Source organism: Anabrus simplex, chromosome 12 (genome assembly GCF_040414725.1).
Source record: "Anabrus simplex isolate iqAnaSimp1 chromosome 12, ASM4041472v1, whole genome shotgun sequence".
Taxonomy (NCBI): domain Eukaryota; kingdom Metazoa; phylum Arthropoda; class Insecta; order Orthoptera; family Tettigoniidae; genus Anabrus; species Anabrus simplex.
Genome location: NC_090276.1, coordinates 9,571,050 through 10,112,668, shown reverse-complemented (window position 1 = coordinate 10,112,668; position 541,619 = coordinate 9,571,050). Strand labels below are relative to the sequence as shown.

The following is a 541,619-nucleotide window of genomic DNA, read 5'->3' as shown; positions in this document are numbered from 1 at the left end:
AATCTATGTTGTGAGTATAATAGTTTCTATGGAATTTATTTTTGAACGCCAGAGTCTTCATTTTGAGATGAAATATGTGTGCTTTTAAATTGAAATCCAATTGCATTGGCAGGCTGCAGCATGAGCCGTCACCTTTTACCTCTGTCTTGTAGTCAGGCTTATTCATTCTGTAGATCTCTGCAACAGTATTCTGTCTCCTAATTTTTTTAGTTCTGTGTTGTTATTAAGAATAACTTGAAAGATTGTTGTAACCATGATTTCCAGTATTCTTGAAAATGAGGGTTCAGAAATGTTCATCTTATTTTTTTATGCTATATGAGTTAGCTGCTTGCTTTCTCCAGTTTTGCAATCTCTTGCTACTGCTTCAAAAGGAAAATGTGATGGACTAGATCAACAACAATGAAATAGTTATAATGTTGCCCATAAAAATAAGAAAATTAATTGCTCACTGATTAATATGAAAGTTTGAACTAATTTTGATCATCAGATATTTTCAGTATGTGTGTAACCGTCTGGTAGAGGAGGAGCAAGCACTTAACTCACATGCGTCGCATGCATTGATGAGCAGTTGAATGAGTGATACTTGGCTAGTAGTGTGTAACAGCGTGGTGTGGACTCCACAAGACATTGGAAGTGTTGGGGTGTCATACCAATTCACAGTCGCTGCACAGCTTCCCATAATTGGTTGGAGAAGGGTCCCTCTTGACAGCATTCCAAGTGTTGGCTAGCCTCCAAGGTCACCTGACCTCAATCCTATTGACAAGTGTTCATTAATCCAATTGCTCTTCAGTGTACTTGGTAATGTGTCTTAAAACATTTTCATAATGTTACTCACAGGTACTGATGGTCGTCATTGTTTTGAGAGGAAGTACAAATAGGCAACCATTCCATCTTAAATCTGATAAGGAGAGAAAAATGAGGATGTCCAACAATTCAAAGAATGAAGGTATCAGTAGAACAAAGTGTAGGGCCACAAAGGGTGTGACAGTGGAGGACAGCTTTGGTATCGCACACCTAATACTGTAAGTGGTAGTGTCGGCCTATGGATCCCAATATCGCAGATTCAACCCTGAGAAGAGGAGAAAAATAGAAAAATTCCATTAGGATTCCATGTTATACGATGTTGGCTTGTAATAGTACGTTATGAGACAAGCCTATAATGACAATAATTAACACACGAGTATGTTTATAAAACTCGCTTTGCTCGTTTTATAATTTTCATACGAGTCTCTTATTTACCATTATAGGCTAGTTGCACACAACTGTTTATGCTCGACGATAATTATAACTCTGTTTTTTAAATATTCATCCATTTCCGTTGGGATGTCGCTCGGCAGTTGAGCGCACGCACTGGATTATTGATTTTCCATGAGTGGATCAGAGATCTTCACAATGTCGTATGTTTTCAAAGCTTTGATAGAAGGCTATCATAACCTAGCATTATTTCAAATACAAATTGTACAGTGGGTGAAGTGAGCTTGCAGGAATGTGCCGTGTGGTTGTGGAATATTGGAAGTAGAAGGTGCATTGATGTTAATGTATGTGTCCGACATGTTTGATTTTGGAAACAAGTGCGAAGCTAGTGCATTGAGCGCAGGTGCGATGCTATCCTTACCTGATTGGTCAAACAGTTGTGTCATAATGAAAATCTGAACTCTGATTGGTGGAGAACCTGCATCATAATGAAAATCTGAACTCAAGATTCAATTTTCTGGCATATAATATTTATATTTCGGCATCGTCTTGCATAAAACATCTTTTGCGACACATTTAGTGTTTGTCCTACAGAATTAATTAATTAAAATTTGAGAGAGATCTTTCCTCTGCCATCTTTACAGTAAAAATCGAAATTGAAATGCAGGCAGCCTTCATGGAGTTAATCAAAATACCTGCGCTCAGTACCTGCGCCCATATTATTATTATTATTATTATTATTATTATTATTATTATTATTATTATTATTCTTTTGTTTTGGCCAACTACAGACCACGTTAATTCGAATTCAGTTTCGTCTGTTTCCGGCCTTTAATCCTCGACTAGTTCTCCTTCATCCTTTCACTCTCAATCTCCTCCTTTCTTCTGTCCACGGCGCTTGGGTACAGGAACTAACTTTTTCTTGAAACCTCTTTGTCACCTTGATCCTCGACTTGTAAGCATCCCTGTTGCTGATTTCCATTCCTTGTATTCCCAATTCTTCCAGGTCCTTCTTCACTTCCTGGTATCAGCGCACTGTAGTTTTCCTGATCTCAAAAAATCTTATTATATCATTAGTCAGTCCTCCTGGGTTCATTCTGTAGATATGTCCAAAGAACACGGCTCTCCTCTTCCGGATGTTACCTGAAATCTTTAATTCTTGGTTTCCTTTCTTTCTGTATTATTATTATTATTATTATTATTATTATTATTACGAAAGTCAATCAAATATAAACGGGATTTTTTCCTGAACATCAACAGTTGGTAGGACTTGCCCCACGCTTCTACTGTGCTTAGGCGATACCGTTAGGAGTGGGGAGAACTTGCAGTTAGAAATTTCCCGCCGTTTCGTTAGTAACGCTCGCGATGTTGGAGCAACAGGTGCACTCCTCCAGTGCACAACTCAAAATTATAAAATTTCTTGCTCGTGAAGGAGTTACGGCAGCGGAAATTTGCCAGAGATTGACTACACAGTTTGGTGATCAAACATTGTCAAGGACGCTTGTGTTTACCTGGCATGAAAGGTTCAAGGAAGCACGAGAACGTGTGGAAAATCAGCAACACGATTGCCAGCCTCGGACCAGCTTCACAGACGAAAACATTAGTGCGGTTAAAGACATAACTGACGACGATCTACGTGTATGAGCGACGCACAATCAGTGCTGCTTACTACTGCGTGCTGTTGAACAATGCGAGGGTTGCACATCGCCGCAAAAGACGAGACCAACCGATTCGACAGGTCATCCTCCTCCACGACAATGTGCAGCACTAGACTGAAGCTCTAACTGTCTCCAAGCTACAGGAAATGCACTGGAGTACACTTGATCATCTTCCTTAAGGCCGGTCTCCACTGATTAATATTTAACACCAACATGTCAAATTTAACATGTTACAATTGACATGTATATTGTGATTGTGTCTTCCAATTGACTTTGCATGTTAACTCAGAATATTGAGGTTAACACTTTTAACATGTTGGCGTGTTTTCCGCTCCAAGTGGAAAACACGTCGACTCAATTCGTTGTTCTTGAGATTTCGGCACAGCTTCGGCAACTTCCGTGCTGTTTTCATGCCTCATGCCAACAGATAACCTAAACCATTGACCTAAACGATACAAATGACGTGCTTCTCATGAAGTAGGATTATAGTTGCATCACTCCGCAACACTCATTCTCTTTGTTATAAGCTACAAATACAGTACGCGCACACGAGTCGTTCTCTCTGCACTATACTAAAATTTATGGTCAGAAATGTAGCGGAGCAAGGAGATTACTCAGGACTTAATTAATGATATAATACAAAGGCCTTCTTTGTGGGATGTCTCATCAAAGGAATACAGAGATAAAGCGAAGAAAGCCGACAGTTTTCAGGAACTCGAAATTGTCTCGCGAGTGCATCCAAAGAAAATAGCGTCCCTCCGCTAGAAATTGCGAAAAGTCGGAAGTCTGGGGCGGCAGTGGACAAAGTTTATACTTCAAAGTGGTTTGCTTTTGAAGCAGTGAGCAGGATGAGGGGAGGAAATGTGCCTAATAAAACTGCATTTCTAAATCATAACAAGAAGCAACCGTGGCAATAACAAAGGCCAAATCCTCTTCATTTGAGTCCATTGTCCTTGTTTGAAAATACTAGACAGCACCTAAATGTATTACCACAAACTGATATGATGAACTACCTGTACATAAATGAAGAAAATCAAGTTTAACATGTTTTATTAAGAGTGGACACAATGTTAAATGAAACAACATGTTGATGGTGTCACCAGTTAACATACTCTGGGACAAATGTATTTCCAAAGCAGGAAACTATGTGGAAAAATTATTATTATTATTATTATTATTATTATTATTATTATTATCATCATCAAAGGGCTAGGAGTGGGAAGGAAGTGTTCGTGGCCTTAATTGAGGTACAGCCTAGTGTTAAAATGGGAAACCATGGAAAACTATCTTCAGGGTTGGCGACAGTGGGGTTCAAACCCACTATCTCCTGAATGCTAGCTAGGGTTCTAGAGGTTGCCAACTGCTGCTTCCAAGTTGAGTTACCTGTTACAATAGGCAGGAGAATCACAAGTATGGGCTTCACTAGTTTCTTTTATCTTTTTTATTTATTTTAAGCCCCTATCAGATACTCTGAAATTATGAAGTATAACGTACTACTTTATCGTGATAAACAGGAGGAATTAAATTGAAATAACAAATAACTTGGTTGAACCTATTCAATACAAGTAAATAAGAAATGTAGTGTTACATTCTTAATAAATTATAAGCGGAAGCGGTACCGGTTTCGACCACCAATCTGGGTCATAAATCAGCCGAATAAAAATACAAAGACAATGCAATTGGTTTTTTTTCGTCAACTGTTCTAAAGAATCTACAAGATCCTTGTTACATACTTCAATTATATTATATATATTTTCGCAACCGAAACAATTACAGGCTTGATCATTAAGCTATTCACAGAGTTTCATCGGCATTGGAAAGCGCAGTGCTGGACATTGAGTACACTGCGCTGATCTTCAGGAGCTACCATCTTGCTTCAATCAAGCGACTCGTCTTCGACTTCTACACAATTTTGGGACTTCATATTTATTAAACTGTGTTGTGACTTTGGCCTGGTAGTATATGCAGGCTGGCTCACTTAACTTTTCACCTCTTCTCGTAAACATTTTGAGGCACAGTGCCGAACATCGCTTGTGTTGTGCTACTCTTCAGAAGATTGCGCCTTACTTCATATAAGTGACTAACCTCCTACTTCTTCTAGATTTTATGATTTAAAATCGCGCAGTGCTGATCCCCATTATCTTGTATTGCTTCTTCAATGGTTTTTGTGAAAGACTCATCCTTTAATTCCTTGTTTTCCTATTTTTATTCGGCTGATGATGACCCAGATTGGTGGTCGAAACCGGTACCGCTTCTGCTTATAATGAATGAAGAATGTAACACTACATTTCTTATTTTCTTGTATTGAATAGGTTGAACCAAGTTATTTTTTATTTCAATTTAATTGTGATACAGTTCAATACGGAACATCATGAAATTTTTTATCTTTAAAGAGGAGGAAAACAAAGTTCCTTGGGCACGTACTGAGACATGACTCTTTTCTCCAAACCATCACTGAAGGTAAAATACTGGGGACGACCGAGGATGTCGTACATCAGGAACTTCATCGGTAAACTCGCATAGCAACATGAAGAGGATAGCAGAAGATCGTCAGATGTGACTACAATGACCTTTAGTATATGATGATGATGAGGATGAACATGCTACTGCAAAAATCCAGCTGTGTGTGGCATTGCTTCCTCGTACACCATTCTCTCCCCAACAGTATTACGTGTATTACCCTAGGTGTACATTCCACTGCCTTATGGTCTTTGTTTAGCTAATACCTTCATTCTCTGAGTTATCTAATTTCTCTTTATTTTCGAGCTGATGTTTACGGAGGTTGATAAAATGTTGAGTCTTGTAAAACCTGAGTCATCCCCACCAGAAATTTAACCCATTCGCCGCACATTTAAGAGGCCACTGAATTTTCTCAGAAACCTAATTTAAATCTTGTTTAAATCTCTTGCCTTGCACTGCGGTACACATTAAAACAAAACTTATCCCAGATCATTGCACAGAAGGAATATTTACGTACTATTCTTTTAATTTACCATTCAGAGGATTTATACACGCCAGAAATGACTATTCAGAATGAGTACAGTACACGCGAATAATCCCCACTATCGAGTAACCCTAATTTTAGGAGAGGAAATTTTGAAAAAAATGGGTTTTTTTTGGGTTTTTTTTACAAGGCTTTATGTCGCACGCACACAGATAAAGTAGGTCTTATGGCGATGATGGGATAGGAAGGGGCTGGTACTGGAAAGAAAGCAGCCATAGCCTTAATTAAGGAAAGTAAACTCGTGTCCCCATCCTGAGGTGATACAGCTCTTTTCAGGCACACCCCCAATGGAGGTGAGCTGCGTGTGCCATTTCAACCACATATAACAGTCCTCCTGCCATTATTAAATTTCTGGCAGTACCGGGAATCGAACCCACGCCACCGAGGACGGCAACTGATAGTGATAACCCAGCCTTTGTCTGATGTGAAAATGAGAAACCACGGAAAACCACTTCAGGGCCGCCGACAGTGGCGTTAGAACACACTATCTCCCGTATGCAAGCTGACAGCTGTGCACTCCCAACCGCATGGCCACTCGCTCCGCGGGGTTTGTGTAGATGTTGAAAACCGTAAATACCACAGTACCGTAAATTATAAAATTACGAAGGAATTCATTGTGTTGTCTCCTTGGCTGAATAGTCAGTGCAGAGGCAGCCATTTCAGGTGGCTCCAGGTTCGATTCCTGGCTGGGTCGGACATTTTATTTGCATATGCTTAATTTTATTACAAGAATTGTATTGACTAAGGTGGACATTTTTATTCTTTTCCTGTTTTTCAAGGGAATTTTGTGTGTTATACTGTATAAAGTTTACACCTTTACCTACCAGCGGGAGCAATATATATATATATATATTATTTTTTTTTAATCATTTTTGGTGCTTGTTTAAGTGGTGCATAATACCACCCAAATGCAGCAGCCTGCCTTGTCATCTGAGGTGAATGGGTTAATAATTCTCCCTTTCGACATTGAAGTCGAACCTCTGTAGGTCTCTTTTTAACCTATCCTTTTCTCCATCCTGAGACTATTTTAATCTAGAAGGATTGTTGTTCATGTAGGAGCTAAAATAGCAACAAGAACAACCTGTGAAGATCACATTCCACATCACAAGAGATTGCTTTTGGCTTGCCTAGAATTAGCTAGAGAACATTAGTATTGCTGAGATAAGGCTCACCTGTTCCAGTAAGTTTCTTGTAAAGAGATATTGTTATTAACTTTTTTAAAGTTTAACATTTGAGACATTGAAAAGTGATATCTAGTTTTAACTGTATTCTGATCTCCAGCTTGAAGTACTTAATTGTCTGGTGGTGTAAGATGTTCAAGATATGGATACAGATGAAGGTGTATCAGTTTTCTAACTCTGTGTTTGAGGCAGAAGTGAATGTTCGTCTCTTTCAGAGTTGTTACATATGTCATCCATGCTGGGTGTTTCAGGAAGAATCATTAATACTCTGGGAGGTCACTACATTCATAGGTGCCTTCCTGGAATTTGCAAGGAGCAGAATTAGGGCCGAGCATTTGTGTTACCTATTCTAGACCCGTCTTAGGCCTCATCCTCAACAAAGCACCCAACCTTGCTCCACCCATAGCACAGTTCTTAGCATTAACCAAAGTTCCTTTACATCAGTTAGGCCACAATGAAAAATTGATTTAACCCCACATGCATCATCCCAGTTGAGTTTTGGCAGCCAAGATGCACACTGCATCATTGTCTGACAAAGATGTTATAAAGTCATATAAAGATGAAACCTTGAATAAGAATACATAATAGGATAAACATAATGACAGTTCACCATTCAAAGTGAGAGCAGTGGAAAGAGGAGAGACGAAGTGATTGTTGTGGTGATTTTTGTTTTAAGAGGAAGTACAACTAGGTAACGATCCTCTCTGAACAAATTACGTACAAAATAAATTAATAATAAAACTAAACTATTTGTTCAGTAGAGGAATTTGAAAATGAAGTAAAAATAAAAATTATATAATTAAGCTGAAAAAGTCACAAACTCATCAGAAGGGAATGTAAGTTCCCTGAGTAACAGAACACTTGAAATTTACGTACCCTTGATTAATCCACTCTGACACATAAAAGCGAATGACGAGATCAGCAGTAGTCGTGTCATCGGCTAGCATGAGTTTGAGTGTTTCCTTCAGGCCGAGGTTCCGTCTTAGGCCACAGAGATCGGCGCACTCTGTGAGGATGTGAGCCACGGTGAAGTCGGCACCACAAGAACACACTGGAGGGTATTCCGTTTTTAGGAGATACAAGTGCTTATATCGGCCATAATCTATCCTTAGCCTACACAATACTATTGCCTATCTCCGTGAAGGCCAGAAAGAGGACCACCACATGGTAGTTGTCTTCTTAATTGCTCTCAGCTTGCTGGGAGTTTGGATAGCTAGCCACTCCGATTCCCAGGACGCCAAGATGGTTCAACTTAGCAAATATCCTTAGCAGGTACATTCACAGTTCTGGGAGGTAAAAGTACATCTTCTGCTGCTTCGTCCGCAGGTTCATTTCCTGCTAATCCCAATGTGACTTGGAAGCCACGCAGAAGTGATTTTGGTGCCAGCATCACACAACTTGGCTAAAAGGTAATGAATCTGCTGTACCAGTGGGTGTTGTGGGAAAACAGATGTCAATGGACTGCAGGTGGTGTTGGTGATTATTGTTTTAAGAGGAAGTACAACTGGGCAATCATCCTCTATATAACACTAATCAGAGAGAAAAATGGAAGGGGTCCGACACTTCGAAAAATGAAAGTATCGGCCAAAGAAAGACAAGGGCCACGAAGGGCGTGAAAATGAAAGACTTCCTAGCCCTCGCAAACCTAATAGCGTCGGGGTCAGAAAAGAACAAGAGTTGACCAAGTGAGGTCAGATAGGATAGATGAAATTGAGGAGCCTGGCACAAGTAAGTGGAAGCAATGCCAGGACTCAGCTAAGGACCCCGTGGTCACCAACCCACGCTCCAAAGTTCAGAGCCCCTGGGGCCCCTTTTGGTCGCCTCTTACGACAGGCAGGGGCACCATGGGTGTTATTCTACCGCCCTCACCCACAGAGGGATCAATGGAGTGCAGAGAACTTAACGAATCGGTGCACACAATAAAGTGGTTTCTCTCTTCACCCCTGCAAACAGCAGAGCTTCTAATATGGTGAAAAGCTCCACAGTTTACATGCTGCAGACACTAACAAGCAAGATCTTTGTGCTGATATTATCAGAGATGAAAGAACATCCCACATTTCTTGAATCTGGGGGTGGTGGTGATTATTGTTTTAAGAGGAAGTACAACTAGGCAACCATCCTCTATATAAGACTAATCAAAGAGAGAAGAAAAAAGGGATCTGACACTTTGAAAATTGAAGGTATCGGCCAAAGAAAGACAAGGGCCACAAAGTGTGTGAAAATGAAAGACTCCCTAGGCCTCGAAAACTCTAATACCGTTGCGGTCAGAAAAGAATAAAAGTTGACCAAGGGAGGTTGGATAGGATAGATGAAAGTGAGGAGCCTGGCACAAGTAGGTGGAAGCAGTGCCAGGACTCAGCTAAGGGCCCCATGGTTGCCAACCCATGCTCTCGCGCGCGCTCCCTCTCTCTCTCTCTCTCTCTCTCTCTCTCTCTCTCTCTCTCTCTCTCTCTCTCTCTCTCTCTCTCTCTCTCTCTCTCTCCCTCTCCCCCTCCCCCCCCCAAGTTCAGATTCCCTGGAGCCCCTTTTAGTCGCCTATTAGATCAGGCAGGGAACAATGTGGGTGTCATTCTACCGCCCTCACCCACAGGGTGTTTTCTCCAATCCTAGAACCATCCGTGAAGATATGTCGTACGGTCGGCTACTGGTGAACGAAGTCCCGGAAATACCTCTGATTAACAGCAGCATTCATATTCACCTTGGGCCCCTGGAGTAGATCTTGTGCATATCCAGCTGTAGAACTAGCCACGGAGGTACTTCGCTATGGATCTGCTCAAGACAGCCGCCGGTAGCCACATCTAATTCACAACACAAACTATCAGTTCAAATTCCAACCAGGCATGTGGCATTTGGCTGGTTTTGTACCTCTGGTGGTATTGGGTACTAAAGATGCATTGATAACTTGGATGTAGTGGCATTTCACAAATTTTCGCAGCATACATCTGGAATATCTGGTGCCTGTAAAGGTGGAACTCCCAATTCTACAAGTAGCTTGTGAATGGGGCTTGTACGGGAAGCTCTCTTTTCACCTGTTTCTTCTTGTCCCCTGACAAGCTCATTTCTTCATCCCAACTTCATTGGGAGGGGAGGCTTCAACACTCACTGAGGAGCCATATTGAGAGATCTTCAATTTTGATGCAGGAAGTGTAGGATAAGAAGAGAGCTGAATAAACACAAGAAAAGAAACAAGCTCGTCGGAGGCTGAGAAGAAATGAATGTTGAGCAATTTGGATTGATAAGGAGAGAGCCTATTGTCTATTTCTTCCTCCTCCCATACTCACCTGTCATTTTGTTTATTTTATTACATGCTGCTATTCCTGTTCTTATCTTTCTGTACATCCACCTCCTTACCTGCCATCCTCATAAGCTCATGTTCGATTCCCAGTGCTTCCAGAGATTTAATAGTGGCAAGAGGGCTGGTATGTGGCTAAAATAGTACACATAGCACTGGGGATGCGACTGTGTTATTTCGTATGTCACGCGTTTGTTATTCCCTGCTGCGGTGGCAACGGTACATCCTTAAACATTCTGAACACACTAGTCTCAATTATCCAAGCGGACCAGGACTACCTCGGATGATGCAGATGGTTACTGAAAAACTAAATAGCTGAACAAATCAGGTTAAAATTAACTATTCAATACAATAAAATATATTAAACACAGCAATATTGTAAAACTATGTTAAATGTTTTAAACCTTCTTCCTTATAAAATTGAGCTTTTATTGTATACTGGAAAATTCTTTCTTTCTCGTTAGTTTTATTCATATGTGCATACTGTTTCTTATCTCCTGTACGATAAGCTGAAGATGACTGTAACATAGGTCGAAACATGTCTTTCAGACATCATGTTTGTGCAACCCATTGAATTTAAATGGAGTATATTTTATTGTATTGAGTAGGTGAACAAATATTTATGTGAATTCTTCTAAAAAAATTTAACTAATACGGAACCAAAGATGAAATTTATCACATGGAATTATACGAACTCTTGCGTTTTCTTTCTTTTTTTTTTCACTCATTTGACCAATAGCCAACATGGTGACTGCAGTAATGACAAATCAAACTGCAAAACAACAGCTGGATGACTGTTATTGGCAAATGACTCGAGCCTCAAAACAATTCAGTTGTTTTGTGCTGACAGAAACATGATCAAATTTTGATTTATTTTTGATCAGGATTGGATAATGAAGACTCGGATAATTGAGACTTACTCCACTGTTAATATACATTCTGCATATATTTCATATGAAACTAAGTTGCCTCACTGTGTTGTGAAAAACACGTAATGTTGTCACCTGACGGTTAACCACTAACCACCTTGTTGTGGCCGGCAGCAATTAGCTAACAACTCCCACTATTGATAGGTTAGAAAACTGATGCCTTGTATAAAATTCCATATCTTGAATCTGTTAGGTTATGGGAATATTGAGCTTGTTGAGGCAGTATACTGTCAGTTGTACTTAATGTTCTGTATCACAACTCTCCGCACCAGTAATTTTATTAACTGCTAGGCTCGTAAATGCTTTGCGTAGTGTAAGTTGACTATCACACTTCAGGTTTGCAATGAACAGCATATCTCAGCATATCTCTTATTAGGAGCTGAAGATCGTGCTCTATTCATATTCTGAAAGACGCGACTGATTGACAAATCGTCGTTGCTGGGACAAAACCTCCTATGTGATGATATTTTTGGATATATACTGATCCGCAGCACATTATTAAGAGCAAGAATGCCTTGAAATATGCACACAGTATTGCACCTTAGATGACTGAACCTTACCGGCCAAAGTTCTAAGCTAAAATATTTCACATAGGTTTTGTCCCGGCAGCGACAAATGTTCTTTACAAAGATTAACCAAGTAATTGGTTCGTATCTTTGTAAAGAACAAGTGAGGGGAGTTTGTTTCTTGCACGGCCATGCTGAATCAAGTGGTTTGTTTTATTTATTTATTTATTTATTTATTTATTTATTTATTTATTTATTTATTTATTTATTTATTTATTTATTTATTTATTTATTTATTTATTTATTTATTTATTTATTTATTTATTTATTTATTTATTTATTTATTTATTTATTTATTTATTTATTTTTTTATTTATTTATTTTTTTATTTATTTATTTTTTTATTTATTTATTTATTTATTTATTTATTTATTTATTTATTTATTTATTTATTTATTTATTTATTTATTTATTTATTTACCATAATTATAAACATCATAATAAGAGGCTTTTGGCGTGTCAAGCAACAAGGTGAAATCCTATACGTTTAGCAGTGAACTTTGCTGCTCCACATCTTCCAAAGAAAATCTCTTGTGTTTACAAGGAAGACGTCTCTGATAATGAAAGTTTGAATTTAAGAATGATTTACCCTTGGTTTATTGTAAGTGGTACTCTCATTCGTCACCAGATGGCTCATTGTGTGGTGGGAGGTGATGACATCTGTCTGCAAGCCTTTGGGCTGAGCAGCACTCGATTATTCTATCCAAGCTGTAGTGCCACGGAGTTTTGAAATGGAAGCAAAAAAGTGCTAAGACTTCAAGTTAGGAACGAGGTGGAAGTCCGGTGTGCTGGTTAATATAATTTACAAAGACTTCGCAAAATTCTATCAGAAATTCCTGGTAGGATTTAAATTCTTTTGACTGAACATATCGTGCAGTCTTAAGCAGAGGTATGCTGGTTTGACTGTGCTAAAGATACAGGTGTTTCATGGACAGCATCATTGTCATTTTTTTTGTCCTGTTGTGTGTATTGTTGCGGAAGGAAGCTGGACTATGTTGCACTCCATCTCGCACGGAAGAGAGCTCCTAGCACCTCGGCATCTCCGGAAACCATAAAAGTAGTTGGTGTGATGTAAAACGAACCTTGGCTTAATGGTCAGTGTAGGCTTAGAGCGCCCCAGCTTTGATCCCCACCCGGGCCGAGATTTCAGCCGCATCTGGTTAAATCCTGTGGCTCGGGAGCTGGTGTTGGTTTTGTTTTTATACACATCTCCTTTTTCATGCAGCACACCATACGAATAACCATCACAGAAATTTGCAATTTGACTTGAGTCAGAAGCAATAATGTACAGTTATAAAGGAATGTTACAATTATAAATTGAAAAATAAATAAATGAAATCTCTCAGATTAGATGATCTTTGCCCAGAAATGGGCCACTTTCAGAGCAGGTGGTGGTGGTGATTATTGTTTTAAGAGGAAGTACAACTAGGCAACCATCATCTGTATAGCACTAATCAGAGAAAGAAAATGGAAAGGATCCGACCTAAAAAAAATGAAGGTATTGGCCAAGAAAGACAGGGCCACAAAGGGCGTGAAAATGAAAGTCTCCCTAGGCCTCGAGTGTTCTAATACCATCAGGGTCGCAAAAGAACAAGAGTTGATCAAGGGAGGTTGGATAGGATAGACGAAAGTGAGGAGCCTGGCACAAGTAAGTGGAAAGAATGCCAGGACTCAGTTGAGGGCCCCGTGGTCGCCAACCCACGCTTCCAAGTTAAGATCCCCTGGGGCCCCTTTTAATCGCCTCTTACAGTCGAAAGGGGATACTGTGGGTGTTATTCTACGCCCCCACCCACAGGAGAACACTTTCATAGCATTATCACAGCCTACCATTAACTCTTGCATTGTGCAAGAGTATGGACACAGTTTGCAGGTACACAGATGTAACATTGTCTGCCTCTTCCCACACTTGCAGAGATCTGAATCCATGTAGGTATCCCAATTTACTTAAATTCACTCTAAATCTCCCCACACCACTCGGAAGTCTGTTGAGTGATCACCAGATTTCCCATTGGTTTCGTGGCCTGCCAGAAGGCTTTCTTTGGCCTTCATCCACTCTGATGGCATGTTGGATTGTCATAGCTGTGTCCTGGCTACGTGAGCATTGTTGTTGTGCGCACAAAGCTTTTCCTTGATTTGAACAGTCTTCTTGGCGGTTGGTGACCAACGAGGGGGCGAGCTTGGTCCCCTACTGACTGTTCATTCGTTATTTTCAATAATGATTGCATCCCTTCACTTTGGATAGTGGTCAAGAAGGGCATCTGGCTGTAAAACTAGGCTTATCCCCATGTAGAGCCAATCCCAAGGAATTTGGTAAAGTCCAGGAAGAAGAAAGTTGTCAAAAACTTTGGAACAAGAGGAGTGGGTTTTTGCCTGCTGCTGCTGCTGCTGCTGCTACTACTACTACTACTACTACTACTACTACTACTACTAACAACACTAGTAAAGTATACTGTCTCAATAGGCTACATAGGTTGGCCGTCCCTCTGTATTATAGCTTCCTTACGACTTATATTCTGCATAACATTGTCTTGTTTTCTTTGTTTGTGCCATTATCTTTGTTAAGAGAATGCATATTATGTATGATTTCTGTTATTACCATGAACATGTTATATATCAGTGCCATTGTCTATACATCAGCTTTTTGACCAGAGCAAAAAAAAAAAAAGTCAATTAAAAATGCCACTGCAAGAAGAATGACCAGTCATTTCTAATTAAAAAAACCTGTTATTTATATTCTTTGTTATAATGGAAGCCCTTTTTCTTTCAGTTTCGACTTGTTCATTTATTACCAAAAGGTGGTTTAGTGTGTCGAAACTTATTCAATACACCTTAAATTTAGAAAATACGTGAAGAGGAACCGTAACATCAAAAATTAATTTTTAAAAAAGCTGTTGAGATAGCCATATGCTATGCTTATTTTTTCAACGAACCACTATTTTAAACTGCCAAGGATATTTTTTATCATGTTGATCAGAGGAAATTTTTGTCTGTGAGAAGGAAATTCTTTGGATATCTTCACATTAAAAATATGGATTGTCGCCAGAAGACAGAAATGGTTAGTACTCAAACTTTAGCTGCAAGGAGTGAACGCTAACTGTGACTAATATTGTATGGTTGTGGTCCTGGTCGATAAAACAGGGGATATCAAAAAGCATTTTTCACCTTCACAAGTTGGACTCAGAGATTCTTTCTTAAAATGTACAGTAAGTTTCTTTGTTTTGTTTTTAAATCTGTCCACTGTATTTGCAGGTTGCCAAAGACTAGGAAAACGTGCAGTTAGTTACTACATTATGTAAAACTAGATTACATGTTGGTTAGAAACTGTACCTTAAAAATTCTGCCCTAAGCATGGTTCGTAAATATGCAAATTGAACCTTCAAATGCTGTTCTGCCAAATGTGTTTATGAAGGCTTACTTCTTAGGAAGCACCAGACGAGTTGGCTGTGTGGTTAGAGGCACGCATGATTTCCCATTTTCACACCAGGCAAATGCTGGGGCTGTACCTTACTGAAGGCCACAGCCGCTTTCTTCCCATTCCTAGGCCTTTCCTATCCATTGTCGCCATAAGACCTATCTGTGTCGGTACGATGTGAAGCAAATAGCAAAAAAAAACTTCTTAAGAAGCAGTCTTCCTAAGAAGGTTTAATTTAGTTGATTATGATAACTAATGAAACAGTCGCTCGAAAGATTTCAACAGAAGTTTGTCGTACCAGGAGCACAAATCTTTAAGCCAGGAATGTATTTGTCTTCCCACAGATCGCTGTCCTTCAGTTTTCCTCTCGATGAGTTAGAGAAGTTTATATCGTTCACCTCTCGTGATGTACCTAAGCTTTCATTCCTTGATTGTGGTTAGCTCTTTTTCTTTCTTATTTATTTATGAAGGCTTTAGCAAGTCAAAACAATTTACACAAGTTGGCAAAAAATGATCCCTGTGGCTCACATCATTAAGCCAGGTATTTTTCTCAAAAGAAATAGATAGTTGGCTCCTTGGTGCACTCCCTGGAGGCATAGACTTTCTCATGCTGGCTTCATTGCAGTGACGGCTACCTGTTGCTTGCTGTCAGCATTAGATAGCCATATACCTCTTCTTAGATGCTGATTCCTCTTGTCCTTCAGGGCATTGTCAGTGGCTGATCTGGCAGTTTGTTGACGTGAACTGTGTAAGAACAGTCGCCAGTAACGGAAATTGTACCAGAGAGGCCAGGCACAGAGTTGCAATAGCAAAGAAAGCAATATCCCAACTTAGTCTCATCTAGAAAAACTGCTCCGTATCCATCTCATTGAAGATGCAGCTAATCCATTTGTTCCTACAACTTCCTATATAGAGCATTACTAACCTTCAAATTATGTTTAAAAACATTGTAAGGATCAATGCAGCATTTGATCTGCTCTTGAATATTGTAAAACCAAGCTGATTATATTTCCAAAAACACCTGAACAGGCCTCCTTGCACATCAAGAACACAATTTATTGGTCAGCAAGTACACAAGAACCTTGTTTATCCGGCCCTCATTAATCTGGATCGAAAATAATAAAAATTTATTTTTACTTGTACAATATTTCTTTGACGGGGTCGATTCTTCTTGAATGTCTTTTCCGCCAAGGATAGTTTAGGATTGACCGAGCTCGATAGCTGCAGTCGCTTAAGTGCGGCCGGTATCCAGTAATCGGGAGATAGTGGGTTCAAGCCCCACTGTCGGCAGCTCTGAAGATAGTTTTCCGTGGTTTCCCTTTTTCACACCAGGCAAATGCCGGGGCTGTACCTTAAGGCCACGGCCGCTTCCTTCCCATTCGTAGGCCTTTCTATTCCATCGTTGCTGTAAGACATATCTGTGTCGGAGCGACGTAAAGCAAATAGGAAAAAAAAAGTTAAGGATTGGAAGTAAGTCGGCCGTGGTCTATCAAAGGTACTGTCCTGGCATTCGCCTGGAATTGAGAATGGGAAACCCTGGACTCTTCCAAGTTCCTTGACACATTTGCACGCATTTCCGGATGTGAACGACATCAATGGCTGGTTCAAAATGACTGTAATGACAAATGAATAAATTATTGCCTCTTGTTCCTTGGCATGTAATGACAAGAATGATGGTTAATTCGAAAATGAAAGCAGCGCTCCATTATAAGAAACAATGACTCATGGAGAGGCAAAAATGCAGCTGGACAAACTGATGGCTTATTTAGAATCCCAGACTGAAAACACGCCGGCACAACTGTTGTTAGTAAAATGTCTTCGTGATCGTGCTGCGTGCAAACGCTATACAAATGTAAAACAGAAAAGGCTCGCACATTATTTTAGTGCATAAAACAGTCATAAATGTAAGAAAAATGTTCTTATATTTTTTTGTACAATTGAAAAAAGGTGTCACTGTACATGTACTGTATTTGCTTTTTTTTCCCTGGATTATCCAGATTTTTTATAATCTGGATCAGTTCCGGTCCCACTTAATCTGGATAAACAAGGTTCTTGTGTATCATTCTTGAAATATCTTGAGACTATAGTGTATGAACATTGCAATCCCAAGAACAAAATCTTATCCAGGATTGGGCAAGCCAGAAATTTATTCAACAGTACAGGGCCCTATTCACGAGTAGAGATTTCAGTCTTCAGCTTCCAGTTTGGATGTTGAAATAATATGTTTTTCCTGTCCTTCCATATGGTTTCGAAGGCTGGATGATCAGCCCTTTGCTGGGGAGGTGGATTCAAGCTTTCAAAATCTAACGAAGAATGCTTCGAATATCCTGGATAGAAAGGAAGACGAATGAGAAAGTCCTAAACATGTTAAATAAGAAAAATGTAATTAAGAACCATCAAGAAGCAAAAGCTCACATCATGAGAGGTGAACGATAACAAATTATGTTGAAATCTTCCGAGCCACTATTTTGCAAGTAATCATAATCAATTGAATCGACAGCCTTCATATGGAGACAGCAGCCTAAGAGAAGAAGAAAGCTAAAGCATGGACTGTCAGCACATATGACAAAAAAACAAAATAGTCTCATTCAAAATGTGGTGTTGCGAGACAAATACTATGAATTTCATGGCCAGAAGTGCTGGTGGTGGTGATGATTGTTTTAAATACCAGGCAACCATCTTTATAACACTAATCAGAGTGAGAAAATGGAAGAAATCTGACACTTTGAAAAATGAAGGTATTGGCCGAAGAAAGAAAAGGGCCACGAAGGTCATGACAATGAGAGACTCCCTAAGCCTCGAATGCTCTAATACCGCTGGGGTCGGAAAAGAACAAGAGTTGACCTAGGGGCCCGTTTTAGTCGTCCCTTGCGACAGGCAGGGAATACCGTGGGTGTTATTCTACTGCCCGCACCAACAGAGAATATTTCATGGCCAGAACATAGAACAGATATGTCAAGAAGAGTCTTCAGTGAAAACTGCAGTTAACATTTCCTGTAGAGGAAGAGAAAATACGGAGAACCTTATAATATCTGGTCAGATTTCTGGAAGAAGACCTCGGGGAAGAGCTCCATCATGATGCGAGTCAGTTCTGCTTACAGGAAAGGACGAGAAAGATGAGCATTGAGGTGTTTCACAAAGTGTCGTGGAGTATTGTATTCCTCAGGAATAAGGAATAGTCTAGCAGAGAGAAAAAAAATGGAAGGAATCCGACACTTTGAAAAATGAAGGCAGCCAATTCTGCCCTTATCAGTTAAATCCACGAGTGCAATAAAAATCAGCTTTATCTAAGGGCCACTACTACAATATCAACTTTATCTAAGAATCAGTTTGGGGTGTTTTCCATATTCCTTACTCTCGCAGGAAGATGAATGTGTATAAGAATTGCGTAGCATGTTATTAACACTAAAAGGAAGGAGCACAAGCATCACAGCCTTATGGGCCAACCTGAGAAATCTATTGTTTATATCGAGAATGAATGAAATGGAGAAGCATTTCAGTCGCTTCAATCACAATGAAAGCCTGCGCTTATCTGGTTGCCAGTATTTGGAAATGGGCATTTGTGTGGCCCAGTATCATTTCTCCAGAATTCTCGACTGAGCAGAGAACATTTGTACCTCTATAAAAAATATAAAAAGAGCACAGTTCCATTTGTGACAATCTCATAACACTAAAAAAAAATGAGATAATATGGTCTGCCTTGTCAATACTATACAAAAAATAAACTATAGGCCATTAATATAGTCAAGTTTATAGTTCCGTTCCATTTCAACAGCTGCCTCTGTGGATCCGTGGTAATGCGCTCTACTCATGACACCAAGTTAGCAAATTTTATCCGTACTTTGGAGCACTCTGTCATTAACTCAGTCATAGGACAATCACAATGTCAAAATTGATAGGCAGGCTGTTTAGATGGCACCACTTCAGAAGGTGGTGGTGACTGTTTTAACAGGAAGTGCAAGTAGGCAAACTTCCTCTGTTAACACTAACCAGTGGGTAAATGCAAGGGGTCCGACACTTCGAAGAATGGAGGCATTGGCCAAAGAAAGACAAGGGCGTGAAAACTGAAGACTCTCTAGGCCTCACTAAAGTCGAAAGAGATGACCGAGGGAGGACGGATAGGAAGGATGAAGTTAAGGAGTCTGACAAAGTAAGCGGAAGCAATGCCAGGTTTGGCTACGGTTAGGGTTGCCAGATTTCCGGATGGCAAATAAGGAACCCTTCCATTTCCTTACCATATTGCGCTAAATTACGGCACCATAGCCACGATTAAGAGTGAAATTATGTAGGTACTTAATTTATTACAAATAATGCATTAGTCTTTACATTTAAATGAACACTTCACACGTACTTGTCATTTGAAGATGCAACCGTTTCTTATTCAACAAAACCGTACAATTCTCATCATAGTTGAAGTACACAAGAAGTTTATTGTTACTAAATCTACTGAGCATCTTTTTCTGTCATCTCTCCATTTTATTGCCATTACCAGTCCGGCTCATTGGCTGAATGGTCAGCGTACTGGTCTTTGGTTCCCGGCCGGGTCGGCGATTTTAACCTTAATTGGTTAATTCCAATGGCTCGGGGGCTGGGTGTGTGTGGCGTATTCAACATTAGAAATCATCCTAGGTAGGGCCCTCATCTTCACAGACATGCAGGTCACCTAATAGGCCGTCCACTAGAAAAAGACTTGCACCAGGCCTCTCCGGAGGCCATACGCCATTATTATTATTATTATTATTATTATTATTATTATTATTATTATTATTATTATTATTATTATTATTATTGCCATTACTGAAAATACTATTTCAGTGTATGCATTCAATGGAAATAACACTTAAGACAAACTTAAGTACCATCAAAATGTTCTTGAGTTTTTCTGGGTCAATTAAATCGGTGATATATAGCCACCTATCTGGTATTGTTTCACTTAGGAGAGCTAGTTTTAGCTTTTCACCAGCACCACTCTCACCAGAAAACAAACTGACTATTCGTACAAGTTCTGAACACACATCCCTTTTCCTGTAAACCTAGTGTCTCCACTAACTTTTAAATCTTGCTGAACCGAAGTGAGTTTTCTAGAATTATACAATTCATCGGTGAAAACAAAACATTAGGATCATCACTAAAATCAAACCATTACATAGACAATTAACACAAACGTCATAGACATGTATAAAATCATTTTCACAGACCTCAACTTCCCCAGTAAACAATTCAATTTATTTAATGTGCAAGTCACTTTGTAACCCAAAATGGATTCCTCCATTCTCTGTTCCAGTTGAATTTTCAAAACAGTATATACCTCACAGTCTGTCAGATCACTCTTTTCAAGACTAAGAACTGCCTTATGGAAAACAGCTGCTAAATGTAATGAAATATATGGATACAATTCTACTAGAAGTATTTGCTTACCAGAATCTGATTCTGAGGCACCTAACAAATATTTCTTGATGAATACTGGACACTTCAAAAATAAGATACTATAGCTGGGAGGTTTCTCAGCACTCTTTCAAGAGCAGGCTTTATAGAAAGCCATCTTGTTGGTACATGTCTTAACAAATTAGTGTATTCAATATCAAGAAACTGAAAGAATTCTTTTAAGTGTGAAACTCTTTTTTTGCTGAATTTGAAAAGTAATTGAATACTTTTATCAACATTTCAATATCAATTGACATAGAATTCATCCCAGCTTTACATGAATTGTGAACAACATGTGCACAACAATTAGACTTAACCAAGGTTGGATTTTCTGCCTTTAGGTGTACATCTACAGAATTTTTTTCCCAAAATTAGAATTTGTGTTGTCAGCAGTATAGCTTAAAATCTAGGACAACATTAAACCATGTTCTGAAATTCTGTTATAAATTTGTTGAGACATTTGTAGCACTTTTGTCCACATCTCCATAGAAGTCTATAATTCTATTACAAATGCCTTGTTTTTTGTCGAAATACCTCACAGCTATTGGGAAACATGTTTGGTTGCCTTTATTTGAAGCATCAAACACCACACCAAAGAAGACATGTTCTCTTCATTGTTTTGTTTCACGTTCCACACTATATGGATCTAATACAGCTTTCACTAGAGCCTCACACTTTGTCTTCCCATAAGATATTTTATTTGCTAAGGAAGAATCCAGAAATAATTCTGACAGAAGTTTGACATTGCAGTCTGTGCTGGCATAACTTAGGTGGTGTTTTACAGCAAGGTATACAAGTAAGTTCCGATGCACTCTTTTGAAAAGAAATAGGCCTACATTAGAGTCTACTCATTTAAAAAAATGTATGCTGGCCCATCTCTTACAAGGAAAATGTTGACTTACCTTTTCTAACTCAAAAGAATTTTTCTGAAAGTAGCTTTTCAATACAGTTGCATGCCGTGCTGAATTCTGCCTCTCCTTATGCGAAGAATTGTTGAAATGTTACTGTACATCCGTTATTCCACCATGACTAACAAAAAAGCCTTCTCCAGGTATTCCAGTACACACTCTGCATTTTGCTTTGTACTTATTACCCACGACGTGCTGTAATTCTGGGAAATCTTTTTCCCAGACGGAACGATACTGCTGCAACCTCCTTTTCTTCTTTGTGTGTTTCTCTTCAACTTCATTGATCTCTTCCCTTACTCGTTTATTTATAAATTTATCCATTATGGTTATCACTCAAAATATTCCATGTGGTTAACGTAGCTGTCATTTACATAACACACTATACAAAAGCAATTTCTTGTTTACCGCACACGTCCTGCGCCTGCTCACAATGCAACTCAAGAATAAAATGGAAGAGACTCATGTTCTACATGCCCACTAGCATCGCTAGCACACTGCTAGAGGCGCTGTTCTCATCTGTGATGACTGATAATTGGTCAGAATACAGAATATTTTGATCATAACCGCTCACTTTTTCGATACTATACTATTGTCTAAACGACGATATTTTAAGAAATGGAACGGTTTAAAGGGTGCACCGTACATGGAACAAAATGAGGAAAAAACGCATTGCTCCGGGCAAAACCGTACATCTGGCAACACTAGCTACAGTCATCAGCAAGTTGAGATCCCCCGGCCCCCCGTATGGTAGGCATGGTATGCCATGGATGTATTCGACTGCCCCCAACCACGCAAGGTCTGAAACATGGTTGCTGAGCTGGTGATGGTGGTGATTATTATTTCAAGAGGAAGTATAATTTGCCAACCATCATCAATTAATCAGAGGGAAAAACTGGAATGGAAGGTATCGGTCAAAGAAATACAAAAGGCTATGACAGGCCTCGAATGCTCTAATACCATTGAGGTCGGAAAAGAAGAAGAGGTGGCCAACAAAGGTTGGAAAAGATAGATGAAAGTGAGGAGCCTGTCATAAGCAAGTGGATGACGAATGCCAGGTCTCAGCTTAGGGCCCCGTGGTCGCCAACCTATGCTCTCAGGTTAATAGCCCCTGCGGCCCCGTTAGTCTCCTCTTACGAAAGACAGGGGATACCGTGGACGTTATTCTACTGCCCTTCCCCACTCTCAGGAGGTTGGTAGCTCCAAGTATTAACATCGTAACTTTACAGTTACAATTTTATTTGTGCTATCATTCTCTTAGGAGACAGTGTTGAAATCTATTATTGCTTCTAAGTTTTGGGGCACAGGAGATATGATTTTTATACAGGTGAAAAATACTGAAGTAGACTTTGATGATGATTGTAAACTTATTTTGGCTATCCTTGGACCTATGATGTTATTACTTGGAGCCATGGATATGACCATTATTATTCCATGTGAATGTTGATGCTTGTTAAAAGGCGACTACAGTGTTGTAGCCCAGAAGTTATTATTTTTCTCCAATGTTGTTATTATTATTATTATTATTATTATTATTATTATTATTATTATTATTATTATTATTATTATTATTATTATAGAAATCTCTTTTTGTAATTTGCTGACAATTAACTTCGAAGATTTCTTTCCTCAGTAAATTGCAGCTTGTTGTGAGGACCCTACCAGAGCAGGCACCGTTTTCACTTGCCCAAACTTTGCTCAGACTTTAATAGCACAATTTTCTACCAGCAAATGTCGTAAATTCCTTCATTAATTGAAGGAAAGAAGAGTTACTTTGTGTGGCTGTAAGAGAATTGGTATTCATCACTGAATTATTACTTTCCTTATACCCATGTTTGTAAATAGATATAATCATCATCATCATTTTTGTAAGGTTCAAATCTTACATGATTTTCACTACCGGAAAAAAATAAAGTCCATTCAGTTAACTCGATATTGACAAGCTATTTTAAAATATTGAAAACACAGCATTCAGTACCATGTTAACCAAAACTTGACTTATTCCAAAGCACAGTGGTCTTACGCCTTACTAAATATTTTCTTTGGTACTCGTTGAGAGAAACACTGGTCAAAAAGCTGATACTTCGCTACCAAGACAGCACTCTCGTTGTAATACGACACAAGTCTGAATGAGATTATTACTTTATACAAAAAGCTTATTCTAGTCCTTCTTAAAGAAACTCAGTATTGCCGGTGAAATTAAATGAACTGTATTATTTGTCAGTGCTATGATTAAGGATGCAAGAAAAGTGTGGACATTGAATTGGGTTCTTCTTTCTTTTAAAACATCTTATTTTGATGTTGTAAGAACAGTATTTTTGGTACTACACTTTATTGATGCAATGTTATTTATGAATGATGATGGGTATGTATGTAAAATAAAGTACTGTATATTCTATTTCTTGGGATAAAGGTTTGTAAGCACCTCGTATAAACATATGTACATTTCTGGGGCTGATATCAAATATAAATAAAATTTGAGTTGTTCTTGTTTTCTTTTCCTTCCCTTCCCTTCCCTTCCCTTCCCTTCCCTTCCCGTTCTGACTGTCGATAGCAAGCCACATTCTCAGGTAAAGGAGGGAAAAATAGAAATAAAGAATTGAAAAATTGTTGGAAAAGAATAAGAGTTGACCAACAGGGATTTGATAGGATAGATAAAAGTTAGGAGCCTGGCACAAGTAAGCGGAACTCTACTAAGGACCCCGCGCTCGCCAAATCACACTCCCAAGATTAGAGCCCCCAGGGCCTCTTTTGTTGCCTCTTACGATAATGATTAGCAATTGAATTAGTGATAGTCAACTCTGGATATAACGCTGGCATACCTGGGGGAGAGGTGATACTCCCAGGTGGCAGATAGGGTGGTCCTAATCGGCTTGCCGGCGGACTTGAGGGAAATAAAATACCTCTCGCAGATCAAACACACACCCACCTGGGGTGGGGGACACAGACGAAGAATGCACCCACAGTATCCCCTGTCTATCGTAAGGGGTGACCAAGAGATGATTGTGTTAGAACCATGAAACTACTTGTGATTTAGTACCACTTTAAGAGCGACACTATAGTTCTGGCTTGCCTATGATTAGTATCCACTTTATGAGGAACGCCACAGGATAGTGCGGGTCCCTGTGGTTACTACATGTACGTGATGAACACCATAGGTTTGCGTTGCCTGTAAATGGTGCCGCAATGTGCAAAACACCATAGGTCTCTATTCCATGTGCGAACTTCATTACCTGCGAGTAATATCATACTGTGTGGAATGCCGCGAGTCTACGCTACTTTTGATTAGTTACCGTAACATGACAAATACCACTGTTCTACTTTCCTAGTGATAAGTACCATTATGAGGGGCCAATGACTTGGATATTGGACCCCTTTAGACTAAGAGCATAATTGATTCAGTATGATGCTATAGATGCAGTCCCTTGGTCAGTAATACTATTCTTTCATGTCAGTTTTTGTTAATGTGAGGTATTGTGGGTCGGATCCACTGATTGTTTTAAATTTATATCCATCCATTCATTCTTTGTTCTCATGTTTTGAATTCTGATCAATGGAGGATTTTGGACTTTTAATTTGTCATTACATTTCATACCATTAGGTGCCGATGACCTAGATGTTAGGCCCCTTTAAAAAACAAGCACCATCATCACTCTGAATATAGGGAAATAATAAATATTTGGCTATAGTGAAACAAATTTGTCCTGATTCCATCACATTATAATACATACTGTTCCATGTTGGCTAGTTGCGAACAGTCCGAGATTGGGTTTCGAGATTTCTCGAGACTAGTGGAAGCACCGGTTTCTCGCAAGAAATGTTACAAAATCTCGAGAGCGTTGTCCAGCGAGCAGCATGTCATAGGCCTACAGGTAGACAGAGCTGAATGTTTGTGCCTAGTAAGCGACTAGCCAACCTCCGGCTTCCTCCACCCTGTACATACATGTCAACAAACAACAAGGACGTTCACTTCTACCGAGGTCCTTATTGACACAGTATAACATAATTATAAAGGATACGCATTCTGGCATTGTATGCAGCGGTAAGTACACGAATTAGTAGGCCAAGTACAGAAACTGACGGCTACTGTAGGTGTATGTCGTTAACACTCATAATTTATCAGACCCCACATTCAGTATCCATTTCACCAGTGCTTGTGTTAATTTGGTGACAAAGGAAATAAATGTTATCTGCTAAAAGGTATAAAGTGGCAAGGAGGAATTCACTTAGGTGGAAATGTAGTAAGCATCATGCCGAAAGCCTGCAGTCTAATATCTTTGAACTTGAAAAGTATGTGCAATGAGTATGGTATGAAAATTAGCATTTCCAAGACTAAATTGATGTCGGTAGGTAAGAAATCTAAGAGAAATGAATGTCAGGTTGGGAATACAATGCTGGAACAGATAGATAATTTCAAGTATTTAGGATGTGTTCTCCCAGGATGGTAATATAGTGAGTGAGATTGAATCAAGGTCCAGTAAAGCTAATGCAGTAAGCTCATGGTTGCGATCAGTAGTATTCTGCTAGAAGAAAGTCGGCTCCCAGACTAAACTATCTTTACATCGGTCTGTTTTCAGACCAACTTTGCTTTACGGGAGTGAAAGCTGGGTGGACTCAGGATAACTTATTCATAAGTTAGAAGTAAGAGACATGAAAGTAATGAGAATGATTGCTGGTACAAGCAGGTGTGAACAATGGTAGGAGAGTACACAGAATGAGGACTTAAAGGGTAAGTTAGGAATGAACTTGATGGATGAAGCTGTACGCATAAACCAGCTTCAGTGGTGGGGTCCTGTGAGGCGAATGCAGGAGGATAGGTTACATAAGAGAATGATGGGACTATGTTATGGAGGGTAAGAGAAGTAGAGGGAGACCAAGACTATGATGGACTCGGTTTGTAACGATTTAAAAAAAATATGTGTAGAACTATGCGAGGCTACAGAACTAGTTGCAGAGGATTGTGGCAGTGTGTGGTAAATTCACACAGGCTTGTAGACTGAACGCTGAAAGGCATAACAGTCTATAATGAAGATGTATGTATGTTATAAAGTATTCAGAGCAAAATTAGTTATACTTTGGTATATGATGGTGCAATGTGTAATTGTGCACAACTTTAAGGCAATGTCCAAAATGTAACTTAAGTCGTGGACATGATTTTGAAGAGGTGCCACATAGTACAATCCGCTGTGTTATTTGTTCAATAGAAGTAGAAGCAGAAATTCTTCTGGGATGATCCAGCACTTACAAACGCATGTCACTGATGTGGAATCATCACAGAGAACACCTCTGGCCTGGTCTTCATCACAAGAATCTACCCTGTTGACAACAATTGCAAGGTTCATCCCATCTACAGTTATTAACAAATAGGCCTATACAGGGTTATTCAGCTAAGATGTCCGTGAACCATTTAAAATACTGGCGTTATGTTTTCACGTTTGTTAATGGTATTGAGGAGTTCATAGTTGAACATGCAGCACTTTTCCGGGCTTTTAACAAGATTTGTCGGCACACACGTTTCCATGTGAGAACGTTATACTATCAAGTTTATGCTCCTTACTGGGATGCAGCATCAGAGTATCGATCTCGAGCGAGATCATTGCCCATCACTAGTGTTGTCGCACAACAACCAGTAACTCTTAACTTAATCTTAAAACTAACACAGGCATACCAGGACCACAACATATACAGTTTGCGCTCTCTCATTGTTTGGTCACACTAAGTCACACTCGGTCTTCTTCAGCTGACCCAGACCCACAGTTTCTCTCGGTGCCGCTCTCACAGTTGACAGCATGCGCACGACAGTCTCACAGTTCAGTAGGAGGCCTGCTGTCCACTCACCCCTTACAATTGACTTCGTTCACTGTCCCGTGCCAATACCCAGTCAATCTCTCCCACGCCATTCCAGAACCCGACGTTTACGACCAAACGCCTGGCCCGAGAGACTCGACTTCTCTATGACGGACTGGCACAATGAGTACTCCACAGGCTGCCTCCTGAACTTTGAACTGTCACACTCGGACTGACTGCATTTGCTCACTGAAAGAGTACAACTGCACACTCACACACTGGACCAAACTGAACTACTTCATTCTCGTACGGTCTGTCTTATGTATCTGGGCCCGCCTCATCCGAATGTTTCAGGAAATGAGATGCCTCCAGAGTCCTCTCTAAACCCAACACTCTTGGCACACCGTCCGGATGCTTTTCATAACGCCGGAAGACTCCAATAAGGAAGCAGGGCGATGGAAATAGCAAATGGCAGAAGCGCACCTGGTTCTCTCCCAGCTGGTTCACTGTGCGGCAAGTCCCCCTCTAGGGGCACTAAGACCTTGACGTCGGTGTGGGGGCTTGTATGCTTGTTGATCCCAAGGGCTGGGCCAGCTCAGGGTTACCCATGCTCGATTGGCCTCAGTGTAGGGCCAGAATAACGAAGTGTACTCCAAGTTGCCTGACACATGTCTGTGCCATTTATTCTTCATTACTATTTCTACCCTTGTGTTCTTATCCTCTTAAATTTCATTTCTCCAACTGTCTAGCCAACCTCTCTTCCTCAGATAGGAGTAGTTCTTAGCGACCGTCCCCCTGTGGGTGGGGGTGGTGGAATAGCACCCATAGTATCCCTTGCCTGCTGTATGAGGTGACTAATAGGAGCTCGGGGATTCTCAATTTAGGAGTGTGGGCTGGCAACCACGGGGCCCTTAGCTGAGTCCTGGCATTGCTTCCACTTACTTCTGCCAGGCTCCTCACTTTCATCTATCCTATCTGACCTCCCTTGATCAAATCTTGTTCTTTTCCAACCCGACGGTATTAGAGCACTCGAGACCTAGGGAGTCTTTCATTTTCGTGCTATTCGTGGCCCTTGTCTTTCTTTGGCTGATATCTTCATTTTTCAAAGTGTTGGGTCCCTTCCATTTTTTCTCTCTGATTAGTGCTGTATAGAGGATGGTTGCCTACTTGTAAAACAATAATTACCACCACCATCTGTGCGGCAAGTAGTGAGGCCCAAACACAGAGACGTCACTCACCGTCCAGTCCAGGCTCTGCTGCTAGTCCCCATGACTTACAACAAAATGGTACAAGGATTTCATCTCAACACAGCAAGTGGCTGCGCAGTTTGGGTCACACAACTATCAACTTGCATTCAGGAGATAGTGTGTTCGAACCCCACCGTCGGCAGCCCTGAAGATAGTTTTCCATGGCTTCCCGTTTTCAAACCAGGCTGTACTTTAATTCAGGCCACAGTCGCTTCCTTCGCAGTCCTAGGTCTTTCCTATCCCATCGTCACCATAAGACCTGTGTGTGCCGATGTGATGTAAAGCAAATTGTAAAAAAAAGAATTATTTCATGGCTGTCAATTTCCTCGCTTTGTATCCTAGTGAAGCTACTCACCATTATGAATACATCTGACAGCACATTTCGCTCCCCACTTCCATCTGTAAATTTCCATTTGTCTGATAGATCCCGCATTTGTGTGGAAAAAAATAAATAGTTGCCGGACTCCTGTATTATATACACGGAAATGAAACAATATGCCTGACTTTTCAGATTCTTTTAGTACGAGGGAAACAATTTGTTCCTTTGTTTGTTGATGATGCTTAAGCATCTTAAAATCCCCCACATTTTCATTATTCCAAATATTTATTTTGGTTTCTGATCAGTAAATGTGTCTGACAAGACAGTAAATTTAAATATCTACACCCACTTAATATTCCTGTATACTTGGACACAAAAAAATGGTATGTTTTACTGCAAGTTTTACGAAAATGAATGAAATTGGTTAATGGTAGTGTAGGTTGTCCATTAGTAATTAGTTCCCTTTCTTCTTGGTAGTGTAACAAACTAAAAGATTTACATTTCATTCATTCTTCAGTTTCACAGCCACAAGGTTTATTTACTGCACTTTTGCCACCTTTTGATATTCTTGCATTACAAGCCATTTTTATCATTCTAACTCACACGAAATACATGAATTTTCCTTCACACGCACTCCTTTACAAGTTGGAAAAAAAAACAGGCTGTCGAATGCACAGTCACATCCTCTTCTGACATATTGCAGCTATGTGCCTCTATGTTTCTCTCCTCCTTCTCTGGTGGTCTTGGTGGTGGTGATTATTGTTTCAAGAGGAAGTACAACTAGCCAACTATCTTCTATCAACACTAATCAGAGAGAAAAAATAGAAGGGATCCAAAACTTCGAAAAATGAAGATATCGGCCAAAGAAAGGCAATGGCCATGAAGGGCATGAAAATTAAAGACTCCCTAGCCGTCGAATGGTATAATAGCATCGGGGTTGGAAAAGAACAAGAGTTAACCAAGGGGGGTCGGATAGGATAGGTGAAAATGAGGAGCCTGGCACAAGTAAGTGGAAGCAATGCTAGGACTCAGCTAAAGGTCTCAGGATCGCCAACACAGGCTCAAAAATTCAGAGCTCCTGGGGTTCCTTTTAGTCTCCTCTTACAATGGGCAGGGGATACCGTTGGTGTTAATCTACCACCTCCACCCACCTCCTCCCCTATTTGTACAGCCCGCCTTAAGCATGACAATGCTGAAGACAAAGCAAGGTCATCATTTCCGCTACCAACCGGCTTATTATGTCAAATTCCCATCAGCGAACCTCGTGTATTTCCCATTCTGCATGAAATGGTTTGATGACATGCTTAAGGACGAGGTTCAGATGACTTTACCCTGGTCAGGTTTTCGAGATAGCTTGATGTGGTAGTGATGCGTCATACAGTCATGCAGGATTGCCACCATATTACGACGCGATTGCTGATCGGCTATGCTGGGGTTCTTGTTGGGATGGGGAAGATGGAGCTCCCATATCTTCAAGGTTTCCGCCAATTTCCATCGAAGTCCTGGAATTCCTGCTTGAAGATAATTAGGGACATATCCCTGGAACTAGGCACTCGTCTCATTCGTCCATCGCCATTCATCTATGTTCAAACTAGGGTAGTACCAGTGCCACGAGTTTCATGTCATAATTCTCTTCTTCAAGTGCTTTTCAATAATGCAGAATTGTCATTTCCTTCTCTAATTATAACAGTACAGTTATGTCAATAAAATATGAAGTGTAGGATGACTCTTACATCCTATAACAAATAATTGCCACTGTCTTAAATTGAAGTTTGAAATAATCATCTCCTAACTCTGATCACAAAAGAAAAGAAAGAGATCTGACTCTGAAGATTATCAACTAGAGAAAGGGATTTTATGGTAATGTAAGAAAGGGCCAAGGCTTATGATAGATAGTCATACAGTATAGTTTATTGGCATTCGTGCCTGCTGCCATTTTGTGTAGCTGAATTTCTCGACGAGTTGTTGACTGGCGTTTGCGATTGGTGATATCTTTGTTCATTTCTCTGATAATTGGGCGGATGTCATCATAATAATGAACGGTTGGTGATAGTGCAATATAGAAAGAATTTATGGTATCTCGCAGCAAATTTGTTTTTAATTTTGACTTAAAGGTACGTACATTATTATTACAATTTAAACAGTCACTTACTATTTCTTAAGTATGCACGTATTGTTTCTATGTCGCTATCAACTCTGTGTCTGTTATCATGGGGCCCTGTAGAAGAGAAATCAGAAGATCGCAAATGACTACCAAAATGAAAATGAAAAAATGAAAAAAATCCTCGGCCTGTTTCCAGTCATTTGACCATGTCAGGAAGAATGGAATTAATGAATCCGCTATCTAGCGGCAAGGTTAGGATTTGTGCCAGCTGTCGCACTCCTCTGGGGCAATGATTAATGACTGACAGATGAAATGAAATGATATTGGAGAGTGTCCCTGGAATGAAAGATGACAGAGAAAGCCGAAGCACCTGGAGGAAAACCTGTCCTTCCTCCGCTTTGTCCAATATAGATCTCACATGGAGTGACCCAGACTTGAACCATGGAACCCAGCGGTGAGAGACTGGCATGCTGGCACTTGAGCCACGGAGGCTTTAAATGGCTAGCAGAAATACCAGATAAAATTATTGGTGATCAAGAAAAAGACCGATTATTGTACGAATCAGATGAAGATGAAGAAGATGAGGCAAGGAATGAAGAAGCGGCTTCGTGGAAGATGATAGTGTTCAATAGCTGCCAATAGTAATGCATGTTTGAATTACGAAGATGAGAAAGAGCATCCAAGTCATGAAGGAGTAAGCAAAATTAGTGTTTGTGATATGTCACTTCACCCGTTGTTATCTGAGTCCTCTAAAGATGATAACCAGAAAATTCTGATATTGATAGCAATATAATATTTATCAAGAAACGAATATTGTTAGAGGACGCTTTTGTGAGGGATGTAAAAAAAAAAAAAAAAAAAAATAGAACTATAGGGAAATTCTTGCAGTTGACCTCGTAAAATATGTCTTTATACCTGTTTTATATTTACACTTATTTTATTTATTTTCATGATAGGGTTTTTTTTTTTTGTGCTCTAAAAATCCCATATTCATAGTTTTATGGGTTTATTTCAATATGTTGTACAATAAAATTAAGTTCTTATAAAATGTGTTCATGCAATATTTTCTGTGTGTCAGGTTTGCTATATTTAATAAACAAAAGAATTAAATGATTTAATATCTATGTACAGTATTTTGATTCATGTTAGATTTAATGACTCTAAAATCTTGCCATATATTAGCTGTTACATGGAAAATGTAACAATTGTAAACTGGAGTTGTCAAATTTACGAAGGGTCAGTAATAATACCAATATAATGGGTCCATTATTGGACATTATAAATTTTCAGGCCAACTCATTGCTGTTGCCAGCGTTTCGTCCCAGTGAAAATTTGGGTTTGTCACTTGGTAAAAAGCACATCACCAAAGATGCATGGCTAGTACATAATGTGGAAGCTATCCATCTGTCAATTCAAGTTGCCATTCCTCCCCTGAAGGTGGGGGGGCAGGCCACCTAGTAGGAAGCACCTACTCTACGGATATAGGTAGGGAGTTAGTAATAATGCGTGGTAAAAGACAGTTAGTGTTCTAGGGTTAAGGTTCCCCCTGTGGGTGGGGGCGGTAGAATAACACCCACGGTATCCCCTGCCTGTCGTAAGAGGCGACTAAAAGGGGCCCCAGGGGCTCTGAACTTTGGAGCGTGGGTTGGCGACCACGGGGCCCTCGGCTGAGTCCTGGCATTGCTTCCACTTACTTGTGCCAGGCTCCTCACTTTCATCTCTCCTATCGGACCTCTCTTAGTCAACTCTTGTTCTTATCTGACCCCGACGCTATTAGGTTTGCGAGGGCTAGGGAGTCTTTCATTTTCATGCCCTTCGTGGCCCTTGTCTTCCTTTGGCCGATATCTTCATTTTTCGAAGTGTTGGACCCCTTCCATATTTTCCCTCTGATTAGTGTTAAATAGAGGATGGTTGCCTAGTTGTACTTCCTCTTAAAACAATAATCACCACCACCACCACCTCTAGGGTTAAGGTACAGCTCAAACATTTTCATGGTGGTGAAAATAGGAAACCATGGAAAAATCATCTTCAGAGCTGCCAATAGTGGGATTAGAACCTACCATCTCCCAAATACAGACGAACAGCTACATGTGCAGCCAACTCACTCTGTGATATTATTTTAACGGGAAGTACATCTAAGTCTATAAAGGCGGTGGTGGTGGTGGTGATTATTGTTTTAAGAGGAAGTACGACTATGCAACCATCCTCTATACAACATTAATCAGAGAGAAAAAATGGAAGGGATCCAACACTTTGAAAAATGAAGATATCGGCCAAAGAAAGATAAGGGTCACAAAGGGTGTGGAAATGAAAGTCTCCCTAGGCTGTGAGTGTTCTAATACCGTCAGGGTTAGAAAACAAGAGTCGACCAATGGAGGTCGGATAGGATAGATGAAAGTTAGGAACCTGCCGGAAGTAATGCCAGGGCTCAGCTGAGGGCCACGTGGTAGCCAACCCACGCTCCCAAGTTCAGAGACCCCGGCGACCCGTTTTAGTCGCCTCTTACAACAAGTAAGGGATACCGTGGATGTCATACCTCCCCCACCCACAAGGGGATAAGCCTACAAAACCATCCCTTCTTAACTCTAAACACAAGTGAGACAGGAAGAGGTGGGACCTTTCAAAGAAAAAAAGAAAGTAGGGGCAGGCTCATGGGTAAAGCTTTAGTAACTTTCCTGCAAAAGATATGGTAGTTTAGAGATTCAAGATGGAGCGAATCGGACAATGTCACAATGCACTAAGCTTACTAACACAGAGCCACATAGATGCAAGTTCCATCAGAAATTCGGAAATAACGAACCTTCACTGCTGCCGGCCAATACCAACAGAAACCAGCCTGGTGGCTATGACTGTTAAAGCGTCAAGTCTTTGTGGTCTGACACCACCAAGGTTAGCTGGTTTGAGTCCCGTAGGTGGAAAAAAAGTTTCACCTTCAGAACGTAGAGGTGGTGGTATAGGCTACAATTTCCTATCACCGAGTGAGTTGGCTGTGCAGCTGTGAGCTTGCATTCAGGAGATAATGGATTCGAACCCCACTGTCGGCAGCCATGAAGATGGTTTTCCGTGGTTTCCAATTTTTACACCAGGCAAATGCTGAGGCTGTACCTTAATTAATGCCACGGCCGTGTCCTTCCCACTCCTAGCCCTTTCCTATCCCATCATCACCATAAGACCTATCTGTGTCTGTGTGATGTAAAGCCAATTTTTTTAAAGAAAAAAACCCTATCAGTGGATTGGGTGCCAAAAAACTGGATTCAATGCTAAACCTCTCCAGTGTTTATATGAAGTAAGGACATTTGACACCGTTGATGGTGATTCATCCACTGGATGGAGTCGTCAAGCCTTGAGGAGACCCCCTAGTGTTATTTTGACAGGTGTAGGCTACGTTCCAACTCCGTGTTTCATGGTTTCACCCTCTCTCTACCTCATTATCATCACCACATACTCAGATGCGGAGGTGACCCATGACCCATGGGCGTCAACTAGAAAGACCTGCACCAAACCTTCCCGGCGACCACAATATCTTCATCATGAATAGAAACAAAAAATGGTCACATTTTGCATATTTTCACTGCCTCACCTTTAATTCTTCTATATAAGTAAGAATACTTCTTGGGGCGAGTTAGAGAGTTCCTGGCAGGCATAAAGGAAGGATCTCTCCTCTTTGTTGCTTCAGGTACCATTTAACCTCGAATAACATAATTTTTTCTATGATTCCAACCATGCGGAAGGGTATCTGAACGCCACTGGTTCATCAAGGGAATGAAAATGAAACCACTCGAAAACCGATATCGTCGAGGTGATAATAACGTGGCGTATGGCTTTTCGTGCGGGGAGTGTCCGTGAGTAAGTTCGGCTCGCCTGATGCAGGTCTAATGATTTGACTCCGTAGGCGACCTGCGCGTCATGATGAGAATGAAATGATGATGAAGACGACGTGCCAGGCCCGGCGCCAGCGGAATTAATCAATTATGGTTAAAATTCCCGACCCTGCCGGGAATCGAACCCGCTAGCACGCTAACCATTTAGCCATGGAGCCGGACGTTGAGGTGATAAAAGAAGATAAGAATTGACCAAGGGAGGTCAGATAAGAATAGTGAGAATAAAGAATCTGCCCGAAAGGTAATCAGTGCCAGATTCAGATGGAGTCTCGTAATCGCACTCGACACTCGAGTTGTGAGCTCCTGAGGTGATTTAAATATTTTAATTTCAGCTCGTATTATTTCTACAAATAACAACAAAAGCACTTACGAAGAGAGAATTAATACCTGAACAAAACGACACTGTGTTAACACTGAAACCATTGGCACATAAATGGCGATTTACTAAAATATTTTTTCTCCCATCTACGTATTATAGGTGGCTCTGGTCAAGACATGCGTCATGGAATGGCATAGTCCGGCCATGGCCGAATTTGGGTATATGCCGTTGACAGGATAAACTGAGTTTTTCGAAGTTCTTATATGATCCTTGTGCATGATATTCTGTGATAAATGGTGTGTCACGGGACTCCAATTCTATAGGAAATACCAAAATAGTGTCTCATTGAACCTGGTCTAAATATTTGAACATTGAACAGCGTGGACAGATAATAGGAAGATCTATCATCGTGAAAAAACATGCCGTACATCACGGGAGGTTACCTTATAGTAAATATTCTCAGAACAACTAACTAGGATTTTTCGAAGATGATGTCCATTGATTGGATCGGATTGGATATTTTCATTGTTGCCAACTATTAATTCATTGCGTGTGTGATTATATAGGTTAACTATCGTTACTATCGTGGTGCGCGAGACGAGATGCCAGAGTTGTTACTTGATCCTGATATAAGACTGTGTGTCCTTTTACCTATTGTCATGATAACTTTTTTGCTCGGCATCTTGAGGTATTACCTTCTGAACCTCTTGCCAGACAATGTAGTTGACTCTCAGCAGTTCTTTGACAGCCAGGCTTTAATACGGGCTCGCTTATTACGGAAAAACGGGCATTTCATTCAAAAGCAATCATTTCAAATGCGACGCCACTATTTTAATAACGAACGCACTGGCTATCTTATTTCACAGGAACGAAATACGGTTCCTCGGAATCCAATGGCTGACCCGAATCTAATGATAGATATGATGAAACACAATCTCATGAATGTCTTGTCAACAATTTTCATAGGGGGATGGATCGACGAAATGTTTTCGGGATTTCTTACTACGAAAGTACCATTTCCTCTCACGTTACGCTTCAAACCTATGCTTCAAAAGGACATTCATCTGGAATCGCTTGATGCCGCTTGGGTGTCCTCTGCATCTTGGTTCTTCTTAAATATTTTTGGACTTCCTCCGATATATGCGATGCTATTTGGTGAAGTAAGCGATACTGTACAAGTTGGACTGTTTCCGCAACAAACTTCAGCAATAGCTATGATACCAAAAGATATGAAATCGGCCTTTAGGGCGGAATGGGAAGCACTCGAGATTTTAGATCATCAGTTTACTGTAATGAATATCATTTTAATGTTGGAAGACATTTAAAAACTCGTTACCTTCAAATAAATATGTTATTATCTTTTGTCTTGCATGATCCTTATTCAAAGCTGTGTTAGTTCTCATGCTTTGGCAACACTGTGATAATAAATACGTTCGTGAACAAATGAAGGTAGCTTTAGTAAACAACATTGTGTGAATACGATCGCTGAAGAATGGTAGTATGTTCAAAGGTGCTTGTGTTTTAGAGTGAAGTTCAGAATGAGTAATGAAGGTAATTTGGCCGTCATACAGGAAGGAGATGAGCCCTTTTCCGAGGCAACTGACGAGGATGTTACATCTACTCCGCAAGCGGCTGAAGAGGATACTACAAAACCAGACGAACCTCCTTCCGCCGCCGCGCCGGTTGACGATCTTGGTGATGGTGGCGAACCACCTGCCGAGGCAGTCGAGGGCGGTGAAGGTGCCGAACCACCTACCGAGGCAGTTGAGGGCGGTGAGGGTGCCGAACCACCTACCGAGGCAGTTGAGGGCGGTGAGGGTGGCGAACCACCTTCCGAGGCAATTGAGGGCGAAGAACCCACTGCTGAGGAAATTGTTCCTCGTCGAAGGAAGGGTAAAAAGCATGCATCCAGACTACTTGCCGGTAGCCCTGGCCTTAGCCCAAGCGCCAGTGCTAGTTTTAGTACTAGTATTAGAAGCCTTACCGCTAGTGCGCAGTTAGATTCTGAGGAATCCAGTTTGGACATTGAAGAGTCCATGTTAGAAATAGAAAAGGAAGAAGTAACTGAGAGACATATTAAAGAAATGGCTTATGAACTGGGACTTATTAAGTTGTCTTGGCCGGAAGATGCAATGCCTGATTTTGAAAAGTAAGTGCGCTCACGCTTGATGCCGTACGTTAGTCTCGTCAGTCGGTTTGCAATTATTATTAATAATCAGAGTTTGTTTCGAATTACTGTACTGAGTAATGGGTTCCTTAATTTTCATATACAATCGAACTTGTCCATAACGGAATTGCACGGGATCGTAAAACATTTTCCGTTGTGGACAGGTTTCTGTTTAGGACAGGTTCTTCTTGATAAACGTGTGATGCATATTGCAGGTGATAAATCCTTGAAAGTTGGTTCATTGTATGTCACAATACATTAGTTATATTCTGGTACATAAATAATTTTATATTGCTTTTTAATACCAAAACATCTTGCGTACCCCACACTATGCCCAGGTACAACTTTTCTTTCACTATAAATGCAAACTTAAAGGTACGGTATGATGTTTCACTTTTTCCAATATTTGTCTAGTATGTTTTTCATATTAATGGGTTTAAAGGCCCAGCTCTCTGCTACCATTCTCACTCCACACATAGTTGAAAAATCTCTGAATCATTCCTAGTTGGGGGGGGGTAATCTTTTAGATCTCTCAGGTATCACAGTAGGTGTTAACGTTCGATTTTGAATGATGCTCTTGTGAAACTTGATCGTTCAACTCTTGCTCCCATATTTCTTCATCCATTTGTTAATCAGTAGAGCCCAGAAGTTCAGGCATTTATTTTTGCTAAAATAGGCAGGCCAAAAAGCACTTAACATTTCCGAAACAGGCAGTAATATAATTAAAATAGGCATTTATAATGACAAAAATGGGCACTAAAATAATTAAGATGCTTTAATTTAAGCTACATAACACACATCTGCATCACATTTTAGTACTTAATCTTACACCCCACTGTGGGTGGGGATGGTAGAATAACATCAATGGTAGCCTACACCCTATCTGTCGTAAGAGGAGGCGACTAAAAGGGGGACCAGGGCCTCCGAACTTGAGAATGTGGGTTGGCGACCATGGTTCCCCTAGCTGAGTCTGGCGTTATTTCCACTTGTGTCAGGTTCCTCGCTCTTACCTTTCCTGTCTGATATCCTTTGGCCAGCCCTTTTTCTTTTCAGACCCCGGCGGTATTAGATTTGCGAGCCCTAGGGAGTCTTTTATTTTCACGCTTTTCGTTTTGCCGATACCTTCATTTTTCAAATTGTCGGACCTCTTCCATTTTCCTTCTGATTAGTGTTAGTGGAGGATGCTTACCAAGTTGTTCATCCTCTTAAAACAATAATCACCACCAGCACTTAATTTTTCGAAGCAAGGACGGGATGTGGCAACGCTCTCGACAATTTGGCTTGTGGTGTTTTCGGTAGAGTTTTGTGTAATAGGAAAATATTGTTTGTGTAGCCTAAATGTTCCTTTTTATCTGTTAAAGAAATAGTATTTATTCTTTATTATTAATACACTACATTGGGTCCGACTCATTGGTTGAATGGTCAGCGTCAAGGCCTTTGGTTCTGAGGGTCCCGAGTTCGATTCTCGGTCGGGTCGGGGATTTCAATCGCCTCTGATTGATTCTTCTGAGACATAAGCTGCATTATTGTTTCCGTATTGAACTGATACGGATAATGTGTTTATGGCTGATGATGACATTCAAAATGTCGAAACCGGTCCCCTATTAAATAAATGTTGTAAATAACATCTACTCTACACATAATTTGTATTGAAAAAGGTTGAACCTTATAAATAAATAGATTTCCACTTCTGGAGGTGCACATGGCCCTGAGGTTCACTCAACCTACACCAAAAATGAATACCAGGTTAATTCCTGGGGGCAGAGGCGGCCGGGCGTAGAGCTAACCACTCTACCCCATCAAGTGACGAGGTTACGGATAATGGAAGCCTTTACATTCCACCCCTCCAAGGGCCTTCATGGCCTGTACGGAGATGACTTTGCTTTTATATAGGGTTGGCATCAGGAAGGGCTGTAAAACAAGGCCAAATCCACAAGTGCGACACAGTTCACATCCGTGACCCCACAGGTGTGGGAAAAGCTGTAGAAAAAGAACAAGAAGAATTAATACACTACTTTGGAATTATATTTTGTCTGTCTATTGATTAATTTTAATGCATAAAATACAATAGAAAATACCCACAACAACTTAAAAAAGGCATTAAACTATTAAATAGGCTATGAAAGCTAAAAAAGGCAAAATAATAACTGGTCCTACCGTTCCCAAACATAGGGAAACATGTTTGTCTCTATGTGACATTTTGATATATCCAATAGATAAAAAAAGGCATTTGGCCTAACTTCTAGGCTCTAATAATCAGTGATTAATTGATCAATGCCTTTAAGGTTAGCTTCAGTTTCAATATCCACATCTGTGGTCGCGTAGGTAGTCCTTGATTCTTACGTTATGGAAGTTGACTAGGTCAAGTGTTTCCTGAAGATTCTCAAAGTCATCAGCAGTGGCTAATTCTTCACCATTCATACAGCAGAAATTTGATTTCATAAAGCAAGATTGTACTGCGCATGGTGGAACATGTTTGATTGCTTCTGCAATCCAGACAGTAGCATCAAGCGCAGAAATAGACTGGGTCTAACTGCTGGCAGAAGTTGCTGATTCCATGTTAGCAATGAGAGATCCAAAGACTTTTTTGATATGATTTATCTTCACGCAGTTTATGACTCCCTGGTCCATTGGTTCCTTAACACTTGTGTTGGGCGGACACCACACTAACTTTACATTGGATAGCTCAAGATGTGAATGATGTACAAGATTGTCGAGAAACAGCAGGACATATCTGTTTCCTTTCTTCATTCTTTCATGAAAGCTTGTCAGCCATTCCTCCATTATCGCAGCCATCATCCATTCAATTTCCACAAAACAGGAAGCTGATTAATGTTTTTAATACACCTTGATTTTTGTGCATTTCCTGTAGAACTAGGGTTTTTTCCATCTTCGCACGCAACAAAACTGTCAGCCATTTTTGCAAAAGTTTCCTGCCAGAACACCTGTCAGTTTTTAAGCACAGCGTTTTATCTGGTAGTGCTTGAAAGAATAATCCTGTCTCATCATAGTTGGCTGGTAGCCCTCTGTCAAGTACGATAATTTGACAGACCATTCAATCACGGTCTCTTCACTAACAAACACTCATAAAAACAACAGAGAGCCTCTTTTGTAAATTTTTCAGTCATCCGTTAATTTTTCAGCAACTTCCTTTGCTTTCTGTTGAAGCATGAGCCTGAAAATGGTAAACTTCTTTGATCTCAAACCAGTCCCACACAATTTTGTTTATCTCTTAATTTCCTGTCTTCGTTAATTTTCTTTTGACACGTTCACTGCTATGTAAATTATACATTCCCACCCCCAAAAGCTGAAAATGAAATAATGATATAAAACTTAACAAATGATCTGATATTTTTAGGACAAATAGCTTCACGAGAACTGTCCATTGATGAAGCTATGGTACGTCGGCGGGGTCGCTTGATTTTCAAGCAGTAGGCCTATATAAAGGGGAAACGGCATAAGTATGGCAAAAAGAATAGGGCAGTGATATATGTTTTTTAATGTACAGCCTTACGTGACGAGTACTTTAATTTGGACCGAAATCGATAGCTGTAGTCGCTTAAGTGCAGCCATATTCGGGAGATAGTGGGCTTGAACCCTTGCAATTTGAGAACACAACGGTCACTGTCACAAAAAAGTAAAACTTTTGCCAATAGTGCAATATTATGCACACATGAAAGGGACTGATTGGTGTGACCAACTCAAGATGTCCTATCCTTTCAAAAGGAAAACCCTTCGCTGGTACAAAAATATTTTTGTCCGCATCATTCAATTAATGATCATCTGCTTTCTACTTATAACCTACAACATGCACAATATCAGGCTTGGAAATCCCAAAATTGTTTTATACAACTTTCGCCTACAAATAGGGGAGTCACTTCTGCCACTCTTGTCAAGCAGAGCTAGTCCGCACTCCTCTAAGAAAGAACAACTTACATCGGTTGGTGAAAAATGATGAGCAAGACTCCAAAGGAGGAACCAAATACCAATATAAATGGTCCGTTATTGGACATTATAATACCAATATAAATGGTCCGATATTGGCAGGTCTAAAGATGATTTTTCATGGTTTCTCCATTTTCACTCCAGGCAAATACTGTGGCTGTACCTCCACTCCATCCTCAAATGAGCTCTCGCTTGACACCACTGAAGTCGCAGACGGGAAACAGGAAGTCAGAGGAGGAGTCATTCATGAAAATAAGGATATTCCAGCTTTGTAGGGAAATAATAAATGTTAATTGCCCTGGCCTTTCTGATTTTAAAAAAAAAAAGCCAAAACAATAACACACACGAATAATATAGGAACATGGTTCACTCCCTCCCTCTCTCTCTCTCAAGAGCAGCAAATCAGTAGATATGTCTCAGAAATGCCTTTGCTGGCAAGACCTAGTGTTTACAGTGCACTTATGTCTTTTGGTATGGGCTAGAACAAATTTGTTACTTTCATTGATCTGTCTCAGTCTCATCCTTGGCTTTGACACTATGAAAGTGACCGAGGTATGAGTGATGCTAGTAATGCCATTCCTTATACAGCCAGTCCCTGCTATGAGTGCTCTGAAAATGTTGCTCATAGGGTCAGTTGGTGCGGGCATTTCAGTGGGCTTGGCAAACTGATGTGTAACAGCAACTTCTGGCTTAGTGAGGAAAGAAACGGGGAAACTACTTCACTCCTCGTTTCCTTAGTACGCCTTGTCGGTGACACCTGGGCCACCTACGGCGGCTGATAGTGGAGATGTTGAGGTACAAACCAGCCTCCGGGCTGAGTACTCTACATACGCACATGCCTCAGAACTGTCAGCTATACTCGTCCAAAGGGAGCATATACTCATTCATACCACCACTTTACTCTCAGAATGTTCAAAATATGAGTTTATGCTACACCACCTCCATATCAAGAGTATTTGGTGAGCTGAAAGGTACAATCTCAAGAACTAACCTGATCTTTATATAGGAGGTAATGTTGCTTTTCTTTTTGGAGCAGTTCTTGCAGATTTTTCTTGCTTCTTACAGATCCTAATTGAAAACTGTACATACGAATTGGACAAAATTAAACGGTGTTATTAAAATAATTCATTTGTCATTTCACACCAACTACGTTATTAAATACATTATTCGAACATGTCACAATTCTAACTTACCTTGTATTGCTCAAACAGATTTATAATTCTACAGAAAACAGAAAATATGCTTTACTTATACCCGCAAATGTAACACTAGTGATTTTCAAAATGCAACAATGGCAATACATAAATCTCGCAAGTCACGAAAAAACCATTAGGCCTACTATGTAGTGCCAACGTGCCAGATTAACAGTAGCTGTAAAATGACGTATTGGCAAGTAGGGTCTCTAAACTGCCTGGTTAGCGACACTGAATCAAACCCAACAGTTAGAAAATAACTATAAATCAAAGAGCCGTGTTGTTATGCATAAACGTAAGTAGACAACATTAGCTAAACTCATGTTTAAATGCTACTGTACCTCTTTCGGTGTCTTCGATTCATACGACACAACCTTTGTTGTACCCTTAGTGTATAGGCATACTTGGCGGGGAGTGTAGACACAGTTTGGACTTCAAGCGGAGGGCTGCCGATCTTCAGTTTTCAATGATACATATAGATAAGAACATTATCTACCTTAAAGAAGGCAAGTTGTCTTAGCAGTAATATATAAATAAATGAATGTAAAGTTATGAACATAAACGTAGTTTATTACATTGAATATTAATATATTTAAATTTCAAGGAAGATCCGTTATTATTAAAATATGCAATGAAGAAATTACTTAAATTTACAACATTAAGCATCATTCCATGGTCTGTGAATTACAAAATGGATGGAGAATAAACATGAGTATTTAGTATGCCGGTATACTCAACTTTCTGAGCAAATACTCCACTTCATAAGAATCTCTGAAGTACTTGTTTGATTATTGTTTGCATGAAGGAATTATACCAAATGAATGGAGAGTTTCTATAGTAGCCCCTGTGTATAAAGGAAAGGGTGATGGACATAAAGCTGAAAATGACAGGCCAGTCAGTTTGACATGCATTGCTTGTAAGCTTTGAGAAAGCATTCTTTCGATTATATTAGACATGTTTGCAAAATTAATAACTGGTTCAATAAAAGACAGTTCAGGTTTAGGAAAGGTAGTTCCACTGAAGTTCAGTTTGTAGGATTCCAGCAAGGTATAGCAGATATCTTGGTTTCAGAAGGTCAAATGGATTGTATCGCGATTGACCCGTGGATCATGAGAGACTACTGACAAAAATGAGTGCATCTGGACTAATGCACTATGAGAGACTTTGTCTTATTTTCAAAAATTGATGCCTGCCTGGCCATCAGATGATATAGATGTTGATTTCCATAAGGAACCTGAAATATTTGTCCCGAATGAGTAAATTTATAATACCAATATAGTTGGTCCATTATTGAACATTATAAATTTTCCAGCTAACTCATTCCTGGTTTTAAGCGTTTGGCCCCAGTGTGCTAAGTTGGGCTCATTGGTTGGTAAATAGCACACCTACCAAGATGCATGGCTAGTGCATACTGTGGAGGCCACTGCGTAGGCTACTTGGCCAGGCAGGCATCAATTTTTGAAAATAAGACACAGTCTCTCATAGTGCATTGGCACTGCCGGTGGCTCCAAGTAGCCTACGCAGTGGCCTCCACGGTGTGCACTAGCCATGCGTCTTGGTAGGTATGCTGTTTACCAAATGATGAGCCCAACTTAGCACACTGGGGCGAAACGCTGGCAACCACGAATGAGTCACCGGAAAATTTATAATGTCAATAAATACTCGTATATTGGTAGGCAGTATGTTTTTTCTTCTTTTTTTATTGGTCTCCCTCTGTTTCTCTTACCCTCCATAACAGAGTCGATCATTCTCTTCTGTAACCTATCCTCCTGCATTCGCCTCACAGGACCCCACCACTTAACAGAAAAGAGGGAAGGAGGTAGAATCAAACCAGAGTACACTGAAAAGAGGCACTCCGTGAAACATTTCATTGAAAGTTTGCAGTGTTGTGCAAGTCACTATTGCCACGGAAAGTCACTGGTCAGACAGTATCTACCCGGAAATTTAAGCATCGCTAAGCTTTACAAAATGTATAAAACAAATCGCCTGAAGAACTCAGGGTGAAGCGGTGGTTTTTCCGTGAAATTTTTACGCGTTGCTACAACATAGGATTCGGAACACCAGTTACTGACGCTTGCTCAAAGTGCATAGAGCTCAAAGAGAAAATTAAACTTCAAAGTTCGAATGTATCACTGAAGAATGATAGAGTACACAAACTAAGGGCTGCAGCTTTTTTCAGAAAGCTCCAAGAAGAAAGGGGCAGCATGGCAATATTTTCATTTGACTGCCAAAAGAATCTTGTGAATCCAAAAGTTCCAGATCAAATTGCCTATTACAGTCGCCAGTTGCACACCTATAATTTTACCATTGTGAGGGGTACCTCACATACCAAGTTGACAAAGGAGAATGTTTTTACATACACATGGATGGAGCATGAATTCAAGAAGGGGTCTAATGAAACGTCATCTGCAGTTTACCATCGGTTATCACAAACTGATTTGTCAAACTTCACAACTATACGACTTTGTGCGGATGGCTGCGGAGGACAGAACCGCAATTCTACAACGATTGCAATGTGCTCATATTTCTTGACACACACAGCTCCGCCTGATATAGAAAGTGTTGAATTGGTCTTTCCTATGACAGGCCACTCATTTCTGCTCTCTGACAGGGTATTTGCTCAAGTCGAGAGAGAGATACGGAAATGCCTTATAATCTGTAATCCAGCAGAATATGAAGACATCTCTAGCAAACATGCTGAAGTCTTCAAGTTTGGCAGAGACTGCTCGGTGAACAATTGGAAAATGGTTGCTGAAAATATGATGAAAAAACCTGCATCTTGGCACTTTAAATTTTCTTCAGTGAAACGATTTGTTATTAGCAAAGACTCGCTGGGAAATGTCGCCCTTAGAGGAGAACCTCATTACAACTCAGACATCAGTTTAGGAAAATCGGTAATGATAAAGGGAAAACGCCTGTGAGATATGCTAATGCCACCTGAATTATTGCCAGGAGTAAACTTGAATCCTGCCAACGTAAAGGACGTAAAACGTTTGCTTGAAAAGCATTTTGGAATGGATTGGGAAAGGAATGAGTTGCTTTCTTTTTATAAGAATCTGTTCACTCAATTTCTGTAGACGAAAACAATCTTGTTGAAGAAACAGAAGTTCTTTGTGATGGATTTCAAGAGGAGGGATCAGATTTGAGAGTTTGATTAACAACAAAGTGATGTTTTATTGTTCAGGTTACTTCTATTGTGAGTGCAGTGTAACCTATAAAGGAAGAATTCTCTCCAAATACTATGAATAGGATGTAAATATGATAAATCACACTACTGTGTTTAATTTATTAGTGAATATCATTATACTGGTAGCAAAAAGGTATATTAGTGTACTGGTGAGTTTTATTACATTATATTCTCAATTCTTTCATTTTTCTTGTTTTAAAATAAGTTGTGTGAGGTAATATATTTTGATTTTTTTGTATGCTCCAAAACTCGTCTTATCCAAAATACAAATGTAATTTATTGACGTTCTACTAATTATATTTATAATTCTTCAGCAAGACAACCCTATGACATTGGACTTGAACGCGTCATAATACATTTAAACAAGTGATATTACAAAAATTACAGGTTTTTTGCTTTTCCTGAAAAATCACTTACGGTGGATAAGACGAGTTTTGGAACGGACCGTCTCAATGTTTGATAGTCTGTCTCCCAGCCTCACAACCACACTCAGGAGTTGACAACTTGTTTCACTTGTGGATCACATCTGCGCATACACTATGGCTGGTATGAATTCTACGGTATTTAGCCTAGCCCATAGCCCTCCATGTCCGACTCGTTGGCTGAATGGTCAGTGTACTGGCCTTTGGTTCAGAGGGTCCCAGTTCGATTCCTGGCCGGGTCGGGGATTTTAACCTTCATTGGTTAATTCCAGTGGCCCAGGGGCTGGGTGTTTGTGCTGTCCCGAACATCCCTGCAACTCACACATAACACTATCCTCCACCACAATAACACGCAGTTACCTACACATGGCAGATGCCACCCACCCTCTTCGGAGGGTCTGCCTTACAAGGGCTGCACTCGGCTAGTATTAGCCACACGAAATTATAGCCCTCCGTAGCGATAGAGTGCATACCACATAATTTTGGAGCAGCAAACGAGTTCTAGTTGAATGACCACTGATTAATTAAATTAAAGTTCTCTGCTGCTAGTCTCTGAGCTATGCGTAGAGGTGTGTTCCTTGATTTGAACCTGCTATACTGTAGGTCAGCGATTTCACTGTGAGTTCTCGTATAATGTCAGTTTTATGTTATCCTTATTGATGATTCCTTCATTATATTTAAAATTCAAAGAGGGGATGTTCCACCTGATCAATACAATATTCTTTTAAAATACAATTATATTTTATATTAAGACACAAAACTAGTTTCGGCCCTATGAATGGGCCATCCTCCGTTGAATACATACATAGTCTGAAATAATAAAATAGGTCTCTTCAATAATTAAGGGATTGTATCCCTGTTATTGTCTTTAAAATCCTCATTTTACCATTAAGTAAGTGTGCAGTCTTTTAATTATTGAAGAGTGCTATTTTAGTATTTAAGGCTATGTATGTATTCAGCTACTGAATCAAATTCGTAAAAGGAGATCGATTGAAGAAGAGATAGAATGATAGGACCCATCTTAAGACACCCAGGACTTGTGCAGTTTGTTTCTGAGGGAAGTGTAGGAAGTAAGAACGGTAGAGGTAGACCTAGGAATGAATATGACAGGCAGATTAGAGCAAATGTAGAATGCAGCAGTTATGTAGAAATGAAAAGTTTAGCACAGGATAGGGTGACATGGAGAGCTGCATCAAACCAGTCTAAGGACTGATCACTCAAACAACAACAATGTATTCAGCTAAGGATGGCCCATTCATAGGACCAAAACTAGTCCTGTGTCTTAATATAAAATATAATATATACCGTATATTTAAAGAGTTTACTAAAAACAACTTTGGCAAATAAATATGTCCGTCCATTCTACTGGACCGATTTGCTTCATTTCTGTTTTGTTCTTTCCGGAATTACCTTCCGGTGAATTATGGGACATTAATAGGTCTCTAACTTCAGCCATATTTGGGTAATCATAAAATCAAATCATGAAATGTTCACTCCAATAATTGCAGGCAAAGGCTTACCCTAACCCGCAACACATTCTGTACTTAGCACATTGCTAAACAACTAACACTTTCAATAATTTTCTGATCCGTAGTAATGTCATTCCATGCCGCCATGTTTGAATACTACATGTCAAGCCAGAGAGTATACACTTCCTCTGATCCTGGAAGAATACTATTCCCTGATAGATACTCTTTGATTCTCTAACCTTTCCCAGCTTCCAAATATATTCAACAGATGGCAGAGTGTTCCTAATAACTTGCTGCTAAGAGAAAAAAGTCTAAGTACAAACAGACCCTATCATGACAAACACCTTAGACATTATTTGTGAACACCTATTGAAGGGTAACCTAGCTACACTAGGAAGAGTGAAGGCCATGTATCTTAAAAAGTTCTCTGCCTGGCAAAAAATGCTCCTTCGAGACTAACCTATGAGCTCACAAGACAACCGTTCTACTATATAGAGGAACTGCGATTTAAAATACCATTGCCTTCTACGACACAATACCAAGCTTTACATCAGGAACTGCAGGATAAAAAAAAGTGAATGTATGGATAGATTTTTACCAAACAGACGGCATGATGGCATCAGAACGGATGAATTCTGACTACGAGCTGCGGGATACCGTAACAAACTTCTTATTAAATGGGCAGTACAAAATGCATATCAAGACGAGTTATATGACCTACTTATAATGAATATTGTATTGATTAGGTGGAATATCCCCTCCTTGAATTTTAAATAGAATTAAGGATTCACTATGAACTGGTAATTGTAGATGTAGGGACTAAGACAATATCCACAGAGAGTGAGTCAATCCTAGTTCTAAATTTATTTCTTCTCAGCCTCCAAGGAACTCATTCCTACTCCCCAGCTTCAGGAGGGCAGACTTCGACACTCGTTGAGGGCCATCTTGTCAGATTGTCAGTCTTGATGTGAGAAGTGTAGGCTATAGAATGAAAGACAGGAGAGAGCCCAGCTATTTGAAAACAGCAGTGTATGAAGATTTGGAGAGAGTCCTTGTCCTCATTTTTTTTTTTTTTTTTTTTACTTTTGTTTATATCTTGTTTTTGATATTTCCATTGCTGACCTGCTTGTCACTGATCCTTTTTCTTTTTTTGCTAATGGTTTAATGTTGCACTAACGCACACATAAAGTGTTAAGCAATAATATCCATATGACCTCAACTACTGTGCGCAAGTACCTGGCTGTTTGCTCATCCCCCTGCGGGGTTGGGGACACAGGTGAAGAATACACCCACAATATTCCCTGCCTGCCGTAAGAGGCGACCAAGGGATCATGGAATTAGAACCATGAAACTGCTTGTCATTAGTACAATCATGCGGGGCACACCATGGGTCGCCTGTACTTGTGAGTAGTACCACTATGTTAGGTACACAATAGGTTTGTGATTAGCAGCAGAGAGCGGTTTACTGTGGGTTTACAGTACCTGTGATTGGTACCACTATGTGCGGAACACCACGGGTTTACGTTGCCTGTGATTAGTACCGTTATGTGAGAAACACCACGGGTCTGGGCGTTGCCTGTGATTAGTACCACTATATGAACGACACCTTGGGTTTGTGTTGCCTGTGATTAGTACCCACTATGTGAGGAACACCACGGGAATACCGGCACCCGTGATTAGTACCACTATATGCCGAACACCACGGGCTTATGTTGCCTGTGATTAGTACCACTATATGAACGACAACTTGGGTCTGCGTTGCCTGTGCTTAGTACCCACTATGTGAGCCTTTGTGGGGAACACCATGGGTTTGCATTGTTTATGAGTGACTCCATTATGTGAGAAACAGCGTAGGTCTGCGTTACCTCTGCGACGTACAATACTTGTGAGTAGTACCATAATGTGTGGAACACCACGAGTCTAGTACCACAACATGAGAAATACCATGGTTCTACTTTACTAGCGATAAGTACCATTATGAGGGGACATTGACCTGGATTTTGGACCCCTTTAGACAACAAGCATCATCAATTCAGGATTGTGCTTTGGAAGCAGTTCCTTGGTTAGTTTAAGCTATTGTTTTAACCCATTAGTGCATAAAGTTAATTTGTTGTGTTTTATTTCAATTTATCTACACATATCCACTCTTAATAATTGCAGAAACACGTTCCAACAATCAGAAAGTTCATACAAGTGATAGTTTTATTTACATAGACTGTCCGATATATCAGACGCTATGCATTCAGTACAACAACATTAGTTACTCAGCATTATATTGTACAATAATGTTGCAAGCTAGGCAGTGTTATAGAGTTGGATTACCTTATCCAATTTGCACTGTAAAGTAGATCTACAATTTCCACTAAAGACTTATCACAATACTGTAAACTCTATGTATGGTTATGTATTTACTGATTATGCTATCCACAGAAGCATTTTGGGTAAAGTTCAAACTGGTCAAGCTGATCCACTCTTCGGGTGCCACTGTAGGAATTGAACAGCTTTCATTGTGGTACAGACACTTTGCACACTTTTTTGTGCTGGACCACCTTGATGCACCGCGTATCTCCATCTGTGTGTAGTTCATACAACACTGTTGTCATTCCAGTGCACCAGCAACGCACCACCAAAACTCCTGCAGTCGTATGATCCCCTTCTTCTTTTTCGTGTCTGGTTTTCTTGAAATGTCCGTGTTGCACTTATTTCCCTTGAAGCCAGATGTCTTGCCTATTTCAGGAATGTAAAGAAGTTCTGATCAAAAATTAGATATTGGCTTTTCAGTTGTTTGCTCTATTAACCAGCGTTTTGTCTTAGGTCTGACACTAGACTCGTCAGAGTGGGATGTGTCAGACCCTACCCACTGACGCTGGGGTGTATGCATCTAATTTTTTATCAGATTTTTCATATGCTCTATCGGTGGAAAAATATCTAATTCCCTCCATGGGAACTTAGAATTTCCATTTGTAAAGAAGTTGTCAAAGAATATTGTATGCCCCATGTTTTTTGCTTCACTTCCACCTGCATCAATGAGAGGTAGCACTACACTTCCTCCAAGTCCAAATTATTTCAGCCTTTCATTTTAGATTGTTGTACACACTTGGAAAGGTATCCCATAGCCACTGGCAGAGAAAGAAGTTTAGCCGAATTTCACAATTGTGTGCATCGTCTGATGGGGGGGGAGACAGTAAAACAGTCAGTCACCAAATGAGATGTAGATTGTGATCTTGTCCACTTTGAGTTGCTTCTTTTGTGTTGCTGTTTGACCTACTAATGTTTTTGAATTTTCTATCAGGGATATCGGAAACAGGGGTACTGGTCCAATCTTAAGTATGACTCTTTATTTTCGTATGACAACTTCCATTTACACGTTTTTCTGGTTTTTCCGTTCCATCTGTAAACTTTCAGTAATATTTTGACTACCGGTACCATTGGACCTAGCCTTCCCTTCTTCATGTTTTGTTGAAGCAATTTGCCCTTCACATGTACTCTGAAGTAGGTTTCTAGGCTACCAACGTAATTTAGATTACTCTTGTATTCATCCGTCCTTATCATCAACCGTTTCACACCCGTCATCAGGAGGTTTGATGTGCTGCTCCTCTTCAAATGTCTGTTCTTCCTCCAAAACTTCCAATATTTCACTCACCATCAAACTAGTAAGAGAATACAAATGTCTGAGACAGTAGGACTCCCTGTGCATAGCGTCCGATTTTCAGGACAGCTATATTTACAAGCCTCTGTCACGTCAGTAATAAGACATAATAGACATCTTTATGTGTCAGTAGATTTATAGGAGTATTAACAATATGGTTCATACCAAAGTTTACAATTATTGGAAATATTTGTTAATTCATAAATAAAAATCTCGACTGTTGCACAAAACTCTGTACTATCTTGCCGCCATGATCGCAATAAGTGTGATTCAACAATGAACGGTAAGGATAAATAATGATATATTATTGGTTCTTGTTAGCTACAGCCTTTCTGAAGCACAAGAAAGTATCACAGGCTTAAAACCATGCATAAATATTTTTTAAAAAATTTATGACGTCCGATTTTTCGGACGCTATGCACTAATAGGTTTTAAGATAGTTTCTGGGAAGGTGGGGCATTGCGGGTCAGATCCACTGATTGTTTTAAGTTCCTAATCATTGTTCGTCGTCGTCTTTTAGAATTCTGGTCAGTGGATCGATTTTGGAATTATTTTTAACTTTCAGTATTGTGAGTTGGATCTGCTGATTATTTTAAATTCATATTCATCCATTTATTCTTCAAGATCAAATTTTGAATTCTGGTCAGTGGATGAATTTTGGACTTTTAAATTGACATTACATACCATTAGGGATCGATGACATAAATGTTAGGCCCCTTTAAACAACAAGCATCACCATCATCGCACTTGCTCATCAATTCTGTCATTCCGTTTTACTCTAGGCCCACTAGATGGCAGAGTAAACCATATCTCTCTTGGGTGTCTATGGCTGAGTTTTAATTAATTTTGTCGGGTGAACAACAAATATGTTACCAGAGATCTTTTACAAGCTGACATTGTACAACATGGAGTGTCAAATGGACTCACCCCCTTTGAAAAATCCAAATACCTTTGCCAGATTTGAACCCACTATCTTGGTGGGAACCGGAGATTCAACGCTCTACCACTGATCCAGATCATGACACTTTGGCAGTGAAAGGATGCGAAGGTAGCAGCCATGGCCATAATTAAGTACAGCCCCAGCATTTGCCTGATGCGAAAATGGACAACCATCTTCAGGGGGTTCGAATCCACCACCCCTTGAATGTAAGCTGACAGCTATGTGACCTGAACTGTGTAGCCAACTCACTCAGTCCCTATCTTTCTGTGTATTAATTACATTGTTTCTCCGTGTAAACCAACAATCATCACCCCTGTAGTTAGAATAAAGTTTGAAATATTTTGATACTCTCAAGCATTGGCCATTTTGGAAATGGCATCGCACCAGGAAGTTAGCATTCAAGACACAGTAACAGTGTATGTTATCAATACTTTCTTGTTCAGAAATAATCACTGCAGTAGGAACTAGAGCCGTCTATCTTGAGCACTTGATTATATATGAGCTATACAGAGTCTTCTGAAATATGTTGGAAGTAATCAGGGGGTGGGTAGTACACCCCAAAACGTCCCTTTGAACATATGCCCTAGAGACGATTGTTTACAACCTGCAGCTATTTTAGTTATTAGCTGGAATGGAGAGGACTATTCGTATTCAGGATTAAGTTTGGATATAGACATTGCAGCAGTTCACCAGCATGTGGAATAAGGTTACCATAGAATACGTGTGACGCCTCTATTGTTTGAACGTGTCCAACAATCAATTAGGTGACACGTTCAGGTGCATAGTGGACATTTTGGACACTTCTTGTATTAGAATGCAGTATACCAACATGGTGACAGCTACTCAACATTGGATGTGCCAAGTAAGACTGTTACCAATACTTCCCGTACAAAGTTGCAAAGTCCGTAACTTGTAAAGGATCAACCATAGGACATATATTCATACTGACTTTTTGTGTTGTTTTGAGGAGTACTAACCTCCCCCTGATTATTTGCACTTGTTTGAGAACATGATGTATACAGTTACAATATATATACACGCACTGAACAAAAGTATCCTAACAACCCTCTATATATGTGAACTAGAGCCATGAACTATGATTGCCACTGCTGCTATGAAAGGTAGCTGGGGGCTCAGTGTTGTTCATTGCTACGAGATACCTGCAGAATCGGTGAAGCAACAGAGCTCAGTGACTTCTAACATGGAATGATGATTAGTTGCCACATGAATAAGCAATTAGTCAGAAACATTTCTGCCCTTCTCGAGTTGCCCAAGTCAACTGTTGGGAACGTGATTGTGAAGTAACAGGAAGATGCAACCACCACATTATTACAGCCGGGTAGGTCAAGTGTGTTGACCGATAGGGACTGCTGAGCACTGAAGAAGTTGGAGCAGGAAAGTCGCATAAAATCATCAACCTTGAATGCCGCAGTGCCATTTTATTCCTACAATTTGCTTTACGTCGCGTGGCAACGATGGGATAGGAAAGGGGTTGGAGTGGGAAGGAAGCAGCTGTGGCCTTAATGGAGGTACAGCCTCAGCATTTGCCTGGTGTGAAAATGAGAAAACATGGAAGACCTATCGTCAGGGCTGCCGCCAGTGGGATTCAAACCCACTATTTCCCGAATGCAAACCTACATCTATGTAACCCAAACCATGCAGCCACTCACTGAGTTGCAGTGCCGCTAATTATGCAGCTAGCACCAAGGCTGTGCGCTAGGAGATATGAGGATTGGAGTTTAAGGCTGATGACACACGGAGCAGCGACTGATACACAGGGCGGTTTTTGCCGACTGTGACAAAACGCACGAGCAAGTGTGATCTTAGATGAGGCGAGACAAACTACAATTTTCAGACCACAATACAGAAGAAAAAAAACATGACTGCTGTACCACGCCAAAACTGACATAGAGAGGAGTAATTTAATAATGTATGAATTGATACTTACCAGTGATGCCGTGTAAATTCAGCTGAATTCAATCTATGGCTGTAGAGCGCGCACAAAGTCTTCAAAACGCTTGCTGCACCGCCAGCAAACGACAGGCCGAGTCGGCAAATCTGCCGCTTGTCGACGAGCACCGCTGTGTCCGTTTCTCCCACATGATACAATAGGAACATGCGCCAACTTGGCAAAAAGCGCCCTGTATGTCATCAGCCTACGGCTCAGGCACATGCCCATATACGTTTTGCTGGCAAACATTAACAACTGCAGTCTGTGGTAGGCCATGGACAACAGAAGATGCGTTATTTTGGAGTGTTGAATCACACTTTACCGTTAGGTAGTCAGATGGGAGGATTTTGAAAGATACAAGCCATTTGTACAGTGTTAACAGAGGTGAGGTGATTGGGGCGGAGGGTTCATGGAAGGAATTTAGTCCTCTCGTCATACTACAGAATGGAAGGACATGTCGTCAGTAGTTGAAGATCAGTTTGGAGATGTGTCTTTCAGCATGATAATGCCCCTGCCATAATGTGGGATCTGTTTGTGAGTGGTTTGTGGACAGTAAGGTTCTGGAAATGGACTTGGCAGCCAAGAGCTCTGACCTCAGTCTTATCAAATACCTCTCGGGTGGCACGAACCAGAGTGGCGACTTTGCTCCAGAACCCAATGACGCACATCACTAACTGCTCTTGCTAGAGCAGTGCGGAAAGAATGGTCTGCCACTAACCTCGGAAACGTTCCGATTCCTTTCACAGAGTCTCTCCCGCAGAGGTTGAGCTGTAAAAAAGGGCCAAGGGAGGGGGGGTTACTTCTTATTAATGTCCTCCACTAGACAGTATATCTGAGGAGAGAACAGGTTCAAAATACTTTTGATCAGATGGTGTATATTTGTATGAGTTTAATTTTATCACTTAAACGGAAAGTGCCTGCACGGAACCTCACATAGTTTGTTTCTTCACCTCTGCACAGCACCTTCCTTTGTTGTCTAGATCACTGTAGGTGTCTTGGAACTCACTGCCTGCTCATACAAAGCTTTTGTTACAATTCTCTTATTGCTATTCAATTTTAGACGGAAAAATTATCCTACCTCATACTACACAAACACCGACAAGGAAAAGCTATTACTCCTGTATGCAGAAAACTTCCGCAGACAATTTAACTTCATATATGCTGACCGGAAACCACTCCTTCTGGCTGCAGAAAATGAATGTGGAATTCAGGTAACGTATGACAGATTAAAATAATCTAGTTTATCCAGTACAGAAGGTGGGAGCTCAGGTAGATCTCCCTACTATCAGTGGAACGTAAAAGGCAAATGCTTGTAATACATGCTCCAGGGCCAAGACTGTTCGCATACATTCTGGGCCCCCTAACAAATAAAGATGTTGCTCCCTTTTTCCCAACTTCATCACAAATGACCAAATAAAATTTGTACAATATTGGGTGAAAATGTAAGAATGTATGTTTTCTTTTTCAGAAATACGAAGGCAGATCAAATATAAACGGGAATTTGAATGTACCGCTGCTGTTAGTAATAGTTCCGAGGTGGGTCTTTGCCAGGATGTTGGTAGGGGTGTCTGGAGAAGGGGACTACAGTGGAGAGCTGGGTTACTTCAGGACACCATGAGTGAGCAAGAGGTGCACATGTCTGTTGTGCAATGCATCATTATCAAATTTCTCGCAAAAGAGGGCACGAAACCTTTCAAAATTTGGAGGCGGCTCCGCGCACAGTTTGAGGAAGGAACACTTTCGCAGATTTAAGTGTGTGAGTGAGCTAAAAAAAATTTGTGGCAGGAAGAGAAGCTGTGGAAAATGAACCTCATGAAAGGAGACTGCAGATAAGCATCACTGCAGACAACATTGTTGCCATTCATGATATTATTGTGAAGATCGACGAATAAAAATTTTGCAGATTGTTTTTGCCGTAGGAATAAGTTATGGAAATGTTCAAACCATCATCCGAGATTAACTCCAATTCAGAAAATTGTCTGCTGGATGGAATCCTCGTCTCCACAACCAGGAACAAAAAGCTTTACGACAGGAAGTTTGTCAAGGACTCCTGCGTCTCTACAAGGAGGAAGGAGAGGATTTCTTGTGTCATAATGTGACTTGTGATGAAACTTGGGTGCATCATTACACGCCACAATCAAAGCAAGCAAGCATGGAGTAGAGACGAAGCAAGTCCGGTCGAGGCCAAAATGCCCATCTGCCGGAAAGGTGCTTGCAACCGTTTTCTGGGACTGCGCGGGCGTTTAGCTGGTGTTTTTGTTTTCCGGGCGCCCCCGAAGGCCGCTCCCCCCGCGTGACCATCGACTCAATCTACATAGCCTCCGACATGCTATTATTTCTAAGAAGAAAGAGATAGCAGGGAAGAGTGGGAAATGATACATGGAGTATCTGCCTGTTTCTATGTCAGACATGTTACCAGGCGCGTTTGTGTTGGTTGGATAGTGTTAAGGTGGGGTATTGAAGGGTCAGGGAAAAACCACATAGGTAGAAAAGAGAAAGAGCCTACATGTAAAACCTGTAAAATCTCTTTGGACCCCTCTGGAACACCCTGCGACTACCATTTGTTTGGACCACTTAAATAAGACCTAGGAGGACAGTGATTTGATGATGATGCAAGTGTAGAAGAGTTGTTGTGCAACTGACTCCACTCATGTCCCTCTTCTTTCAATCAGGAAGGCATCAAAAACTTGCCAATCCAATGGAGAAAAGGTGTATCAAAGGCAGGACACTATGTAGAAAAGTGATCTCTATATATGTGTGGATTTTTTCGGTTGATGCAGTCAATTTTTTAAAAATAATTCTTGTTTATATTTGATCCGTTGTTGTACAATTTAATAAATTGTTCAAAACAAGTGAAATAAGAGAATTATTACTTGATATTAGTGTGAAATAATGTCTAAAAGCAAAAAACCCTGACTGACTCACACTTCCCACAAAGCTAGAGGGCTGAAACTTGGCACAGGTATTTCTTATAAGCTAAATAAGGAAAGTGAGGTGGTTTTATTCTGGTATTTTGAAATTAAGGAGGTGAAATAGGGATAACTCCCTTAAGTGTAATATTTAATCCTCGCACATTCCACGAAGAGCTGCAGGTTTGCACAGATGTTTCTCTCATGCTAATTAGGAAAAGTGAAGATGTTTCATTCTGATGTTTTGTGATTAAAGGGGTAAAATTTGGGTAGCTACCCTGGTAACTAAATAAGTCTGAGTACGGCATCCTGAATATTTTCCCCTGTCCCATTGAAGATTCTGAAGAAGATATTCACTTCTAATGGCATATTGATGCGCCATTATATGTTCAGTATCAGTAGCATCTTGAATTTTCTCACTTTTACAGTCACAAAAATTAAACACTATCTTTCCTCCAAAATAGAATGATAACAGCTGAAAGCAGTACTGGCTGAACCAAAAACAGCTGATCTGGCAGTCATCTGAATTTAAATTGTCAAAGAAGAATGGAAACAATCATAGAGTTAAAAAAGAGAAACTAAGAGGGTTGAAATATCAGGGTAAATATTGTATGCAAACTTCATTTATTGGGATTGAAATAATATATTCAATCCATTAAGCTTCCAGCCCCCCCCTTCCAATCTGACATGTGCCCACTCTTGGGTGGCCCTGCCTAGGGCAACACCCAGCAGTATACCTTGTAACCACTGATAGACATCTGTTCACACAATCTACTGGGAAGTGGAAGAGTTCTGTTCAGGCAGCGTCATGGATGGCTGGTCCGATGAATAATCCGCACTAAAGAAAGTTCTCTCACTCGTACTCTATACAGCCATTGGAGTGAGAAATGTCAACTACAAGTGCGTATATGGAGTGCTTCAGGTATTGGGGCATGGCATCCCATTACTTCTTAAAATACGTTCAAAATACATCCATCTACGTTTTGATAAGGGAAATGTGAACTAAAGCTATTTCACGTAATTTATTACTTTCATATCCTTGTTGATTTACTATGACATTGAAAATTGAAAAAAATTTCTCTTCCTAATCAACACAAAATATACTTAAAAGCATTATATTTTACTAGCTATATTACCCGGCGCTGCCCAGGCACTTATCCCGAAAACCATGGATTTGACAGTAATGTTTGTCATTTTCGATTATTTTTAATGTCATCCTCTCCACTAGAAGTGTCTTACCCCACACAATTTTTTTTCCAGATAAGTCATGTGTTCACCAACTTTAGTTGACAGCTATGCTGAAATATAACTCATATATCCATAATCTCAGCCATTTTGGACATTCTTGTTCACCCCTTCTCAACTTCCATTCCGACTGGGGCTAAACTATAACTTAAACGGCATCCAGAGTGTCACAGAGTTATGGGCATTCTGCCCCCATAGCCATGTTTTCAGGTAGTAAGCCGTATGCGTACTATGTTAGTTGAGAGCTATGCTGAAACATACACACATTCATCTGTAATCTCGGTTATTTTGTATATTTTCTTTCTCAACCCTTCTCACCCCCCCATGCTGATGGGGTTGATCTTGGACTTAAACGACATCTGGACTGTCACTATTCATCTGAGCAACCCGGGAACTTATGGATTCGACACTTTTGATTATTTTTTTACGCCACTCTATCCCCACCTCCATCCCTAGGAGTGGCTTACCCCCACATTGTTTTTTCCGGGCAGACATGTGTAGCAGAATCTCTCCTTGGCCTAGCGTACATTTACGCATGTGCTACTTCGAACACCAGGCCTGTATTCAATTGTAGAATTCTTGAGCTGATGATGCCATGGATAGGGCTGGTCATTTCTTCTTCCGATTCCTAGAACGGGATAGTGTGATGACTACATCTCTGTAATGGTTAGTTTTAGGCCCATAAAACATGGTTTTTGGGGCCCCTAGGGCCTCGCTGAGTTTTGTTCTTTGCGTCGTGAGGCTTAAAATGTGCTTTGTCTCATCTTCGTATGATAAATTCTATATTTAGCCTATGTTAATGAGCCAAAAGGCCTAAATTTAGGGAAAGGAGAGGGATGTGAACATTTCTTGTAGATGGAGTTACCCACAGGGTCCTAAAAGGTAAGTATACAAAATTTGGTTCAGATTGGTGCAATGGTAGGAATTTGTATAAGGAACTTTATATACGGTATATAGATAGATTCAGGACTAGTTTCGGTCCCTTTCATTGGGCCTTAAAGCTTTATAAATAAAGTTACAATACAAATTAAATACGGTAAGTTTTTTAATGTGTGCTTATTTATATTATAAGTTTATTTATAAAGCTGAAGATAGCCCCATGAAAGGGGCCAAAACTAGTCCTGAATAAAAGATCATTCTTTTGATTAAGTATATTTTGTGTTGATTACGAGAAGTAATTTTTTCGGTTTTCGTTGTCATTAAAACTATTTCACTCATGAGTCCTGTATAAACACATGAATTAACTCTAAGGACCCACTAAACACTTCATGAGAATACTTAGAATTTCTTTTACCAGACGACAATTTATTTTTACGAACATAATGTATATATCTACGATGTGAAGTCCAGCTTTTTGGCTGAATAGTCAGCCTAGTCACCTCCGGTTCAGAGGGCCCCGGGTTTGATGTCTGCCTGAGTCGGAGATTTTAACCTTAAATGGTTATTTCTCCTGGCTCAAGGACTGGGTATTTGTACTGTTCCAACATTTCTGCAACTCGCACACAACACTATCCTCCACTACAAAAAAAACCACAGTTCACATATACAGCAGATGCTGCCCATTCTCACTGGAGGGCCTGCCTCACAAGGGCTGCACCAGGCAAGTCAAACATGGGCTGGACACTCCTGGCACTAAAAAACAGCCATACGATAAATATACACTGAGTGGCCAAAAGTCATGGGAAGGGGTGTCCCATTAGAAAATGTCCTGTGTATGACCCCTGACGTTGCGGCTAGTTGCAGCATAGCTGAGCAGTCTGTCACAAACACCAGTGTCATGAAGATGGCAACACATCACAAGTTAACAGACTTTGAACGTGGGATGATCATCGGCACGTGGGTCATAGCATTGAAGAGATTACATGCAAATATGGGTTTCCGAGGTCAACAGTGTCGGGGGTGGATCTTTAATATCCCAGAGAAAACATTACCACCCATGTAAACCGCCGCACGGGAAGACCCCAGGTGTTTAACGAACGGACATCACGTCGCCTCCGCAGAACCATACTGGGTTCTCAACGGGCTACTGTGAGTCAGATCACCACCCAGTTGAATGTTGGGAATCAGGAACCCATTTGTACCAGGACTGTAAGGAGGCAACTGCATCGCATTGGCTTCATCAGCCGATGACCAACTCGTGTCCCTTTGCTGACACCTCGACACAGAGCTCAACGACGTGCATGGGCCCGTGAACATCGGCAATGGAACATGGATAAATGGCGGCGTGTGGTGTGGTTTCAATTACATCAAGCTGATGGGCGCATGAGAGTGTGATGTATGCCCCATGATGCTATGGTTCCTGCTTGTCAACAAGGTTGTGTCCAGGCAGGAGGTGGCTCAGTTCTGGTTTGGTCGCAATTAGGCCCCATTGTCCAGCTGCAGGGAGTGCTGACAGGTGCACATTATGTGGACATTCTTTGAGACCATCTGTATCTCTTTCTGGCCCTGGAGTACCCTGATGGAGATGTCATGTTTCAACAGGACAATGTGCCATGTCACCGGTCTGTGCTAACACGCAGGTGGTTGGAGGAGCACTCCAGTGAAGTTATGACCAAGGACTGGCCCTCCAGACCCCCCTCCCGTTCTTAGTCGATGCTGGTGTACACTCCATGAACACCAACTACACCAGACCAATTGTGGGTAGCAGTGCAAGATGCGCGAGTCCAGATCCCTCCAGAACAATTCCAACACCTTGTTGAGTCGATGCGCTTGCCATATTGCTGCCGTTTTGAGGGCTCGCAGAGGAGCAACTCGTTATTAACATCACATTCAGTGTCTTCCTGTGACTTTTGGCCACTCAGTGTATATGGTATGAACATTATCACCGCAATAAGGGTAATTGTTCCCTTTCATTATAAGGTTATATTTTTCATAGAACATTTGATCGCATAACCAACACTGGAGTTCAGATTCACTCATGCTGAATTGCAAAACAAGTGTCATGAAGAGGAGCATTACACCTAAATCATGCTTTCACAGGTTTTTTTACAATAAATTTTGCAATGGTGCATGGGTTGTTGACATATTAGTAAATGGCCATGGTGATTTTTCCTCTGCTATAGAGATGGGAGTTACATATCGTAACATGATACTGTATCCCAATCCATATTGGTAAGCTCTTCCAGATATATGTTCCCCCGGAGACCCTAATACAAAAGTAACTGTCTCAGCGAAACCAAGGGAAGGGTAGGGAGGTTCTGATTGGCTAACAGGTATTAGGAAGCATAGCAGCTCGCTTTAAGCGTGCACTCCTGCGCAGGCGCGAGCGATACTTTTGTAACAGTTTAGTGGCAGTACTGATATTCCTGTCCTGTTACTGGCAGGTTGGTTACAGATATTCTCTAGTTACTTGAAGTGTTTTGTATTAGGCTTACTGGTGGTAATACATACAGCAGCGTAGTTCCTCGAAACAGTTACGCATGGTCTTCCCACCTAGCATCTCGAGTTTCACTCCGTGTTCTGGACAATGAGTGAGTGGATGTTATTACATCTGATACGATTTATGTGGCAAAAATCCATGGCGGCCAAAATAGAGGATCATAGACTTACCAAGAGAAATGTTGGCTTCATTAGGAACATTTCTTAGGAAGAATTTATTTAGATGCTCCATGAAATTTCTCAATTTTCCCATTTTATTACCTGTGGGAAGGTAACGGTCACAAACATGAAGAGATTTGTGCCCCAGAGGCTCTTAAGTTGGGAACGTGGGTTGGCGATCACAGAGCTAGCTGAGTCCTGGCATTGCTTCCACTTATGTCAGACTCCTCCCTTGGTCAACTCCTGTCCTTTTCCGGCCCCAACAGTATTAGGTATGGAGGCCTTGGCCCTTTGTGGCCCTTGTCTTTTTTTTTTACCCATACCTTCATTTTTCAAAGTGTGGAATCCATTGCCTTTTTTCACTCTGATCAGTGTTAATAAAGGATGTTCGCCCAGTTGTACTTCCTCTTAGAACAATAATTATCATCAATCACCACAACGAAATCTGTATCTCTTCAAACCTATTCCCTCGCATGCTGTTTTTGAACAAGTTCATTTCTGACGTCATCATTATCAGAACTGTATGAACTAGTAGAATTTGTAAAATTACTATGATTATTATTGGGTACCTTATTTCAATGCATTTCTAAGAAGCCATTTGGCTGTAATTGAGTTTTTGCCACATAAATCATATCAGATGTAATAACATCCTTCTGCGTGGAAGTGGGTACATATACTGTATACGTAGAATGATTATGCCAAGAAAACAATACATCTTTCTAAAGTTAACTGAAAGTGTGAATTACTTGTGTAAGAGGCATAGCCGACAAGATATTTCAGTACTTGAAGAACAGTATCTGCGTCTAGTGAGCAAGCCATAAAATTTATTTTATCAGGTTGACAAAAGTTAGATGGTGAAGTGACAGAAAATTTAATATCACTTTTTTTTTAATTGGCTTTACATCGCACCGACACAGATACGTCTTATGGCGATGAAGGGATGGGAAAGGCCTAGGAGTGGGAAAGAAGCAGCCGTGGCCTTAATTAAGGTACCGCCCCTGGTGTGAAAATAAGAAACCACGGAAAACCATCTTCAGGGCTGCCGACAATGGGGTTCAAACCCACTGTCTCCCAGATGCAGGCTCACAGCCGCGTGCCCCTAACTGCACGGCCAGCTCGCCTGGTGATATCACATATTTCCCAACTGAAAGAGTATGATCTTGCTACCTCATTACCACAACTTTAATCCAAATCACGCTGTTACCTTGTCCACATCCAGACACCGAAACAATGTGATCACTGAATTCCAGAGCATCTTCTGGGATGAAGCAATCATTTAGTGGTACACGCGTCACTACCTCTGCTTCAGCTTGAAGTTGAGCACAATTTAATTCTGTCAGGACCTCCACAGACTTCATCACCAGAACATACATCTGTTTCTCCTCCATCTTCTGGCAGTCTGATAAAAATATTGACTCTTAAGTCTGAGATGTCAGATGGTTCAGCTGCTTCAAGTTCGCCTATAATTTCTGCTATTCCAAGACATGTAATGCGGACCAATTAGCAGATTCTAAGCAGGGGTATAACCAGGTAGGGTTACTGGGGGGGGTTTAGACCCCTCCCATGGAATTTTTACAAAAATAAACAGAAACTGACAAACAAAACCAGGTGAATGCATAAGTTTTTGCCGTTTTTGTTTTTTTTTTTTTTTCCTGGGAAAGAAAACGCGTAATTTTCAAGGGAAATTCATTTTTTATTTATTCAAAATATTGGCCATTGGCTTCTACACACTTTGCCCATCTTTCAGGTAAGTAATGAATACCATGCCACAAAAACTGCTTGTTTTTTGCAACAAACCATTCGTCGAGCTGTTTTCTAACTTCCTTGAAATTGCTGAAGTGCTGGCCTGTGAGCGCGTGTCCTATTGATGCGAAGAGTGGTAGTCAGATAATGCCAGGTCAGGGCAGTACGGCAGGTGCAGAAGGATGTCCCATCCAAGTAATTTCGAGGTGTCTTTCACTGGTTTTGCTGTGTGATACGGTGCATTGTTGTGTAACAAAATCACTTTGCCATGTCTTCTGGCCCAGTCCGGTCGTCTTTCGATCAATTTGTGCTTTAAATTAATCCTTTGTTGGTGATAGTGTTGTGCATTAACGGTTTTGCCGGGCTTCAAGAGTCTTTGCAATTTTGTGGTCTACCAGAGCACACACTGTCTTTCACATTGAAATCGCCATGTTTAAATTGTCGAAACCATGTCTCACATGTTCTAATCAATGGAGCGTGTTCACCATATGTTTCTACCAGCAAACGATGACTTTCCACAGCCCTTTCCTTTTGATTAAATGAGAAAAGCCAGGCTTGCTGCAAATGTTCTTTTCACACACAAACGTCTACATGATCACTGAACGATACAACACAGACGCTAGTGTTTGACGGACTCAACTTGTGTGTGTTGGTAGGTTAATGTAAGACGAACAAACTGACGTATGTGTCAAAATCATACGCTGTGTAATATTAGTGAAACTGGAAAAGACTTATGCATACACCTGATAACTAAATAAACATTCAGAGACATAATTGTAGAACTAACAGATCTGTAATTCACTTGTGTCAACGTCTTTATAATGACAAGTCATGCAAGCACCTTCATTGTGTTCTACCATCATTTTGTAACTACAACCCCTCCATCGGCTGATCCTGGCTACCCTACTGATTCTAAGTGTATGTTAAATTGGACATTAGGCACTAAAAACAGCCTTAGAGTAGAAAATAGGTGCTAACATTAAAACTGTTTTATATAGACTTAAACATTTGTGAAACATGTACATTTAAAAGGCGAAACATGTTTATATTAAGGGGGAAAAAAGGCATTTGCCTAAAAGCCGCTGCCTAGTTATCACTCTCATTGTACCACGTGATGTTGGAAGTGCATTTACTCTTCCCGAGAGGCTCGGAAGACGTGTTTCGAGACATTGAGAAATTCGTGAGTGTCCTGAGTATTCACCCCCCCCCCCTTCCCTGTGGGTGGGGACGGTAGAATAACACCCACGGTATCCCCTACCTGACATAAGAGACAACTAAAAGGGGCCGCAGGGGCTCTGAGGGAGCATGGATTGGCGACAACGGAGCCCATAGCTGAGTCCTAGCATTGCTTCCACTTACTTGTGACAGGATCTTCACTTTCATCTATTCTGTCCGACCTCCCTTGGTCAACTCTTGTTCTTTTCTGACCACGATGGTATTGGGTATCAAGGTCTAGAGAGTCTTTCATTTCCACGCCCTTCATGGCCCTCGTCTTCCTTTGGCCGATACCTTCTTTTTCGAAGTGTCGGATCCCTTCCATTTTTTTTTCTCTGATTAGTGTTATATAGAGGATGGTTGCCTAGTTGTATTTCCTTTTAAAGCAATAATCACAACCACCACCTGAGTCATTCACCCTCATTTTCCATCCCTACTCTAAACAAACACTTAAGGATGTTGATTACAAATTTTCAATTTTCCTTAAGATTTGCTTTTCTTTAGCAATCACATTCACCTCTAGTACACCGAATAAGATGATGGTGCTTGTTGTTTAAAGGGGCCTAACATCTAGGTATAAAGTCCCAAATCCTCCACTGACGAGAATGCAAAATGTGAGGACGAAGAATGAATGAATGGATATGAATTTAAAACAATCAGTGGATCCGACCCGCAGTGCCTCATGTTCACAGAAACGGACGTAAAACAATAGTATTACTGACCAAGGGACTGCTTCTAAAGCATAAGACTGAATCGATGATGCTTGCAGTCTAAAGGGGTCCAAAATCCAAGTCATCAGCCCCTCATAATGGTACTTATCACTAGGAAAGTAGAACCATGGTATTTGTCATAGTGCGGTACTAATCAAAAGTAGCGTAGACTTGTGATATTCCACACATTATGGTACTACTCACAGGTAATGAAATTCGCTCATGTAATACAGACCTATGGTGTTTCGCACATTGCGGCGTTTTACAGGCAATGCAAACCTATGGTGTTCATCACGTAAGTGTACTAAACACAGGGACTCGTACTATCCCGTGGTGTTCCTCATGTAGTGGGTACTAATCATAGGCAAGCCAGAATCATGGTGTCGCTTATGTAGTGGTACTAATCACAGGTATTTAAAAGCCGACAGTTCACTCTGAGTGGAGGGATGACCGCACGGTGCTCCTGCATGCTATTAATCACAAACCTATTTAGTACCTAACATAGTGGTAAAAGCGAACCATGGTGTTCCCCGCATGGTGGAACTAATCAGAAGTAGTTTCATGGTTCTAATGCAATCATCCCTTGGTCGCCCCTTGCGACAGGCAGGGGATACTGTGGGTGTATTCTTCGTCTGCATCCTCCACCCACAGGGGGTACACCAAATAAGATCAGCCAAATATGAGTTTAGGAAGTCCTGACATACCGTTGGTAGCCAACTTGTAAAAATCAGTAAGGCTCAGATGTTGACATAAATATCTTCCAAATCAGCAAGCAAATATCACCATTATAATTACGAAATAACTAAATATGATCCAAAAATTGACTATATATGGTCCTTTTTAAATTAAAAACCACTACTGCAAAATTTGTTGCTCTAAATTCTTGTGTAATTATTTATTATTATTATGATTTTCGTATCATGTTTCTGAATAAACACAACCATCAGGTTTGAGCATTATAAAGGCCAACCAGAAGAAATAGATGGTGAGAAAAAAGAACGATTAAATTCCAGCAGTCCCCTACTACAATAAATACCCTCTACATGAGATTGACGTGGGCCAGACTGAGTGACTCAGACTTGAAGCGCTGGCCTTCTGACCCCAACTTGGCTGGTTTGATGCTGGCTCAGTCCAGTGTATTTGAAGGTGCAAAAATACGTCTGCCTCGCGTTGGTAGCCTTACTAGCACGTATGCGGGACTAAATTCCAGCACCTCAGCATCTACCCCCTGTGGGTGGGGGCAGTAGAATAACACGGTATCCTCTGCCTGTTGTAAGAGTCAAATAAAAAGAGACCCCAGGAGCTCTGAACTCGGGAGCATGGGTTGGTGACAATGGTGCCCTTAGCTGAGTCCTGGCATTGCTTCCACTTACTTGTGCCAGGCTCCTTGCTTTCCTCTATCCTGTCCGACCTCGCTTAGTCAACTCTTGTTTTTTTCCGACCCCAATGGTACTGGAGCATTCAAGGCCTAGGGAGTCTCTCATTTTCACACACTTCTTTCTTTGGCTGATACCTTTAATTTTTTGTAGTGTCGGATCCCTTCCATTTTTTCCCTCTCATTAGTGTTATATAGAGTATGGTTGCCCACTGTACGTTCTCTTAAAACAACGCGGTACAGTACCAGCATTCTTCATGAAGTTCTGGAAGAAGCTTGGCTTGCCAAAAAAATGGAATACAAGACATTGTACAAGACCCTCCGTGGCTAAGGCGGCAGCGAGCCGGCCTCACACCGCTGGGTTCCGTGGTTCAAATCCCGGTCACTCCATGCGAGTTTTGTGCTGGACAAAGCAGAGGCGGGACACGCTTTTTGCGGGTACTCCGGTTTTCTCTGTTATGTTTCATTTCAACTGTCATTCATTAATCATTGCCCCAGAGGAGTGCAACAGGCTTCGGTAGCTGGCACAATTCCTATCCTCATCGCTGGGTGGGGGCTTCATTCATTCCATTCTTGACCTGGTCGAATGATTGGAAACAGGCTGTGGATTTTCATTTTCACATTGTACTTAATGTAATCTGTAGTTCATTGGGAATTGTAAAATCCCACCTCTACAGTTGGCAATACTGAGCACTATACAATGTATTTTCACAGACTATAAAGTTATAAAAATGTAGGACTATAATCCATATTGTATTAGTTGTCCACAGTGACAATCTGTAAATTCAGAAAGTTGATGGTTTCACAATGTCATATTTCTCTCCCATGACACTTAAGTGCAAGCCCAACCAAACCATGTGCAGATTCAGCAACACCGCCTTGTAAAGCCTATTTGAATTTGCCCGCAAAGCTGTCTGATTGGCAGCAGTTGATAAAATGACGACAAGATATATCGACATTATTTTTTCAAATTACTTATCTGTCATACTTATCAGTATGACCAACGCTCATATACTCTGTTCACGTTGTTTCTGACCGCTCTGTATAGCCATCCTCTTTGTTAAAATTATTCAGGTTTTGAGCAATTTCTATTGCCTCACAAATGACAGATATTACATAAAAATAAAAGATTTGATGGTCATTATCTATGGCATGCTCCATCACAGCGGACTTCTTCTTACAATTTACTTTACGTCACACCATTAGATAGGTCTTATGGCAACGATGGAACAGGAAAAGGCTAGAGGTGGGAAGGAAATGGCTGTGACCCCACTGCCGGCAGCCCTGAAGATGGTTTTCCGTGGTTTCCGATTTTCACGCCAGGCAAATTCTGGGGCTGTACCTTAATTAAGGCCATGGCTGCTTTTTTTTTTCTAGTTACTTTACGTCGCACAGACATAGATAGGTCTTATGGCGACGATGGGACAGGAAAGGGCTAGGAGTGGGAAGGAAACGGCCATGGAAAACCATGCCGACAGTGGGGTTCGAACCTACTATCTCCCGAATACTGGATACTGGCTGCACTTAAGAGACTGCAGCTATCGAGCTCGGTACGGCTGCTTCCTTCCTGTTCCTAGGCCTTTCCTGTCCCATTGTTGCCATAAGACCTATCTGTGTCGGTGCGACGTAAAGCAACTAGCAAAAAAAAAAAAACCACCACACATAACACTATCCTCCACCACAATAACATGCAATTACCTACACATGGCAGATGCCACCCACCCTCATCGAAGGACTGCACCCGGCTAGAAATAGCCACACAAAATTATTATATGAAGGACAATCTTGTCTTTTGGCTTAGGATGTAGCATTTCTTCAATCTGTTTCACTGTCTAACCATTGCTCAGGAATGTTCTTGTAAGAAATTCAAGTTCACCGTTTAACTTATCCTTCTCTCTAACCTCCCTTGCTCGGCTGATAATGGTGTAAGCACAACGCTTTTGGTGAGAGGACCCATGAAGGGATGGGTTTATGGTAAACCGAATGACCTAAAGTTCCATCAGATTTCCTAGAAACAAAAACCATCCACGAACAGCAAACATCCTCCACGCTCACTCTCCATGGTTTGGATGTAACCAGTTCAAGATTGAAAAAGATGGATAGTTCTTGTTCACCATGGGGCCAGACAACAAATGTGCCAGATGGAAGGCTTGTGTGTGCAAGATTGAAGACAATGTTCTTCAAACTCCTGTTAATAATGTTAAATGAAGCTTATTTATGTGAAAACCAGGCTTAGTGGCTCAGACTGTTGAGGTGCTGGCCTTCTGACCACAACTTGGCAGGTTCGATCCTGCCTCAGTCCGGTGGTATTTGAAGGTGCTCAGATACATCATCCTCGTGTCTGTAGATTTACTGGCATGTAAAAGGACTCCTGTGGGAAAAAATTCTGGCACCTCGGCATCTCTGAAAACTGTAAAAGTAGTTAGTGGGACATAAAGCAAATAACATTATTATTTATGTGAAAGCAAACAACTCAATGAAAAGGATTTTCTCTTTTTCTACTGAATACTGTAAATGCATAGCTACAGCTGCTGCCAAACCACCCAAACGTGACCAAAAATGCTCAAAATAAATGATTGAAATACAATTATGATAAATAGAAATCACTTATTTCCAACTAGGATCCCTGGAATTGCACTGAAACCCAGTTAGGCAGGAAACAAAGTTACAGCATCAATTATAAAAAAAAAGTTATTTTATTCACAAATTTGGAATGAATTACAGCCAAGTTACAAGGTTGTGTGGAACATAAATAGCTTAAAACTAAATCAAATAAACAAAGAACACATTGGTAATATAAAGTAATAACTTAACTAAGTCACCCCTGAGATCGAAGGGAACACCAGTTCCACATCTAGGACTATCTCTCACTCATCAAATTTGAGATCTTGTCAAGATTTGATTCAGGAAAGGGCTTTTGTTATTGCTTCCAAGAATAGAACTTTCCCTTTTAGAAATTAACATTTAAAATATATATAAATGAAAAAATACACATAAACTATCACTTTTGAAGAAGTGTCCATTAGATGCTGTCTCTAGCAGATAGATTGCACTCCAACTGACAAGGGGGAATTACCTACTCGTCACCACCGATTTCGCTCAAATTTATAGAATTTTTATATTGGCTAGAAATGAAGGTACCCGAAGTGGGAACTCCAGATGGCCAAGCGTATAGAAAATAAAAATAAAAAATGTTGACGCGGCTCTCGCACCGTATAAGCCACTTACGTTAGTGAGCACGTCGAGCAGTTGTTGGCGTAGCGGTAAGAGCTCGGACTGGTAATTCGATGGTCGTGGGTTCGACTCTCCATGTGGAGACTGATTTTTTCTGTCAAAATTTATATTATTCATTTTCCAATTACGCAAAGAGGTGAATAATTCATTTTATTTATTCTTCTTCTTCTTAATCTGCTTACCCTCCAGGGTCGGTTTTTCCCTTGGACTCGGCGAGGGATACCACCTCTACTGCATCAAGGGCAGTGTCCTGGAGCTTCAGACTCTGGGTCGGGGGATACAACTGGGGAGGATGACCAGTACCTCGCCCAAGTGGCCTCACCTGCTATGCTGAACAGGGCCTTAAGTTAGGTACCATTCCGTCATTTGCCTGGAGGGGAAGTGGGAAACCATGGAAAATCACTTCCAGGATGACTGAGGTGGGAATCGAACCCACCTTTACTCAGTTGACCTCCCGAGGCTGAGTGGACTCCGTTCCAGCCCTCGTACCACTTTTCAAATTTCGTGGCAGAGCCGGGAATCGAACCCGGGCCTCCGGGGGTGGCAGCTAATCACACTAACCACTACACCACAGAGACGGACCATTTTGTTTATTTATACGCAAAAGGCATAGAAAAGGTAAAAAATTGGGATTTCATTGTCATTGTCTACCTGCGCCAAGAATCTATTGTTTGTGTACAGCCGCCAGGAGCAACCTTCACTTGTCAGGTGAAAACGAATTTACAGCAAAACGACTATTCACATTTATGGCACTTTCCCCAAGGAGGGGAGATAGCCAATAAAGGAGAAAAAAGAAGAATTCCTGTTTGAACTCACCGGAAAGTTCGCAACTCCAAATTTTCTACAATTGTGTGCTCATTAAAAAAAATGACGTGCTATATGCCTTTTGCATAACAAATGAATAATATAAAAATTGAGAAAAATATTTTCCACACGGGGAATCGAATCACTAGTCCAAGCTCTTACCGCTATGCCAACTACTGTTCGGCGTGCGTACTAATGTAAGTGGCTTATACGGTGCGTGAGCCACGTCAACATTTTTATTTTCTATATGCTTGGCCATCTGGAGTTCCCTCTTTGGGTACTTTCATTTCTAGCCAAGCCCTCCATGTTCTATAAATTTGAGTGAAATTGGTGGTGACGAGTAGGGAATGTCCCCTTGTGAGAGGAGACTTAAATGATGCAAGTGGTTTGGGCTCGGCAAATATTTCAAAATGCTGTAAACCCAGTCTCCAATTCCCAAATACTGTGCCTTGATCAGATACTTAGCTGAGGAATGTGTTTCCAGTCAATTTTATTAAATCCCCACTGCTAAAATATATCCTAACAATTAGTCTTTTTAATTATCGTTTGAAGAGATGAGGTATGATCAGGAATAAACGGCTGAAATTTACGATTACTGTGATCGTATGTACCCTGTAGATGCGAAAAGAAATTAGGAGTAATTGCACTGAAATGTATTCAACAATTTAAATTAAATCATAAAATTTGTTAAGGAGTAAGTTTCATTATGGAACCAATATGAGGTCGTACTGCAAAACATGTGCAGAACGAAAATGAAGGCTGGCACAACAAAATTCAAACAGTTTTGAGTAAGGATCACCCAAATCTATACAGTGCTTTAGGTGGACTTCAACAAGAACAGGGTGATTGCTGAATCCATACCAGCACACTTTGCACTGAGGAAAGGCCAAATAAGAAGTGGCTCTCACTGCAGAATCGGCTGTGCTCCATCAGTATGAAATGTAGGTGAAATGCATAAAGTTGAAAGCAGAAAACTTGATTGTATGAACAGGCTACATCAGCTTATAATAAACAAAACAAAAACAAAAAAAAGTGATTAATTCTAAAATGTTGAAAAAAATGTAAATACTCTTATTGACTTAAATCCTTAATCAATTTTATATTTCACTTACTGATTAAATTTCATTGTAATTGCTCCTAATTTCTTCTTCTCTACTTATACTGGAAAATTCTCATTACAAAATTATGGGCTTTCAGAAAAATGAATTAGGACCTTTAAACATAGGGAAAATGCCATGATATTTCCGACAAGAGAGTAATTTTTATGATGATATTCAAAGTTCTTGTATTCATTACTGTGCACTATTTCATCCTGTTCGGGCTCTGTGATGTACGGGGTGGAATCTGGACCCGTAAACTCCACAATCCAAATTTCAAGAAATTTTAATACAGCTAATTTGACGGGGTGAGATTCACTTTGCCTCATGAAGTCGACTAAGAAGTTGTCTTGACACTAGGCAAAGAACCAACCTATCAAAAAACCAAGCAAAACTGTTTATGATTATTACAGCGCTGTTCACAAAGAAACTAGCAACTTGTCAGAATATGAAAATTTCTACCTAACTATGGACAAATGTAATTTGAAACAGCCCAACATCAAGTTCCATTTCTGTCCTTACAACATTTGTCATTGAAGAGCATTATTCTATATACTACATAACAAGCACCCAGTCATAAAATCATAAAGAACGAACAAGGAATAAATGCAGGTAATGGAATTTTGCCACCAAAATTTGAGCTGGTAAAAATGTTTAGATCATAAACAAATAACAAACTAAATATTTCTTTCGAGAAAAATCTTCATCGTAAAACCCATTTATTTGAAATGCTATGCACATCAAATTAAAATTACCTGATATCAGGACAGTTTAATTACTCCTTTACGAAAGATCCTTTGCTTATTAACATTCTTCTAAATTACTGAGAAATAAAAATAGAAATGTTGTTTACATAGAAATAAAAATACTGAGCAATAATGTTTTTAATCTAAAATACTAATAATTTATACTTATTTACAAGGACAGCATAAAATTCTATATGTTTAGTAGTTTTAGAAAGTATGTACGTTAAGTGTTTGTTGATAGGATTAATTAATACACAACATTTTCGGTTGACAATCTTAACAGATCCATTTAGACTGGAGCACATTGCTGTGGTAGTTTTATCTGCCTTTTGTTTATTTTAATTGTTTATAGTGATATCCCAGCAACTTTTAAATGAGGCGCGTGACCAGGGATGTGTGTTAACTTTGAAACATAAATATCATATGAAAGTAATTAAAAATCATACTAAATCACATTTCCACAAAAAGAAAAATGTGTACATAAACTGTTGGAAGTCCTTCAACTTGTAGACCACAACTTTCAACTCCTTCATTTTCACACTGGTTTGATCGAAACATCAACAACAAAAAACCTTATTTATGTTTTTGGTAGTATAATACAATAATTGTTAAAACTGTTGAAGTTATATCTCCTGCAAACTGCATCCATACTCTGATGGTTTCCAAGCTAAAGTGATCCTGAGAGATGACTTCATCTTAGCACACTATCTTTTTTTATTGGTACAGTAGTTAAAATATGATTTTTTTATATTCTAAGACAACTGTTTTGATTTTCACATTATTTTAATTGCAATGTTTCAATCTTTGTTTTAAAATCCTGCAAGGAAATACCATTCAAGACTGAAGAGTATGATTAAAGCATTAACTGGAAAGCTGCCCTTTCCAAATATTGAACTTAAAAGTTGAACAATGCTGTGTACAAATTTAGCTCAATAGCTAACGTAATTGAGAAAATAACTGATCACTGTATATACAGTACAATATATGTACTTGTTTGCTAATTTGTGTAAGATTTTAAATAATATTTAGGCTAGTTAGCTTATTACAATTCTTGTAACACACATTTTTTAAAAAAAAACAGAAAACTTCATAAACATGAAAGTGTGTACATCACAACAACAATAATTCTTTTTTTTTTCCCCATTCAGAATTTTTCTAGAAAATTCACAGAAATATGGCAGTATACAGAGTAAAGTTGTATCCAATTTTTAAAACGGCCTTTAACACCTCAACTGGGGTAAATGTTATATTTGCTTTAATTTAGTATCTCAAAACTGTAATAGAATAAGTTTTGTATAGTCTGGCCCTGAATTGAAGCAGATTGGAGAAAATATACTTTCTTCCTTTTTGAATGTAACAACCATTACAAAGGAATTCTTGCTTTACCTTATCCAGCTTGATTTGACATCAGCATACATTTTTTTTTTTACACTGAAATAATTTGTGAGGATCTCTTTGTAAATAATTACAAACACTTATCACAGGTTAAATGACATGAATGTCCTCCTTTAGCACTTGTAGTGATAGTGGAAAGGTTTTCCTCCACTTTGAATTGTGTGTAATGTTCACAGGAGACCATACCAAAAGTTGGAAATACTTATTTCTTGTTCTTCTGCAGAGTTACATTGAATAGTTTCCTAAGCCGTAAAAACAAATCAGATTTCTAGTCAAAAGAATATTGTAATGAGACTAATATTTAAAGTTTGGACAGCTGAAAATTCTGTTTGGTAGGAAAGGCCTTATTTCTGTGCAGCACTACTTCCAGTATCAAACTCAACTGGCTCAGCAAACTAAACATTAATTTTAACTCTAGATTTGTTTTTTTCTGTGTTCTGTAAAAATCACACCTGGCAACGTATGGTATAGTTTTCTGTGCACAGACATACATGTTGATGTCAGTTATGTAGTAATGACAACTGAAGTTAATTTTACTGACTTTACATCTGTTCCTGAGCGTAAGTAAATTACCCAATTGGAGTTTTGAGAACAACCAACTACCAGGACAGGATTCCTGTTGAAATGTCTCCAACCAGGTTAATTCATTTACCATCTAAAACAGTAATTAAAATGACATAATACATCATAAAAGAATTAAAGATCAAACAGACTTGACATAAAAATTGAGGTCAGCCTTGTCTTGGACCATGCTGTACACGGAATAGTACTAGAAACAAATGAACTGAGAATCAGTCGGAAAAAAAAGACAAATGTGCTGTACATATGGTGAAATTTTGCAAACCCCAAAGAAGTTGGACCACAGCGTATACTGTTCTCTCGGATGGCAAACTGCTAGAAATGACAAAGAAAAGAAACTACCCAGGATCCGTCAGCAATGCTGATGCCATGTCGGATGCTGACATTAACATTGAATTGACATTGGTTAGATGAAAAATATAGTCTCAAGACTAGATGTGCCATCTCCAAGTAAATTTGGGAAAGCCTAACTGAAATGTGCAAATTCAGCAACGAAAGAAAGTGATTTCACTGCACATCAGTAATCATAGAAACTTAATAATGTGAAAGATTAAGCAGAAGATGAACCTTTATAAATCTATTCCCCCATTCCTACGTCCATCGCATCTGTTTATTTGAAGTGTAGCGAAAAAGTCACAAACTTAACCATTGTAACATGACATGGAAACTAACTTATCCTTTGGTTTACTTTTCCTTTAAATGTGTCTTATTCATACAGAAAACTGCCATGAGATGTTCTCCTTTAAGGGGATTAGTATATATGTTGCAACTTTCCAACTAAAAGAATTGATTTTTCGACAATTTTAGGACTGATAGCGGAACTGTAGCCATACATTCCAGTGAATGACGTTGTGAATTTAAAAAGGAGGACACTGCATTGTTGCATCAAGTGAAAGGTTAGTGTGCTAGGGAATGTCCGAGAAAACCTTATTACTCATTTCCCGTGAACTACATTTTTCAAATCTGTTACCGATATCCTCACGACTTCCAAACTGTGTGGTATATCTTAATAATTTCTCTCCTTACAATCTGACCAGAATGATATGCCTTGGGTTGATGGTTGCTTGACAAAAATTATCAGCATGAAAAAAATTGGCCCAATTATGTTATATCAAAGTCACACAAAATTAAAATTACTAATTCAGGGAAATATATGGCTGTAAGTAGTCAGGTTTGTAGCTGTGGCCTTGAACAGCATAATTAAAGCAGCAGAATGCAAATATACTGATAAATGGATTATCTATGAAGGAAACTAATACTAGAGAGTTTAATAATGCCTCCGTCAGTTTGTTATAAAATATATGATTCCATTATAAAAATAGAATAATTTAGAAAGTCACACTGTTGTACAATGTTAGCTCTCCTTCATGGAGATGGATTGGACTTAACAATATATCCACATCAGGAAGGTGTCCTTTAGTAAGTGGGGGGAGGTTGCCCAAAGCAACTGTAAATTCAGAAGATGCATTATGTGTAACAATGTGTAAAAAATTGTACTTATTTGTGTCTTTCCTACCAATAATTTATCTGCAAGTGCACAAACTCTGCATGTAGTTTTGTTCTGCACTCTCGTTAACTTTTTCGCAGCCTGTCAGTTCTATATGGCACTCGAGACAAAACAGCTGACAAGTGAGTGAAAAGAAAAATAGTTACAGATGTGTGTTCTCCCAGGATGGTAATACTGAAAGTGAGATTGAATCAAGATGCAGTAAAGCTAACGCCGTGAGCTCGCTGTTGCGATCAACAGTATTCTGTAAGAAGGAAGTCGGCTCCCGGATGAAACTATCTGTACATTGGTCTGTTTTCAGACTAACTTTGTTTTATGGGAGCGAAAGCTGGGTGGACTGATGATATTTTATTCATAAGTTAGAAGTAACAGACATGAAAGTAGCGAGAAAGATTGCTGTTACAAACAGGTGGGAACAATGGTAGGAGGGTGCTTGGAATGAGGAGATAAAGACTAGGTCAGGAATGAACTTAATGGATGAAGCTGTATGCATAAACTGGCTTTCGTGGTGGGGTCATGTGAGGCGAATGGAGTAGGATAGGTTACCTAGGAGAATAATGGACTCTGTTATGGAGGGTAAGAGAAATAGAGGGAGACCAAGGCGACGATGGTTAGACTCAGTTTCTAACGATTTAAAGATAAAGAGGTATAGAACTAAATGAGGCCACAACACTAGTTGCAAATAGAGGATTATGGCAACATTTAGTAAATTCACAGAGGCTTGCAGACTGAACACTGAAAGGCATAACAGTCTATAATGATGATGTATGTATGTATGTGTCAAATTGATTAACTGAACTTTAGACCCATTAGTCAGGCAGCATTTTACGACTTCAGCAAACCATACGGGAGTGCTAGTAGGTACAGTTAACCCTAGCTGTCTTTTTGTCAGTACAGTATATTCTGTACAGTTCTTGAAACTAATTTTTCCATTTTAAAACACATACAATGTATTGAAGTACTGATTAGGTGGAACGTCTACCCCCCAATTTCTTTAAGATCTATTAGGTCTCGAAATCCCGGTTCTGTCCATTGTCAAGAGATGAAGCAAGCTTTAGGATTCTCGAACAGCTGTCCATGTCGGTATCTGAAAGTGTCCGTAAACAAGAAGTGATTTCATAATTATTGTTTCAATTCAAGTTGGGGCATACAAATCTGTCCGTATTTGGGGAGTGTCCATTAGGGAGAAATTTCACTATATATGCAGTAGGGGCCGAGATTAAAAATGTTATAAAACAGACCAATCGTTGTAGGTTGTAACATATATCAATCCCCTTGAACATTAGCTCTATCCAACTAACAAAGGATTTACAGGTCTACCAGCTAACTTTCAGTAGAATGACAAATCCATTACCTGGCTATATTCCCAATGGTGGTCAGTTTACAAGAAACATCGTCACATAAGAACATAACGATAAACACTCAATGACAATGGTAGAGAGAGAGTCTAGAAATAATTAGTATTATTATATACAATACTTTTCTTTTACCAAGATTTAAAATAACATAATAAATATAGCAACATCATCTCATCAATAACTTTACATTATTATTATTTTATTTTTTGGAATGAAGAAAATGGTGTGCACCACAATTCGGCCAACGAAACTATCTTATCCAGAACTGTCCACTTGGGAAGGCTGTGCCGAGTTCGTCGCCGATCACATAGAATACGAGAGTCTGGAGAAGCCCACAGTCCTGGTAAGATCAAGATCAAACTTCCAGTCTTTTTATCAAAAATAAATCGTAGTCTCTTACTGGTTTATAGATTTAATACGCAAGTCTGTCGAGCCTTGCCATCTGAATCAGTCCGGGTTCTGTTCCTGTCCTCCTTGCAAATTCGTACATCAAGAAGGAAAAATTAAGAGGGCCCTTACATGAATATCACTCTAACACCCTTAATAAAATGTTACATAAAGTATCCAGCAACTGGACATTGAAGTTTTCTTGTAGAATGTTTAAGTTTCTTTGAGAAAAAATATTGATTTTCAATTACAATTTTTTGTTGAAGATTTTCAGGAATATTTTCATGGAATAAAATTACTAATATCAGGAGATTCAAAATGTTCTGCAAAAACCAAAGAAGCCCATCGAGGGGTCGAAGTACTAGTTTAAAGTTGAAACGTATAGTCTAGGACGAAACCCCTCCATCAGGGCAAGCCTGGGAAAGTGGTGGACAGCAGTTCCAGCAACTTTTGTAAACATCGCTCGCTATCGAACATCACTGTGTGCACAAACAAATGCTGCACTTCACTGATTATCAGTTCTCTATTGTAAAGCATTTTGGAAAAACTAATTGTCCTCTGTGTCGTCCCAGGCATTTCCAGGCTTGCCCCGATGCAGCATTTCATCCCAAAGTGTATGTTCCTATTTAGAAATTGTATTTCTACCAAAGTATGGGCTGTTACGGTTTCCGAGTCACCTTTTGAATCACACAGTTTACTGCCAATAGAGGTTCTAAACAATATTCATCAAATTTCATCATCTTCAGATTTGCCTGCAAAATTAAACCTTACCTATAAAGAAACCAAGATTGTTTTTTTAAATAATGCCTGTGCCATACAAGTTTGTGTAGCAAGTATTGCAGCTTATTTGTTAACTAAATGTTTATTCAATAACCTGGTAAATTCCAAATTTTGCAATTTGGGGGCAAAAACAAAATAGAACAAAGAAATAACAGAGATCTGATGTGCAATCAGTTTCATTCAGTCGAAACACCATTTTAAAGGCAGATGGTTGTGAATACAACCAAAATTTTGTGGTTTTTCCCTGATGTTTAAAACCAAGAATATACAATATTAATTTATATGTATTCTTATACAAATCACAAAGACATTATGAAAAATACGAAGCCTTGTTATGAGATAGGTGAGTAATACATGCTTTTTTACTGTACTTCCCCCCAAAACTCCATTTTTTGGGTTTTTTCCTTCACTATTAGGTACAAATCATGTGAACTATTATATCTAGAGATACAAAATGTTGCGGACTTATTTATGACTATACTGTGCTACTACACGCTTTACAATTTTTAATGTAGCCTCTAAATTGTGATATTTCTAAAACATTATACATTGTTAAAAATGTATCTTTGTAATAAATTTTAATTAGTCAGTGAGATAGTCAACATTTGTTATCAAATGTGGAGGCAGTGGTACTGGTAGGTACTTCAATAGGAATGCGCACCTATGTAATGATATGCTTCAAAAAGACCTTGAAAAATTACAGAGCTTGAAGAAATGCTGAGAGCAAACAAGAAGTTTAAATCCAATGAACTAAGTATAGTTCACTAGAATCTGTAAGGCTTTATACACTTGTCTTGAGAAATGTTATGGTAACTTAGTTTCAGCATCATTTCACTGTGTATTCATAACAGTCTGCCCTCAAATTACTTGTGGAGATTTCGTCAAATTATTTGTTAAGTCCATTTGGTATATGTTATTTTACAGTTAGATTTTAATGTCTTACAAAATGTCCTCCTCTATTTAAATGCTTTCACACAGTACCAGCAATTTCTTTTGGAATGAAAATGCTCAACAGTACCGAATATAAAGCTGTAAGACAAATATTATGTAGCGCTACGAGGGAATTCTGTAGTGTGTATTTCAGCTATTTCGCTTTCGTCTAGCGGTATGGGATCAACAGATAGTGACTGTAGAAGCAGGTGGTCTGAAAATCAGCAGGCAGGTGACATAAGCCTACGTGTGGTGTTAACTTTACTAATACTCCTAACGAAAGTAACACACAGAGACATTCTTTTAACTATTCAAGGGATTGTTACTCACACGGTTGCCTGTGCTACGAGCCTGTCTCCTGCCAAGCACTCTGCCGTAATGCGCCCAGCACCGAGTCATGGAGTGTTTTCGCAAAAGTTTTCGTGTACTTTATGAAGGTATTAAGTATAGGCCTATACATATCCTCAGTAGTGAAAATGGCATTGGAACAACACACCGAGCATTAAACACGTGAACACTTGACTAAATTGACCCTTACGCTGATAAAGCTCTCAGCAGACTGCAAAGCACATTACCGCAAAGTGCCTGGCGGGAGACAAGCTTGCAGTGCTGGCGACCAGGCGAATGACAATCCCCTGCATAAATAAAAGAATGTCCATGTATGTACCCACTCAGAGAAGTTGAAGATTTTAAATATCAAGAATTAGTCATCTCCAAAGGTAGAACCAGTGATACCGATGCATAAACTATGAGTAGATCAAACTGAGAGACCTGTCTGGAGTATTAAGCAATAGCGGAATTTCTGTGAAACAGCTATATTACCGGCCATATTGTATAGGCTAGTGCAGAGTGTTTGACTGTATGGATAAGGAAGATGCTGCTGAGATGGACCAGCGGAGTCATGATGTTGGACAAAGCAAGGAAAAATTTGATTCATGGAAGTTTCAAAGTTAGGTCCATTGTTTTTCTTACAAAATAATTTTGGTATAGTTTTGTAAGAAGTTCAACCGTCAATACAGATTTAACATGAGATTCATAGTCTGTAATAGGTCATATGTTGACAAACATTCCAAGGCCAGGCTTAGACAGTAGGACCATGTCGCGACAAGCTCAGAAGACCATATGGTCCAGACGTTAATGGGGGTAGGGAACTCAACCAAGAGGCCCAGGAAGACCTCGTCAAATTTGGATGTCCATAATAAACAAAGACCTACGGGAAGCTCAATGAAGTCCAGTAATAAACCAAGATAGGAAGAATTGGCTAATTCACACTAAAAGAGCTGACGCCAAACAAAATGGAACAAAGGCCAGGCGGTGAAACTTGGGAAGCAGAAGTACAGTGGTCAGGGGCTGAGGGCAACAGAAGAACTGCGATTGGTGAGGCTATAGTCCTGAATAGGAACAAAAATGCCAAACAAACCTGCAGACACATCGAACAACTGACAGACAAACTTGGCAAGAAAAAGTACTTGCAAATCCCACACCAAATCATAATACCTACATTAGTAAAGTCAGTAAGGACTCCAAATCTGTAATCACAGTAATGTGTGAAGGCTTGTTTCTCTATCTATTCGCTTGACAAAATTACCTATCGACGTTTTGCTGAAGATAAAATGATATGTAATATATTTCATCCTTAAGAAATGAACATAATTTTCTAAAAATATGGTACTGGACATATTTTTTCTGAAAAATTTGAGAGAGGGCTGCAGCCCCAGACTTCTTGTAAAGAACCAGCACTGCTCTCTAGGTATTAATATCACACAATTTCTATTATCCTGTGACAAAGCATGACAATTTACAGTATGAAATGCTAGAAATACTGCACATAGCTGCCTTGGCATCGCAAGGCTGAAACAAAAGAACTCTGACATCCATGGAACCGTTAAGAATGCCGTTGTTTTTTATATTCCATACCAATAAGCTGCTCTGGTGGACGGAGGGGGGGAGGGGGGGGGAGAAACTCCAGTGTTAATTATTATTATTACAAGTTGCTTTACATTGCACCGACACAGATAGGTCTTATGGTGACGATGGGACAGGAAAGGGCTAGGATTGGGAAGGAAGCGGCTATGGCCTTAATTAAGGTACAGCCCCAGCATTTGCCTGATGTGAAAATGGGAAACCACGAAAAACCATCTTCAGGGCTGCCAACAGGGGGGTTCGAACCCACTATCTAGTGGATACTGGTCGCAGTTAAGCGACTGCAGCTGTCGAGCTTGGTAAACTCCAATGTAACATGCCAACTAAGAGAATGATCAAGATTGACGAAGGAACAGGTCATTAAAAACAGTACTGAAGCACAACAGAATTATTAAAATTGAGCATACAAAATGTGCATCTTACACTTGATGGCAACTATAGGCCAATAAAAAAAATATTTAAAGAAATTTAAAAAAAGGCACCAAAACTTTAAACTCAATATGCGTTACCAAAGCTACTATTAATCTAAGGATTGCCAGTATTCCCTGTGTAACGTTAATAATATTTGCTAATAGGTAACATTACTGCTTTCATAAATGAAACAAAATGACAAAAACTGAGCTCGATAGCTGCAGTTGCTTAAGTGTGGCCAGTATTCAGATTTCGGGAGATAGTGGGTTCGAACCCCACTGTCGGCAGCCCAAAAGATGGTTTTCTGTGGTTTCCCATTTTCACACCAGGCAAATGCTGGAGCTGTACCTTAATTAAGGCCACAGCTGCTTACTTCCCATTCCTAGCCTTTTGCTCTTCCATCGTCGCCATAAGACCTATCTGTGTTGGAGCGACGTAAAGCAACTTGAAAAAAAAAAAAGACACAAGGTACAGGGGGTTACTATCGATTCTGTTTTGAATGCTTCTTGAGAATATAAAATGTGCTAACATTTCTTTTTACCAGCAATAGTACTATGAATCTGTAATGTAAGGGATAAAGTTATTTCACACTTCAAATGTATTATTAGGTTACTAGCCTATGCATTTACCATCTGCCCATTTGTTCACTTTGTTATAGCCTAAACCATGACCTACACAATGCATTGAAAACTCAATACTGCCTATTTACGTGTCAGTTTTATAAGAGTGATAATTAAAACCTATACTTGAATGCAGTGTCTGTTAGAATACTATCACAAACTTGTACGACAACTCTCTTGGCTAGTACATAGGAATGGCAGTTAACATTGCAATTCACTATGGAAATCTTGATACAGGTTATGAGAAATTAAAAAGTGGTATAATAATTGATATTTAAATATTACAACAGATACCAGCAGAAGTAATGATTCAACTGGTTTTACAAAACAACCGCATTGCTTTCCGGTTTGGAATTATTAAAATAATTACGAGCAAAATATCAGCATGATTTAGACACATAAATCTACTCCTAAAAGAATTAAGATGCATATTTTCTATAATTTTTCGGAAGTCAATTTTCCTCTTTTTTATTTTCGGGAAGAAACTGCCGACATTTAACCTCGTAAAAATAGAGTGATATCATTTAATTAGGCCCACTGTCATTAAACACATTTAGAGATCTGTTTACACACTTCGAATTGACATAACATAGAATAACGTCGGAAACAAAACTTTAAAAATATCTAATAGTATTTTTTTAAGCTCGGGCTTTATGCAAGGGAGATGAAACTGAATTTGTATAGCTTATAGTTTTATGAAATACTACTTACATTATAATTATTATGGTAACAAATGGTACAATGATGAACACCGTAAATGTCTTACTTTCGCCTGGATCGTGTCTTCGTCTTGATCTGTTTCGCCTTTCGGTCGGCACAGGCCCGCACGTTGTTCAGAAGGTATCGAAACTGTAAGATCTGCATAGCGGTCACACTTGGATCCGAACAACATTCTAGCCACCTAAGGAACTTCTCCCCGTGGCTGACTGCTTCCGCGGCAGTTGCTGGGGGTTCATCCTCCTCGTCATCGTCCGAGTCCTCGACTTTCGGGCTCGCCGTGGTCGTCGTCGTGGTGGTAGTCACATTGCTGTTATTGTCCCTCGCGTTCAACAGCACACTGTCCAGAGCAGAACGGGCTTTCAGAGCCAAAGGGTTATTGTTCGGATAACCGTTTGAGTACTTCTGAAGTCCAGTATTATCACCGATCATCTTGGTTTTGTCGGCAAACGGATCTGCAGGATAGTGGGAAAAGCCGTAGCGTTTGTACCAGCGCCAAAACCAGCTGCTACCGTCCCCATTAACTTCCTTACCCACATTACCTGGAGCATTTACCGGCAAACCCACTTGCTGTTGCTGTTGTTTTATCAAGTACCACAGAGCCTCGTCTAATTCTGCAGGTGGTGGTGGCGGAGGAGGAGGGGGTGGTGGAGGAGCTATTGTTGGAGGAGGTGGTGGTTGTTGTTGTTGTTGTTGTGGTGGTGGTGGTAGCGTCAACTTATTGTTATTATTGATGATTATATTTTCTTCTGCAGTTCGCATTCGCTTGTGATCTGATGGACCGCAGTCTATTATTTCACCGGCACTGACCTCCGTTTTGTCCTCGGAATGCTGCGATTCCGGGGTACCACACGATCGGGCGACATTTCGTAACTTATCTTCACTCTTACACCACCCCCTGAGTGTAGATTCCGGCACGCCGATATCTCTAGCGACAGACGCTTTTGACTCCCCATTGTGCACTCGCTGAATGGCTAACAACTTCTCTCTCACTGATAACTGTCTTATTGGTCTCTTAGCTGGCAGCATACACTTTGTCGAGGCCATCACTCACGTAGCGCAAACACAAAAACACTGCGAACAAAAACTGTTATCTTTATAATCCAAATGAACACTTTAAAGCACCTCGCTGTCACTCTGTTTTGTTGATTCAAAAATACTGCGAATAAATCTGATGATAGCTCCACCCACCGAGGATGGTATTGGCGCGAAACAACGACCAATCACAACACTTTTTACTACGCACACTTTCACTCGTGTGTGTCTGTGCGAAGTTATTAAAAACTTGTAGTATAGCAGCGCGCTCGCTAACACACGACCAGAAGTAAAAACACGCCAAAAAGTTGACAACTTCGGCTCGCCGAGTTGCGCGCGGCGGAGGCCGGGCGGATATTTGAAAAGTGGAAAACTGCGTGCTCGTTGAGGTGATTAGTCTTCAGTTTTTCTCTCCCTCTCTCTTCTCCCTATTCTGCTGAAATATTGCGCCAGCACATCACTCACTGTACACTACGTTTGGCGGACTGGTCAGTTAGGTGACTGGTTGGCGGAGTGTGAAGACAGCGGAAGGAAAGGGAAGGTCCTTTGTACGATCAATAACCCCCCTAGCCTAGCACGGTACATACGATGTGCGTGTTCGGCTTTCGGTCGCACGGTTCTGCTGGCCAGGCAGGGAGGCAGGCCTGGGTTGGGTGGACATTCGCTGTCCGCCCGCGGCCGCGAGAGGGGGAAGGGGTCGGGGAGGGGTAGCTGCTGCTCTGCGGTGCGGTGAAGCGGGCCCGTTACCAAGCAACGTGAAGAGAGACAGAGAGAAGATGGCAGCTGCTCTATACGTGTATGTGTGTTGCTTGCTTGCTTGCATGCCCACGCTCTCATCAGCATGAGGGTGAGAGAAACAGCTCCCCACACAACCTGTTTTCAAGTCTTGCCATCTTTTTTTTTTTTTTTTTGTTTACCTCCCCTTCTCGTCGCGACATTCAAATGTCCTTACTCGCACAACTTTTCAACTAACGTTTAATTAATGTTTCAGATATCCCTCATCTAACTCGTAACAGAAAATTTGTCATTTATGGGTCATCTTACGAAGTTTTAACTGTGAAGAAGTGAGAAACATTTTGTTTTTCGGTATCATTTCCATTGTCATGAAAGAAATACGTATTTTTCCTTTGTCTGCGTTTTCACGAATGCTATACAGAGTCAACTGAAAAAGAAAATTACCGTACATTTCTGAATCGATTCCCGCTCGAAAGTATTGCATAAAACAATCAGTGCTGTTTCGCATGAGACTTTATTAACATTGAAACCATCCGTGACGTAGGCGTAAGTCTGAATATATGTGCATTCGCTCAAAAAATGAGCGGATGGTAGCCTATTGTATAAATTTCTCACAGGTACACCTTTCTCAAAAACATTTGAACCTCGGTATCTTACTCTCAGTGGAGTCTTATTCATAATCGACATTACAATGGAACTCTTCTTTATTTCCTCTCGTAATTATTTCGTAATTATCAGTCTTCTGAAACATTTTGACAGCAAATAAATTATTCATTTAAGTTAATTGCTACCGATATATAAATGTATTTCTTCGCGACTTCTTTACATCAAGCCCTCGTAATGTTTTATTAAAATGGGATGTTTTAAATGATTCAGTTTAGCACTGACTGTGATTTAAAAACAATGCCATACAGGAGAAAACTTGTTATGCTGTTACGCAGTCGTTACAATTCCTGCCGCGTTCGAAATGATACTGGTGGCTCACCCACGTGTTTCTTTGTTATGCGGCCTCAGCTGACTGCATGTACAGTCTGGAGCAGCGGCAACGCGCGCCTATTTTTAACTCTCGCTCTGGTGTGTTGCAATGAAATGGGAATAGCCCCGGTGCATTGCACTAGCTGAGTGAGGCAACTTGACCGAACGTCGTTGCACTTCTCTTTATTCACTTGAGAAGGTGCCAGGGTGCGTGATTGATAGGATTCGAAAATTTATGACTTAACAAAATATGCCCTAAAGAAAGGTAAAATAACGTAAGCAGTTTCGGGGATAGGTAGCCAAGTATTAGTGAGTTAATAACAGTATACGTCTGAAGTTCCAAAAAAAATAATTAGCGATGAATACTGCACACATATTTAATCATGTTAACTGACAGAGCTACAGTACGTTAAAACGTTATTCATTCATTCATTATCATAGCCTTAAGGCGCAGTTCTCACTCGGTTTTCTTAAATTTAAAAAACGAAGCATTAGTGTGCTTTCTAGTATCTGTTGGCGTACGTCCGTGCATCTCTTTCTCGGAATTATGCCTTTTAAACCTCGCCGCCTATCTTTCTTCGCGGAAAGAAAGAAAATATATCTATTACAGTGTTTGAAACTCCACGCAGGTAACATTTGGTTATATTTTGAGCAGTTTTGAAGTTGAGGCGTCGTTTTTCACAAGATATATGTGACCTTATATCACTAAAAAGTCGGCCCTGTGGTGTAGGGGTAGCGTGCGTGCCTCTTACCCGGAGGCCCCGAGTTCGATTCCCGGCCAGGTCAGGGATTTTTACCTGAACCTGAGGGCTGGTTCGAGGTCCACTCAGCCTACGTGATTAGAATTGAGGAGCTATCTGACGGTGAGATAGCGGTCCCAAGAATAACGGCCGAGAGGATTCGTCGTGCTGACCACACGACACCTCGTAATCTGCAGGTCTTCGGGGTGAGCAGCGGTCGCTTGGTAGGCCAAGGCCCTTCAAGGGCTGTAGTGCCATGGGGTTTGGTTTTTTATATCACTAAAATAAGTGAAATATGACCAAAACAATATACTTGGCCGTAAGATGCACTTATATGCAATATAAAATTGCTTGAAACGGGTTCAAAGCCCCGTCATTCACCCTTATTTTTCAGATTTCGGGTAAATTAAGCTCAGGAAAGAACTATGTCTTTTCCTGAATACCCAAATCTTAGTGATTAGTAATTTACACATTAAGCTGTTTTATTTTTTAACGTCGCACTATATCTCCTCAAGAGCAGTGCCCTGGAGCGCGAGACTTTGGTGGTCGGGAGATACAACTGGGGAGGAGTACCTCACCCAGGCGGGCTCACCTGCTATGCTGAACAGGGGCCTCTTGGGGGGGAGGAGATGGGAAGATCGGAAGGGATATACAAAGAAGAGGAAAGGAAGCGGCCTTAAGTTAGGTACCATCCCGGCATTTGCCTGCCCTCGGAAACCACGGAAAACCACTTCAAGGTTGGCTGAAGTGTGAATCGAACCCACCTCTACTCAGTTGTCGTCTCGAGGCTGAGTGAACCCCGTTCCAGCCCTCGTGCCACTTTTCAAATTTCGTGGCAGAGGCAGGAATCGAACCCTGGCCTCCGGGGTAGGTAGCTAATCACGCTAGCCACTACAGTACAGAGGCAGATGGTTTACTTTTATGATATTCTTAAAATATGTTATGCTGTTACGTGGAACGTCAAATGGGAATCGCTGTCGTCAGGTGTCTAATCGATTGCATTTTTACTAACTCTTGTAGGTCTCTACAGGGACCCAGTTAGCAATAGACATGTGTCGCAAGCTGTGAGATAGAAGCCACCTGTATTGAATAATGAAATCAAAGAAGGATGTGCTCTCAACGGCAAGTAGAAGTGTACGTCTGCATGCATGAATTATCCACTGAAAGCAAGGAGTATATCATTGTTTTCCTCCCTTAAAACAAGAGGCATCTTCAAACTAAAAGTAGCCAAGTAAAGTTCGGAATTTTCTGAACACGACAAGTCACAACGCGTGTGGATTATAATAACCCAAGTGCTCGGTGAGACTTGCTGAGGGTGACGAAACCACTACATTATTATTATTGTTATTATTATTATTATTATTATTATTATTATTATTTACGTCGCACCGACACAGATAGGTCTTATGGCGACGATGGGACAGGAAAGGGTTAGGAGTGGGAAGGAAGCGGCCGTGTCCTTAATTAAGTTACAGCCCCAGCATTTGCCTGGTGTGAAAATGGAAAACCACGGAAAACCATCTTCAGGGCTGCCGACAGTGGGGTTCGAACCTACTGTCTCCCGAATACTGGATACTGGCCGCACTTAAGCGACTGCAGCTATCGAGCTCGGTCTTTATTATTCTTGTAGGGATGGGATGATAATTATTTTAATGAGATATACACCTTAATGACTCCAATTAAAAGAGAAAAAAAGAAGAGGTCCGATCTTTCGAATAGTGAAGGTATCTAATAATAATAATAATAATAATAATAATAATAATAATAATAATAATAATAATAATAATAATAATAATAATAGGATTTCAGATGTCATTCGAAAGCGAAGAGTTAATTTTTTTGGACATATTTCAAGAATGCCTGATGACAGACTTTCCAAGAAAATCTTTAACCACTTCAATAAGCCCAATAGGAAAGGCAGCTCTTATGAAAAATGGTTTGTTAACACGAAGAAGGATTTGCAAGAAATGAACATCACACATCAAGACATCCGCAATAGAACCACCTTCAGAAAAAAAGCTACACTCATTTAAGGGTTTCCTAGAGCCAGAAACAGCGACCAAGAAGAAACAACAATGGACGGCTGAAAGAAAAGAAGCAGCAAGCAGGAGGATGAAGGAGTACTGGCGCCAAAGAAAGTTTAAATCACGAGGAGTTATTTACGTGGTCCACAGCTGGCCAAAATCGATAAAATAATAATAATAATAATAATAATAATAATAATAATAATAATAATAATAATAATAGTAATAATAATAATGTTGTTTCGGTCATAAATCCACTTTCCATACCACCCTATCATGTGCTAACCTTTTCATTTCTACGTAAATACATCCTACATCTGCTCTAATCTGTTTGCCATATTCACACCTTGGTCTACCCCTCTCTTCTTTTAGACAAATTTTGCCAAATCGTTCTTCTCTCACCAATTCGATTCAGTATCTCTTCATTTGTGATTGGATCTACCCATCTCACCTTTAGCATTCTTCTGTAACACCGCATTTCAAAAGCTTCAATTCCCTTTCCTTCTGTGCTCGTTATCGTCTATGTTTCACTTCCATACAATGCCACGCTTCAGACCAAAGTCTCCGCAAACGTCTTACTAATTCCTATATCAATGTTCGAAGTGAGCAAATTTATTTTCTTAAGAAAAGCCTTCCTCGCTTGTGCTAGTCTGCATTTTATGTAATAATAATAATAATAATAATAATAATAATAATAATAATAATAATAATACGAAGAAGAAGAAGAATTTTTAACAATTTGCTTTACGTTACACCGACACAGATAGGTTAGGTCTTACGGTGACGATGGGATAGGTAAGGCCTAGGAGTTGGAAGGAAGCGGCCGTGGTCTTACCTAAGGTACAGTCCCAGCATTTTCCTGATGTGAAAATGGGAAACTACGGAAAAACATCTTCAGGGCTGCCGACAGTGGGATTCGAACCCACTATCTCCCGGACGCAAGCTCATAGCTGCGCGTCCCTAACCGCACAGTCAACTCGTCCGATAATAATAATAATGATAATAATAATAATAATAATAATAATAATAATAATAATAATAATAATAATAATAATAATAATTTAACTTTCCTACAATTGGTCCTAAGAAACGCCTGAGTATCGAACTCATGGTTGATATAATTATTGTTTTAAGGAGGAAAACGACGGGATTATCAGATTCCAGTTGTACGGTACTAATCATAAGAGAAATCATAAGAGCTGTGACATTTCCGAAAATGCATGCATGTCTACCACTTATTCACGTTTCCTAATACGGGATCGTGGATGCGGAGAAATGAAATTATATAGCATGTTTTTACGGCCGGATGCCCTTCCTGACGCCAACCAGCTGATGAAAAATGAAATGAATGACGGTGAATGGAATTTGGTAAAGAGTTGGAAGGAATGTGCTGTGGCCTACGAGTACGAACTGTCCCGGCATTTGTCTCGAAGTCAAAATAGGAAACCACAGGAAACCATTCTTGTCAGGACAACCGATGGTGGAGTTCGAACCCACTATCTCACGAATGCAGGGCTTGGCTCCATAGCTACAGGGTGTTAACACGCGCGGACACTTCTTTGGTAATCGACTGAGTCGAATATTGCTTCCATTTATTTATTTATTGATTTATTTATTTATTTATTTATTTATTTATTTATTTATTTATTTATTTATTTATTTATTTATTTATTTATTTATTTATTTATTTATTTATTTATTTATTTATTTATTTATTTATTTATTTTCGCACCGACATAGATAGGTCATATGGTGACGATGGCTGGGAGTGGGAAGGTAGCGGCCGTGGTCTTAATAAAGATACAGCGCCCCAACCTTTGCCTAGTGTGAAAATTGGAAACCACGGAAAATTCAGGGCTGCCGACGGTGGGATTCGAATCCACCTTCTCCCAAATGCAAGCTCACAGGCACGCGACCGAATCGCACAGCAAATTCGCTCGGTTTTAAGATATGTCTTTGGGACACACTCAGCTGATCCTTTTTTTCCTTGATCTTTTCGCAAGTATTTGGGGGTCGATGTGAATTTGATCCAGTTTTATGGCATGTAGCCCTTCCTGACGCCAATTGGCTCTAGAGGGTTGTGTTCACTGTTGCGTGTTTCTGTGGTGTTCGCACTGTGATGTGTTGTATATGCAGATGTAGAAAAGAGTATTAAGACGAATAATGTTGGTGGTGGTGATTATTGTTTTATGAGGAAGTACAACTGGGCAACCATCCTCTATATAACACTAATCTGAAAGAAAAAAAATAGAAGGGATCCGACACTTCGAAGAATGAAGGTATCGGCCAAAGAAAGTCAAGGGCCACGAAGGGTGTTAAAAATAAAAGAGTGCCTAGGCCTCGGAAACTTAATACCGGTATCGTTGGGCTCGGAAAATAACAAGAGTTGATCAAGGGACCGGATAGGGTTGATGAAAGTGAGAAGCCTGGCACAAGTAAGTGGAAGCAATGACAGAGCTCAGCTAAGGACCCTGTGGTCGCCAACCCACGCTCGCAAGTTGAGCCCTTGGGGCACCTTTTAATCGCCTCTTACGACATACAGTTGATACCGTGGGTGTTATTCTATCGCCCCCACCCACAGGGCGTTAAGACGAACACGAATTTCAGTTAAAGTCCCTGGCCCGGCCGAGAATCGAACCCGTGGCCCTCTGAATCGAAGGCCAGTACGCCGACCATTCAGCCAAGTAGCTAGATAACATAATCGTCAGATTGATGTTTTTAAAAATCAGGAAGTTTTGAAACTATTCACACGGCATTTACTCAGAAGCCTTGATGATACAGTACTTCATACTGTTGAAAGGCCCACTGTAGTCAATATAAATAGTTCTAATTCGTATACTTTAATGGTTAAGTACAAGCCTGTATTTAATTACAAGATAGAATATATCTTTGTTTCATTCTCCGTTAAAAGAATTATTAAATCCGTTTATTGACTGAAACATTCATTATATTTGTTAGTATTGTGCCGAAGTTTATTTCAAACTGCCTGTACTGTTTCAACGTAGTGTTTTATTTTGAATCGATCACCGCATGCCGTGTTTCATTCACAACCATTTACGCACGCGGGAGAGAGAGAAAGAAGGTAGGTAGACAGGCCATATTTTATGGTTTTAAAGACGAACGTTCATTCGGCTGTTGCTGAATTGAATGAGCTAGCGAGCATCTTCAAGAAAGATGAAGAAGCGGGAGCATTGAAGTTGCGGGCGGCATCTCTCTCTCACAAACAGTTTAGCAAGCAGTGGACGCCTTCTTTGCACGAGATCCAGATAACAATACGTCCGACTCGTTGGCTGAACGGTCAGCGTACTGGCCTTCGGTTCAGAGGGTCCCGGGTTCGATTCCCGGCCGGGTCGGGGATTTTAACCTTAATTGGTTAATTCCAATGGCACGGGGGCTGGGTGTATGTGTTGTCTTCATCATCATTTCATCCTCATCACGACGCGCAGGTCACCTACGGGTGTCAAATAGAAAGACCTGCACCTGGCGAGCCGAACCCTTCCTGGGATATCCCGGCATTAAAAGCCATACGACATTTCATTTCAGATAACAATACGATAACTTTACGACGCTGGACTGTTGTTATATTTTTCTTTTTCTTTGCTTTTCTTTTCTTTTCTTTTCTTTTCTTACAACTGTCATTGGGACCCGCTTGTTTCAATAATGCATGTTGTAGAGATCACGGCCTTCTATAAGGTTTTGATCAAGCCTGTCCCCGGTCAAAAAAGCAAGAAAAGAAAAAAACATCCGTGATGAAATATTAACTTGTGTCTCGTATTCCATGACATACCAGACCATTCTGCCCTGAAGATATATATTTTTTATTCTTCTGTTCTTTGAATGGTGAATAACGACGGATCTTTAACTAGTGCGCGTGGGCTGTCGCTCGGAACAGCACAAATTCCAAGTTTTCTTCGATGTTTTTCATAACACAGAAAGTTTACACCTTCCGATCTTCTCCATCCCCCCACAAGGCCCCTGCTTGTCCGGCCCCCCGCGGAGTAGGAGCCTCGGGTTCGATTTCCGGCCGGGTCAGGGGTTTTTAATTGTAAATGATGAATATCCCTGACATGGGGACTGGGTGTTTGTGTCGTCCTTAACGTTCCTTTCCTCACATTCAACACTTTGCACTTCCGCCCTTTGCAAAATACGCGCAGGTTCCTCACATATGGTGCATATAGCATTAAAAAAAAGTCCCTGCTCAACACAGCAGGTGAGGCCGCCTGGACGAGGTACCGATCCTCCTCCTCAGTTTTAACCACCGACCCAAAGTCTCACGTTCCAGGACTCTGTTCTTGAGGTGGTAGATGTGAGATCCCTCGCAGAGTCCGACGAAAAAGACGGATTAAGGAGGATAAGAAGAAGAAGAAGAGTATGTGTCTAAGGAGTAGGAAGCTACAACAAGTCCGCCTACTTGTAAAATGTCAGGGCAGGCAGCAAAATTATGACGAAGTATGCCAACTTATTGGCCTCGCTTCAGTTAGACTTATTTCAGGTATGTATATTCATGTCCCCTTCGGTCGGGCATATAAATCTCTGGTAAGACCGTAACTAGAATATGGTTCCAGTGTATGGGACCCTCACCAAGAATACTTAATTCAAGAACTGGAAAAAAATCCAAAGAAAAGCAGCTCGATTTGTTTTGGATGATTTCTGAAAAAAGAGTAGAGTTACAAAAATGTTGCAAAGTTTGGGCTGGGAAGAACTGGGAGAAAGGAGACGAGCTGTGGTATGTTCCGACCTGTCAGCGGAGAGGTGGCGTGGAATGACATCAGTAGACGAATAAGTTTCAGTGGTGCCTTTAAAAGTAGTAAAGATCACAATATAAAGATAATTTTGGAATTCAAGAGAACAAATTGCGGCAAATATTCGTTTATAAGAAAAGGAGTTAGGGATTAGAAAAACTCACCAAGGAAGATGTTCAATAAATTTCCAATTTCTTTGAAATCATTTAAGGAAAGGCTAGGAGAGCAACAGATAAGGAATCTGCCACCTGGGCGACTGCCCTAAATGCAGATCAGTAGTGATTGATTGATTGATTGATTGATTGATTGATTGATTGATTGATTGATTGATTGATTGATTGATTGATTGATTGATTGGTTGATTGATCACCCTACGAAAGAAGTTACACTTTGTTCAAGTATGTTTCTGAACATTTAAATATCACCGGTGGTCGTGTTGAGTAGCCGGTGTGCGGGACCTTTCGAGAATTTTACCCTACCGTATTTATGTTTTTGTTTATGACTTTTAGTGTCGGGAGTGTCCGAGGACATGTTCTGCGCGTCTTGACGTGGGATGATGATGAGGTAGGGAGAGGGTGAAACCCCGTGTTGGCACGTAGCCCATTCCTGTCGAATAACATCAAGGGGTCTACTCAAGGCTTAACGTCCCCATCCGACCATCAACAGCATCATATGCTCGCACTCCAGTGATTAGAAATTGTATACCGCCACCTCACCTACCCTGCCGGCCAACATTCTGATGGTGAAAATTGTTTCGACCAACGGGATTTGAACCGGCTAACCACGGTGTCAGACCGTTGAGACTTCAACGCTTTAACGACCTTGGCCACCAGGCGAGCACCCTACCGTTATTCTTAAGTATTTGAAGATCGCTTCATGATATTTCCTTTTTGTGTTTCTGAGCCTTTACACGATTAGTCCATGTATTATAAAGTTTTTCTTACTAACACTTTATTTTCCCTTATCCAGATTAACCATAATTAAGCTTAGGAATTCAAAATTTCCGTCGAATAGGGTTCGCTGTTCGGCTACATTTTCGCCATTTGGCCCTGTCAAAGAAGTCTCGAAGGTTGAGGGCCACAGCACGCTTGTCCATCCACCGTTTCGGCGGTCTCCATCGTAGTTATTACTGCTGAATTATCGTTCCGTCGCATGACATACCACCGGAGTCGAGCCTTCTCCACGAAACTTTAAAACTACTGCTGTGCGTAATTCGAGTATTCAATCAATCAATACTGATCTGCATTTAGGGCAGTTGCCCAGGTGGCAGATTCCTTGTCTGTTGTTTTCCTAGCCTTTTCTTAAATGACTGCAAAGAAATTGGAAATTTATTGAACATCTTCCTTGGTAAGTTATTCCAATCCCTAACTCTCCTTCCTATAAACGAATATTTGCCCCGATTTGTCCTCTTGAATTCCAGCTTGATCTTCATATTGTGATCTTTCCTACTTTTAAAGACACCACTCAAACTTAGTCGTCTACTGATGTCATTCCACGCGATCTCTTCACTGACAGCTCGGAAGAACATACCACTTAGTCGAACAGCTTGTCTCCTTTCTCCCAAGTCTTCCCAGCCCAAACTTTGCAACATTTTTGTAACACTACTCTTTTGTCAGAAATCATTATTTCTTTCTTTCTTTCTTTCTTTCTTTCTTTCTTTCTTTCTTTCTTTCTGTGTCGGTGCGACGGAAGACAAATAGCATAATAATAATAATAATAATAATAATAATAATAATAATAATAATAATAATAATAATAATAATAATAATAATCTTTATCTGCTTAACCTCCACGGTTGGTTTTTCCCTCGGACTCAGCGATGGATCCCACCTCTACCGCCCCAACGGCAGTGTCCTGGGCCTCAGACATCGGGCCTGGGTATACAACTGGGGAGGATGACAAGTACCTCGCCCAGACGGCCTCATTAGCTATGCTGAACAGGGGCCTTGGTGGGGGATGGGAAGGTTGGAAGGGATAGACAAAGAAGAGGGAAGGAAGCGGCGTGGCCTTAAGTTAGGTACCATCCCGGCATTTGCCTGGAGGAGAAGTGGGAAACCACGGAAAACCACTCCCAGGATGGCTGAGGTGGGAATCGAACCCACATCTACTCAGTTGACCTCCCGAGGCTGAGTGGACCCCGTTTTAGCCCTCGTACGACTTTTCAAATTTCGTTGCAGGGCTGGTAATCGAACCCGGGCCTCCAGGCGTGGCAGCTAATTACACTAACCACTACACCATAGAGGCGGACTTGTCATAAATCACCTAGAACAAATCGAGCTGCTTTTCTTTGGATTTTTTCTATTTCTTGAATCAAGTAATCCTGGTGAGGATCCCATACACTAGAACCATACTCTAGGTGGGGTCTTACCAGAGACTTATATGCCCTCTCCTTTACATCCTTACTACAACCCCTAAAACCCGCATAACCATGTGCAGAGATCTGTTACCTTTATTTACAATCATATTTATGTGATTACTCCACTGAAGATCTTTCATTATATTAACGCCTAGGTACTTACAATGATCCCTATAAGGAACTTTCACCCCATCAACGCAGTAATTAAAACTGAAAGGACTTTTCCTATTAGTGAAACTCACAACCTGACTTTTAACCTCGTTTATCATCATGCCATTGCCTAGAATGCCTACTGTCCATCTCACTGACCTATTACTGGCCTTGAAGTGTAACAGGTATAAGATTCCTTCGGAAACTTAAACGAATGAGGCCGAATTCACCAACGCGAGTAAAAGCTTTTATCTTGATTTAAAGCCAAGAAAACCGAGATTACAGTTGAAGCTTGTATTCACCAACAACATTATCTTGGATAACGGGTATTATCTCGGTTTAAAATTTTACCGGAGATCGGTTGGCCGGTAAAGTGGGAAATCTAAGATGGCAGGTCGTAGGCGGCTGGAATATTTAACTGAAAGAAAAAATCACAACAACTAGGAATATGACAAACATTATGCAAGAAAAGTCCTAGATGTATAAAAATAATGCGCTATATACTTTGAAGACTAATTTTGAAACACGTTTTAGGTTATCTAAAGCTTGGACACTGTTCAGTGTTATCCATGATCGAACATAACCTGAAATTCCAAACACATAGATAGGTCTAAAATAAATTCTCGATTGTAGTTTATGTCTTGACGGGCTGAGTGGCTCAGACGGTTGAGGCGCTGGCCTTCTGACACCAACTTGGCAGGTTCGATCCTGGCTCAGTCCGGTGCTCAAATACGTCAACCTCGTGTCGGTAGATTTACTGGCATGTAAAAAGAACTCCTGCGGGACTAAATTCCGGCACCTCGGCTTCTCCGAAAACCGTGAAAAAGTAGTTAGTGGGACGTAAAGCAAATAACATTATTATTAGTTTATATCTTGTGATTTTTAATGACGAATTAAGGAATATTGCCTTATTTTTTGAGTGAAATATACAGTGTGTAGGGCTATAACTTGTTTTCTTATTCTGTATGATGTTAACGCTTTCTGCCCCCTTCAGTTGGAACGTCGTATTAGGCTTTTTGCTTCGTTTCTGTTGATAGTGGACACATTGTATTATCAAATATTTGCAAACAACGAATGTAATTAAAAACTTGTTTACATTCCGATAGTGGCAGCAGCATGTAGTCATTTGTTTTCCGTGCGTCAGTAAGAAAAATTTAAGTTTCAAATTCGGATTGGAACGAAAACTTAGTTTTGGTAAACCGAGATAATAAAATGTTGGTGCGGTTTTCGGTGACACAAGCATGAGAAAAGATTATGATTGTGAGGGTAGCGGGGTTACGTCTCAAAACTCACGACTACAAACTGGTAGCTAAAATAAACATTCTAATGAGTCTCAAAATTCACGAATCCGGACAGAAGGTGCTTGCGAAGACCGCAGGAGGGACGAGGTGCGCGGTGACTCACGCTTCCCTTACGACAGGCAGGGGATTCTGTGGATGTTACTCTGTTACCCCAACCCACAGGGAAAAATAATGGCTGGTGAATGAAAGAGACCGAGGTGCATTATTATTATTATTATTATTATTATTATTATTATTATTATTATTATTATTATTATTATTATTATTATTATTATTATTATTATTATTATTCTGTTGTTTTAAAGCTAATATAATGCACTTTTTACCTTTAACATAAATTTATAATAATGACGTGTGGCCTCCGGTGGGGGGTCTGGTGCAGCTCTTTAGAGTTGACCCCGTATAAGTGACCTGCACATCTGTGAGGATGAGGCTCTACCTAAGATGAAGTATAATGCTGAGGACGGCACGAATCCCAGTCCCCGAACCATAGGAATTAACTAATGAAAGTTAAAATCTCCGACACAACCGGAAATCGAACTCTGGACCCCTTGGACCAAAGGCTAGCATGCCATCACTTTAGGCATGCAGTCGGACGACATAAAAGTAAAGTAGGTATATTGCTCGCTGCTAGTTAAAAGAAACTGTCAGGTGGTAGTACTGGGGCTTAGCTCCATTATGCAGCCAGAAGGCGGCGTTTACTTGGATAAGGAATTTTATTTAGAGACGTTGAAGATCAAGGCAGTTAATTAACTCATTTAGTTTCAACACGTGAAGATTCATTTGGAAAAAAAAAGGCGTGTTTCTATTTTTTGTAAGAGTTCATCTATTCGCTTATTTCACACTTAAACCGAAAAGAAAAAAAATACTCATGACGCATCCGATTATTCTGTGCGATATAACTGAATGATATTTGAAACTCATTCGATAATTTCAATAATCGGATGGAATTTATTCGATTATTAAAAGTATTCCATTAACCCATCACTAATAGAGTGGACATTTTTTATCCATTCACAGAAGAACTGGCCCTGCTCGTGAGTTCTGAGACTGGCCCAGGTAGAGAAACCTATTCTTACTAATCCTCTTCCTGGAATTCGTGAGTTTTGGGACTCGTGAGTTTTGAGACTCGTGAGTTTTGAGACGACACGGGTAGCGGCCGTGGCCTTAATAAAGGTACAACTCCAGCATTTGTCTGGCGTGAAAAATGGGGAACCACGGATAACCATCTTCAGGGCTGCCGACAGTGATGTTAGCACCCACTATCTCCCGAATGCAACCCGATAGAGACATGAAAGTAGCGGGAATGATAGCTGGCACAAACAGGTGGAACAATGGAAGGAGGGTACTCGGAATGAGGGAGATATAGGCTACGTAACGAATGAACTTCATTGATGAAGCGGCTCCGCTGGTGGCATCATGCGAGGCGAATGGACGAGGACAGGGTAAGAGAAAGCGAGACGAAGACGACGATGGTTAGACTGAGTTTCTAATGATTTAAAGATAAGAGGTATAGAACTAAACGATGCCTCAGAACTAGTTGCAAGTAGAGGATTGTAGCGGCGTTAAGTAAATTCACAGAGGCTTGCAGACTGAATGCTGAAAGGGACAACAATAATGAAGATCTATAGTACGAGTGCTATATCCCAATAAATTAACTCGTAAATATATTTCCATCCGCCTCTGTGGTTTAGCGCTTAGTGCGATTACACCCAGCCCCCACCCTCTCGGGAGAGTCGGGTTCGACTCCCGTCCTTGCCACGAAATTTGAAAAGTGGTAGGAGGGCTGGAACGGGGTCCACTCAGCCTCGGGACGTAAACTGAATAGAGGGGGATCGATTCCCTCCTCAGCCACCCTCGAAGTGATTTCCCACTTCTTCAGGCAAATGCCGGGATGGTACCTAACTTAAAGCCACGGCCGCTTCCTTCCCTCTTCCTTGCCTGTCCCTTCCAATCTTCCCATCTCCCCACAAGGCCGCTGTTCAGCCTGGGCGAGGTACTGGTCCTCCTGTCCAGTTTCATCCCCGACCCAAAGTCCCTGTCCTTGTGGCGGTAGAGGTGGGATTCCTCGCTGAGCCCGATAGAAAAAGCCAACCCTGGAGGGTAAACGAATTAAGAAAGAAAGAAAGAAAGAAAGAAAAGGAAAGAAAATACATTTCCAGTATTTTAAAGTTCGTACATTAACATAAGTATTAATAGGGTTTGCATAATCTTAAGGACAGTGGCGTAGCACTATTAAGGGGTCCAAAAACAAGAATTGCAAGTTTCTCCGTTAATATTAGCCGTTTATTGAAAAAGCATCGATTTCGCATTTTATTGTAATTTTCGCGTTTTATCTCGTTTCGAGAACACATTCAGAAGTGGTTTACAGATCGTCAGAAAATGAAATACGGAAGTACAGTTTTTTCTATAGTAATGTCTAGGGTCTGCCTCTGTGGTGTAGTGGTTAGTGTGATAGACTGCCACCCCCAGGGGCTCGGATTCAATTCCTGGCTCTGCCACGAAATTAGAAAAGTGGTACGAGGGCTGGAACGGGATCCACTCAGCCTCGGGAGGTTCTATTCCCTCCTCAGCCATCCTGGAAGTGTTTTTCCACTTCTCCTCCAGGCAAATGCAGGGATGGTACCTAACTTAAAGCCACGGCCACTTTCTTCCCTCTCCCTTGTCTATCGCTCCCAATCTTCCCATCGCCCTACAAGGCCCCTGTTCACCATAGCAGATGAGGCCGCTTGGGCGGGGGTACTGGTCCTTCTCCCCAGTTTTATCACCCCGACCCAAAGTCGCATGCTCCAGAACACTGTCCTTGAGACGGTAGAGGTGGGATTCCACACTGAGTCCGGGGAAAACCAACCCTGGAGGGAAAACGGATTAAGAAAGAAAGAAAGAAAGAAAGAAAGAAAGAAAGAAAGAAAGAAAGAAAGAAATATCTACATATGCCTTTGCTGGCAGGACCTATTGTTTACAGTGCACTATGTCTTCTGGTATAGGCTAGAGCAATTTTGTTACTTTCATTGATCTGTCTCTGTCTTATCCTTGGCTTTGACAATATGAAAGTGACTGAGGTGCCAATCCTTATGCAGCCAGTCCCTGCTATGAATGGTGTAAAAATGTTGCTCATACGATCGGTTGCTGCAAGCATTTCAGTGGGCTTGGCAGACTGATATGTAATAGCAACTTCTGGCTCGGCGAGGAAAGCAACGGGAAACTACTTCATAGGCCATGTATGCCAGCTGATGGTGGAGCTGTTGAGGATCCAACCAGCCTTAGGGCTGAAGACCGAACATACATACAATGTTCAGGCATTTCTGCATATTAGGGCCTGCCTTTGTAAAGTATCTGTATCTCATTTAGAAAGGCCGGACTGAGCGGCTCAGACGGTTGAGGCGCTGACCTTCTGACACCAACTTGGCAGGCTCGATCCTGGCTCAGTCCAGTGGTATTTGAAGGTGCTCAAATACGTCAGCCACTTGTCGATAGATTTACTGGCACATAAAAGAACTCCTGCGGGACTAAATTCCGGTACCTCAGCGTCTCCGAAAACTGTTAAAGTAGTTAGCGGAACGTAAAGCCATTATTATTATTATTATTATTATTATTATTATTACTATTATTATTTAGAAAGTGATGAAAAACGCTTAAGCTTTGATTTAAAGCGAGATGTGGTTTGTAATTCAGGAAACGTATCATTTTTCAAACGTTTGTAGTTCTTGAGATACGTTCTTTAAGCTTGGAATGGCAGTTTGGAACTCGGGTGAACATGCTCCTGTAAAGGAGGCAGTTATTGGTAACTGGATGCCTCTGATGTAAGAGATGTATTTTAAAAAAGACAAGCCAGAATATGAGCGCTTCAGTGATGTGACTCGCTGAGGGTAAGGACAAGGTGTACTGAACGAACAGATGAAAGGAACAAAGACTGTCAGCTCTGGATTTCAATTGAAGACGAACTGGGAAAATCCTGGCTAATGAGTCAGCCTGGGGATATGATGTTATTGAAGCTTCTTATCTTCCTAGCTACAGGCGGGAGCAAGCACTTTCATAACTGACGAGGGAACACTAGGAAAATAGGAAGTCATATTAGGTTCCTCAAACAGTGGGGCGCGAGATGCTGGAATTGGAGGCTCGGCATACTTTTCTATAGATGAAAATTAAAATCGGTTTAGTCCGGCTCCATGGCTAAATGGTTAGCGTGCTGGCCTTTGGTCACAGGGGTCCCGGGTTCGATTCCCGGCAGGATCGGGAATTTTAACCTTAATTGGTTAATTTCGCTGGCATGTGGGCTGGGTGTATGTGTCGTCTTCATCATCATTTCATCCTCATCACGACGCGCAGGTCGCCTACGGGAGTCAAATCGAAAGACCTGCATCTGGCGAGCCGAACTTGTCCTCGGACACTCCCGGCACTAAAAGCCATTTCATTTCAAAATAGGTTTAAATCAATTTTATTTGGAATACGCCAACCTCGTGCCGGTAGGCACGCAAAGGACTCCTGTGTAAGGGCAATCAGGCACCTTGGAGTCTCTGAAAACTACAACAGTATTTGTGGCACTTCTTCTATTTCTTCCTTTTGCTCATTCAAAGAGAGCGTCGGAACTTGTTAAGTTAGTTGTCTTGATGGCCTTCTTGTGAATCCCCGGCCTGTTTCCAGTCATTCGACCGCGTCAGGAATAGAATGAGCGAAGTCCCATCTAGCGGCGAGGATAGGAATTGTGCCGGCTGTCGAAGCCTGTCGCACTATTCTGGGGCAATGATTAAATGGCTGACAGATTAAATAAAATAATACTGGAGAATGTTGTTGGAATGAAAGATGACAGGGAAAACCGGAGTTCCCGGAGATAAGCCTGTCCCGTCTCCGCTTTGTCCAGCACAAATCACTACCGAACCCAGCGTTGAGAAGGGCAGCGCGCTGCCCTCTGAGCCACGGAGACCTTCATAGCTTCCCAAAATCTCTCGTGAATTCGCTTTGTTGTTTCGTGCCTTCACCTCTGACCATTTCTTACCGAATTTCTTTTTTTAAATTTAGGTTTCTCCATACATTTGTGCATATACATACATAATCATTAGAGACTGTTAAGCCTTTCAGCGTTCAGTCTGCAAGCCTCTGTGAATTTACTAAACGTCGCCACAATCCTCGATTTGCAACTACTGTAGTGTTCTGGCCTCATTAAGTTCTATACCTCTTAAATCGTTAGAAACTGAGTCTAACCTTCGTCGTCTTGGTGTACTTCTACTTCTCTTACCCTCCATAACAGAGTCCATTATTCTCCTAGGTAACCTATCCTCCTCCATTCGCCTCACATGGCCCCACCACCGAAGCCGGTTTATGCGTACAGCTTCATCCATCGAGTTCATTCCTAAATTAGCCTTTATCTCCTCATTCCGAGTACCCTCCTGCCATTGTTCCCACCTGTTTGTACCAGCAATCATTCTTGCTACTTTCATGTCTTATGAATAAGATATCCTGAGTCCACCCAGCTTTCGCTCCCGTAAAGCAAAGTTGGTCTGAAAACAGACCAATGTAAAGATAGTTTCGTCTGGGAGCTGACTTCCTTCTTACAGAATACTGTTGATCGCAACTGCGAGCTCACTGCATTAGCTTCACTACACCTTGATTCAATCTCACTTACTATATTACCATCCTGGGAGAACACACAACCTAAATACTTGAAATTATCGACTTGTTCTAGCTTTGTATCACCAATCTGACATTCAATTCTGTTGAATTTCTTACCTAATAACATCAGTTGAGTCTTCGAAAGGCTAATTTTCATACCATACTCATTGCACCTATTTTCAAGTTCCAAGATATTAGACTGCAGGCTTTCGGCACAGTCTGCCATTAAGATCAAGTCGTGAGCATAGGCCAAACTCCTTACTACATTTCCACCTGACTGAATCCCTCCTTGCCATTTTATACCTTTCAGCAGATGATCCATGTAAGCTACGAACAGCAAAGGTGAAAGATTACAGTCTTGTCTAACCCCTGTAAGAACCCTGAAACAATAACTCATTCTACCATCGATTCTCACTGCAGCACAATTGTCAACATGAATGCCTTTGATTGATTTTAATAATCTACCTTAGGTACCAATGTTCCAAAATTCTACGATTTCTTACTATGCCTTCCGCGATGTTTATTTCATCTTGGTTTCTATGAGGTAATTAGCAACAATACCAGGCTCAGCTAGGGCACTGTAGTTAGCAAGCAGGCTCCCAAGATGAGAGCCCCTGGGGCCCTTTTAGTCGCCTCTTCGGATAGTAAGGGGATACCGCGGATGGTATTCTGTGAGATTATAAATGTATCAAATAACATGCACTGACTGACTGACTGACTGACTGATTCATCATCGCCGAGCCAAAACTATTGGACATAAAGGAATTAAACTTTGGGAATACATTTATTTATTTATTTATTTATTTATTTATTTATTTATTTATTTATTTATTTATTTATTTATTTATTTATTTATTTATTTATTTATATTATGCCTTTGTAGGTGGCGAAGTTAGGGGTCTTGGCCCTCTCTTACACTTAACCACTCAGTGTAGGTGCTCATTAAAAGAGGATTACCGAGCTCGATAGCTGCAGTCGCTTAAATGCGGCCAGTATCCAGTATTCGGGAGATAGTAGGTTCGAACCCCACTGTCGGTTGAAGATGGTTTTCCGTGGTTTCCCATTTTCACACCAGGCAAATGCTTGGGCTGTACCTTAATTAAGGCCACGGCCGCTTCCTTCCCACCCCCAGCCCTTCCCTGTCCCATCGTCGCCATAAGACCTATCTGTGTCAGTGCGACGTAAAGCAACTAGCAAAAAAAAAGAGGATTTTCGGATATTCCGTCGCTAAGCAGGTGCTTTTGACAAGCAGGAACATTAACATTAAAATTAATAAAAATTTGCCAAAATGTTTGTGTGGAGTGTTTTGTTGTATGGTTGTGAAACATGGGTCTTAGCAAAACAGGATATAAAACGCCTGGAAGCAATGGAAATGTGAATATGGCAGAGGATGCTGAAAATTAGTTGGACAGAGAAAAAGTCAAATAATAGGGTCCTTAAGGAAATAAACGAAACAAGGGAATTGATCAACACTGTAGAAAAGAGGAAAACCAAATTCCTTGGCCACACACTTCGACATAACACATTCCTCACGACTCTGATGGAAGGAAAATTTCTGGGTAAGAAGGGAAGAGGAAGACCGAGGAAGAAATATCTGGATTCCATGATGGACAGGCTGAATTTGAAAAAGTATGTTGATCTGAAACGCTTAGCAGATGAGAGACAAATGTGGTTGCAACGACAAGGCCTTGCCTTTAAGATTTGAATGAAGCAGGTGAAAAGAGGGGGGTGAGTTTTTAAAATGAGTATATCTATATCGTAAAAACTTAAACAGTTTAAAGAACTGAAAAAATTGATATTTGGATTTTTTATTTGCTACTTGCTTTACGTCGCACCGATACAGATAGGCCTTATGGCGACGATGGTACAGGAAAGGCCTAGGAATGTGAGGGAAGCGGCCGTGGCCTTAATTAAGGGTGTGAAAATGGGAAACCACGGAAAACCATCTTCAGGGGTGCCGACAGTGTGATTCGAACCCACTATCTCCCGGATGCGAGCTCACAGTTGCACGCTCCTAACCGCACGGCTATTTGGAATCTCCTTTAAACTAATACGTTTTTCGGGAAAATCCACGTAAGGGGGGGGGGGCGGTAAAATAACTGACAAAGGGTTTTAATTTTTTTTATGATGATAGTTATATCTCAAAAAATGGAAGATGTTACAGACGTTAAAAAATGGTACATAGAATCTCCGCTAAAAATGAAAAATAACGTATTTTTTTCGGAAAACAACTTGGGGGGGGGGGAAATGAAAAATGGGAGAGTTTTTCAAATGACTTTATCTCAAAAACTTGACACGTTACAGAGGTAAAAATTTGTATTTTGAATCTTTTTTAAAAGCAATGAAACATGCATTTTTTTGTTTTTGCAAAATCCTCTTAGGTGGAGAGAGGTAGGAGGACTTATAAAGGGGCTGAATTCTTGTTATGCGGATACTTATATCCCAAAATCTGAGCATGTTATAGACGTGGAAATATGTATTTGGAATCTTCTTTAAAAATAAAGAAAAGCTTATTTTGTTTTGTTTTCGACTTGAGAGAGGATTGCTTCTCACATTTTCCAGAGTAAGCTCTGCCGGTAGTCTGGTCATCTTAGCCCCAAAAGGCAATACGTCAAACGGGGTTAACAAAGAGTTTCTGGGGTAAATAAAACTCAAGGTTTCGGTGAGTTTTTATACTTTAGGGATTTTCAGATAATGCACCAGTGGAGTACCGAGGAACGATAATTTTTATCAAATTACGAAATCCACCCGAGCGGATAACTGCTAGTTATAATATATAATCTTTCGATGAGTTTGTTGTTGTTGTTCATTCTGTAGGTATGTCCGTAGAATTTCAACCGTCTCTTGCGTACGATATTATTCAGTCTGCAGTTCTTGTCTTGTCGGGCTGAGTGTCTCAGATGGTTAAGGCGTTGGCTCTCTGAGCCCAAATTTGCAGGTACGATCCTAGCTCAGTCCGGTGATATTTGAGGGTGCTAATGTACTGTATGTCGGCCCCGTGTCGGTAGATCTACCGGCACGTAAAAAGAACACCCACGGGACAAAATTCGACACCTCGGCTTCTACGAAAACTGTAAAAGTAGGCCTAGTTTGTGGGACATAAAACCTATAACATTATTACCGGCTCCATGGCTAAATGGTTAGCGTGCTGGCCTTTGGTCACAGGGTTCCCGGGTTCGATTCCCGGCAGGGTTGGGAATTTTATCCATAATTGGTTAATTCCCCTAGCACGGGGACTGGGTGTATGTGTCGTCTTCATCATCATTCCATCCTCATCACGACGCGCAGGTCGGCTACAGGCGTCAGATCAAAAGACCTACACTAGGACTTTCCGGAGGCCAGACGCCATTATTATTATTATTATTATTATTATTATTATTATTATTATTATTATTATTATTATTATTATCATCATCTTAAGTTCCGTTTGGGCCTGCTATGGACCACGTGGTTCTTATCTCTAGCAGCTTTCTTCTTTGACCAGTACTCCTTCATTCTTGCACTGGGAATGTCTTTTCGCTCCTGAGTCCATTTCACACCTCCTCCCGGACGTACTGTTTTTTTTCTGTTAGTGGCTGGAAAGAGTTTGATGTTTTGATCAACGTTCTGCACCTATTCCTGTCATAAATTTCACTGGGAGCAATGTCCAGTTCTTGAAGGTCTTTTCTGACGAACCTTGCCCACTTGGCATTAGTCGCTTTCCCTCTAGAGATGGTGTGGTAAATTCTGGAGGTGAGCCTCTGATTGTCCATTCTCATGACATGACCATAGAAGTTCAATCTCCTCTTCCTCATAGATGTTGTAATGCTCTCCAATTGTTGGTACAGTTCGTTGTTGTGCCTGATTCTGTACTTGCCTTCTTCTTTAATAGGGCCCATGATTTTTCTCAAGATCTTCCTTTCATTCAGCTCCAGTTTTCTAAGTTGCCCTTTTCTTACCATGTTTAGGCGTTCTGAGGCGTATAGTGCTGACGGTCTCACTACAGTAGTGTAATGCCTGATTTTGAGGTTAAGGGAGGGCGTTTGGATTTGTACATATTCTTACATAGGTGGTACGCGCTTCCTAGTTTGATGCATTTGCTGTTTATGGCCTGATCTTCATTCATGTTTGGGGTTATCCATTCTCCTAGGTATTTGAAGGAGTTAGTCCTTTGTACTGTTTTGTCCCCCAGTGGGATTGATTTGGGTGCATCTTTGATGTTGGTGATAAACTGTGTTTTGTTGATGGCGATCTTCAGCCCTACTTTAGCTGCTATGGGGTCGAGAGAGGATAGTTGATGGATAGCTTCCTCCACACTGGATGCCAGGAGTATAAGGTCGTCTGCGAAGGCTAAACAGTTGACTGTTAACTTGTCTTTCTTGTAGCCTATTCTCAATCCAGAGTCATCCTTTAGCATTTTCGTCCACTCACGAATGACTTTTTCGAGAAGGCAGTTAAAGAGGATTGGAGATAGGCCATCCCCTTGTTTAAACACCTGTTTTGATCTGAAAGCTCTGGGACAGTTCCCCTCTGAATTTGATTCTGGCTGTAGTGTTGGTAAGAGTTGCTTTCACTAGATTTAAGGTTTTCTTATCTAGTCCCAGTTCAGCAAGTGCCTGGAATCGTAGGCCTTCTGAAAGTCAACAAGTGTTGCTACGTAGGGTGAGGCGCTTAGGTTTTTGTAAGTGATTACGGTTTTGAGGTTCAGGATTTGTTCGGCGCATGACCTTGACTTGCGAAACCCAGCCTGGTACTCTCCGATGCAGGAGTCTAGTTGAGCCTCTACTCTTGTGAGTAATACTTTGGAGAGTATCTAGTACGTCACAGATACAAGGGAAATCCCTCTGTAGTTGTTGAGATCTGACTTGTCGCCTTTTTTGTGTAACGGGTGGATGATAGCTGAGGTCCAGTCGCTAGGTAACGCTTCTGTCACCCAGATATTAGATATGATTTCATGGATACTTTGGATTGACTCCTCATCAGCGTATTTCCAGAGCTCTGCTATGATTCCATCCTCGCCCGCTGCTTTGTTACATTTCAATTCTGAAATGGCTTTCTGGATCTTCCCCTTTGTTGGTGGGAGAGAGTCCGACTTAGTAACATTCTGAGGTTCGAAATGCAGTTTCTTCTTTGGTTCCTTTGAATTTAGAAGATTGTTGAAATACTCTGCTAGAACTGTGGTGCACTCTTCATTGTTCATTTTCAGCTTTCCGTCAGCTCCCCGAAGGTGAAGTGTTATTATTATTATTATTATTATTATTATTATTATTATTATTATTATTATTATTATTATTATTATTATTATTATTATGGGGATATCCGCGGAACGCAGAGGTGAAAGAAGGTGCCGGGGTGAATGGGTCTAACTACAATGTCAAGAAAGAATTTGAAACTGAAATGGAAGGTTATATTTTTGAAAAACAATAAGTTAACAAATTCTCACTTAGTGAGATAACAATAACAAAATAGAAAAATCCAAGATTACAGTACTTTAACTCTCTTGGGCTACAAGCCCCTAGTTTTACAATTTTTGAGTTTCCAGCTCAAATTTACAGAGACCACAAATTTACACAAGGGCAGAAATCCCTCAATACATGGAGCGCTTGCTCCCAACACACACTATCTAGCCTCCCAGAGTCACTTTTACAACACTTGAAAAGAGCTAACGTGCTCTCAGTTCTCCCAAGCCTACTCAAGGCAACATTACATGAAAAGCTACTAATCACAGGCCTTACAAGGCACTATTACCAATTTGAAACAGGGGTATCTTGTACCCATCCTATTGGGCCGTTGCGGAAAGAAACAGGTTAAGTAAATGGCCCGAAACACAAATTGAATGGAGGCGTGTACTTGCACTCCTAAATATGCATTCTTAAAACCTAAGGGGCACTAGGCCGATGAAACAGGGGCTATTCCTAAACTATGGAGGTGACTCGTTAAGACTTTACGGAAAGGCAGAAAACCAGTTACAAAACGTAGTCACCTCAAACCAATATGAAGGCAAGCTCGAGAGGGTACATCACTCTCTATCCCAGATTTACAGTTAAAGATTTATGAAGTTTTTACATTAGCCGGCAGAAGTTACATTTCCAGAAAAGTACTTTACATAGTTAAAGTTTCGGACCTCTCCCTCGGGTTTAACTGCGGAGCTAGCAAAGAAGTAAGATGTTAGATGGCCATTACCTTGCTGAAGAACTGCTGCCTGATGAAAGAGGCGCCTCCTACCTCATGCTTGACACACGCACTAGGTTAGATGTCGATCAAATGGCCAAGAGACAAGAAAATCCGCAGTTTATAAACCCTCGGGGAAAATTCGAGACCTTTCATGAATAAGCCAGCCACACCCTCTCACTTTATTGGTGAATTTAAAAGTTACACTCGAAATCGAGGAAGAAGCCTGTGATAGGCGGAAAATTAATTACAGAAATTAGGGATTGGCTAGATTCAAAACTGGCGGAAAGCAAATATAAATATTGCCAACCCAAAAATAAATGAACATCAATTAGTAAAAAAACTTATGAATACAAAACTTCTTCAAAAAAAAGTTCATTCACTTCGCACCAGGGTGCATGGCCATAGTTTTTTTAGCAGTGACATCTGTTAAAGAAAGTCCAAACTTCTTGATGAAGGGCAAACAAAACAAATATAAATTCACACAGTACAGGAAACTCCAGAATAACAAAATTTCATCAGATTTCTGTAGTGACATCTTCTGAGTAAAGGTTTAAGTAGTTCTAGTTTCAAGTTCACGGTTCCCCCAGTAGAGGAGTTATTTTAGGCGCAAGATTTAAATGTGCGGCATAGATATGAACCTCACGGTACAATTATTATTATTATTATTATTATTATTATTATTATTATTATTATTATTATTATTATTATTATTATTATTATTATTATTATCATCCTGATCCACGTGCCATTTTATTGCGCTGAGCCGTATATTTTTCTGATAATTTTCCATTCCTACTTCTTGTTTTTAGAATGACTACCAAGGCTGATGTGGTTCGAATCCCGGCCAATGAATGTGGGATTTCTAAAACAGAAAGACAGGTTTCTATGATTATGATATCAATATTCACGTAAAACGACGAGCTTGCTTGATTTCTGACTTTATACGACTATCAGGGCTTTCAGATTTTACTTATGAAGACAACCCTGCGATGGTACTGAGGTGATGAATTTAAAAAGAAACACAACTCCTGTATGGATTTACTATCGTTAGAAAATGACTTTCTTTCTTCTTTCTTAATCTGATTACCCTCCAGGGTTGGCTTTTCCCTCGGACTCAGCGAGGGATCCTACCTCTACCGCCATAGAAAATGACGTATTACATATTGGCAGTCCCGAAGGGTTTCACTTACAGTATTGTCTTTCTGGAAACTATCGTTAGCATATTTCCTGTGTGTTTTACGTATTGGGCCATTAGTGTGGTTAAATGAGAATCCTGTTGTAGTAGAGCTGCAATGCATAAACAGCGTGATTAAAAACGAAGGCAACTATGCGAGCGCGCCATTTTGCACTGGAACGAGATATCACCTATTTTAATCGCTTGCTGTTAGCGCTCTTTTGATAGACAAAAGGGGCGGAATTGAAAGTCCAGACAGAATATTGTTCCTCTGTTGTTCTCTCTCTGTATTTTGGCGTGGACATTCCGTGCTCATTACTCGCAATAAAGATCTGTCACGTACTCATAATTTGGGAGAATGGGTTTGCATCCAGAGGTACCTACAGTGTCTCATCTGAGTCTTGCAATCACCGAGCTCGATAGCTGCAGTCGCTTAAGTGCGGCCAGTATCCAGTATTCGGGAGATAGTAGATTCGAACCCCACTGTCGGTAGCCCTGAAAATGGTTTTCCGTGGTTTCCCATTTTCACACCAGGCAAATGCTGGGGCTGTACCTTAATTAAGGCCACGGCCGCTTCCTTCCCACTCCTAGGCCTTCCCTGTCCCATCGTCGCCATAAGACCTATCTGTGTCGGTGCGACGTAAAGCAACTAGAGTCTTGCAATCCATCAGTCAGTCACCACTGATCTGCAGACTCCTTATCTCTTGTTTACCAAGTCTTTTCTTAAATCATTGCAAAGAATTTGAAAATATATTGAACATCTCCTTTGGTAAATTATTCCAATGCTTAACTCCTCTTTCTATAAACAAATATTTGCCCCAATTTGTCCTCTTGAATTCGCCTTTATCTTCATAATGTGATCTTTCCTACTTTTAAAAATACCACTCAGACTTATTAGTCTTCTAATGTCATTCCACGCCATCTCTTCACTGACAGCTTAACCGCTCCAAACATACCATTTAGCCGCACACATTGTCTCCTTTCTTCCAAGTCTTCCCAGTCCAAACTTTGCAACATTTTCGTAACGCTACTATTTTGTCGGAAATCACCCAGAACAAATCGAGTTGCTTTCCTCTGTATTTTTTTCCCAGTTCCCGAATCAAGCAATCCTCGTGAAGGTCCCATACACTGGAACCATCTGGTTCCAGTGGTGTTACGGTAGACTTATATGCTCTCTCCTTTACATCGTTACTATAACTCCTAAATACCCTCATAACCATGTGCAGAAATCTGTACCCTTTATTTACAATCCCATTTATGTGATTACCCCAATGAAGATTTTTCCTCATATTAACACCTAGCAACTTTTACCCCCATGAACGCAGTCATTGCTTCATCTTATTTGTGCCAGGCTTCTCACTTTCACCTATCCTGTCCGACCCACCTTGGTCAACTCTTGTTCTTTTCCGACGCCGGCGGTATTAGAGCATTCGAGGCCGAGGGAGTGTTTCATTTTCACGCCCTTCCTGACCCTTTTCTTTCTTTGGCCGATATTTTCATTTTCCGAAGTGTCGGACCCTTTCATTTTTCCCCCCATGATTAGTGTTAATAGAGGATGATTACCCAGTTATACTTCGTCTGTTAACAATAATCACCACTACCATTGTCTGACCTCTCTTGGCTAATTTTTGTTCACTTCTGACCTTAAGGTTACAAACCGACCGTTTGGCACTAAAAATGTGCAGAATTGGCGGGCAAATAGGTATTATCCAAACCAGTATAAGTCTTCCTTCTTATTATTATTCTTTCAATTTTATGACCGCATAGGATCACTTTAGTCAGTCCATCACCCAAGTCTCTTGGAAGGGACTGTTCGGGCCTTGCGGTCCTCTCAGTACTTTTTAATGTGTTCCGATCTTCGTGCCCTTTCTGGTGCTGAAAATATTCGATTTTGTGAGTGTGAAGAGGATGTGTGGGTCCTGGATTTTTTGTTTAATTTTGTTTCATCTGAGGTGTCTTCTGGTGTATACTGTAGCCTCCTTTGCTTTCAGCATTCTCGTGACATATTCTATGTCCCATTATACATTGTCCAGAAGGACTTAATTCCTTACTCTTGATTTAATGTGTTTTACGATGGGGCTTCCCTTAATATTATTGTGTTCTGGCAACGAGAATATCATTGTGACTTAAAGCACGCTCAGGAACAGACAAGTCATTCCCACTGATAAACATCATTTTGTAAATAATGTACATAGTTAATTTTCATGATCACCAGCGAGAACAACCTTTAGTTTCAGTGCAATTTAAAGTGAATGAATACTTGTAAATTGGTGAATCAAGAGGTCGGTAGAGGCGGAGTTGGCCATGTCCAACAGCTCTGCACTCCGACCGGCCAACCGAGCAGAGGAGATGTGGCCACGGCTCTACGCCTCTGCATTCGGGAGACGGGACAGGGCTGGACCTCACGGTTGGCCCCAACCGTCGGCTGTCCTGAGAATGGTTTCCTGAGGTTTTCCATTCTCCTACACTAATAAGGCGAATGCCGGGACAGTTCTTAGTATAGGGCACCCCCTCACCTTCTCCGTGCATCTCCTTCACCGCAACAAATCTCCCGGTCTCAGAGACGGTGTTACCGTCTAAGAGGCCCGCCTCTCGCCTTCAGGGGAGGAATGAAAACGTTTTAGTAGTAGTAGTAGTAGTGAATCAATAAAAATAAGTTCATGTTTGTACAAGTGTTTGCTTTTGTTCACAACACTGGTGATTGGTGTTGTAAGGCCAAAAAATCCGTGTTTTGTGTAGTGCGGAAACTTGTCTAATTAGAAAAACAATTTTAGTCCCTTGCGATTCCGCAGTGAGCAAGTTTTACTGTATATTTTAACTGATAAAAGTCCCCATTATCAGTAAGAACGTGCACACATTGTTTTTCTTTTGCCCGTACAGTTTGTCGTTCAGCACCTGGAGCCGCTTGAATTTTCTGCGCATCATCCACGAGATCCAGGGACTCTATCAGGATTTTATTTCCCTTCTCGCTACATATGATTGAACCTGGTAATACAGAATACTTGACAGCTACTGTGTGTATGAAAATCCCATGATCCCTCTCGTCTATTCTCTTCAGTTTGGTGCTCGACAAAGTCATAAGGACCTGGGAACTTACACTGAGCAATCTCGGAATCAAACCGGTTATTATTGGAGCCGGAAAAAGGAAGATGGAGATCAGGAGCCTGCCTAACCAACAACTCCAAGGATGCCGCAGTTACAGTTCAATCCGTACACGAGACAGCGGTGAAGACAGGACTACAAATATCATACGAAAAGACCAAGTACTTGGAGAGTAAGCACCCCGGGAAAGCCCCTTTGACGACAATCTGTGGAAAGATTGGAAAAGTAATCGATTCCGGTATCTCGCCGAATGGGTTCACCCCAATGGTAGAGCCGGAACCTCGTTCTTAGGTGTGCCAAACTCAACGCAGCATACCAACTGTCTAAAAAAGCCGTTACAACAAGAAGTGTATTTCAAAGAACGCCAAAATATGTTGTGCGGTTAGGGGCACGCGGCTGTGAGCTTGCATCCGGTCAATAGTGGGTTCGAACCGCACTGTCGGCAGCCCTGAAGATGGTTTTCCGTGGTTTCCCAGTCTCACACTAAGCAAATGCTGGGGCTGCACCTTAATTAAGGCCACGGCTGCTTCCTTCCCATTCCTAGCTCTTTTTTTTTCCTTTTTTTTTTGTTGCTATTTGTTTTACGTCGCACCGACACAGATATGTCTTATGGCGACGTTGGGATAGGAAAGACCTAGGAAGTGGAAGGAAGCGGGGGTACAGCCCCGGCATTTGCCTGGTGTGAAAATGGCAAACCACGGAAAACCATCTTCAGGGCTGCCGACAGTGGGGTTCGAACCCACTATCTCCCGATTACTGGATACTGGCCGCACTTAAGCGACTGCAGCTATCGAGCGCAGTCAGCCTTTTCTTGTTCCATCATCCCCATAAGACCTAACTTATTTGTGTCGGTGCGACGTAAAGCAATTTGCAGTTCTTATATGCTGCGGAGACCTTACTGATGAACAGGAAGGGCATCATGGAAGACCTGGAAAAAGTCGGAAGATGTATCCTCCGGAAAATCATGGGTCAAGAGTGCTCCCGGGTGGAATCTACTGACCGAAAGCGAACTCTGAACTGTACCAACAGTTGGAAACGGCTAACACTAGCGACGTAGGCGGCTGAAGATTTACGGGCTCCTTCTGAGAATGGACAACGAAAATCTTCTCACTCATCAAAAGCTACAAGACTGAAAGCATGTGGCTCAATTAAAAAATGAAAAAAAAAAGGAAAGAAAGAAAGAAAGAAAGAAAGAAAGAAAGAAAAATTAATTTCCGGTGGTATTTCTGATACTGATGTCTCGGACCACCCTAAATTTTGTAAAATGGTAAGCTCGTGGTCTCCTCTACCAAAGGTTGTTAAATCTCGCAAACCTCCTTCACAGGAAAGAAAGGAAAAGGTAATAGCAGAACTCAAGAGCATCCAAAAATAACTAGTCATAAGCGCACTAATAATCCCATGACCCCGAAATAAGCATACTACTACAATTAACACGTTTTAATTCCTCCCTGAAGGGGTGAGGCGGGCCTCCTAGACGGTAACGCTGTCTCTCAGGCCGGGAGATTTGTTACAGTGAAGGAGATGCTCGGAGAAGGGGAGGGGGTTGGCGGCCGTGCCTTATACTAGGAAATGTCCCGGCATTCGCCTTAGTGCAGCAGAATGGAAACGCACGGGAACCCATTCTAAGGACAGCCGACGGTTGGGGCCAGACGTGAGATCCAGCCCTGTCCCGTCTCCCGAATGCAGAGGCGTAGAGCCGTGGCCACTTGTGGGCCGAGACCCACTCTGCATCCACCGACCAAATAAGCATAATGTTAAATCGATCGGTAGTGAGTATTTCTAGGCCTTCTCCGTTCGTTAATCAACATTTTTGTGTCTACGGTGGTTGTTTTCAAGAGAGGATTAAAACAATAGTCAGAAGCACCACCGTCCCATGTTTTAAGGATTTCGTCCCAGTAACGTATTGCTTCAGTTGGAAAGATAATGTGCCTTCAAAATTAAAACTTATGTCCCGTATTCTTAATTGTGCAGAGCCTCCGTGGCTTAGACCGCAGCGCGCCGGCCTCTCACCGCTGGGTTCCGTGGTTCAGAAGAAATGTTGTAGAAAATGACTTAGCCTACATAGTTTTACTGTACTTCTCCTCGATGTACGTAATAATCATCACCACCACCACATCGGTCACAAATCTCTGTACTTCTCTACTGACCTTCAAAGAAAGCGAACCCTTGAAACTTCTGGGCATAGTGTCCAGTAAAACGTTGTGGGCCACGAACCCAGTTAAACCACAGCCTTAAGGCCAGAAAATATCTTCTATATTCATCCTTTAGTCATGGGCAGATACTGCTAGGAATAGCGGGCGAAGGGAGCTGGAATGTGCGAATATCCCCGTCTTCAGAGAAAATGGACATTTCGTGGAAGTGTACCTCTGTTTGGAATTGTGTGGGTCTGCTTACAATATATGAATTTTCACTGGTCAGTTTGAAGAAGACGTAGTAGGGGTTGTAATTGATTCGTGCTTAATGGACATCTGTCGTGAGTACGCTTGCCCCCAAGTCATGTCTTTATGTGCGAGTGAGGGCACCTGAAGAATTTTGTCACAGTGACTTGACGTGAATTAAGTTCTGCGACCTAATGTACTGTCTTATCTCAAAAATAACTCACTAAATAAATAAATAAATAAATAAATAAATAAATAAATAAATAAATAAATAAATAAATAAATGGGCCACCGATTTTCTGTAGTGGAAGTAGAGGCACGCGCTTGCACGAGATCTTCACACTCGAAAGAGCAACACAATAGCGACAACGCAAGGGACATGTTGAAGCAAAGTAAGGCTTTTAAGCGAGAGCGCACATACAGAACAATCACACTACGATCGATCGATTAATCACCATTGATCCGCATTCAGGACTGCCGCCCGATCAGCTGCTAACCTAGTCTTTTCTTAAATAATTTCAATGGAATTTGGTAATTTATTGAACATCTCCCTTGGCAAATTATTCCAGTCCCTAATTTCTCTTGTATAAACGAATATTTGCCCCAATCTGTCCTCTTGAATTTCAGCTTTATCTTAATTCGTTTACTAACGTCGTTCATACCATCTCTCCACGTACCGCGTGGTCGAGCAACTCTTCTCCTTTCTCCCAAGTCTTCCCAACTCTTAAGTTTCCAGAATGTTCGTAACACAGTTCTTTTGTTAGCCGGCCCCGCGGAGGCCCCGGGTTCGAACCTGGCCGGGTCAGGTATCTTTACCTAGATGTGAGGTCCACTCAGCGTACGTGATTACAATTGAGAAGCCATCTGACTGTGGGATGGCGGTCTCGGTCTAGAAAGCCAAGAATAATGGCCGAGAGGACTCGTCGTACCGACCCCACGACACGTAATCTACAGGCCTCCGGGAAGAGCAGCGGTCGCTTGGTAGGCCATGGTATTTGACGCGGGGTGGGTGATCTTTTGTTGGAAATTGCCCAGAACAAATGCTACTTTCCTTCGGATTTTTTTCTCACTTCTCAAATTAAGTAGTGCTGGTGAGAGTCCCATACACTGAAACCATACGCCAATTATGGCCTTACGAGTGATACGCCATGAGATCCGGCGTGGTTTTGACAAGAGGATCTACTCGTGATTGGATGGCCAGGATCGTATGAGAAGAAGGGGGAAGCTGATGTCTATATAGGCATGTGATCAAACGGCGAGAATGACTGAACTTCAAACTTTGGTGGAGAAGATGTAACTTTGGTGGAATGTGGTTTTATTTTGTTTGTGGAATGTGAAGTGTGGTACTAACCTACAACTGTGGAGTGCTTAGACACCTGGTATTGTATCACTTGTGGCGGCTTGGTGTTATATGTTTGTGAAAGCTATGGGGTACTGTACCTCAGACTGTTCATAATGTATGATAATGTATGTTCTGGAACAGCAAGCGTGTGTTGCTCGAGTGAATGTATCTTTATTGGCTATTGCTAGTTGCTTTACGTCGCACCGACACAGATAGGTCTTATGGCGACGATGGGATAGGAAAGGCCTAGGAGCGGGAAGGAAGTGGCCGTGGCCTTAATTAAGGTACAGCCCCAGCATTTGCCTGGTGTGAAAATGGGAAACTAGGACTGCCGACAGTAGGGTTCGAACCCAGTATCTACCAGATGCAAGCTCACAGCTGCGCGAACCTAACAGCACGGCCAACTCGCCCGGTACTAGGGAAATGAGGAGTGAGGTAGTTTCCCGTTGCTTTAATCGCTGAGCCAGAAGTTGCTATTACATAGCAGTCTGCCAAGCCCACTGAAATGCATGCACCAACCGACCTTATGAGCAACATTTTCACACCATTCATAGCAGGGACTGGCTGCAGAAGGAATGGCATTCATTACTAACATCGTTCATACCTCAGTCATTTTCATATTTTCAAAGCAAAGTATAAGACAGAGACAGATCAATGAAAGTAACAAAATTGCTTTAGCCTATACCAGAACACATAGTGCACTGTAAACACTAGGTCCCGCCAGCAAAGGCACCCCTTTACATTAGATGCCCTAATTTCTCAGAGTCGGAAGAAAACTGAATGTGAAGGCCTACAATATCGAAAGCTCATAAAACTGATCAACAATAACATTATATTGACCATTGTTGTGATGTGATGTGATGTGTCTCTTCTGCTGTCACTCATCTCTGATAGATTACTGCTGCGTCCCGACTAAACAGCTTGCCTCAGTATTGGCGGAGAAGTACTGCGGAGTAAGATAACTTTACACATGTTAGATAATTATCCCGTTAAGTACAGCTAGTTTTACACATTTTGACAACGTTGAGTGCGTAAACATCCAAACTGCAGCCATAACAATAGCAGTCAGAAGAGTGTAAATTGTAGCGTGAGATGTCGGAGAAGAATGAACACCTGATTGAAACAAGGTGCGAGTGCGCCTGCTGCTGATTGCTGTGTTTACAGTTGAATAAATTGGCTATTGTCTTCGACATGCAAGCTGCTAACACAGCACTCTCCTCGCTTGTTCCTTGCGCCGCACGACAGCACACTGTTACAGCCGAACCGCCAATCTGCAACTACTTGCGGAGGCTGAAAATACTTCCCAGTGATTGGAAATTCGAGATCTGCATACTACTTGGACTCCATAAAGAAAAAAAAAAAAGAAAAAAACACCGGTATACTTATTTACTTTCTATTTTTTTTTCTCCTATGCAACATTTGTTCATCTACGTCTACATATTTTTTTCAAAATCATTTTTCGGCAGATGTTTTTTTCTCTCCATAGCGCTGAGGGTAAGTCATGGGAAATTACCGGTACTGGCGAAAATGAGGGCTATTGGACTAGACAAAAAAAAAATGATTGAATGGGTGGCTAAATTTCTAGAAAACAGAACTTCGAGAATTAGAGTACGTGAAGTGTTATTTTTCTTTCTTTCTTTCTTTCTTTCTTTCTTTCTTTCTTTCTTTCTTTCTTTCTTTCTCTGTTTACACTCCAAGGTCGGTTTTTCCCTCGGACTCAGCGAGGGATCCCACCTCTACCGCCTCAAGGGTAGTGTCCTGGAGCGTGAGACATTGGGTCGGGGGATACAACTGGGGAGGATGATCAGTACCTCGCCCAGGCGGCCTCACCTGCTATGCTGAACAGGGGCCTTGCGGGGGGATGGGAAGAATAGAAGTGATAGACAAGGAAGAGCGTAGGAAGTGGCCGTGGCCTTATGTTAGGTACCATCCCGGCATTTGCCTGGAGTAGAAGTAGGAAACCACGGAAAACCACTTCCAGGATGGCTGAGGTGGGAATCGAACCCACCTCTACTCAGTTTACCTCCCGAGGATGAGTGGACCCCGTCCCAGCCCTCGTACCACTTTTCAAATGTCGTGGCAGAGCCGGGAATCGAACCCGGGCCTCCGGGAGTGGCAGCTAACCACGCTAACCACTGCACCACAATTTCTTTTACGTCGCAGCGACACAGATAGGTCTTAAGGTACAGTCTGGTGTGAACATGGGAAACCATGGAGCGTCCCTAACCGCATGCACAACTCGCTCGGTGTCAGTGGTATCCTGAAGACTAGCGTTCTGTAAAATAATTGTAATTTTGCTGATTACTTGTTGGAAAAGTAATTTGAAATTGAGTAAACTATTTTTCATATAACTGTAATTCGCCCCGATTACTTTTTCTTATACTCTTCCTATTACTGTTTGTAAAGTCCAGCTCCATGGCTAAATGGTTAGCGTGCTGGCCTTTGGTCACAGGGGTCCCGGGTTCGATTCACGGCAAGGTCGGTAATTTTAACCTCAGTTGGTTAATTTCGCTGGCACGGGGGCTGGGTGTATGCGTCGTCTTCATTATCATTTCATCCTCATCACGACGCGCAGGTCGCCTAAGGGAGTGAAATCAAAAGACCCGCATCTGGCGAGTCGAACTTGTCCTCGGACTCTCCCGGCACTAAAAGGCATACGCCATTTCATTGTAAACAGCTTGCTGAAAGTTTAAGCTACTGTGGTGGTGGTGGTGATTATTGTTTTAAGAGGAAGTAAGTAAGTTAGAGGAAGTTAGTAATTTATTTAAATCGTTTTCATTTCTATTAATTGTTTGTAGTTTTAACTAGGCTTATATTAAGTATCTTAAGATTTTGAGTAGAATGTGGTTAAGTGTAAGAGAGGGCCTCAAGCCCTAACTTCGCCACTCCAACACCAATCAGAGGGAAAAAATGGAAGAGGTCCGAAGAAAAGGAACGGCCACGAAAAGCGTGGAAATGAAAGACTCCCTAGGCTTCGGAAACGCAACTCAAACCGTCGGAGTCGGAAAAGAACAAGAGTTAACCAAGGAAGGTCGGATAGGATACATGAAAGTGAGTAGCCTGGCACAAGTAAGTGGAATAAATGCCAGGACTCAGTTACTGTAAGAGCTCCGTGGTTGCTAACCCACACTCCCAAGTTGAGAGACCCTGAAGCCCCTTTTAGTCGCCTCTTACGACAGGCAGGGGATACCGTGGGTGTTATTCAACCGCCCCCACCCACAGGGGTGTATAACGGCGAAATCTAACGGTCCCGTCTAAATCCTATATAAACACTGTATTTAAAAATCGCTTATTACGACATATCGTGTAATACGACGCATTTTGATAACATTTTCGGAGTAATGTATCTGCTGTAACGTCCAGTGTTGATTTTTGTTACTTAAGTAAACCCATATTCAACGTATCTGGGCGTCACAATGGATCGGACACTTTCATACAAGCAACACCTCTCTAACACTGCAGCCAAGATAAAAACAAGGAACAACATTTTACACAAGCTCAGTGGGACAGGATGGGGAGCAAACGCGACAGTACTACGAACATCAGCTCTTGCCTTGATCTATTCAGTTGCAGAATACTGCTGCCCTGTGTGGCTTAACAGTGTATATACTTCACACAACTGAATGATACCATGAGGACAATATCAGGCACCATCAAATCGACACCCCTAAAATGGTTACCTGTTTTATCCAACTTCCATCCCCCTCACATACGAAGAGAACTGGCTCTTGTAAGAGAATGGCAGAAATGTCGCAGTAATCCTCAACTGCCCTTACATCAGGACTGCAACCCTCAGAAACCGAAGAGATTAAAGTCCAGAAATCCATCATGGAAGTTAGGCGAGAAGCTCCTGGAAACACATTTTGATGATGATGAAATCTGGCACGAAGAATGGACCTCTTCAAATCCTGATCACCTGGGTTTAATCCACCATCCTTGTAGAGCTACTCCTGGTTTCAACCTACCGAGAAGGGAATGGACATCTCTAAACAGAATCAGGACAAACCATGGAAGGTGTAAATTCTGGCTTCACAAGTGGGGGAAATCTGAAGACCCATTCTGCGACTGTGATAATGTGCCTCAGACCATCCAGCACGTTGTTATGGACTGCCCAAAAGGAAGTCAATGGATCTGTTCAAGAATTACATAGTGCCTCTACAGAAGCAGTGGACTGGCTGAAAAGTCTCGACATTAAGTTTTGAATGCTGGCCTGTAAATTACATACTTATTTATATGTATTTATATGTATTTATAATGTATCCTTGTTTTGCCATACGAAATAATAATACCAACAGGATTAACACATCTACAAAATGGGATCAACTTAGGGATGCCATAACAGTAGCGGCTCAGGAAACAATCCCCAATAGACCTAAAGGGAACAAGCATCCGTGGTGGTCCAGCGAATGTGATAAAGCTATAGAAGCTAGGCGGCTAGCGTGGATCAAATGGAATGTACATAAGAACGAAGCTAATTTACAAGCCTTCATTGCACAGAGGAAAACTACGTCGAGCATCATAAGAGGGGCCAAGAGGAAGCACAACCAGGAACTGATTAAGCAAGCAGAGGAGGATTTTGTAAGGAACAACTCTAGAGATCTATACAAGGGCCTCAAGCAACAAACAACCCAATTCGCTTCCCCTGCTTTACATCTCCAGAGACCAGATGGATCGCTGTGTCTTAATGACAGCGATTGTACCAAGACCCTAGCTAACTACTTCAAAGGACTCTTAAATGCAGAAGAACCTATTGAACGTCTCCAAGTTACAGAACCAACTAACCCCAATACTGAGTTTATCCCTCCTCCAACGTATGAAGAAGTCAGAGATGTAATTAAATTACTCAAGAACAATAAAGCTTCTGGAGAAGACGGGATAGTAGCAGAAATGCTAAAACATGCCGGAGAACACACCTTCAGGAGCATACATAAAGTAATTCTGGACATATGGACTAGTGAGAGGCTCCCAGATGATTGGACGTCAGCCATTATCCATCCAATCCACAAGAAGGGAAGCAAAACAGATCCCAGTAACTACAGAGGAATATCACTCCTTGCTGTTACCTATAAGATATTTTCCAAGATTCTGGAACGCCATGTCACAAGACAGTTGGATAAAGAGTTAGGAGAATATCAAGCAGGGTTCAGAGCATCGAGGTCCTGTACCGAGCAGATACAAAATCTGAAGACCATCCTTCAATACAGCAAATCAAGAGCTCGACAATGGGTAGCTATATTTGTCGACTTCCAGAAAGCATACGACTCAGTAGATAGAATTACTCTTTACAATACATTAAGAGAACTAGGACTTAACGACAAGATCAACAGGCTGGTGCAAGCAACCTTGCACAATACCACAGCCAGAGTAAAGTTTAGAGGACAACTCTCGGAGAGTTTCGCCATTAAAACAGGGGTGAGACAAGGAGATGGCATCTCATGTATATTATTTAACTGCGTTCTGGAAAAGATAATTAGAGAGTGGATGAGATTCCTTCCAGAGAACACTGGATTACGGATGGGGATTAAAGCAGACAACCTGAGGATACCATGCCTAGCCTTTGCAGACGATCTGACTTTATTGGCAAATGACATACAGGAGGCTACTACTCAGCTCCAAACACTGCACTCAATAGCGGCTAAAACGGGTCTTTTGATCAACATAGGAAAGACCGAGTTTGTTACTAACATCAAAGATGCCCCTGGAAAGATGAGAGTCAGTGATAATATCTACATCAAGAGAGTCAAAAGTGTAAAGTACCTTGGGGAATGGTTCTCAGAGGACCTCAGCGAAACAATGGCTCTTGAACACAGGAGACTCAAACTAGATAAGGCTTACCATGCCTGTAGAAAGCTGTATGCTTCAAAAAATCTGTCGATGAATGTCAAACTAAGACACTACAATGCAGTAATCAGACCGTCAGTCCTCTATGCAGCAGAGTGTCTATATTTAACTAAGAAGACCCCACTAAGAGCCCTCGAGGTACAAGAAAGAAAGTTCCTGAGACGGATAGTGGGACCAAGAATTTTACCAGATGGAAGCCGATGGTATCAACCAAATCGTGAGCTATATAAACACCAAGAAAATCTCATAGATGCCATCAGAAGAAGGCGACTGGCTTTTTACGGACACCTATCCAGAATGGACTCAAATAGATTATCTCATAGGATCTTCAAGGCTGCTAACAAGGGCAAAGCTACTGGGTTCGTGTGGATGAAGCAAGTGGAGAAGGACCTTTCGGAACTCCACATAAATCAAAACGACATAGCTGATCGGAGTAACTATCATACAACTCTTAAAACTAAATCCTTTGTAACATCCCTCACAGAAGTTACCCACAGACCAAAAGACGAGACCAGGAAATGGTCTGAGGAACGTAAGATTGAATTTAGCCGGAAAATGAAGGACTACTGGGCCATCAGGAAAGCTCGAGGTACCAACAAGAAAACAGCTGCCAAACCAGCCGCTAAGAACACCAATTGTGGCAAACAACGACGATGACTTCAAGAAACAGCTAAAACACAAGCACCGTGGTCCATAGATGGCCCTAACGAATTAAAAAAAAGGAAGCCTATGGAGATAAAGATATGAAGATACTGCTATTTGCACATGATGTTGTGGTCTGGGGAAAGGACAGCAAAGAAGTACAACAACAACTAGATGTGCTGAATGAAAAAAAAAAAAAGAGAGAAGTATTGCATGAAAATCAGTACAGAGAAAAGCAAGACTATGGTGATGTCGAGAGGGGAAGGCCAGGAAAGGGCACTGTGAAAATTGGAAGTCAGAGTACTTCTGAATTAATACAAAATGCTAGGGAGGACATGGACATTAGCAGGAGTGTACAACAGGGTAATGCATTCTACTAGAGTGTAAGAAAACTTGTTTGGAGCAAAGAAAGTACAAAGGAAAAGTAAAGAGATAATGTACAAAATGTACTGACTTATGTAGCTGAGACTTGGACTTGACTAGCAGGCAAGAGAGTAGAATTCAAGCCAGTGAGATGAAATTCCTCAGAAGTATGATAGGAAAGACAAGGAAAGACAGAGTGAGAAATGAAGATGTTAGGAAGGAAGTTGGGATGGGAAAGCTAAATGAGAGAGTTGAAAAGAATAAGCTGGTTTGGACATGTAAAGAGGATGGAGGAGAATAGAATTCCAAGACAGATGCTGGAGGCAAAGTGCGAGGGCAAGAGAGCAAGAGGAAGACCTAGAACAAGGTGGACTGAATCAGTGAAGAGGAGCATAAGACGAAATTTAGACTGGGACAAGATCGTGGAAGATGATTGGTGGAAGGAAAGAGGAAGATGGAGGGGTGCCATAAATACCCCGACCCGGTAGAAGCTGGATAAGGGGAAATGATGATGATTAAGTATTTGCGGATTGCTGTCAGCAGTGTGACGCTTATTATTGGAGGTTGTAAATCAGTCTGTCTGCTAAATGAAGGCAAGTATCGCCTGAAAGATGTCGCAAAATAAAAGGAAGGTGTTCAATATTGAAGAAAAATCACACACAATAGTGCGATTAGAAAATGGGAAAACAAGTGTCAGCATCGTGAAGGAATTGTGTGTATCACACTGAATTATTTTTACCATTTGGAAGGAGAGAGAGGAAATACAGTCTCTTTTCGAACAAGTTATTTAAAAATCAAGCGTGTCAAAATATCTGAGCACAAAGGTATTGCAGAATCTTTACTTAGATGGTTTTAGAGGCAAAGAACAAATAATAAATCAGTCACTATTGATCTGTATTTAGGGCAGTCGCCCAGGTGGTGTTATTTACTTATTGTTTTCGAAAATAAATAATGTGCCAATCAATGGACCTATTCTTCAAGGGAAAGTCAATGAAATTCCTGGCAGTCCCAATCCAAAAAAAAAAAAAAAAAAACTGTTCTTTAAATACAGTACATATTTCAGTTACGTTTTTCGAAGTTTCAACTTAAATCTGTTAATTAACAATTTAAGTGTGCAGCCTAAGACATACAGATATGACGTTTTGGCAACAAAACAAAAAACCGGTTCAAATGGAAAAAAGTGGAGGTGAAAAGTATACCGTAAGTAACACAAAAATATTTTTGTTGAAAGAAAAATAGCATGATCCCTGGACCAGTAATTATATTAATTAATGAGTTATGGGCACAAGTCAACAAAACGTTCCGCCGAGTAACATGAAGCAAAGGTGTTCAGAGAAGTTAAGTGAACAAAGAGTGAACACATAAAAATGTTAAATGAACAAAAGACATACCTACTGAAGCGTAGTGATGTTGTAGAATTCATAGTCGTACGGTATGTATGTATTTTATATTTCTCTAGTAATATTGGTATTTATTAATTTACCGCTAATTTTAATCTTAATTTGCATAAAAGCAATTATTATCTTCCATTTACGACAAAAATTATAATGAAATTTCATGAATACGATTCGTTCACGTATCTAGTTTACGGTTCAGGTTCGATTTCTTCCTCGGACTCAGTGAGGGATCGCACTTCTACCGCCTCAAGGGCAGTGTCCTCGACCATGAGACATTTGGTTGGGGATAAAACTGGGAAGGAGGACCAGTACCTTCAATTTCCCTGTATTCTGGAATCAGTGAAAATAAGAGATGTGTTTTATAGGCTTCTCAGAATGAATGAAGAGAGGCTTACAGGGAAGATCCTGACCGTCTTAGGCCCGTATTCACCACAGATTTTATTATCTTGGTTTACCAAAACTAAGTTTTCGTTTCAATCTGAATTACCGAGCTCGATAGCTGCAGTCGCTTAAGTGCGGCCAGTATCCAGTATTCGGGAGATAGTGGGCTCGAACCCCACTCTCGGCAGCCCTGAAGATGGTTTTCCGTGGTTTCCCATTTTTACACCAGACAGATTAATTAATTAATTAAGGCCACAGCCGCTTCATTCCCATTCCTAGGCATTTCCTATCCCATCGTCGCCATAAGACCTATCTGTGTCGGTGCGACGTAAAGCAACTTGTAAAAATCTGCAAGTACTTCCCCCGAAAAGAAAAGCAACATTACCTCCTTATAAAAATGACCGACTCGTTGGCTGAATAGTCAGCGTACTGGCCTTAAGTTTAGAGAGTCCCGAGTTCGATTCCCGGCCGGGTCGGGGATTTTAACCTTCATTGGTTAATTGCGATGGCTCGGGGATTGGGTGTTGGTACTGTTCCCAACATTCCTGCAACTCACACACCACATATAACACTATCCTCCACCACAATAACACGCAGTTACCTACACGTGGCAGATGCCACGCCCACCCTCTTCGGAGGGTCTGCCTTACAAGGGCTGCACCCGGCTAGAAATAGCCACACGAAATTATTATTATTATTATTATTATTATTATTATTATTATTATTATTATTATTATTATTATTATCATCCTTCTAAAAAGTCAGTTCAGTTCAAATGGAAGGAAATTTCGTAATCAACCTAACTTAACCTAACCTAGTCTTTTCACGCTTTGGTACGGTTAGCACGCTTAGTCTTTGTTTATTCTTGTTGACTTACGGCATATGTGCATGTAATATACAGTATTTGCTTGTGTGTGTTATTACTGCGTGGTTTCTCTTCAGTCCGACAAATAACAGCAGATGTCAAGAAGGGAGCTGAATTATTTACACAAGGCAAACCCCGAAGAATACGGTTATAGTAATGTATATCAAAATAAAGGCAGAAATATATAGCATTAAATTGAGTGAGGATGAGAGAGGAGGGTGTTTATTTCCTTAATTCGTCATTTAGCCAGAATACCGACTTAATTAAGAATATCTTTATTGATTATTTATTATCATTTACTTGGGTAAGGGAACCTCAATTACTGAGGTTAGTTTGTAGATGGTTATGTATCATGATTTTAATATGTAACTAGTCAAGTTGGCAGCAGTGTGAGCCATTAAAAAAAAGCGACAATATTTGCCTTTTACTGCCTTACGCGACGAGTACTATAAACCAACTTAAATGCTGTTACTCGCGTTACTGAATACGGGCCATAGAGGGAGATGGAGGAGTTAACGATACCAGCCCGGCTGGGATTCGAACCCGGAGCCCTCTGACGTGGAGACCATTCAACCAAGTAGCCGGACCATTTAAAGTATGTCGGCCTGTTCTCTCATGTACCTGCCCGTGATGACGAACCTTCCGATCGTGAAGCGTTCATTTTTGTTTTCATTTTCTTTTTTTATTGTGCTGGCGGTGGGATGTTGTTTTGGTGCCTATGAATCCATATCACCGTTTCCGGCGAGCGCGAGGCCGAGCGAGGACAAAGGGAACCAGAGTGAGTGAGTGAGTGACATATTGGTAGGAAGTGCATGGTCTCTCTCTCTCTCTCTTGCATTAGCGTGCATGACCCGAACCTCGCGAGGGTTGCGCTCTGTGCCTGTTGCGTGGTCAAACTCTCTCTCTCTCTCTATGGTGGCCGCGACAAGGACGGACATAGCCACTCACGTGATCGTCCCCAGGTGTCCGGTTTTGCACTCAGGTCGCCTGCCCGGCGCCGAACACCCCCTCTCCCTCTTCACCGCCCACCCCATCCTGCCTCCCCTCGCGAGTTGCGGAGCACAGCGATAGACAGACTGTTCCGTCCTCTTCTCCTAACAGACTGCTTCAACTCATGTAGGAAAATTCTCTAATTGAAGAGCTTACAGCTTCAGTTTTTCTAATTGTTGGCAAACTGGAAAACGCTGTTTCAGAATTCTTCTGTTTACACAATAATACCGCCGGTTGCTATTTCTTTATTCTATTCAGTATTTTTACATGCTGGGGTAGGACTATATCTTACTTCAACAGTTAAGGAGTAAAGCGAGGACCGTAGAGGTGTACAGTCCAACTGATACTATACTATACTGATACTGGTACTATAAGCGAATATACAATGTGGGTACTATGATAAGTTTTTCTGTAAAAGTTAGCAATGCCTGTTGTGAACCAGTTAAAAGAGGATACGTCGTAAACCTCCTAGCCCTGATTGTGAGAGAACAGTGGTTCATGGACAGACAAAGTTGGAGGGGGTTCGTACACCTCACCCGGGCAACTGGAGATGGCCAATGATGATGATGGAAAGACTCAGCGTTTTATTCGCATCAATATTTTTAAGGAAATCAAATTCAATAAGCAGTGACAGTTAATGAAACTTATTTAAATAGTAAATATCTGGGGTCAGACGGACGCCGTGATATCACTTACGTTACCAAAATGTATGCTACCAGTTGAGGGTTAAAGATACCAAATTTTATGGCCGAGGCTGGCACGTGATATCGCGTCTGGAAATATGAGGTAGACCTCTGTTAATCCTTTGAGTGTGCCGTTTTAATTTGTGGAGTAACACCGCTCTCCCCGCCTGTAGCTGAGGTCTTCCGATCGGCTGACACTCACCCAGTAACATGTACTGTTGAACGCGCCTTCAGTACTCTACGTACAGTCGCTCAAAAAAATAAAAATGGGACCATTGAATTGTGTAAGTTCCTCGTAGGTATGCATATATTTGTTTTCTTTTGCTAGTTGTTTTACGTCACACCGACACAGATAGGTCTTATGGCGTCGATGGGACAGGAAAGGGCTAGGAGTGGGAAGGAAGCGGCCGTGGCCTTAATTAAGGTACAGCCCCAGCATTTGCCTGGTGTGAAAATGGGAAACCACGGAAAACCATCTTCAGAGCTGCCGACAGTGGGGTTCGAACTTACTATCTCCCGAATACTGGATACTGACCGCACTTAAGCGACTGCATATACATATCTTAAAAACAATTTAACTTATAGACAATGATGGGAGGAGTACAAGAAAAAAGTAATTGGGCTCCATTAGAGTTACTTTAGAAATATTTTACTCAGTTACGATTAAAAATGACTTAATCCGCTTACCCTCCAGGGTTGGTTTTAGCCCGGCCTAATGATGTTCACCTTTACTGCCTCAAGGGCAGTGTCCTGGAGGGTGAGACTTTGCACCTGGGGATACAACGGGGAAGGAGGACCAGTACCTCGCCCAGGCGGTCTCACCTGCTATGCTGAACAGAGGCCTTGTGAGGGAATGGGAAGATTGGAAGGCAGACAAGGAAGAGGTACGGAATTGTCCTAGCCTTAAGTTACGTACCATCCCAGCATTTGCCTGGAAGAGAAGTGGGACACCACGGAAAATCACTTCGAGGATGGCTGAGCTGGGAATGAACCCTCCTCTACTCATTTGATCTCCCGAGACTGAGTGGACCCCGTTCCAGCCATCCTACAACTTTTCAAATTTCATGGCAGAGCCGGGAATCGAACCCGGGCCTCCGGGAGTGGCAGCTAATCACACTAACCACTGCACCACAGAGGCGGACACATTTTTTAAAGTAATCACTAAAATGGCAAATAATTTAGAATTTTTTTTAAAGGAGATTACTGATTTTTTCGGTTGAGGCTGGAATAATACTAAAATAATATAATATATAATATGATACTAATATATTGCTTCATTTTATATGGGATTTTTAGCATAGAGTCATTACACTGTTCCACTGCTGCGCCAGAGCTGAGGAGGACGCATGCCATTCGGATTATGTATCGATCTTCTCTGGGGGTCGTCTGGATTATGTGACGAGACCCATCTTCTGTGAACCATTCTGTAGTCTACACACCCGACACATTTCGTCCCACACGAGCAGCATCACGTTCTCTCATGCCAATAATGCATCCTCTTTCAAACTCATTTGACAGTACGGTTCTTGCATACGTCTGCGAGGCATCATGCACGTCTGCTCAAGTCACACTGATCCATTACCTTCTATTTATAGCGACGAGAGCCGCAGTCGGTGGTGGTGCGCCGAGATATCGATGTGGACCTTGAACCTGAGGGCCGACATGGCTCAAATACTAATCATTTCTTCAGAACATACTAATGCACTTCCTATCTCAAGATGTTGTGGTTTTTATGAACATGAGTGTATCACCGGATTGAGCCAGGATGGAACCTGTCAAGTCGAGCTCAGGAGGCTATTCAGCCCGCCGATTTTCCATTTACTTTGCAAAATAAATTAATTGGTTCTTAAAATTCTCATCGCTAATCCTCGACGTCTTTTCATTTACTGAAAAGACACCCTGCAGGAGCACTTGAAGGAATACCTGTGTTTAATTTGAAGACTTCGTTGGAATGTTTTTGAAAGTAACAAGAGTACCTCATCCAGAAATAGTGGAGCTACCGGTTCTGCTGTAGGACAGTAGAATAGAAACAGTTATCTTTGTCATATACAGTAGATATTTAATTTCTGCTCCCGTGCGATGTATGCCAATTACTAGAATGTAACGATTAGCCTACAATTTAAATTCAAGAAGTAAATTACAAGTACAAATTACATTTTTTTTAAACGTAACGATCGCAAGTAAAAGTTACTAGAATGTATTCGTTACAAGTAATTTGATTACTCTTGCTTAGTTGCTTCCCAACTTTGCTTACAGAACTATTATATGAAGCCCAAATGCAACGTCTAGCGCAGTTTAAAAACTCCCCTATTTATACCAAATTTTGCATTTTTTTTTTTTTTTTTTTTTTTTTTTTTACACTGAGAAGATATTTTTACAGACAGGTGAACGGGGTACACATTTTTATCACAGCATTCACTGCAAAAGCAAGATAGCAGGTCCTCAAAATAGTAATGATGATGCTTGTTGTTTAAAGGGCCTAACATCTAGGTCATCGGCCTCTAATGGTACGAAATGAAATGACAAATAAAAAACCCAAAATCCTCCACTGACCACAATTCAAAACGTGAGGATGAAGAATGGATGGGTACGAAGTTAAAAACGATCAGTGGAACCGACCCCAGTCCCTCACAAGCACAGAAGCTGGCGTAATACAATAGTATTACTGACCAAGGGACTACTTCTATAGCACGATACTGAATCGATTATGCTTGCAGTCGAAAGGAGTCCAAAATCCAAGTCATCGGCCCCTCATAATGGTAGTTATCGCTAGAAAAGTAGAACAATGGTATCGTATTTGTCATGTTGCGGTACTAATCAAGAGTAGCGTAGACTCGCGGTAATCCACACATTATGCTACAGCTCACAGGTAATGAAATTCGCACATGTATTAGAGACCTACTGTGTTTCGCACATTGCGGCGCCATTGACAGGCAACGCAAACCTATGGTGTTCATCACATAAGTGTACTAACCACAGGGACTCGTACTATCCCGTGGTGTTCCTCATATAGTGGGTACTAATCATAGGCAAGCCAGAACCATGGGTTCCGTTATCCCATGGTGTCGCTCGTATAGCGCACAGGTACTGTAAAAGCCGTCGCGCTCTCGTTTGCTACTGATCACAAACCTATGTGGTACCTAAAATAGTGGTACACGCGCAAGGAAAAGCGACCCATGGTGTTCCCCGCGTAGTGGTACTAATCACAAGGAGTTTCATGGTTCTAATATAATCATCCCTTAGTCTCCCCTTTTAGTCGCCTTCTTACGACAGGCAAGGAATACCGTGGAGTGTATTCTTCGTCCTCCACCCGCAGGGGGTTCAAAATAGTAAGCATGAGCAATTTACCTTCGCGCGACCTCTGGCGTGTTAAGACTTCACTTACTAGTCTAAAATTTCTTTCATCGCCGGATTTTATTCTACTGCATTGTCTCGGATCTATCTGTGTATTAAAACGGAAGCGTTTTGTGGTCTTGATCAGGTTTTACTGGCAAGGTACGTAGTTGCTGTGCAGTCAGCCTGACCTGTGGGGTGGACGAGCCCTTGTGACTAGTTCTATAACGGGAGTTGCGATAGCGCAAGAAAGTAAATACGACTGTGTTTGTCTGTCCGAGCCCCACGGGCAGAGAATTCCAGCGCCAATCTCTCGAAATTTCTGACACGTTCTTCCGTTGAATGGTTTGCCATCTCGGGTTCTTTTTACGATAGAAACTCGATTCTCTGCAAATAAAATGTACCTAGTCTCAACATTATGAAAAGTTATTTGTTTGACTAGAAAATCTTTCCATGTTATATAAAACCTTGGACAACAACTGTTAAAATTCTTAATACCGGGCGAGTTGGCTGCGTGGCTGTGAGCTTGCATCCGTGAGATAGTAGGTTCGAACCCCACTGTCGACAGTCCTGAAAATAATTGTCTGTGGTTCCCATTTTCACATAAGGCAAATGCTGGGGTTATACCTTAATTAAGGCTACGGCCGCTTCCTTCCCACTTCTAGGCCTTTCCTATCCCATCGTCCCCATAAGACGATGCAACGTAAAGCAAATCGTAAACAAACAAAAAAATCTTAATGTTTGCATGTACTGTATGTATAATTCGCAGAGTTGGGAAGCAACTCAGCAAAAGGAAGGCAGTATTTCTTTCTTTCTTAATCTGTTTGCCCGACAGGGTTGGTTTCTCCCTCGGACTCAGCGAGGGGTCCCTTCCTGCCGCTTCAAGGGCAGTGTCCCGGAGCGTGAGATTTCCGGTCGGGGGAATACAACTCGGGAGGAGGACTAGTACCTCACCCGGGTGGGCTCACCTGCTATGCTAAATAGGGGTCTTGTAGGGGTTGGGAAGATTGGATGAGGGAAGAAAGCGACTGTGGCCTTAAGTTTGGTACCATCCTGGCATTTGCCTGGAGAAGAAGTGGGAAACCACGGAAAAACACTTTGAGGATTGCTGAGGTTTAGGAATCGAACCCCTTCTACTCAGTTAACCATACCAGGCTGAGTGGATCCCGTTCCAACCCTCGTACAACTTTTCAAATTTCGTGGCAGAGCCGGGAATCGAACTCGGACCTCCGGGGTGGTCGCTAATCACACTAACCACTACACCACAGAGACGGACTAAAAAAACAGTTTTATTCACATTATTACAGTATGTGCCTATCCTTCCCCCCCCACCACGCAGTCATTGTAAAACCTCCACAATCTCGGAAGAAAGTTATTGGCTTTACGTCCCAATAACTACTTTTACGGTTTTCGAAGAAGCCGAGGTGCTGGAATTGTGTCCCGCGGGAGTTCTTGTACGTGCCAGTAAATCTACCGACGCGAGGCTGACGTATTTCAGCACCTTCAAATACTACCGGACTGAACCAGGATCGAACGTGCCAAGTTGGGGTCAGAAGGACAGCGCCTCAATCATCTGTGTCGCCACTCTGCATTCAACACGTCTTGAATCAGAGAAAAATTCAACATCTCGTTGCTTGTAGGCACAAACCTTGAGACGTCAAAGGAACAATCAATATACGTTTTCCGATTGTGCGATGTTACCAAATCACGTTTATATAAACATGGAGTTTGCAAACTTGCATGTTAGCCTCTAATGACAATATTTGCATTTTATGGGTGTGCCTAACCCTTGTTCCGTTTCTTGACGGGGTCGGATATGAAATGAGATGAATACTCGTGGAGTGCTCGCCGTTGATGAGCTTTGTAATAACTAGAGCCCGTAAGTTCAGGCAAATAAGCACTTAACGTTTAGGAAATACGCAGTAAAATCATTTAAAGTCCACCTCTGCGGTGTAGTGGTTAGTGTGATTAGCTGCCACCCCCCGCAGGCCCTGGTTCGATTCCCGGCTCTGCCACGAAATTTGTACGAGGGCTGGAACGGGGTCTACTCAGCCTCCGGAGGTCAACTGAGCAGAGGTGGGTTCGATTCCTCAGCCATCCTGGAAGTGGTTTTTCCGTGGTTTCCCACTTCTCCAGGCAAATGCCGGGATGGTACCTAACTTAAGTTCACGGCCGCTTCCTGCCCTTTCCTTGTCTATCCCGTCCGATCTTCCCATCCCCCACCAAGGCACCTGTTCAGCATAACAGGTGAGGCCGCCTGGGCGAGGTACTGGTCATCCTCCCCAATTGTATCCCCCGACCCAATGTCACACGCTCCAGGACACTGCCCTCGAGGCTGTAGAGATGGAATCCCTCCCTGAGTTTGAGGGAAAAAGGGTAAAGAAGAGGAAGTAAGGGTCCATTCGCAATTAATGTATATAGACGTAGAAGAATGCACTGTCTTCATCTGATGCGACCATTCATGCCGATTTACATAAACATTAGCCCGCCTGGTGGCCATGATCATTAAGTCTAAACGGTCTGACACCGTGCTTATCGGGTTCGAGTCCCGTTGGTCGAAAAAAATCACTAGAGACCGATTTCAGAAACGGTATTTAGACGATTTTTAAGGTTAAACAATCTCTAAGTATAGCTGCCGCATTGCAAAGACGTTATTTATCACTTCGACACTCTCTAAAACCGATGTTTAACCAGTCATGTTTAAACACTGCCGAGAACATTGCTTAACCTCAAATTTGATGAGTGAATTGCAATCAGAGGTTATGCACCATGAAACATATAATTTGTATTATCATGTTGAGACGATTCCGGGAGGTTAGGTTAGTCCGACGACCTCCTGAGAAATCGCAGCAGTTCATTTGAAATGTACGGGGAGGTACAGTTTAAAATAACCCACTATTTCTCTTTTGAAGAGGGACTTCTTTCTTGAGCCTGACACAAGGGACAGTCCGATAACGGTCAACTTGACTACAGTTCTTGGCACCGGGCGAGTTGGCCGTGCGGTTAGAGGCGCGCGGCTGTGAGCTTGCATCCGGGGGATAGTGGGTTCGAATCCCACTGTCGGCAGCCCTTAAGATGGTTTTCCGTGGTTTCCCATTTTCACACCAGACAAATGCTGGGGCTGTACCTTAATTAAGGCAACGGCCGCTTCCTTCCAACTCCTAGGCCTTTCCAATCCCATCGTTGCCATAAGATCTATCTGTGACGGTGCGACGTAGAGCCACTAGAAAAAAAGGAAATCTTGGCAACCGATATATTTTGTTATATCTGGGACAGTTTACCTGGAAATATAGGTCACTTACCGGCACCGTGTTGTAGGGGTACGGTGCCTGTCTCTTGCCCGGAGGCCCCGGGTTCGATTCCCGGCCAGGTAAGGGATTTTTACATGGATCTGAGGCCTGGTTCGAGGTCCACTCAGCCTACGTGATTAGAATTGAGGAGCTATCTGACGGCGAGATAGTGGCCCCGGTCTAGAAAGTCAAGAATAACGGCCGAGAGGAATCGTCGTGCTGACCACATGACACCACCTAATCTGCAGGCCTTCGGGCTGAGCAGCGGTCGCTTGGTAAGCCAAGGACCTTCAAGGACTGTAGTGTCATGGGGTTAGGTAAAAAAATGGAATGGCGTATGGCTTTTAGTGCCGGGAGTTTCCGAAGACATGTTCGGCTCGCCAGGTGCAGGTCTTTTGACTTGAGTCCCTTAGGCGATCTGCGCGTCGTGATGAGGATGAAATGATGACGAAGACGACACATACACCCAGCCCCCGTGCGAGAGAAATTAACCAATGATGGTTAAAATTCCCGACCATACCGGGAATCGAACCCGGGACCCCTGTGACCAAAGACCAGCACGCTAACCCTTTAGTCATGGAGCCGGACATGGGGTTAGGTTATAGGTCACTTCGACTACGTCCATATTATTTTGAGGGTTGTCATATACAGTAATAATGACCCTACAAAGTAGGTTGTGTGGGTGGGTTTGTTCCCCCTCCCGCATAACCGTCGCGTTATTCAGATAATCTTTTGCCGATAGGAAAAAGAAAGGACTGGCTATAATAACAGCCCCAGTATTTGCCTGATGTAAAAATAGGGAAACTACGGAAAATAATCTTGAGGGCTGCCGACCTATGATCTTCTGAATGCAAGCCCGTACGACGCATTCAGTTTACACAGTACTGTAGTTTCATCTCACACTCACAGTAACAACAGTATAATCAAAGCTACACTTCCTCGTACGATTGCGTGTCCCTTTAGTCTCGATAATGTGATATTTCATTTCCACCGAAAGCGATATTCTTATCTGTTGGCAAGTCACACTCATGCTTAGCCATATTTGTGTAATAATGTGTAGGAAGGCTAACGTCTGGCATGACTTGCATGGAAGATACTTCTATTTCCATTTTCGAACCAATATTGAAACTTTAAACGACGTCTATCTAAACACCGGCTGAACATTGTTTCTTAGACGCTGTTTAGGTAGATAGATAGTTAAAAGGCTTTTTTTTTTTTTTTTTTTTTTTTTTGGTGAAGTTAGGGCTCTTCCTTATACTTCACCACACACAACATATTATTGCTTATTAATATTATAAAACTTCCAAACAATTACTACAATTAACAAAATAATGAATCTATACACACACAAAAGTGGAAGTGCCTACAGAATACATATTTGAAAAATACTAACTTCGATACAATAACTCAAAGAAATGCAAAAGTAAAAAATAATCATAATGAAAATAGTAAATAAAATCACACTAACCACTTCACCGCAGGGGCGGACCCTTTTTTCGTTCAACCTGCGTTAAAAATTTCTACTCCACATAATTAAACGTAGAATAAGAGGAATGCTGGGGCTGTACATCAATTAAGGCCACGGCCGCTTCCTTCCCATTCCTAGGCATTTCCTGTCCCATCGTAGCCATAAGACCTATCTGTGTCGGTGCGACGTAAAGCAAATAGCAAAAGGGGGGCGGGGTTGTATTTTGCCCGATGGCAGGTCTGAACCTCCGCAGATGTGTGCCCGGGCCGGAGTTTACGTACGGTAGGGTGGCCAATTCCTTTCCGCTCCTCCATTTCCTTACCCCCCACTAACAGCGCGTGGCAACCCATCCAAATCTTGACCACGCCCAATGTTGCTGAACTTCGGAGAACTCACGGGAACGTAGAATAAAAGAAGCTAAATTTGGTGTAGCTTGTGTCTCTGTGGGACAAAGGATAAACGTTTTATTAACGTATAAACTCGGGTGTCTGTACTTTTCTCCACGATAGTAAACCCTGAGATGGTAAGCTGGCGTCGTTTATGGCACCAGTCAGACTGTACACCTCTACCACGTCCTTGTTCTGTGTGTTAACCTCAGCCGAAGTGGCTGTTCACTAATAGTGTCAGTCTTTGTTCTATCCAGGTTTGAAATAATAGTGGTGCCGTTATTGACTCCACCTCGCCGTTTGCTTAACCATAATGTATTTTACCTTCTTAAATATTTTACGAATTTAACGCCATAAACTTCAACTCTTCGTGCAAACATTGAAGTTCGCATGTTTCTATTCAGATTTAGTCTCTCGAGGAAAGGGTTCTATCACTCATCCTGATTTTTCCAGACTTTGTGAATAGTGTACTAACTTAAATGATGGTTACGGATAACGATCCTGAGCTTTCAATTTGGAAGTTCTGAAGCAGAATCGGACTAACCAATACTGCAGGCGTTCAACGTGCCAAAAATGCCGTTCCGCTATTTGGCGCGAGTGTCCAGAGAACAGATTGTGGAGGAGCGTACTTTGATCGCTTGCGAAATCAAAGAAAAGTCGAAAGAATGTTTCTTATTTCTACACTTTTAGACTCTGATATGACTTGATATTGATTTCTCAGTATACATTTTGGAATCACCTATCTCTTAGTATCTGATAGAATCTTGGAATTTCCAGTAGCATTCTGTCATTAATCATACCAAATTTGTTAACACGTTACATGGGCTATGTAATAACTTCCGAGAATATCACTATGGACGTTTCTTTGCTCCTTTCACAAACGCTTCTTTCTTTCTTTCTTTCTTTCTTTCTTTCTTTCTTAATACGTTTACCATCCAGGGTTGGGTTTTCCCTCGGGCGCAGTGAGGGATCCCAGCTCTACTGGTTCAAGGGCAATGTCCTGGAGCGTGAGACTTTGTGTCGGTGGATACAACTGGCGACGAGGACCAGCACCTCGCCCAGGCAGACTTACCTGCTATACGGGGGCGGAGGGGAGGGGAGGTGATGGGAATATCGAAAGGGATAGACAGCAAAGAGGTAAGGAAGTGGCCGTGCCTTTAAGTTAGATACCATCCCGACATTTACCTGGAAGAGAAGTGAGAAAACCCGGTAAATGACTTCGAGCATGTCTGAGGTGGGATTCAACCCCCGCCCCTCCCCTCAACCCCCTACTCAGTTGACCTCCCGAGGCTGAGTGGATCCCGTTCCAGCCCTCGTACCACTTGTCAAATTTCGTGGCAGAGCCGGGGCAGCTAATCAACACTAACCGCTACACCACAGAGGCGGACTTCACATACATTTACTCTTTTAATTTCTCATTCGCCGAGCTCGATAGCTGCAGTCGCTTAAGTGCGGCCAGTATCCAGTAATCGGGAGATCGTGGGTTCGAGTCCCACTGTCGGCAGCCTTGAAGATGGTTTTCCGTGGTTTCCCATTTTCACAACAGGCAAATGCCAGGGCTGTACCATAATTAAGGCCACGGCCGCTTCCTTCCAACTCCTAGGCCTTTCCTATCCCATCGTCGCCATAAGACCTATCTGTGTCGGTGCGACGTAAAGCAAATAGCAAAAAGAAAATTTCTCATTCTTTTTCCACATACATTTAGACAGTATATTTTATGAGTATTTTTATATTTGTGCCTGTTTTGACCCTATCTCATCATCATCATCATCATCTGTTTACCCTCCACGTTCGGTTTTTCCCTCTGACTCAGCGAGGGCAGTGTCCTGGAGCTTCAGACTCTTGGTCGGGGGATACAACTGGGGAGTATGACCAGTACCTCGCCCAGGCGACCTCACCTGCTATGCTGAACAGGGGCCTTGTGGAGGGATGGGAAGATTGGAAGGGATAGACAAGGAAGAGGGAAGGAAGCGGCCGTGGCCTTAAATTAGGTACCATCCCGGCATTCGCCTGGAGGAGAAGTGGGAAACCACGGAAAACCACGTCCAGGATGGCTGAGGTGGGAATCGAACCCACCTCTACTCAGTTGACCTCCCGAGGCTGAGTGGACCACGTTCCAGCCCTCGTACCACTTTTCAAATTTCGTGGCAGAGCCGGGAATCGAACCCGGGCCTCCGGGGGTGGCAGCTAATCACGCTAACCACTACACCACATAGGCGGACCCCTATCTCATCATTTGAGGGTTTAAAAATGTGTTTTTCAAAGGAAAGTGCGCCAACAGACGGTGGAAGCTTCATGCTATATGAAGACACGGACGTAGTGTATCTGTATGGTATCACGTACGGCTCGTTGCTTTAAGCTGTGTATAATTAGCCTCCACGCAGGTACCGTGTTAGCCTCACGGTCGACAGATGTTAACTACTCGAACCTGCAGTCACCTTTGTTCACTGTTACAGCACGCTCTTGGCTTCCTTGCTCCACTTGTGTATGTGTGGCTCTGCATCAAGCCTAACCCAATGCAATAAAAATATGTTACTACATCTTCCGCATAACAATACCAGAGTTAAAATCCGTTGGTAGGACGCAAATATTTATCTTCCAGATTGCAAAACTGCACCCTACATATCTCTATGTTTATCTACAGTCGTAGTACAGGCCCTAAGCGCGATCTGGGACTTAAGGCCACTGTGTACTCCCAGTTAAACGGTAGATGACATCCACGGTAAGATATTACTAAAAGGGGAAAACCTCCTGGAAGCGTGAGTTAGTAGCCCCCGGATCCCTAGCTCAGTATGCCACTGATTCCATTAGTTGTGCCAGATCCTCCAGATCAACTATCCTCATCCCTTCCTTGGTCATTCCCTTTGCACGGGGACGGTAGGAAAGACTAGGTAAATAAATTAAAGCAGTTGCGGCGATTGAAAATTAGAAGTGGTGGTAGCGGGGGAAAAAATGTATATACAACAAAATGCATCTGGGTTTGCTGGAATATAGTGGGCGGAGGTGGGGGGCCGGGATTATACATCAAAACTGGAAATGTCTCTAGATATAGTTAAATCGTGACAATTATTTAAGGAGATTCATTTTTATTTATTTATTTATTTATTTATTTATTTATTTATTTATTTATTTAAGGTGTTGTAAATATGTATATATATATATATACAGGTTTCTCGGTTTAGTTTCTTCTTCTTCTTCTTCTTCTTCTTCTTCTTCTTCTTCTTCTTCTTCTTATTTATCTGTTTACCCTCCAGGCTCGGTTTTTCCCTCGGACTCAGTGAGGGTTCCCACCTCTACCGCCTCAAGGGCAGTGTCCTGGAGCTTCAGACTCTGGGTCGGGGGACACAACTGGGGAGGATGACCAGTACTTCGCCCAGGCTGCCTCACCTGCTATGCTGAACAGGGGTTTTGCGAGAGAGATGGATAGATTGAAAGGGATAGACAAGGAAGAGGGAAAGAAGCGGCCATTTGCCTGGAGGAGAAGTGGGAAACCACGGAAACCCACTTCCAGGATGGCTGAGGTGGGAATCGAACCCTTAATACCACCTCTAACCCACCTCTACTCAGTTGACCTCCCGAGGCTGAGTGGACCCCGTTCCAGCCCTCGTACCATAGGTTTAGTTTAAATTAGGTTATTATTTTAGGAATTTATAGTGTTATTAAGGTGTATTTGGTGTGTGTACTGTTTTATTGAATCATCTATAATTGTGCAAATAACCTGTTGGTGATAAATCTATCTATCTATCTATCTATCTATCTATCTATCTATCTATCTATCTATCTATCTATCTATCTATCTATCTATCTATAAGAAATAAAAGCTACACATTGGTAAGTTTATTTATGCTCTCTGAGCGAATTTCGTCTCCGGGGTGAGTTCTTAGTCGTACGCCCAGCCCGTAACCTGGAGGAGCAGGATATAATCACCTTCAACCTGTCCGCCATGGAAGTCCCTACCGCCGCCATAGTTCTCAGGATAATTTCACCATGCAAGCCTCCCCACGACGATATGGTATGCGCGGGGGAAACCTATTATTACTACAGTCAAATTTGAATAAATTTGAAAGATCCCGCGTCAAGCGACGGAAGAGCAATTGAACCAGTAATAATAATAATAATAATAATAATAATAATAATATTATTATTATTATTATTATTATTATTATTATTATTATTATTATTATTATTATTGTTATATGAAATGGCGTATGGCTTTTAGTGCCGGGAGTGTCCGAGGACATGTTCGGCTCGCCAGGTGCAGTTCTTTCAATTTGACTCCGGTAGGTGACCTGCGCATCGTGATGAGGATGAAATGATGATGAAGACAACACATGCACCCAACCCCTGTACCAGAGAAATTAACCAATGATGGGTACAATTCCCGACCCTGCCAGGAATTGAAGCCGGGAGCCCTGTGACCAAAGGCCAGCACGCTAACCATTTAGCCATGGAGCCGGACAGTAACAATATACTGACTCAACACCGTTGCAACAAACGATCGATATCGTTCCAGGCAAAACTTGGGTTCTACAAAACTGTAATTAAACCAGAGCTATTATATGGATCAGAATGTGTAACGTTGAACAAAAGAGGTGAAAAAGAGGAGCTGTAAAAGAAAGAAAGAAAATACTTAGGGAAATTTTGCGACTCCAAAAGAATAAAGATATCTATGTGAAAAGAAAACCAAAAGACCTCTACCGCAATGTATATAGAAAATTACAGGCACAATTGAAAGACGGAGACTACAATTTTATGGTTACTCTCACAGAATGAATAACGACAGGCTAACTAAGAAGATTATTCATTACATTTCCAAATTAAAACACACCGCAAATTGACGGGAATAGATACATAGACTGAAGATCACAGATGACATAAATAACAAGGTGGCCTTCCGGCGACAGATCACTTCCGTAGATTTTTTTCTTTTGGATATTCGACGTCAACCTCGGAGAGTTTTATCGGAGGAGCAGTGGCAGGCGATCAGCCGAAGTATGAAGAAGTTCTGGGAAGAAAAGAAAAATACTGTACCTTAGTCTTAGGTTGTAACCGGTGTATAATTGGCCAAATTCTTTAAAATAATAATAATAATAATAATAATAATAATAATAATAATAATAATAATAATAATAATAATAATAATAATAATAATAATTTTTACCGTAGTTCCGTGGCTCACAGAAGTATAGGAAGCTCCTGGGGCGAATGGCTGGACTGGGGACCACTTAGAGCAAAATTTACTGCAACAAAAATTGGAAATTTTATTTCCTTCCTTTCTTAAAATTCAGAGTGAGTAATTTAATTACACAACAAGGAACAGTTGAAGTATAACTTGGAGATATTTACATTAACAGCGAGCTCGTCCGTTCAAACAATGCATTGGACTTACAAGTCCTTAATCGGTACAAAATTAATTGGGAGAACTCCCAGTCGTTAACTTACTTATGAAAGAGCATAGTTGCTCCGAACAGCTACAATATTATAGGACTCTCACCTCCAAGGTACAACAGAGGGTAACCTCAGTCAAGCAATCAGATGCTATTTACAATCTCACTTACACGCGGTAACACCCATGGTGGGTTTATCTGTTACAAAGTTTCACAAACAGTTTTAAGTACTGTTCCTCAAGGTAACCTAAAGGTAGACACGGTTACCCGAAGAACCATAAAGAATATACAGGAGCATAATTACCCATACTACAAGGCCTTAAGAATAAAAATAAAAGATTACACAAAACAGGCCATTAACAAGGTTGAGGCGAAATACCAGCACTCCTTAACGAACATTTCGGAAGAGGCGAGAACCTACAAGTGGGGCTTAAGGTCCATTGATACAGAGGCTAATCCCATACTAAAAAGGCTGACTAACGGGGAGAAATGTCGAAGGCCGAGACGAGATGTCCAAAACTTAGAGGCTGAAAAATTTTCTCGCCCAGCTCAAAAATAGAAGGGGAGAGAACCGAGGGTCACCACTTGTGCTTCCTTACATTAAATGTTTTCCCAGTAGGGATTATAAATAGAGTCCGAAGACTGCGCAGAAGGTCCTACATTTCTGCCCAAAAAAGAAAATTACATGTTAGACATTAAGAAAACTGCTGAAACCTTCCCCTTAAAATACACGCTGGCACAATCACATGTTTAGGTAAATTCTGCCACTGCCTTTTAGCGCTGGATCTTCTTCAAGCCGGCCGCACCTTGCCTCCTGCCCTCTGTAACGTCCGTCAAGACGCACTCTCGGTACCGGAGCAAATCAGACACGACACCCCTAAAGTACTCTCCTTAAATAGCTCCGTAGGGGAAGTTACAGATTAAATTAACAAAGCACTGATAGGGTAAATTCCCAAACACACCCCCGGGTTTGACTGGCTAGAGAAATTAGTTACCGGCATGTGATAGGCAGGTAATAATAATAATTGCACCAGGAGTACACCTTCTCCGGCTGTTTAAACTGTGCGCCATCTCTGACAGTTTTAACTTTTAAGGCTTTCTTAAACTTTCTTCTCCGATAGTTATACGGCTCTGGCATCTATTTTCTAGTGATCTCTGGTGGGCGAAATCCCAGTCAGTTGCCAGAGAAAACTAATTTGTTATAGTTGGTAAACCTTTTTTCTGGTTATTGTTTTTTATGTCCCGAATTTGTCAACACTTCACCTGGTTCCTCCTCTAATTTAATCGGCTTATCACATGCCTGTAACCAAGTTCTCTAACTAATCCTAACTCCGGGTAGTGAGTGGAAATGTAGCCTATCAGCGCTCTGGATTTTAATATAGTCTAGAACCTTCCCCTGAGGATCTATTTAAGGAGAGCGCTTTCGGGTCGTCTTGTCTGATTTGCTCAGGTGATTGAGAGTGCGACTTGACGGAGATTAGAGGGTGCAGGACGCAGGAGGCAGAGTGTGGCCGGCTTGAAGAAGATCCGACGCTGACAGGTAATGGCAGAATTTATCTAAATATGTCATTGTGTCGGCATGTATTTTGAGGGGAAGATTTCGGCGGTTTTTCCTTAAAATATAATATGTAATCCTTTCATTTTGGGCTGAAATGTAGGACCTTCTGCGCAGCCTTCGGACGCGATTTATATTCCTTACTGGGATAATATTTAATGTAAGGGAGCACGGGTGGTGACCCTCGGAACTCTCCCCTTCTACTTTTGAGCTGGGTGACTAAAATTTTTAACCTCTAAATTTTGGAAATTTGTCTCTGCCTTTAAACGTTCCCCTTTTAGTCACCCTTTTTAGCATGGATTTAGTCACTGCGACATTGCTGGTGTTTCGCCTCCTTTCCTGTTGTTAATGGCCTACATTTGCTGTAACTTTCTTAAGGCCTAGTTGGGTGGGCAATATGCCCCTTATATTCATTAATGTAACCGTGGCTACATTTAGGCTCCCTTGGGGAATAGAGCTTCCCCGCTTGTGCAATATTGTAATTGATAAGCCCACCATGGGGCAACCTCTGTGTGCACAAGATGAGGTGGGTTCACCCAATTGGTTAATTGTGTAATTGAGACTGTAACAAGCGACATACCGCTTTATTGAGGCTAGTCTCTATGTATCTGGAGCTCAGACTCCTGTAATATTGGACCTGTTCGGAAGCAACTGTGCTCTTCAATATGAAGGTTAACGATTGTCGTTTGGGAGTTTCTCCCAATTAATCTTGTACCTGATTAAGGACTTCTAAGTCCAATGTATTGTTGGAGCTGACAAAGTCGATGTTAAATGTGAACATTCTCAAGTAATTTTCACCTAATTCTTATTAAATCATTAGATTACTCTATTCGGGTTTTAAGAGAGGAAATAAATAAAATTTCCAACCTTTTTGGTATGTGCTTTACGTCGCACCGACACAGATATGTCTTATGGCGACGATGGGGTAGGAAAGGCCTAGGAATTGAAAGGAAGCGGCTGTGGCCTTAATTAAGGTACATCCCCAACATTTGCCCGGTGTGAAAATGGGAAACCACGGAAAACCATCTTCACGGCTGCCGACAGTGGGGTTCGAACCCACTATCTCCCGATTACTGGATACTAGCCGCACTTAAGCGACTGCAGCTATCGAGCTCGGTATTTACAATTTTTGTTAAAGTAAATTTTTACTGTAAGCGATCCCCTGTTCGGTCATTCACCCCCACGCGCTTCCTTGCCTCGCGTTCCACGATAAATCCCTGCAATAATAATAATAATAATAATAATAATAATAATAATAATAATAATAATAATAATGGCGTGTGGCCTTCGAAGAGGCCTGTTGACAGTCTTTTGAGCTGACACGTTTGGGCGACCTGCGCGCGTGTGAAGGTGGGACTTTACCGAGAGTGAAATATTTATGTTAAACAAGACAGAAGAACATAGTCGTCGGTCCAGAGGGAAAAACTAATGAAGGTTAAAATCGCCGACCCGGCCGGGCAGTCGAACCCGGGACTCCGTGGTCAGTGGTCAGTAGTTAGTCAGGGAGTCGATTATGACCAGCGAAAGGCCGTTACCTAACCTCGCCCTGACATCACATGAGAATTTCGTGTGTGTGCTCTTGTGGAAGGCGATACGCTGAAGTCATTTGTTTTTGTGGCCAGAGATGATTAACTCGGCTGATAGCTGTGAATCATGCCCACTCGCGCTGATAAGGAACGGGAATTCTAGACCTCGCGACGGCTTGCTTCATGCAACTTCTCGCTACTTCTGTATAGGATGTTGTTCCCCAGAAATTACAACCTGAAAGTTGGAAGGTTGTTTTTTTTTTTTTTTTTTTTTTTTTTTTTTTTTTTTTTTTTTTTTTTACGTCGCACCGACACAGATATGTCTTATGGCGACGATGGGATAGGAAAGGCGTAGGAAGTGGAAGGAAGCGGCCGTGGCCTTCATTAAGGTACAGCCCCGGCATTTGCCTGGTGTGAAAATGGGAAACCACGGAAAAACATCTTCAGGACTGCCGACAGTGGGGCTCGATCCCACTATATCCCGATTACTGGATACTGGCCGCACTTAAGCGACTGCAGCTATCGAGCGCGGTAGTTGGAAGTTTAAAGGTGCGTCCACAGCAAGATGTTTTCGTTAACATTGTTATAAACACGGTTAACCAACAATGTTCTTGAACATCGTTTTACTATTAATAATCATGTGTTCGTAAACTTTCGGCCATGTTTATAAACAAAATATCTTTTTTTGTGAATTAAACTTTTCGTGTTTTCACTGACAGTTGGGTTTGCACATGCGTAAAGACGCAATTAGAGCATGCAAATGTTTCATACACCCCAGGGACAATAATTGAAATTGTTTGTTTCGATGCTCTGTCTAGAAAAATACACACAGTAAGTGAAATGTACGAGTCACCACTTGCTAGGAAACTTGGTCATTAATGGAGAAGGTCTTTCGAAAAATTTGTTTAATTTCTTGCATTTTCAGGCCTAACTACCGTCAGCAGGAACCGAAAGTCATGTGAGGACATTCTCAGACAATTTTGAAAGCCTGCTGCATCATGAATTACAAGTGTTCTTTCCAAACTTCATTTTAACTATGTTGAGAAATGTTTCCGTTTGACATTGTTTATTAACTCTGGTGTGGACTGGGCTTTAATTTTGAATGACCTCTAATTCGAAAGGGGAAGTAAAACTGGGCGACCATACTCTATTAACTGTAATCACAGGGAAAAGTGGAAGAGTCCCGACACTTTAGAAAATGAAGTTATCGGCTACGAAGGACTCGACCAAGGAAGGTCTGATATGAAACTGAGGAGCCCGGCACAAGAGAGTGGAAACAATGCCAGGACCCCATGGACGAAAAACTACTCTCCCAAGTTAAGAGCCCGCCCCTTTTAGCCGCCTCTTACGACAGACAGGGGATACCGTGGCTGTTATTCTACCCCCACCCCACCCACAAGAAGAAGGTGATCGTGTAGGCCATGACCCATGTTCACATAAACACTTTTTTCCTTTGTCATTTACATTACAATCACATTAAAGATATGGTCAGTGATATTCTCATCTACTTCTCTGTGATAATACGATTGTATGTATTGAAACTATGAGTACTTTATGGTTACACATTTACCGAGCGAGTTGGCCGTGCGGTTAGGGCCACGCAGTTGTGAGCTTCCATACAGGGATAGTGGGTACGAACCGCACTGTCGGCAGCCCTGAAGATGGTGGTTTCCCATTTTCACACCAGGCAAATGCTGGGGCTATACTTTTATTAAGGGCAGGACCGATTCCTTCCCACTGCTTGCACGTTTCTTTCCCATTGCCGCCATAATAGGTACCTTTGTCGGTTCGACGTAAAGCAAGTTGTACTGTACATGTACTATGTAGATATATTAAAAGGGGATCCGAGGGCTTTTGTCTTGGGAGAGTGGATTGGCGAGCACGAATCCCATAGCTGAGTCCTGGCATTGCTTCCACTTACTTGAGCCAGGCTTCTCACTTTCATTTCTCCTATCCGACCTTCCTTGGTCAACTCTTGTTCTTTTCCTACCTCGGCGGTATTACATATTGAGGCCTAAGGGGGGGGGGGGGGGGATTCTCTCATTTTCACGCCCTTGGTGGAATTTGTCTTTCTTTGGCCGATACCTTCATTTTTCGCGGTGTCGGGACTCTTCCTTTTTCCCCTCTCGTTAGTGTTAACAATCATCACCGAGCTCGATAACTGCAGTCGCTTAAGTACGGCCAGTATCCAGCATTCGGGAGATAGTGGCTTCGAACCCCACTGGGTCGGCACCCCTGAAGATGGTTTTCCGTGGTTTCCCATTTTCACACCAGGCAAATGCCGGGGTGTACCTTAATTAAGGCCACGGCCCCTTCCTTCACACTCCTAGCCCTTTCCTGTCCCAACGTCGCCATAAGACCTATCTGTGTTGGTGCGACGTAAAGCAACTTGAAAAACAATCATCACTACTCTTTCTGGAACTTCATAGGTTCAGTAAGGTAAACTGGTGTCCTCATGCCGAGGTGGTACAGCTCTTTTCAGGCACATCCTCAATGGAGGAACCATTTTAAATACATGCCAGCCCTCCTGCCGTTCTTAAGTCATTGGCAGTAACGGGAATCGAACCCGAGCCAAGCTAATAGTACTAACCGTTACGCTATGGTGATGGACGTTGCTGATGATTACGAGTTTTATATGACAGGCTGCTTGCTGACAAACTGTACAGGAAAAAAGAGAAAATGTGGTGCACTAGACGAGTTAGGAATATCGCGGGTGCTTACGGAGATGAGATTCGATCCGTGGATCTCGAGCTTGTGGAGCGGAGAGCTTGTTAGTGGCGCTCGTTGCGAGAATGTGTTGATTGCTGGTGTTGTGGAGCACTCTTGAAATATTCAAATTATACTTTCTGCGATTTGACCTTGAATACTTTAATAATCGCAATCGAAAATGAACACCCACAACCTGTTTCCAGTCATTCGATCGGGTCAAGAATGGAATGAATGAAGACTTTGTGCCGGCTGCCGAAGCCTGTCGCACTCCTCTGGGGCAATGATTAATGAATGATAGATAAAATAAAATTATATTGGAGGGTGTTGCTGGAATGACTGATGACAAGGAAAACCGGAGAAAAACCTGTTCTACCTCCGCTCTGTCCAGCACAAATCTCATATGAAGTGACCGGGATTTGAAGTACAGAGCCCAGCGGTGAGAGGCCGACGCGAAGCCGCGTGAGCCATGAAGGCTCACAATAATCGCAATCGGTGCAATTAAACTAGGATTCCCTTCCTGGAGCTTAATGTTGGCGTCAATTAATTTTAGATAACCTCTCCCAAGGATCACGACTAGTCGAGGCTTGCAATCGCTCCTGAACGAGGGCCAATGTGTGTGTGTGTGTCACCTCTTCCCGCCAACACCCACGCATTAGTTAGAGCCTGAACGTATACTAAGAGACTATCATTAGCGCGTGATCGCGGACAGTACACAAAGACAGCGATTTTCAAACTTTTGCTGTTGTAGTTAAACTCTGCGTCCGCCTCTGTGGTGTAGTGGTTAGCGTGATTAGCTGCCACCCCCGGAGGTCCGGGTTCGATTCCCGGCTCTGCCACGACATTTGAAAAGTGGTACGAGGGCTGGAACGGGATCCACTCAGCCTCGGGAGGTCAACTGAGTAGAGATGGGTTCGATTCCCACCTCAGCCATCCTCGAAGTGGTTTTCCGTGGTTTCCCACTTCACCTCCAGGCGAATGCCGGGATGGTACCTAACTTAAGGCCACGGCCGCTTCCTTCCCTCTTCCTTGCCTATCCCTTCCAATCTTCCCATCCCCCTACAAGGCCCCTGTTCACTATAGCAGGTGAGGCCGCCTGGGCGAGGTACTGGTCATACTCCCCAATTGTATCCCCCAACCAAGAGTCTGAAGCTCCAGGACACTGCCCTTGAGGCGGTAGAGGTGGGATCCCTCGCTGAGTCCGAGAGAAAAGCCGAACCTGGAGGGTAAACAGATGATGATGATGATGATGATGATGAGTTAAACTCTGCACACGCCTCCTAGATATGGGATAATCGAATATTTTTAATATTCGAATAACTTTCATCCGAGTATTTAAATAATGGAATAAATAATCGATTAAAATAATCGAATGAGTTTCAGATATCATTCAGTTATCGCATAGAATATTTCGAATGCGTTATGAATCATTTTTTCGATTTAGGTGTGTCGGATGGATAATCGATTGAAAAAAAAAAACATGGCGCATGGCTTTTAGTGCCGGGAGTGTCCGAGGACAAGTTCGGCTCTCCAGGCGCAGGTCTTTTTGATTTGACTCCCGTAGGTGACCTGCGCGTCGTGATGAGGATGAAATGATGATGAAGATGACACATATACCCAGCTCCCGTGCCAGTGAATTTAACCAATTAAGGTTAAAATTCCCGGCCCTGCCGGGAATCGAACCCGGGACCCTTGTGACCAAAGGTCAGCACGCCAACCATTTAGCCATGGAGCCGAACGATAATCGATTTAAATAAGCGAATAGATGAAATCTTATTAAAAATAGAAATCGCCTTTTTTCCAAACGTAGCCTATCCCCAACTGTTGAAAGTAAATGAGTGAATTAACTGTCTTAATAACACCACTTTTCGTTCGATTATTTCGAAAGCATTAATTATTTAATTGCCTCATTCATTGGAATGCAGTTCCGAAAGAATAATCGAAAAAATAATCGAGTGGGAAATATAATTGATTAATCGAAGAAAATGAAATGATCGAATAAAGGGATGATTTTGTATTCGATTATCCCATCACTAGCGCCTCCCCTGTCGGAAATAATGATTAGTGTTCGCAAGTTTATTACCTAAAGAAGTAAAAAATATGCAAGCAAATATGCCCTAAAAACTAATTAAATGTGACCTAAACAAGGTAAAGTATGACTTCTGGAATTTAGCAAATACGAGAGTATTATATAATTAAACGTCGTAAGTACCAAAATGTGATTAGTGATAATACAGAAGACAGATTAAATCATACAAACTGACCGAGCTACTGCACATTAAAACTTTCAGTATTCATTCACATTACATCGCTTTCATACCGCTACCTTAACTTCAGACACTTTACGAAAGATAATTGTTCCGTCAGCAGGCCTACTGAAGATCTCTTCACCGAATTCTTTCGCATTATTTCTTCATTTTACATTTTGATTGCACTTCACGTTACCTATGATAGGATTCACTGTTGTACTAGAAATTGAAATTCGTTTGTGATGAAAGGGGACGAGGGCTGTAATTGGACCCGTCAAGGATGAACTGCGCGAGAGATAACATGGAATTTCCTTGTTTGCTAATTGCTTCTGAGCTAAATATACTGTATTTACTGAAGTGGCATCCTCCTCAGTGAGACTTTCTTGGAATCAGGTCTTCTGAACCTGCTACCAGTAGCGGCTGTTTGTGTAGAAAAATACATTTTTATTCCTTTTTAGCCACGCAACTATTTTAAGTTTCGATAGATTGAATAACCGAAGAGTTATTTTAAAAAATCTCCTGAAACTAGAAATGATAAAAAAGCAATTTTGTACAGTCCATACGGCTTTTCGGCTAATTTCTTCCTTTAATTTCTTTAATTAGGTAACTTACCTATTAAGACAAACTTAGCGGAAATACTCAGAGAAAATCGTTCGTTGCGGCTAACCAATTCGCCCTCTTGTCGCGCTTATTCGTCATTCTGGCAGTCTCGCTCAGCAAATGTGTCTGTGTAGTCAAATACTAGGCCTGAATGACATTTTAATTGTATAATCACGCCCAACTTCTATTTAATTGTAATGCATGTGTAGGCCTAATTATCATCCCTTTGGTGAAAGTTCTATTGCATAGTACTATTATTACGGCAGTGAAGTTGGTAGACTCAACCTTTTAAGTCTCTATCGAAATTCGCTCAGAGAGCATTAAAAAACTTACCATTTAGTACCTATATTTTTTTTTCCAATGTTTATGTCTTATCGCCCCCTTCCCCGTCCATAGCCCTTAAACCTGGGTACTTTGAGCTGTCTCATTTTTGTTGCCCACTCCCCGTCCCCTAACTCCCAATCGCCGCTACTGCCTGCTACCTGTCTATTCCGGGAAATGAAAGAAAAATATGCTGATTCGCGGATTTTGCATAAGATAGCAAGCCTAACCTAACAGACGCCATCTTGGTGGGGGCCTATCCACACTTTTACGGCCAGTTGCCCTTCCCGACGCGGATTTTGCATAAGAGAGCAAGCCTAACCTCAAAGTCGCCATCTTGGAGGGGCCTAACCTCAGTTTTACGGGCAGATGCCCTTCCCGGCGCAAACAGTCGCCATTTTGGGGACCTAACCTCACTTTACAGCCAGTTGCCCTTCCCGACGCCAACAATCGCAATCTTTGTGGGGCCTAACCTCACTTTTACGGCCAGATGTCCTTCCCGACGCCATCTTGAGTAGTAGGGCAATGGGAATTCTCGCGACGCCATCTTGAGTTGTAGGGCAATGGGGATTCGCGCAAGAGAGCATGCCTAAGTTCATGAATGTGGACTGACTTCACGGGACCTAGTTTTACGGTCAGATCCCCTTCTCGACGCCATTTTGTAGGGGCCTAACTACAAGTCGCCATCTTGGGCCGAGTTTTAAGGTCAGATGCCCCTCCCGTTGCCATTTTGAAGCGGTCTAACTACACAATCGTCATCTGTGATTTTAAAAGAGGTCAGCTCAAGGCTTTATATCCCCGTGCGACAGACTACTTAGTTCTGCTTATGGCTTTACGCCTCCATCCGACGGACAAATAACGTGACGTCACAGTCATATCCTTGCGTACGAGAGTAAGCCTAACCATACAGACGCCATTTTGAAGGGCATATCCCCACAGACACTATTTTGGTGGGATCTGGCCCAGTTTTACTCTGCTTAAGGCTTTAAGCCTCCATCCGACAGTGACGAACAAGTCTAAACGTGCATAACATGACGACGTGATCTTATACTCAAGGCTTTACTCCCCCCCCCCCATTGTGTTTTAACGTGCAGCGATCACGTCGACATGGTTATAGACTTGTTCGTTATCAAGGTCACTGTCTAGTAAACTCAAGCCTTTATAGATAGTATGAGAATGAATATTTTCGATAGGTGTAAGTAGGCAAAGGGAATGCAATATGTATCACATTTTTAATTTAATGAAATATTTAATGTGTAACCATGTACAAAATTAAACAGACTACTAACGCTTATACAACAGCGTTGGTTATGCTGCCGACAAGGATGCAGCTCACTGCGAAGAGGTAGCATGCTTCCAAAATTGTTATGGCCCCCTGCAACATTTAAATTAAACAAGCACAGTCATTGTTTACGAAATTATTTTTAAAATATATTATACTATGTATGTTATGCTTTACGCAAGGAGTTAATGCAGTTCTTACCTTGTTATTAATGTGTTTTGTTCCTTTCTGAATTATTATGAGGTACTGCATTGAAGGGAAAAAGTTCATCCATACACTGTGTACAGTTTACAATCTTCAATCCCAATCATGCGAACTACTTTTTCCTCGATGCTTGTAATGACGTCGACAGAGTCTGCATAGAGCTACATCGATTGACACCTTACTGTGGAGAGGAAGGATATCCCAAAAAGCATCTACGAAAGGAGCAGCGTACGTAGATAAAAATCCTGGTGGTAAACACTGAATCAGATGTTTTGGCATCTGATATAAGGTTCTATGTTTATAGAACATCCTAATAGCTTCACCTACTTGTGTGAGATAAATAAGATGTTGCGTTTTAGTGACGCTAGTAGGCGAACAGCATGCCCATTCACACTTTTGTTTGTTATCAAGAAGATTGTCTGTAACCGTGTGGGATCCCTTCCATTTTTCTTTCTGATTAGTGTTATATAGAGAATGGTTGCCTAGTTGTACTTCGTCTTAAAACAATAACCACCACCACCACCACCACCACCACCATCTCCTCTTCCTGTGGTGTCGTTGCTTTTCGACCGAGTTGCGTTTCATCCGAATTCCAGGAAAAGGCAACTTAAGGGTTCGGCTTGCAATCTGACCGAGTAGCGTTTCGTCCGAGAGGTACCATCGTAATAGTGTTTTAATGAAGCTTTAATATCTATTGCCCATTGCTTAGGTTCGCATTGCGATAAGTTCCATTGTTAGCGTCAACCAGGACTGCGTGCCGCCTGTATGGGTCTACCGTGTAGCCTCGTACTCGCCATACACAACACCGAGTCTTAACCCTCGGACTGCACACTGGGGTCCCACAGACCCAGCGAAAATTTTAATTGCATAAGGTGTTTTTATTTGTGACTGAATGACTTTCTTTCCCACTTCTAAACTCAGTTGGCATCCCTGCGCCTCCCATACCAAGGTACGTCAAGGTCACTGAACATTAGCGAGGGAGTGAAAGCAGTTAGAAGTTGAGTTCGGGTGAGCTAGACCCCAGTGTGCAGTCTGTGTTACGAACTTGTAAATCTTGTGATCTGTGTTTCTTTAGTTATACTCAGCAGACTTATTACTGTGTTCTAATGTTTTCATCTGGTGCTGAGGACATTATATGCTAAGTAGTGGTAAACTAGTATGGCTTCAACATCTAAACTTTTAACGACAGAAGAGGAAATATGCGATGCTCTAAACAGTGTGTTATTAGATGAAAATTCAGACAGAGTGTACTTTGATGAAGATGGAGGAGAGGAGGAAGAAGAGGACAATGTAGAGACTCATGAACAAAGTGACAGTGAACAAAGTGCAGAGGAGGAGGAGGAGGAGGAGGAGGCGGGGGAAGAAGACTATAATCAGGAAGCTCTAAGACGGAACATTCAAACTCTAAAAAGGAAGAATGGATACGTTTGGAGCACCGTCCCTCGAAAACGAACTGGGAGAACCTGTGCTCGAGACTTAGTCAAACGCTTCCCTGGACCTATAGGACCTGCGAAAACAGCTAAGACTGCGTTAGAATCTTGGTCTCTTCTTGTAAATGCCCAGATTATTGACACTATTGTTCAACATACTAATGAGGAGATTGAGCAAAGGCGCTCTGAATGTCGACAGCTACTCAGCTACCACACGAATATCAGTTCTAATGAAATAAAGGCCTGCATTGGACTACTATATCTTGGCGGTGTTCAGAAGTCAGCCCACTTATGTCCAGAAGAGTTATGGTCTGACAAATTTGGACACTCTCTGTTTAGAGCTACTATGCCCATGCGGCGCTTTCAGTTCTTGCTATCGTGCCTTCGGTTCGATGATAGGACAACTCGCAACGAAAGACGAGAATCTGATAAGTTTGCACCCATCAGAGATATCTGGGAGATTTTTATTAGTAATTATAAGGCATTTTATACTCCCTTTGAATACTGTCCCGGTCTCGAAAGCCAAGAATAACGGCCGAGAGGATTCGTCGTGCTGACTACACGACACCTCGTAATCTGCAGGCCTTCGGGCTGAGCGGCGGTCGCTTGGTAGGCCAAGGCCCTTCAAGGGCTGTAGTGCCATGGGGTTTGGTTTGGTTTTTTGAATACTGTACGATAGATGAACAGCTGCTAAACTTCAGAGGAAACTGCCCAGTTCGTGTTTATATTGCATCAAAACCAGGAAAATACGGAATAAAAATAGTCATGATGAATGACTCAAAAACATTTTATATGCTCAATGCAATTCCGTATGTAGGGAAGGTATCAATGGAAAGAAAAGAGAGTGTTCCTTCTTACTATGTGAGGAAACTCTCCGAACCAATACACAGTACGGGAAGAAATATAATGGATAATTGGTTTTCATCCATACCGTTGTTTGACACAATGGCCCGGGACTTCAACTTGACGATGCTGGGTACCTTGAGAAAAAACAAACCTGAGATACCACCTAATTTGCTGCAAGGGAAAACTGTAGAAGAATCCCTGTTTGCATTCGACAACAACAAAACTCTAGTGTCCTTTACACCAAAAAAGAAAAAAGTAGTTCTCATCTCGTCAACCATGCATGATTCAGGCACCCTTGACAACACCACGGAAAAACCCAAAATGGTAATGGACTACAATAATACAAAAGGAGGTACGGATACATTTGATCAGCTATGTGGAAATTACAGTACAGCCCGAGCAACAAGAAGATGGCCTCTGAGAGTACTATTTGGAATGCTTGATCAGGCAAGTGTAAATGGTATGGTATTTTTCCTTGCAAACCCACAGTTGAAAACACCTCGGCGGAACTTCATCCATGAACTAGCATGGGGTCTCATTGAGCCCTACCTCCAAACCAGAGTGGAAATTCCAACACTGAGAAGACCTTTGAGAGTCGCGCTTCAAGAATTACTGGGAATCGAACCGAGACCACAACCACAGGAAGGACTTTTGAGGAAACAGAGATGTTCATTTTGCCCAAGAAGTAAGGACAGGAAAACTAAATTGACCTGCCGTTCCTGCAAGAGGCCAATGTGTGATGAACACCGTGCACAGATCTGCGAGGAGTGTGTGTGAAAAAGTGACAAGTTCAAAGTGCTGTGCAAGATGAAGTACTGTGATATTCATGTCCATATTTGCTCTTGATTTTCATCAAAGTCTATTATACACTATTTTATATCTTATCAATTACAGAACTTATTACTTGTTTCTAACAAAAATCATAACTTTTCCTGTGTGTTTTCAATCAGAAAATTTATACTATGTTAGTTTTTGTGTGTTAATAAATCTGTATTTAATTCAAACTATTCTTTTCGATATCATTCCTAAAGGAGAATCTTTAAGAAGATAACTAGTGAGTAAAGGAATATTACAAAATTAAATATACATGCATATTTTAATATTTTAATAATTGGGTCCAGCAGACCCCAGTGTGCAGTCCGCGTCACATTAAAATCAGTGTGCACTGAGAGGGTTAAGTGCCCCCTGGACACCATGGGCCCACACGCAAAAACCATGGATCTTTTAGTTGATTTTTATAAAATGTTTAATATGCTTAATCCATAACTACTGACGCGAGGTCACTCAGCCCCGAATTTTCTGACCTTCGCTTGCATCAGATGTCTTAAAACTCTCTTTCTCTGTCTAGCTTCGTAAATTCCAGTCTTCACTGTGTTCCCATCATGATCAAAGCTTCCAGTATTTTCTGGAAGTGACTCTTGTAAGAGCTCATTCTCTGGGACTTCACATCCGTAGTTAAGTAACTAAGTGCCACTCTTTGTGTATTCCCCATTTATGAAATGTACGCTTCCATAGTGTGATAGCACTAATACCCACCATCCTCAGAAGCACAGATTCAATTCCCATTACTGCTATAAGATTTTAAAATGGCAGGAGGGCTGACATATGGTCGAAATGATATATAGAGCTCACCTCTATTGAGAGTGTGCAAGGAAGGAGCTCCACCACCTCGGGGCAAGGGCATGAGCTTACTTTTCTTTTTATTTGTGAAGTGCAGACATTGGCATTGAATTTGTATATGAATTATAATCGTGTTCCGTCAAAAATGAGACTGGTGAACCCATGTTTTTTTTTAAACAAAGAGACTCTTATGTTACAAAAATCTCAGAAGAGGTATCTGTTTTATAAGATGAAACAAAGTGTTGCACATTTTTTTCTGATGCGTGTGATAATAATTGTTCTAAGTAGCTTTTAATATGCTCCGTTGTGTGAACGAATACTCAGACATTTTCGAAGACTTTTGTTTTGTCCATAGAAACTACAACCTTACGAGTAATATTACTTCTGGTGCTGTTACCTGCGTATGTGTTACATACTATCCACTTCATATCCGTATCGACTATAAGATCCAATTAATTGAAGGAACAAGAATCCACCTGATCGATACTTTCACTTTTATTTAGCCTTAGGCTATTTCAATAGACATTAGATTAAAAGTTCAGAACATGTTTCGAATGCGTTGCATTCATCATCAGCTGCTTGCATTTGGCAAAAGTAAAAATTAGCTAAAAACAGTCTCACAATTTTCTTAAAACCTTAAAAACAAGTGTTAGTAGTGCGTGTGTGAATGGATGGGGGGGGGAAGAGGGGGGGGGGGATGCATTGAAGGCGTTTGTTAGTTGAACTAAGACTTATTATTAAAAATCTTAATATTAAAAACACTGATGGACTAAAATACAATTCACTATGAGTCTTGTGAATTTTCCATGAGTTCGTTGATTACTGAAGGACTTGTATGCACTGTGAAGTATTTCTGTTGAGCTATTAGTAAAAAGTTTCCTTGAGAAGGCATCCGGTGTTTTCACGTCTCTTATCTCCTGTTGAGTGGAGAGGTGTGGCTTGTTTCGAATATGAAGTTTGCTAATTTGTAGTTTGTATGAAAACAGTTGGATCGTCTGTATCACGATCTGTAACCTTGTCTTGCGTGTTAGTTTAACTTCCCGTGCTGCGGGAGTGGGTTTAATCCGGCTGCCTTCAGCCTTGTATTGTTACAATACGTAACACGCAAGACAAGGTTACAGATCGTGATACAGACGATCCAACTGTTTTCATACAAACTACAAATTAGCAAACTTCATATTCGAAACAAGCCACACCTCTCCACTCAACAGGAGATAAGAGACGTGAAAACACCGGATGCCTTCTCAAGGAAACTTTTTACTAATAGCTCAACAGAAATACTTCACAGTGCATACAAGTCCTTCAGTAATCAACGAACTCATGGAAAATTCACAAGACTCATAGTGAATTGTATTTTAGTCCATCAGTGTTTTTAATATTAAGATTTTTAATAATAAGTCTTAGTTTAACTAACAAACGCCTTCAATGCATCCCCCCCCCCCCCCTCTTCCCCCCCCCCCATCCATTCACACACGCACTACTAACACTTGTTTTTAAGGTTTTAAGAAAATTGTGAGACTGTTTTTAGCTAATTTTTACTTTTGCCAAATGCAAGCAGCTGATGATGAATGCAACGCATTCGAAACATGTTCTGAACTTTTAATCTAATGTCTATTGAAATAGCCTAAGGCTAAATAAAAGTGAAAGTATCGATCAGGTGGATTCTTGTTCCTTCAATTAATTGGACCTGCGTATGTTTTATGTATTTTAATTCAATAATGTGTGTTTTATTAGAATTCGTAGTTAATACATCCAAATTAATACTTTGACATTTTCTAACCCATATTTCTGGTCCGCGAGACCTCACGTCAGTGACTACGTACAAAATTTTAACATCCGTAGTTAAGGTTTAAAAGCTCCATGGAAGTAGCCCACTCGGCTCTACAATTCTTCTACTTCAAATGACATATCCGGTCCTTTCTGTAGCTAACTTGAAGAGTTGTTCAGTGCTGTTGTTGATGATGTACCCGTTCTAGCTCTCCTTAACATTTCATTATTAGTTACAAAATTTTGTCCAGATTATTCTGAGCATTCTCATGTGTAACCACATTTCAGTTTTAAATGTAAATATTATGTACGTTACTGTGATGGAATTTAACTTCCGAAAACCTGTTTGGTTTAAACAAAGTAGGCCTAAATTGATTTGTGCTGTTATAGACTATTTCTATTATTTCATTGTATTTAAAAATACAAAACAGTGGAATCTTTTCATTGAAATGCAGATGATAAAACATTGCTTTAGATTTCTAACTAAATGAGACCCTCGTATTACTAAAGAAACACATGAATACTTTTCAGTAGGCACATAAGTAAAGGTTTGTATGTTGGTGTTTCATTTCAATTAAAATGTCAATACATAAAAGGATTTTTCTTGCTAAATTAGGTGTAACTGTCAAATGTAACAGATTATTTTAAAAATATTTAGAGCGAAGTGTCCTTCCACCATATTAAACTTTTAAAAAATGCCTACATGTGAAATCGATGTGTCGGCCTCCTTGCGAGCTTTCTTGGCCTGCAACATTGTGCACCTCAGGAGCTTTTTTTAATTAATTCACTGTCGTTGGTAATATGTTTTCCATCCTATGGTCGCGCAATTCAACACCACAGACTACAACAGCTGTCCTGTCCACACTGCTTCGTTTGTTCATCCTTGAGTAGGGGACGATGGCCTGATTTCTAGCGTTGGTATCGGTGGCGTGTGCACTCGATTGTATAAATCTGCGGTACTACGAAGGTCGCTCAAATATAAACGGGATTTTTGTTCCTGAACATCAACAAATGGTAGGACTGGCCCCGCGCTTCTGCTATGCTTAGGCGGGACCGTTAGGAGTGGGGGGAGCGTGCTGTTAGATATTTCCCCCCGTTTCGTCAGTAACGCTCACGATGTCGGAGCGACAGGTGCACCTCTCCACTGCGCAACGCATAATTATAACATTTCTTGCTCGTGAAGGAGTTACAGTGGCGGAAATTTGTCAGAGATTGACTGCACAGTTCGGTGATCAAACATTGTCAAGGACGCGTGTGTTTGCCTGGCATAAAACGTTCAAGGAAGGGCGAGAACGTGTGGAAAATCAGCAACACGATCGCCGTGTTCGGACCAGCACTACAGACGAAAACATTCGTGCAGTTAAAGACATTATTAACGACGATCGACGTGCATGAGCGACGCACAATCAATGCTGCGTACTACTGCGAGCTGTTGAACAAGACGAGGGTTGCATATCGCCGCAAAAGGCGAGATCAACCGATCCGACACGACAATGCGCGGCCCCATACTGCAGCTCGAACTGTCTTCAAGCTACAGGAAATGCACTGAACTACACTTGATCATTCTCCTTACAACCCGGACTTATCGCCATGCGATTTCCATTTGTTCGGACCGCTTAAAGAAACTGAAGGAGGGCAACGATTTGAACATGACGAGAGTGCACAACTGGCTGGTGACACGACCCTAAGCTGCCCATTCGGTGGGACAAATGCATTTCCAAAGCAGGAAACTGTGTGGAGAAATAAATTGTAATGGCCTTGTTTTTTTTCAATAAATGAATTTAAATAAAAAATAAAATCCCATTTATATTTGATCCACCTTCGTATATAATGTTCATCGAGTAAACTGACTATGTATAATGGTGAAAAAATATTTTGCTATATAAAAAAGAAAACATGAGGTTGAGTTGAAGAAGTATTTTCTATTCATATGATATCCCGGTATTACTACTCACAATATTATGGCATAAATCTCGACGTTTTCAAGATTCTAGAATATTGTTACGGGTTTCGTGGAACAGAGAGGGTGGGGTCCGCTTTACGCGAGACCCTCTCTTCTGTTTAAATCTAAGTTTTGGAAGTTCCATCGAAAGGAACGAATACCATAAGATAAACAAAAGGATTATATAGTAGTGCTCAGCAAAACAGTTGATATGATTAACGTGTCAAGTATAAATGGTCTGACTCCATTATCGAATAAAAATACAAATTGATATAAAAGATGTGAATCACGTATGTATTTCACAGTCATACAGCATAAAGATTGCAATGCGACCAAGATCGCTATTTTCCAACCATCCTGAGCCAAGAAACCTCAAAAATTGATAAATTAACTTTTTACTCTTGGAAACATAAAATTCTGAAATTTATATACAACGTATAAAATATTCCATTGTTTATTGTGTTAAAATTTGGAGTCACTGTACCACAAACCTTTACCCGCTTCTTTGTGTACCGGTGTTCATTTCATATCAAACTTGGTTGGCCTCTTTTGGTTGTTGTGAACTCCGTCCTACGAATACTGTAGATTGTTCTCCTTGAAAACTCTGGTTCGAATGTCAACAATATCTCGCACTCTCCCTCAAGGTGCGACTCATCAGCAGGCTCGGATGAAACGCAACTCATTATCCTGTTTACTAATCCGTAAAACCGTCGTGTACGAAAATGTCCTTTTCGGACGAATTGAAGCGCTACGTAAGCCTCCCTGTGTCCATTCCTTGTCAACTTCATACGAAAACAGAAAATACCTTATGGGTTATAGCTGGAGGCATGAGTTTCTGCCTTAATTTATGTACGATTTCGTGAAGGGGAAACAATTATTCGCGTTATTTCGTGAAATAGGCCTTAATCCATCGGTTGAATTTCGCTGCAAACATTTTCTAAAATCTTCTCCCTCTATATGAATGGGTGAAAACCATAACGGTATAAGTAACATTTTGATCATTCAGAGAAAAAGGCATTTAAACATCTTAATACTCGTATAAAGTCAGGTATGGAATAAAACAAAAAAATAGATATTGCACATTTAATGGTCAAGTGATTAGCATAACAGACAGTCAAAATAAAATTTTTCCATTCATATAGGTACAGATACCAAGGAAATTTAGTTCACTTGTACCCTTATGACACAAAATATTCATCTCTGGAATGTCACTTGTATCACTCTGTCTCCAAATGTATATTGCATTGGGATCTCACAGACCTTCCTTTACTCCTTTCTCAGTCACTCAAATCACTTCTTCTTCTTCTTCTAATTCAATACATCCTTCTAATTGTTTCTTTCTGTCTGTAATCAATGACCGACATCTGCGAATTCGAGGGCGACCACGAGGACGGGCAGTGGACTCAGATCCACATCTGTCTGTTTGGCTCCCTTTTGTCCTTAGATTGTTATAAAAGTTGTGGTACACTGGTGGAATGTAAGGCAACAGTGACATTAAGTCGTCCAGCTTCGCTTTCTTCAGTTCAACTGATGAATCTCGAAGACGTGGTAGGTCGGCTGGTATCTTTGCTGGTCTGCATGGTCGAGCAAAGTTTACTTTGAGAAATTCGATTTCCTCGTTCAGTGTTTCCTTGAAGTACAATGCCTTTGGGTCACTTTTCCTGTACTGCATCCATCTCATTTTTAACCAGCTGACTTTTTGCCTATCTGTATCAACTTTTCTGTTTACAAAAACTTCTGCTATCGGTTCAGTCGAGAAAAAATTTTCTTGATCCATTTCAACAACATGAAACTGAGGTCTTGCTTCCTCAGCTATCTGCATCCAGTCACGAGGCACAAACACATACTGGGTTTTCTTTTTCTTTTTCTCTACATGAGCAAAATCTGCATCGTTTTCTAGATAGCTGTGGCCTGGCATCAGGAATTTATGGTCGACTACTTAAATGCCAGTATTAACAACAATGAAGAGCCAAAAGCGAGCAATTATCTGGTTTCTGTTTTGTCCACCGCAGCTATCACTATAAGCAATGAGGTGTTTTGTATCAGCTGGCAACGTCTTAACGTACCTTAGTAGGCATGAACGAATTTCTGAAGCACCGCGAGATGCAATATTCTCTGACCACATGTGCATGTACGCTTCGTCTGTTTTGCAATCATGTATGCCCAAGTTGTATGTCCATAGCTGTCTCTTGTAATAAATAAGGTTTGTGGTCAGTAGTGGAGTGGGCAGTGTCTTCTGAAGATCAAACGTTATGACATGAACCTGACTACTTTTTGCTTTTTCTATGTCCTTTCTCTTGGCAGCTCTTGCTTGGTCAGCTCGTCTAAGATGCAGTTTCTTCTCCAGAAGAAGACTTTGTTTCTTAGTAGGGCAAGTCTCTGCTTTAATAGCATTTTCTAGTCTGTCACAAGTGTTACACGTATCACTTTTCAACTTATAGAATGATAGGTTAAACTCTGAGTTAAACACCCGGCGATAAATACATGATTTTACGGGTGAGATGCCATCTTCTGCACACTTTGCTGTATACAGTTCATACATTTTTGATACAGACAGATCAGGGGACAGATACATTTTATTTGGGTTATGCTTGCGTGAATAGTGGCTGCAGTAATGTGGAAAACTCTTTATATGATTACGAACAGGGTTGAGTTGGTCATCTGATAACTTATTTCCTGGAGCATGCTTACCACGCTTGTCAACAGGAGAAAAGCCTTCCACTTGCGGTGATTGTAATGTAACTGTGGTAAAACGACGATTGGTTATATCCAAAGTTTTAAGAAAAAACTCCTTGCATACTCTTTTCCCATCTAAGGTAATAACTGTGCTCTTCTTTTTTGTTTTCTTCGCATTTTGTTTGTGGCGACTTGGTTTCACAACAGATACGCAATTTACAATGAAGCTGGTCTGTAACTGCCAAACCCAGTTTCCCAATACTCTTCATGAATTGCTTTTCGTCTCTCTTCTGTGAATGTGTTGCACTCGTATCGGCAGTTATGTTGAAAAGGTTGGTAGGTCTTTGCAGGAACAATATTTCCAGATACAGATATGTATTCTTGTCCCAAATTTCTTAGACTTTTTCTTTTATTTGCCTTCCATGTTGCTGTGTTCCGCTTCCTTTTCCTTGGTGCATTCCTTTCTGGAGTTGAAGTTGAAGGTGCTTCTTTGAAGTCCTCCTTAGGTAGTGATTGGGATGTTCGATGCACATTTCCGTCCACAGGGGAGATGTCTGTAAAAGATAAATATTGAGAGCATTTAAGACAGGGTAAATGACATGAGTACCATTATTATACTGTATATAGATCTACAAATGTATATGTAATAGCAATAGACATCGGTGTTGAGATTTTGTTATCTTATGTAGAATAATGATGTTATTCCATTTAGATGTTTGCAGCATTGCGGTCATCAGGCCCATATACCTGTGTGTGTCTGTTTGTGCACGCGCTTGTAATTGGGGCTGGTATCGGAAGGAGCCAATCCTGGCTTGGGGTTAGACACCATCCCCACATTTGCCCGGAAGAAGTGGGAAACCACGGAAAGTCACTTCTAGGAAGAGATTGGATTCAAATCCACCTCTACTTAGCTCTCCTCGGAGGCTGAGTGTACAACATTATTTTCAGAACTCAGACCAGAATTTACATTCTTAGCAAAGCTGGAAATTGAATGCATGACCCTTGGAATATGGATCTCAAAAAGTACTCCTAGACGACAATGGTATCTATTGTACATGTTATGTTATTAAAGTACAATAGTTCCGAATACATTATTTCGTATGAAAATAACGGCTAATGCCATCAGTATTCTCTAGCCATCAAAGCGTAGGGGTTTGGTAAACGCAAGGTAACATCCTTAAGTCCGGCTCCATGGCTAACTGGTTAGCGTGCTGGCCTTTGGTCACAAGGGTCCCTGGTTCGATTCCCGATAGGGTCGGAAATTTTAACCATAATTGGTTAATTCCGCTGGCACGGGGGCTGGGTGTATGTGTGGTCGTTTTTATCAACATTTTCATGCTCATCACGACGCGCAGGTCGCCTACGGGAGTCAAATCAAAAGACCTGCACCTGGCGAGCCGAACTTGTCCTCGGACACTCCCGGCACTAAAAGCCATACACCATTTTCATTTCATTACTGCACTACAATGATACACAGCTTCTACACGGCAGATGCCGCCCACGCTTCTCAGAATCTCTGGAGGTCTAACTATAAGGGCTTGTGAAGAACACACAAAATTATTATTATTATTGTTATTATTATTATTATTATTATTATTATTATTATTATTATTATTATTATTATTATTACAACTTATTTGAAAAAGGCAGGGCCAAGGGTGGCAGAAGGAAAGAATAAAGAGTAAGGGAAACATTATCCATTCCCATACTCACGCCTGTGAGACACTGATGGTTCGTTGCCTATTTGATAACACCGGGATTCGAACCTCAGACTTTCGAGTGGGAAGCCACCAACTAAGCCACTTAGCTAATTAATCACATCCACCAAGTATCTTTCTCATTAACAATTTAAATACCGCATTGTTAGCAGTTCAGACCGTGAATAATGAGAATGTAGGTGAATGTCAACATGAGATATGATTCACTGTCAGAACGGTATAAGTAGCATTTAACAGAAAGTAACCTCCCACTGGTGTTTAGGAATTTTCTGACGTGTTATAAGAGTATCATCACACGCAGTGAAGAAATCTCAGTCTAAAAAAAATATTCCCTCTGTAATTGTACGTGTAATTTTGACACAAAAAATATGTAAACACAGACACTGAAACACGTGAACTTTCATGCAAAACAAAGCTGTGAATATTACCTTCATCTGGAACACACAACAGAGAATAACTCAAAACAAGTAAGTATTGTCCCCCTGTGGGTGGGGGCGGTAGAATAACACCCACGGTATCCCCTGCCTGTCGTAAGAGGCGACTAAAAGGGGCCCCAGGGGCTCTGAACTTTGGAGCGTGGGTTGGCAACCACGGGGCCCTCAGCTGAGTCCTGGCATTGCTTCCACTTACTTGTGTCAGGCTCCTCACTTTCATCTATTCTATCCGACCTCTCTTGGTCAACTCTTGTTCTTTTCCGACCCCGACGCTATTAGGTTTGCGAGGGCTAGGGAGTCTTTCATTTTCACGCCCTTCGTGGCCCTTGCCTTCCTTTGGCCGATATCTTCATTTTTCGAAGTGTCGGACCCCTTCCATTCTTCCCTCTGATTAGTGTTATAGAGAGGATGGTTGCCTAGTTGTACTTCCTCTTAAAACAATAATCACCACCACCACCACCATCTGGAACATAATCGCCATCTACTGCTGAATCTTGTGTTGCAACGTCTTCTTCACTTGTTTCAGAATAACACTGAATCATTTCCAAAGCGGATTTCCCGATCTGATACGCATATTCTTCTTTGTAAAGTAAGCCAGATGCATGCTTGTCAGCTCCTTCCGCCATCTTGTTACTTGTACCGCTATGGCGTGAGAAGTCGTGTGGAAACATGCTATTTGTAGTTATACCACCTATCACTAGAGCGCAGAATATTATCGCCATCACTTGTATCTCTTTGCTGGTGAAAGGATACATCCTCCCGGAGTTACATCTGCACTTAACTCATTTTTTTTTTTTAAATGTCACTTATACCGTTATGGTTTTCACCCATTCATATATAATGAATGTATGTATGTCTCGAGTGGACTGTTGGAGTGATCTGGTTGAAAATTTCACAATTTGTTCTTATTACTCGTGGGAGGGTTTAGGAAGTGATTTGAACGAAATCTGATGGGTAGTTCGGCATAGGGGGTGAGAAAGGAAAAGTGAAAAGAAAATAGGGGAAGGAAAGTAAACCGCATGACAAGTCTGATCTGTGGGTTGCCTAACCAACGGTATGTGAGGATTATGATATGTTCCTCAAAACTTATCTTACGGTATTCTTCTTTTTCCTATATAAACGGCATATAAAAATGAAAAGTCCAAGTTCAGTCCCCATTGCATAGGGGGTGAGAAGGAGTGAAGAAAGAAAATGTCGAAAATGACAAAGATTACGGGTGAAGGTGTGTGTATACTTCAGTAGGCTCTCAACAAAACTAGATACACATATAACTTAATATCTGGAAAATTTACTGTAGGGGCAAGAAACCCCTACACCCCTAAAGAAATGGGTGAAATGTAAAAATCCTAAAAATGATCAGTATTAGTGGCGACTTCATAGTCTTAGGGGTAGATGAGATAAACCGTGTCAATCTGGATGCCGTATGAGCCAAAGTTCATTCCCAATCGGGATGGGGATTAGAAGGGGTTAAAGGAATGTCCAAAATGACCGAGATTAATGGATGTACGTTTGCATGTTCCAGCATAGCTCTCAACCAAACATGATACTCATATGACTTACTGTTTAGGAAAGAAAACTGTAGGGTAAGACAACCCTACGGGCGGGGGTGGAAAGGGAGTGAAATATTAAAAGTGAAAACGATGTACGTTAATACATATAGTTATTCTTTTGCATTTTATTAAACGGTTTAGAAACATCTAACACGATCGAGCACATACTACGTAGTTATTAATACAAATTCTCGTTCGTGTGATTTATGAATTATTTATGTGAAAGATGTATAAATGCTGTAGAAACAATATAGATAGTAATTTATTACTCCGTATGTAATCTTTATTAGGGCTATATTATAGTCCTTTAAACCCTAAATGGCCACATCATTAAGGGGTTTTCTAGAATATTAAAATGAAAAGGTACTTGTGTCAAATTGAGAAATTCTCATTCGGTCTTCTGGAATACAATTTCAAGCTCGGTTTTTTCATGAATTTCGCAGCAGTTTCGCACTCAATCGCAAAAAAGTTGTAATCCGCAAAATACAAAATCACCATTTTCTTAACCAGAATCATACGATTAGTCAAGATATCTCAAAATCGCTTCAAAAAATTGGTGTCGCGTTTAGCGTTAATGCGAAAAAATCCTGCCTCTATGTATAGCTAATCGTGAATACTTTGTTGTGTGGATAAGAGATAAACGAGTGTTTCTGGACGAGGCAGGCACCGTTGAATATACGATGAGTCCGCTATAGATCTTTGCGTACATGACACATACAATAATACACTGACTGACAGAGCAAATGCAACACCAAGAAGGAGTGGTTCGAAAGGGATGAAAGTTGGGGAAAAAACAGAGACGGTACGGACGAATAATTGATGTTTATTTCAAACCGATATGCAGGTTACACAATGCGCACGGCATCGACTCAGTAGGATGTAGGACCACCGCGAGCGGCGATGCACGCAGAAACACGTCGAGGTACAGAGTCAGTAAGAGTGCGGATGGTGTCCTGAGGGATGGTTCTCCATTCTCTGTCAACCATTTGCCACAGTTGGTCGTCCGTACGAGGCTGGGGCAGAGTTTGCAAACGGCGTCCAATGAGATCCCACACGTGTTCGATTGGTGAGAGATCCGGAGAGTACGCTGGCCACGGAAGCATCTGTACACCTCGTAGAGCCTGTTGGGAGATGCGAGCAGTGTGTGGGCGGGCATTATCCTGCTTAAACAGAGCATTGGGCAGCCCCTGAAGGTACGGGAGTGCCACCGGCCGCAGCACATGCTGCACGTAGCGGTGGGCATTTAACGTGCCTTGAATACGCACTAGAGGTGACGTGGAATTATACGCAATAGCGCCCCAAACCATGATGATGCGTTGTCTAGCGGTAGGGCGCTCCACAGTTACTGCCGGATTTGACCTTTCTCCACGCCGACGCCACACTCTTCTGCGGTGACTATCACTGACAGAACAGAAGCGTGACTCATCGGAGAACACGACGTTCCGCCATTCCCTCATCCAAGTCGCTCTAGCCAGGCACCATGCCAGGCGTGCACATCTATGCTGTGGAGTCAATGGTAGTCTTCTGAGCGGACGCCGGGAGTGCAGGCCTCCTTCAACCAATCGACGGGAAATTGTTCTGGTCGATATTGGAACAGCCAGGGTGTCTTGCACATGCTGAAGAATGGCGGTTGACGTGGCGTGCGGGGCTGCCACCGCTTGGCGGCGGATGCGCCGATCCTCGCGTGCTGACGTCACTCGGGCTGCGCCTGGACCCCTCGCACGTGCCACATGTCCCTGCGCCAACCATCTTCGCCACAGGCGCTGCACCGTGGACACATCCCTATGGGTATCGGCTGCGATTTGACGAAGCGACCAACCTGCCCTTCTCAGCCCGATCACCATACCCCTCGTAAAGTCGTCTGTCTGCTGGAAATGCCTCCGTTGACGGTGGCCTGGCATTCTTAGCTATACACGTGTCCTGTGGACACGACAAAACGTTCTACAATGACTGTCGGCTGAGAAATCACGGTACGAAGTGGGCCATTCGCCAACGCCGTGTCCCATTTATCGTTCGCTACGTGCGCAGCACAGCGGCGCATTTCACATCATGAGCATACCTCAGTGACGTCAGTCTACCCTGCAATTGGCATAAAGTTCTGACCACTCCTTCTTGGTGTTGCATTTGCTCTGTCAGTCAGTGTATATTTGTTTTTAGTACAATCTCAGCCTCCGTGGCTCAGCCAGCAGCGCGCCGGCCTCTCACCACTGGGTTCCGTGGTTTAAATCCCGGTCACTCCCTGTGAGATTTGTGCTGGACAGAGCTGAGGTGAGACAGGTTTTTCTCCGGGTACTCCGGTTTTCCCTGTCACATTTTATTCCAGCAGCACTCTCCAATATAGTTTCATTTCATCTGTCATTCATTAATCATTGCCCCAGAGGAGTGCGACATGCTTCGGCAGCCGGCACAATTCCTATCCTCGCCGCTAGGGGGGCTTCATTCATTCCATTCCTGACCCGGTAAACTGACTGGAAACAGGCTGTGGATTTTTCATTTTTAGTAAAATCACTGTCCGGTGTTCTCCCAGAATGGTACTAGAGTAAGTGAGATTGAATCAAGGTGTAGTAAAGCTAATGCAGTAAGGTCGCAGTTGCAATCAACAGTATTCTGTAAGAAGGAAGTCAGCTCCCGGATGAAACTATATTTACACTGGTCTGTTTTCCAGACCAGCTTTGTAGTACGGCAATGAAAGCTGGGTGGGCTCAGGATATCGTATTCTTAAGTTAGAAGTAACAGACGTGAAAGTAGCGAGAGTGATCGCTGGTACAAGCAGGTGGGAACAATGGCAGGAGGATACTCAGAATGAGGAAATAAAGGCTAATTTAGGAATTGAGAGATGTTCGTGACTTGCTGACTATCTTTTGAAACATATATAAAACTGCATTTAAATTGAAAAATATGATATATCTGCATTTAAAATGGAAAATATGAAAATTAATATTCATAAAATAAAATACACAATCGTCGGACCTTGTACTCGCACTTACTTGTTACCTGCTTACTTACACATACGTTATTTGAAGGGCGCCAGCTGCCACTCAGTGCAGTAATAATAGAATGAGAATCTTGACTATCTCTAGGGTGTGGGGTAATAAGCTTACTTTTGACAACATACCATATAAGTTCTGGGAAAAGGACATTGGCGTTTGGTTTCCCCATTAATTTTTAGGTTAAGATATTTTACTGTCATTGAAATAATACTACGAATTCATTTGACAGAAGAAAATATATTCTTTAAATAATGTCAATAAAATAGTGAGAATTGCTGCGATCAAAACAGATGAGAATATGACATTATGACATTGCAGCTGAAAGAAACTAGGCATGAATTTGAATTCTTCTTGACCGGACATTTAACAATTTATACGAAATATATCCCTCACTGTTTCACTTGACTGTACCTTCAACACTTTGAGTGTAATTACGACGTATTCCTTAGATCTGGTGTTTACTGTAGATGTGCCACGCCTAATTTGGTGATGTATCCATGTGACTGCTTCTTCTCCATATCATATGACTTCTCTGTAAGTCTGCACTGTATGACCTCATTGCAAGTCTTCCCGTCCGTATCCTCAACTAAGAGACCGACCAACTTTGGCCTCACTCTCTCAATGACCAACGACTATGGGCTCATTGAGTCTTCTCCATTTGGTTCACACTCGTTGACTCTCGTTGACTGACCGACTTAGGCCTCTGCTTCCAATTGAATAATGACTGACGCTACAAGATACACCCAGCTTATATAGACGTTAGGTTGACGCACTTACGTAACCTCCAGAAATAACTATAATATACCCCCACCTCGCGACAAGTGTTATCTACAATGGCGAAATAGGCTGTAGCGGCCTGGGTTTCTCAAAGTAAGTGAGTTCAGTGCTACATACTCACGATGACGTAGCCATGACGTAGCAATGACTCTGCATTTACTCCAGCAATATTGCACAATGTATCAATGTCACATCCACATCTGATATACAGCAATTCTTTACTGTACATGTCTTTAGTGTTAATCTACACATACGTATGTATGCATACATTTAACTACAATCACGCAAGCGACAAGCATTGCAGAATCGAATTGAATAATAATTATGTTACAATAATAGTAATCTCGCAGATAAAATAATAATAATAATACGGACATAATAAGAATAAAAATACAGATATCACTTTGTAACAGGATTTGAACCGTTACAGAATGAATTCTATTGATGAAGCTATGTGCGTAAACTGGCTTCGGTGGTGAGGTCATATGAGGCGAATGGAGGAGGATAGATTATCTAGACAAATAATGGACTGTGAGGTTGCATTCGGGAAATAGTGGGTTCAAAGTCTCCCAGTGTCGGAAGCCCTGAAGATGGTTTTCCGCGGTTTCTCATTTTCACGCCAGGCAAATGCTGGGGCTGTAACTTGATCAGGGCCATGGTCACTTCCTTCCCACTCCTAGCCCTGTCCTGTCCCGTATTGGCCATAAGACCTATCTTCTGTGTCGGTGTGACGTAAAACAACTTGTAAAAAAGGAAAGAAAGACCCTCGCTGCCACTCATGTTCAGTGGCGTGCTAATATCATTCCAGGTGTCTATGAAAAGCCTTGGGATCACTATAAATTAAACCGTGGACTGAAATGAACAAATAACTGAAACTTGCAGGAAAGTACGAGTATCTGATTCGCTTTACATGCTCAGAATTGACCTGTTGCATTTTCCACACTCTATGAAAAAAAAAGATTCGCGTGTTACCCATACTCATCTTCTGTATTAGTTGACGCTACCGAGGAACAAAAAAAGAAACTTCAGAAAGCAATGAACTCTTGCATCTGTTTTATTTTTTACATTAAAGTACTCCACTCACGTCACCCCGCTATTACGAGACACTGCCTTGTAAGCGCATACACTAAGGGAACAATCTTACTCATATCCCCTTTTAATATTGAAGGTAATGATTAGAGCCAGGATTTCCATGCACTATGAAATCTCAAAATATGCGTGCATTAAATATGGCAAAACATGCACAATAAGCTGGAAAATATGCACTATCAAAATTCAGTTCTTTATTGTTTAATGTAGCTGTCTGTTAGTGGTTCAAGCGATAAAAGAGGTGTCGAACGAAGTAACCATGTATTTATATGCTGATGATACGGTTCTAGGATCACACGATGTTAAAGAGCTACAAAAAGCACTGGATGCACTGGAGAAGTGGACAGATACAAATGAATTACAAGTGAACATTGAAAATATTGTCTACATGATTTTCAGGAAGGGAGGACGAATACCATCAAGTGACATAGTGATTTATAAAGCAGAGACATTACACAACGTAAACAGTTTTAAATATCTGGGCTTGACGATGCAGACGACATTAAACTCCTTTAGACTTTATATTAGGCTACCTGATGCGGCAGCTATGAAAGCAGTATTTGACATAAAGAATTTAAATATATTATCTCTTAAGACGGCCATGTTCTTGTTTGACGCAAAAATAATTCCTTTTTTGACATATGGACTGGAAATCATTTGGGATAAGCTAACAAAGAATGACCTACACACACTAGAAAAATCAAAGCCCGATTCTTAAAGACAACCCTCTGTGTGTCCAGATTTACTAGATCAAGATTGGTTTATGAACTTGCAAAGGAGCCTTTTTTAACTGAAGATTTGAGATTCAAGCTCGCTCTGCCGTATACAGACCATTGGAAGAAACTTCTGGATAAAAGATTGGCCAGAAGGAATGATATTTGTACTGAATTCTACTCGACTGAAACAATGACGAATAGAACTTGGACCGATACAAACCAGGATATCCGACATTTTGTCAATTCTATGGCAATTCATGGATATCACTATAAACTCTGCAAAACTAGGATCTTTCATGAACCTGACGATAGTTGTGTGCGTGCACTTGTCCTCGTTACCATGTTGTGGAATGCTTTAAGGGAAATAGGCCTATAATAGATTTGTGCTTAAAATGACATGTAATCGCTTTATATACACAAATTCTGTGGTCTATTAAATTATTAAAATTCAGTTCTTTTTGAAATATTGTACAACAACTAATTTCTCCAAATTGTCTTGATTTAAGCTCATCCCTTTATCTCTCAGCGCATTCTTAAACACAGAAAATGACATTTCTACGTCACACGAAGTGACAGATGCATAGATAAATGAAGACAGTTGGGGCAGCATGAGGTCAAATTGTACGTCTTTTGCATTTTCACCACAATGCGTCTTTTATAAGCTTGACGAATTAAAAATCAGTATTTGAACGGATCACTTTGTTCAACCTATTTCTAGATGCCGCAGCTAGTTTTCGGTGCGTTGATTGCACACATTTGAATGTCCTCAGTAACTGGTAACGATAGCCTGCTGCGATAACAAAGACGTGTGACGAGTGAGAGTTTCGGGTAGGAAATTCCAGGATAACAACGAAAAGGGTTCATTTCAAAAGGTTTGTAAGCTGCTGGTTCGTTTAACATAGACGAAAAAATGAGCCGTCAATGACCAATGCAATGTGTAACTGGAACACCTTATTCCTAAGAATTACAGAGATCAACGTGGGGCCTTAAGCCAATGTTTACTCAAGCAACAGATAAGAAAGTGCTTGGTTAATTGAATTATAGGACCTCTACCGTATGTACTAACTTTGGTTGTCACATGGGATGCCAGGAGTATATTCTCTCTGTCTCTCAGCAATAGACATACTGTATAATGTGGAAAAATGGTCCCAAAAGCTGCAAACCAACATTCATAAAAGGCACTATTATGGAAGTTAACATTATATATGCGCCAAAGTTAGAACAAAAGTCAAATTATACAATATTAAACGTCAAAATATTCGCTTTTAAATCCAAAATCTTCAAAATATGCATTATGCATGAATTTTCACCTAAAAAGGCCAAAACATGCAAACATTCAGAGAAAAAGAACGATTATTTGGAATCATTGGGCCATAAAACTAATATTTGCAAACTTTAAGAAGTGTAACCAGCTTATTTAAAAACATTAATTTGCATGGAAATCTGGGTTCTAGTAATGATTTATAATTATTATCTAACTATTGGGTTGTATTCAGCGCGGCTAACCGTACAGTTTAAAGACCCTACTTGCCGATACGACGTGTATTGTTACTGCTAATGCTGCGTGTTGGAACGGTTTTTCTCGTGATTTACGAAAATTACGTACTGTCACTACCGTTTTGCAAAAATCACTAGTGTTACATTTGCGGATATATGTAAGGCATATTTTCTTTTTCTTTAGGATTGTAAATCTGTTTGGCTAATACAAGGTAAGTAGAATTGTGGCATGTTCGAATAATGCATTTAATAACGTAGTTGGTGTGGAATGACGAACGTAGCATTTTAATAATACGGTCTTATTTCGTCCAATTCGTTTGTACAGCATGCAGTTAGGATGAAAAGGAAGCAAGAAAAATCTGCAAGAACTCCTCCGAAAAGGAAAGCAACATTACCTCCTCTACAAAGATGAGTTCAGTTGAAACGGAAGGAAAAATCATTTTCAAACTAACCTTATCTTGGCTCGACTTTGGTACGGTTTGCAGACTTGGCCTTTGTGTATTCTTATTCAGGCATCGTCAATAGAGAGCGAAATGCCTTCGGAGCCAGTTTGCTCCCCCTCTCGAGGAATGAGAGCAGCTTAGCGAGCAAGTAGGGGAAGTGCATGACGTAGTACGTACTGTAGGCCAGTGGGCACGGTATGCAACCTAGCCTGTCCGCTGCTCTCTTGTCGTCCCGAGCTGAGCAAGTAACACCGGCTCCGTAGAGCAACTACGTGACTTACGGCATATGCACATGTAACATTATAGTGTGGTTTCTCTTCAGTTCGACAAGGAATAGCAAATTTCAACAAGGGAGCTAATTATTTACACCAGGTAAACACCGAAGAACACGAGTGAGGATGAGAGAGTGTTTTCCTTAATTCCTCACTGAGCTAGAAAACCGACCTAATTATGAACATCTTGATTGATCATTTATTTGGATAAGGGAACCTCTATTATTGATACATTGATGTTAGTTTGTTGATGGTCATGTCTTGCGATTTTAATATGTAACTAGTCAAGTTGGCAGCACTGATGAGCTAACAAAAAAAACCTAGAATAGGGTGGCGATATTTCCTCTTTCTTTTAGTGTACAGCCTTACATGACGAATACCAAGCACATCAACTTTTAAATGAAGCAACTCCGCAGTGTTACCGCACTCTTGTGCTGTGTTCTGGACCTACCGAACTGAACAGTGTTCATGTGTGCTTGGCATCTCTTTAAAACTCTGTAACTATATAAAATCTCCATACCATCTCCATTCCAAGCATTCATTCATGAGGAAAATGAAGCACACGGCCAACAATACAGTTTATTCATTTTTGCATAACCAAATAATCGATGCAGATCTCTTACCATGAGTCATGAAAATATCGTACTCTTATTTTCGATTGCTTGATTAAATTCTTAAGAGAAGGAGTGGGTCTAACTTTTTCAATTATGTTTTCCTTTATCTTCAAAGTTTCCTAAGGAAATTGGTGTGTTCATTAACCCTCAAATGGTCTATGTAAACGACTGTTACGGTCACACGATTTTCAGGATTTTTGTATACTTTCACTAAAAATTCTTAAAAATAGGTTTTAAAAGGAAATCATGCAATGTAATACATTTTATTAAATCATAATATCATAGGCTATTGATATAAATATATTTTTGTTTTGTACCTTTCATTATATCTTTACAGCCATCCTCAATTTCCAAAAAAGTGTTCCAAAATGATATTATCAAAATGTTTGCGCCCATACCAGACACTAAAATACTCGACTTACCCGAGGAAGTCAAATCACAATATTGTACACAATTTTATGCACTTCAAAAAAATATAAACACTTTAGATGTTACATACACAAGCACTAGAACGCCCCCGCAAAGTCACTCAGAGGAGCCTCCAGAACTAGACTGCTCTCTCCTTTTTCTTCCTCTCTTTTCAAGCCTCCAAAAGTGCTGTAAATTGTGGTAACACCCCCTGTGAACTGCACGGTTACAACCAGGGCACAAATGCCGGGTCCTTCCTCTTTTTTGTTGGTCCACAGATTACGCATAAACGTTCCAGCTTTCCAGGATGTCTGTCAATGTCACTGTCATTATCATTCATATCACTCGCGTCACTCATTATTTCATACAACATCTTCCGAATGGGACTTGAACCAAATTTCTTGGGACTTAAAACTAAATTACTCGGCATTTCCGCAAAACACTGATAAAAACAGCGCGTACAACAGAACGACACCGTGACGCGGCAAGGCGCCATATTGTACTGCGCAGTTAAGGTAGCGAGCCTAACGACTGAATTTTAAGGCTGTGCAGTACATTTAAACGGCACTCTACAACCTAGCAACTAGAGTAAACAGAGAGACTGTAATCTGCTGCTCAAAATGATACTACATAGAGCACATTTGTGTGTTACTACGCATAGCGAGAGCGTGTCTAATGAACGGCTGCAAAACAGTCGATGTATCGTCGTTTAACCATTTTAGGGTTAAGCTTTCTATTATACATGAGCATTTTGAGCCCAACACACTTATTTTCGAGGTGGAAGTGGCAGCAGTCACTTTAACGTTTAATAAGTTGTACACTACTATATGCTATCTTTACCCAAGACAAATTAAATATATATTGACACTTTAACAAGAAAAGTCATGACGTATTATATAGAAAACAATAATAAACACAAATTATAACAGTGCACTTTTGAGCGCGGCGGAAAGAACGGACAGAACTTCTCACCACCAACGTTTTAAGCATTCGTTACCACTTTGCATTGTGGTAACATGACGAGAGGACGTACGAGGGCTTTGCTTGGCGCAGGTGGAGTAATACTCGCCCAGCTCTTAGAAGAGATTCAACGCGTATCCACTGCCTGGAGTTGGTAACAATCTATTTTTAATCTCGGGTTTTTTTAACTCCAGAATCGTATCCAGTACAATGCAATGATACCTGGCACAAGAGTAGGAAACATTGCAAGACAACTTGCGCGTATTGAGCAATTGCAACCTTGGCTGCTGGTATTAGGAGACGCGCTGTAGAACAATGACTGGCATGCAGACAAGAAGACGCTGCCGGAGGGTTGCGACCGCAGATAACTCGCTCGGCACTCCCCTTCTGTTCCGAGAACACCCCGGGAGGCACAGGACGCGCTACGCGAATATCCGCTGCATACCTGCCCCGTGCCCAGTGGCCCGGGTCGAACTTAACGCAAGAAATAAGAATACATCATTAATAAAGGACCGTTTTTGTCTGTGCACTCGAAATTAATGACTTCGTTTTTATCTCGCGCCGAGTTAGGTATACAGAAGTCATAACTAGGTTCAGTTCTATTTTAATGTTCAGAACATTCCTAGTAAATTAGGATCCCCATATTACGAAAAACGCAAAATGAAGTAATTTCCTCGATTGTACCGAAAGTTGAAGGGCTAAAGGGCCCGGAATGGTTTCAAACTGTGCCTCGGATAGCTCTATCAAACATTTTTTTTTTAAATCGAAAAATCAATTCCGGCCTAAATGCAGTTTCGGAAAAACAGCCTAAAATCCAGTGGCGTGAACTGACCCACTGACGTTGTATTTACGTTTCCTTATTATTCCTTAGAACACTTATTATAAAGTTCAAGAAACTGCGAACATCTAAGCCAAGCCAACAGCTGTCTCGACAATCCGCTCGCACTACCGCAGTTCAGCTTCTCCAGGGAGCTGGGTTTCCTTGCCGGCGCGAAAGAGACCTACCCCAGCGAAATTAATTCGCTTGGTTGACGCATGGACTTGCAACTTCCTTGTCCTGGGAGCGAGGCGGAGTTGGTGGGCCCTCCCGTGAGAGCAATAGGGACAGCTAGCTTGGGTAAGGTATGTTAGTTTTAATACCTGACAATCGAAGTGTCCGGCGCCACACACTAGAGGCTATAGCCACTTGCACGTCGTCTTCCTTATAAAAATAGAGCCAGTTTATGAAATCAATTGTGATATAGAACAATATATTTTATTTTTGGATTTCGGCATGTATAAAGATTTTTCGAGCAATTCATTGATGGCATGTGTAGTGTGTTTTCCGATAGTCGCAGAAAAATATTTAGGTTGCCCAGCATGAACACAGAGCTAAGGGCGAAGTAAAATAATTGTGTATTTGGTTGTCTGAGATTATGGTATATAGTGAATTTTTGAAGTGTTCCTCTTGGATTATAGACGAAGCGATTCTTCATGAGCACGAAAATAATAAATAATTTCGTGTGGCTATTTCTAGCCGAGTGCAGCCCTTGTAAGGCAGACCCTCCGATGAGGGTGGGTGGCATCAGCCATTGGTAGGTAACTGCGTGTTATTGTGGTGGAGGGTAGTGTTGTGTGTGGTGTGTGAGAGTTGCAGGGATTTTGGGGACAGCACAAACACCCAGCCCCCGTGCCAGAGAAATGAACCAATGATGGTTAAAATTCCCCACCTGCCGGGAATCGAACCCGGGACCCATGTGACCAAAGATCAGCACGCTAACCATTTAGCCATGGAGCCGTACAAAGGATTAATTAGTTAAGAAAGAAAGAAAGAAAGAAAGAAAGAAAGAAAGAAAGAAAGAAAGAAAGAAAGAAAGAAAGAAAGAAAGTAGAACAGTGTCATTGTCACCATTTTTGCACAGTTTCAGGAGTGAAAATGAAATAGTACAAGTACATCCTGAACTGGTGAATGATATAATTAAACACTGTGACAGCCTAATATCAGATTTACAAGTTTTTTCAAAAAATCTAATTCAGAATTCTGGTTCAGATTTGTTTCAATTTGTTTTATGTTGCACCGACACAGATACGTCTTATAACGACGATGAGATAGGAAAGGGCTGCGAGTGGTAAGGAAACGGATGTGGCTCTGATGAAGGTACAGTGCCTGGTGGGAAAATGGGAAACCAAAAGGATTGAGCTATTCTGTGGCGGAATTCTTGAGAACATTTAACGTAGTTCTGTTTGGCAGGAGAAAGGAATATCCTCCGATTTGTGAGAAAACTGTAAAATGTCTGCTTGTGTTTAGCAGGAATTTTGTATGTGAGAGTACATTCTCTTCACTTGTGTACATAACAGATAGGAATAAACTAAGCATTGATTCAGACTTACAGCTAAAAGTAACAAACATTGAATCAGGGAGCTGTGGTTGGTTAGACAGACGCACCACTCACAAGTTAGTGTAATAAAAGAATACCACAGAGGCGCACTCAGTATCACTGTCCTCGTCTTCTTGAAGAATTCAAAGATTCTCTTCGTCATTCCGTTATTGTCCATCTTCAACAACTGTTCATAGAGCTACATACTTACCCTTCTCTTCCTCCTCATTTCGACCACTCCTTGCTCAGACGATTGAGGCGCTGGTCTTCTGACCCCAACTTGGTTGTCGGCAGATTTACAGGCACGAAAAAATACTCCTGTGGGACTAAATACCGGCACCTCGGCGTCTCCGAAAACCGTAAAAGTAGTTATGGGATGTAAACCCAATAACATTATTATTATTATTATTATTATTATTATTATTATTATTATTATTATTATTATTATTATTATTATTATTATTAACCACGTTCGCCTCCATGGTGTATTGATTAGTATGATTAGGTACCACCCCGCGGAGGCCCGGGTTCGATTCTCGGCTCTGCCACGAAATTTGAAAAGTGGTAAGACGGCTGTAATGAGATCCACTCAGCTTCGGGAGGTCAATTGAGCAGAGGGGGGTTCCATTCCCTCCTCAAGCATCCTCGAATTGGTTTTCCGTGGTTTCCCCACTTCTCCTCCAGGCAAATGCCGGGATGGTACCTAATTTAAGGCTGCGGTCGCTTCCTTCTCTCTTTTTCTTCTTTTTTTTTTACAAAGTGCTTTACGTCGCACCAACACAGACAGGTATTACGGCGACGATGGGACAGGAAAAGGCTAGGAGTGGAAAGGAAGGGGCCGTGGCCTTAATTAAAGTACAACCCCGGCATTTGCCTGGTGTGAAAATGGGGGGCAGTAGAATACATCCAAGGTGTCCACGGCGTTTCGTAAAAGGGAAAGTAGACCTTAGGGATTTTAATCTTGGGAGTGTCGGTTGGCGACTACGGGGCACTGCCTGAGCCTAATGCTTTCACTTGTGCCAAGCTCCTCGCCTACATTTTTCCTGTCGTGACCTCCCTTGATCAGCTCTTGTTTTCTTGCCGTCCCGGCAGTATTAGTTAAGTTTACGAGGCCTAGGTAGTCGCTTCTCTCTCTCTCGACAGTATTTTCACTCATTCTTCGAATTATCCGATCTCTATCTTTTCCCCTCTAATTAGTGTTGAGGATGGTTTCCCTGGTGCACTTCCTTTTAAAACAATAATCATCCCCACCACCATCACCAAGTTACCGTTGTGGAACTGTAAGTTCTTCAATCATTTTTATTGTGTTTTGAAGAGCAGTCGGCGTTAACGACCAATAAAGCTCGTGTGGAGGGCGAGAGAGGCACTACGTCACGCGAGACAAAGACAGCTCCGGCTACAGTTTTTCGTCGTTAGTGAGCTGGGCTATATTTAACGGGCTGGGCCCGGTCCCGACCTGCCGTCTTGTTGAGGAAGGTCCGGGTTCGCTTCATAACTCGATTTATAGCCTGCGCCTTACAAAATACAGGATTAGCCTAGTAAATCTACCTGAACAGACAATCAACCACAACATCCAGGATACCACTGTAAATTTATTGCCTTTAGCAGGGAAATTTATATAAATAAAATAAGACTTTTGTCTGTATTTTGGTCAGAAATTTTAAAAGTGGTTTTGTTCCAGAGTAAGAAGAAATGTGGTGTAGTGGTTAGCGTGATTAGCTGTCACCCCCTCTCCCCGGAGGCCCGCGTTCGATTCTTGGCTGTGCCACGAAATGGTACGAGGGCTGGAACGGGGTCCTCTCAGCCTCGAGAGGTGGGTTCGATTCCCACCTCAGCCATCCTCGAAGTGGTTTTCCGTGTTTCCCATTTCTCCTCCAGGCAAATGCTGGTATGGAACCTAATTTAAGGCCACGGCCGCTTCCTTCCCGTTCCTTGTCTATCCCTTCCAAACTTCCCAACCCCCGCACCCCACAAGGCTCCTGTGAGACCACCTGGGCGATGTACTCGTCCTACTCCCCAATTGTATCTCCCAACCCAAAAACTCACGCTCCAGGAACTGCCCTTGAGGCGCTACAGGTGGGATCCCTCCCTGAGTCCGACAGAAAAACTAACCCTGGAGGGTAAACGGATTAAGAAAGAAAGAAAGACACTTATAAAGAAGCTACGGAATGTTATGACAGACTGTGAACTCAGCCTCTTCAGTACTGAATGTGTCATCCATAGTCAAAGCCTTTCAATCCCAGAAAGTTCACTGCATGGTACATTTTCTTTAGAATCGAATGTGAGTATTGTTAAGTATTAAAAATATATGGACAAAACATTCCGATCCCGCAGTATAGAGGTAGAGTGCCTACGTCTTCCCGCAGGCCCCGGGTTCGATTCCCGGCCATGTCAGAGATTTTTACCTGGATCTGAGGGCTGGTTCGAGATCCACTCAGCTTGCGTGATTATAGTTGAGGAGCTATCTGACGGTGAGATGGAGGCCCCGGTGTAGAAAGCCAAGAATAACAGCCGAGAGGATTCGTTGTGCTGACCACACGACACCTCGTAATCTGCAGGCCTTGGAGTTGAGCAGCGGTCGCTTTGTAGGCCATTAATTTTCGAGACTGTTGCGCCAAGGAAAAAATAGGGTAAAACACAAAACATAGCAACATATTTATCTTTTCGTCCACTGTTGGCTTTTCCCTCGGACTCTTCGAGGGATCCGACCTCTACCACCTCAAGGGCAGTGACCTGGAGCGTGAGACATTTGGTTGTGGATAGAACTGGAGAGGACTACAAGTAGGCTACCTCGCCCAGGCTATGCTGAACAGGCACCTTGTGGGGTAGGGGGCTGGGAAGTTTGGAAAGAATGGGGAAGGAAGAGGGTAGGAAGCGGCGGGGTGGTCCTCACTTAGGTACCATCCCAGCATTTGCCTGGAGGAAAGGTGGGGGAAACCACGGAAAACCACTTCGAGGATGGGTGAGTTGGGAATCGAACCCCCTCTACTCAGTTGACCTCCCGAGGCTGAGTGAACCCCATTCCAGTCCTCGTACCACGTTTTAAATTTCTTGGCAGAGCCAGGAAGAATCGAACCCGGGCCTCCAGGGGTGGCAGCTAATCACACTAACCACTACACCACAGAGGCAGACTAATAATATTTATTATAATTAATTAAATTAATTAACATATTCATTAATTCATTAAAGCCTCCGTGGGTCAGGTGGCAGCCCGCCGGCCTCTCACCACTGGGTTCCGTGGTTCAAATCCCGGTCAGTCCATGTGAGATTTGTGCTAGACAAAGCGGAAGCACGACAGGATTTTCTCCGGGTAGTCCGGTTTTCCCTATCATATTTCATTCCAGCAACACTCTTCAATATCATTTCATCTGTCAGTCATTGATCATTGCCCCAGAAGAGAGCAGCTTCGGCAGCCGGCACAATTGTTATCCTCGCCGCTAGATAATGTGATAGTACATATATCACACCCCCGAATTATATGTAGAAATTATAGATATTATTGTCAGTATTCGATTTATTATTATTATTATTAATTATTATTATTTTTTTTTGATTCGTTGTGCCCAGCTGTGGAGCGCGTTTGAACTTATTTTGCACAATGTTTCTTCTCCTTTTCTTCCCAATATCTCTTCATTTTTTCACTGTGTTCCTTTCTGCGTGTTTCTGTCCAGCCTGTATTTTTTCTTGTTGGTTTCTCTGCAAATTTATGTTTGTTTACTAAGCTTCTAAATTTCATTCTATCTTGAATGGTTTCATCCTCAATACCCATTTCTTGTAGATCTTCATGAATTTCTGCTAACCAATTGTTGCGGATTTTCAGGGTTAGAGCTAGATTTAGAATTTTCTTTGTCAGCCTGTTGTTATCCATTCTGTGTAGGTGTCCGTAGAATTTTAGTCGTCTCTTTCTGATGGTATCTGTGATTTTTTCTGTGAATTGAAAAATTTCGTGTGGTTTCTTTTTCATCCAAATTCCATTTTCGAACTTTGGTCCTAGGATTTTTCTGAGAATTTTCCTCTCTTGTTTCTCAATGCTTTTCATTTGTGACCTGCCGCCAATGATCAGTGTTTCAGATGCATAAAGTGCCTCTGGTTTGATGACTGTATTGTAGTGTCGTAATTTTGCATTTTTTTATATACATCTTTTGTTGTATCTGTTCCATGTGATTTTGTAAGCCCTTTGCAGTTTAGCAGTTCTTTCTTTGTTAGCTTCCTGATTTAACCCTGCTGGCTGAATAATTTCACCTAGATATTTGAATTTGTCTACTTGGGAAATTATTCCACAGTTGGTGATTAATGGTTGATTGTCGAATCTTGATTTAGTTCCTTCCATAAACTGCGTCTTTTCAAATGAAATTTGAAGTCCGGTTTTTGCGGCTATTTCATTCAATTTTTCTATGGACTGGATTGCTTCTTGTCTGTTGTTCGAAAGGATCGCAAGGTCATCTGCGAAAGCTAAGCAGTCAAGGTGAATTTTGTCTTTAAGAAGTCTGCCAATGTTTATACTTTTAGTTTCTTTTCTCCATTCACGAATCACTTTTTCCAAAACTAAATTGAATAGTAGTGGGGATAGTCCATCTCCTTGTCGGACACCAGTTCTGATTTCGAACGGTTCAGAAATTTCTCCCAAGAACTTAACTTTTGATGTTGTGTTGGTCAGAGTTTGTTTAATCAATTCCCTCGTTTTCCTGTCGACTTGAAATTCCTCTAGTATGTTGAACAGGGTCTGCCGATCTATGGAATCATACGCTTTTTTGAAGTCAACAAAGGTGATTACTGTTTGTTTGGTTTTGCGAATCTGTAGTATGGTTTTTAGGTTTAAGATTTGTTCTGCGCAGGATCTCCCTTTTCGGAATCCAGCCTGATAATCTCCGATCAGGTGGTCTGTTTGTTTCTCTAATCTATTAAGTAGAGCTTTAGAGAAGATTTTATATACGAATGAGAGGAGAGAAATTCCTCTGTAGTTGTTAATATCTGATTTGTCTCCTTTCTTGTGAAGTGGGTGAATCAATGCACATTTCCAATCCTCCGGAATTTCTTCAGAAAACCAAATGTCCTGTAAGATTTTTTGAATACTCTGGGCCAGTTTGTCACCACCAATTTTCAACATTTCAGCGATTATTCCATCTTCTCCTGGTGCTTTGTTGTCTTTTAAATCTCTGATTATTTGTTTGACTTCTTGTAATGTGGGGGGTTCTGAATCTGGATTAGGTGTTGGTTTTTCATAGGTGAATTGTTCCTTTGGAGATTCACAGTTTAAAAGGTCCATGAAATGGTTTGCTAGGAGTTCACAATTTCCCTTATTACTTGTTTCCAAAGTCCCATCTGTACGTTTGAAACAGAGACTAGGTGCCTGGTAATTGGATAATTCTTCTCTGAATGTTCTGTAGAAGTTCCGTGTATTGTTTTTCTTGAAATCTTCTTCTATTTCTACCAGTCTGTTTTGATCATATTTTCGTTTTTCAGATCTGATGATTTTTGAGGTTTGTTTCTGTGTTTTGAAGAATTCATCACGATTTTGATCAGTTTTATGGGAACTCCAGTTTAGCCAGGACCTAATTCTGACTTCTATGGCCTTGTCACAGGTGTCATTCCACCACCTGTGTTTGCGTTTCCTTGGGGGATTGCTGATGTTTTGTGAAGCTTTCAAGAGTGTGTCCTTGAGTTCTAGCCAGTTTGAAGGAGCATCGTTGGAGATATTCGCAAGGAAATTGTCTGAGTTCTGTCTCAGAAATTCAGGGTCGATTCTTGGGTTTCTGATTGTTTTGGTTTTCTTCCTGTTGGGTTGAAACTTTACTTTAACGAGAGATAGGTGGTGGTCGGAGTCAATAATTCCCTTTTTGACTTTAACGTTCATAATTTCTTTTTGGTTTTTCTTGGAAATAGCCACATGGTCTAGTTGAAATTCTCCTAAATGCATGTTCGGGGATCTCCATGTCATTTTCTTTTGTGGAAGTGCCAGGAAATGGGTTGACATCAGTTTTAGATCGAAATTCTCGCAGAAGCCAATTAAACGTTCTCCATTTTTATTGGTTCTTTTGTGAGCAGGGTAAAGTCCTACAGTGGTCCTAAATTTCTTCTCTTTGCCAATTTGTGCATTGAAGTCCCCCAGCAGAATTTTGACATGATGTTTTGGAACTTTGGCTGTAGTTTCTTCTAGTAATTCCCAGAAGTCATCTACCTTCTGTGGGTCTTTTTGATTGTAATTGTTTGTAGGTGCATGTGCATTGATTAGTGTATAAGCTTTGTTTCCTGATTTGATTGTCATTAGCGAAATTCTTTCAGAAGGAGATGTAAAGTATAATACCGAATTTGTGATATTTTTTCTCACTGCAAAACCAGTGCCAAATTGTAATATTTTGTTAGGGAGGAGGGTAGCTGGTTTACCTTTATAAATTCTATAGTTTCCTGATTCAAAATGATTTTCGTCACTGTACCTAGTTTCTTGGAGTGCCAGAATTTGGATGTTGAGTTGGTCTAATGTGTCTGTTAAGTGCTTCAACTTTCCAATTTTGCGAAGCGTGTTGATGTTTAAAGTGCCAATAAAATGTTTTTCCTTTGGGCGAAGAGATTTGGGAAGCTCCGATACATTCCCGCATGATGTTCTCGGTCCCCCAGAATCCGATGACCGAGAAAACCTAGTATGAATACTAGGGCCTGGGGTAGTAGTATCATTAACTGACGTTGCCATCATGCTAGTAAGTTGAAGATAATGGGGAGATTGATCTTTGTCAATCTCATAGTTACAACTAAGGTATTGAGCCTCAGAGGTTGCCTCAAGATGTTTTCTGGCTGTGCCTGTTTTTGGTCCGCGAGAGGTATTTTATTTCCCTCAAGCCCTCCGGACAAGTCCAGCGAGCCCCCCGATCCGCCACCTGGGACGCGCCCGATAGGGGAACAGGCAAAACCCCCACGGGATTAATTATTATTATTATTATTATTATTATTATTATTATTATTATTATTATCAGTATTTCATTTGTATATTTTGCCGTTTATATTGGTAAGCTGGAAGATATCCACATATGTAGGTATGAGTAATTTGTTTTGCACGAGTGGGAAAACATTGCTTTAATAACTCTGGTAATTTGGTTGAGTCATGTGGCTACCCCAGTGTTTGTTGTGATGTACTTGTGTCAGGAAATTCCATTAGTCATGTATATATCCCAGCCTGATGAGATGAGCTTGTTGTTGTACCAGGGAAATTTGATGATTCATGTAAAACTCCCGAGTGTTTGTTTATAACTTGGGAGAAAGAAGAGGTTCACTCATGATTGGCTGGCAAGCACCAATCCAGAAGTATCATCTGAGAGGAGGGGGATGTTGATGTCTATAAAGGTTGATCATACGGCGGCAACCAGGAACAATGTAAGGGTGATTGTAAAGGAACGAGAAGGAAGATAACTACAACTACAACTGACGCACTGTACGGGAAGGAAGTGGTGCTGATACACGGTACTGGAGTGACACGGCTGCAATGGACTGGACTTCAAACGTTCGTGGAGCGTAGTCTTGTTATGTTCGTGGAAAGTGGATGATTGTGGAGAGTGCTTGCGCATTAAGTATTGTAGCACTTGTGGCGGCCTAGCATTATATGTTGGTGAAAGCTATCTCAGACTTTCCATAATTTATGTTGAGGATCGACAGACGTGTGTATATATCTTTACAACAAGTGTTAAAATATGTGAACACAGTAGTACAAGGTACAGTATCTGTGTGATGTGATAACTGCCGATTATGAGAATCGGTAAGTCGAATTGATATAGAGACAGTGAAGGGTATTTATTTTCATACATGTACATTGTTCATCGGACCATCTACAAATGGTAGCTTAGTTCTCGCTTTCGTTTTCTCACGATTTTCATTATTATTGTTGTTGTTGTAATAATGGAGTCTTCCAGCAATATTTTATGTGTGTATTATATGTATAATGTTATATGTTGATGAGGTGCTCATCCACGGAATTTGTTCAGAATATAGTTAGCTATTTTAGAATCAGTGTTATTGATAAACCTAGGTGCAGTTCCTACCTAATTAGTCGTTTTCAGGAGGTTAGGTAAGGCCTGCAGCAGATGTACCAGTACGTAGCATTATGTACACGCCCTGGGATATAAAGTCTATCATGCTCTTATCTAAATTCGAGGGATCCATTCTGGTGAACTCTGGCGCCCATACTACGGACATTTCGGTTAATTATGCTTATTAATTTTATTAAGTTTTTGTGTAATTTTATTTATATATTTTTATTTATTTATTATTATTATTATCATCAAATAAGTTACAATAAGGGCTTCATTCATTCCATCGGTCCGGTCAAATGACTGGAATCAGGCTCTGGATTTTCATTAATTTATTAACGTATTTCAATCCCCACACATTATTTAATATTTAAGCAAGCATGCTGAAATGGTGCTTAGGAACAGAGAAATTTTAAATCCGCTACTGATTTTTAGTCGATATGTAAGTACTCTAATAAAAGAAAGGAAAAGATGGGTCAGTAGTCAAGGTTGACAGCAGTAAGCATGAAGTGTGAAGCGCCTGTCTCCCTCAGTAATGTCAGTTATAGAATGACCGGGCGAGTTGGCCATGCGCAGCTGTGAGCTCACATCCGGGAGACAGTGGGTTCGAACTCCACTGTCGGCAGCCCTGAAGATGGTTTTCCGTGGTTTCCCATTTTCACACCAAGCAAATGCTGGGGGCTGTACCTTAATTAAGGCCACGGCCGCTTCGGTCCCATTCCTAGGCCTTTCCTGTCCATTCGTCGCCATAAGACCTCTCTGTGTCGGTGCGACGTAAAACAACTAGCAAAGTAGTCATAGAACGATCTGGATTACATCATGTCCTGGTTGTCGTGACAGACCGCCGTCTCTTATTTGCCGTATAAAGTTTTAAAAAACGCCGTTTCAGAAAAGTGAATGTATAGTTTGAAGAAACGTGCTAAACTACTTTCTTCATTTAAACTAGCAACCCACCTCACCTTCGCACGAGAGCAATATCTGAATTAATGACGATAAGCCTTAAAGGATTTCCTTGGAAGACAACATTAGTTGCTTTTGACAGAAATATGTCTTATGTCTGGGCGTCATCCGAAAATTGAGGGGTGTAGAAGCAAAACTCACATTGTCCACTTTTCATGATTTACGGTAAAGCTGAAAAAACTGTCAAATGTGCACGCCTGGACGAATCTTACTATATACGTTTCTATTTACATCTTGAATGTGATAATAAATGCCGGAGAGCATCTTTTCTTGTGGAAAGTGAACGTGAAGGCGGCAAATTACATTTTAAGTTTGGAGAATGTGAGTTTTGCTCCACGTTTTGGGATAATGTGAGTTTTGGTACAAACATTCTTATGTTTAGTAGGCTATACGAAGCTAAGAAACAGGATTCAAACAGTGAAGAGAAGCAAATAAATAAAAGAAAAACGGACACTTGGAGGAGAATAATAATAAAAATACAGTTTATTGAAGAGTAATGCATAATTTTAAAACATAGTTGTCTTGGGAAACTTTGTCTTTATGAAAATAGAATCTCTTATGAAACCCGCGAAGGTCTTTGAGCTCCAGTTGTACGACATATGAAGGCCCCCTGACTGTGATTACATTCTGGAAACTTTGGTAGGTAACCTCTTTGAAGAATATATGGAAGAAAACAAATTCAAAACATGTAAATACGAAAACTTGGAATAGTGAAACCTTCTCTTAATACTCCACGACCCCAAACTATTGGTACGTACAAAACAATATCTTGGTGGTAATAACTTCAATCAGTGCGATATATTTTAACGAGCTCGATAGCTGCAGGCCGGCCCCGTGGTGTAGGGGTAGCGTGTCTGTCTCCCGGGTTCGATTCCCGGCCAGGTCAGGGACTTTTACCTGGACCTAAGGGCTGGTTCGAGGTCCACTCAGCCTACGTGATTAGAATTGAGGAGCTATCTGACGGTGAGATAACGGCCCCGGTCTAGAAAGCCAGGAATAACGGCCGAGAGGATTCGTCGTGCTGACCACACGACACCTCGTAATCTGCAGCGGTCGCTTGGTAGGCCAAGGCCCTTCAAGGGCTAAAGTGCCATGGGGTTTGGTTGGTTTTTTCGATAGCTGCAGTGCTACTAGTGTCCAGTATTCGGGAGATAGTGCGTTCGAACCTGACTGTCGGCAGCCCTGAAGATGGTTTTCCGTGGTTTCCCATTTTCACACCACGCAAATTCTGGGGCTGTACCTTAATTAAGGCCACGGCCGCTTCCTTCCCACTCCTAGCCCCTTCCTGTCCCATAGTCGCCATAAGACCTATCTGTGTCGGTGAGACGTAATGCAACTTGTAAAGAAAGAACCCATGAACTTCCAATCGTTAAACATGCATAACTTCTACATTACTTGGTGTAACACGGAGAAATCAGGCGAAAAATACTGTATCTTATTAGATGTAAGAACTCAGAACACAAATTACAGAGTTTTAGCTTGTATATGGCATTTCATGATTTCTTTATGTGATCCTAAACTTTTGACCAGTACTGTATAGATCGCGTATATCGCCGAGAGTAAGGCAAAATTTGTGCTAAATATGTGACGTCACCGCATACTCTGTTATAAGATAGCGCTGTGTTGACTCGCGCGCTAACACCCATATCAGAGCCAGATATACCCCCTCCCACAAACACCAAATCTGCCACCCCCAATCGAACCCGCATCACCCACACCACACCTAACCCTATATCTTCTCTTATAGTCATGTATTATAATTGTCTCCAATTGCATCATACTGCTGCTACCTGCACCAATGAGATCCGCTATAACAGATGCGGCGACCACCATCACCGCACCACCTGCACAGTCCCTCGCGAACAGGCCAAATGCGCAAACTGTAAAGGAAATCACGCCACTTCCTACCCTGGATGCCCAACTCTCAAAAAAGCAATCAAAGCCCACTTCATTGCGAATAAACATCTACGCCAACCTCAACCATCCAACTAACAACCACCGTCGCTACTAAGCCTAAAGCTTAATCTCCCACGTATAACCTCAACCACCAACCACAATCCACCACCTCCTCCATAGAGCTTCTAAAATGTCTCCACACCTTCCTCACCACTACAACATAATGCACGTCCCCAACCCAACGCGCCCCTCCCCGCCCACCTTAAGCTCTGTATGCCTCCACAACAACAACTCCGTCGCACGCCTACCAACTCATCTACACCTCTAACGCCTCCAATGCTAATACCTTCACACCCCTCGTTCGCAAGTCTCATCTCGCCACCACCACATTTCAAATGTTCCCACTCGCACCTGTCCCTACCTTCCGGAAATACTGGAAGCTGGAGCACAAATGCTCCAGTCGTATGGAGAAATTGAAACTTGCCGGGCTGAGTGGCTCAGATGGTTAAGGCGCTGGCCTTCTGGCCCCAACTTGGCAGGTTCGATCCTGGCTCAGTCCGGTGGTATTTGAAGGTGCTCAAATACGTCAGCCTCGTGTCGGTAGATTTACTGGCACGTAAAAGAACTCCTGTGGGACTAAATTCCGGCACCTCGGCGTCTCCGAAAACCGTAAAAGAGTAGTTAGTGGAACGTAAAACAAATAACATTATTATTATTAAATTGAAACTTCACCACGCCTTACTACAAGAGGAATCGTCGCTCCTGAAGAAAGTTGCACCAGGCAATGGACACCACCAGTTGTTTTGGACAAAGGATTTAAATAAGGTCGGCGGTCCCGACAAACTTACTGAACCACGCGCGCGCTGTCGCTACCTCCGAGCTGGACTCGCGTGCTCAGTTGGAGTTTAGCTATCGTTGTGAATACATCGTGGTCAGATTCTAATAAGTTAGTCTACGAAACCCTCTCAACCCTGCGACTGTTACAATAATGACAGCCAATTTGTTTTAGAAAATAAAAATACATTATAAGACGCCTTCTTTGAACCACAGCCTCATACGACCTGTTGGATAAAGCGGCTCTAGTGTCAGGCGGTGTTGATAAAACAAAGTCATCCTCTCACTTCCTGTTGGGGTGTGAACTCCCCTCCTAAATAAGCCTGTGTATGAGGGGGCTCCCCCTCCACAGCGCTACAATTACTGGTACAAAAGCGGTAATGAATACGCTGTTTATTAACTCAATGGACTCCCCCACTTAAACAAATCGGTTACACTCCATAAACACTTCTTTCTACTTCATGCACGTGTTAATGGTTTATTGGTTTTACATTAATTTGCACAAAACTGCATTCTATCTCCAGTTGGTCCACCTACATAGTGCTATATTAGCTGTCCTCCTTGGAGTCCAGGCTCGACTCCCGGTACCGCCAGAACCTTAAGATTGGCAGGAGGGCTGTTATGTGGTTAAAATGGTACAGACTTGCACATAAATCGTGTTCCGAGATAAGCAGTAAACACTACCCCACTCCAGTACTGAAAGGAGGGGAAGCGAGTGAACGGGTAGTGCTGAAGGTCATTCCAGTACTGAAAAGGAGGGGAGGTAGTAAAGGGGTAGTGTTGAAGGTCACTCCAGTACTGAAAAGGAGGGGAGGTAGTAAAGGGGTAGTGTTGAAGGTCACTCCAGTACTGAAAAGGAGGGGAGGTAGTAAAGGGGTAGTGTTGAAGGTCACTCCAGTACTGAAAAGGAGGGGAGGTAGTAAAGGGGTAGTGTTGAAGGTCACTCCAGTACTGAAAAGGAGGGGAGGTAGTAAAGGGGTAGTGTTGAAGGTCACTCCAGTACTGAAAGGAGGGGAAGCGAGTGAACGGGTAGTGCTGAAGGCCACTCCAGTACTGAAAAGGGGGGAAGGTAGTAAAGGGGTAGTGTTGAAGGTCACTCCAGTACTGAAAGGAGGGGAAGCGAGTGAACGGGTAGTGCTGAAGGCCACTCCAGTACTGAAAAGGGGGGAAGGTAGTGAAGGGGTAGTGATGAAGGTCACTCCAGTACTGAAAAGGAGGGGAGGTAGTAAAGGGGTAGTGTTGAAGGTCACTCCAGTACTGAAAAGGAGGGGAGGTAGTAAAGGGGTAGTGATGAAGGCCACTCCAGTACTGAAAAGGAGGGGAGGTAGTAAAGGGGTAGTGTTGAAGGTCACTCCAGTACTGAAAGGAGGGGAAGCGAGTGAACGGGTAGTGCTGAAGGCCACTCCAGTACTGAAAAGGGGGGAAGGTAGTGAAGGGGTAGTGATGAAGGTCACTCCAGTACTGAAAAGGAGGGGAGGTAGTAAAGGGGTAGTGTTGAAGGTCACTCCAGTACTGAAAAGGAGGGGAGGTAGTGAAGGGGTAGTGATGAAGGTCACTCCAGTACTGAAAAGGAGGGGAGGTAGTAAAGGGGTAGTGTTGAAGGTCACTCCAGTACTGAAAGGAGGGGAGGTAGTAAAGGGGTAGTGTTGAAGGTCACTCCAGTACTGAAAAGGAGGGGAGGTAGTAAAGGGGTAGTGATGAAGGCCACTCCAGTACTGAAAAGGAGGGGAGGTAGTAAAGGGGTAGTGTTGAAGGCCACTCCAGTACTGAAAAGGAGGGGAAGCGAGTGAACGGGTAGTGCTGAAGGTCACTCCAGTACTGAAAAGGAGGGGAGGTAGTAAAGGGGTAGTGTTGAAGGTCACTCCAGTACTGAAAGGAGGGGAGGTAGTAAAGGGGTAGTGTTGAAGGTCACTCCAGTACTGAAAAGGAGGGGAGGTAGTAAAGGGGTAGTGTTGAAGGTCACTCCAGTACTGAAAAGGAGGGGAAGCGAGTGAACGGGTAGTGCTGAAGGTCACTCCAGTACTGAAAAGGAGGGGAGGTAGTAAAGGGGTAGTGTTGAAGGCCACTCCAGTACTGAAAAGGAGGGGAGGTAGTAAAGGGGTAGTGATGAAGGTCACTCCAGTACTGAAAAGGAGGGGAGGTAGTAAAGGGGTAGTGTTGAAGGCCACTCCAGTACTGAAAAGGAGGGGAAGCGAGTGAACGGGTAGTGCTGAAGGTCACTCCAGTACTGAAAAGGAGGGGAGGTAGTAAAGGGGTAGTGATGAAGGTCACTCCAGTACTGAAAAGGAGGGGAGGTAGTAAAGGGGTAGTGTTGAAGGTCACTCCAGTACTGAAAAGGAGAGGAAGCGAGTGAACGGGTAGTGCTGAAGGTCACTCCAGTACTGAAAAGGAGGGGAGGTAGTAAAGGGGTAGTGTTGAAGGCCACTCCAGTACTGAAAAGGAGGGGAGGTAGTAAAGGGGTAGTGATGAAGGTCACTCCAGTACTGAAAAGGAGGGGAGGTAGTAAAGGGGTAGTGATGAAGGTCACTCCAGTACTGAAAAGGAGGGGAGGTAGTAAAGGGGTAGTGATGAAGGCCACTCCAGTACTGAAAAGGAGGGGAGGTAGTAAAGGGGTAGTGATGAAGGCCACTCCAGTACTGAAAAGGAGGGGAGGTAGTAAAGGGGTAGTGATGAAGGTCACTCCAGTACTGAAAAGGAGGGGAGGTAGTAAAGGGGTAGTGTTGAAGGTCACTCCAGTACTGAAAAGGAGGGGAGGTAGTAAAGGGGTAGTGATGAAGGCCACTCCAGTACTGAAAAGGAGGGGAGGTAGTAAAGGGGTAGTGATGAAGGTCACTCCAGTACTGAAAAGGAGGGGAGGTAGTAAAGGGGTAGTGTTGAAGGCCACTCCAGTACTGAAAAGGAGGGGAGGTAGTAAAGGGGTAGTGATGAAGGCCACTCCAGTACTGAAAAGGAGGGGAGGTAGTAAAGGGGTAGTGATGAAGGTCACTCCAGTACTGAAAAGGAGGGGAGGTAGTAAAGGGGTAGTGATGAAGGCCACTCCAGTACTGAAAAGGAGGGGAGGTAGTAAAGGGGTAGTGATGAAGGTCACTCCAGTACTGAAAAGGAGGGGAGGTAGTAAAGGGGTAGTGATGAAGGCCACTCCAGTACTGAAAAGGAGGGGAGGTAGTAAAGGGGTAGTGATGAAGGTCACTCCAGTACTGAAAAGGAGGGGAGGTAGTAAAGGGGTAGTGTTGAAGGCCACTCCAGTACTGAAAAGGAGGGGAGGTAGTAAAGGGGTAGTGATGAAGGTCACTCCAGTACTGAAAAGGAGGGGAGGTAGTAAAGGGATAGTGATGAAGGTCACTCCAGTACTGAAAAGGAGGGGAGGTAGTAAAGGGGTAGTGATGAAGGCCACTCCAGTACTGAAAAGGGGGGAAGGTAGTGAAGGGGTAGTGTTGAAGGTCACTCCAGTACTGAAAAGTAGGGGAAGCAAGTGAACGGATAGTGCTGAAGGCACAGTTTGTGTATTGTGTTTGTATGTACCCACCACCGCCTTGTAGCGGGCAGTCTTCCTGCAGCAATGCGTTAACCGAGGAGGCGGGGGGATGCCATGCTCTGTTTATATCGAGACACCATTTCTGTGCATGCGTGCACATGCAGCTCACCTAAATTATGGGTGTGCTTGAAAAGAGCTGCGCCACCTAGGGATGAGGACACGAATTAGTGCGGCTCCGTGGCTAGCTGGCTTTTTCCGCTGTGGGTGGCGGCGGTCGTATAAAACCCACGAAATCCCACGTCTGTCGTAAGAGGTGACTAAAAGGGGCCTCCGTACAAGCCATGGAGGTCCTGGGAGGGATGGAAAGTAAAGGCTTCCACTATCCGTAACTCGGCACTTGGTGGTGTAGAGTGGTTAGCCGCCTTTGCCCCCAGGAATTTTTTGGTGTAGGCTGAGTGAACCTTCAGGATCACATGCCCCTCGGGAGAGGATATCTCGTTTCTTAAATTTTTGAACTTCCTGGCGGGGAATCGAACGCACGTCCTTCCAGGTGAAAAGAGGCCTCAGGGGCTGTTAACTTGGAAGCGTGGGTTAGCGACCACGGGGCCCCTAGCTGAGTCATGTAATTGCTTCCTCTTACTTGTGCCAGGCTACTCTCTTTCATCTATCCTATCCGACCTCCCTTAGTCAACTCTTGTTCTTTTTCGTCCCCGCACCCTACTCCAGAAACGGAATTAAACGTTCCTTGGAACACCACTACGCGCCGAACTGTTAAAAAGTCCTTCAAAGATCTTCGTCATGGAGACAAATGTGAACATAACTTCTCTCAAAATCTATCAATTAAAGTAGTTATTACCTCAAAAGAAAGCGCTTGATCCACTGAGTGTTCTCAAGCCAAAACGAACTGCGTACCTCAACTAGAACGAAAGATATCATTGCTTCAATGAGAAAAAATGTTGAAGAAATGAGACGTCAAATTGAATGTGCACTAATAACTTTCCTCAGAATCCACCAATTTGAATACCTAAGAGCTGAAATGAAAGAGCTTGATCCACTAAGTGTTCTTAGGCCAAAACGAACTCCTTACCTCAGTTAGAACCAAATATATGATTGCTTCAAAGAGACAAAAAATTGAAAAAAAAAAATCAAATAATTTGAGGAAGGCAGAAGTTAAGTGATTTATAGTACCTGATGACAAATCTGTGCATGAATACCTTTAAGTTTAAAAAAAATGAAGTAAATCGACCGGATAGAATGGCCGGACTGACTGACTTTAGTTTTCATAAATTTTCTTAATATACAGATCATCACCACCACCTGACTCTGATCTCCGATAGATGGGATTACAGCTGCGTCTCGAGTAAAACAGCGTGCCTGAATATTGGCGGAAAGTAGCTGAGGAGTTAGATAACTTCGCCCATGTTATTTGATTGTACCGGCTACTACTACTACTACTACTACTACTACTGGGCCTATCACCAGATGACGCGCACAAAGGAGACCTTTCAGAACAAGCATCGCGACTTTTGTAACTTTCCGGGCTGCGAAGTGGACAACTGGTGCACAGTGGTCGGGTGAACGCCCTGCTAGACACAATGAGCTCATGAAAACCTATTGGATGAATAGACAACTCAGTAAACGCCAGAATATACAATGAAACGTATCGCGGTCCCTAGTTGGCCGATTAGCGAGTAAATATATAAATAAATAACTAATAATAATAATAATGAGAAGAAGAAGAACTAAAAGCGAAATGAACGGATATGGTAACCTCTATTTCGGGAAATAATGTGATAAATTGTTTCCTCTTCGCAACATCGTAAGTGAATTAATACGGAAAGATAATGACTCTAACCATCAATATGAAAACATCTATATTTAGTCTTAAAGTGTTTTGAAATCGATTATGAAAGAGAGAGAGAGAGAGAGTACACGCTGTTCTTGTCTGGAGCGAGCCGACCTCCCTGTCTTCTTTCTTCCTTTTTTTTTTCGTTTCTTTGCTAGAAATCTCGCTCATTCATTCATTCTTTGTGGTTGCCTTGGCCCACATATCTGAGGCAGAAGATGCACCATACATACATCAGCTGGGCTTGCTCCCTCCCTCGTGACGTAACAGCCGGCCTGGCTCTTCCCCTTTAATACAAGTTATAACTGTGCATTGTTTATTTGTTAAAACAGCTGGTTTCTTCCCGCCGGCAGGAATTGATTCACGTATTGATGACGTCACCTCGCCGAGGTCAAGGTCAGCAGCTCCCTCTACGTGATAGAGCGTATAAATGACCCTATCGCATGGGATTAGGTTAAACGAGTCGAAATAGGGTCGACATATCACAAGTATAATCTCTTATGATATTTCGAACCTATAGGTCAGTAATCAGTACCACCGCCACCTATGAAATTTTAACCCTACTTTATTTACTGTGTACTTTGCATATAAGCAGGGGAACAGGAAAGATTGCAACGACTATCGAGGTATCTCATTGATCAGTATACCAGGCAAAGTGTTCACTGGCATCATGGAAAGAAGGGTGCGATCAATGGTTGAGAAGAAGTTGAATGAAAACCATTCTGCTTTCAGTCCACAGAGGGGCTGTCAGGATCAGATTTTCAGTATGCGCCAGATAATTGAAAAATGCTACCAGAGGAATAGACAGTTATGTTTATGAATATTGATGAATATTGAATTTTCACGACCGCATTGTAATCGAAACAGACTTTCAACGTATTAGGTCGTGTTACGTACATGTAGTACGTGTTGAAGAGATGTTAAGTACAGAACAAAAATGACCAGCCGGACACCAGTGGGATCCGAACCCACAACCTCAATATTCATTGACATGCCCCACAACGGGCGACTTAAACGCACTCTACAGTGTGCTAGCAGCAGTGCCAGACCTGTAGCTCAGATCCTTTCAAACAGAACAAGGATGGCCTAGGCCACCATAGCTCAATTGGTAGAGCAACCGACGCGAAATCGGGAGGTTGTGGGTTCGGATCCCACTGGTGTCCGGCTGGCCATTTTTGTTCTGTACTTAACATCTCTTCAACACGTACTACATGTACGTAACACGACCTAATACGTTGAAAGTCAGTTATGTTTATGTTTCGTATATCTAAAGAAAGCATATGACAGAGTACCGAAGGAAAAGATTTTCGCCATACTAGGGGACTAGGAGATTAAGGGCAGATTATTAAAATCAATCAAAGGCCTTAATGTTGACATATGGGCTACAATGAGAATTGATGGTAGAGTGAGTTCTTGGTACAACGTTCTTACAGAGTTCATACAGGGCTGTAATCTTTCACCTTTGTTGTTCGTAGTTTACATGGATCATCTGCTGAAAGGTGTAAGTGGCAGGTAGGGATTCAGTTAGGTGGAAATGTAGTAAGCAGATGCTGACGACTTGGTCTTAATGGCAGATTGTGCCTTGGAGCTTGAAAGTACGTGCAATGAGCATGGTATGACAATTGTCCTCTCCAGGACTAAAGTGACATCAATAGGGAAGAAACCTAAGAGAACTGAATGTCAGGTTGGGGATACAAAACTGGAACAGGTAAATCATTTTAAGTATTTAGGATGTGTGTTCTCCCAGGATGGCAGTACAGTAAGTGAGATTCAATCAAGGTGCAGTAATGCTAATGCAGAAAGCTCGCAGTTGCGATCAACAGTATTCTGTAAGAAGGAAGTCAGCTCCCGGACGAAACTGTCTTTAGATAGGTTTGTTTTCAGACCAACTTTACTTTATGAGAGTGAAAACTGGGTTGACTCAGGATATCTTATTCATAGGTTAGAAGCAACAGACGTGAAAGTAGCGAGAATGATTGGTGGTACAAACAGGTGGGAACAATGGCAGGAGGGTATTCGGAATGAGGAGATAAAGACTAAGGAATGAACTCGATGGATGGAGCTGTACGCATAAACCGGCTTCGATGGTGGGGTCATTTGAGGCAAATAGAAGAGAATAATGGACTGTTCTGTGGAAGGTAACAGAAGTAGAGGGAAACCATGACGACGATGGTTAGACTCAGTTTCTAACGATTTAAAGATAAGAGGTATAGAAGTAAACTAGGCCACAGAACTAATTGCAAATAGAGGGTTGTGGCAGCGTTTGTTAAATTGACAGAGGCTTGCAAACTGAACGCTAAAATGCATAACAGTCTGTAATGAAGATGTATGTACTGTGCATTGAGGGTGGTGACAGAATTGCTCTGGTGCCCTAGAACAGAACTCAAACTGCTGTGCGGGTCACGTAACCTAATTAAGAGAGCCCTGGGGGCTCACGCGAGTTTTTTTTATTTTTTATTATTGAAACTGATATAAAGTATTTTTCCATTAGAATCTTATATAACTGAATGTAGTACAAAAATAATTCATTAAGTGAACAAAATGCAAGAACAGACATGCACTATGTGAGCATACAATTTAAACAATTTACATTGACATTCAGGGTAAAATAGCTGGCCAGAGAGAAGGCGTCACCTTCTAGTTGGCCCGCTCCTCCCCATCGGGGAAGGGAATGAAAACCTTTCCTAGGTCCTAGATAAAATAGTCACCTTGTGCTCGAACCTACACACACAAGTATATATAAGTCAGGCTACATTACGGAGAGTGTCTGAAATCAGTTTTCATACTGATCTCCAAGGAAGCAAATGCCAAGAAATATAACCATTTCCGACTTATTATTATTATTATTATTATTATTATTATTATTATTATTATTATTATTATTATTATCGTTTGGTATTTACAAGCATAATGTGCAAAAATATACAATGAACATATAAGTTAAAATAGAGAAATAATTAAACTAGAATGTCCAGCTTCGACAGCCAGTCCACTGCACTTGGTGTCAATTCATGCAGAGCCCGCAAACCGTCCTTAAATGCTGAGTGGACAGCTCTCAACAACATGAAGCAATGTCTGCTTCTCAGCGCCACACTCACACGCTGCACTCTAACTGTATCCCCACTTTTTCATCACATATCGACACCTGCCGTGGCCTGTTCTGAAACGATTGAGTTTTGACCACTCATGCCGAGGAAGATCAAAACCTGGCGCTTTCTTCGTTGGGTGTAGGATGCACATTGTTCCCATTGCTGTCTCCATTCTGCTGTTACACTGAATTTTTCATGGAAGTGTAGATCAGTCCAGAGTGGATTACGGGATTTTAAGCTCATCACAGGTGGATCTCTTAAGGCGTTGAGCGCGAGTGAGTTCCTATGTGCTGAGGTCTTCTTGAGCAGCTGTACTTTTGTTTTTCTCCTCAGATCTGGAGGAGCAATGTTTGCTGAAACAGACAGCCACTGAGTAGGACTGGACCTCACTGTACCAGTATCAGCTCTCATGGTTTCATTGAGCTGTACGTCAGTCTTGCTCGAATGTACGCTGTTTTCCCACACAGGAGCGCAGTACTCACCAGCCGAGTATACTGGAGAAAGTGAAGCAGTGCGAAGAGTGTTTGTATCTGCATCCCAGTTGCTGCCCGCTAGTTTATGCAGCAGATTTACTCTTGTACTCAGCTTCTTTGACAGATTCAGACAAAGGCTGTTTGAACGACAGGATCGATCCAGTGTGACACCCAGATATTTTGGGTAGAAGTTGTGATGATGATGATGCTTGTTGTTTTAAGGGGCCTAACATCGAAGGTCATCGGCCCAGGTAGAAGTTGTGGGAGACTTCTGGTCCGTCAAAAGCCACATGTAGCTTCCGATTAGCTTCCATGTTATGCAAGTGGAATGCTGTTACTTCCGTTTTACTAGGATTTGGCTGGAGTCACCATTTGTGGAGAGTGCTAGATAAGGAATTCGGACGTTCCCTGCGCAACGGTGGTACTCCGGCTGATTCTTCCACGAAGTCGCTGCTACACAGCAACAAGCAGATGATAGCAAGTACATTTTTTTTTCTTTTGCTAGGGGCTTTACGTCGCACCGACGCAGATAGGTCTTACGGCGACGATGGGAAAGGACAGGCCTAGGAGTTGGAGGGAAGCGGCCGTGGCCTTAATTAATTTACATCCCCAGCATTTGCCTGGTGTGAAAATGGGAAACCATGGAAAATCATCTTCAGGGCTGCCGACAATGGGATTCGAACCCACTATCTCCTGGATGCAAGCTCACAGTCGCGCGCCCTAACCCACTAACAGTCCTTTTCAGGACCAACCAGAACACATGTCTCATGAGCCAATTTCTTCAACTGCTTTTGAAGGTAATACATAATAGAATATAGACTACAAGAAGTATGAAATAGATTTAGGGGATGAACAATTTGGTTTTCGTAAGGCTTTCGGCCTTATTCAGTGTACTGACACTTTTACAAAATCGCAGACACCAAACAGAAGATGTCTACATGTGCTCTTATAGATTATGTTGGCGCTTTCGATTGCGTCAAATATTCCGATCTTCGTTGAATAAATGATTTTTTAAATGTTTAATTTCTTTTCCACTTCGTTAGTTCAGAGATGATAATTACCTAGTTGTGCTTTCTCTTAAAACAAAAATCACCACCACACCCTGTGGCTATGATTGCGATAACCAACAGTCACGTAAAACGTGCTAATAGTGTTTGTTTTGGTAATATTTGGTGATTTATATAAGTTGGCAACAATGTTCGGTCTTACTTAGGTCTGGCGGTCTGAGTAGTCCAGACCATGGCTTTCGGAGCTCAAGTAACAATAATAGACGGACTGCATGTCTGTGAAGATGAGAGCCCTGAATACGTCACACACATCCAGCCTCCGAGCCATTGGAATTAACCAATTAAGTTTAAAATCCCCGATCCGGTCGGGAATCGAACCCGGAACCATCTGAACCGAAGGCCAGTACGCTGACAATTCAGCCAACGAGTAGGACGGAGCTCAAGTGGGCGGGTTCGATTCTCGCTCAGTCCGGTGGTATTTGAAGGTGCTCAAAGACGTCAGCCTCATGTCGGTAGATTTACTGGAACTTTAAGGAATAGTTTTTTTTTTCTCTTTTCTTAATCCCTTTAACTTCCAGGGTTGGTTTATCCCTCGGACTCAGCGAAGGATCCCACCTCTACCGCCTCAAGCGCAGTGTCCTGGAGCGTGAGGCTTTGGGTCCCGGCATAGAACTGGGGATGAGGACCAGTACCTCGGCCAGGCGGCCTCACCTGTTTTTCTCAACAGAGGTCTTGTGGAGGTATGGGTTGCAATGGATAGGCAAGGAAGAGGGAATGAAGCGGCCGTGGTCTAAAGTTAGGTACCATCCCTACATTTGCCTGGAAAAAAGTGGGAAACACGGAAAACCACTTCGAGGATGTCTGAGGAGGGAATCGAACCCTCACTCTACTCAGTTGACCTCCCGAGGCTAAGTGGAGCCCGTTCCAGTCCTCGTACCACTTTTGAAATTTTGTGGCAGAGGCGGGAATCGAACCCGCGGTTCCGGGGGTGGCAGCCTATCACACTAACCACTACGCCACAAATGTGGACCTTAAGGAACTCATTCGGGACAAATTTTGAGCTCCTCGGCGTCTGCGGAAACTGTAAAAGTAGTTCGTGGGACGTAAATTACTTAAGTATGTTACGATTGTACAGAATTTCAACTGCAAACATTAAAAGATGGCCACCACTCGCTTTAGAGATAACAAACACCGCGTTGAAGAAAGCACAAGTATGTAGGAACATTCCCCTCTGTCGGTGTTGCACGGTCTTTACGGCGCGCTGTACCCGCAAAGTCCAAAGGCGAACCGCGAGGGACAGTACACACTTGTGACGTCACGGTTTGGTTAAAGAAAATTGCGGTCGGCCGTGGGTCGCAACACTCACTTGGGGTACAAAGGAGCCAGCAGGCGAGCCCACCTGCCTGTGCAACAACCGCCACACCAAAGGGTTTGTAATCACACAGCTCGACCCGGTCCAGGCCTCGAGCCCCTGTGGGAGCTGTTCCCTCACAACCAGCCAACAAACTTCTTGTGTTTCTACATTGATAGTTCCCAAACACCGCTTCCCCTAATGAGAGAACAATTGATGCAACACGTTCGAGTTGTAGGAAAAGTTCTTCCACTGAAGTTCAACTTGTAGGATTCCAGCAAGACATAAGATATATATATTTGCTAGTTGCTTTACGTCGCACCGACACAGATAGGTCTTATGGCGACGATGGGACAGGGAAGGGCTGGGAGTGGGAAGGAAGCGGCCGTGGCCTTAATTAAGGTACAGCCCCAGCATTTGCCTGGTGTGAAAATGGGAAACCACGGAAAACCATTTTCAGAACAGATATTTTAGACTGAGGAGTTCAAATGGACTGTATCGGGTTTGATAGGGTGGATCATGGGAAACCACCGACAAAAAATGAGCGCAATTGGACTAGACAAAAGAGTGACTGAATAGGGGGCTATATTTTTAGAAACTAGAACTCAGAGAGGTGAAGTGTTATCTGATTGCTCGAGGCAGTATTATTATTATTCGACCTTTATGTTTCCTTATGTAAATCCACAGCTTGTTTCCAGTCATTCGACCGGGTCAGGAATGGAATGAATTAAGCCCCCATATAGTGACGAGGATAGCAATTATGCCGACTGCCGCAGCCTGTTGCACTCCTCTGGGGCAATGATTAATGAAATGAAATGATATTGGAGAGTGTTGCTGGAATGAAATATGACAGGGAGTAAAACCTGTCCCGCCTCCGCTTCGTCCAGCACAAATCTTGAGCGGGATTTGAACCACGGAACCCAGCGGTGAGAGGCCGGAGCGCTGCCTCCTGAGCTGCGGAGTCTCTATGTTTCCTTATGTATTTGTAAGTGATATGAGTATAGATCTGGAGTAACAGATAAGGCTATTTGCGGATGATAAGAGTAGTAGATACAGTGGAACTTCGATATCTCGAATCACCTCGGGAGCTAAATTTTATTTCGAGTTTTCGAAATTTCGAGATATAGAGAATACCGATTTTGAGAGCTGCCTCTTTGGATGCGTGGTAGAGTGTCGTACGATGTCGGCATGTAAAAGATCTCTGGCGACACATTTGGTGTTTACCCGACAAAATTAATTAAATCTCAGCCATAGACGCCCAAGAAAGATCCGGTTTACTCTGTCTGCCATCTAGCGGACCTAGAATAAAACGGAACGTCGAAATTGACGAGCAGACAGCCAGATGGCGTCAAATCGAAATGTCTGCAAACGGTAGCTGAGGCCATACGATTATTATTATTATTATTATTATTATTATTATTATTATTATTATTATTATTATTATTATTATTATTATTATTATTATTATTATTATTATTATTATTTTACCGATTTTGAGCATGTATAGCACATAATTGAATCATATATATCTACGGGCTTATGTTGAATACATTATTTTTAACAGTATTTAACCTTTATTATAGTAACTTTTTAGAAGACAGGCAGGATACAGTGCATACAACAGTGAAACAAGAAACAGACCTCCGTAACACCTTTGGAAAAAAAAAAAATCTGTTAGTCTCTTCTGTTTGTTACTGTTAGTTAACCTTTCCTCCCTTCTCGTTGAAACTTCTCGTCAATACCACACAGGCGAGATTCGTAAATGGACCTAATGGACCTTGTCATCCGCGACTTCGGGGGTTGCTTTCGTACGTAACCGGTAATTAATTCACACCCGAGAAACAGCGAGTTTTTCTGTTCCTCTCATGTTAGCCCCCAGCTTCACTGTAACCCTTTCTTTACTTGTTAACTGTTCCTCACAAACCACAAATGCCATATTGCACACAATTCGAGAAATTGAGAAATTCGTGTAATAGAGAAATAAATACACGTGAAGAATAGGACAAACAGCCGGGAAATGTAAGTTAATTCGAGATACTGAAAAATCGAATAATGAAGGTTCGAAATATCGAGGTTCGGTCGTAAGTTAGAAGATTGTGAGCGACTGCAAGGGGACCGAGACAATGTTGTGAGATGGACAGCAGGCAATAAACGGGGTGAAAAGTCAGGTTGTGCGTTTCATTAATAAGAACAGTCCTCTCAGTTTTAATTACTGTCTGATGATATGGTAGTATCTCACGGAGAATAATGTAAGTACCTAGGTGTTAATATATGCAAAGGCCTTCACTAGGGTAATCATATTAACGAGGTTGTGAAGCAAGGTTATATATCTCTGCACATGGTTATGTGAGGGTATTTAGGGGTTGTAACCACCTATACCTTGCAATAGAAGAAGGCACAACAATTACAAACATAAAAAGCAGAATGTATCATGTATGATACAAAATGTCACCACAAGTTACACTAATTGTCTGAGCCAGAAAAATATATCACACTTGAACGTATCATATAGTGATGGGATAATAGAATAATCAAATAAATACTCGATTAAAATAATCGAATGAGTTTCAAATATCATTCAGTTCTATCGCATAGAATATTCGGATGGGTCATAAATCATTTTTTTGGTTTAAGTGAGTCGGGTAGATAATCTACTGAAATATGCGAATGGATGAACTCTTATTAAAAGTAAAAATCGCCTTTTTTCCAAACGTATCTTCAAATGTTGAAACTAAATGAGTGAATTAACTGTCTTAATAACATCACTTTTCGTTCGATTATTTGGAAAGCACTCATTATTCAATTACCTCATTCATTCGAATGCAGTTCCGAATGAATAATCGAATGGAAAATTCACTATTCGATTGCCTCAATGATTCGAATGCATAATCGAAAAATAATCGAATGGAAAAACATATTTAATATTCGATTGCCTCATTCATTCGAATCGAGTTTCGAATGAATAATCGAAAAAATAATCGGCTGAAAAAAAACATTCACCATTTGACTGCCTCATTCATTCGAATGAATAATCAAAATATAATCGAATTGAAAATATAATTGAACAATCGAAAAATGAAATAGTCGAATAAGCGATGATTTTGTATTCGATTATCCCATCACTAATGTCATATATAATACAGAGGGTCGCTAGAGGATACAGCATCAGTCTGCCAAGCCCACTGAAATGGCTGCAACCGACCGTATGAGAAAACATTTTCAACCCATTCATACCAGGGACCGGCTGCATAAGGAATGGCATTACTAGCATCGCTCATACCTCATTCATTTTCGTGTTGTCAAAGGCAAGGATGAGATTGAGACAGGTCAATGTTCTAGCTCAGGGTTTCCAAACATTTTGTCTCTAAGGACCCCTGAACATATCGCATGCATGTCCAAGAACCCCTCAGTCACAGAATACATAGAGTAAACAAAAATCAGAATTTTATAATGATACCGTATTTGAATTCATTTGTGTAATTTAGGACTAATATTTACTTTCTTTGAAAGTTTAATTTAATTTATGTAAAGATACTTTATACATGCACAGGAATCATAAAACAATATGACACTTGGCTAATAATTACGACAGTGTGGATCTGGAAACTTGCTTGAAAAAGATCACTTGTTGCGATTGTTGGATCAGTGGAACGGATGCTTCTCTTTTGCAAAGACCAAGCTTTTTACAAGCGTAGTCGCTCGAACGGAAGATCAGCCTCTACATTAGCTCTGTTCCTATACTCCCCCTGTGGGTGGAGGCGGTAGAATAACATCCATGGTATCCTCTGCATGTCGTAAGAGGCGACTAAAAGGGGTCCAGGGGCTCTGAACTTTGGAGTGTGGGTTGTCGACCACGGGGTCCTCAGCTGAGTCCTGGCATTGCTTCCACTTACTTGTGCCAGGCTCCTCACTTTCATTTATCCTATCCGACCTCCCTTGGTCAACACTTGTTCTTTTCCGACCCCGACGGTATTATATGGAGACCTAGGGAGTCTTTCATTTTCACGCCCTTCGTGGCCCTTGTCTTCCTTTGGCCGATATCTTCATTTTTCGAAGTGTCAGGTCCCTTCCATTTTTTCCTTCTGATTAGTGTTGTATGGAGGATGGTTGCCCAATTGTACTTCCTCTTAAAACAATAATCACCACCACCACCTCTGTTTCTGTACTTCGTTGTCATTTGTATCAGAGCAGAAAAGGTACAATGACACAGGTATGTTGTTAGGAACGGCGTTAAACGCAGAAACGTGGAGATGTGATACATTCATGGAACTTCCCGGAGCTAAACACATTCCACTCCATCTGATTCTCCACCCATATCATACTTCAATTTATTTTTCATTTTCTCTCTGCTAAGATACTTCTGCTAGTCGATCTTCTTCAAGGGAGGGCAGTTCATGTTCAGTTTCAAAGAAGGGATTTTTGATCCACGATATTTTCTCACCCAGAGGCGAAAAACATGGTCTGAGTATGGATACTAGCAATTCCAAATGTCTCATAATTACACCACATACAGTAAGCTACACTGCCTTCCAATTTTTTTTTTTTCGTTGCTAACTTGTACTACCTATCGGTCAAGTTAAGGAGTTGCATAACACTGAGTGGCCAAAAGTCATGGGAAGACACTGAATGTGACGTTAATAACGAGTTGCTCCTCCGCGAGCCCTCAAAATGGCAGCAATACTTCGAGGCTTCGACTCTACAAGGTGTTGGAATCGTTCTGCAGGAATGTGGACGTGTAGTTGGTGCGGGGTTCATGGAGCGTACACCAGCACCGACAGCTCGACTGGATTGAGATCAGGAGATCTGGAGGGCCAATCCATGGAGTGCTCCTTTAAATACCTGCGTGCCACCACAGAGCGGTGACATGGCATCTCTATCAGAGTACTCTAGGGCCAGAAAGGGATGCAGATGGTCTGAAACAATGTCCACATAACGTGCACCTGTCAGCGGGACTATGGGGCCTAATTGCGACAGTGAGAACGCCGCCTAGACACGCAGGATCCACAGCTTCATAGGGCATACGCCAAACTCTCACGCGCCAATCACACGATACGACGGGAACCGGGAATCATCGGAGCATACCACAGGCCGCCACTGCTCCATGGTCCATGGCTGATGTTCGCGAGCCCATGCACGTCGTTGAGCTCTGTGTCGAGGTGTCAGAAAACGGACGAGTTGGTCGTCGGCTGGTGAAGCCTATGCGGTGCAGTTGCCTCCTTACAGTCCTGGTAGAAATGGGTTCCTGACTCCCAGCATTCAACTGGACGGTGATCTGACTCACAGTATGGTTCTGCGATATTGAAGATCCACCCTCCGAAACCCAAATTCGTGTGTAATCTCCGTAATGCTATGACCCATGGCCACTTTCAAAGTCGGTTAACTCTTGACGTGTTGCCATCTTCACGACAGACTGCTCAGCTACGCAGCTAGCCGTAACGCTCAGGGGTCATACACAGGCCCCGATTTCAAGTAGTTAGCGCCCTGGGCAAACAATATTTAGCCGCCCCACCCCCCGCCTCTGCTCGTTTTCCTGTTCCTCTAAAAATAATTGTTTACAAATTAAATATTACAGTTTTCAAGATTATGAGTTCTAAAACAGCACATTATGCAAATACAGTTAATTCTCATAATTAAACTTATCAAGCCAAATAAAGGTAACAGCCAAATAAGAATCAGGCTGTTTTTATTTTTATTTAAAAAGGCGTTGGTTCAGTTTGATAGTTTGTATGTAAGTAAATAATTTTGGAAATAAGGCACATTTTCTTCATAAAATTTAAATATATAGATTAAATTTAGGTTTTAAAGTTAGAATACTTTAAAGGTTTTATATAGGCTAATAAAATAATTGGAATAATTTGTGGAATGTAAAAGTAATTTGCGTGGAATTAATTTAAGACGTAACTCACGCAGGCCATAATTACTCGATCCGCCAGCCGCCGCCCCTCAAAAACTGGCGCCCTGGGCAAATGCCCAATCCGCCCATTTGTAAATCGGGGCCTGGTCATACACGGCACATTTTCTAATGGGACACTCTTTCCCGTGATTTTTGGCCACTCAGTCTATACTATATCTAAGTTATACAGCAGTGAAGACATAGTTTCTAAATTTAGTATAATGTTCTATGAATTATGTGGGTACAGCAACATTTCACTCTTCAAATACTTACAACTTTATTGCGGACCCTTTGGATTGTCGGAGCGGCCAGCGAACCACAGTTTGAGAATGGTTGTTCTAGTCAATAGTACACTGTAAACACTAGGTCTTTCAAGCAAAGGCATATTGTTTAGATTGATGCTTTCACGGACGGTAATTGCAGACATGGTAATAAGCTTTTGCCGTGTCAAGAAAATACGGTGAAATTCTTTACGTTTCACAGAGAACATTGCTGCGCGTCTTCAGAAGAAAATCTCGTCTGTTCACGAGGAAAACTTCTCTAATAACGAAGTTTCGCATTTAAAATTATCGATAGGAAAGTATCGATGTGTACTCATATCGATAATGTCGCAAAATCCCTAGGTGGGAGTTGGCAACTACTGCATGCTGTTCCAAGTTTCGTGTTTCATTTGTTTTCCGATGCTGGATTGCCATTTTTATTGTGTTGGGTTTTAGCCCTAATTTTCATTCGTGTTTCATGATGTACAGGCCGTAGTGTAGCTCGGATACGTCACGCAAAAAGGCGTACAGTTTTCTCCGTCCGACCGTCCTATTGCAAGCACTCCATAGACTGTGTATTGTAGTTAAGAAATATTCTCAATATAACAGGTTAGATCATTAACAGCTGTAATCCTTTGATAGGTCTACCGGTACGAGGAGAAGTAGACTTCAAATGTGATCAAAATGGTCAGTGCAGAACGATTGATGTGGGTCTACTTGTCTATGTACCCAACAACGAACGTACACAAATAATATCAATATGGCTGTGCCACCATACCTCTAGATCAGGGGTTTCCAAAAGGTGGCCCGCGGGCCACATGCGGCCCTCGAGCCATATTTTGCGGCCCGTGAGGGCTTTCTACAAAGAAATATTTTAAGGAATGTGAAGAAAATTTACAAAAACATGTTTCGTAGCTCGTTCAAAAATGTATTCATTTGTATACCCTTTATAGACCCAAATCAGAATTAATTAATTAATTAATTCTTTAATGTTGTTTCCTGTTTTTAAGTATTCGCTTGGTCTGAATGGATTATTTTTGAATTGAAAACATTTGGTTTAAAAAATTAAAATCTTAAGCATTATAAAAATGGCTGTGGAATCCATACCAGATCTTGAACTCCATTCAAACCTCACAGTGGATATTTTATACAACGGAGTATGCAATGAATACCAAGAAATGCTTTAATTGCAAGTGGTGTAAGGAGCGGTTTGAATTCTTCGTTCATCTCTCATTGGTAGTGCTGGCTGGTACACAGCGCTGGTCACTCAAAGAATTTTCAGGGAAGTACTCCTGGAAGGACATAGTTCACTTCACACTACTTCCACTAAATTCTCCATCTTTAAGTTTTGTTTTGACTGCATTATTAATTTCAGTTTTTCTTTAGGTTGTTTGTTTTATTTTTTTATTATTTGTCAAATATTAATTCAAATGAAGTGACATTGTTTGGTGCTCTTCGTCCAAATTAAATTGTCCTGGATATAACAGTGTTTATAATTTCACTCTTTTATGAAATTGTAATATATATTTTTAAGTAATTAAAATTATTAAACATTCATTTCAATTGAACTTGTGACTTCCCCTCTCGGAGAACAATCATCAAACGAGAAATGCAACCATTCAAGCTAAGGGCGCCAATCTTTAAGTTGAGGACTTAAAGATAAAAATTTATAATCAAGCTTGGACGGACTCTTATCACAGGGGTGGGGTGATAGTGCACTAATCATTAAGCAGGAGAATTAAAAATCAAAAGGCTAATTAAGGCAGATTGATTAAAGTGAACTAGAAAAATACTATTTATTATATTTAATATAAATGACGACGGTTTAACGAAGACTGAATTTAAAATAGAAAATGAATTTAATAAAGAATTGAATGACTCTACTTCGCGAAAACTTGCAATATCTTTAACTCGCTTGCTCACCATTTAGTCTTGTTCTGCTGGTCCTTGGGAAGCTTCCATCCTTGTAGCGGGAACATCATCGGTCGTCTTTGAGATCTCTTCATCTGCAGCTAAGAACCATTCCTGCCTTGCAAATTGCACCCACCACTAATTGGAAGATGACTTCAAAACTAACACTCCCTATTATGCTTTATCCCGTATATTGGAGATAAGCCCTAAGTCATAGTTAGAAGAACCACCTTGGGTTATTTGGAGAGGATACTCAATTAAGAATCCTTCCAACTTTACTGAAAATGTTCTCTGAAGTTTCATTTCTATCTAGATTAATACTACCTATTGACTTAGACTGGTTCAAACCGGTCTTGTAGCCGAGCTGTACGTACTTCCTGATGAGAGTGGCTATACACCCCTCATTCGGAATTTCTAAGTACCACGTCGTGGTAATGAAGTAGAATACTACTGCAGAATCACACGAAGAATAATACCGAAGAATGCAGCAGAGTCCAGTAGAAGATCTAGTAGAAGAGATCTAAGTAGAACTGCCAGGAGAGATGAAGCCCTGAGCTCCAACACGCCCTTTTATAACCTTCAATGGCGCTAATTACAGGTCGCTACACGTGGTCCAATCAGATGACATGTCTCTCCCCACTCCAGATATTAGAGTTGACGGGTCTTAACTCTGATATTAACTGTTCTTCTATTGGTCCATTCACTCATTATCCATGGCAACATGACGCTCCTTTCAAAATATAGGCGTTGATCCGTTTGAATAATTCTGGTCGAAATACGGTAGCTTACGTTAGGACGCGTGAACACGTGCTCGCTTTCCCAGAACTTGGTGTCTAAATTTGTCCTTCCTCCTTCCTCGGTGATGTGGCAATATAGAGGAAATCTACTGCAAGTTAATTTTAAACAAATGTCGCAAGAATCTAAGTGAATATTAGAATATTCAGCCCTCGTTTACAAGTCGTAGTTACAAAGTAATGAAATGATAGTGAGCAAATGATTAAACATGAATTATAATACAATTACATACCAAAATAAATATCATGACGTTAAATTCCTGAATTAATTACATAATAAAATTAACATAATTACACTGTAACGTCTGGAACGTTACATACGCCCCCATGAGTTCTTAACAAATATCATATGAGTTGAGAACTCACACACTTACTCCCACATTGACTTGAAATACTTCAATTACCTGCCCATAACGAGCGACATTATTTTCATACAATTAATTCTATCTCACTCTTTCCATCATATCTCTCTTAGACTGCTTACCATTGCGACTGTCTGTTATTTCAGTTCATCTTGAGGTTTAGATGCTAAATTATGCCCAACATGAGCAACTTTTCACTTTTGTAAAAAAAAAACAAGATTATCCTAGAAAATATAACATAATATATATACAATTCAGATTACAGACTCTGCCGAGTGTCTATCTGTCCTTTTACTTTCCATCTCTCCGACATTCTTTGCTAGATAGCAGTAACACGTTCTCTTCCAATCTTTTACATTAGAAACATGTAAAACAAATGATACAAACAATTTACACTTTTATCACTCTTTCGAATGTTTCAACCTTATCTTGAAGCAGGATGCAATACACTTCACTCGAATACACACGTGATTTAAGCTCACGGTAAAATTATTGCAAGTTAGAAATGCACATACGGGAAATTAATTATTTGCCGTCGTCAGCTTTAATTAGCCTTCTGTAACATCTCAGAAAACAAATATATAAAATTTCATGGCCTCACATACGGAAAACAGATGATCTATCGTCAATGAACGATCGTAACTCTACCGTCACACAAACACCTCCCTTGTTTACAAACACAACTAGGAAATACCACCACAATAGAGACGTAAACTCATCCCACTCGTAGTCTGACATAACAAGTAGCAACTTCCCCGAGTTACTGACCTATATCTCACAATCCGGTTCAGTCACCTCACACGACAGGTATCTCCGTAAACTACTAATGTTATATGAACCATTCATTACGCTCTCGCCATCCGCTAACTTGTAAGCACAGGGTCCTAGTTTACGATGTACTTTATAAGGGCCTTGATATAACAGAAAAAATTTCTTAGTTACCTTATCCTCACTGTTTGACAACATGGGAACTCTCACCAAAACCATATCACCTACCTCAAAGTTATCCAGTATCTTACGTTTCTGTTGTCTTTTACGTTTATCTCCAGATTTAATCAGGTTCTCCCGTGCCAGTCGGACGTAAAATTCAGCATTACGAGGTGGTTCCTCAGGCAAACCTAACACTCTCACTAGTTCATTCTGAGGCTTACAACCAAAATGAACTTGTGACGGCGTCAAACTAGTGCTTTCATGTTGAACTGCATTGATCCATGTCTCTATGCGGGATAAATGAGCCACCCAGGCCGTATGCTTATCGAACACTAAGCATCTAAACATGCGAGATAACTCTTTCATAACGCGCTCACACATATTGCCCTGAGGGTATCTAATAGATGAATGAACCTGTGTAATACCTAGCTCTCTAATTATGGACTTCCATTTTTTCGAAATAAATTGCGGTCCACTGTCTGATAATATTCTAAGAGGAGTACCTAATTCAGGGATATACTTCTCTTTGATTATACGACTACAAGATTTTCCAGTGGCTTTTCTCATACCGTATAATCTGACCAATTTCGAGAAGGCATCAATGATGACTAAAATATATTGGAAGCCGAACTGTCCCTTTACCACAGGTCCAAATAAATCAGTACACACCAAGTCACCAGGTCTTTCTGAGATTACTGCTTGACGAGGTCGTTCTAAATAGCGGTTAGGAACTTTGCTACGCTGACACAGATCGCAAGTGGAAAGAATTTTTCTTATATCTCTTCCCATCTTGTCCCATATAAAATTCTGTCGGATCTCATACAGAACTTTATTAGCTCCAAAATGTCCTAATTCCTTGTGGATAAACCAAATCAATTCCACACGTAGCGCTTTGGGTACACAAATCCCCCAGAGATCCTCGCCACATTTCCTGGCTAGAAACCCGTTAACCAGTTTGTACGTGTGCCTACCATGCGACACAGTGAGCTGCTCTCCTCCCTGAAGTACAGACAAAGGTTCCCGACATTCTTCGTCTACCGACTGTTCAACCAATAGGTTACGTAGTCTATTTAGAGCAGTTTCATTTTCCTTAGACAGACATGTACATATAATAATGCCCTCACGTGGCTCTAGAAGGCTACCTTCTTCGCTCAACTTCGGATCACGTGACAATAAATCAGCAAGGACATTATTCTTTCCCTTTATGTGAGTTACCTTAAAATCATACTCTTGTAGGGCGAGTATCCATCTACTAACTCTGTTAGATGATAATTTACACTTGGATACAAAAGAAAGAGCATGATGATCCGTCCTAATTTCAAATTCGGTACCTAAAACATACATCCTAAATTTACTCAGGGAGTATACGATGGCTAAGAATTCAAGTTCCGTTATAGTATAACGCTTTTCAGCAGCACTTAAACCTCTGGAAGCTAAAGACACAATCCCTAAATTACCATCATCATCTACTTGACATAGTGCACCAGCGATACCACAGTGAGATGCGTCCGTCAGCAACACATACTTCCTATCGGGCATGGGGTATCTCAAAACAACCGCCTGCCTGAATCCTTCTTTTAATTTTAGGAAAGCTCTATTATGATCTTGTGTCCATTCCCACTTACTGCCAGCTTTCAATAGTTCTCTAAATGGCTCTAGTAAGTTACCAAATCTCACTACAAATCGTCTGAAAAAATTACATACACCAATATACGATCTGAGCTCCTTAATATTTCTAGGTGTCGTAGTATTCAATATTTTTTCAATTCTTGTGCTCTCAGGCGTCACTCCCATTGCCGATACACGGTGCCCCAAAAAAGTCACCTCTCGTCTACTGAAAACACATTTGTCAAGTTTCAGAGTAAAACCAGCATACTCTAATTTAGAAAAAACCCTCTCCAAGTGGTCCAAGTGCTCTTCAAAGGTACTAGATCCTATAACCAAATCATCGATATAAATAGTAGCATAATCTCCAGTATCATCTCCCAAGGCAATACTAAGTGCGCGAATAAGAGCTGCCGAACTCGTACGGGTCCCAAAAGGAACACGCCTAAATTGGTACAAACTATGCTTATAGCTGAAAGCAGTAAGAGGCCTGTCTTCTGATCTTAAAGGTATCTGCCAAAAACTACTCCTAAGATCTAACGTAGAAAACCAACTCTTACCCTGAAAATTCTGTATCAACTCTTCAATGGTTTGTGATCTCAACTGATCAGCACCAATACGTCGGTTCATCTCCCTGCCATCAATACACAAACGTATTGATCCATCAGACTTAGGCACGACAATTAAGGGATTAACATATTGACTGTTTGATAATTCAATCACATCGTCTGCTAACATAGCTTGAATTTGATCCTCTACAGCTTTTGCATATTTGTGTGGTATCGGATACCGCGGTCCGCTGAATGGAGTCTTATCCAGCACAGAAAAAGAATGTTCATACAGATGGGTAACACCAGGTTTCTCGGAGAAAATCTCCACGTGTTCACACAACACTTCAAATAACTTGTCCTTCTGGATTTCATTTACTTCACTTCTACTTACGGCTTCTTTCAAGCCACATATCTTATCCTCATTAATCCACAACTGACACAACTTCAGGCCCTCACTAGCCTCTTCATTTACTTTAGAAACCTCTCTCATTCTCCACACTGTACTAACTTCCGTTTTCCTCTGAATTTCCTCCTCAAACTTGACCTTGATATCCTCATTATTCCACCTCAAATTTAGCACAAGATCATTGTAATTTAACTGAGCCAATTTTAACGTTAACCAGTCAGATCCCAAGATAAGATCAAATATCAAATGCGGAATTACCAAACATATCTGAACGCTAATAGAATTATTAATGCAGATCGGGACAGCTACTTGTTTACAAATTTGCTTAGACTTCTTTCCAACAGCCGTAATGATAAAAGTAGACTTAACAGGCATTTCCTCCAACTGAATACCCTGTTTCACTAATGACTCATACCATTGAGAACTAATACATGATATTTGGCTACCAGAATCAATCAAAACTTTAACCCACGCCCCCCAGACTTTCAATTTAACAACGGGATTGACTACTTTATTACTTGAATCTCCATTATTCTGCTCGGGTTCATACAACAAATCGTCTCTAACATCGAGGTCATATGGTAACACTTTCATGGCAAGACACTTCGCTACCTTCGTACTAGGCTGGAATTCTGACCTAACATTACAGCCTCTAGTTAGTTTAAAGTTTCCCTTTGTGTATTGACGTTGGACTCATTAGTACATTGCTCTGGCCTCCGTTGGGAATTTCCTGTCCTATATTCCTGTGCTCCGCTCCTGCTGTTCTGCTGAGGTCTGAACTGATTGCGAGCTTCGTGATTCTGTGTTCTACCGTTATGTCTCATTCCGTTGTGATGACTAAAGTTCTGAATATTCTCCGTTCTACTCTTAAGGTTACCTAACGCATCAAAACTGCCTAGTAGGTTCTCCATCTCCTGAATAGTACCAACTTTTTGCATGCAGGCCGCTTCTCTCACCCTGTCCGCAAAATGTCTTAAAAGTAGTCTTACTATATCAGACCCCTCGGTTATACCATCTAAGTTCTGACATATCATGACATGTGCCAGGAAGTACTCGGTCATAGTAACTCCTTCATGCTGTTTGTACCTCCCAAATACCACCCTTTCTCTCTCTCGAGCTTGTATCGCTTCATTCCAGAATTTCTCTCTAAATTTATTTCTGAATTCTTTCAGGTTCGTCATCGTCTGCCTATATACCATGAACCAAGACCGTGTTTCTCCTACAAAAGCATGGTCAATATTTTCCATAACGTCTTCCCAGTCCATAGACCCTTCCTCTAGACGCTTTTCAAATCGTTTTTCTATCATCTTAAGGAAATCTATCGGGTTCGTTTGTTTCCCATTAAATTTAGGTAGTTCTATTTCCCTAATGTAGCTATTTCCTAGACATTGCCTTCCCGTGAAAACCTGTTTATCCTTTGCCACCTGTTTTAACTTATTTTCTGCTTTCTCCATCCGGCATTCTACATCTCTGTCTCTCCTATCAATTTCTCTCTCCAAATTAACCTGCTTCTCTTTCAATGTCCTAATTTCAATCTTATTCTCTTCAGCTATCGTAAACCTTTCTTCACTTGCCCGGGTCTCATCTTCTATTCTAAGCTTTACCGTGTCAATCTCTTGTTGGACGTGGTCTTTAAATATCCGTATTTCCCCTCTTTGAGTCTCAACTCTCTTATCAATACTAGTGACCTGCCTCATTACTTCCTCCCTAGTAGAGTTGTTTTCCTTCCCCATTAATTCCAGGAATTCACTTCTCTGCCCCGCAAACTTTTCTTCTACCTCTTTCCCTCGCCGTTCATATTCACTTTTCTGGTCCTCTAATCGCTTATTAAAATGTTCATTTTTTACCACCAGATCGCGTAACTGCCTACTGTGTTCGTCCATTCTCCGATTCGCTTCCTCCTTATTTTCCCTCATCTCCCTGCTTAATTCAGCTTTAGTTTGCTCTAACTGTTCTTTAAGTTCATATTTAATATTCTCAATTTTAGTGTTAGTTTGTTCTAATTCACCTTTAAGCTCAGATTTAGTTTGTTCTAATTCACCTTTAAGCTCAGCTTTAGTTTGTTCTACATCTGTTTTAATTTGTTCCAATTCACTTTTTATTTCTGTTTTACTGTCCTCTATCTTCCTTAACATTAACTGCATCATTCCCATTAACTGATCATTATTATTACTTTCATTGTTAGTGTTTACTTCCGCTTCGCCCCCCATCCTACTATCATCTGACTCCATACTGACTTCTTTCTGCTTGCCTTCACTCTCCATACTACTTACACTTCTATCTTCAATTTCCTCTACTAGACTACACAACTCTTCCTCTGAACTCAATACATTATTGCCTTTTATCGCCCGTCCACTGCGCAACATCCTCTCCTCTTTCGTCTGATCAGCCATGACCCTTCCCACAATCAAACACTCCTAATGAAACGTGGATATCCAAATTTTGCCCATAATACTAATTCTGATATCGTTACTGTCATTAACTGCTCCGTACTTAATGATTTTCTCGCCACACGTTGGAGCGGCATTTATGTGACTTCCCCTCTCGGAGAACAATCATCAAACGAGAAATGCAACCATTCAAGCTAAGGGCGCCAATCTTTAAGTTGAGGACTTAAAGATAAAAATTTATAATCAAGCTTGGACGGACTCTTATCACAGGGGTGGGGTGATAGTGCACTAATCATTAAGCAGGAGAATTAAAAATCAAAAGGCTAATTAAGGCAGATTGATTAAAGTGAACTAGAAAAATACTATTTATTATATTTAATATAAATGACGACGGTTTAACGAAGACTGAATTTAAAATAGAAAATGAATTTAATAAAGAATTGAATGACTCTACTTCGCGAAAACTTGCAATATCTTTAACTCGCTTGCTCACCATTTAGTCTTGTTCTGCTGGTCCTTGGGAAGCTTCCATCCTTGTAGCGGGAACATCATCGGTCGTCTTTGAGATCTCTTCATCTGCAGCTAAGAACCATTCCTGCCTTGCAAATTGCACCCACCACTAATTGGAAGATGACTTCAAAACTAACACTCCCTATTATGCTTTATCCCGTATATTGGAGATAAGCCCTAAGTCATAGTTAGAAGAACCACCTTGGGTTATTTGGAGAGGATACTCAATTAAGAATCCTTCCAACTTTACTGAAAATGTTCTCTGAAGTTTCATTTCTATCTAGATTAATACTACCTATTGACTTAGACTGGTTCAAACCGGTCTTGTAGCCGAGCTGTACGTACTTCCTGATGAGAGTGGCTATACACCCCTCATTCGGAATTTCTAAGTACCACGTCGTGGTAATGAAGTAGAATACTACTGCAGAATCACACGAAGAATAATACCGAAGAATGCAGCAGAGTCCAGTAGAAGATCTAGTAGAAGAGATCTAAGTAGAACTGCCAGGAGAGATGAAGCCCTGAGCTCCAACACGCCCTTTTATAACCTTCAATGGCGCTAATTACAGGTCGCTACACGTGGTCCAATCAGATGACATGTCTCTCCCCACTCCAGATATTAGAGTTGACGGGTCTTAACTCTGATATTAACTGTTCTTCTATTGGTCCATTCACTCATTATCCATGGCAACATGACGCTCCTTTCAAAATATAGGCGTTGATCCGTTTGAATAATTCTGGTCGAAATACGGTAGCTTACGTTAGGACGCGTGAACACGTGCTCGCTTTCCCAGAACTTGGTGTCTAAATTTGTCCTTCCTCCTTCCTCGGTGATGTGGCAATATAGAGGAAATCTACTGCAAGTTAATTTTAAACAAATGTCGCAAGAATCTAAGTGAATATTAGAATATTCAGCCCTCGTTTACAAGTCGTAGTTACAAAGTAATGAAATGATAGTGAGCAAATGATTAAACATGAATTATAATACAATTACATACCAAAATAAATATCATGACGTTAAATTCCTGAATTAATTACATAATAAAATTAACATAATTACACTGTAACGTCTGGAACGTTACAAACTGTGCATATTATTTCATACTGGTCCCTCTGTTTTACCATTTGCAGAATTTTACTAAAATTGGTCTGTTATTTTTATTTTTATTTTTTTGCTAGTTGTTTTACGTCGCACCGAGTCAGATAGGTCTTATGGCGACGATGGGACAGGAAATGGCTAGGAGTGGGAAGGAATCGGCCGTGGCCTTAATTAAGGTACAGTCCCAGCATTTGCCTGGTGTGAAAATGGGAACCACGGAAAACCATCTTCAGGGCTGCCGATAGTGGGGTTCGAACCTACTATCCCCCGAATACTGGACACTGGCCGCAATTAAGCGACTGCAGCTATCGAGCTCGGTGGTTATATTAAAGAGTGGTGCGCGATCATGCGTAAGGTCTCCAATGTGGCCCTTGAGCCCTTACAAATTGGAAACCCCTGGTCTAGATGATCACAGATACAGTGCAACCTTCGTGGGTTCCTTTTCTTGGAAATGTTGGCACTATCCTAGAAGGAAGTAGGTTGCATTGCTTTTAATACCGAAATATTGTCTACTATCAATAGTTTAATTTAAATTACTTAAAGTGTATGTATAACAATGCCAGAATCATTTAATAGAAGGTTAGGTTTTTAAATTGCATTTAGTTCTATATTTTGGACTTGGTTCCGCCTTTATTGCATGTTCTCATTATTATCTAACCCAAGAAATAACACAAGTATAGGCTCAGTTGGTTACTGATCATCTGTGTTACTTTTAGGAGTGTACTTTATGAACAATAAAACGCACTGCCATAAATCTACATAACAAGAAGAAAGTCAAAAGTAGAACTCACCCTCAGCTCGGGAAAATGAGTGAAACATATTCCTGTATTTTTCGGTTATGATTTTCATCTTCGTTAAGTTTCTCCTACCCTTATTGGAAAGAAATGAGAATATTGGTGTATAGTTACTTGCATAGTTCGATATTCGTCGTGATGTGCACAACATTCTGGTATTGTAGCAATTTATTTAAATTATTAACATAATATTTCCATAAAAATATGATATACGGGAACAATTCAGTGAGTAAATTCCACGAGAAGCATTACGTTCTTTGAATTTACACGACCCACCACATGAAAATAACATACCTAACCTAAATTACGAGGTCCCATTATCTCAGTAAGATCTGTTTATATAAATTCTAATGTGACATATTTAGAGTAAATGCATGAAATATACTTAAAAATAAAGGTCTGTCTTTCTATACTCACAATTATACAAAGAATACTCTCAATTACTATGATTTACATTCGCAATTACCATTCATAACATTCATGTAGTCCGCCCTAATCGATCAGCTGATCGGCTTGGAGCGCTTCCTAGAGTACGACTTGGACATCACGAAGGCAATGCGTTTATTGAATGGTCCGATGACGTAGCATCATCATCATTTATTGCACCACAAATTAAGCAAAGATCAACGTATTTTTGTGCTACAATATTGGTGGAAATACAGTGTTATAGTGTTAGCAGACTTTGAGCACAGATTTCCTGGTGTTCAGCCGTAAACAATGACAAAATTGAACAAACTGTTTGAGGAAACAGATAACGTTTATGGATCTACTGCAAAGCAGACGGCCGCGAAATGTTAGAACAGAAGGAAAGACTCATGACTCAGAGTTGTAGTATTAGTCCACGGAAGTCCAGTCTCTCGAACTGGCGTTTCATTGTTTAACTTAAGAAGCCTCGTCGATCTGCTGCTGAGACTACTGTATATCGATCAAAGCTTTAGCGAACGTTTCACGAAAATGATGTGGACTGTCGTTTGGAATTCTGCGAAAGGTTTCTTATTCCTTCATGAAGCTGATGCTGACTTTCGGAAAATAATTGTATGGAGCCAAGCGTCATTAAGCTGAAGAGCCCAGTAAACCTGCACAGTTGTATTCGCTGAGCCACTGAAAAGTCATGTGAAGTTCTCACGGAGGACTTTAACGCTCCTGGAATGACTGTTTGGGCTGGAATTTGGAGTGAAGTTGTATTAGGCATGGTTTTGAAGAAATGGTTACCACCGACCGATATCTTCGAATGTTACACGAGATATTTGTTCTTGAACTTGTAAACAGTTCTTGTTTTTCCGATGTTATTGTCTGCGTAATCAGTCCATAGACTGATTTGATGCAGCCTCCATGCCACCGTATCATGGGCTAAACATTTCGTTTCTGCATAAATACTGCATCTTACATCTATTGTCATACTCATGCCTTGGTCTATCCCTACCGTTCATACCGCCTTACATGTTCCTAAAATACCAACTGATCAAGTCCTGGGTGTCTTATGAAGTGTACTATCTCTTCTTCTCGTCTAATTGAGCCAAACTGTTCTCCTCTGACCAATTCGATTCAATATCTTTTTATTGGTCATTTGATCTACTCACCTCACCTTCAGTAATTCTTCTATAATACCACATTTCGAAAGCTTTTATTCTCTTTCTTGCTGAGCTAGTTATCGTCCAAACAACGCCACGCTCAGACGAAAGTTTAAAAAACATCTTTCTAATTCATGTTCAAAGTGAGCAGATTTGTTTTCCTTGCTTGTGCTAGTCTGTATTTTATGCCATCGTTAGTTATTCTAAGCAAAAATATTCATCTACTTCCTTTAAGACTTCATTTCCTAATATAATATTTCTTGCATCACCTGACTTCTTCGTTCGACTGCACTCCATTACTTTTGTTTTGGACTTACGTATTTTCACTTACGTATTTTCATCTTGTAATTACTCCTTCTCCAAGACTCTGTCCATTCAACATTTTTCTCCAGATCTTCTCCACACTCAGATAAAATAACAATATCATCGGCAAATCTCTTAAGTTTTGATTTTTCTCTTCTTGGATTGTACTTTCTTTTTCAAATTCCTCTTTACGTTCTTTTATCGCCTGTTCTGTATAACTCTGTAAAGCACTGGGGACAAACTCACTTCTTGCTGGATTGCTGCTCCTTTTCTCAGATCGAGTTGAAATGGCAACAGGAGGGAAGAACCTCCTCGCCATGAACCACGAAATCCATGATTATTATTATTATAACTTCCCCCATGCGGAGGCAAAGTATGCCGACTACACAGTATTTTGTCTTCTAAGTTACTGTTGAGTTTGCTAGTGTGCCAGGTAGAAAAATCACCGCAAGGCTCAGGAATAAATTTGCAATATGGTTCTCCAAATATTATATAGATGACTGCGGAGTATGGTCACTGAACCTCTCGACTGCCGTTTGAGAAAATCGTTTGCGTTCTGCGTAAATGATGTTGAATTGTGTATCACGATACACGATCTTCATCTTGAAGAAACTTTGTGAAGAAGTTACGTCAGTATTATCACAGATAGCTCACTTTATGGCTTACGTCTTTCTCTTCCCCTTGAATTTCTTCATTCCCTCTCTCCCTTCCCCTGTGTGTAGGAACGGTTGAATAACACCCCCTCTCGTAACAGGCGAGTAAAAGGGGAACTGGGGGCTCTAACTGGGGTCCGTGGATTGGTGACCACGGGGCCCTTAGCAGAGTCTTTGAATTGCTTTCACTTACCTGTGCCAGGCTCCTCACTTTCATCTATCCCATCCGACCTCCCTTGGTCAACTCTTGTTCTTTTCCAACCCCGACTGTATCAGAGCACTCGAGGCCTAGGGAGTCTTTCATTTTCACACCCTTCGTGGCCTTAGACTTTATGTGGCCGATACCTTCATTTTTTGAAGTGTCGGACCATTTCAGTTTTTTCTCTCTGATAATAATTTCGTGTGGCTATTTCTAGCCGAGTGCAGCCCTTGTAAGGCAGACCCTCCGATCAGGGTGGGCAGCATCTGCCACGTGTAGGTAACTGCGTGTTATTGTGGTGGAGGATAGTGTTATGTGTGATGTGTGAGTTGCAGGGATGTTGGGGACAGCACAAACACCCAGCCCCCGGGCCATTGGAATTAACCAATGAAGGTTAAAATCCCTGACACGAACCCGGGACCCTCTGAACCGAAGGCCAGTACGCTGGCCATTCAGCCAACGAGTCGGACTTCTCTTTGATTACTGTTATATAGGGGATTGTTGCCTAGTTGTTCAGAATAGAACACTCCCATCCCATTGTGCCGAACCGCCAGGTACTGAGGAGAGAGTAATGATTTGTTGATACGTACGTGCTTTTCTTGTTACAATTAATTTATCTGTATCGAAATTGAAGTTTTTAAAATGTGATCTAAGACGTATATAGTCCATGACAACATGTATCTTACCCCTATTATTTGTATCACGAGTCTGAACAGTGTTATCCTTAGCTTACGATAGAAATTATTAATTTTTTTAACAATTTGTTTTACGTCGCACCGACACAGATAGGATTTATGGCGACGATGGGATAGGAGAGGCACAGGAGTGAGAAAGAAGCGGCCGTGGCATTAAATAATGTACAGCCCCAGCATTTGCGTAGTGTAAAAGTGGAAAACCGTCTTCAGGGCTGCCGACAGTGGAGCTCGAACCGACCATCTCCCGGATGCAAGCTCACAGCCGCGCGCCCCTAACCGCACGGCCAACTTGCCCTCTACATTATGAATTAACTGAATGACTGAATGCATGCATGAATGAATAAACACTCCTCTCTTCCGGTCACGGATTGCCACCAACTGGTTGCCCAGTTGTACTTCCTCTTAAAACAATAAACACCACCACCATGTTTCCTGACGCCAACTCCATGTGGAGGGATAATAATAATCATTTCGAGTGGCTATTCCTAGCCTGGTGCAACACTTATAAGGCAGACCCACCGATGAGGGTGGGTGGCTTCTGTCGTGTATAGAATACTGCGTATTATTGTAGTGGAGGTTATACAGTGTGTGGTGTATGAGTTGCAGGAATGTTGGGGACAGCACAAATTCCCAGTCCCCGAGCTAGGGGAAATAACCATTTAAGATTAAAATCTCCGACCTGGCTGAAAGTTGAACTCTGGACCCTCTGAAGCGAAGACCACTACACTGACTGTTCAGACGAGGAACAGGGCTAATGTTAGATGAAGGCTGTAAAAACAAGACATTTCCAGTCCAGTCGACAAGTTAGACGAGATTTGCTAACTTTGGCTATCTGATCCAAAATCCGACAGTTGGCAACCCTGTGTAATGATTACAGCTTGACTATGACATATCATGCTGTTATTCTAGACTCCATTTACAAACTTAGGTTAAATTCAACATGTTTCTAGCTTTTGTAAACACGATAACACGGTTTATGTTTTAGTACATTTTATCATCAAGTTATATTTGACGAAACAATAACACGCTAATGTTCGGACATATAAGTGTTTGTCCCATTCTCCAAATATCTTTCACATGTTTTCGTTTGTGTTTGGTCTTAGAAATATTACGGTGGAAATATGAAGTTTCGCGAGCACCAGGTTGCTCCTTCATCCTCTTCAACCCTCCAACCTGGTTGTTAGTCTGATTGTTAACATAACTCGTGCTTGTGCTGAGAACGTGTGTTGGGCGTTTTCTCCTTTTTTTTTTGTTTGTTTTATTTTTGTTTGTGTGTGTATGAGGGAGTTAAGGGTAGATTATTAAAAGTAATCAATTGACAATTGGGCTGCGGTGAGAATTGATGGTAAAATGAGTTCTTGGTTCAAGGTACTTACAGGAGTTAGATAAGGCTGTAATCTTTCACCTTTGTTCCTCATAGTTTATATGGATCATCTACTGAAATTTATAAAGTGGCAGCAGGAGAAGATTGAGTTCGGTGGAAATGCAATAAGCAACTTGGCCCATGCCGACGATTTGGTCTTAATGGCAGATTGTGCCGAAAGGCTGCAATCTAATGTCCTGGAGCACCGGGCGAGTTGGCCGCGCGGTTAGGGGCGCGCAGCTATGAGCTCGCTTCAGGGAGATAGTGGGTTCGAATCCCACTGTCGGCAGCCCTGAAGATGGTTTTCCGTGGTTTCCCATTTTTACACCAGGTAAATGCTGGGGCTGTACCTTAATTAAGGCCACGGCCACTTCCTTCCTATTCCTACGCCTTTCCTGTCCCATTGTCGCCATAAGACCTATCTGTGTCGGTGCGACGTAAAGCAAAATAGCTACAAAAAAAATAATAATAATAAATCTTGGAGCTTGAAAATAGGTGCAATGAATATGATATGAAAATTGTCCTTTCCAAGACTAAAGTAACATCAATAGGGAAGAAACCTAAGAGAACTGAATGTCAGGTTGGGGATACAAAACTGGAACAGGTAAATCATTTTAAGTATTTAGGTTGTGTGTTCTCCCAGGATGGTAATATAGTAAGTGAGATTCAATCAAGGTGCAGTAAAGCTAATGCAGTGAGCTCGCAGTTGCGATTAACAATGTTCTGTAAGAAGGGAGTCAGCTTCCGGATGAAACTATCTTTGCATCGGTCTGTTTTTAGACCAGCTTTGCTTTATGGGTACGAAAGCTGGGTGAACTCGGGATATCTTATTCATAAGTTACAAGTAACAGACATGAAAGTAGTGAGAATGATTGCTGGTACAAACAGGTGAGAACAATGGCAAGAGGGTACTCGGAATGAGGAAATAAAGGCTATGTTAGGAATGAACTCTATGGATGAAGCTGTAGGCATATAAACCGGCTTCGGTGATGGGGTCATGTGAGGCGAATGCAGGAGGATGGGTTACCTAGGAGAAGAATGGACACGTTCATGGAGGGTAAGAGAAGTCGACGAAGACCAAAATGATGGTGATTATACTCAGTTTATAATGATTTAAAGTTAACAAGTATAGAACTACAGTAAAGAGGCCACACAACTAGTTACAAATAAAGGATAGTGGCCGCGTTTTGGTAATACACAGAAGCTTGCAGACTGAACGCTGAAAGGCATAAGAATCTATAATGAAGTGTGTATTTTTTACGGGTATGTTGTGTGTGGTATAATGAGTGTTTTTTATATTCTTGTAATCTTTAATGTTAAAAAAATCATTTCGTTGTAGGCACCTGAGCCAAGGCTCTTCTTGGCGCAGTACAATAGCGGCTATGTTTCACAATGTACCTTCAAAATAAAGTAAATATATAATGTAATAGATAAGATAGGACAAAGCTTCATAAAGATCATTACTATACTATTTAGTTACACTGAATATAGATGAAGTTGGTAAAATGTATATATTTTTTGGAAGTGAGTTATTCATATTACAGAAAAATGCCACAGAGAATTTTCACCATAACTAGTAGAATGAATCTGACTGTAGTGAATGTTGGAAATAATCCTTGTTTCATAATTATGAATCAATCAGTCAAACTGATATGCATTTGGGGCAGTCGTCCAGGTGGCAGATTCCCTATCTGTTGTTTTCCTAGCCTTTTCTTAAATGATTGCAAAGTTTATTGAACATCTCTCTTGATAAGTTATTCCAATTCTTAACTTCCATTCCTATAAACGAATATTTGCCCCAATTTGTCTTCTTGATTTCCAACTTTATCTTCAAATTCTGATCTTTCCTACTTTTAAAGAGACCACTCAAACTTATTCGTCTGCTGATGTCATTCCACGCTATCTCTCCACTGACAGCTCGGAACATACCACGTAGTCGAGCAGCTCTTCTCCTTTCTTTCAAGTCTTCTCAGCCCAAACTGCAACATTTTTTTAACGCTACAATTTTGTCGCAAATCACCCAGAACAAATCGAGCTGCTTTCCTTTTGATTTTTTCCAGTTCTTGAATCAAGTAATCCTGGTGAGATTCTTGTGAATTGGTAGTTATTGATGTATTTTAGCGGACTAATTTATTTTGAAGTTTTTTTTCTCGTTTAGGGCTATTAGAGGCCACGTCAGGTAACAATTACAACGCATTTCTACACTAGAAGCCTTTTTTTTTTTTTTCAGCCCATAAACGTTGCATTCTTTCTCTCTTCTCTCCGCTGTTCAGCTTTTGGAAGCCCTTACAGCTGTATTTTCATCGGTTAGAGATGTCCTCCTGATTCAGTCCCATGCTCTTGAGGTCCTTCCTTACTTCCTTGAACCATTTATTCGAGACGTTACCTCTCTTGTCCAAGACATTGGGTAGTATGAATAAAACGTGAGTACTTACTCAAACTGCATACTCATGAGCATGAGCATTTAGTAGGAGTATATTCTCAGTCCAAGTAGTATGTACTCCATTTGGTAAGAATAAAAAGATTCTCCTGTGATGGAATAGATACTCAAGCGCACCGCCATGTGGATCGTTTGAAACTGAGTAGATACTCATGTTGTGTACGATCGTCAACTGTTACGGTATCTTGTTTGGTTCCAATCGCAACATAACCTCAACTGGATCCGGTTTGGTTTGTAACTTTGTAGTTTGCACTGATTGTTCGTTCGTGAAGTTCGTCGATATGGAAAGTATTCATCCGGTAACATTTTCGAATATATTGCGGGAACATGCGGTACTTTTTAGTAAGTCCCAACTGCCGGTGGTTCGGAAAGAAAAATCCGAATCGTTGGAGGCAATTCAAACGAAATTGATAGCCATGTGCGGCAAGAAAGTTGAGATCGGCACCATTACGAAAAGGATAAACAACATGAAAATGAGGGTGAAACAAAAGTGCGACCTAAACCAAACGGGGAATAAAAGGATAGTGCTGAAGGACTGGGAGAATATTATCCACGAGCTGTTGGATGGGGATACTAATCCAACATTGACACGAATTCCAGGTATGTTCCTAAAGTATATTCACGATTGTTTTCTTGAACAGGTTTATAGAGGTTGTAGAAAGTTCGGTATTTTGTGTGCCAACACTACAAACTTTAAGGTTAAGATATTTATATTTATTGCTTTATAAGAACCAAATAGCACCTAGCCATTTGGTTCAGAGTACTGGGTTTGAATCCCGGGCCTGGGATTTTAGCTCCGTTTAATTCATTTGTCCGTAAAAAACTGAATTAGTGAATTAAAACGTTTTTCGTTTGTTTGTTTTTTTCGTAGGAGCAACTGCGGTTGGAGTAGGGCTTACTGAAGTTCAGCCACAACATATTCCTCCACCTGTAGTGGAATTTGTAGTATTGGAAGAGGGAGGAGAAGGAGGGAGTCCTGTAGAAATCGTCAACTCTCCAAATGTAGCCACCCCTAAACGAAAAAGAAGTGTTTTGGATGACTATGAAAATGACGAAACCAGAACTCTAAATAACACAGACCTGCAGCGCTTGGTGCTGTTAAAGCAGATAAGAGTGTTGGAACTCACAGAAAAATAAATTAAAATCAGAGATGAAAGAATGAGAGTCGAGTATATATATATTTAAAAATAAATTGCTTAAGAATCCAGGCCATGATGCATCGACACTGGTAAAAACTTCCTTGGCATTGCACGTTGCCTGTACAGTAATACTTGTATAACCTTTCCTATTTACATATTCATCACCATAATGTGCAGGCTTATTAATTCCAACATGAGTGCAGTCAAGAGCACCTACCGCTGCTGGAAAGTAGTACTTTTCCTGCCACTCTTGTTTCGCAACTTCAAATTCCATATCTGTTTGAGGAAATTTTATCCACACTGCAGCTTTAGCCATGATGCGGTCCATAACCTCAACAAGATTTTTAGATACAGTTGTTTGGTGGATTCCAAGATCTTCTCCTATGCCACACTGGAATCCTGGGTCACCTACCAATCTTAAAAATGCTTTTAATTTTACTATGTTTTTAACAGCACCACCTCTTGTTTCCAGTTTCTCCGGTCCAAATAAGTATAGGTTTAACCAGTCCACATTAACTTTGGAAAAACGATATAGACTTTTAAAATTATTAGAGTCCACATGTTCACTTCTCTCCTTGTAAATTTTTCCACGAGGCACCACATTATTAATAAACTCAGCCATGTTATTTCTCCTCAGAAGCTAAAAATTGGCATATACTCAAGCTTGAGACAACTATCAGCCATACTCAAAACAAAGTGAGTATATACTCATCAATCTGAGAAGGTACTCCCTTTTATTCATAGCACATATGAGAAACTACTCTCAGACTCTTAGGAAGGTGAGTATATACTACACCATCTCCATAACATGAGTATATACTCAGCTAGTGAGTACATTCTCAAGAACTTTATTCTTATGAAGTGGAGTATATACTCAGAAAAGTTGAGTACATACTATATTCTCATTTTTATTCATACCACCCATTAAAAATCTGCTTACCGAGCTCGATAGCTGCAGTCGCTTAAGTGCGGGCAGTATCCAGTAATCGGGAAATCGTGGGTTCGAGCCCCACTGTCGGCAGCCCTGAAGATGGTTTTCCGTGGTTTCCCATTTTCACACCAGGCAAATGCCGGGGCTGTACCTTAATTAAGGCCACGGCCGCTTCCTTCCAATTCCTAGGTCTTTCCTGTCCCATCGTCGCCATAAGACCTATCTGTGTCGGTGCGACGTAAAGCAAAAACAAAAAACAAAAATCTGCTTCGTTAGTCGGGTTTTATCCATCCTGAACAGACGCCCGTAGAACTTCAGTCATTGTTTCCTTATTGACTCCATCAGCCGTTCATTATCCCTGTATAGCTCTTCACTTCCTCGGAGTCTATACTATCCTTCTGCTATCTTAGGACCCATTATTTTGCCAAGGATCTTGCGCTCATACTTCTCTCAGCCCAGGATTTCCTGTCATTATAGAAGCCTTTATGCGGAGATTTGGAAGTGATAATATTATATTACATTGCTTATACAAATCTTTAGTCGGTGTCAGAATGGGCAATTTGAAAATAATAATTCTTTATTACAGCTTGTGGCTTTCAATAGGAGCATAATATATAGACTATGATGACGACGTATCTACGTGTGTATGATGTCTCGTATTTCGGTCTGCAGGTCAGTGAAGTCCGAGCCCTAGAATAATCATTCTGTGCCGTAGATCACAGTATTACGCAGGCTGTGGTCCGTGACGTGACGGCCGTTAGTTCAATATGCTGGTGGGATATCGGGCCGGCAGGGCGACGCCAGGGAGAGGAAATGAACAAGGGTGGTGCCGCGCCACGGGAGAAGCCTCGCGGGTCGGAAGTGTTTTTGTGTCCCCGCGTTACAAAGGCGCCTGAAGCTCGCGAGCCGTGGCTAGCCGGCCGGCTGGCTGATGAATTGCTTACTCAGCGCGGAACGGCAAGGGGAGGGAGGGGAGGGCCTGACTGGACTGGGCAGGGCCTAGCTCTCCTGCATGCTTGGCTAACGAACTACCTCGCTGGACAAAGCTGCTGCAACACGAACCCACACACTCTACATTCCGGGGACCGATACTCTCTTGTACGATATCTTCTTTATAGTGCGGTTCTATGGCTAAATGGTCTTTGTTCCTGGGAGTCCCAGGTTCAAATCCCGGTCGGATCGGGGATTTTAACTTCCATTAGTTAATTCTTCAGCATTAGATTTCATCTTACATAGGGCCCCATCCTCACAGAATCGCAGGGCACCTATACGGCGTCAACTCGGGAATACACACACTAAATACTTGAAAGGCACACGCCATTATTATTATTATTATTATTATTATTATTATTATTATTATTATTCGTTCGTCTCTGTGGTGCAGTGGTTAACGCGATTAGCTGCCACACCCGGAGGCCCGGGTTCGATTCCCGGCTCTGTCACGAAATTTGAAAAGCGGTACGAGGGCTGGAACGGAGTCCACTCAGCCTCGGGAGGTCAACTGAGTAGAGGGGGTTCGATTCCCTCCTCAGCCATCCTGGAAGTGGTTTACCGTGGTTTCCCACTTTTCCTACAGGCAAATGCCGGAATGGTACCTAACTTCAGGCCATGGCCGCTTCCTTCCCTCTTCCTTGTCTATCTCTTCCAATCTTCCCATTCCTCCACAAGGCCTCTGTTCAGCATAGCAGGTGAGGCAGCCTGGGCGAGGCACTGGTCCTCCTCCCCAGTTGTATCTTCGACCCTAAGTCTCGCGCTCCAGGACACTGCCCTTGAGGCGGTAGAGGTGGGATCCCTCGCTGAGCCCGAGGGAAAAACCAAACCTGGAGGGTAAGGAGATTAAGAAGATTATTACAGTATTATCATTATCTTCTTTATAGACTGTTATGCCTTTCAGCATTCAGTTTACAAGCCTCTGTGAATATACTAAATACCTCCACAATCCTCTATTTGTAACTAGTTCTGTAGCCTCGTTTAGTTCTATATCTCTTATCTTTAAATCGTTAAAAACTGAGTCTAACCATTGTCTACTTGGCCTCCCTCTGCTTCTCTTAACCTCTATAACAGAATCCATTATTCTCCCAGGTAACCTATCCTCCTCCATTCGCCTCACATGACCGAGCGAGTGGCCGCACGGATTGGGCCATGGAGCTGTAGCTTGCATTCAGGAGATAGTGGGTTCGAACCCCACTGTCGGCGGCCCTGAAGATGGTTTTCCGTGCTTTCCCATTTTCACACCAGGCAATTGCTGACGCTGTATCTTAATTAAGGCCACGGCCGGCTGTCGTGCGACGTAAAACAAATAATAATAATAATAATAATAATAATAATAATAATAATAATAATTCTTTTCCGGTATCCCTTTAGTCAATGGCAGGTGGGCTACCCGTCCAAGTGTTAGCCGCGTGCAACAGTGCTTAATTTCGGACACCTCACGGATTCGGCGTTTCAATATGACTACGCCGCTGGCTGTCCCTACTATATACAGCGTTTGCCAATAATGTGGGGATAATTTTTTCTGCTAACCCACTTCCTCCTTTATGTGCCAGACCTTGAAATTTGTTACGTATCTTCTAACACAGGAAGTGCGTTGCTCCGGAAAATCTTTGCGAAACTTGCAGCGCGACACTCCCGCCAGAAGGGAGCCTACGTCGCAGGCGGGCTGGGAATGTCCCCGTGCAGTCGGTCACACCGCCGAACTAACTACCAGTTAGATTGTTATGAAAACAGGCAACACCCGGTGATATCCTGCGCGCATTGTTCACTCATCGTCTGCAGTTATGGAGCATAGTCGTACTTCATCTGCTGCATTGACCTGCTTTCAGTGGGCGATATTTTCAGTAGAAATTCTGGTGATGTTTATTGTTTTCAGGAGAAATACAATGCTTTAACAGTCGTGTTATACGTAGGAAGAACAGTGCGTTTACTGCGGAAACATTTACACACGTGATCAGATGAAAGATGTGTAACTAAAGAGCTCAGCAATTCAATGTTACAATGTCTCTTAACCCGTGTGAACTCTCCTCTAAACATAATATGTTAGCTAATCAAGAAAATGTGGACATATCTGACTACAAGATATATTCTTATGATCTGCCAGAAATTACAAAAACAAACTGGATGGAGAGAAAGAGCTACAGACAAGTTTTGGTGGAAATAAAAGTGAACCGGAAACTGCTCTCGGAAAGAAAAATTTGGAAAGCAAAGCTCTTGGGTCACATTCTGAGACACGACATATTTCTGAAGAACATCTTTGAAGGCGAAGTTCTGTGAAGAAAACCAACAGGCTGACCAAAACTCCCTGCATCAGAAACACAGTATATGAACTGAGGTGCACGTCGTATTGGTGTTACCATGAATCGAACTGCTGAGGACCGACGAATGTAGTTTCCCCCTGTGGATGGGGTTGGTAGAATAACACCCACGATATCCCCTGCCTGTCGTAAGAATAGACTAAAAGGGACCCCAAGGGCTATGAACTTGGGAGCGTGGATTGCAACCACGGGGCCCTTAGCCGAGTCCTGGTATTGCTTCCACTTACTTGAACCAGGCTCCTCACTTTCATCTATCCTATCCGACCTCCCTTGGTCAACTCTTATACTTTTATGACCCCGATGGTATCAGGTATCGAGGCCTAGGGAGTCTTTCATTTTCATGCCCTTCGCGGCCCTTGTCTTTCTTTGTTGACCGATATCTTAATTTTTCGAAGTGTCGTATCCCTTCGATTTTTTTCTCTCTGATTGGTGTTATATAGAGTATGGCTGTCTAGTTGTACTTGCTCTTAAAACAGAATTACTACCACTACCGTCAACGAGCCACGCTGTGCTGTCCGTCGCCACTCCTGTACATCGTGTCGGAGAAGCGCCGGAAATATTCCAAAGAATACACGAATCATTGTTGCGTAGTAGATGGAAAAGGGGGCTTCTACTCCAAGGGCTAATACGCAATATGGCGGCTGAGCGCAACTACTTAGTGCTAGGGCTCCCGAGGCAAGATGGCCGCCATACATTGGTTATATGAGACTAACTTTAAGGAGGTGGTTATACATTGTTCTTATAGGCCTAACTTTACAGAGCTACCTTAGGAACTCACAATGTGAATTGTGCCGCCAAGTTGGAGGGATACATTTAGAACATCTGCTCCGAGGTACTGTACGTTTGTGATTTTTAATTCGTGCAGTTCAAATGTAAATCAAAAACAAACAGTGTGTCACGTTCACGCTCGAACACCTGGGAGGTTGGCAGGTGATCTGAAATATTTAAGCACATGTAGCGCCAAAACTAATCATCGTAAACCTGTGGATCCTATGCTCAGAATACTTGTACAGTCGAACTTCGATATCTCGAAGTACCCTCGGTGGCTGAAAATACTGCGAGTTATCGAAAATTTGAGGTATAGATATACGTATATACTACTACGGCTCCACAAAAAATATCAGCTGTACTGTTATTTCATTTCTAATATTTGACACTGTTCTTGATTTCAACATCTAACATATTATTATTAATATTATTGTTATTATTATTCGATGTCGTATTAAAATTTTATGTTGCTATACCTGGGATTAGCCGGCCGCGTGATGTAAGGGTAGCGTGCCGGCCTCTTACCCGGAGGCCCCGGGTTCGATTCCCAACCAGGTCAGCGATTTTCATCCGGATCTGAGTGCTGGTTCGAGGTCCACTCAGCCTTCGTGATTAGAATTGAGGTGATGTCTGACGGTGAGATAGCGGCTCCTGTCTAGAAAGCCAAGAATAACGGCCGAGGGGATTAGTCGTGCTGACCATACGACACCTCATAATCTGAAGGCCTTCAAGCTGAGCAGCGGTCGCTTGGTAGGCCAAGGCCCTTCAAGATTGTAGTGCCATGGGCGGGGGATGGTTATACCTAGGATTAGGGTAGATTATTGAAATATGGCAAAGGGATTTATGTTGTGAATTGACAGTAGAATGAGTTGTTGGTTCAAGGTACTTACAGGGGTTACACAAGGCTGTAATCTTTCACCTTTGTTGTTCGTTGTTTACATGGATCGTCTGCTGAAAGGTATAAAGTGGGAGGGACGGATTCCGTTAGAGGAAGTGTAGTCAGCAGTTTGGTCTGTACCGACGACTTGGTCTTAATGGCAGATTGTGCCGAAAAATGAGTACGTTATGAAAATTAGTCTTTCGAACACTAAAATGATGCCAGGAGGTAATTTTTTTAACTTGCTTTACGTCGCGCCGACATAGGTCTTACGGCGACGGTGAAATAGGAAAGGGATAGGAGTGGGAACGAAGCGGCCGTGGCCTTAATTAAGGTACAGCCTTTTCCTGGCGTGAAAAATGGGAAACCACGGAAAACCATCTTCAGGGCTGCCTACATTAGGGTTCGAACCCACTATCTCCTGGATGCAAGCTCACAGCTGCGCGCTTTTAACCGTACGACCAACTCTTCCGGTTCAATAGGTAAGAATTCCAAGGGAACTGAATGTCAGATTGGGGATATAAAGCCGGAACAGGAAGATATTTTCAAGTATTTAGGTTGTGGTAGTATATTAAGTGAGACTGAATCAAGGTGGAGTAAAGCTAATGCACTTCGCTCTCAGTTGAGTTCAACAGTATTCTGTAAGAAGGAAGTCAGCTCCCGGACAAAACTATCTTTACGTGGTCTGTTTTCAGACCAACTTTGCTTTTCGGTAGTGAAAGCTGGATGGACTCAGGATATCTTATTCATAAGCTAGAAATAACTGACATGAAAATAACGGTCCGACTCATTGGCTGAATGGTCAACGTTGAGGCCTTCGGTTTAGAGGGTTCCGGGTTCGATTTCCGGCCGGGTCGGGGATTTTAATAGCTTTAGATTAATTCTTCTGGTCCGGGGATTGGGCGTTTATGTTTTTCCCAACACTTTCCTCTTCATATTCATAAAACACACTACACTACCAACCACCACAGTAACACGCAATGGTGATTACATCCCTCCATATAGGGTGGGCGTCACAAAGGGCATTCGGCCGTAAAACAGGGTTAAATCCACATGTGCGACACAGTTTGCACCCGCGATCCCAGAGGCATGGGAAAAGCGGTAGAAAAATAAGAAGAAGTACTGACATAAAAGTAACGGTAATGATTGCTGGTACAAACATGTGGGAACAATGGCAAGAGGTTAATTTAGGAATGAACTCGATGAATGATGCTGTACGCATAAACCGCCTTCGGTGGTGGGGTCATGTGAGGCGAATTGAGGAGGCTAGGTTACGTAGGAGAATAATGGACTCTATTATGAAGGGTAAGAGAAGTAGAGGAAGACCAATACGACGATCGTTAGATTCGGTTTCTAATAATTTAAAGATAAGAAGTATAGAACTAAATGAGGTCGCAGAACTAGTTAGTACATTCACAGAGGCTTGCAGACTGAATGCTGAAAGGCGTAACAGTCTATAATTAAGATAATGTAAGCAACACTATGGTGATGTCGAGAGGGGAAAGGCACGGAAAGGGTACTGTGAAAATTGGAAGTCAGAGTCTGGAAATTGTGGACAGCTTTAAATGGCTAGTAAGTGAATTCATGCAAAATGCTAGGGTGGACATGGAGATCAGCAGGAGGGTGCAGGAGGGTAATGCATTCTACCAAAGTGTAAGGAAACTTGTTTGGAGCAAAGAAATACCAAGGAAAAGTAAAGAGACAATGTACCCATTCTGACTTATGCAGCTGAGACTTGGACTTGACTAGCAGGCAAGAGAGTAGAATTCAAGTCAGTGAGATGAAATTCCTAAGAAGTATGATAGAAAAGACAGAGTGAGAAATGGAGATGTTAGGAAGGAAGTTGGTATAGGAACGCTAAATGAGAGAGATGGAAAGAATAAACTAAGGTGGTTTGGAATATAAAGAGGATGGAGGAGAATAGAGTTCAAAAGACAGATGCTGGAGGCAAAATGCGAGGGCAAGAGATCAAGTATTTTTTAGTTTTTTATTTGCTAGTTGCTTTACGTCGCACCGACACAGATAGGTTTTATGGCGACGATGGGAGAGGAAAGGGCTGGGACTGGGAAGGAAGCGGCCGTGGCCTTAATTAAGGTACAGCCCCAGCATTTGCCTGGTGTGAAAATGGAAAACCACGGAAAACCATTTTCAGGGCTGCCGACAGTGAGGTTCGAACCTACTATCTCCCGATACTGGATACTGGCCGCACTTAAGCGACTGCAGCTATCGAGCTCGGTGAAGAGATCAAGAAGAAGACCTAGAACAAGGTGGATTGAATCAGTAAACAGCGTCATAAGAAGACGAAGAGGAATGGTGGAAGGAAAGAGGAAGATGGAGAAGTGCGATAAATACGCCGAGCCGGTAAGAGTGGATAAGGGGAAATGATGATGATAATGATGTGAGCAACATTGACAGTTTAGAATACTTACAATTTTTTTTTTGGTAAGAAATCTGTCATGTGGTCTCTACAACAGACATATGTCCTCGCCAACTGAGGACTGTCACCTCGTACTGTAAGCCGCTTGCTGGGGGTCGCAAAGTTCATACGGCTAGTCAAACAATACCCTCTGTTTAAAATGTAGAAAATGTGTAGTTTTGATAAGGAGACGATTTAAGTTTAGATTTCTCGTACAAGTACTCATTTTGTCTGGGGATACCTACACATGTTCTAATTATACTTCGAGTTAAAGAAAAAAATCGCACCTGGGCTTTATATATCCTTCCAGATATCGCAGAATTTGTGTAATAGAACTTCGAGTTATCGAAAATATACATTTAACAGAATTCCGCAAGACCGACCTTAACGCTACTCTGGATCGTTCCGAGAGCCGGAGCATGTTTGAAATATGGGTTTGATGTTTTGTATGCAGTTGGTGTAATTTCATGAAAGTTGACTATAAATGTTGGTTTATTTGTGGAATATAAGCATGCAACTGTATTCAGTCTGTATATTAAAAGAGTTTACTAAAAACAGCTTTGGCAAGTCCGTCCGTCCCTTCTACTGGACCGGTGGATTTTGAGGTAAGTGTAGCCGGTAAGAACAATAGGAATGGATCAAGCAGATTAGAGCAAATGTAGGATGCAGTAGTTATGCAGAAGTGAAAAGATTATCACAGGATAGGGTGGCATGGAGAGCTGCATGAAACCAGTCCAAGGATTGATGACTCAAACAACAACTTTTTTGTTTTGTTTTGCAATTTGCTTTTCGTCGCACCGACACAGATAGGTTTTACGGAGACGATGGGATAGGAAAGGGCTAGGAATGGGAAGGAAGCGGCCCCTAGCATTTGCCTGGCATGAAAATGGGAAACCACGGAAAGCCATCTTTAAGGCTGCCGACAGTGGGGTTCGAAGCCACCATCTCCAGAATGCATGGCCGTGCGCTCGGTAATTACGTTTGTTAACACGGATGATGAGTACGGAATGTTCGTAATGTTCACTGATTACAGACATCTGCTCGTCTTGGCACTGACCTCCCAATACACTCAAATATGCCTGGTGTGGGATTTATCAGCCAATTACTCCACAACGTAAAGTCCACTAACCCTCATGTCTAGCTCCGCAGTCATCAAATGGTCATCAACAGAAACGTTAACAGATATTAAATGGCCCGCAGCTTTCAAGTATGCAATAACATAAAATGCCAAGAGAAATGTTTGTAAATGAATAATTTAACAATGAATCCACACCATCATTATCATCTTCAATAACATCGCCACCATCATCAATTCTAATTATAGTTATAATACAGGTTTAAAGTTATTAGTAAATTCCTTGTTTAAATTCACCCTGTGGATGAGAGTTGTAGAATAACGCCCAGAGTATCCTCTGCCTGTCGTAAGAGGCGATTAAAAGGGCCCCGGGTGCTCTTAACTTGGCAGCGTGGGTTGGCGACCACGGGGTCCTTAGCCGAGTACTGGCATTGCTTCCACTTACTTGTGGCAGGCTCCTCACTGTCATCAATCCTATGTCACCTTCCTTGGTCACACAGGGCGTGAAAATGAAAGGCTCCAGAGGTTTCGAATGCTCTAATACTGTTGGGGTCGGAAAAGAACAAGAGATGAGCAAGGGAGGTCGACACAAGTAAGTGGAAGTAATGCTATGACTCAGCTAAGGGCCTCGTGGTCAGCAATACACGCTCCCAATTAACAGTCCCTTTTAGTCGCCTCCTTACGACAGGCAACGGATACCGTGGATGTATTCCACTGCCCCCACCCACAACCAGCAATAGCTAAACAATGCTTTGATAGTGATGAACTGTTTCTAAAGGTTAAGGGAAACACATTCTCCATTCACACGTGTGGAGGGTCGTTCAGCGTTTGTAAAGAAGTCTCCCTGTTGTGTCGGAGTGTAACTAATTGTATTGAGCGAGCAGTGTAAGGACAGAGATGAGCGCCAGAGTCGGGGATCGAACCGCGCTATCTCTCTCATTCTAATTATGGAGGCGCACCTGACCGCTATGCTGAGCAGTCCTTTGTGCTGCACGCGCTCTGTCTGTCGCCTGTGGCCAGCCTGCACTAACCGACCGACCAGGCTGCACCATGCATGGCCGGTTCGAATCCAGGCCACCTCCTTTTACATCAAGCTAGAGTCTGCCACTATTGTTCTTGTAGCGTGTACCGCTCATCCCAGACGAAAGGAAGAAAATGGCGATTTCCGAATCTTCAAAAAAGTTGGCGGCGGGATGTCACTATGTTAACACCCGCAAGGTTTTGACGATTTAGTAGATTTACTAATAAGTAAGTCTTCTAACTAATGGCGGCGATAAGGACCTCACAGACCCCGTGGCTTGTGAGGAGCCCATGACTGTTTCTTAATTCAGTAGTTGAAGAGTGATTTTACATACTGATAAAGCTACGGCACACAACACAGTATTATTTGTATTACAGAGGGTTATTCCAAACTTAGGTCGTCGTAGTACAGAGCTTCTTTCGTCAGTAGGAGTACGGTAGTTATTTCTGAAAGAATGCGGGTTTCCCAACCTGTTCCATTAATAACCATCCCTTGCTGCCACTCACAACAATCAACAAGGCTTTTGAAGTAATTAGCTAACAACCCAGTAGCCAGCGAAGATGCAATAACAAAGACATCCTGCTCCTTGTGTTGTTTGAGTCATCAGACCATTGACTGGTTTGATGCAGCTCTCCATGCCACCCTAGCCGGTGCTAACCTTTTCATTTCTACATAACTACTGTATCCTACATCTGCTCTAATTTGCTTGTCATATTCATACCTATCGTTCTTACCACCTACACTTCCTTCAAAAACCAAATGAACAAGTTCTGGGTGTCTTAAGATGTGTCCTATCATTCTATCTCTTCTTCTCGTCAAATTTAGCCAAATCGATCTCCTCTCACCAATTCGATTTAGTATCTCTTCATTCGTGATTCGATCTCCTCAGCTCACCTTCAGCATTCTTCTGTAACACCACATCTCAAAAGCTTCTATTCTCTTTCTTTCTGAGCTAGTTATCGTCCATGTTTCACTTCCATACAATGCCACGCTCCACACCTGACACTAAATAGCCTACTGAAGTTTCCAAACTGTTTGTAACTCTCGGCAGTCAGTGGCTAATAGGCCTACGATGGACGGTGGAGTTGTAAATAGTAGTAAATTATTTGGTCCTAGGAACGAAATTATTTCTTAATATTATGACGGTCAGCGTGTTTTGGTTACTATAATTGGAATACGTACTTTTTGAGAGAGAGAATACGTGTCATAAGTGTATTATTTTAATTCGTTCTGATTTGAAAACTAAATTGCGTAACTTCTTCTTCTTCTTATTATTATTATTAATATTATTGTTTTTTCATTTACTCTAATACTCTCTGCATGCTCCACTACAAGAGTAGTATAGTCCGCACACTTTATGTTGGTGCATTTGTGTACGGGGCTGAGGAGTAAGGAGGGAGGTGTCCCGGTATCGATAGTGCTACCAACCGAAGGAAAATGAAATCTGAATTGAATCGAGAATATGATCGATCGATACGAAGTTTCAAAACCGTTATCATCTTAAGCCAACAACTATGTCACATACACATTATTTAACATTATATAACATTTCTCGATGCGAATCTTGTTCCTAGCATGAATTCTATACTTTGGCTTTGTTGTGTAAACAACAACAGTACTAGTACGTAAAGTGTACGCCAGATGTCGCACAACGATGCTTAAGCGATTCATAGTTTGTGTTTCAAAGGTTGCCAGTACGAATCTCGAAGATCGCCGAGGTCGACCGATTCAGCACTAGGGTGTAAATGCACCAAGATAAAGTGTGCGGATAATACTACATGCACTTACAATACATTTCCTTACAAATGCACAAACATAAATTACATTTGAATAATTAAATTTCTAGATGACTGTTAATCTTACCAATATCAATCAATATCAGTCTTCCTTTTTCCTGAGAGCTTGAGAGTCCAGAGCATTAACAAATTTGGAAAATTCCTTGAAATACTTTTTTAATAGCACAGATTTCTGCATTGGCCAATTATCACCTCTATTAACACTATTTATCAAGAATTGCCTAATATTTTTCACTTCACTGCACTCGAAAATTATATGATATTATTATTATTATTATTATTATTATTATTATTATTATTATTATTATCATCATCATCATCGATACGGCCACCTATGGGCCACGTTTACACAATCTTCCTTCTATCACGCAGACTGATACCCATCTCTTTCCACTCTCGCCAAAGATTCTTGAGTCTTTGACTTCTTCTTGCTCGTTCTTCCACCGAGATGTTCCGTGGCTTCGCATGTTGCTCTTCAGACGCATCCCTCATTCCCGCAACCTTCTTCCTAAATGATGTCCTTTCTTTTATATCCTCCTCCTTGATACCTATTTGCACCTGTGTAAGCCATCCCGGTTGTTTTTCCCACTTTTCCTGCAGAAGAAGTATCCTGTTGGCGAATCTCTCAGGGTTCATTCTTTTGATATGCCCATAAAACATCAGTCTCCTTTTCCTCATCACAGTCGTGATCCTTTCTACTGTCTTGTAGAGCTCCAAATTCGATCTTAACCGGGATGTGTTGGGGTCACTCGTCGACTTTCTTGGGCCTAAGATTTTTTCGTAAGAATCTTCTTTCTCTTTTTTTCACGAACTGGGTCAACCATCTTCGTCAAGGTTTCTGCTCCATAAAGGCACTCTGTTCTAACCACTGTGCAGTAATGTTTTAACGTGGCCTGAATTGAGAAAGACTTGGACTTATAGGTGTCATGACATAGTCTGAATACCAATTCCATTCTTCTCACACTCTCCTTTGGTCCGACTCGTTGGCTGAATGGTCAGCGTACTGGCCTTCGGTTCAGAGGGTCCCGGGTTCGATTCCCGGCCGGGTCGGGGATTTTAACCTTCATTGGTTACTTCCAATGCCCCGGGGGCTGGGTGTTTGTGCTGTCCCCAACATCCCTGCAACTCACACACCACACATAACACTATCCTCCACCACAATAACACGCAGTTACCTACGCACGGCAGATGCCGCCCACCCTCACTGGAGGGTCTGCCTTACAAGGGCTGCACTCGGCTAGAAATAGCCACACGAAAAAAAAACACTCTCCTTTAATCCCTCCTTTTCATCTCCATTGGGGGTGAGTATTTCTCCCAGGTATTTATATATCTGCATACGCTGGATATCCCCATACAGTGTAACAAGCCTGTCCGTGTCACCTTTTTTTACAGAATCCATGAATGCTGCTTTTTCGAAAGAGATTCTTAACCCGGTTTTGACTGCAACATTTTGTATTATTATTATTATTATTATTATTATTATTATTATTATTATTATTATTATTATTATTATTATTATTATTATTATTATTATTGCACTACGAAATAATATTGTAACTTTTCTTATCGGGAGACGAGGTGCCCATTTTCATTCACTGCGGGGGACCCCCGACATTCTCAAGGCCGCTACTGCTTCTAACAAAGTCATAAATTGTTTTCGCTGTTTGAGTTCCCATAGTAACGCCTATTACGCTCTTTAGTTGCATATCTTTTTTTGGCTTCATCATTCACTTTTCTCGTTTCAACTCTTTCATTTATACGTGCTTGCCGAATCGTAATCAAATCCTTCTTTCTTTCTTTCTTTCTTTCTTTCTTTCTTTCTTTCTTTCTTTCTTTCTTCAATCAATCAATCAATCAATCAATCAATCAATCAATCAATCAATCAATCAATCAATCAATCAATCAATCAATCAATCACTACTGATCTGCATTTGGGGCAGTCGCTTTTTCTTAAATGATTGCAAAGAAATTAGAAATTTATTGAACATCTCCCGTGGTAAGTTATTCCAATCCCTAACTCTCCTTCCTATAAACGAATATTTGCCCCAATTTATCCTCTTGAATTCCAACTTTATCTTCATATTGTGATCTTTCCTACTTTTAAAGGCACCACTCAAAATTATTCGTCTACTAATGTCATTCCACGCCATCTCTCCACTGATAGCTCGGAGCATATCACTTAGTCGAACAGCTCATCTCCTTTCTCCCAAGTCTTCCGAGCCCAGACTTTGCAACATTTTTGTAACGCTACTCTTTTGTCAGAAATCACCCAGAACAACTCGAACTGCTTTTCGTTGATTTTTTTCCAGTTCTTGAATCAAGTAATCATGGTGAAGGCCCCACACACAGGAATCATACTCTAGTTGGGGTCTTACCAGAGACTTTTGTATATGCCCTCTCCTTTACATCCTTATTACAACCCCTAAACACCCTCATAACCATGTGCAGAGATCTGTACCCTTCATTTACAATCCCATTTATGCGATTACTCCAATGGACATCCTTCCTTGTATTACCACCTAGGTACTTACAATGATTCCCAAAAAGGAACTTTCACTCCATTAACGCAGTACTTAATACTGAGAGGACTTTTCCTATTTGTGAAACTCACAACCTGACTTTTAACTCCGTTTATCATCATACCATTGCCTGCTGTCCATCTCACAACATTATGGAGGTTATTTTGCAGTTGCTCACAATCTTGTAACTTATTTATCTCTATAAAGAATAACATCATCCGCAAAAAGCCTTACCTCTGATTCCACTCCTTTACTCATATCATTGATATATATAAGAAAACATACAGGTCCAATAATACTGATTTGAGGAATTCCTCTTTTAATTATTACAGGGTCAGAAAAAGCTTAAAAAAACAAACAAACCCCATGGCACTACAGCCCTTGAAGGGCCAGGCCTACCAAGCGACCGTTGCTCAGCCCAAAGGCCTGCATATTACGAGGTGTCGTGTGGTCAGCACGACGAATCCTCTCGGCCGATATTCTTGGCTTTCTAGACCGGGGCCGCTATCTTACCGTCCAATAGCTCCTCAATTCTAATCACGTGGGCTGAGTGGACCTCGAACCAGCCCTCAGGTCCAGGTAAAAATCCCTGACCTGGCCGGGAATCGAACACGGGGCCTCCGGGTAAGAGGCAGGCACGCTACCCCTACACCACTGGGCCGGCTCAGATAAATCTTCGCCTACTCTAATAATTTGAGATCTATTTTCTTAATAGTTTACCCTCCAAGGTCGGTTTTTCCTCGGACTCAGCGAGGGATCAGACCTCTACCGCTTCAAGGGCATCGTCCTGGAGTGGGAGACTTTGGGTCAGGGATACAACTGAGAAGGAGGAACAGTACCTCGCCCAGGCGGCCTCACCTGCTATGCTGAACAGGGGCCTTGTGGAAAGATGGGAAGATTGGAAGGAACAGGCAAGGGAGAGGAAAGGAGAAGTGGGAAACCACGGAAAATCACCTCGAGCATGGCTGAGGTGGAATCGAACCCGCCTCTACTCAGTTGACCTCCCGAGGCTGAGTGGACCCCGTTCCAGCCCTCGTACCACTTTTCAAATTTCGTGGCAGAGTCGGGAATCGAACCCGGGCCTCCGGGGGTGGCAGCTAATCATGCTAACCACTACACCACAGAGGCGGACATATTTATTTTCCGTTATTTAATGTGTTATTCTATATAACGAACCGCGATGTATTCACAACGACAGCTTTATTCCAAGCTTGTACACTAAGGGTGCAACCTTACTCTTTCTCCCCTGTCAATACTGAAGGTAGTGATTTATGGTTATTTTCTAACTGTTGGGTTCGATTCAGTGTCGCTAAACGCACAGTTTAGGGACCCTACTTACCGATGCGACGTCTTACAGTTACTGTAAATCTGTCATGTTTCCGTGGTTTCCCATTTTCACACCAGGCAAATGCTGGGGCTGTACCTTAATTAAGGCCACGGCCGCTTCCTTCCAACTCCTAAGCCTTTCCTATGCCATCGTCGCCATAAGACCTATCTGTGTCGGTGCGACGTAAAGCCCCTACCAAAAAAAAAAAAAAAATCTGTCACGTTGGCACTATGTAGTCATGGTTTATTTCGTGACTTGCGAGAATTATGAATTGCCACTGCTGTATTGTTAAAATCACTAGTGTTACATTTGCGGGTATAATTAAAGCATGTTTTCTTCTTCTGTGGGATTGTAAATCAGTTTGGCTAATACCAGGTAAGTGAATTGTGGCATTTAATGACGTAGTCAGTGTTTCATGTCGAACGCAGCATTTTATTAATTATGGTCTTACCTCGTCCAATACTTACGTATAGAATCCAATTAGGATATCAAGAAGCAAGAAAAATCTTGAAGAACTCCTCCGAAAAGGAAAGCAACATTACCAAAGCGGAGTTCAGTTAAAATGGAAGAACATTTCTTTTTTAACCTAACCTAACCTTGTCTTCTTCTTCCCCCCCCCCCCCCCGTGGATGGGGACAGTAGAATAACTCCACGGTATACCCTGCATGTCGCAAGAGGGGACTAAAATTAGTCCCAGGGGCTCCGAACTTGGGAGCGTGGGTTGGCGACCACGGGACTCTTAGCTGAGTCCCGGCATTGATTCCACTTACTTGTGCCAGGCTTCTCACTTTCATCTATCCTATCCAATCTCCCTTGGTCAACTCTTGTTCTTTTCCGACCCCGACGGTATTAGGTTTGTGAAACCTTAGGGTGTCTTTCATTTTCACACCCTTCGTGGCCCTTGTATTTCTCTGGCCGATACCTTCATTTTCCGAATTGTTGAATCCGTTCCATTTTCTCTCTCTGATTAGTGTTATATAGAGGATGGCTGCCTAGTTGTAGTTCCTCTTAAAAGAATAATCACCATCACCATTACCACCACCACGTTTTCTTGTGACGACTTTGGTACAGTTTGCAGACTTTGCCTTTGTGTATTATTACAGTGTGGTTTCACGTAAGTCCGACAAGGAATAGGAAATTTCAAGAAGGTAGCTGAATTATTTATAGAACGCAAACGGCGAAGAATACGGTTATAGTCATGTGTATATCGAAATAAAGGCAGAAATTACGTGAGGTTGAGAGAGTATGTGTGTATTTCCTCAATTCCTCATTGAGCTTGAAAACCGACTTAATTATGAATATCTTGACTGATCATTTACTTGGGTAAAGGAACCTCAATTATTGATACTTATATTGAGGTATGTCTCGTGATTACAATATATAACTAGTCAAGTTAGCAGCAGTGATGAGATAATAGGGCGGCGATATTTGCCTTTTAGTGTAGCCTACAGCCTTACGTGATGATTACAATAAATTGTTTCCGCTGTTTCAATTTCTCATAGTAACGCCGATTACGCTCTTCAGTTTCATTTCTTTTATTCCTTCCTTTCCTCGTTTCAACTCTTTCTTTTGCACGTTTTTGCCGAATACTAATCATTTTTTTTTCATTATTAAATTTGTTATTTTATACAGCAGACCAGACGATGTATTCACGACAGATAACCTCCGACTATTTATTTAGCTTATGTCTAGTACATAACTCTACATACAAATATTCAAAAATATAACAAACAATATAACACCTTAAACAATCGACCAATCTCTAAAACAGTTCGTAAACTTAAATCCAAGCTGTCCAACCATTGCACAACCCCGTCAGAAGCACACACAAACTCCTTCAGCTGACCGGAGTATGACCTCCTAGGACATTCGGTGACAGTATGACGGATGGTCTGTTTCTTCTCACCACAGTCGCACTCAGGGGCGGAGCGCATACCCCACATATGCAACAATGACCCACAGACTGTCTCTCGAGATCTCCTGACCAATGGTACACAAACAAATGACAGCTCACAGAAGCTCTTTTCAGAGCTAATCAACCAAACCCCTGGGTCCTGTATTAAGAGTCCTTCAAATTAACATAGAAAGCATGAGTAAATCTAAGGCCGACTATTTGTCCAAACTGTCGTTAGAAAATAACATTTATTTAATCTGTGTTCAAGAAACTCATATCTCTGATGAGTCACAAATGCACTCAAGAGGAAAGATCCATGGTTACAGATTATTGGGAGTTACTTATCAATCATACGGTTCTGCGACCTATGTTTGCAACTCCATCATGGATGCTCATCTAGTCTCTACACACCATGAGAACAACATTTCTAACATTGTGACTTGACAGTTGTGAACACTTATAAACCTCCAGGTATCCCATGGCCTGATAATGTTCTTCCAAACTTTACACATCCTGCTGTCTATGTGGGTGACTTTAACAGCCATCACACCCAATGGGGACACAGATCAAATGACCAACTGAGTGTGCGCGTGACGTCACATATTTTTTGAAGCGCTATTTTATGAAAAGTTTTCTTTCTTTTTGCAACAGGTCGCCTCTTCTTTATACGTCAATTGAGATATTAAACATTATCATAAGTTAAATACTCTCCGCGATAGACGCGTTCTTCTTTCCACGTTCCCGTTGTCAAGGAACGTAAGTCTACGTTAAAAAGAAGGGCTGAGTTGTGTGGCTCAGACGGTAGAGAGCTGGCTCACTGTGGTGTTGTTTGAAGGTAAGTTACTTAAATACCTGTCTCATTTTTTAATTTGTTTAAAGTTGCTTTACGTCGCACAGACAAGGTAAGTCTTATGGCGACGATGGGGTAGGAAAGGGATAGCAGTGGGAAGGAAGTGGCCGTGGTATTAATTAAAGTACAGCTCCAGCATTTGCCTGGAGTGAAAATAGAAAATCACGGAAAACCATTTTCAGCGTTGCCGACGCTGGTATTAGAACCCTCCATCTCCCGAATATGTGCGATCCTAACTGCAAGGGTAACTTGTAAAACGGGATGCGTGCCTCGTTTTACATACATCTTCATTATAGACTGTCATGCCTTTCAGCATTCAGTCTGCAAAGTGCAAGCCTTTGTGATTTTACTAAACTCCACCACAGTCCTCTACTTGTAATCTAACCACCGTCGTTTTAGTCTCCCTCTACTCCTCTTACCGTCCATGACGGAGTCCATTATTCTCCTAGGTAACGTATCCTCCTCCATTCGCTTCACAAGACCCCACCACCGAAGCCGGTTTATGCGTACAGCTTCATCCATCGAGTTCATTCATAATTTAACCTCTATATCTTCATTCCGAGTACCCTCCCGCTATTGTTTTCATCTGTTTGTACCAGAAATTATTCTCGCTACCTTCATGTCTGTTACTTCTAAGTTTTAAATGAAATATCCTGTGTCCACCCAGCTTTCACTCCCATAAAGCAAAGTTGGTCTGAAAACAGATTGGTGTGAACATGGTTTCGTTCGGGAGCGGACTTAAATACTGTTGATCGCAACTGCGAGCTCACTGCATTTGCTTTACTGCACCTTGATTCAATCTCACTTGATATACTGTCCGGCTCCATGGCTAAATGGTTATAGTGCCGGCCTTTGATCACAGGAGTCCCGGGTTCGATTACCAGCAGGGTCTGGAATTCTAATCATCATTGGTTAATTTCGCTGGCACGGGGGCTGGGTGTGTGTGTCTTCATCTTCATTTCATCGTCATCACGACGCGCCTACGGCTCGGACACTCCCGGCACTAAAAGCCATACGCCATTTCATTTTTACTTGCTATACGTCCATCCTGAGAGACAGGCGCTGACTTCGGGTAATTATTGTGGGGGGAGATATAATTTAGTATCGTATTGAATCCGCCAGGCAACGAACGCTCCATGGCTAAATGGTTATAGTGCCGGCCTTTGATCACAGGAGTCCCGGGTTCGATTACCAGCAGGGTCTGGAATTCTAATCATCATTGGTTAATTTCGCTGGCACGGGGGCTGGGTGTGTGTGTCTTCATCTTCATTTCATCGTCATCACGACGCGCCTACGGCTCGGACACTCCCGGCACTAAAAGCCATACGCCATTTCATTTTTACTTGCTATACGTCCATCCTGAGAGACAGGCGCTGACTTCGGGTAATTATTGTGGGGGGAGATATAATTTAGTATCGTATTGAATCCGCCAGGCAACGAACGATGCGGAATTGTAGTAAAATCGATATCACCTTTTAGAATTTAAAAACACCAAATGCAGTAGAAGCGCAGGAGATAACTTTCAGTTTTGAAAGTATGTGTGGTATTCCTAATATTGATTGATTGATTGATTGATTATTGATTGATTGATTGATTGATTGATTGATTGATTGCTTGATTGATTGATTGATTGATTGATTGATTGATTGATTGATTGATTGATTGATTGATGTTTGTTGTTTGAAGGGGCCTAATATCGAGGTCATCGGCCCCTAATGGTACGAAATGAGACGAAATGAAATGACAACTTAAAGTCCAAAATCCTCCACTGACCAGAATTCAAAGCATGAGGACGAAGAATGAATGGATGGACGGATATGAATTTAAAACGATCAATGGATCCGACCCACAGTGCCTCATATGCACAGAAGCTGGCACAAAACAATAGTATTACTGACCAAGGGACTGCTTCTATAGCACGATGCTGAATCGATTATGCTTGTAGTCGAAATGGGTCTAAAATCCAGGTCATCAGCCCCTCATAATGGTATTTATTGCTAGGAAAGTACAACCATGCTATGCGTAATGTTGCGGTACTAATCAAAAATAGCTGAGACGCGCGGTATTCCACACATTATGGTACTACTCACAGGTAGTGTAATGATCACATGTAACACAGACCTATGGTGTTTCGCACATTGCGGCGCTATTTGCAGGCAACGCAAACCTATCAATCAATCAATCAATACTGATCTGCATTTAGGGCAGTCGCCCAGGTGGCAGATTCCCTATCTGTTGCTTTCCTAGCCTTTTCCTAAATGGCAACGCCAACCTATGGCGCTCCTCACATAAGTGGACTAACCACAGGGACTCGTACTATCCCGTGGAATTCCTCACATAGTGGAAACTGACCTGAGGTAAGGCAGAACCATGGTGTCGCTCATATAGGGGTACGAATCACAGGTACTGTAGGAGCCACCTCCTGATTCACATACTGTCGCTACTAATCACAAACCTACTGCATAGCTAACATAGTTGTAGAACGTGCAAGTAAATTCAACCCATGGTGTTCCCTGCATGATGGTAGTAATTACAAGTAGTTTCATTATTCTAATTGGAAGCATCCCTTGGTCACCCCTTTTAGTCGCCTCTTACGACGGGCAGGGGATACCGTGGGTGAATTCTTCGTCTGCCTCCCCCAGATGTAAGTGGTGCAATAGATGCAACGCACATTCCAATTTTACGCCCAGCAGAAGGTTATCGTGATTTTGTTAATCGCAAGGGCTGGTCGTCTTATGATTCCAGTTGCTGATCATTTATACAGGTAAATATGTTTACTGGCTTATTATATTTGTTATTTCGATAGAACTCTGATGATGATCGTCAGAACAAACATGGAGTGTGTGCGCAGCCGTTTTTAATACGATCTCAGTGCGATCCGCGTTTACATGGAACTCAATTCGAACCGAGTACGATACGATTCCACATTTCACCGTATCGACCTTGAGACTCAGTCCGAACTGAGTCCCTGTTTTCAATACGGGAAGTGTACTCAGATCGATCTGAATCCTGCATGTAAACGTACTTTTTTTTCCTATTTGTTTTTACGTCGCGCGTCTTTGGCGACGATGGGTGAGGAAAGGCCTAGGAAGTGGACGGAAGCTGCCGTGGCCTTAAGGTACAGCCCCGGCATTTGCCTGGTGTGAAAATGGTAAACCACGGAAAACCATCTTCAGGGCTCGAACCCACTATCTCCCGATTACTGGATTCCTAATAACAATTTTCACAAACAGAAATAAAAACAGAACAATAATAGAGCTTGTTCCTCAAATACGAGTCTTTAGTACGAACTTTTCAATAACATTCACAACTAAACAGAAAAATAGAGGCTGATTCATAAATGTTTTGAAGGAATGTTTTATGTACGAAGCTATCACAAATAATCACAAGTAAACAATACTAGTTGCTTCATAAGTACATTTTCTTAGTAAATTGTCTACCGGGCAAGTTGGCCGTGCGGTTAAGGGCGCGCTGCTATGAGCTCGCATCCGGGAGATAGTGCAGACCTGAAGATGGTTTTCCGTGGTTCCCCATTTTCACACCAGACAAATGCTGGGGCTGTACCTTAATTAAGGCCACGGCCACTTCCTTTCCACTCCTAGGCCTTTACCATCCCATTGTCATCATAAGATCTATCTGTATCGGGGCAACGTAAAACAAATTGTAAAAACAAAAAAGTCCTATCCAGATTTAACGCCTTAGCAGCCTCCGCAGACTATATCAAACTCCACTTAACATGTCGGAGGAGAATTTTTGGCGGGGCAAAATGGCACATTTTTGGGGGGAGAGGGGGGGTGAGACACGCCTCGCTTCCCCCCTCCACCTCAAGTCAGCGCCACTACTGGGAGAACACACACACGTTAAATACGAGAAATTATCTTCCTGTTTCAGCTTTATATCCCCAATCTGGCATTCAATTATGTTAGGTTTCTTACCCTTACCTGCTGAAAGTTCGTCTTAAAACGATAAACACCACCACCACCCAGCCCCATATCGATCAGAGTGGCTAAATGTTGATATTGCAAACTGTTCTCTTTGTGCAGCCAAGCCAAAGAGCGATGTACCTTCCTTTGTTAGGTGCTCATACTACTACGTGCCGTCAGGAAATACCTTGGACTGGATCGCGTGCCGCAGCTGACAACCTGCTTTTTGTGTGTGTGTGTCAGTTTCCTTCCTCCGGGCGCACTGGTCGATTCGAATTTGCGAGACCCGACCTTCAGTTAATGTTCATTCTGGGTATCTTATTTTAATACAGAGCGTGAGGCAACCTGCTTCTTCTTTCCCCCTCGGGAACCACAGCTCTGAGACCCCTCAGTATCCTTCACTTTATTTGTGACAGGCTTACAAGGTCATGGCGGTCTTTCCGCTTTTTTTGGTCCTTTTCCATTGAAAGGATATCACATTTGAAGCACCTAGGCTGGTATTACACTATCGAAGAAACTTGTCGAAGATCTTTTGTAAAATATTTTGTGCAAGTTAAATTGCATGAGAGATGAAATGAAATGGCGTATGGCTTTTAGTGCCGGGAGTGTCCGAGGACATGTTCGGCTCGCCAGGTGCAGGTCATTCGATTTGACTCCAGTAGGCGACCTGATGATGATTTCGCCAGAATAAACATGGAATGTGTGCGCAGTCGTTTTCAATACGATCTCAGTACGATCCGCGTTTACATGGAACTCAATTCGAACCGAGTACGATACAATTCCACATTTTACCGTATCGACCTTGAGACTCAGTCGTGGTGAGGATGAAATGATGATGAAGGCGACACATACACCCAGCCCCCGTGTCAGCGAAATTAACCAATGATGGTTAAAATTCCCGACCCTGCCGGGAAGCGAACCCGGGACCCCTGTGACCAAAGGCCAGCACCTAAGCATTTAGCCATGGAGCCGGACGTATTACTGTATAACATACAGTCATTGTACCATTACACTACATAAAATATTTTATCAGAGTTCAGCAAAACTGGATGAAGGACAGTTGTGTACATGTTTGGCCATTCTTAGCAAACATTGTAATAAAATGTAATTACTGGTATGATTTAAATGAAACCATCACGGGAGAGTACACCGCAAGTTCCACATCTGTCTGCTTTTTCATACTAAAGTTTAAAAACTCACATTATTTCAGGTTATCTCACGTGACTTGTCAGAGAAATAAAAGAAGTTGCTTACAATAATCAAAATTAAATGAATGGAGAAAATACAATTTATCATGTAAAGATTTTATTCAATTTCACTTTTTCAGCCGAATACTGGGTACGTAATCCATTCGAATTTTCTTTTCTTTTTTCACATCGTTCCTATATATTATTCATCGTCTTTGCTATGTTTGAATACATTTGCTGCCTTAAATTTCTAACGCTTGTACGTGGCGGCGATAGAATAACACTCCATGGTATCCCCTTCCTGTCATAAGGGGCAACTAAAAGTGCCCCCGGGGACTCTCAACTTGGGAGTGTGGGTTGGCGACCACGGGTCCCTGAGCTGAGTCCCTCTCATTGCTTCCGCTTACTATCCTATATATCCTATACGGTCTTCCTTGGTCAACTGTTGTTCTTTTCCGATCCCAAAGGTATTAGGTTGCAAGACCTAACGAGTCTTTCGTCGTGGCCCTTGTCTTTCTTTGGCCGGTGTCTTAATTTTTCGAAGTGTCGGATCCCTTCCATATTTTTCTCTTTGATTAGTGAATAGAGGATGGTTGGCCAGTTGTACTTCCTCTTAAAACAATAATCACCACCACACCACTCTTAAATTTCTATTTTTATATTTCTAGTGTCTTGTGTTGTACAACATTTCATTCACTCGGAAATAAGCGGTTTTGTTATTGCGTCATTCCAACTGAACTTACGATCCGCCATTTTGGATTTAACAAGTCAAATCTTCTATAAAAGGTAACACGATGCTCATACCTTTTACCAAATAAATTTTATAGAAAGACATCTTATAAAATATTCCCCCATTACACTGTCATATATTTTACAAAAAATATTTTTCTTAAGATCTTTGACAAATTTCTTTGATAATGTAATACCAGCCGAACGCAAGAATGGGACCCGCACATAGATATCAATACCACAATCGGTATTGCAACAGAGTTTGTGACTCTTGCACGGATTGATCATTGGCGTGGGAAATGCGGTTTGAATGATTAACCCCCAACTTTAAAAAAAAAATACTATTCTAGAAAATCCTTGTACAATAAGCTCATCGGACAAAAAATTAGTCACTCCTATAGAAATCAGTGCAAGCATCATTTGCTAGCATGTAACTCCGCCTCTGGACTTGATACCCGCCTGGATTCGGTTAGGACGTTAGTCTACAAGTTTCTGCAGGTACGTCGCATCCAGGTTAAGCCACCCGCTGAGGATTTGATCGCGCAGTTCCACCAGATGTCGGCATTTTACCCTCTGTTCCAACATGTCTCACAGATTTGCATTGGGGTTCAAGTCAGGTGATTTTGCTGGCCAATGTAGATGCAATAGGGTGGGGGAGTGTTCATAAAACCAGCTCGATGAACTTTGCTGGTGTCATCTTGAAAAATCAATAGCATACTTTATCATGCAGATGTTGATTGAAAGGCAACACCTGATCATCCAGAATGTTTAAACAAACATGCTGGTTCATGTTAATAGTCACATCAGTGAGCTGCCCAATCCACGATACGAAGATGGTTTTCCGCGGTTTCCCATTTTCACACCAGGCAAATGGTGGGGCTGTACCTTAATTAAGGCCACGGCCGCTTCCTTCCCACTCCTAACTCGTTCCTGTCCCGTCGTCGCCATAAGACCTATCTGTGTCAGTGCGACGTAGAAACAACTTCTAAACAAGAAACAGTAATCACAACCACCACCTCATTGGGTAGGCATCAGGAAGGGCATCAGCCCGAAAAACAGAGTCAATTCCGATGTGCGAGACAGTTCGCACCCGCGACCCCACAGTCGTGGGAAAAAGGGGAGGAAGAAATGACGTAGAAATTAAAAACTCTACGCAGGATAGAGTACCACGTAGAGCTGCATCAGATCATTCCGTGGACTGATGGCCAAAGAACTACAATATGGGTAGATCTTCGAAATCTGCACTGCGTACTCTGGATCTCGCTTGCCGATGGTCAAGTCAATCGATATACTGTACATGGTATCGTTCCGTTGTTTTTGTGCGCGACTTGCCAAGCCCCCTCCACGCGTCAGCGGGCAGTACCCGTATGGTGTGTGTGATCTTCGTCGTGGCCCGGCCAGCTGCTGTCTTATGCTGTCCCTTTGTTCCTGGGTGAGAACAAGGTCGATCTAACACATGGGGCAGCATCTGGTGAAACCCATTCTCCAAAGGGACACTTTATGTCTTTGGCCGGTATTCGAAGTCAATGACTTATCTTTCTACGCTGTATAAATAGGCGGCGGATGTTGTTTAATTTTTTTCTCTTTGCATTAGAACATTGCTCAACAGTATAGAAATTAATTCTGCAATATTGCGAAGGATAATTGCGTGTTTTTATTTGGCTTTTTTTACATGTTTTGCCGATCTGAGCTAATCAGTCATTATTTCATATTTTAAGAAGGTTTTAGAACAATATTATAACATTTTGAAGAAAGTTTTGGTCATTTTAAAATACTTTTTAATTATCTCTTTCTTTCTTTCTTTCTTTCTTAATCCGTTTACTCTCCAGGATTGGTTTTCCACTCGGACTCAGCGAGGATCCCACCTCTACCGCCTCAAGGGCAGTGTCCTGGAGCGTGAGACTTTGGGTCGGGGGATACAGCTGGGGAGGAGGACCAGGCGGCCTCACCTACTATGCTGAACAGGGGCCTTGTGGGGAGATGGAAAGATCGGAAGGGATAGGCTGGGAGAGGGAAGGAAGCGGCCGTGGCCTAAAATTAGGTACCATCCCGACATTTCCCTGGAGGAGATATGGGAAACCATGGAAAACCACTTCGAGGATGCCTGTGGTGTAAATCGAAACCCCCTCAACTCAGTTGACCTCCCGAGGTTGAGTGGACCCCGTTCCAACCCTCGTACCACTTTTCAAATTTCGTGGCACAGCCGGGAAACGAACCCGGGCCTTCGGGGGTGGCAGTAATCACGCTAACCACTACACCACAGAGGTGGACATTAAAAAAAATAATGCTTGTATTATTTACTGTAAGACTGATAAAAATTAACAAGTAACAATATAAAAAATAACATTATACTGTACATTTCTCTTACATGTTGAAGTTGCTAAAAAATATATTTCATGGCCAAGGAATCTGACTAGCAGTTGTTGTGATTAAGAAAGTGTAAGGAACGTATTTATATATGAGTTTTGTGTTTCCGAGATATGTGCAAGAACACAATACAGAACACTCATAATTAGGAGAAAATATTTCCTAACATGTGATCAAGTACAAGCAATGTACCAGCGTTCGCATCCGCCCCCACAGCCAGTCATTCACCCTCCGCGAACAACATCCTCCGAAGTGTGTCCTGTGGTTCTGTGCAAGACAAATGCCGAAAGTGTATTTTTAATTCAGCTATTGAATGAATTTGGAAGATACGTGTTTACGACAGGTGGGCATGTTTTATTTTGTAAATTAACAGATACTTATTTCCATTAAAACAAGAACTGCGCAGTGAATAGAACAGGGGCATATTTCTTGTAAAACCATTGCTACACTCACCAGAATTTAAAGTGTTTTATTTTTTTATACCATTTTTCTATAAATACAACGCCATCTTATTGATCATTTGTATGATACTTCGGTCACAATATTTTGAAATTGGTATTTGTGTGTCGGGCTTGTACAGAGTAAGGATGTGTAATGTCTAAGATTGGGTCTTATCTTCTGCGTGTGTGTACCCCCGTAATCAGAAGACGGCTCAATATAATATAATAAAAGTCTGTATTTAAGTCAAAGGAGGTTTATTCCTGCTGGATGAAATAAGAGTCGTGGGACAGATATAAAAATTAATTCTCAAATATCTCCGTAAATACTGGTAGTGATTACTAGGCAACCATCCTCTAATAACACTAATCAATGGAAGGGGTCCGACCCTTCGAAAAAATTAAGGTATCGGCCAAAGAAAGACAAGGGCCTCGAATGCTCTAATATCGTCGGGGTCGGAAGAAGAGTTATTTATTATTTATGCAATTTTCCTTTATACGTCGCACAGACACAGGTACGTCTTTGTCTGGTGTGAAAATGGGAAACCACGGAAAATCATCTTCAGGGCTACTGACAGTAGAGTTCGAACCCACTATCTCCCGAATGCAAGCTCACAGCTGCGCGGCCCTAACCGCACGGCCATCTCGCTTCTTGAACAAGAGTTGCCCAAGGGAGGTCAGTTAGGATAGATGAAAGTGAGGAGCCAGACACAAGTAAGTGGAAGCAATGCCAGGACTCAGCTAAGGGCTCCATGGTTGCCAACCCACGCTCCCAAGTTAAGTAAAAGCGCCTGGGGCTCCTGTCGGTAAATGCTACGTTAAAAAAGTTCTAGATAATGACATTTCCGACCTTGTGCGCTGTAAAGACTGATCCTACGAGAAGTTTTCTTCCTCGTCTCTTCCGCATTTTCGACACTCGTGGGGTGGCCCATGTGTAGAGCCCTGCGCGGATATACAAAATAATATCCGCGTCCGCGAATGGTTATCCGCGGATAATTTAAATATTTAACTACAGTATATTACACGCAAACGCAAGATATTGAAACAGATAGATCTGTTTACATAATACAATAGGCCTGACACCTGGCACCAGAACCCCTACAGTCACAGGTTTATGAGGGGTTTCTCTTGCGACAAGTACCGACGTATTGACCTTCGTTCCTTCCTTCCATTAATTGTGGGCAGGAGCTAGTGGCTTAGGTCAGGTTTTCGACTTTATGGCCTTAAGGCTCTTTATATATCACTATTCTTCCATAACCACAAGCAAAAACAAGAGTATACCTGAGTGAAAATAACTAACGTCATTATTTAGAAATTATCAGCAAAATTATCCGCACTGCCACACAGTTTGTATCCGCCAAGACACTAACTTCGCGGATCAGGGCTCTAGCCGTGTGAATGTGTAGCTCATGTGGATTTGGTCCGCGTGACCGAGACCACATCGCTGCTCCTGCAAACCAATGAAAATCCTATCAGTTATCGGAATTAATAATGCTCGGGCTGTCGCCTTGGGCACAAATATTTAACTGAAGTAAAAGTCCGCCTCTGTGGTGTAGTGGTTAGTGTGATTAACTGCCACTCTCGGAGACGCGAGTTCGATTCCCGGCCCTGCCACGACATTTGAAAAGTGCTACGAGGGGTCAAACGGTGTCCATTCAGCCTCGGAAGGTCAACTGAGTAGAGGGGTGTTAGATTCCCACCTCAGCCGTCCTCGAAGTGGTTTTCCGTGGTTTTTCACTTCTCCTCCAGGCAAATGCCGGGATAGTACCTAACTTAAGGCCACGGCCGCGTCCTTCCCTCTTCTTTGTATATCCCTTCCAGTCTTCCCATCCCTTACAAGGCCCTTGTTCACTATAGCAGGTAAGGCCTCCTGGGCGAGGCACTGGTCCTCCTTCCCAGGTGTATCACCGACCAAATGTCTCACGCTTCAGGACACTGCCCTTGAGGTGAGATCTCTCGCTAAGTCCGAGGGAAAAATCAACCCTGGAGGATAAAGGGATTATGAAAAGTGTTCGGATTAAAAAATATATAGGCCTATACTTTGAAAGTTAACGGAATTGTAATTATTGCTCTACTGCCTCAAAGTCCCGGTGAAAAACCAACCCTGAACGATAAATGGATAATGAAATGAAATGTAAATACATACCACTTATTCCCCACTCATCTCAGCATTTGTGTGTCCAGCAGTGTCGCTATGCTACTGGACATTAAGAAACTTTGAAGAAGATAATTATTCTTTCCTTAGAGAAGCATTGCTTCCCGAACTCTTTAACGCAGTTCATTAATGTAACACTTTCATTAGGTATCCTTACGTCAGCTCAATCGCTGTCAATGTAACTGTGAAGCCGTGAAAATTGTCTCTGTGCAAATGTTTAAAAAAGGTGAGGGGACAAAGGTAATTGAAGCGCTACCTGAAGTGGACGAGGGTCAGGGCCACAGACAAGAAGATAAGCCATTGTGGTACTTCCTTGTCTCTTAACAAGGGTAACATTCCAGTAGACGGGCGCTTAAGACGGGCTGTGTATGGGGCCCTTTAAAGGAAGTTATTCTAAAACCAGTGATGTAAACAGAGTCGAAATATAATGAACTTTGATTCCCGAGCTTCAAGTACCGTTACGATGCCAGAAACACATTTACACAAGCTACATTCTACATCACGTTCAAACTACAGTGCATTGTTTTTTCACAATATAACAATATGATGTAAACAACTAAAATGACGGAAATAACCTAGCGAGTTGGTCGCGCAGGTGTGAGCTTGCATTCGGGACATAGGGGGTTCGAGCCCCACTGCCCGGCAGCTCTGAAAGTGGTTTTCCGTGGTTTCCTATTTTCACACCAGGCAAATGCTGGAGCTGTACCTTAATTAAGGCCACGGTTGCTTCGTTCCCACTCCTGAGACATTTTATTTATTTATTTATTTATTTAATTTATTTATTTATTTACTTTACTTTACTTTAAATTTTCCGGCTCGGGGACTGGGTGTTTGTGTTCGTCTTAAATGTATAAGTTCAGTTCATCAAGTTAATTCATACTTAATAATCGGAAACATTGTAGCTGGCTGAATGGTCGTTAAGACTCAGAGCCAACATTTTTTTAAAGAAATAAAAAAATATTTATTTTTCAATTTATAATTGTAACATTCCTTTATGGCATTGTACGTATGTTCTTGCTTGTGACTCGAGAAAAATAAATAAACACATCACTTTAGAATGCCAGAGAACGATATATCATTGTTTGGTACTTGTGCGTGAAGTGCCAGCAACAATATATCGTCGTTTTAACAGCGTATCTGCATTTAGCACGATTATGAAAGGCAGATGGCAATATCTTACGTTTCGTTTCCATACAGTGAAGAACTTGATTTGTTCATTTATTTACGCACATTGAATTTCTGAATTTCGTGTATTTCTCTTGTCATGTGGCGATTGGCAGTACTTAACGGTAGTTACCTAATGAACTACCGAACAGATAATATAGATGTAGATTCCCATAGGGAACCGGAAATATTTTTCCCGAATGAGTCCAATAACGAACCAACAGTATTGGTACCGAACAGATACTTTCAAATTTTCTGTGTTTATTCACTTGGATGGCTGCATTGCAGAGGAATTACCACATTTTATCTGTAATTTTAATTTTGATTTATTTGTCCGACTCGTTGGCTGAATGGTCAGCGCACTGGCCTTCGGTTCAGAGGTCCCGGGTTCGATTCCCGGCCGGGTCGGGGATTTTAACCTTCATTGGTTAATTCCAGTGGCCCGGGGGCTGGGTGTTTGTGCTGTCCCCAACATCCCTGCAACTCACATACCACACTTAACACTATCCTCCACCACAATAACACGCAGTTACGTACACATGGCACATGCCGCCCAGCCTCATCGGAGGGTCTGCCTTACAAGGGCTGCACTCGGCTAGAAATAGCCACACGACATTATTATATTATTATTTTGATTTATTTTATTGCTATTGTTGAAATTTGATATTGTGTAGTCGCCTCTGTAGTGTAGTAGTTAATGTGGTTAGCTTCCACCCCCGGAAGCCGGGGTTCGATTCCCGGCTCTGCCACGAAATTTGAAAAGTGGTACGAGGGCTGGAACGGGGTCCACTCAGCGTCGGGAGGTCAGTTGAGTAGAGAGGAGGTTTCGATTCCCACCTCAGCTATCCTTAAAGATGATGATGATGATGATGATGATGATGCTTGTTGTTTAAAGGGGCCTAACATCGAAGTCATCGGCCCCCTTAAAGATGGTTTGCCGTGGTTTTCTCATTTCTCTTCCAGGCAAATGCCGGCCACGGACGATTTTATCCCTCTTTCTTTTACATCCCTTCCGATCTTCCCATCCCCCCCACAAGTCCCTGTTGAGCATGGGAGGTGAGCCCCACTGGGCGAGGTACTGGTCCTTCTTCCCTGTTGTATCCCCCCGACCCAAAATCTCACGCTTCAGGACACTGCCCTTGAGGTGAGATCTCTCGCTAAGTCCGAGGGAAAAATCAACCCTGGAGGATAAACGGATTATGAAAAGTGTTCGGATTAAAAAATATATAGGCCTATACTTTGAAAGTTAACGGACTTGTAATCATTGTCGGTAGTAATTACATGCCATCGACAACATTTTCCTGCAAGTTTAAAAGTCAAAATATTGAAAATTGTAAATTATATGGCATTTTAAACAGGGACTTGCAAAATGTTACTAATCAGCCTGGCATACTCATCATGAGAGCGTTGCACTTAGAGGGTTAATTCTTCGAATGTTTGGACCTCTTTTTCCCACGAGTATTAGTCTCTCTGTCACAAACACACGCGATGTCAAGAAAGACAAGACAGCATTGTGAGGAAGGAAGCAAGTAAGTTGTCCACCACGTCGGATCAGCCCTCTGGCTTCGATCCTTGAATATCGCATCGCGAAATGTGTTTTTAAAACAAGGACAATAGGGGGGAGGCATGGTGCTCAGGAAGGAAGAGAAAGGCCAGCCAGAACAGAAGCGTCAGGTCCAACGGTCGACGCTACCTCCCCGCTACCCCCCTCCTTGTACTTACGAGATCTGTTGCGTGCCGTCGGGCGCCAGCTGTATGTCTCCCTGGATCTAGTTTCGCGGGGTCGCTCCGACCGCGGCCATTCTCTATCTCTCTCTCTCTCTACACCGCGCTCACAAAGTACTTCACCTTCCCTACAGCCTTACAACGGACACTAGAAAGTATAACATTAACCCCTCTTAACACATCACATTAAAAAATAAATAAACGTATGCAATTAATGAATTTATTTATTTATTTATTTATTTATTTATTTATTTATTTATTTATTTATTTATTTATTTATTCAGTTTTCATTTCATTTTTTCTCTTTTTAGATTTGATTAAAATATATGTATTTACGAGAAAAAATATGTTTAAGAGGAGATGGATGAACTGATAATAATTCCAATTGAGAATGGGCAGTAAGAAAGAATGCGAAGTTACGAAAAAAAGGTGATAAAATCTAAAAATGCTTAATAGGGAACAATGAGTCAGAAAACGCCGGCAAAGAGAAAAAAGGACAAATAAAACCCACCATTTTCTGGCCTACAATTACCCAGAATGAACATATATTATGTTGGGTCTGGTCCACGGACACTCGAGGAAAAAAAAAAATTCCCCAACTTCCGAGCCCTAGTTATAAGAGTTGCCTTTCCTGTTGGGGTTGTAGAAATGGTTAAAAACATTATTCGTGAGTCTGTCGTCGTTTGCGTCTCTCTCATTCTCCTCAACCTGATGGTTGGTGGGTAGCATGACTGTCCTCGTCCAACGACCTTCTATCCTGAGCCAGCTGCTTGATTAATTGATATGGACGTGGCCCTTTAATGCCATCGTGGAACCCTGCTCTTGATCGTCCTCTTCTTCCAGTTTCCCTTCAAGCAGTGTGGTGCACCATGATGAATGCCGGAGTAAATGTCCTATCCAACTACATCTTCTTTTCGCCATCATTTTCTCTAGACTGGTGGTTTCTTCAGCTCTCTTGAGAATTTCTTCATTTGTTAGCCTGTGAGTACAGAAAATTCGTAACATTCGACGCCAGCACCACAGTTCAAATGCATCTATTCTTTTCTTATCAGCCTTTAATAGAGTCCTTTAATAGAGTTTTCATATGGTATCTGAAATCCTGTTGCATGTTTTATATGCTTCTTTGTTACTCCGTTATCGGTATGTGTCAGCACATTCATTTTTTTTTGTTCGAGAATTTTTCTTAAAATCTTTCTTTCCTTCTTCTCGATTTCTTCAGTGTATTTTATGTTTGTTAATCCTAGGCGTTCTGAAGCATATAAACTCTCTGGCTGGATTACTGTCTGATAGTGTCGTAGTTTAGTCCTAGTAACATTTATTTATTTATTTATTTATTTATTTATTTATTTATTTATTTATTTATTTATTTATTTATTTATTTATTTATTAACATAAGAGGCTTCCGCCCAATTACAGTGTTCACAATAAACAAATAAGAATTACACTACTAAACTTTAACTGAATACTAACAAATACAAATTGAAGAATACAAAGAACTATGAATGTATGTTCAGTCCGTCCGCGATGCCGCTGGTGGGATCCTCAACAGCTCCGCCATCAGCTGTCATAGATGGCCTAGGCATCACTGAAGAGGCGTACTAGGGAAATGAGGAGTGAGGTAGTTTCCCGTTGCTTTCCTCACCGAGCCAGAGTTGCTATTACTTATCAGTCTGCCAAGCCCACTGAAATGCATACACCAACCGACCCTATGAGCAACATTTTCACACCATTCATAGCAGGGACTGGCTGCATAAGGATTGGCATTACTAGCATCGCTCATACCTCAGTCACTTTCACATTGTCAACGCAAAGGATAAGACAGAGACAGATCAATGAAAGTAACAAAATTGCTCTAGCCTATACCAGAAGACATACTGCACTGTAAACACTAGGTCCTGCCAGCAAAGGCATAACAATGAACTATACAACTTAGATTTGAGGATTTCAAACAAAAAAGAGCTTGTAATGCATCAAAAATATACAGTTACTACAATAAATTATAAGTAAATTATCTTAGGGGAATACACACAGAGTGTCTCTCGTGATAAAAATCCTGATGACGCAGAGCAAAGTTCTCTGCGAAACGTAAAGAATTTCACCTTATTTTCTTGACACGGCATAAGCCCAACAAGCCTATATCATGTCTACAAACGACGTCCCTCGGCCTTTCGAAACGATATCACTAACTACGTTTTATTAGCAAAAATCGTGTTATACTGGTAGTTTATAATAATACGGTGTCTGTTTCTTTCTCCCTCAGTCCCATCTGAACTGCGGGACTGATTTGAGCTGAAATGTGGTGTATATGTATCTCAGGTACTCAGTCCAAATACAAGTCTGTTGTCAATGTTTTGGAATTAACATTGTTAAAATGACGGAGCGGTTAGCGTGCCTGACTTCCTCGGAGGCCCTGTGTCCGATTTCCGGCCATGTCAGGGATTTTTACTTGGATCTGAGGTCTGGTTTGAAATCCACTCAGTCTACGTGATTACTAGGGCTCGGATGTTTAAGACCTAAAGATAGCCCAAATAAGCAAGCAAATATGACCTCAAAAGTGACTAAATATGACGTAAAAATGATTGATCTAAATATGGCCATTTTAAAATCTATATATATATAAAATAGCTTGTCCTGACTGACTGACTGATTCATCATCGCCGAGCCAAAACTACTGGACATAATGAAATAAAATTTTGGGAATACATTCATATTAAGATGTAGGTACTCGCTAAGAGAGGATTTTTGGATATTCCGTTGATAAGGGGGTGAAAAGGGGGGTGAAGTTTTAAAATGAGTGCACCTATATCTCAAAACTTTAGAAGTTTACAAATGTAAAAATTGGTATTTAGAATCTTCTTTGAAAATAAGGAAACACGTATTTTTTTTGTTTTCAGAAAATCCCAATAGGAGGGGTGAAAAAGGGTGAAAATGGGGGAAAAATGTTTTGAATGCCTTTAATCAGGATACCGGTACTTATATCTCAGAAACTGAAGATATTACAGACCTGAAAATTGGTAGGTTTGATCTCTTTTAAAAATAAAGAAACACGTATTTTTTTGTTTTTGGAAAATCTAATTAATGGGAGGGTGAAAAGGGGGTGAATTTTTAAAATTAGTGAATCTATATCTCCAAACTTTTAAAGTTTGCAGATGTAAAAATTGGTATTTAGAATCTTCATTAAAAATAAAGAAACACGTATTTTTTGTTTTCGGAAAATCGCAATAGGAGGTGTGAAAAGGGGTGAAAAAGGGGTTGAATGCCTTTAATGAGGCTACTTATATCTCAGAAACTTAAGATATTATAGACCTGAAAATTGGTGTTTGGGATCTCCTTTAAAAATAAAGAAACACGTATTTTTTTGTTTCTGGAAAACCCAATTAAGGGGGGTAAAAAAGGGGTAATATTTTAAAATGAGTGTATCTATATCTCAAAACTTTTAAAGGTTATAGGTGTAAAAATAGGTATTTAGAATCTCCTTTAAAAATAAAGAAACACGTATTCTTTTGTTTTCGGAAAATCCCAATAGGAAGGGTGTAAAAGGGTGAATAATGGGTTGAATGCCTTTCATGAGGATACTTATATTTCAGAACCTGAAGATATTACAGACCTGAAAATTGGTATTTTGGATCTACTTTAAAAGTAAAGAAACAGGTATTTTTTCGTTTTTGGAAAATCCAAATATTGGGGGGTGAAAACGGGGGTGAATTTTTTAAAATGAGTGTGTCTACATCTTAAAACTTTAAAATTTACAGATGTAAAAATTGGTAGTTAGAATCTCCTCTAAAAATAAAGGAACACGTATTATTTGTTTCCAGTAAGTCCTAATAGGAGGGGTGTAAAAGGGTGAAAAATGGGTTGAATGCCTTTAATGAGGATACACATATCTCAGAAACGAAAGATATTACAGAAGTGATAATTCGCATATGGGATCTCCTTTAAAAATAAAGAAACACGTATTTTTTAGTTTTTGGAAAAGCCAATTAATGGCGGTTAAACAGGAGTGACAAATTGGGGTGAATTTTTTGAAAGACTATATCTAAAAAATATCTTGGAATCGTAAAATGTTACAGACGTAAACAGTGGGTGTAAATCTCCTGTAAATGTAATGAAATATAGGTTACTTGTTTTTGGAAACTCTACTTAAGTGGAACCCAAAAGGGGTGAAATTTTAAAATGAGAATTTTTACGGATATCTAAAAAACTTAACATGTTACAGAAGTGAAAAATGGTATTTTTTTATCTCTATTAAACATAAAGAAAAGTGTATTTTTAGTTTTCGGAAATACCACTTGGGTGGAGGGCGGGGGGGGGGGGGGGGTTAAAAGTGACTGAAAATGGTGATGAATTCTTTTAATTAGGCTACTGATATCTCAAAAATGAAGATGTTACAGACGTGAAATTTGATATTTGCAATCTGCTTTAAAAGTAAAGAAACACGTATTCTCGGAAAATCCAATGAAGGGGGAGGGGGGTGAAAGAATTGAAACATTAGTTGACTTAATTGTATGAGAATACATGCATCTAATACTAAAGTTGTTACAGACGTGAAAATTCGTATTTGGATCTCCATTAAAAACAAAGAAAAAGGCGTTTTGGTGGGGAAACTGTTGTAACCAAGGTTGAAATTTACAAACACAACTTTTATTTGCTTCACTTTATGATATTTACACAAATAACTGAAATTTATTTTGAAGCAAAAAAGAATATTGAATCTTGAGAAAAGTCTGTCTTTATACAATATGTACAGGTTTACAGTCTTTATATACACTTCTATCTTGAAAAGATAGTCTTTGTGAATTGACACGTTGATAGTCGAAAACTATCTGGCACACTAACATAAATGTCTTTGAGAGTCCTTGTTGGTTGAAGTGCCTGAATTCCTAAAAAGCAAGTTCAATTGATTGAAGAAATTCCACCTAGCGAAACTAAGGGAGCTTGCATAAATTAGGGAATGAAAATGGCTTGTGAAAGAATTACGGAACATAGGCAGCGGAAACAGGTAAGGGAACGGTGACCAGAGGTGAAACCTCGTACTGCCAGAAATTCAGTCCACCTGGTCGAAGCACATTTTCAAGAGGGGTAGCCTCCGTGCTCGACGTAGGGTGTATTCTGGAGCTGGACACCGGGGCAAGTGGGCAAGTGAGCATTTATTTTTTTTTTTTTTACGGGGGGCCCCCGTAGCCCGCTCCCCCGCCGTGACCATCGACTCAATCTACATGGCCTCCGACATGCTATTAATTTCTAAGTAGAAAAGAGATAGCTGGGTAGAGTGGGAAGTGATACAAGGAGTATCTGCCTGTTTCCATGTCAGACACGTTACCAGGCGAGATTGTGTTAGGTATATGGTGTTGAAGTATGGTAATGAAGGGTCAGGGAAAAACCACATAGGCAGAAAGAAGAAAGAGCCTACATGTAAAACCTGACATCTTTTGATAGCACATGCAAGGATGTGGGCTGGAAAAAGACCAGAGGTTGTGTTAGTTAGGAATATGTGTCATGCAATCATAACCATTTACCTAGCTTTGTCAATTATTATGGGGGATCAGTCCTACTTGTCACTGCCTGGTGCGGCTCGGGTCCGCTGGCGTCTGGGCTTTGGGCCACAGGTTAGTCCCTTGGTCCAGCAGCCAGCAGTCCCTGGTGCCAAGTCTCCTTTTACGGAGAAGGGGATTAGTGCCAAGCCTTACTTGTTGTAAGGGGCATCTTCTTTCCCGCCTGATGACGTCCCTTCTTTGCGGTGTTGGTGTCACACACTTGTCTCTGTAAATATATACACAAATATACACACATCCTGTTATATATACATTATTACCTTTCTTCTGTAGAGTGCGGGCCGCTTTTCCGCTCTCGTGTCCTGTAGAACAAGTACAATTACAATTACAATTAATAGATTAATAGTTAGTGGTATTAGCAGGGGTTGGTTTTTCGTCCACTCCTTTGTCGCTGGTGGGGGCGAGGTTGGATTGGATCGTCTCTTTCATGGCTGTGTTGCCTTCGTCGTGATGTATTACTTTTCTCAATCCTCGCTCGCTTGGCTAAAACATAGTAATAACATAACACAATCTAGGGAAAGGATGTATGTTGTAAACAAGCATGCACATATATACAGGTGTTGCGGTGTGTGTGCATAGTGTTAAGTGGTGCGGTATTGTGAGTTGGTGTCAGTTTAAGAGCGAGGGCGGTTTTGGGCCCCCGGCCTCCTGGCCCTGTGCCTGAACAGAATGTGTTTCGGTGTGGGGTATTTGGTGTATAGATCGACGTCATAGCGTCCTATTCCACTGACTAGTGGGTTGACTTTACTACCCCATGACTTCTTGTACATTCGGAGTGTTTGATTTCGTATGTGTTGCCTTATCGAGCTGACTTTCGCAATTGCGCGTAGGTGGCGTATTGGTGTGTCATACGGGAGTCTAGCCGCTGCTCGAATGCATTTGTTTTGTATTAGTTCCAGCTTATCCAGGTTTGTCATAGCAGTGTAGCCCCAGGCGGGAGCTGCGTACGTTATTATCGGCCTAATTAGGGCCTTGTACATGTTTATTGCTACTCGCTTGTTAATACTGGATCTTTTATTCAGTATCGGATAGAGCTGTGCCAGTCGTGCGTTTGTTTTCCGCTGGATGTCTTTAATGTGATATAGCATGGTTAGTTTTCTATCTAGGACTACTCCTAGATATTTGACCTTGTCGTGCCATGCTATATCTCGATTAAATAGTTTGAGCGGTTTTATGTTAGCTGGCATACGTGTGCGTCTGTTCTTCCTAGTGAACATCACAGCTTGGCATTTGTCAACGTTGACCTTGATGCGCCATTTGGTTAGCCAGGGCTCGAGAGTTCGTAGTGCTACTTGTAGTCTCTTTCGGGCGGATGCTAACTGAAAGTGTTGGACTGTGATAGCAGTGTCATCCGCGTAGAGGTGCGTGGTAGTGAGTTCCGCTGTTGGCATGTCATTCGTAAATAGGATGAACAGGATTGGCCCTATTAGTGACCCCTGGGCTACGCCCGCCCTGATTGGTCGCATGCTTGACAGTGTGTTGTGAACATCTACTTGGAACTCTCGGCCTTCCAGGTATGATTTAATTAATCTTATGTACCCTGGGTGGAATTCGAGGTCTATTAATTTCGCTAATAGGCCTTCGTGCCAGACTTTATCGAATGCCTTCTGGATATCAAGGAATACCGCGCCTGTGTCCCTCCGCTTGTTTAGTCCGATGGTCGCTTGTTCTAGGACCCGGGTAAGCAGTTGCGGGGCGGAGTGGCCGTTTCTAAAACCGAATTGTTCGTTTCGAATGATTCCTCTTTCCTTGATATGTGCTATGAGCCTTTTCAGCAGTATTTTCTCAAATACTTTGCTGAGAGCGTCCAGGAGACTGATGGGCCTATAATTGTTAGGGTTAGATTTGTCCTTGCCTGGTTTGCCGAATACAAGAATTCTCGCCTTTTTCCACTGTTCCGGATAATACTGCAACTGGAACATTGCATTGTATATTTTAGTGAGTAGTGCGAGAGCTTTCGGTGTTAGCTTTTTGATTATTATATTTTGAATCTCGTCTGGGCCGGGTGCCTTCTTCGGGTTAAGGTGGTCTATTATCCACTTAATTTCGTGGATATTAGTCTTCTTAACCTCGGGCTTAGGTGCGTTTGCTAGGAATTCCGCTACCTTGGCCTCTGTTTGCCTAGTGAAGGCGGGGTCCGACGGTTCGTCATTGGGCTTAAAGGCCTCCTCGAGTGAGTCGGCTATCACCTCTGCTTTGTCTTGATTTTCGTATACTGGTCCGTTGGGTCCCTTAATTGTTGGGATCACGTGTGGTTCTCGCGTGAAATATCTCGCTAAGTTCCACACCGGTCTGGTATTTGTGTCGAATGTACTCAGTTTGTTATTCCAGATCCGTGACCTATACTCCATTATTTCGGTTTCGATTTCGACCCTGAGTTCGTTTTTACGTATCCGGTCTTCATCGCGGTGGTGTCGGGCCCAGTTGCGCTTGTGTCTGTTGCGCTGGCGTATTAGATCTTTAATGTGGGCCGGTATTTCAATGTTGGTGTTTTGTCTAGGTTTGTGTACCGGAATGCTCGCAGTTGTGGCTGCCTGGATCGCATTTACGAGTGTTCTTAGTGATTCATCCGTTTGGGCTGGGTTTACTATTTGTATGTCCTCAGTCCCCTGCAGGAGTGAATCTAATTTTCTTTCGAATTTACCCCAGTTGGCTGCTTTATAGTTGAGTCGGCGCTTGGGGTTATTCTCATATTCCTCGGGGTTCGCTTCCAGTGTAAATATTACTGGTTGATGCCTCGACCCTAGGTCGTTAATGACCTTTATGGTGTGTCTTTGAGGAATATTTCGCAGTAGGGCGATGTCCAATATGTCGTCGACCTGTTCGTTTGGTGCTAGGAATGTGGGTTCACTGGGGGCTGTTACCACATAGTCCTGGGATAGCATGTGGTTGTACAGCCTTTCGCCGTCTGCGTTAGGTTTCAGGCACCCCCAGCTGGCGTGTTTCGAATTTAGGTCGCCTCCTAGGATCGTGTTTCGATTTTGCCTTAATACCGATTCTAAATCTTGTGTGTTAAGGTGTTTAGGTCTGGAGTATGCCGATATTACATTGACGAGTGTTCCTCGCACTGGCATGGCAATTCCGCACGCTTCCAGCTCGACCAGTTCTGGTAAGTCTATTTCCATATGTTTGATGTCCTTCCTTACCAGAACTGCCACTCCTCCGACTCTATTAGCCTTATCGCTTCTGTGTATTTTGTAGCCTCTTATAGTGAACTTCTTCCCCGGTGGGAGGAAGGTTTCAGTTAGGAGAGCTACGTGTATAGTGTTCGCGGCTAGCAAGTGAGCAGGCAGGGAGCTCCTATTTATAGTACACTCGATGGTCAGGCACGCGCACTGAGGGCTGCGCGTCGAAGCTAGCAGAATGATACACAGGCGCGCGTACAGCTGGCTGGCGGAGCGAGAAGGGAGCGCCGGACATACAACACCCTCCCCTCCTAAATACGCCGGTACGGCGTGAAACGGCGGCGGCGCTGGCGGCGACTGCGATGCTGGGGCGGAGCTGCTGATGTCTCTGTTGTATTGTCCGGAGCTGGAACTGGGCGGAGTGGCGCTGTCTCGTCCTGAAAGGAACCCATTGTTATTAAATGATCTAAAGCGCGTTCAGCAATAGATTTATCAGGTTTAGCAATAGCATCAATAGCTGGACAGGGGCGGTAGCGCAGACGTATCTGATCTTGATGGCGGCAGATACGTTTCTCCGTAGTCTGTATCTCGTATAGACGATGACCCAAAGATCTGCAGATGACTCCAGGTATCCAGAGTGGGTTGGATTTGAATGTCCTGGTGTAGACCTTGTCGTTGAGGGAGAACTTCGTTGGTGAGGTCTTATGCTGGGTCGGAAGAGGCTGTAACAGAGAAAGTAAAGTTCTGTGAGGTCGTCCATGGAGCTTCTGTGCAGGAGTGATATTATCAGCGCCGGGTAGAGTTCTGTAGTTGTTTAAGAGTTGGAGCAAGGCCTGGTCTTTAGTTAAGCCTGAAGAGACAGCTTTCTTCATACTTCTTTTAAATGTTTGTACGAAGCGTTCAGCTTCACCATTAGATTGAGGGTGAAAAGGTGGTGCTAGGATATGACGAATGCCATTATGTGTACAAAAGTTCTGAAAAGCAGTAGCTGTAAATTGAGGTCCGTTGTCTGAAATGAGTACTTGCGGTAAACCTTCTGTAGTAAAGATTTTCTGGAGAGCACGAATGGTAGCTTCGGTTGTAGTAGTCGAATGCATATCTACGACATATGGAAAGTTTGACAGTGAATCGATGACTATTAACCACATGGAATTGAGGAAAGGACCTGCGAAATCGATGTGAACTCGTTCCCATGGAGTAGTAGCAGGAGGCCATGAAGCAAGATCAGAAGACGGGGCGTTCGGATTCGTTTGACATTGCTCACAATGACGTATTAGCTTTTCGATGGCGGCATCAATACCGGGCCAGTAGCAGTGTTGACGGGCGAGTTGCTTTGTTCTGGAGATACCCCAATGGCTTTGGTGTAATAATTCGAGAACTTGTTTCTGTAGGCTAAGTGGGATAACCACTCGGAAGATGGTGCCTGCTTCTAGTAATACAACTCCGGCACGAGTCGTGAGACGATGCTGCATACGATGATAAGGTGCCAGGTGGGCAGGAAGTGTGCTCTGAAGAGGCCAACCGTTGCGGATGTAAGTACGTACAGTAGCAAGTGTACTGTCCTTATCCGTAGCTTTAGCTATGCAGGTAGCATCAATAGGAAAACTGGATACAGTATCTTCAAGTTCTATGTCCAACTGAAGACATTCAGATTCTTGAGAATCGAAGGCAGTATCAGGACCAACGGGTAAGCGGGAGAGGGCATCAGCATTACAATGCTGGGATGTGGCACGATATACAATCTGATAGGAATAATCAGAAAGGAACATGGACCATCTTTGAAGCTTTCTGAGGGAATTCTCTGGGATCTTATTACCAGGATGGAATAAGTGTACGAGAGGCTTATGATCGGTAATGATCAGGAAATGGTTGCCATAGAGATATTCATTGAAACGGCGAATACCAAAGATGATGGCTAAAGCTTCTTTCTCTATCTGGGAGTATCGACGTTGATGGTCATTAAGTGTTTTCGAAGCGAAGGCGATGGGGCGTTCTTGTCCATGACGATCCTTCTGGGAGAGAACGGCACCGACACCGTAGTCTGAAGCGTCAGTAGCTAGCGTGATGATCTTGTCGGGCTGAAAATGAGTGAGTTGTATAGCTTGAATTAAGGCGTTGTTGATTGTTTTCCATGCCTGTTGGCATTGCGGAGTCCACTGAAACTTAACACCTTTTTTACGTAGAGCGTTTAATGGAGCTGCCACTGTAGCGAAGCGTGGAATGAACTTATTATAATAGTTCGCTTTGCCTATGAAGGACTGAAGCTGCTTGAGGTTCTGAGGTGCTGGCATGTTTACTATCGCTGAGACATTCTGGGTACTAGGACGAATTCCATTCTTATCAAGTATATGTCCTAGGTAGTGAACTTGAGGTTGAAAGAAGGTACATTTAGCGAGATTCGCTCGTAGGCCATTGTCTTTCAATTTCTGGAGAAGGAGGCGTAGATTGGTTAGATGTTCTTGATGATCTTTTCCAGTAACAATAATATCATCCAGGTAGTTAGCACAACCGGGAATGGAGGCGGTGAGTTGAGCCAAATAGCGCTGAAAAATAGCCGCTGAGGATGAAACACCGAATGGGAGCCGCTGGAGCTGTAGCAGTCCGAGAGGAGTGTTGAGTGTGAGAAATTTCTTAGATTCTTCGTCTAACAGTAGCTGGAGATATGCTTCTTTAAGATCAACTCGAGAGAAGAATTGTCCACCAGAGAGACGACGGAATAAGTCTTCTGGACGTGGAATAGGAAAGATATCTGTGTCGAGTTGTGCGTTGACTGTAGATCGAAAATCGCCACAAAGTCGAACATTACCATCAGGTTTCTTGATTACCACGAGTGGAGTAGCCCATTGACTAGAAGTAACGGGTACAACAATTCCAGTTTGTATCCATCTTTCTAATTCTTTCGTGACCTGGTCTTGAAGTGTTAGGGGTACTGGACGAGCTTTGAGGAAGCGAGGCTTAGCTCCGGATTTCAGCTGTATGTGAGCTGTATAGTCTTTGGCCGTTCCGAGCTGAGAGTCGAAGACTTCAGGAAACTGCGCTAGGAGAGCGGTAACGTCAGAAGTAGGATGCAATGTAGATACGACGTTAATGTTGTCATGTATCTGGAAACCAAATAAGTTAAATAGATCCATGCCCATAATGTTTGATGCAGTGTAGTTGTTAACTACGAGAAGAGGAATGGCCTTCTGAATTCCTTTATAACTAGCCTGAAGCTTGATTTGACCTTTGATGTCAATTTTCTTCTTGTTAAATGTCACGAGCTGGATGTCAGCTGGAGAGCATGAAGGTGAACCTAAGTCGTGGTAGGTATTCAGGTTAATAATAGAGACAGGTGATCCAGTGTCTAATTGAAAATCGACAGATCGATCAGAGAATGAGAGAGGAATGATGATTTTGTGAGAATCCTTTGTGGGAAGAATAAGGTTGATCTGATCAACTTCCATGTCTTGGCGGGGCTGTATATGCTTCCGGCGTGCTGCAGTAGTCTTAGCAGGGCGGAGCGAACTTTGACAGACAGTCTTAATGTGTCCAAGTTTATTACATCGTTCACAAGTAGCTTTGAAAAAACGACAGTCACGACGTTCATGATGCTTGAAACAACCTCGGCAGGAAGGCAGGAGTTTCGAGGTGCTTTTAGAATTGGGCTTCCGTGTAGCATTACGAGAGGGAACCTGGCGAGAATGCGTGGTGGAGAGCGCCTTATCCGTACGGTTCACTGTAGCAGAGGACTTGCGGGCCTGAGGCGAGACTTGTGCAACTTCGTGTGGAGAAGCTATGGCTGCGGCAGTCTTGGTAGTAAGCTCATAAACCGTAGCAATACGCTGGACGTCTTCGAAAGAAGGGTTACTCTGCTTGACAGCGTCAAAACGTACTTTGTCTTCAGGAGTATGTAAAATTATCATGTCCCGAATGAGAGAATCAGTGTAGGATGAACCACAACCGTCCTTGGAGCAGATGAACTGGCAGGGTTTAGCTAGACCACGCAATTCAGTTATCCATTCAGTATGTGTCTGATGGGGTTGCTTTCTGCTCTGAAAAAATTTATAGCGAGCAGCCACTATGTGAGGAGCTTTGGCATAGTGTTCCGTGAGACGGGCCAAGAGCTGCGTGAAGGGTACCTCAGATAAGTGTTCTTCCGGACTTAATTTACGTAGTAATTCACACGTAGCATTGCCAACCGAACTAAGAAATAGTGCGCGGCGGCGTTGATCATCTGTGACAGAATGGCAGATGAAATGCTGTTGTAAACGGGCTAAATAAACTGACCATTCTTCCTTAGCTGGATCAAAAGCAGAGAACGGAGGAATAGCTGATGGCTGTGTAGAGACAGAAAGAGCTTGAATAGCCTGAATTAATGCTGCCTGTTGTTGTTGCATAAACTGTTGTTGTTGCTGCTGTAAGGCTTGGAAGACCGTAGCGAGTTGTTCCGCAGTAGCCATTGCGAGATGCGTGCAAGAAAGAGTAAGGTAAGCAGCGTGTGTCAGAACTGGTTGGAGTTTAGCACGTCGCCGTAGAGTTGACAACTGGGCCTGTTGAATTGTAGTGCCGTGTTTACCTCGTTGCTATAGAGTTGGTGATTGGGGCTGATGACGTGTAGTTTGTTGCTTGTTACCTCGTCACTATAGAGTTGGGAACTGGGGTCGAAGAATTGTAGGTTGTTGCGTATTTACCTCGTCGCCATAGAGTTGTGTTGTAACCAAGGTTGAAATTTACAAACACAACTTTTATTTGCTTCACTTTATGATATTTACACAAATAACTGAAATTTATTTTGAAGCAAAAAAGAATATTGAATCTTGAGAAAAGTCTGTCTTTATACAATATGTACAGGTTTACAGTCTTTATATACACTTCTATCTTGAAAAGATAGTCTTTGTGAATTGACACGTTGATAGTCGAAAACTATCTGGCACACTAACATAAATGTCTTTGAGAGTCCTTGTTGGTTGAAGTGCCTGAATTCCTAAAAAGCAAGTTCAATTGATTGAAGAAATTCCACCTAGCGAAACTAAGGGAGCTTGCATAAATTAGGGAATGAAAATGGCTTGTGAAAGAATTACGGAACATAGGCAGCGGAAACAGGTAAGGGAACGGTGACCAGAGGTGAAACCTCGTACTGCCAGAAATTCAGTCCACCTGGTCGAAGCACATTTTCAAGAGGGGTAGCCTCCGTGCTCGACGTAGGGTGTATTCTGGAGCTGGACACCGGGGCAAGTGGGCAAGTGAGCAGGCAGGGAGCTCCTATTTATAGTACACTCGATGGTCAGGCACGCGCACTGAGGGCTGCGCGTCGAAGCTAGCAGAATGATACACAGGCGCGCGTACAGCTGGCTGGCGGAGCGAGAAGGGAGCGCCGGACATACAACAGAAACCATCTTGGAGGGCGGGAGTGTAAAGGAGTTCAATTCCTTTCATGAGGACACATAAATCAAAAACTGAAGAAGTTAGAGTCGTGATAATTGGTATTTAGAAGATCCTTTACTATTAAAGAAACAAGTATTTTTTTGCGGGAAAATTCATTTAGGGGGAGGAGAGATTATTGTGAAATGAAGTAAAAAAAGTAAATTATTTTTATGTGGATACTTATATCTCAAAACTGAAGGTAATAGACGTGAACATTGGTGTTTGGAATCTCCCTTAAACATAAAGAAACAAGCATCCTTTTAATTCTTTTTCGGGGGGGGGGGGGGGGTGGCTGTAAATAAACTTAACGGCGGTGGGGTGTAGAAGGAGGTGAGACCAATTGATTTTCCTGTTATTAATGTACTTATAAGGATCCTTCGTTGCTCAGGCGGCAGCGCGCCGGCCTCTCACAGCTGGGTTCCGTGGTTCAAATCCCGGTCACTCCATGTGGCATTCGTGCTGGACAAAACGGAGGCGGGACAGGTTTTTCTCCGGATACTCCGGTTTTCCCTGTCATCAGCCATTCCAGCAACACATAATAGTAATAATAATAATAATAATAATAATAATAATAATAATAATAATATTCCGGACCGTCGTCAAATTGCGGACCGCGATGGAAACGGCTCCTGGACGGGTAATGACTAAGAATGGAGTCCGGTCGCGGGTTCAGTGCCGCCAAGGCACCCAGTATGACAGCACGCCGGATCTCCTGAAGGATTATATCCGTATTAAAAATATTATAGGAAAAGATGGCAAAGATTTACGGACTCAACTGACCTGGAGGAATACCTGAGCCTAACCCGGGAAGTACGAAATCGATTGCTGGAAAGGAAGATTTAAAAATGGGAGGAAACGTGCCGTAAAATAATAGATCGGGAATTTTGGTGCATTCTCGCAGAGAACGAGTCAGATCGCGAATTTCGGCGGATTATATATCTAAAACAATAAACATTCAATTATAAATTTCAGTGTAATACCGTAGCGAAGCACGGGTATCTTGCTAGTAAGTTATAAATCGAAACGGGAATTCCTTTGATACATATTTGTTAACTAAATTGTTTATTCTTACTTTCATATTAATTTTCTGAATATACATGTTTAGCAGTTATTCACAGTCTATTGTCCTCGATTTACTCATCAAACATTTGTGAATACATACCTATAAAGTACGAAGTTCGCTAAGATTATCAGATCAAAAATGTGTTAAAAGTCAAAACATGTTTGCACACTTCAGTGTTGGTTTAAAATACGATAAAACTAGAAATAAATTTATTTTTTGAAAATATTTTGGAACGTTGAAGCCCAGATTACATTAATATTACTCAAAGGCGTTAAAGTTTAAATTGAGCACCACGTCACTGCTGTCGAGTATGCACTCATCTTGAAATGTACTTGTACCTTCTCCTCTAAGAACATCATTTATCTTGCACACACTTCGATTAAGCACATTTTAAAGTTTCCATTTTACACTGACGCCAACTATTCCATGTGATTGTTGTACTGAAAGTTCAACACTTCTCACATTTTCAATACTTGCATGCAAGCTAGCAGTTTCTAAAAGAGTAATTGCACTCGATGTAATTCCAAAGTTCGACTTAATATATGCCAGACTTTCTGACAAACTGTAGGAAAACAATTCCTGCGCAATCTTGTTAGAAGCGGCAGAGTATTCCATTTGTATTAACTACAGATGTGATACGGAAAAGCAGTTTTGTGAATATTAGTTCTCATTTGGAAAGTTAACGATGATTTTTCACAGCTACAGCTGTCGTCAAACCGCCGAAATATGACCGAAATATGACGTTCCTGCGAAAATAACTCAAACTATGACCTTATGACAAAAATAGCCAAAATATGCATTTATGATGATGATGATGATGATGATGATGATGATGATGATGATGATGATGATGATGATGATGCTTGTTGTTTTAAGGGGCCTAACATCGAAGGTCATCGGCCCCTATATATGCATTTATACGACAGATAAAAATCACTTAATTGTGACGATAATCACCTGATTTGCACCAAAATCCAATCAGGTAATAAAACGGAGACAAAGAAAAAATATGACTTTTCCTAAACATCCGAGCCCTAGTGATTACTGTTGAGGAGCTATCTGACGGTGAGATGGCAGTCCCGGTCTAGAAAGCCAAGAATAATGGCCGAGAGGATTCGTCGTGCTCGGGATGAGCAGCATTCGCTTGGTAGGCCATGGCCCTTCGAAGCTGTCGGTTTCGATTTTGGTTGGCAAGAATTTTATAGTGTCTAAATGGCCTATTGCCTAAAAAGTAGGCTACCATTTTAAAATTCTGGAGAGTTTTAATCTTTCTTTCTTCTTCCATTTTCTGTTTTCCCTCCAGGGTTGGTTATTCCCTCGGACTCAGCGAGGGATCCCACCTCTACCGCCTCAAGGGCAGTGTCCCGGAGCCTGAGACTTTCGGTCAGGGATACAACTGGGGAGGACGACTAGTACCTCGCCCAGGCGGCCTCACCTGCTATGGTAAACAGGAGCCTTGTGGAGGATGGGAAGAATGGAAGGAATATATAAGGAAGGGGGAAGGAAGCGGTCGTGGCCTTAAATTATGTACCATCCCGGCATTTGCCTGGAGGAGAATTGGGAAACCACGGAAAACCACTTCGAGGATGGCTGAGGTGGGAATCGAACCCTCCTTTTCTCACCTGAGTGGACCCCGTTCCAGCCCTCGTACCACTTTTCAAATTTCATGGCAGAGCCGGGAATCAAACCCGGGCCTCTGGCGGTGGCAACTAATCACGCTAACCACTACACCACAGAGGCGGACGGAGAGTTATAATTTATTTTTTAAGTTCTTCTGAAGACTGAAACTTTCCCCATTATTCTGTACATCAGTGTTGATGTAGTCCTAGTCTGTTGATTTCAGCGGGACAGCTAAAAACTATGAATAAAGAGAAGTATATTGTTGCGAAAGAAGAGTAAGAGGCAGTGTCACTCACGGGTTAGATTTCATTTGACATGCCACGCCACTTTGAAATCAAACCTCTGCCGACTTTCCTATAATTTCCCTCTTATTTGCCCGTCTCCCAAAGATATCAGTTTCAGATCTTGCAGAAGACGCTGCCAATACACTACAGAGCACATGTGAGAAACTTTCAAATCCACGTATCCAGGAATAGAAAAAGAAATACGTGATTATAAGCTGTTTATGACAGGGCAAGCGATTCAGACAAGCGTTGTAGGGTGCGGATTACATATAGCGGCATTGTCTGTACTCCATCTGTGATAATTATGCTGCAGTTGAGTTTTACTGTGTGAATGTGCGTGGTACATGGTGTACCAATAAGGTACTGTAATCTAATTATTATATATGAATAAATAACTGAAATAAATTAATTAATAAAAGTAATTAATCTAAATGTCAGTAATATGGCTCACCTAAATGGATCCCTCAAATTTTAATAGAGCATGATAATTCTCTCTTCCAGGACTTGTACATAAAGCTGCGTACTGGTACATCTGCTTCAGGTCTTATCTAATCTTTTGAAAAGGACTCTGTAGGTAGGAATTGCACTTAGGTTCATCAATACAAATGGCACTAGGAAAGTTTTGCAGTGTGAGTGAACGCTTTAGACTTTTTCAAAATAATTTCCACCTCACTCAATACACTTCTCCATACGTCGAAACCAGTCACTGAACCAACTCTGCCACTTTTTTTTCGGTTACATTTTCACACTCTTGATCTCATGCTGCCAGAAGCTCCTCGTCGGATGCAAAACGCCGCCCTTTCAGCTTCATTTTCACTTCTGGGAAGAGTGCGAAGTCACATGGGGACTGTATGGAGGGTGATCAAGTACAGTCAACCCTGATCTGCCAAGAACATTCATTGATACATTAGCACGATGTGCTGGGGCATTGTCGTGATGCAAGAGCCAATCGTTGAGCCGTGACCTTGGACGGAGCTGCTTGAGAGCCTGGATGACCTGAGGCAGACAAGTCTCACTGTACCACTTCGCAGTAACTGTCCTTCGTGTTTCTAGCACAACCCGAGTCAGGATGCCCCGTTTAGTGAAGAATAGTGCAATCATCCTTTTCTTCACTGACCTTGACTTTCGCAAAGTCACAGGAGTACCCTCATCTTCAAACAGTCACACCTTGTTCTGGGATTTTGTTGGGACATCGTACTAATAAAGCCAAGTTTCGTCACCTGTAACGATGCTATTGACGTTACGCGAAGTCCCATTTTCAAACTGTTTTAGCATTTTTCGGCACCATTTCACTCGATGTGCCCTTTGTTCCTCTGAAAGTCAATGGGGCAAAGGGAACAAACCTTTCTAACATGGAGATGTTCGTGTAGAACTGAGTGAATAGCTGGTGCAGGGATGTGAAAGGTCTCTTCTACCTGCCGATATGTCAACCGCCTCTCTTGCTGCAACATTTTCATCACAGCTTCCGGGTCCCAAGACAGTAACAACTAGGCCACGTCATCGGACTCCGGGCTGTTCCACATGATTCACGGAAGCTTTCCGAGTTGTTAAAAGCACTGTTTTCCCATCTGCTTGTACAAAACAAATTACTCATATCGCATATGAAGACCTACCAGCTTAAAATATTAAGAATAAATGTACAAAATAAATAATAATTGAATGGTCCCTTTCGGGACATACGAAGCTTTATTTATGATTTCGTTTCCGGAGGATCCAGGATGCTTTCATCTGTTCACTAATGATCGTCTGTCTTTCTTCAGTCCAGTTGGTACCTGCTCTTTTTGGTACTTCATTCTCTGGAGTAACTTCCCACTTGTCAATTTTCTTTCTATATAGGCTATATTTCGATACAAAATTTCTTCAGGTTGAATTTGTGCGTTCTTCATGTCAGCTTTTGTTTGTTGTGTCCAAGGGAAATTCTTCAGTTTATCAACTCTATCAAGAATTTGGTGGGTTAGTCTGGTTTCCGGAAGCCTCTTAATCATGTCCATACAATTTTAGCCTCCTTTTCCTGAAGTCTGCCGCAATATCAGATAATTTTTCTCTGGATTTCCAAGATTGGAGGCGGTACCCTTCTTCCGTGTGTCTTGGTCCTAAAATTAGGATATTTTCGAGCTCGCCCTTTTTATGAAGCGTTCGAGTTTCTCCTCCATATAAAGCCTCATGTTTGATTACAGTATTGTAATGTTTAATCTTAACGTGAAGAGGCATACATTTTTTGTTGTAGATTTCTCTTGTTCTCTCATATGCTCTTCTGAGTTTTTGGACACGGTTGTTTTGGGCTATTTTCTCTTGTCCAGTTTGTTCGAGGATTTCGCCCGGGTATTTGAAGTGAGGGACTCTGTTGATCTGTCCGTATTTTGTATTGAGACTTTTTTTTTTACAATTTGCTTTACGTCGCACCTACACAGATAGGTCTTATGGCGACGATGGGACAGGAAAGGGCTAGCAGTCGGAAGGAAGCGGCAGTGGCCTTAATTAAGGTACAGCCCCAGCATTGTATTGAGACTATGGATGTCTAGTTTTGAATAGAAAAATTGAGTTTTCCGGAAGGAGATATAATAATAATAATAATAATAATAATAATAATAATAATAATAATAATAATAATAATAATAATAATAATAATAATAATAATGAATAACTCTTACTTGTGAATAGAGTGCCGGGGTGTGATATACAGTATATACTATCACAGTACAGCCAAATTGCCAGGACACCTTCCTCACATGTAGAAGAGAAAATGTGTTATATGGTCATGGGTCCGGAAACGCTTTATATCCAGTGATTGAAATAGTAACTTACATGAAGACGTAATTGGGCTTGATTACAGTTGTTTGAGAAATATCTTACTCAATTATGATTACAAATTATGTTTTAAGTACTAAAAATTACAATTACTTTACAGGATGTTAGTTTTAAGGATATCACTGATTTTTCTTTCGCTTGGGGCTGGAATAATACAAATGTTCGCAAGGAACAGGAATCTTCATTCGGTGTGTGTGTTTTCAGCATGGAGGCATTAAGTGTCTATCATCACTAGGTGAGATTAAACATGATAGCTTGCAATTTTCGAAATTATATTTCCCCATCATTTTTATGTTGGTTAATGACTTTCAAGCGTCCGCCTCCGTAATGCACCGGTTAGTATCTGCCGTTCTCGGTTCGATTCCTGGTACTGCCAGATATTTAAGAAGGGCAGGACGGCTGGTAAATAATAATGTTATTGGCTTTACGTCCCAGTAACTAGGTACTTCTCTTCTGAGCGAGTTGGCCATGCTGTTGGAGACGCACAGCTGTGAGCTTGCATTCGGGAGACGGTAGGTTTGAACCCCACTGTCGGTAGTCCTGAAGATGCTTTTCCGTGGTTTCCCGTTTTCACACCAGGCGAATGCTAGGGCTGTACCTTAATTAAGGCCACGGCCGCTTCCTTCCTACTCCTAGGCCTTTCCTATCCCATCGTCGCTATAAGACCTATCTGTGTTGGTGCGACGTAAAGCAAATCTATATATATAAAATAAGAGTTTTGTCTGTACATTGCTCAGAATTTGAAAATAATGGTATTTCTGTATCGGTCATGTCCATAGTAACAAGAAAATGCACTTTTTACTTTTCCGTAATTTCTGTCTGTCTGTCTGTCTGTCTGTCTGTCTGTCTGTCTGTCTGTCTGTCTGTCTGTCTGTCTGTCTGTCTGTCTGTCTGTCTGTCTGTCTGTATGTATGTATGTATGTATGTACACGCATCACAAGAAAACGGTTGAAGAGAATTTGATGAAAATCGGTATGTGAAGTCGGGGGAAGAACCTCTACAATCTAGGCTATAAATCATTTTACTCACGCTGATTGAAATGGTGGTTTAGGGGAAGGCCTAAAATTGAATTCTCAACTATTTATGTTATTAGTGGTCTAATGAAAATCGGTATGTGAAGTCGGGGGATAAGCCGCTACAATCTAGGCTATAAATCATTTTACTCACGCTGAGTGAAATGGTAGTTTAGGGGAAGGCCTAAAATTGAATTCTCAACTATTTATGTTATTAGTGGTCGTATTTTAAAGAAAATGGGTATGCAAAGTTGGGGAATAAATTGCTACAATCTAGGCTGTCAATAATTGTATTCACGCTGAGAAAAATGGTAGTTTAAGGGAAAGCCTAAAATTTAATTCTCAAATATTGTTATTTGTAGTCCTATCTTGATGAAAATCGGTATGCAAAGTCAGGAAAGAAGTCGCTATAGTCTAGGCTGTAAATTATTTTATTCACACTGAGTGAAATGGTAGTTTAGGGAAAGGCCTAAAATGTAATTCTCAAATATTTCTTATTAGAAGTGTAGTCGATGAATGCTAGATAACTAAGGTTATATAGTATTAAATTTCCTATTATTCATGTCTTATACATTGTTACCGTACTGGCTAAGATCATCAAGATATTAATGAATTTGAATTTTTGTTACTAAGTCCATATCAGCGCCGAGTAACGAGAAAATGGGTAAACAGTATTTAATGAAAATCTGTATGTAAAGTCGGAGAATAAGAAACTACAGTTTACGGTATAAAATATTTTAGAAATCACAGAGTCGAAAGAAAACTAAATGTGTAGGCCTACAATATAGAAAGCTCATAACACTGATCAACAATAACATTACATTGACCATTGTTTGTCGTGATGTGCTTTGTGTCTTCTGTTGCCCCTCATCTCCGGTAGATAGGATTACTGCTGCGTACAGAGTATTTTTTATTTGATTTCCGTCGCACCGACATAGATAGGTTTTATGGCGACGATGGGATAGGAAAGGGCTAGGAGTGACTTAGGCCTTAATTAAGGTACAGGCCCAACATTTGACTGGCGTGGGAAACCACGGAATACCATCTTCAGCGCTGCCGACAATGGGGTTCGAATCAACTATCTCTCGGATGCAAGCTCACAGCTGCGCACCGCTAACCACACGGTCAACTCGCCCAGTCATACAGAGTGTAACAGCCTTCCTGAATATTGATGGGAAGTAGCTGGGGAGTTAGATAACTTTCTTCTTTAGCATGCCATTCCCCTGGTTTATAAATTTTCTGATACTACTGGTACGTAACACACTGGATCATCATAGCATTCGGGCTATTCAATCCCTACTCTAAGGCACTGATTGGAATGAACAGTGTGCATATTTAGCGGAATAATGACAGATAAGTGTTCATGGCAATCTGCGGCCTGGTCATCCCAGCTCTGGAACTTTGCACTATTAGATTGGCACCGCAATCTAACCGCAGCACTGTTCGTTAAAAGTGATAAAACATGCGGCTTTCCATTTGATCGAGTATTTTATATGATAGCATTGCTTTTAATCGCTACATTCATACTTACGTTTTTGTAATGACCTATGTTGATTTCAGTTAGGAAAACCACAAAGTCAGTCTTTCTGAGAATCCCGTAGCGAAGCACGGGTACATCAGCTAGTTGTATACAAACAAAAACCGTGAGAATCGTCTCGTTTATCAGGAATCAGCAGCAAGCGATGCTCCAGGCTATGTTTCAAAATCTGGACGACCGCTCTGAACACTGCCTACAGCGCGATGGCGCTCATTTTGAACATTTATATTTTTGTCCCGTTTCTTTCTTTCTTTCTTTCTTAATCCGTTTACCCTCCAGGGTCGGTTTTTTTTTTCCTTCGGACACAGCGTGATCCCACCTCTACCGCCTCAAGGGCAGTGTCCTGGACCGTGAGACTTTGGGTCGGGGATACAATTGGGAAACAGGACCACTACTTCGCCCAGGCTGCCTCACCACCTGCTATGATGAACAGGGGCCTAGTGGGGGAGGGGGGGTTGATTGGGAGGGATAGACAAGGAAGAGGGAGGAAGGGGCCGTGGCCTTAAGATAGGTACCATCCCGGCATTTGCCTACAGGAGAAATGAGAAACCACGGAAAACCACTTCGAGAATGGCTGAGGTTGGAATCCAAACCCCTCTACTCAGTTGACCTTCCGTGGCTGAGTGGATCTCGTTCCAGCCCCCATACCACTTTTTAAATTTTGTGGCAGAGCCGGAAATGCAACCCTGACCTCCGGAGTGGCAGCTAATCACACTGACCACTACACCACAGGGGCGGCAAGGCTATTTTCCTTCTTTAATATATATCCAAAGAACTGCAGGGTTCTCCAACTAACAAGAGTTGAAAGTCGATACAGGATACCAAGCTCTGAGAATGTAGATGTTTTCTCCCTCCAAGCGCCAGCGCCACATTTCAAATTCGTCGATGCGCATTTTGTCCTTTGCCTTCTCTGCCCATGATTCAGAAAAAGACTAAAAATACGAATACACAAACCAGACGTTTATTTGTGTTTTTAGTGATTCCTCGGTTACGCCAGACCGTTCGGAGCTTATCCATAGCAACTTTCCCAAGAACAATTCTTCTTTTGATCTCTTTTGATCTGCTTCTCCTCCGTAAACCGTCACAGTATTTAGTGGGACGTAAAGCCATTATTATTATTATTATTATTATTATTATTATTATTATTATTATTATTATTATTATTATCATTATTATTATTGTACCGGTTGGTACACCTCTACGCCGCACATTTGAATTTTCCGCTTTAAAATACCTCCCTACTGGAGAAACCCGGAACTTTAACAACTGAACTAACTCTTCTGTTTATCAGAAGATGTCATTGTGCGTTTTTGATTTGCTTTTGTTTTTCACTGATCAAGAAGTGTGGATATTCTCTAACAGAGGTCTCTACCAAAAAACTATGATTATGCACTCTAGTGTGAAGGAATGAACTTTCTTGAAGAAATTTTGTATTCATAAGTTTTGTCTTTACTAAAGTTTGTTCTGTCATTTGTGGGTTGGCAGTATTAATCCTTTCTTTCCGCCTGATTTGAATGTAGCCAATCAGGAATTTCTGTAATTAATTTTCCACCAATAAGGTGTTTCTTCATCGCCTTGTGTATAAGTTTTTGCTTTTATCCAATAAAACTTTGTGGGCGGGTCGTAATCATTCATGAAAGGTCTCGAATTTTCCGCGAGGGTATAAAAACTGCTGATTTTCTTGTCTCCGCGCCACTCTTATAACATCTTGCTCAGTGTGTGAATATGTAGCAGGGGGCGGGAAGCGCCTCGTTCTACAGGCAGCCGTTCTTCAACAAGGTAATGGCCTTTTAACATCTGTATTTCTTGCTAGCTCAGCAGTTTAACTCTCGGGGAAGGTTCAAAACCTTTAATATGTAACCCATCTCTTTAAAATGTAAATCCCTTTTCACTCTATGTAAAAACTACAATTTCTTTAACTGTAATTCGGGGATAGAGAGTGCTTGACCCTCTCGAGCTCCCCTTCATTTTTGGAATTTGAGATGACTACGTTTTCGTAACCGTTTTTCTCTTCCTTCTTAAAGTGTTAAATTTATTTTGCAGACTAGTCACCTCCATAGATTGGGATTAACCCCTGTATTATCGGCCTAGCGCCACATAGGTTTTAACAAGCTTCTGTGTAGGAGTACAAGTACTTGTCTCCATTCATCTTTGTGTTTGGGCCATTTAATTAACCTTTAATTTGCTATTCAAGGCCTCGTAGGTTGGGTACTAGATACCTCTGTGTATTTATAATTGTGCCTTGAGGGGCAGTTTAGAGGAAAGTTTGTTGTTGCCTTTAACAGGCGTGAGAAATTGAGAGCGGGTTAGCTCTTTCTGAGGTGACAGATGTGCTTCTAGGAGGCCCAATATGTGTCTTTGGAGCTAACGCTCCCTATAACGAAGGGGTTTTCTGTCCTTTGAAATGTAATTCTGTAACTTGGTATTGTTGAGCTAAAGCTCAAAGATGGTCAGATTGGGGCTCGGACCCCAGAACTTGTAAAGAACCCGAAACTCGGACTTTCCTTGTAAAACTACTCTGGTACCTGATTTTGTTATTTCCCTTAGTGGAAACTGGTTAAATTTTTATCTAATCTTGGACTTTTTGATTGTGTATCTGATTTAATTTGTTGTTATTTGTTGTATGCTCAGAATTCTATGTCACCATTGTTTAGTTTCGAAAATATAACCTTTATTGAAATTTTAATTCATCTTTCGGACTTGTAGTTAGACCCATTCCAGCCCGCACCTTCTTTCACCTCTGCCTTCCACGGATAATCCCGTAACAATAATAATAATAATAATAATAATAATAATAATAATAATAATAATAATAATAATAATAATAATATATTATTATTATTATTATCTCTTTCTCACTCCTGCCAGTGTTGCTCAGCAAGAAGCTAAGATAAAGAAATTCATTAACAACGTCTGGACCGGGCGAGTTGGCTATGCGGTTAGGGTCGCGCAGATGTGAGCTTGCATTCGGGAGATAGTGGTTCGAACCCCACTGTTGGCAACCCTGAAGATGGTTTCCGTGGTTTCTGTTGTAACCAAGGTTGAAGTTTACAAAACACAACTTTTATTGCTTCACTTTATGATATTTACACAAATAACTGAAATTTATTTTGAAGCAAAAAAGAATATTGAATCTTGAGAAAAGTCTATCTTTATACAATATGTACAAGTTTACAGTCTTTATATACACCTCTATCTTGAAAAGATAGTCTTTGTGAATTGACACGTTGATAGTCGAGAACTATCTGGCACACTAACATAAATGTCTTGAGAGAGTCCTTGTTTGTTGAAGTACCTGAATTCCTAAAAAGCAAGTTCAATTGATTGAAGAAATTCCACCTAGCGAAACTAAGGGAGCTTGCATAAATTAGGGAATGACAATGGCTTGTAAAAGAATTACGGAACATAGGCAGCGGAAACAGGTAAGGGAGCGGTGACCAGAGGTGAAACCTCGTACTGCCAGAAATTCAGTCCACCTGGTCGAAGCACATTTTCAAGAGGAGTAGCCTCCGTGCTCGACGTAGGGTGTATTCTGGAGCTGGACACCAGGGCAAGTGGGCAAGTGAGCAGGCAGGGAGCTCCTATTTATAGTACACTCGATGGTCAGGCACGCGCACTGAGGGCTGCGCGTCGAAGCTAGCAGAATGATACACAGGCGCTCTTGCAGCTGGCTGGTGGAGCGAGAAAGGGAGCGCCGGACATACAACAGTTTCCCATTTTCTCACCATGCAAATGCTAGGACTGTACCTTAATTAAGACCACTCCTAGGCCTTTCCTGTCCTATCGTCGCTATAAGACCTATCTTCTGTGTCGGTACGACGTAAAGCAGGAAAAAAAAAAAAAACGTCTGGGACTGCTAGACGACCACTAAATTGGAGCTTCTTTCCTCTGTCTGGTTTTGGTGTGATTTGCTTCGTGTCCAAGCTGAAGATTTTCATATTCTACCCGCTGCGACAATTCAGCACGTTCATCTGAACTGTTTGCCAATAGAATAGTGACGTCAGCAAAACACAGAGTGTGATGTATTCCCCGTATACAGAGTCTCTCAGACCGAATGCACGGTGTTTGTCAAGGTACGTAGAATAGAAGGTTGGATCACGGGAGAGATGCGCAGAGCTGTGACGTGACGCAGGACCCTCATGTTGAAGCTGCCCTGAATGAGGTACAGGTAGTTCGAATAAGAATAGCTCTGCACGTAGAAGCTAGGAGCTAATTAATACACATCATATCAGTGGTGTATAAGAAACCATGTGTGTTTAATTTTATGTGATAAAACGTAGAAAGCAGTAATAGTGTCACTTTTCAGTATGGTTTGTTGTGCCATTTAAACATGCTGTTATTTGCAGATGATATTGTGATTTGGGAAGAAGACGACAGGAAGGTTCAAGAACAGTTGGATGTGGTGAATGGGAAAATAGAAGAATGTGGGTTGAAAATAAGTGTAGAGAAGAGTAAGACTCTTGTTATGACTAGAGGGGAGAAAGAAGGTAAAGGTCAAATTAGACTTGCAGACAAGCACCTGGAAGTAGTGGAAACATTTAAATACCTGGGGAGTGAATTAATGGAGAATGCCCAATTGGATGCTGAAATTAGTAAGAGAATTCAAGCTGGAAGCTGTTTCTATCATAGTGTAAGAAACATGTTATGGGACAAAGATGTGCCAATGGAAGTAAAGGAAACCTATGTACAAGATGTATTACGTACCCATAACTACTTATGGGGCAGAAACTTGGACAATGACAAAGAAGGATGAGAGTCAAATACAGGCAGCCGAAATGAAGTTCTTAAGGAGTATGATACAGAAGAGTAGAAGAGACAAAATAACGAATGAGAAAATCCGGGAAGAAATTGGAGTGGAAAGAATGAATGATAGAATAGAGAAGAGCCGACTAAGATGGTTTGGGCACGTAAAGCGAATGAGTGATGAAAGAATGCCAAAAAAGGTGATGGAAATGCAAATGCAAGGAAGGAGAGGGCGCGGACGACAACGTTTGAGATGGAAGGATACAATCCAACGCAGTATTATAGAAAGAAACCTGGACTGGGACACAGTGTTGGAGGAGGAGTGGTGGAAAGACTGAAGAAAGTGGAGAGGAACCATATTTGCCCCTACCCGGCTACAGCTGGATAAAGGGAAATGATGATGATTTGTTGTGCCATTGCAGGCTGCACAAATCATAGCAGGCAGGCAAAGGAACGAAACATACAATTTCATGTATTTCCCTGACCTAAATAAATGGTGTCAGTAAGAATTAATCAAGACATTTTTGAAAGCTATTGTTCTCAGTTTCGAGGGTTCAGAAGATTTTATGACCATCCTCATGCGACAGCCGTGACGCTAAGGGTGAAATCATTGCTTTTCAGCCTCAATGCTTCCGAGGCGATAAGAAATTCCAACTGTTCTCCAGAAGAGTATGAAACATTACGTCCAAATATGTTATCACACGCTACTGATGAAGTCAATCAAAACTCAGATATCGTGTGCCAGCGTTTACCCCATAACATCCCATTCTCTACCGGAGGATGAGCAAAGGTTCGTTAAAGCCCTTGAAGAGCTAGTGGAACAGCTCGAGGACAGTCGCGAAACCAACGATCTTGGTGAGCTGCTTGAAGACTTCACTGATTATATAGCTCTTCGGGTAAAGAAGAAGAATTTCGGCATAGAAAGCGATAAAAATGAAATGCAGTGGCGTATGGCTTTTAGTGCCTGGAGTGTCTGAGGACAAGTTCGGCTCGCCAGATGCAAGTCTTTCGATTTGACTCCCGTAGGCGACCTGCGTGTCGTGATGGGGATGAAATGATGATGAAGACGGCACATACACCCAGTCTCCGTGCCAGCGAAATTAAACAATTATGGTTAAAATTCCCGACCCTGCTGGAAATCGAACGATGAAAAACAAAATATTTGCTGTTAGGTCATAAGTAGAGATAGATACAATATAATGAAAATGTTGCCAAAATATGAAAATACGAGAAGGTATAAATTAAAGATCAATGTAGCCTATGTTGTTGTTTGAGTCATCAGCCCATAGACTGGTTTGATGCAGCCCTCCATGCCACCCTATCCTGTGCCAACCTTTTCATTTCTACGTAACTATTGCATCCTACATCTGCTCTGATCTGCTTGTCATATTCATACCTTGGTCTACCCCTACCGTTTTTACCACCTACACTTCCTTCAAAAACCAACTGAACAAGTCCTGGGTGTCTTAAGATGTGTCCTATCATTCTATCTCTTCTTCTCATCAAATTTAGCCAAATCGATCTCCTCTCACCAATTCGATTCAATATCTCTTCATTCGTGATTCGATCTATCCATCTCACCTTCAGCATTCTTCTGTAACACCACATTTCAAAAGCTTCTATTCTCTTTCTTTCTGAGCTAGTTATCGTCCATGTTTCACTTCCATACAATGCCACGCTCCACACGAAAGTCTTCAAAAACATCTTTCTAATTCCGATATCAATGTTTGAAGTGAGCAAATTTATTTTCTTAAGAAAGCTCTTCCTTGCTTGTGCTAGTCTGCATTTTATGTCCTCCTTACTTCTGCCATCGTTAGTTATTTTACTACCCAAGTAACAATATTCATCTACTTCCTTTAAGACTTCATTTCCTAATCTAATATTTCCTACATCACCTGCCTTCGTTCGACTGCACTTACTGATCTCTATACATGGATCGCTGATGGCAGGTCTCCGCTGCAGGAGAAAGTACGCCAAGTTGAGTGCGCGGTTCGCCATGTTGGCGTGCCCATCCTAGAGCTCTCCTTATGGGGAAGCAATGATAATATAGTCAATTTTAAGTCGCAATTAATGGCGCATTGGAATAATTAAAAATATAGAGACATGTTCACTCAAAGCATAAGGACATTGGGATCACTGACACGTCATTCCGAGGTCAGTAAATCTCCGGGATAGCAATAAACATGAGTGTATAATAACGGCCGACAAATATTAACTTAGGTGCTGAATACATGCAATTAGCGATCGGTAACACAATACAAGTAAAAACCAGTTTCTGGAAACATTGCTGTAAATTGTATACATGTATGCCATGAAATTATGCATTCTTAAAATGATGTACCTATAAAAGTAGCTCACTATACAGGCCTAGATTCGACATTCGTAATCGGTGCTTGATAATGAATTTCTGTTTCCTGTTTCCATGAAATACCGCGCATATTATCAAATTAAAATATCAGTGAAGCAAATGTACACATTTATAAAACCAGCAAATATTCAAAACTTGTCAATATATCACATTACCTGCAGCTTAATTTACTATTGCAGACCTCTTTAATTAAATTCAGCTAGCAAAGCGATATTGATAATCATCAGATATATGTAACACCAGTTAAGAGTCCCAAATACCACGAATTGTATAATGGGATAGCCCCAAACACCCACCACACTTCCCCTTCTCCCACCACTCCAGTGTCTGAAACCCCTAATTATTACTGATGTAAATAAAGTCTAGAATTCCCCCAGACTTCATTTTCTAAGATTGTTATAAGGTCACGTCAATTATTTCATCGAAACCGTCAGTTTAATTACGAGAAATAAAAAAATATAAGTAAATTTTTACTTGCAGTTAATGTTCAGTAAAATTGAAAACAGTTGGCTGTACATCACTTCTAAGGTGTACAGTTTGTCCATTTCTATCAAAACAGTCTTCGGCTAAGTGATCCGAGCAGAGAACAGCTGTTTTAGAAGGCTCCCAATTCTCCCGCCTGATACTCCTAATCGATGATCTTAGATGTTCGGGTCTCGAGAAAGGAAACCTACAAAAATTAATTGCCATTTTGCTCCCGGAATATGCGAAATAAGGTACAATAAACCTAAAACTCAAAACACTACCCTAGGAAGATTCTTATGTACAGTATAAAACTCCCCGATGAAATGATTTCTCCTTCTACTGATCGGTTCTGTTTGTACATCCATAAGCTGAACACTGCGGTATGTTAATACCCCGTAGAATGTTTCTTCATTCATATTTCAGATAAACACAGCGAGGGATCCCACCTCTACCGCCTCAAGGGCAGTGTCCTGGAGCTTCAGACTCTTGATCGGGGATACAACTGGGGAGAATGACCAGTACCTCGCCCAGGTGGCCTCACCTGCTATGCTGAACAGGGGCCTTGTGAAGGGATGGGAAGATTGGAAGGGATAGGCAAGGAAGAGGTAAGGAAGTGGCCGTGGCCTTATGTGAGGTACCATCCCGGCATTCGCCTGGAGGAGAAGTGGGAAACCACGGAAAACCACTTCCAGGATGACTGAGGTGAGAATCGAACCCACCTCTACTCAGGTGACCTCCCGAGGCTGAGTGGACCCCGTTCCAGCCCTCATACCACTTTTCAAATTTCGTGGCAGAGCCGGGAGTCGAACCCGGGCCTCCGGGGGTGGCAGCTAATCACGCTAACCACTACACCACAGAGGCGGACTCAGATAAACACATACATATTTAAATTGAATCTTGTAATCCACAAGTATACTACAAGGCAACGAACCTAAATTCGTAAAATACACTACTATTTACTTTGCAATAACAAAGCAGAAAGCACTCGTGGAACTACAATCAAGAGGCCTAGCGTCACTGAACTAAGCATAAACAAAGCAAGCGCGCTCCTCGTGGTCTACTGCACCGTGCGCTCACTGCCATCTTACTGCGCCAGTCATCTTCTATTCGGCTTACTGCTACCCAAGCTACCAGCCATCCAGGTATAGAGATCAGTGACTGCACTCCATTACTTTTGTTTTGAACTTATTTATTTTCATCTTGTACTCCTTACCCAAGACTTCATCCATACCATTCAGCAACTTCTCGAGATCTTCTGCAGTCTCAGATAAAATAACAATATCATCGGCAAATCTCAAGGTTTTGATTTCCTCTCCTTGGACTGTGATTCCCTTTCCAAATTTCTCTTTGATTTCCTTTACTGCCTGTTCTATGTAAACATTGAAAAGGAGGGGGGACAAACTGCAGCCTTGCCTCACTCCTTTCTGGATTGCTGCTTCTTTTTCAAAGCCCTCGATTCTTATCACTGCAGACTGATTTTTATACAGATTGTAGATAATTATTCGTTCTCGGTATCTGATCCCTATCATCTTCAGAATCATAAATAGCTTGGTCCAATCAACATTATCGAATGCCTTTTCTAGATCTACGAATGCCATGTACGTGGGCTTGTCCTTCTTGATTCGATCCTCTAAGATCAGACTTAAAGTCAGGATTGCTTCACGTGTTCCTACATTTCTTCTGAAGCCAAATTGATCTTCTCCCAACTCAGCTTCAACTTGTTTTTCCATTCTTCTGTAAATAATACGTGTTAAAATTTTGCAGGCATGAGATACTAAACTAATAGTGCGGTAGTTTTCACACCTGTCAGCACCGGCTTTCTTGGGAATAGGTATAACAACATTCTGCCGAAAATCGGATGGGACTTCTCCTGTCTCATACATCTTGCACACTAAATGAAATAACCTTGCCATGCTGGTTTTTCCTAAGGCAGTCAGTAATTCAGAGGGAATATCATCAATTCCAGGTGCCTTGTTCCTATTTAGGTCACTCACAGCTCTGTCAAACTCTGACCTCAAAATTGGGTCTCCCATTTCATCAGCATCAACAGCCTCTTCATGTTCCAGAACCAAATTATCTACATCTTTACCTTGATACAACTGTTGGATATGCTCCTGCCATCTTTCTGCTTTGTCTTCTTTCCCTAGAAGTGGCTTTCCATCTGAGCTCTTAATATTCATGCACCTAGATTTCCTTTCTCCAAAGGTTTCCTTGATTTTCCTGTATGCAGCATCTACCTTTCCAAGGACCATACAGCCTTCGACATCCTTGCACTTCTCCTTCAGCCATTCTTCCTTAGCTACCTTGCACATTCTATCCACTTGATTCTTTAATCGCCTGTATTCTTTTCTGCCCTCTTCATTTCTAGCGTTCTTGTATTTTCGTCGTTCATCAATCATGTCTAGTATCTCCTGAGTTATCCACTGAAAAAGCTAACTGGTCGTAGAGAGAGACTTATCTTAACCCTGGAGTGGTCGCATGGGTTTTGTCAATATTAATGGTCGCACTGGGTCTCTCAGACCCAATTTTTCTCAGTGTTTTACTATTACATTTTTATACTTCATTTCCAATTATGGTATTATAGGACATTATTTCATTTATTTTAATGCAGTTTACATGACTACAATATTTAACTATCCCGTTTCTTAACCAAAAAATATATTGTAATAATCACACTGAAAAATGATTGTTTTCTGTTAACTTGTAAAAGGTAAAACACGGCAACAGTAAAATGTATTTCACATCTTTTTTCACTTTTTTCTGCATCTACATGCACAAAGCAACTTTTACATCTATTTTCTATACAGTCTTAATAAAACATATTTTTGATAATTTCACACTTGAACTATTGGTACAAAAATATATATTTTTATGTATGTGTGAATTATGTATCATAATTCATAAAATCAAAATCAAATTAGTTTTAGAAACACATCCAAGTACAGGGAAACATCACTTTAATAAATTTCTATGCACATTCTGCAGACAAGTTGTCCGTGTTCTCTGCAAATGAAATTTTAGCATTTGGGGCAGATGAAGGATGCCTTCCTCTTTGTTTGTCGGACATAAATGACCAAGAGCTTCTTCATCTTCAGATTCTTCCAATATGGAACGAATCCAGGCAGAGTTAGCTTCATCCATTGTTACACAGAAGAAAAAATGTACTAAACTAACAATGCAAAATTTGACAAAAATGACCAACGTTAATAGTCGCACCGGGTCTGCGAGACCCTGAACAGCCTGTACGCGCAAAGTTCCCAAGGCAACTGAGAGCGGGCTACTGTGTTCGGTTGAATGTCGGGAGCCAAGAAGCTACCAGGGATGGGGAAGCGCTCGATGCGTTCCAACAACAGGAACACCAATAAATATGTCCGCCCGGGTCTCGTAGACCCATCACGACCACTCCAGGGTTAAGAAAAATAGGGAACGATCCTAAACTGAATGTGCCACAACTTGCACGGGAATTAGAAGAAGAAGAAGCTAGTAAATCAGTGCACCTTGAAACTGTGCTCAGGACTCTTAGAACGGCCAGATTTAACGGGAGGGTGTCGAGGAGAAGCCATTTTATCAGTGAAGTGAACCGAAGGAAAAAACTTGCAATATGTAGACAAGGACACAGAATGGTGGAAACTTGTGTTATTTTGTGATGAGAGAAAATTTAATATTTATGGATCGGGTGGGAGGGGAATGGTTTGGTGCAAACCAAATGACGAATTAAAACCGAAACATTTGCAACCAACTGCCAAACATGGAGGCGAGAGAATGCAATGGTATGGGCGTGCTTTTCGTCTGCTGGAGTAGGTGAAATGTCGTTTATTGAACATACAATGAACCATAAACAGCATGTAGCCATCCTGAAGCAAAATTTACACCAAAGTGAAGCAAAGCTTGGGATAAGGGGCATTTTTAATTTCTATCAAGATAATGATCCCAAGCATAAAGCGTGGAATGTCCTAATGTGGCTGTTGTTGAACTGCCTAAAGGTGCATGAAACTCCACTCCAGAGCCCAGATCTCAATCCCATTGACAATTTATGGATTGAACTTGACAAGAGAGTGAAGAATTCCAGAATAACGCCAAAGAAGGAACTGCAACGAAAACTGATACAAGAATGGGCTAATATTAGCCCTAAGGACACGGAAAATTTAGTTTGTTCTATGCCAAAAGGACTGAAAGCTGTGGCAATGCCACCAAGTACTAGATTGATTTGAGTTCCATGTTACGCTACAGTTTCGGCCATTACGATCCTTGTGTTCGAATATTAAAGTGGTTTTGTTATGTGATAAAGTGACGACTTATTTTTTATCTACGTGTCATTTTTGTTCTGAGACACTTGTATTATTATGTAATCATAGTGGAAACATTGGGGTTTTGTATTGCCAAACTTTCTTTTCTGTATGTATCAAAAAATATAAATATAATGTTCAGATTGTCACATGTAGCAACAAACTGAGAATATACACAACATGTGATACTGGTAGAGGTATGCAAGAACTCACTGTCTAAATATTTAGCCACTTTCATCCCAAATGGCAGCACAGTGCAGGAAATGACACACAGAACAGAAAGTGGCCAAATATTAAGCCACTTAACGTCTGCAGACACCACCAAATTCAATAAGGCTCAATATCAATGGCTTCTCTCAAGCATATTCAACTTTATTGAAGTGTCTAAATATTTAACCACTGTTCATGTACGCAAACTAAACATAAAATAATGTGAGCGTTAAAGGGTTGAATCTTACTTCCTTCTAATGCATTATATTCTAGCTGGAGTGGTCGAGACAATTTTCTCGTTTCTCAACATCTGTTTACCTCACCAACAATAAGGAGAGTTCTCGGAAGTCTCCAAAAATAGCGCTTGGGGAATTTACTTTCGGACAAACGAGGAACAATTTGACCACGAAGCCTTCCACCCCCTCCCACCTCTTAAGATGATATCAGAGAACCAACCTATCTCGGTACGAACTACTGTATGTTGTACACACCCACATCCCCGTTGCAAATTAACGCTTTGTTTTGAGATCTATAGTTCCGTTTTTATGAGTTTCGACTTGACAGTTAGCCGGAAGTCAGACGGTGGTGCCAAATTGCTACGAATACAAACAGCTGATTGACGATACACAACACGAACAGAAATGTAAATACTGGAATATAAGTTCATAATCAGTTATTCTTTGTAGCAACATATACTGTATGATTCACGCAAGATGAAGAATAATACACAACACATTTAGGATAAGGCTACAAGATAAAAATATGTCAATGCTCGAACAGATAAACCGTGAGAAAATTAAATTAAATTTCTACTCACCATGTAGAAGATCTCGCGTTGCTGTTAGATACAGTTTCCCGTAACGAAGGAAATAATCCTACAAAGTGAATATGCCACTAATTTCTGAGTCACTATTCGGCATTGTCATCGTCTGTTGAGGTTTCACTCTCGCTTGACCCTAAAGAGATAATAAAGTCTTCAACCTAATCGTCTGTGAGGCTTTCTTTCTTCCAAGCTTTAATCTTCTCGGATTTCGTGTGTCTTACAACGTTGCTCCAGTCCTCCGCACTTATACGGCCTACGGTTTCGAAAATAAGTCTTTCAACTTCCGAAACTGTGAAGAGTCGGTTATTCTCAGCTACATAATCCTTCGCTTGGGTCCAAATCAGTTCTAGGGCGTTAAAATGGCAATGGTATAGTGGAAGGTGAACTACTTTATGCCCGTTCCTTCTGGCTATTTCATCCACCACACAAACTGGGCACTGGGGTTTGTTTTGTTTCAAGAGATGCATAAGATCCCCCTTCCCCCATGTCATCGTGAACCGAAATATTGTGTTCCTTCAACCACTTAATGAACTCATTCTTTCTTGTTGCCATTGTTGGTGCTTTGTCAAGAATGACTCCCTAACATTACAAACAATTTCCCGGGCCTGGCTCCTTAGCTTTCTTCTCTTGGGAGCTTCATCCTTAGACGTAGGCGTCGATATGACAGAATATCAAATTCACACACGGGCCTAAAATTAGCCTACTATATAAAATAGATCAGCTCTTACACACTATTCACTACAATATAACGCGCTATACTATTAAAAATACTAAACAATTCATTTATAAACTCTAGACTACGAAATATAAACGAACAACAACCTAGCACAAAGACACACAAAGACCGCGAAAAGAACTGAGCACAATACAACACACAGCTGATAGCACATGGTTACAGTAAACAACAGATCGGCAACACCGCTAACCGGAACTGGAGTCTAAAGCGCTCTATCGGAGCGATCGGCTGCCTATGATTGGCTGTTGATTAATTCACTTACCCTCCGCCAAAAGGCAGCGCTCAAACGTCAAGTCGAAACTCATAATAACTGAAATATACTTTCCCGACCCTGGAAGGTAAACAGATTAAGAAGAAGAATTATAGTAACTTTTTAGAAGACAGAATACAGTACATGCAGTAGTGAAAAAGAAACATACCTCGATGAAATCCGTTAGTCTCTTATGTTTGCTACTGTTATCTTTTCCTCCCTCACGTTCAAACTTCTCGTCAATACTACGCAGCCGAGCCGCGACTTCAGAGGGTTGCTTTCGTACGTGACCGGTAATTAATTCACACCCAAGAAAGAGCGAGGCTTCGCCGATTTTCTGATCATTAGAAGTTTTAGTTTCTTCGGTTCCCGACATCACTGTAAACCTTTCTTTACTTGTTAAATGTTCCTCACAAACCACGAATGTCGCATTGCACAGTTACATGTTGCGCAAAATTCCAGTTTCAGAGTATTTTATGCTTCAAGGGAAGAAATGTTCGCTTCGAGAAATCGAGAAATTCGTGTAATCGAATTTCGAATAATACACATGAATAATAGGACAAACGGCTGGGAAATTTAAGTTACTGTGAGATACTAAAAATTTGAGTAATGGAGGTTCGACTTTACTTATAAGCAATTTTTCCATGCCTATTTGGATGCCTTTTTTTTTTTTTTTTTTTTGTTACAAGTTGCTTTACGTCGCACCGACACAGGTCTTATGGCGACGTACAGCCCCAGCATTTGCCTGGTGTGAAAATGGGAAACCACGGAAAACCATCTTCAGGGGCGCCGACCCAGTGGGGTTCGAACCCACTGTCTCCCGAATACTGGATACTGGCCGCACTTAAGCGACTGCAGCTATCGAGCTCGGTGATGCCTATTTTAGGCATGCAGGCTCTTTTGGGTATTTACGTGTCTGTTTTGGCTTTTTTAGTGCCTACTGTATATACCTACCTTTTTTAGTGCTTATATATCCTGACTATAGTAATTAGCATCTTAAAATGCAGTCCATCGTTACCTGTAGATCCCAGTCAGTAATAGTTGAAATGCATGAATACATCAGTTTTGTTATTGGAAGTGGACATTTTTAACACACTGAATGCCACGTCATTCCTATATGAATAACACTTAACTTCCCGCTGCTGCAGCGTCATCCGTATATGAATGACATGCAGATGAGCTGTATCAGGCTTCGTCATTCACATACGAACGACATTACGGTAAAATCGAATGGTAGCCTTAAAGTGTGGTCCACAGGTTACTTTTTGGGTGTCTTGCTCAAATATAAAAATATGTCTATTTACCTAAAACAACCTGAATAAAAAATTTGCAGTACAGAAATCACTGGTGCACAGAATTGAAAAAGTCTAGACACAGTTGAGGCATGCCAGGACATGTCTTGGAATAGGTGAAAACCATCTTTGTGTGTTTTCTCGCTTCAATCCTACCTCAGATAGCCTTTCTTTGCGACGTCTCTTACTCACTTTTAACAAATTTTAATCAATTCTGAAAAGATAAAAAGAAAACAACATTAAAAAGTATGAATGACATGGCCACCATATGTAAAAGAATGCCCCCAAATTAACACAGGGCCACGTCATTTACATGAGCATGACAGTGAAAATCATGAAAATAAGACTGTATAACTGTTGCACATATGTGCAAAATAATACAAATCACTTAAAAAATACATTTGGCCCTGGGGAAAGTTTTACGCCCAGATCTTGGTATTCAATGTGTTAAGTTAATAGTGGTGAGAAGGAGAAACATATATGTCGTAACGGGTAAAGGTAGTTCACACCATAAATCAAGGTGGCCAGGCGTGACCTAGGCTAACAAATAAAATATGATCGCACTTTTGTCACAGTCTGTAAAGCTGGAGCAGGAGGGAAGTAGCAGCTAGACTTGGTTATCGCACTGTGTATCCCCCTCCCCTTTCCCTCGCGAGGGTTCGACCGCGGTCTATGCTTCCATCTCTGTCTAGTCGTGGTGTATCCACACGGTAATCAGCGGTCGAGTGGGACCGGGTGACGCAGCAGACCAAGCAAAGCCTGCTGCTACTCTGTGCACAAAGCGTCAATACGCTAGCTCTCTTGTACGGTTGCTCTCAATGTATTATAATAAATCATAATGCAAGCAAGCGAGCGAGCCTTTACTTCGCTCCCTGAAAGAAAACACTACCTTCCTCTTCTTTTTTATTTCCTTTTTGTGCGCCGTTGAACTGGACCGGTCCGATGGAAGGAGAGAGCTGTCATTAGCGAACCCCGCGAGCTCTGAAAAAACTCGCGTCACCCAACTGTACAGTACACGTCTGCGAAAGAGTCTGTGTACGTACCGTATGCTACCGGAGATGAAATCCTCACTAACGCATTTTTATTTCACTTAATTCTCCTTCGTTAATGGATGGTCATTTGATGCCAAATTCATAGCGAATATTCCAGGGAAATGCTGGGCCTATACCTTATTTAAGGGCACGGCTGCTTCTTTTCCACTCCTAGTGCTTTCATATCCCATCGTCGCCAGTAAGACTTATCTGTGTCGGTGCGACCCAAAACAAATAGTAATAAAGAGAGAGAGATTCTGTGTGTGTGTGTGTGTGTGTGTGTGTGTGTGTGTGTGTGTGTGTGTGAGAGAGATCACGCAAAGACAAGAGTTTTCATTTCGATTATCTTTAGTCAGCAGTATTTAAAGATTGTTGGTTACAAGGGTAATGTCGAGATAGAGGAATTGACTTATACTAAAGAAGTATTAAAATTTACCTATGATAACAACGACATTTACAATAAGATAAAAAAGTTGAAAACTAGAAAAGCGGCTGGAATTGATAAGATTTCGGGGGATATAGTAAAGACAATGGGTTGGGATATAGACCATATCTGAAGTACTTATTTGATTATTGTTTGCATGAAGGAGCTATACCAAATGAATGGAGAGCTGTGTATAAAGTAAAAGGTGATAGCCGTAAATTTGAACATTAAAGGCCTGTCAGTTTGACATGTATTGCATGTAAGCTTTGGGAAAGCATTCTTTGTTATTATATCAGACATGTTTGCAAAATTAATAACTGGTTCGATAGAAGGCAGTTCCGCTTTAGGAAATTTTATTCCACTGAAGCTCAACTTATAGGATTCCAGCAAGATACAGCAGACATCCTGGATTCAAGAGGTCAAATGGACTGTATCGCGATTGACCTATCTAAGGTATTTGATGGGGTAGATCAAGGGAGACTACTGGCAAAAATGAGTGCAATTGGACTTGACAAAAGGTGACTATATTTTTAGAAAATAGAGAATTAGAGTAGGCGAAGCTTTATCTGACCATGTAATAATTAAGAGGAGACTTCCTCAAGGTACTATTGTTGGATCTTTAGCTTTTCTTATATAATTATATGAGTAAAGAAGTAGAATCAGAGATGAGGCTCTTTGCGGATTATGTTATTCTGTATAGCGTAATAAATAAGTTACAAGATTATGTTAAACTGCAAAATGACCTCCATAATGTTGTGAGATGGGCAGTAGGCAATGGTATGATGATAAACGGGGTTAAAAGTCAGGTTGTGAGTTTCACAACTAGGAAAAGTCCTCTCAGTTTTAATTACTGCGTTGATGGGTTGAAAGTTCCTTTTGTGGATCATTGTAAGTACCTAGGTGTTAATATAAAGAACAATCTTCATTGGGGTAATCACAGAAATGGGATTGTAAATAAACGGTAAAGATCTCTACACATGGTTATGAGGGTATTTAGGGGTTGTAGTAAGGATGTAAAGGAGAGGGCTTGTAAGTGTCTGTTAATACCCCAGCTAGAATATGGTTCCAGTGTATGGGACCCTCACCAGGATTACTTGGTTCAAGAACTGAAAAAAATCTAAAGAAAAGCAGTTTGATTTTTCTGGGTGATTTCCGACAGAAGAGTAGGCGTTACAAAAATGTTGCAAAGTTTGGGCTGGGAAGACTTGGGAAAAAGGAGACGAGCTGCTCGGCTAAGGGGGTATGTTCCGAGTTGTCACTGGAGACATAGCGTGGAATGACACTAGTAGACGAATAAGTTTGAGTGGTGTCTTTAAAAGTAGGAAAGATCACAATATGAAGATACAGTTGGAATTCAAGAGGACAAATTGGGGCAAATATTCGTTTATAGGCAGGGGACTTAGAGAATGGAATAACTTACCATGAAAAATGTTCAATACAGTTCCAATTTCTTTGAAATCATTTAAGAAAAGGTTAGGAAAACAACAGATTGGGAATCTGCACTTGGGCGACTGCCTTAAATGCAGATCAGTAGTGATGGATTGATTGACTGAATTATTGAATCAACCTGATATCGAACCGCGTCCACTTTGGTTGGAGACTAATGCCTCACGGTAAGAGCTCTCAGTTCGTTGGGAGCACTTGGCGTTCACCAGGTGCAGATCTAAGGTCTTTCGTATTGTCTATCAGATCTTTTAGTTCTTTGGGCGGGGCAGTATAATACTCTCACAGTTCCCCCTTCCTGTGGTACGAGTGACTGAAATGGGAAACGCCTGAGGCTCTCAACTTGGGAGTGTACGTTAACGACCACGGAGCTCTTTGCTGAGTCCTACCATTGCTTCCACTTAATTGTGTCAGGCTCCTAACTTTCATCCGTCCTGTCCGACCTCCCTTGGTCGAGGGAGTCTTACATTTTCACGTCCTTTGTTGCCTTTTTTTTTGCCGATAACCTCATCTTTGAAGTGTCGGACCTCTTTCATTTTGTCTCTCATTAATGTTATATAGAGGATGGTTGCCCCGTTGTACTTCCGCTGAAAACAATAATCATCATCACCGTCTAACAAATGGAAAAGTAATCAATACATCAGTGTTCTGCAACCTTTCTGCTGACGACACACCACTGTTATTCCCGCCAAAAGTGTATATGTCACTGTTAATATAAATCGACCTATTATTATTATTATTATTATTGTTATTATTATTATTATTATTATTATTATTATTATTATTATTATTATTATTATTATTATTATTATTATTATTATTATTGAAATCCGTTTACCCCCCAGGGTTGGTTTTTCTCCCGGACTCAGCGAGGAATCCCACCTCTACCGCCTCAAGGGTAGTATCCTGGACCGTGAGACATTTAGTCGGGGGATACAACTTGGGAAGAGGACTAGTACCTCTCCCAATCGGCCTCACCTGCTATGCTGAACAGGGGCTTTGTGAAGGATTGGAAGATTGGAAAGGATAGGCAAGGAAGATTGAAGGAAGCAGCCTTGGCCTTTTCCTGGAGAAGGAGTGGCAAACCACGGAAAACCACTTCGAGGATGGGTGAGGTAGGAATTGAACCCCCTCTACACATTTGACCTCCCGAGCCTGAGTGAACACCGTTCCAGTTCTCGTACCAATTTTCAAATTTCGTGGCAGAAGCGGGAATCGAACCCGGGCCTCCGGGGGTGGCAACTAATCACACTAACCACTACACCACAGAGGCGGACATTATTATTATTATTATTATTATTATTATTATTATTATTATTATTATTATTATTATTATTATTTCGTTTCACGCTCTTCGGGGTACCTTGAATCAAACATTTCTCTGTGTGGTGTTGTTCTCTCAGTACCCAGCATTTCTTCATTCTTTTTGATCTTCGTTTCCTCTCGTCTTCCGAGATAATGGATTTGGTCGTCGGGCTCCATGGCTAAATGGTTAGCGTGCTGGCCATTGGCCACAGGGGTCCCGGGTTCGATTCCCGGCAGGGTCGGGAATTTTAACCTTAATTGGTTAATTTCGCTGGCACGGGGGCTTGGTGTATGTGTCTTCATCATCATTTCATCCTCATCACGACGCGCAGGTCGCCTACGGGAGTCGAATCAAAAGACCTGCATCTGGCGAGCCGAACTTGTCCTCGGACACTTCCGGCACTAAAAGCCATACGCCATTTCATTGCATGGGTTTGGTTTTTAATGTCTTGGAACCTTGTGTTTTCGTCTTTGGCTATTACTTTAGCTGTTCGATCGAATAGTGAATTTTCTGAAAATTTTTATTCTACTGGGATTTTTTCAGTTTCTTTAAACAAGTCCTGTTTTGTTTTGCGGTTTCGGAAGAAGTCAAAGATGTGTTTGGTTAATCGATTAGAGTTCATTCTGAGAAGATGACCGTAAAAATGTATCCTTCTTTTTCGCATAGTACTGTATCTGAGATCAAGAAAAGACAGTGCCAGTTGAATGACCTGATGACAGCAGATCAAGAACAGATGACACCACAGCAAAACGAACTCTCAAGTGGAATCCTCAGGGCCAGAGGAGGAGAGAAAGACCTAGGATGACATGGAGGAGATCAGTGGAGGTAGAGAGTGACCAGCCTGGGTATAGACGGGGAAAACTGAAACACATGGCACATCGCAGAACCAAATGGTGAAACCTTGTCTCGGTCCTATGCTTAGGGATGCCATATGTCCTCTTTGTAACAGTACGAAAAGCGTCCGGCCGGATTTTCGAATAACTTGAAATATGTACTTTGGGGGGGGGGGGTGTTAAAAAAATGATATAAACTTCGTGCGGTGTTAAGTTATCAACTTCACCGCCACATTTAAATAGGCAGCTTTTTTGTTCATTGTTCGCTTCCGGTTTTTTCTAGTTCAACGTTGTTTAGAGGTTGTGTCTGTACATACATTGTGTATAAATTGAGTTCTGAAAGTTTTATTACGTATTATTTTGTGTAAATACGATTTTTTTATTTCGTATTCCAAGTCATACTGCAAACACAAAGCGAATATTTTCAATGCTTAATTCACGGTGGTCCACGGTCAGAAACAGGTTCACAATTGAGACTGTGAAAGGTGTAATGTGTTTGGAGTATAACTTCAAAAATTTCAGTTGCATCCAGTTTCACCACTATTTATTGGAGAACAAAATACTTTTACAGTAGATTTCATCTTCAGAAAAGTACGAATGGCACCAAAAAAAAAAAACCATTAATGACAAAGGTGACAGGGCAATGATCTGCGATGAAAGTGAAGCCAATAAAAGTGATTCCACCAGTAGACTGTGTCTTCTTTTTCTTACATTGGTGGTATGGCATCCCTACCTATGCTCCTCAATAAGAGTTTAAGGAATTAAGTCAAAAAGTAAGTCTAGTCTAGCAGCTTCTGAACGCAGGACTATTTTCACCATTTCTTTTAAAATCAGACATTAATACTAAGGGTGTGTTGGGTATTCAGCCCTAAGGCTGGTTTGATCCTCAACAGCTGTCGTAAATAACCTAGGCATCACTGAAGAGGCGTACTAGGAAAATGAAGAGTGAGATAGTTTCCCGTTGCTTAATACTAACGGCGTATTATATTGTTTTCCACTTTATTTTTTTCTACCCAAATGAAGCACATTACACATCACTTGTTACGTCACCTTCTCAACATAATCTCCTTGTAACTGTATGCACTTTTCCCATCGATGTGTCAGTCTCTCCAGACCTTCCTGAAACCATTCTTTCGGAGTGCTGCGTACCCATGCCTTGACAGCTGAGTCCAGTTCTGCAAAATCCGCAAAACGGTGACCACGTAGAGGTTTCTTCATGTTCCCGAACTGTTCGACATTTCTGTGGCGATGGACTGGCCCTATGTTTCCATTGCATCGATTGTTGTTTTGTTTGTGGCTCATGGTAATGGAGCCATGTCTCATCACCAGTCACAAGCCTAGCCATAAAGTCGGCTGGATCTTGATCATGGCGTTGCAAAAGTTCTCTGCACATTCCCACACGCCTCTGCTTTTCGTCTGCAGACAAGAGTCTGGGCACCCACGTGGATGAGAACTTCCCCAACTGTAAGTGGCCGTGCACGATCCGCTGCAGGGTGTTTCGGCTAATTCCCGTGGCTACCTCCATTTCCGTAAATGTGATGCATTTGTTTCTTTGGATGGCTGTTCGACCCGAGCAATGTTAGTTGGTGTTGACACTGTCACATTCCTTCCAGAACTGGTTCCCTTGTCCACCAATGTGCGCCCTGTTTTCCAACCGTCCACCCAGCTGTAAACTGTTTTCCGTGACGGCGCATGTTCTCCACAGATTGCCACCAAGCGCCGATGAATTTCTGCAGTGGTCACGCCTTCTTTCCATAGGAACCAAGTCGTATAGCGCTGTCCCTGACGATTGCTTTCCATGTTGTCTGCTGGCAATGTTGTTATGAAATGGCTATGGCGAGTGCATTCGTTGGTCCCTGTGGGTGTGCTGCCACCAAACGGTGGTACAAGACACTAGTTACACCGTCACCACCTTCAAAAGTGAAATGTGAACCATACCCGGACGTGCAAAAAATAAAATGTAAAACAATATACTACGCCCCTCGTAAGTTCTCAGTTGTTGTATGTGTTTTTTGGCCGCCGAGTTTTGTTTTGTTACAGCCAGAGACGATAGAGAAGAATGTCTTGTTGAGAAGTGTCGTTTCAGTTTACTGGGGTCCGACTCGTTGGCTGAATGGTCAGCGTAGTGGCCTTCGGTTCAGAGGGTCCCGGGTTCGATTCCCGGCCGGGAGGAGGATTTTAACCTTCATTGGTTAATTCCAGTGGCTGGGGGGCTGGGTGTTTGTGCTGTCGCTGACATCCCTGCAACTCACACACCACACATAACACTAGCCTCCAGCACAATAACACGCAGTTACTTGCATATGGCAGATGCCGCCCACCCTCATCGGAGAGGTGTGTCTTACAAGGGTTGCATCTGCTAGAAATAGCCACACGAAATTATTAATTTACTGGGAACCATAGTAGCATTGCCGAGTTTCTCACCACAAAGTATACATTCTGGGATTGGGAATCTTTTATCGAAGTAGTGTTATTGGCTTCACGTCCCACGAACTACTTTTATGGTTTTTGGAGAGCTCTTTTACGTGCCAGTAAATTTACCGACACGAGGCTGATGTATTTGAGCACCTTCAAATACGATCGGACTGAGTCAGGATCGAACCTGTCAGCCACTCAGCCCGGCGAATGTTTTATCACCACACCAAAAAAAGCTTTTATACTTGTACTCGTCTACGGAATACTCCATACAAGGAAACTGCCCATCTTGAAAAAATAAATATATAATAAATAGCAAAGCAAAGTCACCTTCGTACAGGCCATGGAGACCCTTGGAGGAGTGGAAGGTAAAGGCTTCCGCCATTGTTAACCTCGGCACATGATGGAATAGAGTGGTTAGCTCTACGCCCGGCCGCCTTTGCCCCCAGGAATTAATCTGGTACTAAGTTTTGGTGTAGGCTGAGTGAACCTCAGGGCTAAATGCACCTCCGGAAGTGGAAATCACGTTTCTTAAATTTTACGACTTCCTGACGGGGATTCGAACCCACGTCCTTCCGGGCGAACCGGGCACGCCTTTACCGCCTCGGCCAGGCAGCCCCTATATAATAAGTATATAAATGAAATAGTCCAAAAATAAAAGAACATAATAAGGCTGAACATCAAGGACAATTTTTGGACTACATGTACTTCACGTGAAAGCCTGTTTCCATTCATTCGACCGGGTCATGAATGGGATGAATGAACCCCCATTTAGCGGCGAGGATAAGAATTGTGCCGGCTGCCGAAGCCTGTCACACTCCTCTGGGGCAATGATTAATGAATGACAGATGAAATTGGAGTGTGTTGCTGGAATGAAAGATGACAGGGAAAACCGGAGTATCTGGAGAAAAGCCTATCCGGCCTCCGCTTTGTCCAGCACAAATATCACGTGGAGTGAACGGGATTTGAACCACGGAACCCAGTGGTGAGAGGGCGGTGAGCCACGAAGGCCCTAAACTTCATGTGAAACAACTAAAATAACTGCAGTTGAAACCTCAAAGAGAAGGCTCACATTGGGTTGGTAAATCGGTCTGGGAAGAAAGTAATAAAGTTGAAGAAGCATTAACTTCAAGGGACAAGTACCAAAGCCCGCGTAATCAAGTAATAAAGGGCAGGTAAAATTTTGCTAATCCCAGCAGTTTTGGGAAAAGCAGGCACACAGAACATGTGGCAAGGATAACAAAAAAAGACGCATAGCGCTGAGGTAGGGGCGAAAATAAGCAAAACTACGATATAACAACTGTGAGAAAACTGCATAGTGCCCCTTGAAAAACCACTATGTGAAATAATTCAACTTAGAACTATGGAAGGTAATTTTCTGTCGGTTTAATATTGTGCATGTTCAAAGAAGTCTCGCTCTTAAGATACATTCCCCTGTGGGTGGGAGCGGTATAATAACACTCACGGTATTCCCTGTCTGTCGTAAGAGGCGACAAAAAGGGGTCCCAGATGCTCTTAATTGGGAGCGTGGATTGGCAACCATGGGGCCTCGAGCTGAGTACTGGCATTTCTTCCACTTACTTGTGCCATGCTCCTCACCTTCATCTATCCCATTCGACCTCTCTTGGCCAACTCTTGTTCTTTCCCGACCACGACGGTATTAGGTGTGGAGGCCTAAGGAGTCTTTAATTTTAACGCTCTCCGTGGCTCTTGTCTTCCTTTGGCCGATATCTTCATTTTTCGAAGTGTCAGACCTTTTCAACTGTTTCTCTCTGATTAGTGTTAATAGAGTATGGTTGCTTAGTTGTACCACCTCTTAAAACAATAATCACCACCACCACATCTTATGATACATGTGCCGTAGGCCAGTATTTCTTCCACAACCTTATCACTTAGTAGATTTTCCAAGCTCAATGACGATATATGAAATATTATAACACATTATTATTATTATTATTATTATTATTATTATTATTATTATTTCCGCCTCCGTAGCGTAATGGTTAGTATTATTAGCTGCCGTCCTGGGGGGCCAGGGTTCGATTCCCGGTTCTGCCAGAAATGTAAGAATGGCAGGAGGACTGGTATGTAGTTGAAATGGTACATGCAGCTCACCTCCATTGGGGGTGTGCCTGAAAAGAGGTGCACCACCTCGGGATGAGTTTACTACTATTATTATTATTATTATTATTATTATTATTATTATTATTATTATTGGTCCGCCTCTGTGGTGCAGTTCTTAGTGTGATTAGTTGCCAACCCGGGAGGCCCGGGTTCGATTCCCGGCTCTGCCACGAAATTTGAAAAGTCGTACGAGGGCTCTAACAGGGTCCACTCAGCCTCCGAAGGTCAGCTGACTAGAGGGGGTTCGATTCTCCCCTCAGCCATTCTTGAAGTGGTTTTCCGTGGTTTTCCACTTCTCCTCCAGGCAAATGCCGGGATGGTACCTAACTTCAGGCCACGGCCGCTTCCTTCCCTCTTCCTTGTCTATCCCTTCCATTCTTCCCATCCCCCACCAAGGCCCCTGTTCAGCATAGCAGGTGAGGCCGCCTGGGCGAGGTACTGGTCCTCCTTCCCAGTTTTATCACCGATCCAAAGTCTAACGCTTCAGGACACTGCCCTTGAGGCGGTAGAGGTGCGATCCCTCACTGAGTCCGAGGGAAAACCAACCTTGGAGGGTAAACGGATTAAGAAAGAAAAAATGTTATCATTATTATTAAATAATTTTGACAATTGTAGACCCCTTAGAACCTAAGACTACGGTAAAGAATTTTCTGTTTACTTTCTTCTCTGAACTTCTTCATACGCCGGCTGATCGCCTGCCTCTGTTCCTTCGATAACACTCTCTGAGGCTGACGTCGAATTTGCAAAAGCGAAAAATCCGCCGAAGTGAATTGTCGTCGGAAGGCCACCCTGTTATTTATTATGTCATCTGTGATCTTCAGTTTTTGTTGATCCCATGGTATCTGATCGAGCCAGCCGGTGGTGTGTTTTAATTTGGAAATGTAATCAAAAATTTTCTCAATTAGCCTGTCGTTATTCATTCTGCGAAGGCCACCATAAAATTTGTAGTCTCCATCTTTTAATTCCGCCTGTAATTGTCTCTATATTGCAGTAGTGGTCTTCATTTTGTCTCTTCGGCCAAATATCTTTATTCTTTCGAAGTCCCAAAATTTTCCAAAATATTTTCGTTTCTTTCGTTCTTTCTTTTCCAGTTCCTTTGTTCACCTCTTTCGTTCAACGTTCAACATGCTGATCCTTACAATACCTCTGGTTTAATTACACTTGTGTAATGCTTGATTGAAGAAGATGGCCTATAAACTCACTCAACACCGTCACTATTCATCTCAGAGTTCCCGAAAACTATGCATTCGACGCTATTTTCGATTATTTTTTTATCTCAGCCCCCCTCGCCCCCACCCAAAGGGTGCTGAACTTGGACTTATAAAAAATTCGGGGTGTCACTATTCATCTCGCTGTTTGCAGGGCCGAGTGAGTTGGCCGTGCGGTTAGAGGCTCGCAGCTGTGAGCTTGCATCCGGGAGATAGTAGGTTCGAACCCCACTGTCGGCAAATGCTGGGGCTGTGTCTTAATTAAGGCCGCTTCCTTCCCATTTCTAGCTCTTTCCTAACCCATTGTCGCCATAAGACCTCTCTGTGCCGGTGCGACGAAAAGCAACTTGAAATATCTAGAGGTGCCGTGCTGTTCCGCAGGTCACATAACGTGTTTTCTAATGAAATTGCTCCATGTGCTGCTCGGGTACTTTTTGAATGTCTACTTCAGGATTTGCATTACCTCAGACGGAAAGACATTTCCAGACACCCGAGCACGAGTTCATGGTACATGGCTGAAGTGGCGTCAGATCATTGGTGTGTTATGCAACAAGAAAATTCCCACTCGCTTGAAAGGAAAAGTCTACAAGTCCATGTTCCGACCAGTTGCACTCTACGGGTCGGAATATTGGCCTACAACTAACAATAAGAAGCATCAGCACGTTCTACGTGGTATGGAGATGACAATGTTACGATGGTCACTGGGCCTCACAAGACTGGACCATATCAGAAATGAAGATGTCCGAAGGCGATTGGGAGTGGCACCTATCCCAGAGAAGATCCGAGAAGCACGCCTTAGATAGTATGGTCCGAAGTCCTGGAGAGTCAGTGATACATCTTCTTCCTAAGACGTCGTCTCCGAACGGAGGTTGACGATCCACACGACCAGCTCTTATCTTGACATTGCAGCACGAAAGACCTCCTCCGATGTACAACAGTGCCATCTTCGGATATCCTTCAACCACGGGTTTCTTCGTCTTCCAATAGACCTTTTCCCATGAATTTTCCCTTCAAGAATTAAATGTAGTAGCTGGTATTTACCGCCTTCCATAATATGGCCCAAAGTATCTTGCTTTTCGTTGTTTTATAACAAGCAATGGTTCTCTTTGCTTTTCCATCCGGCGAAGGACCTCAATATTGGAAACTTTCAGTATCCATAGTATACGTAGAATACGTCTGTACAAATACATTTCAAATGCCTCAATTCGTTTCTCAGTATTTGGGTCCAAGGTCCTACTTTCACACCCGTAAAGGATGACAGAGAATATGGATCATTCTGATTCTCAGTGGTAAGCTGAGGTCTGATCGTATGAAGAATTTTATCACATCAACGAATCGTTTCCGGGCTTGTTCTATTCTAGATTTAACCTCTTTCTTAGAGTCACATTGACTGTCCAAAATAGTGCCTAAATATTTGAAGGAGGATACTTGCTCAACTGTTTTTCCATTTATTGTGAGGGTTAGTGGGTTTTTCCTTTTAGAGAATACCATACCCTTGGTTTTGGAAGTGTTAATAAATAGGCCGTATTCCTCACTGCATTGAACTATGTGGTTTATTATGCGTTGAAGGGCAGATAGCCCATCTGATATGACGACAGTGTCATCCGCCAATGTTTCCTGGAATATTGCCTGAGAATAAATATTGAACAGAAGTGGAGATAATACACAACCTTGACGTACACCTTTTCTGATTGAAATTGTTCCTGAAGTTCCTTGATCAGTTTTGACATCTGCTGTCTGATTCCAGTACAGATTACTGATTATACGTAGATCATTGTGATCAATACCGAGTTGTTGAAGAATCGTGATTAACTTTTCATGTTTAACACAGCCAAATAAAACAAGCATAAACATCCACGTTCATATCCATGCACCGCTGTGTAATACATTTAAGGAGAAAAGTGCTTCACGCGTGCCCTCCAATTTGATCCTGGAGGTTCCCGTTCCCGAGGTCGTCCGAAGAAGCGGTGGCTCGACTGCATCAAGAAGACATGCGTCTTCTGAGCATCACTACAGCTAACGCCCTTGACCGCAGGAAGTGGAGGATGGCGTAGTTAAAAGCGGGCCCTGCACCAATGAGGGACTAAACGCTAGGAAAGAAGAAGAAGAAGCTAATTATGTGTGAAGTGAATTTTTGTAGACTTCTTTATTGTGATGTTGACTGATATTTGACGAACTATTTTGTAGTTTAAGAGTTTTTGTTGTGTGTTTAATTAAACGTTTTCGATTATTTTGTTTCGCGTGGAGCTTTCTCATTGTTGCAGCCCAGATTGTCTGGAAAGTAGTTGATCCCTTCAAATAAATAACAAAAGTAAATGATGTATTTACGCATCGCGTTATTGATATGATGGACATGCTTCCTGCTTACAACTGTTGAATCTATCACCAATCAGCTTGGCGAACTGGAAAACAGTGGAATCAACATTTTCTTTTTCACTCCTTTTTACCCTCCAGCCAACGGCCGTAGCCGTGTTGAAACACCGGATCCCGTGATATCTCCGAAGTTAAGCAACATTGGGCGTGGTTAGGAGTTGGATGGGTTGCCACGCGCTGTTGGTGGGGGGGGGGGTAAGGGAATGGAGGAGCGGAAAGGAACTGGCCACCCTACCGCACATAAACTCCGGCTCAGGAACACCACTGCGGAGGTTCGGACCTGCCTTCGGGCAGAATAACCCTTACCTTTACCCTCCATGCCGGTGAAGGATTAACTTGAATGTAAACGGCATCCAGAGTGTCACAGTTCATCCTAGCGACCCGGAAAAATATGGATTGACATTAATATTTGTCGTTTCCGATAGTGTTTACATGTCGCTCCCTCCCAACCCCCAACCGCAGGGGTGTTAAGGGGTATCATACCCGCACGGTATTTTTCTCCAGATAGTAAGTTATATGTATACCCAAGTTTGATTAAGAGCTACGCTAGAAAATACACATATACCAGGTGTTTGCTTAAATCTTTTCCGGTTTCAGACTCCAGCGAACAGTACGCAGTGTATGAATTTGACACATACGTCAGTTTGTTCACCTGATATTAACCTACCAACACACATAAGTTCAGTCCGCGTCTGTGGTGTATCGTTCAGTGATCATGTCGACGTTTGTGCCTTAAAAAGAACTTTGCTTTTCTTATTTAATCAGAAGGAAAAGGCAGTGGAAAGTCATCGTTTGCTGGTAGAAACGTATGGCGAACACGCTGCATCGATTAGAACATGTGAGACATGGTTTGGACAATTTAAACGTGGTGATTTCAATGTGAAAGACAGTGCGCGCTCTGGTAGACCACAAAAGTGCGAGGACGCGCAATTGCAAGCGAAGCTTTCCGAAACAGTTAATGCACAACGCTATCGCCAAGAAATGATTGACCGAAAGACGACCGGAATGGGCCAGAAGACACGACAGTGCGCCGTCTCACACAGCAAAACCAGTAAAAGAGAAATCGCTTGGATGGAACATCCTTCTGCACCCGCCATACTGCCCCGACGTGGCGCCATCTATCACCTCTTCGCATCAACGGGGCACGCGATCGCAGAGCAGCACTTCAGCAATTTCGAGGAAGTTGGAAAATGGCTCGACGAATGGTTTGCCGCAAAAGACAAGCAGTTTTTCTGGCATGGTATTCATAACTTACCTGAAAGATGGGCGAAGTGTGTTGAAGCTGATGGCGAATATTTTGTATTTAAAAAAATGAATTTGCCTTGAAAATTACGTGTTTTCTTTAGCACAAAAACCGGCAAAAACGTGTGCATGCACTGACACTGTACATCCACAATCTCGGTCATTTTGGATAAAGTTTCTTCTTCACCCATTCTCACTCCCCATGGCGATGGTGGCTGAACGTGGACTTCAATGTCATCCTGAGTGTAACTATTTATCTCACCGACCCCGCGAATTATTGATTCAACACTAATATAGGTTGTTTTCGGTTGTCTTTATATGTCACTCCCTCTCCACTCCACTTCTAGGGTTGGTTAGTGTGTCATATACATAGACTTAAGTCACATGCATACCAAGAATGGTAGAAACTGCAGGTTTGCCGACAGTCGTCATTTTTAATTTAGTACCGAGCTCGATCGCTCCAATCGCTTATGTGCGGCTAGTATGCAGTATTCGGGAGATAGTGGGTTCGAGGTCTACTGTCGGCAGACCTGAAGATTCCCCCCCCCCCCCGTGATTTCACATTTTTACACCAGGCAAATGCTGGGGCTGTACCTTAATTATTTGCCGGACGAGTTGGCCGTGCGATTAGGAGCGCGCAGCTGTGAGCTTGTATCCGGGAGATAGTGGGTTCGAGCCCTACTGTCGGCATCTCTGAAGATGGTTTTCCGTGGTTTTCCATTTTCACACCGGGCAAATGCTGGGGCTGTACCTTAATTATTTGCCGGGCGAGTTGGCCGTGCGATTAGGAGCGCGCAGCTGTGAGCTTGTATCCGGGAGATAGTGGGTTCGAGCCCTACTGTCGGCATCTCTGAAGATGGTTTTCCGTGGTTTTCCATTTTCACACCGGGCAAATGCTGGGGCTGTACCTTAATTATTTGCCGGGCGAGTTGGCCGTGCGATTAGGAGCGCGCAGCTGTGAGCTTGTATCCGGGAGATAGTGGGTTCGAACCCTACTGTCGGCATCTCTGAAGATGGTTTTCCGTGGTTTTCCATTTTCACACCGGGCAAATGCTGGGGCTGTACCTTAATTATTTGCCGGGCGAGTTGGCCGTGCGATTAGGAGCGCGCAGCTGTGAGCTTGTATCTGGGAGATAGTGGGTTCGAACCCTACTGTCGGCATCCCTGAAGATGGTTTTCCGTGGTTTTCCATTTTCACACCAGGCAAATGCTGGGGCTGTACCTTAATTAAGGCCACGGGCACTTCCTTCACATTCCTAGGCCATTCCTATTCCATAGTTGTCATAAGACCTATCTGTTACTTCGCCGATATCTTGACGTGACTGTGAGCAACCCGCCAAGTTCATAATGTATTGCGGGCTCAGGGTGAGCCTTCGCCTCCTACGTATTATTGTAGTGGTCATTTAGTGATTTGATTTTAACATTACATAATGCTAACTGAACTTAGAGACCTGTCAATGCCTGATGATTCGCCGGCAGGAAATTCCGGAGGGAATAAAACAAAAATATAGCAAATGTGTCCAGTAGAACGGACGGATGGACTGGACAAAACTGTCTTTAGTAAACTTCCTTAATATTTAGGTAATAATAATCTTATGGCCTCAGGTACCGTGTGTAGACATTTCAATTTAGTCTAGGCCTACTAGATTCCAAAAGTAAACCGAATCTTTCTTGGGCGCCTATGGCTGAGATTTAATTAATTTTGTCGGGTAAACATCAAATGTATCTGTTACGGGGATACCCGTGGAATGCAGAGGTGAAAGAAGGTGCCGGGGTGAATGGGTCTAACTACAAGGCCGAGATATAAATTAAAATTGCATTAAAGGTTATATTTTCGAAAATAGCAAAACTTAACAATATTCACATAGAATTTCAAAGTTTAACAAATAACAATAATTCAACAAATAACCGACAATCAGGTACAAGACCAGGAAAAGCCAAGATTTAGAGGCAATTTAACAATCTGGGCTTCAAGCCCCAAGTTTTACAATTCCTGAGCTCTCAGCAGCTCACAAACACATATTTAACACAGGGCAGAAATCCCCAAATACTGGCTCCCACCAAGCAATGTCAAGCCTCCTAGAGGCACATTTCCAATACCTAAAAGATCTGACCCGCTTTCAGTTTTCCAAGCCTATGAAAGGCAATATCAGGCTCAACCCTAAATTGCCATCAACGCACAACTTACACAACATGAAACGGGGGTATCTTGTACCCAGCCTACTGGGCCTTAGTAGAAAAATAATAGGTTAAGTTAATGGCCCAAACTGCAGAATGAATGGAGGCGTGAATTTGCACTCCTACATGAAACTTCTTAAAACTTAAGAGGCACTAGGCCGATGAAACAGGGGCTATTCCCAAACTATGGAGGTGACTCGTATACTGAATAAATTTAACACATTAAGGAAGAGTAGAAAATCGGTTACAAAAACGTAGTCACCTCCAATCAAAATGAAGGGGAGGTCGAGAGGGTAAATCACTCTCTATCCCCGATTTACAGTTAAAGATATATAAGGTTTTTACATAAACAAGAAGAAATTTACATTTTTAAGAGATAGGTTACATGGTAAAATTTTCGGACCTTCCCCGCGGGTTAAACTGCTGAGCTAGCAAGAAATAAAGATGTTAAGTGGCCATTACCTTACAGAAAAACTGCTGCCTGAAGAAAGAGGCGCTTCCCGCCTCCTGCTACACGTCCATACACTAAGCTAAATGTTGATGATGTGGCCGAGAGACAAGAAAATCAGCAGTTTTTATACCATCGGGGAAGATTCGAGACCTTTCATGAATAATTAAGACACACCCACAGGCGTTTATTGGTCACAGTTACACACACAATCGAAGAAGAAAGACACGATTGGTCAAAAATTAATTACAGAAATAATTAATTGGCTAACTTCAAAACTGGCGGAAAGAAAAGATTAATATTGCCAACCCACAAATGAAAGAACGAAATTTAGTAATAAGAAAACTTATGAATCCAAAATTTCTTCAAAAAGGTTCCTTCACTTCGCACCAGGGTGCATGATCATAGTTTTTTAGTAGAGACATCTATGAGACAATATCCAAACTTCTTGATAAATAGTAAACAAAAACACGACGAAATTAACACAGTGACATCTTCAGAGCAAAAGTTTAAGTAGATCCAGTTTTAAGTTCACAGTTTCTCCTGTAGAGGAGTACTTTAAGGCGGAAAATTCAAATGTGCGGCGTAGAGGTGTACCAGCCGGTACAGTATCAACAGATATCTTTTAGATGTCGACATCGTACGACATGGGGTGTCGAATGGATTTTTCTCCGCCCTTCAAAAATCCGACTACCTCTGCCGGATTTGAAACCGCTGTCTTGGGATCCGGAGGCCGACACTCTACCACTGATCCACAGAGGGAATTTCTCGTCAAATTCAACGTCGTCACTAAGAATTGTTTTGTTTATGTATATAGCAAATATAAAGTCGAACATACGTAGTTGAAAGTGTTCTGTTATGGTGACAGATTCTTAACAAACCAATGCGGCCTGCACATCTTTTACTAAAAAAAAAACATGGCCTTTTGTTTCTCTTTAAAATGGTTGGGAACGTCTTGTCTATTGTTTACAGTAGTGACCGAGAATGGAGTGATAGGGTCCCGTGAGAACAGTATTGTGAACCTGTCTGACTCTTTGGCGGTATGGAGGGGAGTGGACACAACACCTGCCCAGTAGCCTTCAGCGACCCGGGTCACCTTCCTCCGGGTCCTCAGGAAAATGGGTCATCCGCCCTTTGAAATGTTTCTTCTTCGTCTTCACTTTAGATAGGACGCTGTTGGAATGGTAGCCGAACTCGCTAAGCTCCCTCTTTACTGGTCGAGCGGTTTGATTCCAGACGGATTACTTTCCCGTGACTGGTGTAGTGGTTCGTGTGATTAGCTGCCACCCCCGGAGGCCAGGGCTCGATTCCCGGCTCTACCACGAAATTTGAAAAGTGGTACGAGGGCTGGAACGGGATCAACTCAGTCTCGAGAGGTGAACTGAATAGAGGGAGGTTCTATTCCCACCTCAGCCATCCACGAAGTGGTTTTGCGTGGTTTCCCCACTTTTCCAAGAAAGTGCCGGGATGGTACCCACAAAGGCCATGGCCGCTTCCTTCCCTCTTCCTTGTCTATACTTTCCGATCACCATCCCTTCCCCCCCCCCCCCCCCCGCACAAGGCCCCTGTTCGGCATAGCAGATGAGGCCTCCTGGACAAGGAACTGGCCCTCCTGCTCAGTTGTATCTCCCCGATACAAAGTCTCACGCTCCAGAACACTGCCCTTGAGGCGGTAGAGGTGGGATCCTTCGCTGAGTCCGAGGGAAAACCGACCCTGGAGGGTAAACAGATAAAGAAGAGGAAGAAGAAGAAGAAGTAGTAGTAGTTCTGTGACTTAATGAAAATGAAAATCCACAACCTGTTTTCCAGTCTTGACCGGTCAGGGATGTAATGAATGAATCATATATAGACCATTATTTCAATGGGGTCGCCACTGCCAAGGTGATTTATGAATGAGTGATTAATGCTAGTCAGAGTGGAGAGTATTGCTGGAATGAGAGCTGACAGGGAAAACCAGAGTACCGGGAGAAAAACCTGTCCCGCCTCCGCTTTGTCCAGCACAAATCTCACATGGAGTGACCAGGTTTTGAACCACGGTATCAGCGGTGAGAGGCCGGCGCGCTGCCGCTTGAGCCACGGGAAGACACTGAATGTCCACTTTTTTAAAAGTAAATATTCAAACTGGACACAACACATTGCATTAAAAAATGATTTTTGTTCGTGGCGTCGACCTGTATATATCATCTACCACTACTTTCACCATATGATAGGAACGTGCGTGAAGTGGAATTGCGGAAGTGTAGAGCAGGACCTCTCAGGGTGCATGCACTGTGCACGGTGCAAAAGACGACTTCGCTTGGTTGACCAGAGTGCAGACCCCCCACTCCTCGATTTGGAGCAATAGCGCTGTCTCTCTCCTTCCCCACGCCTGTCTCGCTCGCTCCGCCTGTATCCCTCTTCCTCACTTGCTCCGCAGCGCTCCAATTCCGAGCCGAGTTGAGCCGAGCTTAGCCGAGTGGAACCGATGCACTGTGCACAGAAACTCTGTGCCTCAGTTTGCACGCGTGAGATTTTGGGCGTTTGAGAGGCCCTGGTGTAGAGTGCTGAATGTGAGAAAAGAAACGTTAAGGACAACACAAACACCCAGCCCCCAAGCCAGGGATACTAATCATTTACAATTAAAAACCCCGGGGCCGGACACACATTACATTACTTTTCACCATTTTTATAGAACAAGTAGTTCATATTTCATTCCATATTATGTTTAGCCAATGTGTATGTACATATTTAGCCATTTTTAGTACGGTACATATAAATCCTAGCCCTGATTAAAAGTGAAACGTAGTAAGATTAAGGGCAGTTGATTGCTTCTTCTTCGTGGGGTCGCCACTCTATATCAGTTTAGTCTAGTTTTACGGCCGGATGCCTTTTCTGGCACCAACCCTGTGCGGGGTAGGGGGGAATGTATTCTCTATTGCGTGTTTCTGTGGTGGTTTGTAGTGTGGTGTATGTTAACCCAAACACCTCCCGTGGTAGAGGAATTAAACATTCAAAGTTAAAATCCCCAACCTGGCCGGTAATCGAACCCGGGGTCCACTGAACCGATTGCCACTACGTTCATCATTCAGCCAAGAAGCCGCACAGAATGTTTGTATAAATCATCATCATCATCATCATCATCATCATCATCATCATCATCATCATCAATGTTCTGCCATATGTCAGGTATTCACATGGCAGCTCTCCACGCAGTCCTGTCTCTTGCCACCTTCTTTGTTTCCTAATACTTGTATTCTATCCTGATACTGTCCGGCATCTGATATCTTCTCCGTCCTCTTTGTCTTTTTCCATTTACCGTTCCTTCTGTAGTATCTATAGCCAACGGCCGTAGCCGTGTTGGAACACCGGATCCCGTGAGATCTCCGAAGTTAAGCAACATTGGGCGTGGTCAGGAGTTGGACGGGTTGCCACGCGCTGTTGGTGGGGGGTAAGGGAATGGAGGTGTGGAAAGGAACTGGCCACCCTACCTCACGTAAACTCCGGCTCAGGAATACCTCTGCGGAGGTTCGGACCTGCCTTCGGGCAGGATAACCCTTACCTTATAGTATCTATAAGCAAGCAATCTCTCCTCATCTAATGACCAGTCCGATTGTGCTTTCTCTTCTTGATTAACATATTTTTCTCTTCCCCAACTCTTCTCAAGACTTTTACATACCGATTTTCATTACATTCTGTTCACCCATTATCTCGACTTAGCAATAAAAATACACTGTCATGAATACAGGTATCGCTGTTATCATAGCCGGTATGGTGAAAATGTATAAGATTTAAATAATTGGAAATTTAATTCTATATAACTTTAGTTATGTATTATTTATCGATAGGACTACTAATAATTAATTAAATTTTAGGCCTTCCCCCAAATTACCATTTTACTCAGCGTTAATAAAATTATTTATGGTCTAAATCATAGCGACTTATTCTCCGACTTCGCATACCGATTTTCATTAAGATAGGTCCACTAATAACATAAATATTAGGGAATTCCATTTTAGGCCTTCCCCTAAACTATTTTTTTCTTAGCGTGAATTCAATTATTTATGGCCTAGCTTGTAGTGACTTATTTCCCGACTTTGCATACCGATTTTCATTAAATTCTCTTCAGCCGTTTTCTCGTGATGCGTGTACAGACAGACAGACAGACAGACAGACAGACAGACAGACAGACAGACAGACAGACAGACAGACAGACAGACAGACAGACAGACAGACAGACAGACAGACAGACAGACAGACAGACAGACAGACAGACATTACGGAAAAGTAAAAATTGCATTTCCTTGTTACTGTGGACACGACTGATACAGAAATACCATCCTTTTTAAATTCTGATCAATGTGTCCGGCTCCATGGCTAAATGGTTAGCGTGCTAGCCTTTGGCCACACGGGTCCCGGGTTCGATTCCCGACAGGGTCGGGAATTTTAACCTCAGTTGGTTAATTTCGCCGACACGGGGGCTGGGTGTATGTGTCTTCATCATCATTTCATCCTCGTCATGATGTGCAGGTCGCCTACGGAAGTCAAATCAAAAAGACCTGCTTCTGGCGAGCCGAACTTGTCCTCGGACACTCCCGGCACTAAAAGCCATACGCCATTTCATTTTTTTTCTGATCAATGTACAGACAAAACTCTTATTTTATAGGCCTATAGATAGATTATGTTTTGGTGAAGTTTGCGCCCGCAAAATTTGGCGCCCTGCCTCAGGCTCTACAGGTCTGTTTATAAATACGTTTTCTTCAGAAAGAACTCAGCTGACTACGACCACTGAGTAACCGAAGCTACTATAACACATATCTAAGATCAGAGAAACATAATTTAGGAACATTATTATCGCTAAAGAAGTGTTTAGGTTGAAAAGTTGAGGACATAGAGCAGTGATATGACCTTAGAAAATCTTAAGACGCTATTTCCACAGCTACGTCACGGTCGTATGCTGGTGCAGAGACACACATCAGCCCACATGATTTATACTGCAAAGCCGACTCACATGTTCAGGCGATTCTTTCCAGAAGAAATGTATGTTTACACGGTGATAATTCATAAAATAGGATAATAGGATAAATATCTTTCCCTGGGGGGGATGAATTTTCTGTTTTATAAGAGCGGGAAATCTTCTCCATCCGACGTTAATTCGAATTCTGATTAGAACACACGATTAAGTGATTTTAATCCATCAGCAGATGAGGTAGTTTCTGAAAATATACGAAATTACATGAGAAGAAAAAGTAATATTTTGGGGCTGTGACGTAGTGGTAGGAATTCCCACGTGGCTCTGCCATGGATTAACGACTCAGGTAGTCTAATATAATTAAGTAAAAGTGGGTTGACTCCGCACTCCTGGTCATCCGAGAAGTACCGGTAGTTTCCCAACGTCAGTTCTGAATAAATGTCCGGGTGGTACCTAATTTATAGCTCACAGCCTATTCCTTTTCAAACAATAACCCCCTCTGGGTGGGAGCGGTAGAATAACACCCACGGTATCCCCTGCCTGTGGCAAGAGGCGACTAAAAGGAACCTCAGGGGCTCTCAACTTGGGAGCGTGGGTTGGCGACCATGGGGCTTTAGCTGAGTCCTGGCATTGTTTCCAATTTGTGGCAGGCTCTTCACTTTCATCTATCCGATCCGACCTCCCTTGGTCAGTTCTTGTTCTTTTCCGACCCCGACGCTGTTAGAGCACTCGAGGCCTAGGAAGTCTTTCATTTTTACGCTTCACGTGGCCCTTGTCTTTCTCTGGCTGATATCTTCATTTTTCGAAGTGTCTGATCCCTTCCATTTTTCTTTCTGAATAGTGTTATATTGAGATGGTTGTCTGGTTGTACTTCTTGAAACAATAAACACCACCAGCACCTCTCAAACAGTAGTAGATGTAAAAGAAAGACTAGTTACAGTTTGCTTTACGTCGCAGCGACACAGATAGGCCCTGGGGACAGGAGTTGGAAGGAAGCGACCGTGGCCCTCATTAAGGTACAGCCCCAGAATTTGCCTGTGTAAAAACGGGAAACCACAGAAAACCATCTTTAGGGCTGCCGACAGTGGGGTTCGAACCCACTATCTCCCGAATACAAGCTGACCCACACCGCCCAGCCATTTCCTATAGGTAAAAGACTAGTTACAAAATAACGTTAATTGCGCTTTAAAAATATTATGAAATGTTACAAATAATCACAAGATGTGTGCATATTACGAGTCTCGCGGGGTCAGACAAAGCAAAATGCCGTGTCCTACAAAGCTGCTCACCCCGAAGGCCTGGACATGATGCGTGGTCAGCGCGTCGAAACCTCTTAACCGTTATTCTTGGCTTTCTACACCGAGATCGTTGTCTCACCGTCAGATAGCTCCTCAGTTGTAATCAAGTAAGCTGAGAGGACCTAGAACCAGCCCTCAGATCCAGGTAAGAATCCCTTACTTGGCCGGGAATCGAACCCAGAGCCTCCGCCCTCCGGGAAAGAGGCAAGCTCGCTACACCTAGATCGCAGGTATGTGACCTCCCTTCGGCAACTCTTGTTCTTTTCCAACCCCGACGATATTAGAGCATTCGAGGCCTTAAGAGCCTTTTCATTTTCCCGCCTTTCACGGCTCTTCCGTTTTCTTTGCCGATACCTTCGTTTGTCGAAGGTTCGTACCTTCTTTCTTCCTCCTTCGAGTTGTTTAATTGTTCGAGTGTCGAGTGAACATAACGTATACATTTATTTACCCGTAAATATTGTATACTAGGTCGTGTTGTAAGACACACACATATACTTGCGGGCCGCCTTAATTTAACTACTACCGGGCGAGTTGGCCGTGTGGTTAAAGTCGCGCAGCTTTGGGCTTGCATCCGGGAGATAGTGGGTTGGAATCCCACTGTCGACAGCCCTGAAGATGGTTTTCCGTGGTTTCCCATTTTCACACCAGACTGTACCTTAATTAAGGCCACGGCCGCTTCTTTCCCACTCCTAGGCCTTCCCTATCCCATTGTCGCCGCCATAAGACCTATCTGTGTCGGTGCGACGTAAAGCAACTAGCAAAAAAAAATTCAACTACTTTAATCCTTGCTCATAAATCCGTAGGAAGAATGAGTGATAAGTAGAAAGAAACAGAAATCTGGGATCACTTCTCTAAAATAAATACTTAAGACTATCCACAGAAATCTGTGGGCATCCAGAAATCAAAATCCGGGATCATTCAGGCAATACAATATGGGGTCATTCAAAAAATGAACATCTGATTTATTCTCAAAATAGTAGGCTACATCTAGAATCTTTCATGAAATTAAAACTCTTGGATTATTAATGAAAAGCAAGAAAACCTCGTGACATTTCTCAAACAGAAAGATCTCTGTTCAATATTCCAACTAAAAAATTAACCGGGATCTTTCGACAAATACAGAAACATCTTGTGTGTCTGTGTAGTCATCAGCCCAGATACTAGTTAGATCCTCGAACAATACCACCAAAAGTTATGCAGGTACGAGTAAACCGCGTCAACCGATGGGAGCACCAAAATGGTGCATACAGTACTATTAACAGGCAAGATGAAGAGTTTGTCATTGCTGTCTTCATTGGGCCAGAAAATACTATTGCAGCACGGCTGACTATGAGCAACATCTTTCATAACACTCAGACGCAGTGGCTGTGCTCCGCAGTAGCGGCGATTGGAAATTAGAAGCGAGGGGGCAAAAAATATACAGACAATAAAAAAAGTAGCCGGTTTTGTGGGACATAGTGGGCGGGGGGTAAGTGTTTTGATGCTCTCTGAGCGAATTTCGACAGAGAGGTAAAGGTTGACAGTTTGCCAACTTAAATGCAGTACCGGTAATAGCTTTGAGATTTTTGATACTATACAATCAAATTTTCACCAATGGAACAATATTACACATGTATTACAATTAAAAAAACATTTAGTATTTGACTACACACTAACAAACTATCAGACGCTGAAGAGACTTGCTGAATGATGGATGCATGTGGCAAGTGGGTGAATCATATCTCAGTGCCCCCCTGTTACCCTTCCTCACAGCACATGCAAAGTCTCCACTACTTGCTGTGGCGTTATACAAAGTGGTTAGCCGCGACGAACAATATTTTGTGCATATTTCCACTAATCATTTTGTTAATAATTAAAGAAAATGAAGAAAGCTGGTAAGACAACAGGGCTTGTGCAAATTGCTTTTTTTAAAAAATATTTCCTAGTTTCGGCCGACTAAAATGGAATAAAACTGTAATGTTTTCTCCACAAAATGGGGGGGGGGGGGCAGTATCACCGTTGCTGGGAGGCCCCCCCCCCAATCACCGCTACTGGTGCTCCGAATGTCATTACTCAGCACTACCCATAACACCCCAGCTGCTTCCATATTGTCATAGCCATGGATGAGACTGGGACTTAGGTGGAAGTTATATTTTGTTATGGCCTGTGCCAGAAGTACTGCCATCCATCAAGAAATGGCAGGAGGCGGAAGAAACATCTTGCATTAAAGAAAAACCGGTGTTCGTTCATAAAACATTTAGGCCTACCGGTACCTACTTTTCTTCTCTTAAGATCACATTAGGCCCACTCATTTAGATCTTAATACGGACTGCAAAGAGACTGGATGGTCTGTGGTTTTATATTTACGAAAAGCAAAATACGCATGCATTGTAGGATTTAAAATAAATTTGTTTCCGCATGTATCTTAATAAGCTACTGCTAGCGCCATCTAGTGACTAAAGTAGAAACTACTACGGCAACATCCTATACGAAAGGTGCTGTGATTGGCTGAAACATTTTTCATTTTTTGTGTTGGTAATAAAACGAATGAATATCTATTAACAGCTGATTTAAGAGAAGCTGTCATTTTTTAAAAAAGTTTCGTTTATTGTCCAGCGCAAATTTTAATAGGTGCCGTGTGTGGTATTCAGCTTCAGTGACTTCAACTGCTCTGTGCCAGGTAAGAAATGTGGTTTATAAACACAGTAAGACGAAGATACCGGTACTAGAAATTCGAAACATAATATATTTTTATTTTGTTTTGGTATTTTAGGCGATGAAGAAAGCAGCGGAAAATTACTTCATTAAAAATTTCTCAACTACGCCTGGGGATTCAACTAGCCTTCAGGCTGAAGATTCAACATACATGCGTACAGCGTAGGTTTGATGCACCAATGTGCTTTATGTAAAATATATAATTTACGTTACAATTCATTAGGATAGAATCGACAGATATTTTCATAGTATTTTATGTGAACTAATAATATTTAGATTGCGTTTCAAGCGGTGAAAAATTATAAAGTTTGCATAAAGTTTATTTGCCTCTGTGAAGTTAGAATCTCCACAATCCTCTAGCTGCGTGGTCACTTATCATTAAATCATTAAATAAAAAGTCTAACTGTAGTCACCTCGGTCTCCTTTTACCTTCCATGACCGAATCCATAATTCGGTGGTAATTCCGTAGACCCTTAGCGGCTACAGAGGTGAAAAACCAATATTAAAATGACTTAAAGCGATATATGAAGTAGCGTAGACGAGAGATCCTTTCCTTGTGGTTGCCAGGGAACCCTCCTTTCCTTGTGGTTGCCAGGGAACCTCCCCCTCGCCCACTTTCGCAGTATTCTTACTTATATAGAAGAATTAAAAAGGAGGCTCTGCAGATCAGAGTTTTGCTACCATTTTCTGTTGCTCTTGGCCGGCTTCGGTCATCGGTCAGCTGTCATTAATAGTAATCTCTTATTGCTGACTGGCTGTCGCAGACGAACGGTGTCCTCCAAGGCGATCCACTCAGCCCTATCCTGTTTAATGTTCTCACGATGTCACCAAAGGAATGGCAGGAGCAAGCACATACGTATACGCTGATGACATGGCCATCGCAGCGACAGATATAGATAAACTGCAAGTATCGCTAAACACACTATGTGAATGGGCAGAGAGAAACGACATCCAGATAAACGAAGAGAAGACGGAATTGGTAGTATTTAGGAAAGGAGGAAGACTCACTGAAGCAGAGAACATCAAATGCAATGGCAAACTACTCAAGAGGGCTAACAATTTTAAATATCTAGGTATCACAATTCAAACAACGGGAAAGAGTTTCAGTTTACATATAAGATCTAGAGCAGTGGCGGCCACTAGGGTTATGAATGAAATCAGGAACATCACACAACTATCGATCAGCACAGCTATGGACTTGTTTAGGTTAAAGATACTACCTGTTCTGACTTATGGCCTAGAATTAGTGGCAGAATACCCCACGTACAAACAGCTGGAAGAATTGGAGCGAGTAAAGGCTAGATACCTGAAGAGAATTTTAGGAGTCCCGCAGAATGCAAGATCGAGGCTAGTGTATGAGCTTAGGCCTACCAGGGATCTTCTTAATAGAGGATCTGAGATGCGAGCTCATACTTCAAGCTAGTACCAGCTTCAAACAGTTTATACAAGATCTGCATGAGAAGAAAAACAACATACCAGAGGACTTCTATGCAACATCTGCTATGCAAGACAGGACCTGGATGGAAGCTAATCATGATATGCGACACGTGACGACGAGATTGGCGATCCATGGTTTCCACCACAAGGTGTGCTGCGACAAATTATTTCACGAACCAAATGAATATGTGTGTGAGTTGTGCTTGGAATTCTGTGATAGATACCATATTGTAAAATGCAGTAATAGACAGAAATCCATCGTAGCTTATAGCAAAGAAAAGTAATGTGTATGTAATGTAAATGTAATGTAATGGTATTCTGCACGGCATGTGCGCATTTTTCAATAATAATTATTGCTCCGATAGAGCTCGCATCATGCGTCCCCACAAGGCTGCCAGCATTATTGAAAAGAAGGAAACCGCGCATTTTGAACTTGTCATGTCGGGCTTCTTGTACGTCTCCTTGTTCTGTACTTATCATGGCGTGTGCTGGTTGGGGTTGTTTTGTTTTAGACGTATACAGGATTATAATTGACAAAGTGCAATTTACGAACGTTTTAACAGCTCACGGTGTGATTAATCGCGTTTATTCTTGTGGAGTGTGCTGGAGCTCAGTTCATTTTCTTCTGCAGGAAACTTACGTACCTGCGACTTCCATGAATTAGCTAAGAGGGGTACCTTTTTTGGAGGCACATCTTCCCCCTTCTCCCGTGAAAGTGATACGGTTCGTAACATTATAGTTACTACGTAACAGGCCCCACTACCCGCTTATTAAATACGTACTGAAAGTCGGCTAAGACAAGGGTATTCGTAACTCAGCACCTCTTGGAGGAATAAGAATAGTCGTTGAAATCGATGAGGCAAAATATGGCAAGAGAAAAGTATGATCGCGAGCATCGTGTATTAGGGTAATTGGTTTTTGCGACGTTGAGCGGGACAATAATAAGACATTCTTTCTCGTGCCAGTGAAGTTCGGAGATAGCATTATTTGCTGACAATTATTGAGTATAAAATAATAAACAATGTTATTTACTTTACGTCCCAGAGACGCCGAGGTGCCGGAATTTAGTCCGCAAGAGTTCTTTTTCGTGCCAGTAAATCTACAGACACGAGGCTGACGTATCTGAGCACCTTCAAATACCACCGGACTGAGCCAGGATCGAACCTGCGAAGTTGGGGTCAGAAGGCCAGGGCCTCAACCGTCTGAGCCACTCAGCCCGGCTGTTAACGAGTATATATATCCTCCCCAGTACGACAATAATATCGGACTGCTTGGAGGCATAAAACAGCCTCCAGGTTGAGGGTTTTTGGCATTCAAAGGTGAAACACATAGAAGTGCACGCGGGTACGAACGGAACCACGAACGTCTTGCGGGAGAGATTTTGCTGTTCACACCAACATGATCGAGAGAAAGTGGAGAAATGTAAGACAATCTCTCCCCGTATCAGGGTGTAAGAAGGAGCACTTCGTAGGATACTTGGCTGAAAACCTATTTAAATACTACCACCTCCGCGAAGAACTAGTTCAGAGTTTCTACGGGCAGCTAGCACACTGTATCCCCCGCGACAGTGAAGGTAATCAGTGTTGAGTATTTCCATTTTTCACCACTGTTGAGCATAGAATAGGCTAGAGTCACTGTAACCCCTGCCCAATGATCTTGTCACAAGGCAGAACCTAACCAATACAGATCAGTGGTTCTGTCACTAGTCAGACCTAACCTGCACAGACCAGTGTTGTGGCGTGGGATACTAGAGACCTGGAGGCCGCTTTGCGGCTCTGACCTTTGCTTTGCTTTGCTTTGCTTGCCCCCATCCAGTCACCTTGTCACAAGCTGGACCTAACCAGTCCAGACCGGGCGAGTTAGCCATGCTGTTAGGGGTGCGCAGCGGTGAGCTTGTATCCGGGAGATAGTGGGTTTGAACCTCACTGTCGGCAGCCCTGAAGATGGTTTTCCGTGGTTTCCCATTTTCATACCAGGCAATTGCTGGGGCTGTACCTTAATTAAGGCAATGGCCGCTTCCTTCCCACTCCTAGCCCTTTTCTATCCCGTCGTCCTATCTGTCGGTGCAACATAAACAAGTAGAAAAAAAGAAAAAAAACAATCCAGACCAATGATTTTCTCACTAGCTGGATCTAACCTATCCAGACCAATGGCTTTATCCATCCCAGTGGTCTTGTGAAGTTTTGTAATTTCTAAGTTGGCAGCCTTGTGTTGCTGTGATATAGTGCAAAATTAAAGAAACGGGTCAGTTTCTGGTGAAAATTTCTCACATGTTAATAATAATAATAATAATAATAATAATAATAATAATAATAATAATAATAATAATAATAATAATAATAATAATAATCAAATTTCGGACTAACAATCCGATCTTATCCTGGAATCTAATTCCTCACTTTGTATTTTATACAATTTCAATTGCAGTATGGAAAGTCCGCTGAATGAAGGCACTACCCCAGGTGGTAACTCGAAAGAGAAATCCACCATTACGTCACGCAATGCATTGGGACTAAAGGTTCTGGGGAGTCCCAACAACTGCAATCAGAAGGTTGAGTCGGAGCAACCTTGGAATCCTTCTAAAATGAAATTCAAAAAGGAATTCTTTTTTGGCACTTTAAATGTAAATTCTCTACTCAAGACTGGTAAACAAAAAGAACTAGAAATACTTCTAGAGAAAAACAATATTCAAATTTTGGCAGTTCAAGAAACTAGATTCCTAGATGAAAATGTAATAGACACTTGTAACTACAGGATCTTTAAAGGCAAACCAGCAATCAAAATTATGAAGGGGATGCCACTACTTGGTACAGCTTTCTACATTCATAAAAGTATAATAGGAAATGTAACAGAATTTAAATCCAACTCAGAAAGAATATCTCTCCTATCAATTAAATGCAAAAACAAAACGTACACACTTGTTAATTGCCATGCACCAATAAATGAAGACAATAGGAAAAACCCTCAAAAAACAGAAGAATTCTGGGTTCGTTTGGAAAACGAAATATCCAAAATTCCGAAAATGAACACCATAATACTATTAGGTGACTTCAATGCACAAATAGGTAGAGAAAAATTTAGAAATGTAGTAGGACATTACCCAGCCCACAGAAGAACAAATACAAATGGTATTAGGCTAATCAGTTTGTGTCAAAGCTATCACCTGAAACTAATGTCAACCTTCTTTAGAAAACTCCCCAGAAAAGCTAAAACGTGGATATCTCCAAACCCAATGTTAGGAGAGTTTCAGTTAGATCATGTGGCTGTTTCAAAAAAAAGTACAAAAGAAATTATGAATGTGAAAGTGGTAAGGAATGGTGAATTTGATTCCGACCATTTTCTCTCTAAAATTAAAGCCAAACTCCTACCTAATAAAGAACAAAGAAAGCCACAGAGGTTAATAAAATATAATGTAGACAGACTTACTATAACAAAAGAATCAATTAAAAACTACCAAGATGAAATTAAAGTGGCTAAACAAGGCAACTGGCAAGAAATATCCAAAGCAATTAATTATGCAGCACAGAAAACATTTGGGCCAATAAAAAATAAAAGGAAAATATGGTGGAATGAAATATGTGAAGAAGCTTTAGCAGAGAGGGCTAAAACATGGAAAAAATGGAAATGCTCAAAGAAAATTGAAGATTTTGATCAGTTTAAACAACAAAGGAAGGAAACAGCAAGGATAATCAGAAGTACTAAACGAGCCTTTCAAAAGGAGAAACTTATAGAAATGGACAAAAACTTTATAAAAAGTAACACCCGTGACTTTTATCAGACTTTTAAGAATGAATTAAAGGGGTACCAAACTACAAATGTTAGTTTCAAGGATGAAAACGGCAGAATTGGACTAAGCAATACTGAAAATTGTGAGATATTAGCAAGATATTTTGATCAACTTTTGAACTGTCCTGAACCAAGTCATAAATTAGAATTTCAAGATATTGATGAAAATTTGGAAGAAATTGAAGAAGTAATTAAAACCCTCAAAAACAACAAAGCTAGCGGAGAAGATTCTATTACAGCGGAACTTTTGAAGTGGTCCTTGCCAAATATAGCAAATGAGCTACAATTACTCTTTGAAGAAATCTGGAAAACTGAAAAAATTCCTGAGGAATGGAAAGTAGCCTTGATACATCCACTCCACAAAAAAGGTAATAAACAGGACGTTAATAACTACAGAGGAATATCTTTATTAGCAGTGGCATATAAAATATTTTCCAATATTTTATTAAACAGAGTAGAAACAACACTAGACAATCATTTAGGTGAATATCAAGGTGGTTTCAGGAAAGGAAGATCATGCTCAGAACAAATATTTAATCTTAAGTCAATAATTCGCCACAGGTTACTTAATTCAAAGGACATTGTAGTCATGTTTGTAGATTTCAAAAAGGCTTTTGATTCTGTTGACAGAGAAACTATATATAAAATAATTCGAGAATTTGGCATAAAGTCTAAACTGGCAAATCTAATCCGTGAAACACTTACAGACACAGTCTCTAAAGTGAAATTTCTGGGAGAGATATCACAGCCTTTCAAAATAAAAACTGGTGTACGACAAGGCGACGGACTATCCCCAATTCTTTTTAATTGTGTCCTAGAGAAAATAGTGAGAATTTGGAACGAAAAACTTATTGAACTCAACATTTCACCGATAAGGTTAGGAAGAGGAAACAAAAGGATTGAAATAAATTGTCTTGCATTTGCAGATGACTTTGCAATACTTTCTGAAAATGTGACATCTGCTGTAACCCAAGTAAATGTCTTGGAAAGAATCGCCAGCAGAACTGGCTTAAGAATTTCTGCAGAAAAAACAAAATTTTTAACAAATATTTGGGATGCACCAAAATTTCTGAAAACAGATATTGGCCAAATAGAGAGGGTAAAAAAATTCAAATATCTAGGGGAAATAATCCAAGAAAATGGTTTAGAAAAATCTGCAGTAGAGGAGAGGGTACATAAAATGGAGAGAGCTTATGGTGTCACCAAAGATATCTACAATAAAAGATGCCTATCCAAAAATGCAAAAATAAGGCATTACAGCACAGTAGTGAAGCCAGAATGCCTATATGCAAGCGAGTGTCTGGCATTAAACTATAATTTAGATAAGCTAGAAATACTAGAAAGGCGAATCATGAGGAAAATATTAGGCCCACAAAACACAGCAGAAGGTTGGAAATTACGAAGTAATGCTGAAATATATCAAAAAATAGAAAATATATCAGATGTAATGAGGAAAAGGAGACTTATGTTTTTTGGACATTTATATCGAATGCAAGATAGTAGATTAACCAGTAAGATTTTCAGATATTTGTGGAGTAAGAAATCAACGACAAGCTGGGTCAACGAAGTAAGAAAGGATTTAGAAAAAAACAATATAACAACAGAAGAAATAAATAATAGAGAAGGCTTTCGGTTAAAAGTATTGAAAATAGAAGGATTCCAAGGTAGGAAAGTAAAAACGACTGGTTCAAAGTGGTCTGAAAACAGAAAGAAGAAACATAGTGAACAGATGAAAGCGTACTGGAAGAAAAGGAAAGAACAAAGAAGAAGGAATTGAAATTGGCACGTGGTCCTCTGGTGGCCCATTCGAAAGAATAATAATAATAATAATAATAATAATAATAATAATAATAATAATAATAATAATGGTGTGTGGCCTCCGTAGAGGCTGGTGCAGGTCTTTGAAGCTAATTTTCACAGGCAGCCAAATTACAATTGATGCACTTAGGAACTGTTAAAAAATTCTTTTCTCACAGATGAAATTAGAAGGAAAGCAATTGAAATGGGGAAACAGAACTGGACGATTTCCTTTAATTGGGTTAAGGTACATGTTGGAAATGAGGCGAATTGAATTAGCAGACCAGCTGGCTAAAGAAGCAACACTAAAGTGGTTTAGGTGAGTTTAGTTTGAGAAAGTGATAAAATGAATGGGACAATACATCAAAGGGTGAAATTACAAAATCACTTTTCCCCAGTGTACAGGACAGACTAAAATTGAAATTGAGTGTAACAACCAAATTATGGTTTTGATGACAGGGCATTGAAACATTAGATCATACTTGTACAGATTTCAAATTAGAGACAGTCCAAAACACACCTGTGATAATGGTCACCAGACTTTGGATCATTTGCTACACGAGAGTAAGTTATAAGGAGAAGAAAGAGATGTGTAAATAGCACATGTTTAAAGACTAGGAAATTGCTGTATCAGGAGAGATGGACTTAGGTTATTTATTCATTTTGCAAACTCCATCTGTTTTGAAACTTTAAAATAGATTGTTATATTTTATTAATTGCAAATTAATTAAGGTATTCACATCACACTCACTATTTCGATATTTCCCTGCCTAACCTCGCCTTAAATCTGGGAAAAGCCTCCTTCGGACAACAGTTGGTTTTGACATGAATGCTGATATTGCTAGAAGAAGAATGTGGAAGGAGAGAAGTGGTCATCTGTCCAACTGGATGACCCCAAAAGAAAACTTCCCTCCTGGCCACAAGGATGACTGGGCTACATGGACGGCGTTCAATGGACTACGAACTGGAGTCGGCAGAACCAAGCTGAACCTGCAGAAATGGGGGCTTTTGAGTGACTCTCCGCTCTGTGATTGTGGGGAACTACAGACAGCTCAACACCTTGAGCAGTTCCCCTTGAGTCTAACAACATGCACGATAGAAGATCTGTCACATGGTTTTTAGTGCCGGAAGTGTCCGAGGATATGTTCGGCTCACCTGGTGCAGGTGACCTGCATGTATGGATGTGAGATGATGATAATAGGGTAGGGAGTGTCGGCACGTAGCCCACTCCTGTCGATTAGCGCCAAAGCTTTACACCTCCATCTGCCAAATTACCATCAACAGCGTTATATGCCCTCGCTCTGTATGGACACTGTGGAGAGGTTTGGAAGCAATTCCAGGCTTTTGGCACGCAATCTAGTGATTAGAAATTGTATACCACCACCTTTCGTACCGCACCGGCCAACAATCTGATGGTGAACATTTTTTCGACCAACGGGACTCGAAGCAGCTAACTACAGTGTCAGACCATATAGACTTGACACCTTAACGATCATGGCCACAAAGGTCTGGCTCCATGGCTAAATGGTTAGCATACTGGCCTTTGGTCACAGGGGTCCTGGGTTCGATTCCCAGCAGGGTCGGGAATTTTAACCATCTGTGCCTCTTAAATAGGCTTTTGATAAGTTCACCTGCATACACCCCAGCGTCAGTGGGTAGGATCTGACACATCCCACTCTGACGAGTCTAGTGTCAGACCTAAGACAAAACGCTGGTTAATAGAGCAAACACCTGAAAAGCCAACATCTAATTTTTGATCAGATTTTAACCATCATTGGTTAATTTCCTCGGCACAGGGGCTGAGTGTGTGTGTTGTCTTCATCTTCATTTCATACCCATAACGACGCGCAGGTCGCCTACAGTTGTCAAATCAAAAGACTTGCACCTGGTGAGCCGAACCCGTCCTGGGATCTCCTGGTGCTAAGAGCCATACGCCATTTCATTTCATAGCTAGAAGATTTATAGATTTATAGAAGATTTAAAAATTGAGAACCCTAACACAATTGATGTCGCCCGCTACTGGGCACGGAACATTTAGTAGGATAAGGCCAACCTGGTGATCAGACTTTTTTTGAATGGTTCAGTTGACTTGTGTCTAAGTGTTATGAATTTATAATGTTAGGTTTCAAATAGTTTGAATTCTGTATTATAAATATTTTACTGTATTGTATCTTAATAAACTGATGTACTTTACTTCTTACTGTTCCTAATCTATATTGTATTTAACTGTTACCTCTGATACAAATGAAGAAAGAAAGAATTGCAAATGTTGAAAGATATTATTCTAGTGACATAAAATTAATTTGACAGGCCATTGGTATTAAAAAAAAAAATATATATATATATAGTCTGTATAATTTTAGTCTAAAACGATTGATAAGTGATATCTGAGAATGTAGTATTATCATATTGTAACAGGGCATGCTGTAAGAAAAGTAAAGAAAGAAAAAAATGGTATTGTCAAAAGAAATGAAGCTCCTAAGTACCTAAAATTATTAATTATATTACATTATGAGTGTAATAAATGAACTGGTATTTGTTCCAGCCGGAGCACGTCCTGTCCCCGACAGCGATCCTGGAACGGCGCCGAGCTAATGCCTTTGAGATGAGCACGTTATTATGTTCCTTTCTTGTTGGAAATTACTACAGGGCGTATGTGGTGTGTGGCTATGCTACCAGGGAAGTGTGCTTCAATGATCTCACCAGGGAAGAGAATCCAATATTGCTACTCCTGGCAAAGGAGGTATGTCTGTTGAGGTTTCTACTGCTGGATACATTAAGGCTTGTACTATATTTACATTCAGTCAGTGACTGGCATCTTAAACAAATGACAAAAAATGCAGATTGATTGCATACTTTTTATTTAAGCTCATTATTTAATTAGACAGGGTTGTATACCGTCTCTTCAACTCTGGAGAGTATATCATGAGGAAAGCTCTGGCTGGATGGGGGAAGATGTGTTTCAGTTGAAGGCCAAAAAAAAAACAAAAAAAAAAAAACAAACCATATTGTGCTTTGCTGACAATTCAGAAATACGCACTCAGTATCCAAACAGTTGAGAATTATTATTTTAACTCATTCAGTTATAATTTCTTGTGGCTATTTCTAGCCGGGTAAGGTAGGGTGGGCGGCATTTGCCATGTTATTGTGGTGGAGGATAGTGTTATGTGTGCTGTGTGAGTTGCAGGCATGTTGGGGACAGTACAAACACCCAGCTCCTAAGCCACTGGAATTAACATGCGACAATATACCTTTAATCCAGATCCAAGATCTTTCTTAAAGTGCCAAGTGTTTCATGTCATTGTGTACATAATTTGTTTTAGGACAACCTATTGATAAGTATTTTAGGCAATTGCCATTGTGCCTATAATTTTGTCATGATTTCTTGTCAACCTATGGAGATGTATGTAGGCAATCCCCATGATGATTGTTATCAGATTCCCATAGATTTAATTATCTACAAGAACTGATGATGACTCCAAGGGAGTCGAAACCGGTCTTCACTTAATAAATTTCAAATCTTTTACATTGTATTGAATGGTGGAACATCCCTTAAACTCTTATATTAACCAATTAAGGTTAAAATCCCCGATCCAGACAGAAATTGAACCAGGGACCCTCTGAACCAAACGCCACTACGCTGACCATTCAGCCAATGAGTCCGACACTCGTTCAGTTAATTGAAAAGGAGAGGCAAGAACTTGGTTTGCAAGTGAACACCTTGAAAATGAAAATAATGATAGTGGACAGGCAGAATAACAATCATCCAGGAATAAAGCGGAATGGTTAATTTGAAGTTGTCAGTGCATATTTCCAGTGGTGTAGCGTTATGGCCTGCAAGGCCTGGAGCTTAAGGGGTGCACAGACTTCCCCAGAAAAAGTGAGTAAGTAAATAAATAAATAAATAAATAAATAAATAAATAAATAAATAAATAAATAAATGAACAAAGAAAGAAAGAAAGAAAAAAGAAACAAACAAACAATCAAACAAATCAATCTTCATCCGAATGCATTTTATTATTATTATTATTTGCCTTTGCTGTTAAGATATTGTGTTTACAGTAGAATAAATTTGTTACTTTCATTGAAATGTCTCAGTCTTAGCTTTGGCTTTGACAATGTGAAAGTGACCAAGATATGATTGATACTAGTAATGCCATTCCTTATGCAGCCAGTCTCTGCTATGAATGGTGTGAAAATATCGTTCATAGGGTCGGTTGGCGCAGGCATTTCAGTAGGCTTGGCAGACTGATATGCAATAGCAATTTCTGGCTCGGTGAGGAAAGTAACGGGAAACTGCCTCACTCCTCATTTCCCTAGCACGCCTCTTTAGTGACATCTCGGCCATCTATGACAGCTAATGATGGACTTGTTGAGGATCCAACCAACCTGCGGGCTGAATACCCAACATACATTATTATTATTATTATTATTATTATTATTATTATTATTATTATTATTATTATTATTATTATTATTATTGCCTAATAATATTTATTGCAAACTTGAATTACAATGATTTCTATCATATGCCTTTTTCCCACATGGTGTATTTATGGAGATATTAATGATTTAATATTTTGACCTATCTGAAAATCCCACTTGGTTTAAATATAGGTTTTTATTAAATTGAAGTCTACAGTTTCAATGCGATGTGCCAACATACTGGCATACATACATACATGCATACATACATACATACATACATACATACATACATACATACATACATACATACATACATACATACATACATACATACATACTGTACATAAAGATATTCAGTAGAAATCAGATTATTGGGATTTTTTTAGATTTACTGGATGAAAGGCTAATTTAGGAATGAACTCGATGGATGAAGCTGTACGCATAAACCGGCTTCGGTGGTGGGGTCATGTGAGGCGAATGGAGGAGGATAGGTTACCTAGGAGAATAATGGACTCTGCTATGGAGGGTAAGAGAAGTAGAGGGAGATCAAGACGACGATGGTTAGACTCGGTTTCTAACGATTTGAAGATATGAGGTATAGAACTAAATGAGTCCACAGCACTAGTTGCGAATCGAAGATTGAGGCGACGTTTAGTAAATTCTCAGAGGCTTGCAGACTGAACGCTGAAAGGCACAATAGTCTATAATGATAATGTATGTATGTATGTATGTATGTATGTATGTATGTATGTATGTATGTATGTATTAATATTTCTTGTTTTAAATAAAATGCAGATCAAAACATTTATTTAATTTATTTCACTGTTAATGAAACATTGTTGCTGCTTTTGAGTCACGATGACTGTTTACTGACATGCCATTTGGTGTTCAGGAAGAGCCGGAGGAACCCCCAGAGGTGGAGTCCAAGTACAAGGTGAAACCTCCACGAGATCTGCGCTCCAAGTACTTGCTAGAGATGGAGGCTCTCAAACAAGCTAAACTGGACGAAGAAGAGCGGATACGCAAGGAGAAGGAGCAACAGGAGATTGAGGTAACTGCACAAGATATGCCTTCCTTTTTCCCTTTCTGCCAAGTGGCAGGCACTGATCTTCTAACCTTTATTGAGTGCATTCAAATAAAAAGAAAAGAATTTGAAAAATGAAATACGAAATTTAGAATTGTTAAAACCATATCGTAAAATCAAAATAAACCAGGTAAAATACACGACAACTGAGGTCAGGATGTGGACAACAGAGATAGCCGTACGAGGCAGTGAAACGTAGGTTTTTCTTCGCCAAACCATTTGGAACAAAGTAATTTTTCTAAGAGCTCAATAGTTATTTAAAATAACATTATTCAGAACTCTAAAAGGACAAAGAAAAACTTACGTAACAAGATTAGGGAAAAGAAATGAAATTTAGTATAACATACCTTTTAAAAACAAAACACATGTGCAATGCTCTAAACCAGGTTTTACATATAGTCACGTGTGCCTTGGCACAAAAGAAATACATTTTAAAATCCTAATTCGATGATTCCCGTCATTGTTGCAGTGGGCTATTCTGATACTAATAGATGAAGGTTTACATAGCCAAAGAAGTCAAGAATACAAAGTTACGTTATCAACCTAAACCACTACACGAGAGGGAATGTAAAATTAACTACGTTAGGTAATGCAGAACTAATGGATGCCATTTAAGTTAATATAAATGAAAAGGTTAAAGAAAAGTTTGCATCCAACAACCGTGTAGTTTCTGCTATGAATGGTGTGAAAATATCGTTCATAGGGTCGGTTGGCGCAGGCATTTCAGTAGGTTTGGCAGACCGATATGCAATAGCAATTTCTGGCTCGGTGAGGAAAGTAACGGGAAACTGCCTCACTCCTCATTTCCCTAGCACGCCTCTTCAGTGACATCTCGGCCATCTATGACAGCTAATGATGGACTTGTTGAGGATCCAACCAGCCTGCGGGCTGAATACCCAACAACATGCCTGTAGTTGAAAATCTACATCATTGCAAAATCAGTGTTTTAGTGGTTAATGTAAAATTCAAGGGCAAACTCTTGCATAATTAAAGGAAAATTTTACAGTAAAATTTAAGTGAAGTTATAACTGAAAATAAAAGAATCAAGTGTGGTTACCCTCTTAGGAGAGCCGAACTCCCCATGTGAGTGGAGCTCAGAGCGACCTCTTCTAGCCGCTAGGACGGTCAATCAGGAAAGACAACAGATGCTCGCTCGCTCCCACCGAGGACCGGTGACGTTCGAGAAACAGGAAATGGGGCAAGCACAAGGAAACCAATAGGAATGCAGGGTTAACCCTCAGGACTGTACGTTCATCAATTGAAATCGCTCTTCTTTCTTGTTGACGCTGTTAATTGCAAAAGTTCTCAAAAAATGCAATCTTGTGAAACAGGAAGTAATTGTGCATGTACCACAAGTACTCAAACAGTTTAGACATAAAAGATGTAAATTTCACAATAAACATTAAATGATCATTTTTTTATACAACCAAATAAATGAGAGTTCCAATCTTCTTCTTCTTATTCTTCGTCTTCTTTATCTGTTTATCCTCCAGGGTCGGTTTTTCCCTCAGACTCAGTGAGGGATTCCACCTCTACCACCTCAAGGGCAGCGTCCTGGAGCTTCCGACTCTGGGTCGGGGATACAACTGTGGAGCATGACCAGTACCTCGTCCAGGCGTCCTCACTGGCTATGATGAACAGGGGCCTTGCAGGGGGATGGGAAGATTGGAAGGGATAGACAAGGAAGAGAGAAGGAAGCGGCCGTGGCCTTAAGTTAGGTACCATCCCAGCACTTGCCTGGAGGAGAAGTGGGAAACCACGGAAAACCACTTCCAGGATGGGTGAGGTGGGGATCGAACCCACCTCTACTCATTTGACCTCCCGAGGCTGAGTGGACCTCGTTCCAGCCTTCATATCACTTTTCAAATTTCGTGGCAGAGCCGGAAATCGAACCCGGGCCTCCGGGGGTGGCAGCTAATCACAGTAACCACTACACCTCAGAGGCGGACCAGTGAGTTTCAATCAGTTAATCCAAAATGCTGGCACCTTCCCACCGGCACTTTCCATAATGAGGCACCAGTTTTTATTTGCCTTTGTTACAGAACACCGCCATGTGATGATAGCCACGTCTTCTCCTTTGAGATGATCATAATCATCATCAGAATGCTTGCCACAAAGAAACTACCTGTACCTCAGATGAAAGAAAAGATGGAAATCACTTGGCGCCAAATCAGGACTGTAGGAGAGGGCATACTGCCATTGTTTCCGACCAAATGATGTGATGAACTTCTAAGTTTGATTGGCTGTGTGCAGTGGGCCATTGTCATGAAGCAAGATTGTTCCATGGAAAAACATTCCTCACCTTTTGTTGTGAATTGCACAACGCATTTTTCGTAGAGTCGAACAGTAGCCGTTTTTGTTGAGAGTTCCATTCCGAGGCAAGAATTCAATGAGCAAAATGCCTTGTTTCTCCCAGAATACCAGCCACATGATATTCTGGATATTGTCTGTTTGAATTTCTTCTCACTGGTTATGTTGAATGCTTTGTACTCCAAGGATTCTTCTTTGATTCAGGAGTGATGTGGGATACACATGTTTTGTCTCCTGTAACAATGTGGTTTAACAACCCACCTTCTTCAGCATATCGTGTGAGATAGGCCAATGCTCTGCCTATTTGCTTGGTCTTGTGTTCTTCAATGAGGTGTTTTGGCACCGATCGTGCACACAATTACCAAAATCCTATGTGTCACAAGAACAAGTTAACAGAGAACAGGCCTTGAACATTGTGGGGAAAGTAGAGAGAGTGATAAAATTGTGTACAGACTGTCCTTGCAAACGTTTGCTCAACTGTATACACCAAATATCTGGGACGACAGACAGTAAGTACCTAATGTTAATATAAGGATAGATCTTCATTGGAATAATCACATTAAATGAGGTTGTAAGTAAAGGGTACAGATCTCTTCATATGGTTATGAGGGTATTTAGGGGTTGTAGTAAGGATGTAAAGGAGAGAGCGTATAAGTCTCTGGGAACACCCCAATTAGAGTATGGTTCCAGTGTATGGGAACCTCACCACGATTACTTGATTCGAAAAGTGGAAAAGATCCATAGGAAAGCAGTAGGTTTGTTCTGGGTGATTTCCGATAAAAGAGTGGTGCTATGAAAATGTTGCAGACTTTGGGCTGGGAAGACTTGGGAGTAAGGAGACGAGCTGCTCGACTAAGAGGTATGTAAAATTCTTTCAAGAATAAAATATACTGTGTCCACCTATTCAATACAATTATATTCTGTAGTGATTAAATCCTACATGAATTACATATACTAATTAGGTACATGTTTTGTCCTAGTTTTGGGCATCTTCAGCCTAATAATAATCCTAAAGTCAAGTTCTTAAACCAATTAACATTAGAACGTAAAACTAAATACAATGGTCTTATGCTTAAAATATTTTTTTACAAAAAATTGTGCTTTAGGTGATATTTACATAGATTTAAAATGTGTACATTAATTAAAACCCCGAATTTGTGACAAGGAAGCAATTAAAATTATCATAAAATGACTAGAAATTGTCCAAAGCATAAATTGGAACTTCTCCAACTGTATGGATGAACCGTTAGGTTGATAGTTGATACAAATGTGTTCATTCAAAGGTGGTTATGATCACCTATGCCATAAGTACACAGCTACAAAACCGGAACCGTGGTATATGTCGATCTTGTTGGGCTTGGATATCCCATTAGAAAGAAGCGTGGTTGGCTGGTATTATTTTAGAGGTTAAAATGTGTTGGTGGATGGCACAAAATTCCAAGAAACATTTTATCAGATGAGCACCTGACTAGTGAAGATATTGACAACTTGTTCCAACAACACGTTTTAACCTCTAAAATAATACCATCCAACCACGCTTCTTTCTAATGGGATATCCAAGCCCAATAAGATCGACATATACCACGGTTCCGGTTTTGTAGCTGTGTACTTACGACATAGGTGATCATAACCACCTTTGAATGAACACATTTGTATCAACTATCAACCTAACGGTTCATCCATACAGTTGGAGAAGTTCCAATTTATGCTTTGGACAATTTCTAGTCATTTTATGATAATTTTAATTGCTTCCTTGTCACAAATTCGGGGTTTTAATTAATGTACACATTTTAAGTCTATGTAAATATCACCTAAAGCACAATTTTTGTAAAAACATTTTTAAGCATAAGACCATTGTATTTAGTTTTATGTTCTAATGTTAATTGGTTTAAGAACTTGACCTTATGATTATTATTAGGCTGAAGATGCCCAAAACTAGGACAAAACATGTACCTAATTAGTATATGTAATTCATGTAGGATTTAATCACTACAGAATATAATTGTATTGAATAGGTGGACACAGTATATTTTGTTCTTGAAAGAATTTTACTTATTGTTATCTTCAGTATGGAACAAATATGAGATTAGTTACTTGTAAGCGGTATGTTCCGAGCTGTCAGTGGAGAGATCGCATGGAATGACATTAGCAGACGAATAAACTTAAGTGGAGCTTTTCAATGGGAGATTGAGGATATGAAGATATCATCCACCAGATCAGCTTATTGCTTTCTGAGGACCATTTATGAATTTACTCACACATAAAATGCATTTTTTAATCATTATTTAATGCCAGCAATTTTTCCTTTCAAATAATGTGCAGTAAAAGTTATTCAGTAGTAGACATGCTAAGCTAAATAAAGGGACTATAAGCCTGATGTATTTTGTTTATAAGAGCCCAACATGTGAGTGAATGATTTTTTTCTCTCTTCATACAATAATGAGAGTGGGGGAGGGGTCTTATTTGTTAGTATACTGCAACCACCTGGTGGCCATGATTGTTAAGGCGTGTTGTCTGTATGGTCCAACACCATGGTTAGCTGGTTCGAGTCCTGTTGGTCGAAAAAGAGTCACCATCAGAATGTTGGCCAGCAGGGTAGGGGAAGTGGTGTTATACAATTTCTAATCACTAGATTCCATGCCAAAAGCCTGGATTCAATTCTAAACTTCTCTGCAGTGCTCATACTCCATATGGAGTATGTTATTGGTGATTCGTCCATCGGATGGGGACTTAAAGCCTTGAGCAAACCCCTTGATGATGTTTGACAGGAGTAGGCTATATGCTGGCACCGGGTTTGATCCTCTCTCATTCTCTCTCTCCCCCACCGGGCTGAGTGGCTCAGGCGGTTAAGGCGCTGGCCTTCTGACCCCAACTTGGCAGGTTCGATCCTGGCTCAGTCTGGTGGTATTTGAAGGTGCTCAAATATGTCAGCCTCATGTCGGTAGATTTACTGGCACGTAAAAGATCTCCTGCGGGACTAAATTCCGGCACCACGGCGTCTCCGAAAACCGTAAAAGAGTGGTTAGTGGGATGTAAAGCCAATAACATTATTATGATCCTCTCCCTTCCTGCTATCATATATCGTTCCCCCTCTTGCAAACTAACGATCTGCAAATTGTCAGAAAAAAAAGGAGAGCTGAAAGAAGTTGTGATTACTCATGTCAAATCTTTATATTTAATGATTGGTTTTATGTGATAGCCATACAGAACGAGCTGCAGATGTAAGACTTTGTCAGAGAGTAGACGTTATATACTGTAAAAAAAAAACAAAAAAACAAAAAAAAAAACACATACTACTACAGTTCTTGAAGGGCCTTGGCCTACCAAGGGACCGCTGCTCAGCCTGAAAGCCTGCAGATTACGAGGTGTCTTGGGGTTTGCACGACGAATCCTCTCGGCTGTTATTCTTGGCTTTCTAGACCGGGGCCGCTATCTTACCATCAGATAGCTCCTCAATTCTAATCATGTAGGCTGAGTGGACCTCGAACCAGCCCTTAGGTCCAGGTAAAAATCCCTGACCTGGCCTTGAATCAAACCCGGGACCTCCGGGTAAGAGGCGGCACGTTACCTCTACACCACGAGGCCGGCATAGGGTAGACGTTATATAAATAATAAAAAATCTAGATCAAAACTTCAGAACTAAAAGATTCCCTAGTTTTTCACTTTCGCTAGTTTGCTATAGTGGGGACGATATCACCTCATTCATTTCACATCGTTAACTCCTCTGATGAGGTTGATGTCAAGAAAGGGCATCCGATCATAAAAACTTGCTACAAAGATTCATCTCGCTTCATAACTGACTCCATACGGCTATGGGACAATGGTTCCACACACACACACAGTATACTTCGAAAAAGCAAAAATATCCCTTAATGCGGATTTATTGTCATATCAATCTTCATTACACAAAGGTTTGACTGTAATAATAATAATAATAATAATAATAATAATAATAATAATAATAATAATAATAATAATAATAATAATAATACAATGAAAATAGGAGATTGATGTTCTGTGGACATATTAAAAGGATGGGATCAGAGAGATTCACCAACAGGATCCTCACCTTCCAGGAGAACAGGAAGATAGAAGTTCCATGAGTAAAAGAAGTCCACCGAGATTTAGAAAAATGTGGGATCACGGCAAAGATATAACAAACAGAAAAATCTTCAGGCAGAGAGTTGCGGAGGTTAAGGACCTAGCTGATGAGAAAACATGGAAGAGTAAAGTATTCTCAACGGATGAAGGAGTACTGGCGAAAGAAGAAGGAGAAAGAATAGATGGCTGAAACGAAAACAACAACAACAACAACAACAATTTTCATCGATTGCAAATGTTAAAAACATTTAAGCAGGCATGTGTACAAATGGAGGCACAAGCTTCCCCTAGTGCACCATCATTGGATTGTCCTACATAAGAGGCTTGCAGTGGTGTCTCAACGGCACACTAGCCAGTGTCTTGGATGGGTGTAGCAATCCAACTGATGAGCCCACTGCTACACTGGGGCGAAACGCTGGTAATTTCACGATTGAAAAAGTCTAAGTGTTTTAATGTTTTAAAAAATAATAATAATGATATGTTTTGTTGTATGCAGGAATTCGAACGTCCTCCTCCAGATGAGCTGTATGCCTTGAGAATCCACAGCTGGATAGTGGTACTACCAGGCACACGGGACGTCACCGAGCCGTTCTTCATAGAATCTTCGACAGGCAACCGCTGTGAATTGAGTGATAAACAATACTTGGGACTGGAGAGTCTGTGGGACCATACCAACTACTGGGTCAACCTCCAGGAGTGTAGTCAGGGTTGTAAGGTGAGAAAACACACAGTTCTTTAACACTGAACTAGAAAGGTATGAAAATGATACTAATAACGTAATTAGTGTGACATTCTTCCATTATTATAGTATTCAGCACTTAAGGTTATACACTAAAAAGCAAAAATCGCTGCCCTAGTCTCATTTTTTTAATGGCTCATCACTGCTACCAACTTGACTAGTTATATATTGAAATCACCAGACATAATCATAATGAACTATAACCTCAGTGACCCTGCTATCAATTAAACAATACCTGGTTGCCAGCCATTAAGGATTTACATAGGTAGTTCCCTTCCCTGTCCCTTCACTATTGTTATTTCGTCTCGGTGTTTACCAAATTTGTACGTTCCTCATCGCCAGATGTTTCATTCTGGGCTTGTTAAGGTCATACACCTGTCAGTCATATGTTACGAACACATGTTATGTTATGTGACCGTCTTAGACTGATTCTGATGGTTCCGTCAGCTTCTGCTTCGAAACTGGTGCTGTACCGCGTCCGGGGAGCCATCTGGTGACGAATGAACGTACCATTTCCACTTTTATTAATAATGTCTAAATTCAAAGCTCATTGTTTAAGAAGCCTTTCTCATGGACAGTCAAGATTTTCTTCTGTGATGCAGAGCAAAGATGTCTGCGAAACGTAAGCATCAATGGCAATAATAATAATAATAATAATAATAATAATAATAATAATAATAATAATAATAATAATAATAATAATAATGGCGTGTGGTCTCCGGAGAGGCCTGGTGCAGGTCTTTCGATATGACTCCCGTAGGCGACTTGCGCGTCGTGATGAGGATGAAATGATGATGAAGATGGCCCTTACACCTGGTTCCCGTGCCAAGAGAATTAACCATTTATGGTTAAAATTCTCGACCCTGCCGGGAAACGAACCTGGGTCCCCTGTGACCAAAGGCCAACACGCTAATCATTTAGCCATGGAGCCAGACTACAAAATGATGATGGCAATGAAGGTGCTTGTACGCGAGCGGTGCGCACATGCGCGAGTGTCATTATAAGGACACTGATACAAGTAAATTATGTTGATATTCATATTGCAGTTACATTACAAAATCTTACATTAAAATGCTGAACAAGAACAATATGATAAAGGTGAATAGTTTTATGGCGAATTATTTGTTTACATTACAATCTAAACTCCAACTTTCAAGGCTTCTTAGAACATAGCTTCAAGAGATCTGTTAGTTTTACATTATGTATCTGTGAATGTTCAAGAACAGTATGGCTTTAGACAATGAAGGTCAGCTATTGACCTCATATTCACAGTGAGGCAGCTACAAGAACGGCACTTTGAGTGTGGGGAAGATTTGGTGACGGCCTTTGTGGTCACAGAGAAGGCATATAATAGTGTCTGTAGAAACAAGATTTGGGAAGCTATGAGAGTGAAAGCAGTAAATGAGCAGATAGTGACTTGGTGAAAAATATATATGATGGAAGTAAAAGCTGTGTTAAAGTGGGAACAGAAAGAACTGGATGGTAACAGTTAACAAATGGTGTAAAGCAAGGAAGTGCCCTCTCACCTCTACTATTGGGGAGGGAAGAATGAAATCCGTGTTCTTTACAGATGATATACTAACATGGGGAAACAGTGAGAGTGAAGTACAGGAACACCTAAATGTATGGGAGGAAGTTGTGTCATCTTATGGAATGAAGTTCTCAGCACAAAAGAGTGAAGTGCTGGTAACGACACAAAACAAGAACCGAGCGTATAATGGCATCACATTAGGAGGGGAGCAGTTGAAGAGAGCTGAAAGCTTTAAATACCTGGCAAGTGTAATTGGAGAAAATGGAGGAAACAGGATGGAAATCAGTGAAAGAGGAAGGTGTGCAAATGTGTTCTTAAAGAATGTGGGAGAACTGATACACAACAGAGATGTAAAGGAATTATCTAGAAGAATTATATTGTACCAATTTTGAGATATGGATCAGAAACGTGGGTGATGAAGGAGAGCGCAAAAAGTAGAATACAAGCAGTGGAAATGAAGTTTCAGAGGTGTCAAGTAGGTTTAACAATAAACGAGAGGTTTAGGGAGATGGTAAATGAGAGGTTTAGGGAGATGGTAAATGAGGTACACCTACAGGAAAAGATCGAAATATCAAGCCTGCAATGGTATGGACATGTCAAGAGAATGGGAGAAGAGAGGATACCAAGAAAGATGTTAGAAATGGAGTTGAAGGGAAGGAGACCTAGAGGAAGACTGAGGGACAGATGGGTGAAAGTTCTAAAGAAGAGCATCGAGGCAAGAAAAGGGAACTGGACGACAGTGAGAGAAGAGAAGTGGTGGATGGGCAGAAAATGATGCAGAGGCTTATGTTCCAAGCAGACCCAGCCTGTGGTTCGAAACTGCTCCTTATGATGATGATGATGATGATGATGGTGAATGTTCAAGAGAGCCAACCCATTGAATTGATTTTCACTTGTTTATTTCAGTTTCTGTTTCTTTTCTTTTCTTTTGTAAAAATTCCATGGGGGGATGGTTCTACCCCCCCCCCCCCCCCTGGCAACGGTCATGAAATCAAGGAATGTTACCGTATTTCCAATGTTTTTCCCATTAACTGCCTTGTGCTCAAGATGGAGTGTAGTGTTGATGAGCCATATTGCTCTTCTTGTAATTGTCTTTCCACCTTTCTTCTTCTTCTCTTTTTTAGTACATGGATGTATAGCATCAGAATTAAATCTTTTCAGGATCTCAAGTTTGATCTGACGGACTTGACTTGTTGGGAACACCTGCTGTTGGGTGAACCGTGGGAGACTCGTCGACTCGGAGAGATGGAGGACGAGAGCCCTGAAATACTGCAGGAGAAACATCTCGATATGCCCGATTCTTGGGTGCAGCCCATCGACATTCCCCACTCAGGTGTGTTGTAGCTCTCCTTTACTATTATTAAAGAGAAGGAAAGTTATGATAATACACTGAAATATATATCTGCCCAGCATTCCAGATGACCGCAGGCACAAATCACTGTGTAAAGACAATGCCTTGTCTATGCAACCAATGTTCTCTGTCCTCAGCTCCTCATTCATTTGATAGCAGGAACCATAATGAAGACTCTGTGCCAAGTCTTGAAGGAATTTTTTCCTCGGTCGTCTTTAGCTTTTCTTCCCCATGTTTTTTCCTTTCTGCCCATCCACCACTTCTCTTCTCTCACTGTCTTCCAGTTCCCTCCTCTTGCCTCGATGCTCTTCTTTACACCTTTCAGCCATCTGTCCCGTGGTCTTTTTCTAGGTCTCCTTCCCTTTAACTCCATTTCTAACATCTTTCTTGGTATCCTCTCTTCTCCCATTCTCTTAACATGTCCATACCACTGCAGCCTTTCTTCTTTGTCGTTTAGGCCTACTGAGGATCACGGGGCTCGTATCTACTGTTTGGTAAAGTTGTTGCTTTCTTCTTCCAATACTCCTTCATTTGCTGACTATGAGCCAGCTTTCTCTCCTCTGTCCACTTAGTTCCTGTAGTCTGCTTACTTGTAAGGGACGTTGGGAAAACTCTGTGTCGGATGGCTTGACGGAACAGTAGTCGGTCATGAGTTTGTCCCAGTGGGATATTTAGTTGTTCCATATCCGACTTAACTGACGTGATCCATTTGTTCTTAGAAGCCTTGCCTCTTCCTGTTACTGTGTATATCCTGTTGGAGAGTCTTTTGGAATCCAGATGGGCCAAGTGTCCATAAAAGGTCAGGCGCCTTTTCCTTATAGACGTGACGATGTACTCCTGGTGTTCATACAGTTCATCATTATGGCGGATTCTGTAAGTGCCTCCTTCCTCTCTGATTGGTCCTAATATCCTCCTCAGGATCTTCCTCTCTTTTAACTCCAGCTTTCTGAGTGGGCCCTTCCTAGCCATTACAAGGCACTCAGAAGCATACAGAACAGATGGTTTGACTACCGAGTTGTAGTGTCTGAGTTTGAGGTTCTTGGAGAGGCACTTAGATGAATAGATACTATGACACAAGTGATAAGCCCTTTTAAACTTGGTACATCTGGCATCTATGGCTAGATTCTCACTTTCATTCGCAGAGATCCATTCTCCCAAGTACTTAACTGCAGGTACTTTTCGTATGGTAGCGTCTGTGAGAGGAATTGTAGAAGGGGCCTCCTTGATATTGGTCATAAATTCAGTCTTCTGGATGCTGATCTTCAGACCAGTCTTAACCGCTACACTATAAAGACTCTGTAAGTTGTAGGTAGCCTCCTCTATATTGCAGCCTTTATTATTCTATCTTTTCCTGTAGGTGTACCTCATTTACCATCTCCCTAAACCTCTCGTTTATTGTTAAACCTACTTGACACCTCTGAAACTTCATTTCCACTGCTTGTATTCTACTTTCATCCCTCTCCTTCATCACCCACGTTTCTGATCCATATCTCAAAATTGGTACAATATAAGTCTTCTAGATAATTCCTTTACATCTCTGTGGTACATCCCTGTTGTGTATCAGTCCTCCCACACTCTTAAAGAATCCATTTGTACACCTTCCTCTTTCATTGATTTCCATCCTGTTTCTTCCATTTTCTCCAATTACACTTGCCAGGTATTTAAAGCTTTCAGCTCTTCTCAACTGCTCCCCTCCTAATGTGATGCCATTATACGCTCGGTTCTTGTTTTGTGTCGTTACCAGCACTTCACTCTTTTGTGCTGAGAACTTCATTCCATAAGATGACACAACTTCCTCCCATACATTTAGGTGTTCCTGTACTTCACTCTCACTGTTTCCCCATGTTAGTAGATCATCTGCACACAACATAGCTGTGGTTGGAAATGGCTCCAGATGATGATGATGATGATGATGATGATGATTTTCCCTTCCAGCAGATTGGTTGAAAGGTATTATATTGCAATATGTGGCCAATGAATTCAGCTCTTCTTCTCTGTATCATTAGCATCAGTTTTCTCTTCCCATGAATTTCTTGCAGAATGGTTTTTATTGGTCTTTTTCAATCCATTCAATCCATAGCATTCATCTCCAGACCCACATTTCAAACGTTTCCAGTCATTTTCAAGCCTGATCTCCGATTGTCCAGCACACTCCATACAAAAGATCCCTCTCAGAGAGACCGAAGGACGTGGGAACTCCTACAGACAGTAAAATAACGAGTCAGCTTGAGCGAATCATTTTTCTGTATTAGACACTGTACTATTTAAGCTCCGTTGTGTATTAAGTAAGAGTCCTCCACAGATGAAACAAGTGGATTTTCCATAATTAATTCACATATCGGTCCACTTCAAAATCTGAACAATAACAGTTCCTTTTAACATGATAATAAGAATGTAACAAGATGACTTCATTTTTATATATGTAGCAACATATATCTAAAATCGTCATGCTATATTTTAATTAACTTTTATTTTTCACAACACACCATCTCTTTTATGTATCATATTTTTCTAGTAATGGTTTAGAATGTCTCTTGTTAATTTATTTGTTCGCCAGCTGATGATAGTCCAACAGAAATCAATACATGTTCTGGTGTTATAAAAGAATGTCTTTTCATTATTTATTAATAGTGTAAAGTCTTTCTTAATGGTGTATTGAAAGGTGAAAGTACAATTTCCTCTTAGGAGTCAATTTTTAATGATTTGTAAGTCAGTGCAGAATCATTATGAGGTTTATTGTGAGTAGCCTTTGGTAGTGCTATTTGGAGAACCAACCAGTCTTTGGGCTGGTAACCCAACAAACAGACAGTGGATACTATAGTTTTCCATGTATTTCTCTTGGATTGTAATCAACTGATTGTTTAATTGAGGAGAGGATATTCAAAATTATTATATATGTGTGTGTGAATCTTGCAAAAATGTTTGGTTTTTGCTTCTGAAAATACTGTGTCTGTCCCTTATGACTTCAATATTGATGAATCAGGATGTTTCAGTTTTTAAGAAAAGATACGCAGGAGGTGGTAAACAAGCTCTGTACAAGAAGTCCAAGCTGGAGAAATACGCTCCCTACGAGACAAGAGACGGCTTGGTCTCGCGAGCGACCATGTATTCCGAGTACGAGTGGGAATCTCCAGAGTGGCTGGTGGAGATTTACAGCATGCGAGCTGACTTGTTGGAGCAGGCCAGGCAGGACTTTAAGGCGGAGACCATCTGGCAGAAGTTTGGTCGTGGACGAGAGGATGGTCTCAAAGGTGAGTCAGTCAGACCAAGTTTGGTTCCGGGGAAGAGGATGTTCTAAAACTGGACGTCCAAACCTTTTTACATGCAGGGCACATGTGCAGTTTTACAAAATTTCGAGATGTCAGTGCTGAGGATGTACCTTAATTAAGGCCACAGTCAATTCCTTCCCACACCTAACCCCTCTGTCCCATCGTCATTAGACCTATCTGTGTCAGTGCAACGTAAAAAATAAAAAATCTGTGGGTGTTGTCCTGGCACCCTGTGTTCTGGTGTTGGATGGAGTGGAATACACTAACAAGGGGACATTCCCTACTCGTCACCACCGATTTCGCTCAAAGTCATAGAACATGCAGGGCTTGGCTAGAAATGAAAGTACCCAAAGTGGAAACTCCAAATGGCCAAGCGTATAGAAAATAAAAATAAAAATACACATGTTGACGCGGCTCTTGCACCGCATAAGCCACTTACGTTAACGCCCACGACAAGCAGTAGTTGGCGTAGCGGTAAGCGCTCGGACTGATCAGTCATTGGTCGTGGGTTCGACCCCCCCGTGTCGAGAATATTTTTTTCAAATTTTATATTATTATTTTATTTTAATTAATTTTATTTATTTATATGCAAAAGGCATATGGGACGTCATTTTTTAATGACCTGGCGAGTTGGCCGTGTGGTTAGGAGCACGCGGCTGTGAGCTTGCATCCAGGAGATAGTGGGTTCGAATCTCACTGTCGGCAGCCCTGAAGATGGTTTTCCACGGTTTTCCTTTTTCACACCATGCAAATGCTGGGGCTGTACCTTAATTAAGGCCACGGCTGTGGCCAATTCCTTCCAACTTCTAGGCCTTTCCTATCCCACCGCCGCGAAAAGACCTATTCGTGTTGGTGCAACGTAAAGCCACTAACAAAAAGGAAAAAATTTAATGAGCACTCAATTGTAAAAAATTTGGAGTTGCAAACTTTCCCGACGTGTTCAAACAGAAATTCTTCATTTTACTCCTTTATTGGCTATCTCCCCTCCTTGGGGAATGTGCCATAAACGTGAATAGTCATTTCACTGTAAGATTCGTTTTCACCTGACAAGTGAAGGTTGCTCCTGGCGGCTGTACACAAACAATAGATTCTTGGTGCAGGTAGAAAAAGACTGACAATGAAATCCTAATTTTTACCTTTTCTATGCCTTTTGCATGTATATAAATAAATAAATAAATAAATAAATAAATAAATAAATAAATAAATTAATTAATTAATTAATTAATTAATTAATTAATTGACGACAGATCTGTTTTAACTGACCAGACAATTTTGGCAAATCATCCTGATATTGTCTTTCTGAGTAAGGCTACCAAACTGACCTATTTGCTCTCCTATAATTAAAAACCACCCAGGTGCACAAAATCAATAAGTACACATCACTGGTAGAGTACAGGAAGATGATGTGGAGGCACATTACACGTGGTGCTGTCAGCAACAGGTATGGTCCCAAAAGCGCCGGTAACAGGTCTTGAACAACTAGGTCAGAAGCGTCTAATACAAGGGTGCAGAGAACAGTTTTGTTGGATACATGCCATACAGTTAGATTGTTCTTGTCACAACAAAGATTTATAGTCTACGAGATACTTGATTGTATAATCTGTATTTAGTATATTGAGTTACACCATATTCATAATGTTTTATATTTGAAGAGGAACCACCACCACCACATGAAGGCATTTTCATTTGATGCTCTACTAAATAGCAGAGAAAACCAGATCTCTGTTGACAGACTATGGCTGAGTTTTACAACTAATTTTGTCTCACCAAGGATCTCTTACATGCCAACATCATATGACATGGATTGTCGAATTGACCTTATTTTGCCTTTCAAAAATCTTTTTATTTCATTTTAGAGTTTATTATTTTAGCCGTAATGGTTTGATTTATTTCGGTCCATTGTGACTTCAAACTAATCTATCAGCATTAACTTAAAACTTATAGTCAATACTTACTACAATCTTTTATTGGCTAAATGCTGTAATAGTTTTGAGAACCCGTATGTTCTCATCTTCAGCAGCTGTGTAATTTATCAAGCATTCCCAGAACTTGTTAACATATGTCGTGTCAAGAAAAGAAGGCGAAACTCTTTACGTTACACAGAGAACTTTGCTCTGTGTCTTCAGAAGAAAATCTCAACTGTTCCCGAGGAAGTCTTCTACAATAATGAGGGCTTGAATTTAAGATTATTCTTAAATTTAAGAACGGTGAGTCAGTCAGAACAATTCAAAAATTTAAGAATATTCTTAAATTCAAACCCTAATTATTGTAGGAGACTTCCTCGGGAACAGTGGAGATTCTCTTTTGAAGACGCGGAGCAAAGTTCTCTGTGAAACGCAAAGAGTTTCACCTTGTTTTCTTGACATGGCATGAGCCCAAAAGCCTATATCATGTCTACAAGTACGGATCATGAAAACATCAGTGTTAAGGTCACTATCTTATCGAGCTCTAGAAATAAATTACAAATTATTTGTCATTCTGAATAAAATATTATAGACTGAGTGTAAGAAATAAAATTATCGTATGTCAGCTTAAAAATAAAACTTATAGGAAATTATTATATGGCCTAATGTTCCAATATTCAGTCTCAGTAAAATAACAAATTTATCAATTATCTACTTATTAAAAATGTTTTGTCTAAAAACAAATTGTCTTGTAAAACTGAGGCACCCTAATAGATGTGTCTGTAAATGTTTTTATCTGTAACTCCTCCTGTTGAACATTCCTCTATTCCATTGCTTTGAGGACTTTCACAAACTTTCTCGACTTAAGTATGCCGTTGTCTCCTGTGTACTATATAACTATATTTGACCTTGACTTCTGATAATAACTCTCGGAGCCATGAGAGCCAGTTGAACGTGAACCTTGTATTTCGATCTTTAGGGCTCTGTCTGTGTCTTTATCTGCTTGCCTGTCAATTCAAATTATTCAGTTTATTTGTCAATTCAATTTCTTTGTGAGGCAAGTTGAATAATGATGTTAACAAGTCCTGGGAATGCTTGGTAGATTATAAGCCACATACTGGTTCTCTAAACATGTGTGATGTTTAGCCAATAAAAGATCGTAATAAAGTAATAAGTTATCGCTGATAGATTTTAAAAATCTGACTACCTCTGCCAGGATTAGTGCTGTGATCTTGGGATCCAGAGGCTGACTGGTCCACAGAGGGTGCAACCTCAAGATATGTTGACAAAGGAATTAAGCTGTAAACTGCATCCCCTTGCACCACTTCAGAACATTTGGTATGCGTGGTGGTCTTCAGTCACATATCAAGAACGTACCTGCATTGTGGTAACTTTGATGTCTATTGTACCCTTCGATATGTTTCAGAACACACTTTCTTCGTGGCTGCTAGCTCAGTGGAGGATTCACGGTTAATGGAATTCTACAGTGAGGCACGAATAGACGGTCTCGAGAGGCTTGAAATGCATCCACTCTACCTGACAGAAACGTTCAAAGGCCGCCGAGATCGTCTATTTTACCGTCACGTCACTTTTGCCCCGAGACAGCGTGGAACTTTAGCAGCGATGGAGGGCCCTCGTAGAGTTGTCCTGGTAAGGTTTCTGCCTTTGTAGCGTACGTCAGCAGCTACTGATAGTTAATGCTGTATGTTAACATTGCTGCGCATGGTGGACAGAGTTGGCAAGTAATCGAATTACTTGTAACAAATATATTTTGAGTAATTTTTATTTGTAATCGTTACTTTTTACAAAATGTATTTCTCATTGAGTAATCAATACACATCATTTGGAAGCAGAAACTGCAGAACCAGTAGTGTTGGATGAAATTATTTCTTACCCCTCCATTATTTCCAAATACATCAACTTATCCTACAATATCCATCACTGCTGGGGTTATTCTTAAAAGAAAACACACCGGGCAAGTTGGCCATGTGGTTAGGGGCACGCAGCTGTGAGCTTGCATCTGGGAGATCCCCCGCTGTCGGCAGCCCTGAAGATGGTTTTCCTTGGTTTCTCATTTTCACACCAGGCAAATGCTGGGGCTGTTCCTCAATTAAGGTCACGGCCAATTCCTTCCCACTCCTAGGCCTTTCCTATCTCATCATCGCCGTAAGACCTATCGGTGTCGGTGCAACGAAAAGTAAGTTGTAAAAAAGAGAACACAGGTATTCTTTCAAGTGCTCCTGTGGAGCGTCTTTGGCTGATATTACACTAACAAACAAAGAAATTTGTCAAAGATATTTTGTAAAATATTTTGTGCAAGTTAACTTTTATAAAAGATCATAATGTACAGTCATTGTACCATTACACTACATAAAATATTTTATCACAGTTCAGCAAAAATGGATGAAGGACAGTTGTGTGCATGTTTGGCTACAGTTAGTTTTTACTTATAATCATCATCATCATTTTCATTTCTCCTTGTCCAGCTCCTGCCAGGTCGGGGTGTTGGTGGTCTGCCATCACTCATGTTTAGGCTATTGTTACGATGGGGTCGCCACTCCCAAAGGCATTTTAGAGCTACTGCCAGTTATTTTTCAGACCACCCCTTACATGTGGAACAGACTCCCTTGCAGCCGCCCCTAACATGGGAAACAAACACTGCTTATGAATAGTGTACTCGTACTATTCGTTGAGTACTGGGCTGCCTCTTCCACAATCTCCACCGTCAAGAGGGTTATTGTTCATATTTTGTAATCTATTTTAAATGTGTCATATTTTAATGATTTTTAGCTTGTGTCTCACCATTTTAAATTGTGATTTTTATTTCTGATGTATATTTACTTAGCCCTCTAGTTGATGCTGTTCTCTAGGGGATGAAACATGCACTAGATTAATGTATTTAACATGTGTTGAATACTTGACTTACTCCTCCTGGAGCATAGGGCTTCCGTGAAAATATGTTACTATTGTTGGCTAGCCTCTTCACTTCATTCTAAGTCTTTCCCACAGCTAGACATTCCTCTTCGATCGTCTTCTTCCAGGTCTTCTTCGGACATCCACACTTTCTAGCACCTTGGGGGTTCCAGTCGAGCGCTGTCTTTTCAATGGGTCCATCAGGCTTCCTTAAAGTATGTCCTATCCAATGCCATTTTCTCTCCCTTATGTGTATTTCAATTGGCTGATGATTAGTTTCTTCTTATAGGTCTTCATTTGAAATAACGTCCAGTCACCTTCTGTTGGTGATATGTCTTAGACGAAGATTTGCAGTTGTTTAGTCATCTTCTGAGTAACTTTCCACATTTCACACCTGTAAAGCAGAACAGACTTAACATTTGTATTAAAAAGTTGTAGCTTAGTCTTTCTAGAAATGTTCTTGTTTCTTCATACAGGATACAGTTGAACAAAAGCACCATTTGCTTTCCTGATACGACTCTTTTTTTTTTGCTAGGGGCTTTACGTCGCACCGACACAGATACGTCTTATGGCGACGATGGCATAGGAAAGGGCTAGGAGTTGGAAGGAAGCGGCCGTGGCCTTAATTAAGGTACATCCCCAGCATTTGCCTGGTGTGAAAATGGGAAACCACGGAAAACCATTTTCAGGGCTGCCGATAGTGGGATTCGAACCTACTATCTCCCGGATGCAAGCTCACAGCCGCGCGCCTCTACGCGCACGGCCAACTCGCCCGGTAATACGACTCTTAATGCCCTCTTCTGCTCCTCCAGTTGTAGTAACCATACTCCCAAGATGAGTCTACTTCTTCTATCTCTTTATCATCTGTAGACAATTTATCATCAATCTTGGAACTGACCCTCATCTCCTTGGTCTTATTTAATATTTAGTCCAGCATCCTCTGCCTCCTCCTTCAACCGCTTAATCTTCTCTTCCATATCTCTGAACCATTGATCCAGTAGGCAGATGTCATCTGCAAAAACAAGGACTTCTAACTTATCTTGTAAGCCCCACTGGATCCTCCTTTTATGACCTCGATACACTCTCCTCAGCACACTATCCAACACAAGTAGAAAAAGAATCGGAGTAAGAATACAGCTGTGTCGAACTGCCGAGGCCACATCTATTGGCTCAGTATGATCTCCCATATGCAGAACCTGACATTTATAACCTTCATACATATCCTTTATAAGATTCAGGATCTTTTGTGGTATACCATGTTCTTCAAGTGTTTGCCACATAACACATAAAAAAGTTGAAGGCCTTCTCAAAATCAATGAAAGTCAAGTAGAGGATGTTCTGCCATTCTCTACTTTGTTCCAAGATAAATTCTCAGAGTGTTTATCAGATCAACACAGCGACTGTGTTTACAAAAACCAGCCTGTTCCCTTCTGACATGCAATTCCACAACATCTTTCACCCATTCTAAAATGATCCTCGAAAGCACCTTACTTGATACTGACAACAATGTAATTCCCCTCCAATTATCACACTTAGAAATATCCCGTTTCTTTGGTATCTTAACAATCAGGCCTGCCTTCCATTCAGCTGGTAGCTTTTCTTCATTCCTGATCCTTTCCAACAGGGGTTGCAATAATTTTGCCAAGGTCTCAATATCTGCTTTAAGTATTTCTGGCATGATATTATCCATACCTGGTGCTTTTCCAGTTCTTATCTGTTTAAAGGCCTTTTCTACTTCTGAACAGGTTGGAGGAGGTAAATTTATTCTTGGGTCACTATCTACTGGTTCCGTTTGTTAGTTACCATTCTGTTCTGTATCTCTATTGAGCAACTCTGAGAAGTGTTCCTTCCATCTCTGTAACTGTTCTTCCTGGGTGGTCATTAGTTCACCTCTCTTGTTTTTAACAGGTTTAGTCCTGATAAATTCTCTCACTGACAGTTTCTTTGTGATACTATACAATTCCTTAGCATCTTCCCTTTCTGATGCTCCTTGTGCCATTCATGCTTGTTCATCTACCCACTGTATATGATCCTTTCTCATGCTTTTCTTCACACTCTTATCAGCTTTCACATATTCCTTTCATGCTGTGGCTTTCTGTTGTCTTATTTTACACATTAATCTTTGCCTTAACTAGTTTCCTAGCCTCTATTTTATTCCAAGTACCATCAGACATCCATTCCTTCTTGAGATAATTGTGAAATCTAAGAACCTTCTCACTAACTTCTAAATATGTGTCCTTTACTTTCAATATCTATAATAAATTCTGGTTCAACAGCAAGAGCTTCAAAGTGGTTTCTTAATTCTATCTGGAATTCTTTTCTTTTGCTTTCATCTTGCAATTTGCCTAAATCAAATATTTTGTTTCGCCTTTCGAATTTCCTTCCACTTGCCACAGTTTTCATTTTAAACTCTGCAACTCCCACTGTCGGCAGCCCTGAAGATGGTTTTCTGTGGTTTCCCAGTTTCACACCAGGCAAATGCTGGGGCTGTACCTTAATTAAGGCCGTGGCTGCTTCCTTCCCACTCTTACGCCTTTCCTATCCCATCGTCGCTATAAGACCTGTCTGTGTCGGTGTGACATTAAAAAAAAAAAGTTAAAAAAACTGTGCAACTACCAAGTGATGATCACTTCCAATATCTGCCCCTCACGTCAGTGATTGATCTTCTAAATTTTCTACTTATGACGATGTGGTCAATCTGGTTTTCTGTAACATGATCTGGCAACACCCATGTAATCTTATGGCATTGTTTATGAGGGAATAAAGTGCCACCCACTACCAAATCATGGCTAGCACAGAAATCAATGAAAAGCTCCCCATTTTTGTTAGTCATCAACTCCATGCACTCCCGTAATTTGTTCCAGTCTCTCATTGTTAGAATGAACCTTTACATTTAAATCCCCCATCAGAATAATAATATCCCTCTTTCCCACTCTCTTAATAGTCTCATTTAGCTGGCAGTAGAATTCTTCCTTTTTTTCAGTCTCTGACATTTCTATGGGAGCATAACACTGCATCATTGTCACATTGCAAACCCCAGTCTTGAATTGAGCTGTCATCAGTCTTTCTGAGATGGGTTTCCAATCAAGAAGGCTCCGGTTTCATTCAATAACAATCCTACACCTTCTCTATATTTTGCATCCTTCCCCATATGCCCAGAATAAAGGAATGTGCTCGTCGCCATAAGACCTATCTGTGTCGGTGCGACGTAAAGCAAATAGCAAAAAAAAAAAAAAAAAAGGAATGTGCACCTATTAAGAGTCTGTATTTCTCTGAAGTCTGGCCACCGTACTTCACTTAATCCAAGGATATCCAGCCTGTGTTCCTCCATCACTTTAGCCACTTGCTTCAATCTACTGCTCTCTCTCAGGGTTCTGACATTCCAAAAACCTATTCTCATTTTCCATTTTCATGCCAAAAGTCGTCAACTTATAGTCCATCCAGTTCTGTTTCACTTTGCTTTCTTTAATAGTTTACATTTAAGGCTGTGCAAGGAGCCTCCATGGCTCAGACGGCAGCGCGTCGGCCTCTCGCCGCTGGATACCGTGGTTCGAATCCCCGTCACTCCGTGTGAGATTTGTGCTGGACAAAGCGGAGGCAGGACAGGTTTTTCTAAGGGTACTACTGTTTTCCCTGTCATCTTTCATTCCAGCAACGCTCTCCATTCTCATTTCATAACATCTGTCAGTCATTAATAAATCACCTTGGGAATGGCGACCCCATTGTACTAATAGCCTATATATGGTTCATTCATTACATCCCTTACCCAGTCAAAGACCGGAAAACAGGTTGTAGGTTTTAATTTTTCATTCTTTTAAGGCTGTGCAAGTTAGTAGCCCACAGCAGTTAGAGTTTGGTGGTTGGACTGCCACCTGAGCCTACAAGCTTGCTGTTTTCTGTAAGGGTTATCTCCCTTAGCCTTTGAAGATCCCATGGTTCATGTTTGTGGGTTACTGTAGTCACGTCCTAGTTCATGAACCAAGGGCAACGGCTGAGTGGCCTAGTAAGTGGTCCTGAGAGTCGGGATACCAGTTGCTATGGAATGGGAGTGGGCATCTCGGACATATTCTGAGTCGTGGCCCTCCTTGTGCTCAGGCGGCTAGGACTATACAATCCACCGGTGGTCCATAACCCGTTAGAGGAGAGATCCTCACTTGGACTATGTACAAGTAGGGTAGCATCCTGTTTCATGAATTACCGAGCTCAGAACACTTTAAGCAAGCCTCGGACCTATGGGAGTAATGGAGTCCCACTCCCATTTGACAGGCGAGGGACTCCTTGGAAACAACTTGGCGAACGAAATGGAACTCGATGGGGAGCTATCAATATTAATGGGGCTTATGGAAGAAAGAAGGTGGAACTGGCTGAGTCAGCAAAGAGGATGCATCTGGATGTGCTAGGAGTAAGTGATATTCGGGTAAGGGGAGATAATGAGGAAGAGATAGGAGATTATAAAGTGTACTTGACGGGTGTTAGAAAGGGAAGGGCAGAGTCTGGGGTAGGGCTCTTTATCAGGAATACCATTGCACGCAACATAGTTTCTGTTAGGCACGTAAATGAGCGAATGATGTGGGTAGATTTGTCAGTTGGAGGAATTAGGACAAGAATTGTGTCCATGTATTCACCATGTGAGGGTGCAGATGAGGATGAAGTTGACAAGTTTTATGAAGCATTGAGTGACATCGTGGTTAGGGTCAACAGCAAGGATAGAATAGTGCTAATGGGCGATTTCAATGCGAGAGTTGGGAATAGAACTGAAGGATACGAAAGGGTGATTGGTAAATGTGGGGAAGATTGGAAGCTAATGGGAATGGGAAGTGTTTGCTGGACTTCTGTGCTTGTATGGGTTTAGCTGTTACGAATACATTCTTCAAACATAAGGCTATTCGCCGCTACACATGGGAGGCTAGGGGTACCAGATCCATAATAGACTATATCTTAACAGACTTTGAATTCAGGAAATCTGTTAGGAATGTACGAGTTTTTCGCGGATTTTTCGATGATACAGACCACTATCTGATCTGTAGTGAACTAAGTATCTCTAGGCCTAGGGTAGAGAAAGTGAAATCTGTCTGCGAATGAATAAGGGTAGAAAATCTCCAGGACGAGGAAATTAGACAGAAGTACATGGATATGATTAGTGAGAAGTTTCGAACAGTAGACTGTAAGCAGGTTCAGGATATAGAAAGTGAATGGATGGCATACAGGGATCCTGTAGTAAAAACAGCAAGGGAATGCCTAGGAACAACTGTGTGTAAAGATGGGAAAAGGCGAACATCTTGGTGGAATGACGACGTGAGAGCAGCTTGTAAACGTAAAAAGAAGGCTTATCAGAAATGGCTCCAAACAAGGGCCGAGGCAGACAGGGATTGTTACGTAGATGAAAGAAACAGAGCAAAACAAATAGTTGTTGAATCCAAAAAGAAGTCATGGGAAGATTTTGGTAATAACCTGGAAAGGCTAGGTCAAGCAGCAGGGAAACCTTTCTGGACAGTAATAAAGAATCTGAGGAAGGGAGGGAAAAAGGAAAGAACAGTGTTTTGAGTAATTCAGGTGAACTCATAATAGATCCCAGGGAATCACTGGAGAGGTGGAGGGAATATTTTGAACATCTTCTCAATGTAAAAGGATATCATCATCATGGTGGTGTTGCAAACAGCCAAGCTCATAGGGAGGAGGAAAATGATGTTGGTGAAATTATGCTTGAGGAAGTGGAAAGGATGGTACATAAACTCCATTGCCATAAAGCAGCAAGAATAGATGAAATTAGACCTGAAATGGTGAAGTATAGTGGGAAGGCAGGGTGAAATGGCTTCATAGAGTAGTAAAATTAAAATGGAGTGTTGGTAAGGTACCTTCAGATTGGACAAAAGCAGTAATTGCACCTATCTATAAGCAAGGGAACAGGAAGGATTGCAACAACTACCGAGGTATCTCATTGATTAGTATACGAGGCAAAGTATTCACAGGCATCTTGGAAGGGAGGGTGCAATCAGTCGTTGAGAGGAAGTTGGATGAAAACCAGTGTGGTTTCAGACCACAGAGAGGCTGTCAGGATAAGATTTTCAGTATGCGCCAGGTAATTGAAAAATGCTACGAGAGGAATAGGCAGTTGTGTTTATGTTTCGTAGATCTAGAGAAAGCATATGACAGGGTACCGAGGGAAAAGATGTTCGCCATACTGGGGGACTATGGAATTAAAGGTAGATTGTTATAATCAATCAAAGGCATTTATGTTGACAATTGGGCTTCAGTGAGAATTGATGGTAGAATGAGTTCTTGGTTCAGGGTACTTACGGGAGTTAGACAAGGCTGTAATCTTTCACCTGTGCTGTTTGTAGTTTACATGGATCATCTGCTGAAAGGTATAAAATGGCAGGGAGGGATTCAGTTAGGTGGAAATGTAGTAAGCAGTTTGGCCTATGCTGACGACTTGGTCTTAATGGCAGACTGTGCCGAAAGCCTGCAGTCTAATATCTTGGAACTTGAAAATAGGTGCAATGAGTATGGCATGAAAATTAGCCTCTCAAAGACTAAATTGATGTCAGTAGGTAAGAAATTCAACAGAATTGAATGTCAGATTGGTGATACAAAGCTAGAACAGCTCGATAATTTCAAGTATTTAGGTTGTGTGTTCTCCCAGGATGGGAATATAGTAAGTGAGATTGAATCAAGGTGTAGTAAAGCTAATGCAGAGAGCTCGCAGTTGCGATAAGCAGTATTCTGTAAGAAGGAAGTCAGCTCCCAGACGAAACTATCTTTACATCGGTCTGTTTTCAGACCAACTTTGCTTTACGGGAGCGAAAGCTGGGTGGACTCAGGATATCTTATTCATAAGTTAGAAGTAACAGACATGAAAGTAGCAAGAATGATTGCTGGTACAAACAGGTGGGAACAATGGCAGGAGGGTACACGGAATGAGGAGATAAAGGCTAATTTAGGAATGAACTCGATGGATGAAGCTGTACGCATAAACCGGCTTCGGTGGTGGGGTCATGTGAGGCGAATGGAGGAGGATAGGTTACCTAAGAGAATAATGGACTCTATTATGGAGGGTAAGAGAAGTAGAAGGGAGACCAAGACGACGATGGTTAGACTCGGTTTCTAACGATTTAAAGATAAGAGGTATAGAACTAAATGAGGCCACAACACTAGTTGCAAATCGAGGATTGTGGCGACGTTTAGTAAATTCTCAGAGGCTTGCAGAGTGAACGCTGAAAAGCATAACAGTCTATAATGATTATGTATGTATGTATTTTTGAAGATCCCTCTTCACCAACAGGCAGTGTCCGACTCGTTGGCTAAATGGTCAGCGTACTGGCCTTCGGTTCGGAGGGTCCCGGGTTCGATTCCCGGCCGGGTTGGGGATTTTAACCTTCATTGGTTAATTCCACTGGGCCGGGGGCTGGGTGTTTGTGCTGTCCCCAACATCCCTGCAACTCATACACCACACATAACACTATCCTCCACCACAATAACACGCAGTTACCTACACATGGCAGATCCCGCCCACCCTCATCGGAGGGTCTGCCTTACAAGGGCTGCACTCTGCTAGAAATAGCCACATGAAATTATTATTACCAAAAGGCAGTGGTTCCCCTTGTTTCTTTAAATCCGATGGGAAGAGGGTTGCCTCGTCTGCCAGATTTGCTATTCCAAAAGTATCTTTTTCTGCCGCATCTGCCATTGAGGACTTTACCAGAGCCCCGTTAGCCATCACTTTTCAGGGTTCCTGTAGGGCCTTCACACCTACCGTAGTGGTCGTGGGGCACACATAGTCCCCGCTGTACATCGCCCCTGCATGCAGTCCCTTACTTCATGCCCTTGCAAAAACATGGACGAGGTTTTGGACTTATGGGAGGCATGTATTGAATAGGCAGACCCTAAATAGAATATTTGAGTACATTTTCTTAAAAATCATATGTTATCATAATGCACTTTTCAACGTAAATGCATATAATTAACACTATACAAGTATTGATTAGGTGGAGAACCCCAAAACTACAATTGTGAACTATTCTGAAATATTTTGCTACTTGATTTTCTAGTCGATGCGGGTTCTATAATGAAGCTTTTAAAGCTCGTTAGTCGTAATATGATGTGAGATGAATCTTCGTAGCAAGTAGCCCTTCCTGATGTCACCCTCTTCAGAGGAATTAATGAGATGAATAGACTGATAATAGAAAGGGAGAGGGTGAAACCCAGTGCCACTAGATAGCATACTCTTGTTGAATAGCACTAAGGCTTAACGTTTCCACCTGACGGATGAATTATCATCAACAGCGTCATATGCCCTCACTCCATATGAACACTGAATTTTTAGTAAATTATTCATAATATTTATTTCCCCTTGCCCAGCTCCTGCCAGGTCGGGGTGTTGATGACGCTCTCCACTGTTGCCTCTTCTTCCACCACTCCTCCAGGCCAGTCTTCTTTTTCTTATGCTGTTCTAGACAGAGTCCATCCATTTTGCTCTGGACCTCCCTCTTGTTCTCTTTCCCTCTATCTTAGCCTCCAACACTTGTTTTCGTATCCTTCCTTCCTCCATCCCCATGACATGTCCAAACCATCTCAATTTATTCTTCTCCATCCTGTCACTCAGTTTTTCTACCCCTATCTCTTTTCTGACCTCAACATTTCTTACTCTGTCTCTCCTTGTCTTCCCTCAGGAACTTCATCTCAATGGGCTGAATTTCACTCTCACTTCTTGCTGCCAAAGTCCAAGTTTCTGATACGTACATTAATATAGCGGTATAGTACATCTTGTACAGTGTCTCTTTACATTTCATAGGAACTTCTCTTCCCCACACCAGGTTCCTTACATTCTGGTAGAACATATTTCCCGCTTGTACCCTTCTGCCGATCACCTTATCCAATCTTGCATTATTTCACTTCTCAAATATTTGAAGTATTCAACAACCTCAAGGTTTTGTCCCCTAATACTAATGATTCCTATTCCTTCTCTTTCTCTTTCTCTTTCTCTTTCTCTTTCTCTTTCTCTTTCTCCTCTTTTTCTTTTTCTCTTTTAGTAAATTATCTTAAAAAATTGATCTTGATTATATTTGAACCACTTTTCATATATTCTTCCTGAGACATTTGCCCTTTATTATTGCAAGGTACTTCGATCATGAACAAATTCATAGGGCAGATGATCAAGATATTAACACCCCTTAAAGTAAAACATCTCTTGGTGAGAATAAACTTGCATTTAACATGCCTTTCGTTGTGTGTTCCACAGAAACTCGTCGAGAAGTTCGAACGTGATCCTTCCAAGAAAGCGAACGACGACATAGCCACCAAGACCTTTGCGATAGCTGACAATGAGATCCATCTGAAGTACCACTATGACGATGAACGGATAACTGCCCAGACACGGGTCTTTATCAAACCATCGCTGGCTGAAATGGGGGATCAACTCAAATTCAATCCGCAGCTCACTTATGGGTACATGGTAAGTGACTGTGATGTCTTGTGTAAATTATAATAGCCTAGTTATATATTTATCATGTGACAATCCAAAGCACTGGTGTATATGACACAAAATACACTCATGTTCATAAAAAACAGAACACCTTGAAAGACTAGAGATAGGAAGTTCATATTCACAGAACATGTTCATTAGTACTGTATGTTCTGCAGAAACGATTAGCATTTCAGTCGCGTAGGTTCAGCATGTGTCCTGTTGCCTAGTAGGCACTGGGTCCTCCATGGGCGTTATGGCATCGACGCGTATAAGGCGCGAATGGCGTCCTGGGGTATAGCCATTCATGCTGTATTCACCTGGTTCCACAGTTCATCTTTGGGGGTTGGCATTAGGTCACAGCGCCGCACCCGTCGTTTCACCATATCCCACACATTTTCGATTGGCGACAATTCTGGTGATCGGGCGGGCCAGGCCAACATTCCGACATCCTGTGACAACAAGAAGGCACACGTTCTTGCAGCAACTTGTGGTCGTGCATTGTCTTACTGAAATATGGCGTCTGGGGTGTCGTGCAGAAAGGGTATGGCTACGGGTCGCAGGATGTCATTCATGGAGGTCAAACTGGTCACAGTGCCCTGGACACGCACCAACTGTGATTTGTGGTTGTACCCAATAGCACCCCACACCATAAGGTCTTGAATTGGCGCTGTATGTGTTGTGCAATTCCAGTCAATGTGATGCCTCTCGCCCTGTCTGTGGCGAACCAAAATGCGGCCATCAGAACCTGGATTCACCCGAAAACACTATCTGCTGCCATTCCTGTCCCCAGTGACGTTTCGTACACCATTGCAGTCTAGCATGTTTACGCACATTATTCAAAGGTAGGCGGAAAAGTTGACAATGTGCCGGTAACCCAGACCATAATAAACGGCGACGGACTGTCACTCTTGATAGTTTATGATGTGTTTCACTGTTTCACTGTTGCATCAGAACCGAGGAGGACGCAGGTCTGTCCTTCAATGCCATTCGGGCGAGGTGTCGATCTTCTCGAGGGTGGTCTGGATGGTGCGACCAGATTCATCTCGTCATGTTCTACGGCCTTCTGTGAACCATTCTGTACACACCCGTTGCACTGCTGAGACACTTCGTCCCACACAAGCAGCAATTTCCCAGAGGGATGCATCACGTTCTCTCATGCCAATAATGCGCCCTCTTTGAAACTCGCTCATTTGACGGTACACTTCTCGCATACATCTGCGAGGCATCCTGCACATCTGCTCAAGTCACACTGATCCATTACCTTCGATTTATAGCGACAACGAGAGCCGCAGTCGGTGATGGTGTGCCGAGATGTCGATGTGAGGGCTGACATGGTTCAAATACTAATCATTTCTTCAGAACATACTAATTCACATGTTCTGTGAATATGAACTTCCTATCTCTAGTCTTTCAAGGTGTTCTGGTTTCTATGAACGTGAGTGTACTTTTACAACTGACAAGAGCCATGTCTAGTTTCATTTCTAAACCATTCCGTCTTTCCAATCCGAGTCCATACACTGCTGATGCAGATTTCTACAGTGTGTGTACCCAGTCTCTTTTTGACCGTGGTTTCCCAAACTTGCTGTTACCTCTGTTGTTTCTGATAAAGCATTGGCAATAGCAAGATTAATTTATTACTATTTGCAGTTGATGTTGTGATCTGGAGAACGAACAGCAAAGAAATACAAGAACAACTTTATTCAGTGAATATTGAAAAGTATGGTATGGAAATCAGTGTAGAGAAAAGACCATGGTGATATCAAGGCAAGGAAAAGGCAGTGTCAAGATTGGTGGTCAGAGCCTTGAAATTCCTCATTGGATGTCGGCTGTCATCAGGGCGATCTGATTCTCGTTCTCGGCAACTCGGAAAAGAGTGGAGATACTGAGCCCATACCATTTTTCTAGATTCTGTAGCCAAGATATTCTCCTTCTTCCCCAACTTCTCCTTCCTTCAATTCTACCTTGTAAGATAAGCTGAAGGAGTCTATATTTATCGTTTTGAATGATGTGGTCAAAGTACTCAACTTTCTTCTTTTTGACGTTGTGCGTGACCTCTAGCTCTTTGTTCAGACATCGGAGTACTTTAGTGTTACGTATTCTGTCAGCCCATGATATTCTGAGCAGGCTTTGGTAGACAGAGATTGATCTTAAAGTCCCTGTTACAGAGAAGTTTGCTCATTCTCTTGCCTGTTCAGTCCGGGACCTAATTTCAACAACATTGTTCCATCTGCGATCAAGTGCGCTGCCGAGATACTTAAGAGCGTTGGACAGTTTCAAATACTTAGAGAGTGAATAGTGCAGAATACAAGGCTGGACAAGGAGATTAGCAAAAGGATGGTACAGTGCAATGCATTCATCAGAGTGTAAGAAACCTTGTCTGGAACAAGAAAGTGTAAAGAGATAATGTACAAAATGTATTATGCACCCATATTGACTTACTTGGCTGAGACCTGGACAGTGACAAATAGGGAGGGGAGTAGAATTCAAGCCAGTGAAATTAATTGCCTAAAAACTATGATTGAAAAGGCAGAGTGAGAAACGGAAATGTTAGGAAGGATGTAGGAATATAAATCACTAGTTACATTTGCTAGGGGATTGTACAGCAGAGAACCTGAAGCAAAAAATGGAGCGGCTATGACACTTAGAAAAGAAATCCTAGCATATGTGGAATATACAAAATGTGTCAGCGATAGGATGATAGTGATGAGACTCCAGTTTGAAAATGGCATGAATGATCTATTTCAGTTGTATGCCCCACAAGCTGGTTGCATAGATGACCATCTAGAGGACTTCTTAGAGGAAATGGAGAGACAGATAGAAGATAAGGAAGTACTATTGATGGGAGATCTAAATGCACAAGTTGGAATGGAAAGACAAGGAAAGGAAGATATTGTAGGGCCTTTTGGATATGAAAATGTAAATCCAGAAGGCGAGTTGTTGGTGGATTTTTGCATGAGGATCCAAATGATTGTTGGAAACACCTGGTTTGGGAAGAAGAACAGTCAGAAGATTACAAGGTATGGCTGGGGAGACAGACGGACAAAGACCATGATTGATTATATAATCATAGAGAAAGAACACCAGAAGAACCTTTAAGATGTTACAGCCATGCCTGAAGAGGCCTTTGGTGGAGATCATAGAGTTGTGATGTCCGCCTCCGTAGCGTAACGGTTAGTGTTATTAGCTGCCGTCCTCGGAGGCCCGGGTTCGATTCCCGGTACTGCCAGAAATTTAAGAATGGCAGGAGGGCTGGTATGTGGTTCAAATGGTACACGCAGCTCACCTCCAATGGGGGTGTGCCTGAAAAGAGCTGCACCACCTCGGGATGAGGACACGAGTTTACTTTACTTTTATAGAGTTGTGATAGGAAAATTTTAAGTAGGAAAGTTGAAAAACGCCCATTAAGCAGAGAGAAAAGAATTAAAGTATGGAAGTTGAAAGAGAAAAGCATACAAGAAGAATTTCAAAGGAAAATAATACCCTTTGTACCCAGGACGGAGGCGGGGAATGTTGAAGATGATTGGAAAAGATTTAAGGAAGCACTGGTTGGATGTGCAGAAAAGGTATGTGGTAGAACATCAGGAAATGTGAAAGACTAAGAGACATCCTGGTGGAATGATGGGGTAAAGATTAAAGTAAAGGAAAAGAAAATGACATGAAAAGCATGGAAAACATCTAAGACTGAAGAAAGTAGAAGAAAATATGTAGAGGCAAAGAATTTGGCCAAGAAAGTAGTGGAAGAAGTAGTGGGCCTTATTCACACAGAAATTGAGAGATGATATGCAGGGTGGCAAGAAATTACTGTATGGTATCTTAAGAAACAAAAAGAGAGATCAAGTAAACACCAGATTTGTGAAGGATGAAGGCAGCATAATATTAACTAAACCAGGTAAGGTAAGGGTGTATTCTGCCCGAAGGCAGGTCCAAACCTCCGCAGAGGTGTGCCTGAGCCGGAGTTTACGTACGGTAGGGTGGCCAGTTTCTTTCCGCTCCTCCATTCCCTTACCCCCCAACAGCGCGTGGCAACCCATCCAAATCTTGACCACACCCAATGTTGAACAAAGCCAGAAGAAATAAGAAATAGATGGAGAGAGTATTTTCAGAAGTTGATGAACATGAGAACTATCATCATCATCATCATCATCATCATCATCATCATCATCATCATCATCATCATCATCATCATCATCATCCTTCCAAGTATTGGGCTATGTGTCCTGTTACGGTCTTGCATTTTTCTTTTTGCAAGACTTGAAAGCAATCAAATGTCCTTCCGACAGGTTGCTAGCCTGAAGGAAGTAAGACCATTGGTGGGGCCGCCACCTCTCAGCTAATGGACTAGCTGAAATTACAGCATTTCCTCCGTAATTGATGTAACGGTTATGCCGCCGTGACTCAGTCAACAGGGCCTCGTCTGTGGGAACAGGTTTGTTCATCCTGATTTGGGCAGGAGAGGTTATGTCATCATCATCATCATCATCATCATCATCCTTCCAAATATTGGGCCATGTGGCTCGTTATGGTCTTGCATTTTCTTTCCATCGCTTCATTGGACGTCCTACAGATCTCTGTCATCTTGGTTGATAGCATAGGCTCCTTTGGTAGTCTTCCAGATTCCATCCTTTGAACGTGACATTTCAAGTTTTCTTGGTAATTATAGAAGTAATTGATTACTGGTTTCACATTCAGTCCGTTAAGCACATCTTCATTTCTTATACGATCCCTTTTCATATAGTCTGCTGTTCTGTGCATGAACGTCATTTACAGTGCTAAAAAGAGAGATGTTCCACCTGTTCAATACAATAATTAACTGTTGCACAAATTAATGTCACAACATTTTTATATAGTTTGGGACCGGTTTCAACACATTTCTATGTCATCATCAGCCGATAGAAAAAACATGGCAAGATGTCAACACACAAAAAACATTAAAGGGTAACTGTAACACTTATGACACATTCTTGAAGAATTAATAATCGAAGTTCAGAGTGCTCAAGAACCTATGATCTCTACAAAAAGTAACTTCATTGAAAAGTGCTACATGAACTTTGATTATTAATTCTTCAAGAATGTGTCATAAGTGTTACGTACATACATACACACACACACACACACACACACACGCACACGCACGCACGCACGCACGCACGCACGCACACACACTGTTATGCCTTTCAGTGTTCAGTCAGCAAGCCTCTGTGAATTTACTAAACGTTGCCACAATCCTCTATTTGCAACTAGTGCTGTGGCCTCACTTAGTTCTATACCTCTTATCATTAAATCGTTAGAAACCGAGTCTAACCATCATCATCTTGGTCTACCTCTACTCCTCTTACCCTCCATAGCAGAGTCCATAATCTGCCAATTTACCATTACAAATTATATAATCTATAATCGATTTCTGATTTTGTGCAGACCATGTGTACTTGTGTGGGAACATTGTATTCATGATCTTTAACTGATTGAAGACAGTGAAATCTATTATTTTTGTTCCACTGTTATTATGGGTTGTTTCTTTATGGATTCAGAATTTTCTCATTACCAATAAATTCTGGCATTGAAGTCTCCCAGTAATAGTAGCATATCATGTTTGTTCATTTTATTGAATATCTTTTGCAGATCATTATACAACCCATCACTTTCTTTTGAAATGCCTTCCACTGGAGCGTATATCCCTATAACTGTAAGATATCCTCTGGATAGTTTTAGTCTTAATTGGATAATCCTTTCATTCCAAAAAGTGTAGCTATCAATTGTTGATCTTAATCTTTTGTGTACTATGACCAGTACACCTGCCTGTGCTCTAGTATCTGTCAATCCCACTGTAAAACTGTAAATAGATAGATAGATAAAGAATGGGTGAGCCCTGCCTTCGCAGGGCTCCACACGTAGGTCTGTGAAGACCCTTTGTGTCCCTTAAACGGGTTTGCCTAGTCCATCCCTAGTGCTCCTATAAAGAATACCAGTGTCCGGATATTGGCATTCCTGATGTCTTCCAGGCTCACGAAATGTGAGCCAAGGTATCAATGTCTAGTGCTTGCAAGAGCCTCGCACTGACATAACACATGCGCGGAGGTCTCCTCCTCCCTACCGCATCTTCTACACATCGGATCCTGGGTGATTTTCATGATGTGTAAGTGTCTCTGTAAGGTATTGTGGCCTGTCAACAGTCCAACTACCATTCACATTCTGGTCCTATTCAAATTCATTAGGACCTTTTTATAACTTTGGCTAGGCCCTTTGATAAGTTCACGTGCCTGCCTTGCTATGGTTAACCTCTTCCAAATGTCTAAGTGAGACTGGTTTGTCCACTGGGATATTACCAGTTTCATGCTTCGGAGTGACACTCCCAGGAAGGGCTCTGGTCCTATGAAAGGACATTTTGAGCCTTGTTTCGCTAGTTTGTCAGCTTCTTCATTTCCACTGATTCCTGTGCGTCCAGGGACCCATAATAGGGTAACAGAGCTAAGTTCACACAGTTGATCTAACATTCTTTGGCATTCCATACCAGTTTTGATGTTGTTTTAACTGCGCATAGCGCTTTTAATGCTGCCTGGCTATCACTGCAAATGGTGATGCATCTTCTATGTCCAGGCATGTTCCATATATATACAGCACAGGCCAGTATTGCGTATACTTCGGCCTGGAAAACAGTAGCATATTTACCCATGGGAAGGGAGAGCCTTGTCTTAGGCCCCCAGACCCCGGCGCCTGTGCCTGTCTCTGTCCGCGAGCCATCTGTGTACCATGTACAGCCCCAAGACCTAAGACGGGCCCCAGCATCCGCGGCCCACTCCTCCCTTGTGGGTATCACCACTGTGAACTTATAATTCAGATTAAAACTAGGCTTCATCAGGTCCCTGATCATCATTGTCGTAGGGCAGGTCTGGTGAAGCCTTGTAAGAATAGAGGTGTGACCTCTATTCGGATTCTTGAAGGACCATCCTCCGAGTGAACAGAGGTGGTAGGCACTCATTCCTGCTATTTCCTTAACATATAAATGTAAGGGGGGGAAGATCTAGGATGGCCCCCATTGCACATAATGGTGTAGTATCCAGTGCCCCTGTTATTCCTAGACACGCAAGTCTTTGGACACTATTTAAGTTGCTGGTCACAGTTTTACTCTCCGAACCTGGCCACCAGACTAAAGATGCAAAGGTGATCGTGGGTCGTACAATAGAAATATAGAACCACTGGACCACCTTAGGTCCTAGGCCCTAAGTCTTTCCGACGGCCCTGCGACAGGCCCACATAATCTTGCGAGCCTTATCCACCTTGTTGTCTTAACTAGTTTTTTCCCAAATAGGAAAGGCTCTGACAGTCCGTCTAGCCTCCTCCTCCTGGTAAATACCACGAGCTCCGTCTTGTCGGGATTAACCGACAAGTCCATGTCGTGGCACCATCTTTCCACCCTACGTAGGGAGCTCTGTACGAGCTCTGAAACCGTACTGGGGAAATTTCACATCGCCATCAGGCTAATGTCATCTGCATAGCCTTGGGCGTAAATTCCTCCAACATTTAACCTGGTAAGTAGTTCATCCACTACCAGACACCATAATGTTGGTGATAGTACTCCTCCCTGTGGACACCCCCTGTCTATATTAACTTTCAACATTACTGCGTTGAGGGTAAACAGAACTTGACGGCCCTGCAGTGAGGCCATAATCCATTTTATGAGCATACTGCTCACTCCTCTTCTCTCTAAACTAAGTTCTATGGAGCCCAAAGATGTGTAGTTAAAGGCCCCTTCTATATCTAGGAATACCACCAAAGCAAGTTGTTGCTGATCCAAGGCACTCTCCAGCCTAGAAACTAGCTGGTGTAGTGCCGTCTCAACCGACTTCCCTGGTTGGTATGCATGTTGATGAGGATGCAGGGGACAGCCTCTTAATACTTTCTCCCTGATATGTCTATCCACCAGTCTTTCCAAAGTCTTAAGAAGAAAAGACGTTAGACTAATGGGTCTCACCGGGCGAGTTGGCCGTGCGCGTAGAGGCGCGCGGCTGTGAGCTTGCATCCGGGAGATAGGGGGTTCGAATCCCACTGTCGGCAGCCCTGAAGATGGTTTTCCGTGCTTTCCCATTTTCACACCAGGCAAATGCTGGGGCTGTACCTTAATTAAGGGCACGGCCGCTTCCTTCCAACTCCTAGGCCATTCCTATCCCATCGTCGCCATAAGACCTATCTGTGTCGGTGCGACGTAAAGCCCCTAGCAAAGACTAATGGGTCTATAATCCTTACGTCTAGTATATGAAGACCTTCCGGGTTTGGGTATATACACTACCTTCACCTGACGTCACAAGGAGTACACATACCCCATAGTGAGACAGGCTCTAAAAATTCTGACCAGGTATGGTATAAGGACCGCGCCCGCTTCCTGAAGAAGTGCTGGGAAGATCCCATCCATTCCTGGGCTTTTATAAGGGGCAAAAGATTCTAATGCCCACTTCACCCTTCTTGGGGTAACAATCTCTGCGGCTTCCTTCCAGCCACTTCTATCAGGTCTGAAGGATCCGCTCGATTCTACTTCACTATTCGTGACTGCTGAACCTGGAAAGTGGGCATCAAGCAATAAGTTCAGGGTCTCCCCCTCTGTGGATGTATATTCACCCGAAGGTGACTCCAATGAGCCCAGCCTTGCCCTTCCATTCAAGGTTAGAATTTTATGAAGCCTTGCCGCTTCATGTTGACTTTCAATGGAGTCACAAAACTGTCTCCAAGATTTCTTAGAAGCCTTTTTGACTTCTGACTTGTACTTTCTTTGTGATTCTTTATAAGAACCTAGGCTTTCTTGATCCTGAAGTTCCCCGTATTTATTCCAGAGCCTTTGTGTGTTTCTCCTCAGGTGTTCAAGATAACTGTTCCACTTGAAGCTTCCTGTTACTCTTTTTGCCTTGACGACTGGGCAGTTTAATTCATAAGAGGCGACCAGTGTTTGTGTGAGAAAGCTCACACTGAGCTCCAGCTCCTCTTTGTTCTTAATTATATTTGAGGGTCCTCCTTCCAGTCCCCTCCTCACGTCCTCCCTAAAAGACGTCCAATTGGTTCGTCTAAGGTTTCTATAAAATGGGATCTCGAAGGAGCCCTGTATATGAAACACAATGTGTCTATGGTCTGACAAGGAAGGCTTCAAAGAAACTTTCCAGTCTTTAAATTCCTGTATGATTCCCATGGAACCCAGGGTAAGATCTATGATCCCCTCACTCCTGTTATTGATGAAGGTAGACGTATTACCTACGTTCATGATCTCAAGATCAGTTGTACATAGAAATTCTATGAAATTCTCTCCCCTTCGGTTTGTGTATTTACTTCCCCAAATGCTGTGATGAGCATTGGCGTCACATCCTACTATGAGGTTAAGTCCTTGCTTCCTACAGTATATCACCAGTCTCTGGAACTCCTCCGGCAGGGGTGGATATTCAGAGTCCCCTGGGAAATATGCAGAACAGACAACCAGGTCTCTTGGCTGTCCGCCTTCATATCTCACTAGAACTGCTACAGTACAAGGTCTCTAGTAATGAATCCCGGTATAGCCCAAGCGTTATGATCCTTAACTAATATACATGCTCTAGACTTTTCCTCCGCTACTCCACTGAATAGAGTGTAGCCTGCACATTTTAGTCCCATGATATGCCCCTGTCTAAGCCAGGGTTCTTGTATCAGGGCGACCAAAAACCTACCTTTCTGGATACTTATAATAAGTACCCTAGAGGCGCTATACAATGTTGTATGTTTGCTTGTATGAAAGTAATCATTCCTTACTTTCATGCAATACTTTACCTTATGAGGTCTCTGGAACGTGCAGTTCCGTCTCCCGCGATGAATCTTGAGGCTTGGCTGGCCCCAGTTCCTGTCCAGGCTCCCGCTCTTCGCCCCTGCTGGTCTCAGTGTTGTCTGTGGTGGGGTTGGTCCTCTGCTTGTCGCGTTTGCCCTCCACCAAGGTGAAGGTAGCAACATGCACCCCGCAGGAGATCTTCTTCCCCACCCTTTCTCCACATCTCTGGAGTCCATGCTTACCACAATTCAGACACCTCTCTTCTCCTTCTTGCGGTCGTAGACCCTCCAGCTGTTGGAATTTAAGCCATTGTTCTGGCGTGCCATTCTTCCCAAAAGGACGTTATTGTCCTTTGGTTGTCCTGGTATCCAGACCATGACTCTCTTATGGGAAAGGAGTTTATCCATGCCCACAATTGTGAGCCTGGCTCCTTCCCACGGTTGCATATCTCTAACAAGACTAGAAAGCCATGCTTCAGTCTCATCATTCTCTGCGATAATGATGGCCGCACCTCTCGACAGATAGCAGTCCAGGAACTGAGGCTTAATGGGCCCCTGCTCCAGAAACTCATCTATCAGGTTGGTGATAGCCTCTTCCACAGACTCCACCTGTTTTTCAGTTAGCTGTTGGTCAGGATATCCTACAGGCACTATGGCCATCCTGATCCCAGTTTTAGCTATCCTGGCATACTCTACCTTGGGTCTTTTGTGGGCTTGCCGATCTTCTTCTGGGGTTGCCCCCGACAGGAGTCGTTTTCCCACTGGCGTCTTGGTGGGTGGAGTCCTCTATGCCCTAGAATCAGAGCCCTTTTCAGGGTCCCGCCTCTTGTGCCCATTGGATCCCCCCGCAGTCGTCGCTGTCGTGGCAGCAGAAGGCCTCTCAGCTCCAGGAGTTAGGCCCTCTTTGGCCTGCTCCCGGGCCTTTAAAGCCGTCTTGTACCTCCTCTTCTCAGCACCAGAGTAGTTTCTTCTTCTTCTTCTGGACTAGAAGATTGCCCACCTCTAGAGTGAGCTCTCTTACTGTCGAGGTCTTACTCTCCGAGGGTATCTTCGAAGAGTCCCCATCGGTTGTTGTCGAGCTGGTGTTTCTCTAGGAGGCCCCAGAGGAGCTCTCCGGTTTTTGGGTGGCTACGGTACTCATGTAGGTCCCATGAGTAGCTAGGGAAATATAATGTCCGCCCAGGCAGAGCCCCGCATACCCGGGTAAGGCTACTTACTTCGAGAGGCTGCCAAGTATCTCAAAGGCTCAGTTCAAGACACACCTCCCATGTGCCATGCACTCCATCGGCACGGGTCGCGTTACATCTTAGGGTTGGGTGGTGCTTTAGCTTCCTCCTCCTTGTATACCGAATGGTTACCCAATAGGGCTCCATTCGGCATCGCAAGAAAGGAGCTACTAGTCCCCCTCACCACGCAGAGCATCTTCAATTGATGAGGGTAACCAAGGTTAACCCCCTATAATTTTAGAAGCACACACGAAGGGGAACTGTAAATAATTTACTGTCTCTTTTGATCCCTGAGCTTTCTTTTTGTTTCTGAAATTGCTGCAATTAAAATGTATTTTTTGGTGTGAATGTCGTCCAGCTGGTCATCTTTGTGTGAGATACCTTATACATTCCAGGTAGCACATCTAAAAGTATTTTTCTTCTTCCAATCTTTGTCCATTTCACTGTCCTTTTCTTTGCCAGGAGAGGTTATGTATTCCACTTAAAGTTAATGTTCAATGTTATACAGAACAATAACAAAAAGGTTAATATGCCAAGTTCTTCATGGTATAGGTAAAATATATATAAAGTGTATAAAATTTCATAATTTTAAAATATTTACTGTATAAAGAAACTTTAATAATAATAATGTTATTTGCTTTACGACCCACTAACTACTTTTATGGTCTTCGAAGACGCCGAGGTGCCGGAATTTCGTCCCACAGGAGTTCTTCTACGTGCCAGTAAATCTACCGACACGAGGCTGTCGTATTTGAGCACCTTCAAATACCACCGGACTGAGCTAGGATCGAACCTTCCAAGTAAAAGAAACTTTAATCTTCAAAGAATATAAATGACTTGTTTATAATAACCATAGCAACTGTCAATAATCCTTCACAGCACCATAATTTTCATATTTTTCAAAAAAACTACTATAGAATTCAGGATAACAGTAAGTGTATATTTCAAAGATGACTTTTAAGTTTCATAACAACAGCATCAAATCTATATCAAATCAGAGAAAGCAGAATTATAATAGTACTAATACAGAGCTCATATATATAATGACAATCATTCAGTGGACGATCAGGAAAGGCAATTAGTTGATGAAGAAATGGATAAAGAAATTACAATGAATGAAATTGAAATGGCAGTAAGAAAGATGAAGAATGGAAAAACTGCTGGAATAGATGAAATCTCAGTGGAGATGATAAAGGCAGCTGGAGCTGTAGGCCTGCAGTAGACATATAGAGTTCTCAGGCATGTCTGGAAGAATAAGGACGTCCCTGAGGATTGGCAAAAAGGAATAATCGTCCCAATTTTCAAGAAAGACGATAAGAAAGTTTTGAAGAACTACAGGGGAATTAATCTGATATCAATCAATCAATCAATCAATCAATCAATCAATCAATCAATCAATATTGATCTGCATTTAGGGCAGTCGCCCAGGTGGCAGATTCCCTATCTGTTGCTTTCCTAGCCTTTTCCTAAATGATTTCAAAGAAATTGGAAATTTATTGAATAATGCCATGCAGAGAAAATTCCAATAACTGCTGAAGAAACAGCAGAGAACTGGGTCCTTTATGTTATCTGACGATCTTCTGCATTCAGCTACTCTTAAATGTCAAATAATTATGACAGATTCAAAGCCGGAGCCTTAATCGTAAAAGCAAACTCAATCAATCAATCAATCAATCAATCAATCAATCTTGATCTCCCATGTTGCTAAGATAATGGGGAGGATACTGGAAAGTAGAATAAGGTTGAGGGTTGAAAATCAGATACAGAAAAATCAGTTTGGTTTCAGAAGTGGAAGGTCAACAATAGAGCCCATTTTCATTATGAGACAACTAATGGGAAAGCAATGGGAGTAGGGGAATGATATGGTGATGACATTCATTGACAATGAAAAGGCATCAGGACTAAAGTTTGGGACAGTCTGGTACAGAAAGGAATTGGACAGGGATTAATAAAAGTGATAATGGCAGTGTACAAGGAATGTTGTAGTTGCGTGCAAACACAAGTTGGTTCAAAATAACTAGTGGGCTGATACAGGGAAGTGTTCTATCACCAATCCTGTTTACAATAGTAATGGATGACATCATGAGAACAGCAAAAGCAGCATATGGAGGAAGAGAAATGAACATGCTGTTATTTGCAGATGATATTGTGATTTGGGGAGAAGACAACAGGAAGGTTCAAGAACAGTTGAATGTGCTGAATGGGAAGATCGAAGAACGTGGATTGAAAATAAGTGTAGAAAAGAGTAAAACCCTTGTTATGACTAGAGGGGAGAAAGAAGGGAAAGATCAAATTAGACTTGCAGACAAGCCCCTGGAAGTAGTGGAAACGTTCAAATACCTGGGGAGTGAATTAATGGAGAATGCTCGACTGGATGCTGAGATTAGTAAAAGGATTCAAGCTGGAAGTTGTTTCTATCATAGTGTAAGAAATATGTTATGGGACAAAGATGTGCCAATGGAAGCAAAGGATACTATGTACAAGATGTACTACGTACCCATAACAACTTACGGAGCAGAAACTTGGACAGTGACAAAGAAGGATGAGAGTCGAGTACGGGAAGCCAAAATGAAGTTCTTGAGGAGTATGTTACAGATGAGTAAAAGAGACAAAATAAGGAATGAGAAAATCCGGGAAGAAATTGGAGTGGAAAGAATGAATGATAGAATAGAGAAGAGCCGACTGAGATGGTTTGGGCACATAAAGTGAATGAGTGATGAAAGAATGCCAAAAAAAAAAGGTGATGGAAATACAAATGCAAGGAAGGAGAGGGCGCGGACGACAACGATTGAGATGGAAGGACACAATCCAACGCAGTATTATAGAAAGAAACCTGGACTGGGACACAGTGTTGGAGGAGGAGTGGTGGAAAGACCGAAGAAAGTGGAGAGGAACCATATTTGCCCCTACCCGGCTACAGCTGGGTAAAGGAAAATGATGATGATGATGATGATGATGATGATGATGATGATGATGATGATGATGATTATGATGATACAGAGGAACAAAGTCCAGTCGCTGTGCAAACCATTAAAGGTGAGCAAAACCAGATCGTATACAATGACACACATGCATGTCAGGTGGCAGCCAACGGGTTAATTAAGGTACAAGCACAGCATTTGCTTGGTGTGAAAATTGGGGAACTATGGAAAACCATCTTCAAGGGCTGCCGACAGTGGAATTTTACCCCACCATCTCCCAAATGTAAGCTCCAAAGCTACATGGCACTAACCGCGCGGCCAACTCACTCGGTGGACACTGACCTCCTGCTGTGCCACACTGTGCAGTTTGTGCGGAGTTCAAGTGAACCATTAAATGCCCAAGAAAGCTCCAGAAGTCTTTTTTTTTTTCTTTAAACAAATTGTTTTACTTTAGAGAATATGTCTAAATTTTACTGTTACCATGATTCATGATGGAGTCTCTGTTTCTCATTGTGCAGGTGAGCCCTACAGATCCCTTCGCCAAGCAGTACGACCTCTTCTACCTGCTGGAACAGCTCCTGAAAGATGAAGAGAAGTCCCTGTTCCTTGTTCGAGAAATAGAAGATGAGGTAGGCATGCTGCATCTCGGTGCATTGACTACGCCTAAATTACCGTACCACCCTTATGAGATCTCTCTTCCCAGCTCACCCCAGATGCTTATAACTAGACCTCGGATTTTTAGGTGCCAAAAATGTTATTTTATCTGCCTAAAATAGGCTCTCGAATGTGAAAAAATAGGTTCTAAAAATATAAGGTATGACCAAAAATTTCCATTTGAGGGCGTTGCTGCAGCAGACAGGTAACGTAGTGTGACTCCGATGCGGGTATATAAACGGACATGTAGGCAAAGGGATTAGTGTGGCGCTTGTGTCCCAAACAGGACCAGCATGTCGTTATTCTGTTCTTGGCTGCCAAAGGACAAACACCGGTGGACATCCATCGGAGAATGAAGACTGTGCATGGTGCTGCACATCTGTCGAAAACCACCGTGCGGGTCGCATTATCGTAATCACAAAGATGCACACTGTGTACACCGTTTTATTTACACACAAATTAATGAACCGCCATCTTGACACTGCTACATTAGCATGTCAACCAACTACCAACACAACGTCCGGCTCCATGGCTAAATGGTTAGTGTGCTGGCCTTTTGTCACAGGGGTCCTGCGTTCAATTCCCACCAGGGTCAGAAATTTTAACCATCATTGGTTAATTTCGCTGGCACGGGGGCTGGGTGTATGTGTCGTCTTCTTCATCATCATTTCATCCTCATCACGACGCGCAAGTCGCCCACGGATGTCAAATCAAAAGACCTGCACCTGGTGAGCCGAACATGTCCTCGGACACTCCCGGCACTAAAAGCCATACGCCATTTCCTTTCATTTACTAACACAACAAAATCACAACACGAGTTCACACACATACTGACAACTGCTCATTAAAAACTCAACTCTACTACACAAGACTGTCTCTTTATATACCTTGCCTGGTGCTGCTTCTAGAAAAGTATGACACAACATGTTTTTCTCATATCTTCTCGAGTCTCTAATAACCTGTGTATAAGTTGATAAAACATTCTATAAAACTCTAGTGACAAAGGTGCATTGTTCTGGACAATTATCATGTGTTGCATAACATTACATTGAATTTATACATCATATTTACAGGTAATAATAAATTGTATATTATTAATTACGTGTTCTTACATTAAATAAAGTCGTATTAATATCCATACAGCAGATGTATTGTGACATAACCTCACTACCAGGCAGATCATACAACACACAAATAATAAATAGTTCAACCATGATTTATACCAAATGAAGTCCGTACATAACTATGTAAATAATAATAATAGACGTAAACAACTTCATAGCCACACCTCACAACTCAGTAATAATAATAACAACACCTACTAATTGAGCTATTTACCCATGGGTTTAGAGAATTGTTTCCAAGTTCTACTAGTCCATTACACTTGCATCAGTGTTTTAACACAAGGCGCCGGTCAATCTGGGAGGCCAGCCTCATCCAGAATGTGGGAGACACTTGAGCACCCGCCTTATAGTTCTCCCTATCCAATTATCACACCTTCAGTCCCCTTAAAAAGGCCTGTCGGACGAGGATATACAGCAGGCAGTTACGGACTTCTTCACACAGCGGGATACCGTGTTTTATCACATGGAGATGGGATGAGTGCCTCAGTCCTCCCAATTCAGGACTGTATGGCTCTCGAACGGAAACTCTTTGATTGCCCCTTACAGATTTTAGGCAGCTTCAATTTCACGGATTTTAATAAACATTTATCATTTAAATACCATTTTTATTTTGTTAAATTGATAATAACACTTTAGGGGGAAATATAAAACAAATTTCATTGCCTCTTTGCTATAAACATCACAGATTATAATGTTAGCATCTGATAATAATAACAATGGTATGTGGCCTCCGAAGAGGCCAGGTGCAGCTCTTCTGAGTTGACGCAGTGTGACGTACGCACTTGGTCCACAGATGTATGACAAAATTATAACGTGGCGGGTCACTTTAATATTAAAATAAATAAATGATATGTCATTGTTTCTCCAGAAACAGTATCCCAAGGGCGCCAGTCTTCAAGCTTATGGCTTGAAAACAAAAGTAGATAATTAATAATAATAATAATAATAATAATAATAATAATAATAATAATAATAATAATAATAATAATAATAATACGTAATGAGACTCAAAAAACTCCCAGGGGTGAGGTGAACGGAACACAAATCATTAAGTACACTAACTTGGAATTTAAGGATCATTAATAATCATTTCATAAAATACAAATTAAAACAGCTATTTATTAAGATGAAAAACGTGACGTAACGGTGTTTTAACGAAATCTGAACTTACGGAAGCAAAAGAAAAATTGAATGAAATCAATTTTAAAAATGAACTGTTGCACGAAGACTTGCAGTAACTTATGCCATAAGCTCACCATATGTAGACTCTGTTGTCTTGAAGCTGATGATGTGTGGATCTCGTACCGGCTGCCTTCTCTGTTGTTGGATTCCAGTCCTACTTCTACATTTCCTGTCCTTAACACTTCCTACTGTACTCCTTACATAAAGTCGTAATGAGTCCTAATTTTAAGTGCAAAACCACCATGGGTTATGTTCATGGAGAGAATACATTCGTATTCTTCCGTATTATGGAACAGTAGCGTAGCTAAATTCATAATAAAAGCTCTCCTGCCCTATACTAGTCAAAGCCGGTCTCCCGTTGACTACCTCTCGTCATTGAGATAACAAGTCCCAATGAGAGTAACTTTTGAGTAGAATATACTCAGATGCGAAGTGAACTAAGTTAAAATCTTCTCCGATGTGTAGACGTAGAATCGTAGTAAGAGTATCTTCCAAGCGTGAGAATCAGAATCAGAATGTCCGAATACAAGTGACAATCTGCTCACGAGTAAGAATACTAGTATGAATGTGAAAACGACTGCTAATGCTAATAAGAATCTGAATGTCTTCTCCAGCTCTTGTCGGTGGTATATATCGGTTCAAAAGTCTCCTTCCATCAGCCATATCACATGGTCCAGTAAGATTCGAGGTCTCATCCCTTCTCCGATGTATAGCTGTGAATCCATCACGTTGCTTCATTACGTTCATTCACATAGGCTGAACTTTCCCGCTGAAATAAAGCGTCCCGAAGCGGAGTTTGAAAAGTGGGTGTTAATAATGTATATATATATATATACATATTAATTTAAAAATGACCTATCAGTGATTAAATATATAGTTCAATAATTAAAAACATTCAGTGATGTCCCAAACATCACAGCGGTATAGGTTATGAATATTAATGATGCCAGCCACCAAGCCATCGGAATCAACCAATGAAAGTTAAAGTCTCTGACCTAGCCAGGAATCAAACCCGGGACCTCCTGGACCAAAGGCCAGCATGCAAACCATTTAGCCATGAAACCGAACAATATCGATATGAAGTGGAGAAACTCCTGTAACCTTTTAATTAAAGACGACGTGGAAGCTGACTCTTTCTTCTTTTCGGCAGGTCAGACTACGGGCATGTACTGCGGGACGTTCTTAACGCAGCGGAGAAGTGTTGTTTACAGCTTCCTGATTTTACAGAAAGTCCAGAAACCTGTAGTTTACATGTTTATTCATTGATTGATCCTTGTTTCTGAAGTACTAAACTCTCTGATGGAGAATCAGTGCCATATCCTTGAAGATGAACTAAGCATGCTCCTACTATTTTGATTTGGCTGCTTTTATGGCACTAATTCTGTGAATTTAGATTCAGTGACACAAGCTATCAATTTAACATTCATTTATTTATTCCATCCAGTTATCACATGGCTTGTAGTGCCGGGAGCATCCCAGGACATGTTCGACTCGCCTGATGCAGGTCTTTCTACTTGAAGCATGTCGGGATGATGATGATAATAAAATAGGGAGAGGGTGAAACCTGCTGTCAGTTCATATTCTAGTCCTTTTGAATAACACCTAGGGGCCTGCCCATGGTTTGATAGTGGCCGCCAAGTCTGGCCGCATCACCTAAGGGAAGTCAGGTCTATAGAACAACAAAGGGATACTTATCTGTACTGAACCCTGCACACATGAATTCCACAACTTTAGTTACCGTAATCGTTCAATACGTCATTCTTTTCAAACTGGAGGAATTCTCCGTGCTTGAGTCAGGATTAATTGTGGAAACTTAAGAACAATATATTTTATATTAATCATAAGAAGCACAAATTTTACTTTAAAGAGAAGATTTTGAAGCGTGCTTATTGTAACTTGAAGAAACAATGTATGTTTTTTTCTATTTTTAAGACTCTTAATTTTATGACTCAGAATTGGTTCTAAGCATCTTTCAAAATGTACTCAGTGCATACTCATTACTTTGATTCTAGGACTTAAAAAGTTGTAACTATACTAGATTGTTGTCAATGTCTGTTATGTTTATTTTAATTTAAACTGTATGAAGCAGCTGAAGATGTCTCCTAGGATATGAAACATGTACTGCATATTTAAAAAATATAATTAATTGATAAGAGTGATTAAAAATTGTATTGATTGGGTGGAAATCCTCAAATCTCTGTATATTCTGAATATTCAAACTCAGTATGGAATAACAATGAAATTTTTAACTTGCAACTTGCAATTGACACACCCCTCTGTCGGATGAATCACCATCAACAGCGGCATTTGCCCTCACTCCATATGAACGCCACGGAGATGTTTGGAATTGAATCTAGACTTTTGGCACGCAATCTAGTGATTAAAAATTGTATACCATAACCTCTTCTACCCTGACAGCCAACATTACAAGGGTGAATTTTTTTTCCCCCTTGGTGTCACGCCATATATACTTAAGGCCTAAGTGATTATGGCCACCTGTAGTGAGTTTAAATTGGGTGTTTACTTGTATATTTATCTGTCAAAAGGTTTTATTCAAAGCTCGTTTTCCTTTACTTTGTTGTCCAGTTCCATGGCTGACCGGTCAGTGTCTTAGCCTTAGTTTTAGCTACGCTAACCTAAGCAATGCAAAGCTAAATTTCACAGATCACCAAGGAGGCAATTTTCATACCTGTAGCTGGCTTCGCACGTGTGCATGATTACCTCTTTGCCCGGCATTTCATGAGTGTGGCTTTCGTGAATTACCTCAATACAGTAGCTATTATATTCTTTGCATTTGTTAATTATTATGGAAGGCAGACGAAAGGAAGAAAGACTGATTGAAGAAATGCAATAAAAACACTTATCTGTCAAATGATTAAAGATAACCATGAAAGACAACTGCCGGCAAGAAATAAATATACAACGTAGCTTGACATTACTTAGCATAGTGTAGCTTATGTTAGCTTTTAATGGTAAGCAGTTAATACCCTTGGCTTGGGCACTGGATATTTGTGCTGTTGTCAACATTCCTCCAACTTGCTTACCACGCACACATATTTTCTCTCTCTCTACCCTTCATCACACAAACGCTGAATCTTATGCACCGTAGCTGCTGCTCATCGTCGTTGGAGGGTCTGCCTTACAAGGGCTGCACTAGGCTACCAATAGCCACACAAAAATCATCATTGTCTTCATTGTTGTCAATTACTAATGATCTCCATTTAGGGCTGGCAGTGAGTGAATCCCTCACTTATATATTTTGGTTGATTCTTTCCAGGTGGCCTCAATCTTGAAGACTCGGTCTGTAGAACTGGCTGTTCCGAAGTTACAGGTCTCTATTTTCGATAAAGAGAGGAACGATATGTATCGAGAAGCAATGAAACTGAGGGTAAGTTAAATTTTTTTTTTTTTTTAATGTCTACTGTAGTTAACACATACTGCACAGCGAAGTCGTAGAGAATCTCTCTTATTCCCACCTTTCATATCCTTTTCCCTTCTTTCTTTGACACCTTCACTCTTCTTCTATTTTGTATGATTGAGTAAAGAGAAGATGTCATCATCGTTATGATTATTTTCGTCATCCAGCTCCTGCCCGGATCGGAGGTTTATGGCACCTTTCCATCCTCCTGTATCCAGTCATTGTTTCTCCTTAGCTGTGTTCCACGCCAGGTTTTCTCTAAAGTAGATCTTACACATCGCCTCTTTACACTTCATTGGTACTTCCTTCCTCCACATCAGATTTCTCACACTCTGGCAGGATGCATTTCTCTGTTGAATCCTCCTACTGATCTGCATCCTGCATCAGTTCTCTTCCCAAGTACCTGAGAAACTCTTCACAATTTCAACCTTTGTTCCTTTATTTTTATAATTCCTTTCCCTTCTCTTTCTCCTCTAGTCAACTCTATTTTCTTACTCTTTTCCATGCCTGTTTTTCATTCCATAATTTCAGCTCGAAAACAAGTTAAGCCGACGGTGATATTAATGCTCCCTTTACTATTGTTATTGTTGTATCGGCTGGTACACCTCTACGCCGCACATTTGAATTTTCTGCGTTAATGTACTCCCCTGCAGGAGAAACTCTGAACTTTAAAAACTGGATCACCTCATAAGTTTCTCAGAAGATGTCACTACCGTAAATTTTGTGATTACAAAGTTGTCAGTACTGTGTGGAGTTCAACTTGTTTTGTTTTCTATTGATCAAAAAGTGTGGACATTCTCTTATAGATGTCTCTACTAAAAAACTATGACCATGCACCCTGGTGTGAAGTGGAAGAACTTTATTTGAAGAAATTTTGTATTCACAAGTTTGTTCTTTACTAAATTTCATTCTTTCATTTGTGGGTTGGCAGTATAAATCTTTTCTTTCTGCCAGTTTTGAACTTAGCCAATCCAGAATTTCTGTAATTAATTTTAGACCAATCGTGTCTTTCTTCTTTGATTTTGATGTGTAACCATAAGCTACCCAATAAACGCCTGAGGGTGTGTCTTAATTATTCATGAAAGGTCTCGAATCTTCCCCGAGAGTATAAAAACTGCTGATTTTCCTGTCTCTCGGCCACTCAAACAACATCTAGCATAGTGTATGGAAGTGTAGCAGGAGGCGGGAAGCACCCCTTTCATCAGGCAGCTGCTCTTCAACAAGGTAATGGCCGCTTAACCTTTTTTATTTCTTGCTAGCTCAGCAGTTTAACCCGCGGGGAAGGTCCGAAACCTTTATTATGTAACCTATCTTCAAACATGTAAATTGCCGTCACTTTTGTAAAACTTCATATATCTTTAACTGTAAATCGGGGATAGAGAGTGCTTTTCCCTCTCGAGCTCCCCTTCATTTTGAATTTGAAGTGACTACATTTTCGTAACCGTTCTTCTACTCTTCCTTAATGTGTTAAATTTATTCTGTATACGAGTCACCTCCATAGTTTGGGAACAGCCCCTGTTTCATCGGCCTAGTGCCTCTTAGGTTTTAAGAAGTTCACGCCTCCATTCAGTTTTGCATTTTGGGCCATTAACTTAACCGATTATTTTTCTACTAAGGCGCATTAGGTTGGGTACAAGATACCCCTGTTTCTTTGTAAGTGTGCCTTGAGGGCAGTTAATAGTAAAGTCCGTTGTGGCCTTGTATAGGCTCAGAACATTGAGAGCGGGTCAGCTCTTTTATTTATGGTAAATGTGCCTCTATGAGGCTTGACATTGCTAGGTGGGAGCAAGTGCTCCATGTAATTAGGGGATTTCTGCCCTTTGGTAATATGTGGTTGTGAGCTGAGTGCTCAGAAATTGTAAAAATTAGGGCTTGTGGCCCAGATTGTTAAAGTATCTCTAAATCTTGGCTTTCCTGGTCTTGTACCTGATTTGACTTGTTGTTATTTGTTAAAATCTGAAGTTTTATGTGAAAATTGTTAAGTTTTGCTATTTTTGAAAATATAACCTTTAATGCAATTTTAATCAATATCTCAGCTTTGTCGTTAGACCCATTCCAGCCCGCACCTTCTTTCACCTCTGCATTCCACGGGTAACCCTGTAACAATTATTATCATTGTATTTTAATTGTTTTGTGAATTATATATGAGTTCTTTAATGATCATTTAATGGGCTGGCTAGATTACTGGTAATTTTCTGTTGTGTCACGTTTGGTCACGTGAGTGCCTTTCATGGAACTGGTTTTGTTGTATTATTGTATATGTGTGTGGTCGCAAGTTATGACGTGTGTTTCATGTCACAGTGCAGCCACAGCTCTACTTACAAAAATGGAATGTGTTATGCTTTTAAAAATGCAGCGAGAAATGGTTTGCTTTGGGTTCATGTACCATAAAAGCATCTGATGTATGTATTCTACCATCTGTGGTAAATAGAAGAGGTGATAGGGCTCCTCTCTGTTGAAATCCTATATTTATGCCGAACCAATTTGCTTTTCCACTCCCTATTTGGACACAACTGCGACATTTCTGATTCACTTTGGCAGTTGGGGAGTGCGGCGCTTTTATATCTTCTAGGCACTGCCAGATCCTCTTCCTTGGGACACTATCCAGTGTCCATAAATATCATCACCAGGTTCTTCCCATATTCTTAGTATTTTATTTCTCTGCATGAGATGAATGTCATACTACAAAGCACATGAATGTTACTGTGCCACGTTCTCCAAACTGCCTTCCTGGCTGCATTCCACTCTAGCAACCTCACAGCAAATATAAGGTCGATAGTGCTTTGGTCCTTCCTGAATCCTTCCTATTTGACTAAGCTCCTCCGGTGTTTCTCAACTGTCTTTTTTTTCCAGTCATTTCATTGTGGTTCCTAGACACTCGGTACATTTTTCCTATTTCCATTGTTGTACAGGGGATTGATGTCACCTTTAGTCCAGTCTTTAGGAATTCTGTTCTCTTTCCAGATGAAAGAGAGTATTGGAATATGTTGAGCTACCTTCTCGGCTACAATCATAATGTTGTTCTGTTATTACTACAAAGGGAAAATTTTAAAAATCATCGAAGGCCTCTACTCTATGTTACTTTAGCCTACTTTTTTGTGAAAACACTGAAGATGATTTTTCTTTCTTTTTTGTTGTAGGACAAACAGTTTAAAGAGCTGAGCGCCCGAGAAGTGGAGAAGGACATAGACTACTTATCCCCGTGTCTTGCCCGACTGGGTAGCCCCGAGTACCTGACAAGAGAGCAGGCTAAAGAAGTACGTGAGGAGACCATCAAGAGCTTCAAGCAGACCATGGTCGAGAGAGCCACCTACCTTCAGAGCAAGTTTGAAAAGGTAGCAATTTTTCATAACTGGTGAATGCCACTTTACAGGAACTTACTATTGACTTGTAGTGTTCTTTTTTTTTGTGCTGGTAGATCTACGGACACAAGGATTTCAACATCTTAATTCTGCCAACTTGCACTTAGAAAGCCAGCATCTTACCATCTGACCACTCAGCCTTTTGGTTCTGGTCTGAGGGCGGATGACGTCTTTGATGCCACGTGATCTTTCAGGTGAATCTACCGGGCGAGTTGGCCGTGCGCGTAGAGGCGCGCGGCTGTGAGCTTGCATCCGGGAGATAGTAGGTTCGAATCCCACTATCAGCAGCCCTGAAGATGGTTTTCCGTGGTTTCCCATTTTCACACCAGGCAAATGCTGGGGCTGTACCTTCATTAAGGCCACGGCCGCTTCCTTCCAACTCCTAGGCCTTTCCCATCCCAACATCGCCATAAGACCTATCTGTGTCGGTGCGACGTAAAGCCCCTAGAAAAAAAAAATCAGGTGAATCTTCCACCCTAGGATATACCGGAGTTCAAGTCTGGCAAGTGAAAGGTCTCGGTCACTTTATTATTGCCGGGCTGAGTGGCTCAGACGGCTATTTGAAGGGGCTCAAATACGTCTGCCTCATGTCGGTAGATTTACTGGCCGTAAAAGAACTCCTACGGGACTAAAGTCCGGCACCTCGCCGTCTCTGAAAACCATAAAAAGTAGTTAATGGGATGTAATAAAACAATAACATCATCATAATTGTTATTATTATTATTATTATTATTATTATTATTATTATTATTATTATTATTATTATTATTATTATTATTATTATTATTATTATTATTATTATTATTATTATTATTATTCTTTCCGATGAGGCCTGCTAAGGACCACGTGCCAATTTCAATTCAGTTCTTCGTACTTTGTTATTTTCTCTTCTGTTCCTTCCAGTATTCTTTTATCCTTTCACTATGCTGTTTCTTTCTGTCTTCGGACCACTTCGCACCAGGTTTCTTGTTCAATCTTCCTTGGAATCCTTCCAAACTTACTACCCCCTTTCTAAAAATCTCTCTGTCCATAGTTTCTTCTTCTCTTTATTTCTTTCTAAATCTTTCTTTACTTCTTGAATCCAGCTAATTTTTGCCTTTTTGTCCCAAAGGTACTTGTAAAATCTTTTTGTTAATGTGGAATCATCCATTCTGTAAATATGTCCAAAAAATTGCAGTCTCATTTCTCTTCTGGTTTCTGTTTTCTATGTTCCTGTGTATTTCATCATTAGATCTTAATTTCCATACTTCTGTTGTTTTCACAGGGCCAAAGGCTTTTCTCATGATTCTCGTTTCTAGTACCTCAAGTTTATCTAATCTGTAGTTTAGTACCAGGCATTCACTTGCATATAGGCATTCCGGTTTCACCAATGCAGTGTAGTGCCTTATTTTAGGATTTTCAGATCGACACTTTTTGTTATAAAAATTATTTGTGATACAATATGTTCCTTCCATATTTTGTACCCTTTCTTCTACTGCAGATTTGTCTAAACCATTTTCTTGAATTATTTCTCCCAGCTATTTGAATTTCATTACTCTTTCCACTATCTGTTGCCAAAAATTTTGGAGTGTTCATATTTGTATTAGATTTTGTTTTTTCTACGACATTCTCAAACCTATCTTGTTGGCTATTTCTTCCAAGAGATTACTATTATTATATTATTATTTTATTATTACGAGGTTCATCTAAAAAGTGTAGTGAATGATACCGTAACAAAAAGAAAACAGAATTTAAAAATAAAATACCTTTATTCGTCTTCAAGTACTCTCCTTTAGCCACAACGTGTACAAGCTGGTGGACGAAGGCATCTTTTGGAATCTTTTGAAGCACTGTTGACGCCCTTCCTTGGATGCCTGGTATGTCAGCACAGTGTGTGCCTTTCAGGATTCCCTCAAGGCAAGGAAACAAGTCTGCAGGTGCCACATTGAGAGAGTACAGGGGTTGTTTGGGAGCGTGGACGGGCGTTGTCTTGGAGGAGACTCCTGTACAACTCTGGCCAAACAAGCCGATGTAAAGCAGCAACCATTTCAAAATGTTCTTGTAGAATGTGGCGTTGACAGTTTGGCTCTCCGGTACGAATTCCTGGCGGATCATGGCATTGCTGTTGAAAAAAGTGATCAACATTGTCTTGATCTTGGACTTTTGGAGGCGACTCATCATTCCATTGTGCCTGTGAGGATGTTTTTCAGAAAAGTTGGATCTCAGTCACACATGTCAGTGAAATCTCCAGCAATTTTTCCATCCATATTGCCTTCTGCTTGTCGTTCAATGCAGAGCAGATCCTCCACTTACCCGAATTGTTGTGAACACTATTCTTGCTCATACCTAGTTCCTGTGGTATCCTTCTGAGAGACAGTCGACAGCTTCTGTCGCACTTGCTTGATGTTGTCGGCGGTCGATCCCAACAAGGCGCATCATCAAGAGTTTCCTGTCCTGTCCATCCCGAAAGCATTTGAACCTGTTTTGAACACATTTTCTGTGTATGGCTTCTGTTCCGACATCACATGCTCCTCTGTTGCTGTGTTTTCCAATTCAGGCATTCCATTGTAACGGGTGTTACAGCTGAACAGTTAAAAAGACAAATGTGGAGAGTGAAATAACAATTGATCAAAATCTCATCAGTTGCAAAGATAGCTCTTGCTTTTGTGTGTACTATGGGCTGTTATTTTCTGAAATAAAAAATTTCCCAGTATTTTAAATATGAAAACACATACTGTAATGGGTGGTACATGAACGCAGACCACTTGTTGAGGAACGTGGTGAAAATCAATAGACTCGGTGAGATGACAAGTAATAGAAACTGCTGGGCTGAGTGGCTCAGACGGTTGAGGAGCTGGGCTTCTCACCACAACGTGGCAGGTTCGAACCTGGCTCAGTCCGGTTTGAAAGTGCTCAAATACATCAGCCTCGTGTCGGTAGATTTACTGGCATGTAAAAGATCTCCTGCACGACTAAATTCTGGCACCTTGGCATCTCCGGAATCCGTTAAAGTAGTTAGTGGGACGGAAAGCAATAACATTATTATTAGTAGTAGTAGTAGGAACTTGCAAATTTTATTGCAGACCAAAGAAACTGTAGAAAAATAAACATATAATTAAAAAAGGGACAATCACTATTTTTCTTGTTATTTTAGTATTTTGAATGTAATGGGTGTTACGCAGTTGACAGAAAACATTATAACTGAGCAAAATTGGCAAAATGATTATCAGATTAAAGGATAAGGATAAATTAAAGTAAAATTGTTTGTTTAAATGAGTAAATTAAGCATTAGAGCTCATGAAAAAATTTAACAACTTCTTAAAAATTATTCTGAAACACCTTGTATAGTTGTTCATTATTAAATACACATTAGAATCATATTTATAATTAGAGAGAAATTTAAGACAAAATCTAGCATTAATATTGTTACAAATTATACATTTTTTTCATTTTGAAACATCAAAAACTACATCTAAACTTTGATAATAATGATTTTAAAAATATGTTTATCACTAGATTTTTTGTTTTTTGTTTTTTACAATTTGTTTTACGTTGCACTGACACAGACAGGTCTTATGGCGATGATGGGATAGGAAAGGCCTAGGAGTGGGAAGGAAGCGGCCGTGGCCTTAATTAAGGTACAGCCCCAGCAATTGTCTGGTGTGAAAATGGGAAGCCACAGAAAACTATCTTCAGGGCTCCCGAGAGTGGGGTTCGAACCCACTATCTCCCACGTGCAAGCTCACAGCTGCGCGCCCCTAACCGCATGGCCAACTCGCCCGGTCATCACTAGATTTGGCCATTTATATGAGGGGGGATCAAATATAAACAGGATTTTATTTTTTATTTAAATTCATTTATTGAAAAGCACAAGGCAATTACAATTTATTTTTCCGCATAGTTTCCTGCTTTGGAAATGCATTTGTCCCAGAGTATGGGCAGCTTTCTGATGTCCTCATCAACAGCTCGCAGTGGTAAGCAGCATTGATTGTGCGTCGCTCATGCAAAAATTCAATCCTCTAAATGCTTCTCCGATTAAAAAAAAAAAATGGTTGCAAGAACCTTCCCAGCTGACAGTCGAGTCTTGGCTTTGACTGGTGCATCCTCCCCTCTCCTCCGCCACTCCTTGACAATGTTTCATCACCGAACTGTGCAGTCAATCTCTGGCAAATTTCCGCCGCTGTAACTCCTTCACGAGCAAGAAATGTTATAATTATGCGTTGCGCAGTGGAGGGGTCCACTTGTTGCCCTGACACTGTGAGCATTACTGACGAAACGACGGGAAATATCTAACAGCACGCTCTCCCCACTCCTAACAGTCCCGCCTAAGCATAGCAGTAGCGCATGGCCAGTCCTACCAACGGTTGATGCTCAGAAACAAACATCCTGTTTATATTTGATCGCCCTTCGTAGTGTGTACTGGTCGTATAGTTAAACATTCCATTATTTTTTGATAGTTTACAAAATCGTGCCAAGGTCGCACTTTTCTTGGAATCTATGAATTTTCCTCGATTAAAACTCTTCTCTTATTTCTAATTTTCTTCCAGTTGAAGTCTAACTCTTTTACAATACTTTTCAAACTACTGGGCATGTTGGCTGTGCGGTTAGGGGCGCGCAGCTGTGAGCTTGAATCTCGGAGATAGTGTGTTTGAACCCCACTGTTGGCAGCCCTGAGGATAGTTTTCTTTGGTTCCCCATTTTAACACCAGGGAAATGCTGGGGCTGTACCTTAATTAAGGCCACGGCCGCTTCCTTCCCCTTTTCTGTCCTATCGTCGCCATAAGACCTATCTGTGTCGGTGTGACGTAAAGCCAATGGCAAAAAAACAAAAACAGTTACGAATGGCCACACTTACTAATTACTATTTACAAATTGCTCTACCTGGGGACACTTAATCCTTACTTTCACTTCCCCAAGTCCAGTCACCTCATACAGCAGCTGGATCTGAACACAGGGCTACGGGCCACTCGTCACACGACGACTGTTTGTTGGTTCGACTCCACAGATAGCCCAGTTGCAGCGAACAACTAAACAGCTCAACAGCAGGACGATACTCACAACAGCGAACATTAACACTGATTCACTCACGATAGTGGATTTCCTCGCTGGCTCATGGCGATCCTCAGTCCACGGAAATACACAAGCGCACAGCACACGTCTCCCGTTCCGTCTACTCGCTGGTCTCTCCGACACCACAACAACAACTCCTGGTTCGCCCTCAGCCCAGCCACCGACCCCAACACACCGAGTCTCACACCTATTCCACCTCGGAACTCAAGTGTCAGCGACTGTCCGTGGCTAGCCTCCCTTTTTATAGCTCGGGTGATTTGAGCCAGAAATTTCGCAATGTCACTAAAGGCAGAACATTCCCGTTGAATCTCCGAGAAATTCACAGGTAAACTGGCCGCCGAGAACAATACACGGAAAGGCCGGCCCCACTCTACAAGCCGGCTGGGAGATCTCAGGTTGTGTGAGTCACCAGCCCCTTCCTGGAAGTACTGAAAGGGGCTACCACGGGGCTGGTACGTAACAGTATCATCGTCATAAGATCGTCTCCTCAGCTTCCATATTCATAGTTAACACTGAGAACAATCCCTCGCATTTGTCCCTTCTGTTGTTGCAAACTTCAGATCAACTGAGGTAAGAAGGAAACTGGTGAATGGCCTCTAAGGCGGAAGAGGAGCATTCACAATGACTTGTAGGGCGGAATAACCAACTTGGTTTTATTCTTGTACAGGGCATTGCTTCTTCCTCCAAGTGCTACTGCACAGAACTACCATGACGGATGTAAAACGTTCAGAAAGTATTATTATTATTATTGATATTATTTTTATTGCTCCCTCATGTGAGTATGTTTACCCTGTATTTGTGTGTGTTTAGGCCAGCCAAGCACTCCAGGAGAGACACCAGTGGTATGAGGAGGAACAGGACAACCTCACTCAGGAGGAAGAGGAAGAGTACTTCACATTCAGCAATGAGATGGCCTTCTACCTGCACACTCTGGATATTCAGCTGAACAGACACAAGGAGCTAGCTCCCGTTAGGTACGCAGCCCTCGATTCGGCTCTCCGCAGCGACCCTCGCCTCGCCATACTCTACTGGTGACGCTCGTTCTGTACCCGAACAAATTGATCAATAAATTGTGATACTTTTTTTTAAAGGTTGTTCTCATTAACTGACCGGAATAACATTGCCGTGGGCGAAGCTTGTGTAGTACGCATTTCTGCTGCTAGGCGTGTGTTGTTGACCTGGCTTGTTCTGTTCATCTGCAGTGATTGTTTGTTCTAGCACTGTTTTGTTCTTGTTTCATTTTTTATGACGGTATAGTAGCGGAGATGTGGAAACATGCTGACGAACAATGCATACAAAGCATCCATCAGATCATAGAGGGTATTTGGGCAACGGAGACCTTACCTGAGGAATGGACCTCAGCGGTGATCCATCCTCTACACAAGAAAGGTAGGAAGATAGACCTTGACAACTACAGAGGCATCTCTCTAATATCGGTTACATACAAGATCTTTTCTAAAGCCTTGCAAACCAGAGTGGTCAGTCAATTGGATTCCCAATTAGGTGAATATCAGGCCGGTTTTCGCGCAAATAGGTCTTGCACAGAGCAGATACAGAACCTCAAGACAATCCTGAGGTACAAGAATCGTGGTGGACACCAATGGGTAGTCATACTAGTAGACTTCCAGAAGGCATATGATTCAATAGATAGGCAGACTCTCTTCTCCACCTTATGGGAATTAGGCCTGGATGAGAAGACCACCAGACTAATCCAGGCTACGCTGAAGAACACCACCTCCAAAGTAAAGTTTAGAGGTGAGCTCTCAGAGAGTTTCTCTATCCAAACGGGAGTTAGACAAGGTGATGGAATTTCTTGCATTCTCTTTAACTGCGTTCTAGAGAAGATTATCAGGGAATGGACTGCCACATTACCTCCAGGAAGTGGACTGAAAATTGGCTACAAGAAAGATAATCTCAGTGTACCTTGCCTGGCCTTTGCTGACGACCTTACCTTATTAGCCAACAACATAGAAGAAGCTACTCACCAGCTACAGAGCCTCTATACCATAGCAGCTAAAACCGGCTTGAGGGTCAATATAAAGAAAACTGAATTCATGACTAACATAAAGGGAATCCCACATACTATGCCATTGGAAAACACCACCATTCGTAAGGTTCCTGCAGTGAAGTCCCTAGCGGAGTGGATTTCAGCAACCGAGAATGAGACATTAGCAACAGACACCAGATGCACCAAGTTGGAAAGGATCTACCATACCTGTAAGAGCATGTATACATCCAAGTGCCTCTCTAAGAACCTTAAATTCCAACATTACAATTCGGTAGTAAGACCGTCCGTACTGTACGCCTCCGAGTGTCTTTTGATGAACAGAAAAGGTCCACTGAGGAAGCTAGAGCTCAAGGAACAAAAAATACTAAGGAGGATTTTAGGACCAATAAGAGAAGGAGATGGTACATACAGGATAAGGCACAACAATGAAATCTATAACCATCAAGAAGACATAGTTACTTCCATGAGGAAGAGCCGATTGACTTTCTATGGGCATTTGACTCATATGAGTACTTACAGACTTACCAACAAGATCTTTACCACTACAGGCAGAGGGAAAGCGTCCAAAAATAAATGGATCACCACAGTGAAGTCCGACTTAGAACAGCTGGAGATTTCAGAACAAACCATACAGGATTGTGTATTATTCCGGCAGTTGACCATTCAGGGTGTCTTTCCAGAGTCTCTCACCAGCAGACAGAGTACAGGCACCACCCGACCGAAGTGGACCGAGGAAAGGAAACAAGCACACAGCCAGAAGATGAAGGCTTTCTGGGCGAGGAAAAAACAGAATTTCCATACAAGGAGTCGAAACGAGCCCCGTGGTCCTCAGTAGGCCCAAACGACAAGAAGAAGAAGAAAAACATGCAAACCTTTTCTTCGGAAGTTTTAAGATGATTTTGCAACATTGTTTGTAAACAAAGACCCAATTTGTGGCAGACAGGAGACTGGTTCGTCCACCACGACAATGCACCTGCACACATAGCCATTAGACAGTTTTTGGCTGAAAATGGCAAGGTTCCGCTGCCCCACACCTGACCTGGCTCCGTGCGACTTTTTCTTATTTCCACGCATGCATGAAAGGATACCAATTTGTTATCAATGAAGAGGTCAAGAAAAAAGAACAAGGGAGGAGCTGTCAGCCATTTCTGAAGATGACTACAAAAAATGTTTAGAACAGTGGAAGCACCGGTGGGACAAATGTATTACTTGTAATGAAGAGTATTTTGAAGGGGATAAAATTTGAAAATATATAGCTTTTAAAAAATAATTCCGTTTTTGTCCTTTTGGGTACCTACTTGTATTGACAAATTTGTCAGATCTGACATAATTGTCAAAATTGTCGCACCTGTCAAGTTTTATGAAATGGGGCCCTGCTGGTCATACTTGGCTTCATTACCAGCAGTTTTGTCAGACCGGGCACGGCAATCACTTCCAACCAATAGAGCTTTGTGCAGCAGCATTTGTTGTTTTCATTCATTCATTCATTCATTCATTCATTCATTCATTCATTCATTTATCTTCCACTTTATAGCACTTCACCTTGTTGTAGGATGAAATTACAAAGGAAACAAAGGCAACATATACAGGAGAAATGAAAATGTTGTTGTTTGTGGATGACATAGTGATCTGGGGAGTCAGCAATACAGAAATGCAAATTCAACTAGAGGCTTTAAATGACAGTATTGAGAAATATGGTATGAAAATCAGTGCGGAGAAGAGTAGAACAGTGGTGATAAGAGTAGAAAGAGAAGGAAACAGAATCGTCAGTGTTAGGGGACAAAACCTTGAAGTTGTTGAATGCTTCAAATATTTGGGAAGTGAAATAATACAAGAAACAAGATTGGATAAGGAGATCAGCAGAAGGGTACAAGTGGGAAATATGTTCTACCAGAATGTGAGGAACTTGGTGTGGAACAGGGAAGTTCCTATGAAATGTGAAAAATTTTACAAGCTTGGTGAAATGTTAAAAAGATAATGTACAATATGTACTATACCCTTACATTAACATACGCATCAGAGACTTGGACTTTGACAGCAAAAGATGAGGGTAAAATTTAGGCCAGTGAGATGAAGTTCCTGAGGACTATGGCAGGGGAGGAAGGAAGTGACCTAGAGTGGGGATCGAACCCACTATCTCCTGAATGCAAGCCCCGCAGCCACTTGCTTGGTGTCATTGTTTTACCGTGGCTGTACTCTTCATTTCTTACCCTACATGTTCGCTTCCAAAACTAAGTAAATGAGTCTGGATGTTTCGGAATGTGTCTACATTACCTATCTCTTCTTGTGTTCTACTCTCCCCAGCCTGTACTTCTTCATTTACCGAGCGAATTGGCTGTTTGGAATAATAACAGTAAGTTATTTATTTAATAGACCACCTAATACAAATACAAAGTCTAGTCTTGGATGATTTACAGATTTACAGATTAACAGATTAACAGATCTATGTAAATCATCCAAGACTAGACTTTGTATTGATTACAGTAGTTGGTCTATTAAATAAATAACTTACTGTTATTATTCCAATCAAATATCATCAATACGGACCAAAAATGATATTTATTACATGTAATGAATTGGCTGTGTCGGTGAGCTTACATTCGAGAGATGGAGGGTTCAAATCCTGCCATACCGAGCTCGATAACTGCAGTTGCTTAAGTGCGGCCAGTATCCAGTATTCGGGAGATAGTAGGTTCGAACCCCACTGTCGGCAGCCCTGAAGATGGTTTTCCGTGGCTTCCCATTTTCACACCAGGCAAATGCTGGGGCTGTACCTTAACACACCTAGTGCCATTTGACCGCACTGGTGGGTACACTGATTTGTTAACATGGGACTGCTTGACCCACCGGCGGGTCTCTCCTACAGGTAACTTTAGCGCAACAAGGCCACCCATCGTCACGCTTTCCATGCATTCTGCCTATAGCAGTGGATTTTGCCATCCCTGTGTTCAGAAATATTCGACTTGGATTGGGCCATCAGGAGGATTTAGGTAAAAAAAAAAATTCTTGCTCTTATTTATGATGTGAATATTAATCCCATATTCCAAAGTCTGCTTGCTATTTGTTTATTACAAAGTAAACACATTAAAAATACATAACGCTAGAGCATTACAGATCTCATCACTCTAATGCCACTGAGCCATTCTAATATCACATTTGCTTTGTATGGCAAGTGGAGTTAGTACAAACATTTGGAAAGCAATTTGAGGAATGTCTTTAATGGAAAAATCGTAGGATTTTTTTCTTTTCATTTGTTAGAAATTACATTAGAATCTCGATAATTCAAAATTCCACCTAATTCGAAGAAGCTCTCGTTTCCAGAAGCATGAGGTTCGGTTATCCATGTTATTTAAATTGTTTAATTCGAAATATAGATAATTCGTACTTCGAAGAACAATGTCGGCCCCATTACCGAAATTCAGACTTTTAATTTAAAACTGCCTTCATATTTTAAAATTTAAATTAAAAATTTATCCGTGTCATGATAGAACGCGTCTTCCGGAACATTCAGGGGTAGCTTTCCGCACTTTCACTCACTGCGGTGTGTCAACAGTGTGCTTTATTGCTAAGTTCGAGTGAAATCTTAATTCTTTTGTATTCACCGTTTTAAGGAATGCCACAATATCACGTGGCAGGCAGTGTGCAGAGAAGAAGAATCCGCAAACACTGGCAAGTGAGGGTCATAATCAATTCGTACGCACTGAACAATATTATAATACCATTATTGGTATTATAAATTTTCTCATTCAGAACAAATATTTCAGATTCCCTATGGGAATCAATATCTATATCATCTGAACAATATTGTCAATGCCAATGAAACTGCATTGTTTTTTTTAATGCCGAGCCCAAACGGTCTTATGCTCTTAAAGGAGAGAAGTGCCAGCCAGGAAATCATACAAGGGTAGGGTTCATTGTACTGTGTTGCAATGCACACGGAAGCGACAAACTTCTTCCCTTTGTCATAGGAAAGTTTGATAAGCCACAATGTTTTAAAGGCGTCGGGTACTTTCCGTGCAAATACAAGACATCTAAAAAATGCAAAGAGTATAAGTTATCTAAAAAATAAAGCATTTGCACAGGGGGAGCCAGCATAATTTGTCCTTGTCTTTCATTGTGTGAGGTTATGTTTGTCAGCGATTTATCCAAGTGCATTATTTGAATGTTGTAGATGCACCTTGTTGGGTACATTTTGGAAATAGATTTCTCCGTGGCATTTGAAAGGTTTAAACTGTAAATCAAGATGAATTTCATGCAGTAACGGACCTTAGAATATTTTGTGACATGGCAAGGGTTGGCACTTCTGGACTACAAGTTGGCGGTTAATTCGAAATCACGTAATTCAAAGTCCGATTTTTGTGTGTCTGATTAACGAGGTTTTACTGTATACGTTGCAAGTTAATTTTGATGAGCTGTATGTTCGCTCTAGTAATATCAAGGCATATGGGCACACTGCAAGATTCAGTTTATATTCACTTTCTTGGCGTGGGTTCGAGCATATCTGCTGTCTTTTCCACAGTCAGTTTTCAGTACCAAAGGAAGGAGCAAGGTGCCGAAGTTGTGAAGTATCAAATACAGTGGAAGTATCAAACCGTAAGGCAGTAATGCCAACTTTGTGACCACCAGTGTCCTATTGAAGTAATCTTACTTCCAGGGACTGCGGGCCCACTGGTAGACTTTTCCAAAATTATGACAATACAAATAAAACAATCACAATCCCGAGAAGCAAAAAACAACGAGAGCACTACAACGTGATTTTAGGGAGATGGTCCCACGCAGTAATCCTCGATTTTCTCAGGGTCCTAGATGTGTTATTTAAGGCCACGAAAACAACCTTTCCAGTCCTAGCACTTCTTTCTTTTTGACTCTCTCAACCCATCCCAATTTCAGCATTATTTTATAACGCCACATATCAAAGGCTTCTATTCCCTGTCTTCACCAATTATTGTCTGCTTCCGTAGCATAACAGTTAGTGTTATTAGCTGCCTTCCTTGGGAGCCCGGATTCGATTCTCGGTACTGCCAGAAATTTAAGAATGGCACATGCAGCTCACCTCCGTTGGGGGTGTGTCTGAAAAGAGCTGCACCACCATTTCGTCCGACTCGTTGGCTGAATGGTCAGCGTACTGGCCTTCGGTTCACAGGGTCCCGGCTAGGTCAGGGATTTTAACCTTCATTGGTTAATTTCAGTGGCTCGAGGCTGGGTGCTTGTGCTGCCCCAACGTCCCTGCAACTCACACACCACATATAACACTATTCTCCACCACAATAAAACGCAGTTGCCTACACATGGCAGACGCCGTCCACCCTCATTGGAGGGTCTGCCTTACATGGGCTGCACCCGGCTAGAAATAGCCACACAAAATTATAATTATTGTCTTCATTTCTCTCCCATGCAGTGTGATGTCCCACTTCAGTTCTTTCTGAAGTAACATTCTAAGACATAGGTAGGCAATGAGAGAACCCCGCTCCTTGAGCTAACAGCACGAGCGCGGGAAAAGCCGATACAATGGTACAGTTCGATTGTTGTTAATTGTTTGTGCTGTATTCCACAACAAAATATGCTGTTAATAGGGTGTATGGTTACCTCTAACGGCCACACATGCTTCGCAGCGACGTGGCATGCTCTCTATCATATGGTCCAAGAGCTCTTGTGGCATTCGATTCAATTCCTCCGAAAGGGCAATGCGAAGGTCTTGGAAGGTCTTTGGCGGAGGCTGACGGGATGCAATTCACCTCCCCAATGCATCCCAGTCATGTTCTATAGGATTCAGATTCGCAGACCTCGCTGGCTAGTCCATGCAATGAATGTCTTCCCCAGCCAGAAATTCATCCACCAGAGCAGCACGGTGAGGTCGGGTATTATCGTCCATTAAGAGGAAGTCTGGACCAACCGCACCTCCGAAGAGTCGAACATGTGGTCTCAGTACCTTATCCCTGTATCTCCGAGCGTGAACAGTGTTCCTCGGACAACCCATGAAGATGTGCAGGTCCGTACGGCCATTCAACATGATGCCGCACACACCATGACGCCACCACCACCATAATGGTCCCGTTCCACGATGTTCCTGTAGTTGTGTCGTCTACCCGGTTCTCTTCAGATTAATGTGCGACGGGAATCGTTCTGCAAACTGAAGCGGGATTCATCTGTGAAGAGCAAATGCCTCCAATCATTTTGGTCCAGTTTCGATGTTGACGGCTCCACAGTAAACGGGCCCGTCTCTGTGCTGGAGGAGCGGGACGCACATCGCTGGACGTCGGGCAAACAGCCCTGCTATTCTGAGCCTCCGGTACACAGTTTGCCGGGAAACGGCAACCCCTGAGACGGCTGCAAGCTCCACCGACAATTGTCTTGCAGGTGCACTCCGATTTCGTCGGGCAGTTAAAGGCAGATGTCGGTCCTGTTGTGGGGTGGTTACCGTTGGGCGACCTGGTACTGGCCTACGACTAACATCTCCTGTGTCTCGAAATCGTCTCAAAAGCCTGGAAATGACACTTTGTGGCACATTCAAGGATACGGCGACTTCGGTCTGTGTCTGGCCTGCTTCCAAAATGGGGTCCAAATGGCGTCGTTGTGCCACTATGTTGTCACGTTCACTACGAGGCTACACTCCGCACACTATAACAGGGCAAACACGACTAAGGGAATATGGGGCGCAGGCACTGGCTGTGTTTACCTTGCGGTTACGCCGCTAGTCAAAGCAGGGAACACTCCTTTCCCATACAGAGCGAACACGTAAGGTTGGTAGGTGCATATGTCGTGCGATTTTCGGTCTATTTATTACTGCCCTGCTTACTCGTAACTTGTGCTTAACTTTTGGACACTAGTGTAGCAACGGGAACATCGCCAGGTGTAGAATAACTTAGGCTTAAGACAGCGTGTTTCACCCCGATTGAGTTCGTGGTGCTGTAAGTATCTAAAAATGTATGTGGCGTTTAAGAACTCTGGACACATTTCCGGCATGGCGGCGTCGTAAGATCGTTGGCAGTTTTAATGCCACATTACAAAATGTGGTCGCAAAACCTGGTTGAAGAATGTCTTTTTATAGTACTGCATACATGGATTCAGAGAAAACAGATCTCACAGACAGAATCAGAACCAAATTTGGGGAAATTCACCGTGTTCACAAATTTCAGAACCTGGGAGAAATTCTCACCCCGAATGTAAATGAGAAAGAAGCCATAAATAGAAGGGTGGGAAAGATGGAAATGGCTTTCAGACTATGTACGGCAGATGTCGCCAGTGACGTATTATATATACTCCTAGATATAGGCCTTATATGACTCTACGCAGCCGGGCATTACGCAAACTGTCCCCGCATTCAAATGAATCCAAATGAAACGAAAAAAAAGGACAAAAAGAAGAACATCTTGAGACAAACTTCTGGAAAGCTTCACATTTCTTGAAGACCCTAGAAGTAAACCACGACCGACCACAACGTCATATGATATTCTAGTATATTGAAAAAGAAAACCTGCAACCTGTTTTCCAGTCAGTGACCGGGTCAGGGACAAGATGAATGAAGTCCCCAACTTGCGGCGAGGATATGAATTGTACCGGCTGCCGAGGCCTGTGGCACTCCCCTGGGGCAACGATTAATCACTGACAGATGAAATGAAATGATAGTGGAGAGTGTTGCTGGAATTAAAGTTGACAGGGAAAACCAGAGTACCCGGAAAAAACCTGTCCCTCCTCCGCTGTGACCAGGATTTGAACCACGGTATCCAGCGGTGAGAGGCCATCGCGCTGCCACCTGAGCCACGGAGGCTCATATCCTAGTAAATTATACGATCTAGTATTACATTAGAACAATCGTTATGGTTCCCTTTGAAACAAGTATATTATGAACGGAAATAACCTAATCCCCTGAATAATGTCCGGACTTTTATATGTCATGTTGGCCAAACAATAAACGCAATGACTTGAAATGGGGATACGGGATAGAATTATTAAATTATTAACAACAAGAGCAATATAGTATTAAAGATCCTCTGTCATACATCTTTCCACAATATTAGCATGTTGATTTTTTTTTGTCCGCCTCTGTGGTGTAGTGGTTAGCGTGATTAGCTGCCACCCCCGGAGGCCCGGGTTCGATTCCCGGCTCTGTCACGAAATTTGAAAAGTGGTATGAGGGCTGGAACGGGGTCCACTCAGCCTCGGGAGGTCAACTGAGTAGAGGTGGGTTCGATTCCCACCTCAGCCATCCTGGAAGTGGTTTTCCGTGGTTTCCCACTTCTCCTCCAGGCGAATGCCGGGATGGTTCCTAACTTAAGGCCACGGCCGCTTCCTTCCCTCTTCCTTGCCTATCTCTTCCAATCTTCCCATCCCTCCACAAGGCCCCTGTTCAGCATAGCCAGTGAGGCCGCCTGGGCGAGGTACTGGTCATACTCCCCAGTTGTATCCCCCGACCAAGAGTCTGAAGCTCCAGGACACTGCCCTTGAGGCGGTAGAGGTGGGATCCCTCGCTAAGTCCGAGGGAAAAACCGAACCTGGAGGGTAAACAGATGATGATGATGATGATGATTTATTTTTATTTTTAGAATTTGCTTTACGTCGCACCGAGACAGAAAGGTCTTATGGCGACAATGGGATGGGAAAGGGGTAGGCGGCCGTGGCCTTAATTAAGGTATAGCCCCAGCATTTTCCTGGTGTGAAAATGGGAAACCACGGAAAACCATCTTCAGGGCTTCCGACAGTGGGATTCGAACCCACTATCTCCCGCATTCAAGCTCACAGTTGCGCGCCTCAAACCGCACGGCCAATTTGCCCGGTTTAGCATGTTGAATGAAGGGCAGTATTTTCATAAGATGACAGTCTTTTAAACAATGCAGTCTTATAGCTATGTTGTCTGAAACCACATGTCTTTCTCTGAATCACTTCTGAGAAGTAAGTCTTATTTGGTAACACGCCTACATATGACTTACCAGTTTTAACTATTTGAATCCTGTTACTATCTTCACATGGTGATCTGCCGATGTTTGAAATACTGCTGACCATTCAGAAAAAATGGAATGAATGTCAGTAGACGACAGTACTTGCAGTACTTGGCAACACACTTGGAAATGCATTTCTAGTTAGTGAGCATTTTCCACCGTAAAGGCCGGGCTGATTGGCTCAGACGGTTGAGGCGCTGGCCTTCTGAGCCGACTTGTCAGGTTCGATCCTGGCTCAGTGCGGTGGTATTTGAAAGTGCTCAAATACGTCAGCCTGTTATCAATAGATTTACTGGCACGTGAAAGAACTCCTGCGGGACAACATTTTGGCACCTGGGCATCTCCGAAAACCACCGAAAATAGTTAGTGGGACGTAAAAGCACAATAACATTTTATTAATTAATTTGATACTTAGTCTACAAGAAAAATGAAAGGCACAACGTTTATGGCTTAACGGAGGTTGGAAGATGTGGGGATCCAGGAGGGAGATACACAGGACATAACAACCTTTAGGAAGAAAACTACGGGAATGAGGGATGCACCGGAGAAACTCGTCAAGGCACGCAACATGTCTGTTGAAGAGCGACAAAGGACAAGTGAAAGACTTACGAACATCTGGAAGGAGCTATAATCTATCAGCTTCATTGTCCGTATTGATAATTTAAGAACACAAGTATGAAGGATGAGTTTTCCACCTAATCAATACTTTATTTAAAAAATGTTTAAAATTATTTACATTAAAACAGTACCGGTTTCTCTCTTTCTTCTTTCTTAATCTGCTTACCCTCTAGGGTTGGTTTTTTCCCTCGGACTCAGCGAGGGATCCCACCTCTACCGTTTCAAGGGCAGTGTCCTGGAGCTTCAGACTCTGGGTCGGGGGATACAACTGGGGAGGATGAGCAGTACCTTGCCCAGGCGGCCTCACCTGCTATGCTGAACAGGAAATGCGGGGGATGGGAAGATTGGAAGGGATAGACAAGGAAGAGGGAAGGAAGCGGCCGTGGCCTTAAGTTAGGTACCATCCCGACATTTGCCTGGAGGAGAAGTGGGAAACCACGGAAAACCACTTCCAGGATTGCTGAGGTGGGAATTGAACCCACATCTACTCAGTTGACCTCCCGAGACTGAGTGGAGCCCGTTCCAGCCCGTGTGCCACTTTTCAAATTTCGTGACAGAGCCGGGAATCGAACCCTAGGCTCCGGGTGGGGCAGCTAATCAGACTAACCACTACACCTTAGAGGCGGTAAGATTATCAGTAACACTCTAATTCAAATTCAGAGTGAATCCAAACCAGGGTCGTAACATCAGGCGGGCCCGGTCCTTTAAGGCGCCCCGTAGAAAACTCGCAGGAAAAAAAAATAAAAAAAAAAAATAAATAAATAAATAAATATCTGCACGGAAGAATCAGTCTAAATTTGTAGGTTTTACAATTTGTAGGTAGAAGAATTGCCATTTGATTGCATCTAGCAGAAGTTATTACAACACAGCCCTTGCCGTCTCTCGCAACACCGCGACACGCTGCTCACAACCGACCTGCAAAATAATTCTTACAACACAAAAAAAATGATGCCAAAATATCACATTTTAGTTGGAAAACTATACTTTCTTGATGTGTAGTGCATTTGAGATCGTATTTTGCACAATTTTTGTTGAACATATAACTTTAATCACACATTTATTCTCCCCCTCTATTAAGCCTCCAAATCCCATTCTCACCAGCTCAGCCATGATACTACTCCTAAAGAAAACCCGCCAACCTCATCCCGCTCCACTTACTACCTGTAGCAAAGAAACACTGCAACAAGAGAAGTCAGTCGCTACTGATCTACATTTAGGATAGTCGTCCAGGGGGCAGATTCCCTATCTGTTGTTTCCAAGCCTTTTCAAAAATGATTGCAAAGAAATAGGAAAGTTTTGAACATTTGCCGTGCTAAGTTATTCCATTCCTTAACTCCCCTTCATATAAACGAATAGTTGCCCCAATTTATCCTCTTGAATTCCAACTTTATCTTCATATTGTGATCTTTCCTACTTTTAAAGACGCCACACAAACTTATTAATCTACTGATGGCATTTCACGCCATTTCTCCACTGACAGCTCGGAACATACCGCTTAGTCGAGAAGCTCGTCTCCTTTCTCCCAAGTCTTCACAGCCCAAACTTTTCAACATTTTTGTAACGCTACTCTTTTGTCGGAAATCACCCAGAACAAATCGAGCTGCTTTTCTTTGGATTTTTTCCAGTTTTTAAATCAAATATTCCTGGTCAGGGTCCCATACACTGAAACCATACTCTAGTTGGGGTCTTAAATGCCCTCCCCTTTACATCCTTACTACAACCCCTAAATACCCTCACAACCATGTGCAGAGATCTGTACCCTTTATTTCCAATCCCATTTATGTGATTACCCCAGTGAAGATCTTTCCTTATATTAGCATCTAGGTACTTGCAATCGTTCCCGTAGGGAACTTTGACCCCATCAACGCAGTAATTAACTTCAGGTTTCGGCCGAGGCGAAGTGCCACAAGCTGCAAATTCATACAAATGCTGTTTTTTCCAAATTTTAATATCTGCATACTCGCATAAAATTGTAATTCATAAATGATTAATATGCGAGTCACTGCGCAATACCACCTGTACAGTCCTGTTGCCAAACCATAAGCAACTTAGGCGTTAAACCACGGAGCAGTCAAATAAAACATATAAAAACTATATTTTAATAATATTACAATTGAGAATGATCCGTGCGACTCGTTGGCTGAATGGTCAGTGTACTGCTGTTCGGTTCAGAGAGTCCCGGGTTGGATTCCCGGGCGGATCGGGGATTATAATCGCTTCTGATTAATTCTTCAGGCTCGGGGACTTGCATTTGTGTATATCTCAACATTCTCCTCTTCATATTCCTACAATACACCACACTACCAACCACCATAGAAATACGCAATAGTGATTAGATCCTTCCGTACAGGGCTGACGTCAGGAAGAGCATCCGGCCATAAAACAGGGCCAAATCCACATGTGCGACGTAGTCTGCACCGACGATCCCACAGGTGCGGGGAAAATGAAATGGCGTATGGTTTTTAGTGCCGGGAGTGTCCGAGGTCATGTTCGGCTCGTCAGGTGCAGGTCTTTTGATTTGACACCCAAAGGCGACCTGCGCGTCATGATGAGGATGAAATGATGATGAGGGCGACACATACACCCAGCCCCCGTGTCAGCGAAATTAAACAAATAATGGTTAAAATACCCGACCTACCGAGCTCGATAGCTGCAGTCGCTTAAGTGTGCGCAGTATCCAGTATTCGGAAGATAGTGGGTTCGAACCCCACTGTCGGCAGCCCTGAAGATATTTTTCCGTGGTTTCTCATTTTCACACCAGGCAAATGCTGGGGGTGTACCTTAATTAAGGCCACGGTTGCTTCCTTCTCAGTCCAGCCCTTTCCTGTCCCATCGTCGCCATAAGACCTACAGTATCTGTGTCGGTGCAAGGTAAAGCGAATAGCAAAAAAAAAATCCCGATCCTGCCGGGAATCGAACCCGGGACCCGCTGTGATCAAAGACCAGCACGCTACAGCCGGACTACAGGTGCGGGGAAAACGCTGTAGGAAACGAAGGAGAAGGAGAATAATAATAATGAGAAGTTGTCTATATATATATACAGTATTATCTACCTGCTGTAATTAAATTTGTATTAATTATTCGTAGGTTTTACATTATATTTGAGGGGCCCCGAACTTGGTCACACTCCTGATCCAAACATAAGAAAGTCAAATAGCGAGCTGAAATGTGACGTCACGGCGAGACTCGCATCCCTCCTGCTGCAAGCCCGGCTGCTTTGTACTGTGCTAGAGTAGCGGTGGCTGTGGTGAGGTATAGTCTGCACTTTGACTGTCTGTGAGCACTGATAAACGGGGCCAGCAGAAAATTTAAGAATATACGAAACTTCTTTTCCTGACGTCTGTGTAGTATGGTTACTCCAGTTAAAGGTAAGTTGACCTTATTTTTTTCAAATATCGTCTGCTTGTGTTAGAACTTTGTAATGAGGATTTCTGTGGTTTCAAGGGGCTTGCACTATTTTATTATTGTTATTTTGTTAAATGTTTTCAATTTCATATTTTTAGACCCCAACGACTAGAGCTCACATTAAGGGGATCTCTTCATAGGTTATGAGTAGAGCCCGGATGTTTAAGATGCGTCATATTTTATTTTTACTATTGTTTCCATGGAAAATACAAGTTAAGCATGATTTTATCTAGTGACTAAAATTATGCAATTTTTACGGGTCATATAAAGTCATATTTTGCCTGTTTTAACGTTTTATTGATCATTTTACGGCAATTGTTCACACTATGGTCATATTTCCCCGTGAAGTTTCGTGTTCTTTTCATATTTCTATCCTTTTATTCCATTTCCGCATACCTTCTTTCAGACGTCTCGGAGACTGATTTTTCACATCTCCTAATTGTTGTCTGTAATTTCTTACAATTATCTTTCATATATATATATGTGTGTGTGTGTGTGTGTGTGTGTGTGTGTGTGTGACATAGAAGGGTGAGCTGTACAGAAAGAGACACATGCGTATAAAGCGACAGAAAGGTGAGCCTCAATTGAACTCTAATGATTTGACGTATTTCAAATATGTCCCAGTAACATTCTGCTATGGTTATCCCGTTACAAGTCAATGTTGCGTGAAAATAGAAGATCGGTCCAAATGAACACTTTAAAATATATGTAATTTGCTATTATAATTTTTTTCATTACCGTACCAATCAAACCGTGACATTTATTTCATTCTGTGCTAAGCCAAGAGTTACCTCTGGAATGAGTAATTAAATAAATTCAAAATATAGTAATAAAATTAATATTATTACTTATTTGTTATTATTGAATGTTCTATGTTTTTAAAGGTGGTAAGATTTGGAAGATTTCGAAAATGTGAGGAAAATTTTTAAGTCATATTTATTGTCATACTGTAATACATTTTTAGGTCATAAATATCTGGGCCCTAGTAATGAGAGTATTTAGGGGTTGTAGTAAGAATGGAAAGGGCAGGATGACCGAGCTCGATAGCTGCAGTCTCTTAAGTGCGGCCAGTATCCAGTATTCGGGAGATAGTGGGCTCGAACCCCACTGTTGGCAGCTCTGAAAATGATTTTCCGTGGTTTCCCATTTTCATACAAGGCAAATGCTGGGGCTGTACCTTAATTAAGGCCACGGATGCTTCTTCCCACTCCTAGCCCTTTCCTGTCCCATCGTCGCCGTAAGACCTATCTGTGTCCGACTCGTTGACTGAATGGTCAGCGTACTGGCCTTCGGTTCAGAGGGTCCCGGGTTCGATTCCCGTCCGGGTCTGGGATTTTAATCGCTTCTGATTAATTATTCTGGCTCGAGGACTGGGTGCTTGTGTCCGTCCCAACACTTTCCTCTTCATATGCACACTGCACTACAACCACCACAGAATCGCAATAGTGATGAAATTGGAGTATGGTTCCAGGACTCTCACTAGAGTTAGAAAATTGGAATAGATCAAATAGAAAGCAGCGCGATTTGTTCTGGGTGATTTCCGAAAAAATAGTAGTGTTGCTCGACTTAAGCGGGTTTTTTTTTCTAGTTGCTTTACGTCGCACCGACACAGATAGGGATATGAAAGGCCTAGGAGTTGGAAGGAAGCAGCCGTGGTACAGCCCCCGCATTTGCCTGGTGTGAAAATGGGAAACCACAAAAAAACCATCTTCAGAGCTGCTGACAGTGGGAATCCCGGATGCAAGCTCACAGCCGCGCGCCCCTAACCGCACGGCCAACTCGCCCGGTGAGTGGAGACTGGAGAGATGGTGTGGAATGACAATAGCAGAAGAAGTTGAGTGAAGTTTTAAAAACTAGGGGAGATCATAATATGAAGATAAAGTTGGAATGCAAGAGGACAAAATAGGGCAAATATTCGTTTCTAGGAACAGGAATTAAAGACTGGAGTAATTTACCAACGGATTGTTCCACACATCTTCTCCTTGTTTGAACTAGCTTCAGAAAAGACTGGCTAAGCAGTTGAGAGGGAATTTCTTTCTTTCTTTCTTTCTTTCTTTCTTTCTTTCTTTGTTTCTTTCTTTCTTTCTATCTTTCTTAATCTGTTTACCCTCCATGGTTGGCTTTTCCCTCGGACTTAGCCAGGGATCCCACCTCTACCTCCTCCAGGGCAGTGTCCTGGAGCGTGAGATATTGGGTCAGGGATACAACCGGGGAGGAGGACCAGTACCTCACCCAGGCTTTCTCACGTGCTATACTGAACAGGGGCCGTATGGGGGATGGGAAGATTGGAAGGGATAGACAAGAAAGAGATACGGAGGCGGCCGTGGCCTAAGTTAGCTACCATCCCGACATTTACCTGGAAGAGAAGTGGGAAACCACTTCAAAGATGGCTGAGGAGGGAATCGAACCCCCTTTACTCAGTTGACCTCCCGAGGCTGAGTGGACCCCGTTCCAGCCCTCGTACCACTTTTCAAATTTCGTGGCAGAGCCGGGAATCGAACCCGGGCCTCCGGGAGTGGCAGCTAATCACACTAACCACTTCACCACAGAGGCGGACTGATAGGGACAAATGAAGATCAGTGGTGATTGGTTTATTCAAATACCGAAACAAATAAATTTAGTCGGCGAATGCAGAGTGGATCTCAGGAGACGGCTGGTCCGTGGGTCCAACAGCTCTGCACTCCGACCGGCCAACCGAACAGAGGAGGGTGGCCACGGCTCTACCGTTGCTCTACGCCTCTGCATTCGGAGGACGAGACAGGGCTGGATTTCACGACTGGCCCCAATCGTCGGCTGTCCTGGGAATGGTTTTCCGTGGTTTTCCATTCTCCTGCACGAAGGCGAATGCCGGGACAGTTCCTAGTATAGGCCACGGCCGCCAACCCCCTCACCTTGTCCTAGCATCTCCTACACAGAGCATCTCCTGGCGCAGCAGGGGGAGAGGCGATACTCCCACGTGGTGCGTCCCAGGTGGCGGATAGGGGGATTCTAACCGGCTTGCCGGTGGACTTGAGGGAAATAAAATACCTCTCGCGGACCAAACACACAACCCACTGTGGTTGGGGGACGCAGGCGAAGAATTCACCCACGGTATCCCCTGCCTGTCGTAAGAGGCGACTAAAAGGGGCGACCAAGCGATGATCAAATTAGAACCATGAAACTACTTGTGATTAGTACCACCACGCGGGGAACACCATGGGTCGCTTTTACTTTCGCGTAGTACCACTATGTTGGGTACCAAATAGGTTTGTGATTAGTAGCACACAGGAGCACCGTGCGGTCGGCTTTTGCAGTACCTGTGATTAGTACCACCATATGAGCAGAACCATGGGATGATAGCTACCATGGTTCTGGCTTGCCTATGATTAGTACCCACTACATGAGGAACACCACGGCATAGTGCAGGACCCAGTGGTTAGTACACTTATGTGATGAACACCATAGGTTTGCGTTGCCTGTAAATGGCGCCGCAATGTGAGAAAAACCATAGGTCTGTAGTATATGTCGAATTTCATAACCTGTGAGTAGTACTATAATGTGTGGAATACCGCGAGTCTCTGCTACTTTTGATTAGTACCGCAACATGACAAATACCATGGTTCTACTTTCCTGGCGGTAAGTGCCGTTATGAGGGGATTTTGGATTTTGGACCTCCTTTAGACAGCAAGCATCATCGAATCTGTGTTATGCTATAGCAGCAGTCCCCTGGTCAGCCTTACTTGTGCCAGGCTCCTCACTTTCATCTATCCTATTTGACCTCTCTTGGTCAACTCTTGTTCTTTTCCGACCCCGACGCTATTAGGTTTGCGAGGGTTAGGGAGTCTGTCATTTTCACGCCCTTCGTGGCCCTTGTCTTCCTTTGGCCGATATCTTCATTTTTCGAAGTGTCGGACCCCTTCCATATTTTCCCTCTGATTAGTGTTATATAGAGGATGGTTGCCTAGTTGTACTTCCTCTTAAAACAATAATCACCACCACTCCCTCGGTCAGCAATCCTTTTATTTTACGTCAGTTTCTGTGAACGTAAGGCATTGCGGGTGGCATCCACTGATTGTTTTAAATTCATCTCCATCCATTCATTCCTCGTCCTCACGTTTTGAATTCTGGTCAGTGGAGAAGTATGGACTTTTACTTTGTCATTCCATTTCGTCTCATTTCGTACCATTAGGGGCCGATGACCTTGATGTTAGGCCCCTTTAAACAAGCATCATCATTATCTCTCTCTCTCTCTCTCTCTCTCTCTCTCTCTCTCTCTCTCACACTATATATAACAAGAGTTTTGTCTGTACATTGTTCGGAATTTAAAAAGAATGGTATTTCTGTATCGGCCATGCACACAGTGACAAGGAAATGCACTTTTTTACTTTTCCGTAATTTTTCTGTCTGTCTGTATGCGCATCGCGAGAAAACGGCTGAAGAGAATTTAATGAAAATCGGAATGTTAAGTCGTGGATTGAGCCACTATTATGTAGGCTATAAATCATTTTATTCACGCTGAGAAAAATGGTAGTTTAGGGGAAGGCCTAACATTTATTTCTCAAATATTTGTTATTAGTGATCCTATCTATAAATATTACGTAACTAAGGTTTATAGAATTAAATTTCCGATCATTTATGTCTTATACATTTTTACCGTACCGGCTATGATAACATTCATGAATTTGTATTTTTATTGCTAAGTCCATATCAATGCCGAGGCACGAGAAAATGGGTGAACAGAATTTCATGAAAATCGGTATATCGGTTATTATTGCGTTAGGGTGTGCACACAGATCATTCCAATGAGGGTCCGACTCGTTGGCTGAATGGTCAGCGTACTGGCCTTCGGTTCAGAGGGTCCCGGGTTCGATTCCCGGCCGGGTCGGGGATTTTAACCTTCATTGGTTAATTCCATTGCCCGGGGGCTGGGTGTTTTGTGCTGTCCCCAACACCCCTGCAACTCACACACCACACACAACACTATCCTCCACCACAATAACACGCAGTTACCTACATATGGCAGATGCCGCCCACCCTCATCGGAGGGTCTGCCTTACAAGGGCTGCACTCGGCTAGAAATAGCCACACGAAATTATATTATTCCAATGAGGGGCTCACTATGACCTGGTCTAGAATTACAATTTCGGCCTGTTCCAAATAATAGCACCATAATTCACTAAACTCGAAATTCAACCCTGAAAAGAGCTGTTTCTTCAGAAAAGCTTCTTCCTCTTCACTGTTACTACATTTTACATTCATTTTATTCCAAATTAGCAGCGAAGAAGGGGTTTCTCTCTGACTTAGAGGAAAAAATTGCCTCCAAGTCAGATAGTTTCTTCCCCGCCAGTGTAGTGAATTGAGATTTTCTGTCTCATCGGGTACTCATATTAAACAGATGAGTAAGAGGGCATAGTTTTTGCCGTGGGACTCCACACTATTCCCCGCCCCCACGAAATTAGTGTGTTCACGGCTGTCTGCGGTCTGGTCATTCCAACGCAGGTACTTTGGACTGTTAAATCGGCAGCATTGTACGCCTAATATCCGTTAAAAGTGAGAAAATCTGGGTTTAGCCTCTGGGTGGAGGACGCAGACGAAGAATTCACCCACGGTATCCCCTGCCTGACGTAAGAGGCGACTAAAAGGGGCGACCAAGGGATGACTGTATTAAACCATGAAACTACTTGTGATTAGTACCATCAAGCGGCGAACACCATGGTCCATGGGTCGCTTTTACTTGCGCGTAGTACCACTATGTTGGGTACAAAATAGGTTTGTGATTAGTAGCACTATATGAGCGACACCATGGGATGAGGGAACCCATGGTTCTTGCTTGCTTATGATTAGTACCCACCATATGAGGAACACCACGGGATAGTACGAATCCCTCTTGATTAGTACCCTTATATGATGGGTGTCGTCGCGATTGCGGACACATATTTGGGAGATAAGCTTTCGTGAAATAAAGTATCTACGTATATTGTACTTTTATTACATTTTCTTTGCTATTTTGCTTTACGTCGCACCGACACAGATAGGTCTTGTGGCGACGATGGGACAGGAAAGACCTAGGAATGGGAAGGAAGCGGCCGTGGCCTTAATTAAGGTACAGCCCCCCATTTTCACACCAGGCTGTACTTTAATGAAGGCCACGGCCGCTTCCTTCCCACTCCTAGCCCTTTCCTATCCCATCGTCGGCTTAAGACCTGTCTGTGTCGGTGCGACGTAAATCAACTTGCAAAAAAATGGGAAACCACAGAAAACCATCTTCAGAGCTGCCGACAGTGGGGTTCGAACCCACTATCTCCCGGATGCAAGGTCACAGCTGCGCGCCCCTAACCGCATGGCCAATTCGCCCGGTAAAAATTACATTGGATCACAAATAGTAAATATAATGTATTTTAATATAATTTAATACAAATAAAGTTTAAATGAATCAGAGTTGAAACTTAATCGAGAGGTATATATATTAAAATTATTAAAATCTGTTAAGAGTGAGTTCTGTTACATACCTTTAGTAAATAATTTTCCTTTGCACTTCTTCGTTTTCTCCTTCGAACAAATCCATGTGGTAACACCATTTTTACTAATTCTCAACTGTCTGTAGGGCACATGGCTTACCTTTCTCTGCCTCAATGAATTCCATATTAGCACAACGATTAATGAGCAGAAACAAGCAAACGAACTAAAAACTCAACACAGTGGTAAAGCTAACACAGTGGTAGAGCTAACGTTCTGTATGACATCTAGAGCAGAACTAGATTGGTATTTTGTGTCCGCAATCGCGACTGATGAGGTGTCCGCAATCGACACTGTCCGCAATCAACACAGCTCCATATGATGAACACCATAGGTTTGCGTTGCCTGTAAATGGCGCCGCAATGTGCGAAAAACCATAGGTCTACGTTACATGTGTAGTACCATAATGTGTGGAATATCGCGAGTCTACGCTACTCTTGATTAGTACCGCAACATGACAAATACCATGGTTCTACTTTCCTGGCGATAAGTACCATTGTGAGGGGCCGCTGACTAGGATTTTGGACCCCTTTCGACTACAAGTATCATCGATTCAGTATTGTGCTATAGAAGCAGTCCCTTGGTCAGTAATACTATTGTTCTACGCCAGCTTCTGTGCATGCGAGGCACTGTGGGTCGGTTCCACTGATCGTTTTAAATTCATACCCATCTATCCATTCATTCTTCGTCCTCACGTTTTGAATTGTGATTAGTGGATGTTTTTGGGCTTTTAATTTGTCATTTCATTTCTTCTCATTTCATACCATTAGGGGCCGATGATCTAGATGTTAGGCCCCTTTAAACAACAAGCATCATCATCATGTGGGTTTTTCATTTGATCGAGTGTTTCATCATATGATGGCATTGCTTTTAATCGCGACATTCCTACTGACATCATTGTAAATAGGCCTACCTATGTTCATTTCAGTTGGGAAAATGACTAAGACAGTCTTTCTGAGGATGTAAAAAGGCAGTGCCTGCCATTATAATCTAAACACCCCAACCTGATTGTGACTGATGGTAGGCAAGCGGGCCGATCGTTACACTGAATATTCCCTAACCCAGTCTTCATATGAGAAAAGACGTTTAGTGACTTTCCCGTCGCGTTTCTAGGGTAATGTTAGGAGCTATGGAATTTGATACAAACTTGCTCACAACGTGTACACTACCTAACCTATACTTCTGTATACAATGTAGAATTCCGTAGAGAAGCACGGGTACATCAGCTAGTAAAGAATATACTACACTTCAGGCAGTTCCTATCGTGCGACAGAGGCGGGTGAACTGCTCACTGCCGCCACGTGGGGTATGACTCGCTGTTCTACCGCTAGCGGGAATGACGCCTCTGCTGGCGTCCCGCCTGCCCGCTCATGGACGCGTCTACCCGCGGCGTGCAAACCACCCGTGTAGACAGCTCTACAAATACTCCATAGTTCTGTCATTCTCCACGAGCAGGTAAAACGCCGCTGTTCGCCCGCTACAAACCCGCTTGCGGAACAGAACTCTTTTCAGAGTTGAATTTTGAATTATTTAGTGAATTGTGGTGCCATAATTTGGAGTAGACCTAAATTGTAATTCTAGACCAGGTCATACTACTACTACTACTCCCAAATATCCTGTAGTTTGCTTATTATCCCAGTACCGGTTTCGCTATTGCGATCCTTGCCTGGGCTGTTCCAGAATAGATGTAGCCTATTGTGCTAGTTAATTTCGTATGTAGGAAGTCTAAAGTATTGAGTATTAATTTGGCGTAGAACGTGTGGTATCGTGCCATGGCTGTTGTGATAGTTCCTATTACTGTTTGTTTCAAGGACAGGTAGCAGACTCGGTGGTCACCCATCCGGGTACTAGCCACGCCCAATGTTGCTTCACTGTGAATTTTGTCAGTGTTAGCGCCAGAGGGCCCTGTCGTTGTTATGAACGCAATTCTATTTATTGCGTGTGCGAGTTGTTAGCAGCACGGAAAATTTTGAAACTAAATAGCATCGTAATTGGCAGTTTTGTATGTTCGCGCCTCGGCGTCTGTTTATTTCTGGTGCTTCGGTGGTTGGAATATTGATTTTGCATATGGAATTTGGTTGGTGGTTGAGGTCTGGCTTTATAATGATTATTGCGGTAGTTCTGTTAGGTGGATGTTACAAGGCTAGAAGGTTGTTGATTTAAAGGAAGTGAGGATTTACGTTTTACTTGACCTTGGTGGGTAATTTTACTTGGTTGGAAAGTACTTGGTGTACAGGGTCTCAGCTACTCAGTCCACCGAGTTGGTCCTGTACAGGTAGGTAATGTTGTTGAAGGGGAGGGTTGTGGGGTCGGGGCTGTGGGGGGGGGGGGCGTGGGGGGGGTCATAGGTCGCAGGTACCTTGGCTTTTCCCCTTGACCTATGGAGCGGGAGAGTGTGGGGAATATAGGTCGCGGGTACATTAGTCTTTCACCTTGACCTATGGGGAGGGAGGATCCACGTTCACGGGGCAAACCGTTTGGTGAGGACCTGGGATGAGGTCCCATGGGTACTGGGTATTTCTCCATGGGTCCTGGAAAGGTGGGGGGGGGGGGGGTGCGTGCGCTTGAAACACCAGAAGAGGGGTCAAACGCACTTAGCGGACCGACCTAAGTGGCAACACGTTGCTTGGGTCGTGACAGGGCTAGTTTTTTAAGTGGTTGACGCCACAGACAAGCCACGAACACAGGACACCGTGCCGCCCTGACAAATTGCTTGGGACTTGATGTAGTTGCTTGGCGTGTCTACCAGTTGGAATATTGGTAGGCTTATTCTTGGCTGTCCCTGTACTGCTGTTTCTGGGCTTGGCGGGACGTGGTAGCAGTACAGAGCCTTGGCTGGGACTTCTTGGCTGAGTTCTTGATGCTGGTAGTCGATGTGCGCTGATTTGTCGTCAGGTCGGTGAGGTGGGCTCCTATTGGTTGACGTGGTTGATCGGGGCCAGCGTACCTGGCTGCTGGGCCGATTATGGTGGCCACGGTAGCTAGCTGCTACCGCGCTTGGCGGCCATCTTGGCTGGGTCTTGGCTAGGGGCTAGCTCTCTTGGCTGCTAGCCCGTTGTTTGAATCTGCTTCCACACGCACCCCCAGCCCCCGCAGGGACAGAGGAAAAAACTGAGCCTAGATGGTGAGGCTCCGTCCAGGCTGAGTGCTTGGCCTGGATTATGTGTTGTATGTGTACTACTACTACTAAGTGAGCCTCTGCCTTAAATGTGCACACTGCTCTTTCAAAACAGCGCGTCAGAGTAGGGATGGAATAGCTGGAATACTATGATGAACCAGTGTGTTACGTACCAGCAGTATCAGGAAATGTATGAACCAGAGGAATGGAATGCTAAAGATAAACGTTTTCTAACTCCCCAGCTATTTCCCGCCAATATTCAGTCAGGCTGTTATACTCTGTACGCAGCAGTAATTCCATCTATCGGAGCTGAGTGGCAGCATAAGAGACAAAGAACATCACAACAAACAATGGTCAATATAATGTTATTGTTGATGAATGTTATGCGCTTTCGATATCGTAGGCCTTCACATTTAGTTTTCTTCCGACTCTGAAATACCACTCTTATCATGGTCGGTGTGGTGAAACTGAATAAAAGGTAAGGGTGTATTCTGCTCGAAGGCAGGTTCGAACTTCCGCAGAGGTGTGCCTGAGCCGGAGTTTACGTGAGGTGGAGTGGCCAGTTCTTTTCTGCTCCTCCATTCCCTTACCCCCACCAACAGCGTGTGGCAACCCATCCCAAGCTTGACCACGTCCAATGTTGCTTAACTTCGGAGATCTGACGGGATCCGGTGTTTCAAGACGGCTACGGTCTTTGGCAATAAAACATAAATGATCGGAAATTGCATTATCTCTAACTTTTGTTATGGAGTACTTTTCGATAGGACCAATAACTTACTGTAGGTATTAAAAATACATTTCAGGTGCCTTTTCCTAAACTGCATTTTCATCCAGGGTGAATAAAATTGTTTATAGCTTAGACTGTAGTTTCTTATTCCCCGACTCTATGTAACGATTTTCATCATATTCTGTTAACCCATTTTCTCCTGGTTCGGCGTTGATATGGACTTAGCAACAAAAATATAAATTCATGAATGTCTCTGTTATCATAGCCGGTACGGTAAACATGTAAGAGACATAAATGATCGGAAATTTAATTCTATATAACTTGATTTATGTAATATTTATTGATAAGACCACTAAAAATATAAATATTTGAGAATTAAATTTCAGGACTTCCCCTAAACTACCACTTCACTAGTTTAGTAATACGCAACTTAATAAGTTCAAAAAGCTCATCGAATGAAGCAACTGACATTCTGTAATATTGGAAAACCATTTCCGGATAGTTCCTGTGTTCGCACAACTTGAAATGAAATTGTCCAGTGGTGAGTCGATTCGATAACGCAGGGTGAGTCCACCAACATCTTTTCTTACCAGGTTTTCTTTCTAATATTGCTAATAACTGCAGTTTAACAGCTCCGACAACACAACCTATTCGTACGACATCCATCATTACAGTATGGCGGGTTTATCGCTGGTGGAGAATGGCTGCGCGTGTCGCCGGCGTTTTTGGCGCTGTTTGCAGGCGTCAATTCAACCGCTCGTGTAGAATAGGCAAAAAGTTTGAGCGTTCAGGCGGGCGAACTGCGGCGTTTTACCTGCTCGTGGAGAATCAGCCTAAGAGCTATGCAATTTAATACATTTTTACTCACGACGTGTACACTACCCCATCAACAATTCTGTATACAATGTAGAATTCCGTAGCGAAGCACGGGTACATCAGCTAGTAGTAAATGCATGTAGCACTGACACGTTAATAGTATGAAATCTTTGATCATGACAGGGAAATCGTTTCGCATATATACGTACCACTGACAGCACACCACACACATTATCCTCCACCACAATAACACGCAGTTTCCTATACACGGCAGATGCCGTTCACCCTCGTCGGAGGGTCTGCCTTACAAGGGCTGCACCAGACTAGAAATAGCCACACGAAAGTATTATTATTAACAGCTTAAGCTCTCTTAAATTAATTTTAAATAGATTGACAGAATTACATGATTTAAATTCGGCTGGGAGGTTATCCTTGTTCTTGAAGAGGAAGTTTTGTGAACTGTGTTAGGCGATTGGTTATAGCTTACTCATGACTGTATTTAAATTACTGACTTCATCAGAAGGTAGTGGCCAAACAAACTTGTGCAAAGACTCCTTTAGAAATCAAGGAATAGGAGAGACCAGAGTTTGTAGGCTACTTTTGATTAAAAATAACAGATTTCTATCTACGATTCTTTATAATGTAAAGCTAATCCAGCGGTTGATGAAGTAGGTAAAATATTGTTTTAAGTCTAAAAGTTCGAATGTAGTCCATTCAGAGATATTATTTTAGTTTGAAATAAGTCAACCTTAGTCAGTTGTAGTCTTCTGCTGCTGCCAAGAAAGCGATCGAGTTCTGCGGCGTTTGAGAACGATTCAAATGCAGCAACTGACTCGCTGCGTTCCAAGATGGTAACCCGAGAACGTCCGAGGTCCCGGTTTATTTATTTTATTTTTTAGAAGTTGCTTTACGTCGCACCGACACAGATGGGTCTTATGGTGGCGATGGGACAGGAAAGGGCTAAGAGTGGGAAGGAAGCGTCCGTGGCCTTAATTAAGGTACAGCCCCAGCATTTGCCTGGTGTGAAAATGGGAAACCACTGAAAACCATCTTCAGGGCTGCCGACATTAGGGTTCGAACCCACCATCTCCCGAATACTGGATACTGGCCGCACTTACGCGACTATAGCTATCGAGCTCTGTGGCTGTTTTATAAAGAAATCCTTTATTATTATTTATTTATTTATTTATTTATTTATTTATTTATTTATTTATTTATTTATTTATTTATTTATTTCTGAATCCGTTTACCCTCCAGGGTTGATTTTTGTTGGTTTTTCCCTGGCAGCGAGGGGTCCCCCCTCTACCGCCTCAAGGTCAGCGTCCTGGAGCGCGAGACTATGGGTCGGGCGGAGTACAACTGGGGAGTAGGGCTAGTACCTCGCCCAGGCGGCCTCACCTGCTTAACTGAGCAGGGGCCTTGTGGGGGGATGGGAAGATTGGAGGGGAGAGGCCAGGAAGAGGGAAGCGGCCGTGGCCTTAAGTTAGGTACCATCCTGGCATTTGCCTGGAGAAATGGGAAACCACGGAAAACCACTTCGAGGATGGCTGAGATAGGAATCGGACCCCCACCCCCTCTACTCATTTGATCTCCCGAGGCTCCTACCACTTTTCAAATTTCGTGGCAGAGTCGGGAATCGAACTGGGGCCTCCCGGGGTGGCAGCTAATCATGCTAACCACTACACCACACAGAGGCGGACATTATTATTATTATTATTATTATTATTTTTAACTGTTGTAAATTCGTCCTTTTCATTTGTTTTAGATCCCAACGACTAGAGCTCACATTAACGGGATATCTTAAGGTTTTAATTTCGTGTGGCTATTTCTAGCCGGGTGCAGCCTTTGTAAGGCAGACCCTCCGATGAGGCTGGGCGGCATCTGCCATGTGTAAGTAACTGCGTGTTACTGTGGTGGAGGATAATGTGTGTGGTGTGCTGTCAGTGGTACGTATATATGCGAAACGATTTCCCTGTCATGCTCAAAGATTTCATACTATTAACGTGTCAGTGCTACATGCATTTACTACTAGCTGATGTACCCGTGCTTCGCTACGGAATTCTACATTGTATACAGAATTCTTGATGGGGTAGTGTACACGTCGTGAGTAAGAATGTATTAAACTGCATAGCTCTTAACGTTATCGTTATTGCGGTGGAGGATAGTATTGTGTGTGCTACGTGAGTTGCAGGGATGTTGAGGACAGCTCAAATACCCAGCCCCCGCGTCATTAGAAATAACCAATGAAGGTTAAAATCCCCGACCCGGCCGGGAATCGAACCCGGGACTTTCTGAACCGAATGCCAGTGCGCTGACCATGCAGCCAACGAGTCTGACAATCTTAAGCTTATGAGGGTATTTAAGGGTTGTAGTAAGGGTGCGAAGGACAGGGTGTATCTATTATTATTATTATTATTATTATTATTATTATTATTATTATTATTATTATTATTATTATTTGTATAGAGTTGAGCCTCTGTGGACTGTGTTACAACAACCGATTTCATTTGTGTCTATATCTTGTTCTTATCCCGGCTTTGACATCCTCCCAGTATTTCTTGAGAGATCCTCTCCGTCTTTTGGATTTTGATTCCATCTTAAAGCCTTGGTACCTACCTCTTTACCTTTCCTGTATTAATTTGACTTGGGTGATTGGTTTCATCTTGCTGTATACCTCTTCACTAGATCTCAAATGTTCCTTCCTACCAATTCATCTCTTAACTAGGATCTTCTATAATATCCTGTGTTCCCTCTTTTTTTTCTTTTCAGTTGACTGACTTGGCTCTGGGAATGCCTCAATTTTAATAACTGTGTTGTAGTGCGTCAACTTGGCTCCTATACGTGTACTTCGTGAGATGGTACGTGTGGTCTAATCTCTCTCTCCGCTATTCTGTTGGATCACCTTCCTCTTCTCACCAGTGGCGACTCCTGACTTCCGGTTTAGGGAATATAACAATTTTTTTTTTTTTGTTTTTGTTTGAAAAATCAGCGCAAACAGACCGTTGTTGCAAACATATTTTTAAAGAGAAATCTACTAACAAGGCCAACAGAAAAGGTTAGTTAAGAACTCATGTCCACTAATCCAATGGTCTGTTTCATAAATATTTTTGCTGAAATTACGAAGTTGTGTAGTTACATTCAGAGTTGGACGCGGTTGTCTTTCATTTATAATTCTGCTTTTCTCGGGAAAAGAAGATATACTAAATGGTTCTCTTAATAATCGTTCAATTACACAATGGTTTGAATTAAATTCGGATTGCGCGGTAGAAACACTTGACCCTGGCGCTCGTTCATCCATTCCTGCTGAACTACTCTCCGATCGGTGCGATGTGATTTCAAAATCGCATCATTCCCACATTTTCTTTGTTTGATATTTACACTACAAGCACACGAAACTGAATCATTTATAATACAACACACATTTGTCATCTATCATCATTTATAGCACAAGAAAAGAACCATTCATAAGTAAGAACGAAATAGCAAATGAATCCCGGCACACGCGATAACTTACAGCATTCCACCTTGCGTTGCCCTCTTGACGGATGAGACTGTTTGTTCCCCATTGCAGCCCTACGATAGAGGCAACAACCAACAAGGATCCAATGCTCGTAGTGCCATCTCTGGCATAGTTTGGCAGTTAGTAGCAGTCACTAGCCAGCCATGCTCGTTTCATCCATTTCTGAGTATCGATAACTGTGCGTTGGAATTTTGTATAAACAACGTCCACTAAATATGAAAAATGAATATTTATTTTTCGTTGAAAATACAAGGGATGTAACACACCAATCGCATGTATGGGAAAATTGCCACTGCTTCTCACCCATTCTGCTGGATCACCTCGCCCAGATACCTGAAACTTTGACGCATCTAATCTTCCCATACTTAGTCATAATCATAATTTTTACAAGTCTAGCTTCCAGGGTGTGATGGAAAATCACTCGCCATCTCTTGTCTTCATCTTCTGTTCCACGACATACTAATAATCTGTGACCTCTCTCCTCCACATTTGACTTTACTTATTGGGCAGCCCTGAATATGGTTTTACGTGGCATCCCAATTTCACACCAAGCAAATGCTGGGGCTGTACCTTAAAGCCACGGCCGCTTCCTTCCCACTCCTAGCCTTTTCCTATCCCGTAAGACCTGTCTGAGTCAGCGCGACGTAAAGAACATTGTAAAAAAAAAAAATTACTGTGTGTATCCTGTATTTCCTTAGCCTTCCTTTTCGTCTTTTTCGTTCGACAGTAAGGTTGAAGTATTTTCTGACAGGTCTCTCACTCATTTCTTTATTACAGCCCCTGTGCGGGGGGGGGGGGGGGAGAAGGCGCAGATGAAGAATACACAAATGATATCCCCTGCCTGTCGTAAAGGGCTACTAAATGGGCCATGTGGCCATCGGTCCCCTCTGGGGGGTTACATCTACGCGGCAGTACCAACCGCCCTGACAACACAGAGTTCCGCACAGCCGTATGCCAGAGCATATTACCAGTGGCCAAGAAGTTCAGAGTCACCTCAAGCTTAACCCTCGGTGTTATTGCATCTCTCATCACTGTGTCGTGTTTTTGAATTTGCGGTGTTATAATATCTAACAATGTCTGAAAGTTATCAGGCGTCAACCTCATACACTTTCTGTATTCATCTTTATCCTCTGTCGCAAGTTCTCTCAGAATTAATGCCGATGCCCCGAGTGTATCTCTCCTACTAAGCCAGCCTCTTACCCATTCCCTTTTTTCCTCATTTACTTCTTCTTCTAACGCTTCACTAACCTCTTGCAGTAATATGTTTGTAAATGTCTTTAAACACTTCCTTACGATGTGCTTACGTCTTGACATGGTGCTACTACTGTACTCGACTCTACTGTACGACTCTACTCCCGTATGAACGATACGAGTGTCTACTCTACCAGACTGCGGTAGAGTAGAGTAACGTGGCTACTCTACTCGCCTCGCTACTCTACCCGTGTAAACCAGCCCTATCAATTTATTTCTATTTATTTATTCTTATCAACGCTCCGTGTACGCTATAGGGTACATGCTATTGCGGGTGATTTTGAGGAAGAGAGTCCTAGTGCTCATTGTTTCAGTCTGCCCGTATAAGGCATCTTCCAACATCGGATCCCGGGCAATAGCTGCTATCACCATGCAGGTATTGCCTTGGTTGCTTGGTTCGGCCACAGAAGCCACTGATCGGAGAGGGTGGCATTCGGGGAGGATGCTTTCGGGCATGACTTCGAGACGCCTCCCCCCTGTTGGTGGGGGACCCAGACAAAGAATGTACCCACCGTAACCCCTGTTTGTCGTAAGAGGCAACTAAAAGGGGCGAGCAAGGGATGATGGCTTTACAACCATGAGACTACTTGTGATTAGTCCCACTATGTAAGAAATACCATGGTTCTTCGTTACCTGGGATTAGCACCACTATAGGAGAAACAACCACGGTTCTGCTTTACAAGTGATAAGTACTATTATGAGGGGCCTGAGACCTGGATTTTGGACCCCTTTGGATAACAAGAAAGATCTCAGAAAACAAGGCATTATGAACGGGATGCACTGATTGTTTTGGATTCATGGTCATTTATAGATTCTAGTCAGTGGATACATTTTGAAGTTTTAATTATCGTGTCATTTTGTTGCACCTCCTACAATTATGGGCCGATGGCCTAGCTGTTAATCTCTTTTTAAACAACAAACATCATCAAGACGCTTCAAGTCTACCCAGGTTGGTCCACCACCTTTGATTCCCTCAGGGGGAGGGGAGAATCAAACCAGTGGGAACAAGCTCAATCTGAAAGCATGAGATCCAGCTTTCCTAGGTTCCTGGTTGTTACCAGAACCGATGGGCGATATTTCACGCTGGTCAAGTCTATTTTGTTCAGTAGACACACGTCTATGGCGAACTTGAAGACTTAAAGTAAATACGCAACGGTAGTTTGTTATTGAAGACGCGCACTGCAGTTCAGGCTGATCAGGTGCTTAAGTGTGACCATTTTGGCGAAATCCCCATCAAAGTGGAAGAGCACAAATCCTTGAATCTGGTTCGTGGAGTTACCTTCCACGGGAGCCTCATCTTGAACACTGACGATGAGTTGATGGATACGTGAACAACCGTAGCGCGACACATATCCGGTGCATTACGCGCAAAGTCAACAGTGAAGACGTTGCCACTGGTACCTTCTTTATCTCTTTCAAGCTGTCAGTGTTACCAGAAAAGGTCAAGGTAACAACCTATTTTTGCGATGTGACGCCTACGTCCCACCTCCCATGCGGTGCAATCTATATCAAATGTTGAGACACATCGGCATGGTGCAGTTGAAATCGTGATTCGTCCGACCATATCACGTTACGCCACTGTTCCAGTGTCCATCCCTGGTGACTGGCGACAAATGCGCGTCGTTGTGCCCGATGACGTTGGGTTAACAGTGGCACCCGTGTGCGGCGCCGGTTCCCATATCCCATAGAACCCATGTTCCTACGGATTGTCCGCTGGGAGACGTGTCTAGCATGGCCTGTGTTGAATTGAGCCGTGATTTGTTGCACGGTTGCCCGTCTGTCACTATTGACAATCCGTCTCAGATGTCGCCGGTCACGGTCATCGAGGGTGGCTGGACGGCCGGTCGTTCGTTCGTTCGTCTGTTGTGGACGGTGACACCCGCATTCAGCCATTCACGATACACTCTGGACACGGTTGATCGTGTGAAGCTGAATTCCCGCACCACTTCCGAAATCGCACTTCCCATCCGTCGGGCACCGACCACCATACCCCGTTCGAATGGTGTCAGCTCACGACGACGTTCCAAGTTACACCTGTCACATGCACAGCCACTGCTCACAAGGTCTCCTATACAACTGCCGCTGGCACAGGGGGCGTGTGGTGCGCAGACAACACACCTGCGCATCAGTGCTCCGCTATCCCATGACATTTGCTCAGTCAGTGTATATTGCTAAGAATTTAAAAAGAATGGCATTTCTGTATCAGTCATGTCCACAGTAACAAGGAAATGTACTTTTTATTTTTCCCTAATGTGTGCCTGCCTGTATGTATGTATATATGTATGTACGCGCATCACGAGAAAACGGCTGAAGAGAATGTAATGAAAATCGGTATGTAAAGTAAGGAAATAAGTCGCTACAATCTAGGCTATAAATAATTTTATGCACGCTGAATGAAATCGTAGTTTACGGAAAGGTTTTACTTTAATTCTCAAATATTTGTTATTAGTGGTCCTATCGATAAATACTACGAGGGTCGAGTCATAAGTCAGGGCAACTATTTTTTTTCGCGAACAGGAGACAACACGGAAAATCTAAGATATGCATTTGGAAATATAGGGCATGTACTTATGCATAGTGCCTGAAGAAAAATTCTGACTTCAGGAGATTCTCGTAGGAAAGTGACAGAACACAGGCCATTGGTAAACATTGTTTTATTATGGTATAGACAGCAAATACACAAGACTACGTACAAAGGACAGGTCTCCACTGGTTACAGACCTTCGAATTAATCACCCAAGGTTTCCATTGTGCATTGCCAGCAGTGGGGCAGGCGCTGAATACCATTCGCAGCATGTGTATCGCTAACGTGTGACACCTCTCTCCGAAATGCTGTTACGACGCCCTCTTTGTTAGCAAACCGTTGTCCACGTAATGGCTTCTTGACTTTGGCGATTAGATCAGAGTCACATGGGCTCAGATCAGGCGAATAGGGCGGGTGTGGAAGAATCTCCATCCCCACCGTTGTAAGCGACGCTAAACGATGGCTGCTGTGTGAGCTGTCGCGTTATCGTGTAGGATTATGGCGTTGTCCAAAAGACCTGGACGTTTGGTTCGCAATGCACGGCGCAATTGGTATAACAAAAAGGAATTGTAACGAAGTGCATTGACAGTGTTCCCCTCACGCACTGGATGACACACAAGAACACCTTGAACATCGTATGCCAGGATTACCATAACCTTATTGGGCGACTAATTTTGTCGAACCTTGTGTCCTCGTGGTGAACCTTGACGGCGCCATTCACTTGACTGTCTCTTCAGTTCAGGTTCATAAGCACGTACCCATGTTTCATAGACTGCAATAATGCGACTCAATGCTGAAACCTCTTGAGATTGATGCGACGTGTTTCGTAACGAGTCCACTTGTGTACCTCAGTTAAGTGACGTGGCACCCACTTTGCACAAAGTTTACGCATCTGTATGTTCTTGCAATTCCGCTAGAGTCCAGCGCCTGTCTTCATGTAAACACTGATCGGTCACCATTTTCCGTCTTTGTCCATGGACACTGGGCGAGGCAAATCGGCAGCTGATACTCTACCCCGTTTGAACGTCTCCACCCACCTCGCCACTGTTCTATAGGGCATGACATGCACATCTTAGGCTTCCCGCAGCTCTGCATGGCATTGGTGTGCACTCTGCCACGGAGAACTGCTATTTTAATATACGATCGTTGCTCCTGCTTGTTGACTTCCATTTTGTGACGCTCTCACTCACACACTGAACTTGGGGGCATGCTTAGACCCACACATACACCATCTAGTGGCATCATACGCAAGTACATACCATACGTTTCCAAATGCATATCTTAGATTTTCCGTGTTGTCTCCTGTTGGCGAGAAAAAATAGTTGCCATGACTTATGACTCGACCTACGTACATAACTAAAGTTATATAGTATTAAATTTCCGATCATTTATGTCTTATACATTTATAATGTACCGGCTATGATAAGAGATATTCATAACTTTGAATTGCTGTTGCTAAGTAGATATCAGCACCGAGTCACGAGAAAATAGGTGAACACATTTTAATGAAAATCGGTATGTAAATTCGGGAATAAGGAATTATATTCTACGCTACGATATAAATAATTGTATAAGGTGCCCTAATATCACCGAGTCGGAAGAAAACTGAATGAGAAGGCCTACAATATAGAAAGCTCATAAAATTGATCAGTATTAACATAACATTGACCATTCTTTGTTGTGATGTGCCACAGGAAATAGCTGGGGAGTTAGATCTCTCTCTCTCTCTCTCTCTCTCCTTTAGCATGCCATTCGTTTCTCTGGTTCATACATTTTCTGATACTACTGATACGTAACACACTGGTTCATCACAGCATACCAGCTATTCAAACCCTACACTGAGGCAGTGATCAGAATGACTAGTGTGTACATTTAACGGAATAATGGTAGAAGAGTGTTCACGGCTGTCTGCGGCTTGGTCATTCCAGGTCTGGAACTTAAGACTGTTAGATTTACAGTCCAGCCCGGCTGGTGGCCATGATCGTTAAAGCGTCAAGCCTATACACAGTAGTTAGCCTGTTCGAGTCCCGTTCACCATAAGAATGTTGGCCGGCAGGGTAGGGGATGTGGTGATATACAATTTCTAATCACCAGATTGTGTGCCAAAAGCCTGGATTCGCTTCTAAACCTCTTCGCAGTGCTCATACGGAGTGAGGGCATATAACACTGTTGGTGATTCGTCTGTCGGATGGATGGAGACGTTAAGCATTCAGCAGGCCCCTTAGTGATACTCCATAGGAGTAGGCTATGTGCCGGCGGAGGGTTTCATCCTTTCCCTTCCTACTATTTTCTATAGTGTCAAATATCATTCGTTGTAAATATACACGTTTGGTCATATTTCCATTTAAAAAAAAATCATATTTAGGCCTAGCTATTTTAAGATAATATTTGGACAATACAGTGGAACCTTGGATTGCGAGCATAATTCGTTCCGGCAACATGCTCGTAATCCAAATCGCTCGTATATCAAAGCAAATTTTCCCATAAGAAACTACTGAAACTCGGATGATTCGTCCACAACACAAAAACATTTATTCGCATAACATTTCTAAAACAAAATATAACGTAAACCAATTAAACTGCACTTTACCTTACAATAGAATCATTGTTGGTGTGAGGGAGACAAGAGATGACATGAGAAGAATTACTGTGTAGCTCGAATTTCACTAACGGAATCACTGCTATCGCTTGGCTCATTGGAAGTATTTTCTTTTCGTGTAACTTTAACGAGGAACCTGTCCAATGACTGTTGATTTTGCCTCTTTTTGAGGATTTCACGAAAATGTGACATTGCATTGTCATTGAACAGATTCATCAACTGTAATCATCTTCTTCCGACCGAATTCCTTTTTAGCCTTCTTTTCGTTCACAGGGCCCATCGTTGCAGAACAATTATATCACAGATGACAGAAACAAAACATATACACCCGTACGGTGTTGACTATGCGAGCGAGGCACGCCAACTTAAGTCCAGCGCGGGAAATGGTTACACACACTTTCCCAGGAAAGAGAGTGGCAGAGGGAGGAGAAAACAAAGGCACAGGGGAGGTGGAAACGTACGTACACGTGACACTCGTATTGCGAAACCTCACTCGCTTATCAAGTCACAATTTATTTAAAATATTTGCTCGTCTTGCAAAACACTCGTAGACCAAGTTACTCGCAATCCGAGGTTCCACTGTATTTAGGTTGTAAACATCCGAACAGTGTCATGAATTATGTTTGTATATGTTTAACTATATTTATAGAAATAATATATATTCTCCGTAGAAAATGGCAGCAGTTCCGAATGATGCTGTTCAGAGGAGTGATGAAGAGGGATTTGACTCCTGGCCAGACTTCATGTACACCACCTTGTCCCTGGATTTGTGGAACGACGAACCTCCAGCTCCAGCACCCATCGGTATCCACATGGCTGCCAGTCTCGGGGACATTCCGCATGTTCTGTCACTGATGAGGAGGTACTGTGGGAGAGAATACAATAACAATAGTACAGTAATAATAATAATAATAATAATAACAATAATAATTAGCAGAGCTGGAACGTTGCCTACGAGATACATAAGGCCGGGAAATACAGCACACTAGACTCGGCCTTGAGGTACTTCCGACAAGCGCCGCTAGAGTTCTCTTTACTGAGCTGTCTCGCCCGCTCATTGCAACACGTTCCGGTACGAAAACCTATAAAAAATCGTTAAAACTAGCAATTTCACAAGACACCAAACAGATGTGAGATAAAAACATAGACCAAGAGCAGTTGTATGACTTACTTTCTACAACGTATTTCTTAAACTTTGCTTAAACGAAATAAGTAATTCACGAAATAAGCAGAGAAGTCTATTAGCGAGTTTGTCACTTCTTCCCGTTTTCTCTAATTCTAAGTCAGTGTATCCGATAAACTGATCGAGATTGCGGTCATAAATAAATTTGAGTTTAATCACCATTTTATAAATTATCAGCCATCCTACCTTTTCCACCACACATCTGATGTTGCGACATTCGTATTGAAGCCGCTGTTTGAAGAGCAATGTTATGCCCTTTTTCGCTATTAGAAAATCCTATGTAATTTTTCAGCATCTTCTGATGTGGTACAGGTAGGCAGTGCAAGGATCTCAAATCTGTAGCCGGTAGGTGCTTTCCTATGCCAGAGGACGCAAATTTTTAGCGTCGCTTCTCCGTATTTCACTCTTTCTTCCCGCAAGATTCGGTTTGTTCTAACAGGAATAAAACCTTTAAATGATTTCAATTTGGTTTACATTTTGGTCAAGTTCAGATACCTGAAATCATTTTTCTGATTTCATTGCCGTATCCTACTTCTCGATATAAAAACCGTTTTCCGTAATTTGGCACTTGATATCTCGTCTATATACATCTGTTTAGATTTAACATAGATACTCGTAGCCTTTCCTTGACATAGAAACGAGACTTGTAGGTACTTCTTTATAGTTTGTGGGTGAAGTAGATCAGTTATATATATACCGAGCTCGATAGCTGTAGTCGCTTAAGTGCGGCCAGTATCCAGTATTCGGGAGATAGTAGGTTCGAACCCCACTATCGGCAGCCCTGAAAATGGTTGTCTGTGGTTTCCCATTTTCACACCAGGCAAATGCTGGGGCTGTACCTTAATTAAGGCCACGGCCACTTCCTTCCCACTCCTAGCCCTTCCCTGTCCCATTGTCGCCATAAGACGTATCTGTGTCGGAGCGACGTAAAGCAACTAGCTAAAAAAAAAATAAAAAAGTTATATGCCGAAGATATGGTATGTTCATCGTTATCTGAATCAGAAATTTTACTAAATTTTGACGGCAATACGTCATTTCTTGGAGTTGGAACCTTTCTGCGTTTGGCACTTTTCTGTTGTGAACAGGGTATACACTAAAAACAGAAGGCACTTCGTTGGGGAGAATTCGCTTGATTGATATGCTTACACTGATGTCTGATGTATTCGAATGCAAGCTACATACTCGTGCGTCGAAATAGCTTATCCAGAATTTCTCTCTTAAACCACACTCCGAAGGACAATTATGGAACGTCATATTTTCTTGCTTTTTAGCGGTATCCGACGAACATAGAGGTACACAACAGTGTACCATGCTTTTCATCCTCACGGACACTCAACCGACAGAAACAATACGCACAATAAATTGCATAAAATCAACACAACATCACAATTACTCCGTACATCACAATGTTAAAAGTCCGTTAAGAACAGGACAGATACCTGACATCTAGCGGCCAAACCGTGAACACGGTCGGGCCGGCTTTTCAAAGGCAAATTAGTAGCTATGTCCCGGCCTTGTATATCTCGTAGGCAACGGCTGCAATGACCCGGCCACAGACAGCACAGTGCATACACTCATTCCTATCACCGCCTCATAGTGATCCAAGTGTCCAAGTAAGTTACAACTTGGAAACAATTCTCGAACCCATGGGTAAATAATACAAATATCGAGCTTTATTATTATTATTATTATTATTATTATTATTATTATTATTATTATTATTATTACTTGTGAGGTATGGCTATAAAGTTGTTTACGTCTATTAGTTACGTAGTTATATACATGGACTTTATTTGGTATAAATCGTGGTCTTATTACAGTATTTGTTTTTTATATGAGAGGTTATGTTACGACAGGTCCGCTGTATGTACAGTATATTATTAAGAGTTTATTTAGTGTAAGAACACGTAATTAATTGCGTATAATTTATTATATGATTTATTTGCTGAACTTTACAGGCTTCCCCCCAAATACATGTTTCCATACAAACCAATAATAAAATAAAATAAAAATTTAAATCTACTATGTGGACACTCACGCGGCCGGAAAACCGAGCCTTATGTAAGCGCCACCCCTGTACCTCTAACTTCTGACCCCTCACACAGGCGGTCAGCAATCCACATGTGAGACGCCACACCTTTAACTACTGACCAGACATGCTGTCCCACCGTGGTGAGGAAAAAAGGAACCACCCTCCCTGGAAAAACACGTCCGGTCTTCTATACAGTTGACAAAGTTACATTCTCACCATTCCGTTTGGCGGCATGCCACACGAGTGCTGACGCCCAGCTCAACATGCAGCCTGCCTCTCTCTCTCCTTTCTCGACCTTTGTCTGTTAACATTTATCAACCACACTAGGGATAGGACCGCCCTATCCCTCCCTCTTATGACGTTCCCTCCCCGCTCCCCTTCTTACAAAACCACGAATCAATCAATCAATAAATACTGATCTGCAGTTAGGACAGTCGCCCAGGTGGCAGATTCCCTATCAGCTGTTTTCCTAGCCTTTTCTTAACTGACCTCTAAGACATTGGAAATTTATTGAACATCTCCCTTGGTTTTTCCAATCCCTAACTCCCCTTCCTATAAATGAATATTTGCCCAATTTGTCCTCTTGAATTCCAACTTCACCTTCATATTGTGATCTTTCCTACTTTTAAAGACGCCACTCACACTTATTCGTCTACTAATGTCATTCCACGCCGTTTCTCCGCTGAGAGCTTGGAACATACCACTTAGTCCAGCAACTCGTCTTCTTTCTCTCAGTTCTTCCCAGTCCAAACTATGCAATATTTTTGTAACGCTACTCTTTTGTCGGAAATCACCCAAAACAAATCGAGCTGATTTTCTTTGGATTTTTTACAGTTCTTGAATCAAGTATCCTGGTGAGGGTCCCATACACTGGAACCATATGCTAGTTGGGGTCTTACCAGAGACTTATGTGCCCTCTCCTTTACATCCTTACTACAACCCCTAAACACCCTCATAACCATGTGCAGAGATCTGTACCCTTTATTTACAATCCCATTTATGTGATACAATGATTCGCAAAAGGAACTTTCACCCCATCAACGCAGTAATTTCAACTGAGAGGACTTTTCCTATTTTTGAAACTCACAACCTGACTTTTAACCCCGTTTATTATCATACCATTGCCTACTGACCATCTCACAACATTATCGAGGTTATTTTGCAGTTGCTCACAATCTTTAACTTATTTATTACTCTATACAAAATAACATAATCCGCAAAAAGCCTTACCTCTGATTAGACTCCTTTACTCAAATCATTCATATACATAAGAAAACATAAAGGTCCTTGAGGAATTCCCCTCTTAATTATTACAGGGTCAGATAAAGCTTCGCCTACTCTAATTCTCTGAGATCTATTTTCTCGAAATATAGCAACCTATTCGGTCACTCTTTTGTCTAGTCCAATTGCACTCATTTTTGCCAGTCGTCTCCCATGATCCACCCTATCAAATGCTTTAGACAGATCGTCAATCGCTATACAGTCCATTTGACCTCCTGAATCCAAGATATCTGCTATATCTTGCTGGAATCCTACAAGCTGAGCTTGAGTGGAATAACATTTCCTAAAACTTCTATCGAACCAGTTATTAATTTTGCAAACATGTCTAATATAATCAGAAAGAATGCTTTCCCAAAGCTTAGATGCAACGCATGTCAAACTTACTGGCCTATAATTTTCAGCTTTATGTCTATCACCCTTTCCTTTATACACAGGGGCTACTATAGCAAATCTCCATTCATCTGGTATAGCTCCTCCGACCAAACAATAATCAAATAAGTACTTCAGATATGGTTCTATATCCCAACCCATTGTCTTATCAATTCCAGCCGCGTTCCTAGTTTTCAACTTTTGTATCTTATTGTAAATATCATTGTTACCATATGCAAATTTTAATACTTCTTTAGCAGTAGTCACCTCCTCTGTCTGGACATTATCCTTGTAACCAACAATCTTTACATACTGCTGACTGAATACTTCTGCCTTTTGAAGACCCTCGCATACACTCTCTCCTTGTTCATTAATTATTACTGAAATGTCCTTCTTGGAACCTGTTTCTGCCTTAAAGTATATATATACTCTTAAATTTTTCACTAAAATTTGTATGACTGCCAATTATGCTTGCCATCATGTTATCCTTAGCTGCCTTCTTTGCTAGAGTCAATTTCGTAGTAAGTTCTTTCAATTTCTCTTTACTTCCACAGTCATTTCTAACTCTCTTTCTGCGCGGCTGTGAGCTTGCATCCGGGAGATAGTAGGTTCGAATCCCACTATCGGCAGCCCTGAAGATGGTTTTCCGTGGTTTCCCATTTTCACACCAGGCAAATGTGCAGAGATCTGTACCCTTTATTTACAATCCCATTTATGTGATACAATGCTGTACCTTAATTAAGGCCACGGCCGCTTCCTTCCAACTCCTAGGCCTTTCCTATCCCATTGTCGCCATAAGACCTATCTGTGTCGGTGCGACGTAAAGCCCCTAGCAAAAAAACTCTATTTCTTTCCAATCTGCACCTCCTTAGTCTCTATTTCTCTATTATAATAAGATGGGTATTTACCATTCCTTACCACCTTTAAAGGTACAAACATGTTTTCACATTCCTCAACAATTGCTTTAAACCCAAACCAAGAGTCGGTTTACATTCTTATTTACAGTTTTCCACCGATCACAATTACTTTTTAAAAACTGCCTCATGCCTATTTTATCGGCCATATGGTACTGCCTAACCCCCGAAGTCGTGGATGACAAGCCTCCATGTACGAATCTCGGCAGCGTGGTATTCTTTTAGTTGACTTCTGTAGCTTCGAATGTCTTCACATAACATTCGAATAAGCGAAAGTTTCAACCCGCAGCATATTCCTAATAAGCAATTACCTACAAATAACTGTCATCATTGTTGCCATTCAAACGCACTGAATACCCATGAGTCTCCATCCACACTGACCAGTCTCCGTACCGATCTCGATGCTGCAACCAGACAACTTTCAGCTTGAGTCCTATAAAACCTCATTTGGCTATGGAATATTTCCCTACCCCCAGTGATTTTAACTAAGATAAACCACTCTGCGCATTATGAAATGTCAATGCTACACTCTTCTTCCAACCTTTTAAACAACTAGACGCACTTGGTACTAATTGTTTTTTAATCCTTGCTCATCAAGCTGCGTTTGTGTAAATATGTATATAAATTGTAAAATTCTCAACTGTTCAATTGGAAATGTAAATACTGTATAGTTACCAACCATTGACATTAATTTCTGGTTACAAACATTGACGCCGAGGACTACACCCTTTCTCCCCTGATTGTTATAATGCAAATATGTTTAAAAACCTTATTCTCAACTGTCCTATTGGAGAATGTAAATACTGTATAGTTACCAACCACTGACATTAATTTTTGGTTACAAACATTAACGCCGAGCACTACACCCTTTCTCCCTTGATTGTTATAATGTAAATATTTTTAAAACTTTATATTTTCCTATGATTGCGTCAACTGTTCTCCAGAGCACCACTGCCGAAATCTTATTTTAATTTTACGCATTGGTGCTGACTTCTTATTCTATAATCCTATATGTTCAACCATCACTTTTGTACAACTGTTTCTCATACTTAATTTTTGTAATGTGTATTAATAATATGTATTAATTTGTGCATGTCAACTACTAACCTGGTACCTGATTTTTGCCTTGAGGAGATATGACTGATGATGCCCTCAATGAAGGGCGAAACATGTCTCAAGTGGAATCAACAATAAATTCCTAAATTGTAAAATTTATATGTATTGAATAGGTGACAAAACAAACCTTTTAGCATCCTACATTCAGTATCTTCAATACGGATAACGATGATTTTTATCACTCACTACTGTATGTACTGCATCCTGTCTTCTAAAAAGTTACTGTAATAAGGGTTATAACTAAAGTGCTGCCGTAAAATAGTTTGTATATTTGTACATACTGTTAAAAATTATGTATTCATTATAAATCCGCAGATACATATGATTCAATCATGAGTTATACATGCTCAAAAACGGTAATCTCTGCATCTCGAAATCTCGATAACTCGAAATAAAATTTAGCTCTCGAGGTGATACGAGATATCGAGTTTCGACTCTAATTTAAAATGTTAAATCACACCAAATACAGTAGAGACAATACGCGACACTGAGCGAGATATCGAGGGACAGCTATTGGAGCTCACTCTAGCGGATAGACCTGAACGGTACTGATTCCGTCATAAGAGCACGTGTATTTTTGTGTGAAGTTTTTGGTGTTATTTATGCGTTTTCAGTGAGCTGACATAATTAAATAGTAGCGTGTGACATTCCTTGATATCTCCTCTCAACATGAGGGGAAAGGTATGTGCTGTGTTTGGCTGCAGTAATTACGAAGTAGAGAAAAATGCGCGGTCGTTCTTCAGGTTCCCTCGTGACAATAACATGTAAGTAATATTGTGTTTGCATATATATTCTTCCAGTGACAGAGATTTTTATAGTACTTCATAATCTTCTGACCTGGTCGACTCATATTATAACTGGCATAAAATGTATAACGCATATTTTATTGTATAGTGCAGCAGTTAACCTTCAATGCCGATGTGTTGTTGTAGGTGTGATCTGTGGGTTTTGAAATGTCACAGAAGTGATTTGGATAAGGTGTACAAGAAAGAAGGGACGTTACGCTTATATAAGAATTATAAGATCTGTTCAGATCATTTCCAGGCCAGTGACTTTAAAAATCCTCGACTATACAGCCAAGGGTATGTTACATTTTTACTCTAATTGTACGTAAATATTCCTCAAAGCATCACTATCGACAACATTTTCATACTTTTCTTTCTTTAATCCCTCTTCTCAGATTAAAGCCGGAATTTTATAGATTTTCTTTCTGTTAGTAGGCTTCATGTTAAGAGGAAAATTGTTCAGCTATTAAATGTTAATTCATTGCATCATATGTGTAAGGAATGTGCCGATATTTTTATTGACAAATGTCTTAATGTGATGATACAATGTTTTTAAATGAGGAAAAAAGACGAAGTTCAGGCAGGAATGCTAAAGCTAAAAAAGTAATGCATAAAAGAAAGATCAAGCCCTTTCACAGCAGTCCGTTACACATCTTGATTATATGTCTAATTTCAGTCTTTAAATAATAACTTGTTAAATAATTCTTCATTCATTTATCCAGAATTGCTTTAGCAACTTCGAAGTTAATATCTCAATACCACTTTCTTTCAAGACGTAATTTATTTATCTATTTCCGTATATACCTTTCCATTGATATTTGAATTTAGCGCGATTTGTTCAGGTCAAGTCACTAGGAGCGCCACCGTCGAATTGTCTCCCATTTTAGCTAGGCGAAATCCGTAAGTGTCGTGTATTGTCTCTACTGTATTTGATCACATTAAAAGTACGGTATATAGAACAAAAAAGAATCGAAATGTTATGGAACAATTTTAAAGGAATTATCACTAACGACCCAGCGGATAGCCACAAAAGGATTGTCACTCACTGATAAACAAGTAATAAACAAGACATAAAGAAGAAATAACATCTCTCAGCACATTTTAGTCACTTTCTATTTTCTCCAAGCATTCGGAGCACACAATAGTTGAATGCTAGAAACACAAGTATACATTGCAATTCTTGCTACTGTACTTGGTAGATCTGTTCTTTTTTCTATCACAGCAAGCACAGCGACCCCTATGGTTGCTAGAATTCTCCACAGGACATCTTCTAGCTTTAATTTTGACAATTTCACAGATCCTTGACGGAATATTACTAGGCAAATTACTTACGGCATCTTAGTTTTTTAACTCGTGAAAATTCTGAACAACAAACGTTCCACCTTTACAATACCATAATCGTCTTTATTAATAAGACAACATTAAACTATATTGGTGATACATGTTTCGTCCCTCTTTCGAGACGTTTTCAGTTACACATAAAATCATTGAAAATAGGGTAAGGACACAAAATCAGTGCTCCGTGTGCAGATAGGTAACAATCACCGGTTGCCATGTCAGATAGATCCACAACCCAAAAACAAATCCATATTAAAAATAATTATTATACAGGGTCTCACGTAAACTAAGACCTCCAAGTTGTGCTTTTACTCAGCGATACATAAGCTGCAGTAATGAAGGTGCACGCATAGTACTTTATACAAATACAGTACGGTAGAGACAATACGCGACACTTCCGGATTTAGCCTTGTTAAAATGGGAGACAATTCGCAAGTGCTCCTATTGGCGTGACCTAGAAATTCGCGCTAAATTCAAATATCAATGGAAATATATATACGGAAATACATAAATAAATTACGTCTAGAAAGAAAATGGTACTAAAATATTAACTTCAAAGGTGCTAAAGCAATTCTGGATAAATGAATGAAGAATTATTTAACACGTTATTATTTAAAGACTGAAATTAGACATATAATCAAGATGTGTAATGGACTGCTGTGAAAGGGCTTGATCTTTCTTTTATGCATTACTTTTTTAGCTTTAGCATTCCTGCCTGAACTTTAACGGCTAGATTTCTTTTTCTTATTTAAAAGCATTGTATCATCACATTAGGACACTTGTCAATAAAAATATCGGGGCATTCCCTACACACGTGATTCAATGAATTTACATTTAAGAGCTGGATAATTTTCCGTTTTAACTTGAAACCTACTAACAGAAAGAAAAATATATAAATTTGGCCGAAGAGACATTCAAAATTTCCCTATAAGCAAAACTTGCCATAATGCTATTTCATTAGGGTAAATCAAATCTGCACCATCACATTGTTTCAACAAAATATATACATTTCTGAAATCACCTATATTTTCTTCAGTGCTTGAAAACGCATTACTGCATTCCAAATGGGGTAACTTGGAACACACACACACACACACACACACACACACACACACACACACACACACATGCATTTTCCTGAATTAAATCAAAAGCCACAGATCACACCTACAACAACACATCAGTATTGAAGGTTAACTGCTGCACTATACAATAAAATAAGCTTATTATATTTTAAGCCAGTTAAAATATCGGTCGTGCAGGTCAAAAGTTTAGGAAGTACTATAAAAAATCTCTTCGTAACTGGAAGAATATATATGCAAACACAGTATTTACTTACATTTTCTTGACGCGAGGGAAACGGAACAATGATCGCGGATCCTTCTTCACTTCATAGTTATTGCAGCCAAACGCAGTAGGTACATATTTTTCCATCCATATTGCGAGGAGGTATAAAGGAATGACAAACGCTACTACTTACTTATGTCAGCTTAATGCAAACTCATAAATAACGCCAAAAACTTCACAAATACACGTACTCTTATGACAAAATCAGTAACTCCAGGTCACCCCGCTAGATCGAACTGTAATAGTTGTCCCTCGATATCTCGCAGATTTTCGTGTATTGTCTCTACTGTATTTGGTTTATACTAGCTGCAGTACCCGTTGTTGAAGGAACAATCATATAGCATGTCCAAAGTTATCAATAGTTGGGCCACAGCCGTCTCGAACCTCGAGACGGCGGTGAGTTGGGCCCACGAGAGTTGAAGTCTGACGTTTAGCGCCACCGGCGAGAGAAAGTTGACTAACGCTGCTCCAAAATGGTTTGTTGCTATGGCAACGATAACAGAGATGCCACATTTAAGGAAGCTATCGCCACGTGGGTTGACTTGCTCCGTCACTTTTGTTATATTATTTGGAGTAGCACTGTGTTAGTTGTTGCTGCTTTATGTAATAACTAGGTGATGTACCCGTGCTTCGCTACGGAATTCTACATTGTGTACAGAATTCTAGATTAGGCGTGTGAGCAAGATTGTATTAAATTGCAAAACTCTTAACGTTACCCTAGAAACGCGACGGGAAGTCACCAAACGTATTTTCTCATATGAACACTGGGTTAGGGAATACTCAGTTGTAATGGTAGGCCCGCTTGCCTACCATCAGTCACAATCAGGTTGGGGAGTTTTCATTATAATGGCAGACACTCGCTCTCAAACTGCCTTTTTACATCCTCAGAAAGACTGTCTTAGTGATTTTCCCAACTAAATTGAAAATAGGTTATTACAATGATGTCAGGGGGCATGGCGCGATTAAAAGCAATGCATTCATATGAAATACTCAATCAAATGAAAAACCACACATTTTCTCACTTTTTACGAATATTACCACGCTGCTGATATAACAGTCCAAAGTTCCAGAGCTGGAATGACCAAGCCGCAGACAGCCGTGATCCGCGAACACTCTTAGTATTTTTTTCGGGAAGAGGGGTCGAATAGTAGAGAGTCGCAGAGCAAAAACTATGTCCTTTTACTAATCTGTTTCCTAGGAGTATCCGATGAGTAGGAAAATCTCAATGTTTGGAATGAAATGAATGTAGAATTTAATAAAAGTTACGAGGAAGAAGCTTTTCTTAAGAAACGGCTCTTTTTAGGGTTGAATTTCGGGTTATTTAGTGAATTGTGGTGCTATAATTTGGAATGGGCCTAAATTGTAATTCTAGACCAGGTCATACTACTAGTACTACTACTACTACTACTACTACTACTACTACTACTACTACTAAGTGAGCCTCTGCCTTAAGTATGCACACTGCTCAATCAAAACAGTGCGTCGCCGGGCTGAGTGGCTCAGACGGTTAAGGCGCTGGCCTTCTAACCCCAACTTGGCAGGTTCTATCCTGGCTCAGTCCGGTGGTATTTCAAGGTGCTCAAATACGACAGCCTCGTGTCTGTAGATTTAATGGCACGTAAAAGAACTCCTGCGGGACTAAATTCCGGCATCTTGGCGTCTCCGAAGACCGTAAAAAGTAGTTAGTGGGACGTAAAACAAATATTATTATTATTATTATTATTATTATTATTATTATTAAAACTGCGTCAGAGTAGGAATCGAATAGCTGGAATACTACGCTGAACCAGTGTGTTACGTACCAGCAGTATCACAAAATGTATGATGCTTGTTGTTTTAAGGGGCCTAACATCGCAGGTCATCGGCCCAGGAAAATGTATGAACCAGAGGAATGCCATGCTAAAGAAGAAAGCTTTCTAACTCCCCAGCTATTTCCCGCCAATATTCAGTCAGGTACGCTGCAGTAATCTTATCTATTGGAGTTGAATGGCAGCATAAGAGACAAATAACATCACAACAAACAGTGGTCAATGTAATGTTATTGTTCAGCAATATTATGCGCTTTCGATATTGTAGGCCTTCACATTCAGTTTTCTTCCGACTCCGAAATACCAGTCATATCATAGTCGGTACGTTAAAACTGAATAAAACATAAATGATTGTAAATAGTGTTCTCTATAACTTTTGTTATGTAGTAGGCCTACTTTTGGATAGGACCAATAACATAGGTATTTAAAAATTAAATTTTAGGCGCCTTCCCCTAAACTACAATTTCAACCAGACTATTGTTTATTATTCGCAGACTCTATATACCGATTTTCATTAAATTCTGTTAACCCATTTTTTTCGTGGCTCGGCGTTGATATGGAGTTAGCAACAAAAATACAAATTCATGAATATCTGTGTTATCATGGCTGGTTCAGTAAAAATGTATAATGCATACTGCAATATAACTTTAGTTATGTAGTATTTATCATAAGGCCACAAATAATATAAATATTCGGTAATTAAATTTTAGGCCTTCCCCTAAACTATAATTTCACTCAGCGTGAATAAAATTATTTATGGCCTAGACACCTAGATTGTAGAGGCTCATCCTCCGACTCTACATTCCGATTTTCATTAAATTCTCTTCAGCCGTTTTCTCGTGATGCGTGGACGGACGGACGGACGGACGGACGTACTTCAGTTTTGCGGAGCGCATGGGTAACGCCAAGGCGTGTACGGTTCATGCTTTAGAGAGTACGAGAGAAGGGTAGTGAAATAAGTTCACATTTAAAGTGGAACTTGCAGTTTATTCAAAAGAAATGCATAGAAATGATATCACCTTTTACAGACAAATAGTTCGAATGCCCTTGAAGATGTGGAGGAGGCGTCGTCTCCCGTCGTCGGCGCCGGCGTCGTCCCACGTTGTCGAAGTTGCCCCACGTTGTCGAAGTTGACCCACGGCTGTTGATGTTGACGGAGACTCGAACCTGGGGCGGTCCTCTGATGATCGTGCAGCTTGGAATAGTTGTTAAGTTTTGTATTCCACAAAGTCCTATGAAAAGAGCAGAGAAGTGTAGAACTTTCGCACAGAATGTCAATGGAATCTGATACGACACTTCTCTACCGCACTGCACTGCGAATTAAGGCGAGGCACTGTTAACTGGTCGAATAGGTTCCACTGTAAATGGTGTTGGACGCACTTTTGAAAAAAGATGAATTCAAAGTCACAGTTCTGTGAGAATAATGCAATAGGCACTATCAAACTTGAAATAAAAGCAATGAAAATAATCTGGAACTTTGTGAGATGCGATAGTTTAGCACTTCACTCAATCTCAAAAGAAAATAAATTAAGTTCTTTGGACACAGTCTCTGCACTGTTTGCAATGAGTACATGCAATGTCCTAGCGCACACACACACTCGTAGAAATAAATTAAAGCTTCTGCGAAAACAGAAAGAAACAGTTTATGACAGTCTTGTGAAAGAGAACCAAGTTCTGCTACGACTCAGTCTTAAAAATCTCGTAACTTCTCAGAGGTAAAATTATCACTGTTTCATAATAATACATGTAAATTTAGACGGTCTTTATGAGGGGAATTGACATAGTCCCTCGAAAAGAAATAAAGGTACCGTATTCTACGAATCAGCACTGTCCTTGAAAGGAAATATCGGCACAGTTTTATGAAAGTAAATATTAGCACAGTTCTGTTAAATGGATTGACACAGTCTTTGAAAGAAATGAAGATTGGCACAGCTTTATGCAAAGGAAATGTTGACACTGTTTTTCTCACGGCGTGAGTGACACAGTCTTTGAAAGAAAAGTAGGCACTGTCTTTACGAAATAAAGTGACACTGTCCATAAAAGAATTATGTCGCTAGGGCACAATTTTAACGAAATAGCCTAACACAGTCTCTTGTAGAGGAAACAACTAAAGCACAGTCTTTATGCCCTAATTCCTTTAAGCACAGTTTCAAAATGTACAGTCTCTTCAATTACACAATTCACAAAACGAAATGAAGTTATACCGCTGTTACCTCTACTACAGTGGTAACACCAAAAAAAGGCACAAACACAGTTAAAAGGGGAAGGTAAGAGTACAATACACAATATAAGAAACACTACACACTTGGAAAAACAGTAACTAGCCTTTACGCGGATCTCCAACAAAACAAGTACGTAACTATCAGTAGGGCCAACTAGTGAACGACAAAACGGGAAGATGGAAGGACTGGGAACCTACCAAAGGCATGGACATGGCTTAGATACCGGATTCCGAAATGAATCACCGTGATCCTTAGTTTTTAAAATATTATTTACAAGATAATTCTACATATACATTCCAAGTTATGAGCTATAAGTTCAGTGATATACATAGGGTATTCGTAGCAGTGTAAATTCAAATTATAAATGAACTGTACAACTAGTTACCAATGCAGTAGTACAATGCAATTTACAGGTTATCCAAAATCTAGCGTACCTAAAGTGATACAGAACTATCAGAGGCAAACCCCAAGGGAAATACTATTAAACTACAATATACATATTTTAGTGAAACAAAACGGGAATGCCTCGGAAACGAACAGTTAAGTCTAGCTGAAAAACTAAGGCGTCATAAGTAGCTAATTTGGTGAATCTCGGCGAGGTTAGGGCAGACTCCTGTATGAAAAGCAAATCGGAACATTACGGAAATTTTAGCAGGAACGGAATTCAAGAGTGCTTACCCGAGGAGAGTGCCATCCCGAAAACCGGGGGACGTCAACTAGATAGGCTGCTCGCAGACGGGTAGACCAAGACCGACAGATATCAGGATACCAAATTCATTCGAACACTGCCTCGCTCACTATATATAGGAATTACTGGCCTTGGAGGCAACCAATCAGCGTGCACGTGTTCCCTATCGCCACCTAGACTCACCAATCATAACCTTACTTTCGATCGAGAACTTTGACTAACATTATAGAATACGCATGATAGCGAAAGTCGTATTTTTCCAGAATAGACAGAACACGCTTTCTAGAACACATACCAACAAAGTAACACACCCTGTACAAAAGTTATGTAACTCTCTAGATCTTTCCAGGAACTATAGACAGAATTCTACTATTTACAAATGCCTATGTTACAACATTATACAGTACAGGTTAGGTCAATAAAAATAAAACATCATATTGCATTTTACAAAGAAAGACTTAAAAAAAAAATACATTCCACTCGCATTACATATTTCAATTGTAACACCGCTAGACAGACTGATATTAACGAGAATAAGCTTACACGCGAAGTTAGTCCACAGAGAAGGCTTTCAACACTAGTATTATGTACTTTCGAACCCCGGTCCTCAGTCGGACAGAGTAACGAACCGCATCACATAGCGAGGCGACTGGTTTACGACGATGTGCTCGCTCGCTCGCGCGCGCGCGCGCGCGCGCACACACACACACACACACACACACACACACACACACACACACACACACACACACACACACACACACACACTGAGACATCCAGTGACACACTGACCCACTCAATTTTTTTTACGGGGGGCCCACGTAGCCCGCTCCCCCGCCGTGACCATCGACTCAATCTACATGGCCTCCGACATGCTATTAATTTCTAAGAAGAAAGAGATAGCAGGGAAGAGTGGGAAGTGATACAAGGAGTATCTGCCTGTTTCCGAGTTAGACTCGCTACCACGGCAAGAGTTTGAATTGGTAAGGTAGTGTTGAGGTGTGGTATTGAAGGGTCAGGGAAAAACCACATAGGCAGAAAGATAAAGAGCCTACGTGTAAAACCTGACATTTTGTGATAGCACATGCAAGGATGTGGACTGGGAAAGGTCCAGTGGTAGTGTTAGTTGAGAAGAGGTCTCATGCACCAGCTAGCCATGAACCATAGTCTCGCCGTTCCATCTGCCAGTGGATCAGTCCGTCTGGGCACTGCCGTGACTAGCGCGGGCCTTTCCGGCTGCGGAGCCATGCGTCGAGTACCACTAGGGCCTGCCGCACCACACCACCTCCTTGGGGTCACTCGTACCCAGTCTCCGATCCCGGAGAATGAGGCCAAGCCCGCCGAGGCGGGGGCCTCCTGGAAGCGGGTGGGTCATGACGCCGGGCCTCCTTCCTCTCTGCCCGCCCCATGGCCTGGTAGACTGGGCAACTGCGATGGGAGGCCGGGTGGGCACCCCCGCAGTTGGCGCAAACCGGCGCCTCCTTAAGTATCGCGCAGGCCGTGTAGTGGTGATCGCCCCCACAACGGTTGCACTTCACTTGGAGCCCGCAGCTCTCCTGCCGGTGGCCCCCACCTCAGACAGCGGAAACACTGCAAGAGCTGCTGAGGGGGACGTTTCCATCTCACCTGGCTGCCGCTACCCGCTGAGGTCCTCTCCTGACTTGTTCCTCGGTACACTGCTGTCCTGGGTTGCGGCTGGGCGGCCCTCTCCTGGTGGGCCGGCGTCATCTTCCTCCTGGTCCTGGGGCGGCGTCGTCTCCTTCCCGGCGGTTTCTTCTCGGGGGGCGGAGGGGAAGAGGCCTCGACTGACCCACTGAAGGCTGGCGACTTCCTTAAGGTCGGACGGCGTGAGTGTAAATGTAAGCATCTTAAAAAATTCATATCTCGGCCATCCTTCCACCGATTTTAATGAAATTTTGGTTAGCAGCTTTTATTGTCCAGCCCTACAAGGTGGCGTTCTCGAAATTGATTTAACCTTCCGTTCGTGATGAAATGCCATAGAACAGGAGAGAACTTTCGGTGTGATGTCACTTGGCCTTGGCTGGCATGCTGGAGCAGCGCTTGCTTGCATGCTGTCTCCCACAATGCCTGCGCGCTCGGCACTCGTTTTGAATGCATACTGCCGGGTGTTAGCGAGTTCCTCTCAAGAATTACATGAACGCGAATGCTCGCAGGGCATTCCCGTTTCAATATATAGATTTAAGAATTTGTTTCCTGAATACTATTATCGTTGTTAGATTTTTGGTAAGTTAATCAGTGGGTAGTTGTACAGTTCTATTCTCTATTTAACATGCGCATTTGTTGAAGTTACTGTCAGTTTAGTGAATATGAAATCTCATATTTATTGGCAATGCCGGGTTTTGTCTTGAATGCTGGGATTATTAGCACGAGCTTCGGAATGGGTCAAAGTTTATTGAATTGTATTAGGTCAACATAGTTGATTAAATATTCAGCCTGTATGAAAGGGTGATATGCCGCATATGGAGGTAACTATGACAACACAGCGTACTTCGTAGTTACTGCTTTCGCCGCTCAAATGTCAGACTTCTACTCTCGTGGGCCCAACTATAACTCCCCAGCTACTTTCCGCCAATATTCAGGCATGCCGTTTTACTCGAGACGCAGCTGTAATCCCATCTGTCAGAGATGAGTGGCAAGAGAAGAGGCAAATCACATCAGTGGTCAATATCATGCAATTGTTGATCATTTTTATGAGCTGTCCATATTGTAGGCCTTCACATTGTTTTCTTCCAACTCTGGGATATTAGAGCATCTAATGTAAAGGTAGTTTTTCCTTCTTTCATGACTCTCTCTTGTCTTATTCTTCAAGCGACCGCTCCTTTAGGATTTTCTCATTTTTATAATCTACTTCACATTTTTCTTTGTGAATTTACACCTTAAGACAATCGTGACAAAAACCATCGCCAGTTAAACACTATTTCCATGTTAGCAATGCTCAGCATTGATATAAACTAGAGGTGTGACAAACGGTTATTTTGGTGTAACTGCCACATCTGTCACTGCTACAATAAAGTAACTGTGAAAAGCAACAGTTAAAAATAACGTCCAACGTTACTCATGTTTTATTGGTCACAGCCTGGTCACGGCTTCAAGCTTGTCTCCTTACAACTGTGTTGCGAAGTCCCATTCATTCACTCGCACATGCGCGCACGCATCTCTACACTGTTGAAAGTTGGTGCAGCAAAACACGCATTCCTATTTGCTATAAAGTTAACGAGATGCAGACAACGGATAAAATGAGAAGACAACTTAGCGTCTTTTTTGAAATCTAGGAGTGAGTTTGACAATGCCCCGATCAAGGATAGAAGACAAGAAAACACGATAATCTCTGCAAAACCTCGACACAAACCGGTACAAGAGGATCGATAATGTAAAATGAAGTAATGTTAGCTATGATATCAATATGGAAAGTTAGCATTCTAATTTATTTGTGGTACAAGAATAATTATACGGGTGAAACTTATAATGGGTTCGAGCCCCACTGTCGGCAACCCTCAAGATGGTTTTCCGTGGTTTCCCATTTTCACACCGGGCAAATGCCGGTTCTGTACCTTAATTAAGGCCACGGCCGCTTCCTTCCACTTCCTCGGCTTTTCCTACCCCATCGTCGTCATAAGACATATATGTCAGGGGCGACGTAAAGCAAATAGCAAAAAAAGGAAAAAAAAAACTTATAATATTATAATGTAGGTAGCCCTGCGCGATGTCTGAATCAACGATTATAGCCCTGAGTAGTTGAATATGTCATAACAGTTTACACTTCAGTTACCAGATGACAGCAGCAACTTAAACAAATACACTATAGAGTATATTATACACTATAGTGTATTTGACTTCTCCAACGAAAGCGCTCTCACTTGGAAGACGAGCGTAGTATCTGAACTCTGAAGGTCACATTCTGTGTCTGTACGCTGCCACTAGTGACAGTTCCCACTTCCCAATTACTGTTTTCACTAGCACGTTATTCTGTTGTCGTTACCCGGTAACCTGTTATTTTTTGTCCTCGTTACATTTGCAGCAGTGACAAGCATGTAACTGTGACGAAGTAACTGCTACTTTTTTTTTCAGCCATCTCTAATATGGACCAAGCATCAGAAGTCTAAGTTCATTATTCTGTTATCACAGTCGTTACGGTAAAACTATATAAGACATAAATGATTGGAACTCGTAGGCACCTTCCCCTAAACTACTATTTCATTCAATAAAAATCAAATTTCGCGAATATGTCTTTTATCATAGCCGTTACTGTAAAAATGTATGACATAAATGATCAGAAATTTAATTCTATGTTATGCCTTTGCTGGTGAGATGCAGTATTTACAGTGCACTACGTCTTCTTGTATGGACTATATCAAATTTGTTACTTTCATTGACCTGTCTGTCTCATCCTTGGCTTTGACAATATGAAAGTGACTGAGGTAGGAGTGATGCTAGTAATACCCATTCCTTATGCAGCCAGTCCCTGCTATGAATCGTGTGAAAATATCACTCATAGGGTCGGTTGGTGCATGCATTTCAGTGGGCTTGGCAGACTGATATGTAATAGCAACGGCTGGCTCGGCGAGGAAAGCAACGGGAAACTACCTCACTCCTGATTTCCCTAGTACGCCTCTTCAGTAACGCCTAGGCTATTTATGACAGCTGTTGGCGGAGCTGCAGAGGATCAAACCAGCCTTCGGGCTGAATACCCAACATACATACATACATGCATAACTTTAGTTATGTAACATTTATCGATAGGACCACTAATAATGTAAATATTCGATAATTAAATTTTAGGCCTTCCCCTAAACTACCATATCACTCAGAGTGAATTATTTATAGCCTAAATTGTAGTGGCTTATTCCCTGACTTTACACCATACCTATTTTCATTAAATTCTCGGCAGCCATTTTCTCGTGATGTGTGGGTAGACATATACACAGATAGAAAATTATAGTGCAATTCTTGGTTACTGTGGATATCATCGATACAGAAATATCATTCTTTTTCAATTCTGAGCAATGTATAGTCATAATTCTTATTTTATTTATATAGATGGGAGACCTTGTAGTATTTATATTTGCAGACTACAGAAATATAATCATTTTTCTTGTTGAACAATATATTAGTAGGTATAGAATTTCCTGCCCTTCGTTTGATGACTTTCTCTTAAAAACCTTGCAGTGATCAAGTTTCCTACAACGAGATAAATGGACCCAACAGGAGTGGATGGACTCCACTCATGTACGCCTGTAGTGGACAGCACGAAGACATGGCGACACTCCTCCTGGAGGTGGGAGTAGATGCGAACCGTCCGGGGAAGAACGGACTTACAGCACTTATGGTTGCTGCCAGGGGCTGCAATATGATGATCCTCGTATTGCTTCTGAATGTAAGTCAGTCTCTGGTACAGTAGCGCTATTCCAGGGGTCTCTCAAATTGTTCTCAGTGTGGCGGGCCAAGTTGTTACTTATCCAACCTCTCTTGTTTAACTTTTGTTCTCTTTACACCTCCTGACTGTTTCTTTCATCTGAGAAGTTAATGAAGAAGTAGAAGGAAAGAGAAGAAGAGGAGGAAGAAGGGCAATTTTAAAACCATCCTGTACGTTTTCTCTTCTTGTTCAGAAGTGAACAAGTAATAATCATAAGACGACGAAGAAGGAATATTTTAAGACCCTCCTGTACATTTTCTCTTCTTGTTCTTAAATCTTTCTTAAGAATAAGAAGAAGATAAAAATAAATTAACAAAGAGGTAGAGAAAGAGAACACTAACTGGACGAAGGACGATTGTAAGACCCTCATGTACTCAGGGTATGTCAAATCAAAGTTATACTTCATCTGTAGGCGTAGCCATGCAAACTGTCAGGCGACCAGTCAAAACAAAGTGAATAGCGGTGCGTCCGTGTGTCGTTGCGATGTACACAGACTACTGCGGTCATTTGAGCACGATGTACGAAAACCAGCACATCCCATGAGACATTTTAACGAGGTTCAAGTCGCAAGAGCCGTCACTTTGATCCAGGAATTATGGACTTTTCGCTGTGTTGCTGTGGATCTCGATGTCCCCCCGTCAATTATTCAATACTTGTACAATTGCTACATTGAGACAGGCCGGTTCACAAGGAGGGTTGGACAAGGTCGTGGACGCATGACAACCCCACAGGATGACCGATAACTGACCATCTATGCGTTGCAGCGTCGTTCAGCAACTGCCACAGTATTGTAGCGAGACCTCAGGAGGGCCACTGGAGTCACGGTGTCTGACCAGGCAGTAAGAAACAGGTTACGGGAAGTGTCCTTACGACCCAGACGTCCTGTTCGAGTGCCCCGTTTAACGCAACAACATCGCGCAGCTCGCCTTCTGTTTGCCCATACCCACGTCAACTGGCAACTTCGCCAATGGAGATTGTGTTGTTCACAGACGAGTCCAGATTTCCCCTGACACAGCGTGATGGATGTCAACGTTTATGGAGACGCCGTGGTGAGCAGTTGCCAAATGTTGTCCAGGAAGGCGACTGATTCGGACAAGGTTCTGTGATGGTTTGGGGTGGTATCAGTATTGATGTCCTTACGGATCTTTTCGTCGTCTGCGGTAATCTTACTGCTGCGGGGTACATCGAGCAGATACTGCTACAGCATGTGTTGTTTGCTGCATACGGTGTTGGCTCTGAATTCGTACTCATGCATGACAATGTCAGGGCTCATGTGCGCATCACCAGAGCTGTCTTGCGAGAACTGGGCATTCAAGAGATGGAATGGCCAGTATTGAGCCCCGACTTTAATCCCATCGATCATGTGGGGGATAGGCTTGACAGAAGTGTTCATGGGCGTCCTGTTCTACCACAGACTCTCCGAAGACCTCGAACAGGCTTTCATTGCAGAATGGGACCTGATACCGCAACGTGACCTCCGTCGACTTATACGGAGCATGCCATGTAGGTTCCAAGCTGTAATAAATACTCGTGGAAGACATACACCATACTGAAGTCTCCACCTGGGATAACAATCCACTCTGGAGGACTGTTATCACTTTGTTTTCGCCCCTATTTGGACATTTCCGTTTATGTTCTGGAAATGAACGCAAATTCATCGATGTTCTTTTGTATACTTCAACAGTAAAGAATAAAGGTTTAGTTGATAATATATCTGGGTGTGAGGTATTGTGTGGAGTATGGCATACGTTCAAAAAGGTTCCCCCATGTTTTTGAACAGTGTATAAAACCTGTCTCCTGCCAATCATGACGTATAGTCTGGAGACCTGTGTCATATATAAGAGAGAAGTGAGTCAAATGAAAGCATGTGAAATGAAGTCCCTTAGGTCAGCTCTACAAAAAAACCAGGAGAGAGAGAGAGAGAGAGAGAGAGAGAGAGAGAGAGAGAGAGAGTCAAGAATGAAAATGCAAGGAGAGACCTGCAGGTGAACTTGACCATGGAGGAAAGGAAAGGTGTTGCAATATTGAAGTGGTTAGGTCATGTGAAGTGAATACACCCAACTCGAACTCCACGCCAGTAGTATTTGGAGATGAAAGTGATCGGTAGAAGCCCTATTTTATGATCTAGATAAAGATGGACAGACCAGGTTAATGAAGATCTCAAGAGGTGAGGTGTAACATGGGATGTAGTGAAGAGGGAAAAACTATATCGTACCAGGACAGAATTCAGATGAGGCATATCGTTCACAAAGCTCCTACCCGGCTTGCTGGAAGGAAGTGATGGTGGTGGTGGTGGTGGTGGTGGTGGTGGTGGTGGTGGTGGTTGCAACAGGTTTCATTGAGTCTTGTAAGGAAAACAGAATTATCATTGTACCGGGGGCAGCATAAGTCAGTTAAACGAAAAATGCATGGCGTAATGCAACGTTTAAACACTCGTGTTATAAATATAAATAACTAAAACACACGAATTCAGGTTCAATATAGAAAATATCTCCCCTTGTCCTTGGGCTTCACTCTTGCTTCGGAAGTCCAACGAGGGGAACCCACCAAGTGTAACAAGACAGTTTCCCAGAAACTTTGCTGAATACAACAAGCGCTAAAAGTTTTCCACCTAATCAATAATAATTGAACACATGTTTTGGCCCCGTAGGCAGTCAAGTTTCCGAGAAAATGACTGTCGAATTTCCGACGTGGTTTGCGTCCTTATTAGCACGTAGCAAGTTCAAGAGAGGCTTTCGTCGCGGATTCACACGTTAGTGCCCCGTGATCAAATCCTGAAGAATTGTGCTTTTTGCGTCATTTATTTACTTTTATCCATTGACGATTACTGCATGAATGGATTTGTTCAATGTATTTTGAAATATCGGTGTCCTTTTTCATCTATTAATGTTCTACCTGGTAAATTAATTTTAAAACTATTGTTCTACATTCCTTTCACAGCAAAGGGATATCACGACTACACGCGACGCAGTAAAAATCGATGCATTGATTCCTAATCAATTGCAAGCGCCACCAGGTATTGGAAAAATAATCTGTTATGCATGGTTTGTCGCAAACGTATTGCCAACTCGTGATATCTTCAGTAACGTTGACGTTTCTTTCCCGAGTGACATTCCCACCCAGAAATGTAACTATGTCAAACCTGACTTAGCGTCGTGTGCAAAATTTCTGTGTTTCGAATATTTCTACGATGGATATCATCCAAGGGAATGCACCGTGTCTCCCTGAAATATTGATATAAGTGTGAACTTACAAAACATTGTAATCCCTGAAGAATATATATAATTGGATGTTGGTATGTTTGAAGCTAATAGACTCAAAAACTACTTGACCGATTTCGCTGAAATTTTCACAGTTTGTTCTTATTATATCTGAGAGGGATTATGAAGTTGTTTGAACGAAATCTGATTGCTAGTTCGGCACTAAGGGGTGAACAATTAAATAGGGGAAGATAAGCAAACCGCAAGACAAGTCCGATCAGCGGGTTGCCTACCCAACACTATGTGAAGATTATGTGTTTCTTAAAACTTATTTCTGCTTTTATCAAATAATATAATTATACAAAAATGAGAAGTCGAAGTTCTGTCCCCATGGAACATGGGGTGAGAAGGTGAGAAAATGTCGCAAATTACAGAGTTTACGGGTTAATGTGTGTATGTTCCAGCATAGCTCTCGACCAGATTTGATACTCATATAACTTACTATCTGGAAAAAATACCGTAGGGGCAAGAAGACCCTAGCACCCCTAAAGGAAAGGGTGAAACTTAAAAATCCGAAAATGACGATATTAGTGACGTATTCATAGTCTTTGGGGTAACTGAGATGAACTGTGAAATGCTAAATGCCCTTTTTAGTCAAAGTTCGTTCCCAATCGGTATGATAAACATATTATGACTTCCTGTTTGGGAAAGAAAACTGTAGGGTAAGGCACACATACGGGCGGGATCGCACAGTAACTTATATAAAATGACTGTCCTGACTGACTGAATGACTGATTCATCATCGCCGAGCCAAAACTACTGCACATAAAGAAGTTAAATTTTAGATTGTTTCCGGAAATTCCTTTAACAAGATGTTACAGACGTTAAAATTGGTATTTGGAATCTTCTTTTAAAAAAACATTTTTTTGGAAATTCCAGTTTAATAAGGGTGAACGGCATTGACAAAGGGGGTGAGTTTTTTTAAAGACTATATGTATCTACAGTATTTCTCAGAAAGGTAACAGTTTACACACGTGAAAATTGGTGTTTGGAATGTCCAGTGAAAGTAAAGAAACACAGGTGATTTGTTCTCGGAAAACCCGCTTAAAGGGAACTGAAAAAGGGGATGAATTTTTAAAATGAGCGTATCGATAGCATATCTCAACATTTAACATGTCACAGACGTGAAAATTAGTATTTTTAATATCATTTAAAAATAAAGAACCACATATTTTTTGTTTCCGAAAAAAAACCACTTAAATTGAATATTTTACAGACGCGAAAATTGGTATTGGGAGTCTCCTTTAAAACTAAAGAAGTACGTATTTTTGTTTTCAGAAAATCCACTTAAGAGGGTGAAAGAATTGAAAAATGAGTTGAATTCTTTGTATGAGGATACTTATATTTCAATAATGAAATGTTGCAGGCGTGAAAATTGGTATTTGGAATCTCCTAAAAATAAAGAAACAAGATTCTTTTGTTTTCGGAAAATCCACATAGGGGGAATAATTTAGACATTAGTTGAATTATTTTTTACGAGGATACTTGCATCTCAAAAACGGAAGATGTTATAAACGTGAAAACTGGTGTTTGGAATCTCCTTTAAAACTAAAGAAATATGTTCTTTTTTGTTTTCGTAAAATCTACCTAGGTAGATTGGGGGTGGAGGTAGGACTGTTAAAGGGGTTGAACTATTTTTATGGGGATACTTATATCTCAAAAACTGAAGATGTTACTGACGTGGAAATAGGTATTTGGAATCCCCTTTAAAAATACATTTTTTCGACTTGAGAGAAGACTATTTCTCACACCTACGGTTCTAAGTCGCATCTTAGAACCCAAACGGCAATAGAAGAAACGTGGTTTACAAAGACTTTCCGGGGTAAATGAAACTCAATTCTTCGATGAGATTTTATACTTTAGATAATGCCAAGTACGTGCTGCTGTGTACCACTGTGTAGAAACAGAGGAGGGCATAGGTTTCCAAAGCATCCCACTTTGAGAAAACAATGGATAAAACAAATTCGGCGGATTAAATGGAATCCAACTGACAGCAGTGTTGCTTGTTTCGAACATTTCGCACCTAAGGATTATATAAGCTCTACTTGGCGAGGTAGGACATGTAATTCAATCATCAGTAACATAGTTTAGAAACTAAAGGTCTCTTAAATGCCTCATTGGTACTTAATTAATCGCCTCGGGAATTTCCTATTTAATTCTAACCTTTAATCCCGTACATATACCAGACATGTGTAGTAGGCAGAAAGAGCTGCAGAAGTCATAGCTACTTTTATTTAACATTAAATCTTAATCCCAAAATTCGATCTGCAATTCCATAACATACCACCATGTGTTCATTTTCAGGAGGCAATATACCTCTTAAGAAGACCTTGCAAAAGACAGCTGTGCCTTCGGTATTTGCATGGACAAAATTAAAGGAGGGCAGTGAAACAGCAAAGAAACGAAAACAGAGACATGACAAGAGACAGTTACTGTTAATCCCAGGAGGCAAAGATAGCAGTGTCTGTGTACCTCCTGCAAGTAGCCAGAATGCTTTTGAGGTTATTGATGACATTTGCCCCTTTCCATTTGGTGAAGAATTAGAGGTTTCTACTACTGATCATCCCCATAACCAAAATACAGCAAGGCTACAATCTACAAGTACTGCAACACAGACTGAAGAAATAGGCCTACAGTTAAAAAGTGAAATTTCTAGAGAATCTCACTTCACCCAAACTAAGAGCAAATTTGTCCCATACACTATAAATAATTTTCAAGGAAATGACAACATGCTGCACTATTACACTGGTTTAGAAAATTATGTGAAATTTATGTTTGTTTTTTATTACCTAAGATCTGCATCATATCATCTTAGCTATATAAATAGCCCACCACCTACACATTTAGAAGTTTTAGATTTATTCTTTTTGACTATGATCATTCTAAGAAGGAATTTACCCTACAAAGAGGTGAGTTTCATGTTTTCTACTTCTGTCTCTCAAGTCTCAAACATTTTTAGCACTTGGTTAAGATTCATGTATCTCCAGTGGCAAGAGGTAGATATATGGCCTTCAAAACAGCTGGTGAAATTTCATATGCCAACTGATTTTAAAATTAAGTATCCAACCACACGCTTGATCATAGACTCAACTGAATGCCCCATCAAAAAACCATCTCTTCCAACAGCTCAACAAGCAACATTCTCCTCTTACAAAAATAGAAACACAATAAAAGTTTTAGTTGGTTCAACACCAGGTGGATTGATTTCATATATTTCACAATGCTATGGAGGTGCAACTAGTGACAGACAGTTGATGGAAAGAAGTGACATTCTGGAAAAATTTCACTTTGGTGATTCCATTATGGCTGATAAGGGATTTGATATACAAGATATGCTTGTTCCTCATGGTGTCACTGTTAACATCCCAAGATTTTTTAAGAAAATGAATAGGCTTCCAAGTGAAACTTTAAGAACAGACAGGAAAATAGCCAGGAAAAGGGTACATATTGAGAGACTAATAGGCTTGGGTAAAACATATAAAATACTGCAATCTCCACTGAGTCCCTCACATACTTCCTTGTCATCAGAAATCATATTTATTTGTTATATGCTCTGCAATTTTAGAAGAAATATTGTTGGGAAGGATGCTTGATTAGTAACAGTGAAGTCAGTTTTAAGTAACTTTTAAAATACAATACCTATAAAAACAGAACTTCTGGTGATGTGTAGCAATTTCCATTATACTTGATCATTTGTAGTCTTACAGCCTTTTAGGATATGAGCACAGGTGCTTATTATTTTAGGAATTATGTTTTAAGAACAAAAATTATGTAACAAAATAAATTAAATGTTTTAAATTGTAATTCCATTTAAGGTAAATGATGTTGCAGCATTAAGATTACAGAACAGTACAAGGATTACATTGTGTTATACAATGTTTATGAACTCATCTCTTATTCACTGCCTAAGTAGAGGAACTTATTTATGATATATGATTTGTGATAGTTATTGTGAAAGAGTTTTAGTGAAGAAATCATATGTTTAATAAATTCTTCATTCCTATGAATAAGGATAACTTTCATGTCCCTGAAGGTGTATATTACAAGTCTACAAAGACTCCTGTCAGCACAGTACAGCTGCCCTTGTATTTGATAGTAGTATGAGTGATCAGTTTTCAAAGCTAGGTTTCCTGATACAACACAAAGATACAAGTATTCCGCAGTTTCACAGGAAACCATTTCATCTTTGCATGAGTATGGGCACTTGATTTCAAGAAGTTCATTCTCATCCAGAACTCGGTCAGGTGAAGCACATAAGTATGGATGTTCTGTGCTTATGAATAAACCACACTCATGTGCCTTCATACAGTAACGTTTCTCAAAAGCCTTTACTGCCACAGCTTCATACTTTCTTCCATGAACAATAGCAGGTGTAGACAATTCATGACTTGATATTAGTTGAGCTAAGAATTGTTTTGTGTCAGTCCTCTCGGTAAGGTGACAAACACGTTTAAACAGTGAGCTAGGTATTCTGATGGAGCGTTCTGTGAACCAAAGTGGATTTGCACTCTGTCCCCTAGTTTTAAGTTCCACATCAGTACAATCCCCTGGAGAAACATCTTTCAACTTTCTAGAAGTTAAAAATTTCTCTTCACCAGATCCAAAATAATCATGATCATTATAAACAGCTTTAAGATGTGCAGAGGGATACAACTGTAAGATTGGCATGGGATTAGGAGATGGGTAATTTGCAGTGAAGTTTATGGATAGATTTCTGAAGTACTCATTGTATGAAGAAGTATTTCGGAACTGGTGTGGCCTGGGATCATGACTTCTTATATCTTGAACAGATGACTTGACCTGGACTGTCTTTAAAACTAGTGCATTTGCCTTAACTGGGGAGGCTTTAAATTTGTTTGCACTTGTGGAAAGATTGTAGCTGGCTGGTACAAGTTTCCTGGCAGATGAAGGTCTTGCTGGTATTGAAATCTAACAAAGCATGTAATGTAGTACATACATGTTTGCAGTGAGCAAATGGCCCCATACCAGCACTACATTCACACTGGCACTCCTCAATTAAGAAGTCTGCTATTTTCAAGTCTACATGGTATACCACACTTTTCCTATACTCTGATGCAACTCTGCCTTTTAAAAATGTAAATTCACCTTCCTGTGCCCAACGCAAGCACAACAAATACCTCTCTTTGTACATTTTACTACCCACACCTGAATCACGTTGCTCACAGTTCTTTAAATATCTTGAAAAACACTGGGCAGTCACAGTTGGAAGGTCTGTACTTTCATTTACGTCCTTGTATACTACTGCACTTGGTACTTTCATCATGAAAATATCCTCCTCCTCATCCTCCTGCCGATTTTCCACATTAAATGTGGCATCATAATCTTCGAGACTACAAAGGATAAAATACGAAATGTTACGCGGATATTGACGATTAAAGCATCCATAAAATTGACATTGTACTAGGCCTAGGCCTATGTCAGGTTATGAAAATATACAGCAGCTTTAATCCAAACAACAATACCTCTTTATAAGGTCACTCTTCCTTCCATGAACTTTCGCATTTCTTCTTCTGAGTTCCGCCTTCAATTGAAATAAATTCCAGTTCCCATAATTCTTTATTTCACTCATTTCGATGCCTGACAGAACAGCTGATTGCATTAGAAAGAATGAAGCATGTCCGCCCATTCGTATGCGCCAGGACCCCTTCGGTCCTTGCTGCGCTCTTGTGGCGGCAACACGAAGTTCGCCTAGAACACTCCCATTGTAAGCTGATGAATGTTTGTTACAGTACTTTGCAACTGTGATACGGTAAGCTTCAAGAAGTGTGCAACAGTTTACTCTGTAACACAGGATTGAATGATAAATATATATGGGAGGAATGCTTGTATTAAGTTCATCAATTTCTTATTCGTTGTTAGAGAAGAAACTATGAATATAATATGCCTTATTTTTTCAGTTCCATTTTCTTCAATCTTCATTGCACTTAGGTATTGCAATGTACGTGTATAACATGAATAAGGTTAAGATTGTTTCTGTAACGAACTTCAAGGTTGAGTATCAGCCCCTGTTGTATGTTGTACTTGTATGAGATTATATTTTATGATTAACACTCGTCATAAGTTAGTCATTTTATTCTTAAACCTACATTTAAGCACTGTAAGCAGAGACATTACATGGGTAATTACACCCCGTTTGTTAATTTATTGCACATCATGTTAACAAAGTTTTTTTCCCTAGGCATTATTAAAACCTTACAATAAATTGTAAAGGTGAATATTATTTTTCCCCACTTCTAATGTCCCGAATCTTTTGAAGAAATACTGCCCGACGATATAACTTATCATATCAACTACTGTATAGTATTTCCATACTGGCCTAGCCCCAGGGGCTCTGAACTTTGGAACGTGGGTTGGCGACCATAGGGCCCTTAGCTGAGTCCTGGCATTGCTTCCACTTACTTGTGCCAGGCTCCTCACTTTCATCTATCCTATCCGACCTCCCTTGGTCAACTCTTGTTCTTTTACGACCCCGACGGTATTACCGGCCACGTCACGAAGGGCGTGAAAATGAAATACTCCCTAGGCCTCCATACGTAATAACGTGCTTGAGCCCGGTTCGAGCTGCTTGAACAGATGACGTCAGAGTTCGAACAAGTTCGAGCTTTTGGGCGCGCGACCGTTGCAGGAACATACTTTTGTTACTATCCTCGACACTATTACATCCTGACCAGAAGTCTCTTTTTTTTCTATTGGATTTACATCGCACCAACACAGATAGGCCTTATGGCGACGATGGGGGAGGAAAGGCCTAGGAGTTGGAAGGAAGCAGCCGTGGCCTTAAGGTACAGCCTCAGGATTTGTCACAAGTAGCGCGAGCATACGATTATCGTCACGGTCACTCTTTGGGCGCGGGCGGTCAGTATGGAAGGTGGTGGTGGTGGTGGTGGTGGTGGTGATTATTGTTTTAAGAGGAAGTACATATAGGCAACCATCTTCTATGGATGACTGTTCAGCAATTGCTCTAACTATCTTGTCGGAGAGAACACCAATTGCATAGGGATAGATGATCTGCAAAATTTGACACGGAGAAAGAGAAAAAACCAGGGCATGATCCTGAAACTCAACTAAAAACCTTAAGAATGAACTTACGTCACTGGTAGAGTTAACGGAAAACTTAGAAATACCTCTGAGCAACATTGCTAAAGGATGGGGCAAACTGCTGAAACCCGGGGACGTAGTAGGAAGGGGCCTAAGTGGCGGAGAAGCAGATTCAGAAGGTGCATTATTTAACACGAAGGGTGGAATGGACGTGCGACGATCGGACTCAGTTTCTAATGGGGCAGATGTTCGTTGGGTAGCCTCCGCAGTACTACCTCCTTCCTCTTTAGAGGAATCCTCCCCACTTACGATATTTACTACCATAGGCTGGTCGGATTTTGGAATAGCACATCCAGATAACAAATGGCTAACTTTACTAGACATTTTAAGGCCGGTCTCCACTGATTAACATTTAGCAACAACATGTTAATTGTTAAAAGTGTTGAATGTTAACTGGTGACACCATCAACATGTTAAATGTTAAATGTTGAATACTGTTTCATTTAACATTGTGTCCACACTTAATAAACATGTTAAACTTGACTTTCTTTGTTTATATACAGGTAGTTCATCATATCAATTTGCGGTAATACATTTAGGTGGTGTCTAGTATTTTCAAACAAGGATAATGGACTCAGATAAAGAGGATTTGGCCTGTGTTATTGCCACTGTTGCTCCTTGTTATGACTTATAAATGCATTTTTATTAGACACATTTCCTCCCATCATCCTGCTCATTGCTTTAAAAGCAAACCTCTTTGAAGTATAAACTTCATGCGCGCCCGCCCCCCGACTTTTCTGATTTTTTTGCAATACTCGACTGTACTGGGAGCGGAGGTACGCTAGTTTTTTTCGATGCACTCGCGGGAATAATTATAGATAATTTAGAGTTCCTGGAAACTGTCGGCTTTTTTCGCTTTATCTCTGTATTCCTTTGATGAGACATCCCACAAACAAGGCCTTTCTATTATGTCATTAATTAAGTCCAAAGTAATCTTGTTCCACTCCATTTCTGACTATAAATTTTAGTTTAGTGCAGAGAGGACGACACGCGTGCGCCTACCGGTACCGGTACTGTATTTGTAGCTTCTTATAACAAAGAGAATGAGTGTCGCGGAGTGTTGTAACTATAATCCTACTTCACGAGAAGCACGTCGTTTGCATCGTTTGGCTATCTGTTGACATGGAAACGGCAAGAAAGTTGCCGAAGCAGTGCCAACATCTCACGAACAACGAATTGACTTGACATGTTTTCCACTTGGAGCGGAAAACACGCCAACATGTTAAAAGTGTTAACCTCAACATTCTGAGTTAACATGCAAAGTCAATTGGAAGGCACAATCACAATATACATGTTAATTGTAACATGTTAAATTTAACATGTCGGTGTTAAATGTTAATCAGTGGAGACCGGCCTTTAGACAAGTTTTCGGCAACAGCACTAGCTTCCATACCGTGAAGGTCATTTAACTTCAAGGACAATAGATCACATACCCTATTATAAAAGTGGTACAATCTGGCCTGTACTCTTTTGAGTTGATTAGGAGATGGATCACTTACTTCAAAAAAACTAACTACGGATGCTAGCTCAGTAGTATTGTCAGTGATCGTGGAGAGAGCATCGTCAATCTCTTTCTCTCCCAAAGTGGGGATGGAAATAGGCAAATCCAGGGACTCTTTAAGCTTATTGGAATCTACTGCAACCGTGCCTCCAGATTGCACATTTCTAATTGTCAATTCATAGATCAATTCCTCCTTGCGCAAATAGCCTGGATGGAGGACGTCGCGAGGGCCGGACATGACGACAGAATTTTTTTTAGAAAAATAAAAAAATCCAGCAACTGAGAAAATTGTTCGAGTTCGAATCGAAAACAATGTTTAGCCATCAAAAGGGGCTAAATTGAGACCCATTCAACCACGCTCTGCTACCACTTGTTCCGAGGGTACTGTGGAACAGCAGAGGTGAAAGAAGGGACGGGTTGGAATAGGTCTCAACTGCAGAAGCACGAAATATGAATTAAAATTTTAACAAGGTTATATTTTCAAAACTAAACAATGGTAGCATAGAATTTTGAGCATACAACAAATAACAAGTTAAATCAGGTACACAATTCAGAGAATATTTAACCGGTTCCCGCTAGGGGAAATAACAAAGACAATCAAGTATACAGTCGCTGTACCAAAAACCAGTTAAGTGATTTTTACATATATTGGGCTACGGCCCGAATTCATTAACTCTTGAGCTCTCAGCTCACAATCACAAACGCTACAGGGCAGAAAACCCCTAAGTACAAGGAGCACTTGCTCCTAATTACAATGTTAAAGAAAAGAGCAGAACCGCTCTCAATATTACCAGCCTATCAAAGGCTACAACCTTCATTTCAGACTGCCCTCAAGGCACACTAAGAAACAGGGGTATTTGATACCCAACCTACAGGGCCTTTACATGAGGAAAACAAAACATCAGGTTAAATTACTGGCCCATAATACAAGATTGAATGGAGGCGATAACTTGCACTCCTACACAAAGTTTTTGTCTAAAACCTATGTGGCGCTAGGCCGATGATACAGAGGCTAATCCCAAATATGGAGGTGACTAGTTGGCAAATAAGTTTAAGACTTTAAGAAGGAAGAGAAAAACGGTTACGAAAACATAGTCACCTCAAATTCAAAATGAAGGGGAGTTCGAGAGTGTGAAGCACTCTCTATCCCCGCTTTACAGATTTGTAATTTGTAGATAGACAGAAAAGAATTTACATTTTAAAAGGGTAGGTTACATACTAAAGGTTTCGAACCCTGCCCGAGAGTTAAACTGCTGAGCTAGCAAGAAATGAAGATGTTAACAGGCCATTACCTTGTAAATGCTTGGAGAAAGAGGCGCTTCCCGCCCCCCGCTACATATCCATACACTAAGAAAGATGTTACAGAAGTGGCCCCGAGACAAGAAAATCAGCAGTTTATATACCCTCGTGGAACATTCGAGACCTTTCATGAATGATAACAAACCCGCCCACAAACTTTTATTGGTCGTCTAAGGATTACAAGTCAAAACTGAAGAAGAAATCTAGGATTGGTGGAAAATTAATTTAGAAAATTTAAGATTGGTAAATTTAAAACTGGCGGAAACAGAGATCAATATTGCCAACCCAAAAAATGAAAGAAAAAAATTTAACAAAGAACAAACTTATAGATACAAAATTTCTTCAAAAACAGTTCGTTCACTTCGCACCAGGGTGCACAGTTATAGTTTTTAAGTAGTGACATCTAGACGAGAATGTCCACACTTCTTGCTACAGAGCAAACAAACACAAATCGAAATAGACATAGTTCAGAACACTTCAAAATTTACAGTAGTGACATCTTCCAAGAAACCTTTGATTTAATACAGATTTTAAAGTTCAGAGTTTCTCCTGTAGAGAGGTTTCAACTGGCGCAATATTTGAATTCGCGGCGTGGAGGTGTACCGCCCGGTATTATTATTATTATTATTATTATTATTATTATTATTATTAGTTAATTCATTGCATCATATGTGTAAGGAATATCTTTCTGTTAGTAGGCTTCATGTTAAGAGGAAAATTGTCCAGCTATTATATGTTAATTCATTGCATCATATGTGTAAGGAATGTGCCAATATTTTTATTGACAAGTGTCTTAATGTGATGATACAATGTTTTTAAATGGGAAAAAAAGACAAATCCTACCGTAAGAGTTCAGGCAGGAATGCTAAAGCTAAAAAAGTAATGCATAAGTGAAAGATAAAGCCATTTCACACCAGTCCATTTCACGTCTTTTTATATGTCTAATTTCAGTCTTTGAATAATAACCTTTTAAATAATTCTTCATTCATTTATCCAGAATTGCTTTAGCAACTTCGAAGTTAATCTCTCAATACCACTTTCTTTCTAGACGTAATTTATTTATCCATTTCCGTATATACATTTCCATTGATATTATTTTGAATTTAGCGCGATTTGTTCAGGTCAAGTCACTAGGAGCGCCACCGTCAAATTGTCTCCCATTTTAGCAAGGCGAAATCCGTAAGTGTCGAGTATTATCTCTACTGTATTTGGAGTAGCGTGCCAAACTGCACATTGTGTTGCCATCTGTTGTGGGAAAGAACTACCTCGCGCATCTCGCTCCTTCAAATAAAAACGGGTCATGATTAATCCACAAAATGTAAAATGACACTATTTTGGCCTTTTATGAACAAATAACTCATGCCTTAGTATATACCATAGTAACTTACATCCCATTACATTTTTAAACAATTATTTATTAACGTGTAAGTTTTGCCCATATCATGAACATGTGTCTCGTTACGGTGCATTCAGTCTTGAAAGGCATCACTTTAAGAAGAAAGGAACATAGGCAAAGTAATATTATGTGTTATCCAGTAATACTGCATATTTGTGATACATTTCTTCGTTACTTTATATAAAGCTTTATCGTTAGATTAATTGCAAATATTGCCAGGAGTGCATAATTTACTTGTTCATTTGTTTTATTTCAAGAGTAGCTTTCTAAATTGTACATTGTTTTGCCATCTTTTGTGGGAAATGTGAACTATTTGAGCTAAATCATTCGTTCCCGAAAGTCATACAGAGCGACCGGAAGTCATAAAGAGCCGTCTGCCCTAAACAGGATGAACGAATGAACGAACGAACCTGGAGCGGAGAGCGGCCTCTGACTTCCTCGGCTCGCTCCTACTTTCCCGTTCCCAAGAGTCGACTCTTTTGAACGACTCTCAGTTAGGAGCGGAGCGAATGAGCTAGCTCCCTCAAAAGAGCTAGTTCGACCCATCATTAGTTGTCGGAACACCGCCTTCTCAATCTCTATATACTGCCTGCTCTTTGCACTTGAGTCTAGAGAATGTCGAGTTGCAGCCAATAATCGGCTATGTTCGGGCCTGCTCGAGCTATCTCGGCGTTCAGTACCGCCTACCTAGCGATTGCGCGCCACGTTTGGGGCAAGAAGAAGAAAAGAAGAAGAAGAAGTTTGCCATAAAGCATTTGCATTTGCATAAAGCATCTACTTTTTCTCTATGTAAAGCATTTCCGCGAAGAGCAGCCGATGCAGCTTTTCGTGAAGCCAACGCTGTGTCTCGAAAGTTTATTTCAGTATTGCTTGGTTTGTGATAGTTTACTGTAATAGTCATTAGGCCGAGTTATTTTAAATCGTGCTGCTGTGAAGTACAGACAATATTAATTTTATTTAACGCGCACAATGTGCAAAGAATTACTATATAAATCATTAGTCTTCGTTGCAAAATTTCACCAGTGATTCTGATCGCTGTTTACAATTTAAAACATGGTACCTAATACAGTGTGCACCACATTTTAAACATACACAATTCAAACCTGGTTAATGATAACGCTTTATATTACACAGTTTATAATGGAACCCATGAACGGAGAACCTTGTCAGCAGGTGTCGCAGTTCATATCCACCTTGAACCCACTCGCGATTTAGCATGGCATCGGTAGAGTAGAAATCTTCCCAGATGTCAGCCTTCTTCGATCGTAGGTCTCGAAGCAGATGTATATCGGGTGTTGTTGCTGGAAGTAACAACTGTAACCTTAGCTCTTCCACATAAAATCCCTCTCTGGATAGCTCATTCACGAGCCGGGAAGGAGAATATTTGGAGAGGCACAGAGCCCGTTTCAAGTAGATTGCCTTCAACTTCTCGATTTTATCTAACTGTTTCATACTCAAATGTTCCCATATGTTTTCCAAGCCATATGTTGCTATAGGGCTGATTTTTAGATGAAAGAGTTTTATGGCCGTTTCTAAAGACAAGTTTCTCAGGTGCTTAATGTCAGATATTGCTTTCATAGATGCATTTAGACGGTCTATGAGATGGAGGGTGAAAACATTACCTTGGGTTTGAAAAATTACACCCAAGTATTTAAAATACTTTTACGGACTTAAGTTCTTGGTCTTCATAATAGAAGATTCCATGAGGTCCCCCTCTTCTAAACGTCATGAACACTGTTTTTTCTACATTCAGTTTGAGCTCATTTTTCTTTATCCAGCCTACTATTTGGTTGAATGATTTCTGGAGTTCCTTCTCTGACGTTGATGTTAAGACCATATCATCAGCGTACATTAATAGTTTGACGCTTTCCTGGTTCACCAAATCTACTATGTCTGCTGTCGCAATGATGAATAATAATGGACTTAACGGGTCTCCCTGTAATACCCCGGTTGTTTGTTCCAAAATAATAGATTTGGTAATGCCATCATCTACTTCTATTGAATTGTTGAGCAGTAAGTTCCTAATCAGCGGTATAAGGTAGTTCGTACTACCAATGAAACTCTCCACTTTTTCTAACAGTATGGTTCTGCTTATGGTGTCAAAAGCTTTCGAATAATCTATAAAGGTGGCATGCAATTTACCCCCTGGTTTCTTTAAGGCTTCTTCTATGTCATTCTGGAGACAGCGGATAGCTAAAGTCGTTGATTTCCCTTTTCTAAATCCGAATTGCGACTCCGGTAGGTTATTTTCCACCAGTTTAATGAGACGTTTACCCACTAATGAAGTTAGTCTTTAGTAGAGTACACTCTAGCGCTATTCCTCTATATGAGTTGGGATCTGCGGTATCACCTTTGCCTTTATATAGCATTTTAATAGTAGATTTTCTCCAGTTGTCTGGTATCCTACCTTGCCGCAAGCATTCATTCATTAGGCGAGTGATGGATTCACCCAATTTTGGGAGAGCAGCTTTAAGATGTTCATAAAAAATGTGATCTGGGCCACATGCCTTGTTTTCTTTAGATGCTGTAATAGTTGATACAACCTCATTAATTGAAAATTCGTCGATTTCAGGGATTGTTTGAAAAACTGGCACGAAATAATTAGGTCGTGTGTCTCTCTCTTGAAGCACTGCACTCAAATGCTTTTCCCAAACTTCCATTGGTAAGTTCCTGGAGAACTTCGGTTGTCTAGGCTTCAGAGCCAGGTAATGATCTAGACTGGCACGTTCTATAAGTTTCTTTTCTTCTTCCTCTCTATAATGATTTTTGGCTTCTTTTAGTAGTAGTTTGTATGCTCTCCTTTTACTGGCATATATTTCAATGAATTCTTTTGTTTTCTCTCTTCGGGCTGTATGTAATGCTTCCAGCACATCTCTACGACATTTATAGCATTCATTCTTGAACCAGGGTTGAGATTTCCTGACCACAGGTATTGTTGGTAGAGTAGCATTCTGGAGCAGCACTTCTAGATATAATGCAGCCTCATTAAGATTACCCTCTCGTAATAGGTTAAGTATCGTTTGATTATCTTCACCACAGATAAGAGACGGATTACTTTTTCTACTTATTTTTGTACGGTCTCCAACTGTATCTAGCGTACTAGGCCTATTCTCCAGCTGTAAGGAAGTTGCAACTGGTAGGTGTTTCCGTTGCGCCTCGAGAATAACCTCCTGCTTGATCGACACAAACTTGGAGTTTATAAACACCAGATCTATTGTTCTAGCACCATTATGAGACATGTAGGTATTCATGTCAGAGGCATTCACCAACCGAAGACCTTCCTCTTCTAAGAAGTCCAAAACTTCTGTTGATTTTCGATGTTCTGCATCGATGCGACAATTTAGGTCTCCGGCAAGGATAATGGCATCATCCCTAGTAGTCACAGTTAAAGCTTTACTAACTTCCTCAATAATCTCAGTTGATGAGAAATCTTGCTGGAAATATACACATACACAAACACACGGCTTGGTTCGAACTACTAAAACGTTCGTAGATCTGTATTGTACACTAAATGGTGAGAACTGATCAGTGAACAGACATGCAATGCCTCCTTTGGGCCTCCCTACTGGAGGTTTTTCTGCCATGACGAATGTTGAATAATGTCTACTAGTTTGCCACGCATGCGTTAAAAATGTTTCCACTAGGATTATTACATCAAATTCCTGTATTATCTCTTCTAGTGTGTTTGTCATGCTCAGCAGTCCTTCAATATTCTATAATAGTAGCTTAATCTTTGATGTAGGCAAAACGTTGTCGTCCTTATCGGGATTTGGTTGAGAGCATTGTACCCGAGTCGTTTTGGGGTCGAAAATTATACCTCCTCACCAAAATCCTCCCTGGCCAGAATTCTGGGTTATTTACTTTTTCTAGGTGGTCAAATCCAATACCAATTCGGAACGCCTTCTTTGTACCTTTTGTGTCTAATTGGTCACAAATAATGTCATCAGATATATTGTTATCTCGAAGGAATTTAATAATATCCTCCCTCTCCGTGTTCTGATGAAGTTTGCCTATGTACAACCAGGCTGTTCTATTAGCCGCTCTTAGGTTGCTAGTTTCATCAGCCTTTCTCGAACCTATGATTACCTGTCTACGGTGCCGGTTTCGCTTCACAACCTCCGTCCAAGTCCCCTCTTCGGTGTTATCAGATGACGTTTCTTTGTCTTCAATTACTCGAATGTTCTGTTCGTGGCTATTTGACTCCACTTTTGGTGGTTTCGGGGCCAATCCTTTCTTGGCAGTGATTTGAGGAGGCTGAACTATAACAGAAGTACTGGTTCCTTTAGAACTGTTCATATGTTCTTCATTTTGTCTAGGCATCGCTTTATTTATATCTTCCGCAACCGTTTGTTTGATGCTTTCCTTAAGACTTCTTATTTCTTCCCATATTGCTTTTAATTCTTCTTTTCCATGTCTTAACATAATTAAATCATCTTTGCATATCTTGCACATCCATAGCAATGTAGTGCTAGGCTTTTTGAGAGTCGCGAAATCACCCGCATTAACTCCGGAACGCTCCTTGTGAAACCACTTACGACAGTCTCCATCACAGCCCACAGCAGCATTGGTCTCTGTTATCTGTTTTCCACATTCTCCGCACGGAGTGTTGTCTCGTGTGCTCTCGGTCAAGGTCTGTCTAGGGAGGTCAAGTCACGAATGCTTCTTATGGAGCCGGCATATTGGGTCTTTAAGCGAGCGTAACCAAAGGCAAGTGTATTTGAATTTAGAGGATTTCGGTGCCGTACATTGAAATAAAAACAGAACATCAACTAATTTTCGTAAAGAATTTAATTGGCATGTACTGTTCATGTATATATAACTGTATAACACTTAAATTATATTAATACATTCACAGCTATTTGAATAGGAAGATAATTAGCAGAGCCTGAATTTTTTAATTTTTTTTTTTTAACAAGAATCAACAGGAAAGCTCATGTCCTACTCTTATACTTCCTTACAACTTGGTCTTACTGTGTTTCGTATTAATATCATCTGTCAAATACGTAATCTTATTGACAGAAACATAGAAATCTGTACAGTACCTGTGTCATATTATGATTACCGGTACTTGAAATACTGAACTTGAAGTACTATACTTAAAGTACTAAGAGATAGTTGTAATAAATTACCTTCAGCGTTTTCTTTATTAAGAAAGTAATTACCGATACTGCGTTTCTAAGGGGTTACCCCAGTGTGTTGACGAACACTGAATGCCTCTTGAGTTGAGTGCATTAAATGATGTATGGTAACTGTTGTTATCCATTCATGTGGTATTTCTTTGGGTTCTAAGGCAAAAATACTCTGCACATGTGCAACAAGAGTGATGTTCTTAGCTACTCCTAACTAGTTTATTGATAACCCATGCAGCTTATATAGTACCAAGTGGTGGTGGTGACTGTTGTTTTAAGAGGAAGTACAACTGGGCAACCATCGTCTATAAACACTAATCAGAAGAAAACAAATGGAACGGGTCCAACACTTCGAAAAATGAAGGTATCGGCAAAAGAAAAGACCACAAAGTGCGTGGAAATGAAAAACTAGCTTGGCCTCGAATGCGCTAATGCCGTCGCGGTCGGAAAAGAACAAGTGTTGACCAGGGGAAGTCGGATGGGATAGAATAGGTGAGAGCCTAACACAAGTGAAAGCAATGTTAAGACTCAGCTAAGGGCCTTGTAGTCACAACCTAAATTGATTTCCCCCTGTGGGCGGGGGAAATAGAATAACACCCACGGTATACCCTGCCCGTCATAAGAGGTGACTGAAAGGGGCGTCAGGAGCTCCTAACTAGGGAGCCTGGGTTGGCGACCACGGGGCTTTCAACTGAGTCCTAACGTTCATGCATATAATAATAATAATAATAATAATAATAATAATAATAATAATTGTTACGGATTTTTCCGTGGTAGGTAGAGGTGAAAGAAGGTGCGGGTGTGAATGGGTTTCAAGCTACGAAATTATAGTGCAATGTAAAATTAATTTAAAATTTAACAAGGTTATATTTTCTTTTCGAAAACAAAGAAATAACAAGCATGGCAGGTACAAAGTAGCAAGTCAAAAGGGGTTAGTTACAATATTTACAGAATTTGGGCTTCGCGCCCTGACTTCACAATGCTTGGGCAATCAGCTCAGTTTTACCCCAAACACAAGTTTTAACAGAGGGGGAGAAAACCCCATTCATACCTAGGAGCCCTTGCTCCAAATTACACTGAAAAACCTCCACGAGGCATACAACCCTGAATTTTCAAAAGAGCCACTCGCTCTCAAAATTTAAGCCTCTCCCAGGCCACACCAAACTCCACCTTCAAGTTGTCCTCACTGGACATAGACACAGGGGTAAAATACCCAACCTACTGAGGTCTATTAAATAAAAATGGGCAATTACATGACCTCTAAAATAACAATTTGAGAGGAGGCGATCTTGCACTCCTAATACACTTGTTTTTTAAAAACCTAATCTGGCTCTAGGCCACTAATGCAAGGGCTAATCCCATACTACCGAGGTGACTTTAGGAAAGAACAATTTGTTTTACATTAACGAAGAATAGGTTAAGAAAATAAGTTCACCTCAAGACAATGTGAGTGGGAGCTCGAGAGGGTTAGCACACTCTATCCCAATATGCAGCTTAAAAGAGAATAGAAGAAAAGATCGTTACATTTTAGGAAAAGGTTACATGGAGGAACGCTTCGCACCCGCCCCGAGAGTTAAACTGCTGTGCTAGCAAAGAAAGAATTTATTAATCGGCCATTACCTTATTGATGACCGCTGCCGAGGAAAGAGGCGCTTCCCGCCTCCTGCTATGTACTTTATACACTGAAAGATGGAACAGAAGTGGCCCGGAGACCCTAAAATCAGCAGTTTATATCCTCTCGCGGAAGGTTCTAGGCGTTAGGGGAATGAAAACACCCTCCCACAAACTTTTTATTGGCTCGGGTACAGAAACATATCCAAGTTGGGGGAAGATACATCGGATTGGTCGGAAATAACTCAAAGAAATTCAGGATTGGTTAAATGCAAAACAAGGGGAAAGAGAGGGGTATACAGCCAACTTAACCAAAGACTGAAAATTTTTTATAGCAAAGACCAAACATTTGAAATAAAAATTTCTCCAACAAAATAGTGCTTTGACTCCGCACTAGGTTGCACTATTGTTGATCTTCAGTAGTGTCCTCTAGAAGAGAAAGTTCACACTTCTTACTTCAAGCGAAACAAAACCACATCAAAAATGACACAGTTCAAAAACTCAAAACTTTCCACGTGGTGACATCTTCTGAGAAAGTAGAGAATTAATAGCGTAGATAAAGTTCAGACTTCCTCCAGCAGAGGAGTTTCAACTGGCGCACATTTTAAATTAGCGGAGTGGAGGTGTACCGCCCGGTACAGACCTCCCCCCCAAATGTTCCTCCCGGGGTGACACATGAAATTGTTTGAAAACAAGGTCCCAGTTTTGATGTAGATATAGAGATTAATTGCCAAAAAAAATTATAAGATTTTCTTAATTTGGTTTGATTTAGTTTCAAAATTTTGTTGTTGCAGATGAAGAATAGTTTTTAAGTTTGTAGAAGTAGAATTCTGAGGATAAACTTTTAATACTTAAAAGTGACGAAAAATTTTGCAATGTCCACCAAATATTGCTGTTGAATTCCCGAGTGTAGTCATTGTTTATCGTAACTGTCCATGTAGTTGAGGTTGATGAAGTTGGATGGCCAGACCGGCCATTGCAGCTTGCGTCCAAAGGAGGCCGCTCGGACCCCTCAAGTACCCTGAGATACCGCTCGCCCGCACTATGAGGGGAGCAGAGGTGTTGAAACACGCCGCGCCCGCGGTGAACATATACAGGCTGCGGGCAAGTAGCAGGTCGTGCGCCGCACATCAGCCTTGGCCGGGAGGAGAGCTCCGGCTCGCCGTGCACATGTCGTCCTCGCTGGGGCCGAGGGGGCCCGTCCTCGAACCCAGCCGCGGCACAGCGCCGCGCGGCTGCGGGGGCACTGAAACATTAAAGCTAGGCGGCAGAATTGTGTTGGACCATCATATTTCTTTTGAGGGCACAGGCATGTAGAGATATTGAGGGGCCAGCGGCGTGCAGATATCCATGGCATTACATCTAAGCCAGCCACTGTGTGTAGTGGAGCAGGAGACGGGAGCGTGGTAATGGCCATAGCAAGGACAGGATGGCAGTTTAACAAATCGGGGGAGGTTTACAAGAAATGCTTAAATATAAAATAAAATAGAAGGAGCAGAATGCCTTAAGAATGGAACTCAAAAAAAAATATAACCTTCATATTCCTATCAAATTATATGAAGCAAGTTGACACAAAATTTACACCGGTTTCACCTGGGACAGGTGAACCCTAAATATCCTCTCGGTGGCTGGATTGCTTACTAACAATGTAACCGGCGTAAGAAAATCGAGAATGATGCATGGCCCATGAAATCTGGGGGCAAGCTTGCCCGCGGGAACAAAATTCTTGACCATCACCTGGTCACCTACCTTCAAAGTGGTGGGTCTCCGTCCACGATCATACTTTTCCCTAACCTTTTCATGAGATACCTTAAGATTGGCTTTAGCCTTCTTCCAAAGATCTTTAATATTATCCGGATCTATTGTCTCGGGTAGAATGTCACTCAGAGACCAAAGGTTAGAGAGCGGCGTGTTGGGAACAAACTTGAACATCAAGGAAGCTGGAGTGAACTTATGAGATTCATGAACCGCCGAATTCAAAGCAAAAGCTAACCAATGCAGGGACGTGTCCCACCTGGAATGATCTTCATGATGATAGGCAATAAGTGCGGACCTGAGATTACGATTAACCCGTTCAGCCAGAGATGGTTGAGGGTAATAAGCAGAAGTAGTTACATGAGAGATGGATAAGTCAAAACAGAATTTACGAAATAAGTTAGATGTAAAAGCCTTAGCATTATCAGATACAATATATTGGCACGGACCAAAAGAAGCAAAAATAGAATTTAAGCAAGTAATGGTAGACTGAGCGGTAGCCAGCTTAGTCGGAAATAACCAAGAAAATCTTGTAAAACCATCTACACACACAAGGATGAACTTGTTGGCATTACCCTTTGACTGGGGGAATGGTCCTACATAATCAATATACAGGCGTTCCATGGGGCGCGACGCTTGCTGAGAAGACAAGAGGCCTACCTTGGTGGACATGGTCGGTTTACTAAGCAAACAGAATTTACAAGCCTTTACTAGTTCACGGATTTCACCGTCCATACCTTTCCAGATGAACATTTCACGAATCTTTTCACGAGTTTTAAAGATACCAAGATGCCCTCCTAATGGGGTCTCATGATAATACTTGAAGATCATAGGTACAAGAACCGCTGGAACAACAACTTTCATCATCTTATCATGCCTCGAAGGACAACATAGAACACCATTCCTCAGAACATAAGGGACAACATGTTCCCCAGAAGAAAGGGTTTCCATTATCGGAGCCAGCGTCGGATCTTCACGTTGGTATTTCTCGATATCCCTAAAGAGCATGGGAGCATCTGTTAGGATGGCATTAACCTTAGATAGTATGGACTCGGAAGGTGATGAACTGTCGACCGGTTCGTGGGTCTCGACGTCGTTAGAAAACATACGGCTGAGTCCATCAGCAACAACATTTTCGGTACCTCTGGTATGTCTAACATCAAACTGGAAGGCAGAAATACGGATGGCCCAGCGGGCTATACGACCAGTACGACGCGGCCTACCTAAGACCCAACTTAAGGCTTGATTATCTGTCTCCAGGTCGAATTTGACATGTTCCAGATAGAGACGGAACTTCTCTAAGGCGAATAATACTGCCAAACCTTCGAGCTCATAGATGGAATACTTGGCTTCTTGAGCCGATAATGTCCTAGACGCATAGGCGATGGGGCGCCTCCCTAGTTCAGTCTCTTGAAGAAGGACTGCAGCTACCGCTGACGACGATGCGTCGGTTTGGACAATGAATTTCTTCGAGAAATCAGGCATAGCAAGTACCGGGGCATTACAAAGAGCTAATTTAAGGTCTTCAAAAGCGGCTTGTTGAGAAGGTCCCCACTCGAATTTGATGCCTTTCCTACGAAGAAGGTTTAAGGGCGCCGCTCTATTAGCGAAGTTAGGAATAAACTTCCTGAAGAAATTCACCATACCAATGAACCTGGCGATACCTTTAATGTCCTTGGGAGGTTTAAAATCACGGATGGCCTGTGTTCTAGAATGATCGACCGCTACACCATCAGGTGACACAATATGCCCTAGGAAAGACAGAGGGCTTAGCAAAGGCAACCTTGGACAACTTAACAGTTAACCCAGCCTTACGAAGGCGATCGAGAACTTCTCGCAGATGATCTAGGTGTTCTTCAAAAGTCTCTGAAAATACGACGACATCATCCAAGTAGTGATATAAGTACTCAAATTTTATGTCGGAGAAGACCCTATCTAGTAGCCTAGCGAGTACAGCTGCTCCCGTGGGGAGCCCGAAAGGCACGCGGTTGTATTCACATAAATTCCAGTCCGTGGCGAACGCTGTAAGATGTTTAGACTCTTCGGCAAGGGGAATTTGATTATAGGCCTGATTCAAGTCCAAGATAGTAAAGAACTTGGCCTTACGAAACCATGAAAAACAAGAATGAAGGTCGGGAAGGGGCACAGATTGTAACACCACCTTCCGACTGAGAGCCCTGTAATCAATGACAGGCCTGAAGCCTCCTTGGGGTTTCGGGACTAAAAAAATAGGCGAAGAATACGCTGACTTAGAGGGCCTAATAATACCGTCCTTCAACATCTGATCGATGATTTCTTTTAGAGCCTTCATTTTAGGTGGAGATAGCCTATAAGGTGGAAAACGGACAGGAATCGAATCCGTGACTTCAATTTTGTATTCAATAAGATCAGTAACACCAAGAGTATCAGAGAACACCTCGGGAAACGACTGACACAATTTACGAATACTATCAGCCTGCTCCTCAGGTAGATGTCTAAGGTCTAACAACATCTCATCCTGGGTAGGCGAAATAGAACATGATGCAGAATTACACTTTAATAAAGGGATGTTACAATTAGAGGCAAATTTGAAAGTGCAAGACCTACTCTGAAGATCGAGCACAAGACCAGTGTGAGAAATAAAGTCCGCTCCCAATATAATGGGGCAAGACAAATGCTTGGCCACAAACAATTTAACTTTCCATGTGAATTGAAAAATACGAATTTTGACATATAAGGAACCGAGAATTTCTAATGGAGAGGAATTAGCCGAAACGTATTGGATCGCCGACAAACAATAGTTAGGAAGCTTACAAACAGATTTCAATTTTGAATACCATTCAGCCGAAATAATCGAACAAACACTGCCTGAATCTAAGAGAGCTGTTATAGGCTCGTTATTTAACTCGATCTTAAGAAAAGGAACCGGTGCGGGGGAATCCGCCGCAATCCTAAGACACTCTTTGGGACCTTCAAAAGATAAGTTTGAAAATTGCTCGTTCCCTGAATTTACAACCTGTTTACCAGGGGCTGAGTCTCGGGAAGATGGATTAGTCGACTCAGCCGAAGCCACTAGTCACTTTTTATTATTGGCATGGGTGGAATTTGCACCAGAAGTTGAGCAGGAGGGGGTGCTATTCGAATTGGGACAATTCTTGGCGATATGTGAGAAAGCCCCACATTTAAAACAGCCTTGTGATGACCCGGCTCCATTCCTTGTCCCACTTGACTTGATCAGTGGACACTTGTTGCGCAGATGGTCAGGCGACCCGCAAGCATAACATTTACGGGGATTGACTGGTCGGCGAGGTGGAGGCCGAGTATTACTAAAGGAAGGCGGGGGTTCTTTCGCGACACGCAAAGAATCGGCGTATCTAACTCCTTCCGCTGAGACGGCCAATGCTTCAAGTTCAGAGAAAGTTTGCGGGCACGCCGCGAAACACAAATATGACCTGTAGGGTGGTGAAATCCCTTCCACAATAGCTTGTACAATCTGATCCTCAGGGAAATGAAGAGCAAACACCCTAGTATAAAACTTAATGTCCTGTATGAAATCAGCCAAGTTTTCATCCAAGCGTTGTACACGGTAATAGTACTTCTGAATAAGGGAGGACCTGGCCCTAGCCGGGATGAAGTTAGCTAGCAAATGGGCATGGAAATCCTCAATAGATGATTGCTCGGCAATGGCTCTTACGATTTTATCTGAGAGAATACCAACAGCATACGGATAGATAATTTGCAAAATTTGACATGGAGAAAGAGAAAACACAAGGGCATGATCCTGAAATTCAACTAGAAATCTTAAAAAAGAAATTACATCACTAGTGGTATTAACGGAAAACTTAGAGATACCTCTGAGCAACATTGCCAATGGATGAGGCAAGCTGCTAAACCCGGGTGACATAGTAGGTAAAGGTTTCAATGGCAAGGAAGTTAATTCAGAACGGATGTTACTCAATGATGCACGACGTTCAGATTCGTTGTCCAATGGGGCAGGGATAGTTTGAGCAGCAACGGTTATCCTATTAACTTCTCCCTTGGGAGGCGCTTCCTCACTACCTGCATTCACTATGGTGGGTTGATCGGATTTGGGAGGAACTTCCCCAGTTAACAATTGAGCGACCTTGCTAGATAATTCAGACATATTTTCAAGCAGCGTACTAGCTTCCTTCTTCTGAACGTCATTCAACTTTAGAGACAACAGATCGTTAACTCTATTTGAAAAGTGATATAGCCTAGCTTGCACACGCTTAATTTGATTGGGAGAAGGATCATTTTCATCAAAAGAACTAACTACAGAAGCTAGCCCAGTAATATACTCCGTGATCGTGGAAAGAGAGTCGTCAATTTCTTTCTCTCCCAAATTGGGGATGGAAATGGGCAAATCGAGGGACTCTCTAAGCTTGTTTGTGTCTACTGCAACCGTGCCTCCAGATTGTACATTTCTAATAGTCAATTCATAGATCAACTCCTCCTTGCGCAAATAGTTAAGATGGAGAACATCGCGAGGGCCGGGCATGGTGACAGAACAATTTTGAAAAACTCAAAAAATTCCAGCAACTGGGAAAATAGTTAGAGTTCGGAACAAACAATGTTTAGCCGTCAAAAGGGGCTAAATTGAGACCCATTCAACCACGCTCTGCTACCACTTGTTACGGATTTTTCCGTGGTAGGTAGAGGTGAAAGAAGGTGCGGGTGTGAATGGGTTTCAAGCTACGAAATTATAGTGCAATGTAAAATTAATTTAAAATTTAACAAGGTTATATTTTCTTTTCGAAAACAAAGAAATAACAAGCATGGCAGGTACAAAGTAGCAAGTCAAAAGGGGTTAGTTACAATATTTACAGAATTTGGGCTTCGCGCCCTGACTTCACAATGCTTGGGCAATCAGCTCAGTTTTACCCCAAACACAAGTTTTAACAGAGGGGGAGAAAACCCCATTCATACCTAGGAGCCCTTGCTCCAAATTACACTGAAAAACCTCCACGAGGCATACAACCCTGAATTTTCAAAAGAGCCACTCGCTCTCAAAATTTAAGCCTCTCCCAGGCCACACCAAACTCCACCTTCAAGTTGTCCTCACTGGACATAGACACAGGGGTAAAATACCCAACCTACTGAGGTCTATTAAATAAAAATGGGCAATTACATGACCTCTAAAATAACAATTTGAGAGGAGGCGATCTTGCACTCCTAATACACTTATTTTTTAAAAACCTAATCTGGCTCTAGGCCACTAATGCAAGGGCTAATCCCATACTACCGAGGTGACTTTAGGAAAGAACAATTTGTTTTACATTAACGAAGAATAGGTTAAGAAAATAAGTTCACCTCAAGACAATGTGAGTGGGAGCTCGAGAGAGTTAGCACTCTCTATCCCAATATGCAGCTTAAAAGAGAATAGAAGAAAAGATCGTTACATTTTAGGAAAAGGTTACATGGAGGAACGCTTCGCACCCGCCCCGAGAGTTAAACTGCTGTGCTAGCAAAGAAAGAATTTATTAATCGGCCATTACCTTATTGATGACCGCTGCCGAGGAAAGAGGCGCTTCCCGCCTCCTGCTATGTACTTTATACACTGAAAGATGGAACAGAAGTGGCCCGGAGACCCTAAAATCAGCAGTTTATATCCTCTCGCGGAAGGTTCTAGGCGTTAGGGGAATGAAAACACCCTCCCACAAACTTTTTATTGGCTCGGGTACAGAAACATATCCAAGTTGGGGTAAGATACATCGGATTGGTCGGAAATAACTCAAAGAAATTCAGGATTGGTTAAATGCAAAACAAGGGGAAAGAGAGGGGTATACAGCCAACTTAACCAAAGACTGAAAATTTTTTTTAGCAAAGACCAAACATTTGAAATAAAAATTTCTCCAACAAAATAGTTCTTTGACTCCGCACTAGGTTGCACTATTGTTGATCTTCAGTAGTGTCCTCTAGAAGAGAAAGTTCACACTTCTTACTTCAAGCGAAACAAAACCATATCAAAAATGACACAGTTCAAAAACTCAAAACTTTCCACGTGGTGACATCTTCTGAGAAAGTAGAGAATTAATAGCGTAGATAAAGTTCAGACTTCCTCCAGCAGAGGAGTTTCAACTGGCGGACATTTTAAATTAGCGGAGTGGAGGTGTACCGCCCGGTACAATAATAATAATAATAATAATAATAATAATAATAATAATAATAATAATAATAATAATAATAATGGTTAAGAAAATTACAGCCATTGGTAGACACGATTCCTTAAGAAATAGAAATTCAGTCACTATTAAGTTGAGTTAACTAGGCTATTTTAGGGATTACATTAGGATATTATGTTAGGCTACGGTACATTAAATTACAGTAGTTGGTTAGTGTGAGTGTTGTGATCTTTAAGTATTTGTCCAGCCAGATAATGTACTCCATAGAGCATTTAAGGTGAATGAAATATAGCTGTAAATAGTAACTACAGTACCGTAAAAGACTGCTATTAACAATTATTGTTGTAATGATGACAAGCTGGACACAAATTGTTGGTTTGAAGAGATAGGCCAGCGAAATTAACCAATTACGGTTAAAATTCCTGACTTTGCCGGGAATCGAACCCAGGACCGCTATGACCAAAAGGCAAGCACGCTAATCATTTAGCCATGGAGCTGGACGCATGAAGAGGAAATTTTCATAAACTACAATACTACTATTACACATTTCCTGTTACTTTCCTTGCTTGTTTTGAAAGACAGTTCCCTTTCTTTGGGAGGTTTCCTATCATATGTCAAAAACTTCGATGGATTAGGGACGTTGAAAATTGTTGAGATGGAATTCCACCTGAGTAGTTTCCGTCCATCTGCCCTCTTTAGTTCAAATAGCGATTCTTCAAAATTATGCTAGAAGAAAATACATAATAAGACCTATAAATATAAAACATCGTTCATACAAACATATTACTGTATTATTCAGGAGTAATACGAGTGTATAAGTTCACAAAACCGCGCACAAGACGAAATTATCTGTAGATTACCATTTGTCATGCCTACAGTTTTGTACCCACTGAGCTCTCCTTTGCTTAACTTTCGGGAAGCGAAACACTCTAATTCCGTCAGTTGTCTTATTTTGACAATTTGGAGCGGCACAGTATCTCATTTTCTTTCAAAATACAAGTAATAACTCACATCATTACATCGTGCACGCCCACATAACGATATTTGAGACCCAATATGGCCGCCACCGCAAAGGATTGTGGTAGCGTGACCAGACCTCCCTAGAGAGACCTTGCTCTCGGTATCGTCCTTCCCTGGCATTACGAACACACCCTCGAAGACGTTGCAGAGCAGAACAATATGGCTACCACACTAAAAGAATTTTGAAGTGTTCGTTTGGCTGATATTTACTCCACTACACAAATAGACTCGAAGATCAGTACAGACAATATTAAGACTTCTGCAGTATTTGGGGGTCCACTTCATGAAATAGTGAATTAGTTATCTGCATTAAGTGGTTTATTGCGCATTGAAGTGAACTTTTTGTGCTTGCATGATGGACAATTTCGTATGTAGTGAGTGTAATAAATTCTTCAATTACAGGAAAAATTTAAATCATCACGTAAGAACAAAGCATACTAACAAAAATCCTAAATTTTCGTGTGATTTGTGTAGTTTTACTTCTCACACAAAATACAGTTTAGTACGGCATAAAAATTCACAACATAAGACTGCGAAGTGTGAACATCCTCAAGTAAAATGTCCGCTTTGTGTAGAAGAATGTCGTACAAAATCCGATATGGTGGCACATTTTATCAATTTTCATGAGATTCGAATCGCAAACGAAAGTTTAAAATTTGCGAATGAAGAGGATTTCCTTAAGTGGAAAAGTGAAAAAGAAAATGAGCAAGTGTGTGAATTCGTTGTATGTCGATCCAAGTACGAATGTAAAGATGGTTCTTCTAAAATGAAATACAGGTGTCACAGGGATGGGACCTTTAAATCAAGGGGTAATCATGAGCGTCACCAGAAAGTACTTGGAAGCAACAAGATAAGTGGTCATTGTCCAGCAAAAATTGATGTTACTTTTCAGTCTGGAGAAGTGCAGGTTTCATTTTGTGCAACACATGTAGGCCACCAAGAAGAGTTAGGTCGCATGAGATTATCGCTGTCGGAAAGAAATGACTTAGCGAGGAAGATTGCTATGAAAATTCCTTTCGATAGAATCCTTGATGAGGTTAGAGATTCTATTGGTGAAACTGGCATTGAACGCATTCATCTTCTGACCAGAAAAGATCTATTTAACATTGAGCAAGAGTACAATTTAAAATCTGAAGCTGTGCATCATGAGAATGATTGTACGAGTGTCGAATCATGGAATCCTGAAATTGACGAATGTGGAGGAATAGTACGCTTTCAGAAGGGTCAAAACATGTCTTCAATGATGTACCCTCAATTAAAACCAGAGGACGAAGAAAAGGACATTATTCTGAAGGAACTGCATAATCCCCTGAAAAGAAGGCAAAGTGAGGACATAGAAGAGCGCAAGGTCAAGCTCCGAGAAAAGTTTGAAAGCATTCTCGCAACAATAGAATCACCAGAACATGTAGATATAATTGAGAAACACCTCCAACCAATAATCCCAGCTATACAAGCCCATAGCACAAAAGCAATGATCAACACAGCACCTTCAACTTCAAAGGCGATAAAGTTTGAAACACAGCGACAATTATTTTCCACAAAAAAGCCCCATAAGAAAACTTCTTCGTCCTTGTCAAGGCCTACCGAGAGCGAACAGCAGGCAGTTGCTGCAGATTTGTTACTCCACTAAGAAAAATGTGTTATAGGCCCTCCGTCAGTAGAATAAACTCTTTCTTCCGCTTTCCTCAAGACAAATCAGTGTAAGTAAATTCCAATATTGTGAAATTTTAGTGTACACATCACATTAGGTTTAACATTTAGGTATCAACAAGTATTCTTCTCTTGGATTAATTACATAAATTGAAAGTAGACATTGGTGCAGAGATTGCACTCATGGGTTTGATTTTAATTTGTTGTTTTCTTATGTTTTAGGTGTGATCAATGGGTTATCAAATTTAGGAGAAATGATTTTGATGACATCAAGAAAAGGGACCTACCTACTAAATAGCACATACAAGATGTGTTGAGATCACTTCCAGTCCACAGATTAGGAATCCTCAGCACTTTAGTCAGGGGTAAGTCATGAATCAATCACTCAGTCTCTTGATCTGCATTTAGGGCAGTCGGCCAGGTGGAAGATTCCCTATTGGTTTTTTTTTCTAGCCTTTTCTTAAATGATTGCAAAGAAATTGGAAATTTATTGAATATCTCCCTTGGTAAGTTATTCCAATCACTAACTCCCCTTCCTATAAACGAATATTTGCCCCAATTTGTCCTCTTGAATTCCAGCTTTATCTTTCCTACTTTTAAAGACACCAGTCAAACTTATTCGTCTACTAATGTCATGCCACGCCATCTCTCCACTGACAGCTGGGAACATAACTGAGATTCAGTATGGACCCAACATGATTTTAATCACTTGTAACATACCACTTAGTCGAGCAGCTCGTCTCCTTTCTCCGAAATTTTCCCAGCCCAAACTTTGCATTATATTTGTAACGCTACTCTTATGTCGGAAATCACCCAGAACAAATCGAGGTGCTTTTCTTTGGATTTTTTCTGGTTCTTGAATCAAGTTATCCTGGTGAGGGTCCCATACGCTGGATCCATACTCTAGTTTGGGTCTTACCAGAGACTTATATGCCCTCTCCTTTACATCCTTACTACAACCCTTAAATACCCTCACAACCATGTGCAGAGATCTGTACCCTTTAGTTACAATCATATTTATGTGATTATCTAAATGAAGATCTTTCCTTATATTAACACCTAGATACTTACAGTGATCCCCAATAGGAACTTTCACCCTATCAACGCAGTAATTAAAGCTGAGAGGACTTTTCCTATTTGTGAAACTGACCTGACTTTTAACACTGTTTATCCTCATACCATTGCCTACTGTCCATCTTAGAACATTATCAAGGTCATTTTGCAGTTGCTCACAATCTTATAACTTATTGATTACTCTGTACAGAATAACATCATCTGCAAACAGTCTTATCTTTGATTCCACTTCTTTACACATATAAAAGATTCAATAATACTGCCTTGAGGAATTCCCCTCTTGATAATTACAGGGTCTGAAAAAGCTTTGCGTACTCTAATTCTCTGAGTTCTGTTTTCTAGAAATATAGCCACCCTTTCTTCTTTTCTTCATGGGGCCTCGAAATATTAGTTCCTAATTAGTGTCGACCTCTATAAGATCTTTTGCTACCATGCTTTTCCTTCATTCCCACCCAGATATACCTGCTCCCTTCACAAAGCTGTAGGTTATTCTTATTGGGTCTTCTTGGATTTGTCCTCTCTCTTCACCTGGTAGTCCTAGAGTAGAGTGTCTGATTCTACCCAACGCCTCACATTCGAAAAATTTGTGTTCAGCTGATTCCTCTGCTTCATTGCATTTCCTACATATGTTGTCTCTTATTACTCCAATTCTATGTAGGTTTTTTTTTTTTTTTTTTTTCAGATGGCAGTGTCCTGTCAACCGTCCTACTACCCATCTTATATTTTCTCTGTTGAGTTTCAACAACTCTTTAGTATGCTTCCTTTTATCAGTTCCTTTGCAAGCCTGCATCCTGGAGTATTTTTCCAGTTTTCCATCTGTTTCTTTTGTATGCATTTTCCTATGTAGTGTCGGGCTTGTCCATAGGAAATCCCGCATACAGGTTCGGGGCCTACAAAATGTGTTTCTGCCCTTTTCCTGGCCAGTTTATCTGCCTTTTCATTTCCTTCTATACCTTTTGTGCCTGGTACTCATGTTATTTTAACAATGTTGTACTTTGAGAGCTTCAGAAGAAGTGAGTGGCAATACCAGACAATTCTGGATATTATCCAGACTGCCTCTAGTGCCTTAGTGGGCGCTTGGCTGTCCGTAAAAATGGAAATGTGGTGTTTTTTTTTTTTTTTTTTTTGCTAGGGGCTTTACGTCGCACCGACACAGATAGGTCTTATGGCGATAATGGAAATGTTCTTATTCGTATAGTTCATTTTCAGATGTTCTTCAAGACATGTGATTTATATGGGTTGCTTTCAGAACCTTCTGGAGCCTTGCTGTTTCAGTGTGTGATTCCACTTTCTCACAGAACGACTCCAAGATTTTCTTTTTGCTTTCCATATCTCTAGGTTATACTCAGTGAGTTTCCTATGATATACGTCCCACATACCATTTCTAGATGATATTCTGTACAACATCCTAACCTCTTTTTTCATTTTGGCTAGTTTGTTGTTCCACCCCCTTACTTTTTGGTGTGTTTCTTTTCTTTGAGAGGACAGTTGTCATGAAATGAGTCTATAATGGCCTCTGCTAATACTTTCAGTGCCCATCCAATTCTTTCTGTCCTCTCACGTTAGTTGGAATTTCTTGTACAGCCTTCGCTAGAACTTCTCTGTATCTATCCCAGTTAGTTCTTTTTTTTCTCTGTACATGTCAATCCCACATAGTCTCGCATCTATTCCAAATTGGATGTGCTGGTTGTCTGGCAATCATGGTTCCTCCAGCACCTTCCAGTCTTTAATAAAGTTTGCAATGTGCATAGTGCTGAGTGTAATGTAAATTACCTCCCTACGTTTTTTATTTATAAATGTAGGCTTGTTTCTTGGTTTTAGTGTCAACAGTTCCAATAATAAACTCTAGTAAAGACTCACCTCTTGCATTGCAGTTCGTGCTGCCCCATGCCGTGTGGTGTGAATTTGCATCTGCTCCAAGGACTAAGTGTTTGCCTTTCCTCTTTGCGTTGCAAATTAGGTTTTCAACTTCTTCTGGTGGGGACAGATTAGTTGAGTCATATGGGAGGTATGCAGAGCCTATGGTTATTTCTCTGGGACCTTCCCAATTTCCAAGTTTTATCTTTTTTCTTGGCTGCCACTAAGTCCTTTGAACAATGTTCCTGCATCAGAAGGCATTTTAGTCTTCTGCTCACAAATAAACATGTTCTAGGCATATTCGATGTAGTATCGTACATTAACTTACCTCCAGATTCTGCGAGTCCTGCTATTCTGCCCTTATCTACCCGTTGCTCTTGTATAAAAGCCACATCGATAGCCTCGGACTTGAACTTCCTGACGAAATTGGCAACAGCTGACTTTTTATGTTGTAGGTTGGCCTGTAGAACTTCCAGTACCATCCTTGCCATCGCTAGGTTGTGTTTTTCCCTTAATTGCCGTAGCCTACTTGAAAGTTGATCTGCCCAAGTCCAAGCTTGGCCTTAAGGCCTCTCTTCTTGAGCTCTTCAAAAGCTCTTTCATTAAGGGCCAAAACAATTATCCTTCCTGTGTCATCGGTAGTTGTTACATTCAGCACTCTCCACTCTTTCGTTGGAAATTTGGTGTCATGCTGATGTATCCTGAAAAGCACATCATCAACCTTCATCTTGTCATATGGAGGAGGAAACTTGGCGATGACCTTTGTAGTATTCAGCACCTTCTTGACTTCTGCCACCTCCAAATTCTCCCCTTTCCAAGGGTTGCAATTGGCCACTGTCTGTTCCAGCCATCTTTTAGTTTCTGGATTTACACAGATCAGTACCATTGCTCCACTTTCCAGCCTTGTAGATTCGAGGAAGCCTGAAAGGCATCCATCTGACCGGCTTCATTTGCGCTATCAGAGCAAATGTAAGTTCCTTCACGTCTTCCTCCTTCAGTGTCCCATCTGGAAAGGTTTTAGGTATTATTGCTACCTTGATTGAAGTTAGTCTTTCCGAAAAGGACATGACGACCTCTTCTTTCTGTTTTTTGGCGGGCGGTTTTGTAGCCGAACTTGATGGCATACTATCCCCTGGCCTCAGCCTATTGGGCATTGTCAGAGGGATAGCCTCTCGCCGATCCCTGTTCCTTGGCTTCTTCTCCGCCCAAGTTACAGCCGCTATTTTGGCCTCCTTCCTCGCTCCTTTCCTTTCCTTGTAATATGCACTGTTGTGAGGTGGTCTGTCAATATGAAATCTGTTGATTTCCGAGGCAGAAATCTTCAGTTCTGTTTCTATGGACATTCTGCTTTGCTTGTAGTAGCAGTCTGCTCTACTGGAGCTTCTGTTGCCATTTCTTGTTTTGAGTCAGCGACAGCCTGTCCAATTGGGACTTCTGTCTCCATTTCTTCATCTTGGGCTTGCTCCTGGATCTGCTCTACTGGAGCTTCCATGCCTTCCCTTGATATCGAAATTTTTGAAATTGGCTCTTTTTAAGCAAACATATTTCAATCAATCATAGGTTTTTTTGCCCCTTCTAGGGTCCTGAGCGTCGTTCTCACCATCCGTGGTGAGCCATACAGCCAGACATTGTCCTCCCACAACTTAGGCTCTCCGTAGTAGAGACCACGCCCCTCAGTCGTCCATCCAGCGGTCCGCCCCTGGCCCGAACCTAGCCAGGTTTGTTCCCCCTTCAGTAGGCCTACTCACGTGGTCTCCACGGTATTGTCATGACTGAGTTCGCAGCCATGACTTTCCCCCTAGGTTGGAATAGCCCGTTACCCAATCCGCGGCTCATCCAAGCTACGTAGAGCAAAGTGATGTGTTGGTTCCAGCACCCCACAGTGAGCCTTCACCTCAGTCACCAGCCCCACTTCACCTGAGCCACCGTATCACCCAGGTGGAGGAACCATGGATGCTCTCTAGCATGTGTGGGCGAGGCCTCTACTCCAAGTCTTGACTTGGGCTTGTAACAAAAGCCACCCATTCAGTCACTCTTTTTTTCTAGTCCAATTGCACTAATTTTTTCCAGTAGTCTCCCATGATCTACCCTATCAAATGCCTTACATAGGTCAATCGCAATACAGTCCATTTGACCTGAATCCAGGATATCTGCCATATCTTGTTGGAATCCTACAAGTTGAGCTTCAGTAGAATAAAATTTCCTAAACTCAAACTTCCTTCTATGAAACCAGTTATTAATTTTGCAAACATGTCTAATATAATCAGAAAGAATGCTTTCCCAAAGCATACATGCAATGCATGTCAAACTGACTGGCCTGTAATTTTATGATTTATGAAGTTAAATAGTTCTTGTGTATAAAACTTAACTTCCCTTTACTGCTTGAAATAGAGAAAATGAATAATACATACATAGCTACAGGCTGTTATGCCCTTCAGTCTGCAAGCCTCTGTGAGTTTAATAATAACTTAGTATTTTATTGCAATCAATGGTCATAAGATTAAATTACAGTTCATAAATCCTTTTACACTAGAATAACACGAGCATAATTTGAACATGAATATTTTGCACATTACAGCGTAGTATCTTGCAATATTATTATTATTATTATTATTATTATTATTATTATTATTATTATTATTATTATAAAAATGCACCAAACAACATTTCACTACTCACAAGGGGGAGTAAATATTAGTTGCAGCAGAAACATGTCAGCAATTCTTTTCTCTGAGGACAGATGAGTGTGCAATACCTATCACAAGCTCCACCGCATGGAGCACAGATACGCTGAGGACTTGGCCTGTGGTAACTGAACGCTGAAAACTGCCTTCACTCTGTCATTCCGACAATATTTCTCTTTTCACTACCTTTAGAGAGGGTTGTTCCTAGGCATTTCTTTCCTGCTTTTACTGCCGCGTCACTGTATGCCACCCATTCTCTTTTTCTATTGTATGCCTGTATCCTGGACTCCGTTACTTCCATAGGTCCGAGGCTTGCTTGAAGTGTTCCAAGGTAGGTCGATTCTGTGAAGCAGGATGCTCCCTTACTTATAGTCCTAGTGACGACCTCTCCCCTGACGGGTCCTAGCCACCTGAGCACAAAGTAGGCCATGACTTGGAATATGTTAGGGTATCTCGCGTCTCAGGACCATGTTATAAGCAACTCAGCCGTTGCCTGTGGTTCTTGAACTAGGCGGTGACTGCAGTAACCCACACCATGGACCACAAAAAATAATATAATAATACATCTTGGGCTGTTACACAACTACTATGAAATTGATTGGTGTTTCATAACAGTTCATCATATTTTTGTAATTTATATGCTGTATTATAGCCTACCAGTTTTGCATTTCATAGTACTATAGCATGGGCTTATTCAAAAAGCAATGTGTATAATTAATATGAATATTAACTTTGTTTCAATTAACTCTTTTTTAGGCTAAAACCCAATTCTGTGCCAACACAGAATCTTCCCAGCAGCAGCATGAAGGGCGTTTTGGGATCAAGAAAAAGAGGGAGTCCACCCAAGAGGGAGAGAGAAGAAGAAAAAATGGAACATCTCCACCAGTACTGCTCAGGTGCAGCCAACAATTGTACATTTTTCTTAGTGGAGTAACAAATTTGCAGCAATTGCCTGCTGTTCGCTCCCGGTAGGCCTTGACAAGGACGAAGAAGTTTTCTTATGGGGCTTTTTTGTGGAAAATAATTGTCGCTGTGTTTCAAACTTTATCCCCTTTGAAGTTGAAGGTGCTGTGTTGATCATTGCTTTTGTGCTATGGGCTTGTATAGCTGGGATTATTGGTTGGAGGTGTTTCTCAATTATATCTACATGTTCTGGTGATTCTATTGTTGCGAGAATGCTTTTAAACTTTTCTCGGAGCTTGACCTTGCGCTCTTCTATGTCCTCACTTTGCCTTCTTTTCAGGGGATTATGCAGTTCCTTCAGAATAATGTCCTTTTCTTCGTCCTCTGGTTTTAATCGAGGGTACATCATTGAAGACATGTTTTGACCCTTCTGAAAGCGTACTATTCCTCCACATTCATCCATTTCAGGAATCCATGATTCGACACTCGTACAATCATTCTCATGATGCACAGCTTCAGATTTTAAATTGTACTCTTGCTCAATGTCAAATAGATCTTTTCTGGTCAGAAGATGAATGCGTTCAATGCCAGTTTCACCAATAGAATCTCTAACCTCATCAAGGATTCTATCGAAAGGAATTTTCATAGCAATCTTCCTCGCTAAGTATTTCTTTCCGACAGCGATAATCTCATGTGACCTAATTTTTCTTGGTGGCCTACATGTGTTGCACAAAATGAAACCTGCACTTCTCCAAACTGAAAAGTAACATCAATATTTGCTGGCCAATGACCACTCATCTTGTTGCTTCCACGTACTTTCTGGTGACGCTTGTGATTACCCCTTGAGTTAAAGGTCCCATCCCTGTGACACCTGTATTTCATTTTAGAAGAACCATCTTTACATTCGTACTTGGATCGACATACAACGAATTCACACACTTGCTCGTTTTCTTTTTCACTTTTCCACTTAAGGAAATCCTCTTCATTCGCAAATTTTAAACTTTCGTTTGCGATACGAATCTCATGAAAATATTCAAATGTGCCACCATATCAGATTTTGCAAGACATTCTTCTACACAAAGCGGACATTTTACTTGAGGTTGTTCACACTTTAGTCTTATGTTGTGAATTTATACGCTGTTCTAAACTGTATTTTGTGTGAGAGGTAAAAGTACACAAATCACACGAAAATTTAGGATTTTTGTTAGTGTGCTTTGTTTTTATGTGGTGATTTAAATTTTTCCTGTAGGTGAAGAATTTATTACACTCACTACATACGAAATTGTCCATCGTGCAAGAAAAAAAAGTTCACTGCAATGCGCAATAAAGCAGTTAATTCACATAACTAATTCACTATTTCATGAAGTGGACCCCCAAAACACTGCAGAAGTCTTGTTGTTTAAAGAGGCGTCACATCGAAAGTCATCGGCCCTGTTTATTTTGTGTATTTTAAGGAGTGCTCTTGCAGTTGGTAGTTTGGGGTTCATGTTAATCAATTGCAATGTCTGCTGTTCATTTAACAAGAACTGAGGATTTTTGAGTATTTATTTGAGATTCTTTTGGATGGTATTAGTGCGGTCTTTCTTGACAATATTGAATTTATCAGCTCTGAAAAAATTCTCTGTCTTCATTTTTATCCACAATTACTGTACAGTAGTATTACCTATATGTAAGTTGTCCTTGATTTTTTTGTTTTAGGTGGTTAAATTGTTTGTTAGTGACTGATTAGTTATTATTTTCCTGTTTTTTGTGAATATGAAGAAATTTGTGTTTATATGTTATTTGATGAAAAATTTAAAATAAAATATATAAAACAAAAAAATATTCTTCTCCTCCTACTGTTTTTCCCATATATGTGGATTCGGTGGTGTAACATGTCTTGCTTCATGGATTTGGCCCTAATTTACGGCTGGGTGCCCTTCTTGACGTCAACTCTATGTAGAGGGATGTAATCACCAGCCCTCAGATTTTAGGGAAAGACGTATTTTGTTCTTGAAGAAATGACCTAAAATGAACTTGTATTTACGCGTTTCATGTATTTATAAAGTTAGAAACTGTGGTCCTATTGTGCTTAAAAATGTTTGAATTGACGTTAAAACCTATATAATTCTTATTTTTATCCCTAAATCCGTTAAAAATGCCTTTCAGTATATTTTGAGAAAATAAAATATTTGCTGACATGTGTTCAGTATCTTTAAGAAAATTTTAAAATCGTGAAGCTATAAACCACTCTCTCCGAAATGCCTTAAGAACCTCCTGCAGTGAACACTCCCGTAGTTTGTCACGAGGTAGAAGATGACACAGTATCCGTTGACTTCTGGAGAAAAGAACTGCATTTCATTCTGTGTGAATATTTTGGTGTTCCCGTTTGTTCAGTGTGTGAATTATGCCGAGAGTGTCAGGTTCCAACTCGTCTTTAATTAAAAAGTGGTTACAGGAGTTGCTCCTGTGACGTTTGCAGCAAAGAGGTGAATAAAGTTGTTTATTTCCCTGTAACGAGTTATTAACTTCAGTTAAGAATTGTGTAATTCTTGTGCATTATTCTGTTTCCAGTAATTACCAGCAATTTTCATCCTGTTAGGGTGTTGTAGGAATTTAAAAAATCATACAAATAAGTAGTATAGTAGTAGCCTATATTAATTAACTTATTAATGGGCGAGTTGGCCATGCAGTTAGGAGTGCGCAGCTGTGAGGCATCCAGGAGATAGTGGGTTCGAACCCTACTGTTGGCAGTCGTGAAGATGGTTTTCCATGGTTTCCCAGTTTCACACCAGGAAAATGCTGGGGGACTGTACCTTAATTAAGGACACGGCCGCTTCCTTCCCATTCCTAGGCCTCTCCTGTCCCATCGTTGCCATAAAACCTATGTGTCGGTGCGACGTAAAATGAACTGGCCAAAAAAGGAAAAATTAACTTATTGTCATGTGGTCTTCGAGTACTATCCTAGACAATATTTCTTTCCTTCCATTTCTATATTCCACAGAATAAGTTATCTTACTTTTTTTTTCTCCTTTTCTTTATTCAGTTGTCAGATTGGTGATACAAAGCTAGGACAGGTCGATAATTTTAAGTATTTAGGTTGTGTGTGTTCTCCCAGGATGGTAATATAGTGAGATTGAATCAAGGTGTAGTAAAGCTAATGCAGTGAGCTCGCAATTGCGATCAGCAGTATTCTGTAAGAAGGAAGTCAGCTCCCAGGCGAAACTATCTTTACATCGGTCTGTTTTCAGACCAACTTTGCTTTACGGGAGCGAAAGCTGGGTGGACTCAGGATATCTTATGAATAAGTTAGAAGTAACAGACATGAAAGTAGCAAGAATGATTGTTGGTACAAACAGGTGGTAACAATGGCAGGAGGGTACTCGGAATGAGGAGATAAAGGCTAATTTAGGAATGAACTCAATGGATGAAGCTGTACGCATCAACCGGCTTCGGTGGTGGGGTCATGTGAGGCGAATGGAGGAGGATAGGTTACCTAAGAGAATAATGGACTCTGTTATGGAGGGTAAGAGAAGTAGAGGGAGACCAAGACGACGATGGTTAGACTCGGTTTCTAACGATTTAAAGGTAAGAGGTATAGAACTAAATGAGGCCACAACACTAGTTGCAAATCGAGGATTGTGGCGACGTTTAGTAAATTCTCAGAGGCTTGCAGACTGAACGCTGAAAGGCATAACAGTCTATAATGGTAATGTAATGTAATGTCTTTTTTCAGTAAAGAACGGATAAGGAGTGCAGGTGTAGGAACTGTGGGTGGGGACAGGCATTTAAGAATATGAGGGAAATAATTAGGATTCTCTCAGAGGACAGGAAGGAAAGTAGGACCCCCCCCCCCCCCAAAACAATATACAGGATACAGTAGGTATAAAAGAGGGATGGAAAGGAAAGGGGGGGGATTGTAGAAGACAGGTGGTCTAAATGTTTTAAGGGGAAGGAGATTGCAGGCTAAGGGCTCCATTCAACATCAGAATTCAGGACTGGTTTCTGTGAGAAATCGGTACGAGTTACTGCAGGTGGAACAACTGAGGGAAGATGAGGAACGGGGAATTGTTGCTGAGATATGTGGAAGTAGGAGAAAGAGAAATGTGGAGTAGTGGATAGCAAAAGACAGGTTGAACAGGGTCATGGGATGGAGAAAAGGGAGGAGGAAGTAGCCTCTGCAGCTGTCAGGAAATATAGGCCTGACCAGGATGGGAGGGGATAAAATCAGGTGGGTAGGGTTGAGGCTCTGGTCATGGGGGATTCCATCGTTAGACATGTTGGGAAAGTGTTTGGAGGAAAGGGTACCACGGTAGTGTTTTATCTAGGAATTAGGTTAAGGCAGATGTTGAGGAATGTAGAAGAGAAGTAGGAGGGAAAGGAGAAGGTGGTAGTGTTTCACGTTGGTACCAACAACATAAGATAAGCAGGTAGAAGTACCAACATACTTGGGGATGTGTGGGATCTAGTAAATGCAGCACGGATGAAGTTTAAGGAAGCGGAGATTGTTATCAGTGGAATACTGTGTAGGAGGGATACTAACAAAGGTGATTGGGGATTTAAATGAGACTATGGAATGGATATGTGGGAAACTGGGAGTGAGATTTCTAGATCCTAATGGGTGGGTATGAGATAAGGATCTGCACTCAGATGGCCTTCACTTAAACCGCAGTGGTACATATAAGTTAGGAAATTTGTTTAGAAGGGTTATAGGGAGGTACGTTCAGGGAAATGGGGTAGCCTAGGGAGCGGTGACAAGGGAACAGAGAACTGGAAATCAAGTAGGGATGACATAAAAATGTTAGTACTCAACTGTAGAAGTATTGTAAAGGAAGGAAAAGAATTAAGTAATTTAATAGATATATATTTACCATATATTGTAATAGGAGTTGAATCATGGCTGAGAAATTATATAATGGATGCAGGAATTTTCTTACGGAACTGGAGGGTGTAAACTCTTTCAAAATTAAAATTATTGTGTCCAACACGACTCCCTCCCTGTCCGACCATGTAAATCTCTCGCAACCAACAACACAAACTTAACGCTCCACCTACCTCCTCCCCTCAACCACACCCTCCTCCGCCAATCTCACATTGATACAATACCAGAAGTACAAGTGTCAGTCATTCAACGCTACCATAGCAACTGCATTAAGTCAAAGAAATAAATGAACCTACACATAACGTTATTTTTCTTCAACTAACCTTTCCATAACTGATTTACATCTTCACAGACGAAAGGGTAAGTGTTTTTATACATTTTCCATGTGTTACCTTTCTTTAAACCTACATTCTCTTCAAAAATACCTTCCTAAGCATTCACTCTCTTGTTACAGACTTCACACCAAAGAGCTCTATCAACGTCGATGTACCTTCGACTTTCGTCCTTCAAATAAGATAAATACATCTATAGACAACCGAATGCTTTTTCCTTGCTCCCACATTTACGTAAAGAAGACTGTTATCTTATCATAACACATTCGACTTTCACTCCTTCAGCCAGTTAAATAGACTATAGGCAGCTGAACAGCCATTTAAGAGATCTGTTGTCTTATCACAACATGACATCTGTAACAGTGTATCAGCTTTGCTTTTTCTTATCTTCAAGGAGGCACATTCCTGTTTCATTATAAAGACTGAGCTGTTTACTGCCCTACCCCAACAAGTTTTTCAACGCTCCGGAAAGTATATTCATGTGAACTTATGACATGCAGCTTGATACTGCAATTTTAGCCAAGGACATTCTAATATTTTGTATGTTTAGACCACCGAGATTGAGACGGCGGTGGTTTAGACTGACACCTATAATGATATCCTCTTTTTATGGCTTGTAAGAGCAATCAGGATCCTGATTTTTCACCAAACAGGTTTGAATTTGAGGCTGATGATGCCCTTAATATGGGCGAAACATGTCCCTTAACATTTTATAATATTTAATTTCTAAAAAGATCCCTTTGTATTGAATAGGTGGATATATAAATAAACACTTGTAATATACTTTGTATTTACGTACATTTCAATACGGACCTAACATGTGAATTATAACATGTAAGTGGTATGTTCTGAGCTGTCAGGGGAGAGATGGCGTTGGAGGACATCAGTAGACGAATAAGTTTAAGTGGTGTGTTTAAAAGTAGGAAGAATCACAGAATGAAGATAAAGTTGGAATTCAAGAGGACAGATTGGGGCAAATATTCGTTTATAGGAAGGAGAGTTAGGGATTGGAATAACTTACCAAGGGACATGTTCAATAAATTTCCAATTTCTATGCAATCCTGTAAGAAAAGGCTAGGAAAACAACAGGTAGGGAATCTGCCACCTGTGCGACTACTCCAAATGCAGATCAGTTGTGATTGATTGATTATCGATTTAACAAAGTAAGTATGGTATTTTAATTAATGCCTATCAAAATACGTACAATTGAAACTGCCTAAAAGTATTTTAGAAACTACTTGACAGTCTTTTAGGCAGCTAAAATGACCTTTTAACACCTAAATATCCGAAGTCTAGTAATCACTATTGCATATTTCTGCTATGGTTCGGAGTGCAGTATGTTCTCTGAATTTAAAAAAAAAAAAAAAACCCTACCTCCTGTTTTCCTTGACCGGGTCAAGGATGAAATGAATGAAGCATATTTAGGCTATTAGAACGATGGGATCGCCACTCCCAAGGTGATTTATTAATGACTGATAGATACTATGAAATGAGAATGGAGAATGTTGCTGGAATAAAAGATGACAGGAAAAAAACCGGGAGTACCCAGAGAAAAACCTGTCCCGTCTCCGCTTTGTCCAGCACAAATCCCTCATGGAGTGACCGGGATTTGAACCACATTACCCAGCGGTGAGAGGCCGATGCGCTACCGTCTGAGACACAGAGGCTCAGTGTGTTGCCTGAATATTAAGAGAAAAGTGGTGGAACTAACACTAACACCCAGTCTCTGAGCCGATCCGGATGGGAATCAAATCCGGGACTTATGAAACGACGGCCACAACGCTGGCCATTCAGCCAAGGATTCGAACAGACTGAAATCCTTATTGAGTTTTATTTATGTAATGATAATGTTATTGGCTTTACGTCCCACTAACTACGTTTTTAGGTCTTCGGAGACGCCGAGGTGCCGGAATTTTGTCCCACAGGAGTTCTTTTACCACCGGACCGAGCCAGGATCGAACCTGCCATGTTGCGGTCAGAAGGCCAGCGCCTCAACCGTCTGAGCCACTCAGCCCGGCCTTAAGTTTTATTATTACTATCAGTATTATCATTCAACTATCGTATTAGGAAGAAGCAAAAATCATTATTTAGTTTCATTATTTCTATCATTTTTAAACACGTACGGTAACGTTCGTTGTTCAATCTTGCCGCCTGATTATTCTTCAGGGACTTGAAAACGCTTTAAAAATATAGTTAAGTACCGCAGTAAAAACTCTAGGCTTTAAAGTTATACAAACATGTACGGTGTCTGGAGAGACAGATTTTATTTGTACTACTGCTTAAGGCCACGGCCGCTTCCTTCCAACTCCTTGGCCTTTCCTATGCCATCGTCGCCATAAGACCTATCTGTGTCGGTGTGACGTAAATCCAATAGAAAAAAACAAAACAAAAAAAAAACTTCTGGCCAGGATGAAATAGTAACAAAAGTATGTTCCTGCAACGGTACAAATTACAATGTAAGAAGAACTTGTGATCCGTCGTCTTTGTACTGTACATTAAAATGAAGTCCTGGAGGCAGTCTGTATATTCTGGGGAGGCATTTGCAACGACTCGTCGCACATACACAGATTTTGGCTGTCTCTAAATTGCATATACAGTTTGAAGGGATTATACACTCAAACATGGGCGCCCGCAAGGGGGGGCGCTCGCCCCCCCCCCCCCTGGAATTCTAAAGATGTTGATGTTCAACTGTTTAATATCATACCAGATTCTTTCATAAACTGAAATTACTGACAGTCATCTAGCATATGTTATAACTGGAAGTTTCTGTAAACAATTTAATGTTGCTGACGTTATATTGGTTTTTATATTCAAGAAAATTGTTAATGTGCCCCCCCCCCTCCACTGGAAAAGATCCTGCGGGCGCCCATGCGCTCAAAATATACAGAAGCGCACAGCAAACTCAGGACGAGGCGGTATCGCTTTAGCTCAGTAATCTAACACAGCCGTCTTGAGGTTTCTAGCGCCCAAAAGCTCGAACTTCAAACTCTGACATCATCTGTTCGTGTTCGAGCAGCTCGAGCCCGGCTAAAGCACATCGTTACCAAAAACCCCAGAAATAGATAGGATAAGCTGAGGAACGTTTAAATACGGATATCCTTCTGTACCTCCTCTGCGAACCATGTGATCTTGCCGCGGCGGGGAGGCTTGCGTGTCCCAATGATGCAGATACCCGAGCCGCAGGTGCAACCATATCGGGTGGGTATCTATTGAGAGACCAGACTAACGAATGGTTCATCGAAAGGGGGGGTAGCAGCCTTTCGGTAGTTGCAAAGGCGGCAGTCTAGATGATTGACTGATACGGCCTTGTAATAATACTCAACATGGCTTAGCTGTGTTGATACTGCTACACGGCTGAAAGCAACGGGAAACTACAGCCGTAACTTTCTCCCGAGGACATGGAGCTCTCTCTGTATGAATGATGTACTGATGATGGCTTCCTCCCGGGTAAAATATTCCGGAGGTAAACTAGTCCCCCATTCGGATCTCCGGGTGGGGACTACACGAGAGGGGGCGATCATCAGGAAGATGGATACTGACATTCTGCGAGTCGGAGCGTGGAATGTTAGAAGTTTGAATCGTTGTGGTAGGTTAGAGAATCTCAAAAGGGAGATGGATAGGCTAAAGTTAGATGCCGTTGGTATAAGTGAAGTACCGGTACGTTGGCAGGAAGAACAAGATTTTTGGTCAGGCGACTACCGAATTATCAACACAAAATCAAACAGGGGAAATGCAGGAGTTGGTTTAATAATGAATAAGAAAATAGGGCAGCGGGTAAGCTGCTACGACCAGCATAGTGAAAGAATTATTGCCGTCAAGATAGACACCAAACCAATGCCCACCACAACAGTGCAGGTCTATATGCCTACTAGTTCAGCGGATGATGAAGAAATTGAAAGAATATATGAGGAGATAGAAGATTTAATACAATATGTCAAAGGTGACGAGAATCTAATTGTGATGGGAGACTGGAATGCAGTGGTAGGCCAAGGAAGAGAAGGTAGCACAGTAGGAGAATTTGGATTGGGACAAAGGAACGAAAGAGGAAGTCGGCTGGTTGAATTCTGCACTGATCATAATTTAGTCCTTGCCAATACTTGGTTCAAACACCACAAACGACGGCTGTATACGTGGACGAGACCTGGAGACACTGGAAGGTATCAAATAGACTTCATTATGATTAGGCAGAGATTCAGAAACCAGGTGTTGGACTGCAAAACTTTCCCTGGAGCAGTCGTGGACTCTGACCACAACTTGTTGATCATGAAATGCCATCTGAAGTTGAAGAGAGGAAAAAATGCAAAAAGATGGGATCTAGACAAGTTGAAAGAAAAGAGTGTGAGGGATTGTTTCAAGGAACATGTTGCACAAGGACTAAATGAAAAGACTGAAGGAAACGCTATAGAGGAAGAGTGGAGAGTAATGAAACATGAAGTCAGTAGAGCTGCTGAAGAAATGTTAGGAAGGAAGAAAATATCAACTAAGCATCAGTGGATAACTCAGGAGATACTAGACCTGATTGATGAACGACGAAAATACAAGAATGCTAGAAATGAATAGGGCAGAAAAGAATACAGGCGATTAAAGAATGAAGTGGATAGAAAGTGCAAGATAGCTAAGGAAGAATGGCTGAAGGGGAAGTGCAAGGATGTCGAAGGCTGTATGGTCCTGGGAAAGGTAGATGCTGCATACAGGAAAATCAAGGAAACCTTTGGAGAAAGGAAATCTAGGTGTATGAATATTAAGAGTTCAGATGGAAAGTCACTTCTAGGGAAAGACGACAAAGCAGAAAGATGGCAAGAACATATCCAACAGTTGTATCAAGGTAAAGATGTAGATAATTTGGTTCTGGAACAAGAAGAGGCTGTTGATGCTGATGAAATGGGAGACCCAATTTTGAGGTCAGAGTTTGACAGAGCTGTGAGAGACCTAAATAGGAACAAGGCACCTGGAGTTGATGACATTACTTCTGAATTACTGACTGCCTTAGGAGAAAGCAGCATGGCAAGGTTATTCCATTTAGTGTGTAAGATGTCCGAGACAGGAGAAGCCCCATCCGATTTTCGGCAGAATGTTGTTATACTTATTCCCAAGAAAGCCGGGGCTGACCGGTGTGAAAACTACCGCACCATTAGTTTAGTATCTCAAGCCTGCAAAATTTTAACACGTATTATTTACAGAAGAATGGACAAACAAGTTGAAGCTGAGTTGGGAGAAGATCAATTTGGCTTCAGAAGAAATGTAGGCACACGAGAAGCAATCCTGACTTCACGTCTGATCTTACAGGATCGAATCAAGAAGGACAAGCCCACGTACATGGCATTCGTAGATCTAGAAAAGGCATTCGATAATGTTGATTGGACCAAGCTATTTATGATTCTGAAGATGATAGGGATCAGATACCGAGAGCGAAGAATTATCTACAATCTGTATAAAAATCAGTCTGCAGTGATAAGAATCGAGGGCTTTGAAAAAGAAGCAGCAATCCAGAAAGGAGTGAGACAAGGCTGCAGTTTGTCCCCTCTCCTTTTCAATGTTTACATAGAACAGGCAGTAAAGGAAATCAAAGAGAAATTTGGAAAGGGAATCACAGTCCAAGGAGAGGAAATCAAAACCTTGAGGTTTGCCGATGATATTGTTATGTTATCTGAGACTGCAAAAGATCTCGAGAAGTTGCTGAATGGTATGGATGAAGTCTTGGGTTAGGAGTACAAGATGAAAATAAATAAGTCCAAAACAAAAGTAATGGAGTGTAGTCGAACGAAGGCAGGTGATGTAGGAAATATTAGTTTACTGTAGGAAATGAAGTCTTAAAGGAAGTGGATGTTTATTGTTACTTGGGTAGTAAAATAACGATGGCAGAAGTAAGAAGGACATAAAATGCAGACTAGCACAAGCAAGGAAGAGCTTTCTTAAGAAAATATATTTGCTCACTTCAAACATTGATGTAGGAATTAGGAAGATGTTTTTGAAGACTTTCGTATGGAGCGTGGCATTGTATGAAAGTGAAACATGGACGATAACTAGCTCAGAAAGAAAGAGAATAGAAGCTTTTGAAATGTGGTGTTACAGAAGAATGCTGAAGGTGAGATGGATAGATCGAATCACGAATGAAGAGATACTGAATCGAATTGGTGTGAGGAGATCGATTTGGCTAAAGTTGACGAGAAGAAGAGTTAGGATAGGACACATCTTAAGACACTCAGGACTTGTTCAGTTGGTTTTTGAAGGAAGTGTAGGTGGTAAGAACGGTAGGGGTAGACGAAGGTATGAATATGACAAGCAGATTAGAGCAGATGTAGGATGCAATTGTTATGTAGGAATGAAAAGGTTAGCACAGGATAGGGTGGCATGGAAGGCTGTATCAAACCAGTCTGCGGACTGATGACTCGAACAACATCCTTCTGTAAATATCTACACTAATAACAGTCAGTTAAAGGAGTATCATCTGCTGAAGTTTAGTGGTTTAGTGTTAATAAATATGCCAATGCATGTCTACCTAGGGCAGAACGCATGGGCATTCCAAAAATTCAGAAATTTTGTATCCATTGATGAACATTTGACTATAAGATTATTTATGTGGGCACAGTTTATTCTTTAATGGGAGTAGTAATGAAGATATTCCCTCAGACCTCGAAACAAATAACATAATATAAATGTTAACCATAAATATCTTAAACAAATTATTTATTTACGTTTAATAATTAATATAAACGTCTCCAACTTGGATAGGAGAATGTAAAGTAGTTGCATATTTACGTGTCGGAGAGTTTGATACCAAAGAGGATAGAATACCACGTCCAAAGCCAGCCAGCCAACCTACAGCCAGTGTAATTCGTTCTCAGTCGATTCACTATTCGAGATATCGCATCGATATAGCAGCGGTACAGCTCTTTAATATTAAAGTTGTGCCTATAATTACCTATGGTCTACAACTCGTCTGGGAATACCTAAACTTCAATAGTCTACGATGAATAAAGAAAGTCAAAGCCGCATACTTAAAAAGCTCTGGGGCTTTCGAAGTATACACTATCTCGACTTGTGTATGTTCTGACGAAGGAATCTTTCCTGATCGAACATGTTACTACCATCCACGACAAATTACGATCGACTACTTACGAAACTGAAGCAGAAAAGAGAAGACATTTGGTTACATTTCTATGCAACGTACAGAGCCCAACCAAATATCAAGAAAGAAAAAAAAAGAAATTTCTATGCAACGGATGTATGACAACGCGGGAATGGATGGATGGAAGCGAACTACGAATTAAGACATATTGTAATTAGATTGGATGTTAATGGTTTTCACTTTAAGCTTTGCAAAACCAAAACATTTCATGAACCTGAATTCGGATGCATGTGTAAATTGTGCGATCGTGAATGTGATAGATACCACGTCTTAAAATGTCCAAATAGAGAGAAATCGTTGATTAAGTTCTGTTCAGAATAATGAGACCTGTGTGGTGTGGAAATGTTAAAATTAATGTACTTAGTTACATCAAATACTGTATTTGGTTACATGGCCATTTTGCTGTAATCAAGTACAGTAGAGACCGGTCAACCGGGGTAATTCTGGGACAAAAATGAAAACTTTCAAATTCTAGGGCACTAAATCTCAAAGTAGAAAGTTGGCATTATGTTAAATTAATGTAATTTCGTACCCACAGTTCATTTCCAAGAAGAAATTTTATTAAAATCTTACAACTGTTCAGCAATTCCACAAAAACTGTGTCCCAAAATTACCCCATGGTTTGGGGCAATGTTGGGACAAGCATGGGGCAAAAGAGGGACACAGTGATAATTCAATGAGAGGCAATAGTGAGATAGAGTGTATTCATATTATGTGACTGATAAAAATAAAAATTAGCCCAATATTATGCTGTTTTTCGTTAGTTAAAAAAAACAGGTTTGTTAACGGGTAAAAATTACTTGATACTTAAAGCAAGAATAATCACTTTTATTTCCCACCGAAATACATAACACTTGGGATAAAAAATGACCACTGTACATACATATTACCCAATTAAAATTTTGGCAAAAATTTATATCAAATAATTCTGAAATAAGCAAAAACATCACTCGATACCCATTATCAGGGTACCTAATAAAATATTTGTTTGGAAAAACGAATAGGCTACTGCTACAGTCTACAATATGTCAAAGTAGCCTAATCCAATGACCTAGACCCTATATTTTTTCTCCATTACATCTATGGACTCGGAAAATTTATAACGGATCCGATCCCCAATACAAACAAATTTAGGTTGTGGCAGTTTCATAATAATATTCACATGGCTAATTAAAGTCACATCATCTTCATCTGGCCTGTATACCATATTTTGTTTTGTCTGCACACTTTTAGACACATCACTTCAGAATCATTATCATCAATTACATTTTGTATAACACACCCATACCTGTATTCACTGATTTTTGCTTCCTGGCTACTTCAAATTTCACTAAAACAAAATCTGACTGGTGTAAACCTAAAATACCTAATTTTGCACCTGATGTCTCCTTTTCACTGATTAAGTTACAGCTGTCTTCAGAATCACTTGATATTACAAACTCATCACTGCTTTCCCATTCTTCCATGTCTTCCTCACTCCTTCACCTTAAAGTTTTAGGTTTTGGTCTAGCCTTCTCTTTTCCTGGTTTAGTCAATTTCTGTTTACTACATGGTGTCGTTTTTATTATGTCTAAAAATTCTTCTGTTTTAAAACTAAAGTAACCTAAAAGAAGGTCCAACAACTGCCCCAACTTTACTCCATGAATGTCCCAAAATTGCCCCAAAACATGTCCCACAATTGTCCCGGAAATGAAAGTAAGAATTTCTTTCTTAATATTGATCATACAAATACTTAGCTTTAGAGACAGTTTCTGCAATGCTTTCTTTAGATGTGGGTTAAAAATAATTAATTGTATCAAGATCAGTTTTTTCAAAAATTATAAATATTTCTTACCAGAAACCAAATTTTTTAATGCTGAAAATGAGTGTAAATTTTTCGTTATTTTTCCTGCACGTCACATGGTAATTTTTTTGTAATTTAGTTATTGCCTGCCATTCACTAAACTCAAAATAATGTATTGCCACTAATAAAGCTTACAGATAATTTACTTGTAAGGAGATATGATGATATCCCTCTTTTACCCCAACGTTTTGCTGTCCCACATTGCCCCAGTTGACCCTATTATTATTATTATTATTATTATTATTATTATTATTATTATTATTAATTCATTGCATCATATGTGTAAGGAATATCTTTCTGTTAGTAGGCTTCACGTTAAGAGGAAAATTGTCCAGCTATTAAATGCTAATTCATTGCATCATATGTGTAAGGAATGTGCCGATATTGTTATTGACAAGCGTCTTAATGTGATGATACAATGTTTTTAAATGAGAAAAAAGACAAATCCAACCGTAAGAGTTCAGGCAGGAATGCTAAAGCTAAAAAAGTAATGCATAAATGAAAGATCAAGCCATTTCACAGCAGCCCATTTCATATCTTGTTTATATGTCTAATTTCAGTCTTTGAATAATAACCTTTTAAATAATTCTTCATTCATTTATCCAGAATTGCTTTAGCAACTTCGAAGTTAATATCTCTAACACTTTCTTTCTAGACGTAATTTATTTATCCATTTCCGTATATACATTTCCATTGATATTTGAATTTAGTGCGATTTGTTCAGGTCAAGTCACCAGGAGCGCCACCGTCAAATTGTCTCCCATTTTAGCAAGGCGAAATCCGTAAGTGTCGCGTATTATCTCTGCTGTATTTGCTATCAGCTATCAGCACAAAGCTTAATATGACAGTGGAGATTCCTGCGAGAAACTGGCGACACCGCTTCTGCGTTCCATCTAGCTGTTCGAGAGGCTAACTACTCTAGCTACTGCTGTCAGCTGTGTGTGCCAGAAGTGTCTTATTAAATACAAATTTTGTACTTCAGATAGAAGCAAGACAGGACGTAGCCGAGCTGCTCCGAGTGGCTGCACATTGTCAGGCGCTAGACACAAGCATAGTTTTGTGCTTGTTATGAATCACGATTTTGTGACGTCCCCATATTGTGCTGAAAGTCTTCTATGAATTTCTCCTCCTGGTACACCCTCAGACCACAAAAAACATTACGGAACGCTGTCCTTCCTTGGTGCAAACAGCGAGTGGCGTGGCCATCTTTACATCGCAACAGCGCAAGCTGTACTGATCTGATAACGCTGAAATCTACTGGAGATGTAGACAACAGTGCCATCTAGCGGCTGGTGAGCACACATCATCATAGAGCCAAGCTGAAGACAATTAGAACAAAATTGCAGATACATACTGACTTGCCTACGTATATAATAAATGCATAACACTTATTGTGAAACCCAGTTTTAATTTTACAATGAACATAACACCATGGTATTCACTAACTTGATAAGAAACCTTTGTGTAGTAATCGTAAATAGATGGGACAAAAGAAAAAATCATCAGAATTTGAACACGGGACGCAAAAGTATGAAGCCGTGATAATAGCTGCTGCACAACTGCATCAGTTGGACTTGTTACGCTGTAAAAGGCAAATAGATAATGATGGAAACTTCAACAGTCATTTTCTCGGAAATGGTCCAGTGTCTATGGATAAGGCGAAACATGTGTTCGCTTTTTTCGACACTCGCCCCCCCACCTCCTTTACTGAGCAAAGTTTCTGGGAAATTGTGTTGTATTACACTTCACAGGTTCCCCTCATAAGAAGCAAGACGCATTTCTTCCAGTGGAGTGTTATCTGCAAACGCGCCCATAACCCTGGCAGGAATTCTTCGCTGGATAAAGACGTATAAACTTGTTGTATCATAATGTCCTATGTCCTGAATGTTTGTTACTGGTATTGGAGCTTTCCTCTCATACCACATGAAATATTGACAGATCTTCAATCTTGATGTGGTACGAGAAGGAAGCTGGACAAACAATGAGATTGTTCAGCCTTCAAGAACTGTAAGCTTTCCATCTCTTCCAGGTAGCGCACGTTGACGCTCGTGATGATAACGGCTGGACGGCCCTATTCCACGCTGTCGACATGGAGCAGGAACAGAGCATGCAGTGGCTTATTACTTACGGAGCCAATGTCAATGCAATGTAAGACTTATCTTCACTTTATTCTTCCTCTATATGCTTGTCCTTGTGATATAGACATTCCATTATTAAAAGGCTTGTAGCATTTCAGACATTCATACTTATAAAATATCAAAACCATCTTAGTAAACAGTGCTGATGATAGGTTTTTTTTTTGGTTCGGTTTGGCCTACTAGGGACCACGGGCCTCGTCTTAACTCTTAGCTATGATCTTCTGCTTTTTCCTGGCCCAGTTATGCTTTCCTTTTCTCGCTGTGTGCCTGCTTCCTTCCATCCGTCCACTTAGGTCTGGTGGTCCCTGTACTCTTTTTGCTTGTGAGGGACAGTGGGAAGACTCCTTGCAGGATGGCCTGTCGGTACTGAGATCGGTTCTCTATGGTCTCTAATGGGATCTGTAGTTCCTCTAGGTCTGATTTTACCGAGGTGACCCACTTGGTCTTGGAAGCCTTTCTGTCACTGTGAGGATTCTGTTGGTGAGCCTGAAGGGTTTCAGGCAGTTCATGTGCCCGTAGAAAGTCAGTCGCCTTTTCCTCATAAATGAGAGTAGTTGTTATTATTATTATTATTATTGTTATTGTTGTTGTTGTTGTTGTTGTTATCAATCACGAACAGTCGTATCAGCAGACTCCATAACCGATTTTCGTACTCTTAAGATCCATCATCAGTGTTAAAATTATTTAAAACATTTAAGTCCATCTTTAGGATGTTGAATTTTAATCTTTTTTCCTGTATATCTCTTGGATTTCTCAATCTTTTAGTTTCCAGCATTTGATTTTTGCCTGTCTTTTTCCTCCATATTTACCCCTTCTGAATTTCATCAATGTCCCCACCAATAGTCTGTGGTCACCATCAAGATTAATGCTTGGTATCACTTTCATGTCTGTCAAGCATATTCTGATGTATATAATCAATTATGGATTTCTGTTGCAAGTTCCAACTGTATCTGGTAAACTTGTGACTATCTCTTTTCTTATACCATCCAATACTACTGATCCATATATTTCTCAGACACATGTCGAATAACATCTCCCCTTCATCATTTCTGTGATCTTCTCCGTGGCTTCCTATAACTGTTTCATATCCTCCTCTGTCATTACCAACTCTAGCATTGAAGTCTCCTATAATCAGTCTTGTTAGACGTTACAGCATCCTCCAGTTTAGTGATGAACTCTTCCTCTTCATCTATTTCACAATATATTTGGGGAGCATAAACCTGGATTATATCGAGGATATTTCCTTCCATCATTAACTGAACTTCAATTATTCTGTCGCAAACAAGTACACATCGAGTACTTTGTTGGCCAGTTCTTTAGCCACTATTGTTGCAACATCATTTCTTCTTTTGTTTCTTTCTCACCACTACATTTTATATCCCCTCTGCAGCATCTTACTATCGCTCCCTTTTTTCTTCTTATTTCACTTGGTCCCATTATCGGTATGTTTCTCTCTGTCATTATGCATGTGATTTCTTGAATTCTCGCATCCTTTTCTAAGGATACTACATTAATAGTCCCAATTCTTATATTTTTGTTTCAACAGATTTGTCTATCAACGGTGCCATTTTGGCCGTCATACCTGACAGATCTACACGAAGGCTTTGCCACTTTTGGTATTGGTTTTACATTTGATCCGAGGCTCGTTTGATTGTTGAAAGCGATGTTAATACGCTACCACTGGCTTGTTGGGCCTACCGTGGATCTTTGCATTAATATTTTGTTATGCACTAGTTGGTCGGTGCCTGACATGTTTATGGTTTACCCGCCAGTACTCGGGAGGCTAATTGCAGTGGTTACCGTCTGGGCGATGGGGTCGCCACATCCCTACAGCTGCAGGCAAGAAGAAGAGTAATGCATGGAGAGAATGGTTCAGAAACAGAACGGAACATAACAGACACAAATGGAAACGACCAAGCAGAGCAGCAAGGAAAGTTACAGCATTGGCTAAAAAGATGTCCGGGGAAAAATGTACGAAAGAGATAGAAGAGAATTATAAGAATGAAAAGAAAATATACTACTTATTAGGTAACAGAAGGAAGCAAAAAGAAAATACATCAAAAGTCATCAACAAAAATGGAAAACCTGTGTGGGAAGAAAAAGAAGTTTTGAAAGTACGGAAAGAATACGTCCAGAATCTATATGAAGGACAAAATGAAACAAATGAACCCAATTAAATGGATGAAAATAAAATAAATATCACCATTACAGTGGAAGGGACGAATAAATGATCAGATGAAATAGGAAGAGATCTACAAATGTCGGATATAGAAAAAGCTGTATTAGAAATGAAAAATAGCAAAGCTCCTGGAATAGATGACATCACAGTGGAAATGATGAAAGCTGCAGGACCTATTGGAATGCAGTGGCTGTATAGAATAATGAAGATAGTATGGACTGACGCAGAAATTCCTGATGATTGGACAAGGGCAGTTATTGTACCTATTTTAAAAAAAGGTAATGAGGCACTTTGTGAGAAGTACAGAGGAATAGCATTACTGTGTCATTGCATGAAGATTTATGAAAAGATAACCGTACTAAAATTAAAAACAAGATAGATTCACAATTAAGAGATGGACAACAAGGATTTAGACCTGGAAGATCAACAATGCATGCCATATTTAAAGCTAGACAAATAGTAGAAAAGAAAATGGAATTTAGGAAAGACATCACAGTTGCATTCATAGATATACAAAAGGCTTATGACAAGATTAGAAGAGGAGACATGGTAAGGGCTGAATAGAATGGAACAGTCAAGAGAAATGCAATTGAAACTTAGGAACATGTGTAACAAATGTCTGAACTGTGTTATAATAGATGGCAAAAAATCAGAATGGTTTAGAACAGACAGAGGAGTTCGACAAGGAAGTGTACGTTCACCCGTGCTTTTTAATATAGTGATGGAGAACGTTATGAGGAAAGGGTCAACAGCAACTGATATGAGTCATAGCATATGCAGATGATTGTAATGATATGGAAAGAAAATGAACAAAATTGGAAGAACAACTAAATGCGTGGCAGAGGGCAATTGAAGGAGCAGGCTTGTAAATAGGTTTAACGAAAAGTGAGGTAATGGAAATCAGTAGAGAAAACAAAACTATGAAGGATGTTCAGTGTAATGGAAAAATTCTTAAAGTAGTAGATGCTTTTAAATACTTAACTCGGAAAGGAAACATCAAGGTAGAAATTTTGGAGAGGATAGGTAATAGCTCAATTTTATTACTGTGTATTGGACATAATTAGAAATTGGAAAGTACCTACAAAAGAAAAAATGATTATATATAAATCATATTATTTGTCAATATTGACTTATGGATCATAATATTGGACTTGGACAAAAAAATCTGAGTAGATTACAAGCGACGGAGATGCGCTTTCTGCGAGGGATCTTGGGTTAAACAAGGAGGGACAAGATAAGAAATGAAACATACAAAACACTCTACAGATCAACCCTATAAAAGAAACTATGGAGAGAAATAGACACTTCAAAAGAATGGGACAAGAAAGATTACCAAGAAGAGCTCTGGAATGGACAGAATCTGGAAGACCACGAACAAGATGGAGGGATCACGTTGAAGATGACGTAAATCGGAGAGGATTACAATGGGAGATAGTGATGAATTATAGAAAGTGGGGAAAAAGAGAAGATTGGAAGAGGCTCTGTGAAGGACCTGCATAAGCAGAAACTTATCAGGAAGATGATGATTGGAGTACACCTGAGTGTATCATCAAAATGAATTAAAATAAGTTAAAATGGAGGCCTGTTGAGATCAACATAGGAAGGGCTCAATTAACAGCCTTAACACGAGCACAAGCCACATTCTTTTGTGCATTTGATGCAGCATACCGGTGTTCGTTCGAAATACTAGGCGAGCTCAGTCTTTCAGGTGATCATCATTCATGTACCGCACTTTATACACCTCCTCTTTAACAAGACCCTAGAGCACATCGTTTGGTTTGGTAAGGTCCGGGATTTGTGAAGCCATGGCATTGAGGCAGGAAAGTCTTTCTTATCCATGTCCAATCCATTGATTCTTTCAGCCATCTCTGAACACTCTGAGAATAATATGGGAGAGCACCATTGTGTTGGAATGTAATGGTATCAGCTGTTCCTCTGGCCGTTAGTTTTGGAAGCAGTCTCTTGTTAAACGTTTGCAGGTAGGCCCAAGTGTGCTGATTGACATAGCCAACAAAATATTATGGATCAAGCAGCTGGTTGGCTGATGGCTTTGCCCAAACCATAACATGATTTCTTGATAACATATACCTTCATTTCTTCATAAAAATATATATTTTGCCCAGAAAAACTTCATGTCTGCAAGAGCTGTGATAAATCACACTAACGTTATTATTTCACAATATAAAAATATTAAAGATTCCACCTGTTCAATAGTCATCTTAATCATTTTTATTTCCCCTTGTCCAGCTCCTGCCAGGTCGGGGTGTTGATGGCACTTCTCCACCATTGCCTCTCCTTCTTCCATCCTTATAACATGTCCAAATCGTCTCAATTTATTGTTCTCCATCATATCACTCAGTTTTACTACCCCTATCTCTTTTCTGACCTCAACATTTCTTACTCTGTCTCTCCTCGTCTTCCCTACCATACTCCTCAGGAACTTCATCTCACTGACCCAGAATTTACTCTCATTTCTTGCTGTCGAAGTCTCGAAGCAGGTAGCAGGTAGGGACCTTCTTCAGAGGCACCCCTGCCTATGTTAGTCCCAGAACACATTGACCCAGTGTGTAGCATCTGGTAAGGGTCCCAGCTCAGAGTTACGAGTGAAGACCTCAACGGAATCTACAGCGGAGAAGATGAACTTGGTAATGCGGAACAGTACAAGTGCACTATTCATCAGCAGCGTTTGTTTCCCATCAAATAATTGCTGGCAGTAGCTGTAAAATGCCTTCGGAAGTGGTGACCCCATTCTAACAATAGCCTAAAATGAGTGTTTTGATTATCCAACTAATGCCTTTTAATCTTCAAGATTAATTAGTAATCATTAGATAGTAACATATACAAGTTTCAGATCTATTGAGCTATGAAATACACCAGAGTCCCGTTAATCCAAACCCCGTTAATCAAACAGTCTGATTAATCCAAACTGAAATATTCAATTTTTTAAAAATTTCTCCTTATTGAAATGAAAGAACATATTATAGAATGAAGATTTACTTGCATTTTATTAGTCATATTTCACTAGAGAAACTTAATGTAAACATAATTACACATCTTAAACCATCATCACCAATCGTTTATCTTTAAAAAGTCTGTTAGTTTCTTTTGCCGTAGTGATTGGAACCTACTCGAAGGTGCAGTGTTAAACCAGCGTCTCATAGACATCACATCAGTGGGCGTAGCAGCGGAGCGTTGCTTGACGTAGCGTACGGCAAGTCCTAAGGCGGCCGTGGCATCTGAATGTGACACTAGTTGTTCATTGTGGTCTTCTTCGTCGTCACTCTGTTCCTCATCAACTCCAGATTCTTTCTACACCATAGCTACAATTTCTTGGTCTGTTTGTAATTGGCTTCCATCCACTCGTTAATGTAATTTTCATTGTAGTTCTCTCCTCACCAGGTTCTTAACTACCCTACTGTAATTTTATACAGCATTTTATTAACGTAACTGATAAAGAGTGGAGATTTCAAATTGCAGTATGTACTGTACTGTATTGCAGAAACTATTTTCCTCAGGCGGTTGAGACGCTGGCCTTCTGACCCCAACTTGACAGGTTCGATCCTGGCTCAGTCCAATGGTATTTGAAGGTGCTTAAACATGTCAGCCTAGTGTAAGTAGATTTACTGGCATGTAAAAGAACTGCGGGAGAAAATCCCGGCACCTAGGCGTCTCCGGAAACCATAAATGTAGTTAGCGGGACGTAAAAAAGTAACATTATTATTAGAAAATATTTTCCGGTTAATCCGAAAATTTTGTAATCCGAACAGGCTTCGGTCCCAGTTAGTTCGGATTAACGAGACTCTACTGTATTTTTCAACTTGATGGTTAAAATATATTTTGAAAAATTCAGTGTTGTTATTCTGAAACTACATGCTAGTTAAAATATGTGATCAAGACACACAGTTAAAAATGTGCTGAAGTAGTATAAAAATGTACATCTTGTATTGCTCCATATGTTACAAATTCATTAGTTCTAAAAGTAATTCTTATTATATTGACATTTTCCTTGATGTACTACTGTCAGTATGAGGTATGACCATGTCTGCTGCTTGATCTTCTTAACATATTGATGACCGGGTCTGTTAACCCTGATGACCAGATAGTTTGAACCTGCAAGGACAAAATTAGAGTGCTGTACTCAAACTCGTGTAATGGGAAAACTATTCTAGATAATAATGACCTCCAACTTCTAAATTACAAACTGAATTATCTTTCAAGAAACCGCTGACTGTATCTATACCAACTGCGTATCACTCGTGCTATCTATACTCTACTTTTGTGTGTCTCAGTCACTACTGTATTCCAACACACAAGATTGTTGTCTACGATCTGACATAGAAGGACCAAAATCATTGTCAGCATCTCTCACATAATTAGAAATGTCTAATTCAGTGTCTCTAGGTACCAGTACTTCTGATAACCGGTGTGCACATAATTAATCACAAATATCCGAATCTGCTAGCAACTGCATGTGCTACACCATGTTGACAGCTGCACTGAAACTCCACTGAAGCTTGACATTTCTGATGTTATTTTTGTTATGAAGGTTTAAGAAAAGTAGACGATGGAGTGATAGTTACCTTACACAATATTCCACGACTACAACGTTTAAAAAATTATAATTTCGTCAGCAGATTGTAGCAGTGATCAAGGAAACATGAGGTCCATAAAAGCAAGAATTCTCGAGGCCAGTCACCAGTGTGTTAATAGTGGACCGGGGCAGGGTCTTTGAAATATTGATGCAATGGGCCTAAGAATGAACATTTATTTAGTTGAAAGTGCTTTGTGCCTCATTCAGTGCCTTACAGTAAGTATGCTTCTAACAGGGAACCATCAACTGGACGCACCATTCTGATGTTGGCTGCCAAAAGTGCAAGAATCTCTGTTATCGAAAGACTGTTGAGACACGGAGCCGATCCCTACGCGACTTCTTGGTACGAGGAGACAGCATTGTCCATAGCCGAGAACAGCCAGAACCAGCCTGTAGCTGAGCTGCTGCGGAAAATAACCTGCATCTCAAGTAAGTACGGTGAAACTTACCCAGACAGATGCCTTTACATGGACACTCTCTGAGGACACCAATTACATTTTACCAGGGGCGATTCCACCTTGAGCGTACATCGTCACGTGTCCCTGCATCAAAGTTTTTTTGTAGACATGGTATAGACTTTTTGGGCTTATGCCTTGTCAAGGAACCAACGGTATCCTCTGTCATAAGAGGCGACTAAAAAAGTCGACGAAGGGATGATTTAATAAGGACCATGAAACTATTTGTGATTAGTAACATCACGTGGGTAATACCATGGGTTGCCTTTACTTGCGAGTAGTACCACTATGTTTGGTACTCAATAGGTTTGTGATTAGTAGCAGCAGAGAGTGGTTTACTGTGGGTTTACAGTACCTGTGATTAGTACCCACCATATGAGAAACACCATTGGTCTGTGTTACCTGTGTGTATTACATTACCTGTGAGTAGTACCAGAATGTGAGGAACACAATAAGTCTTCGTTACTCATGATTAGTACCGCTACATGAAAAATACCATGGCTAGCGATAGGTACCATTAACCCTTTGGCTTTCAAGGTAACGATCTATCGGTACCCACGGGTCCTGCGAAAATTGTCAGGGTAACGATCCGTCGTTACCCGTCTTTATTATAATTATTTCATGCGCCAAATAGCATTTTTTTTGCACGGAATAAGAAGAGTACAGTTTTATCTCACGTTATACTCTGCAGGAACTGCCGGCTAACAGTATTTATAGTTATTCTTGAGGTCTGAAACATGTGCTCACTGGAGTTCCGTGTCTTGTTTACATCGTGGTTGGCGGCAAACTTGCGTTCATTTCTCTCTGTTTTCATTCGTGATTATATAGTGAAATTAGGCTGTATCGTAGGCAATATATTTAGTTTACTTGTTAGTTCATTATTGAAATAGTTTTCTTAGGTAATTAGGTGCATAGTGATAGTGAAGTGTAAGATATAGTTCATTTAGGTTAGGCCTAGTTATTTATCGCACGCGACATGGCGAAGAGAGTTCATTTAGCTGACGATGATACCACTGAATATCTTGACAATTATTCAAGTGATGGTGATATTTCTCTGTCCGAATCGGAAAGTGTAGACGATGATGATGATGATAATAATCCCAGCACCTCCAAACAGTGATGTTAGTGTGGATAGAGATTTGGAGGACGAAGATTATCGCGATATCTTAGCCCCGGAACAGCCCATCCCACTCCCTCATCAGTATCAGGAAGTGACAGGACCTAAGCATAAGCCACCATCAAATTCTGCTCCTATTTCATATTTCAATTTGTTTTTTACCTCCTTTCTTTTAAATCTGATGGTCTCAGAAACCAATCGCTATGCCCATCAATTCCTGAACAAAAATAAGGACAAGCTATCTCCATAACTTCGTAAATGGAAGGACGTAACCCTAATTGAGATGAGAGGTTTTCTGGCTTGCATTCTGAATATGGGGATAAACAGGAAAGCTACCAGTGCCTCATACTGGTCAACCTTCTCATCCCAGTCAACTCCATGGTTTGCGAACATGTTTTCATTCCATAGGTTTCAACATATTTTCAGGTTTTTTTCATTTAGTGAACAGTGAAAAGTGTGCTCCACCAGGTGATCTAACCTATGATCCCTGTATTCTATTTCAGCCTTTACTTGATCATGCCAATAACATATTTAGGCACCACTACACTCCTCACGAGGAACTGAGTATTGATGAAAGTCGGGTAGGGACAAAGAACAGGACATGCCTAATGCAATATCTGCCCAATAAACATCATCATAGATGGGGAATAAAATTCTGGATGCTCTGTGATTCAGTTTCAAACTACTGCTTGGGATTCTTCACCTACCGCGGAGCCAGGTCTCAAGAAGACAAGGACAATATTGCTAAGTGCGGACTGGGGTACACTGTGGTCATGAGACTATTGAAATTAGGGAACTACTTACAGAAAGGACACCATGTGTTTGTGGACAATTTTTTTATGTCTGTTCCACTTGTAAAGGACCTTTTCAAGATTCAAGAGAGTATCTGCCTAAAAGTTGTAAAAGGAAGTTTGGAATAGGTGAAACTTTGTATTGTCGTTCTGGGCCTGTCTTGGCCTGTGCCTACAGGGAGAAGAAATCACAAAGGGCAACTGTTATTCTTCTCTCCAGTAAGGCAACAGCTAACTCTAGGGAAGTAGAAATTAAGAGGGGAAACACCGTAAAGCTTGTGAAAAAACCGGAAGTGATCCACAGCTACAATAAATTCATGGGGGGCATTGATACCTCTGATATGATGTATGCCTACCTAGATGAGCGCAGAACTGTTCGATATTGGAAAAAGGTGGCATTTAATATCATCGCCAGAATGGTCCTGAATTCTTACATTCTATATAAAGAACATGCAAGAGGTCAAGGAAAACTGAAATCTAGGCTACGCTTTATTGTAGAGATCATTGAACATTTAGGGGGTGAGTGGTTGCAAACAAAGAATGCTTCGGCGAATGATCCTAGAGGGCCACCAGGTGTGAGAAAACTGCCTGATAGGAGGGAGTCCAGGTGCTGTGTCTGTACTTCAGAGGGGAGGAAGCGGAGATCCAGAACCATTTGTACGAGGTGTAGCAAGGGACTACACGGAGAGTGTTACCCAAAACACAAGTGTTAATAGGTCAGTGTGTTGGAATGTTGAAGTTTTCTCATAAAAAAATAAAATGTCATGTATCATATCTTGTACATATTTTGGGAATACAACATTGAGGTTATGTTTTGGTAATTCATATTAATTTAGTCAAGTGGTTTATCTTCATTTGTTTTATTCTTTGGACATTTTTGAATTGCTACGTGTGTGTGTGTGTGTGTAAGTCAGTTGTAGTCAACAGCTCGTAATAAATGGATGTGTCATGAAGCTGGTGTTTCAATGGTATAAGTTTTGCCCTAAACGCGGTGTAAGCGAGCAGAAATGAAGATATTTTCAACAGGTTATGGGCCCAGAGCTCCAGAGCGCCAAAACGCCGCAGTAAATTTCGGTCAATATAAGTGGAAATGGAGCAACGAGAATTAACGTCGGACGAAGCAAGTTGTGACATTATTGACGGTAAAAATGGCGACCTCGTGGACCGGTGAAGAAACACTGAATAGGAATGTGGCCAGGCTTACAGTGGAGAACTATTTTTCGTGGGCATTAAAGGTGAAACAAGAGCTGTTGTTGAAAGATGTATGGGAATCGGTAATAGGGTATGAGGATACGCCAGGTTGTCAACTGCCTCAGACAGAAACGAGACGACGAGCGCGAAACAATGTGATCGCGTTACCGGTTATTTTCAAATATGTCGGAGAAGATTTTGAAAGTGACATTGCAGATATTGAATCAGCGAAAAGGGCATGGGAAAAACTGGACGAGTTGTGCAATGACGGAGGGCTAGTGAATGGTGCTATGACCTTGAAACAGTTAACTCATTTTGTGAAGCCGAAGGACATGAGTGTTCAAGAATACTTCGCAAAAATAAATCAACTTTGGAGGAGAACTAGTAAAGCCGGATACGAATTCACAGATCAACAAGTTGCAGGAATGATCATCGGAAATCTTACAGAGGAATATGCAGCTTGTATACCTTCCTTGGAAGCTGATTTGGCGAAACTGACCATCTCGAAGGTGAAGGCGAGATTACTCACGGAGGAAAGCAGAAGGAAACTTCAGCAAAATGGAGGAAAGGCTTATGACACTGGAAAACGTGAGGAGGATGAAGCTCAAGCCATGGTTGTTCAACAGAAGCGAGATATCAAGAAAGAAGACGTGGGACGAGGAAAATATAGTTGCTACAATTGCGGTAAACAGGGACATGTATCTAAATATTGTCGCAGTACCCAAAAGTGCTTCAATTGTGGTAAGTCAGGACATTATTCAAAAGTATGTCCAACAATGAAGAGTGACGAACCATCGCAGGAGAGTAAATCAGTGAATGCGAGTGGAAAACTGGTAAGCTCAGAAATTATACATGTAGTAGATAAGGCGATGAGCATGGTCGTTTCTGTGGGAGCTGAGAAAATTAAAGATTGGTTGTTCGATTCAGGTGCGTCCCATCATATGTGTCCAACAAAGGAGATGTTTACAGACATGTTAACAAATGTAACCAGGAATGTAGAAATAGGAGATAACAGTAAGCTGGATATTAAAGGTATAGGTAAGGTAAAAGTAAAAATGTCCACAGGATGGACAATTACATTTACAGACGTGTTGTATGTACCAAACTTAGGTGCAAATTTAATATCAGTCGGTAAGTTAACCAGCAAAGGTTTCAAAGTAGGATTTGCAGGTGAGAAAGCAGTGGTTGTAGATAAGAATGGAGATGAAACATTGTTTGTTGCAAACAGGAGGAATGATGTGTATGTAGTACAAATAGAGGGGAGAAATGATATTGTAGCTGTGAGTGACTGTGATCAAATGATAGATCAAGAATGTAATAACAATGTAGTAAAAAGTGTTGGGCAGGTTAGGTTGTGGCATGAGAGATACGGACATGCACATTCTGAAGCCTTGTTTAAATTGCCTATGTTAGAATTGAAAAGGAGTAATGACATTAATACTTGTTCTGTATGCATTCAGGGGAAACTAACTAACAAGGGAGTACCTAAGTCTTGTGAGCGTAAGGTAGAAAAACCACTTGATGTTGTGCACACTGATGTAATTGGAAAAATTAGTCCACCATCACTTGGGAAAGCTCAATATGTTGTAACCATGATTGATGAATACTCCAGATTTAATGTGGCTGTATGTATGAAAAATAAGGATGAAGTATTAGAGGTGTTTAATAGGTATCAGGCAAATGCAGAAAAGTTACATGGTGTAGGAATTAAGGTGGTGCAATCTGACAATGGTACAGAGTATACATGTAGCAGGTTTGAAGCACAATTGCAAAAATGTGGTATTACTCATAGGAGGTCAGTACCGTACACTCCACAACAAAATGGATTAGCAGAGAGGCAGAATAGAACGATGTTTGATACTGTTAGATGTCTATTGATCCAGTCAGGGTTACCAAAGGAATTCTGGGGAGAAGCGGTAATGACAGCAGTGTACTTGAGAAATAGGTGCCCATCCTCAGCAATAAATTTTCAGATACCGTATGAACTGTGGTTCAATAGGAAGTTGGATCAGGAAGAAATAGGTAGATTGAAAGTATTTGGATGTCTGGCATGGGCTGTGAGGGCAGACAGCAGGAAGTTAGATCCCAGAGCAGAGCCATGCGTTATGATAGGGTACGAGGCAGGTACTAAAGATGGATATAGGTTATGGAGTCTTGAAAGGGAAAGAGTAATAGTGAGGAGAAGTGTCGTATTTGAGGAGCAGATATTTCCCTTTAAGGTGAAAAGTCCTGGAATTGATATCAAGGAAAAGATAAATGTACCAAAGGCAGAGGGTAGTGAAACATACTTTGACATACTGTGCACTGAAGATCCAGAGATAAAATTAGGGACTGAGTTAGACACAGAGGACGGAGAGGAAACATTGGCTGTTGAGCCAACGACCGGAGAGGAACAACTAGAGGTTGAGTCTGTAGCAATACAAGAGCCAGGTAATAGTCTGAGAAGGTCAATAAGACAGAGAAAAGGTAAGACTTGTGCAGATTGTAAGGCAGTGATGGAAGTTAGGCATGCAAATATAGTAGAACCTAGAACAGTTGAGGAGGCTATGTCAAGCCAAGAGTCTGGTAACTGGATGGAGGCCATGAAAGTGGAGATCAATGAGATGAGAAAGAAGGATGTTTGGGAAATTGTAAAAAGACCAGAAAATGTCAAGATAATTAGTTCTAAGTGGGTGTTTTCATTGAAATATGACAGTGAGGGTAACATTCAGAAATATAAAGCCAGGTTGGTTGCCCAAGGTTTTAAGAGACAGATGAACCTTAGTTTTGATGAAACATTTAGTCCTGTTATAAAGAGGAAAACAATGAGACTGTTAATAGGTATTGCAGTACGTAGAGGCTGGACTGTAGAACATCTAGATGTAACTAGTGCTTACTTAAATAGTGAAATCAGTTGTACTGTATACATGGAGCAACCGGAATTGTTTGTAGAAAAGGATGTCCAAAACTATGTATGTAAATTGAAGAAAAGCATCTATGGACTACCTAATTCGAGTAAAGACTGGAATGCTTGTGTTGATGCTATAATTAGAAGACTAGATTTTAAGAGATGTATCAAAGAACCATGTGTGTATGTAAAGGAGTGTTGTATTATTGGCTTGTATGTTGATGACATTATTGCAATAGGTGACAAAGAGGTTGTTAAGTTGGTTAAAATAAGGTTGGCAGATGAGTTAGAGATTAAAGATCTAGGGAAAGCAACAAACTTATTGTCAATAAAAATAGAACAGACAAAAGAAGGGGTTATGTTGAGTCAAAGTTTATACGTTGACGAATTACTTGCTGATTTTTCCATGAGGGACTGTAAACCGAGTAAGACTGTTTTACCAAGTGGGTATTCAGCAGCTGAAAATGATGAGCAGGAATTTGATTGTACCATTTATCGCAGTGCAGTAGGAAGTTTGCTATATTTGTCAAATAATACTAGACCTGACATTGCATTTGCGGTAAGTAAAGTTAGTCAGAATTGTCAAAAACCTAAGATTAAAGATTGGAAAGAAGTGAAGCATATCATGAGATATTTATGTGGTACTAGAGATTTAAAGTTGTGTTTCAAAAATTGTGAGGAGTCAGTACAAGTGTTCTGTGATGCAGATTGGGCAGGAGATACTAAGTCTAGAAGATCAGTGAGTGGTTATGTAACCACTGTGGCAGGGGGAGCAATATCATGGTATAGTAAGAAACAGAGTTGTATTGCTAGATCTACCATGGATGCTGAATACATAGCAATGGCAGAGGTATCTCGAGAAGTAACTTGGATGAAAGATTTGCTATCAGAACTAGGGCTGGAAAGCTTTATGGATATACCTTGTAAAGTTTTTGCTGACAATGCAGCAGCAATTAAATTGAGTAAAAATGATTTTGTGGTGAAAGGTCAAAACATATTGACATCATGTACCATGTATGTAGAGAACTGGTAGAAAAGGGGTTAATTGAGTTTGTATATGTAGCATCAGAGAGAAATGCTGCAGACTTGTTCACGAAGAATTTATCAAGCAACAAGCTTAAGAGTTTGTATAAGCTTATAGGTTTGCGATGAGAGGACAATTGATTGAGGTGTTGTATTTTTATTTTTTTGAGAAAAGGGGGGAGTGTTGGAATGTTGAAGTTTTCTCATAAAAAAATAAAATGTCATGTATCATATCTTGTACATATTTTGGGAATACAACATTGAGGTTATGTTTTGGTAATTCATATTAATTTAGTCAAGTGGTTTATCTTCATTTGTTTTATTCTTTGGACATTTTTGAATTGCTACGTGTGTGTGTGTGTGTGTGTAAGTCAGTTGTAGTCAACAGCTCGTAATAAATGGATGTGTCATGAAGCTGGTGTTTCAATGGTATAAGTTTTGCCCTAAACGCGGTGTAAGCGAGCAGAAATGAAGATATTTTCAACACAGTGGTACATCACATTACATGACTGAGAAAATATGGTCTCAGGAACAAACAGTTTTTAAAGTGTTAATAGGGCCTACAGACAGAATCAATTGAGAAAATTTGGTTAAAATTAATTTTCTAATGAAATTTAGGTTTTCCAATATTTTTACTTTTTTCACATTCAAACAAGACGGTATAGATGTCCAACACATTATCAGTGATAATAAGTGATTCATTTTCTGTAGGTCAACTGAATTGCATGGTAATATCTTCATTGGTGAGTCTTTTATATCCGATTTAAGAAATGTGTGTTTTATGCAAAAATGGCTGACATTTTTCAGTGTTACATCACTTTAAACATTTTAATCTATCCTTGGATGTAATGGACATAGAATCGTGATATTTACCATGATAGTAAACAATAATATAGCCTTCCTACTGACATGAATAACAAACTCGGATTGTGAATACTATTTCCTAGAATTACTTCCAAACTTTCAAAATCTGAAATTTATAACTTTGCTTCTATATTTATTATTTTTTAACATTAAACGCTTTTGGTTTAGGGAAATGACTTACATGCAGTGATACTAAGTGATGTATATTCTATAAGTGTGCCAACTTTCATGTTGATATCTTCAGTGGTGTGCCTTCATTGCAATTTTAAAAGAAGTATGCATAGTGTGCTAAATATGGCTGTCAGTTTTCACACATCCATCAGCTGAGAGCTTGAAAGCGAAAGGGTTAAGAGAGGCCGTTGACGTGGATTTTGGACCCCTTTAGACAACAAGTATCATCGACTCAGGAATGTGCTTTGGAAGCTGTCCCTTATTCAGTAAAATAGTTTCTGGGAAAGTGGGGTATTGCAGCTCGGATCCACTGATTGTTTTAAGTTCATAATTATTTTTCACTGCCGTCCTTATGAATTCTAGCCAGTGGATTGATTTTGGAATTATTTTTTACTTTCATTGTTGTGAGTTGGATCCGGTGATTATTTTAAATTCATATTCATCCGTTCATTCTTCATCATCACATTTTGAATTCTGGTCAGTGGATGAATTTGACTTTTAAATTTTCATTGCCCCATTTCGTACCATTAGGAGCCGATGACCATCAATCAATCACTACTGATCTGCATTTAGGACATTCTCCCAAGTGGCAGATTCCCTATCTGTTGTTTTCCTAACCTTTTCTTAAATCATTGCAAAGTAATTGGAAATTTATTGAACATCCCCGTTGGTAAGTTATTCCAATCCCTGACTCCCCTTCCTATAAATGAATATTTGCCCCAATTTGTCCTCTTGAATTCCAACTTTATCTTCATATTGTGATCTTTCCTACTTTTAAAGACACCACTCAAACTTATCCGTCTACTGATGTCATTCCACGCCATCTCCCTACTCACAGCTCGGAACATACCGTTATTAAATAACACTAGTATATTTTTCCTTACCCACCTATTCAATACAATACAATCATAAAAATTAGGACTTTGTCCTTATCAAAATTGTTAACATAAAATTAATACATTGGATGATACATGTTTTGCCTATCAATAGTAGGCATCAGCCACATTTTACCTTAGGAATAGATTAGGTACCGGATTGGAAATTACTTATGAATAGCCTACTATTAAAAAGTAACTATGTCTTGTAAAATGGATTAAACAACTATTACAATCTAAAATGTAGTATCCTATTACTTAATATTTGCGTTAATATTTCAGTCTAAAAGCATGACAGTTATTTGAGAATTATGACATAGGTGGTTGATTCTTGATATTAAAAGATATATCAGATTCCAATTGATTGTCAAATGGAATTGTTGTTAAAAACTTGAAAGTTGAGCATTGGTAATAGTCCTTGGTTTTTGAAGTTGATAATTATTGATTTTCATTTAAATGCTTATAAATTTTGAAGAATTTTCATATGGCGTGGTTCCTTTTTGTTATAATATTAATTAGAATGCTCGTGTCATAGGCTACATTGGAGTTTATGTAGATGTGAGCGTGCTAATCGAAAGGGAATGTTGTTGTCAGTCAGTGGGTAGCCAAGTGGGTGTTGAAATTCTGTAATTAAAGAGTTATTTTGAAAATTCAATGAAGAATCATAATTGGAATTAGGGGGTTAAATAGTGGAAGTCAAATGAAAAGTGTTGACACTTACCTCTTCGACCGCTGCGATGTTAACTTTTGTTGAGAGCTTTAGGGCAACTGGCTGTCGCCGAGCTCTTACTTCGCGTGTTGTATTTGTGGAGTCTTGGTGGAGGGGGTTGAGCTTGAGAAGGCGTGGCTAAGGGCTTATTCGTTGCGCGTGAGGGGGAGTTACCAGCAGTGGGAGAAGGGGAGAGGGGTGGTGTGTGTGGGAGTGTTTGCTGACTTGGTGCTAAATATTTTCACTATTCTGAAGGGATGGTTTTTGCTCTAGAATTTGAATCTGTTCATAAAGAGGACTTTCGTTATCTATTCCGTCATTTAAGTTTTTGTCTTTAAAGTTGTTGATCTAGGAAGATGTATAAGTTTTCATATTCCGTCATGAGCTTACCTTTTGCAATTCTTTTTAAGATTTGTAAATCCCGATCTATTGTAGTAAATTTGTGGCCTGTCCCCTTCGTGTGGTTACTCATCACAGAGAACTTATCATGTTTTTGGGCGTTATAATGTTCTGCATATCTAGTTGGGAAACAGCGGCCAGTTTGGCCAACATAAGATACATTACATACAAAGCATCTGAGTCTATATATCCCTGAGCTTGAATATTTGTTATTAGTTGAATTGACTTGACTTATGATTAAAAAATACATTTCGATTTATATTCTGTATGGTGTAAGCAATTTTTACCTCATGTTTTTTTAAAGGATTGGTAATTTGATGGATTTTTGGGTTGGTGAATGTGAAATTTGTGAATTTTGGTTTGTTGGGTTTTATTGGAGAAAGGTTTGTGGTTTATTGTAATATATTTTAATATCAAGAATCAACCACCTATGTCATACGAGGGCTATGCCGAAAGTTTTTAGCAGAGTGGGAGAAAAAATTTTTATTTGCGAAACATCAATTATAGCTTTTCAAAATACTCTCCATTAGCACATATACATTTTTCCATTCTCTGAAACCACTTGGAAAACATTTCAGTCCAAGCTTCTTTCGGGATGTCGCTTAGTGCACTCCCGTATGCTGCAATGGCAGCAATGGCTGCAATGGAATGGTCTTAAGGGGCCCATAGACGTGCAGTATTATTGCACAAAATGTATTGTACAGTATATTGTTAGCTGCCTATAGACGTACAATATTATTGCACAAAAATCGAGTTTGTGCAATAAATAGAATTGTGTGGAGATAATATTGATAGTTGTGCAGTAGGGCACTCTGTCCCTGTCATCAACAGAGAACACCTTGCCAGTGGTCCCAAACGATTTCCCAACATTTGACATAAGGTATTAGACTTTGCAGGTGACTGCAGTTGTATTTGTTAGTTCATTAAGTATTGCATTCTATCAATATTGCTACTACTTTACCTCAGCTGTTGTAGGTGGAGGAAAGGCAGCAAGTAGTATTGCCATGTAAATGTCATCATGGTTACATGTGGTAACTGGCTGAGAACATTCACAGACCCTAGTAATCATCATCATTATCATCATCATCATTTCTTCGTTCCATTAAGCCAGGTGCGGTTGTGTATGAGCCTCCTCCAGTTTGTCCTATCCATCCACAGATGCTGCGACGCCAGTTCACATCTCTAATTTCAAGGTCCTTCATTATCTGTTTTTCCCAAACATCACGAGATCTTCCTCTTTGTCTCTTCCCAGGAACGTTGTGGTCAAAGTATGTTCGAGGAGTCCTGTGAGGGACCATTCTTTTCATGTGACCATACCATTGCAATCTCTTCACTTCTAGAGTGTCCAGCAAGCTTCTTTCCAATCCAAGCTGTAGTTGGATATCCACATTCCTTATTTTATCCATTTTTGTTTTTTTGTAGACAAGAATGGAGGAACTTCATTTCTGTTGCCTGAAGACGACTCTTTGTTGGTCCAGTAAGTGTTGCTGCTTCCTGGCCATACATTAATATACAGTAGGTACTAGATATGTTTTGTACAAGCTGATCTTGGAAACTAACGGAAATATTTCATCCCAAAGTATTTGACGTACAGCGTGATAGAATTTAGAAGCTTTATGTATTCTGTTGCTAATCTCTTGATGTATGGTATTGTCCAATGACAGAATACTACCTAAATACTGGAGTTGTCAACAATATCCATCCATAACCAATAATAAATATAATCAAGAGAAGAGCAGAAAAGCAACTCTGAGCTGATTCTACTTGCTACATTATTTTGTTTTCCAGGGAAGAAACCAAACAGTCTGCGAGAACTCCTTGCATTCATTGGGTATGAGAAATACTGGCCTCGCTTGAGAGACCAAGGTGTCGATCTTGAAGTCTTCCTCTCGCTGTCCGAAGCAGATCTCAAGGAGCTCGGAGTTGAGTAAGTATGAACATGTTCTGCAACCAGTAGAAGTGTAGCGGATAGCTGAAGTTAATACCAAACAGTACTGAAAAGTAAGAGGTATATAGAAAGACTAGCTGTAGTACCCGGCGTTGCCCGGATAGTTTTTGAATGTTTACCTTTAATATTTTTATTACCAGTTAGTTAAGTGTGAAGTGAATGCTTGTAGAATTCTTTTTGAGATGTTGATTTTTCGACTTACCATGTAGTTTTAGAGTTATTTAGATGTATCTGACTTCAGGTTTTAGATTATTTAATTATCGAGTAAACACTAATCTCGGTCATTTTATACTATTTACTTTTAAGCCCTTCTCAGCTCCTGCCTCGATGGAGGCTGAACGTGGACTTAAACGCTGTCCACAGCGTCACAGTTCGTATCAGCGACACATAAACAATGGATTTCGACATTAATATTGGTTATTTTCCTTATTTTTGCACGTCAGCCCCTCTCATTCCCCAACACCAGCGGGGGCTAGGTGTATCTGACCTCCACAGTAATGTTTTCTATATAGTAAGTTAAGTTTGATTGAGAGATATGCTAGAACATACACACATACATCCTTAAACTCTGTCCCTTTGGACGTTTTCAATTTTTTGCCAGTTCTCATCCGCCTGCCGAGTACGACTGAGCTTTATCTTAAACGGCATCCAGAGTGTTACAGTTCATTTCAGCGACCTCGAAAACTATGGATTAGACACAAATTTCAGTCGTTTTCGGTTAATTTTTACACTTCGCCCCTACTTTAGAGGCTAGGAGTCTCTTACCCCAGACAGTAGGTCCAGTATACACACATGCATCCATTCTCTCGGTCATTTTAGAAATTTTGTTTTTCACTTTTTCTCACCGCTATGCAAAAGGAGGCAGAAATTGGACTTCTAAAAAATTGGAGCGTTACTATTCATCTCAGCGATCCCGAAAAGAATGGATTCGACACTATTTTCGATTATTTCTACATCTCATCCCGTCGTAGGTGTGCCAGGGTTGTCATACTTCCACGCACTTTGTCTCCTGATAATAAGTCATAAGTGACCAAGTTTGTTTGAAATTGTTCCCGTAGTCCCGAAACGTATGGATTCAACATTGATATCGGTCATTTTCAGTCTTAATTACATTTTGTCCCATTATCTAAGGCTTCTAGGGGTGTCTTTCCCCCTTAGTATGTTTTCAGGTAGTAGGTAATATTTGTATTAAGTTCTGCTGACAGTTATACTGGAACGTACAAAAAACATCCTTAATCTCGGTCATTTGGATATTTTCTGTTCTTGACTCCTCACCCGCCTGGCAATTGGGGATCAACTTGGACTTAAACGACAACCGGAGTGTCACTCCTCATTTAAGCGACCCCTAAAACCATGGATGTGACATTATTTTCGATTATTTTATATCTAACTCCCTTCCTAACCACCCACCACAAAAGGGGCCTTAATTTGGACTTTAAAAGTCCAGAGTGTCACTATTCATCTCAGCGACCCCGAAAACTATGGATTCGACACTATTTTCGATAATTTTATATACTTCCCCTCTTCCCCGATGGGGGCTGAACTTGGTTTAAAAGATTCCGGAGTTACACTGTTCAGTTCAGTGGCCCCGAAAAGTATGGATTGGACAATACATTCGATGATTTTTATACATCAGCCCCCTCGCACCTCCCCCGCTCCTAAGGGCGCCTGGGGTGTCTTACCCTCACGTGGTTTGTCTCATGATACTAAAATTCTGGACTGCCGCTATTCATCTCAGCGACCCCAAAAACTGTGGATTCGACACTAATTACGATTATTTTTATATATCACTCCCCCTCGCCCCCCACCCCAAAGGGGGATGAACTTGGAATTAAAAATTTCCCGGGATGTCACTGTTCATCTAAGCGACCCCGAAAAGTATGGATTCGACACTATTTTCGTTTATTTTTATATATGACCACCACTTGCCCCCCCGCCCCTAATGGTTCCTGGGGTGTCTTACCCCCACGTGGTTTGTCTCCTGATAATAAAAATCCGGAGTGTCGCTATTCACTTTGACGACCCTGAAAACTATGTATTCGACACTATTTTCGATTACATGTATATATCACTTCCCACTCGCCCCCACACCAAAGGGTCTGAACTTGGACTTTAAAAAAATTGGAGTGTCACTATTCATCTCAGCAACCCCGAAAAGTATGTATTCGACACTACTTTGATGATTTTTATATCTCAAGCCCTCCGCCCCCAACCCATAAGGTTTCCTGGGGTGTCCTATCCCCATGTGGTTTGTCTCCCAATATTAAAATTCCGGAGTGTTACTATTCATCTCGGCGACCCCGAAAACTGTATATTTGACACTAAATACGATTATTTTTATATCTCACCCCCCTTGCTCCCCGCCCCAAAGGGGGATGAACTTGGACTTTAAAAAAATTCCGAGTATCACTATTCATCTCAGCGACCCAGAAAAGTATGGATTAGACACTATTTTCGTTTTTTTTATATATGACCCCCTCGCCCCCCGCCACTAAAGGTTTCTGGGGTGTCTTACCTCCACGTGTTTTGTCGCCTGATACTAAAAATCTGGAGTGTCGCTATTCACTTTGGCGACCCCGAAAACTATGTATTCGACATTATTTTCGATTATTTGTATATATCACTCCCCCCTCGCCCCCACCCCAAAGGGGGCTGAACATGGACTTTAAAAAAATTGGAGTGTCACTATTCATCTCAGCGACCCCGAAAAGTATGGATTCGACACTATTTTCGTTTATTTTTATATATGACCCCCCTTGCCCCCAACCCCTAAGGGTTCCTGGGGTGATTACCCCCACGTGGTTTGTCTCCTGATACCAAAAATCCGGAGTGTCGCTATTCACTTTGGCGACCCCGAAAACTATGTATTTGACACTATTTTCTATTATTTGTATATATCACTCCCCCCTCGCCCCCACCCCAAAGGGGGCTGAACTTGGACTTTTAAAAAATCGGAGTGTCACTATTCATCTCAGCGACCCCGAAAGTATGCATTCGACACTACTTTCGATGATTTTTATATCCCCGCCCCTATGGGTTCCTGGGGTGCCCTACCCCCACGTGATTTGTCTCCTGATAGTAAAAATCTGGAGTGTCAGTATTCACCTCAGCGACCCTAAAGAGTACTCGACATTCTTTTCGATTATTTTTATATATCACTCCCCCCTTGTCCCCCACCCTAAAGGCGGCTGAACTTGGAATTTAAAAATTCCTGGGATGTCACTATTCACCTAAGCGACCACGAAAAGTATGGACTCGACACTATTTTCGATTATGTGTATATATCACTCCCCTCTCGCCCCCACCACAAAGGGGGCTAAACTTGGACTTTAAAAAAATTCCGAGTATCACTATTCATCTCAGCGACCCAGAAAAGTATGGATTAGACACTATTTTCGTTTTTTTTATATATGACCCCCTCGCCCCCTGCCACTAAAGGTTTCTGGGGTGTCTTACCTCCACGTGTTTTGTCGCCTGATTCTAAAAATCTGGAGTGTCACTATTCACTTTGGCGACCCCGAAAACTATGTATTCGACATTATTTTCGATTATTTGTATATATCACTCCCCCCTCGCCCCCACCCCAAAGGGGGCTGAACATGGACTTTTAAAAAATTGGAGGGTCACTATTCATCTCAGCGACCCCGAAAAATATGGATTCGACACTATTTTCGTTTATTTTTATATATGACCCCCCTTGCCCCCAACCCCTAAGGGTTCCTGGGGTGATTACCCCCACGTGGTTTGTCTCCTGATACCAAAAATCCGGAGTGTCACTATTCACTTTGGCGACCCCGAAAACTATGTATTTGACACTATTTTCTATTATTTGTATATATCACTCCCCCCTCGCCCCCGTCCCAAAGGGGGCTGAACTTGGACTTTTAAAAAATCGGAGTGTCACTATTCATCTCAGCGACCCCTAAAAGTGTGGATTCGACACTATTTTCGTTTATTTTTATTTATGACCCCCCTCGCCCCCCACCCCTAAGGGTTCCTGGGGTGTCTTACCCCCACGTGGTTTGTCTCCTGATACTGAAAATCCGGAGTGTCGCTATTCACTTTGGCGACCCCGAAAACTATCTATTCGACATTATTTTTGATTATTTTTATATATCACTCCCCCCTCGCCCCCACCCCAAAGGGGGCTGAACTTGGACTTTAAAAAAATTGGAGTGTCACTATTCATCTCAGCGACCCCGAAAAGTACGGATTCGGCACTATTTTCATTTATTTTTATATATGACCCCCCTCGCCCCCCCCCCCGCCCATAGGGGTGTTTGGGATGTCTTACCCCCACGCGTTTTGTCTCCTGATACCAAGTCATAAGTGTATCAAATTTGGTTGAAATCGCTCCAATATTTTGGGAGGAGATGTGGTACAAACCCACCCACCCACATACATACAAAGACTTTTATATATATATATAGATATAGATTAGGAATATAAGTTGGATCACATATTGGGATAACCATGATGACGGTGGAGCATGTAGGTATTTGCTTCATGACAAGGATGGGCATTGGGTAGCGATGGAACAGTTCTGGTTGCTCCTGTTCTGTAAAATTACTGTGTTCCACGTTACAGTTCCAAATAACAGTCCGGAGTTTAGGAGGTGGGGGAATTAGAAAATATCAACAAACATAGTGTTCATGTATGCTAATTCCAAAATTGTTCCCTCATTGCGAGTTTCATGGTTTGTTTTAATTGGATGTGCTTTACAATAGTTGAACCTAAACAAGGTAAACTGGTACCTCTCCTTATGAAGAGAATACTAGGTGCAATATGAGTAGGATCACAGGAATTCAGAGCGAATAGTTAGCTGATGACGTGATTAGTTAAGGAGACTTGCTAGGTGAAGCTGAATCTGAGAACTAAGAAATCTGCATTGAGTGACATAAGCTTCTCACATAGTTATGTTTATTCGTCTGATGGTATTTATACATTCTAATAGTTAGGATATATTCTAATACCAGAAATTTACAAATTGCTGTAGATAGCACAGCACAAAACGCCGTAAACCACGGTAAAAATAGTGATAGTTGATGATAAATGTGATTAAACACAGCAAAAACTAAAAGGAACCAAGATTAATATAATCATGTCATGGATACTCGCCACGAATTTGCTATCTGCCATAATCCTTACGAAGACACGCACCTCTTACATACTCATATTATGCTGGCTCTCTTCCCTGGTCCCTTAGTGCACACTGCTGCTCATTGCACCCAATGACTACTGTAGTTTCAAGAAACACAGTAAACAGTGTAGAGAAACAGCGCTCATGTTCTCCCAGAGCCTGAACAATCTGCGAACCATTGGCGCTTGCGAGGATCTCGAACAGTAGACCATGCGTATTGCTAGACCAATCCCAGTGCAGTGCAAGCGATATGGAACTCATTCGTTTCAGAAGAGGATGTTGTGGCGTACTCTTCATTTTAAGAAGAGTTCAGAGTCTGGAACAGTTCCAAAATAACTGTTATTTTTCCTTTCTCTGCATGTGGGGACATCTTGACATCTCTCGTTGACGCTGTGCTTTGTTAATGGTCATTGCAAAGGCAAGATGTAACGGGAACTGCCTCCTTTTAAATTTTGAAAGGTAGGTTAATGTCAGTAGACACCAAATCAATCCTAGGTAGATAAATTCCCTGTTTCTTGGAAGCACCTGTAATATCAGATTTTATAATTTTCTTTATACAGTTCTCTATCAAACACACTCCATTTATTAAACCAAAGGCCACATCATATTTCTTAAAAGTATTACAATTGAACCAGCTTTCAATTTTGATACATGTGGATACATTCCAGGTGGTACAACAGAGTGTAGGTATTCTACAGGTATGCTGCTTTCAAAATCTGTGTCAGATTCATCATCTGTCAACACTGCTGCATTCCGTAAAACTTACTGGGATTAGGTGAACTTACTCTGTTATAATAACTTGAAAAATAAAAGTGTATACAATTGCAAAAATGTGACTTGCCAATGAATTACTACTTCTTAAGTCATTGGGAACTCTTATATCATATCCTATTTCACTTTTAAATTCATTATTTCCTAGTTGTAGTAGTCATGCCGCAAATTCCTATTCGGAACGCTTTGTACGCATATTTGTCTTAAAGTGCAATACTTTTTATTTGTTATCATAATTTAACATGCCGGATACATGGCTTAACTAGCCTTGAATACCTACGACAGAAAGAACTTCGCAAAAATCTCCCCCAAATATGACAGTTTTACCACACATTTCTTTTTCACACTTCATAATGTCCATTAGTAAGTGATGAATACAATTTACAGGAATCATCAAAGCTTCATCAATAACAATAACATACATGCATTATCATTAAATACTGTTATGCCTTTCAGCATTCAGTCTGCAAGCCTCTGTGAATTTACTAAATTTTGCCACAATCCTCTATTTGCAACTAGTGCTGTGGCCTCATGTAGTTCTATACCTCTTATCTTTAAATCGCTAGAAACTGAGTCTAACCATCGTCGTCTTGTTCTCCCTCTGCTTCTCTTACCCTCCATAACAGAGTCCATTATTCTCCTAGGTAACCTATCCTCCTCCATCCGCCTCACATGACCCCACCACCGAAGCCAGTTTATGCGTACAGATTCATCCATCTAGTTCATTCCTAACTTAGCCTTTATCTCCTCATTTGGAGTACCCTTCTGCCATTCCTCCCACCTGTTTGTACCGGCAATCATTCTTGCTACTTTCATGTCTGTTCCTTCTAACTTATGAATAAGCTATCCTGAGTCCACCCAGCTTTCGCTCCTGTAAAGCAAAGTTGGTCTGAAAACAGACCGATGTAAAGATAGTTTCGTCTGGGAGCTGACTTCCTTCTTACAGAATACTGTTGATCGCAACTGCGAGCTCACTGCATTAGCTTTACGACACCTTGATTCAATCTCACTTACTATATTACCATCCTGGGAGAACACACAACCTAAATACTTGAAATTATCGACCTGTTCTAGCTTTGTATCACCCATCTGACATTCAATTCTGTTGAATTTCTTACCTACTGACATCAATTTAGTCTTTGAAAGGCTAATTTTCATACCATACTCATTGCACCTATTTTCAAGTTCCAAGATATTAGACTGCAGGCTTTCGGCACAGTCTGCCATTAAGACCAAGTCGTCAGCATAGGCCAGACTGCTTACTACATTTCCACCTAACTGAATCCCTCCCTGACATTTTATACCTTTCAGCAGATGATCCATGTAAACTACAAACAGCAAAGGTGAAAGATTACAGCCTTGTCTAACCCCTGTAAGTACCCTGAACCAAGAACTCATTCTACCATCAATTCTCACTGAAGCCCAATTGTCAACATAAATGCCTTTGATTGATTTTCATAATCTACCTTTGATTCCATAGTCCCCCAGTATGGCGAACATCTTTTCCCTCGGTACCCTGCCTAGATCTACGAAACATAAACACAACTGCCTATTCCTCTCGTGTATGTATGTTGTATGTTGGGTATTCAGCCCGAACGCTGGTTGGATCCTCAACAGGTTCACCATTAGCTGTCATAGATGGCCTAATTGTCACTGAAGAGGCGTACTGGGGAAATGAGGAGTGAGGTAGTTTCCCGTTGCTTTCCTCACTGAGCCAGAAGTTGCTATTGCACATCCGTCTGCCGAGCCCACTGAAATGTGTGCAGCACCTGACCCTATGAGCGACATTTTCACACCATTCATAGCAGGGACTGGCTGCATAAGGAATGGCATTACTAGCGTCACTCATACCTCAGCCACTTTCGTATTGTCAAAGCCAAGTGTAAGACTGAGACAGGTCAATGAAAGTAACAATTTTATTCTAGCCCATACCAGAAGACATAGTGCACTGTAAACACTACATCTTGCCAGCAAAGGCCAATTCCTCTCGTATCCTCTCGTAGCATTTTTCGCATACTGAAAATCTGATCCTGACAGCCCCTCTGTAGTCTGAAACCACGCTGGTTTTCATCCAACTTCCTCTCAACTATCGATTGCACCCTCCCTTCCAAGATGCCAGTGAATACTTTGCGTGGTACACTAATCAATGAGATACCTCGATAGTTGTTGCAGTTCTTCCTGTACCCGTGCTTATAGTTACGTGCATTTTCTGCATTTGTCCAGTCTGAAGGTACCTTACTGTTGTGTGTGTCCTCCGCCGCCTGCAAGCTCCTCAACCCGCCTCGCATTGACTCTTCTAGATACCACGAGGTGTGGACTGCAGCGCGCTGATGTAATCGTGTGACGTCAGCCAGCGTGTATAAACTGGGCGACGTCTTCTCCACTCCAGGCACTCCACAGTGTCCAGCGATGAGACTACACCGTACGTCGGACACGGAAGTACCCTCTTAAAAAAGTGTACTGAACAGGTGGACTAATTCTGTTCGGGAGGTCTCACCTCAGGAAATCTTCGCCTCAAGTTATCCTGCCTCCCGTATCACCGACATACATCCTGCCTAGCATTCTGCTACCACGAACTTTACTCCAAGTTCCCTTTATAATTCTCCAAACCATAGATAGTCATCAGCTATCACAAACATTCATTCCTTCGGATATCCTATCTCATCAAGATAGATATCATTGTACATATAAAATCCAAGTATATAAATGTACATATTTCTCAGACAATCAGTCAACTAGTTTAGGTTATTATTTAACGTGTGCAGCACTTCAAGCAGCAAGTCAAATTTCGTTCATTTTTGTATATACTGTGTGAATATTTACAAACTAATAAACTTTTATGTTGTGCTTTGTATATCGTGATTCTTGTATACAACACAACACTTACCAACACTCCATGATAATCTTACTACTGTACTCTCTGAAGCCATTTCATTCCTGCCTTCCCACTAGACTTCACCATTTCAGGTCTAATTTCATCTATTCCTGCTTCTTTATGACAATAGAGTTTATTTACCATCCTTTCTACTTCCTCAAGCATAATTTCACCAACACCATTTTCCTCCTCCCCATGAGCTTGGCTGTTTGCAACACCATCAGGAAGATTTCCTTTTACGTTGAGAAGCTGTTCAAAAGATTCCCTCCACCTCTCCAGTGATTCCCTGCTATCTATTATGAGTTCACCTGAATTACTCAAAACACTGTTCATTTCCTTTTTCCCTCCCTTCCTAAGATTCTTTATTACTGTCCAGAAAGGTTTCCCTGCTGCTTGACCTAGCCTTTCCAGGTTATTACCGAAATCTTAACATGACTTCTTTTTGGATTCAACAACTATTTGTTTTGCTCTGTTGCTTTCATCTACGTACCAATCCCTGTCTGCCTCGGCCCTTGTTGAATTCATGAAGCAGGATGCTGCCCTACTCACACAGTCCAAGTGAGGATCTCTCCTCTAACGGGTTATGGACCACCGGTGGATTGTATAGTCCTAGCCGCCTGAGCACAAGGAGGGCCATGGCTCAGAATTTGTCCGAGATGCCTACTCATATTCCATAGCAACTGGTATCCCGACTCTCAGGACCACTTACTAGGCCACTCAGCCGTTGCTCATGGTTCACGAACTAGTCCGTGACTACAGTAACCCACACCGTGAACTATTAATTTAAAAAAAAAAAATAATAATAATAATGGCTGATTTTTGCAAAACGTCTGCTTCTGAGCTGTTCCGTCTAATGCACGAAAATGAACTTTCTGTTACTGGAACAGAGAAACCAAAAGTTTTGTAAATTGTCGTACCATCTGGTAATAACAAAGTTGCAATTCCTGTCCATGCAGCAGCGATTGCTTCTAACCATGTATACTAAACTTGGAGCAGCCTTCTGGAGCTTCAAAAGAAAAAAGGTTTCCGACTTGATTTTACAGAGCCCTCTATCGGGCTGGCATAGAAAGATCAGTGGAGACAACTTACATAGATCATCATATTATTTGAATAAGTAACTATTTAATGCAAATTATCAACTTAGTGAAATAAATACTATTTTCCTAGTAATCCTGATATGGAGACCTTTCTTTTGATGTAGTATTATTGCGTTAGTATTACGGTCTCTCACAATATTGCATTAAACATTCAAATTATTTGTATATATGTATTTTATTGATATTCACATATTGAATATAGGTGGACCCACTCTCACCCCATTTAACATGGAAACATTTGTCTCAAGAAGTACTTAACATAGTTTGAAAATGATATCGCATCTGAATTTGTAATGCCTACATCTCTAATGCTAGAAGAAACCTTGTTGTTAGTATGGTAGTATAGTACCATTATCTCAGCAGATGTTGCCTCTAGAAAAGTGTTGAAAGTTCGATTAGAGTCCTTTGATAACTGAAAGTGAAAAACATATTTTGAAAATCTTGAATGGCTTAAGTTATTTACGTTAACATCCTAGAGAGAGAGAGAGAGAGAGAGAGAGAGAGAGAGTGTGTGATGGAATCTACAATTCTGTGAATAAGCATTTGAGACAGGAAGGAAGTTTGGACACTGAAATTGTCTCGCATGGGCTGAGGACAATTGAAAGTGCATGGATTGGGACTGTGAGGGGGGGGGAGAGATATGGTGATTGTTTGAAGGGAAGAGACAAGTACAAGTAGAAGCTTAGCTTGTGGTAGCCACCCCATACTTTCAAACTGACAAGTTACGGGAAGAAACAGAGTCATGATATTGCAATATTTCCTTTGATCAATCAATCACCACTGATCTGCCTGCCTGATGGTGGTGATCGTTAAGGCATCAAGCTTCTATGGTCTGACACTGTGGTTAGCCGCTTTGAGTCCCATTGGTTGAAAAAAATGTCACCATCAGAATGTTGCCCGGCAGGGTAGGAGAGGTGGTGGTATACAATTCCTAATCACTAAATTGTATGCCAAAAGCCTGGATTACCCGCTGTTGGTGGTGATTCGTCTGTCGGATGACGTTAAGCCCTGAGCAGACACGCTGGGTTTATTTTGCAAGAGTAGGCTATATGCTGGCACTGGGTTTCGCCCTCTTCCTACGTCATCATCTCTCTCCCAGATGTGCGGGTCGCCCAGGTGCAGCAGACGGGCCGAAAATGTCCTCGGACTCTCCCGGCACTCGATGCCACGAAATAAATAAGAATCCCACTGATCTGCCGTTAGAGTCTCTCATCCAGGTGGTGGATTCCGTATCAATTGTTTACCTAATCTTTTCGTAAATGGGTTCGAATCCCACCACTGGCAGTTCTGAAGATGATATTCCATGGTTTCCCATTTTCACACTAGGCAAATGCTGGGGCTGTACCTTAGTTAATGGCTGCTTCCTTCCCACTTCTAGCCCTCTCCTATCCCATCATTGCTATAAGAAATATCTGCGTCGGTTCAACGTAAAGTAGATTGTACAAAAAAAATCAATGATTTTTAACAAACTTTTAAATTTATTGAGCATGTCTCTTGGTAAATCATTCCAATCTCTCCTCTTCCTTTAAACAAATATTTTCCCCAATTTGTCCTCTTGAATTCCAACTTTATCTTCATATTGTGATCTTTTCTACTTTTAAAGACACCACTCAAGCTTATTCGTCTATTGATGTCATTCCATGCCATCTCTCCACAGACTGATTGTAGCATACCACGTACCTGAGCAGCTCGTCTCCTTACTCCCAAGTCTTCTCAGTCCAGAGTTTGGAATATTTTTGTAACATTACACTTTTGTCAGAAATCACCTTGAACAAATTGTGCTGCTTTTCTTTGGATACTTTGCATTTATTGAATCCTTATTTTACATTATTCTGGTCAGTTAGCATTTGTGACTTGCAACTGAGATGACCATGGTCTTACTCATAGATCGTCAGATGTCACACATTGGATCCCGCACAGAACAGTGCAAGTCTTGTATTTAAAGATCTGCGAGGATGAATCAATTTATTACTTTTTCTTTGCTTCTTCTTGGCCGGGGGGGGGGAGGAGCACCCTGCACCCCACACCTCAGTTTTACAGCCGAATTACCTTCCCAACACCAATCGTATGTGGAGGGATGCATGTATTATTGCACGCTTCTTTGGTGTCTGGTAGTGTGATGTGTTTTGTGTAACCCAGAGGATCAACTATATGCAGTTAAACATCGCTGGTCTGACCAGCAATCAAACCTGGGGTCCTATCATATGAGGATTGGTATTCTGACCACTCGGCGAAGGTGTCATACTATTACTTCTTTATTCATTTAAATTGTAAGGATAATGTATGTAAGAACATTTTCATTTTTACGGACAGCCGAGCGGCCATTAAGGCACTAGAGGCAGTCCGCATAATATCCAGAATTGTCTGGTATTGCCACTCGCTTCTCCTGAAGCTCTCAAAGTACAGCATTGTCAAAATTATATAGGTACCAGGGCATGAAGGAAATGAAAAGGCAGTTAAACTGGCTAGGAAAGTGGCAGAAATACATTTTATAGGCCCAGAACCTATATGCGGGATTTCCTATGGACAAGCCCGAAATACATAGGAAAATGTGTACAAAAGAAACAAACGGATAACTGGAAAAATACTCCAGGATGCAGGCTTGCAAAGGAAGTGATAAAAGGACCAAACACAAAGCATACTAAAGAACTGTTCAAACTCATTAGAGAAAATATAAGATGAGTAGTTGGACTGTTGACAGGGCACTGCCATCTGAAAAACACCTACATAGAAATGGAGGGATGAGAGACAACGTATATAGGAAATGCAACGAAGCAGAGGAATCAGCTGGACACATACTTTTCGAATGTGAGGCGCTGGGTAGAATCAGACTCTCCACTCTAGGACTACCAGGTGAAGAGAAAGAAAAAATCCAAGAAGACCCAATAAGACCAGTCTGCAGCGTTGTGAAGGGAGCAGGTGTATATAGGTGGAAATGAAGAAGAAACATGGTAGCAAAATATCTTAGAGGCCGACGCTAATTAGGAACTAATATTTAGAGGCCCCATGAAGAAAAGGACAATGTTGTATCACATGTTAAAAAGAACTTTGGAAATTTTTGTTCTGTTTTAAGAGGAAATACAACTAGGTAGTCATCCTCTCTGAACAAATTAAATGGAGACAAAAATTCATATAATATAGATGAAACACAATTAAATAAATAATACATTATCAAACAAGTGTTATCACTAGGGGGCAGATGTTGTCAAACTGCCATCCTTTTTCACTTTGCATTAGAATGTTACTCAGTAGTATAGAAATTCATTCTGAGATATAACAAAGGAAAATAACATGTTTTTAATTTACATTCTTTTGCATTTTTTTTCTTTTTCTTTTTTTTTTTTTTTTTTTTTTTTTTCAGATTTGGGATGATTGGTTTTAAGAAGGTTTTAGGTCAATATATAGTTTTCAAGAATTTTTACATTATTGTAATTATTTAATGAATTTTAAGTGTGTATTTTTTGTCAGACTGATCAAAATCTGCAAGTGACAATATTAAAAAAATTACAAATTTTTTCGTACATATGGGTAGATTTGCGAAATATCTTTCGTGGCCAAGCAAACTGACCAGCAGTGTCAGTGACTAAGAAAGAGTAAGGAAAAGATTTATAACTGAGTCTTGTGCAGGCTTATAACACAGGACTCTGATAATTAGGAGAAAGTATTTGCTAACGTGTCTCAATCAAGTTAAAGCATGGATAGCATTCTGTGAGTTAAATGCCACATGTGGCAAAATTGTTGAATTGCATAACAAAATCCTCCTCAAATATAAGGTTAAACATCATGGTTAGTTGTAAACTTGGCATGTAGCTTTCAGTAGCAGGAATCGCAATCTCCATGTTGGCCAATGACAAGTGAGTTAGACGTCACGTGATGAATGTTCTAGACAAATTTAATGTTAATGTTACCAAGTGTTCTCTTGTAGTATTTTTAAGACGGGCAAAAATACAACCTGTGACAATAAAGTTCGGTTTATGAAGTCAGAACAGTCGATCCGGCAACACTGGTGACACCCAACGCTGCACCTGCGTAGCAGCAGGTTTTGAGCATCGTGTGTGTGCCGTGTAAGACCTGTTTGACACAGTGCGTGTTAGTGCGTTGGTTCTGAACTGCGAACAGGAACATGAACGACTAAAAGATCAATGTACACTTTTGTTTTAAGCTTGCAAGACACCAAAAGAAACGCATGCGATGCTGGTACCTGTTTATGGAGATCAAGCACTGTGCTTGAAGTGTCTGCACGAGTGGTTTGCCCATTTTCGAGGAGGCCGGGAAGGTGTTTCTGACAACCCCGCGTAGCGGAAGACGACAACATTGAGAAGGTGAGGACATTAATCACGAATGATTGGCGATTCACTGTGCACTTGATAGCGGATGAACTGCAGGAAAGAGATTTGCCTATATTCCTGACATCCATCGAAATGTAACGATGCCTTTGAACACCATCCCAAAGGAAGCCTTCTTGCAAAGTTTCCAGGAAATGCATCGCCGAGCTCAGCAGTGCATAGTTATGGGAGGGTACTAGTTCGAAGGACGGTAAGGTCACTATCATGCCTTGTTCATCTATTTTGATAGTACAGGACTATTCATCAAACTTTATTGTCACAGGTTGTATAAGAATGATTAATCCCAGTGTAATTGAGAGGTGTTAAAATGAATGCTTTGAAACTGCGAGACGCTGACAAATTCTTGACTACTACATTATGGCAATCAGTGGAAAACATTTGACAACGTCGAGTTTTAGACAAATTTTCTGAAAACAATGGGGAATGATGCGACAGAGAATGAGGAAGAGGAAGTTTTTGTAGAAACCGATGATTTGATGGTTTAGATGTTCCGTTTGTGTGAATAAGCACCGTTAATATACATTGAAATATTTTGATCATGATTTTCTGTTATTTCACTTGCAGTTATGCCAATTTCCTAAGAATTTTGCATGCAGAAGTGGAAATCTCGACCTGTTAGTTGCAAACTTGTTAATCTTCAATTTTATTATTTTTATTTTATTTTTTTGCTTAACGTCGCACCGACACAGATAGGTCTTATGGCGATGATGGGACAGAAAAGGCCTAGGAATGACAAGGAAGCAGCCGTGGCCTTAATTAAGGTACAGCCCCAGCATTTGCCTGGTGTGAAAATGGGAAACCACAGAAAACCATCTTCAGGGCTGCCGACAGTGGGGTTCGAACCCACTATCTCCCGGATGCGAGCTCGCAGCTGCACGCTCCTAACCGCATGGCCAACTCACCCGGTATCTGCAATTTTAATAACGTCAGTGCTCAAAAGTCGTGGATGTTAGGTTATGCTGCATTTTAGAATGTTTAAGGGTAGAAAAAAAATTCATGCATATATCTCCTCTAGTTACGGAGTTCTAATAAATCTTTTTCTCATGTAAAATTGGGTTGATTGTACATTGGCAGTTTTTCTCAATTAACTTAAGTCTTGATCAGGGATTTCTCCAGACATGCTTGCTCTGGAGTATGGAGGGGGTCAAACATGTCCTGTATTGCGCTCTTAAACTCTTTGCAACCCTAGTTACAAACCATGGCGTAAAGTTAGGGAATTTGTGCTTTAGAAAATGTTAAGTTCATCCCATTATGATCTATGTTTCCTTGAGAGAAATGGAACACTGAATAGGATGAACACAATGCCGGGGTCAGTGCAGAGAGAAGGAGCAATAGAAACACTACATTCTAATAGTTTGGATACTTTCTAATTGTTTATTACTTATATCTTAACTGAGCAGAGTGGCCACACCTATGGATCTGCATTCGGGGGAAGTGATCGTTTGAAACCGACCATCAGTTGTCCATTTAAAGATAAAAATTTCATTGTTCCGTATTGAAATTATTGATGTTAAAAATTAAATAACTGGAAAGGAGGTTCAACCTATTCAATACTCAAAAGAAAGAAAGGTAGTTTTTTCAAGTCAACTGTTTACCAAGAACTTAGCTGGATTACGGGTGCTCATTCAGTTGTACTAATTGGCGTCGTATATTTTTATATACGTACTTGGCTTCCCGCAGCCGTGACAGGTTCTGGACCTTCGAAACGTTCTCCACTCTACTTTGGTGTTTATCCGCAGCGTGTGACCTTGAGTGTGCCGCGCTGGTCACCGGGAGCTGGCGGCTTTCTACTACAGATCTGTTCGTCTGCGAATTCAAGCCTTTTTGATCTTCGTATGTTGATTGGTAGTGTTGTGACTTTGTGCAGAAGAGAATGTGGTGTCGTGTCTTTGTGCCTAACAGTTTGTGAAATTGACCTCCAACATTCATAAACATTTTACATGTTTTTTATGGCTGATGATGACCTTGACTAAGGTCGAAACCGGTCCCATTTAAATAGAAATGTGATTGCTACGTTTCTTTCTTTTGAGTATTGAATAGGTTGAACCTCCTTTCCAGTTATTTCATTTTTAACATCAGTTGTCCTGAAAATGGTGTACTGTGGTTTCCCATTTTCACTTCCGGACAAGTGCTGGGCCACTTCCTATTCATAGCTCCTTCCATCTCCTTACCCAATCTCATTTGCCATCATTTATTTCATCTTTATTTGCTCTTCAACTGAGGCTGCCAACATGAAGGGCATCCAGCTGTAAAAAGAGGCCGTACATTTCATCTCACCTCATCCCCTACCCCGTATGAAGAAACAGGACTTAGGAGCAGATGTACAGTATTTTTCCTTCTCTTACATTCCCTTTTCTCATATCTATCTGGCTTTCTTCTATCCTACACTCATTGCACATGAAGGCTGTAGATCTTTCAAGATGTCCCTTTAAAGAGTGTTGATGCCCGCCCTCCTGATGTAGCTGAGAAGCAGAAACGAGCTCGTCTGAGACTGAGAAGAGATGGGTGTAGAAAAACTGAGACTGATGGGGAGAGAGCCTATCTATTGGAAAATAGCAGTGTGTGACAAAATGGAGGTTGTTCTTGTCTTAACATTATGTTGTCCTGCCTCCTCCTCTGACCTATCATTACACTTCTTTTCTAGTTCCTGTTTCTCTTCTTCTTCTTCTTTTATGACCGCATAAGACCACTTTAGTCTGTCTATTATCCGTGTCTCTTCAAAGGAACTGTTCGGGCTTTGCAGTACTTTTTTCATGTGTTCCAATCTTCGTGCCCTTTCTGGTGTTGAAAATATTTGTGTTGCGAGTTTCTTTCTTGTGAGTGTGCAAGAGATGCTTGTGTCCTGGTTGTTTTGTTTAATTTCATCTTGTCTGTGGTGTCGTGTGATGTAAGGCCAATTTCCTTCAGATTGTCCCTTATTTCTCTGATCTATCTTCAGCTTGTTGTGGTACTTTTTGAGTCAAGATTATACTGTACCAGTTGTTTCTGAAGTCTCATATCCGGCGTTCTGATGTGTCCAAAGAATCCCAGCCTCCTCTTATGCATAGAGTTCCAGCTCTTCGTACACGACTCTGTTGGGTACTATCCACCACTGTTTGTCTTTCTGGTATTTTTTGTTGATGCAGCTTCTTCCAATTCTTTCAATATTGTGGAGTCTGTTGGTCTTTGATTGTTCATTCAGGTGAAAGAGGATCTCTGCTGCATATGTGGCAACTGGTTTTATTATCCCCAGGTTTATCTCATGGTACCTATACACTACTTGAACCAGTTGCATATGCATGTGTACAGATGAGTTCATCTATTAAAAACAATATTTTATTGTTATAAAAATAATGTACGAATTGGAAGTGATGCAGTGGAAATCAATCTGCAAGTACGACGTATGTCTGTACATAACAAGGGAAATCCTGTACATGCACTTGGAACACAAATGATAGCAAATAATAACAATAAAAATGTCAAGAAAATATAGATGTGATTTCATCTATGGCCTTTATTTTAATGATCTATTACAATGGGTGATGAACCAACACAAGCAATGATGTTCCATCCTTACACCACAGAGGACAAAGTCCTGCTGGCTCTAAACAAGCTTGAAGTTCAAATGTAAGACATAAGATGACGCGACCTCATAGAGACGTCATGATACACTCTATTTCCACTGAAATCTCGCTTTCAAAAATTTCTTGGTTACATCCTTATTCCGGGAGATCTCTTAAACTGTTTTTTCTGTTTTGTGTGAATGGATAGGTTAATTTTTGTGGGCTAGCCAGCTTGTTTGTTCTTATTTCGGTCAACAGTGTCTAGTTTTTTGTTTGTTATTACATCTCCAGAGTATTTGAACTGGGTAACAATTTTGACCTTATTACCATTTATGCTCATTTCTTTCAGTGATGTTGGTTTTTCGAACATAATTTCTGTCTTTTCGAATGATATTCCGAGGCCAGTTTTGGTTGCAATGTTTTAGCTTGTTTGGACAGAGCAGGAGTGGTTGTAGAGAAGTTTGTATTCCTGTCTCTCTGCGACTTGATTTAACACTAGTTTGTTTCTTTCTAATACTATCATTAGCAAATATGGAAACTTTTCAGCTTACTTTTGTTTTTCTTTGCAGTAAGGTTGGTCCCAGGAAGGTCATGGCTAAAGCAATTGATACATGGAGAAGTACAAAATGAATTCACATAATTTTAAAATATATATATTTTACCAAATTTTGAACATATTATATAGTGCATATTCTATTTTTAACATTCCTTTGATATTAGAAGCCTTATAATTAAATCTCAACTGTGTAATCTTGAAAAAAAAAAAGAAATGGACTTTTGTAATTTTTTTCCAATACTGTAATAATTTATCTGAAATAAACTTGAATTGAGTTGTAAATGTAATAACTTTGGTTAAAGCATTTGACTCAATTTTCTTGTATTCATCGGCTCTCCTTTCTCCCTAGCCATTGTCCTCTGTTAATTAGTTTCTTGACTGAGACAGCCATCCATATACAGGGTGGCTGAAAACAACGTGAACCGGGTATATCTCTATTAAAGTGTTGTACATGCTGATAATTA

At 41.4% G+C, this 541,619-nt stretch overlaps 4 protein-coding genes and 2 pseudogenes across 9 annotated transcripts; 5 read left to right on the top strand and 1 right to left on the bottom strand.

Annotated features, from left to right (window-relative positions):
• Window positions 1-35,824: 35,824 nt before the first annotated feature.
• LOC136884394 (ER membrane protein complex subunit 3 pseudogene) lies at window positions 35,825-36,547 on the top strand (annotated as a pseudogene).
• A 46,753-nt stretch (window positions 36,548-83,300) lies between these two features.
• Window positions 83,301-84,548, bottom strand: LOC136884268 (protein distal antenna). The gene has a single exon (XM_067156335.2). The coding sequence runs from the start codon at window positions 84,412-84,414 to the stop codon at window positions 83,413-83,415; it is 1,002 nt and encodes a 333-aa protein (XP_067012436.2). The 5' UTR covers window positions 84,415-84,548; the 3' UTR covers window positions 83,301-83,412.
• A 533-nt stretch (window positions 84,549-85,081) lies between these two features.
• Window positions 85,082-393,563, top strand: lobo (lost boys). 5 transcript variants are annotated; one of them, XM_068229770.1, is made up of 13 exons: window positions 323,479-323,553; window positions 323,647-323,750; window positions 333,154-333,351; window positions 335,929-336,087; window positions 343,028-343,246; window positions 345,963-346,134; window positions 349,146-349,403; window positions 352,752-352,975; window positions 363,477-363,689; window positions 378,141-378,251; window positions 383,860-383,970; window positions 387,141-387,335; window positions 393,222-393,563. In XM_068229770.1, the coding sequence occupies exons 3-13, from the start codon at window positions 333,214-333,216 to the stop codon at window positions 393,444-393,446; spliced, it is 2,025 nt and encodes a 674-aa protein (XP_068085871.1). In that variant the 5' UTR covers window positions 323,479-323,553; window positions 323,647-323,750; window positions 333,154-333,213; the 3' UTR covers window positions 393,447-393,563. The 5 variants fall into 5 exon arrangements, with proteins under 5 accessions (XP_067012897.2, XP_068085871.1, XP_067012895.2 ...); XM_067156796.2 differs by lacking the exons at window positions 323,479-323,553; window positions 323,647-323,750 and adding an exon at window positions 85,082-85,198; XM_067156794.2 differs by lacking the exon at window positions 323,647-323,750 and having other exon boundaries at window positions 323,483-323,553.
• A 13,646-nt stretch (window positions 393,564-407,209) lies between these two features.
• Window positions 407,210-541,388, top strand: LOC136884443 (ankyrin repeat and SAM domain-containing protein 3). 2 transcript variants are annotated; one of them, XM_067156610.2, is made up of 7 exons: window positions 407,210-407,341; window positions 429,100-429,290; window positions 448,699-448,906; window positions 503,520-503,638; window positions 510,634-510,827; window positions 522,669-522,807; window positions 541,169-541,388. In XM_067156610.2, the coding sequence occupies exons 2-7, from the start codon at window positions 429,103-429,105 to the stop codon at window positions 541,227-541,229; spliced, it is 909 nt and encodes a 302-aa protein (XP_067012711.1). In that variant the 5' UTR covers window positions 407,210-407,341; window positions 429,100-429,102; the 3' UTR covers window positions 541,230-541,388. The 2 variants fall into 2 exon arrangements, with proteins under 2 accessions (XP_067012711.1, XP_068085976.1); XM_068229875.1 differs by lacking the exon at window positions 541,169-541,388 and adding an exon at window positions 536,073-536,181.
• LOC136884444 (uncharacterized) lies at window positions 479,296-489,325 on the top strand. Its single transcript, XM_068229874.1, has 3 exons — window positions 479,296-480,857; window positions 481,030-481,172; window positions 487,179-489,325. The coding sequence occupies exon 1, from the start codon at window positions 479,510-479,512 to the stop codon at window positions 480,785-480,787; it is 1,278 nt and encodes a 425-aa protein (XP_068085975.1). The 5' UTR covers window positions 479,296-479,509; the 3' UTR covers window positions 480,788-480,857; window positions 481,030-481,172; window positions 487,179-489,325.
• On the top strand, window positions 511,933-513,474 carry LOC136884379 (piggyBac transposable element-derived protein 4-like; annotated as a pseudogene).
• Window positions 541,389-541,619: the final 231 nt, after the last annotated feature.

Excerpts from the sequence above, each read along its gene's own strand:
- LOC136884268 (XM_067156335.2), bottom strand. The coding sequence starts at position 84,414 with ATGGCCTCGACAAAGTGTATGCTGCCAGCTAAGAGACCAATAAGACAG.
- lobo (XM_067156796.2), top strand. The coding sequence starts at position 333,214 with ATGAGCACGTTATTATGTTCCTTTCTTGTTGGAAATTACTACAGGGCG. Across the intron at positions 349,404-352,751 it reads ACGAGAGGATGGTCTCAAAG|AACACACTTTCTTCGTGGCT; the intron begins GTGAGTCAGTCA and ends GATATGTTTCAG. Across the intron at positions 352,976-363,476 it reads GCCCTCGTAGAGTTGTCCTG|AAACTCGTCGAGAAGTTCGA; the intron begins GTAAGGTTTCTG and ends TGTGTTCCACAG.
- LOC136884443 (XM_068229875.1), top strand. The coding sequence starts at position 429,103 with ATGGCAGCAGTTCCGAATGATGCTGTTCAGAGGAGTGATGAAGAGGGA. Across the intron at positions 448,907-503,519 it reads TCCTCGTATTGCTTCTGAAT|GTAGCGCACGTTGACGCTCG; the intron begins GTAAGTCAGTCT and ends CATCTCTTCCAG. Across the intron at positions 522,808-536,072 it reads CTCAAGGAGCTCGGAGTTGA|ATTTGGGATGATTGGTTTTA; the intron begins GTAAGTATGAAC and ends TTTTTTTTTCAG.
- LOC136884444 (XM_068229874.1), top strand. The coding sequence starts at position 479,510 with ATGATGGACAATTTCGTATGTAGTGAGTGTAATAAATTCTTCAATTAC.